The following is a 576,716-nucleotide window of genomic DNA, read 5'->3' as shown; positions in this document are numbered from 1 at the left end:
TTGCCTGTGTCTATGTGCCTGTGGTTCTGTCAGTGTGATCATGTGATGTATCTGACCCCAGGAATGTGTCAATAAAGTTTCCCCTTCCTGGGACAATGAATTCACGGTGTTCTTATTTCAATTTCCAGGAGTGTAGTTGACTTGTCACGCACATTTGAAAGGTGGTTTTAGGATGGTTTCTTTTCCATACTCCTTCTGATGAGATTGTACGGCAGATGTGCAGTCTTTTACCTTTACTTGGACTGGCACACTTTGAACCGATGTTAGGTATGTGGTTTACGTATTTTCGACCTTATTTGTTTTTGTACTACTGGTAGCATTTTAATGGGTCTTGCTTTTCAGACATACAGTTTCAGTTTTAATTTATAGCTGCTCCTGAAGATGGGGCTGAGACCCCGAAACCGTGTTGTGTAAGACTTCAGTAATGAAACTTTTGCACAACTGTAGTGGAAGTTTCAATTATGAAGAATGTTCATGACATTTGTGGATGTACACGAACAGAAATATATCTTACCAGATCGTCGGAATAGTGCATGGTATTTCAATTTTCTGGGCAATGCCTAGCTGAGTTTCTTGAAGACGTTACCTTGCAATTGCCCACTAGTTTGTAACTTCAGAACGATGGTGCTCCAGCGCACTTTGATCGTCAGGCCAGTGCAGCACAGACAACTTCAGGCAGAGAGTAATTGGAAGAGGATGCTCAGTCCCTTGGCCTGTGCTCTCCCTTGACCTCATCCCTCTTGAATTTTACGTCTGATGTTATGTAAGGCCCTTTGTGTACTCAGCGTCAGTAGGAACGGTGCCTGAGCTCACTGAGCGCATCTTAACAGCTGTTGATACCATCAGAGGGGAGTGCGGAAATTTACAGAGAATCAGACAGAATATGGTTTCTCGTTGCACATTATGTAACGAAGCTGATGGTCGTCACACTGAACATTTACTATACAGTAGTGAAGCCACGGATTTTTTCAGGATTTGACTGTACTCTAGTGGCAATAAACGTTTTACGAACTACAGTATTCTAGTGTTTTATTCAGCACAGGGAATGTGTAGAAAGTGCACACTGCTTCAGAAACTTTATTTCACATTCCCGTATATAGGTTCCTGACACAAAAAGTTCAAAATTTCATCTTCTACCACGTCTCAAATTTTTAAAACATCATTCTTTTACACATTCTATATCTGCGTCGTCTGCGAAAGTTCTGGTACTTGAGATAGCACTGTCAAGTAATTAATATACAGGGTGTTACAAAAAAGTACGGCCAAACTTTCAGGAAACATTCCTCACACACAAAGAAAGAAAATATGTTATGTGGACATGTGTCCGGAAACGCTTACTTCCCATGTTAGAGCTCATTTTATCACTTCTCTTCAAATCACATTAATCATGGAATGGAAACACACAGCAACAGAGCGTACCAGCGTGACTTCAAACACTTTGTTACAGGAAATGTTCATAATCTCCTCCGTTAGCGAGGATACATGCATCCACCGTCCGTCGCATGGAATCCCTGATGCGCTGATGCAGCCCTGGAGAATGGCGTATTGTATCATAGCCGTCCACAATGCGGGCACGAAGAGTCTCTACATTTGGTACCGGGGTTGCGTAGACAAGAGCTTTCAAATACCCCCATAAATGAAAGTCAAGAGGGTTGAGGTCAGGAGAGCGTGGAAGTCATGGAATTGGTCCGCCTCTACCAATCCATCGGTCACCGAATCTGTTGTTGAGAAGCGTACGAATACTTCGACTGAAATGTGCAGGAGCTCCATCGTGCATGAACCACATGTTGTGTCGTTCTTGTAATGGCACACGTTCTAGCAGCACAGGTAGAATATCCCGTATGAAATCATGATAACGTGCTCCATTGAGCGTAGGTGGAAGCGTAGGTGACGAAACTAAAATGAACTCTAACATGGAAATTAAGCGTTTCCGGACACATGTCCACATAACATCTTTTCTTTATTTGTGTGTGAGGAATGTTTCCTGAAAGTTTGGCCGTACCTTTTTGTAACACCCTTTATTGGCATAACTGAAGAACTGTGACTTTATTATGCCCCCTGCTAAATTTGTAATTGCCTCCGTCTGTGAGAAAGGAAGGAAGATTAGTGTCGACGACGGGTTCTTTAGAGACGGAGTACGGGCTCTTACTGGAAAATGAAGGGGAAAAAACTCAGCCATGTCCATTCCGAAGTAACCATACCGACATGTGACATAAGCGATCTAGGATCGCACGGAAAACCTAAATCTGCTTGCATGAAATGTATTCTCATTTGTGAATATGGACAACCCCAGCTGTATATTGGAATGGCAACAATGAAAATTTGTACCAGACCGGGATTCAAACCCGGATTTTCTGCTTATCACGACCCACGGCACTCAATCGTCCGTTCGATATATTCCCGTACAGGGGAGACATTTTAATTGAAAGTCTGTTGCCCGGATTCAGAGGATAAATACGATGTTATAGTGCCTGTCTTGTTCAGAGCACGATGCGAAGTTCCTTCGGACACGCATGGGTGTACTTTGCATCGTAATTCTGAACAACACAGGCACTGCAATATCGTCCCCACATCTGCTTGGCCGGATAGAGGTTTGGCCCACTGTGCCCCCGAAAGCGAATTCAATATCTTAAACAGTGCACCGCCTTACTTGGTAGTCATGTCTGGAGATAAGGCGCTGCGTTCTGCTTCTCAAACAGTCCTTATTCATGTTTGTGTTACTGTAGCAAGCATCGACGCGATAGTGAACGGAGAGATAATGTAAAAGTTAAGAAACACTGAACTCAAGTACTTAGTGCTATATACTGTACAGTATGCCCAGCGATAATTCGCGACGTTTGAAGGAATCTGGTTCAAATTTGGCACGGTCACCATAATTTACATCATATATTGTTTCTGTGAATCCATCTGGGTAACTGACTACGTGGCCCCTCCAATAAGGCAGTTGCCGATTCTTCTATACGTCCATGTTGAAATTTAGCTCCAATGAATTCACTGTCGACAAATGTCTACCATTAAAAAGGCAATCCGCCGCCGAGAGCGCTTTCTTTTACCTTTTTTTCCGTGGTGCGGTATCGACTTGTGTCGGTACGGCATCCTGCAACGCAGTGACACATGGCTGCGTGCGAAGCGACAATTTGTCTCGGACGCCGACAGTCATCTAGAACTTCTAGAAATGACAGCCGCCAACGCGTAACAAACGGTGACACTCCGTCATCCCCCCATTCAACAGCTGTGGCATAATTTTAAGAGATATATCCTTAATTTTTTTTACTGCTCATTAACATAGCGTCAACATTAAGAGAAAAACAAGATAATTAATAAATTCTTATGTTTTCACGTTATTGCTTTTAGAGTTATAATATTAAAGTTCCATTTTACAAATGATAACTCTTTGTTAGGCTTACGATCTATAGCTCGTACCTGCAGCTTATGATGTTAGAGATCTGACGTTACGTGCTTCTGAAAAGAGGAAAGAGCTATGAACAGAGCGGCGCTCTACCAAAACCACAGTTCGGAGAATTTTGGTTCAGTACATTAACGACGTGGTAAACGGTAGGAAAACCGGTAGTGTTGATAGCTTTGGCAGGGAAAGAAACATAAATGAATGTGTGAGAGAGAAGCTGGGGACCGACGACTGCTGTTTTTTTTTTTTTTTTTTTTTTTGTCTGTATGATTTTCACATAATTAGAACCACACATTGTCCAGCATTAGTCCACTGTGTATTTTACATCCTTATAAAACATAAATTGCACTTTATAAGTAACAAAATTAGTTAATCGCGTAACTTCTGCGCTTTTGTGTAAGCAAAGCAGTTACTTTTTATGCAAGTACAGTTTACATGCAGAAACATAAAAAATCTATACAATGATTGTTTTCATTTTGTACTCAACGGAACGTTCTTCATCATGGTCAAAGGCAAGAGTTTCTTGTTATTATTGAAAAGTGCGATAGCTGTTTATGAAAGACAGAAACGTATTTCATATAAGCTCGACAAAGTACTGAAGCGATGTTTGGTACAATTTTTTTTTGCGATATTTTTTATTTTACGTTTTCCTTGAGGAAATTGAGTAACCTAGCACTTTTTTTATTTTTGCTACAACATCACGATACAAATAGACAATTTTACAATAAAACTTGAATTAAATATTGACAATTTCTATTTTGCTATTAATATTATTTATTTTTAAGTAACATATAGGAGGATAACTATGTAGAACAAAAATGTTCCGTAGGCTATGCGGCCCTTTGTATATTCTCACTCAGTTTCTAGAGCGTTCACCGCTTCCACTTTCTACGGGAATCTACTAAGACACTGATCGCATATGCAAACAAGCGATCGGAATGAGGTAACTCCAGATAGGTACGCAACACACCTAACGTACAGGAAACACGGTTATGATTTTAACTGACCAAAGCTACTTGGAAAACTACCGTGGTCTGCACTTACTTATGATACCCTACGGTAGTTTTACGACTCTAGTTATGAAGAACCACAACTTCATAAGAAGGAACACAAGAAAGAAAGGAAGGAAGACAAGGTTTTAACATTTCTTCGTCTATGAGGCGCCGGCCGTTGTAGTCGAGCGGTTCTAGGCGCTTCAGTCCGGAACCGCGCTGCTGCTACGGTCGCAGGTTCGAATCCTGCCTCGGCCATGGATGTGTGTGATGTCCTTAGGTTAGTTAGGTTTAAGTAGTTCTAAGTCTAGGCGACTGATGACCTCAGATGTTAAGTCCCATAGTGCTTAGAGCCATTTGAACCATCTACGAGGCCATTAAAGACAGCACAAGGTCGCACTGTGAAAGGATACGGAAAGAACTCGGCCATAAAAAAGGAAAAGGAAGACTTAGGGTTTAACATCCCTTCGACGATGAGTTCATTGATATAGAAATGGTGTATGTTCATCCAGACATTCCTATAGGCCTATGCCGGACACCGTGTTTCAGTGTGGATGCACAGCAGAGTCCGAACACTTGCAGGAATACAGTTAGGCTGAGAGCAAGTGGATTAATAGATAAGAGGCGCTACTCCGTAGCGTGCCACATATGGAGATTTGGACCGGAAGAGGGACGTGCTCTGGTAACCGACACAGTTAACGCGACCGCTCGCGGAAAGAGGGAAATTCGTTTTCGACTCAAGGTCCGGCAAAATTTCTCATTTGTCGCCATTGCGTTCGCTCAAAACCCCACTCAGCTAAAGGTCGGATATTCCTTTCGTTACGGAGGACATTTGTTTTAAGCAATTTAGAGAGACCATCGAAAACCTAAATGTGGGTAAGGAACTGAGGCAGATAAACCTATGCTAACGAGAGACTAACACCACTAGGGAAGAGCGATCTGTAACCTTCAGTGAAAAATTATATGCTCTGTTGAAGAATAAGAACATGTGAAAAGTCAGCTGAAGTATTGGTACCAGTGAACGTGGATGTTATCACATAAATGACTATTTTTCCATTTTAAGGTCTAATGTGCCATGGTTTGTGGACTCATCTAAATAGGGGAATTTCTTTGCGAAAATTAAGCAAGGCAGTTGGATACTAATTTGAAATTTGATTCATTTAACGTTCTACGGCACAGTACCCACAAGGGGAAGATCTCAGATTCAGCCAATCGATATGGCATACTTGGCAAGCCGCTTGTGTACAGCCTAAACTGAAAGACAAAGATATTGTTGTTCAACACTCCCCTCCTTACCCGCCCCTGTTTGAGAGAACGAGAACTACCCCTCAAGTTCAATGAAGCGCTACCGACTAAGAATTGACGAAATGGATAGATAACTGAAAACCGAAGGTTTTTCGTCAACATATTTGGGTCCGTAAACGCGTATTTCTATAGAAATCGAGGAAAGAAACCTTTTCGACTGCCGCTTATTCACTCATCAAGATATACGCTGTTGAAGGAAATCACCGCTTTCGTAGCGACCAAGACATCAGGCTGGGAAGCAGAGAAACCGTATTCGATTGCTGTTGGATTCTGCACTGTTTATTTTTTTTTTTAATTTGTATTTTTTTCCTCATCCAAACCAGTAGTCATAAGATGGTTAATAAGGTAAATAAATCAATAAAGAATAATAAGAAACTAGGCAAATAGATTTCTCAAACGACTTGGATGAAAGAAGTAAGAAGTAAGGAAACAAAATTTTAAGCCTCGTTTTATGACAACAATTCCGAGTGAGATCGCTGCGAAGACGAGCTTTAGACGCACGAACCGCGCGGAGTGGCCACGCGGTTAGAGGCGCCATGTCACTGACTGCGCGGCCCCTCCGCCGGAGGTTCGAGTCCTCCCTCGGGCATGGGTGTGTGTGTTGTTCTTAGCATAAGTTAGTTTAAGTAGCGTGTTAGTCTAGGGACCGATGACCTCAGCAGTTTGGTCCCTTAGCAGTTCACACACGTTAGACAAACGTTATCGTATAAGGGAGAAGAACTAACCCTTATCGCAGTTGGTTGTGTACCAACCAATATATTAGGTCTATAACTTTGGTTCCGCCGTTTTGCAATAGACGGCAAAAGCGGCAAGTGGGGTTCGGGTTGTTGGTCATGGGTGTAATACAATAAGCTTAGGCATCTGTAAACATAATGCCATAAAAATATTAATCGATTTGTGGTTGCATCATAAGGTTATTCTCGATTAAGTACGTCAACTTACGTACCCATTTCTCGCCATTTGCGGGAAGTTTTAATTTTCTGCTTTAACATGAATAAATCTGCGGCTGTGACTCTTAAAATGCTGGGTAAGACCAATGGTGAGGGAACTATTAGTGGAAGAACGTGCAGAGAATGTTTTGACGCCATAAGAAAGGTGATTTTGATGTCTAAGATCGGCATGCTGGTGGAAGACAGAACGTTTTCGTAGCTACTGAAACAGACAAATACAGGCACAGGACATCATTATCGAAAGCAATTGATGCGTATGACCCCAACAATGAAATACAAAGGGCCACAATACAGCGATAGACACGTAAAGGTAATTTTGCAGCAGGTTAGTGCTCGACCCCATGTCGCAAAACCCGTCAAAATATACATGGAAACGTTGAAACGAGAAGTTCTGTCCCTCCCGCCGTATTCTCCATACGTTGCTCTCTCTGACTACCACCTTTTTCGATCAGTGGCATACAGTCTGGCTGACCAGCACTTCCGATCATTTGAACAAGTACAATACTGAATCGATTCATGGATTTCCACAAAAGATGCACAGTTCTCCCGCCACGGGATTCGTCTGCTACGCGAAACATGGGAGAATATAGTGGCTAGCGATGGGCAATACTATCAATCATATTTTTTTGTAAGTTTTTCACAATAAAGCCCTGAACTTCGAGAAAAAACGTCGGAAACAAAGTTGTAGATCTAGAATAACACATTCGTACACAGCGCAATATTCCATCACAGCGTCTGGGAAATTGTTACTAAAGTTTTTCAGTGCTTATAAAAGCTAATGACTAATTTGGCCCTCGGCGTATAGAAGAGGTCAATCGTTTAACCGACTCGTTAAAAAATGTTTGCGTCACGTCCTCCAAATCCGGGAAATAGAAGAATTCAATATACAAAACATATCTTGAGAACAGAATCTTCCGTCGGTTCTTGATAGAACAAGATTATAATAAATGAAAAACTTCTTTGGTGATAATAGTCAGTAAATGTCTGATGATGGCCTTGTAAGCCGAAAATCGGTTAACAATAAAAGTAATATTGTAGAACAAAAGCAAACTGGTGCTTTTCATTTATTATATGTTGAGAACATTTTAAAACCATACGTCGCTGGTAAGTTTTGCTGATACAGAATTCCTGGGGTGGAAAAACTAACACCATCATGTATGAAGCACGTTTATAGATTTAGCGAGTAAACCGACTTGTACGCTAGAAGTAGTACCGCCAATCTACACACCATTGTGCCAGCCACGTGAAGTTTATTTTTATTGTCAAGTCAAAAATTTTATTTTGAGGCTTCAGAATTAGTCTGCTTCTGGAAACCCAGCGGGAATTGCACAACCGAGAGTAAGCAATAATGTTTCACAGCATAAATCATGATCAACTTTGAGCACCGATTTTTCAGACAGTTTTATGATGTGCGTGGTATGCATAAAATTATTTCCCCAAAAACAAATACTTTAAACCAAGATGACTTTTCTCCAAATGTGTATATGACGAGTACCGTCCATCTAGTTGTTCGAAGGAAATTGAGGAAATGTAAACAGTGAGTGAAAGAGACATTGTAAATCGACTAGGTTTAAATTTTTAATTCTTAACCAGTCCAAGTCGTTTGAGAAATTTATTTACCTACCTTGTTGGTATTCCTGATTCATTTACTTGCCCTATTAAACCTTCTACGTCTAACAATTTAGAAAAGTAAAAAGGGAAATCCTGTAGAATACAACTGGAACTCGAACAAAGGTTCTCTGCTTCCCAGCGAGATGCCTTAGTCGCTACACCAGCGGAGCTTTCGTTGAACAGCTCTTCTTATGAGTACTTAAGGGGCAGCCAGAAAATTCCCTTTCCTCGGTTTCTAGGAAAATATGCTTTTGTGGACCCCATATATCTTGATGAAAAATGCTGTTTTCAAATATCTAACGATCAGGTCAATTCTGAGTTGATTGAGCATCTTGAACTTCTGGGGTATTTTTCTCAAAAACCGGGGGGGGGGGGGGGGCAGTTGAGCCAGAATATCTTAGAGGCTTTCATTTTAGCCAGTGCACAAGCGACCTGCCAAATATAAGCTGAATCGGTTGGCCGTGTCTGAGGCCTTCCCCTTGTGGTACTCTCAAGGAGTACAACACGACGGAGAGTTGCTCATGAGTCTGACTGAGAGACTTACTATTGAAATTTTGAGAGAGCTCTTTCCGGGAAGAGTCGGACAACATATTACTTCCCCCACATACGTCACGGGTAATGATCATTAGGAGAAAATTCGAGAAATTAGAGCCAATACAGAGGTTTACCTACAGTCATTCTTGCCACGCGCTATTCGCGAGTGGAACAGGGTTGGAGGGCTCAGTTAGTGGTACAAAAAGTAACCTCCGTCACACACCATTAGGTGGCTTGCGGAGTATGATGTAGCTGTAGACGAGTCTTAAGACAACTCTGCATCCACTTCATTATGACTTTTTTCTGAAAAGACTTGTTGAGCCAGATACAGATCCAGATCCTATACGAAATTTCTAAATCGAGACGGCTGGAGCCGTGGGTAAGCTTTGGAAACGATTGCAATGTATTCGTAAATGTGTTTCCTTATGAAATAGATTCACATTTAAGCTAATACGAACTTGTGACATTTGAGATGTACTCTTACAATAGTGTCAGTCTGGTCTCTTTTGCTATCAGAATGATGTGGAGCACGTTATGACGTATCAAGTGGAGTGTCAGCGACGTGCAGGAAATGATGAGCATGATGATGAGCCTTTGTGCGGGAAAATGTATTTGTAATATAATCTCAGGATTAGTCACAAATGAAATAACTCGACAATTTTTATTTTCATGAGATCTTGGATATGAGAAGATATGACAACATTTTGGTGTCGATGAAACGAAGTGTTAAGTAATTGGTTTCCTAACATTTTCTGTTCGATTTAAGGCGTAGTGTTTAGCTTTTGAAATCTCTAGCTATTTACTTGTTGGAGATTTCTACCCACTATGGAAGTGCAGCAGATTTGTACGTCCCGTAAATGTCGGTGACCGGTCAACAATATCGTAATCCTTATTTTCTGTGTGGAAATATTCCTGTAAATTATATTAAGAACAGCGCGTGTATTATGAAAAACACTACGTCGAAATTCTTAATAAGTGGAAGAAGAAATACTTTTGAAATAAAGTTTCTAGGAATGTAGTTCATCAAAGCAAGGTAACACTCCTCTACGTCTAGTTGTCTTTCATCCTACCGAACGAGGTGGCGCAGTTGTTAGCACACTGGAGTCACATTCGGGAGGGTGACGGTCAATCAGCGTCAGACTATCCAGATTTAGGTTTTCTGCGATTTCCCTAAATCGTTCCAACCAAATACCGGCATGGTTCCTCTGAAAGGGCACAGCCGAACTCCTTCCTCATCCTTGAAACAATCTGAGCTTGTGCTCCGCGTCTAACGACCTCGATATCGACGGGACGTTAAACTCTAATCGCCGGCCGGAGTGGCCGTGCGGTTCTGGGCGCTACAGTCTGGAGCTGAGCGACCGCAACGGTCGCAGGTTCGAATCCTGCCTCGGGCATAGATGTGTGTGAAGTCCTTAGGTTAGTTAGGTTTAATTAGTTCTAAGTTCTAGGCGACTGATGACCTTAGAAGTTAAGTCGCATAGTGCTCAGAGCCACATGAACCATTTTAAACTCTAATCTTCTGTCCTTCCTACAGCCATTCTGTCTCATTCTACTCCATTTCCTTTACCGAGCGAGATGCCGAAGTGGTTTAGACCCCTAACACGCATACCGGTGTAGCGACATTTGAATCTCCGTCCAGTCTGCTTGATTTACCTTTGCTGTGGTATCCGTGATTGGCTTCAGGAAATGGCAAGGTAGCTCCGTCAAGCAGGCCCATTTCCGAGGGTACATTATCTCGTTTGTACAATACTGCAGAAATGTATACATTGTGACATTGTTAAGATAACTATTTCTCCACTCACCAGAAATACCCAGTCTGGAGCTGCTATGTTAAAAAGCGAGTGTCAGAATTCACGCACCTCGATCGTTGCAGAGAACCCATTTGCGTGATGATAATACTGATTAAACAACTTGAGGGAATTTACAGAAATTTCGGCAGGAGAAAAAATACATTTTTTTCAGTACACAGATTAAAGCACTCTGTAGGAGACTAGTATAGTATTGTGGGTCAGCTAACCGCAGGCTCCTGTGTGGCTGTTCGACAGTGACTTCTTGTCACGGCCGCAGAGAGCGGACGCTCTTGTATCGACGGCGACCTAGAACTTGCTCGTCAGTCTATCGTGTTCTCCGAATACAGCGCAAATGCACGCAAAAACACCATTCCATCGACAGCTTGACTCAGCGCAAGCGCTGAAAGAGAAGAAGATCTAGAAAACACTTCGCTCAAAATATAAGGTTCGCGTGATGTGAAGAAACTTAGTGAAACTGCTTTGATGGATCGCCCCATCAGACAACAGAATATACATAGAAACAGACAATTACATAGTTTGAAACTAATCAAAAAGATAAACAGAGTGATTTAGAGTTGCAGATTTCCGACCAATTTGAGATACCGCCTTATTAGTATCAGAATGAACTGTTAGCAAACGGCACGACATTTTCGAGGTTGATGTGCCTAATATTAGAGTCGGAACTAGCGACATCTGTCGGTAAATTACCTAACGGAATAGTGCTGGTCGCAGGCTTTTCATAGAAATACAGGGATAAAGACGTAAATCCTTCGTAGCAACAGACGTCAACGAGCTGCCACTGTGGAATTTACTTTGTGTCTCAACTTTCTGCTGTATTATTCTCATTTTGTTGTATCTTTTTGGACCATGATAGTCGTCCAAGGATCTTTAATGGTATTTTCTATTGGTGAAAAGCAACAAAAGATAAATTAAAATAGTTACATGCAAGCACTCGTCTTTGCTGTGATCTCGGCGTCTTTCGAGTTTGCGGTCTACCTGATCTCGATACTGATCTCTGTACTGACTCGTGGACGCACATCAGGTATTGAGTTGTAGTGCTACATCTGGGTGGACAACCGTTCCGAACTGAGGAAACTCGATCACTCCAAGCGGTGGCGCAAATTCCGCTAGTAATGAGAAGAACACGGCAAGTGCCATAACTCGATTTCCTAAAAACTTTGCTCAGTGGAAGAAGAGTCAAAATAAGGGAACACGTGTCTCGGCTTATCCATAGATACTCGAACGTTTCTGAGAAAACGAAGCTCCGTGATGATGTTAAAAATTTCCAGGGTTGCAGGAGAAGTATGAGGTAAGGGTCCATGGTCCGGAATCAAAAGACTCGGAAGTTTTAAGTGAAAATCGTTTTGATACCTGTGACCGTGGAATGCATGTACCGGTACTGTTGTTACTAAAATTGCTGGGTAGACAACTTTCAGAGGTGGTAGTACGGACCAACACAAGAAAAAAATGTCTTCTAAACATGCGCTCTGAATGCACACGTTAAGAGCTATGAGTACTCGTTCTGTATAAGAGATGTATTTCACAGTATCGAAGATGAACAAGTGCTCATAGCTCCTCAGGTATGCGTTTTACAGCCCATGTGCACCATATATTTTTTTCTTGTTTTGGTCCATACTACCACCTTTGAAAGTTACCTACCGTACTTGTAAAATGTTAAAAACTGCTGTACCTGTACATGTATGAGTATTCCACCGTCAGAGGTACCAGAACAATTTGCGTTTATAACTTTTGACTCGTTCGTTTCCGGACCATGGTCCCTTACCTCAAATTGATACATTTATTCTTCCCCATCATACCTGACAGTCTGTAATATCATCACGGAATCATTCTGTATACAGAGTGATCTTTTCCGCCGTGTACATAGATCGATGGGGAGGATGCGGAACAAAAAAGGTCTAATGACCTTATGTCCGGAAATACTTGCGAGAGACAATTTATTCAATCATACTTTGTTCCAGAGACTGTGATGTAATACGCGCTGTACCATGCAGCCACAATTACAGTATGAATGGGTTCCTCCTAGAGGGTGGTACTGTTTCTCAAACGTCATTTTTCTCCGCTCGGGGACTGGGGGTTTGTGTTGTCCGCATCATTTTACCATCATTGGTGAAAGTGACGAGTCTGAACTGTGTAAAGATTGGGAATTTGTACGGGCGCTGATAACCGCGCAGTTGAGCGCCCCGCAAACCAAATATCATCGTCATTCGTCATGGCCTAGTGCCCTCTCCTGCCATAGTAATTGGTAAGTTTTGTCACTTCTCTTGCTGATTCACCTTGTAGTGGATGTGATAGAGCGTTGCACACAATGGTTCCGTTTTCGAATCGAGAGCTTGCCGACATGGTGTTTACTTACGGAAAGGCAAGTGCCAACGGACTGAGTGTTGTTTTGTCATCATACTTTCATCATCGCCGACGCGCAAGTCGCCCAATGTGGTGACATCTGTAATAATACGTGTTAACCGGCGGCCGAATTTACCCGAACGGGGCCTCCTGGCCAACAGTGCCTCACAATCATCTCGTTTCATTGGTAAAATTTCTGTAGTGTATCTTGATCCATGAGCAACTGTAGGTACCAGTTTTCGGTAAAGTGATCCGTTATGCGTGATTTGCCCCGAAATTATTGCCAACGAGTGAAATATTCAGCAATGTTAACACCCTTTCTATCTCGAGTGATATTCATCAGAATAAATTTCACTGTGGCAAATTTGTCTTCACGCGATGCTCGTTGTGTTTGGAATTTCCCTGTTTCGAATGTTTCTACGGTTGGTATGATCCAAGGGAATGCACCAAATATTTCTGAAAAATAAACATAAGAATAAATTATAAGAATTAATATAAGAACTGATACAGGAATGAAACATAAGAATATGAGAATTTAAAAAGGTCGTAAACCTTGGAAACATCAAACAAACATATATCACATAGTGGAACCAGTTGCGGTTTTACACTTATTATAACGCCCTTGTATCTCGTACCTCGACGTGGGTCGGTAAATGAAAAAATAAATAAATAAAAACAATAATCGAGTTTCGAACACGGGGCGCACCATTTCACCTGAGACAACATTGCGCTAAAAGGCATGTAAATCATATCGAAATCTTTGACCGTCCTTTTCTCAGAAACGGTCGGGTATCTACGGATAAGCCGAGACGAGTGTTAGCTTATTTTGATTCATCTGCCATTTAGCTAAGTTGCTGGGAAATCGGGTTATGGCACTAGCCGTGTTCTCCTCGTAAATCAACAGGCAACACTATCTTCAGCGAAATCGACTAAATCAGATACCGGACCATCGACAGCAAACGACGAACTAGTCGTTTATTCCTCAGACAGTGTCTGTTTATCTGATAGAGACTCACCAATCTTCTGCTGGCTGCCCCTGTGCACACAAAATTCATTGTCGTAGCTGAGACTCTGTTATACTGTGCTGATATCGAACATGACTATTACTTCACACCCAGAATGGAACATTCTCTGACATAGTTTTGCAGTTCTCTTCATCGTCTGATTATGTATACTGTAATAATCTCTTTGGCTATATGTATGGCAAGTAAAAGGTCAAGAAAGATAGATGGATAACCAAGCGAGATGGTACAGTCGTTAAGGCGTTGTTATATTTTGGAGATGCAAGCTGCAAGTCCTCGTTAGGACACATGGACGTTGGGTGCCCTGGTTTCTTTAAATCCCTTTAGATGAGTTTGTGAATGTTCCTTCAGTACACCATGACCGGCTCCGTGTTGGGCATCGTCCTTCATCACAGCTAGGGCTATGTTCGTTGTCACCTTGATGTCTACAGAGCATTAAACTCTAATGTACTTACCTTCCTATCTTCATTGACGTCTTTAGTGTGGACACGCACTTAGAACCACCTGAGCTCATTTGTTTAGCATCTTGTACTAATTCCAATTTACAATGTTTCCGCAAAGTAAAACTCGTACTGAGATGATGTCCAGAGGTTCTCTAAATTCACTGAATGTTTTGCCTATACGGGACGCTATCTATTTTAACACATTTTATAAGGTCGTAGGATATCTTCTGTTACATTTGGCGCCTTCGCAGTGCGATTTACACATTTAGCCACTTCCACAGCACATTTTGTAAAGCTAAGCGCCCTTTGGATTGAAAATGGTCCCAGCAGCCACACGTTAGACATATACCCATCAACGCAGTTTCTTTTAAATTTATATCCTGAGAAAAGTTATAAGAAATTTTGAAAAATAAAGAAAATATTCTTATTATTGCACAGTCGGTAGCTGTCTCCAGTAATCTGAAACGATATATGGCACAGATCTGTGTCACTGTGCCCTTGCCTTTCAGTATATGCATCTTGGAACGCGTGTAATACACTGCTGGAAAAAATAGTATACTTCTTTAACCCGCCCGGCTAGCAGCGCGGTCTAATGCGCTGCTTCCCGAGCGGGAAGGTGTGCCGGTCCTCGGCACGAATCCGCCTGGCGGATTAGTGTCGAGGTCCGGTGTGCCGGCCAGCCTGTGGATGGGTTTTTTTAAGGCGGTTTTCCATCTGCCTTGGCGAATGCTGGCTGGTTCTCCCTATTCCGCCTCAGTTACACTATGTCGGTGATTGCTGCCCAAACATTGTCTACACGTACGCGTACACCATAACTACTCTACCACGCAAACATTTGGGGTACACTCGTCTGGTATGAGACGTTCCCGGGGCGGGGGGTCGCCACTGGGGGCCGAACCGCACAATAACCCTGGGTTCGGTGTGGGGCGGCGGTGGGGTGGGTGGATTGCTGTGGCCTGTTGTGGGGTTGTGAACCACTGAGGGTTACGGCGGGACGAAGCCTCTCCGTCGTTTCTAGGTCCCCAGTTCAATACACACAATACTCCTTTTGAGGTTTTCAGTTCTCTCAAGGTTGGTTGTTGCAACTGTGCGTGTGGAGTACCTGAAACGATTACGTTTACAGATAAAGAACACAAAAGCTTCTGAGGTTCCAGGTATCGACCTATGCTGAAACACCCATGTTAGTATGTGGTGTAGTCTACACAGGAGGCAATGCAGGCGCTGACTCTTGCATCCAGTCGATTGTACAGATGGTGACTACTGCCCTGGGACCTGTTCACGTAGTTCTGTAAGAGTTGTTGGTTGAGGTGTCGCTTCTCGTCCCATCATATCCCACATGTGCTCAATTGGAGACAATTCCGGAGTTCGTGCTGGCCAGGAGGTTGCTGCACGTCTTGCAGAGCACTTTGTGTTTACGGGCAGTGTGTGGGAGAGCATTATCCTGTTGGAACAACACATCACCTTCCTGTCGCAAGAACAGAAAAAGAAACGGGTCTAACAACATTCTGCACGTACTATGCTCTGGTTGGCGTCCCGTCCAGAAAAACCAAAGGTGAATGAGAGTTATAGCTTGTCTCACGCCAGACCATAAGACCTCTTGGACGAATGCACTCTACGAGACAGCCCTCACCAGGTCAACATCACACGAGCAAACGGCCATCACTGGCATGCGGACAGAATCTGCTTTTATCGCTGAAGACCAGGGCGCGCCATTCCATCTTCCAAGTGATCCTCTGACGGCACCAGACGAGCCATGCACGTCGACGCTGGCGCGTGAGTGGAAGACGGGGTAGAGGTGGGCGTAACCATAGTTCCACTCCTAATAATCAGTTCGCAACAGTTCTTGTTGACACGTCTGGGTTTACAAGCCCTCTTGTCCGTGCTGTGGTAGCTGTATAATCTGCCACTGCTGCCCTTACAATACGACGGTCTTAGCAGGCGTCTGTGGTGTGTGGACGTCCAGAACATGATCTACAGGTGCGAGAATGTCCACGTGACCACTGATACCAGCATCATCGTACGGCTGATGCCTGTCTGGTAATTCTCCTAAAGGACCATCCCACTATTTGGAATACCACAATCTGACCCCTTTCAAACTGGCTCAGTTGGCTTTAGAAAGCCGAGTGCGTCTCCATAGCATGGTTGCCTGCTAGCTTCACACGTTTCCACCACACTAAGCCTTTTGGCTGTGAGTGTTCCCTACTAAAAGGTAGGCAGATAAGTAGGAAGAAATGAGGAATTTAGGAGGAAAGAATTGAACGTTCCGTCAATACTGAAGTAATAAGAAAGAGCAAGCCCTCTTGCCCGTGCTGTGGTAGCTGTACGATCTGCCACTGCTGCCCTTACAATACGGCGGTCTTAGCAGGCACGAAACTGGCCAGGGCCTTGTTTGAGAAACTATCTCAGTATTCGCCTCGACAGAGTTAGGGGAACCATGAAAATTTGAAGCCATGTGGCGGGATGGTATTGGATTCCTCTTCTCAAGAATAAGAGTCCTGCGCAATAACCATTGCGGTGATAGATGACGAAACACGTATGGAGTAGGCCTTCTTGCGAATTTGTACATTTTAGTGCCTTCTAAAACACTAAATGATAAATATTTTACAACCTTCGAAGGATGTACACACAACGTTATTTCTTGCTGGATACTGAACTGCCTGTAAAAACAGTAAAGCCAATAATGAAAGATGTTTGTCATACTTGAGTAGGATTCCATCCATGAGACCCAAATGACTGCCAAAACATAGAACACAATGAGCTTAGCAACAGTGCCCAGTTGCTTGTAGTTCACGTCACAAGTCAACTGCGGGTTCAAACAAAATGATACCCTGAGCAGATATCAAACCTAAGAAATAGATAGTTATTATTTACCGTCGTTCAGCAAGTACTTCTAAAGTGGCGAACAAAAATATGACAAGTAATCCAATACGTTTAGAAAATCTTTCAGTTAATGTAGCTTTTAAAAATCATAACGAAAATAATTTATAACATAAAAAATCTCAATTTTCATAAGAAGGAAAGGGGCGAAGCTTGCTTTTTCCTGCTCATCTGACGTGTTATTGGCTTGGAATCTACGAGACGCTGAAAGCATTAGCGACTGCTCATCCACGAATGCTCAAAACAACACCCAGAAGTCGTGAGGACTGGTCAGAGCTCTCTCTAAGGCTGTGTACTTCTCTGTAGTTGAGGTAACACACGCGCCCAATTGAGGGAGATATAGTGAGCGTCCATACACGCAAGCTCATAGTCACGGAGTGTTCTTCAAATAATTGCTACGTAATTCGAAAGCGGTGAGGTGGTGCATCATCTACGGGATGTATAAGTGAATAAAAGGAACACATCATAGGCCATTGAGAGCTGTTGGCAGACTTATCAAGGCTCAACTTTATCCCTTTTAAAGATCCCCTAAGCAGAATATCCCCACTATCTTCCTTGACGGTGCCCTGTTAGAAAGCTGGATGAATGATTTTCGACTATTCGTGCTCTGTCATCGGTGCGTAGCAACGTGTACTCAGCAGTGTACGTGATCTTTCCCATACTCTGAGAGCTCAACAGCATCTTTCTTGATTATGAACCGAGGTTGGTGGGTCGATGGCTTCTGTATCGCCATAGTACGGTGGTGGTTCGGGATGGTATGGCTTCTATGTGCTTTTATTGACCAGCATTGTATTGGCAAGTGATTTTCTCCTGTCGACGGCGACCACAGTCCTCATCACATTGTTGTTCAAGGCATTTGAGTCTGGTGGTGGCGATTTGTCCAGAATCGAGGTACTCCGGTACACCTCGAGATGGTGGCACGTGGAAAGCCCAGTCTCTGCACGACTTCTGACACAGACTCCCATGATTCAAGCACTCACAACTAGCCATGGCTTTGTGGAAAGACCTCGTCAAATGTCAGTACAGCAGCAGTGAGCCCAAACAAACAAAAATGTGAACTTATCACGCAGATAAAAACTGGACGGAAGACATACATACATACATACATACAGGGTGAATCCGATCTCCGACAAAATTCTGGACGTTGTTCAGGGACTTTTTCTGAGATTTTAGTATACGGGACCAGTGGGATATGGTGTCTCATTACAAAGCAATTTAATTTCTGATTGACATCATACCAGAAGTTATCTTTGTACCTACACTAAACTGAAAAAAATCTGCTCAACTCTGCAGATGTCGACAATGTGCACTGTGTGTCGTGTTCGGAAACAAACTGGTTCCATTAACTCAGCGGCATTTGCAGTTCACGACAATCATGGCCGTTTTACTCTTCGCCATCGAGATTTCATTCAGTAATGCTCGGGTCTGTCGCGGATTTGATTTTTCCAGCAGTATTAGCTGTGCTTTGACAGGGATACACAGCGCTACAGGTAGGTTTACACACGAAGACTTGACCAATATGTACATCGAGTATGGGTTCACATAATGCAATGGACCGGAGGTTCGAGTCCTCGCTCGGGCATGGGTGTGTGTGTTGTTCTTAGCATAAGTTAGCTTAAGTAGTGTGTGCGTCTAGGGACCGATGACCTCATCAGTTTGGTCCCTTAGGAATTCACAAACACAATGCGATGGAAGAGCGGCAAAACGACTCAGCTATTGTCATAGGGACGGCAATCACATAATTGTATATTTACATTTGTAAATAGGCACCTACGTGAAAGCACATCCTTCCGTATTTGGGAATTACATTCTGTAGTCTTTTTTCTCTGTTGTGAAGGTAATATCACAGAAACAAAAGTAAGTGGGACAACAAACCGAATAAATCAATTAAATTATTATTCTGTATTGACCCACCGGCGACCACAGGACCCTTACGCAGAAATTATCCCTGACAAACCTCCAAAATTTTGTCTGTGGAGTTCGGTTTCCCCCTGCATAAAACATGAACATCAATGCATATGCGATGGTGCTTCGATGTCTAAATGACACTACAGGTTTAAGGGAGTCAGCATTCTCCACTAACCCTTCTGTAGCCAAATATAACGAAACACGCAATGTGTTTGACCTTCGGCAGCCAAGAAAGCAATAATAGCAAGTTGATCACGTCTGGACATTTGGTAATAACGTCGCCATAGATCACGTTTCCGTATTTACCGCACACACATCGGAAAGATACGAATGTCACACTAATGCCTTGCCTAAATGTCGGTGCTTATATACCAGCATCGCAGTTGCCATACGTTGCATATACTCTGCAGCAACGCCCTCAAACCGAAAATTTTTGATCACCCCTTGTAATAGAACAGACCTTCCAGCAACAGTTAAAGTTGAAGACACATCCGGATGTGGGATAACAGAAACATGTCACAACGTAGCGACTAATTTCTGGAACTACGAAAATTCTAGAGCGTAGAGAGAAGTGAGATTTAGCGAAACGGCATTACTCATTCGCAATGACATTCTGTTTGGTCAGGTAGCCGTAATCAACACACTAAGATGTCTTGAAGCATTTGTTGCACTACTTGGAAGATCTAATGCAGGCTTTGCTATTGTTGCCAGCCAAAGAACCATTAACATTCCACTGAATGAGGTGGCGCAGTGGTTAAGAAACTGGATTCTCATTCAGGAGAATCGAGACTGAAATTTCTATCCGGCTATCCAGATTTAGATTTTCCCTAAATCGTTAAAAAAATGCGAAAATGTTTCTTTGGAGAGGGAACAGCCGAACCCCTGTCCTACCATTTTCCCCAATCGGAACTTGTGCTGCGACTAATGATCTCGTTGATCAGAGAACGTTAAATACAACTCGTCCTTCTTTCGTAACATCCAGTTACTGAAGGAAAGTCTACAAAATACACACATCAAAAACAGTTTTGCATCACCCCGGTTCCCAAAACTCCTGAAGATAGACGTTGACAGTCCCTTTGACTGTTCAGAGATGTCACTAAACCCTCCCAACGATGTAAACAACCACGCATGAGCAGCGCCTATTACACGGAGGGGGTCCGACAGCCGACCAGTTCCAGTCATTTCACCAGGAAGGAAGTACACAACTAGTGTTGTCTGTAATTTAACCATGCCTAGACGGTCAATACCGCGGTTTAATCGCGTCCGCATTGGTACTTTGTACCAGAAAGGTCACTCGACAAGGGAAGTGTCCAGGCGCCTCGGAGTGAACCAAAGCGATGTTGTTCGGATGTGGAGGAGACACTGAGAAACAAGAACTGTTGATGACATGCTTAGCTCAGGCAGCCCAAGGGCTACTGCTGCAGTGGATGACCGCTACCTACGGATTACGGCTCGGAGGAACACTGACAGCAACGCCACCATGTTGAATAATGCTTTTCCTGCAGCCACAGGACGTCGTGTTACGACTCAAACTGTGCGCAATAGGCTGCATGATGCGCAACTTGTCCGCAGCTCGTGGTCGTGCGGTAGCGTTCTCGCTTCCCGCGCTTGGGTTCCCGGGTTCGATTCCCGGCGTGGTCAGGGATTTTCTCTGCCTCGTGATGACTGGGTGTTGTGTGCCGTCCTTAGGTTAGTTAGGTTTAAGTAGTTCTAAGTTCTAGGGGACTGATGACCATAGATGTTTAGTCCCATAGTGCTCAGAGCCATTTGAACCATTTGATGCGCAACTTCACTCCTGATGTCCAGGGCGAGTTCCATCTTTGCAACCACGACACCATGCAGCGCGGTACAGATGGGCCCAACAACATGCCACATGGATCTCTCAGAATTGGCATCACGTTCTCTTCACCGATGAGTGTCCCATATGCCTTCAACCAGACAATCGTCGGAGACGTGTCTGAAGGTAACCCGGTCAGGCTGAACGCCTCAGACACACTGTCCAGCGAGTGCAGCAAGGTGGAGGTTCCCTGAAGTTTTGAGGTTGCATTATTTGGGGCCGATGTACGCCTCTGGTAGTGATGGTAGGCGCCGTAACGGCTGTACTATACGTGAATGCCATCCTCCGACCGATAGTGCAACCATATCGACAGCATATTGGCGAGGCATTCGTCTTCATGGACGACAATTCGTGCCCCCATCGTGCACATCTTGTGAATGACGTCGTTCAGAATAACGACATCGCTCGATTAGAGACGCCAGCATGTTCTCCAGTCATGAACCCTATCGAACATGCCTGAAATAGATTGAAAAGGGTTGTTTATGCACGACGTGATCCACCAACCACTCTGAGGGATCTACGCCGAATCGCCGTTGAGGAGTGGGACAATGTGGACCAACAGTGCCTTGATGAACTTGTGGATAGAATGCCACGACGAATACAGGCATGCATCAATGCAAGAGGACGTACTACTGGGTATTAGAGGTACTGGTGTGTACAGCAACCTAGTCCTCCACCTCCGAAGGTCTCGCTGTATGGTGGTACGACGTGCAATGTGTGGTTTCATGAGCAATAAAAAGGACGGAAATGATGTTTATGTTGATCTCTATTCCTATTTTCTATACAGGTTCCGGAACCTGGGTGATGCAAAACTTTTTTTTATGTGTGTATAGCCCGACGAGTACGAACACCTAATACGTGATTACAGTTCCCATTATGAGATCCAGAGCTCATCGCAGCCCACCGGATGGGGTGCAAAACTTTTGGGAACAATGGACGAGGTACACCTTGTTCGTTTGAATGACGGAACAAGAACACCAATTGGTCCATCCCATCAATTGCATTCCCCAGTAGACGTAATAAAGATAATGGTAACGGTTCTCCTTAAAGGTCACTTGGGAACTAGGACACGATACCCCAGAGTCTTACCTGTCAACTGTTTTCAGCATTCTATCGGCTACAGTACCCACCATGACAAGTATCCATCTCAGATGTCGTTAATATACCAGGAAGACACAATACGAAGCTTACAGTAGGTTCGTAGACGAAAATATACTGTTGTAAGGTAAAATCTGTGACACAGAATGAGACTATGACAATCTCTTCAAGCATTAGAAATCGCTGCTGAGATTGTTGCAGCAACAAGGACACAAAGAAGAACATTCTGCGTGTGGCTGGATGTCGGAAAGTGAATTCATATTGAAATGGCGTCCTCAGGAGCTACAGAGCAGACGTTACCAGGGGAAAATTACCAGCACCTTAAATTGCTAATAACAGAATTCGAACGACTATTCAGAAGTAAGAAAAAAAATATCTAGGAGGATTTCGGCTCGTTATTAAATAAATATGAAGAAAGGGCCAGGAAGCAGAATTGTTAAGCAAAGGCGTATTGGAGGTGTCATTAAACGAACAGGCTCGAAGAGCGATAGACCCAGAGCTACGTAACACCCATAGCGATCACGTGGTAAATCTATCAAATCTTGCATCCCCTGATTATGTCTGAGACGGAGCAAGACATACTGCTTGAAGGAGAAACAGATCTTGGTCCAGACAACATGCATTACCGATTGAAACGGCACCTACTGGAAACCGGAAGACAAAGACCGTCTACCATACTTATAATATGGAGTCAGACGATAAACATCTTGCTGTTAGTTACAGTCAGGTTACTGCCTATTAGTGAACATAAAAACCAAATTATCTATCGGAGTCATAAATTCTGCTCTCCTGCCTCACGAAATGCTTGACAGAATAGGAAGAAAAAAGATTAGACTGATGGATTGGAAACGAACATCGCCTTCCGAGGAACTAGTACGGATTCTGTCAGAGTATGGGGGCAGGCGATGTCTTAGTTGTACTGCCAACCTATATCAACCAAGGTTTTAGCAGGAATATATTTAAACGCTGTTTACGCTGATGCCTATGATTGTGTACAGCATGACAATTATTGAACTACATGAAAAAACGTAAATTAGTTACAAACTACAGCGTGCACAGACTTTATTCAGCATGTAAACGTAACTATAGATAGTCGGATTTAGGCTATGACATGTTCTATATGCCTGCTATCATTGGCGACGATGTCGCGCAGACCAATAGCGAAATTCTGCATGACCCGCTGAAGTGTCGAAACATCGATGCTATCTATGACCTCAGAATGGCTTTTTGCAGCTCAGCAGTGGTTTTGGGGTTCTTGCTGTACACCTTGTCTTTAATACAGCACCACGGAAAGGAGTTGCATGTGCTCATATCTGGAGAATATGGCGGCCAATCGAGGTCCATGCTAGTGGCCTCCGGGTACCCCAGAGCCAGAATGCCGTCCCCAAAGTGCTCCTCCAGGACATCAAACACTCTCCTGCTTTTATGGGGTCGAGCTCCGTCCTGCATGAACCACATCTTGTCGAACCAGGGTCACTTTGGATAATGGGGATAAAATCGTCTTCCAAAACATTCACGTACCGTTCGGTAGTCACCGTGCCATCGCGGAATATCGCGCCGATTACTCCGTGACTGGGCATTGCAAAAATGGTTCAAATAACTCTGAGCACTATGGGACTTAACATCTGACGTCATCAGTCCCCTAGAACTTAGAACTACTTAAACCTAACTAACCTAAGGACATGACACACATCCATGCCCGAGGCAGTATTCGAACCTGCGACGCAGCAGTCGTGCGGGTCCAGACTTAAGCGCCTAAAACCGCTCGGCCACAGCGCCCAACTGGGCATTGCACACCTCACAGTCACCCGTTGAGGGTGAAGAGACTTCGCGATCGCGAAATGCGGATTATCAGTCCCCCAAACGTTCCAGTTTTGCTTTTTGACGAATGCATCCAAATAAAAGTGAGCTTCGTCGCTAAACTAATTGCCATCATGCCACGCTGTCAAGCGTGCAGTTTGAACGTCCTGACGCAAACCCTTCAGAAATTATGACGATTCTATTTCCTATAGTTCAATAATTGTCACCCTGTTTCTATACCCATGTTACTGCGTAAATTAATTATACAGCGACTTCCCGAGCGATTCGCGTGCAGTCTAAAAATCTTCGTGCCCGACGTACATTTATGATAAAGAGTGATACGAAAGCCATAAGTCCGAGGGCTGTTAGAGTTGGCTTTTCGTCTTTATTGGTAAACAGATACACAAGTGACATACGTGGAATAATGTCCGACAGTTGTTACGTTCTCCAATTCGCAGATGATTCATGTTATTAGACCAGGCCGTGGAAAAACTGTGAACAAAGTAGACCACAAAAAAATATAATTATCATGTCCCAAACAAAAGCATCTACATATTTTCCCCATAGATTCCCACGGAACGGCAATGTTAGGGATGTCCTTATGGTCAGAAAACTAAAACACATCCATCGTCTGAAAAAAAAGAAAAAAATTAGCACTCAGAAGACGTGGCCAGATGTCGTTGTAACTTCGTATACACACACACACACACACACACACACACAAACACACACACAAACACACACACACACACATCATCGATGGGTTTGTAAACGATTAGAGTTGCAGTTCTCTGTGACAGACAGAACGACCACCAGAGTTCATTAATGTAGTTTGTTTTTAGTGTTGTTACCAGGGCTGTGCGACATTGTTATCAGCACCCAAAAGAGGTAGAAATGGGACTCAATGTGGGTCTCCATTTGACCGGCTGGTCGAATCGTGCACTATCCAGATTTGTGGGGCATTCTGGTGTGACATTAGCCCGATGTTGGACTGCATGGGAACGTGAGGGCAGACATACTCGTCGTCAGAGTCCCGGTTCATAACGTGTGACCACCGCAAGGCAGGATCGCCGTACTGTGCACCAAACACGTCATAACCCCTTTTACATCAGTGCCTGCCATCCGAGAACGGGTAATGGACTCAATGCAGCATTCTTTGTCATCTCTCACCGTTGGTAGGAGACTAGCAGCACCCGGACTAGTAAATTACCGTCCCTTGCATAGGCTGCTGTTAACACCACAACATAAAAATCACTGCCTTTTTTAATGGTGCCGTGAACGGGAACCATAGACTGCTGATGAATAGCGTCCCTTTGCATTCAGCGATGAATTGCGGTTCTGCACTACCCAAGATGACCCTCGTCGACGAGTACGGAGGAACCCCATTCTCCAGTTCAAAAATGGTTCAAATGGCTCTGAGCACTATGGGACTCAACTGCTGAGGTCCCCTAGAACTTAGAACTAGTTAAACCTAACTAACCTAAGGACATCACACACATCCATGCCCGAGGCAGGATTCGAACCTGCGACCGTAGCGGTCTCGCGGTTCCAGACTGCAGCGCCAGAACCGCGCGGCTACTTCGGCCGGCCATTCTCCAGTTATAACGGTACTTTGCGGGCAGGCGTGTCAATTAGCATCATATTAATTAAAATCGGGGATAAATAGACTTTATTTTGGAAGAATTAAAAAGGGGAAAGTAATACGAAACATTAGTAACTGCACAGTATTACTAAGAAGCAATATAATGAAAAGTAATAAAAAGCAAAGTAGCGAAGACTAAGCGGGACAGAAAGATATAGGTGCGCGTTTGTTTTTTAATACATATAAAAGAACATGTAACACATTATTGAGCTCTCTACCTTCAGTTATCGCGATCGGGCTAGTTGATGAAAAAGTGGTACGCGACTGCGAAATTCGTTAAGGAGATTGCTTAAAGACGGTCCAGGAACGTTTAAAATACATTACGTGTGACGAAGTGATCAGAGACGTTTATTGTCGGGTGAAGTGAAAATGATTCCGACAACATAATTCGAACTTTGTGTTAGCTGGGAAAAATACTCTTGGGAAACTATTATGGTTGTGGAACCCACGAAAGCTGTACGCAACGGGAAGCTATAGTTTACGTAAATCTGCATTTTATGAAACTGTGAAACGCGTGTGCGCGGAACATCAAGAGAATCTTATCCTTGGGCGGTTGCGGGGGTAACTGATACAAACAACGCACCAGCATAAAAATAGTTCGCTTATTAACTACCAGATATTAATTAACGGGGACCTAAAATACTAAAAACAGTGCATACACCGTTAAATTGAACCCTGCGTGTGAAAGACAATCACATCGAACATTTAGAGAGCGAAGAATAGACATTTAAGTGCCGAATTGAGAGCCTGGGTCGTGTCGATATTTGGACATTATGTGAGACGCGTTATTCAGAACACGATATCGACCATTCTAATACTGAAAAGAAGGATAGGATCATCACCTCCAATCCCGATTCACATTTCATATTTAGTTAGTGAAAAGAAAAGTGTTAATAAACAAACTACATTTCAATTTTATCCACGATTTTGGCTTCGTTATGTAGTCTTGACTACATGATAAACAATATCTGTGGAAGTTGTATACAACGTATCGACGTAAAATTTGGCCAACCAATATCGTGGGACACCAAAAAATGAAAATGCATGAAATTGTTTTTACAGCGGATGTATAATGTGTGAGTACGACGAACTGTATTGAGAAACTGAACATCCATTACGTACTTGCATGTTTATCTGCGAAAATGGTCCTTGTCGGTACATCAGCATAGAGTTCGAATAGAATCGCTGGAACATTACAAACCATTCAGATTAATCGAACATCTAAATACGCATAATGCTGGTATCACCAGGATGTGTTCTTTCTCCTCACCCCCTTGGCAGGAATTGAATTAAGAATCAGCCGGGAATAGCATTTAAATCAATTGACGACCATTGAGCTAGCGTCACGAATTTTGCAACGTCCACTGCCATGTATGAAGGCGAGTGACACCACGAGTGCTAACGTCGATCGAGGGGTGTCGTCGTGATCGTATTGAATGACAGTGAGCGGTCACACAGTGTTTTGGAGAGGCGCTTCATGGCGTATTGAGCCATCGTGTATGACTTCAGGGTCAAGGCTATCAGTGATTGGGAGAGCTCAGACGGCGCAATGGTACGTCACCGACATAGTGCCACCTCATGTGCCACCTCTCATGCGACAGTATCGTGGCGTAATTTTTCAACAGGACAATGCTCGTCCATGCAGCACATATCTCTATCAACTGTCTGTGGCATGTTGAAGTGCTCCCGTCACAAACAAGATCTCTAGATCTGTACCTGGTAGAGGGCGTGTGGTTCCATTTCGGACGTCAACTCCGTCTCAGAGCCAGCATCAGGGATATCAAGAACCAGTTACAACAATTATGTGGGCTCATAACGCAAAGTTATTTGTAAATTTAACTCGACTTTGTAACCACTGAAATAACATCACATACCCTTTCAACCTCTGAAGTTTCATTTCGCTTCCTCTTCTTCTGGGCACTTCTCATTCTTTTTGTCAGGTAGTGTGCTTAGGACTTAACGTAGGTTAGAAACTGGAGTCAGCAGAACATATTAATATAATAACAGACAAGTCTGGAAGGGCCATCAAAGCACTAGGAGTGTATCCGTGTGTGATATGGGACACAGATCGATCTTACATGACGAACTTGTGTAGCGCGACAGTCCACGCGCGTCTCGACTATAAGCAGAGCGTACCAAGATTTTCCTAATGCGAGTAGACAAAATACTTTATAAAAATCTGCATCTGTGTCTAAGTGCATTGATATTAAAACAGATTTGTGCACTACTACTTGATTCGATAGATTCTATATTGCAATTTGGTCTAGATTTCGTCGTGGCAAAATTCTTGATAAAGCAGTGCACCTTCAAAACTGTAACTGGAACGCACTATATCCTCGAACTTATTGTGGAATGATTTCAGAAAAGGGCATCTCTTTTCGTCTGAAATTATCTAGAGGTTCAAAAATTCAAAGTAATGTGTTGAAAGCAACAAAGGTATCAAGTTATGGGCACAACTGTGATGTGTCACTGACATTACAGCAACCTGTGGATGCTAACCGACGGTTGTCTGCTGATGATGCTGCCGCATACGGTAAGCTGTCGAAGTTGAGTGACTGTAGGAGTATACCAAGTTATGTGCGCAGTTCTGATGTGTCATTGTTACTACAGCAAAAATGATAACTGACAGTTGTTTACTGATGATGCTTTGGTGTACGGTAAGGTGTCCAAGTTGAGTGACATCGGGAGGATACAAGATGACTTAGACAAAATTTCTAGTTGGTGTGGTTAATGGCAGTTAGCTCTAAATGTAGAAAAATGTAAGTTAATGTGGATGAGTAAAAACAAACCCGTAGTGTTCGGATACAGCAATAGTAACTCCTTGCTTGACACAGTCACGTCATTTAAGTATCTGGGCGTAATGTTGCAAAGTGGTATGAAATGTAACGAGCATGTGAGGATTGTGATACGAAAGGCGAATGGTCGACGTCGGTTTATTGGGAGCATTTTAGGAATGTGTGGTTCATCTCTAAAGGAGACCGCATTTAGGAAGCTAGTGCGACCTATTCTTGTGAAGAATTTACTGCTTCAGTCTTGGGGATTCGCACTAAGTCGGGTTCAAGGAAGACATCGAAGCAATTCAAAGGTGGGTTGCTAGATTTGTTACTAATAGATTCGAAAAACACGCAAGTGTTACGGAGATGCTTGGGGAACTCAAATGGGAATTCCTGGAGGGAAGGTGACGTTCTTTTCGAGGAACACTATTGAGAAAATTTCGAGAACGGGAATTTGAAGCTGCCTGAAGAACAATTCTGTTGCCTCCAACATACATAGCGCGTAAGGATCACGAACATAAGATACGAGATATCAGGGGTTATACGGAGGCATATACACAGTCATTTTTCCCTAGTTCTGTTTGCGAGTGGAACAGGAAAGGAAATGACTAGTAGTCGTACGGGGTACCCTCCGCCACGCACCGTAAGCTTGATTAGGGAGTATCGATGGAGATGTAGATAGAGATATAGTAGCGCGTGGGACTACGTTGATGGATAATGCGATATTCGGCAGAGGCGGCTACTGCCCGGATAAAATACGCCGTGTTTGAAAATATTTATAATGGCTGTTGTTGTAGAATCTACTAACACATGTCCTAAAATGTTTTTTCTACCGAGTTACATAGTACAGCATGACGGTGAATGGAGGCGGGAGTGGAGGGTGGGAGGGGGGCGTGGAATCTTCGCAGATGATGGTCGGAACGTCCGCCGTGGGCAGAATGCACGCGTGGCGATGGCTTCGCATGAACCGGTGGAGTGTCCTAATAATACCGGTCACTAATTTCTTGTGGCATAATTTTCTGGGGTAAGGCATCAATCACGACGGTAATACCGATTCCTTAAAAGCGTGCAATGGCAATAATATGTAGTATTCTTCCATAATTATCTAGTAGACACGTCTTGAGCGATTTAGAATTCTATCTATTCTGTCTAAACTAGAGAGAGAGAGAGAGAAGAGAGATCAGGGCGATCATGGTTGATACCACATCGCATATTGTGTCCCAGTAAGTGTTGAAGTTTGGCAATAACTGTATTGTCGGTACTCGCAACAGCCCACGCGTAAGTCGTGTGTAAGTTTTGACATCTCGTTCTCTTAGATGAAAATATGTTGCGACAGGAAACCATTGCAGCACATTTTCTGCAGCGGCAGTATCTCAATATTAATGCAAAGTATTCGTTCTCTTCCCTAGTGTTTATTCCGTGTAGTACAGCGTCTGCTTTTTCAAGATTTGGTAAATTTGGTTCCATTATTTAACTTTGTGGCCTGATGCCCTTCATGGCACCACAGTTCTACAGTTACCTACTTAACTACAGGGGAAAATGCGTGAGCCATCTGTCTGAATAGTCGTCTCGCGTCGTGTTCTCGTATTGTAACTGTTCGTGTCTCGTGTTCTCAGGGGCGGAATTTGGGGACGAGCACAGCATACGCGTAGACGAACGTGGGAAACCGCCTAAAAATCGCATTCAGGCTGGTCAGTACCAACTCACGGTCGATAATCCACCGTGAAGGTTCGATACGGGTCTAGTTTACCTCCATGTCTCACAGGGACTTGCGTTGCATGTTACGCTATACGTGCAGGTCAATACTAACGCGATGTATAGTGACCATAAAACAACGTTCCAGTTATAAATTTTAACAGTATCATCTGTAAGCGTTGTAGGTTGTTAGTTCAAGGTCGCAGTTAAAGTATAGCTGCCGGCCGGAGTGGCCGAGCGGTTCTAGGCGCCACAGCCTGGCACCGCGCGACCGCTACGGTCGCAGGTTCGAATCCTGCCTCGGGCAGGGATGTGAGTGATGTCCTTAGGTTATCTAGGTTTAAGTAGTTCTAAGTTCTAGGGGACTGATGACCTCAGAAGTTAAGTCCCATAGTGCTCAGAGCCATTTGAACCACTTGATTTTTAAAGTATAACTCAAACAGTTTTAGATAAGCGCATGTGCGAGTACCGCTTTGTTGTTTTCCCGCTTGCGCGACTCCTGAGCGTAAAGCGTTTTGTGTTCTGCAATTTGCTGAGAGTGAATCTGTAATTTCAGTTCAACGTGTATTTAGGTTAAAGCTTAATTGCGAGCCCCCATGCGGCAAAAACATCCGCCAATGATATATTCAGTTCGAAACGATCGGATGTGTCTGTAAAGGGAAAAGCACAGAACGACCATAAGTGTCTGAAGATGATGATGACGATGTCAGAGCATTTTACCTTCGTAATTCCCAGAAGTCCATTCAGAAAGCAGGTCCTGAACTTCAGTTGCCAAAGACGACAGTGCGGTAGGTTTTAAGAAAACACATACACATGTATCCTCACCGGTTACAGTTGATACATACTTTAAAGCCAGATGACTGTCATGTACGTTATAACTTTGCAAGTGAAGTTTTGCGGTGAGAAGATGACTTTCTTGATCGTCCAGTATTGGGTGATGAGGCAAATTTTCATGTAAGTGGGAAGGTAAATGCCAATAATGTTAGTATCTGGGGATCAGAACATAGTCATGAACCTGTACAGTATCAAAGAGATTACTCAAAATTAAACGTTTCCTGCCCAGCGTCTCGATGCCAAGTGTACGGACCACTCTCTCTTTTTTTTTTTTTTCCATCGAAGCTATCCTAACAAGTGTGGCTTATGCGGATATATCGCGAAAATGGTTCTTTTCTCAATTTAAAGGCGAACCTGAAAACTTTATTTGGCAACAAAATGGAGCCTCTCCCCACTGGTATCTCTCCGCACGAGATTGGTTGAATGTCAAAGTCCCTGACTGTTGGATTGGTCGTTATGGTCAATAGGGCAGAGCTCTTTTCCGCTGGCCTAAACGTTTGCATGACCCCATGCCATGCGATTTTTTTTCTTTGGGGCTTTACAAAAGATCGTGTCTGCGCTCTGCCACTGCCTAATGATTTGCTAGTGTTGAGGTACAGAAATGAAGAGGCTATTTCTTCCATTAGCCTGGACTAGTAACCAAAGTGTGGGAAGAATCGTATTTTAAGTTGAATGTGTTCCGTGTAACTAAGCGTATACATAATCAACATTTGTGAGAAAAACCAGGTTAGTTTAACTCCAATTTGATGTATGATTCCGGCTGGTCCCAGCGGAGGTTCGAGTCCTCCTTCGGGCATGGGTGTGTGTGTTTGTCTTTAGGATAGTTTAGGTTAAGTAATGTGTAAGCTTAGGGACTGATGACCTTAGCAGTTAAGTCCCATAAGATTTCACACACATTTGAACTTTTGAACTTTGATGTATGATTCGTTGTAAATAGTCTAAACAGAATGAGACATCCTTTTATGGATACCTTGTTGTTAAGGCAGCAGAGAGTTAGGGACCAAAATAATTACTCGTGGCTCGATTTGCTGAGTATACAATGAATTAATGTCAAATTTGTTTATAAAATTACGCTATAGGCAGTGGCAGAGCGCAGACACGATCTTTTGTAAAGCCCCAAAGAAAAAAAAATCGCATGGCATGGGGTCATGCAAACGTTTAGGCCAGCGGAAAATACTTAGTACGACGTAACGACTTCAAGTTAATGTAAGAATGATTAACAGGATAAAGCTACTAAAGATTAATTTCTGCAGCAAAATCTTATCAAAATGCAGTTTCCAATCTTTAACTCAAAAAATATAGTTTCCGATAGTCAAAGACAACAAAATGTCAAGACAAGAATCTTTAAAAACAACAAATCGAAAATTATTACTTTTATAAAACCATAATACGGAATTCTGTAATGAATACAAAATGGTGCTTCCCTTCTGTTGTAGAACGCAAAAATCGCTGGCACTCTCCTGTCCAGTAATTCAGCACCGCAAAACGTGTATATGGCGTGTTTTCCTTTTACAGAAGCAACATTACGTGGAGTTCATCGGCACAGTCTGTAGCCTCCTCTACATAGGACTTAGACATTGTTTCATTACATTGCAACAGGTGTGGAGTGCACATGTGGGGTTTTTAGGTTAGAGAATTCCCTCCCTAGGCCCGACAAGACGCCTCCTGAGACGCGGCAAGGTAGCAGAAGGCAAAATGCAACAGGAAATAACAATAGTAATCTGCTAATAGTAAACTGCAAGAACGTCTATGGAAAGGTCCCAGAACTTCTCTCATTAATAAACGGCCACAATGCCCACATAGTACTAGGGACAGAAAGTTGGCTGAAACCAGATGTAAACAGTAATGAAATCCTAAACTCAGATTCGAATGTATACCGCAGAGACAGGCTGGACTGTGAAAGGGGAGGCGTGTTTATAGCGATAGGAAGTGCAATAGTATCGAAGGAAATTGACGGAGATCCGAAATGTGAAATAATTTGGGTGAAGGTCACGGTTAAAGCAGGCTCAGACATGTTAATTGGGTGTCTCTATAGGCCCCCTGGCTCAGCAGCTGTTGTGGCTCAGCACCTGAAGGATAATTTGGAAAATATATCGAGTAGATTTCCCCACCATGTTATAGTTCTGGGTGGAGATTTTAATTTGCCGGATATTGACTGGGAGACTCAAACGTTCATAACTGGTGGCAGGGACAAAGAATCCAGTGAAATTTTTTAAGTGCTTTATCTGAAAACTACGTTGAGCAGTTAAACAGAGAACCGACTCGTGGCGATAACATATTAGACCTTCTGGTGACAAACAGACCCAAACTATTTGAAACAGTTAAAGCAGAACAGCGAATCAACGATCATAAAACGATTACTGCATCGATGATTTCAGCCGTAAATAGAAATATTAAAAAAGGTAAGAAGATTTTTCTGTTTAGCAGAAGTGACAAAAAGCAGATTTCAGAGTACTTGATGGCTCAACACAAAAGTTTTGTCTCAAGTACAGATAGTGTTGAGGATCTGTGGACAAAGTTCAAAACCATCGTACAATATGCGTTAGATGAGCATGTGCCAAGCAAGATGAAAGGGAGCCACCGTGGTACAACAACCGAGTTAGAAAACTGCTGTGGAAGCAAAGGGAACTTCACAGCAAACATAAACATAGCCAAAGCCTTGCAGACAAACAAAAATTACGCGAAGCGAAATGTAGTGTGAGGAGGGCTATGCGAGAGACGTTCAATGAATTCGAAAGTAAAGTTATATGTACTGACTTGGCAGAAACTCCTAAGAAATTTTGGTCTTATGTCAAAGCGGTAGGTGGATCAAAACAAAATGTACTGAAACAGAGGATGACAGACTAAGGGCCGAAATACTAAATGTCTTTTTCCAAATCTGTTTCACAGAGGAAGACTGCACTGTAGTTCCTTCTCTACATTGTCGCACAGATGACAAAGAGGTAGATATCGAAATAGACGACAGAGGGATAGAGAAACAATTAAAATCGCTCAAAAGAGCAAAGGCCGCTGGACCTGATGGGATTACAGTTCGATTTTACACAGAGTACGCGAAGGAACTTGCCCCCCTTCTAGCAGCGGTGTACCGTAGGTCTCTAGAAGAGCGTAGCGTTCCAAAGGATTGGAAAAGGGCACAGGTCATCCCCGTTTTCAAGAAGGGACGTCGAAAAGATATGCAGAACTATAGACCTATATCTCTAACGTCGATCAGTTGTAGAAATTTGGAACACGTATTATGTTCGAGTATAATGACTTTTCTGGAGCCTAGAAATCTACTCTGTAGGAATCAGCATGGGTTTCGAAAAAGACGATCGTGTGAAACCCAGCTCGCGCTATTCGTCCACGAGACTCAGAGGGCCATAGACACCGGTTCCCAGGTAGATGCTGTGTTTCTTGACTTCCTCAAGGCGTTCGATACAGTTCCCCACAGTCGTTTAATGAACAAAGTAAGAGCATATGGTCTATCAGACCAATTGTGTGATTGGATTGAAGAGTTACTAGATAACAGAACGCAACATGTCATTCTCAATGGAGAGAAGTCTTCCGAAGTAAGAGTGATTTCAGGCGTGCCGCAGGGGAGAGTCGTAGGACCGTTGCTCTTCACAATATACATAAATGACCTTGTGGATGACATCGGAAGTTCACTGAGGCTTTTTGCGGATGATACTGTGTTATATCGAGAGGTTGTAACAATGGAAAATTGTACTGAAATGCAGGAGGATCTGCAGCGAGTTGACGCATGGTGCAGGGAATGGCAATTGAATCTCAATGTAGACAAGTGTAATGTGCTGCGAATACATAGAAAGAAAGATCCCTTATCATTTAGTTACAATATAGCAGGTCAGCAACTGGAAGCAGTTAATTCCATAAATTATCTGGGAGTACGCATTAGGAGAAATTTAAGATGGAATGATCTTGTAAAGTTGATCGTCGGTAAGACAGATGCCAGACTGAGATTCATTGAAAGAATCCTAAGGAAATGCAATCCGAAAACGAAGGAAGTAGGTTACAGTACACTTGTTCGCCCACTGCTTGAATACTGCTCAGCACTGTGGGATCCGTAGCAGATAGGGTTGATAGAGAAGATCCAACGTAGAGCAGCGCGCTTCGTTACAGGATCATTTAGTAATCGCGAAAGCGTTACTGAGATGATAGATAATTTCCAGTGGAAGACTCTGCAGGAGATGCTCAGTAGCGCGGTTACGGGCTTTTGTTGAAGTTTCGAGAACATACCTTCACCGAGGAGTCAAGCAGTATATTGCTCCCTCCTACATATATCTCGCGACGAGACCATGAGGATAAAATCAGAGAGATTAGAGCCCACACAGAGGCATACCGACAGTCCTTCTTTCCACGAACAATACGAGACTGGAATAGAAGGGAGAACCGATAGAGGTACTCAAAGTACCCTCCGCCACACACCGTCAGGTGCCTTGCGGAGTATGGATGTAGATGTAGATGTATGTGATACACACTGGAAACTACAACATTTAAAAAAAATGGTTCCAATGGCTCTGAGCACTATGGGCCTTAACATCTCAGGTCATCAGTCCCCTAGAACTTAGAACTACTTAAACCTAACTAACCTAAGGACATCACAGACACCCATGCCCGAGGCAGGATTCGAACCTGCGATCGTAGCAGTCACGCGGTTCCGGACTGCTGTAACATTTCATCAGCTTAACAGATAATATGCAAGTATCCGTAATGAGGTCAGCAGCGTCAGACTGCTACCAATAGTATTAGAGGTACAACAGTCTACTACTTTGCTGCCTAGTAAGAATGTCTTTTGTATTCATTTTAAGACACCATTGACCTTGGAAAGGACTGATCACTATTAAATTGAGCAGCTTGTCTCCGAATCACAAATGTGCATTGCACAAGAGATAGACCGTGACAATAGCAGTGAACAGTTCCAAGAATGTTCTTTAGTAAACTCTCGGCAGGGGCACAGTACAATCATACTTTAACTAAAATGTCGGCTTCGTACGTGCTTACATCGTCACAAAATGCGGCTAACCCGTTTTCCGATCAAGCATTGATACTTCTACAATAAGACGGTTTGCGCAGGGCTCCGAGTACTCCACTTATTCCCGACAAATTCCCTCAGCCCACCACGCCTGCGGCTTGCCACACTCGTCTCGCCGCCGACCACCACACCAGAGAGCCGCCCGGAGCTTGCTAAACCCCAAAGACAGGTCATTGCCCCTTGATGTGACTATCGATAAGTACCGATATGGCACACTGTATAACACATGTTAAAAGGCAATATTGTTTTATTTATTTGTTTTGATCGTAAGAATCCTCCCTCTCCTTCCACCCAACGTTTGCTACACAAACAGATTAAAAAACGTTTACTATACCCATAATCAAAATATCCACGGGTGTACTGCCGGTCTACAGTGTCCAACGGGCACTGTTGGACACTGTAGACCGGCAGTACACCCGTGGATATTTTGATTATCAAATACGCCGGGAGAAACTCAAGAATCACGTTTACTATACCGGTTGAGGGCCTATAGACCGCGTCTTTAAACACGCTGGTAGGTACAAATTGTCCTCAGAAAAATTACTCGAATTAGAAACAATTTTAACAGAAGTCAAATGCACCTCCAAAAATGCTAACTGAAAGACTGTTATACTGTTAAGATTATAAACAGCACTAAAAGAACTGAAATATCCATGCAACCCACTCCATAATGGCCGTGTGTTGTATATAAAAATCCAACGGTCTAAGGCGCTACAGTCATGGGCTGTGCGGCTGATCCCGGCCGAGGTTCGAGTCCTCCCTCGGGTATGGGTGTGTGTATTTGTCCTTAGGATAATTTAGGTTAAGTAGTGTGTAAGCTTAGGGACTGATGACCTTAGCAGTTAAGTCACATAAGATTTCACACACATTTGAACATTTTTAAAAATCCAAGCGTCCGCCTGCTTAGCTGACTGGTAACTTTACCTACAATGCAGCAGCCCAGGTTAGATTCCCATCCGGGTTGGAGCTTTTCTCCGCTCGTGGACTGGATGCTGTGTTGACCTTATCGTCGTTCATTATCACCAACGCGCAAGTCAACAAATGTGGCGTCACTTAAAATGATACTTGCAACCCGGCGGCCAAACTTACGATCATTTTTCATTTTTTTTAAATAATCCAAAAAAATCACTCCGTCGCCAGGCCACGAGTGGCCTACCGGAACCATCCGACCGCCGTGTCATCCTCGGTGGAGGTTGCGGATAGGAGGGGCGTGGGGTCAGCACACCGCTCTCCCGGTCGTAAGATGGTATTCTTGACCGAAGCTGCTACTATTCGGTCGAGTAGCTCCCAATTGACACCACGAGGCTGTGTGCACCCCGAAAAATGGCAACAGCGCATGGCGGCCTGGATGGTCACCCATCCAAGTGCCGGTCACGCCCGACAACGCTTAACTTCGGTGATCTCACGGGAACCGGTGAATCCACTGCGGCAAGGCCGTTGCCTTAAAGAATCCAAGCAGTAAGAAATTTTTAGATGATGAACAGCGAGTTATAATTACATAGATAAACTACCAGTAAAAATGACGAATAAGTTGGCAAAAGATGCTGTTACTAATTGTGACAAAGAGTAGGGGAACTTCCACTACCTAGATTCCGTAATCAACCGGAATAAAATAATAAATGGATCCTTCTGCCGACCTCCCAATTCATATAATAAAATTGCTGAAAGGGTCAAAGGAAATGTGACTTTGATTTCAAACACTTATCCGACTCATAGAATTATAGTTGGAGGTGACTTTAATTTACCCTCAATATGTTGGCGAAAATTCATGTTTAATTCCGGAGGTACGCAAAACAATCATCCGAAATTGTGCTAAACACATTCTCTGAAAAATATTTCGAGCAGTTAATTAATGAGCCCACGCGAATAGTAAACAGTTGGGAAAACACACTTGACTTAACAACAAGTAATCCTGAGTTCATAGCGAGCACCAAAACGGATACAGGGATTAATGAACACAGGGTTGTCGTAGCGAGATTGAATATTTTAACCACCAAAACCTCCAAAAATTAACGAAAAATATACGTATTTATAAATCAGATAAAAATTCACTCCTTCCCTACGGGTAGCCTGTCAGATCAGGCATGAAAACAGAAATAAGGTGTACTGAACTGTGAAAAAAGAAGCAAAATAGAAATAGCGAGCGGTCCAAGCTCAGCATGTGTAACATCGAGTGGATTGTAAGAATCACGGCGTCGTGTTAGTGTGGTCACGGTGTTGGACTGCAAAGCGGGAGATCCGTGTCCAAATCTTCCTCGTGCCCCATTTTTTTTCCACAAAATTATGAACTTTCCGTCAGGACATTGAAGTGTCTATTCTCCTTATATAGTCTTTAGGCAGTTGTCATACTAAACATTGGACACAGATTATGAGTCCTGTGGTAAGAATATGTTACCGTCGCAAGTAAATGTGATGAATAATGAGAGCAGGCGTTATGCCGCAAAGACATATTATAGAAATAAAAACAACAAATAAACAGGTGTGGCCGGCCGTAGTGGCCGTGCGGTTCTAGGCGCTACAATCTGGAACCGAGCGACCGCTACGGTCGCAGGTTCGAATCCTGCCTCGGGCATGGATGTGTGTGTGTGATGTCCTTAGGTTAGTTAGGTTTAATTAGTTCTAAGTTCTAGGCGACTGATGACCTCAGAAGTTGTCGCATAGTGCTCAGGGCCATTTGAAACGGTTGTGAACTATGTTACGAAAAAGGAATTCAAGATTCTAAACTTCCAAAACGGAACACAAGAGCCATAACATGTGATTCTTGTGTAGAACAAATAGGAGGTACGTACATCTGGACGTCCCCTCCTTACACCTCGTTGTTACAAACGGACGTTACACTGCGACACAGACACAAATTTGAATATAGCGAACAAACACGTCAATGAACGGGCGGACAGTTCATACTTTTGTGAAAAAAATATGGTGCACAGGGAGATTTGATCACGGCTCTCCCCCTTCGCAGGCCAATACCGTGACAATATAACTACGACGGCGTGATTCTTGCAAATCGCTCAGTGTTGCACATTTTGAGCTTGAACCGTTTAGTGTTTCGATTTTGCTACATTTTTTACAGTTCAGTACACATCCTTCCTTGTTTTATGCTTGATCTGCGTTCAGTTTTTGACGGGGTATCCACTGTGCCATGTTATCACTAATTCTAAAGGGTGTGTGATGGGTTTTTTCCTGGTGAGCAGTGTAGATATATATGTAAACCCACTACACGACAGAAACAAGGATAAAGAAACGGTAGAACAAAATCTTTTATGGTATGGAAACGGATGGGAAAGGTGAAGACACATACCAAATGAAACAGGCAGTGTCGTAGAGGGACTGTTAAACTCCACTACGCTTTATGAAGTAGCCTCGAAGTACAGAGCAAAGATTCGAGTTTAGCCTTCCGTCGATGTCGATCTCATTAGAGACGGCGGAGAAACTACTCAGACAGCGAAAGGGAAGGGCATTAGCTGAGGCCAATTCAGAGGAACAACCCCGTTACCAGCCAGTGTGATTCAGTGCAAACACACAAATCCTAAATGTGGATCGCTGACCTTGAGTCCAGAGTCTTAAACAATCTTCGGTTCGAAGTTCAACTGCGTAGGAAGGGGTCTTATTAGTAGAATAAATGTCGACAAAGTCAATCCATTCAAAAGAAGTTCCTTAAGTCGATAATAACAATAGTTAAGCACCTATAATCTGTTTCCAAGGACAAATTATACATAGCTTACCAGCAAACAGTGTGCAAAACAGAAAACCACAAAATCGTCACATACAATATTCGGAGTGTTGATGTAGTCCAACCTAAACTATGGCATAAACAAAACGTACGAAGAAAATTTTTAAAATCGAAGTTAGATTAAAACATCTTGGCGAATGTGTAATGATGAGAGTTGAAAGATCTACCACAATACTGACACAAAACTTCAAATAATAATATTTGATTTAGAATTCCACACAATAGCAGAAGAATGAATGTCCCAGATACGAGAGAGTTAAAATTTCATGAGGCTTTTCATAATCGTTCTCTCAAGGGTGTAGTTAAATAAGGTGATATGGGTACGAAACACGGTCCTAAATATGACAATGAGGCAGATTATCTATAATTCCAAAAAAGAAAAACATGCTGGAAGGTATTACAGAAGGAATAAAAATAATTTTCTAAATGATTTTTTCACGTTACGCTTTGCTAGCTTATACTGAGCGACCACTTTTAGCCCGGTCAACCATTAAAGACTAATACATAAAAGACCCTGACCATATCACCATGAACGAACACCATTTCATACTGCGGTGAGGACAGTTATTTCAGGACGAAAACGCCTCGGTTATGGGCTGGCCTACTCAGAATCTCGGTTTACATGGAGTATTTATGTGGGTTATTTCTCCACAGACCGCAAAGGCTCACATCAATACTGACACCGAACGAGATAGCGAAATGGTTGACAGGGTACTCGTATTTGGAGGTTAGCGGACGTCAAAATTTTGATCAGCCTTTCTGATCTAGAGTTTCTCTAGTTTCCGTAAATCACTTCAGGCGAATTCTAGAATGGTCCTTTAAAGAGCCTAGGCCACTTCCCTTCTCTATGTCTTTTCAAATGAGCTAGGTTTTTTTGTCAGTATTCACATCGACGGGACGCTGCACTATAATCTTCCTTTCTGGGGATGACAGCTACGGCAAGTTGAAAACGAGAGGCAGTGGGAAATATATACGTGTACGTATGATAAACCTCTTGCCTCAAAACCATTTCTCTCCTTCACACCTCCTCTGTGTTACCACAGATGACGTGTCACTGATCTCATTTGTACTAAGATTGCAGTACACGCGAGGTGCCCATTTGCTTCCACTGTCCAGAGTGGAATGCATAAGTTCTAATAAAAGTTCACCAACCTGCAGTATTCTACAGTAGTTGTTCCCCGCGCAGAAATCAGCACGTAGGTCGTGAATCCGTAATCTTGAGGCTGTTAGGAGCTCTTAGCGAGGAACTGTTATTTTAGAAGTAATTAAATTTCCAATCAGTTTACGGGTTGCCACACGCTTTTTATTAGCAGAACACGAGAAACTGCACAATTAATTACCACTTTAGAGTCACAAATGTTTTCTATTTCTCAAGAAATGAATGAACTGCTTATTTCCGTAATTAGTATCACACAGTTTTCAACTATATGTCCAAATAACCCTACATTGCTCATAAAGACTTAACTAACATTGACCGAGGCAGACAACATGTCTGTCCTCCTCCGACATTGCCAAACCAGCTCTATTCACAAACTAGTTACTGCAAATTAAGTCTTAACTGACACCGCAGCGGACAACATGTCCGTCCTCCGAGACTGCCAAAGTAGCTCTGATTTTACAACCGAACCACTTCGTCCGCCATACAAGTTAGGCTCGATTCGATGATCACTGAAGTGCTTCTTCGTGTGCCTTTTCGTTTTGCAGTTGTCCGTTATTCTGCTGGTTATTAATACTTGTGAAATAATGGAATGATTGCACGCTATTGAGAGATGATTTAAATATGAAATGTAAGTAAATACGCTGTTTAGTTTGTGTAATAGTAATAATAGAAGATCGTCCTTTTGGCGCGCAACTTCCGAATGCAACAGCCAATCGCGGAGAAGGACCACAATTCAGGCGGCCTTTCTCTCAATACCCGTATCGTACAAGCCATCTGTCATCGGTACCTCACACCACATTACATAATCTTGCCACAGCTGCCTTCTCAACTGCTCTAAAAAGAGCTTCTTGTAGCCGTTTGGCTGCAAAGCCAGAAATATTACACTGCCTCAACTACAGTTCTTGTTGCACTGGCTAGGGTACTGTGCCGTGCCGTTGGATAAACGCGATTCGTGTCGAGGTCCCCGACAGTAGCACACGTACCGTACGAACATCGGAATTGCTCGGTTAGGCCCCGGAAGGGCAGCCGGGCTTGAGCTGGCGCGATGCAATCGCCGTGGCGTGCGGTGCCAGGCGGCGCGCCTTGTTTTATTGGCGGCTCGGCGCGCACGCCACACGCTACGCTCCTAATGGCGCCGCGTCGACACGGCCACGCCTCCTCACCACTACACTACCTCCACCATCCTGGAACGGTTCACCGGGACGAGACGGACAGTCTTGCATTTCAGTGTCAATTCGGACCTCATGGGATCAATATCAAGATACAAAGCTACAAGGGGGGCGTTCAGTAAGTAACGCAGTACTTTTCTCCCTCGGCCAATTTCGGTTGAAAAACTGCACAATTTTTTTGTGAGATATCGTTGAATATTTTCGCATCAGCTCCTATAGTTTCGGGAGGTTCCCATAGGTGGCGGCGCAATGCGTAGCCTTCAAAATGACGTCAGTAACGGAGGTGCGTCCCCAGCAGAGAGCTGTCATTGAGTTTCTTTTTGAGGAATACCAGAACATCACAGATATTCATAGGCGCTTGCAGAACGTCTACGGAGACCTGGCAGAGAACAAAGTAAGGTGAGTCGTTAGGCGAGGCGTCTGTCATCGTCGCAACAAGGTTGTGCAAACCAGTCTGAGCTCCCGCGTGCGCCGGCCGAAGTGGCCGTGCGGTTAAAGGCGCTGCAGTCTGGAACCACAAGACCGCTACGGTCGCAGGTTCGAATCCTGCCTCGGGCATGGATGTTTGTGATGTCCTTAGGTTAGTTAGGTTTAACTAGTTCTAAGTTCTAGGGGACTAAAGACCTCAGCAGTTGAGTCCCATAGTGCTCAGAGCCATTTTGATCTCCCACGTGCCGGCCGTAGCTGTGACTCCTGGATCATGTGGACACTCTCATTCGAGGTGACTGACGGATCACAACCAAACACTCGCTTCTCAGCTTCTCCTTCTCCATGAGGACGCAAGATCTTACAGAAGTCTGTGCACCAGAGAGTAGCTCACAAAACCTCATTGCACTTTTCTTGCGCACACATGGCCTAGATCTCTCACCTTCCGACTTGCATGTGTCTGACCCAATGCAGGATGTACCCCATGGGAAGCAGACGAAGATGATGCAGCAAGACGTTGGCTTCGACGTCGACCAGTCGAGTGGTACTATGCGAGCATACAGGATCTCCCAGTAACGTTGCGTAAGACAGTCGCATTGAACAAGATTATATTGAAAAACAAGGTTTTGTAGTCAAAAGAGTGGAGAATAATATAGTGTATTGCATGCTTTCAGAAAAAAAGTTTGTTTCGTTACTTACTGAACGATCCTCGTACATCTACGTGTACGGCCTGACAGAGAAAAAGTAAAGCAGCCGGGGGAGGGGGAGGGGGGGGGGGGAGAAAACGAAATGAAACATCACGGTTTGAAAGGGTATGTTATGTCATATAATTGATTATAAAATCGAATCGAATTTACAAAGAATTGGCTCCGAGCACTATGGGACTCAACTTTAGAGGTCATCAGTCCCCCAGAACTTGGAACTACTTAAACCTAACTAACCTAAGGAGATCACACACATCCATGCCCGAGGCAGGATTCGAACCAGCGACCGTAGCGGTCTCGCGGTTCCAGACTGTAGCGCCTAGAACCGCACGGCCACTCCGGCCGGCAATTTACAAAGAACATGGCAGTATGAGCACATCCATCACTATGACGCTGCAACTCTTGTGGCCTGGATGCATGCACTAATTCGATTGTAACCTCTCCGGCAGCAGGGTGGCACACAACTGTTGTAACTCGTCCTGGATAATGGCACTGGGAAGAGTTGACGTTTGAGCTGGTACTACACATCTCCTATTGCGGATTGATATGGGGGTATTGCTGGACACGGAAATACCTCAATATCATACAGACAGTTCATAGAGACATGTACCATGTATGGACGAGCATTGCCCTATTGAAAAATTGCACCACGATACAGTCGTACAATAGGTAACACACTATTACGTGGGATGTCCGTGTATGTACGTCGTATATACATGTGCGGTGTATATTTTATTGAACATGTCCGACAGATCAGACACCACAAGTATACAGTGTGATTCAGCTGCCCTTATCAATGTTTTCTATGCAACCCGCAATGCCTTCAAATACCATGTGCAAGATCTTAATAGTCTCGCGCTCACTACTTGCAAACTACACTGAAGCGCCAAAGAAACTTGTATAGGCATGCGTATTCAACTGCAGAAATATGTAAACAGGCAGAAGACGGCGCCGCGGTCGGCAACGCCTATATAACAAATGTCTGGTGCAGTTGTTAGATCGGTTACTGCTGCTACAATGGCAAGTTATCAAAATTTAAGTGAGTTTGAACGTTGTGCTATAGTCGGCGCACGAGCGGTGGGACACAGCGTCTCCGAGGTAGCGATAAAGTGGGGGATTTTCCCGTACGACCATATCAAGAGAGTACCGTGACATGAGGAATCCGGTAAAACATCAAATCTCCGACATCGCTGCGGCCGGAAAAAGATCCTGCAAGAAAGGGACCAACGACGACTGAAGAGAATCATTCAACATGACAGAAGTGCAACCTTTCCCAAATTGCTGCAGATTTCAATGCTGGGCCATCAACAAATGTCGGCGTGCGAACTATTCAACGAAACATCATCGATATGAACTTTCGGAGCCGAAAGCCCACACGTATACCCTTAATCACGGTACGACACAAAGCTTTACGCCTCGCCTGGGCCCGTCAACACCGACACTGGACTGTTGATGACTGGAAACATGTTGCCTGGTCGGACGAGTCTCGTTTCAAATTGTATCGAGCGGATGGACGTGTACGGGCATGTGAGACAACTTCATGAATCCACGGATCCTGCATGAGAGCAGGGGACTGATCAAGACGGTGGAAGCTCTGTAGTGGTGTGTGGCGTGTGCAGTTGCAGTGATATGGGACCTCTGATACATCTAGATACGACTCTGACAGGTCACACGTACGTAAGCATCCTGTCGGATCACCTGCATTCATTCATGTCCATTGTGTATTCCGACTGACTTGGGCAATTCCAGCAGGACAATGCGACACCCCACACGTCCAGAATTTCTACAGAGTGCGCCACACTTCCGCTGGCCACCAAACTCCCCAGAAATGAACATTATTGAGCATATCTGGGATACCTTGCAACGTGCTGTTCAGAAGAGACCTCCACCCTCTCGTACTCTTACGGAATTAAGGACAGCTCTGCAGGATTCATGGTGTAAGTTCCCTCCAGCAACACGTCAGACATCAGTCGAGTCCATACGATGTTTTGTTGCGCACTTCTGCGTGCTTGCGGGGGTCGATATTAGGCAGATGTACCAGTTTCTTTGGCTCCTCTTTGGCTCAGTGTATTATTCCTACAGCAAAAAATGAACATGACCGTTTCGCAGGAAATTTAATGTAGTTTAATTTTTTACGAGGATACATTTTCTCTATGGGCCTTAGTTTTCGAATTATTCAAGAAAAACGTGAAAAAGTGACCTTAGAGGGCGTTTTTCTTGAATAACTCGAAAACCGCAGCCTCCAGCAGAAACGTATCCCAGTACAACATTTAACTAAATCAAATTTACTGCAAAGAAGTCCTTTTCATTTTTGTCTGTAGGACTAACAGTTTGCGCGTAGCTAGCGAGAGAATATGAAAATCTCGCGCTGTTTTTGAAGGCGTTGCAGGTTGCAGAAAACCTATAGGTATGGGTAGCTGAATTACTCTGTATATACACTACTGACCATTAAAATTGCTACACCACGAAGATGACGTGCTATAGATGAGAAATTTAACCGACAGGAAGAAGATGCTGTGATATGCAAATGATTAGCTTTTCAGAGCATTCACACAAGGTTGCCGCTGGTGGCGACATCTACAACGTGCTGACATGAGGAAAGTTTCCAACCGATTTCTCATACACAAACAGCAGTTGACCTGCGTTGTTTGGTGAAACGTTGTTGTGATGCTTAGTGTAAGGAGGAGAAATGCGTACCATCACGTTTCCGACTTTGATAAAGGTCGGATTGTAGCCTATCGCGATTGCGGCTTACCGTATCTCGACATTGCTGCTCGCGTTGGTCAAGATCCAATGACTGTTAGCAGAATATGGAATCGGTGGGTTCAGAAGGGTAATACGGAACGCCGTGCTGGATCCCAACGGCCTCGTATCACTAGCAGTCGAGATGACAGGCATCTTATCCGCATGGCTGTAACGGATCGTGCAGCCACGTCTCGATCCCTGAGTCAACAGATGGGGACGTTTGCAAGACAACAACCATCTGCACGAACAGTTCAACGACGTGTGTAGCAGCATGGACTATCAGCTCGGAGACCATGGCTGCGGGTTACCCTTAACGCTGCATCACACGCAGGTGCGCCTGCGATGGTGTACTCAACGACGAACCTGGGTGCACGAATGGCAAAACGTCATTTTTTTTGGATGAATCCAGGTTCTGTTTACAGCATCATGATGGTCGCATCCGAGTTTGGCGACATCGCGATGAACGCACATTGGAAGCGTGTATTCCTCATCGCCATACTGGCGTATCACCCGGCGTGATGGTATGTGGTGTCATTGGTTACACGTCTCGGTCACCTCTTGTTCGCATTGACGGCACTTTGAACAGTGGACGTTACATTTCAGATGTGTTACGACCCGTGGCTCTACCCTTCATTCGATCCCCGCGAAACCCTACATTTCGGCAGGATAATGCACGACCGCATGTGGCAGGTCCTGTACGGGCCTTTCTGGATACAGAAAATGTTCGACTGCTGCCTTGCCAGCACATTCTCCAGATCTCTCACCAATTGAAAACGTCTGGTCAATGGTGGCCGAGCAACTGGCTCGTCACAATACGCCAGTCACTACTCTTGATGAACTGTGGTATGGTGTTGAAGCTGCTTGGGCAGCTGTACCTGTACAAGCCATCCAAGCTCTGTTTGACTCAATGCCCAGGGATGTCAAGGCCGTTATTACGGCCAGAGGTGGTTATTCTGGGAACTGATTTCTCAGGATCTATGCACCCAAATTGCGTGAAAATGTAATCACATGTCATTTCTAGTATAATATATTTGTGCAATGAATACCCGTTTATCACCTGAATTTCTTTTTGGTATAGCAATTTTAATGGCCAGTAGTAATATCTATAAGCACAGGCGCCTCACTATAGTTTCAGTGTGGATGCACCCTACGTCCAAACTCTTGTGGAATTCAGCCAGAAGCTGTGAGCAAAGGGGTTAACCGGCAGTCGACATTACTAACGTGTGACAGTTTGAGAATTTGGGTTGAACGGGAAGCGTGTCACGATAGCCGAGAGAGTTAAGGCGACTGCTCACATTAGCGCCAAATCTGGTTCAAAATGGTTCAAATGGCTCTGAGCGCTATGGGACTTAACATCTATGGTCATCAGTCCCCTAGAACTTAGAACTACTTAAACCTAACTAACTTAAAGACATCACACACATCCATGCCCGAGGCAGGATTCGAACCTGCGACCGTAGCAGTCGCGCGGCTCCGGACTGAGCGCCTAGAACCGCTAGACCACCGCGGCCGGCTGCCAAATCTGGGTTCAAGCCCTGGTCCGACAGTAATTTTCACTTGTCACCATTGAATTTATTTCAGTGCCCAATTGTGATCGACGTCTTCGTTTCTCTTAAAAAAATCTTGAAAACTTTTCGATTAAGTCCCCATCTAAATGGGTTGTATTTCACCTGTCGTTTCAGCACGTTACATGTTAGAATTTACTGTACACTCATGCCTGTTAGTGGTTTTTTACTTATAGTACTAATAGTACGTTGTGAATTTATCAAACACTCCCAGGTCATCTTGTAAATTTTGACAAATCTGTGCAATCTGCTACTCCATCACTTCATTCGTATCAACGGGAGAGCAGTACACTTAAGTTTTGAGATGGAGGCCGAAGTACAGGCCCTGCTCGTCCTGTTAACTCGGATCGTATTGGCGAGGTAGATGTCAATATAAGAATGCAGCATCAAAATGTGACGATGGACCGTCAGGAATCCTGAGGATATGTAGTCCACCCACAAAAGAGGCAGCTTGCAAAACCCTCTTTCGACCAATAATTGAATAGTGCTCGTTAGTCTGGGATCCGTACCAGATAGGACTGATAGAGGAAGTAGAGAAGATCTAAAGAAGAGCAGCGCGTTTCGTTACAGACTCATTTAGTGAGTGCAAGAACGTCTAGGAGGTGCTCAGCCAACTCTAGTGGCAGACACTGCAAGAGAGGCGTTCTGCATCACGGTGAGGTTTACTATTAAACTTCTGATAGTGTACGTTTCTAGACGAGTCAACCAGTATATTACTTCCTCCTACGTATATCTCGCGAAAAGGCCATGAAGGTAATATTAGAGAGATTCGAGATCACACGGAGGCTTATCAGCTAGTGTTCTTCCCTTTAGCTATTCACGACTGGAACAGGACAGGCTGAAAATGACTGTAGTACACAAAGTGCCCTCCTCCACACACTTTAATGTGGATTGCGGAATACAGATGTGGATGTACCACATTCACAAACTCTGGACCTAGGTGAAATCTGAGCCCAATTAATCGAAAAAGTTATGTTTCAAATACAGTTATATTAACTAGAACAATATTTCGTACCGAAGTCAGTGGCCCCTCGTACCCACACATTAGCAATTTTCTCGCAAACTGCTCGTTAGCGGGTTCATGTTTACTGGGAAGTTTTCCCTTCTATTACCTTGTACTTCCTCTCGTGTCAGTTTTCACCATTAATCAGGGTACACCCTGTATACTCCTCGGCGCTGCACAGCACATGGCAGGGGGTACTTAGTAGAACTGTCCTGTTTTCGTATAGAGCGAAGGAAAGATAATTACCTGGCTCTGTACGTGCTGTAATCTCTTATCTTACTATCTACAAACAGCTTCGAACAGTTTTCGTTTCTGTGTTTTATTGTTATATCTGTCTAACGTTATTATGTACGTGGTCAGGAAATGCGGCGCACAATAAACGCAACTAGTTAAAAGGTAAAGTAAAATGGTAATCGAGTAAATTGAACAAGAGACAGTGACATGGTCAAACAACATGATTCATACTGTTCCTCATCTTGTCGCAGCGACCTACCGCATCGTTTATTATAGTGGCAAATTCTCTCAGTTACTGAATATTCATGGAGCAGATGTCACTGCCCCGCCACCGCAAGCTGGCAAACTGGCTGCGTGTGTCAAACTGCCACTTAACACCCACGCCACTCCAAAGCCAACACTAAATCTGTCTCGAGTTCGCCGACATCAGTTACACTTAACAGCAACTGCAGACACTTTATTGCTGATTAACCTTAGAATCAAAGTGTGCTTTGTGGCGGAGGGTCTCGGAATGATGGTCTTGTTATTTTATTAACCAATATAGTTTAGAAATTATTATTCGTAGAATTTCCTTTTTACCGTGATTTTCCCAGTTTTAACACAGGGCCTTGGTAGCTATGTCTACAAGAATAGTATATTTACAGATCTGTCACTTAAAATACGCTTTCTTGCTATGTCCTCCAGTCACATCAATCCAGAAACAAACTTACCTGTGGTTAATACTCTTAGAGCAGACAATATCAAACTCACAAAAGTGAAAAATACTCAGTAACCAGTAGAGCAACGAATAAAAATTAATAACCATTAGACGGGATATTTCTTGCTGAATGTGAAACGAACATAGTTTTATGTGCCATTTTTCTGTCCCCTCTTCCTCTGTACTGTCAGCTGTAGTGGGTTTATTCGAAGAAACAATTATTAAAATGTGATACGCGTATGACACAGGATTGTACATGGTTTATGATGTATTAACTGTCTACATTGACACTGAGAAAAATCGCTCTCTACGTAGCGAAATTTTATTTCGTCAGTACCTTACATTATTACTGCTGTTATCGAAAACTGGCCATAACAAAAAAAATCTACCATATAGCGCTATACGTCAACCAGTCGGGCCTAACAACGATTGGGGACCTCACTGCCTCCAGATTCTGACTGAAGTCTCAGTGACAGTCGGAGATGCAAAAGTACCTACCCAACAGAGAAAGTAGTTACTATATTCATCACAAGCCTGTTTATATCCAGTTTCAGCAATAATGAATGCTAATCGAAAGTAAGCAATCGACAAGTTTCTATACTAGTGAGGAATGTACATAATGTCTTCTTATTCTGAAAATCGTAGATGGAGAACGACTGTGTAGCTATTCAGTCTTGAAAAGTGTTAGATATCATGTTTCCGCTTCGTCTTCTCTACAGGTGGCAGGAGCGTTAGGTCCAAAACATCCCAAACATTCTACGTAGCATACAAATACGGTAACCACATTGGCAGCCAGTTCTGAACACCTTCAACTGTGAGAAATTTATCCACTACAGAAGCTCGGTACAGAAGGTCACTGTCATACATGAAAAGTATGGACCAACTGCATCCCACCAAGGCCACATGCAAGATCGTACCCTATCTCTGTACCTCTGGGCGGCAACAGTATTCCCACAACGAGTCTGAAGCTCCATGAGTTCACCCATCATGCCGTGTCCTACACCAGGACACGACTACAAAGAAACTGGTTGCCTTCCAGCATGTACCTGTGACAGATTTCCTCCCAGACAAATGTGCGATGAAAATCGCTCTACAAACTGATGCGGAATTCATCTGTGAATTGCATCTTAGAGCACTGCAGGCGTGTGGCTAGCCTTCACTCGACTGCAATGCGCAAGAGGAAGGACGAATGAACTTTGCATAGCTTGGCAGGAATTGCCTAAGATGACTGATAGTGCCGTGTGCTCGGCATTTATCGCCAGGTGGATTTTATAAAGCTGTGACCGCTTGCGCAAAGGTTCGAAAGTCGCAGAGTGGACGGACGCGATGCGATGCGCTTCCTTTCCTTACCAGCACACCTCTTACTGCGTTGTGACGTGAACATAAACCATGTTTCCGTCGCCGCATGGTAGGCCACGCGCTTGTTATGTCATACTAGGGAACTCTGCTTTATGAAGGCGAGATAGAGAACTGTCAGCCGAATGTAGTCGGGCTGCTTGAAAACCAAGCGGTGGGAACTGCAGCCGCTCATGCTGCTCCGTCACACAAATGGTGTGCCCTATAGCACATTCCCACATTCGTTTACCGTTCTGTGTCGATGTTCTTTATTCCACAATAAACATGTCTTTCACTTCACAGCCGTATAATTAGAGTTGCGCTCTGTCAAAAATACGGTTCGGTAGTTTTGGTTCAGCATATAAATCACGTAGTAAATATTAAGATTAGCGATAGAACTGGAAGGGGGAAAAAAATGAATGTTTGGCAGAAAGTGGGAGCGGACGACTTCTCTTTGTTTTATGTTAGTTTGTTTGTTTTGCACATAATTAGAACCGCCCATAGTGCAGTGTTAGTCTTTTGTGTATTTTACATCCTTACAAAATATAAACTGCATTTTACAAGTAATAAAAATCAGTTAATCGCGCAACTTCTGCGCTTTTATGTAACCAAAGCAATTAATTTTGATGCAAGTACAGTTCACACGCAGAAACATAAAAAATCTATATAATTATTGTTGTTATTTTGTATAGAACACTCTTCATTATAATCAAAGGCAAGAGTTTCCTGTTGTTGCTGATAAGTGCGAAAGTTGTTTATGAATAACAGACATGTTTTACATAAGCTCGACAAAGTAATGAAGTGACTTTGCTATGTTCTTGTTTTGCGTTTTTTTTTTTAATTTTACCTTCCTTTGAGGAAATTGCGTTTTGTAGTGCTATGTGATAAATCAGTGTATTTTTTTTTCTAATTTTTACTGCAAAATCCGTTTCTTTGCCGTTACAAATCAAATATTTTCGAATAAAACTTGAATTAAACATCGAAAATTTCACTTGTGCTACAAATACTGTTTATTTTTAAGTAACATACAGGATGATAACTATGTAGAACAAAAATGTTCTGTAAGTTATGCTGCCCTTTATGCGCGTATATCCTCACTCAATTTCTAGGCGGATCACCGCTGTCGGTTTCTAGAAGATTCTAGTAAGGTACTGATCACATGCGCAAACAAAGGTATACAACTGAGGTCACGCCCGTTATATACGCGACACACCTAATACACGGTACAGGTAACGTGGTTACGATCTTAGCAGACCAAGGAAACTACCGTCACCTTCGCATACTTATGATACTCTACGGTAGCCTACGGTGCTTCAACAACTCAATGTATAATGGATACATACTGCTATACTCCTGTCACACCAAGGAAACCGTCTGTTCCACAGGCAACTGTATTGCACATACCATTGTAATATACTGTGTAATTAAGGCATGACTTTGCTCCTGGTGTAGTGTGTCTAGTTTCCTCTCTGAGCTCTGGTGCGAAATCAAGATGGACGTATCAGTGCTGACCAGCCAAATTTGTCTCCTTCGCGTACGCGCCACGAGCGGTGTAGTCTTCGCGACAGTTGTCAAGACCCTCTGCCGACGGAAGCTAGGAGGAAAGAGTGCCCGCTTTTCTCGTCCAGTTTTGTTGATGTTTCCGAAGCTTTTCGGTCACCAGCGTTATTTTCGCACACAGCTACTCTCGGTTTGCTATTGTGGATGTATTTTACGCTGATGGCGATCCTCAGCATTCACGTTTTGGATTACTCTCGGTTTTTCTTTTCAGAATGGTGTACTGTTGTCACCGGCGACCACAAGATCATTACAGCCACTCGCCGTTTCTGAGAAACTGACTCGTCGCACTCCCACACCTGGTTAATGCGTTACTGAATAATGGTTGAACACCCTATGGCGCATTCTACACTGCTTATACACTGAGGTGACAAAAGTCGTGGGATAAGCGATATGCACATATACAGATGGCAGTAGTATCGCGTACACAAGATATAAAAGGGCAGAAGATTGGCGGAGCTGTTATTTGTACCCAGGTGATTCGTGTGAACACTTTTCCGACGTGATTATGGCCTCACGACGGGAATTAACAGACTTTGAACGCGGAATGGTAGTTGGAGCTAGATACATAGGACATTTCATTTCGGAAAGCGTTAGGAATTTCAATATATTCCGAGATCCACCGTCTGAAGAGGGTGCCGAGAATACCAAATTTCAGGCACTACCTCTCACAACGGACAACGCAGTGGCTGCCGGCATTCAGTTAACTGCCGAGAGCAGTGGCGTTGGCACAGAGTTGTCAGCATTAACAGACAAGCAATACTGTGAAGTAACGACGGAAATTGATGTGAGACGTACGACGAACGTATCTGTTAGGACATTGCGGCCGAATTTGGCGTTAATGGGGTATGGCAGCTAACAGCACGACATTGCCTGCTGCGCCTCTCTCGGCTCGTGGCCGTATCGGTTGGACCCTAGATGACTGGAAAACAGTGGAATGATCAGATGAGTCTCGATTTCGGTTGGTAAGAGCTGATGGTAGGGTTCGAGTGTGGAGCAGACCCCACGAAGCCATATACCCAAGTTGTCAACAAGGCAATGTGCAAGCTGCTGGTGGCTCCAGAATGGTGTAGGCTGTGTTTGCAAGATTGGGTCTTCTTGTCCAACTGAACCAATCATTGACTGGAAATAGTTATGTTCGGCTATTTGAAGACCATTTGCAGCCGTTCATGGTCTTCATATTCCGAAACATGTCACCGGACCACAACTGTTCACGACTGGTTTGGAGAACATTCTGGACAATTCGAGTGAATTATTTGGCCGCCCACATCACCCGATATGCGTCCCATCGAACATTTATGAGACATAATCGAGAGGTTAGTTCGTGCAAAAAATCCTGCATCGGCATCACTTTCGCAGTTATGGGGTGCTGTAGAGGCAGCTCAGTATTTCTGCAGTGGACTTCCAACGATTCGTTGAGGCCGGCCGCGGTGGTCTAGCGGTTCTAGGCGCTCAGTCCGGAACCGCGCTACTGCTACGGTCGCAGGTTCGAATCCTGCCTTGGGCATGGTTGTGTGTGATGTCCTTAGGTTGGTTAGGTTTAAGTAGTTCTAAGTTCTAGGGGACTGATGACCTAAGATGTTAAGTCCCATAGTGCTCAGAGCCATTTGAACCATTTGATTCGTTGAGTCCGTGCCACGTTGAGTTGCTGCTCTATGCCGAACAAACCGAGTTCCGACACGGTACCAGGAGGTACCAAGGTACCAAGGACTTTCGTCACCTCCGTGTATTGCAAATTGTGTTTGACCTTCTAATGGTTCAAATGGCTCTGAGCACTATGCGACTTAACTTCTGAGGTCATCAGTCGCCTAGAACTTAGAACTAATTAAACCTATCTAACCTATGGACTTCACACACATCCACTCCCGAGGCAGGATTCGAACCTGCGACCGTAGCGATCGCTCGGTTCCAGACTGCAGCGCCTAGAACCGCGCGGCCACTCCGGCCGGCTTTGATCTTCTTCAAGGCATCTATGTATCATTTATGTGGTATTAAGCGATAGATTTCACGAACAAATTGTAGTTCATAAAAGAGCAAACAACTGAAACATTACGTGTCTAATGTACTGTTTTTATATCAGATTCGAAGCAAGTTTGACAACGAGTAAAATTCTGATTTGTGGAAGAGGGGAAGAGGAGGGTTTGAGAAGGGGATACTGATCGTCATTTTCAGTTATTGCTAAATCCTTCTCTTTCTATTTTCCTCTTTTCCTCGATTGCTCTACTGGACGCTAGTATAACTATAGGACAAAGCAAGAAAACCCTAAGAAATTTTTGCATGATTTGTAAATTTTTTAAGAAAAATTGTAAAGCATGGCCACAGACTGCAGGTCACTATTAAGTAGCTTGGCGAGTGAGAGAAAGGCTAAGGCAAGAGGCGAAAATTTGTAAATACCGTAGTATTAACTGATGCTGTTGATCTGATTAACTCGAAAGTGGCGATTAGCCCCCATTTGCGAGTTAATATGTTGACACAGTATTACAATGAGCTACAAAATCATTCAGTAAAAAAGAAAAATAACAGATAAATGAAAATAAAGAATGGAAGGTGCACTAGAAACTACAATAATATTGCATGTTTGATTGGGTGGAACTATGCTATTGAAAGAATTAAAAATTTCTTCCAAGAGCAGCTTACAAGAGGAGTGAGAATTTTCTTCTCTTGGTTGAAAATGAGAAGTCCCCAGTCAAGCTATGGGGAAGCGATGAATATAACGGATTAACCTCCCATCGACGGCGGAATCATTAGAGACTGAGCCCAAGTTCACGTCGGACAAGGATGGTGAAGGAAATCGGCTGAGTCCATTTCAAACATACTGCCCCAGCACTCACCTAAACCGGTTTTCGAAACGACGAAATATTTATTTTTGGATGGTAAGTCTAGTGTCTTCATCCACTTCCCTCACGGGCTTATTGACAAAGCTAAATCCTACACCAGGAAGTCCCTCATCGTTACATCGAAACATCAACTGCGAGATCATTGCATGTAGAGAAACGGTATATTGTGCAGCAAGTATACTTCATGAAGATTTTTAAGGCTGTTACATTTGTTAATTCGTTGTTGTTGTTGTTGTCTTCAGTCCGAAGACTGGTTGGATGCCTCTCCTCATGCTATTCTACTCTGTGCAAGCCTCGTCGTCTCCATACAACTCTTGCAACTCACGCCCTTTAGAATCTGCTTTCTGTATTCATTTCTTGGCCTCCGTCTACGATTTTTAACCACCAAACTTCCCTCCAGTGCTAAACTGGTGATTCTTTGATACCTCTTATCCTGTCAGTCAATCCCTACTTCTAGTCAGGTTGTGTCACAAATCCTTTTCTCCCCAGTTCTGCCTCATTAGTTACATGATCTACACATATAATTGTCAGCAATCTTTTGTAACACCAAATTTCAAAAGCTTCGATTATCTTCTTGTCTAAACTATTTATTGTCCATGTTCACTACCATATATGCCTACACTCCTTACATATAGTTTCAGAAGACACTTTCTAACATATTCGATGTTAACAAATTCCCCTGCTTCAGAAACTCTTTCCTTGCAATTGCCCACTGGACTCGCATTCGGGAGGACGATGGTTCAATCCCGTCTCCAACCATCCTGATTTAGGTTTTCCGTGATTTCCCTAAATCGTTTCAGGCAAATGCCGGGATGGTTCCTTTGAAAGGGCACGGCCGATTTCCTTCCCAATCCTTCCCTAACCCGAGCTTGGGCTCCGTCTCTAATGACCTCGTTGTCGACGGGACGTTAAACACTAACCACCTAACCACCTTGCAATTGCCAATCTACATTTTACATCCTCTTTACTTCGGCCATCGTTGGTTATTTTATTGTCCAAATAGCAAAACTCACCTTCTACTTTAAGTGTGTCGTTTCCTAATCTAATTCCCTCAGCATCACATGGTTAAATTCGACTAAATTCCATTACCCTTTTTTTTTGGTTTTGTCGATGTTTATCTTATTCATCTGAAAACACTGTTCCAAGACCTTTGCTCTCTGTGACAGAATTAGAATGTCATCGGCAAACCTAATAGCTTTTTCCTTCTCCCTGAACTTTAATTCGTACTTCAAATTTTTTTCCTTTTATTGCCTTTAAATTGTTTGTTCGATGTACAGGTTTAATAACATCGGGGATAGGAGAGAATATTACTCGTACCAGTGCTAATATTCATCAGAATAAATAGTTATGTCGCTAGTCTCTGTAGGCAGAGAAGAATGTCCTGTTCCTCAGTTAGGTAGCTGAAAATGCATCTGCCTGAACGAGAATATTCTTATGAATGGTGTGGTTTGGGCGGCTTTATCTGAAAATTCACCATGCAGTTGTGACAGGTGAATCGCTTCCCTAAATGTATATAACAAGGCTTATTGGTGGACGTTGCGTCGGGTTGTATGTTCGGATTCAAGGAAACTATGCCCCTGAGACAAAGGTTCTGCTGGGGTAGCATTCCATAGAGCGCCGTTTGCCGGACCTCGTGGCAGACTGCGGCAGTCTCCGAGTAATGGTTGCTTCGCGTGTCTACTGATGCCGCTTAATCGAATGCACATGCTGCTGCTGATTAAATTGATCCCCGCAGCTGCAGAGTCTCGCAGATTCATTAAAGTTGCGCGAAGCGATGACAGGGAGATGTACAGGTCCCCACCGACATAAACGAGTTATTTTTTTGGCTACAGTTTGAAATATTAAGTCGAGTTCTACAATTTCATTAAAGGATTGAGGCTCTCTCGGTTTTTCAGCTACAGCGAATTTGTTCCTCTCAATATTCTCTCGATGTCTCTCACATTCACCTCAGTGGGCAAGGGTTTTGTCTTACCCTGTGTGCTCGATTTTTTTCCATAATAAGTTTTAATTATCTCTTTATTTATTATCAGCCTTAATTTACTTTTATTTTACCACTTTCAGCGAAATAAATGTAAGAGCACTCTATAGTAGTGATCTCATACTTAAGGAAAAAAAGAATACTTTGCATTCGCATATAATGTGATAAATCACTGTCACGACAGCGATCACAATTAGCAACTAAACGGTAAAAATAAAAAAAATTATAATCTTTTTATTCATTCGCTAGGGGCTAAAATTCGCGTCTGAGCATCACTATGTAGCTCTGTCTTAGTTCGCCGGCCGGGGTGGCCGAGCGGTTCTAGGTGCTTCAGTCTGGAACCGCGCAACCGCTACGGTCGCAGGTTCGAATCCTGCCTCGGGCATGGACGTGTGATGTCCTTAGGTTAGTTAGGTTTAAGTAGCTCTAAGTTCTAGGGGACTGATGACCTCAGATGTTAAGTTCCATGGTGCTCAGAGTCATTTGAACCATTTGAACTCTGTCTTGGTTCTCCGAAATCACTTACAGAAAATGATGCCAGGAAGATTCCTTTGAAAATTTAGATGCCCACTACCTTCTCCATCCGTGCCCAATCCCAGCACTTACACCAGCCGCGCGGGATCAGCCGAGCAGTCTCAGGCGCTGCAGTCATAGACTGCGAGGCTGGTCCCGGCGGAGGTTCGAGTCCTCGCTCGGGCATGGGTGTGTGTGTTTGTCCTTAGGGTATTTTAGGTTAAGTACTATGTAAGTTTAGAGACTGATGACCTTAGCAGTTAAGTCCCATAAGATTTCACACACATTTGAACATTTTTGAGCACGTACACCATCTGTAACGATTACGTCGTCGACGAGACTTTAACCCCTAACTAATGTTCCTTTCTCTCCCATTTAAAGACTTCTCTAACTAAGCATCCATTGTGGATGACAAACTGCAACCTTTATTTAAAAAATGGTCCAAATGGCTTTAAGCACTATGGGACTTAACATCTGAGGTCACCAGTCCCCTAGACATACAACTACTTAAACCTAACTAACCTAAGGATATTACACACATCTATGCCCAAGGATTCGAACCTGCGTCCGTAGAAGCGGTGCAGTTCCGGACTGAAGCACCTAGAACCCCTCGGCCACAGCGGACGGCTGCATCCTTTATTTAAACTGACCGTTTATATAGTCGCAACTGGTTACATATTATACCTTCCGATTTCGCTACATTATACGTACATAGCTACTCAGATCCGAGGTAAATTTACTCATCAATTTAAGTATCAAACCGCAACAATGACTGTCTGAAAGCAATTACAGATATCATATTTTATGTATATAATTTTTAGACAAAAGTAACGGTACGGAAAAATACCCTTCGACTGAATAAAACTTAGTTGCACATGTCGAATTACACAGGAAGAATGGCTATACCAAGTATAACAGATAACCCCTTGCACAACCACCTGTTCATGTAAACCTTCATTGCAGAAATAAATTATGATACCTATATCGAAATCAGCGTGTACTTATCTAAGAGAAACGACCTCTTATGCACATAAGGGAATCCAGTGTTAGTAGTATACCAAAATCAGAATATTTTTGGGTGGGAAAAAACGGAAAAACTGTTTTGTTTGTGAGGGTGACTTGAAATAACATTGTGAAGGAAAAATGCACATAAATATTCATATGAAACAGCTGTGAGTACTGTGAAGCCAAAGGTTAGCTTAAGTATTGCATGACATTATAAGTATAGAAAAAAAGAGTTTATCTTTATTGCACCTTAAAAATACTTAATTGGTGAAAATTATGTGAGCCACAATGTTTAGTTTGCCTCATAAGGAATTCTGCCCCTCGAGGGATGGTCTAACTACTTAGGCGAATATATTTATGATTGTAAACCTTATTGTGTTTTGTCTATTTCTGTATTTCATAATTATCTCAGGGAGACCTGTTGTTACAGCTGGTGATATCTACCAAATCGATTTCTACCGCCTCTGTAAATCTGGAGTCTTTGCCTCCTAGTGGATTATTCGATGTACTGAATAATTAAAAAGCCTTAAATCTTTCCAGTGGACAGCAAACCGGACCATGACCCATTCGTTTGAGCCGGCCGTGGTGGCTGAGTGGTTCTAGGCGCTACAGTCTGGAACCGAGCGACCGCTACGGTCGCAGGTCCGGATCCTGCCTCGGGCATGGATGTGTGTGATGTCCTTAGGTTAGTTAGGTTTAAGTAGTTCTAAGTTCTAGGGGACTGATGACCTCAGAAGTTAAGTCCCATAGTGCTCAGAGCCATTTGAACCATTCGTTTGACGGCCAGAGTTCTTGCGATTGAGTCATCCGGGTACACCTTGCCGACTGAGTCATACTAGACCTGCCTCTTTCTGTTGAGCCATATTACTGTATAACAGGAGATGCGGAGTTCCGCAGTTGTGGGCCTACTGGGTTACATATACTTTTGATGATTGGAACAGCCATCTTTTAATTTTCGTATTAATTAGTAGATGTAAACCAGACCTTATTCGCAATGCCGGCCGGTGTGGCCGTGCGGTTCTAAGCGCGTCAGTTTGGAACCGCGTGACCGCTACGGTCGCAGGTTCGAATCCTGCCTCGGGCATGGATGTGTGTGATGTCCTGAGGTTAGTTAGGTTTAAGTAGTTCTAAGTTCTAGGGGACTGATGACCTCAGTAGTTAAGTCCCATAGTGCTCAGAGCCATTTGAACCATTTTTATTCGCAATGAATCCGGCAGACTCAGAACGGACTATAAATCGTGAATTCTTGTGGACAAATAATACAAACTGTAATCTTTATGTTCGCAACAATTTTGTTTCTGTCCCCAGCCTTAACATTCCATCTCATAGGCACATATACAAGGTGGTCAGAAATAATCTGAAAAGCTTGTTAGAGTGTTGCAAGGTAGGTTCTGCTGATAAATAATTGTTAAGAAAAGAATTCGATCCGTTGCGGAATTTCTGACTTAACTAGCATTGCAGTTAACCAATCAAGCCGTCGCGCGCGTAAATTCCAGCGGCCCGTTAGAAACAATTAGCGCCAGTTGTTCTCATAGCGTAGTTGATAGCGCACGAGACTGCTAAGCCTGTGGCTCGGGTTCGATCCTAATTACCGTCCCATGTCTTATTTTTGTATTGCTCTCTCGTTCGGTTTTAGGAAGCCGTAGGTAGAACACGTTTAGCGACAATGTCACTGGCGGGTCGCTTGAATTTGCGCGCGCAACGCCCTGGTTGGCTAACTTCAGTGCTGATTAACTCGGATAGGGCGTAACGTAGCGAATTTGTTTCATAACAATTATTTCTCAGCACAACCTACCCTGGAACACCCTTACAAGCTTTTCAGACTGTTTCTGAAGACCCCGTATGTCATGCCGCTGATAATACACTGTCCAGTGTCATTACTGCGACCACCCCCAAAAGCCTGAATAACCACAGCGACACTTACAGGAAGAGAGTCAGTGAGGTTCTCGAAGGTTGTGACAGGGATGTGGAGCCATGCCGACTCCAGTCCCATGGCCAGCTGCGCTATGTTTCTCAGCTCAGCAACCATGGCGCGAATAGCCTGGCCGAGGTGGTCCCATAGATTCTCGATTGGGTTTAAATACGGAGAGATTAGTGTCCCGGGCAGCATGGCGAACTTATCCTGCTGCTCTCCAAACCACACACGTAGACTGCGAGCTGCGTGACACGTTACGTTCTCAAGCTGGTAGATGCCATCGTGGCGAGGAATGGTTCAAATGGCTCTGAGCACTATGGGACTCAACTGCTGTGGTCGTAAGTCCCCTAGAACTTAGAACTACTTAAACCTAACTAACCTAAGGACATCACACACATCCATGCCCGAGGCAGGATTCGAACCTGCGACCGTAGCGGTCGTGCGGTTCCAGATTGTAGCGCCTTTAACCGCTCGGCCACTCCGGCCGGCCGTGGCGAGGAGAAACAAACTACAGATACGGACAGACATGGTCCCCAGGGATAAATGCATACTTGTCTCGATCCATTGTACCTGCCTGAATGACGAGATAGTTCAGGGAATGCTACGAAAACATTCCCCAGTACACAAAGCTCTCACCTCCGACTTGGACCCTTTCGACGATCGTTGCAGGGTGTTTGCTTTCAGAGGTTTCGCACCGTACACGCCAACGGCCATCTGTCGGATGGAGTATAAGAAAACTTGGTTCCAGTGAAAAGCCACCTGTCGCCATTCAGTGGATGTCCAGATGCGGTACTGGCATGCAAATTCCAGCCTTCGTTCCTGATGAACAACAGTCAGCATGGGTGCATGAACAAGCCGCCTGCTACGGAGGTCCATACGCGGCAACGTTCTTTGAACGGTCGTTGAGGATACGCTGTTTGCCATTTCGGAAATGCTTCCATCCTTGGCCCGAAAACCAATGATCGTGCCCTTTTGGATGTCAGATAAATCGCCCCATTCCTGCATTACAACAAGCACTGCGCTGTTTTCCGCGTTTTCACGACACGCTTTACAAATAATTGTACCCTCCACTGCTAGTGCTGCCACCTGCCGACTTAAGAGTGGTTATTGCACGTTGACGTCGAGCATGGACGGTGGTCACATTAATCTGACTGGACCATGCATAATGGGCATCCTGTTCATGATACAGTTGTCAAAACCATTTCTTTATAATATTTTAATATAGAGTGTCCGCAGAGAATGTCCGTAACGGAGAGCTGGACAGTCATTCATATGATCAATTACTGTATGAAGTTCAGGTACTATGTACAGCATGTTTGCTTAATAACTGGAAAAACTTCGCGGATAATGTGCAAACGAAATATAAATAAATAAGACGAAAACTATTGTTTCTAAGCGACAACAGTTTTCGATAGACAGAATTAGTGAAATAGTTTAACAAAAAGTGTAAGCATCGCATTTCGGAATCTGTTTGGACGAATAACAATGTATAAAATCGAAAAATACTGGCCAGATATTATTTAAATACGCCGTTTTACTGTTTGAGACACACAGTAGAAAAAAGTGCATGAGAGGAATGTGGAAACCCGTGCGATATTCGTAGACTTAAAAGAAAGCACATATTGTTGAGCTAACAAACCAAATAAGCAGGCAGACATAGAACTGGGGCCCGAGACCAGGGTAACAAGCTTCAGAAGGTGATAAATTTACGAACAAAATGAAACAAGGATGCAGAGAACGTAAAAGCGAGAAAATAAAATAGATTCAGGTTTGTTTTGCTGGACCTCACAGTTTAGTGACGCAGCACGAAGGTTGTCAATGTGAATCGGCTGTAAGTGGCTGTCTCTGGGAAGTGTCATCTTGAGGTCTCATTTCACAGCTTCATTGATCTCACTGATTCTATGTTGCTGTGCTCAATAGAAACTACGGTGCTTATCTTTTCTCTGGTACGGATCGACAAAACCACTAACTCATAAATTTTCAACAGCGTTAGCAACCTTTATGTACCCCATTCATTTAAATATTCCATCTGTTTGAGTTATGTTTCAGTGTGGAGCACAGAACGTGGCTGAGTACTGTTTACTTCTGTAAATAATCGATTAGAACCTAAGAAAATAAGGGATATTACAAAAAACATCAAAATTTGATTCGATTTTGCTAATAAAATAAAAAAGCCACATAATCGTCAAGTTCGAAATTGACAGTTGTTTACAAGTTTGACGATTCCAGTAACGAGATGGCATTGCTTACAACATTTTATATTGTTAAAAACACAAGGATAATAACTCAAATAGCGAAACAGACACAGTATTTTATGTATTCAACTGTTTTGAGATAATTATTAGTCTCGAGGCTATGGATTTTCGATAGTGATGCACATTTGAAGCTAACGGAGTGGAGGCGAGCGACGAGCAGTTACTAAACCACGTGGCCATCTTCCCCACATCGCTGCAACCGACTGAACAGTTTTATAGACAGTGTTGTTTCGACGCTGGAAAATTGCAACAGAAAACAGAAAAGTGCAAGATCGGTTGATTTAGGGGGCCAATCGACTTTCAAAAGCGTGCCTGAGTGTTCGTCAAACCTATAAAGTATGCTTGCAGGCGTGTGGACACAGCTGTTTGTCATACTGGAGGACGGGAATGTCCCCAGCGTACTCATCAAGGAGATGTTGAAGAAAGGGCAGCACATGATCAGCGAGGAGGCTGAAATAGATATCTCCATTCACGTTCACAGTGTCCGGAATGAGTGGGCCAAAGTCATGGTACGAAAGCCAGCAGCAAAACATCACAGAATCATCCCCGGCCTGAACTATGGCTTCTACACAGTGCTTTCGGTACACTCGACGCCTCGCATCATTTATAAAGAGGGGAATCACGATTCGCTGGACCCCACTAGTCCCCTCTAGTCTTCCACTATACAGTTTTTGTGTTGTTTGGTCCGTTGGAGACGTGTAGCTTCATGTTCCGCCGTGCGCAAAGACATTTTACGAGGTACCCGACTTCAAATGACCATTGCACCCTTTTCCCCTCGTAATATTCACCCGCAAATTGTTTGAGGTGTACCTGTGATGTCAACAACAGTTCCTATCGCGTTTGAAACAGAAGACTGTCATTAACAAGGCGTGACACTAGTCTCTTTCCCCTCTCAGATAGGAACTTTTTACGTCCTCTGTTCTTCCAGTTTGTTATATGGTTTTGAGTGGTACAAAATTACTTATGGACACGTAGGACAGCTCGCGTTCGTACACCAACATACCGAGCAACTTCATTCACAATATAGTCACGGGTATGTCCGCCACGACAGCTTTTTTTTAACCATTCCGTCACGACTCCACGTCGACCTATCTTTCTGCACTCCCTCAGTACAGGCAAGCGGAACATATACAATTACACACCACTTCAGTGCCATTATTTACGTTATAGGTGCAGTGTCACATGACCGTCGTGCACCTTTTACACAGCGTCTACAGTAATGCAAACCAGCAGTCGTTCTCGGTGTCGTAATTTTCTCAAACGTTAGTACAATTTATTTTTAGGAGGTTCTGCACCACAGCTGTTATATACTCAAAAAAAATTCGTATTACTGCCTTGAGCTGCTGGTAAAATACTTTATTGACACACCCAGCTTCAGTCGTTTGACCATCATCAGGTTTATAAAAGGATTTACATCATCATGGTAGGCGAAATATAAAATCGTTATCATGCGGTAATAAAACCATGAATTATACATTGTTATCATACCCGAATTTATAGTACGATATGATAACAGTGTATAATTCATTGTTTTATCACCTGAAGATACACTATGTGTTCAAACGTATCCGGACACCTAGTTGAAAATGACTTAGAAGTTCGTGGCGCCCTCCATCGATAATGCTGGACTTCAATATGGTGTTGGCCCACCATTAGCCTTGATGACAGCTTCCACACTCGCAGGCATACGTTCAATCAGGTGCTGGAAGGTTTCTTGGGGAACTGCAGCCCATTCTTCACGGACTACTGCACTGAGGAGAGGTATCGATGTCGGTCGATGAGGCCTGGCACGATGTCGGCGTTCCAAAACATCCCAAAGGTGTTCTATAGGATTCAGTTCAGGACTCTATGCAGGCCAGTCCATTACAGGGATGTTATTGTCGTGTACCCACTTGCCATAGGCCGTGCATTATGAACAGGTACTCGATCGTGCTGAAAGATGCTATCGCCATTCCCGAATCGCTCTTCAACAGGGGAAAGCAAGAAGGTGCTTAAAATCTCAGTGTAGGCCTGTGCTGTGACAGTGCCACGCAAAACAACAAGGGGTGCAAGTCCCTCCATGAAAAACACTATCACACCATAACACCACCACCTCTGAATTTTACTGTAGGTACTACACACGCTGGCAGATGACGTTCACCGGGCATTCGCCATACCCACACCCTGCCTTCGGATCACCACATTGTGTACCGTGATTCGTTACTCCACACAACGTTTTTCCACTGTTCAATCGTCCAGTGTTTACGCTTCTTACATTAAGCGAGACGTCGTTTGTCATTTACCGGCGTGATGTGTTGCTTGTGAGCAGGCGCTCGACCATGAAACCCAAGTTTTCGCACCTCCCGCCTAAGTGTCATAGTACTCGCAGTGAATTCTGTTGCAGTTCGGAATTCCTGTGGGATGATCTGGATAGATGTCTGCCTACTACACATTACTACCCTCTTCGACTGTCGGCGGTCTCTGTCAGTCAACAGACGAGGTCGGCTTGTAGGCCCACGCTTTTGTCCTGTACGTGTCCCTTCACGTTTTCACTTCACTGTCACATCGGAAACAGTGGACCTAGGGATGTTTAGGAGTGTGGAAATCTCGAGTATAGATGTATGACAGAAGTGACACCCAACCACCTGATCACTTTCGAAGTCCGTGAGTTCCGCTTAGCGCCCCATTCTACTCTCTCACGATGTCTAATGACTACTGATGTCGCTGATGTGGAGTACCAGGCAGTAGGTGGCAGCAAAATGCACCTAATATGAAAAACGTATGTTTTTGGGGGTGTCCGGATACTCTTGATCACACAGTGCCACTATTTATGTTTGTCCTAAAATGACGCTGTTAGTACTTTATGAACCTGATGATAGTCAGACGACTGAAACTGGTTGTGTAATTAAAGTATTTTACCAGCAGCTCAAGGCAGTAACACGACATTTTTCAAAAGTTAGTACAATTGTTGATGGTGTTGTTCTGTATGTTTCTGAAATATTAATAGTTATCGAAAACAAGAGATCGAAGTTAAGGTTACACATGGCTGCAATAAGAAGAAGCTCCAGAGATATGACACACTGCCAGTTATAAAGAGAAGAGTGAAGGTGCCCCAAGGTACGATAGATCAGCCAGGAAAACGTTGTGATGGTACTCAACCGTAGAATAATATGATTTGAAGGTGAGTATTAGAAATATCTGACTGAAACACATTTAGTCGGGGGAAAGAGAAACCAGGGACGGCACAGATGCAAGTTGTAGAGGAAAGTAAGAACAGCAGAGGTCTCACTGGTAATTACGTCAGAACCAGAGTCTTCTCCGAAGATGGATGCATAAGACGGCATGCGTTGTGAACAAAAAAGTAATGTTAATTACGAGATTTAAACTGTACGATATGAGTATCCATAAGAATATGCAATAAATTTCAAACGCTTCTCATATTGACCATATGCGTATGTTAAATAAAATATTAGATGAATGTCGCTTCTCTTTTAGAGCCCAAGTAGAATATTCAGATGGGTTGCAGGAATCTATACGCAAAGAAAATGATATTCATTTCTGTTTTTCAGAAGCCATGGTGTCTTTTAGTTCAACGAAAATTCTGCGTTTTGTTGTTAGCGAACCATCAGCGGCCAAAACGTTATCTACGTGAAGCACAATTTGGCAGGAGACCGAGAGTATCACGGCAAATGGACATTTATGAAGATAGATATTTATGGAGGCCTAATAACAGAACAAAATCAAAATAAGTCGTTCAAGATCATTGCACAAGGTGCAAAGAAATTTTTCACATTTAAATTGTGCCTTTAAGACTGATCTACTGCGACTTACCATCCGTCTACGTAAGCAGACGTTTCTACAATGCTTTTTTTTATGATACGGCCTTCCCGTCTATGTCATATTTTCTAGCATCAAGGAAAGTTGGTCCGACACTGAGGTACATGCACTTTTGTTCATAGTCCGGCATGTGTGTGTGCGTGTGCGTGTGCGTTGACATGCGGGCGGGAGTATACGCAAATGCACTGGCTGTTGTGGTATTTGTACGCGTATTTTTTCCCATTCTTAAAGTGCAATCAAAATTAAGAAATTGCGCGTGGAAATTTCAGCTGTGCTGTTGATATGTGCGGTTATCTGAATGCTGTCAGAGAGCATAGGTCATGCTCTATATAGCAACCTTGGGTCATGCTGATCTGAAAAGTTACTTGTGCAGACATCTCATCAGTTATTTTCGTAAATCTCTTCGGGGGGATGTTGAGATCGTTCCTTATATAAGACCGTAGCTATTTCTTTTCTGGCCTTACCCAACTGAGCTGGTATGTCGTCTCTGATGACTTTACTATCGATGTGAAACTCTAAACTTCCTTATCGCTGCATATACAACATATCATATTCAAAATAAAACGAACCAACGATTAAAACTTTAAGATATAAACTCCAAAAATCATGCGAATGTAGTCAAAGCATATATATTAAATTTACATTTCTAGGTTGATGTTTCAAACTTTTAGAGTAACGAAAAGCAAACAAAACAAGCTACATAAAAATTCTTTCAGTTGTGAATCATAGCTGCAATGATTTCTTTATTGTTGTGAATATAAAATGACTCACTGCACTATTGAAATCGTACAAATAGGTGGTGCAAATTTTCGCGTTAGTAACGGTAACTTCTTGCATTTTGTGGGACAAGAAGCTGAGTAGCATCGTGGTGTAGTGGTTATGATACTAAGCTATTGCATGGACAGTCCTGAGTTCAAAACTCACCTGGACTGTATAATTTCAATTTCTATAGTCGGTTCTACTACATTCTAGAAGTATCCGCAACTGGCAAGAATCATTGTACTAGAATTTTCTGTAACTGTATGTATACTGTATGTGTTGTGGCCGGAGGCAGTTCACTCCGCGTTCTTGTATGCGCAAGTGCTGAATAAACCGTCGTTAAGTGAAGTTAGTGTTCGTCATTCATCTAATTACACCTCCTTCTACGTGACATTATTCTGGTAGAGACACTGGGTATTGGAACTTGCGATAACGCACATTATCGACGACACAGTGGCTCCCATCAGGCCACGACAGAGCCGCCGTCTACGTGCCGAGAAAACCGAGTTCGAGCCATATTCAACAGATCGCAATATACTGGAGGCAGAAGAAGAAGAGGACGTTACGATAACAGAAACCGTGTGCCACCACATGAGACATCGTTCCGGGTTCTCTGGTTACGATGGCCAAGATCCAAACAAGCTGAAGGTATATGGGCGTATAGCCATATTTAACAAATGGGATGATACCGTGTGTTTGGCTAAAGTGTTTTTCTACTTGGAGGGCACTGCCAACCATTGGTATGAGAACAACGAGGAGAAGTTCACAAGCTGGGAAGTATTCCGGGCGGAACTGCGCAAGTATTTCGGCGACACACAACGGCAGAAGTGCAAGGCTGAAGATAAATTAAAGTGCAGGGCACAGCGCCCAGGAGAAACTACAGCATCCTACATTGAAGACGTCTTGGAGCTGTGTAAAATAGTGGATCCTCGAATGAAGGAGGAAGATAAAGTTGCACATCTCATGAAGGGTGTTGCTGAGGACATGTATCAAGCCCTACGCCTGAAGGAGGTTTCGACAGCAAACGACTTCATAAAATGGTGCCAGTATATCGAGACAGTGTATCAAAAAAGAATTACACTCAAGAAGTTTGAACGGCTTCCAAACGTCGTATAGATGTCTGTGATGGAGGAAGCAACTGATTTCACAAGTGTTCTTCGTCAGATAGGAAGTTCAGAATCTCTCTCGTCCTTCATTTCCCTTTAAAACGGTGAAGAAGTCGAGACCCAGGCGGGGTTATGTTCCGACAATGCCGCATGAGGAACCTGTTTGGGCACCAAGGAAGACTGACGTCTGGAGGACCCAGGATAATAACCAACCAGTATGTTTCCACTGAGGACGACGGAGACATGTGCTGCGCTATAGTCGAGAAAGGCGGCGGATATTTGATGACACTCGCGCCACAAGACAGCAGACCGACGCCAACTCCGGGACGACTAAGATGAACAAGAAGATGTGGGTGCAGGACGACGTAGGTCACCATCGCCGCAAGCTAGCCGCTGGAGAGGACGCTCCCCAACACGCCGATCAAGGTCTCCATCACCGTTTAGAAGCTCCAGCCGATCACCTAGTCGCCGCAACCTGGAAAACTAAAGGTTGCGACCTTTCTTGGAGGTGAGGCCGCCGAAGAGAAAAATCCTCCGCCGTCGATCACTGCAAAAATGATAGGAAACTACATCGATATCCTCATGGATGGCCGACCAGCCCAAGCTCTTGTGTACTCTTCAGCATCATATTCAGTCATTTCGGAGAAGTACCGTAGCCAGTTGCAGAAAACCGCATTCATCGACAGCAAAACATCTCTGCTGAAGGTGGCTAACGGGAAATATGTAAAACCTACAGGAAGATGTACCATTATTGTGGGTATAAGTGGCATACACAACCCTTAGAATTCATCGTGTTATTAGAGTGTAGTCATGACGTTATTCTCGGATGGGACTCCTTGAAAGCTTCTCAGGCAATTATAGATTGTGGTCGCTCGAAGATTATGCTAGACGAGATGAGATACTGTGGACAGGAAGATACGCATCCGACTGTGTGGAGACTATGTTTATTTATTTTTTTATTTATTTACACGTCAAGTTCCGTAGGACAAAATTGAGGAGCAAATCTCTAAGGTCATGGGACGTGTCAGTATATGAAATTACAACATAAAAGTAATAACAGATAAAAATAAATGTTCATGAACCTGAAAAAAGTCAGACCATAAGTTTAAGTAAACGCTATAAGCAATACAATAAGAATCAGCTAAATTTTTCAAGGAACTCCTCGACAGCATAGAAGGAGTGACCCATGAGGAAACTGTTCAATTCCGATTTGAAATCGCGTGGATTACTGCTAAGATTTTTGAAGTCGAGTGGCAGCTTATTGAAAATGGATGCAGCAGTATACTGCACACCTTTTTGCACAAGAATTAAGGGAGTCCGATCCAAATGCAGGTTTGATTTCTGCCGAGTATTAACCGAGTGAAAGCTGCTTATTCTTGGGAATAAACTAATATTGGTAACAAGAAACGACAATATGGAATATACACTCCTGGAAATTGAAATAAGAACACCGTGAATTCATTGTCCCAGGAAGGGGAAACTTTATTGACACATTCCTGGGGTCAGATACATCACATGATCACACTGACAGAACCACAGGCACATAGACACAGGCAACAGAGCATGCACAATGTCGGCACTAGTACAGTGTATATCCACCTTTCGCAGCAATGCAGGCTGCTATTCTCCCATGGAGACGATCGTAGAGACGCTGGATGTAGTCCTGTGGAACGGCTTGCCATGCCATTTCCACCTGGCGCCTCAGTTGGACCAGCGTTCGTGCTGGACGTGCAGACCGCGTGAGACGACGCTTCATCCAGTCCCAAACATGCTTAATGGGGGACAGATCCGGAGATCTTGCTGGCCAGGGTAGTTGACTTACACCTTCTAGAGCACGTTGGGTGGCACGGGATACATGCGGACGTGCATTGTCCTGTTGGAACAGCAAGTTCCCTTGCCGGTCTAGGAATGGTAAAACGATGGGTTCGATGACGGTTTGGATGTACCGTGCACTATTCAGTGTCCCCTCGACGATCACCAGTGGTGTACGGCCAGTGTAGGAGATCGCCCCCCACACCATGATGCCGGGTGTTGGCCCTGTGTGCCTCGGTCGTATGCAGTCCTGATTGTGGCGCTCACCTGCACGGCGCCAAACACGCATACGACCATCATTGGCACCAAGGCAGAAGCGACTCTCATCGCTGAAGACGACACGTCTCCATTCGTCCCTCCATTCACGCCTGTCGCGACACCACTGGAGGCGGGCTGCACGATGTTGGGGCGTGAGCGGAAGACGGCCTAACGGTGTGCGGGACCGTAGCCCAGCTTCATGGAGACGGTTGCGAATGGTCCTCGCCGATACCCCAGGAGTAACAGTGTCCCTAATTTGCTGGGAAGTGGTGGTGCGGTCCCCTACGGCACTGCGTAGGATCCTACGGTCTTGGCGTGCATCCGTGCGTCGCTGCGGTCCGGTCCCAGGTCGACGGGCACGTGCACCTTCCGCCGACCACTGGCGACAACATCGATGTACTGTGGAGACCTCACGCCCCACGTGTTGAGCAATTCGGCGGTACGTCCACCCGGCCTCCCTCATGCCCACTATACGCCCTCGCTCAAAGTCCGTCAACTGCACATACGGTTCACGTCCACGCTGTCGCGGCATGCTACCAGTGTTAAAGACTGCGATGGAGCTCCGTATGCCACGGCAAACTGGCTGACACTGACGGCGGCGGTGCACAAATGCTGCGCAGCTAGCGCCATTCGACGGCCAACACCGCGGTTCCTGGTGTGTCCGCTGTGCCGTGCGTGTGATCATTGCTTGTACAGCCCTCTCGCAGTGTCCGGAGCAAGTATGGTGGGTCTGACACACCGGTGTCAATGTGTTCTTTTTTCCATTTCCAGGAGTGTACATATTGAGAAGCCAATGTCAAAATACCCAGACTCGTGAACAGAGGTCAACAAGAGGTTCGTGAACTCACACTACTTATAGCGCGAACCGCCCGTTTCTGAGCCAAAAATATCCTTTTAGAATGGGAAGAGTTACCCCAAAATATAATACCATACGACATAAGCGAATGAAAATAAGTAAAGTAAACTAATTTTCTAGTCGAACGATCACTCACCTCTGATACCGTTCGAATAGTAAAAATGGCAGTATTAAGTCTTTGAACAAGATCCTGAACGTGGGCGCTCCATGATAACTTACTATCTATCTGAACACCTAGAAATTTGAACTGTTCAGTTTCAGTAATCATATGCCCGTTCTGTGAAATTAAAACGTCAGGTTTTGTTGAATTGTGTGTTAGAAACTGTAAAAAAAATGAGTCTCACTGTGATTTAGCGTTAGCTTATTTTTTACAAGCCATGAACTTAGGTAATGAACTGCTCTATTTGAAACGGGGCCATTGTTGGACACAACATCCTTTACTACCAAGCTAGTGTCATCAGCAAACAGAAATATTTTAGAGTTACCCGTAATACTAGAGGACATATTATTTATATAAATAAGGAACAGGAGTGGCCCCAACACTGATCCCAGTGGCACCCCCCACTTGACAGTACCCCACTCACACCCCACATCACAACCGTTATCAACATTGTGAATAATGACCTTTTGCTGCCGGTTGCTAAAGTAAGAGGTGAACCAATTGTGAGCTACTCCCCGTATTCTGTAATGGTCCAACTTCTGGAGCAATATTTCGTGAAACTTCCTGGCAGATTAAAACTGTGTGCCAGACCGAGGCTCGAACTCGGGACCTTTGCCTTTCGCGGGCAAGTGCTCTACTGGCGGCAGTAAAGCTGTGAGGACGGAGCGTGAGTCGTGTTTGGGTAGTTCCGTTCGTAGAGCACTTGCCCGCGAAAGGCAAAGGTCCTGAGTTCGAGTCTCGGTCCTGCAGACAGTTTTAATCTGCCAGGAAGTTTCATATCAGAGTGAAAATCTCATTCTGGAATATTTTGTGATCAACACAGTCAAATGCCTTAGTTAAATCAAAAAATATGCCAAACGTTCGAAACCTTTTGTTTAGCCCATCCAGTACCTCACAGAGAAAAGTGAATATTGCATTTTCAGTTGTTAAACGACTTCTAAAGCCGAACTGTACATTTGATAGCAAATCGTGTGATATAAAATGATCAGTTATCCTTACATACACAGCCTTTTCAATAACTTTTGCAAACACTGATGGCATAGAAATAGGTCTAAAATTATTTACATTATCCCTTTCTCCTTTTTTATAAAGTGGATTTACTACTAGGTACTTAAATCGCTCAGGAAAGTGACCATTCCTAAAGGAAAAATTACAAATATGGCTAAATTCAGGGCTAATATTTGCAGCACAGTAAGTGTGCTGGATGAAGTGATCACTCCTGCAGTCAGCGCTAGAAAGGTAACTGTCACGTGTCATGCCATGCATCAACCCATGGATCTTGTAGTGGAATGTAAGAGAAGCGTACCACTGAAGAATAACTTGGTCATCCAAGCCTCTGTCGTCTCGTTTAAGACAGGATTCGGTGAATTGTGGATAGTTAACTGACGCTGAGAACCGCAGATCCTTCCAAGACGCATATGCGTAGCAAACGCTGAGCCGTTAATTGAAGAACAACCTAGCGTCATAGGACCCTCCCGTGCCGAGTCTGTGGGCGAAATTAGCGCTACCACTATGAGACAAAATCTTCTAGCTCGACTATCACCAGATCTTACTAAGGAACAACAAAAGAAGCTAGTTGTATTCTTCACAAGTTCTCTGAATGCTTCAATCCACAGGTGAAGAACAAATTAGACAAATCGACGGTGAAGCACTGGTTTAGCACTGGAGACCATCAACCAATAAGCCAGAGAGCATACCGTGTGTCAGCAACGGAACGTCGAATAATTCGGGACGAGGTAGAGAAAATGATGAGGAATGACATCATTCAACCTTCGCAGTGCCCATAGTCTTCTCCAGTGGTCCTCGTCGGGAAGAAGGATGGCAGTTGGCGCTTTTGTGTTGATTACAGGAAGCTTAATAAGAGAACTAAAAAGGACGTTTACCCTCTTCCACGAATTGACGATACACTAGATTGTCTGAAGGGGGCTAAGTTTGTCTCAACCATGGACATGTACTCGGGATACTGGCAAATCGAAGTAGATGAGGCTGATCGTGAAAAAACTGCATTCGTCACCCCTGAGGGCCTGTATGAATTTAAGGTAATGACGTTTGGTTTGTGTAGTGCACCACCAACTTTCGAACGGATGATGAATAATCTTATACGTCACCTGAAGAGGACGATGTGTCTTTGTTATTTAGATGACATTATAGTGTTCCCAGAGACATTTGATGAACATATAAAAAGACTGAGGGCCTTTCTTAAGTGTCTCCAACAAGGCAGACTGAAACTTAATCCAGGAAAGTGTCTCTTTGGAACAAAAGAAATCAAAATACTAGGGCACCTTGTGTCAAACGAAGGTGTGCGGAAAGACCCAGAAAAGGTGAGATCTATAACGGAATTTCCTATTCCTAAAAGTATTAGAGATGTGAGAAGCTTCCTCGGATTATGTTCTTATTACCGTCGTTTTATCAAAGACTTTTGGATCAAAGTCAGGCCACTCCAAGAGTTGTTAAAAGCTGATGCTAAATTTATCTGGGGTGGTGCTCAACAAGATTCTTTCGATGTGTTGCGAAAAGCTCTGACGACTGACCCTGCACTTGCTCTGTGCTCTGTGAGAGCACCTATAGAACTACACACAGATGCCAGTGGGTACGGGATCGGTGCTGTTCTGGTGCAAATTTCAGATGGAAAAGAGAAGGCTATAGCCTATGCTTCTAGGACATTTACAAAAGCCGAGAGAAACTACGCAACTACAGAAAGAGAATGTCTTGCTCTGATCTGGGCCATGTGCAAATTTCGACAGTATCTCTATGGAAGGCCATTCACTTTGTCAGCTGACAGGACGACTCGCCAGGTGGGCACTACGTCTTCAAGAGTATGACATTACCATAGTGTACAAAAGTGGAAGAAAACACCAAGATGCCGACTGTCTCTCAAGAAACCCTGTGCAAGACCATTAAGACTTTGAAGAAAATAGTGGCTGTCTTGCTGCACTCCAGGATCTCTCTGCTGAGCAGAAGGACGCCAAGATATCTCAAATTATGCTTGTCTTAAATCGGTCAGAGGATGTGAAATGACAATTTAAGGTAGTTAATGGATTACTTTGCAAGAAAAACTTCGATCCGTTTGTAAAGAGGTGGCTACCAGTGATTCCTAAACACATGAGCTTAGATGTTCTACAGAAATTCCATGACACACCTGAGGCCGGACATTTAGGATTTGTTAAGACCTACGATAGAATCCGCAAGAGATTTATCTGGCCAGGTTTATTTAGGAGTGTCCGTCACTATGTGTCACACTGTCGAGAGTGCCAGAGGAGAAAGGCAGTTCCTCAGAAACCACCTGGCCGACTCATACCAATTCCACCAGCCGTAACGCCTTTCCAGTGTGTTGGAATTGACCTCCTCGGACGATTTCCAACGTCTGCTATGACAATAGATGGATTATTCTTTGCACTGATTATCTTATACGCTGTGTCATTACAAAAGCCGTGTAAACAGCCGAAACATCCGAGGTAGCCAAATTCATCGCGGAAGATAATGTATTAAAACACGGTGCCCCAAGGTGGTTAATTATGTATCGAGGGAAAGTTTTTCAATCGAATCCTGTGACAGAGATAAACCGTCGTTGCAACATTACTCATCACATGACGACTACCTACCATCCGCAAACTAACGGGTTTACTGAACGCCTTAATAAGACCTTGGCCGACATGCTATCAATGTTCGTCAATGTTGAGCAGAGCAACCGGGATGAGGTTCTACCTTTCGTGATGTTTGCCTACAACACCACCAAACAAGACCCCACAGGATTTACGCCATTTTTCCTGGTGCATGGGCGTGAGGCGACTACGACTATGGACATTGTGTCTCCGTTACATCCTGATGACGTGGACGACGACTACATCGGCCAGGCGTTAACCAGAGCTGAGGAAGCCCGGCAATTAGTTCGACTCCGCATGCTGCAGGCTCAAGAAAACGATCGCCGAAGGAATGACGCGAGCCACCGCAATGTTGTCTACCAGCCTGATGACCTCGTCTGGATCTTCACTCCTGTTCGGACGGTTGGTCTCTCTGAGAAGCTCTTCAGGCGCTACTTTGGACCTCATTAGGTTGTAAGACAGTTGTCTGATGTTACCTATGAAGTTGAAGATTTCGACCCCGACGCAAGACGACGAAAGATCAGAGATACAGTCCACGTCCTTCGAATGAAGCCCTACAAGAATCCTGCCACCCAGGGTAAATTCGAAACTCCAGCGACAGGCAACAAGCGTAAAGGTGACGAAGAGCGTAGCGGCAAAGGAAGTTCTAAGAAGATCACCGCCAGAGCGAGCATCAGTCATCGGGAGTCGGAATATGCAGAACCGATGACTCGTTCCCGGACTAGGAGGACGTAGCACCGAAATGCTGTTCTCTTAAGCAGGGAGCAATGTGGCAGAAGAAGCTGAGTAGCACCATGGTGTAGTCGTTATGATACTAAACTGTTGCATGGAACGTAGCGAGTTCAAAACTCCCCTGGACTGTACAATTTTAACTTCTATATTCGGTTAGAGTACATTCTAGAAGTATCCACAAATAGTACGACTCATTGTACTGGTATGTTCTGTAGTTGTATCTATACTGGCCGGAGGCAGTTCGCTCCGCGCTCTTGTATGTGCAAGTGCTGAATAAACCTTCGTCATGTGAAGTTAGTGTTTGTCATTCATCTAACTACACCTTCTTCTATGTGTTCACTGCACCAGCAAAGTAAATTACACGGAGACATAGTGTGGTGTCACCGCCAGACACCACACTTGCTAGGTGGTAGCCTTTAAATCGGCCGCGGTCCGTTAGTATACGTCGGACCCGCGTGTCGCCACTGTCAGTGATTGCAGACCGAGCGCCACCACACGGCAGGTCTAGAGAGACTTACTAGCACTCGCCCCAGTTGTACAGCCAACGTTCATAGCAATGGTTCACTGACAAATTACGCTCTCATTTGCCGAGACGATAGTTAGCTTAGCCTTCAGCTACGTCATTTGCTACGACCTAGCAAGGCGCCATTACCAGTTTATAGTCAGTGTAATAGTGTCTAACAAGAGCGATGTTCTCCAATTGTGGATTAAAGTTAAGTATTCTACCAGTACCTTCTGTTTTGCTAGTCTTATTTCTCTGACCTGTTCCAGACCTCACGCCAGTCTGTGTGTAAGTAAACGCGTGCATTTCGGCTTCCTCTAGCAACACGGTGTTGGCTCTTCTGCCAACACATCACATAGCAGGTGCCTATTAGGGTAAAAATGACAGGAGAATATATCACTCAAAACTGAGTGTGGATGAGAATTGTTAAACCACGCATCTAATTGAAGTCTGGAGTTTTCCACGCCATCTGTCTGAGGTCACAATATCGGAGTGAATTTGAAAACGGTGGGTAGGTTGGTTGGTTGGTTGGTTGGATGGTTTGGGGAAGGAGACCAGACAGCGTGGTCATCGGTCTCATCGGATTAGGGAAGGATGGGGAAGGAAGTCGGCCGTGCCCTTTCAGAGGAACCATCCCGGCATTTGCCTGGAGTGATTTAGGGAAATCACGGAAAACCTAAATCAGGATGGGCGGACGCGGGATTGAACCGTCGTCCTTCCGAATGCGAGTCCAGTGTCTAACCACTGCGCCACCTCGCTCGGTACGGTGGGTAGTGCAGCAAATGTGTCTGTCACATTAGTTGTCACTTTCACAGTTTCGCATATAGTAACGACTATCAATAGGGAATGTAATTTTTCTTTTGTGTGTGAGGTATCTGCAGGGCTAAATGGCAAGTTGAGGACAGTAAGTATAGTAATTCGATGTAGTGAAAACATTTGATTTTGTGAAGCACATTATCTGTACTTACCAAGTATTTGTTGAATTAAGGGAAGCGCGTATCGGTCATTGTTTTTCAATCTAGCGAACAGAGTGGCATATTCTTGTATTTGCCAGTAACATGACACTAAAGTCAGTTGATTTAAAAAATTCTGTTGGCAGATGACATACGTGTTACTGTGAAATAACATCAGTCTATTGTTTATAGAAAGAGATTGCCGGAAACTGCCAAAAAAATAAATGACATACAATCTTCCAAAAAGATAGGCTCTTGTAAAGGAGGTATTTTATCTCCAAAAGGTGAACTGATAATCAGAGAAGGGGATCGTTTAAAATTCTTATGACTGAGAATGGATAAAGTTTTTGGAAGTTTCACATCCAGCAACTAGTCCAGAAACTGAGTTTTGCTACAAGAATAATCTTCACGGTTATTGACAACGAAACAAGAAAACTTGTTTACTTTGTTTACTTGCATTCTCGTGTTTTCTAAGCATATTTTCAGGCAACTCTTTGATTACACCAAGGATATTCTTAGCCAAAAAAAGTGCAATCAGAACTAGTTAGGGTGTCAGTTGGTGAACTTCGTATTAATCGTTGTGCCAGCCTCTCTGAATTTTTAACTCATTCACTTCAGAAAAAACCTCCCTCGCTGGCTTGTAATTAATAAAATGGAATTCGTCAAACACAATTGCAGCATTCACCTGGTGAATATATGGTTGACAAACGATTTGCACTCGAAGAAGACTTCTTTCGGTCGCAGGTTCGAATCCTGCCTCGGGCATGGATGTGTGTGATGTCCTTAGGTTAGTTAGGTTTAAGTAGCTCTAAGTTCTAGGGAACTGATGACCACAGATGTTAAGTCCCATAGTGCTCAGAGCCATTTTGAAGACTTCTTTATCCGTTATACAGGAATATGACAATTTTTCAGATCCATTATCAATAGGCTTCCAGTAACCTTTCGTTGGATTTTCCCCTGCTCATTATTCAGTATCTAATGACACATTCCAGACTTGAGTAACTTTGGCTACGATAGTCTCATGGAACGTGAGAAAATAAAGTACGAACGCATGTACAATCTCGTATGTTGTATCTGCAAAGCTCTCACTTGAATCAAAGTGAGAGAGAGTTTTGTAAACGCTAAACCGAACGTGACCATCAAAATCTCATTAATAACCACATTATAGTAACATTACATGCAAAGGTCACCCAGTCACTAACATAAACAATGAATTTAAGATAATCCACTGATCATGAAATGGACTACTACGAAAATTTCAAATTTACGTTATAACCTCAGTATCTACCTGTGAAGTGCAAAAAGTTTCATAAATTTCACTTCGATTTAAAATTTGCTCTAGTTAATCAAAAACATTTTTCAATAATGAATGTGTAAGAATATTTTCATTCATAGTAAATATATAATGACACCATAATAATCTTTGTGCTTGCTCCATGTCCACCATGGCAAACATCGGTGACAGACGTTTTGTTGGCACAAGCAACAATAATATTTAGTTTTATACAAAATGTTTACCATAGTAAAAAATTTATTAATTTTCTGATTTAGAATCCGGAGAATTTTAGCAATTTATTTGGTGTATAAAACATGACTTAAGTAGAAAGAGGATAGTGTACCTAGGAACACACCATGTTTTTTGGTCGCCACTTCAGTCTAGTGACTGATTTTACAGGTACATGTAGGAATGCGCACTAGAGACCTCCATAAACAGTTTCACTATTTTCTGCACTATTTGTTGTTGTTAGACATGAGGTTGTGTTTTGCACTGCTTTTGTAAATATTTCGCGTTCTGTATATTTAAGTTCAAAAACGGCTCTGAGCACTATGGGACTTAACATCTGAGGTCACCAGTCCCCTAGAACTTAGAACTACTTAAACCTAACTAACCTAAAGACATCACAAACATCCATGCCCGAGGCAGGATTCGAACCTGCAACCGTTGCGGTCGCGCGGTTCCAGACTGTAGCGCCTATAACCGCTCGGCCACTCTGGCCGGCTTATATTTAAGTGCTGTATAATATATCACAACTGTGTGGAATTTACTATTAATTCTTCAGGTACAGAATTATGTGGTGAGTAAAATGCTATTTGTTTTTAGAACTGTTTATACAGGATGACCATTAATAAAATCGACAAACAGCAGAGACAGATTTCTCACTGGAAATGGGGGAAAAGACCTGTGTACATGTGTCTGGAAATGCAGCGTTGCCACGGTGCATGACGCTGACGAATGAAGGTTTTCTGTGCGAGCCCTGATTTCTCTTATTTTATGGTGATGGTCATTTCTCCCTATGTAGGTGGGTGCCAACAGAATGTTGGCGGGAAAAATTTTGTCGCTGTTTTTTGCACCAGACCATCACTATTATGGGATTTCTGTCATCCGTCCTCTTTACCGACGAAGCAACCTTTGCCAGAACTGGTATTTTGAATTTGCATAATCCTCATTTGTTGGCTACAGACACGACACGTGGTCAGAGGAACTTCCATTCGTCAGCGCCATCTACCGTGGCAACGATGCATTCCCGGACACATGTTTTCCTCCATTTTCAGTGAGGAATCCGGCCCTGTAGTTTGTCGGTTTTACTAATGTTCACCCTGTATAAAATCGTGCACCATCTTGTACCTGGAAACAGAAGAAAGACTTTTACCATGGAACATGTGACACTTGCAAATGAACTGAGTTTCTTTAACGTGTTAACAGTTTTAGCTATTTTTAAAATGAAAATTCGTTTAGTTTCTGATAGCCTCTATTTCAAAATGTATTTAACTTGTAACTGGCTTTTGATATTACTTCTGGTTAATTTGATTTCACTTGCTGACTACTGGTGTGTAGTAGAGGAATAATATAACAGGTAGACTATTAAATACAGTATTGACAAAATTTTCAATTGCAACGCTTTTAAATTTCAGTAGAATATTTTCTCCTAGGTACTTGACTACGTTGTAGCTCGGAAAACGTTTTCATATTTTGAAAAAAAAAGTTTCAAATGGCTCTGAGCGCTACGGGACTTACCATCTGAGGCTATCAGTCCCCTAGAACTTAGAACTAATTAAACGTAACTAACCTAAGGACATCACACACATCCATGCCCGAGGCAGGATTCGAACCTGCGACCGAAGCGGTCGCGCAGTTCCAGACTGAAGCGCCTAGAACAGCTCGGCCACATCGGCCGGCTTATATTTGGAAAAACTTTAATTTTTGTAATTTCAAAAAAATACTACAGCACATAAAAAGGGAATGCCATCGTTTAAAAATGGAATAACAAAATATATTAAACCTATATCACAGGGCTGACAAGAGGTGAAAGTCTGAAAAGTACCAAGGTACAAAACTCTTCCCGACCATATTTTAGCATTAATCACAAATATTTTCACAGGTCTCACTGTCTTCCATTGGTAACATGAAGAATAATTAAGCACGTGTGCGTTAGTTCGCATGTTGTGAAGGAAAACTCAGTCAGAGTTTGCAGATGAAAGATTCTTTTTGTCTCGTTAAGAAGATTTCTTGGTGTATGGCTGCCGATCAACATATTTGTGCCGTGTCTGAGTGTCCTTGGCCGCAACTTGAGTTGCCTACCACAGCCCAGACAGTGCACCGTTTTCTCCGTAATTAGAAGGCTTAAATCATGCCGTCACTTACTCAAGTGCTTTTAAGTGGGCCCAGCGAAGACACTGCCCCGACTGTTGACTTGGAGAACTTCCCGTCACCGCATATTTAGGTTCTCTTTAGCAGACTAACGTTAAAACTACACGTGTCGAGTACAATGGAGTCTTCGCATGACAGACAGGGGAAACACGAAACACTTTTTTTTGTTCAGAAGACCTACATACAATTAGGGACGTGACAATGAGATACATATTCGTTTAGGTATGTTTTTCTCTACCCGTTAACACAGAAGAAAATTATATGAATTTTTTTCCCTGTATTATAGTCCATTAGGTATCCAAGAGAAAGACCTTCAACGTGGGTTCAACAGCCTGATGTTAGTCGAGATATGCACTCAAATTTTATAGGAGCCTAATGAAAGTGAGTGTTTGCAGTAGTGCGCGCTTTACTACGCAGTACTTAAAGAATGTACTTTTAATATCAAAATCATTCTCTGTCTTGTCTGCACCGAAAGGATTCTACTGTTTCTAGGCGCTACAGTCTGGAACCGCGTGCCGGCTACGGTCGCAGGTTCGAATCCTGCCTCGGGCATGGATGTGTGTGATGTCCTTAGGTTAGTTAGGTTTAAGTAGTTCTAAGTTCTAGGGGACTGATGACCTTAGGAGTTAAGTCCCATAGTGCTCAGAGCCATTTGAACCATTTTTCTACTGTTCCTTTTGTAAGTAGGCTGTTTAGGTTTTTATGTTGGTAACGCCACGTACCGCTCTGTATGAAAATCACTGACTGTGCTGTGTGCAGTCTGTGGCTGATTTGCATTGTTGGAACATTGTTATTGTAGTGTTGGGCAGTTATATGCGAACAGCGCGTTTGCGCAGTTGGAGGTGAGCCGCCAGCAGTGGTGGATGTGGGGAGAGAGATGGCAGAGTTTTGAGAGAGAATGATCTGGACGTGTGTCCATCAGAGACAGTAAATTTGTAAGATTGGATGTCATGAACTGATACATATATATTATGACTTTTGAACACTATTAAGGTAAATACATTGTTTGTTCTCTATCAAAATCTTGCATTTGCTAAGTATGCCTATCAGTAGTTAGTGCCTTCAGTAGTTAGAAGCTTTTATTTAGCTGGCAGTATTGGCACTCGCTGTATTGCAGTAGTTCGAGCAACGAAGGTTTTTGTGAGGTAAGAGATTCATGAAAGGTATAGGTTATTGTAAGTCAGGGCCATTATTTTGTAGGAATTTTTGAAAGTCAGATTGCGTTGCGCTAAAAATATTGTGTGTCAGTTTAGTGTTGATCATAATAAGTAAAGAGAGTAACGTCTGAGTACGATCAGTTTTGCTCACCTGTTTGAAAATCAAATGACGTAATGGGTTTATCACCACAATAATTCATTAATTTTTCAAAGGGGACGTTTCATACTTTTAAAGAAATTTCGCAATCGTATAAATGTGTTGCATGTAAGTAGATGAATCCTCAGCTTGTAAAATAGCAGCTCATATGAGATTCTTAAATAACGACGGCGCGTATGGCGCTGACAGTTCCGTTTGGGACTGAATGTTTTTTTGTGCTTCAACTGAGCTGCCCACAAATTTTATCCCAGAAGGTTGTATACATGGAAGAATTCTGGAGATACTAAAAGGTATCAGATAGATTATATAATGGTAAGACAGAGATCTAGGAACCAGGTTTTAAATTGTAAGACATTTCCAGGGGCAGATGTGGACTGTGACCACAATCTATTGGTTATGACCTGTAGATTAAAACTGAAGAAACTGCAAAAAGGTGGGAATTTAAGGAGATGGGACCTGGATAAACTGACTAAACCAGAGGTTGTACAGAGTTTCAGGGAGAGCATAAGGGAACAATTGACAGGAATGGGGGAAATAAATACAGTAGAAGAAGAATGGGTAGCTTTGAGGGATGAAGTAGTGAAGACAGCAGAGGATAAAGTAGGTAAAAAGACGAGGGCTAGTAGAAATCCTTGGGTAACAGAAGAAATATTGAATTTAATTGATGAAAGGAGAAAATATAAAAATGCAATAAATGAAGCAGGCAAAAAGGAATACAAACGTCTCATAAATGAAATCGACAGGAAGTGCAAAATGGCTAAGCAGGGATGGCTAGAGGACAAATGTAAGGATGTAGAGGCTTATCTCACTAGGGGTAAGATAGATACTGCCTACAGGAAAATTAAAGAGACCTTTGGAGATAAGAGAACCACTTGTATGAACATCAAGAGCTCAGATGGAAACCCAGTTCTAAGCAAAGAAGGGAAAGCAGAAAGGTGGAAGGAGTATTTAGAGAGTCTATATAAGGGCGATGTACTTGAGGACAGTATTATGGAAATGGAAGAGGATGTAGATGAAGATGAAATGGGAGATACGATACTGCGTGAAGAGTTTGACAGAGCACTGAAAGACCTCAGTCGAAACAAGGCCCCCGGAGTAGACAACATTTCATTGGAACTACTGACGGCCTTGGGAGAGCCAGTCCTGACAAAACTCTACCATCTGGTGAGCAAGATGTATGAAACAGGTGAAATACCCTCAGACTTCAAGAAGAATATAGTAATTCCAATCCCAAAGAAAGCAGGTGTTGACAGATGTGAGAATTACCGAACAATCAGTTTAATAAGCCACAGCTGCAAAATACTAACACGAATTCTTTACAGACGAGTGGAAAAACTAGTAGAAGCCGACCTCGGGGAAGATCAGTTTGGATTCCGTAGAAATTCTGGAACACGTGAGGCAATACTGACCTTACGACTTATCTTAGAAGAAAGATTAAGGAAAGGCAAACCTACGTTTCCAGCATTTGTAGACTTAGAGAAAGCTTTTGACAATGTTGACTGGAATACTCTCTTTCAAATTCTAAAGGTGGCAGGGGTAAAATACAGGGAGCGAAAGGCTATTTACAATTTGTACAGAAACCAGATGGCAGTTATAAGAGTCGAGGGACATGACAGGGAAGCAGTGGTTGGGAAGGGAGTAAGACAGGGTTGTAGCCTCTCCCCGATGTTATTCAATCTGTATATTGAGCAAGCAGTAAAGGAAACAAAAGAAAAATTCGGAGTAGGTATTAAAATCCATGGAGAAGAAATAAAAACTTTGAGGTTTGCCGATGACATTGTAATTCTGTCAGAGACAGCAAAGGACTTGGAAGAGCAGTTGAATGGAATGGATGGTGTCTTGAAGGGAGGATATAAGATGAACATCAACAAAAGCAAAACGAGGATAATGGAATGTAGTCGAATTAAGTCGGGTGATGTTGAGGGTATTAGATTAGGAAATGAGACACTTAAAGTAATAAAGGAGTTTTGCTATTTGGGGAGCAAAATAACTGATGATGGTCGAAGTAGAGAGGATATAAAATGTAGACTGGCAATGGCAAAGAAAGCGTTTCTGAAGAAGAGAAATTTGTTAACATCGAGTATAGATTTAAGTGTCAGGAAGTCATTTCTGAAAGTATTTGTATGGAGTGTAGCCATGTATGGAAGTGAAACATGGACGGTAAATAGTTTGGACAAGAAGAGAATAGAAGCTTTCGAAATGTGGTGCTACAGAAGAATGCTGAAGATTAGATGGGTAGATCACATAACTAATGAGGAGGTACTGAATAGGATTGGGGAGAAGAGAAGTTTGTGGCACAACTTGACCAGAAGAAGGGATCGGTTGGTAGGACATGTTCTGAGGCATCAAGGGATCACCAATTTAGTATTGGAGGGCAGCATGGAGGGTAAAAATCGTAAGGGGAGACCAAGAGATGAATACACTAAGCAGATTCAGAAGGATGTAGGTTGCAGTAGGTACGTGGAGATGAAGAAGCTTGCACAGGATAGGGTAGCATGGAGAGCTGCATCAAACCAGTCTCAGGACTGAAGACCACAACAACAACAACAACATAACATCAAGAAATGAAGTCATGTAACGTTAACACACTGCTGAGTATCGCTGATGCTGATTACGGATAATATTCAAATCTCCAAAACGTATGCAGACGGGCTTTAATGTGTACCATCCGAGAGAGCTTTCCAGTTCCATCCAGTTCGCCAAATCTGATATTCTCTGCTTTTCTAACAGTGCCACCGCCATGGGAGAGCCGATGTCAGTGTAGACTGAATTTTGTGTAAGGAACTGGGTACATGGTGTTTTATTGTAACTGAGATCCCACACTATGAGCAACGAAGAACTCTTTCGCTCTTTCCATAAAATGATTTACTATATTATTCATGACGTGAATCTGTATCAGTTAAGATTGTATTATTTGCAAAGAAAACAGCCTTGCCATTGCTTTTGCTTCCCAAAGCATGTCATTCATATATGTCAAGAAAAGAAATGGTCGTAATATGGTACCCGGAGGAAAAACTCGCGTTATAATGTCGAAATATGACCAGAGCTTGTTCTTTATTATTTGAAAACGTAATGCCACCATCTGTCTTTTACTGCTTAATGAGACTGAAATTGTTTGAATGCCGTACTCCTGATTTCATGATGCTCTTTTTTTGTGATATAAAATGGTCGTAGGACTGCTTGTAGAATTTTCAAGCTGTGTTCTTAAAACTTTCGGGGACTACCAGCTCTCCGGCAGCTTCGTATAAGTAGCGTGAAGGGAAGTGTGACGGCACGGGGAATATCCTCCGCAGCTCTTAATTTTGTAGGGTCTGGAGCGTCTCAGGTGACAAAAGCCATGCATAGCGATACTCGTATATACAGATGGCGGTAGTATCGGATACACAAGGTACAAAAGGACAGTGCATTGGTGGAGCTGTCATTTGAACTCAGGTGATTCACGTGGAAAGGATTCCGACGCAATTATGGCCGCACGACGGGAACTAACAAGCTTTGATCGCGGAATGTTAGTTGGAACTAGACGCATGTGACATTCCATTTCGATAATCGTTAGAGAGTTCAATATTCCGAGATCCACAGTGTCAAGAGTGTGCTGAGAATACCAAATTTTAGGCAATGCCTCATACCCCGGACAACGCAGTGGCCGACGATCTTCACTTACGTGCCGAGGGCAGCGGCGATGGCGCGGAGTTGTCGGTGCTAACAGAGAAGCAACACATTTTGAAATGGACGGAGAAATCAATGTGAGACGTATGACAAATGTATCCGTTTGCAGTGAAATGTGGCTTTAATGGGCTATGGCAGCAGACGACCGACGCGCGTGCTTATGCTAACAGCACGACATCGTCTGCAGAGCCTCTCCTGGGCTCCTGACCTTACCGTTGGACCCTAGACGACTGGAAAACAGTGGCCTGGTCAGATGAAACCCGATCTCAGTTGGTGAGAGCTGATGGTAAGGTTCGAGTGTGGTGCAGACCCCACGAAGCTACTGATCCACGTTGTCAACAAGGCATTGTGTAAGCTGGTGGTGGCTCTATAATAGTGTGAGCCGTGTTTATATGAAATAGACTGGGTCCTCTGGTCCAACTGAACCTATCACTGACTAGAAATGCTTATGTTCGGCTACTTGGAGACCATGTGCAGCCATCCAAGGACTCCATGTACCCAAACATGGAATTTTTATGGGTGACAGTGCGCCATGTCACGCGCAAAATCGTCCACCGCCAACACTTACGCACTTATCATCGGCTATATATCCAACATGGATCAACATTTTTGCAGAGGACTTCCCGCGACTTGTGGAGTCCATGCCACGTCGAGTTGCTGCAGTACACCGGCAAAATGAGGTCCGACACGATATTAAGATACCCTACTGGCCATTAAAATTGCTACATCAAGAAGAAATACAGATGATAAACGGATATTCATTGGACAAATATATTATACTAGAACTGACATGTTATTAAATTTTCACGCAGTTTGGGTGCATTGATCCTGAGAAATCAGTACCCAGAACAACCACCTCTGGCCGTAATAACGGCCTTGATACGCCTGGGCTTTGAGTCAAACAGAGCTCGGATGGCATGTACAGGTACAGCTGCCCATGCAGCTTCAACACGATACCACAGTTCATCAAGAGTAGTGACTGGCGTATTGTGACGAGCCAGTTGCTCGGCCACCATTGACCAGACGTTTTCAGTTGGTGAGAGATCTGAAGAATGTGCTGGCCAGGGCAGCAGTCGAACATTTTCTGTATCCAGAAAGGCCCGTACAGGACCTGCAACATGCGGTCGTGCATTATCCTGCTGAAATGTAGGGTTTCGCAAGGGATCGAATGAGGGGTAGAGCCACGGGTCGTAACACATCTGAAATGTAACATCCACTGTTCAAAGTGCCGTCAATGCGAACAAGAGGTGACCGAGACGTGTAACCAATGGCACCCCATACCATCACGCCGGGTGATACGCCAGTATGGCGATGACGAATACACGCTTCCAATGTGCGTTCACCGCGATGTCGCCAAACACGGATGCGACCATCATGATGCTGCAACCAGAACCTGGATTCATCCGAAAAAAATGACGTTTTGTCATTTGTGCACCCAGGTTCGTCGTTGAGTACACCATCGTAGACGCTCCTGTCTGTGATGCAGCGTCAAGTGTAACCGCAGCCATGGTCTCCGAGCTGATAGTCCATGCTGCTGAAAACGTCGTCGAACTGTTCGTGCAGATGGTTGTTGTCTTGCAAACGTCCCCATCTGTTGACTCGGGGATCAGGACGTGGCTGCACGATCCGTTACAGCCATGCGGGTAAGATGCCTGTCATCTGGACGGCTAGTGATAGGAGGCCGTTGGGATCCAGCACGGATGTTCCGTATTACCCTCCTGAACCCACCGATTCCATATTCTGCTAACTGTCATTGGATCTTGACCAACGCAAGTAGCAATGTCGCGATACGATAAACCGCAATCGCGATAGGGTACAATCCGACCTTTATCAAAGTCGGAAACGCGATGGTACGCATTTCTCCTCCTTACACGAGGCATCACAACAACATTTCGCCAGGCAACGCCGGTCAACTGCTGTTTGTGTGTGAGAAATCGGTTGGAAACTTTCCTCATGTCAGCACGTTGTAGGTGTCGCCACCGGCGCCAACCTTGTGTGAATGCTCTGAAAAGCTAATCATTTTCATATCACAGCATCTTCTTCCTGTCGGTTAAATTTCACGTCTGTAGCACGTCATCTTCGTGGTGTAGCAATTTTAATGGCCAGTAGTGTATATCCAGCTACTCTTGTCACTTCAGTGTATACTTCCCTTATCGCATCACATGTCTGCAACGCCACCAGGTGAGCAGTGATTGCCTGTTCAGTGTATAATCAACCAGCAGCAAAAGGTCAGTGCTAACAGAACTTCAGAGATTAAGTGTTGTAAGCATCTGGTCACGTTCAAACTCAGATCCTGCGTTTTGCCCACATCGTGAGCGACCGTCTCCTACATAACTACTGATAGCGTCATCGAAATAATGGTCAAGTGCGATACGACACCATTCCATTCTCACGTGTGATAGGACTATCTTAATTCAGATAACCATCGGAGGACTTAAATTTCATTTGTTACAGGAATCACGTGAATTCAGACTGTTCATCATGGTATACTTATACTGTATGGCTTTTCGTATCCTGTAGTCAGCTATCAACATTTTATACAATCCTATTTCCTAGCTTTTCTGCAAGGTTCGAAGGAGAACTTCTGTGAAGTTTGGAAGGTAGGAGACGAGATACTGGCGGAAGTAAGGCTGTGAGGACGGGTTCTGAGTCGTGTTTGGGTAGCTCAGATGGCAGAGCACTTGCTCACGAAAGGCAAAGGTCCCGGTTTCGAGTCTCGGTGCGGCATATAGTTTTGATCTGCCAGGAAGTTTCAACACATTTGTTATTTGTTTCCTTGTCCCTAAGGTGGGTAGTAGAGAACTTCACTTAGAATGCTAACTGAACATATTTGTATGTCTACCTGAACAGGATCACATGGCTTATATATATATACCTAGTTCTCTGGAGGAGGGGGGGGGGGTTAGAAGTTAGGAGGTCTAGTCACCAGATGGAAATCTCGAAAGACGTATACATGTTGAGCGAGGGATAGGTAAATAAGAGATTTATCTCATTCGAAAAACTATACAGATATTCACCTTGAACTCTAATAAAGCCATCGTACCATGTGCATAGCACCGTCCCTCACACGTAAGTGTAGTGTTTCACTATGGCACTGTATTACACAGTCTTCTTATTAACGAATGTCATTGATAAGTGCGGTTTGTGGAAATGTAGTGTTTCAGGTTTCTTAATTAATCCATTCCCCAGTTGAAGTAGAGATTTGTCTTTAATTTTCCTTCCTTTCCTTAACAGTCCCGGATTTAATACTCGCATATGTAGCTGTATCGGTTAAAAGAAGCTCTATAACTAGCGTTTTATTTTCGGATATTACTAGTGTACTGTAAATGGTTTGACATTCTGATTCTCTCTCTCTCTATCTTCTCCTCTTCCTCCCTCCCTCCCTCTCCCCCGTCTCTCTCTCTGTGGTGTGTGTGTGTGTGTGTGTGTGTGTGTGTGTGTGTGTGTGTCGGGGGGGGGGGGGGGGCAGGGGTGAAGTAACAAGCGGAGCTTCTTACGCATATATCGCCTCTCACAACTTATATGCGATCCTCTTCTTCTTTTACCGTTATCCCGCACCTACACGGGGTCTGCATGGTTATTATTTGCGGCACGATACCTTTTCTGTCGCCATCATCTTACCTGACCTTGAATCTTAAATTGCGTCCGTCGCAATACTTAACATTCAACGAGTGTGCACTATGGAAATTCTAAAGGGTTATTTCAAACTTCTTGTTTGTCTTCTATTATTAATTATAATGAAACAGAGATGCAAAATTAGTACTAAGTTGTGACTGCTTATGTGTTTGTGGGTTACGTACCACTGATCTGTTATGGGTTAAAATGAGTTCTCAGAATTAAATTTCAACAAAAGAGAAATTCTGTTACTGTTTTTTATCGAGTTTTTTTCTGCCACTCATGTACGTATTTCACTTATTTGGTCGCTGATGCATTTTGTGCTAAGTGTCTCAAAACACGCAAACATCTACATGTTTGGTGTATAATACCATGCACATGACATTATAAAACTTAAAACACTAATTATATTATAATAATCAACGATTAAAAAAGATGTAGTCACGAACACTTCTGTTCTGAACCTCCTCAAAGCTGATAAACTAAAATGTATGATATCATATGACAGGCTAAAATATTTTTACATCTCCTGTAATTAAAAAAGTGGTGACAGCCCTTGAATCCCTCCGCCACACACCGTCAGGTGGCTTGCGGAGTACGGATGTAGATGTAGATGTAGAATCGACTGTACATGTAGCTCCTTGAAGTATTGGTATATTCCTCAAAGTTTTTGTTGGCCAGCTCCCACAGAGCAAACCAGAACTATCTGAGATCAAGGCATAAATGTCGCTTGGGCACTCTGAAGCTCTCCTAGATCAAGGAACATTGATGTGAACTGTGTTAACAGTGATGAGGTGGAAACTGAGCGATTCAAATTTAAATGCTGAAGCATCATACCTAAGTACAGAAAAAAGGAATGAATGTCAGAGTTTGTGTTCAGTCTATAACAAGGTCAGTTGTCTAAGGACAGGGCAGGAGGACGCCCCGGTCCTTACTGAAGGGACTATGCGGACAACGGCATAAGTTATATAGCGAAACCGTTAATCACGACTGCAGGATTGTCATTTAAGCCAAATTCGTCCCACGCCAGACTTCAAAGTGTAAACCACTAGCCATCTCAGTTGCTCCTCATAACAACTAAGCACACTGGCTTCGAGTTCGTGCTCTAGTTGTGTAATATCAAATGAAAAGAAAATTAACAAGAAGTGATCGAATGATGTATTATTTTCGGCTCGACTTAGCAGTGACTAGGAGAATTCAGTCTGAAATGTCAGAAAAACATGCAATGATAAGGCGGGTGCTGGCCTGAAAAACGTAGGAATAACGAAAGGATGTTTTGATAAAAGAAATGTGTAATACAAGAGCACAATGCATATATCACTGTTTGCGTGGATTACGTGTAAGTCTTCATTAGATGATTAGCGAATGGCAATACGACTTCCAGGTTGGCCTATTAATGCATCGTAGCACGTCAGTTTTGTGTGTAATATTAATGAAAACCAGCACAGCTGTATTGATCCACGTTTATTGTGTCTCTGCCGATTTCGTCACACTGCCGAATTGTGCCAATATCGTGATTTAAGAAGTCTGGCTGACTTATATAAAGTTAAAGGCAAAGTTATGGTAATGACTATCACACATTAAACATTCTGCCGACTGCCTGGCACAAGCACGGCGAGTATCAAGTGCTTGCGACACGGCATGCTGTGAATGCAGATATCGAGGTTCTCATTAATCATTAACATCAACATCAGTCAACTGTTGGAACTCAAAATGACATCGGCGCGAAGTGGCCGCGCGGTTTGAGGCGCCACGTCACGGATTGCGCAGCCCCTTCCATCGGAGGTTCAAGTCCTCCCTCGAGCATGGGTGTTTGTGTTGTTCTTAGCATAAGTTAATTTAAGTAGTGTGTTAGTCTAGGGACCGATGACCGCAGCAGTTTGGTCCCTTAGGAATTCACACACATCTGAACATGTTTTCTCAAAATGATACTGGTTATTTCATGATATATATGTATTAGTGTATTCCATCTGATTTGACACCGAAAAGAAGTTTGAAAAAAAAATATCCTTTGGAAGAGAGACAAAGTAATGTTAATATTACTTAGTACCGTAAACGATAAGACGTGGAGGGCATCTTTATCAACTGTCAGAGGACGCGGCCGGATACCTTAGTGTGATGCGTTCATAAACAGCGCAGCGTCACTCATCAAACACGCTTATCACCGGAAGAGACATATTTATTTAAAGTGACCAAACAGTTCTTTCTTCGGTAGATTGTAAAACGGTGAAATTCCGCTAACGTGGGGCAGCGATAGTGCATGTTGTTCACGTTCGTCGTTTCCAATATCGGTATCGGCATTTATCTGGACCCGCGGAGAGGTTGGAAATTTGGAGAAAGATCCAAATAAGCCTTCTATTTTGTACACGATGATTTAGGTACTGAAAAGTACTTATTTTATTTATATACTTCAAATAATCAATATTTTTATATTCCTGAAATTATCAGCCTACAGTCGTATCTTTCTTTTTTTTTCAAAATTGTTTTGTTCTAGATTTGTCTATAAATCGCTTTTTCTTATTTACAAGTGTATGCTGTCATTCTTCTTAGCATTGTTTTAATTTGAGAACACATATTCGTCACATGGAAGACCAGCAACCAAGCTTTTCTTGCACTAACACTGGTTTCGTGCCTGCCGGAGGGCTCGACATAATTCGTACATATGCTTTACGACTTTTTTAATGATCAGCACTCTGGGGAGGCTAAGCTAGATTTGTGCTACTGCCAAGGATTTTACTTCCGTGGTTGGGTTCGGACAAAGGGTTCAAAAATGGCTCTGAGCACCATGGGTCTTAACATCTGAGGTCATCAGTCCCCTAGAACGTAGAACTACTTAAACCTAACTAACCTAAGGACATCACACACATCCATGCCCGAGGCAGGATTCGAAACTGCGACCGTAGCAGCCTCGCGGTTCCGGACTGAAGCGCCTAGAACCGCTCACCCACCACGGCCGCTTCGGACAAAGGGGTCTCAAGCTGGTACGGATAAATGAGGAAAATTAGTTCTTAATATTACAAAATAAATATTAAGGGTGTTATTTATTGAAAGGATATTATTCATAAATGTTGGTGTAATATCGTCTGAGGTGTAACATCAAAGACGTTACATTTTTAAGAACACAATGTGAATAGCAATTATTTTTTAAACAACTAGCAGAAGAATTAGATACTTGTATATGTTTATGACGTAATTTTCTAAGTTTCTACAATGATAAATCTGATCTGTTTGTCACATCTTGTGATTTGAAATTATTTGCAGGAAAGCGAACACATATCGCATAGTAATCTTCCGCCAAGTTGGTCAATATTAATGTTCGTGTGTGCTGTAGCATATTTCATTGCTTTAATGAGAGAGGTGGCGCAATGGTTGGCACACTGGACTCACATTCGGAAGGACGACGGTTCAAACCCACGCCCGGCCTTCCTGATTTAGATTTTCAGTGGTTTCCCTAAATCGCTTCAGGCAAATTCCTGGATGGTTCCTTTGAAAGGGCACGGCGCGTTTCATTCCCCATCCTTCCCTAACCGAGCTTGTGCTCCGTCTCTAATCAAGTCATTGTCGACGGGACGTTGAACATTAATCTCCCCTTCGTCCTCTTCCTCCTATTTTATTGTTTTATATTCAATACTGAGATGGGGATGCAGTCGATAGTAGTTTGTAGGTTGTATTAGCAACAATAGAGATGGCTAAAACATGAAATATATTATGGAAGAAACGAAACCAAAATGCTACCTCTCAGCTTCGCAACCTATTCCTCTTATATTACACAAAAAACTAGTAGTACGCCATGTTCTATACAAGTCCTGTATATATAAAGTTTTTACGTGACCAGTTATTGGATTTATGCAGGAGTATGATTACAATGAAATACGAGGGGCATATTGACGGAAATCTAATAGTTATGAGAATGTAGTCCACGTGAGCAGTGACAATGTTATGATATGGTCTTTGCACAAGGTGTCACTGACTTAAACAACTACTTTCGAATTTATCACCAGATAAGGATGAAAAATTTCGTTGGTATTGAGGCAAAGGTTACAAGTGACAGTTCATATGTATGAGGTGTAAGAGATGATATTTTGAGATTAAATGGGGTAGTGCTACACAGTTTTCCATTTCCAATAACGTCGATGCTGAAGGAAGTTGAGCTAACTTCTCCTCTTCCACGATACACATTTTTTTAATTTTTAAAATATATAGTGGTACTAATATCTGATGATCACTTAAGAACAACACAGCAGACCTATATGAAACTTGTTTTCAGATGCCTGCTGAAGTTAACGATTTCAGTTGCTGTGTGGATTAATATTGCCAAACAAAAATAACTGCCAGATTTCCATGTCCGTTATTCCTTTGGCAACGTGATTTCCTAAAGTACAAAAAACTTATCCACCTCTGCAGTTGATGTCGCTGAAGGACGCTAGTTTCATAGCGCTCAACTCAGAGACAGTCGATCCGAATCCTCTTGGTGGGGGAAATTCCCACCTCGGCAAACAACGGAGGAGAGGATTGGCGTAAATTTACTCGTCGCCTGACCTATCATCAATTTTCTGTATTAAATACCGGTCACCTCCGTGTTATCTTTTGGAATGAGGGCATGTGACTGCTTTTGACACTTCGCTCATAGTACGAGAACTTCAGTTTTGTGGATCCCTTGGCTCAACTCGAGAAGGGTAGGGTATCCGCCAGCCAGAAGTTTCAACCTCTCACTTTTCTTCATTCCTTTCTGGTTCTTAAGAATAAAATTGCAACACTTCACTAGAAAAGCACTCATCAGAGTTAGCCACGCGATGCAGATACGCATGACAGAGCAGACGAAGGAAAAGGCAAACCACCTCTACTGGCACCTTGACCAGGATTATATCTTATGATTCCTGCTTTGTACTAAACACTCATTTCCTGAGTATGAAACTGACTGTGACTCATAACTTACCACTGGCTGAGCGAGTAAGTGCGGTGTTTGGTGCCCTTCAGCTACATAGGGACTGCAACCGAGCGAGGTGGTGCACTAATTAAGGCACTGAACGTTCATTTCCGAGGTGGTTCCATCCAAAAGAGCATGGCCGAATTTTTGGCCATCCTCGCACGTTCTGATCCAGTGTTACGTCGCTAATGACATCGTCGTCGACGGGATATTGAACCCTAATCTTCCTTCATATTTAGTAACTGGAATAAAAGGTACATCCATAAAAAAATATCGATCAGAAAACTTAAGTTTCATAACTGCATCGAGATGTGTACGAAAATTAAATGTTTCGAAATTAACGAAAAATGCAACATAATAATAATAATATTCGGCGAGAAAGGTAGATATCGGGAGCACTCTCGACTGGCACGGTCTTCCAGACGTTCACGACGCTCTGAAGATTACTAGAATCAGTTGCTGTTCTATGTGGGCCGTTTTACTGAATGAAGCAAACACATAAATACACACACACTCGCGAAGACCCCCCCGCGCCTCCCCGCCATACACACACAACCTAGATTCGTTGTGAGCTATATAGTCTCTATGTTAGTTTATCGACTCACTTGAAGCTACAATATGTGTTCGAATTGTACCAGTAAGTAATTTATATACATCGGATCAGAAAACTGTACAGATAATATCCAAAGGGAATGTGTGGTCAGCGTACACATCAGTCGGTGGAAGAGGGGCTGCAGAGGTATTTGGATACTCTCTAACTTCGATAAAGATTATCTCAAATTTCTGGAATGTAGTTAACAGGTTATCGTATGTAAGAGAAGCGAAACACTTTCTACCACTCCCTTAACGACGAGCAGAAAATTCGAAGAAGACAGTGACGGATGAGGCCCGGTTGCTTCAGCCTGTTGGGGAATAAGTTACTCACGGGACGAAGTATTTTATCTTCTTGTGATAAGGGAGCTCTGTAACGGAGAGCACAGATCAACGTAACAGGATCCAGCTTAGGGCACTTAAATAAGCGGAGAATAATAACCAAGACATGTGCTATGCGCCGAGTCGAATTAGGTGGCTGAAGCGGCATATTTTGAAATGAAAATTAAAGACTGAGTGGAATACTGCAGTTTGTTTTCATGTTGGATTAGTGGTACCAGGAGGCTCAGTGCTAGCTGAAGTTATCTTTCGTTAGTTTATAGCAGACCCACCAGTATACCTGAATACTGATGTAACAGCAAAGGCGATGCATCGACCCCATACTTTGATATTTATACTATGACCGCTGGAAACACTGACCGGGAAGTACACAACAGAAACGTTTTACAGATGCGAGCTATTGAGCTCACAGAGGCTGCTACCTGCAACATTCTCCCCAAAAAACTGGGACGGAGCTGGGTGCTTCAGTTACGTGCTGTGCATTTCACGGCAGCGTGAGAAGCGCGTGCGACAATTAAAGGTGCGCCTTCCTGGGAACCGGGTTCCTCTGTAACAGCTGCCGACTCGCAGCTTGCTTTCCCCGACTTCCGTACAATTTTGGTGTCACGCTTAACTGTGCTAACTTGATCTACGCATCACAGAAACGCAGATGAAAATTCACTTGTGACACGAATAAATACTGAGATCTGAACTTTAAAACCGCAGATGTTTTTTGCTGTTGATAATAAGATCTCTTGAGTCCTTACGCTGCGTCATGTTCCTCTTCAAAGTTCTTCACTGGTCGACGTCTCGATCCCTCTACTGGTATAACCTTCAAAACTTCACTGGTATCCCTAGAATGTATAACACCGTCAAAAGGCAGTTTTTTTCTTTATTATTATTTCAGTTCCCCATGAAGGGGCGGGATGACAGCGGAAAAAATCGCTCTTAAGCCGAAGTTACTTAACAATAGAACAGATGGTTTAATATACCTAAAAACAGATGATAATAAATCAATTTTGTAAATACATATTGGCGGACAATATTTACGATTTTTACATAAAAATAGATGTTAATAAATGTTTTTTTAAAGCACCGCGGTGGACAATACTGATTGTTTTTTAAAATATTAATCGTGATTCTATATTACAGTGCAAATGTAGCCACTAATGATGAATGATGCTATTTTGTAAGATGATACTGGTGACGCATGAAAACAATCATCGTTATAAGGGAAGTGAAACGATGAGTATCACTATAGTGCCCTGCAAAACTGCAAGCAGGTATTAAAAATCAGCCCGGTGGAGAAAGGGGGACGGAGAAAAATTTAGGGATTATGTGAGGTAGAACGTTGTGACTATGGCTGGAAAGAGGGTTTTTATCTCGGGCCATATTCCATCGTTGGGGAATGGGAGTTGCTTGAAATTCCGGCGGGAGAGGATGCATAAGGCATGAAAGTGAGTGGAAGGTGGAATATGAATGTGGGGTGCAGCAGGATACGTCGATTGGTGATTAATGGGTGGGACATCGGATGCCAGGATTGTGTTTTACTATTAATGTATTGGATTCGAAGGTCCTCTGGGGAGAGAAGAAGATGTGGGAAGTGGACCAGTTGGTATAGGACACGAGTTGGTGAGGGTAGGCGTGTGCGGAAGGTGAGACGGAGTGCATGTCTGCCGGGATTTCAAGGGACTTGTAGAATTAAGGGAGATGGAGATACACGCATCGTAGGCGTAGGTGAGGATGACGGTAGAAAATGTAGAGCACAATTTAGTTTTAGTAGTTTTAGTCGGTTTCGGGCTTTGTGTTGGATTGTAAGGAGGTGTGCATTCCATGTTAGTTTTCTGTCGAAGGTTAGTCCTAAATGCTTTTCTTTGTTAGTCAGTTGGTTGTACTTGACGTTCCCACGTATTATTCAAATCGACCAAGATATTCAGCTGGCTTTGGATCGAAAGATAGTGTCACGTTCACTTATTAAAGGCTATTTTCCCTTGCCTTTTTGGAGAAGTGGACTTACTGGGTAAAATCTTCTTGCTGTTATTTGTGGATCGTCGTCATTGGGTAGGGACTGAAAGCGCGGGAAAATAGCATTTTATAAGTGAAAGCGATATTGTCTTTCGACAGCGGTCAGTCATCAAGGAACACAAGTGGAGTCCTGAAGAAGATCCCAGCAGAGTGATCGAAATGAAGAACAGTGAAGAATTTTGAAGAATGAAACGCGGCCTAACGGCTCAGATGAATTTATTACGAATGAAAAGGGCCATGAAAGCCTCCTGACTTATAATTTTTTTGTTGCGTTTCTCTTATTTTTTCGCAAAGTGGCTATGCTTCTTTGTATACCAAATATTTAACATATTTCACCTTTTTTTAGTTTCATCCTATAAACAGCACAATTACTGTTTTGGCTTCAAGCCTTTCACAGTTCCATAATCTTTGTTGCATTAAAAAGGGCAAAGAGGGGAGGAAACATGGGTCGTTCTCTTGTTCACAAAACCTGCATTCGTTTCAGATGGTTGGGATGACTTTAAACATAAGCATGGCCGCACCTAAAAACTGTTTTCGATTTCTCTGAAATACGGACAAGTTTTTCGGGCATTGTGTCTCCCCCTTCTGTCGGTCGCAGTTTTACTAGGCCGTAAATGAATAGTGGTTTACAGAGCCTACATATATTTCTAAAAATTTCAAACTTTACTCTTAAGTAACTACAGAAATACATTCCATATACACTGTTTTATAAATCTGCTTGTCAAAATTGCGAGAGTAACCTACTCCAAATTAAGACGCGGGACTCAAATCAATGTACAGCCATCCTGATTTCAATTTTTCCTAAATCTCTCTAAGCAGATGGTAGGTCTGTTCCTTCGAAACGGTCATGCGCGATTCAACGACCATCAGCTTGTGTTATTGACCGCGGGCAACAACTATGAGGCAGATATTCTGTATGTTGTTTCCAACGGTAGCGGATGAGTATTCCAATTGCTATTGGCCTTGTTGCTGATAGGACGTTGAATGCAATTCTTCCTACGTGGCCTTTATCTCGTTTCTTCACGGGGGCAGGATGTTAATTATTGGATCTGGGAATGTTAGTGGTAGAGGACGGCGGAGTTCCCTACCTGTTTTTTTTTTTAATCGTTCTTCTCAATCTTCTTTTTGAATAGTGGAAGTCGATATGTGCAGCCATCTGTTTAACCAAGGTACAAGTAAAGCCGAATTCTCAGTGAAGTTCAGTACTGCTCACTGCGTCTCCAGTTATGAACAGGACACTGCGACTTCCGTACATGTTCAATCTGTTAACATACATCGAAGAATGTTGCAAAAATTACAGTCATCATGGTAAGTTGCTCGTGAAACAGGCGTACACCACAGCAACGCTATTGGAATACTCATCCGCTATCGTTGAAAACAACATACTGAATATCTGCCGCGTAGTTGTTGCCCACGGTCAAGAACACAAGCTGATGGCCGCTGCCTAAAAATTGTGGCTCGCACGTATACCGAGGAGAGTGCACAATTACTGCGCCCGCCTTTTTAGAGGCTCATTTACATTTTGTGTCGAACCAGGAAACACACAATCTATCCCCGCCATCACTTTATCCTCTGTGCGTCCATTACGTGCAGCAGAACAAACCCCCAGTACCGTGGTGTGCAGAGAAAGTGGTTTAGGAAACGTCCGGAATGAAATCTGGATGAGTCGCGATGTGTGCTTGTTACCGACGACTGCAGAATTTATATGACACCTTGAAACTAGGTGCATCATCGTAAGAACCCTCCTCACACACTGTATGGGCTTAGAAGGGCTGCCGTCGAAGAATGGAACCGGCGTGAGCAGCAACGTCTCGATCGCCCCAACCATGTTACATTTACATACATACTCTACAAGGCACCGCACGGTGCATGGCGGAGTGTACCAGCTACTACTACTAGCCATTTCCTTTCCTGTTCCACTTGCAAATAGAGCGCGGGAAAAAGGACTATCTATAATGCTCCACACGAGCCCTAATTTCTATCTTATCTTCCTAGTTCTTACGTGAAATATACGTTGGCGGCATTAGAATCGAGCTGCAGTCGGTCTCACTTGCCCGTTCCCTGAATTTCCGCAATATGCCTCGTCAAAAAAGCGTCGCCTTCCCGCCAGGGATCCCCATTTGAGTTCACGAAGCATTTCCGTAATACTTTCGTGCTGATCGAAACTACCAGTAACACATCTAGCAGCATATCTCTGAATTGCTTCGATGTCTTCCTTTAATCCGACCTGGTGGGGAACCCAAACACTCGAGCAGTACCGAAGAATGGGTGGCCCTGGCGTTCTGTACGCCGTCTCCTTCATTAATGAGCTACAGTTTCTCAAAATACTCTCAATAAAATGAAGTCGAGTTTTCGTCCATCCGACTACCAACGAGATGCACTCGTTCCATTTCATATCGCTTTGCAACGTTACGCCTAGATATTCAATCGATTTGACTGTGTTAAGCAGCACACCACTACTGCTATAATCGAACGTTACAGGATTGTTTTTCGTACTCGTCCGCATTAACTTACATTTATCTACATTTGGAACAAGCTGCCATCCTTCACACCAACTAGAAATTTTGTGTAAGTCATCCTGTGTCTCCCTGCAGTCACTCAAGGACGATACCTTCCGTACACCACAGCGTCATCAGCAAACAGACGTAAATTACTGTTCACCGTGTCCGTCAGATCATTTATGTATATAGAGAATACGAAAGGTTCTATAGCAGTTCCCTGAGGTACTCCTGACGAAACCCATGTATCTGATGATGATGTTTGGTTTGTGGAGCGCTCAACTGCGCGGTCATCAATGCCCGTACAAAGTCCCAATTTTTACACAGACCAATTTTTTTGCACAGTCCAGTCTAGCCACTGTCACGAATGATGATGATGATGGTGATGATGAAATGATGAGGACAACACAAACACCCACTACCCGGGCAGGGAAAACCTTGTATCTGATGAACACTCGGCATAGAGGACAATGCACTGGGTTCTATTGCTTGTAAAGTCTTCGAGCCACGCACGTATCTGGGAATCTAATCCGTTTGCTCGGACCTTCGCCAGCAGTCTGCAGTGGGGCACCGTGTGAAACGCTTTCTGGAAATCTAGGAATATGGAATCTTCCTGTTTTCCTCCATCCGCGGTTTGTAGGACAACACGTGAGAAACGGGCAAGCTGAGTTTTGAACGAGCGGTGCTTTCTAAATCCATGCTGACTTGTGGACAGGAGCTTTTCTCTCTCAAGGAAATTTATTATATTCGAACACAGAGTATGTTGAAGAATGCACGCGATGGAGCAACACAGCACTTAATGTTATCCAATAGCAAATTTTTATTACAAACGTGAGTTATGTGTACAGACGGGCGTTATTGAGGTTACTGTATTGTTTTTATCTCACAGTGACGTTATATTTTTCGTTTCATAATGCTTATTACTCCATTCTCTTAAATGTAAACGTGCACACACTCACTTGTCAGTAAGTGTTACAAAATATTTTTGGAACATTTACTGTGCCGGTATTAATGGATGCTAATATGCTCACATAAAGGCTTTTTCCCAACTGTGTTTCAGCCCCGTTAGTAATAACAGCGACGAAACTATCTTTGCTGTCGTTTTTCAGCTGTAATTAAAAGTACGACTCGGTGCGGTATGATATCTTACATCAAGAAATACAGGCATGTAGACATTCCGAACTAACGACTTCAGCTCAAGCAAACTCCCTCACGCTGTTAATATATCGTGTTTTAGTAGCATGTGTCTGAGCTGTTACAGTCACGGAGTGGCCGAGCGGTTCTAGGTGCTTCAGTCTGGAACCGCGCGACCGCTACGGTCGTAGGTTCGAATCCTGCCTCGGGCATGGATGTGTGTGATGTCCTTAGGTTAGTTAGGTTTAAGTAGCTCTAAGTTCTAGGGGACTGATGACCTCAGATGTTAAGTCCCATAGTGCTCAGAGTCATTTGAGCCATTTGTTACAGTCATCAGTGTTTTGCAATAGTTACTTCAGCTTGCAAGAATAACAGAAATGAGCATGCGCCTTCAATGTGACTTTAGTCACAGTGAACATCGCGTGATGAATGAGCAGATTCTGCATTCAGCCACAGGTAATTAAATGATGGAAACAAGAAACATTCTCTTCGCCCTGTTACTCTTTTTAATACTTGCTTTTGGCTTTGTAACTTTGCACTCTTCTGTTTGACAAAATCGTATTCATCAGTAGGTGCCGATTTTTACGCGTATAAATATCACCCATATGCCTCCCACATGATTAAGTGGGCAACTCCAAGGTACAGTTAAAGTAGATGTGATGCAATATTTCAAGGTAAAACTGTTAATTTTCAAATGCTCATTACTTTTCTTTTCGTGAGTAATTTTTTGAGGGACTATGACTTCGAACAATTGCATGATTTTGATACACTACTTATCTTTATCAGATACATTAACGAGGTTACTCAGCTAGTATATCTGAACGTAGTTTCGTCTATATAATACTGCGACTTAGTTGAAAAATAATTATTTTAGAAGATTTGATGACCCAGATGTGACTAAATTGTACAACAGAAAATAATATTGTGCATCTAAAACGGAGAAAATATAGAAAGTTCGGTATTGCATTTGTATATCAACATTTTTGTAGATAAGCTGCACAGTTCAAATGTTTTGCATATTACCATGAAACATTTATTGTGTAGGCAATCTGAAATTATATGGTTGACGTATTCTGCTGTGGTGGTTTCATATCTGAACATGACCAAATCACTGAGTTTCATGTTTTCAGATACAGTTGCCTCCAATTACACTTTTTTATAAATCTTCGTCACAAATTAAAAGAAGAAAAAGACATTCAGCGTCAATGTTCTGCTGGATTATTGTGGACTTTTTTTCAGTAAATGCAAGTGGAGCTAATTGTATAATATTTGGATTGAGCCCTCTGGAGTTCCACGTGTGCTAAGCACACCTTGTTTGATTGCGACAGTAAGCATAGTTGCTTTTAAACTGTTCTCCGTAGTTTCCAATTTTCTTAATAACAATATTTTATTTACAATACTTCATTAAATCAATAACGACAGTCACTTGTATCTTAGTGGAAGAATACTGTGCCAGCACGTTGTCATTGACTTAGACTTAGGCCTCAGCAATAGATTTTCAAGTTATATATCGCACTATTTCGTACCAGTTACTTCTGAAATACTTTCCGGACCAATATAATTGAAGGTCACAAGGGAGAACAACTGATGATTACACCTGCTGTGCAAAAACGACACTAGTTTTAGTGGCTGTTTGATGGATAATTGAGAATCAAACTGCTAATTATATTAGTTCTGAAAACTACTCTGCGAAATTGCATGTTCATTGAGCTCTGTGTAGTGAAATCAGAGGCTTGTTTCCAACACCTATCTCAAGATAAAACAACGGTACACAGTTGCCACACTAACGAGGAAAAGAAGCGACGTGTGAGAGTACCCCTCATTTCTCCGAGTCATTAGCTTTAATTTAACTGGCATGAAAATTTGCTCTTTGATGAGCGCCGTGATATGAAATTCACAGAGATGTCAGTAAAGCAGGACTTCGCAACCTGTTGACCCATCTGGATTCCCCACCCCTTTTCAGTGGTGCGAATCAAAAAGTCACGAATAAAGTTCTGAGTTTCGTGAGTCACGTTCATTTATTTTGGATGGAAAGTATATCCTGAGTAAGTTATCCATATCTGTGAAACTTTTACTGCGAGGACAACGTATACTTTGCATGTTACAAACCGTTTTCTAAAACGGCTAAAGCTGAATCTGCATCGTCCTCACGAATTTTCCTGCTCTTTCGAACCATTTTTTGTTGTTGTTGTTGTTGGAAACACATGGCGTTCGAACTGTCATGTGCAGTAGCATAAAATTAGCATCACTTACTATCTAATAGCCAAAAGATATGGAAAATGTTTTGTGTTTTATCATATAAAGCGAATAGCGGCCACTGATTTCTCTCCTCGACTAGAAAATCTGTCTCGGATGTGTCGTAATGCACCTTAATTCGCTCTTCACGATTAAGACTATTAGCTGAGCTTATATAGTTCGTGATTTAGATTACAAGTTATGTAAGTGGCTGAATGGATAAAATAAACAGTCCTGTATCGAGGGAGATACCACAGTGATAACGTTCTGAACTAATATTTGGTGGGATAGACGATCAAATCCCCGTTTCAGCACCTACGTACAACCTTCCCGTCATTTCTCTGAATTATTTGAGGTGAATGTCGGGATGGTTAATTAAGAAAGACCACTGCCGATTCCTTCCTCTATCATTGTCTCGACGAGGAAATGCTTTTCCTAATAACGGCTATGACTTGTGGACTTTCCTGTAAGCTTTCCTTCTAAGTTTCACAACTATTTGCGTAACGCAAATGTAGGTCTGTCCCTTGATTTCTGTTCCTGAGGTTACGTATAGCAAAGTGTGGTGTAAAGAGTTGCAGTAAAAAGTGCGGTTTGGTCTCAATTACGTCGACAGCAACAAACTAGAGCGGGATGTAGCCGTCGGGAATATTATACAGAAATTTAGAAATAAATGCGCTATAAAATCATTTTGTGGTCTGCAATACACAAACAAATTCAATGTTAAATTTCGTGTGATGAAGTGCAATGCTAATACACGTTTTGTTGATTAATATGTCAGCTACTCGTTACAATTTTCTTTCGTGTAGCACACGAGTAACACACGCAAATAATGTTATGAGCTAGGTGTCAATTTGTGTAACCAGAAAGGGACCGGACTAAGATTCGACGTCTGAGCCAAGTGAACAGTTTTCACACCAGTAAATAAGCTGCTACTTGCTTTGTGCAGAATTAAATAGAGCAAGTTATTTATTTCATGTGAAATACACTCCTGGAAATTGAAATAAGAACACCGTGAATTCATTGTCCCAGGAAGGGGAAACTTTATTGACACATTCCTGCGGTCAGATACATCACATGATCACACTGACAGAACCACAGGCACGTAGACACAGGCAACAGAGCATGCACAATGTCGGCACTAGTACAGTGTATATCCACCTTTCGCAGCAATGCAGGCTGCTATTCTCCCATGGAGACGATCGTAGAGATGCTGGATGTAGTCCTGTGGAACGGCTTGCCATGCCATTTCCACCTGGCGCCTCAGTTGGACCAGCGTTCGTGCTGGACGTGCAGACCGCGTGAGACGACGCTTCATCCAGTCCCAAACATGCTCAATGGGGGACAGATCCGGAGATCTTGCTGGCCAGGGTAGTTGACTTACACCTTCTAGAGCACGTTGGGTGGCACGGGATACATGCGGACGTGCATTGTCCTGTTGGAACATCAAGTTCCCTTGCCGGTCTAGGAATGGTAGAACGATGGGTTCGATGACGGTTTGGATGTACCGTGCACTATTCAGTGTCCCCTCGACGATCACCAGTGGTGAACGGCCAGTGTAGGAGATCGCTCCCCACACCATGATGCCGGGTGTTGGCCCTGTGTGCCTCGGTCGTATGCAGTCCTGACTGTGGCGCTCACCTGCACGGCGCCAAACACGCATACGACCATCATTGGCACCAAGGCAGAAGCGACTCTCATCGCTGAAGACGACTCGTCTCCATTCGTCCCTCCATTCACGCCTGTCGCGACACCACTGGAGGCGGGCTGCACGATGTTGAGGCGTGAGCGGAAGACGGCCTAACGGTGTGCGGGACCGTAGCCCAGCTTCATGGAGACGGTTGCGAATGGTCCTCGCCGATACCCCAGGAGCAACAGTGTCCCTAATTTGCTGGGAAGTGGCGGTGCGGTCCCCTACGGCACTGCGTAGGATCCTACGGTCTTGGCGTGCATCCGTGCGTCGCTGCGGTCCGGTCCCAGGTCGACGGGCACGTGCACCTTCCGCCGACCACTGGCGACAACATCGATGTACTGTGGAGACCTCACGCCCCACGTGTTGAGCAATTCGGCGGTACGTCAACCCGGCCTCCCGCATGCCCACTATACGCCCTCGCTCAAAGTCCGTCAACTGCACATACGGTTCACGTCCACGCTGTCGCGGCATGCTACCAGTGTTAAAGACTGCGATGGAGCTCCGTATGCCACGGCAAACTGGCTGACACTGACGGGGGCGGTGCACAAATGCTGCGCAGCTAGCGCCATTCGACGGCCAACACCGCGGTTCCTGGTGTGTCCGCTGTGCCGTGCGTGTGATCATTGCTTGTACAGCCCTCTCGCAGTGTCCGGAGCAAGTATGGTGGGTCTGACACACCGGTGTCAATGTGTTCTTTTTTCCATTTCCAGGAGTGTATATATTAACTTGTCACATGTTAAAATGCCCTGTCTTGTATAGCGTATCGTGCACTGCACACACCCAGATTGCATCCGCGCGGTGGGTTAGCCACCGTGGGCTCGTACACGGGCCAGACTGATTATGACACTTAGGCGGTTTCCCATGTTCGTTTAGGACCTCAGATGTTAAGTCCCATAATGCTCAGAGCCATTTTTTTTGCTATAATGTTTTTGTCTAGACTAGGAACCTAATTTGCTTAACTCAAGTTGCTAATACAGCCTCTTGAAAGTATCATGTCGATAAAAGGACTTGCAGCGTGCTGGCTTTTGACGTCACGCAGACGTTCGAGTGTCATCTAATTAAGTCAGTGATAATTTGTTTTGACCAGAAGCATACATTTATTTTCCCGTTCTCGTGATCTGTGGACATGGCATAACAGGTAAATAAACTGTTCTCAATATAATTGCGACCAGGGTGCAAAATCATTTCGTGGTAGTGCAAAAGTTCAGCAGTATTGTCCCTCAAATTATACAGTCCTGCTTATAATGAGAATAACCAATGTGTTTGGATGACTGGCGTCACTCTCTCTTTGTGCATTGACATAACTAACATATAAATGGGCTGGAGGAGTATAACATCTATATCCTTTATAACGATTTTACTTAGAATAAATTTCTTCGTAGCAAAGCTTTCATGTGTCACTGGTGAAGGCTGTATGAGTTCTAACATTCTGGGAAACAGTGGTGTGTAATCGCGCAGGTAAGTTCCGACGATGTTCTTCGTAAACTTACACCATATCAATCGTCTCTTGCTTATGAATGAAGGAAGATAATGGTTTGATGTACCAACAACGACGAGATCATTTGATACGCAGTACTAGCCCTGTTTTCTTTCCGAACGCATTATCACAGCATTTGCCTTAAGCGAGAAACTTTGATCTGGATGGCCTGGTGTGACTCTAAACTGCCGCCCTCTAGAATGCATCACTTATTGCTTCTAGTTAAAACAACAATGAAATAGAAAGACTAGAAACACATGTCTTATGTACAATTCTACCTACAATGAATGGACCTGAAACTGAATACGTCAGATCAGGGCTTCCCAGCATTTTCAGCTGGTGGACCCCTTCTTCAGTCGAAAATCCATGGCAGACCCCTAGTCTGTTCCCAATGACACCCCCCCTCCCTCTTCCCCCCTCCCCCTCCCGCCCCCCCCCCCACCCGAAGTATCAACAGTCTTTGGTTTAGAGATGAATGAAAACAACTTGAAGGTCAAAAATCTGCTTATGATATTGGTAGTGCATTGACAAAGCAAGTTTAACATTTAATGATGCCTGGGGCCGCACACTTGCCAGCGAGTGTTGTGATTGGTCGGCAAAGCTCCCTTCGCGCATGCGTAAAAGGTTTCAGCGCATCTACCGCCGTGGGCCGGTGCACAAACGACCCCCGTATTGTTGCGAAACAATCGATCAGAGAAGCCGCATTCGCCGGCACTAAACTGTGATGCGTTCTCACTCAGGAACCGCAAAGGCTGCTTGGGAATACGACCTGAAGTAAAAGTCACATTTTTTTCGCACAAAAAATAGTGATGAATTTGATTTTCACATTGTTATTCAATAATTTTACTCATTATTTTACACGATTTGGTGAAGGGTGGCCGCGGACCCCCTAGAAAGAGCCGGCGGACCCCTAAGGGGTCCGCGGACCACACGTTGGGAAGCCCTGCGTCAGATTGATTTAAAAAGAAAACGAAATTAATGTTCTTATGAAGGTGTTCGCCGAGGCTCCTGAAAAAGAAACCTTGTCATCAGTATAAGTTTCCTCTGTATTAACGCTCTGAGTCCACGACAAGTTACGAAATATTTTACTCACGTTAATAGAGTTAATGGTGAAGAAATTGGCTGATTCGATGAGGAAACTATTAACGGTTCCATTGTTACAGTACTGTTACTGTAGAATACTAAGTATAACACCAACCGCTTTCGATTCAAATGGCTATTTACAGAGCATCTATTGTCGCTATTCAGTGAGCATTAATTACAAATAAATTTTCCGAATTTATTTGTAATTAATTCTCAAAAAAATGGTTCAAATGGCTCTGAGCACTATGGGTCTTAACATCTATGGTCATCAGTCCCCTAGAGCTTAGAACTACTTAAACCTAACTAACCTAAGGACATCACACAACACCCAGTCATCACGAATTAATTCTCACTGAATATTGTATGCTCACAATGTAACGTTTATTCTTTGTAATATAAATGCTTGTATTGTTACCTTGATTCTTTGTAAAAAAAATCCACAGTCAAATCAAAGCAATGTATATATTGTAATCCATGAACTTCTTTGGCACTGCTTTACACCAAAATATAGCTGCATGCTCAGTCACACATTATTGCAACTGTAAAATTGATACAAAATTGCAGTGCGTCATATGATGTTAATATAATACTGTCATATTATTCATTTTATCTCACCTCTATGTTGCTCCTTGTATATAGCACAGTATTTACATAATACCATGTAAGTACCACTCACACAAACTGGTTACTACATCTGTCAACTTCATCTGTAATATTATATGGTCATAGTGTAAGGGTAATCTTTCTGTTTTAATTGTTCATGATGTGACTTTTATTCTGTATAAACATTCATACTGTGAAATCAAAGTAATCTATATATTGTAATATCCCTGACAGAGAACATCTCTGGCACTGTTGTATATGTGAAACCGCAATCTTTGTGTCAACTTCACAAGTGGCAAATACTTTTCGGTGTGTGTGTGCGTGCGAGTGTGTGTGTGTGTGTGTGTGTGTGTGTGTGTGTGGTGCTTTGCACAATATGGTGATAGACAAATCATATTTCAAAAATACAATCCTGCCACTTCTCAACAAAATTTCGCGGAATTTTCGATGTAAGTACTATAACCACTTAAATTCGCATATTTGTTTACTCTGTATTACATCGTTTGAACGTTAGTTATGGTCACATAGGGCGCTCCCAACATTGTTTTCTACCGTAGGCCACCAACATAACGAGAATATTTCGCTACAGTGGGAGATTAAAAATTGAAAACTGACGATTATGTAAAGTGCATCTTGTGAATCTTGTGAACAGCCGTCTGATGATGAACTTGTCAGTTCTAAACCAGTTACGGCGCTATATACTCAAATAAATAGCATTATTAATAGTGGCTGGTTGCTGTCTTCTTCTTTGTAAGAATCAACCTACATTAATTGTACACAGCCACGGTCTCCCCATGTCAGTTTTAGGCAAAATAGCACTTACCAACATTTTCTGTTCAGTAGAGAATAAAGCCCCTTTCTACAGAAAAAACAAAAATAAGAGATTTCCTCGCTTCCATTAAAGACCCCGTAGACAAACTTCATGCGTTACTACCTGATTCGAGCCAACAACCAGTCAAATTTCCCAGCAGTACCATATGATATCCCTGCCTCTTGAACCTATCATCCGATAAAAGAGTATAGTTTGCCAAAACGCCCAGCAATTTTAAAATAATATAAAGCAGCAACAACAAACCGCAGTAGTCACCTTGATGAAGACTGCCAGCAATAGTAGCCGATACGTTGGTAGTTTTATTACATACGACGCAGTCACACACCCATAAGGATTTGAAATAAAAATTACACAACGGATCACGACGTTTAATACGAAATACTGAATAGGAAGCTGAAGTCTTTGAAAGTGGGCTGTTGGGAATGTATACAAGGGACCTAGCAACGACGAAGAGACAATTAGTGGACGAGCGCTGCCTTACCGGGGGCCGGAGCGTCTGCGTCAGTAGTAGTGACAGCGATGAACGCTGGCGGGAGACTGAGCGGCCCGCCGGAGGGAAGGCGCCTCTGGTGTGTGGCGGCTGGCGGGGCCGCGGCAGGGGCGCACACACCTTGCCCTCTTATCTCCCACTGTCGGAATGACGCGCTCCAGAATGCTCTAGGCGCTTAGTGGGAAGGACTTAACGCCTCGTCCACGTGTAAATGTCTGGAGACTGATCGCTATCTCAGAGGACCAGGGTATAAGAGGATATCTGGAGTGAATTTGTCAGAAGAACCTCCATTATATTTGAGTGAAATGGTTTAACGAAATTACAGGAGAATGATGGTTGTGACAGCAGGACACAATTGTTCTTCTGAACCGTAGGACTACGAGTCCTTTGCGTTAACTATTGCGTCACCTCGCTCGTTGTACCTATTACATTCTGTCTCTAATCAAATAACTATCTCTAGGCTGCCTTCTTTTTTTCTCTAGCTGCGCGGGGTAGCCGTTTGGTCTGGGGCGTCTTGCCACGGTTCGCGCGGCTCCCCTCGTCGGAGGTTCGAGTCCTCCCTCGGGGGCCGGCCGGAGTGGCTGAGCGGTTCTAGGTGCTACAGTCCGGAACCGCGCGACCGCTACGGTCGCAGGTTCGAATCCTGCCTCGGGCATGGATGTGTATGATGTCCTTAGGTTACTTAGATTGGTTTAAGTAGTTCTAAGTTCTAGGGAACTGATGACCTCAGCAGTTAAGTCCCATAGTGCTCAGAGCCACTTTGAACCTCCCACGGGCATGGGTGTGTGTGTTGTCCTTAGCGTAAGTTAGTTAAAGTTAGATTAAGTAGTGTGTAAGCGTAGGGACGGATGAGCTCAGCAGTTTGGTCTCATAGGAACTTAACACAAATTTCCAAAAAATTTTTCCCTATTTAAAAACCAGTTATTGTAATTGCCTCATTCATGCATATTTTTGTCAGGCAGTGTACAAATGCTGCATTAAAAAAATCGTAGCCGAGGACGGCCAATGATAGGCATGGCAGTATGGGATGGGAATAACCTCTTGGTAACGTTAATCCTCAGTGTCAAGCGCAACGGCTGAATGAACCCGGTTGGCGGTAAGAAATCAGATAAAATATGAGGCAAAAAAGCCAGTCCTTAACTCTAACTATATGGTATACAAACGAGAACTCGACTGAGCACTATGGGACTCAACTGCTGTGGTCATAAGTCCCCTAGAACTTTGAACTACTTAAACTTAACTAACCTAAGGACATCACACACATCCATGCCCGAGGCAGGATTCGAACCTGTGACCGTAGCGGTCGCGCGGTTCCGGACTGTAGCGCCTAGAACCGCTTGGCCACTCGGCCGGCCTCGACGAAGTGTATTGGTTTTAAACTGTTGTTTGTAACTCATCTATTCAGCATCTTCTTACTTTCAGCCTCATGTACGTGCAATCTCGCATATCCTGACCATCTCAAATAACTTTTTGCCAGAAAAAAATAAAAAATGTATTAGGCTAATGTTGATGAACAGGGGGAAACTAACGTCACATTTTTCGTAACTTTATTCACTACGGAGATGTGAGCAGCAGTACGTCTTTTTTAAATAGCACCTGATATTTCTTAGTCTGAAATTCGCTTCCTGTCTTCAAGACCTGTTTAAAAACATAATACAGTGTACCACTGACGTCATTAAATGGTAATAAATGGCTCTGAGCACTATGGGACTTAACTTCTAAGGTCATCAGTCCCCTAGAACTTAGAACTACTTAAACCTAACTAACCTAAGGACATCACAAACATCCATGCCCGAGGCAGGATTCGAACCTGCGACCGTAGCGGCCGCGCGGTTCCAGACTATAACGCCTTTAACCCCTTGGCCACCACGGCCGGCTGACGTCATTAAAAGCAAGACACAAAACTCACTATGATTCTCCTGTACGATCACTCAGTGACGATACCCGGGGTGCGTTACCTCGTCCACTTCCAGAGTTGACAGTAAATAAATGAAAACATAAGGAAAATGCGCACTTGGATCCAGTCAACGGTCTTTGGTTGAAGGACTATGTGAGAAAAATTTACACCATTGAAGATAAGGTAAAAATTGTTCTCATGTGCGAAGTATTTAAGTTACCAGAACAGTAATTATAATAATGTTTCCTCATTTACCGTACGGGTACACGTGGTGCGGTACTGACTACCTGGAAACGATATTTTGTGCTTCTGCGTAGATGAGTAGCATTTCTACCTTACCTTCTCGTCGCTGTCGTACGTTGCACTCACACAAATCTAAGACTGAAGACGTTTGACTGAATGTCTGATTGCATTTTTCTTGTGTTTCCATTTGTTTACTGTCAGCTCTAGGAAGCTGACAAGTTATGTTACCTCGGCCATACTGACTGCGTGTGCAAGGCACGACTGCAAGATATGTAAACAGGAAGACGCAACTCTCAACTGTTTTCGAGAAAATCGAGTTTGAAAAATTTAGGCGTGCTTATATACTTTGTAGGGTCGATAGTATTCAGGGAATCCGCATCTGCGCATGTAAGCGCTTAGTTTCATAAGCAGAAGGACTGTGGATCGAATCTCACAGAAAATTACTGCCAATGGTCTTCCTTTGCGTGCAAGAGACAACTTGCTCGTTTGGACCTAGGGTGAAAAAATTACTTGATGGGAAAGCACGTAAATACAGAAACATTACGATAATATTCGGAAAACTCACACTAGCATTGTACAAGAATTTTCTGGCAGACATCTTGAAGCCATACATGAGAGAAGAACAGTTTCTTTTGCTCCTCGATTCACGGGGAGGGCAAACGAACCCGGGTTTGTACGACTAAACCTTTGAATATGGTGAGGGTCTGTCAACGTGCATCCTTGAAGAAATTCCTCCAAAATGTACTGCCCTGGTCCAGCCTTGCGACGTTTAATTTTATAGGCAGGTGAAGAATCTTCTAAAATGACTGCAAAATACAGAGATAGTTTCTAGAGATGATTGCATAAAAATTCAGTCAATCTTACATCATCAGTTGTCTGCACGAATATTCGTTGATAAGCTTTGATACGCCTGGTACGCACACGCAAAATCTCGGCACCGAATTCATTACAAGCGCCGTACGTCGCATTAATTATTATTTTCCATGTTTCTACAATCGGTATCATCCTGATCCGTGCACTGCTCCAAAGGTTACACTGTATACTTGCTACAGATGTGGATGAAACAAATAAATAAAAATGACTATACTGATTTGAGTGAAAGTTCTAGATTTTATTTCCAATTTCCTTGAGAAAATTTTTTCTTCTTTTTTCAAGGTAACGATTATGAAACTAAAAAATGAATTATTAAATGCTGAAAACTTGTTCAGTGATACAAAATCAGTTGTGAGAATTACGCGGGAACGAAATAGAAGGTACCAGCAGCGAGATTCAATCCAGAGTCGTCGGACTTACGGAGCTAAACGTTTTCTCTCAGCTACGGACTTCTTCAACATTGGCGACAGTACAAAACTTTCAAACTTGGTATTCTCGAAAACATGTGAAAGTTGCATCTTTCTGTGGACGTATGTTGAAGTTCTAGTCGTGCCCTACACAACCTGCCGGTAAGAATCAAATCGGTGAGGGGAAGTTCGCACGGTTCCCTTGCGAGTACTAGTACAAGAAAGTCGAAGCAAGTTTTGTATTACGTTTTTACTAAAGTCATGTTTATGCGAGTGGTACACTGTGATACGTTTTTGAACAGATTTTGTGAAGAGGAAGTGGACTGCCGAATAAAAAACATAGGGTGCTATGTAAAAAATTAAAAAAAGAGACATACTCCTTTTCATATCTTGATAATAAACGAGGTTACAAGAAAGGCAATCATAGTGGTTAATGTCGCCCCAGCAGCTAAACATTGTTTGCGTGAAACATTTTTTTATTCTGCTTTTCAACAAAAAGTTACACGGAGTTGCCAATATAAAGGGACATTGTACTGTAGTATCAAACGACACACAAACATTCCAGAAACCACAATGTTTGCAACCCTGTAATGCTGCTCATTGCTAAGTACATGTGTAGACCTATCAAAATTGACCTTTGGTTTCTAGATTCTATATCAGAGTTGAAATCTCATGTATTTTTCCGATATACTCACCACACATTGGATTTACGTATTTCATCTAGGATTGCGTATCAGTGGGAGAATTGCACAGTAAAAGCACGTTTAATGGCCACATGCATGTCTGAGGCGAGATTTGAATCCGTGATCTACGCATTCTCAGGCCTAAAAAGTGAAGCACCTGGAAGGGGAGGAAGAAACATCGGACCACTGTCATATCCGAATGCACCACAAATATGGATATTGCACGATTCGACCAGTCGGGTAAATGGAGACCCACAATGAGGCCCCTTTCAAACTGTCAGGTGATGGTAACGCTGTCTCACACTAGTGCGCGGCATCTCCATATCCTTCAAAGTGATCACTCAACTTCTAATGCTGTTCACGCCAATTATAAATACCCTACCAAGCCTGGAAACAATACTAAACACTAATGCACAGTGATGGCTGTTGTACCTGTCAGAGGGAATTGCAATTCTAATCATTTACACACCCGCCAATGGTGTGTAGAAGTAAGAACATATACTGACATCAGACCGTGTCTTCTGTGTGCCTCATTTCTTTTGTAGGGAAGTGTAAATACTCGCAGATATGGTTATTCCCAGTACCTTGCTTTTGAGGCAGGTAGAGAGCTGGGTATCGCTCTCTTCTGGCCCAGAAACCCAATTGGCAGAATTCTGTAATTATTCGTTTTAGATTTGAGTTCCAGTAGATCGAAACGGTCCCTTCCTCTATCTGATTGGCGTATCCTTACTTAAAAGCACATTTTGTATACTCTACATATGTCATCAGCACATACACAATGTGATCAAAAGTATCCCGATATCCACAAAAACATACGTTTTCCATATTAGATGCATTGTGCTGCCACCTACTGCCAGGTAATCCATATCAGCGACCTCAGTATTCATTAGACATCGTGAGATAGCAGAATGTGGCGCTCCCCGGAAATCACAGACTTCGAACGTGGTCAGGTGATTGGGTGTCACTTCTGTTGTACATCTATACTCGAGATTTCCACACTCCTAAACATCCCTAAGTCCATTGTTTCCAATGCGATAGTGATGTGGAAACGTGCAGCAAAAAAGCGTACAGGCCTACCACGTCTGTTGACTGGTAAAGATCGCCAACAGTTGAAGAGGGTTGTACAGTGTAATAGGCAGACATCTATCCAAACCATCACACAGAAATTCCAAACTGCATCAGAATCCACTGCAAGTACTAAGACAGTCAGGGGGGAAGTGAGAAAACTTGGATTTCAAAAAGGTTCAAATGTGTGTGAAATCTTATGGGACGTAAATCCTAAGGTTATCAGTCGCTAAGCTTACACACTGCTTACCCTTAATTGTCCTAAGGAACAAACACACACACCCATGTCCGAGGGAGGACTCAAACCTCCGCCGGAACCAGCCGCACAGTCCATGACTGCAGTGCTTGAGACCGCTCGGCTAATCCCGCGCGGCACTTGTATTTCATGGTCGAGCGGCTGCTCATAAGCCACACATCACACTGGTAAATGCCAAACTACGCCTCGCTTGGTACAAGGATGGTAAACATTGGACGGTTGACCATTGGAAAAACGTTGTGTAGAGTGATGAATCACGGTACACAATGTGGCGATCCGATGGCAGGGTGTGGGTATGGCGAATGGCCGGTGAACGTCATCTGCCAACGTGTGTAGTGTCAATAGTAAAATTCAGAGGCTGTGGTGTTATGGTGTGGTCGTACTTTTCATGGAGGGGACTTGCACCCCTTGTTGTTTTGCGTGGCACTATCACAGCACAGGCCTACATTGATGTTTTGAGCACCTTCTTGCTTCCCACTGTCGAAGAGCAATTCGGGGATGGCGACTGCATCTTTCAACACGATCGAGCACCTGTACATAATGCACGGCCCGTGGTGGAGTGGTTACACGACAATATTATGGGTGTAATGGACTGGCCTGCACAGAGTCCTGAACTGAATCCTATAGAACACCTATGGGATGTTTCGGAACGCCGACTTCGTGCAGGGTCTCATCGACCGACATCGATACTTCTCCTCAGTGCAGCACTCTGTGAAGGATGGACTGCCCAATAAACCTTCCAGCATCTGACTGAACGTATGCCTGTGAGAGTTGAAGCTGTCATCAAGGCTAAGGGGGGCCAACGCCGTATTGAATTCTAGCATTACCGATGGAGGGCGCTACGCACTTGTAAGTCATTTTCAGCCAGACGTCCGGATACTTTTGATCACATTGTGTACGTAATACATGTCAGCAGTAAGTGTAAGTGTCTCGATTTCAGTATTAAATAATATTTAACTTAGCTTTTTCTGAAAGTTGTAGCCCGTTTCCCTTTGTCCTGGGGTTTATATGAGATCTACAGGTTTTTTTTTTTTTTTTTTTTTTTTTTTTTTTTTTTTTTTTTTTTTATAAAGCATGAAATAATATAAATTGTAATTTCAGATTGTGAACAGTTTATTTCGTTTCAGTCAAGTGGAACATATGACACATAATTCCGCCATCTTGCCTATGTCTTTTTTCGCATATGCCAAGACTCTACTTCTTTGAAAAATACGCATCACACAATGAGCATATATCAGCTGTGACACTGTCTGCACAATACTGAACTGAATCCAGCAGGTCTCTCGCGAACTGTTCGTACTGCTATTTATGAACTCTCCAGAGGTTCTAGTACAAGTTAACATTCTGGAGTCGTCAGATTATTAAAACTGTCATCCCACTCTTTACGTGTGCTATTACATTTTAAATCAAATACATTGTTGTCGGTTGATATAGCTGTAAATATATATTTAATTCATGAAATTTATGTAGGTTGTAAAAATGACATTCAAATCACATTGTTCTTTTGATTTACTATTCTTGTTCACATTTTGCATAACATCGAATTTACAGAATATTGCATTGATTTTCCTTCTATTTTTCGTGTTTTTATGAATAAACAACACGAAGTGATACAGTGAATAATGAATCTTTGCTGGAATTGTTGCAGAACAGAAACGGATATTTTGTGAGTAACAGCATATTTCTACTCACTTCTGTTCTCGAATGTACGCAAAGTACATGTTTTGAGACGGGTATGAATGTCATTAACGAAATAATTAATCATTTAATTAGTGTGAATATCATTTTGAATCATTTTAAGACTCGTTCCGTGCTTCTGTTGAACACTGCTAAATATTACAAAACATTCATAAACATACCTAGTAACTGTTTATGGTCAGATATTTTTTATGAAATTAGATTTTAGATTGAGTAACTTAGTTTGAAGTAGATTATTCCCCTTGAATTGCCCTGTTAGAAGATCCAGATTCAAAGTCCTTAGCGCCTTTATGTTGTCGTTTCCAACGACAATAAGTCTCTGGTGAAGGCTTTTACAGCCAAAAGTCAATTACAAGCACAAACAAATGCCTTAGATCTTGCACTGTCTGTTCTGTCATTCTCAAATACAAATTCGTCTAGTAAGGACGGGCGGCAGAAATAATTGAAACCTAGCTATCTTGCCGTTTCCTGTGATGTATCGTGGTATTTTACCATGCAGCTCGTATAATTGAACAATGACCGGCCCCTGAACGCTTGTGATCAGCTTAGCACATACTCTAAGCCGACCCGTAAGTCAACAGAGGAGGACATGGCATAGAAAATTAGAAGACCCGTTAAAATTGTATCCCCGATTTCAAGATATTTGAACTAACGACTGTTTAGTTATCGTTTCTTTTTCCATTGCAAATACTAGTAGTCGTACCATCTTGAGCAACAGTCACACAAGGATAAAATTTAATTGAGATGATCTTCCATTTCAAGACATTTCCTTTCTTGATGACTCAGTCTGTCAGATGATATTTATAGCTTCATAAACACACTCATTTCATAACTGACACAAAATTAAGCTTTCTTTTCACACCCATTGCTGCAGTGTGAGAAGCGAATATTTATTTATACTGGAGAGAAATGGTGAAACCTTCTTCAGCAGTGGCAGCAATAGCATTTCAGTGCCCGACGCAGTCCTATGAGCTTGGGAACACATTGTCGAACAACTGGTCGATTTTTAGGTGCTAAACGTGCTAAATTTCTCATTTCAGAGTAATCATACGTTAAATTATATAAAAGTTATTTCGTGCAGTCTGATTCCTTCTGGCTAAATGTAATATCCTATAAAAGCTCGAGTTAATATGCGTGCACGTCTATTGATTTTTGCCGTTCACAGACTAAGTAGTATGCGGTATAGGGTTGTGACCGTATACTTCCACCATTTAGTCCTTCCTACGTCCTATGAGACATCGACACCACTATTCACATATACAAAGTTATGCAGCACCATCTGCTACACAGAATGACCTTTCTTATCTCTGTGGACAAGTGGATTCAAATTAGATGTATCCGCTTCACTCCCAGACTTGACATTACCTTAAATCACAATGTTATCCGCTAACACACGCTAATGAGATGCAGCACATCTAGTGCACACCTTATATTGACTTGTAAAATAAGCGTGCTGGTGTAGCTGCAGAGACGTTGCTAGGCGCCGAGTTTTTGGTCATTGATATGCAGCTGTATTTTAGACTCCATTTGTGTCCATTCAAAGAGTATTTCTGGCTTCTCGAACTTGAGATTTTAGATATATGGCAACTGATGTAAACTATTGCTGTTGACTGACCTGTTTTTGTTTATCCCGAAGCAAATCTCATAATACACAAATACGAAAATTGCTATGATGAAATTCTGTACGCCTTGCAAAGCAGCGAGAACGTAGGCAGTTCGGGAATGAACCCCGTCGTACGTCTGTTCTTCCCTCAGAAGATATGCTGTGTCTGTGTGGCTTTTGCAGATATTACCTAATGTGTGTTGTACTAGAGCCCACTAGGTACGGGAGAGATCAGTTAAGTCACAGGAAAGGTACTTAGGGTCGTTGAACATGACACAGAAGGAAAATATAAAAACTGAGATCATCGTGAAATATGACACAGTAAATTCTTTGTGACTTTTGGACTTTCTTGTTACCTGCTTACAACTATATTACTAAGTGCTGTTATTCAGTATCCTCAAACTCAAATACAGACACGTATTTTGTCTATTGGACAGAGGTGTACATAACGATACGAATCATAATAGCTTCTTTTTTCTCAGTAAGTCTGTATCTAAACGTTTGTTGTTTGAGTATTTACAAATATCGTACTATGAAAGGCTATGTACTATTGGGGTAGTCGACAGTAATAATAAAACACGAAACCTTCCGTAGTTTTACGCTAATCATTACTCCGTCCAATATTCATCTGACTACGAGACCCATCATAAATCCCTCATTGCCAGAGCCAATCATCTTATTAGACCAACAATGATCTTATAAAATTGCCACTATTAACTAAGAGTTATCGTAAGCCTTCATCGTTCGTGGTATATTAAATAGGCTTCAAGAACGTAAGTCACAGTCCGGCATTTCACTGGCAGTTAATAAGAAAGAAGTAGTATGATGGGAATGGTGTTGAGGTGTGGGGCACTGTCAATAGTAGGATGTTAATATGATCAGCTGAGACACTCAACGAAGGGTTTCCAACAACAGATTGTCCTAGTGTAAGGCAGAACCGAATGAAATATATATGTGATACTGTTAACTTCCTACTGTTAGACATGTAAACATTGGTGGGGCGAAGGAAGAAGGAAGACTAGGTTTTAAGTCAGGTCAACATCGAGGCCATTAGAGACGGCGAACAAACTCGAATTGTGTCTAGGATGGAGAAGGAAATCGGTTGTGCCCTTTGAAAGGAACCAACGCGACATTTGCCTGGAGTTATTTAGGGAAATCACGGAAAACCTAAATCTGGATGTCAGGACGCGAATTTGAACCGTCGTCCTCCCGAATGCGAGTCCACTGTGGGACGATGTATGCTCCGTTTCATACCATTCTATTTATCTTATTGCTACTCTTCTACTACGAATTATTGACAGGGCTGTAGATACATAAGGCAATCAATTGCATACTATGGTACAAACACTATTCGTTTCAAGGAAGTGTTCGGAATTAATAAATCTCAAACTTCTAGCTCTAACCTGAAGCGTCGTATGAGCAACATATGTATCATCTGACTTGAACATTATCAATCATCAGTGGCAACATCTACATCACGAAATTTTGTGTATGTTACCTCCCACATTATCGCCGTCACGCATAAGTACAGCTATGTGAAAAAATACCACTAAACTTTTCTGACGGCAGTTCAGGATTGTGTACAATTCCTTTACAGACTGTATGTGTGCAATTCACTGAACTTGTGACAACTTCATTCTGACCGTGATGGTTCTTGCTAATGAACAACTGCTATGTTAGCTGCACTGAATCGTATCAATGGGATAGCGACCATGAATTTATAAAATATTTTAACGCTCTATAACAATGTTTTTCAAACAAGTTGGCTCCACGGGTCTCTTAACCAATCATAAACAGCCACTGCTCATTACGCACATGACATCAGACTCCAAGTGTGGAGTAAATAAGCTGTCGGAAAATAAATGAATTAGAGTAGTTATTTCTTTATTAACTGTTGACATAACACATTTTAATAAGCTTTTAATGTTATTACATCTTATTCTTGCTACGAAATCAGTGGGAAGGATGAGCTTGCTTCTTCATTATCGGTTCAAATGGTTCAAAAGGCTCTGAGCACTATACGACTTAACTTCTGAGGTCGTCAGTCGCCTAGAACTTAGAACTAATTAAACCTAACTAACCTAAGGACATCACACACATCCATGCCCGAGGCAGGATTCGAACCTGCGACCGTAGCGGTTGCTCGGCTCCAGACTGTAGCGCCCAGAACCGCACGGCCACTCCGGCCGGCTCATTATCGGTTCCTCAAATCTTGGCACAACATTGGAAACTGTAACTCGTATCTCTTTCTCCACATGCATTCGCGATTTATACTTCATGTTGATGACTGCCAGTACTCAGAAACCTGACTTAATTAAAGATGATGTTGGTAAAGGCACGAAAGCTCGTAAAGCCTTGTTATCCATTTCCGGACAGTCCTGTTTCACCAAGCTCCAAAACTTATGCAGTGATGAGGAAATGAAATTTAATTCCAGTGTGGAGCCTGAAGAAATATATCAGTTAAAATCAAAGGGTATTTGATCCAGTTGTGTAGATGAACTTCTCTGGGAAAAGTACTTCAGAAAGTAATCACTGAGTCCATTTAAATGATCCACAGACTTCAATTCTTTACTTAACTGAAAAAACATTGTCTTCTAAAACCGCGGAAGGAGCAGGGAAAACGTAATGTATATCTTTATTGCCCAGTTTCCTTTTCCACAACAGTAGTTTCTCGCTGAAAGCTGAAACTTTGACTGACAGTTGTTTAATGTCCCTCTCATTACCTTGAAAGGATACATTCAATGAACTGAGAATTCAAAGATATCACAAAGAAACGCCAGCTCCGAGTCACTGTTTACAAATTTCTCGGAACTGAAATGTTTCCCTCGAACAGTTTAAGAGTAAATTTCGTTCCTAAGTTCACACATCCTTTTCAACAAAATCCAACATGTAAGCCAGCGAGAGCTACTGTAATAAATTAGGGAAAACATCTCGACTTACGTGGTCAACTTTTAATGAACTTTATCATTTCGATCACCGACTGAAGAACCTCATGAAGGACGGAGCTCATGATTTTCGATGCCAGTACTTCTCGTGAATAAAACCGTGAGTCTAAATACCATGCAAAGCTTCTTTAATAATAGCTCGCAATCCGGTGAAACGGCCAACCATACTACGAACTACAGCTGTACACGCGTCTACACAATTTTCCCAATGCTGCTTTCTCCTATAAAAGGGTGTAGTATATCAAAGACCTCTGTTGCTTTGTTCCAATAATTGTTTTCCTCCAGAAGAGAAAACCGTGAATTTACTGTCATGTTCAAACCGCACGTAAAAAATGAGGTGTACATCATTGTGGTTGTCTGTAGCTTCATCCAACTGGCTAGCGAAATCATCATTGGCTTTGAGTTTTTCAACCAACCAATCATTAGCGTTGTCAGCCGTGTTCATTATTCACGACTAATAGTGGTGTCTGAAAAACGCGCACTTGTCAGTAGCTTGGCAGCAGATTCACCTAGTGTATTATAGATACCATGTCCAGAGCAAGAGCTAAAATAACGTATTCTGCTTTGGTGCGTGGTTGCTACATGGTACGCAACTTTGTAAGATGAAAGAAGAGTCTTTGTAGTAATCGCACTTTGTTTAGTTAAATTCTTTTGTTCTGTCATTTCTTTTAACTTGTGTGAAAAGTATTCCCATGGTTTTTTTTGCCAAATTACCGTGTACCGTGATCTGACTCTAAATGTCGTTTCAGTTTATTAGAAAGAATGCTTTCAGTAACTATGGTTTTGAAAAAAAAGTCACACTGCTGTCATGAATCATTTCAAACAGTAGTATATCTAAAACCGAAATTCGAGTAATTGTCGCCATACATCGTGCATTTTAGTCTATTCATGTCTCTAGAACTGCATGACACATTTTAAATATCACATTTTGTACTTGTATTAAATTGAAAAAATCCGCCCATGCTGGCAGAGAAACAAAAATTACTGAAGACAAACAAGAATTAAAAACAATCTGCACTCGACAAAACTAACCTTCAAACGGATTGCTGCTACTACTACTACTACTACTATTATTATTATTATTATTATTATTATTATTATATTATCTGAACCACGTGTTGTTTCTGGCAACTCTTCATATCTTTGAGAGGTGAAGGTTAGGTGAAAACGAAGACTGAAAAATACTTGGTCAAACCGAGATTCGTTCACACGACCTCTCTGTTTCGAGGTAGACGCTTCACCACTTGACCACTAGGCCCGACGGACTGCTCTGAGTTCAAACAAATGAATCACATAGTACGAATTTACTGACATTTACTACGCTGGCATAATAACAACACATATTTGTCGGCCCTCTAGATATCAGTACTAGGACATACGTTGTTCCATTACTCAGAAAACACACAAACCAAATTATTATTTTTATGGAACCACTGCGACGTCCCTACTATAATACCGCGAGGACCCTGGGAGCCGCTTGCACTGTTCGAAAACCCCAGCTATAGAACTATATCCACAAGCCAAACTGTACACACACACACTATAACGGACAAAATTCCTATAGAATCTTATTTTCTCGGAACTGAAATATCGAGAAAGGTTTACCACTGCGCCCCGCAGCGATCCACGAGCCAAACTGTACACAAACACACACACACACCCACACACACACACACACACACACACACGGGTGCGCGAGCGCTCGCACTCGTGCGCGCACTATAACAGATAAAAATCCTTTAAAATCTTATTTCCTTGTAGCCTTGTAGCGATTCTAGGCGCTTCAGTCTGGAACCGCGCGACTGCTACGGTCGCAGGTTCGAATCCTGCCTCGGGCATGGATGTGTGTGATGTCCTTATGTTAGTTAGGTTTAAGTAGTTCTAAGTTCTAGGGGACTGATGACCACAGCAGTGATGTCCCATAATGCTCAGAGCCATTTGAACCATTTTTTATTTCCTTGTAACTGAGGCATCGAGAAACATTTTCCATTGCGTCCGGCACCGGTGCTAGCACCCACAGCAGCAGCAGGCTTGACTATACAAAGGGCAGTGAGTCACGTATCCCTGCTCGTTTCGTTTGTTTACAGTAGTTGGTTGCTCTCTCAGACGGCCTGAGCTGGTGGCCTACCGACGAGGCGCCTAATTGGAAGACAGGAAGTCCGGCGCCCAGTTGCTGGGCAGCGTGGTACTTTAAAAGTTTTCTGTAAACTTCCGGTAGGTTTATCTTTTTGCTTGTGAAGCACACAACAAACGAATGTCCTTGCGCCGCGATTGGCAGGGATAGTAGCGTTAATGGACGCCATTACAAATCACTTCCGCTGGGAGGGGAAAAGTAAAAATTATACACTGCTAACCATTAAAATTGGAGCACCATGAAGATGGCATGCAACAAATGACGAATTGGCATCAAGTGCGTTATATGCTTGAATATGCGAATGATTAGAATTTCGAAACAACTGCACAAAGTACCTAGGAGCAATGCCTTCTACATTCTGCATGTAAGGAAAGATTACGCAGCGGGATTCTCATTCAGAAATTACATTTGAATGTTGGCATCGAAACTGGAGGGTCCCAAACACATTCAATGTCTTGAAATAACTTTACTGAGGTAGTGAGGGCTATCCGCGTTTTCTGTTTGATTTTGGGATTGGTTCCACAGCTGCATCTACATTTATCCACAAATAATAACACCATCAATAACGTAACTCACTTGTGCCACTGTAGTCAACCCGTTTCGTTACTCCAGCTACCGAAAGATTTAGGAATTTTTAGTTCGTTTGTCAACTCTACATAAGGACAAAGTTATTTAATTTCAAATTACGATTACTGAAAAAAAACAGACTGCAGAAAGTAGTATAATCAGATACTCACTAGATATATATTCTCGAAATCTGAGTCATGACTTTGTAACAAGGAATGATGCTTTTTCCCATCTGAGGAGAATGAGCATCCATAGAGAATGCTCGTGTTGATAAAAGAATCGCTCACCACTAGTTTTTTTCCAGTGAGTTGAAGTGTGTCTTCCCTATAACTCTGTCGAATTAGTGACCCGCGTTTGAATAACCTGAGTGGTTCAAGTTCTATGCAGTTGCTGCAACGTACTCACTACGGATACATCGAAGCTTTCCCTTTCATTACGTCGACTGACTTGCGTCGTTTCGAAGCATCTCATAGTGCCATAAGGACGGTGATTAACATTGCTGCATTGTGTGATTAGCACTAGCTCATCGAAAGTCAGTGAAGATGTTTAATGCGAAGTATGCATATGTTACATCCTCATCTAGAATGATTTACCAAGTTGTTAAGTTATAAAGACAAGTCGTACACGTAGAAACGGCAATCTAAGTAGGTGTCACTTATGGGAAGTCATAGAGCACAGAGTCCCTATGAGATTTGTTACCTGTATCCGTCTGCATCACCACAGCAAAGAGACACAGCACAGTCTTTTTCAATCATAGTTTTTCAGATTCGTGTAGATTTCCTCAGAAGACAAAGGAGGTCGCTATATTAAAATAAGAAAATCATTTCAGAACGATACAAACATTAATAATCTAAAACCAACAAACGTCAAACTTCTTCACTGGTCTCTTCTGACTGTAAGCAAGTGTATATCCTCCGGTAGGTCGTTAGATAACTACGTTTAACATTTAAAGTTACCTGCTGTAATTAATCGTTGTTGTAATATCTCTATTAATACTTGCTGAAGACTGTGTGCGTCAGGTCTAGATAATCGCTGTACTCTCCCATTTCTGGACAGTTCTCAGAAAATCTACATGATACTGGAGTGACACATGCTTACGTTAAAGTAAAACAGGAGAACTGTTGTGAAATTCAACAATGTGATGAGCTAAACCTTCGAGACATCTGTTTTAGGTACATTACCGGAGTCAACTTAGTTTAGGAAGTAAATGCTTGTGTTTGGTCAACCAAAAACCTCACCTTCTTAATGGAGAAGCTTTCCATCCACCAGAATGCTAAATTGCATGACAGCAACAGGCGAATAAACATCGTGATGTCACTTCCCAGTATAAGGGAGAAAGAAACAACTTGAATATGAAGGAGTTTAACTTACTAATTTCCATTTCGTCTGCGCGATATATTCTTGAAATCAACGAATTTAAAGCGAAATCAAGCCTCACTTTTGTTGTTATGTTAATCTAGTTTACATCTGTCTAAAGGCCTGTCTCTAGTAATCTGCAATGTCTCACTTGTAAGATAATTCTTTTGTTTGCTTCTTTCCTCCAGTGACATAGAACATAAACCGTCTTGTAGCGTGAAATTCAAAAGAAGAATAATAACGCAGGCCAAAGAAAAATTATTTCTTGGTTACTTTTTGTTAGGTAACAGCTTGATCTCACGGCTTTTACGGCGCTAATTCTGTATCTGACCTCAGTTTATTTTTCTGTCACGTACAGTTTTATTGAGGCATAAGCATGAAAACATATCTTTCAATATATTTCTTTCTTCTCTTCTCCTTAAAACATCTAATATAGGTTTTTCTCCGATGAACTGCCCACTATATGTTTCAGTGAAATGACCAATAAAAGTCTCCCATCACACACAATCTGTCCAAAAACTTCCGAGACTGGTTTTATTCCCGCCGTATAAGCTCCCTCTGCGCAATAACTATTGATGCAGCTTGAACTAACAACTGTAACAACAGATGTGCACTCGACCAGTCAGTTGCAAGCAGGCAGTGTTACATAGTGAATGTGCCGCCATAGTGTGTCAACACTGTTGTACAACAAAACACAATAAAGCAACATCTCGAAAGTCAGTGTTCAAGACAGTCTCCAAAATGTTTCGAAGAAGAAGAAAGTGTGTGAAAAGTTTATCCTACACACCTTGACTCCCGAACAAAAACAACGGGAAAAATCATAACGGTTGACGAGACTTTGTGATATCAATACGTATCTAACACAAAACGACAAAGTGCAGAACTGGTTCCTGATGGTTCACCAAGACCATAGAAGTTGCAAATGTAACGCGCGAGATGAACAATATCTTAAAAAAGGACTTTTCAGAGAGTTTCTCATGGTTGCATGAACGTCCTGTGCGTTGGGGATGAGGGGGAGGAGACCATGTAGAACACCTGAACCACTGACACTGCCAGCTTAATTTTCTCTATTTTTTATTAATAGACTCTCGACAATTTTGCGCATTCGGACTATTTTTACTCCAGTGATACGTATACCGGTTTTTCATCACTTTGACTCCTCGATAAAAACGCTCCCCATTTTCCTTGCCTGAAGTCATCCAAATGTTCGGGGAAATATTCAAGGTGGTTGTTGACAACGTAGATTTTGAGCCTTATGAAACAGGCTAACGTGTTGAACTCTTGTAACATGTTGTCTATTACGAAAATAGAATGTGGATCCTGTTTGTGGCGTAATAATTTAGTAACAAAGTCCATGAGTGATATCCAAACCGCGTTCTCACTCACAGTAATTTCTGATTCAAAGTTGGAACAACATTTTTCGAACGTCGAGTCAACAAACACGCTTCCTTTTAGAATCAGTCTTCAAATCTGCTACAGAGTGTGCGCTTCTTTTACCTTCCTGACAGATTAAAACTATGTACCGAATCTGAAGTCTAGGCCGGAAACTTGCTATTCACGGCCAATACTCTTACCGACTGAACTATCAACACACATTCCACGGCAGAGTTAAAGTCTCTCCACAACAACTTTTCTTCAAGTAGTGCCAACTCAGGAATGTATGCAGGGGCTCTGTGAAATGTGGAAAGTAGGAGAGAGGTCCTGGCAGAATTAAAGTTATGAGGACGAAACGTGCCTGGATTATTGGATTATCGGTCGATAACTGCATTCCTTACGAATTGCAAGGTTCCAGATTCGAGTAACAGTGCGGCAAACATTTTCAGTCTGCCGCGAACCTAACTGAGCATGTTTTTGCTGCGGTTAGCACAGTGAACTCACATTCTGGAGGACGGCGGTTCGGATCCCCGTTCGGCCATCTCGATTTATATTTTCCGTGCTTTCCCTAAATCGCTTAAGGCAAATGGCGGGATGGTTCCTTCGAAAGTACATAGCCGATTTTCTTCCCCATCCAACCGTAATCCGAGCTTCTGCTCCGTCTCTGATGACCTCATTATCGACTGGCGTTAAATCCTAATTCCTCTTTTTTTTAGCAGTATGTTCCACCTCTTCTTACAATATCGTTTCTGATAGGCGAGGAAATTTTTTCAGAGATATTTGAAACATTTTCCATCTTTGGGTAACGCTTTCACAAACTGTTTTGCCAGGCACAACTTAATATCTAGAGGCGGTATAGTATTTTTTTCGCAGCAGCAAAGGAAAAATATTTAATTTTGTATATGAAATTGAAATTTCAGTGGATCTGAAAGATATGTCTTTAAAATATGTGCATACGATAAGAACGCTGCGCTTAGTTGAACTATAATGGTATATGAAATACATGTCATTAAAATCTAAATGGAAGCAGTTTTTAACATATTTATTGTTAAATTAAACAAAAGTTGTATGATAATGCTTTTTTGTTATCGTATTCGGATTTAGAGCTCTCAAAACAACAATAACAAGCGAGTTTTATTACTAAAGTGTTTTCACGTTGGCCTGCGAAATTGGTAAACTAAAGAAGCATTTATAGATCTTTGAAGGGGCTGAGTGAAATATCGAGATGAGAGTCCTCCACTGCGCTAAATTCAGTAGGGCGTCTGATCGTCCTGCTTTTCGTGTCCGTTCAGGCCCATTGCTGAGGTACAGTCAGGATCACGGCGTGCTGGATGTCTAGCTCGCTGTACTACACTAATGAACAAGTGATCGAGTGATAACCTCTAGCTATCTATGTGCTGTATCAAATTCGGTAAGTTTATTGACCAGATTGCAACTGAGGTTTCGTCGCTTACTATCTCGTTGCTTCATCCTGTATTTCGGATAACTGTGTGTGTCGCGGGCCTGCCAATCAGTCCATTGTTCAGGGTGATCCTGACCCTAGCTCAGCAATGGGCCCGAACGGACACGAAAATCAGGACAATCACACGCCCTGCTGAATTTAGCGCAGTGGAGGACTCTCATCTCGATATTTCACTCAGCCTCTTCATAGATCTATAGATGCTGTTTACACAGCCACTTTGAAAACCAACACACATTCACTGGAATTTGCAGGTTTACAAGGGCATTCAACACACTACATACAATTTTTCCATTGCCCTGTTACGCACTGGTTTGGCTACATGTAACACGTCAGGCAGAAACCTGAATTATCTTACGTGTTGTGTGGTTTATGAGGAGCTGTGTGCAGCAAAATATCACAATACTATGAACAGGTCACAATATACTTATATGTACGTGGAGGTCGATGGCAGATAACTGTTGGTTTCTTAGCCCAGCACTGTTCACCGCTGAACGGTCTCTAGCAGTCAGTGTGTGAAATTGACGTAACTGCTCTCTGAATGTGGATACCCCTTCATTTTTCTGCGTATTGGGAAAAAATAACGTTGTTACTGTTAAGTCAATTGGCATCACTGACGCTGTTTCAATAGCGTCATGGAATGCTGTAGCTTTAGAACATTCATCGTCCTTTCAAATCAAAAGAAAGCCTTATTTCTTACCACTGCATTGTCCTGACGCACTGTGCACACTGTGAGTTTCAAATTACTTATTATATCACTAAATGTCGAACACTATTCTCATATACTTTTTGTCATAATAGTATAAGTGGCTATACCTCTGTCATCCGACAATGAGATCGATACCATGCGATGTGTGTTATCGCCGGCCGGAGTGGCCGTGTGGTTCTAGGCGCTACAGTGTGGAACCGCGCGACCGCTACGGTCGCAGGTTCGAATCCTGCCTCGGGCATGGATGTGTGTGATGTCCTTAGGTTAGTTAGGTTTAAGTAGTTCTAAGTTCTAGGGGACTGATGACCACAGCAGTTAAGTCCCATAGTGCTCAGAGCCATTTGAACCATTTTGTGTGTTATCGACCCATCTGGCACCCGGTAAGAGACGACAGAGGGCCGTCAAAGGACGTAGCTGCTGACGTCGAACGAGAGGTAAAACCCGGTCGCCGGGCTACTGCAAGGTACTTCGAATCATAGTATGCTAAAAATCTACCTCGCTTACACCAACTTTCGTGATCTGGCTGTTCACTGGATGTCAACTCGATTACCTTTTGGGATGCTATTCTGTGAGTTATTGATGGATATGCTGGGCCATGGACTATCTAAATCATTCTCTTGGTGTGTTCTGTAGTTTATTGTGACCCAGTGCAGACTGGAATTGTAAACAGGTTGTCACATTAAACACCTTTCAGCCGTCTAGCTTCCAAATTTATTTTATTTGGCTACCAGTTTCGGCCATTTACTACGCCATCTTCAGGCCCTGTGTACAGACAACAATGGTACCATTATGAAATAGATAACCAAAAGAGGGACCGTGGTGCAAGTCTTACATACAGTGGAATATGTAATGACATAAAAATACCAACCAATACAGGAAGTTACATAGCCGGCCGCGGTGGTCTCGCGTTTCTAGGCGCACAGTCCGGAACCGCGCGACTGCTACGGTCGCGGGTTCGAATCCTGCCTTGGGCATGGATGTGTGTGATGTCCTTAGGTGAGTTAGGTTTAAGTAGTTCTAAGTTCTAGGGGACTGATGACCACAGCTGTTAAGTCCCATAGTGGTCAGAGCCAGTTACATGAAGTTACAGATAAATTAAGGAATAAAATAAGAGAACAATTGCACAACATATTAACTTAAACTAGCGAGCAGGGTATATACGTCATATAATCGTTAAAAAGGAACCTACTAAACGGAGGTAAATAATTCATGTTATGCATAATGCAATGCCCGTGAAACAACTGGAGTAAAGTATGGCTCTGAGCACTGTGGGACTCAACTGCTGAGGTCATTAGTCCCCTAGAACTTAGAACTAGTTAAACCTAACTAACCTAAGGACATCACAAACATCCATGCCCGAGGCAGGATTCGAACCTGCGACCGTAGCGGTCTTGCGGTTCCAGACTGCAGCGCCTTTAACCGCACGGCCACTTCGGCCGGCTGGAGTAAAGTAATATAGTCATATACTGACGGATACAGACTGAATATGAAACATTTGATTACATGCTGTCATATACTATTAAAACATCTACTACTTACTGGAGGTTAACCCCATAACTATCTGTATAATCATGGTCCATGTACTACTAATAACTAACAAAAGGAGGAAATAAAAATACATCAGTGCAATTTATGTATCACAAATTCATAAGATACAACATATTTAGTAAAACATTTCTAGTGAATCAAACTATGAATCTGATGTAACATACCGTAACGAATTCCAACCAAGCAGTAAGTATGGAAATATATGGAAAATAGAAAACCAACGTTATCACGAAAGTGATACGTTTGCGGTAAGTAGGCGTGTGTCTAGGTGATCTCCTAAACCATAAGCTAGAATAAGCCTAAAAGAAAAGTACTGCGATGCATACGCAGTATGTTACATCCTGCCCTTCCTGGCACAAAGTAACAATGTGGACCTTATCGAACCGCGGTATTGACCGTCTGGGTATGGTTGAACTACAGACAACATGAGCCGTGTTCCTCCTTCCTAGTGGAATGACTGGAACTGATCGGCTGTCGGACCCTATCCGTCTAATAGGGGCTCTCATGCATGGTTGTTTACATGTTTGGGCGGGTTTAGTGACATCTCTGAACAGTCAAAGGGACTGTGTCTGTGATACAATATCCACAGTCAACGTCTATCTTCAGGAGTTCTGGGAACTGGGGTGGTGCAAAACTTTGTTTGATGTGTGCATATGCTCCAGAAAACCTCACAGACTGTAGAAAACATTGGTGTGCGGTATGTCAAAGCCATCTTCAGATGTTATGTTAAAAGCGTGTGCGCAATATTTTATGTTTTTCACTGTCGGGAGAATAAATGTTTTTGGCACTGATTTTTTACACTTTATCCATTACATCCATCCTGATTAAATCATTCTAAAACTAAGAACTTAACTCTGAAAATCCGAGGTTCATATCAAAACATGGATCCAGTTAGATTCATGGGGCACACATTTCCCACTCCACCGATTTTCAAAACGTGTTAGCTAAAATGTTTTTGGTAGTGAAAGTGTATTATTTATCACGAAGGAAGACCGGTTTCGAGCATTTATTTTTCAAATATATGCTAAATAAATTTGAACCATGAGAAGATTAACGCTCTGATGCACGGAGATGTGGTACTTCGCTCATAAGTGTGATTTTTCAGAAGTGTAAAGTTCAGTTGTTCCAGATTACTACTCCACGAATGAATGCGACCTTCCACAACTAACTGTTGTGGTGGCTGAGTTTCTTTCAGGTCAAGCAATCCATTCCATGGAGATAACCGGATCTGAATTTTACAGATCATGCTGGGCAGCGTTGATGAGACAAACCGCAGGTCACCAGCTGCCACCAAAGACCGTCAGAAATAGGTTCGACTACCCATAAAATTATTGAGGCACCCAATAATGGGTATGCCACGTCAGTTCCAATCATGGGTGGTTGTAATGATAATCACATCCTCTATTAACTGGTTTGCTATTGTCGAGAAAATTTTCCTATTTTAGTGTCTTATTTAAAAGATATATTTTCAGCTTCGAGACTTCTCTAGTTACATATGTTGGGGACTGTCGTGCGCTAAATGTATTGTGATTGAACTTGTGTAATGTTTTGGAAATAGGTTTCTAATAGGTAGCCTAAATACTTTCACATGTATGCCAGGACGTTTCTTTAAATAAGGAATGACCTATTTCATTTCCTTTTCGTGTCTAACTGTGCCAGTGCTGTGTTTCTAATGATCTCGAGGTTGACATGTCTTTGAACTCTAACGATCTTCCCTTCCTACGTTCGTTTAATGTGACGTATTTTAACATGGTATTAAGGAGCGCGAATTATGTCTGTAAACAGTCTCTAGGAAGACCAAAGACATGGGAGCAAAGAAATTCGTTCCACTCACTGAGACATATCTATACGCTCGATGTACATGGTTTTCAGAGAATAACGCTTTTCATAATGGTGAAGGGTTATTAATTTTACGGTGTGAGTGTGGTAACGATATTAAACGTGACTAGAATGTCGCAAAACGTACTAGTAAATCTGAACCGAAAAAGGACGCACATGAAAATTAATGAACGTTATTACTTCATAAATACTTCACCTTCACTTTTTCCTTTGCACAATAGCGTAGGAATAGGAAGTCGGAACCAAATTTCAAAGACAACGTAGAAATAGAAAGTTTTGGTGAAGTCTCTAAAACACGTCACTGTTCAACAAGACAATTGTATGTATCATCTTGAAAAACTGTCTTTGTGCTTTAATTCAGAGGACAATCATCTTTCAGTTGTCCATCGTATCATGTTTCCCATCTCGGTGATGCGCGGGAAGTGATTTCATCGTCTGGCTACCCTGCTGCTGTCAGTAGTACGTGTGGTGAGATGTTTCGTAGGATGACCAACATGGTTGGTCTCGTATCTAAGCAAATACTTTTCAGTCGATGCTGAGATTACACTGGTGTGCAAAACTTAAGGACGAAAGTAGCTTTCGCGTGATGTGTCACTGCTACGTAACATAGCTAGATAAAACTTAGACCATACATAAAAGAACTGCTGCGGTATAATACAGAAGGTAATTGAAAATAAATACGCAATGAGACGAACGGAAATGACACTTTTATTCAAATACATTAATTACACTGAAGCCACAGCTATTGATGATGGTCCCCTGGACATTACAAGCGGTGGGACATGGTTCTTACCATGATGTGTGATCACAATGAACAGCAACGCATACTCTGCAACGTCCTCCCATACTGGTCACAAGATTGGTAGGGACTTTTTGTGGTAGGGAGTTCCATTCCTTCAACAGTGCGGTTCACACCTGGTGAATGGTCGTAAGCGCATGTGAACGTGCTGCTGTATGTCTCCGAAACGCATATACACTTGCTCGACGGGATTTACGTCAGGGGAAGAGCTAGTCCACCAGCGCAATTCGATGCGGTCGCTCATTGTCATCCATAAATATGAAGTGAGAGCCGCATGCACCCCTGAAAAGACGCACATGGGGAAAGAGTATTGTGTCACAGTAACTTTGACCGGTGAGTGTACCGTGTTCAAAGATTTGGAGGACAGTGCAGTATATCGTTACGCCTCCTCATGCCATAACACTGGGACCACCAAAACAATCATATTCGAGAATGTTCCTGGGTGCATTTCGTGTTCCCACCTCTCGCCATATATGGCCACAAAATTGTCGGACATGATCGTTTTGGTGGTCCTGGTGTTATGATAGGCGGAAGCATAATGTTAAATGGGCGTACTGACGTCCAAATCTTTGAACACAGTGCACTCAGCTGTCAACGTTATTGTGACACTATAGCCTTTCGCCATAGGCGTTGTTTCAGAGCTACCATCGGCCCTGACTTACTTGATGACAATGTGTGACCGCATTGATCTACGCAGGTGGTGGAGCTCTTGAAACGAGAGGATATTCGGCGTATGGGCTCTCCTGCTCGTATCACCGACATAAATTCCATAAACAACACAAAACCCAGCAGTTGTAAAACGTGCAACCAGGATGGGAGCACGTTGCAGAAAACGCATTTCTGTTCTTGGTGGTCACACACTCAAGACCATGACCTGCTGTTTTAAATGTCCAGACGATCATCAAAAATCGCGTTGACTTCGGCGTTATTACTGTCTTTGAATAAAATTGTCATTTCTGTTAATCATTGAGTATTTCTTTCAGCTACCTTCTGTGCTGTACTGTAGGCGTTCTTTGTATGTACGGTCCAAGTTTCATAGAGCTATGTTACCTGACAGTGACACATCATGCAGAAACTACATTCGTCCATAAGTTTTGTACTCCAGTTTGTTTACGAAATCACAACGATTTATAGCACGTACGTATTTTAGTTGTATATGAATTCTAAGATATCGGGATACGAACTATTTCTTAATATGCACCAACTAAACTATTTTTCCATCCACGTAGCGCACGTTTGACAACTAAATATATTATTGCAAAAACCTCTTCTTTTTATACATCGAGCAGGGCGATGCAATTGCTAACATGGTTTTCGTGTATTCACCTGGCGAAGATTTCTGCATCGACAACTGAGAAAATCAACTTTACTGTAGTTGTTGACCAAATAAATCTAGACATTTACTTCGGCGAGAATGCTATATATGAAGATACAGCATGGTAGCCCTAGGACCAGTTTACAATTACTACGACTTAGTTTTCGTGATCACGTACTACATTAATTTAGATGTGTGATCATTTATCTTCCATAACTGAGATTTTACTGCTCATTTTTTCAGCAGTAGTAGTAAAAGTACTTTGAATTACGTGATATTTTCGGTATTCTAGACCAAATTATTTTATTATTTTGAAGATATCAAAACAAATAAACCACATTTACTATTATGTTTGGGGTGGGTAGCTTAGTTTTCAAACGTCATGAATTAACGCAACTTACATTTAACCTTTTTCATTTCCACGGTCCAGGGAACGTTCACTTAAAACCTGAAGCTTAATTTAAAGACAATTTCTCTTAAAATGGTCCGCTTAGGTTTCCGTGGGTTTGTTACCAATTCTGTACCGTACGCCAAATAGCCTGTATGACGCCACCGGTGGAAATATATTTACAGGTATGTCGGCCTACCTTATTCGGGCTGAGGTATAAAGTTAAATGGGACCTCAGCCCTCCAAGCCGCCCAGAGGAAAATACTATCAGTGACCTCTGGCGCTGCCAGCATAACCTTTTTAGCAGCTCTCATTTATTTACCATACAATATTATTTTCACGGGCAAAACATAGAACCAAGATCTGAAAAAATTCAGACTCATCGCTTTTCGTTTTCCATGTTGGTTACCACTGCTAATGCTGAAAGGCAATGTCGCAACATATTCAGATACTCAGAAGTTTAATGAAAAATCTAGGAAACTTCCACTTGTGAGAGTATCTTCTAATTTCGTCTATGTGCAAGTTCTGGGAAACAACCAATTAAAGTTTCTTTTACTACCTTTCCACTTCCGCACAGGTATAGTTTTGTTTTGTAATACCTCGTTTTTTTTTTTTTAAATCAAGCGTCTGCCACAAGAATGAAAGCGGACAAAACTGGTGCTTTAAGGAATTTTCACTAGTCAGTATATGTTTTCATCCGCAGAAAAATATGAATGATGTAAAAAGAATAACGGGCAATCTGTGAAGCAAAGAGAAGAATAGCTCATCACTAAAAGCGTACTCGTTTTTAGAAAGTTAGTAAGAAAGAACGTATTACCAGTAACTTAGAAAAACGTAAAACAACTTGCACGTAAGTTCAGTCGTTTCTAAGTTTGTCTCCTGTGTCTGAGATATATATTAAAGGCTACGTTTATTTCCTGTTTTGTTCCATACTTCTACCACTTAAAGTTCTTCTACCACTTAAAGTCCGACTACTTAGCTGAGTGGTCAGCGAGTCTGACTGCCATGCAGCGAGCTCTTCGAGTTAAAGAATTTCTATGGTTCGTTCTTTCTTTCCGTTTTTCTTTTATATTCCATCATCTGGAATGTTAATCTAAGGCAACCTAAAGTAAATAACGTAGAAACTTCATTTTCTCACCTCCTGGGGATCGTGGAAAATTGTTAGATGGTAAAAGCTTTTCAGATTGTGGAGATTATACCAGTGGAAACAACATCATGTAGAGGTACTTGCGTAATTTAGTATTCTGACGATATAAAATTCAGACGACTTATTTATAGTTCAGACTGTAATGCCTTGAGACAACTGACCCTAATAATTGTACCATTTCAAATTTTCATTTTAATAGCAGTGTCATGGCTCCCGAATAACAGTCATGAGGCAAAAATAAGGCTACGCTTATGAACTGGTCAATAGTCTTCCCATACCGCTCCAAAAAACGGTTAGAAACACCCGTCCAATCTTCTGAAAACTGTTCCCAGGCGTATCCCATGTGAGTGGATTTGTTATCATTGATAAGTCTAAGAAAATATCTGTTGGAGGTGATTTGAAACGTCAGCATTCGACGGCACAGTTATTCTTCAGCAGCAATTTATCATGTTAATGTGCGTTTTGAAGTTTTCAACTTTTCTCCAATTTCTATAAAAATAATATCTCCAATCTTTCAATTAATGTCTTCTATGACTCAGTATTGAATTCCGTCTATGTGTCTAAGTATTCTACATTGCGCAACAGAATTAAGGGATTAATTCTTCGAAACTCCGTAATTGTCTCCCACTGCGACGCATAAGTTTGAAATTTAGCTCAAAGGTGCCTACAACCTTTCTCTGTAATGGTGCAAGAGCGTGGCGCCCTGCGACGTCACCCTCGGGCTCCGTGACGCTTCAAACAGCAAACAATTGACACATGCGAAAAAATTACCGCAGCTCAGGGGTCCTTGTGAGCTGTAAGGTGGGTTAATGCTGTCATATTGGCACCAAATTTCGCCACAATTCAGCCTGACGCCACCCTGGACGTGTCATAAGATGAGAAGATGAGACGGTCCTCTCACCTACATTTCACCCCTTCTTTTGACTTCTCGGTGATGGAGGTCAGAATCGCGACACCCAGCGTTAAAAGCATCCGCTTTTCTTATGGATGGCCGAGGAGAACATTTCAGACATAATACTGCTAAGAATCGACACGAAAAGACTCAGGGAGTGGCATAAAGGACGACAATGAAACTACCGCTTTCCTGGGGGCGTTGATACCCATACTTTCCACGGTGGAAACGACAGTTGGCAGAGCGATGAACAACTGTAAGAAGTTCTTGACAACCTTTTACACTGCTGACACCATTCAGGAAGATGGCAGCAGGATACTGTGCGTTTGAATCCCCACTGACCGTGATCGCACCTCTTTGGAGTGCAGCGCGACGACAATATTTGCTCTCATGTACAGATTGTAACCACCAGCGACCATTCTAAGCCATTCGACGAAATTTGAACGAGATCCGAAGCGTCAAAGGGTACTTACGCTTTTTCAACATTCCTGTTGCGTGAATCATGGGAGCGCAACATTAACATGTGGATGAATAAAACGACAAAGAGTTCGTCTAGGACCCCTGAGTTCGGCAACACTGTTGGTGCAACTATGTTGAGCACGTTACAAGTATACATGTCAGGAACTTCGACACCAATTCAGCCTGGCGGATGCTCTAGCGCCAGAAGGTAGGCAAATCGCACCAAAGCAGCTAGAGCAGCTGCCAGACTGATTTTGCATCGAAATTTCTGAAGGTACATTTCTAACGTGCTGAACAAAGTTGTGTAGGTTTCACCAAGGATGCTGCCGAACTGGAGGGCTCTTAGTGAGACCCTTTACCGATTTATTCACGTACATGTTAATGTTGCACTCGCTCTAGATCGCCGCAGGAGGGCGAAAAACAAGAGGGCTGTAGAAGAATAAGTGTCCTTTGATGCTTCGGATCTCGTTCAAATTTCGTCGAATGGTTTTGAACGGTCCCTAGTGGTTCCAACCTGTAAACGAGAGCAAAAACAGGTCGTGCTGCCCTCCAAAGGAGCGTGATCACGTTCGATGAGAATGTAGCCCCATAATGTGTTAAGAGAAGGTTTGAAACGTCCAAGGGTGTCAGAAATGTCGAAGGTTGCCGAGAGCACCTTCCTGTTGCTCATCGCACTGTGAACTGTCGCTTTCGACTGCGGAATGTGTGAGAATCAATGCCCCAAGGCATTGACGACCGTTATGTCATCTTCTGAGGCCTTTTCGTGTCGATGTGTCTGAAACGTTTTCCTCGGCCACCCATAAGAAAACAGCTTGATTTTAAAGCTGGGCGTCGCGGTTCTGACCTCCATCGGGAGACGTCAAAAGAAGGAGTGAAATGTGGGTAAGAAGGGTTGTAACGACCATCTCGCCGTGTGACACGTCCATGATGGTGTCGGGCAGAATTTTAGTCAAACTTAGTGCCAATCTGACGTATTAACCCACATTAGAGCTGAAATGAACTTTTGAGCTGTGGTCTTTATTTCGCAAGTGTCGTCACCTTGCTGTTTGAAGTGTCACCGAGCCCGAGGGTGATGTAGGGCGGTTCGCTTTTGCACCATTACAGAGGAAGGTCGTACGCACCTTCGATCCAAATTTCAAACTAATGCCTCCAATGAGAGACAATTGCGGAGCTTCAAGGAAGTGATCCTTTAATTTTGTTGCGCGACGTAGTTACGACCCCAAGGAGGCCGCTTGATGTGTCAGACCGTTGATCGTTAATAATATAACCATAATAAGTCGGTGACTGTGCTGACTCGAGAAAACAAACTCCTGTTGCTGGTACTAAGTGTGCCTTCATTTAAAAGACAGTCATCTGTATATGAAGACCGTCGCGCACTCCCAGTTGCTAATATATGCTAACCAGTAGTGTCTAAAATAACTCACTTTGTAAACCACTTAAGACATCTGACTGACCGTCACTGATAGAGTCAACTACAATGGGAAAGAACTTGTTGTTGACCACGTTCGTAGTCGACTACTGTGGATTTAACTGCGCAGAGGCGGACAAAGGTGGTGAAAACTCGCAAATTCGTACTGGACAACAATAACAGTGCATTTCAGAAATATCTTCTTCCTGCTGACAAGGAATCAATTGAGTGCTAGGTCGCAAAAGGCCAATGATGTTTACGGCGTTCGACGCCCCACATGTTGTCTACCATGTAACCACGATGTTGTTGTTGTGGTCTTCAGTCCAGAGACTGATTTGATACAGCTCTCCGTGCTACTCTATCCTCTGCAAGCTTGTTCATCTCCCAGTACCTACTGAAACCTACATCCATCTGAATCTGTTTACTGTATTCATCTCTTGGTCTCTGCCCTCCAGTACTAAATTGGTGATCCCTTGATGCCTCAGAATATGTCCTACCAAGCGATCCCTTCTCTTAGTAAAGTTGTGCCACAAATTTCTCTTCTCCCCAATTCTGTTCAATACCTCTTCATTAGTTATGTGATCTACCCATCTAATCCAATCCAATCTTCAGCATTCTTCTGTAGCACCACATTTCGAAAGCTTCTATTCTCTTCTTGTCTAAACTATTTATCGTCCATGTTTCACTTCCATACATGGCTACACTCCATACAAATACTTTCAGAAACGACTCCCTGACACTTAAATCTATACTCGATGTTAACAAATTTCTCTTCTTCAGAAACGCTTTCCTTGCCATTGCCAGTCTACATTTTATGTCTTCTCTTCTTCGACCATCATCAGTTATTTTGCTCCCCAAATAGCAAACATCATTTACTACTTTAAGAGTCTCATTTCCTAATCTAATTCCCTCAGCATCGCCCGATTTAATTCGACTTCATTCCATTATCCGTGTTTTGCTTTTGTTGATGTTCATCTTATATCCTCCTTTGAAGACACTGTCCATTCCGTTCAACTGCTCTTCCAAGTCCTTTGCTGTCTCTGACAGAATTACAATGTCATCGGTGAACCTCACAGTTTTTATTTCTTCTGCATGGCTTTTAATACCTACTCCGAATTTTTCTTTTGTTTCCTTTACTGCTTGCAATACAGATTGAATAATATCCCGGAGAGGCTACAACCCTGTCTCACTTCCATCCCAACCACTGCTCCCCTTTCATGCCCCTCAACTCTTATAACTGCCATCTGGTTTCTGTACAAATTGTAAATAGCCTTTCGCTCCCTGTATTTTACCCCTGCCACCTTCAGAAATTGAAAGAGAGTATTCCAGTCAATATTGTCAAAAGCTTTCTCTAAGTCTACAAATGCTAGAAACGTAGGTTTGCCCTTCCTTAATCTATTTTCTAAGATAAGTCGTAGGGTCAGTATTACCTAACGTGTTCCAACATTTCTACGGAATCCAAACTGATCTTCCCCGAGATCGGCTTCTACCAGTTTTTCCATTCGTCTGTAAAGAATTCGTGTTAGTATTTTGCAGCCGTGGCTTATTAAACTGATAGTTCGGTAATTTTCACATCTGCCAACACCTGTTTTCTTTGGGATTGGAATTATTATATTCTTCTTGAAGTCTGAGGGTATTTCGCCTGCCTCATAAATCTTGCTCACCAGATGGTAGAGTTACGTCAGGGGTGGCTCTCCCAAGGTTATCAGTAGTTCTAATGGAATGTTGTCTACTCCCGTGGCCTTGTTTCGACTTAGGTCTTTCAGAGCTCTGTCAAACTCTTCATGCAGTATCATATCTCCCATTTCATCTTCATCTACATCCTCTTCCATTATCATAATATTGTCCTCAAGAACATTGCCCTTGTATAGACCCTTTATATACTCCTTCCACCGTTCTGCTTTCCCTTCTTTGCTTATAACTGGGTTTCCATCTGAGCTCTTGAAATTCATGCAAGTGGCTATCTTTCCTCCAAAGGTCTCTTTAATTTTCGTGTAGGCAATATCTACCTTACCCCTAGTGATATGCGCCTCTACATCCTTACATTGGTCCTCTGGCCATCGCTGCTTAGCCATTTTGCACTTACCGTCGATCTCATTTATGAGACGTTTGTATTTCTTTTTGCCTGCTTCATTTACTGCAGTTTTGTATTTTCTTCTTTTATCAATTAAATTCAATATCTATTCTGTTACCCAAGGATTTCTATTAGCCCTCGTCTTTTTACCTACTTGATCCTCTGCTGCCTTCACTATTTCCTCTCTCAAAGCTACCCATTCTTCTTCTACTGTATTTCTTTCCCCCATTCCTGTCAATTGTTCCCTTATGCTCTCCCTGAAACTCTGTACAACCTCTGGTTCTTTCAGTTTATCTAGGCCCCATCTCCTGAAATTCCCAGCTTTTTGCAGTTTCTTCAGTTTTAATCTACAGTTCATAACCAATAGATTGTGGTCAGAGTCCACATCTGCCCCTGGAAATGTCCTACAATTTAAAACCTGGTTCCTAAATCTCTGTCCTACCATTATATAATCTATCTGATACCTTTTAGTATCTCCAGGATTCTTTCATGTATACAACCTTTTTTTATGATTCTTGAACCAAGTGTTTGCTATGATTAAGTTATGCTCTGATTCTTGAACCAAGTGTTTGCTATGATTAAGTTATGCTCTGTGCAAAATTCTACCAGACGGCTTCCTCTTTCATTTCTTAGCCCCAATCCATATTCACCTACTATGTTTCCTTCTCTCCCTTTTCCTACTGTCGAATTCCAGTCACCCATGACTATTAAATTTTCGTCTCCCTTCACTATCTGAATAATTTCTTTTATCTCATCATACATTTCTTCAATTTCTTCGTCATCTGCAGAGCTAGTTGGCATATAAACTTGTACTGCTGTAGTAGGCATGGGCTTCGTGTCTATCTTGGCCACTATCATACGTTCACTATGCTGTTTGTAGTAGCTTACCCGCACTCCTATTTTTTTATTCATTATTAAACCTACTCCTGCATTACCCCTATTTGATTTTGTATTTATAACCCTGTATTCACCTGACCAGAAGTCTTGTTCCTCCTGCCACCGAACTTCACTAATTCCCACTATATCTAACTTTAACCTATCCATTTCCCTTTTTAAATTTTCTAACCTACCTGCCCGATTAAGGGATCGTACATTCCACAATCCGATCCGTAGGACGCCAGTTTTCTTTCTCCTGATAACAACGTCCTCCTGAGTAGTCCCCTCCCGGAGATCCGAATGGGGGCCTATTTTACCTCCGGAATATTTTACCCAAGAGGACGCCATCATCATTTAACCATACAGTAAAGCTGCATGCCCTCGGGAAAAATTACGGCTGTAGTTTTCTGTGGTTGTAGACTGAATTTCAGCATTGACATTAACGATACTTTCACGCATGGCAATGGTTGGCTTACTGTTGCCATTGTACGAGGTGGTACAGGAGTACGTACTGTTCCAGGACTTGAAAGTTTTGTAGACAGAGGCATTATCGCCTACCGCACCTACCATATTGGAGAACTTGCTAATAAAGACTTTGGAAAATCTGTTTATATGTCCCCTTCCCCATTGTCATTGTATACACGTAACAGGCCGTTCGCAGTACAAGCACAGCAAGGCCGTTTTGGTTAGTGTTACAAGGCCAGATCAGTCAATCACCCAGACTGTTGCCTCTGCAACTACTGAAAAGGCTGCTGCCCCTCTTCAGGAACCACACGTTTGTCTGGCCTCTCAACAGATACCCCTCCGTTGTGGTTGCACCTACGGTACGGCCATCTGTATCGCTGAGGCACGCAAGCCTCCCCACCATCGGCAAGGTCTATGGTTCATAGGGGGGAGGGGGGCAACCACGATAATGGCTGCTAATTACAGGGGACAGGACTGAAGGTATCTAGCGATAAGCATAGCAGGAGGCTAGGGAGTGTAGTTGAAATACTTAGTCGACGAGTAACTCATAACAGTGCTACAGTGCTAGTTGTATTGATAGAAAGCAGAGCAATGGCAACGATAAACAACGCAAACCCTGCACTATATCTACAATAACAGCTGCCGGAGTTGACGTATCCTCAGAAAGAAACCCTAGGAGTTTCACAGAGTGAGAAAGTAGTGGCAGATGAAATATTAGCATTTCTGCAAGATGGGTCGGTGGAATATGTGCTCTTGCATGCGCTCGACTGTGGGGTCAGTGACCGAGAGGAGTACGATAATGATGATACATGCTTAACACATTAAAGTGATATTGAAACAGGCGTCGATGCACGTAGTTCATCATCCTTGTCGGACAGGGAGCCAAAAATCCCTTCTCCAGTGAAACGTAGTGAAAGACAATCGTTGTTCAAGGAGTGGGCACTAAACATAATTACGTACATGAAAAATCAATCACAACATAGTAAAAATATAATTATGAACAGATTTCGAATAAGTCCGTAACAACATGAGGGCGACAGTGTAGTGTATAAAAAGAACGGCGGATATTTGAGGGAGGACAAGGCGCATTTGTTACAACAACTGGTATTTGTGTGTTTGAAGGTAGCTCGATACAATTTACAGGATGTGCATAATAGTGACCTACTACGTTATACACATCAAATCACGGAGACATAGATTACAGTGATTTTAAGGGAAGCAGTGGATGGTTTCCCAACTTGAAACAGTGCTACAAAATTGAAAGACATAAGATAACGAAATTTCAAACAAAGCACCAACTTGACGACGCACAGCAACCTGGGGAATCTGCCCGAAAACGTCCAGACGAGATAAACAAACTTATCCAGTCGTCCAGCAAGGAATTTGTTTTCAACTTCGACCAATCAGGATTGGAAGATGAAATGCATACGAAAGCAACACTGGAGATTAGAGATGCCAAGAGAGTTGTATCAAGACCAACCAACGTCAATGCCTTAACGCATTAGTATACAATTATGCTGACTGTTAATCTGCACGGTAATTTTGCGGGAAAGTTGTTTATTGTGCTGCGAGAAATTGGAGATGTTCAGCTCTTTACGACTCTTTCTCGTGTGCGTGATCGTGCAAGTAGGGAATATTTACGCCACAGCAAGCAAGAGTGGTAAATCGGGCGTAAGAGAACTGCGAATGTGGTATGAGCACTGCCTTTGACCAATAGCTAATCAAAATAATTTGCTTTTGCTTGATTCCTGCTCTGCGTATAAAAATCACACTCGCTTAGAGCAAACTATACCTCCTGAAAAGTGTGTGACATTGCAATCCATACCATCTGGAACCAATGGATAAATTCAGTCTCTGGATGTTTGTTTTTTCCGTGCCTACAAAACATATTATCGCACTATCTGCAGGGTAGCCAGTTTCACGACAAGCTCCATGACGGACTGTTTCACATTAGGTTGCATGCCATCAAATGCCTACAGTTCTCATTACCCTATTACAACAACATGATTCCATATGCACCCTTTAACAATGGATACTTAGCTGAACGTCGTGCACAGTTTTCAACTCCCAAGAAGTTCGCCTTCAGTCATGGTGGTTCAAACCTTTGTGACCAGCATGGGACGCCATTTTTCAATCAGTGTTCATGGTGCAAGTTAATGGTTACTTTTGAACAGTTGTTGAATGTTGACGATGTCCATTTCCTGAAGTGCAATACATAAATCCCATAGAAGGCTGATCTCCGCACCTTCTGGACACTCGTTTTCTGTCGCCCTCCTGATGAACATGGTGGGTCATTAGCAGCTAACATTTTTCCTGTCATAACTATTAACACAACACTTTCAAATGAACCTTTTTGAAGACTGTACCTGCAATCTCGCACCCGGGTTACTTATAAGACAGAAAAAACGACACACCATGAAGGTATTATACAAATTTACAATTCTGTGACATTGCGAGAAACTGACAAATCTCGTATGGCTAACAAATGTGACTGAATAGGGTGTACACCTTGACTGTTTGTGACATTACCAAGATACTGCAACTCAGGTTTAAGAAAATCACACTTGTCCAGTTTACGCTTCAGTCCTGTATCAAATAGCAAACGAAACAAAGCACGCAAATTCGCAAAGCGTTCTTCAGGTGTACGACCTGCTACGACAGTATCGTCCAAATAGTTTGAACAGTCTGGTACTTGAGCAGTCAGCTGATCCAAATACCACTGAAAAATGGCGGGTGCGGAAGCACTGCCAAAAGGCAAACTGAAATATTTAAACAAGCCTAAATGAGTGTTCCCAACACACTCTTTTTGAGATTCTTTATTTAGTGGTATTTTAAGATATGCATCGCGCATATCAGTTTTTGAAAAGTAGCCACCAGCGCCTAATCTGTCCATAAGATCCTCTAGGCGTGGCAATGGAAGAGTATCAATCACGGTTTGTGGGTTGACTGTAGACTTAAAGTCAACACAGGGGCGAATGTGACCTGGAGGTATGGGGGAGCAAAACCAGTGGACTTGCCCATTGACTATCGTGTACGGGCCCAACAACTCCGCTATCTTGCAATTCTTTAAGTTCAGCAGCGACTTTGTCCCGTAATGCAATGTGAGCAGATCTGCCCCCGCAAAATTTCTGCTGAGCATTGTCTTTCAGAGTCATATGTGCAAAAAAAATTGTTAGTCTTGTCTAAACCTTCAGAAAAGAGCCAGGGAATTCTTGCAGCAAGCTAGTCAAACAGTCTGTAGGTGCAACATCTGTGTTAGCTGCATTGCATCTAACGCTTGTAGCTGAGGCGCTTGTGTAGGGGGAGGGGGGGAGGGTTGTGAGATGGGTGGCTCGCATCAGAATAGACAAAGTCAATAAACAGACTAAGCAAGCAAGAAAACTAAGAACAAAAGCAAAGAAAATTTCTGCAACGCCTACCTGACACACCGATTAGCAAAAACCCTGGAAGAGACTGTTAAAGCTAGTAAATAACCCTGCAAGGGAAAGACAAGAGAGAATTAAAGCGCCAGCAAAACACAAAAGAAAAGTTGTGGCAACTAGGCACGGGGTTGACACTATGGAATCCGTAGACCTCCTCGTCGCCAATGTTGTGTTCTGCCCACTCGTCTAATAGGGTGCCTAGGAAACCTGCCTTCTCGGATCGCTAGACAACAATTCAAGCAAGTTGTATTAATGATTTTTTATTACAGTAAGGTAAATGACAATACTTAACTTTTGAGACTTTACAATGGCGATGTCGCAAGCAATGGGCGACAAGCAAATAATCAACGTCCTTCAGTATATACAATTCCAATACAAGTCCAATTCATGTCACTGCTGTAATCCTCAAATGAGCGCGGCCAGGAGGCACAGCGCTTATGTCCTCCCGTGTAGATAGCACTGCCATCTCGTTGTCTTACAGATGGGTCACTCAGCGTACTACAGGCTGACGTCTTCTCACATCCCTCTCTGCTGTAATGTTCCTGGCCGACGTGCCGGCGCTTGACGTTACGCCGGAATAAATTTTATAGAATGGTCTGCATAATAGCAGAATGTATCCTACGAATCACGTGTAGATGTTCTCGGGAGATGTATAAAGCAGAGAATGTTACACCTGCAAATGACTTTGGAGGAAACTGAGACATCTCAGGCCTGCCTACTGACCGTGTGAACAGACTGTTTTTGAGTGTTCCAAGCAGGGTCCACTCTTGATCTTCTGTTCCCGTAGGTACGATCTTTATTGTCCTTTTGACGTATGTGGGCTGGTTACAGTTCCTGTCATTGCAGTATATTACTTCGTGCGTAGCTTTTGGTTTTTGTTGTTGATATATGTCCTTCTATAACGAGAAATTCACACAGAATCGTTTAAATAATTAAGTAGATGTTCATATGATTTTTGATGTTTCACTATCAATGTTAACAAAAACTACAACAAAGTCTCTTACTGTTCCTTAACAATTTCCAGACAATGTAGATCCAGCGGAGGTGTGATCCTACATTGCAGCTCGTGGGGTTCTTCCGATAGCAAGAGGAAATCTTGCACAAATACACACAAATTTCGAACTAACGTTGATACCTTGCCATGACAAATAACAAGGCTAGTTCCATGTAGCACACACTAAAGTGCTCCTGTTGTTCCAAGGGCACTGAGCTCGTAATCCCCCTGCATAGTACGAAAATCAGTCGATTCATCTCTCTTACCTCATATTTACACTAATCTTTTCTTTCTCTGAATGCAATAAAAACGTCAATGGGGCCGAGTGGGGTAACGAGTTAAGTACGTGACATGAAATATACGTATTCTAATGAATCCTTGGGGCTCTCAAGAAATCGTGTGATTGCAGGATACTGTGCATTACGTTAAAATCCTCATAAAGTCACTGCCAAACGGCAATGAAGAGTTTATGAGAAGCAGAGGTGACGTTACAGCTTGTGAAGTGTTATCGGGAGGGACTAGTATTTTGACTGAGCAGCCGACTGCATCATAATTTCGGAACTCTTCGCTATGAGTTTACTTTATGAAATGAGGCTTCCTGACGGTGTATGCTATGTTGTTGTTGAAAGAAACATCCCACAGTCATCTGAAGTAATTCGGAATGCCATGGAAAACCTAAATCAGAACGACCTGACGAAATCTTGAGCTCCGCCGTACCTGACGGGTACAGATTCTGAGAAAGTTGACTGGCAGCCCGCGTGGCGTCACCGTACCCGTGCCACACCAAGACCTAATCCCGTAGGCTATAGCTGTGGGTTCCATCCCTTCAGTAAAGGTATAATGGCCATATGAGGAACGTAGGTTACGTTTATGCTTAATTTGAAGTTTTTCCTAGATCTGTTTGTATTCATATCAGACAGATCCTACAGGGAGTGATCCGTATGGAAAAATGTATTGTGCAAGTTGCCAAGTGGCAGCATCGCAAATCCTACAGTCTTAAAAAAAACTGAAAATAAGGAGTGTGTTGAAATGAGATATGCATTGTTTGGGGACTTCTGTGAAAAATACCTGATATTGAGTTGTGTAGAAACGCCTGACGAAAAATTGTATGTAGAGGAGCCTTAAAGTAACCATCAGATTTAATATTTCAAATTTTGGTTCAAGGATATCGTTTTCTTTGAAAATGTATGTGTGATTACTTTGAAAGTTCTTAACGAAAATGCGCAAATTGCAGGGAAATGTTTAGACACTTACTGAAAATGACAAATACATTCGCTTTTCTTAGACATGTACTTGTGGTAAAAATACGGAAATGACTTGAAAATCATATCACATTTTGGGAAACATTTTTACAAATAATTATTCTAAGATAAGGAACAACAACCTTGTGAACAATAGTAGAAGGAGGTGACTTACATTTTTAAGTAAATGCAAAGCTACTTGTGGTGATGTGTCTTCTTTTTTATTTTTCTCTCTTGAACGCTTATTTCTCAGTGCAGCGTGATATAATAGCTGTGTTTTAGATATTATATCAAGCTCAAAGACTGCAAATTTTAAAAAAAGTTTGAAAATTAAGAAAATTTTTAGAAATCGTCCTGAAGCTTAGCTGTGTTTAAGGTAATTTGGCTGAAGAGTGTTCGTAACTTCTGTAGCCCCTCTATTAGTTTTCTCTCAGCCATGATGTAATCCACATTGTTTGCAAAATACATGCCTTTGGCTCTAAAATTTTGTGCTGTAAATCGCACTGCTGGCACAGTCGCGCCTGTGCAACACACACAGGCTAGATGAAGTCTAGTTTAGCCGTCGGCTAGAATCTGTCTCAGGCTTCAGGCTGTCTATCACGTAGGGCTCGGTTGCGCCCCTCCTTAACACAGATCCTTCCTTCTGACTGGCGGTGCAGCGGTTAAGAAACAGGCCTGATAATTTAGAGACGCAGAATTGAAAAACTCTTCCGACGATTTTGGTTTTTCATTGCTTTACCGAATAGTTTAAGGCGAACATCGGAATAGTCCATCTAAAAAGAGTAAGGCTGATTTCCTTAGCCATCCTAGTCCAGTCCGAGCAAGTACTTCCTCACTTAGTGACGTTTACGTTCACGGAGCGCTGATCTCTATCCTTCCAAAACGAACCGGGTTTCTTAACCACTACGCCTACTGGCAGTCTGCACGGACTGCGACAATGTATTATATAGCAACGGTGTAGGCGGTTGCCGCGGAAGCCAGTGAGTGACAGGAGGCGTGGCTAATGGGCAGCGGTTTTCTCTCAACACATCGACCGCAAAACATCGATTCGCGGGTGCACCTGCTGCTTCCGTGCGCCTTGGCGGCTTCCACTGACGCCATGTTTTTGATTATTCTCAACAGCTTGGAAACATTAAAGACTGGCTGAGATGACTAGTACGTGCACATTTCTTCTCGTACAACCTTACGTCAGATTTACATGGTTTAACTCACTATGCAGCATCTTTCGGATAACCCTCTAACAAGTATCTGCGTCGTCAGTTCGTGCTTTTGTGAACGTAGGTGCTTCATATACAAGATCAACGTAACGTTGCATGACAGTATTTATGCACAGGCCACAGTGAACATGATGGTTGTGTGGAAACCTGATGTGGTTCTCTCGCTAAATCCCTAGTCGAGGACTTTTCACAACTTCCAACGTCACATTACCGCATTATGCGAACTACGAACAAAAATTCATTTCCTGCATCACAGTGAGGAGGGTTAATCATTAACCAAAAAGAGTTGCGTCACAATCTTCATCAAACTATCATTTGCAGACTATAGTACGGTCATCTTCCAAGGATCTTGGAACGCCACTTTTATCAATCACTAGTGTCTTATAGGAAAAGACAAATAATTTTCATATATATGTAAATGGCATACTGCTGCAGCAGACTAGGTCTATCACGGGGTCGGCCATCCGTTGTTACGGGCAAGTTGTATATAGATCTGGCAACAGAACAGAGCAATAATGTTGGCCGAGGGGCCTACGAGGATATAATTTAGGATTTACCAAAAACTAAAAAACAAGAGTTAAAATTGTAATGAAAATTTACCAAAGAAGAATTGTCCTGATGTGCTATCAAATCATCTACCGACAAGGGCTGGTAACCAACAAACATTTTTAATCTGTAGCTGACACACATATCCCGTAATCTTGCACTGAAAACAAAAGGTTAAACATTTATGCAATCATTCTCCCGTAGGATGCGTGAAAATTCAACAGCTGTAGAAAGCATATAGCTATGAAAAACCATTATTGCACATAAAATCTCGCTGTCTGTTAATACTTTCAAGCTATTTACCTTGAAGTTACAATTTTCTGAGCCGGCCACTGTGACCGAGCGGTTCTAGGCGCTTCTGTGTGGAACCGCGCGAATGCTACGGTCGCAGGTTCGAATCCTGCCTCGGGCATGGATGTGTGTGATGTCCTTAGGTTAGTTAGGTTTAAGTAGTTCTAAGTTCTAGAGGACTGATGCCCTCAGATGTTAAGTCCCATAGTGCTCAGAGACATTTGAACAATTTCCTTTACTGTTGTACCTGACCATAGGCTCAAGCCAGAAACTGGAAGCGCTGCAGTAAAACAGTTAACACCATGAGAGTAGTAATAAGCAATTTATCATTAACCTGAATGAAGACTCCACGATCATCATTTACGACGAGCGTTCAATAAGTAATGCAACGAATTAAACTCTGCCAATTTCTGTTGAAAAAAGCGGAATTTATTGTGGGATATCGTGGAACATCCCGCTTCAACCCCTGTAGTTTCATGAAGTTCCGATAGGTGGTGGCGCTATACGTAGTCTTGAAAATGGCGTCTATAAAGGAGGTGCCCATTCCAAGCAGAGAGCTCTCATTGAGTTTCTTTTGGCGGCAAACCAGAGCATCGCAGGTATTCATAGGCGCTTGCAGAATGTCTACGGAGACCTGGCAGTGAACAAAAGCACGGTGAGTCATTGGACGAGGCGTCTGTCGTCATCGCGACAAGGTCGCGTAAACCTGGCCGATCTCCCGCGTGCCAGCCGCCGGCCGCTCCTCACACCTGTGACTCGTGCAGTGTTGGGGAACGTGCGGACACACACATCCGAAGTGATCGACGGATCACAATCAAACTCCTCGTTGCTGGGGTTCTCAAAGGTGTGTGCCCGCAGGGTTCCTCGCCGTCTAACAGAAGACCATTAAGAGCAATGTATAACCATCTGAGCAGAGTTGCTTGCGCGTTACGAGGCTGATCGTAACAATGTTTTGCCAAAGAAAACATGTTTTCATCACTTCTAACTAAAACAAAACAGCAATGCATGGAGTGATGCCATACCAGCTCTCCTCCGAGGAAAAAGTTCAGAGCCACAACATCAGCCGGTAAAGTCTTTGCGCCGGTCTTCTGGGAATCTAAAGCGGTTATTCTGTTTGATGTCCTCCTTCATGGAGCAACGATCAAGTCTGAAGTGTATTGTACTACCCTGAGGAAACTACTTCAGCATGTTCGTCGCCACAAAAATGGAAACGAACTTCTCCTTCTCCATGACTGACAATGCAAGGCCTCCCACAAGTCTCCGAACCCGAGAGGAGCTCACAATTCTTCATGGACTGTTCTTCCACATCCACCATACAGTCCAGATGTTGCACCTTCCGACTTCCGTCTGTTTGGCCCAATGAAGGATGAGGGAGGCAGTACGTCGATGACGGGGACGTTGTTGATTGATGCAGCAAAACGATTGCTCTGTCGTCTATCGGTAGAGTAGTAATATGCGGGCATACGGGCCCTCCCAGTAAGGTGGCCTAAGGCTGCCACATTGAACGGAGATTACTTTGAGAAATTGCGTTTTGTAGCCAAAAGAGTGGGAAATAATATGGTGTGCTGAAATCCTGAGCCGGCCGGGAAGGCCGAGCGGTTCTAGGCGCTACAGCCTGGAACCACGCGATCGCTACGGTCGCAGGTTCTAATCCTGCCTCGGGCATGAATGTGTGTGATGTCCTTAGGTTAGATATGTTTAAGTAGTTCTAAGTTCTAGGGGACTGATGACCTGAGAAGTTAAGTCCCATACTGCTCAGAGCCATTGGAACAATTTTTTTGAAATCCTGAATAAAATCAACCTGCTTTCAGAAAAAAAGTGTTGCATTACTTTTTGAATGCCCCGCCGTCCATATTATTAGAGGAGGCCTCTTTATTCGTGTACGATGGTCATCTGGAGATGGACATACTTTCGTGGGCGAAATTGTCTGCACGCCACTCGTCAGCAATACATGTCTTCTAGTACACGCAGGAGTTAACAGAAGGCTACGGACTGGAGACTACACCTTTGGTCTGGCCATTGTCAGCAGCTGATACACAAATGATCCAAAAAATTATAACCAACTGCTTAATACCGTGTTGGTCCATTTTTGGAGTGCAATCCGGAAGCGATTCTGCGTGGCAGGAATTCGACAAGTCCTTGATAGATTTACGGAGATATGTGGCACCAGATGTCTATGGACACATCACACACTTTTCCCATCCATTATGAGCTGGTGATTTGTGAGTGAGATGTGTTCCTTTGGATTTAGATCAGGCTAATTTAATGGTCAGGGCATCAACATGAGTACACTATCATGCTCCTCAAACCACTGTAGCCGATCCTGGCTTTGTGAAATGGACAGTTATCCTGCTGGAAGACGCCATCGCTGTTGGAGAAGACGTCAAACGTGAAGAGATGCAAGTGATCTAAGCAGTTCACAGCTTTCTTGGTGCCTTTGATTACTACCGCAGATCCCATTGAAGCACAGGTCAGCGTCCCACATATAATACTGTCTCCACCAGCCTGCGTCCATGTCAAAATGCATGTTTCCAGCAGCCGTTCTCGTGGATGACAATTTGTCGGGACACAATCGTGGGCTTAGTGTATCAAGAAACTTTATTCAGCCAACCAAGTGACACTTTTGCACTGACATACAGTCCAATCTCGATACCCTTGTTCGCATTGCCTTGGTAATTGACGATGTCGTTGGGTGAAAATGGGAAAGCTCCGATGCAATTGTGCCTACTCCAGCATTATGCTGTGTCATCAGATCTGCCACAGGTCGTCGCCTGTCCTGCTTTACATAGCGGGCAAGCGTTAGAATCCCACATTCTGTGATGAGACTTCGACGTCCAACACATTGTCGTCTACTCCTGGTTACACCGTCCTTCAACCACTTTTCACACACGCTCACGACCGTAATACGCAGACAGCCGACGAATTTCGGCGTTTCTGAGATGCTCGTTCCCATATACTGTATGATAACAATTTGCCCTATGTCAAGGTCGTTTATGTCAGTGGGTTTCCCCATTTGCGATCCGTATCGCCGCTAGAATGATTCCTCATTCGTCACTGCTCTGCGTATACAGGACGTTCATAAATTTGTGTCCCATTTTTATAGAACTATTTTCGTGGAACCAAAACATTCCAAAACTTACATTTCAACATGTATGCCAGAATCTCTCGTTATGGAGTTACATGGGTTTATTGCTTAAGTCACATTGGATACATTTAACAATGTACGTTTGCAAAAATCGCTCGAAATGACTGCTTCCTGCTTTAGTGCATACCCTGAACCTGCATTCCATGCATTGCCATATTCAGTTGAAAATTCCTGAAGTGCGTCGTATCTGGTCAAATCCCTCCTGGATACGCTCCCTCAGAATATCGTTATTAGGCACAGCAGTGGATTACAACGAAGTTTTTAAATGCTCTCGGCGTAAAAATCAATACACGCACTACATATCCGACATTTCACTTGCTGAGTACATCGTTTTGTAATGTGATGCAAGTTACTCAAAAATCAGCATAAAAGAACAAAAGACATTTAGTGAAAATAACAGAGTTACTCTGACGTACACAAAACAGAACCAAAAACAATCAGACAAACTAGAAAGAAGTGACGAGTCCATCTGTAAGAAGTACGTCAGTAGAGATGGACGTCTGAGATGGGTTGCATAATCCGGGCTCTCTAATCAAGGGTTTTCGGGCCCATGTTCATATAGATTTTTGGTAATGGTTTGGTGTCAGGAACTCATTGCTACATTAATGGACACCAATTTATAAACACCATACATACTTTCCTTACCGCGTCACATGCCCGCAACGTCACCAAGTGGCAATCAATCACGAGATGGGCGGTGGTCATAATGCTTTAGCTCTTCATCCAAATCTACATCTATATCTACGTCTACACGAATACTCTACAATTCACACTTAAGTGCTTGGCAGAGGGTTCTTCGAGCCGGATTCAAACTATTTCTCTACCGTACTACTCAGTAACAGCGCGGGGGAAAAATGAACACACCAATCTTTCTGTACGAAGTCTGATTGCTATTATTTTATTATGATGATGAATTCTCTCTGTGTAGGCTGGCGACAATAAAATATTTTCACATACAGATGAGAAAGTTGGTGATTGAAATTTCTTGATAAGGTCTCGCTGCAATAAAAAACGCCTCTGTTTTAATGACTGTCATCCCAACTCGCTTATCACATCCTCGAGTATGACATCCGTGACACTCTCTCCCCTGTTTCGCTATAATACAATACGAGCTGCCTTCCTTGAACTTTTCGATGTTCTCTGTCAATCCTACCTGGTAAGGCCCCACACAGCACAGAAATACTTTAGCAGACGACGAATGGAGCTTAGTTGAAGCAGTCTCTTTAGTAGACCTGTTGCATCTTCTCAGCGTTTTGCCAATAAAACGTGATCTTTGGTTTTCCTTCCCCACAACATTATCTATCTGATGTGTTGATCCTACATTGGTATGAGGAAAAATATGGATACATTGAAATTCGGTATAATGGAAATTAGTGAAGTGCGGTGACAGGATGAATGGGACTTCTGGTCAAGTGAGAAGACGTTTATGAACATGACATCAGATAACAATAATTCAGGGTTAGGTCTAATAATGAATAAGAAAATAGGAATGCTGGTGAACTATTGCGATTGGCGTAGTGAATGCATTATCGTAATCAAGATAGATATAGAGCCAACACTCACGCATACCAGGTCCCCATTTGTGATGGGAGACTGTAATTAGATAGCAGAAAAAGGAAGAGAAGGATAAATAGTGGGAGATTATGGACTGGAGGAAAGAAATGAAAGAGGAAGCTGCTTGCTAGAATCCGACGCAGATAATAATATAAACGGTAATCTGTCTGTCGCAAAGTCCTGAATATGAGTGCTGTGAAATCCAATCAATGGCACATTTCTTTGTGTGTGACGTGAAGCACGTATACAGATTCTACTCAGCCGTAAATTGGTTAAAGAATATTTGTTATAGAATGTAGAATTATAAGAATATTTGTAAAGAATATTGTAATTTCGAACACAGCTATAAGGATATTGTAGTTTACATATTGTGCTAAGCATTTTTAATTCCGAACGAGTAAATACATAACAATATTATAATTTCTAACACTTATTCTAAGAATCATAAAAGAGGGTCCTATATATGGAAGACACCTGGAAACACCGGAAAATAATATAATTGTAAGACAAAAGATTTCAGAACCAGATTTCAAGCTGTACAACATTTTCAGGGCCATATGTGGACTCTGACTACAAATTATTCGGTGTGAATTGCCAGGTTGAACTGAAAAAAATTAATAATGGTAATAATATAAGCAGATAAGTTGTGAGTAAACTGAATGAGCCTTTGGTTCTGGAGAGTTTCAAAGTGAGCATTAGGGAACGAGACTGAAATAGATGTCATTAGTGACGGAGCACAAGATCTAATTGGAAAGGGCAATACAACGAAACCTCTGTTTTTTATGGATGCCACAGAAAACCTACATCTGGATGGCCAGACAGAGATTTCAACCACCATCTATCCGAATGTCTGTGTTTTACTACTACGCCACTTCTTCGATGAGGTCACTAGACATGGCGCACAAGATGTAACTGGATTCAGACAGGAGACGAAACAGCCCATGACCTTCTCCACAGGAAAGAAATGATTGTTTTTAAGGTCCCGTCGACCTCTGGGTCACTGGAGACGGAGAATTATCTGGGACTAGAGAAGGGTTATACTGAAAATCGACCTCTGCCGTTTTGAAGAAATCATTCCGGCGTTCGCCTCAAGTGGTTTATGTTTAACGGCGGAAAACTTGAATCTTGATGGATGGGTAGGAAAATGAAATCCGTCTCCTTCGCCGTGAGGGGTAACCATGCGGTCTGAGGCGCTTTGTTACTCTCCGTGCGGCTCTCACCGTCGGAGGTTCGAGTCCTCCCTCGGGCATGGGTGTGTGTGTTGTCCATACAATAAGTTAGTTTAAGTTAGATTAAGTAGTGTGTCGGCTTAGGGACCGATGACCTCAGCAGTTTGGTCCCATAAGACCTTATCACAAATTTTTTCTGTCTCCTCCAGAATACAGGTCTGGTACTTAGCACCGGGGGTCGTAATCAGTGCTTTAGTAAAACCTCAAAAATGCTTTTATGTAGTCGTTAGTCAATAGTTGTGTATTCTTCCTTTTAGAAAGCAGAGGCTGTATAGCCTCAAGCTTCAGTGTGCTAGTAATAGCGCTCCTGATATAAAATTGTAGCGGGAATGGATTTTCTGCTGTCTAGGTGCTTTTTCTGGAGTTACTTTCCTTTATTTACAGTAGCATCAGTTTTCCCGTACATACCACGATCCTCTTGACAATACTTGTCAATATTGGCTGTCGCGTAGAGAGCAGAAAACTATCGCTGTGTCTGACATACACTAGTCCCAGTTGACAGCTGCTGTTATCTCCCATTTTTTTGAACGCAGCAGCACAGCTACTCATGAAAGCCCTGCGCGTATATCTTCATACTGCATGCTGCATGTTCTCAGTGTTTAGTTGTCCACGTATTATCATGCACGGCCGAAAACACACACATACACACACACACACACACACACACACACACACACACACACACACACACACAGAGAGAGAGAGAGAGAGAGAGAGAGAGAGAGAGAGAGAGTTTATGCTCCCTACAGCGTTTCATCAGATCCTATGTGAAGGTATACATAATGGAGTGTGACAGAATCTTTACTGTATTAGATATTTGTAAATGATATAATAGTTAAAATTAGAAATTGTCAGGGACTTATTGCGGGCGATGGTGTATACCCAGTGATTTTGTATCCCTGTAAAATATTTGCTGAATACAGAAAGACGTATAGGTAATCGTTGTTTTCAAACTACTAATTTACTGTAACCAGTCACAAATTGAAACTTCCTGGCAGATTAAAACTGTGTGCCCGACCGAGACTCGAACTCGGGACCTTTGCCTTTCGCGGGCAAGTGCTCTACCATTTTTTTTTTTTTTTAAGATTACATTTTGTTCTATATTGTTTGTTGAATTTGTTCGTGGCGGACGTCCGATTTCACTCGTTCACGTGTTCGTTAATCCGTTCACTCAGTTTTTTTTTATTACAGAGGGTAGTTAAACCCTCTCACCGAACACGCTGAGCTATCGTGCCGGCAGCATCTGAGCTACCGAAGCACGACTCACGCCCGGTCCTCACAGCTTTACTTCTGCCAGTATCTCGTCTCCTACCTTCCAAACTTTACAGAAGCTCTCCTGCGAACCATGCAGTCACAAATTATTTCTAGAATGAAATTTTCATTCTGCAGCGGAGTGTGCTATGAAACTTCCTGGCAGATTAAAACTCCATGCTTGGATAGCTCAGTCGATAGAACACTTGCCCACGAAAGGCAAAGATCCCGAGTTCGAGTCTCGGTCCAACACAGAGTTTTAATTTGACAGAAAGTATGATATGAGAGCACTTTCAGTTGCAGAGTGAAAATTTCATTCTGGAAACATCCCCCAGGCTGTGGCCAAGCCTTGTCTCCGCAGCATCTTTTCTTCCAGGAGTGCTACTCTCGCAAGTTTCGCAAGAGAGCTTCTATGAAATTTGGAAGGTGGGAAGGAGGTACTGGCGAGAGTAAAAGTGTGAGGAGCGGTCGTGCGTCGTGATTGGGTAGCTCAGTCAGTAGAGCACTTGCCCGCGAAAGGCAAAGATTCCGAGTTCGAGTCTCTGTCTGGCACAGAGTTTTAAGCTGTCAGGAAGTTTCAGAAATTATTTTTATTTCCACTACGCCTGTCAGTAGTTTAAAACTCCATCATCAGGTGCATATATGTAAATTAATAAGATGTGTGTGTGTGTGTGTGTGTGTGTGTGTGTGTGTGTGTGTTGTGGATACGAGTTTTGGGTAATCTGTAGCTCTGTTTTCAGCGGTTACAGGCTCATTCACACATTCTGTTTACTTCCCAAACGTCACATATAAGTACTTTGTATACAATGAAATGAGCAAAGTAAAATATTTTAGATTACCTGGCCGAAGAGATTTAAAGTAACCCGGCCATATGAAAGAAATGATGTGTTTAGCATTCAGTGAAACGGTTCTACAGTCAAAAATTGCTACATAGTCACAGTAGAGTTTTCCAGCGATCTTGCAAATTTTATTTTATTATTATTCCAGTCACGAACCACGAGCGTTTATCAATCAAGTTACTAATTTCAGTCAATGATTATCATCTTCAGATCTGAATAGTTGCAGTGTACTAAACATAACGTGTCGTTAATGTACAGATGGTACAGTGACAACGATTAAGCATACAAACTTCGTCACAAAGTGACAAAATCTGAGCCCCGTAAGCACCGCCACGACATAAATATTGACACTTTGAGAAAACAAGTTATACAAGTTGTTTTCTCGATGTTTCAACACGTATGACGCAGCGGTGCTTATGATATTCTAATTTTTGTAACTTCGTGACGAAGCTTATGTGGTTAACCATTGTGACTGCCATCTACGAAGGCGTGCTGAAAAGTAATATCTCAGAATGTTTTATGTGAAAACAAAGCTTTTTGAATGAAACAAACGTTATTAACCTTCTACATCTTAATGTTTCAGACTGCATATTTATTTCTCAACATAATCACCCTGTCGACGAACGTATTTCTCCCAACGGGAGACCAGTTTTCAGATACCATCAATGTAGAATGTTCTAGTCTTTTGACGGAGCCACAACTTTACCTTTGTTTGCACCGCATTAGTGAAGCACTCGAAAGTTTTCTTTAAGTTTTGGAGAGACCTGAAAATCGGATGAGGCCAGTTCTGGACTGTATGGACGTCGGGTGGGCAGCTGGCCGCCCTCGGACCGAATACGACCAGCTATTGTTTTCAATCCGGCCCATGGAAAAAATTCGTGAGTGAGGCGTCCGGGACACATTTTCCGATATTGCATTTCCGCTGACGCTCGGCTCGCCTCGGGTTTTCAGCTCATGACGCAGATCACTGAAATTTATTCTTACTATGCGCATGCGCCATAAAGAGAAGCACATTTCCATTCTGAGTACGAAGTTATGACCAATGTGGTCATATGTGTGTAGACAGTGAGGGAAATAGTTCATTACCTTGAAGGGGTGTGGGGAGAAGTATTTTGGCCTATGCATCAGTGCTTACTGCTTACTGGCTACGTCTGTACTACACACTGATAGATTGCAAATGTTGGTGTGAGGCTACAATGGCACGAAAATTACCGGCAAGTCGCGAAATGTACCTATTGAACAGCTGCATCAGGGCCATAACTTGGTGACCTGAGTTCACTCCGAACGTTCTGTGCTAGTTGTTTGTTAATTTCGAGCAAGTGTTCCCGTGCGTCTTTACGGACTTTATTTGCAAGAAAGTCTGGTGTTAAGAGAAGAAAAATAGATGCTGAATGTCATCAGTTCCAGGAGAAATGGACGGAGGATTATTTCTTTACTACGTACAAATGTAAACCTGTTTGCTTGCTGTGTAGTGGATCACTATTTGTTGAGAAGGAATACAATAGGAAAAGGTATTTTGCTACGAAACACATTGCCCAAGAACAGCTTACAGTGGAACTGGGGAAATACAAAAGTAAAATATTAATTTCTGTTGGACAGTGTATGTTTGCCAATCCTAGGACACAGTGCGAAAACTCGGCTGTTTTCCAGTGACTAAAAATTTCCAAATCATTAAAGCCTTCCGCTGAAGGCTAATTAGTAGAGGCGTGCCTCTCAGATATTTCAGATGTACTATGTCCCGATAAAAAATGAGTTCGAACAAATAAGTTTATGGAGACGAACAGTTGTTTGAGAATTCATATAATGGCTGATGACATTAAAAACAGTTTTACTGATAGTGCTGCCCCATTTGTAGCATCTGTGCTCGTTTTGGAGCACTAATGATCTTATTAAATATAATTTCTCTTTAATGTTCTCCTATCTCAATATATTTAGTCGCTCTTCTTGTATGGTGTTTAGCAGAAAAAAATGGCCTTAACACTGTATGCTATTCTGACATCATATAAGGAGCGCTAGATACACTCATTTGCCACTCAGCCTCGTGATGCCAATTATGAGACTGTCTCAGTGTCAAGACGCGGCTCCAAGATCCGGAAAGCCCACATCGGCCAGAGAGCGGTTTGCTGACCCCATTAACAACCATAACAATTGTCGCTTCAGAGACACCGAGAGTTTCTCTTAACTGAAGTCTTTGAAGTCTGACAAGATTTCAGATCAAAAGATTGCGACAAGCATTACAGATGCAGGAAGCATATTCAGACGTTACATTCGCATTACAATGTGAAAACAAAAGACAGAGTAGTTGTGCTGTAGGTAACTGAGGACACACGTTTCGGAAGTATGGTGTTTTTGCCACGATGTTCATATTATTTTGTGAAACACTGCGCACTGTAGGTTACAAAATCTGCAACGTCATAATGAAATCATAGAAACGAATGAAAGTTAGTTAAACATGTCGTACAAGGGTCCAAATAAAACCATAACACGCACAGCTGCCCCTACCTATGTGGTTTATGCAACCCGCAATCCCTTCAAATCCATGCATGAGATTTTCATATTCTCTTCTCACTAACCCCAAACTATTAGTTCCGCAGGAAAAAATGAACAAGACCTTTCCGTAGGAAATCTAATGTAGTTAAATTTTGTATTGGGATACGTTTTCACCACAGGCCATAATTTTCGAAATATTCAAGTAAAACCTACAAAAATGACCTTCAGACGCGTTTTCTCGATTTACTCTAAAACCGTGCCCTCCAGCGAAAACATATCCCACTACAAAATTTAACTACATTAAATTTCGTCAAAAAAGTCCTGTTCATTTTTTCTGTAAGACTAATAGTTTGCGTGTAGCGAGCGAAAGAAAATGAAAATCTTACGCGTCATTTTTGAGGGTACTGAGGGTTGCGTAAAACGCATAGATAGGTTCAACTGAATCACCCTGTATAGTGGTATTGAATCAAAGACGATTAAAATTTAACCTTTTTTACTGACATTGTTTTTATCATACATCAAATTCACTTTTCTTTACTGTTAGACGAATTTCTCGATAATGAAAGAGCTTCCAAACTTCTTCAGTTGGTTTTTTTTACAAGATGAGTAGGCACCCATGGAAATATTCAACATACTTCGAGACATGCAGCTGAAAATTGTTTTGTTGGAACACAATTCCAAAACTGTGTTGAAATGATGATACAAATTTTGGCTCAGAACCATTAATAGTGTAGCGGTCGCTCTCGAATGTCCCCGTAATTCGGAAACGCTGTGTTTAGCGCAAAACACACAGTTGCACCTCAAATCACCACGCTAGGTGTTTTTTGGATATGGTGTCAGGTAATGCCCTCTGGAAGATGGTAGTTATTTCTTCAGAGTCTCCCACATATTGTCATAAATATAGTTCAGACTGAATCAAGACCCGTAGGAAATCAGAATTTTGTCACTCTATACGCCATTATTGGCGTTTATGAGGCGACTGCACCCCGAGACGTCTTTATTAGTTGCCAAAGGTACCCCATGCAAAGCAAAACGTTCAGATCGTCAACAGATTATCAAATATTTCCGAGCGGCAGAGACAGGCACTGGCACACCTGTAGCGTTGTTCCATTGTTCTTATTAAGCTGACTCGAAATTTAGGGTCCAAAATAATCATGCGAATGCAGTATGCTTACGGCACAGTTCGTAGTCCACTGCGAGGTTTGAGGTCCATTACATTTGCTACACATCTTTGACAGTTTCACGATACTACGAAAACACAATCACGCAGGCCGAATACTCGTTTGCGTTCGAACACCATAATTGATGGTATACCCTACTTCATGGAGATGAAGGGATCTTTCGCGAAACGTTTAACGCTAACTAAATTAACTCCAACGCCCGCTTGCAGTGATTTGTACTCATATATCCGCTCATGAGCAACTGAGTTACTGATAGCTGCTATTTTGGAGAGAGAGTCGTCGTCCCGCGTTATAGTTCGGCCTTCAGCGCGACTCGGACGCCGTCAGACTTTCTACAGGCCATCATCGTGACAGTCAAGCATACGGTGGACAAGACATGCAGTATCAGCACATTTGATTTGGAGCATATCGTGAGTTCCCCATATAAGTACCATATCTCAGTTCGGTGAAAACTACGCCATCAGATTCAACTACAATGGGCAACAAAGCGTTTCTGACGGGGTCGTAGTCGATTGATGCAGATTGTAACACCGGATAGACGGGTTACAGTCTAATAAGTCAGGTGCCAATTCAATAAAGGATAACAACTACCAGCAAGTAGTCATACAATCTAGAACCAACTTCCCGCTATGGAATAGACCTACAGAAGCTAAGCCGCACACAATTACCCCTGTTCACTGCATTTCATAGAGCGTAGAAATTAGCATGTGCGCAAAAACTGGGCTCTGGAAGCTTGGAAAATTATCACTTTAACTGATGAGTAGCGACACATTTCGCTATATGTCTATGGAGGGGTGGCAGTAAGTTGTAAAGCTGCTTATGGTGAGGCGTCCCGTTTATCTACAGGGCGGAGCTGAGGCATGTGACGGTGGTATTCAGTGTGAGGGATGTTTACATGGAACTGAACAGGACGCTTGTTACTTTTGCCACCGACGTTACGTTCTGTGAGTATCTTGTAGATTTAATTTTATCTACGTATTTCCTGCGTAATGTACGAGTAATTTTGTCAGAGAACGTCTTATTGCTATACCCTACATGCATTTCGCATAATGGTCACCGCAGTAGAATTAAACGTTTTTAGAAACATGCGGAAGCGTAAAGTTAATCGTTCTTTCCACACACAACGTCAATAAATGAAACGGAAAAGAAGACGACTGCCACTGTGGCACCACGCACTGATTGTAGCAGGACACTACATACGAAAGTTTGTATAATATTATTTTAAATGTACCTGCAAATGAATAGGAACTAATAATACATTTGTGTGTATGCAGAAATGAACTGTGGAAGAAAAGTTGTCTATTTGCTGATAAAACATTTCAGAACTAAATGATTAAAACTTGACCTTTATGTAAGCCATAATTATTTATTTACATTTGACCTATACATGCTTAAGGACTTTCTGTGCTGTCTTGAGCGTTTTTTTTTTTTTTCAGAGTGGGTCCAGTTATGCGCAAACATATTTTTGCAACTTGAAAACGATGTTTCTCTTTCCTTACAAGCACGTTAGCAAATGTCAGAATAGTTTCAACATAAAGGATAATTGATTGTAAAGTAATTAATGCTTCATTTTAAAGCATTTAGTTGTATATTATTGTGAAAAATTATGTTCTTTTTGAGAAAGATTTTTGGATATTTGAATTAATGTCTCTTAGAGACCCGTTAATGTTGATATATTGAACGAAGGTGACACTTTTCCATTTAGGCTTCTTCATTTATGCCGCTTCTTAGTTACACAACTACTTTCGACTGAGAAAGCCATTTTCGAGAGTGTCCACAGATTAAGGTGCCACAGATATCAAAATGACAGCAACCACACATGAAGTGCTACGTTATCATGGTTTACAATACTCGAAAATGAGTTTCTGAGCCGAAAATATTTGTCTAAGTACAATGTAAGAGCCCAAATGGAAAAATGTCACCTTCATTCAGCAAATTTAAGGCTGTAATGCCCACAATGAAGAAAATTCTTGAGAAAGTTTTTGTAAATTTCACGTAAAATGCGCAGAGATACGCCAGAATTACTTTTGCTTTGTTCGAGATTTTGTCCATCCGGATGACGAAGTCCGCAGAATGTGCTTCGAAGCAGAGCGTGTAGCAGCCCTTTCCCGTTACAAATGCTGAGGATTATAATTCAACAGAGCAGGACCTTTCGCTTATCTGTTAACCGGTAATCGGCGAGCATTCCATTCCAAACAGAAGTGCGAGAATCTCTGTATGTCATTTGAGTCGGCAAGAGCGGCGGAAGCGCGCTGCATTGATTTCAAGCACGGCGGGCGCTGATTACTGTGTGCTTATCGGGGAGCGGAGCTGGGGGGTTGTGCAGCAAACAAAGCACGCGAACTAAGCTACGCTCAGCCACAGAAAGAGCCTGCTCTCACCTCGTCTGTCTCACTCTCACGCCTAGCGTTCATTCCGTCTTACGAGGTCCAGTGTTTTAATGATATAGCAAATTTATTTAATTTTCTGACTTTGTGGCCGGATGCCTTTCCTGTCGCCACTGTTGTCATTTAACCTAAGGGAGGGAAGTCGTGTACGCGATTTCTCTGTAAATCCTGAAAACTTTGTTCTGGGTGTTATCGAATATTTAACTGTAACGAACTTTTTGAGGTGGAGACTGGAAATCAGCCCAGCATCTAGCTCACGCCACGTTAATCCATACGAGCAGGTCAGCACATCTCTCACCTTATCATTAATTATTAATTACCTACAAAAACGAGAGAAGCATCGGGAAAATGTTTAAGTAACGACCAGTTGTCAGCAATGTGTTTTACCCACATGGCCATAGGTAGCCCTGCGTGTCCCAGAATTACTCTGGGAAAATACTGAAACGTGTCTGTCATTTTCTTCCGAAATTTGTGTCATATTCTTCACCCTACACCTTTAAAGCTACCGCTACCAATCCCTTTTTTATGAGTTTTCTCTTAATTTGTTGGTGCTATAACCGGCTTCGGACAACGGAAACTCTTTCAAATGTTTCAGTGTCTATTAATTGTGGTATTCAATTCTCATAACTTGTGGTACTGGGTTAGTGCATCAATGTTCTACGAAGAAAAGTGGTCCCTAAACCTCGCTTTAAAACATTATGAGAACTGCATCGCTACAAACATACTATTGCAATCGTACTACGACTGATAGGGGTTGTAGTTTTCACATACTCAATTTTGGAATTCGTGGAAAATGCACTGCGGTACGCTACTACAGTACACTCGTTCAGTAAACTGCCAGATCAGTTATGTATCAGTTGCTTTATGTCAAAGCATTTACAATACATGATGAGTCAGGATGAAAGGTACGTGCTTTGAGGGGTGAAAGTGTTGGTGATTCTGTACAAAAAAAACTTCATACGGACATATGACCTATTCCGAATGGTTTCAAAATCTTTCAGTAGTGGCCAACGGCAGACGGCTGCAGACAACGTCCGTAACACATTAATATGAGGCGTAAATTATATCTGTGCTTGCAGATGGAGAGGAACTTAAATTTTTTTAAAATACACTCTAAGACATAAAAAAGAACAAGAACGACACACCACGAAATAATTATCCGAATCGGACGGAAATCGGCAGATGTGATGTACATGTGCAGTCAAAAATATGATTAAAATTTCAGAAAAACTGAACAATTTATTCAGGAGGAATAGCTTCACGAATTGAGCAACTCGATAACGCGGTAGTCCACCTCTGCCCCTTTAATGTCAGTTTTGTACGTTTTTCTTGAATAACTCGAAAACCGCGGCCACTAGCGAAATCGTGTCGTAGTAAAACATTAAACTAAATTAAATTTCCTACAAAATAGTAGTATTAATTTTTATCTCTAGGGCTAATAGTTCACGCGAGGAGAGCGAGAGAATATTGAAAACCTCGCGCGACTCGCATGCACTGTAGGTTAGGTAGTTTTTGTAGGCCAATTCGAAGTAGTTTTCCGACTTGACAGGCAACAAGCAACCTGTACGAGACTATTGGTTTCTAATTCCTCCACATTACTATGGAACGCTGTAAACAATGCCAATGTACCGAATAATTAAGAAAATAAATAACAATATACATTGAACGCGTTCTATCTCGGAAACCATTCGGAATAGAGCACATAACCATATAAACTTTTTTGCTCAGAATCACCAATGCTATCGCCCCTCAAAATACGTACATGTACCTTTCCTAATGAATCATCCGGTATAACGTTCTCCGTCGTTGCAAATAACGATTGCGTCATGTATTAAGTTCCCCAGCGTGACTGGTACATGGTACGTTTTTCGGTGTCCAGTCTATCTGACGACTCGATTCTTCTCGTTGGGGCTTCGCAGCACCCAACGAGGGCAACTACCTCAGTCGTCGAAATATTACGTAGAACGATGCAATCGTCAATAAAATATCAGAACACGAATATTGCTGCAGCAAGTTACAACATCAATTTTTGATGGACGGAACCTGGTAACAGCAGCAACAAAGTGAATGCTAACCACTTAAAAAACAACTACAGTTTTCTGTTAACACTTGAGTTATAGCTCCATAGGGTAACTTAGATATATTCACATTCATTACAAATGGAACACTTTGTCCCTTATTCCAATGAAGTATTCTGCAGCCACGTGTAAAGTTAGGAACAAGTTATCCTTAATTTATCTTATGGATGAGATGCTATCAGGTGTCATCGGAAATTTCACATTTTAAGAAAATTGTTAAATGTAAATCGTATGTGCGCGTTTGTACCGCTCTCCGGTGTCGAGCCGAGTGCACTCATGAACGAAATAAGATATTTCGACAGCGTACCTAGCAGTCATTTTTAGGTGATATCTGGAGGTATTAGGTAGCACCCGAAGGTGGCGGCGAGGTTTACTGTCGTGTTTCGATGACGACTGCATCCATCTCTACAGCAGTGAGCAATACAAAAAGTTGATTCGTCGGAAAAATATGAATCATCGTCTTGGTTAGCACAGAGGAGATGACAAGTGACTTGGTGAAACGCAGTGTTAAAATTGGTGAGATAGCAACGCATACAGTGTCGTTCCATTTGAAATGTATTGCTTACGTACATCACTCTTTCTGGGGAAGAACTGGTTGGATACAGTGTTAAAATTTGCCCACTTAATTAGTTCTGGAAGACATGCATTTCTAGGGTACTCAACGACAAACGGCTGGAGACATCGTGTGTAACACATAAATATGAGACGCCAATTATATCTGTGCATTCAGATAGATTCAAATGGTTCAGATGGCTCTAAGCATTATGGGACTTAACATCTGAGGTCATCAGTCCCCTAGACTTAGAACTACTTAAACCTAACTAACCTAAGGACATCACACACATCCATGTCCGAGGCAGGATTCGAACCTGCGACCGTAGCAGCAGCGCGGTTCCGGACTGAAGCGCCTAGAACCGCTCGGCCACAACGACCGGCATTCAGATAGAGCGGAATTTACATTTTTAAAAATATATCGGAGAAAACTCAAACACCACTGCAGATGATGTAAATTTCTATGACGGTAATCATCAGAATCATCATGTTGCTCAAAAATGTTGTTCAAATTTGTGTGTGAAATCTTATGGTACTTAACTGCTAAGGGCATCACTCCCTAAGCTCACACACTACGTAACCTAAATTTTCCTAAGGACAAACACACACACTCATGCCCGAGGGAGGACTCGAACGTCCGCCGGGACCAGCCGTGTTACTCAATTTCTATATCAATCATCGTTATCATCATCATCATCATTATCATCATCATAATCGAGTGTGCGGCATTTGCATATTCCGTCGTGCTACTGGCTTATACTGTACTTTAGCAAAACTTCTAAAATTCTGTTATTGTCAATTCGTTCAATATGATTTTCCTTTTTAATTTATGGTACTATATTTTATAATTTATATAAAAATGTCAAGTTCCTTCTATACATCTATACTTCGCTTTTTGTCCAGGAATGTACAGCTTGAAAGATCTCAAAAACTTCATTTTAGCACCTTCGAGTCACCTCTTGTCTGATTTGTTCGTTCACTAGATCTCGCTGCCGCTGGTTAACACGGGATCTGCCATCACGTTATGACTTTATTTTTATTGATTTCTGGATTTCCTTCCTTATTTCCCTGTCCATTGTAGCACACATTCTTTGAAGTTTGCTTATTTTATTGTCCATTATTTAGGACCACTTTATGTGTGAAATGTCGTTTCCCGAGTTGATTTTCGCTACCGATGGCTTCTATATAAAATCTTTGACATGTTTTCCAGTGCAGTTGCTGCTTATTAGAGGTCATCTTTTGAATAATTAAACAACCTGGTCATCTGAAAATTAAAAGAGTATATAAAATCGCATTATCTCCTTCAAAACTAGTTGACACACTGTTTCGTTGCGCTCATGTGAAGATGTCTGTGTACATACTAAGTACGTCCATTTTGTGCTTTATGCTAGTTTATCCATCTCAACTTTTACTGGCATGTTCATATTGTTGTTGTTGTTGTCTTGAGTCCAAAGGCAGGTTTGATGCAAATCTTCAGTCGCTAGACCATCCTAGAAAACCTCTTCATCTCTGAATGATTATTGCAACCAACATCCAATTCAACTTGCTTACTGCATTCGAACCTTGGTCTCCCTCTAAATTTTTACTCCCTCTCCCACCCAATCCTGAAACACTTCATTCCATTGCACAATTAATGATTCACTGATGCTTTAGGATGTGTGCTATCAACCGATCCGTTCTTTAATGAAATTGCGCCATAATTGTTTTTGTTCCTCACCTCGACTCAGTATCTACTCATCAGTAACTCGATCTACCAATCGAACCTTCAACATTATTCTGTAGCTCCATATTTCATAAGCGTCTATTTCCTTCTTGTCTGAACTGCTTGTCATCCTCGTTTCAGTTTCATACAAGACTAAATTTCAGAAAAAGCTTCAGGGAAGTATTTCTTATATTTACTATAACAAATCTCTCTTTTTGAGAAACGCTTTCCTTGCTATTGCCAATCTTCATTTTACATCCTCTCTACTTCGTCCATCATTACTTATTTTGTTACCCAAACAGCTAAATTCGTCTACTGCTTTTAGTGTCCATTTGCTAATCCAAATCCTTCAGGAATGGCTTTATTTGATTCAACTGCATTCCATTACCCTTGTTTATTTTTGTTTATGTTTATCTTCTAACCTCTTTACAAGGTGCAATCCATTCCGTTCAGCTGCCTCTTCAAGTCTTTTTCCATCTCTGGCAGAAATACAGCGTCATCGTATCTGATCAAAGCATCCGTTTCTCTTTGGATTCCTTCACAACTTGCTCAATGTATAGATTGAATAACACCCTGGGGGAGAGTTCATCCAACAACCTTCAAGCTACTTCTCTACCTTTCCACTCTCGAAAAGCGCACGTGAAAAAGGAACACTTAAGTCTTTCTGTGTGAGCTCTGATTTCTCTTATATTATTACGAAGATAATTTCTGCACATATAGGCGGGCATAACAAAATATTTACGTCTTCCGTCGCGAAATTTCGTAAAAAGATCTCACCACAATGAAAAACGCCTTTATTTTATGATTGCACCCCAACTCGAATAGCACATCCGTGACACCCTTTTCCCTAGTTCGCGATAATATGAAATGGGCCACCTTTCTTTGAACTTTTTCGATGGCATCCGACAGTCCTACCTGGTAAGGGTCCAATACTGCATAATAATACGCCAGAGGAAGGCAGGTAAGCGTAGTGTAACCAGTTTCTCTGTAGATATAACATCTGCGAAACTCTGCACCTTGTCTCACTCTCTACTCAATTACTCATATCCTTTCATGTCCTTCGATTCTTATGACTGCAATCTAGTTCTAGTATAAGGTGTAAATAAACTTTCTCTCCTTGTAATTCATACACTGTGTGATCAAAAGTATCCGGACACCCCAAAAACATACGTTTCTCATATTAGATGCATTTCCCTGCCACCTACTGCCAGGTACTCTATATCAGCGACCGCAGTAGTCAATAGGCATCGTCAGAGAGCAGAAAGGGACGCTCCGAGGAACCCACGGACTTTGGACGTGGTCAGGTGATTGGATGTCACTTGCGTCATACGTCTGTACGAGAGATTTCCACACTCCTAAACATCCCTAGGTCCGCTGTTTCCGGTGTGATAGTGAAGTGGAAACGTGAAGGCACAAAAGCCTACAGGCCGACTTCGTCTGTTGGTTGACAGAGACCGCCGACAGTTGAAGAGGTTCGTAATGTGTAATAGGCTGACATCTATCCAGACCGTCACACAGGAATTCCAAACTGCATCAGGATCCACTGCAAATAGTATGACTGTTAGGTGGGAGGTGAGAAAACTTAGATTTCATGGTCGAGCGGCTGCTCATAAGCCACAGATCACGCCGGTAAATGCCAAACGACGCCTCGCTTGGTGTAAGGAGCGTAAACATTAGACGATTGAACAGTGGAATAACGTTTTGTGGAGTGAAGAATCACGGTACATAGTGTGGCGAACCGATGGCAGGGTGTGGGTATGGCGAATGCCTGGTGGACGTCATCTGCCAGCGTGTGTAGTGCCCACATTAAAATTGGGAGGCGGTGGTGTTATAGTGTGGTCGGGTTTTTCATGGAGGGGCCTTGCGACCCTTCTTGTTTTGCGTGGCGCTATCACACCACAGGCCTAGATTTATGTTAAGCACGTTCTTGCTTCCCACTGTTGAAGAGCAATTCGGGGATTGCGATTGCATCTTTCAACACGATCGAGCACCTGTTCATAATTCACGGTCTGTGGCGGAGTGGTTACACGACAATAACGTCCCTGTAATGGGCTGGCCTGCATAGAGTCCTGACCTGAATCCTATAGAACACCTATGGACTGTTTTGGAACGTTGACTTGGTCCAGGTCTCACCGACCGACATCGATACCTCTCCTCAGTGGAGCACTCCGTGAAGAATGGGCTGCCATTCCCCAAGAAACCTGCCAGTACATTATTGGACGTATGCCTGCGAGAGTGGAAGCGCCGACGGCTATGGCCGTGCGGTTCTAGGCGCTTCAGTCTGGAACCGCATGACCGCTACGGTCGCAGGTTCGAATCCTTCCTCGGGCATGGATGTGTGTGATGTCCTTAGGTTACTTAGGTTTAAGTACTTCTAAGTTCTAGGGGACTATTGACCATAGATGTTAAGTTCCATAGTGCTCAGAGCCATTTAAATATTTTTTTTGAGAGTGGAAGCTGTCATCAAGGTTAAGGGTGGGCCAACACTGTACTGAATTCCAGCATTACCAATGGAGGGCGCCACGTACTTTTATGTCATTTTCAGCCAGGTGTTCGGATACTTTTGATCACATAGTGTATGTGTACCTTCAGAATTTCAAAAAGTGCATTCCAGTCAACAATGTCAACAGCTTTCTCTACATATACAAATGGTGTTTACATTTCTGTAACTATTTTTGTAACATAACTCTTCGAAGCAGAACCGCCTCATGCGTTCCTACGTGATTCCTGAATACGTACTGGTCTTCCCTGAGGTTGGCTTGTACTAATTTTTCCAGTCACCTATAAATCACTCGTCTCAGGATTTTATGGAAGGCTGAGGGTACTGCGCCCGTCTCACATCTTGTACACTGGGTGAAATTGTTTTGTCATGGCTGGATCTCCCAACGGTCTCAGTAATTCTGAAGCAATGTTGTCTATTCCAGGGACCTTGTTTCGACATAGATCTCTCGGTGCTCTGTCAAATGTTCAAATGTGTGTGAATTCCTATGGGACCAAACTGCCGCCGGCCGCTGTGCGCCGAGCGGTACTACGCGCTTCAGTCCGGAACCGAGTTGCCTCCGGTCGCAGATTCGAATCCTGCCTCGGGCATGGATGTGTGTGATGTCCTTAGGTTAGTTAGGTTTAGGTAGTTCTAAGTCTAGGGGACTGTTGACCCATTGAGCTTAGAGCCATTGGAACCAAGCTGCCAAGATCATCGGTCCCTTGACTTACACACTGCTTAAACTAAATTATGATACGAACAACACACACACCCATGCCCGAGGGAGGACTCGAACCTCCGGCGGGAGGGGCCGCGCAATCAGTGACATGGCGCCTCTAACCTCGCGGGCACTCCGCGCGGCGGTGCTCTGTCAAATTAATCTCGCAGTATCATATACATTTACTTCCTCGTCTTTGTCTATAACATCACCTTGAAGTTCATTTCCCTTGTGTAGCCGTTCTATATGCTGGTCAGCCAGAACATTATACCTACCGACCTACTATCAATACAAACACGCCCATGCGATAGCAGCTGCAGCTGACGAGGAAGGACTGCTAAGCAGACACTCGCACGGTGGATATACACTGAAGAGCCAAATAACCTGGTGCGCCTGCCTAATATCGTGTAGGGACCCCGTGAGCACGCAGAAATGCCGCAACACGACGTGGCATGTACTCGATTACTGTCTGATGTACTGCTCGAGGAAAATGACAGCATGAATCCTGCAGGGCTGTCCATAAATCCGTAAGACTACGAGGGTGTGGAGATGTCTTCTGAACAGCTCGTTGCAAGGCATCCCAGATATGCTCAATAATGTTCACGTCTGGGAAGTTCGGTGGCCAACGGAAACGTTTGAACTCAGAAGAGTGTTCCTAGAGTCACTTTGTGGCAAATCTGGACGTGTGGGGTGTCTCATTGTCCTGCTGGAATTGTCCAAGTCCGTCGGAATGAACAATGGACGTGAATGGATGCAGGTGATCATACAGGATGCTTACGTACATGTCATCTGTCAGAGTCGTATCTAGACGTATCAGGGGTCCCATATCACTCTAACTGCACACGCCGCACACCATTACAGAGCCTCCACCAGCTTGAACTGTCCCCTGCTGACATGCAGGGTCCATGAATTCATGCGGTTGTCTCCATACCCGTACACGTCAACCGCTCGATACAATTTGAAACGAAACTCATCCGACCAGGCAACATGTTTCCAGTCATCAACAGTCCAATGTCGGTGTTGACGGGCCCAGGCGAGGCATAAAGCTTTGTGTAGTGCAGTCATCAAGGGTACACGAGTGGGCCTTCGGCTCCGAAAGATCATATCGATGATGTTTCGTTGAATGGTTCGCACGCTGACACTTGTTGGTGGCTCAGCACTGTAATCTGCAGCAATTTGCGGAATGGTTGCGCTTCTGTCTCGTTGAACGATTCTCTGCAGTCGTCGTCGGTCCCGTTCTTGCAGGATCTTTTTCGGCCGCAGTGATTTCGAAGATTTGATGTTTTACCTAACTCCTGAGATTCACGGTAGCCACGTGAAATGGTCGTATTGGAAAATCACCATTTCGTCGCTACCTCGGAAATGCTGTGTCCCATCGCTCATGCGCCAACTATAACTCCACATACAAACTCACTTAAATCTTGATAACCTGCCATTGCAGCAGTAACCGATCTAGCAACTGCACCAGACAGTTGTAGGCTTATATAGGCGTTGCCACCCGCAGCGCCGTATTCTGCCCTTTCACATATCTCTGTATTTGAATACCCATGTCTATACCAGTTTCTTTGGCGCTTCCGTGTAGTATCAGTGAACGTGCTGTCCGTGTGTAGAATAGGAAAGGCGCGCGATCTATCTGAGTTTGACCGAGAACAGTTTGTGATGGTCCGGAGGCTTGGTACAAGCATTTTGGAAACTACACGTCCAGTCGCCGTGCGGTTGGGCGGCCACCCCTCATTACAGATGTGGGACGTTGTAGGATGAGATGACTGGTAAAACAGGACAGACGCCGAACTGTTGCGGAACTAAGATCAGACTTTAATGCTGGAAAGAGTACAAGTGCTTCTGAACACACCGTGCACCGAACACTTAACGATGGGCCTCCGCAACCGACAACCCATGCATGAGCCTATGTTGACACTACGACGTAGGCAACTGCGACTGAAATGGGCACATGACCATCGGCTATGGACGTTGGCACAGTGTCAGAGCATTGCATGGTCTGATGAATCCCGATATCTTCTTCATCATGCCTATAGGAGGTCACGAATCCGTTACCTTCCAGGGGAACAGCTCCTTGACACCTGTACTGCGGGACAGAGAGAAGCTGGCGGCGGCTCCATTACGCTCTGGGCAACATTCACGTCGGCATCCATGGGTGAAGTGGAGCTCGTGCAAGGCGGCATGACGGCCAAAGAGTATCGTACATTGGTTACAGGTAACGACACCCCTTCATTGCGCTCATGTTTCCCTTCGGCAGTGTCATTTTTCAACAAGGCATTGCGCCATATCGAAGGCCAGGAGTGTGATGGAGTATTTCGAGGAACGCAGTGGCGAGTTCATTTGATGTGCTGGCCCCCAACTTACCAGATCTGAACCCGACGGAACACATATGGGATGTGATTAAATGTGGCGTCCGAGGTCATCGCCCCCCTCCCCGGAATGAGGTGACTTGGATGTGTTTTAATCTGCAGTTAATAATCAATGCATTGTGGTCACAGAGTACATCTGGTTCAGGAAATGTTTTCCAGCTTAAAATCTGGCTCCGAAATCTCTATCTTACTGTTATTTTATCAATCTGAAGTCTTCCAGTGACCCAGACGTCTACCATGTATACAACATCCTTTCGTCATTCTCAAACCAAGAGCTAGGTACGATAAATATATGATCTGCGTAGAAATCTACTAGACAGTTTCTTCTTTCATTCCTTTCCTCCAAGCTGTGTTCACCTACCTGAAGTAAACTGAAAAAGATAAATGACAAATGAGGATGCCTTAGATGGGCTCCAAAGCTGTAGTAATCACAAATTTTTGAGAAATGACAAATAGATGACACCAAAAATGTATGTAATTACGAACTGATACATGAAATGGCCCTACACTGGTCTTCGAAAATGTTGTACATTAAGAAACTGATATACAAATCAGGTCACGGCGAAAACAAATTGATTAAAAGATGAAAACACGGAAACATTTACGTTTGTTATTACTGGGTTGATGAGTAATTTCGTAGTGTTTTTCATAAGTTTAATAAACACACCACCGGTCGTTGTGGCCGAGCGGTTCTAGGCGCTTCAGTCTGGAACCGCGCGACAGCTACGGTAGCAGGTTCGAATCCTGCCTCTGGCATGGATGTGTGATGTCCTTAGGTTTGTTAGGTTTAAGTAGTTGTAAGTTCTAGGGGACTGATGACCTCAGATGTTAAGTCCCATAGAGCTCAGCGCCATTTGAACCATTTGAATAAACACAACAGGTAAACGTTCAAATGGCTCTGAGCACTATGGGACTTAACTGCTGAGGTCATCAGTCCCCTAGAACTTAGAATTACTTAAACCTAACTAAATTTCTATCGTCTTTGTCATTGGTGGGCTCAATCTGCATTCCCACCGAATGAAACATCGATGCTGTTTAGCCATGCCTCCCAGACTTCAAAGGCGAAAATGTTTGGTCATACAACAACTGCATGTAACCCTAGAACTCCCACTTCGTTCTCAAGTGTTCCATGTTGATTCAAGTATTTGTCTGCATTTCTGAGTTGTCGAGAAAGCAACCACCCACCAACAAACCTGCTTGTTTGTAAAATGTCCGTGCTTTGCACGAGTTCCCCAGGTGTTCATGACTCGGTGGCGTTCTTCTTTCTTCCTGCCAGACTTTAAACAGTGGGTACGTGAAATGTATTCGCAGTTGCGAATACGAATAACCGTCAGCTGTGTAAGGGAACGACGACAGCAAAAATCTTTGGCGGACCGAGACTCGAATCCGATTTCTCGCTTGACGCGAGGGCTCGCCTTATACAATTTGGCTATCTGTGCACGACTCACGACTAGACTCAGACTTCCATAGACGGTCGTTCCTATATCACAGCCTGTAGTCGTACAAACGTTATGTAATTACAGGGAAGGCATTTTAACTAAAAGTCGCTGCCTGGTATCGAAGGATAAATACGAAATTGCTGTGCCTGTGTTGCTAAGAAGAACTATGCAATGCATGCCTGCATGTGATAAATGCATGTCCGAAGGACAAAGAATGTGGTTGTATTATTTCACCTAGATATTTAAGTTTTGTAGCCATTTTTTATTCTAATCAGGTTCTATGGATTTCAGTGTCCCCTTTGCATCTGTCATGCACTCTGTTTTTTTCAAAAGATAACCGCAGTCCTGCTTTTGAAGCAGTCTTTTTTAGGAGATTTATCTGCATTGTTGCATCTTTTGTAGATTCAGCTAAGATTTCAAAACCGTCTGCAGAAGGAGTATATAGAGGGTCTATACAAGGGCGATGCACTTGAGGACAATATTATGGAAATGGAAGAGGATGTAGATGAAGATGAAATGGGAGATACGATACTGCGTGAAGAGTTTGACAGAGCACTGAAAGACCTCAGTCGAAACAAGGCCCCCGGAGTAGACAACATTCCATTGGAACTACTGACGGCCTTGGGAGAGCCAGTCCTGACAAAACTCTACCATCTGGTGAGCAAGATGTATGAAACAGGCGAAATACCCTCAGACTTCAAGAAGAATATAATAATTCCAATCCCAAAGAAAGCAGGTGTTGACAGATGTGAAAATTACCGAACAATCAGTTTAATAAGCCACAGATGCAAAATACTAACACGAATTCTTTACAGACGAATGGGAAAACTAGTAGAAGCCGACCTCGGGGAAGATCAGTTTGGATTCCGTAGAAATTCTGGAACACGTGAGGCAATACTGACCTTACGACTTATCTTAGAAGAAAGATTAAGGAAAGGCAAACCTACGTTTCTGGCTTTTGTAGACTTAGAGAAAGTTTTTGACAATGTTGACTGGAATACTCTCTTTCAAATTCTAAAGTTGGCAGGGGTAAAATACAGGGAGCGAAAGGCTATTTACAATTTGTACAGGAACCAGATGGCAGTTATAAGAGTCGAGGGACATGAAAGGAAAGCAGTGGTTGGGAAGGGAGTAAGACAGGGTTGTAGCCTCTCCCCGATGTTATTCAATCTGTATATTGAGCAAGCAGTAAATGAAACAAAAGAAAAATTCGGAGTAGGTATTAAAATTCATGGAGAAGAAATAAAAACGTTGAGGTCCGCCGATGACATTGTAATTCTGTCAGAGACAGCAAAGGACTGGGAAGAGCAGTTGAACGGAATGTATGGTGTCTTGAAGGCAGGATATAAGATGAACATCAACAAAAGCAAAACGAAGATAATGGAATGTAGTCGAATTAAGTCGGGTGATGTTGAGGGTATTAGATTAGGAAATGAGACACTTAAAGTCGTAAAGGAGTTTTGCTATTTGGGGAGCAAAATAACTGATGATGGTCGAAGAAGAGAAGACATAAAATGTAGACTCGGCAATGGCAAGGAAAGCGTTTCTGAAGAAGAGAAATTTGTTAACATCGAGTATAGATTTAAGTGTCAGGAAGTCATTTCTGAAAGTATTTGTATGGAGTGTAGCCATGTATGGAAGTGAAACATGGACGGTAAATAGTTTGGCAAAGACGAGAATAGAAGCTTTCGAAATGTGGTGCTACAGAAGAACGCTGAAGATTAGATGGGTAGATCACATAATTAATGAGGAAGTATTGAATAGGATTGGGGAGAAGAGAAGTTTGTGGCACAACTTGACCAGAAGAAGGGATCGGTTGGTAGGACATGTTCTGAGGCATCAAGGGATCACCAATTTAGTATTGGAGGGCGGCGTGGAGGGTAAAAATCGTAGGGGGAGACCAAGAGATGATGAATACACTAAGCAGATTCTGAAGGATGTAGGTTGCAGTAGGTACTGGGAGATGAAGAAGCTTGCACAGGATAGAGTAGCATGGAGAGCTGCATCAAACCAGTCTCAGGACTGAAGACCACAACAACAACAATAACTGCAGAAGCCAAACAATCAGTACTCAGTTTATCACCTTTTCTCTGAACTGTGATGTTTCGTATCTCTTCTTCTGTTCTCTTCCTCCATTCCATGACTACCTTCTCTACTACACAACTGAACAGCAGTGGGGACACACTATCTCTTTGTCTTACACCAGGTTTGCCTTCAAAAACCTTGGAGGTTTCAACTAAAAATTTAATTTTGCATTTTTTATTTGTTAGTGTGTCTTTTACGACTGTCTCTGATTTGTTGGCACCTCCAAACTCTTTTAAGCTGTTGAATAACGTTTCTCTGTCAATCGAATCATAACGCTGTTTTGAAGCCTACAAATGTTATATAAATGCTTTTGGTTCCCGTCCTTCTATATCTGATCACAAGTTTCAGATTCAAAATTTGCTCCACACAGGATCATTCTTTTCTAAGTCCACCTGGATACCCTCGTTATAGCTGTGACAGTTGGCTTTCCAGCTTGTTTTGTAATAGTGTTGAAAAATGTTTGTAAGTCTCTGGAAGAAGCGACATTCCTCTATAGTTGTTCGGCTCAGTTTTCTCTGATTTTTTGTGGGTTGGGTGAATTACTGCTGTTTTCCAATCTTCTGGTATAGCTTCTACTTCCCAGACTTCTTTAAGGACTCCATATAACCTCATGACCATTCCATCACCTGCAATTTTCCACATTTTAGCAGTTACGGTATCTCCTCCGGCGACCGTATCATTCTTAAAATCTTTAATGATATTTCGGATTTCATCCATGCTGGGGCGTTCTGAGTTTATGTCCTGGATTTTATATCCTGGATTTTATTCTCGAAGTTTTGCTCTTGGTTCCTCACAATGAATCAACTTCTTTAAATAGCTACCTAATGTTTTAGTTTTCTTGGTTGTTTAGCGCAAATTTTCCGTCTTCATTTTTTAATCACATGTTAGGTGCTTGGTAAGTTTGGAATTTTTGTTTCGAGATTATGTAGAACTTCTCAGTTATTGATAGCTAGTTCTTTTCAAATTTCCTTTTGGTTGCACTTATCGTTTTTTATGTTTGACATCTTCGTTGCGCAAAACTGATAAAATCTTCACTTTTTTTGGTGGAATACCATTTCTGCCAGGTCTGTTTTTTAAGCAATAATGTTTCTTCGCGCTAGCCATTCCACCATCCGTGCTTTTTGTTTCTTTAAGTGGTGCTGCTTCAAGGACTGTCTTCACTAATTTTGTTTTAATCTCCTCCCAGTATTCTGAGTCCTTATTTAGCTGTCCCTGAAATTCCTTTTCTTCACTTTCAGAGTTTCAGTATCAATTTTATGAATCTTTTGCCCCTGTCTTCGAATCCTTTCGCGTGGAATAAATTTCATTTTTATTGCCAATAGGTAGTGAACTGTTTCTATATTTGCACCCTTTCTAACTTGTATGCTCATAATTTGTTTTTGTTAAAGGATATAGCAGCGTACCCTCCGCCACGCACCGTTACGGTGCTTGCGGAGTATCTATGTAGATGCAGATGTAGATATAACCAAATGGTCGATCTGAAATTCTCCAAGTTTGTACGAGTATTACATGATTCCAAGATTTCTGTTTCCTCAGCAGTTTCTTAAAATTTGTTGACGATTTAGGGTTGAAATCTCTACGTACTTCTATTATACTTTCCCATCTTCATTTTTTCTTTTGTATCCTGGATACTCTCGAACAGTTTTTCTGAAATTTCTTTCGCTTCTAATATGTGCATTGAAGTTCCCTAATAAAATTTTAGCATTATTTAATGGAAACGTTGACAGTGCACGTTCTAGTGATTCCCAGACTCTTTCGACATTCTCTGAGTTGCTTTTATTGTCCTCGTTTATTGAAGCATGGCTGTTTATTAAGGTGAGAGACTTACTTTCACACCGCAGATTACGAATTGAGAGCCTTTCACTTGGAAAATAAAAATCTGTGACCGAACTTACTATTGTTCTGTGTATGATGAATCCTGTTCCTAGATGTGGTATGCATTTTCCCATTGGTTTTAAACTCTTCTTTCCTTTGAGAATCTTACATCCCTCTGATTCTACAATGTCTTCTTCAGCGTATGTAGTTTCTTGAAGAGCCAAGAGTTGTATATAGCATTCGTCTAATATTTTAATTAATTTCACTTTATTAAATTTAATCTTCTTGTCACTCTGTTTGCGTATATTATGTATTCCGGTTGAATGACATGGCGGACTGGTAAGATACTAGACGCATTTTCAAGAAGACGTTGGTTTAAATCGCCGTCCAGGCATCCAAATGTAGGTCATCGATTATTTTTCTAAACCATTTAAGGCGAGTACCGAGGTGGTTCCTTCAAAAGAACATCACTGATAACCTTTCCCGAGGTTGTATTCAGTCTCCAATGCCCTCGTCGTCGACGCGAGGCTAAACGCTAATCTTTCTCCATTTTGTATGCAGAATTCAGTACATATATTCCACGCTAGTTTTGGCATCTGTGTTTATTTTCTTTCTTTTTAATGTTGGGCGTATTAAAACCTTTATCCATTCCCCTAGCACTCTAAATACATTCGGTACGTCCAACAGTCTATATTTAACATCCAGCGATGTATACTTCATTAATTCAGTACTTTTTCCATGTTCTCTAGGAGCTTTTCTATTTTTAGTTGTTCTGAGCGTTTTTTTTTTCAAATTCTTCTTATAGTATATATTACAGACATACTGATCAGCGGGCTATATACAGATTGTAATATTTGAAAAAAAACTTCAGAGCCAAGATCGCATTTAAATGTTTATTTTGAGTTGATGACCGGTTTCAGCGGTATTTGGTTGTGATCTTTGCATCTGCAATAAGATATGAAACACTTTGAATTTGTAAACATATTTTTATGCCGTAGTAACAAAATTTAAATTTTCAACATTGTCAGAATATAAGACATAATTTTGAAAAAGATGAGGTATGTTACCTATATGTAAAATACTATACTTATGTATCTCATTACTACTGCCATAGAAAAAAATGTTTACAAATGCAGTGTGTGTCTTATTGCAGATCCGAAGATAACAGCAAAGTACCATTTAAACAGGTCATCAATTCAAATAAATATTTAAATGCAATCTTCGGTATTAAATATTTCTTCTAATATTACAATCTTCGTATGTTGTTGGATCCACAGATATTTCGTCATCAATGTGTCAGTCAGTTCATATCTCACCATGATTTGCTCACAGTTCTTTAAAATATTTTAACAAAGTTTCCTGTTTTATTATACCGATTAAGGAATGATCATTTTCTATCTGGGTCAGAACCTTTGTATCTTATATGCTCTTGTGTGTGCGCCATGCAGATAATGTTCAATGTTCAGTATCTGTCCCACGATTTCCTATTCAGTGTTTATATCTCTGTTTTGCCACTGGCGTATTTCTTTTTATTGTCTATTCTATCCATAGGTGACATAAATGTCTCCATCTGCTTTTTATGATTTCCGCCGTTCCTCAGTCCACACTTAAAGTCCGTTTTTGGATCTTCGTTTCTTCCTTTGCTCTAATATTTCTCATGCAACTTTCACTACAGCTCTTTTAAGCCCTCCCCTCCGTTGTTTAAATTAAGTCTTACAGTGTTTTTATTGTCAATGTTACATTTCGAGTTACTACAATAAGGGTTCTTACACTTTCGCTTTAGGAAATTTTTTTCTTGAAGCTCTTGAGACACCACCTATCTTCTCTTCACTACTTCGTCTTTCTCATAAAATGATTTGAGTAGATATCATATGCTCCCTTGCATATTTAGTCCGTATTGAGAATTTAGTATTCACCAGAATACTGTTAGGCACCTTCTGCGTCTTGTGCTCATTGTGAACGTACATATTTCCTAACTAAACACGCCCTTCCGAAATCCCTTCACCAAAGAAGACGACGTAATTATTCCAGGATTCGAATCAAGAACAGCTGCAAACACGCGTAACGTAGAAAATATATCCTCGGAGTAGTGAAGCACCTTAAATCATTTGACAAAAGCAAGACTTCCGATCCAGACTGTATACAAGTTCAGAGTATCCTGATACGAGGGTTGACTGGAAAGTAATGCGTCCACCTTCGTAACTCTTCAACAGTTGGTGGCATTGGTATGCGGCAGGTACTGGCTTGTTCCGTAGCCTCGTCTCTACAGCTCCAGTTGATGGGAAGCCTTAGCATTGAACGGTTGTGTTGTTACAGTGTAAAGTATGTAACCCTGCGCAAACGGTCGGTCAGTGCGATTTAAGCAACGTGCAGTCATTGAATTCTTGACAGCAGAAGGTGTCACACCAAAGAAGATTCATCAGAGAATGAAAGCAGTTTATGGTGATTGTGTCGATGTGAGTACTGTGCATCGTTGGGCGAGTGTGCTTAAAGATATTGAGGCGGGAACATCTGACCTGCGTGACAAAGAGTTGGATGTCCTGTGACAGCAACCACCGAGTTTCACAAGCAAAATGTTGACAGATTGATTCAGGACGATCGTCGTATCACTCAGAGAGAAATAGCAAGCACAGTCGGCAAAATCGGAAAAGTGAAATGTTTTCCTGCAGCATGAAAATACCAAACTACACACTTTACGTGCCACCACAGTAGAACTTCAGAGACTGAATCTCACCACCGTCCAGTCCAGATTTAGCACCGTCTGACCTCCATCTGTTCCCGATAGCAAAAGACGATCTGCGGGGACGTCATTATGCTTCTGATGAAGACGCGGAGACAGTGTCGACTTCTTCCGTGACGGATTCATAAAACTTGTTCATCGTTGGCAGAAATGTATCCAATTGGCTGGTGATTATCTAAAAAAGTGAATAGTGGTAATTAATGATCACATTCTAAGGATTATTTCTGCGTTTGATTTATTAAAATATTCCCATTCAAACCCAGTTAACGAAGGTGGAGACATTACTTTTCATTCAACCGTCGTACAATAGCTCCATTCTTAACGATCATATACAACTGTTCGCTCGACGAAAGATCCGTACCCAAAGACTGGAAAGTTGCACAGGTCACAGAAATATTCAAGAAAGGTAGTAGGAATAATTCACTAAATTACAGGCCCATATCATTAACGTCAATATGCAGCAGGATTTTGTAACATACAGTAAATTGTATTCGAACATTATGCATTACCTCGAAGAGAACGGTCTATTGACACACAGTCAACACGGATTTAGAAAACATCGTTCTTGTGGAACATAACTAGCCCTTTACTCACACGAAGTGTCGAGTGCTACTGAAAAGGGATGTCAAATTGATTCCGTATTTCTAGATTTCCAGAAGGCTTTTGACACTGTACCACACAAGCGGCTTGTAGTGCAATTGCGTGCATATGGAATATCGTCTCAGTTATGTGACTGGACTCGTAATTTCCTGTCAGAGAGGTCACAGTTCGTAGTAACTGACGGAAAGTCATCGAGGAAAACAGAAGTGATTTCTAGCGTTCCACAAGGTAGTGTTATAGGCCCTTTGCTGCTGTTCCTTTCTATAAAAACTATTTAGGAGACAATTTGAGCAGCCGTCTTAGGTTGTTTGCAGATAATGCTATCGATTATCGACTAATAAAGTCATCAGAAGATCAAACCGACTTAGAAAAGACATCTGTTGGTGCAAAAATTGGCAATCGGCCCTAAACAACGAAAAGTGTGAGGACATCCGCATAAGTGCTACAAGGAATCCGTGAAACTTCGATTACACGGTAAATCAGTCAAATCTAAAGGCCGTAAATTTAACTAAATACCAAGGAATTACAATTACCAACAACTTAAATTCGAGGAACACATAGAAAATGTTGTGGAGAAGGCTAACCGAAGACTTCGTTTTATTGACAGGACGCTTAGAAAATGTAACAGGTCTACTAAAGAGACTGCCTACACTACGCTTGTCCGTTCTGTTTTAGAATATTGCTGCGCGGGGTGGGATCCTTACCAGATAGGACTGACGGAGTACATCGAGAAAGTTCAAACAAGGGCAGCACATTTTGTATTATCGCGAAATAGGGGAGAGAGTGCCACTAAAATGATCCAGGATTTGGGGTGGACATAATTGATACAAAGGCGTTTTTCGTTTATGCGGAATCTTCTCACGAAATTTCGATTGACAATTTTCCCCTCCGAATGCGAAAATATTTCGTTGACGCTGACCTACATAGGGAGAAACGATTATCATAATAAAAAAAGGGAAATTAGAGATCACACGGAAAGATATAGGTGTTAGTTTTTTCTGCGTGCTGTACGAGATTGGAATAATAGAGACTTATTGTGAAGGTGGTTCGATGAACACTGTCAGGCATTTAAATGTGATTTTCAGAGTGTCCATGTCGATGTAGATTCCAGAATATAGTTTTCGTTAGTTTTTACTCATTTAGGGCGGTGACATCAATTAAATGCTCTCCATTTAGATTTAAAACATTCACGCTAGGGTTTCACAAAATTTTGTCTGTTTTTCGTTTTTCTACTCTTGTACTGAAATATCAGTTTCCGATGTAAAAATTTAGTTGAGGAGCACGGGCTGTTAGCCAGACAAATATCACCTACAGAACTATCGATTTCGTTTGGTTTTCTTTAGTTCTGTTCTTTTTCCCATGGATCTTATCATGACAATATGTTATGATGTGGAACGTGTGATGAGTTACGAAAGCAGTATATCCAGTCACAAAGACAATGTATCGGATGCACCTTTCAAGAGAATCGCTGACAATACGCTCGCCATTTTTATACCTGCTCTAAGCTGATTTATTGTATGAACTGAATTGTAGGTTTAGCATTACAAGATAATGCACACACACACTATTTAACATAAGATATCCAGTTTAAAATAACTTACAGATTAAACGAAGTTGTCACAGGCATATTATTTTAATTTGCTTTTAAATTATTTTCATTATCCGCTATAGCTTTCAGCATTGGGCAAGTGATAAAAGTAAAGATTGCTGACTGAGAGACCCCGAGGTGTAGTTCAGGAGCATAATTGGAAAGATTTTCTTTTTTCTCGCACAATCGCCTCTTCTCTATTTGAAGTGTGAGTGTTGGGCCATAAGTTTATCCGTCCAAGGCAGATGACTATGATTAACACGTTTACAGTTTGGTGTTGTGTTTGCGTTGTTCATCATGAGAGAAGGAGACCCTGAAACCTAATGCAGGTACATTTATTCTCTTATGATGCCTGTTTATAATCAATCATAGTTGCAAAGCAACAGTACTTATTACAGATATCTTCCTAAAAAACAAATATGACGCGCTCTATCCGCACACACAGAATTAACATGCTGCAGGAAGCCGGCCGAAGTGGCCGTGCGGTTAAAGGCGCTGCAGCCTGGAACCGTGAGGCCGCTACGGTCGCAGGTTCGAATCCTGCCTCGGGCATGGATGTTTGTGATGTCATTAGGTTAGTTAGGTTTAACTAGTTCTAAGTTCTAGGGGACTAATGACCTCAGCAGTTGAGTCCCATAGTGCTCAGAACCATTTGAACCATTTTTTTTGCTGCAGGAAGAAACAAGTATGTTCAAGTGATTCAAATGGCTCTGAGCACTATGGGACTCAACTGCTGCGGTCATCAGTCCCCTAGAACTTAGAACTACTTAAACCTAACTAACCTAAAGACATCACACACATCCATGCCCGAGGCAGGATTCGAACCTGCGACCGTAGCAGCAGCGCGGCTCCGGACTGGAGCGCCTAGAACCGCACGGCCACCGCGGCCGGCGAAACAAGTATGTACCCATAATAATTTTTGTCCAGATAAATGCCTAGAGATGTTTCTTTTTCAGACATGGTAATGCTGATGGATAGAGTACTTTTTTCTAGTCTGACATTCATGTGAAGTATTATTAGTTTTAAATTATGATTGGTTTTTAACAGAAAATTTTATAAATGAAATGTATGCCTGACGTCATTATGTCCAGTTGTTTATAAAGCTCCTTACAAGACGTTTGAGACTGAACACAGAGTAACATCCTTAAATTCTTGATTAATGCTTGTCCAAGAAACAGATGTAATGTCAATTGAAATATATTTCTTAGCACTTTGTTTACTGAGCTGGACACGTGACGCTGCGATGGTCACTCCCTGGAACATAATCATGACCTATGTGCCATTTTCTCCTAGGCATCATTCAGAGTTCTCAACATAACGAAAATTTTATAGAACAACTTCAAATCATCGTCCATAGCGCTAAACACAGAGACAAAATTCTCAGTCAGTGTACAGAGTTTAGCAAATCTAAATCGGCTTCATCAGCAGCAGCCGATAACCAACTGTGGAAACACAGCATCGGTGGAAGCACTTCGAAGGCAGACTACAATAAATGGGTTAGACTTGTTGTAAAAATACTCCCATTGTTGACTGATTTCAGCAACGTTGTGTCTTGGGTCGTGCCGTAAATCTACTCTAGGTTCCTGCACAGTTAAGCGTAATTTTTATCGTCCTGATACCGTCGTGAATAGTAGTTTTATCGGACAGTGCCTGTATCATTCAGGACCTGTATCGAAGTACCCAGTATAAATCAAACAAGTTGCTCAATAAATATGTACTGGGTACAGGCTCAAGTGTGTATTTACCTGCGTGTTTCTACCGACAGGAGAATTGTCTTTCTCCGCTAGCTTCCTACTATAGTATGAATTTTGGTTTGTCAACAGTTCTTAACTATATGTACACAGGAAAGGAAGAAACTAAGCATCTCTCTCTCTCTCTCGCTCTCTCTGTGTGTGTATGTGTATGTGTATGTGTGTGTGTGTGTGTGTGTGTGTGTGTGTGAGAGAGAGAGAGAGAGAGAGAGAGAGAGAGAGAGAGAGAGAGAGACAGACAGAGATAGACAGAGAGAGAGAGAGTGTGACACGCGCAGAATTTATATTCCCAGTCCACCTCCCCATATAAACTGAGCGCTCAGTTCACAGGCACTGCTTTTTAATTACATTTTATACTGGCAATGTACCTTGCTAGGGATGGCCAGCAATCTTTGAAAAGAAAACCCGTAGCTTTAATTACTCCAGCATCACAGCCGCGAAGTGTGGCGCTACTCGGCGTGTCCCATTAAGAAACTGGGTCAGCCTGTACTTCCACCAGCACCCTAGTCCGCTCTCCCTGCAACATGCTGTCAAAATAACGCAGAATACTACAGCGAGGAAAGATTAATGTGGCAGCGTCACAACATATTCAGTTACAAATGATGTGTGTGGCAGAACGAATAGCTAATGCAACGCGAGAAGGAACTCGACATTCACTATGACAGATACCTACCGTTATATTTTGCCCCTTCATTTTTTATGATTACAAATTACGATCGCCTTGCGCTTCAGTGGCGCCTATCAGGCTCCATAAACTTGCGCAAAGTCGTTGCCTTGCAAAGCGGAGACGTCTCGGACACGGGCGTGGATTTAGAATTTGCCGTTACAGTGTGTATCCTATTTACCCTGCCTGAGAAAAACTATCCGGCCCCCCTATGTAGCGCAGAATTGACCACTACATGCCATAAAAGAAGGCGGGGAGTATTGTATTGTCAGTAGAGAAGCCATAACATCAGAATGGATCGGTCAGGAGAGATCATGTTTTCGAACGTGGACTAGTCATTGGGTGTCACCTGACCAACAGATCAGATCCACCAGGGACTCCATGTCACTACCGAATTGGACCGTTGAGAGTAAGTAGGCGAAGGAACTGGAACACACACACACACACACACACACACAATGTGCAGAAAATTTAACAGTAATATTGCAGTAAATGAATGATTTTTTTTTAGCTTTACAAGAGAGCTTCCACTACGTGCAGTAGGAGATTACTTAAGTCTTGTATTTCACATGTTCGAAAAATTCTGCTACTGAATAGAAAATGTGATCTAATAAGAATGAGTTTAGGGTTATTTAAAAAGTAATAATGATGAAGTAACTGCATCTTTCGTGCAAGACTGCTGTAAATTTGTATCACACTACGTGTAATGGAAGTACAAAAATCCTTACTCTATGGATGTGGAGCTTTCCTTTTTGCCTTATATCATTTTTCTGGCTGTTGAAGTTATTATTTATATATTCTACAGACAGAACAACATGGCTAGCGTATGGCCAAGGCAGGAAATGTGCGTTTTGGCAGAGGTAACATTACAATTTTACGCACGCTATTTTCGTAAACACAGTGTGTGATATGCGAGCCAGATGTAGCTGACAACTGCCGCTAGAAAGCGCTCCTATCGTAAATCACAGAATGAGGAACATGTTCCATGTGATGCTCCTGCTCGTTACTAAGGCCGGTATTACACTATCAAATTTGTTTGTCGAAGCTGATATGTCAAATACTTATGTCAAAGAAATTTGATGGTATAATAGGGAACTTTGTCAAATGTCGCCCGTCGTCAAATAAATATGATCAAATCTAGGGCCACTCCGTAGATGTGATCACAAAAGTCTTTTGTCTTCTGTTCACTGCAATGTGAAATTTAACCGCTTGGAGCGCTAGTATCGCTACAGCTATTTGACGTCTCTGTAGTGTGTTTGTAAATAATGGCTTAAAAGTTGGTGTATTCCCTCGACTCTTTTTTTTAATATTTTTAATAAACTTGCCTCGACATGGCTGGGAGTGAGCAAGGGACACAGTGCATGCTATTAATTGTGTGTTGATGGGCAAGTGGAATATGCTGCAGACGACTTCATGTCCACAGTCAAAGCTACAGCCATCCACCTCTACACCTGGAAACATCCAGGCACCTTTTCAGCAAACCGGAATAGAGAATAGAAAATAAAAAATTCTTTCTTAGCTTTCCATCCTACTTTGTTTATCCTTGAACTCTAGATGCCAGAAGTTAAAAGGCGCTTCATCTGTTCGTACTTTTTATTAATTTTGTAGCTGTTGGATCACTAATTCAAAATTCAAAATAGTTCTTATTGCCCATATAGTGTACTAAACATTTATTTACATTCACATATTGCCCGTTTAGAGCTTTATAAATCGCTTCACACCTTTCTGGAATTATTTTGGTTAACGTGCAATGCTATATTCGAGTGCTGTGTTGTAAACTAGAGTAGCTCTCTCCTGTGTCAATAAATCCCAGTGTCATAGTTTGCCTGTCTTCTGCACGTAAAGCATTTCTCAAAAGAGTATTCCCTTTTGTAATATGAGAAGCCACTTTACTGAGCAAATACGTAAATACACTCTCACCCATTCGTAAGTAATTTACGTCCTCCATTAGCAGCTCTCGTAACACATTTTGCCAAATGCTTTTACTATCTCGACGTAATACCTATGGCTTCATCCAAGTATGTTTCCTTTTTTTCCGCCGCTTTTCTTCCAAATACACACACAGTGCAAGTGTGGTTCTACCTACTGCACGCAGAATAAGAGGTTGTTGTCCGCCATCTTGAAATTTGATGAAAAATATGACGACAGGCTAATATCCCCTTTTAGCGCGACGTCAAATGTCTTCGTCAAACAAATTTGACGAATATTTGATCATATCTTTGATAAAATCTTTGTCAAAGATATATGATAACGTAATACCGGCCTAAGCGTTCAGCAACCACAATACAAATCACGTCTGACGTACCTCACTATGAGAAACACGTCCCGTGTGAGGGCAGCTTTAAAGTGAAATATGAATAATATGACAACGATCGAAATGAACACTATGTAAGAAACATACATAGAACTGACTGAGGTGTTGACGTGGGGAAGGGAGAAAGTCATGAACAGCAAATTTGACAGGAGAAGCGAAAAACAAGGTTGACACTACGAATACGAAGTTGTGTACACAAATTGGTTACAGAAACTCCAAATTAACTTTAAAAAAACCTTCACAGCAAGCTGTCATATCTATGACAGAAATAAGAAAGACTGCGGCGAAATGCATGTATTTGATGTCCATGTAGTCCAACATAGCCAGGAGGTCTTTCTTTTTTAGCATCACTAATGATGGGCCTTCGTCCAACTGGTGGTAGAGAACGAATTGCAAAGATGTTCTTAACAGATTTATCCTTTTCCAAAATGTTGTGCTCCCTCCACGGTTCCAATTCACTGAACGAATCTTTATGTCTATGATGGGCTGGTTATCCCTTACAGTTCTAATACAAGAAGCAGAACTGATCTTCACTGGTACTGTATGCAATACTGTATCGCATACCGAGTCGAAATCATAGAAATCTTCTTCCATCATCTTTACAACATTGAATAGTTGTACATTTTTTGCTTCTCTAATCGCCTCAGCTATTTCGTCAGTAGTCTTTGGTTGTGAAACCTTTCTCTTCTCTATTATGCCGAAATCTCGCTCACAAAGCATGTACGAATGGCCCGACACTAGAAACTTCAAACTGATATTATCGACCACACCGTTTACCACTGCGTAGATTAAATCCATTAGAATCATCCGATATTCATTTTAACCACCCCAGTTGTCACAACACACAGTCAGAATCAGTGACAGATATTTTGTCTTCTGCTCAAGGCAGGATCGTTGTTATTGCCGCAACCTTCTTTGTTTTATCTGAAACGTGCTGATTAAACGAAAAAGAAAATTATATTCAATTATATAATTTTGGTTCCAAAACTCTGAACGCAGCTTCCATACGTGCTTCTCTTCAAGACTATGGCAGTTGTGTTTACATTTACAAGTAGCTTGCACAAAGTTAGTATGCAAATCGGTTAGGTCATAATAAAACACAAAACTAGGTGTTACCACGCACTGTAAATTTCATCGCAAACGGAAAATACGAGTTACCAGTTTTCAAGGAACAGGTTTCCTTGTAACATTACCAGCGAATCAATAACACAGTAATGAACAATTTGTCACAGAGTAAACGCTAACAACTCGGTGGTTTGTTGACTTACTCCCATATCCATGGCATATCATGTGATGTTACTTCAACTGCCACCTTACGTCGATTGTAAGAACGCATCCTCTCACTACTTTGAGATTCTGCTACTTCTATGCCACTGTCGACATGTTTTAACTACCTTTTCCATAATAAATATGAAAAATGATTTGTTTTGAGTTACGATCTTTCCCATGTCAATGCCTCAATTATTGTGAAACATATACTGTTCATGGATAAGTCATTCACGCCGTCCATCGATCGCGCACGACGTTTGAAGTCACAGGACACGGGTGAAACGTATCCGATAGTAAGGAATTGGAGACACGAATACTGCCGATTCGGCCCGACATGGACACGAACAGCATACGCGGAAGAAAACGTAGCAACTGAGAAAGTGTATTTATTACTCCGTATCACTACCGAATTGGTCCACTGAGAATAAGCATTCGGAGGAACTGGAAAACTACCAAATCGGCACAAATTACGTATGGGGAAGCAGATATACGAATAACGAAATGTTTCCATCATTCGAAGACCGCTGAGGGTAACGAATTGAAAGAATGGCACGAACTTCGCGCGGAGAGGAAGAAACATGCGATTAATGAAACGTTTCAGGCAGTAACGGAACGGCAATTAGAGTCTCGTGACATGGTCGTTACTCAGTAACGAATACAGACAATATCTAATAGCTCTCGTGTTCGTTTCCTGTGGAGCACATACATTTCCGTAACATAGCTGCTTACTCCAGTACTCACTTTTACCCTAACACATAGCGTCCTAACAGTTCAGCAGGAAAAAATGGTTCAAATGGCTCTGAGCACTATGGGACTTAACATCTATGGTCATTAGTCCCCTAGAACTTAGAACTACTTAAACCTAACTAACCTAAGGACCTCACACAACACCCAGTCATCACGAGGCAGAGAAAATCCCTGTCCCCACCGAGAATCGAACCCGGGAACCCGGGCGTGGGAAGCGAGAACGCTACTGCTCGACCACAAGCTGCGGACTCAGCAGGAAAAAAGACCGAGTTCTATATCTTGGCCGGCCGAAGTGGCCGTGCGGTTAAAGGCGCTGCAGTCTGGAGCCGAGCAACCGCTACGGTCACAGGTTCGAATCCTGCCTCGGGCATGGATGTTTGTGATGTCCTTAGGTTAGTTAGGTTTAACTAGTTCTAAGTTCTAGGGGACTAATGACCTCAGCAGTTGAGTCCCATAGTGCTCAGAGCCATTTGAACCATCTATATCTTGTCTAACGCATATTGGCGTCTATTTTATACGTACAGTAATACAGTAACCCCACAAGATTAACGCTGCTTTGATCGTAGATTGTTCATAAATGCTGATGCTGACATAACTTGGCACATACTATTCAATGTACCGAAATAGAGCATCGCATGAGAAGCAAGTGCTTCTAAATACTCATTTTTTTAATTTTTTTTACAAAACTATTGGACAGGCCAGATGGACAGTGCTTGTAACTGTTCATGTTCTTTTACAGCGTTATAAATCATTCAGTGAAATGTTTAGACACACTGTGGTTCAAATGGTTCAAATGGCTCTATGCGACTTAACTTCTGAGGTCATCAGTCGCCTAGAACTTAGAACTAATTAAACCTAACTAACCTAAGGACATCACACACATCCATGTCCGAGGCAGGATTCGAACCTGCGACTGTAGCGGTCGCTCGGTTCCAGACTGTAGCGCCCAGAACCGCACGGCCACTCCGGCCGGCACACTGTGGTCACTGAGTGCGTACCAGTGCGTACACAGCTAACAAGCAAAAACTGTTCTACTAGTACATTACATTACAAACAGTGACACAAGATTCTGATATCGTTTATTTCGGTTTTTGGACTACGAATCGTTTCTTACGTATTGATTCACTTACACAGGGATCTGTGGCAGGCTTCGTGAGTGAAATGTTTGCGATTGCTTGAATAAATGAACTAGTCGTTGGATGAGCAGATCACGCAAGCGCACCATCATCGCCCCATCACGCCACGGCACCCCATGAATAGAGAAGGTGCCCTGTATGGACCTCTCAGCACATGCCCAACAGAATAGCTGAGAAGCGTTGCGCAACTGCTGACCCTGGCTCCGCTTACTTACATCGTTGATTTTGTCTGCAGGGTGACGGACGACATTCTCGCTTGTGCCCGTCCCAGCACGTACCTCATCACGCAGAAGAACCTCATACAACAGTTTCAGAGGTATGTGCATGATATAATCAAATTCACTCTAAATTTAAAGTATTTTAATATTAATATCTACCAATTGAATTTATATCTTACTTTATTACTTATTGCTGAACTGAAAGCACAGCTTCATCTTCAGGACTCGAGCTGACTACTGAAGGACGTTCATTGCGATATCTACCTGACAGAAAAGCATATCTGTGAATTGCGGTGCTTTCTTGAATATGATACCGAAATGAATTTTCCGATGCTGAAAAATTCACAAAAATTCGAGCTCATGAGGAACTTACCGACAGTCGTTCTTCCTACTCATCACTTGTGCTGGAGCAGGGAGGGGTGAGTGGGAGAGAGGCGTGGGTGGGAAATCATGGTGGTATCAGAAGTTAACTCCACCACACACTAAGAAGTGTCCTGCAAAATATACAGGGTAGGATGATTTTACTGAATGTGGACGAACTGCAGGAAAAGGTCCTTGACAGGGTAAGGGCATATGGCCGGCTATGAGTTCCAAGGGAGGTATGTACACCCGCTAGAAGTTGGAGATGAAAGATCTTTGACAGTGTTGGTTTCAGTTATTGAAGGTACACATGAGAACATACCAGGCAAATGGGAATGTTCTGGCTGTACTAGTGTTTTAACTCCGCACTCAAAAGGGCAGTGAACTGGAGCACAATCATGTAGTAGCCACATCAACTATCGTACCAGCAAAGGTACGTCTTCCAGCAGGAGAGTTAGGATCAGCCGCAGAAAGTGCGGATATGCATTGCCTGTGAGGCGTTGCGGAAAGATGACTTGTCCCACGAGGCGGTCGCCAATAATCCCCGCCCACATATTGAGGCTGAACTGGTGCTGATGATTCTCTACCACCGTATCATAAGGATTTTGCGTAGCCCACAAGTGCTTGTTGTTAAAGCTGGTGATACCGCCCTTGGAAAGGTGACCTCGTCTGCGAATAGAACTGGTGACAGAAATCCCAGTAATGTGGTGGCCTGTGCGACGAACCAGCCACAAAACCGTCATCGCTGAGGGAACCCTCTAGGTTAAAGTGCCTGCACGCGTTGTAAGTGATACTGGTAGTGGCAGTAGTCTTGGATAATGTTCCAGATGGTCATTTGGCTTACCCCATGCTAGTGGGACACCTGCCTGGTGCTGATACGAGGGCCAGTGTCAAAGATGTTTCATCCCCACTTTCAAGTGGTCATACCTTCCTTGAAATACATTTACTGTCCTATGACCACTTTTGCTCCTTATTCTCTCAGGGACTGTTTCCTGCAATTTTTCCCCATTTAGCTAAATCAGCTTGTAGATATCGATGTAAATTACAAATGTGTGTATCGTGCTGTTTGCCTACTGACGAACTGTTTTGCATCAGCTTTTTGTGTATCCACTGTTCCAATTTTAGTTGACGTTTGTCGGCGGTTAACAGATAGCCATGAAGCTTATCCCTGTAATTTGATAATGGTCCCGTTGAACAAAGACGATTCATCGCATGTCCCATAGCTGTTTTGATATATAAAATTTTGGATGGGTGCTCATTCAGCGGTTCTCTGATAGTTCTCCTGTCTCTTTGGACGTAAGCCGTGGGGCTCTTGCACATACTTCCCATACATGAAACGTTTCTCTTCTAATCTTCTGTTCAGAGTACTTGAAACGCTACCCAAAAAAAATTTTGTTGGATTCGATGTTCAATACTTTGTTCTAATCTTATTGTAAGTTGTTTTTTCGGCACACTGTATACACGGTCAAACAGAGATTTATCCTACGGTCCTCGTGAATGCTAGTCCAGTGTTTTAATCACCACACTTTTTCTCTTGAAGTATTGTATTTTCTGGTTGTGCTCCACAATAATGAAACAAGGAATCCATAAGTCTCGCAAGACAGGTGAGACAGCAAGGGTGGACTGAAAATTGTGGCTGCTTCTTCACCGATGCAGCAGGCAGGTGTTTTTGGTCTAAGACTTGTTTTATTATCAAACTACCTATGTAGAGTCTCTTGCCACCACAGTTCCTTTCCCATTTGCAGCTAACCTACTTCAATTGCGTGTCAGTCAACATGCAAAATAAGGTTCCAGCACCATTATTCCTTCGTCATTTTTATAGCTACAATGGTTATAATCCTAGTCTCATGGTTGATTACATATTATTCACTACTTGCTGTTGTTCATTCTGATTATGAGCTGATTTATCGTGTCTCAGTTTGCACATTGGGCATATATACAAATGATTTCAGGAGGCATTTTAAATGTTTTAGGAACTATGATACGGATAAATTTGAATTTAAATGGTCATATAAACACGTGTCCATTTTTAGTGGGTTTTAGAGCGAGTAGAAATCTTGAAGCAGAGACTTTGCGGGTTCTCTGACAATATAGGATGTGACTTCCTACACTGACGTCAGACTGAACACTGCCTGGCCCTCTAAACGAGCCAGGGCTATGTTAAACCAGAGGCAGTAAAAATATAGCTAACTGTGTGAAATTTACGCAAGGGCTCTTTTCAGAGACTGTTCTTCCAGTCAGTATAAACGTTGCTGCAGAAGGCATGAAACACTCATATCAGATCCCAAAAGAAACCTGGCTGGTGTGGAGGCAAGGCCAAAGGCATCCCAGACCAAAGCCAATGCTAACCGAGAAACTCCAGTTTCGGACATTCAGGAACTTAAATCGTGGAGGACCAACCACTTTTCTCGAAGAAAGCGAAGGATGGACGTAACTAGGCGAGGATCGTAGGGTCTTCCGCTAACACCCATGACAAGGAGAGTGGGAGGGTGTATTTGGTGTAAAAGGCCAAGGGGTGGGGACAGTCCAGCAAAAATGGGTGGGTGTGAGGAGGGTCCTGCAACTACAAAGGGTGGGTGGTTCATTACAGAGTAAAAAACAATGGGTCATCCTCATATGGCCAATGCAAAGACGGCAGAGGATTACAGAATGCCTTCAGGAGAGGCGGAATGAAGAATGCCACTTGGCGGGAGTTCCCTTATTTGCAGAGTGTTTATTAGACAGATGGGTGGCACCCAAAGGGTCTGCCCATGACTAAGCGAAAACGAATTTGATTTGAAGCTGCAAATCTGCCCCCAGGAAGGTTATGGAGGGTGGAGGGGTAGGTGGCTACCATCTTAGTCAGACAATGGGAAAGCTCATTACCCCGGACACCCAAAAGGCCGGGAACCCAAAGGAAATCAACCAAACAAGCAGCATGTTCAAGATCAGTGAGAAGGTCGTGGATGTAAAGACCAGAGGGAGGCAGGAAGAAACCCAGTCGACAGACTGAAGGCCACTCATGAAGCCCATACATAATAAAACTAGGGGAAGGAATGAATATTCAATAAAGTAAAGTACTCGATAAATGGCCATCAGTTCTGGAGTAAACACGTCATATGTGGCAGGAAGGAGATGGTGTTCTGCGCCAACAGGGAATGTGAAAGCATATCCCACATGATTGGCGGATCTAGAGCCATTGATGTAAAATAACAATAACACCCCAAAACTCCTGTAAATTCTTACAGAACAAACAATGGGGCACCATCGGAACGATCAAGGTTTCCAGACGCCGGAAGGAATCCATCCGAATCCAGGGAAGAAGACCTAACTAAGAGGGGGGGGGGGGGGGGGTTGTCTGGGAGAGACAAGAGGGAAGATGGAAAAAATGACAAAGAGAAGCTAGCTGGAGCCCAACTGGTATACCTAATCAGGGGCAGGCAGTGGATGGGCGACGTGCTGGAACTGCTAAAAGAATAGAACAGAAGGGTTGAGCAGGTAAGAGCAGACAGCAATGGTGTAGGAAACCAAGAGCTGGGACTGCTGAAACGAAATGGGGGGGGGGGGGGGGAATCCCAGTGCCAGTCAGAAGATCGTCAAAAGGGCTCCAGTGGCCAAATGGTTACCACGATGGTGGACTGGGTCCAAGAGGAGCAGTGTAGGATGGTTAGCTGAGCCATGAACTTGTCAACCATAGTCTAGATGGTACGGAACTAAAGCCTCATAAAAGCAGAGGGGAGTTAAATGATCTGTGCCCCCAAGAGGTGTGAGCAAGAAAGCAAAGGACATTGAGTTTACAGACACAGCCAGTCTCCAGGAGGCATATATGGAGCAATGTTTTCAAACAGAAGGCCCAAGCTCTGGATCGGTATGGACCATAGTACAGCGACAAAAACGCACAACACTCGATTTAAGGGGAGAGAATTGTAAATCGTGTGAGACAGTCCAAGTGGAAGTGCGCCAGATGGTACCCTCAAGCTATCATTCTGCAGAGGCCACCTAATTGGAATTAGCCCAAGCAGTGGTAACCAACGGTCCTTCGGAGGCCATGAGTCTATTAATAACGATGACGAAAAGAAAGACATCTAATATGGAAACCTATAGAACGCCATTCTCCTGGGTCTGCAGACAGTTAAGAACGGTACCAACTCGAAATCGAAACGACCGGTGGAACGGGAATTGACCTATAAAAATCGGTAAGGGTGTCCCAAAGACTCCTGTCATGGAATTTAAGTAAGATGTAATGGCCACAAGTCGTGTCGTAGGCCTTACAAAGACTGAGGAAAATTGTGACATGATGGCAGCACTGAGAAAAGGCCTGCAATTCTACATTTTACAGCTGAAGCAGATGATCGATTGGAGACCATCCATCCTGAAAACCACACTGGTAAGGAGACAAAAAGTCCCAAGTTTCGAGTACCAGACAGAGCTGATGAGCCAAAATCGATTCAAATAACTTCTAGGGTATGTTGGTCAACTGATCGGCTACTAACTATCGCGCGACGATGGATCTCTGCTGGGTTTAAGGACAGGAACCACGATATTCTCTCTCCACTGAGAGAGGAAAACAGCCTGGAGGAGATGTTGTAGTTGTGAATGATTGAGGTGTTGAAGCAGTCGGTTATGGATGGAATTGGGGCCATGGTCTGAATCATGGTAAGAGGACAGGGCCAGAAGTAGTTCCTATTCAGTAAAAGGTTCATAGTAGGATTCCACATGACAAGGGGTAAAACGTAAGTGGGAAGCTTAAGCACACTGTTTCTGGAGGATGAAGGTGCCCAGATAGGAGGCTGACGCTGATGCTATCACAAAATGGATTGAAAGGTGCTCAGTGAGAACCGATGGATCCATACAAGGATAAAGGTAACATGTGAGGGCAAGACCCAGGATGGAAGATGACCATAGGCAACCTTGTAGGGTGCAGAGTATAGCCCTCATCTGTGACGAGGGGACAGAAAAACCTAGGGAGGAGACAAAGCAATCCCAACACATCTGCTTGCCCTGTTTGATTAAGTAATGGGCTTTGGTGCGGTGGTGCTGAGTAGCTCGATTGCGATCACAGAAGGCGATGGGAATGGATGTGCTCCACCATGGGACTAGTTGCCGACGAAAATGGCCTGTTGATTGGGGGATGGCAATGCTGTCAACGTGAATAATCGTATCAGACAAGTCATGGGCGGTTTCATAGATACAACCTGACAAACCGGGGATAAACACTACCTTGGAGGTATATAGAGGCCAATAAGCGCAATGAAAGGCCCAACAGGATAACCTGGCCATTGGGATGTGAGAAGGGAATGAGAGACTCAATGAGAAGTGGTAGCTATCGCAGAGGTCATCAAGTGGCGATAAGTGTAACGAAGTGAGAAACAGAGGGGAAATGAGCAACAGACGAGTGGCAGAAGAAGTACCATAAGTGGCACTAAAATTAGCAGGGGAACCATAATTAAGAAGGCACAGTGCATAGCCCGCAAGAAACTGGTCTATGAGGAGCCTGTGACTAGACGAAAAAGTACTACCCTACAAGGGGTGATGGGCATTATAATCCCCAAGGAGGAGGAAAGTGGGGGGAGGGGGGGGGAGTTGCTGAAGGAGGGTAGTTAGGACAGCGGACATAGGTAGTCTGACAGAAGGGAGATAGAGATTGCAACACGTCACCGCTGAGTCCAAGTGGATACAGATGCCAACTGCTTCTGATGTGGTACAAAGGAGGATCCATGTACAAACAGCGTCCTATAGACCAATGTGCGAACGCCACCAAAAGCCCTCAAAGGGATGACCCAGTTCTAACAGAAAGCATGGAATCCACAAACGGTTGGTGAGTGAGTATCAGTAAAATAAGAGTCTTGTAGAGTGACACAAGCTGCAGAGTAGAAGAAAATAAGGGATTGCAACTGCAGAAGATGACAGTAGTATCTGTTACAATTCCATTGAATAAGCATGGAACGGGGATGTAAATGGGATGTGAATGGACCAAACCCTGTAATGGCGCCAGGTCACCATCCATCACCAAAATGTACCAGGTGACATCCATAAACAAGAGGTCAGACTTAGGTTCTGAAGCGGAGTCGGCAACTCTGGGGGCACTGGAGGTGCCCTGTCCTAAGAGTTATGTTTGTTCCTTTTCTCTTTCAAAGGTCAAGGATGTCAGGGCAGAAAGAGATAGCAGGCTTCAGCAAGATTTGGAACTGAGAGAGATTGGGAGACCTTGGGACCCACAGTGGAAGTGTAGCAACAGCCCTCTTGTCTGGGAGGCGCCAGGGGGAGGCGTCCAGGAGGGTACCCAACCACTGGTAGATGCCGAAGAAGCGGGGCGTGGGAACCACAGGAGGGCAGAGGAGGGGGGTAGAACTGGGATAAGGAGGAAAAATTAGATGTCAAGGCGGGGCTCGGAGGCTTGTCAGCTCCGTAAAGTAGGATAGATGGAGATCTGTGGCATCTCTGCTGGAAGAGCGCAATGCTAGTGCACACACAAGTGTTTCAGAGCACACCGTTCATCGTACATTGTCGAATATGGAGCTCTGCAGCAGACTACCAGTACGTGTTCACACGTTGACTCAGTGACATCGTAAATTCCGATTGCAGTGGGCACGAGACCACCGGGATTCAACCGTCGATCAATGCAAACGTGTCGGATCCTCGGGTGAATTACATTTTTGCTACACTAGGTCGATGGTCGTTTCCACAGACGCCGTCATCGAGGTAAACGGCGGCTCGAAAACGAGCAGCGTGCCACGGATGCAGGCTAGTGGGAGCAGTATTATGCTATGGGAGACATTCTCCTGCACATGCGTGGGACCTCTGGTAGTAACCTAAGACATGCTGAAAGGTGTGAACCATCTGCATCCCTTCATACTTGACATCTTCCCGTACGTAGTAGTAGTAGAGGGGTTTTGGGGGCGCACGACAGCAAGGTCTTCAGCGCCCGTTCAGTATCATAGTGAGACGGGTGTCAAGAGAAAAAAACTCAGAACATGTACATAAAACGGAACATAAAACACGGGGAACAATCATTGAAAAATATGTGCTCACCCACACCGAAGCGTGGGATGAAGCAGGGCGTCAGCAGTAAAACATGGACAACACAGGAAGAAAATGGTAGAGGGAGCTAAAACAATGTAGCAGATGGAAGTGGCTGGCTGACCGCAAGGAAAAAAGGGAGGATTCAGCCACTCTGCAACACACTAAAACCTCCAGCCTAAAAGTTTAGACCAGAGTCCAGACACATCAAAAAACTTAAAAACCCTAGACACACACGCCTCATCGTTAGCTAAAACACAAGGCAGATCCCCATCAACTTGTGCTTCTGCCCGTGCATCACGGTATAAAATGCAGTCAGTTAAAATGTGCCGGACAGAGATGTGCACACCACAAGCATCACAAAACGGAGGATCCTCCCGCCGTAATAAAAAAGCTATGTGTGAGAGGACAGTGCCCGATCCGAAGACGTGTGAGGGCCACCTCTTCCCGCCTGAGCAACCGGCAGGAGGAACGCCACGGCCGAGTGGTTGACTTTACCGACCGCAGTTTATTGGCCGTCACCGCCAGCCATTCGTCCTCCCACAACTCCATGCACTTCCTGTGGAGTGCAGCGATGACTGACTGCAAGGGGATAGGACACTGAACCACATCCTGCTCTCTGCAGGCCTCCTTGGCAGCCCGATCAGCCTGTTCATTGCCCCATATGCCGACATGACCAGGTACCCAGCAGAAGGATACCTCTTTACCCCGCTCTTGGAGCAAGTACAGTTGGTCATGTATCAGCTGGACCATCTCCTCAGTCGGGTATAGGTTCTGCAGTGATTGTAAGGCACTAAGAGAATCGGAGCAGAGAAGAAATCTATCGCCCCGAACACGATGAATCTGCTCCAGTGCCTTCAGGATCGCGTGGAGCTCCGCTGCGAAAACGGTATATTCAGCAGGGAGGCGAATCCGGGTAACATGATCAGGGAACACCACAGAACAGCCAAGGAAATTCTCCTATTTGGAGCCATCAGTGTAAACGACAGTGAAACCGTGATGCACATCTAAAATGTTAAAAAACAGTGACTGGAATGTAAAATCTGGCGTGCCATCCTTCTTAAAACGAGTCAAATCTAAAATAAGTTTGGGTCACCGGAGGAGCCAAGGTGGAGATCTGCTCCAACCGCGACGTAAAACACGAAGACCAGCCACAGACATCGCAGCGAGGCAATCCTGTGCGCGAATCCCATAGGGCTGCGTCGCACGTTGCCGGTTATGAAATAACCGTGCCAGAGGAGGCTGAGCAACGGTATGGTATGCAGGTGTGTAGGGTGTGGACAAAGTTTTATACGCCTGGCATACCGTAAGTAGCCGTCGCCGCATATGAAGTGGCGGTTCACCTGCCTCTGCACAGAGGCTTGGTATGGGGCTAGTTCGGAATGCCCCAGTGACCAACCAAAGCCCTTCATGGTGGACAACGTCCAAAATCTTTAAGTACGAAGGCCTCGCAGACCCATACACCGTGCACCCATAATCGAGCCGAGATAGCACAAACGCCCTGTAAAACTGGAGCAGACAAGTCCTGTCAGCGCCCCATGTACTGTGGCTAAGACATTTTAAAATACTTAAAGCCTGAAGCGACCGCCGTTTCAGGTCTTTAAGATGAGGTAACCACGTGAGCCTCGAGTCAAAAATGAGCCCCAGAAATCTCACCGTGTCTTTAAAAGTAAGAATAGTGTCCCTCAAGCGCAACTCAGGAAAGGTTAAAATCGAAAGTGAACGGTTAAAAAGAACACATACAGACTTCTCGGTGGAAAACTTAAATCCACTCTTCTGCGCCCAGTCATCCTAACGCCTAATCGTAAGTTGCAACTGACGAGTTGTCGTTGCAAGGCTTGAAGAAGAGCAGAACAAAGAGAAATCATCCACAAACAAAGAACACTGGACAGGACTTTTCACTATGGACGTAATGCTATTAATAGCGATGGCAAACAGAGTCACACTTAAAACGCTACCCTGAGGGACACCATTCTCCTGCTCAAAGCGATCAGACAGGACCTCACCAATTCGGTATCTAAAATATCGTGGCGAGAGGAAAGACTGAATAAAAAGAGGAAGACAACCACGAAAACCCCATTCGTGAAGCTGCGCCAGGATGAGACGCCTCCAAGTGGTATCGTAGGCCTTCTCGATGTCGAAAAATACACCTAGAAGGTGATGACGGCTGAGGAAAGCTTGTTGTATAGCCGCCTCCAGGAGGGCAAGGTTATCGAAGGTGGAACGAAACCTCCTGAACCCACACTGAAAGCGACCAAGGAGTTGCCGGGATTCTAACATCCAGACAAGGCGGCGGTTGACCATCCGCTCCAAGGTCTTCCCTATGCAACTAGTGAGGGCAATACTACGGTAGGTACTTGGGCTCGTGCGTTCTTTCCCAGGTTTTAAAAAAGGGATTAAAACTGCCTCACGCCACGCGTCAGGAAAGTGACCCGACGCCCAAATGTCATTACAAAGTGCGAGGAGGAGTTCTCTGTTGCGCATTGTGAGGTGCCATAGCATACTGTAATGGATCCTGTCGTGACCAGGGGATGTGTCACGAGCTCCAGACAATGCAGAATCCAGCTCCCACATAGAAAATGGGCAGTTGTAAGCTTCATGAGAGGTGGACTGGAAGTTCAGACTACATCTCTCAGCAACCGCTCTATGGCGCTGGAAACCTGGATCCTGACTGGTTGTTGCAGTAACGGTGGCAAAATACGCTGCCATAGTCTGGGCAATGTCTCGCGGCTCCGTGTGGAGAGTGCCGTTAGTCATTACAGCAGCTATGGGGCACCTCCCTCCTCTGCCAGAAATTCTCCGGATGGTCTCCCACACAATGGAACTTTTGGTGGAACGATTAATGGTGTTCAGGAACGTTTGCCACGACCTCTTCTTGCTCTCACGAATAATGCGGCGACATCTTGCCCTCGCCACCCGAAAGGCTGCAAGATTCTCAGCAGTCGGCCGACACTTGAACCGACGCAGAGCCGCACGCCTGGTCCTGATTGCAGTGCGGCAGTCGGCACTCCGCCAAGGCACAGGTGGCCTTTTCTGGTGGCCAGTGGACTGTGGAATGGATACTGCAGCGGCGTGGTGGACCGTGTTGGTAATATGATCCACCCACATCTCAACATTCGCACAGTGTTCGAATTGGGCCAACTGGCTATAAAGCGTCCAGTCAGCTCCACTGAGCACCCATCGTGGTGGTCTCCTTTCGGGGCCCACGCCATCTGGCAGGTGAATCCAGATTGGGAAATGATAACTGCCGTGCAAGTCAGCGACCACTTCCCAGTGAGCACTGGCGGCAAGAGCTGGAGAGCAAAGCGAGAGATCAATGGCAGAGAACGACCCAGTCGCCATGCAGAAATGAGTACTCTGTCCTCCATTGAGCAAGTAGGCACAGGAGACAGGAGAAACCTCTCAATTGCTCTACCTCTGGGGCAGGTAATTGCAGAGTCCCAAAGCACATTGTGGGCATTAAAATCACCACAAATAATGAATGGCTGGGGGAGCTGTGTAAGAAGGTCGGTGAGGGCCGCTTCATCAAGAGCATCATGTTGGGGCAAGTAAAGTGAACATACAGTCAATGGATGACGCACGTGCACGGACACAGCGACGGCCTGTAGAGTCGTCGTAAGTGAGAGAGGCGAGGAAAATACCTACGCCTCCTCTAGCTCTCTCTCCATGCAGGTCGTCCTTTTTGTGGAGTGTATAGCCTCGTATCGCAGGGGAGTATGATGGATGGAAATACGTCTCCTGGAGACAGAGACACAGTGGTCTACCCTGAGAAAGTAGACGAAGTTCCTCCACATGCATCCTGAACCCTTGCAAGTTCCACTGGAGTATGGGAGCCATCTATGTTGGGGGTAGCACCTTCATCCTGTCTCTCCGACGGGGCGGGGAGACCGCAGCATGTGGAGGGGCAGGCGTGGGACGAGATGAGTGCCCCAACATACATCGTATTCCATCAACTCTGGGGAAGAGTCAGATGAAGCCTCGCGTAAAACAACATCCGCATGGTCAGATGGTTTACCACGGGATTTGACCCTCTGTTGCTGCTGCACAGTAGCTTTCTGTGGTTTGGTGGACTTTGAGGGAGCTGATGGGGGAGTGGTAATTGGCGCACTTGGCTTGAGGACAACCTCAGCTGTCATAGGCGCGAGGGGCTGGACCAAGTTCGCCACTGTACCTTTGTCTGCCGTTCGAGTAGGGGCTACTAGCTCTGAAACACCAGCTGCGGTGCAAGTGCACTGACAGCTGCAGGTGTTAGTGCCAACACTCACCACCTCAGTCTGCGTCGAGGCATCGACTTTTGGAGTAGGCTTCTGTACCAGGGATGCAAAAGATGTAGCAAATGTGGGAGGTTGCATCGACTTATAAATCTTCTTGGCCTCACCATAGGGGATACGCTTGGTCGTTTTTATTTCCTGGACCTTGCGTTCCTATAAAAATATGCGGCAGTCCCGACTCCAAACTGGGTGGTTCCCAGAGCAATTAATACATTTAGCCGGAGACGAGCAACCAACTCCTTCATGAGCAGCCTGACCACAGTTTCCACAAGTCGTTTCGCCTTTACAGCCTAAGGTGGTATGCCAAAATCGCTGGCATTTGAAACAGCGCATTGGGGCCGGGAAATAAGGTCTCACACTAAGGCGAAGGAAGCCAGCTTTTACATGTTCAGGAAGTTTTGTGCTACTGAAGGTCAGAATAAAGGAGTCGGATTTGACAAGAGTGCCATCAACCCTCTTCACGATGTGTTGGACATCAACGATACCTTCTGGAGCCCACTCACGTTGCAGTTCTTCCTTGGGAATATCAACTAGATCCCGGCATGTCACAACACCTTTGCTGCAGTTCAAGGTGCTGTGCAGTGCAGTGTCTATGGCATACTCTCCAAGGCATTTAGCAGATTGGAGGTTAGTTGCTTGCTGGGAAGTGGAAGTTTCCACTAGCAAGGTCCCATTACGTATGCGCTTCACCGATTTTAAGGAGCCACAGATTCCCTCCAATCCCTTTTGAATATAGAAGGGCGAAACCTTCTCAAAACTACCCTCCTTCCGTTTCACAATGAGAAACACATTCGGATTACCAGAATGCCTTCTGTTACCTAAGACTGAACTTGTTAAAGAAGCGCCGGAGTCAGGGGGACTGACTGCACGGGCCCTCTTAAGAGACTGGGTGTTGGAACCTTCCAGCGGCCCACCCTTTCCGCTGGGAGGAAGAAAAGAGGATTTCGAAGGATCCATCGCGGTCCCACGAGCAGCTAGGGAACTAGAAGTCCACCTAGACAGAGCCCCGCGTGCCTAGGTAAGCCTTATACAACTGAGGTGCGGCAGGTTCCCCAGAGGTTGCCCGCTATCGACTGTTCCACCTCAACAGCCATGCATCTCATCAGCGCGCAGCACACCTTGAGATTGAGGGTTTATTTATAGAGGTTTATTCCATCCTCGCGATCCGGGCGGTCAAGCCAAGATCCCCATTCCCTGAGACACACAACGTTCCACCGCCGCGCCGCACGGTGGTCGCTGAAGTATGCTCAGAGGTTACGGTGACAGGGGACGGGCGGCGCTTACCAGTCCCCAGCTCAGGAACCCCGGGGTCGCCAAGCCCGTACCCAGCAAAGGAATGCTGAGCCCCTGGGGGCTTCCCGTACGGCGATGTCATCTTTTAGCAGTATGATTGTTAAAGTCACGGAGCCATAACAGTGCTACAGAGATCTGAGGAGCATTATAGTGAACTAACATTGCTGTCTCGGTGACCAAATTCGCCTGATGTAAATGCTATGGAACCCATCGTGGTCGCTATCGGGCGCCATCACCTGTACCCAAATAAGTGGCCCGTTATTTACGCGAATTACATGAGCTGTGCATAGACATCTAATGCCACATAGCTCCACAAGCCTACCAACAAACTGTTGGATCCCTGATGCACAGAAGCAGTGATGTATTTCGTTCCAAACACTGACAAACAAGCCGTTAAGCAGGTGATCATAATGTTTTGGCTCATTGTACAATTGTGTTTGGTCAGTTTTTACCTCTACTGATGTTATGTAGTAGTAGAAGGGTAAGTTTTGTTTACTGGGAACCATAATTAGGCTCAACTCAGATAGCAGCTCATTCTGTGCTTTCCATAACCTCATTAAGTATTGTTCAGGTGACAAAATTCAGTGCTGCTGTTTTGACTCCTTTCATTCTTGCCCCTGACATATCGCATCCAGGAGACGGGGACTATTATCATCCTTCCTGCATCCTCAGAAGGCTACTGTCACTAGCAATCCTATTCACAAAAAAACCTAGCGTAGCCTATTTGCTACACTCCTATAAATACACGAACACCTAAACAAAATAAATTCTTGGCAAACACCCGTCATCTTCTAACTCTTAACGAATACAGTACTTTGCACACAGGCTCAACTCCATCTCCTTATTTCTTCCTCTGGCACACAGTCATATGACTCATGCCTTAGTGCTTACATGTGGTATAACCTCTACACACTGCATAAATAGAACAGCCCCTGTACAAAAATCTATGTCCACCGACCCCATAGGTCTCACATCATTATCTCCCACCCCACGTAACCTGTAGCATGGCAGGTTCCATTGCCCTCAACCCATTAAGTCTCTGCTGGCAAATGGCACATGCGCCTCTGTGTCCAAAAAATGCTTGTACTTTTTACCTCTTACAACACCCATTAGTCCCATTTGCGTTTAACGGCTACTTGCCACCTCCTCGTCCACCTCTACATTCATTACAAAAACTCTGTTACTGATACCCTCCATTTCCTCTCTGTGACTAGCGACAGTGTCTTTGTAAATGCCGCTTCCGTCCATAGCTGTAACACTTAAGTTTCGCACCAAATAACCCACGTCTATCTTGTAGCCCTATATATATATGTCAGTTTCTTCACATCCCATCGTTAACGTAACAGCAGAATACAGATTACTTGGGGCACCTGCACGTGCCGTTCTTCACATGTCTGATGACAATTTTCTCAAAAAAGCATCGAACGCCCTCTACTCAGCTTCTTGCAACAAAACTTCATTTACAGCATCACTCTGCCCTGACTCATACATGTGTTCAATACATTTCCTTATACTGTCCGTGAAACATTCTTCAGTTTCCCCGTGCCTCTTCACAATATTGCTCAGCTGCCCCCGAAAATAATTCACATTAATCTGATTTTTGTATGTTGGCAAAAGTCGCTTCTCCAGCTACACTAAGCTGGCTGCATTTTCTAATGCACCCACACCTCATGTACGTTTTTGCTTCTACCAATATTCGCCATTTCGATACATGCAACACTTCTCTATCAGTCCAACCACCCACCGCAGCCGATATTTTAAGGTCCTCTAAGAAGGACCGCACATCCTCAGATAATTTTCCAGAAAAGAGAACAATTAATCCAGTGGCAGGTGAATCCATTATACTGGGATACCTGAACTAATGCTAGGTATTCGTCACTATCTGTCAAGTGCCCATGTAGGCATATATTATGTGCTATCAGGTGTGCTACTTATTCTAAGAATACCTGCACTGCTTCTGAAACTGGCAAACCTTTTGTCCCTAATTCTGCCATTGTGATACTCTTACTCTCTGTTACACACAGTAATCGAAAAATAAATCACAACACCAAAATAGCATCGCAAATTAACCAACTTTCATTTCATAATGAACCATTGTGCAGAGCGACTGTAGGTTAACTAAGAAAGGATTGAAACACACACAAGCAGTCGCAATACCACTGCTTTTTTATTATTCTTGCGTATCCACAGTTCAGATATAAGCAGCCATATTCAGTGCATTTGAGTGACTTACTATCCAACAAACATGCCGCAGTACATGTCACCATATGACTTTACTAGTATATAGACAGATGGAAACTCAGTTTACGTCTGCCTATACACCAGTGAAGTTATGTGGTGACATGTACTGCTGTGAGTTTGTTGGATGGTAACTCACTCAAATGCACTGAAGATGGCTATTTATAGCTGAAATGTAGATATGCAAGAATAGTAATTAAAAAAACAGTGGGAATGCGACTGACTGCTGTGTTCCTATCCTTCCTTCATCGCAAATTAGCCTTTACGATCTACACTCCTGGAAATGGAAAAAAGAACACATTGACACCGATGTGTCAGACCCACCATACTTGCTCCGGACACTGCGAGAGGGCTGTACAAGCAATGATCACACGCACGGCACAGCGGACACACCAGGAACCGCGGTGTTGGCCGTCCAATGGCGCTAGCTGCGCAGCATTTGTGCACCGCCGCCGTCAGTGTCAGCCAGTTTGCCGTGGCATACGGAGCTCCATCGCAGTCTTTAACACTGGTAGCATGCTGCGACAGCGTGGACGTGAACCGTATGTGCAGGTGACGGACTTTGAGCGAGGGCGTATAGTGGGCATGCGGGAGGCCGGGTGGACGTACCGCCGAATTGCTCAACACGTGGGGCGTGAGGTCTCCACAGTACATCGATGTTGTCGCCAGTGGTCGGCGGAAGGTGCACGTGCCCGTCGACCTGGGACCGGACCGCAGCGACGCACGGATGCACGCCAAGACCGTAGGATCCTACGCAGTGCCGTAGGGGACCGCATCGCCACTTCCCAGCAAATTAGGGACACTGTTGCTCCTGGGGTATCGGCGAGGACCATTCGCAACCGTCTCCATGAAGCTGGGCTACGGTCCCGCACACCGTTAGGCCGTCTTCCGCTCACGCCCCAACATCGTGCAGCCCGCCTCCAGTGGTGTCGCGACGGGCGTGAATGGAGGGACGAGTGGAGACGTGTCGTCTTCAGCGATGAGAGTCGCTTCTGCCTTGGTGCCAATGATGGTCGTATGCGTGTTTGGCGCCGTGCAGGTGAGCGCTGCAATCAGGACTGCATACGACCGAGGCACACAGGGCCAACACTCGGCATCATGGTGTGGGGAGCGATCTCCGACACTGGCCGTACACCACTGGTGATCGTCGAGGGGACACTGAATAGTGCACGGTACATCCAAACCGTCATCGAACCCATCGTTCTACCATTCCTAGACCGGCAAGGGAACTTGCTGTTCCAACAGGACAATGCACGTCCGCATGTATCCCGTGCCACCCAACGTGCTCTAGAAGGTGTAAGTCAACTACCCTGGCCAGCAAGATCTCCGGATCTGTCCCCCATAGAGCATGTTTGGGACTGGATGAAGCGTCGTCTCACGCGGTCTGCACGTCCAGCACGAACGCTGGTCCAACTGAGGCGCCAGGTGGAAATGGCATGGCAAGCCGTTCCACAGGACTACATCCAGCATCTCTACGATCGTCTCCATGGGAGAATAGCAGCCTGCATTGCTGCGAAAGGTGGATATACACTGTACTAGTGCCGACATTGTGCATGCTCTGTTGCCTGTGTCTATGTGCCTGTGGTTCTGTCAGTGTGATCATGTGATGTATCTGACCCCAGGAATGTGTCAATAAAGTTTCCCCTTCCTGGGACAATGAATTCACGGTGTTCTTATTTCAATTTCCAGGAGTGTATCATGAACAATCTAGACTCTCTACATTGCCTCTGTCGTCGACATATATAACAGGTTAGAGGCACTGACTCCATGCATGGTGCAGTATCCCCAAGTAACTTACAATGCGTACACCTTACTGGCACCAAATACTGCTCTCTAAAATTACTCCCAAACTCATTTAAGACACTCGGTTCCTCCAGCCTAAACAAGGTAATCTTTAAATTACGATGACATTCTTGTCTCGCTTGCATGTCTACTACACACTCTAAAGCAAAAGCAAACATTTAATCACTCGTCGCATCTTACTGACACCATAAATCATGGTTCAGACGCTGTGCTGAGTGAAGATGATGACGAATATTTTGATGCCAAACTGTAGCACCCCCAGTGCAGAGAGGGGCAGCTGTGAATCGGGCTGGTGCGAGTGGGTGGTGGAGATGAGGTGGGAGCCGGGGAGGCTCCAGAGAAAGATATCAGCAAATGTAACAAGTTCGTAATTGATGCATCTGTTCTGCTCAGTACAATGGGTTAGTGGCCAGCTGGCTGCTGAATTCTGCTGGGTTGGCTGCCTGCACGCCTTGCAGTGCTGACATGAATACTCTACCAAGTGCCGGCAGCCTCGTTACATAAGCCGGCTACATGGTCCCTGACCCAGCAGCGCGTACTCGAAGATGGCGTATCTGCTGCAGCCCTGGGCGACACCCGGCTGCGTCATGGCGCCCACAGCGACGAGACGCCCGTCCTGAGATGGCAGTGGACGGGTGGTGTGCACGGGCAGCGACCTGCAGTTACCTGGGCAGGAGCAGGCCGTACTGCTGGAGATGACCAGTGGTACCCAGCTGCACCATGGCATTAAGTTCGGAAGGGACTTAGTGCGTAGAGCTGTTGCCCTGCTCTGGCCTTGAACTAGTGACTTCTACTCACAGGTTGATGTGGCGACCTCGTCCGCCACAGCCCCCATCGTCCTCGTACTGCGAGATTAAAAGCAATTTCGTTATAAAAATGCTCAGTGCTTATGGTTGGCAACGCTGTATTTGTTGTGCATATGTGCCACTACCAGTCACGTATCCCAAAATACCACTGCCAATGTCAGCGTGGAAATCTGCATTGCCGGCCAGAGTGGCCAAGCGGTTAAAGGCGCTACAGTCTGGAACCGCGCGACTGCTACGGTCGCAGGTTCGAATCCTGCCTCGGGCATGGATGTGTGTGATGTCCTTAGGTTAGTCAGGTTTAAGTATATCTAAGTCTAGGGGACTGATGACTCAGATTTTAAGTCCCATAGTGCTTAGAGCCATTTGAACCATTTTTGAAAAAATGGACCAAACACATTGAGGTGACAAAAGTCATCGAATACCTCCTAATGCTGTGTGGGACCTCCTTTTGCCAGGCGTAGTGCAAAAACTCGATGTGGCAGGGACTCGACAAGCCGTTGGAAGTCCCCTGCAGAAATATTTAACAATGCTGCTTCTATAACCGTCCATAATTGCGAAAGTGTTTCCAGTGCAGGATGTTGCACACGAACTGACCTCTCGATTATGTCCCATAAATGTTCGATGGGATTCGTATCGGGCGATCTGGGTGGCCAAATAATTCGCATGAATTGTCCAGAAAGTTTTAATTTAATTTTATTTTATGGGCATATTGCTGTAGGACCAAACTGAGTAGCAAACTTCCAAGGTCATGGAACGTGTCAGTACACGAAATTACAAGTAAAAGTAATAATAACAAACAAAACAAAATGTTTATGAAGCAAAAAAAAGACAAGCCATACGTTTAAGTAAGCGCAATCATCAATATAACATTGGAACCAGTTTAATTTTTCAATGAACTCCTCGACAGAGTAGAATGAGTGACCGATGAGGAAACTCTTCAGTTTCAATTTGAAAGTGTGTGGATTACTGCTAAGATTTTTGAATTCTTGTAGTAGCTTAGTAAAAATGCGTGCAGCAGTGTGCAGCACATCTTTCTGCACAAGAGTCAAGGAAGTGCAATTCAGATGCAGATTGGATTTCTGCCTAGTATTAACTGAGTTAAAGCTGCTAATTCTTGGTAATAAGCTGATACTGTTAACAAGAAACAACAGTAAAGAATATATATATTGAGAGGCTAATGTCAGAATACCCACACTAGTGAACAGGGGTCGACAAGAGGCTCGATAACTTACACCGCTTATTGCCCCAAGTACCCGTTTCAGAGCCAAAAATATCCTTTGAGAATAGGAAGAGTTACCTCAAAAGCCGGGGAATAGCAAGAGTTACCTCAAAAGCCGGCCAGAGTGGCCGTGTGTTTCTAGGCGCTACAGTCTGCAACCGGGCGCCGCTACGGTCGCAGGTTCGAATCCTGCCTCGGGTATGGATGTGCGTGATGTCCTTAGGTTAGTTAGGTTTAATTAGTTCTAAGTTCTAGGCGACTGATGACCTCAGACGTTAAGTCGCATAGTGCTCAGAGCCATTTTTACCTCGAAATATAATACCATACGACATAAGCGAATGAAAATAAGCAAAGTAGACTACTTTTCGTGTCGAACTATCACTTACTTCGCATTCCGTTCGAATAATAAAAATGGCAGCATTAAGTCTTTGAAGAAGAAGCTGAACGTGGGCTTTCCACGGCAATTTACTATCTATCTGAACACCCAGAATTCTCAACTGTTCAGTTTCACTAATCATGTGCCCATCCTGTGAAATTAAAACATCAGGTTTTGTTGAATTGTGTGTTAGAAACTGTAAAAACTGAGTCTTACTATGATTTAGCGTTAGTTTATTTTCTACAAGCCATGAACTTGTCATGAACTACACTGTTTGAAACAGAGTCAATGATGCACACAACATCCTTTAGTACCGAGCTAGTGTCATCAGCAAACAGAAATATTTTAGAATTACCGGTAAAACTAGAGGGCATATCATTTATATATATAAGGAACGGGAGTGGTCCCAGCACTGATCCCTGGGGTATCCCCCATTTGCCTGTGCCGCACTCAGACCCCATATCACAAGCATTCTCAGCACTGTGAATAAAGACTTTTTGATGTCTGTTGTTAAAGTAAGAGGTGAACCAATTGTGAGCTACTGCCAGTATTCCATAATGGTCCAACTTCTGAAGCAATATTTTGTGATCAACTCAATCAAACGCCTTAGTTAAGTCAGAGAGGTGCCTACCGTTCGAAACGTTTTGTTCAGTTCATCCAATACCTCAAAGAGAAAAGAGAATATAGCATTTTCAATTGTTCTTCAAACCAATCGCGAACAATGCTGACCCAGTGACATCACATCATTGTTTGGGAATATGAACTCCATGACTGACTGAAAATGGTTTCCAAGTAACCGAACACAACCATTTCCAGTCAATGACAGGTTCAGTTGGACCATTATGGGGCCACCAAGAGCTTGGGCGTAGCTCCGTCGTAAGTTTCACTGAGAAGTACTTTTTTTTTTTTTTAGTTCTTGATGGTGACTAGGTATCCGAAACTAGTCACTATGAAGAAAACGAAAAAAGATGCTTCTCCATATAACTTATGACGGAGCTACACCCCTTTATTCCAAAACACGAATTGTAGATTATTGCCTTCGAAAGTTCTTTCGGGAAGGACATTCAAGAAAAGGTTACCATAATTGAATTGCCTTATTGTCACATATATGAGTGAGATAGTAATTAAGAGTTAGGAGTGTTGGAAAACAGTTGAAATCATTAACACGCAAGGCGCCTGTGCCCGATGGAGCTCCTGTCAATTTCCATACAGAATTTGCAAGTCAATTAGCTCCATGCTTGAGAATAATTTACCGCAGACCTCTTCAACGGAGACACTGTTGCCATCGATTAGAGACCATTGCAGCTCTCAATCACCTACAAAAAAGGCCAGCAGAATGACAGTCATTTATCAATCACGTCTGTTTGTAGCAGAATTAGAGAGCTCAAATTTAATGACCTACCTGGAAATAATTGTCGTTCTCCAAGCAAATCGGCATAGACTCAGAAAGAGCGATGGTGAAAATTTCAATTTTGCGCTCTTGACACACTGTACACAATGGATCATGAATAGGGGTAATTGGTTAGACTCGGTGTTTATAGAGTGCAGTAAAACTTTTGTTCAGTACCACATTGACACCTGGAAATGGAAATGAAATCCCATGCTTCTTGACAGAGTGTGGGGGAACGATGCTGGAGACCCGCACCGCCGTACTAGGGAAGGTCCTAATGGACCTTCCTCCGACCGTAATGGGGATGAATGATGATGATGAAGACGACACAACAACACCCAGTCATCTCGGGGCGGGGGAAAATCCTTGGCCCCGCCGGGAATCGAATCCGGGACCCCGTGTTCGAGAAGCGAGAACGCTACCGCGAGACCACGAGCAGCGGAAAACATTGACATCCACTAAGGAAAATATTTTCGTATGTGCCTGAACTGAAAAGTCCTTCACACACAAAACTCAACGTATTGTCCTAGATTGATAGTCATCAATAGTCACAGAATTGATACCTAAAGTACCCCAAGGAAGTCTAATAGCTCAATAATTATTCATTCCATACGTTAGGAGGTGATTGATCGGACAGTATTGGTAGAAATCTCAGGCCTTTCGGAGATGCTATTATTTATGAGGAAATTTTATCCGAGAAATATTTTAGTAACACGCTATTAGATGAAATGCTGTTTGATGAAGCATCACACTTTAAAAAGGGATGGCTACAAGCTCTATATGTAGAAATGTTAACTTGTGCATTTCATCGAACTTAAACAACTTAGTAACTTTTGTCTGTAACATTAACAGTTCATCACAGAAGTCATTCAAGTCATACAAACACCTGAGGTAAAAACACCTGACGATAGGATGTGGTACGATAACATAGGCCCACTTGTAGATAAGGTAGTCGTCATTCTTCGCTTTATTGAGAGGGCACTGGGAAACATGGGCTTGCCTTCGAAAGACATTGTTTGGTTCAAAATGGTTCAAATGGCTCTGAGCACTATGGGACTCAACATCTTAGGTCATAAGTCGCCTAGAACTTAGAACTACTTAAACCTAAGTAACCTAAGGACATCATACACACCCATGCCCGAGGCAGGATTCGAACCTGCGACCGTAGCAGTCCCGCGGTTCCGGACTGCAGCGCCAGAACAGCACGGCCACCGCGGCCGGCAGACATTGTTTATACAACTTTATATTGATAATTTTCAGGCTATGTAATATTACCTGCGACTGAGGAAAACAGACAACAAAACTTAAATATGTTACTTACACAACATTTGCACGTCCCATCAAGTGTGTGACATCGTCGTCTGGTAAAATTATCAGATGACTTCGAGTATATACAGATGTGGGCAGAGCGAATGGTCACATGGTTGTCTGAGTGGCAGAAGAGTGTTACATTAATAAAAAAAAGTTCTTAACAGACAGTCAAGTAACGCAGTTTAAATAGTGACGAAAACATGTTTTTAAAAAAGATTCCAAAAACCAGCTTTCAGAACAGAAACTTCAGATTCCTTCAGTTCCTCTACGTTTGGAACTTGTAGAGAAAGTGATGACTAAATAGAACTAACAACGGATCACATAGAAGTGTACAAACAACTATTCCCGAGTTCTGTCCGGGAATGGGAGGGGAAGAAACCGCATGTGATAGAGTAGAAGGTACTCTATGCAATGTGATCCGCAGAGTGTAGATATAGATGTAGTTTAAGGTATGCAAAAAAGCCATAAATCTGCAAGAGCATACTTTGAACTTCTTGAAACAATTTATTAGCGGAAAAACTCTCTTATAATTAACAAAATTGAAAATAAATTTAGTCGGCCTGTGTGGCCGGGCGGTTCTAGGCGCTACAGTCTGGAACCGCGTGACCGCTACGGTCGCAGGTTCGAATCCTGCCTCGGGCATGGATGTGTGCGATGTCCAGTCCATAGTGCTCAGAGCCATTTGAACAATTTTGAACCCCTAGGACATTACCGGAAATTGATCAGGGTCCCCTCCACCCCTCCCCTCCCCACCCCTTCACCACTCACCCATCCCCTATCCCCAATTACCAATAAGTTTCAAGAACCCCCTCCCCATCATCTTTTGTAACTGGTACCCTTGAGCAGGTGGGTTCATTCTGAAGTTGTCTGCCACAGGGAAAGAATCAGGGCGTGGCTGGTTGTTAGTAACAAATGAATGTCATTGTAATTACGTTAAGACACATCACTGAAGGTCTCGGGTGTTAGGCATCTCTTAATAAAAAATAGAATTTAATATTACGTGATTTTAGTCGTTTGAGGCCCCAACAGAGACCACACCCAGGCAGATACGTAAGTACGCTCACTTTTTGTACATTTCCGTATTTTCCACAATTTTATCTACTATTCCACACTTCTAACCATTTTTCGTAATTTTCCATATTGTTCCATAAATTCCACATATTTACGTTTTTTTCCACATTTTAAGAATTTTTCCTATTTTTTCACAATTTTACTATTTTATCCAAATACCTGAGTTTCGCCCATCTGCCCTGAAAGTCATGTCAACGTCACATCACCCCACATTGCGTCACGCCACGTCGCGACGTCACGTGACTCACATAACATCCATGTCATGACGCTCTCAGCCAATCACAGTGCAGCAGTATGTGCCCAAAAGTGTCCGAATTATCTGTCATTGCTAAGCTACCACTACGTTACTAGTATGTGTGTAACATCACAGTGTAAATTATGTATTCTTGCTAAGCCACAATACAATACTAGTGTATGTGTGTGTGTGAGAGAGAGAGACGTCATAGCGTATGCGTTAGAAACGGACACGTTTGCCTATTGGTAGAAACAATGACATCACGACATGTTCTGGAAAATTAACGAAGTTCTATCAAATTCTATAAGCACTGAAGCTTTACCGATTTCCAACCAAAGGTACTGAATGCGGTGTGACTGATAAACCCATGCTTAACCGCCACTATATTACTAGATTGTGTGATGTCATAAATATGCGTTAAAATGAGTGTATTTATTGGTAATAATGACGTCATGGTAAATTTATGACATCATAGCAATATTCTGAGATTTACCTATTTCCAACCAAAGCTATGTTATAAGTAAATACGAATTAGCACAGCGATACAAAGTACGCATATAGAGCGGTCAGCCGGCCGGAGTGGCCGAGCGATTCTAGGCGCTAGAGTCTGGAACCGCGTGACCGCTACGGTCGCAGGTTCGAATCCTGCCTCTGGCGTGGACGTGTGTGATGTCCTTAGGTTAGTTAGGTTTAAGTAGTTCTGAGTTCTAGGGGACTGATGACCTCAGAAGTTAAGTCCCATAGTGCTCAGAGCCATTCGAACCATTTTTAGAGAGCTCACAAGTACTTCCAACCACCCCCTGCGAAAAGTTAAGTTGCCTGTGGAGTAGCGCACACTTCGAACACAGATGCTTGGAGTATGGTGGTGAATACACTGCTCAAACCCAGCAATGGCCGAGAAATGTTTGACCTGGCTGCTGTCGCAAATGACATTGCTGCTATATCAAGCATTAAGCGAGGGGCCTCCCGTCCACGGTAATAACGGTAAACAGGTCCCAACACGTCGGTGGAAATATGAGGGCGGTATTGCTCTCTGGACCAATCAGAATCATGATCCCCAAGCACCCTGCTTTTCAAACTAGCACTTATGTGTGGGCGGCGTTGGTGTCAGTCAGAGAGAGTTCCAAGGTAGAAAAAAAATCCATACAACCTACCACAACACGATATAAACTATTGAATTATTATTAGTGAGTGTAACATTGCTAGAAGGCACGTAAATAATTACGAACAAAAGTTCCGAGTAGGAGCGCTACCAGTCCTTCCTTGTCCATCATACTGATAAGGTTAGTCTGGAGTTTCCTTTCAGACGTAGGTAGGGGTGCCGCAGTGCAACTAAACTGCTATATTCTAGCCTACATGTGATCCATACTGGGTATATCGGAAAAAATTTAGCCAGAAATGCAATCCAGCAAGCATACTGATAGTGGGCGAGATCTGCCAGTGCTCTTAGCCAGAATAAAAATACATGTAACACCAAATCAATTCTTGAAATATTAGTGTGTGATGTCACTATAAGACTCGTAAATATGTACTGAAACAATCCGAAGTATACATCACGTCCCTGCCACCTAAATAGGACTGAGCAATGGCCACAGAGCATCAAAGTAAACTAGTTCTCACAGAGGTCACGACACCTCTGTCACTTTACGATAAAATCCGGCCGTAGAGATCTGCAGAGTTCACGTGCCGTCTGTCGACAACTCGAGACGATTAACAATTTCATCAGTTCTCACTCAACAACATTCCAAAGACATGTGTCTAAGAAAATATGGAACCGCACGATCGTGTACAAGGAGATTGGCTGCGCACATCTCTACATAAGCTACAGCCGGCGCAGCTAACGAGAGACATCCACACGTCTACACAACACTACAGCAGCCGGCCGCCTCCAACTCCACTGCTGCCCACCTCTGCACCCAATGCAGCCTCCGAAATCTTGACATTAACAAACGCTGCATTAAAACAGCATTCTTATAATGCATATGCATACCACACAGATTTGGTTACGACAAATACACAGTCATCCAGCAACACAACATAATATTCCAGCAAGAGATAGTCCATAACTCGATTTTCAGTATCCCACTTTGGTATCTGGTGTAACCCATTAATTGCCCTGTTTGCATGGGATGTACGTACTTTCACATAAGTCAGAAATATTTACGTTGTTTCTCCAGATGGTGCCGGTTCGATCCCATGTCAGTCTGTCTTGGTATTTGTATACCTTTCACTTAGAGAAGTATCTATTAATGTCAAAGTCAACCACTGGAATGCATATATCCACGTTAAACAGCTATATGGATAGAGAGCATAGGTCTGTAACCGATTATCGGACCTGATTGTCAGTAATACGTGTGATTTTTCACATGTCATCAATATCTACTTTAATTCCGTGGAAGGTAATGTTTTAGGTCTCACATAAGCCTGTCTTAGTATCTGTATCTAACACGTCTCTCATATGTTTTCTTTGTATGTGTAATACTTCATGACGATTATTTGTACCGGTAGCAAATAAATATCTGGGTAAAGATTCAAGATGGCAGCACTTTGGGTCATACCCTCTAAGTGTGAACGTAATTGCACTACTTCATGGGTGCACTGCGATGTAGATACTCCAGGGCCAGCATTAGGATGCATGTATATTTTTTCTGTATACATGGTGTTACTAAACACGCCAAGACACATACTAATGGAGGGAACTCATTTTAACGTCGCACAGGTCCACTTTATAGCTTGAATGTAATTGCTTACTTAAATAATAACAATGTATGGTGATAAAATATTAAGTATTATCACATCAGCTTGAAGACTGACAAGTGGAGCTATCAACGAGCCTGATCAATCAGCAGTGCTGGGTATAACTTTCCACACACATTGGCAATGAGATTCGGACAGTATCTATGCTGACAGCATCTTCGACCGACTCTCCAATGTGGGTTCACTCTCCTCCAAAACATTCATTAGTAGATGTGTCGAAACCAGTAAATTTCCCATAACTGATACTTCTTTAGAGAATAATCGAAAAACGTGGTTCAATGTAGGGAAAATGGTTTGAATAATTAAACAAAAGCCGATCAGTAGTATTAGGTGGTAATATGAGTCATGTAGATGAAATGTATGCTACCTGGTGATTTCATCTGTAGCTAAAACAAAATTCTAAACAAAGCTCCACCTGAACAGGCCATGAAGGCCCAACGGCACCGACCGGCCGCCGTGTCATCCTCAACCGCAGGATTTACTGGATGCACATTTGAAGGGGCATGTGGTCAGCACACCGCTCTCCCGGTCGTAACTCAGTTTACGAGACCGGAGCCGCTGCTTCTCAATCAAGTAGCTCTTCAGTTTGCCTCACAAGGGCTGAGTGTATCCCGCTTGCTACCAGCACTCGGCAGACCGGATGGTCACCCATCCTAGTGCTAGCCCAGCTCGACAATGCTTCACTTCAGTGATCTGATAGGGACCGATGTTACCACTGCGGCAAGGCCGTTGGCTTCATCTTTACCACTAGCGTCAATATGTGATCCATACGTATCCCTTTTCGCTTGTGGGATCACACCACTTTACACTGTGTCGAGATATTTTTACGATTCCAAATACATATGACTTGCCACTCGCATGTATTGGGAGAGGACACCATAGCTTCCAGAAACCAAATTAAAAACGTTATGACTTCCTCATGCACACAGAAGTGGTGGGAGTGTGGCAGTTTTGTTTCGTCACCATGTCTCTCTGGAATGCACCCTCTATCCACTATTAAAGCATATGCGGTGTCAACCCTTCTCTTCTATTAAGTCGTTATGATAAGGATCTAAGCACCTCTCTATAGCATATCCCATCTGTATAACGCTTTTTTCTAATTGTAAGTGTGTGGATCCCTCTCTCGCTCCCTCTTCAAGGGATCTGCCAGCTCTCTCAAACTTTAACGCAGGTCTCTCAGTCATTTTGGGAGGAGGAGGTGCTGTGAATCTAATAGTTATTTTCCTTAGCACAACCTGGTTGCTTTGTAGGAAAGTATCAGAGATATCTCCAGACATTATGACCTATTCCTTACGCCACAAAAAAATTTCGGCTGCTGCCTAAGTATAAATACAAATTTCCTGAATGAACATGTCGTATTTGGACTTTGCCGTATTTTTGAGATTTTTTACCGTCTTTCCTCATTCCATTTTTCCACATTTTATAAGTAAATGTTCAAGTGTATATTCTCTTATTGGTTACATTACCAGGTGTGGGTTGATATTTTTATCATCAAATTCAGCAACGATATCTCGAAACTATAATTCTCCCAGTATTCAAAACACATAACATCAAGTGCCAATACCAAAGCTAAAACACATCCACATACACTCCTGGAAATTGAAAAAAAACACCGTGAATTCATTGTCCCAGGAAGGGGAAACTTTATTGACACATTTCTGGGGTCAGATACATCACATGATCACACTGACAGAACCACAGGCACATAGACACAGGCAACAGAGCATGCACAATGTCGGCACTAGTACAGTGTATATCCACCTTTCGCAGCAATTCAGGCTGCTATTCTCCCATGGAGACGATCGTAGAGATGCTGGATGTAGTCCTGTGGAACGGCTTGCCATGCCATTTCCACCTGGCGCCTCAGTTGGACCAGCGTTCGTGCTGGACGTGTAGACCGCGTGAGACGACGCTTCATCCAGTCCCAAACATGCTCTATGGGGGACAGATCCGGAGATCTTGCTGGCCAGGGTAGTTGACTTACACCTTCTAGAGCACGTTGGGTGGCACGGGATACATGCGGACGTGCATTGTCCTGTTGGAACAGCAAGTTCCCTTGGCGATCTCGGAATGGTAGAACGATGGGTTCGATGACGTTTTGGATGTACCGTGCACTATTCAGTGTCCCCTCGACGATCACCAGTGGTGTACGGCCAGTGTAGGAGATCGCTCCCCACACCATGATGCCGGGTGTTGGCCCTGTGTGCCTCGGTCGTATGCAGTCCTGATTGTGGCGCTCACCTGCACGGCGCCAAACACGCATACGACCATCATTGGCACCAAGGCAGAAGCGACTCTCATCGCTGAAGACGACACGTCTCCATTCGTCCCTCCATTCACGCCTGTCGCGACACCACTGGAGGCGGGCTGCACGATGTTGGGGCGTGAGCGGAAGACGGCCTAACGGTGTGCGGGACCGTAGCCCAGCTTCATGGAGACGGTTGCGAATGGTCCTCGCCGATACCCCAGGAGCAACAGTGTCCCTAATTTGCTGGGAAGTGGCGGTGCGGTCCCCTACGGCACTGTGTAGGATCCTACGGTCTTGGCGTGCATCCGTGCGTCGCTGCGGTCCGGTCCCAGGTCGACGGGCACGTGCACCTTCCGCCGACCACTGGCGACAACATCGATGTACTGTGGAGACCTCACGCCCCACGTGTTGAGCAATTCGGCGGTACGTCCACCCGGCCTCCCGCATGCCCACTATACGCCTTCGCTCAAAGTCCGTCAACTGCACATACGGTTCACGTCCACGCTGTCGCGGCATGCTACCAGTGTTAAAGACTGCGATGGAGCTCCGTATGCCACGGCAAACTGGCTGACACTGACGGCGGCGGTGCACAAATGCTGCGCAGCTAGCGCCATTCGACGGCCAACACCGCGGTTCCTGGTGTGTCCGCTGTGCCGTGCGTGTGATCATTGCTTGTACAGCCCTCTCTCAGTGTCCGGAGCAAGTATGGTGGGTCTGACACACCGGTGTCAATGTGTTCTTTTTTCCATTTCCAGGAGTGTACATAGATTGCTGTGGAGGTTGAGTGTTGGCGTTATTCTGTTGTTAACACGCACATAGCTTGGTTACACTATTTTTTGTGACGGCTTTCTTTTTTAGTAGAGCCTACTTAATTCTCACCGTACAGGGAAACTCCACTCCCGTTAGTACTGAGTCATTATTGGAATTATCCTTAGTATTTAGACTGAGGTATATCATAAGGAAAAAATTTATAATGTTTTACGGGCGCTTGCTTCCTGTATGTGTGTATACTGGCTGCCACATATCTTCGGCAGGTGACATCCGGCCGCCATATCGAACCCTAGCTACCTGCGATAACAGATGCCACCAGTTCTTCTCGGTTCCTGTTTTGTTTACCAGTCGGTGAGCGGCCCCTCTGTGCTGAACGTTCTGATTGTAAATTTGCGGGCAGGGACATGGCGGGGAAAGGAGTTTCTTGACCATTACCTATAGCGATAATAACGTCAGTAATTGCCCTCCTATTGATCAGATTTACGTAGGCGATTGCTATCAACGTACGTCCACACGTTGAGACCGTGACTGTTCTTCCCCGGCGCTAGACGTTTCATATACGTGATGAGCGTCTTGCGTAGGTGTTGGCCAGTTGCGACCCAGCCGGTATTCCCAAAGCTGGATGGAGCTCGCAGTGCCAAAGATAGCAGGCGACGACACTGAGGCGCTGGAGATAGCGTCAGGGGCGGGGGCGGATGGCATTGGAGTTGGAGACGGCCCGATGGTGTAGTGTTGGGCAGGTGTGTGGATGTCTCTTGTTCCCACCTCCTGGGGTTAGCTGCTGCGGTGACTAACGGTCGCGTCGGCTATAAGTCCTGTAAAGGAGTGCGCGGCCCATTTCCCTGTACTTAATTTTTCGATTCCGTATTCTTCTACGCACACATCTTCGGAATGTTGCTGAGTGAGAATCGATGAAACTGTTCTTCATATTGGCTTATCGGCAGATGGCGCGTGAACGCTGCAGCTCTCTATAGCCGCATTTTATCGTACAGCGGAAGAGTTGTTGTGATCTCTGTGAGTCGATGATTTGGTAAGTATAAATAGTTTACTTTGCTGCGCTGTGACCATTGCTCATTCCCATACGGGAGGCGGATATTTGTATATATACTCCAGACTATTTCCGTACATATTTACGAGTCTTATACTGATGTTGTCCGCCCCGATAGCTGAGTGGTCAGCGCGGTAGCGTGTCACGCCAAGGGGCCCGTGTTCGATTCCCGGCTCGTCGGGGATGTTCTCCGGTCAGGGACAGGGTGTTGTGTTGTCCTCGTTATCATTTCATCATCATCAGTGGAAGGCAACGGGAAACCACCACTGGAATCACTTCCCTAGACGCTCATGCGGTGAAGCTCTTTGACGAGGCTTCCCCCATGACAAGACCTGCCGTAAGACAGAACACAAAGTTAGTGATGTCACACTAATATTGCAAGAGTTTACTTGTTGTTGCATGTATTTTTATTTTGCCTGGGGGCACTGGTGGATCTCGCCCACCGTCAGTATGCTTGCGTGATTATAGCTTTCGCCAAGCTTTTCCTGATATGCCCAATATGGTACACATGTATGACACAATATAAATCTTTCATCACATTGCGCCACTCCTACCCATGTTTGAAGCAAATTTCAGAGTAACTTTACCAAATGTGATAGACACTGAAGGATTGGTAGCCCTCCTGCTCGGATTTTTTCCGTAGTTATTTACGTCTTCTAGCAAAGTCACACTCACAAATAATAATGCACTAGTATAATCGTGTTGTGGGTGGCCTTTTAATTCTGCCTTGGAACTTTGGGTGACAGACTGACACTGCCCACGCCTAAGTGCTAGTTTTGAAAGCGGGGTGCTTGGGGAGCCTGATTGTGGTTGGTCCAGAGAGAGACAGGGGTGAGGGGATGACGCTTATATGCAGTGCAGCCAACATATTTCCTCCGACGTGTTGGGAGCTGTTTGCCGTTATTGCCATGGGCGAGAGACCCCTCGCTGAATGCTTGATATAGCAGCAGTGTCTTTTCTGCCATCAACCATGCCGGTCGCGTCGGAGACGATTACACCTAAAATAATACAGATTCCTCGGTTATTGCTGAGTTGGAGCAGTGTGTTCACAGCCATGCCCCAATCATCGGTGTTCGAGGAGGAGGAGGAGGAGGGGGAGATTATTGTTTAACGTCCTGTTGACAACGGGATCATTCGAGACGGAACACTAGCTCGGATCTGGGTAGGATGGAGAAGGAAAGCATCTCTGACCTTTCGAAGGAAACATCCAGGCATTTGCTTTAAGTGATTTAGGGAAATCGCGGGAAACCTAAATCAGAATTGCAAGGCGGCCGGTTTGAACCGTCGTCCTCTTGAATGCACATCCATTGTGCTAACGACTGTGATACCCCGCTCGGTCGGTGTTCGATGTGTGCTCTACCTGATTGGGGATACTGGTCAGCTACCTCGGTGCGTATTTTGCAGCGCTGTGTCAATCTTACGCAAACATAACATACCTTTGGTAGGAAATTGGGCAAATCTCATAATTTTGCTATGATGTCATAAATTGAACGTGACGTCTTTATTGCCATAACGCGTGTAGTTCAACGCATATCTGCATCACACCGTCTAGAAATGTCGTGCTGACTTAGCAAGGGTTTCTCTAGCGTGGTGTTGTATTTCTTATGCATACAGCATATTTGTTTGGTAATCGGTAAAACTGCAGTGCTTACAGAATTTACTATGACGTAAAAAATTTTTTGGAAAATGTCGTGATGATATTATTTATGCCAATAGGCGAACGTATTTTCTTCTAACGCGCGTACTATGATGCCACACACACACTAGCAATGTAGTGGTGGCTTAGCAATGATAAATAATGTGAATACTTTTTGGCACATGCTGCTACATTCTGATTGGTTGGGAGCATCAAGACATCGATGTAATGCAATGCGGCGTTGATGTGGCATCACGACGTGATATCAAAAGCAGTGGGATGAAACTCACGTAACTGGATAAAGTACCGAACGTAAAATTATGGAAAAATACGAAAAATTGTAAAAAATGTGGAAAAATATGTAAATTTATGGAATATATGGGAAGATATGAAAAAGTGAACAAGTGTAAAAACTGTAGAAAAATACGCTATATCTGATAATATATGAAAAGTAAGAGTACTTACATATCTATCTGGATGTGGTCTCCGTTGGTGCCTCGAATGAATAAAATCACGTAATACTAAGTTTACTCTTTTATTAGCAAATATCCAACACCCTGGACGTCGAGCGACACAAATTGATGTAATTATAGTAACATTAGTTTCTTATTAACAAATAGCCGTACTTGATCATCTCCCTATGGTGCATAGCTCCAAAATGAACCCACCCACTCACGTGTCCCAGTTATAAGAGATGAGGAAGGGGAGGGTAGTACTTGAATCTTATTGATACAACGGGGTGGGTGGGAGGGGGAAGAGGGGGAGGGAGAGGTGATGGTGACCTTGAATATATACAGCACAAGTGTGTAGCCTGATTTCGGAAGTCCTTGTCAGTGACCTTGAGATGAGATAGTCATCTCCCCCAAAGCTCTTACTGATAACCTACCGATGTCCTTGGTAGAGTCAGCCATAACAACACTATTCCATCTGGCGAGCAAGATGTATGAGAAAGGCGAAATACCTCAGACTTCAAGCAGAACGTAATAATTCCAGTTCCAAAGAAAGCAGGTGCTGACAAGTGTGAATATTACCGAACTATCAGGTTAATAAGGCATAGCTGCAAAATACTAACACGAATCATTTAGATAAGAATGGAAAAACTGATAGGAGCCGACTTAGGGAAGATCAGTTTTGATTCCTGAGAAATGCAGGCATACGCAAGGCAATATTGATTCTATGAATTATCTTAGAAGATAGTCTAAGGAAAGGCAAACCTACAGTTAGCGCGTTTTTAGATTTGGAGAAGGCTTTTGACAATACCGTCTGGAAAACTCTCTTTAAAATTTTGAAGGTAGCAGGGCTAAAATGCAGGGAGCAAAAGTTTATATACAACTTGTACAGTAACCAGACTGCAGTTATAAGAGTCGAAGGGAGTGAAAGGGGAGCAGTGGTCGGAAATGAAATGAGACTGGTTTATAGCTTATCTCCGATCTTATTCAATCTATACACAGAAAAGCAGCAAAGGAAACGAAAGAAAAGTTTGGAGAAGGAATTATAGTTTAAGAACTAGGAATAAAAGCTGTGAAGTTTGCCGATGACATAGTAATTCTGTCAGACAGCAAATGACTTGTAAAAGCATTTTAACGGAATGGACAGTGGCTTGAAAGGAGGATGTAAGATGAACATTGACAAACGCAAAAGAAGGCTACTGTAATGTAGTCCAATTAAATCAGGCGATATAGAGGAAATTACGAGGGTCGTTCAATAAATAATGCCCCACATTTTTTTTAAAAAGCCATTAATATACATAGACAAACGTCCTTGTTGGTGCGTCGCATTTGATGTCTGTTCTGTGCATCGGTGAAGTTTCGAACCGTTCTGGCAGATGGCAGAGCCGTAGTACAGCGTCAAAATGGCTTCTACATACGGCCGACGTTACGAACAGCGTCCTGTTATTGAATTTTTGTGTGCAGAAAAAGTAGCTGTGGTGATCATCCATAAACGTTTGTGTGCAGTGTATGGCGATGCTGTAGTTGATAGGAGTACAGCTGGAAGATGGGTACAGAAAGCTACATCCTCAGGAAATGAGAAACAGAGCTCCATGATCGGCAACGGTCGGGACGTCCTGTCGCAGGCACTGCTCCAGACATGCTGAATCGTGCGGATGCCATTATTCGTGCCGACCGGCGCATCACAATTCGACAATTTGCTCTAGAGCCTAATCTACGGGAAACACACTTTGAAGATGACGAGAGTGTCACTCATGCTGTGAAAACACCCACAGCACAAGAGCTTTTATGAACAGAGAATACATGCTCTTCCACAACGTTGGCGTACGGCCATAGAACGTGATGGAGACTACGTAGAAGAATAGGACATAGGCAAGACATTTGTTGATGTATAATCTCACCAAACTGACTCGTAACAATAAATATGTTCTGAGAAAAAAAAGTGGGGCATTACTTATTGAACGACCCTCTTAAATTAGGAAACGAAACATGCAAAATTGTAGATAAGTTCTGCTTTTCGGATAGCAAAACCAATGATAATGGCAGAAATAGAGAGGACATGAAATTTAGACTGGCAATGGCAAGAAAGACGTTTCTGAGGAAGAGAAATTTGTTAACATCGATTATAGGCATAAGTGCTAGGAATTCCTTTCTGAAGGTACTTGTCTGGAATGTAGCCTTACATGGAAGTGAAACGTGGACGATAAACTGATCAGACAAGAAAAGAATAGAAACTTTTGTAATGTGGTGCTAAAGACCAATGCTTAAGATTAGATGGGTAGCTCATGAAACCAAAGCGGAGGTACTGAGTACAACTGGGCAGGTAAGAAATTTGCGGCATAACTTGGCTAAAAGAAAGAACCAGTTGATTGGACACATTCTGAGACATCAAGAGATCACCAAACTAGTACTTGAGTAAGAGTATATATATATATATATATATATATATATATATATATATATATATATATATATATCTGTGTGTGTGTGTGGACGGGGGGGGGGGGGGGGGGGAGGGCGTGGAGCGCGCAAAATTGGAGATGGGGACCAACAGATGACTACAGTAAGCAGGTTCAAAAGGACGTAGGTTGCAGTAGTTATTCGTAGATGAAGAGGCTTGCACAGGATATATTATAATGAAGGTTGGATCAAACTAGTCTTCAGACTGAAGAAAACAACAACATATTGTTCGATGTGTGTGTATGTACGCTGAAGCGCCAAAGAAACTGGTATAGGCATGCGTATTCAAATACAGAGATATGTAAACAGCGAGAATACGGCGTTGCGGTCGGCAACGCCTATAGAAGACAAGTGTCTGGCGCAGTTGTTAGATCGGTTACTGCTGCTACAACGGCAGGTTATCAAGATTTAAGTGAGTTTGAACGTGGTCTTATAGTCGGCCCACGAGCGATGGGACACAGCGCCTCTGAGGTAGCGATGAAGTGGTGATTTTCCCGTACTGCCGTGAGTCGAGGGGCATGAAAGGGAAGCAGTGGTTGCGAAGGGAGTAAGACAAGGTTGTAGCCTATCCACGATGTTATTCAATCTATATATTGAGCAAGCAGTAAATAAAAGAAAAGTAAAATTTGGAGTAGGAATTAAAATCCATGGAGACAAAAACTTTGAGGTTTGCCGATAACATTGTAATTCTGTCAGAGACAGCAAAGAACCTGGAAGAGCGGCTGAACGGAATGGACAGTGTCTTGAAAGGAGGATATGAGATGAACATCAACAAAAGCAAAACGAGGATAATGGAATGTAGTCGAATTAAATCAGGTGATGCTGAGGGAATTAGATTAGGAAATGAGACACTTAAAGTAGTAGCTGAGTTTTGCTATTTGGGAGCAAAATAACTGACGATGGTCGAAGTAGAGAGGATATAAAATGTAGACTGGCAATGGCAAGGAAATCGTTTCTGCAGAAGAGAAGTTTGTTAACATTGAGTGTAGATTTAAGAATTTGTGCACTCCATAGTATTACGCACGTGAAAAAGTGAGAACGTTTTCTAAATGGTTGCGAATCGTGTAACTGGGCTCTACGTGGTCTCTCGTCGTTAATCCGACGAGCGCATTCCATCCGGGCCGACGTACATCCCCGAATTCAGGAAGCGGCGTGCTAACACATGCGGGTATTCGGGTCCATCATTGTGGAGAACAGGTGTGTATTTAGCGAAAAACGATATTAAAATTTTCGTCGTACAGCCTATGTGAATTGCAAGAGATGGTGACGCCACATTTGAAATTCGCTTACTCAGTGAAGCCTATGATAGGAAGTAACTGATAATTACCAGCTGTAAGCGACAGAATTCCAGTAATCGACTTAATGAGTTAGTTGCACTAGCCCTCTCTCTCCCAGCGCTTATTATGTCATACAGGTTCTACTGTTTCCTTGATTTGGAAAATTTCTTTTTAGTTTAACTCTCTGGCCACATGTCCTTCCTGATGCCATATACTTTGTCTGTCAGTGGTGTGCCCAATCTGTCTACGAATCGTATAAATTTGTTCTGCACATTTCAGTACTTTTAACTGTTTTTCTAGCCTATTTTCTGAGGTGGAGCTTTGGAAACAACCCAGTATTTGTCATAACGAGCGTGTGAAACAGCGTAAAAGTCACCCTCAGGCTGGACATTTCACCGCACCAACCGTCGGTAACCCGCCTCGTGGCTATGGTTCAGTTCTGGATCACCTCCCTGCCTCGCAAACTAGCTTGCTGGGTGTCAAGCTACAAGAGGCAGGTTGAAGGTGTACACCAGCCACAATTTAGTTTGTGTGAAAAAAATACGCTTTGATATTCCTTGTGTGCTTAACTCGTATGACTACGTTCCAGCGACTCAACAAGGGCTTCTGTTTCACTCGTATTTTACACAACTACACTTTCGAAAGAAACGTGAGCTCTGGGTATTGCACAAGTTTCACAAAATGTTTTGAAAATATAAGTAAATACTCTTGCATCTAGTACTTAGCGACCAAGAAATTGTCTGTAGTGTTCTTCATAAGTAGCTAAAGCTTGTAATTTACAAAAGATGCAAGCAAATGTGATGTCAAAATATTCATCTTAAGTTAAGTCGTGCAATAGTGTTTTAAATTTTTCTATTATCATACTGAGATTGAGCTTCTAGCCACGTTTGATTGAGGCGTAAAAATTCCAAGTCCTTATCATCTATTCCAGACTTCTGAATGGGAACCGGAACAGTATGCCTCAGCTTCCAGCAGTTATATCCTCACACTAATTCAAAATCTGACGTGCTTATTTGATCTTTATAACTCAAAATTTCCCGTGATATGATCTTGTGATGTACTTTCCGTTCGTCCTTTTAAGCCCCCTACACACGACATTCTCAGTAGTTCAAAAAGTGGTGCATCACATGGTACGACGGCATCGTTTTGAAGAGGTGCGTATGAGACAGGCGCTAGACAAAGCGTAGCAGATCCGCTTCAGAGAGGCAGGATGACGTGTGCTCTGAATCACGCGTTGATGTAATTAGGCTCAAGTGCAGCACGAGCGTCGTCACGTACGATTCCGTAGTCTACACCACTTGCTACGACTATTGTGTACAACTGTGGTGAGACTTCACCCAGCACCGCTTTGCTCTGACGTTCGGCACACCATCGAAACTCTGATGTTTTCGTTTCTGTAATATATTCAATGAAAACAGGCGTTAGACGGCTAGTTTTACGAGTGGTGTGCGGAAAAGCACAACTCAGCACTAGAGTATTGTTGTTTGAAATGGAGGTAGACGCACCGGATGTTTCTGGATTTAATTTCCAAAGAGGAGTACCCAGAAAGAGGACTTTTATTTGACCTAAGAAAGAAAGTAACAAAAATCACACAGATAGCATTTATCACAGTATTTATTGTGTGCGTAAGTAAATAAGTTTCGCTACTTTTCTACGTACGGTAATCGCCTCCCTTGTTCAGACACCTATAGAAGAGTGGTACCTATTTCAGGACACCCACTGAGCAGAAAGCTACAGCTTGTGTTGATCACCAGATGTGGAAGTTTCCAGCCGACTTCTGGTTATTCCCTGAATTGAAATTTGCATTATAGGACATAATTACAACGCAATTGACGACATCTTAGGAAACTGTACTGCAGTGCTAAACATAGTTCCCAAAAAGGACTATAGTGTGTTTTAAAACACTTTTGCAACGATTTTAGCTGTGTATTGATGGAGTGTGAGACTATTTTGAATAAATACAGTGATTTTGTGAACTTAATAAATGACTCATTTATCATAGCCACAGTTCTAATGGAACTGAGACATACTGTGTAGACTGAACAGCAAGATCGAAAGACTGCATCCTGTCATACATCCTTCTTAATCGGGGGACTTCATTCTTGGTCTACCAGTCTTATTGTACCATATTGTTTCTCGTACATATTGCACATTACCGTCTTTCCGAGCCGCACGGGGTAGCCGCGTGGTTCTGTCACGGTTCGCGCGGCTCCCCCCGTCGGAGGTTCGAGTCCTCCCTCGGGCATGGCTGTGTGTGTTGTCCTTTGTGTTGTCCTTAGCGTTAGTTTAAGTTATATTAAGTAGTGTGTAAGCTTAGTGACCGATAACCTCAGCAGTTTGGTCCCATAAGGTCTTGCCACAAATTTCCAAATTTTCCCGTCTTTCCCTATAGCTTACCACTATTTCTCTCAGGATTTCGAACACCTGTTGATGGACATTAATATTGGTTGCATCCACCTTTCGCCTACATGTTGACTTGAACTCAGCTGGTCTGAAGAACCGAAGCCAGATAGGATAGTGATGTTGAACGCTGAGGCCTGGAGCGAAGTCCGCCTTGTAAATCATGCCATAAGTGTTCCAGTGGGTTCATATGAGGACACTGAACAGGTCAGTCCCTTTCAAAAATGTTACTGTCCATAAACTTTTGCCTCACAGATGGTGCTTTATGACACGGTGCGTTGTCATGCTGCTATAGACAATAATAGTTTCCGATCTGTTATTCTACTGTACACAGTACAGGATGCTGTGGAAAGTGTTCATATCCTTTCGCATTCTGCGTGCTCTTAAGCGCAGTAAAGGGACTACACCCTAACCACGAAATCACCCCCAAACGTAACACCACCTCCTCCGTACTTCACTACTGGCCCTACACATGATGGGATGTTATATTTTGAACGCATTCACCAAACCCAAAACCTTCCAACGGATTGCCACTGGTTATAGTGTGATTCATCACTCCAAATCACTCGCTCCCAGTCATCAACTGTCCATTGGCGTCGCTCTTTACTCCACCTCAAGCGTCGCCTAGCATTGACTACAGAAATGTGCTTATGTGCAGCTGCTCTACCATTATACTCCATTCCTTTTAATCCCCTACACACAGTCATTGCGCTAGCTGGACTGCTGATAGCACTTTGGAACGCTCGAGATATCTCTTCCGCTGATTTAGTGCAATTTTATACGAGCAATCTCAGCAATGCTCGTCGCCCCTGTCCGTTAGTACCTGATGTATGGCTGGTCTTGGTTTATCTGTGGTTGTTCCTTTATGTTTCCACTTAACAGTCACATCACAATCACTCTGCTTGGGCAGCTTTATAAGGGTTGAAATGTCCTTGATGCATCTGACATCTAGTGACTAGCCTAACTTCGAAGTCACTGAACTCTCCTGGTCAATCCATTCCTCTGTTACTACTTCTCTACAGACATCACAGTACCTCCACCTTCCCTGAGACTGGCCGGCCTGCCTCAAGTGACAGCTAGTGAACAATTCCGCACTACATAGGGGTGTATAACATACCCCTCGTTCCTACTTGCAGCTATTATCCAGAATAAGCAAAGCCTTTTTATGCAAAATTTGAGAGCAGTGAAGATTACAATAAACTTTCTAGTTTACTTACCTTGTCGTGTTGAGTTGGCTCCAGTTCTTCTTGTCTAGAGGTCTTATTCTTGAAGCTGAAAACGTCGTATTTTAGGTCCTCACGGTTGAATTGATATAAATAAATTTGAAGGTTGTTGTTGCAGAATTTTTGTTTTTACGTAAATATATTTTGTCATATACTAGTATATCATGCAGTCTTTTGATTTTTCACGTTAACAAAGCCTAAATTATATTTTTCGCACAAAAATACAAAAGTACGTCAGATCATATCAGAGGCATGCTTACCACTCCCACATTCTGCGGAAATAATCATATTACAAAGGGTTTAAAGTTTTTCTTAACAAATGAAAATGGTTCAAATGGCTCTGAGCGCTATGGGACTTAACTGGTTCAAATGGCTCTGAGCACTATGGGACTCAACTGCTCTGGTCATCAGTCCCCTAGAACTTAGAACTACTTAAACCTAACTAACCTAAGGACATCACACACATCCATGCCCGAGGCAGGATTCGAACCTGCGACCGTAGCAGTCGCACGGTTCCGGACTGCGCGCCTAGAACCGCGAGACCACCGCGGCCGGCGGGGGGGACTTAACTTCTGAGGTCATCAGTCCCCTAGAACTTAGAACTACTTAAACCTAACTAACCTAAGGACATCACACACATCCATGCCCGAGGCAGGATTCGAACCTGCGACCGTAGCTGTCTCGCGGTTCCAGACTGTAGCGCCTAGAACCGCTCGGCCACACTGGCTGGCTCTTAACAAATGAGTTTCTACTAGTTTCTGTTATGTTATTACTTTCAATTATTATTTCATAAATGAATCCAGACACAAACACAGTAACCAGTACAGTATTGCATAATTAATAATATAAATTTTAAGTGTGCCAATAATTCGTAATTTCGAATGTTTCTCAAAAAATAATTTTAACTGTACTTTCAGAACTAATACTTCTCGATTGTTACATCGACACAAAAACATTTTATAAAGTAATTCATTTACATGAATTTTAGCTTGAGATGTAACATACAGTCTATAAATATATATGAAAGTTTTCAGAAAACCACCTGAGATAATATTGACCTGTCCAAAATTCGAAAAATAATACTAGTATCGACAACTACTGTCGAGGAAAAGTAATGCTAGAGGAGGATGTCCTGTTACAGGTGTCTGGGTACTTTTTATCAGGCAGCGTACATCTGTACTGCACAAACCACCGTAAGGTTAGTTACCTAAAGTATACTATGTAGCAGAATCATTCCTGCTTCTTATGCCATTCGCAATTGGCGAGCAGGGGGGAATTCTATCGCTACCACTATGTAAACTCCAGCATATCTCTCATTTTTATCCTGTCGTGGTCATTGTGCTATATACAGGGTGAGATGCCTACCTATTTCACGTTAATAACTTTTGACCTGTCAAACACACACAAAAAAAAAAATATGGGTCTGAGCATTATGGGACTTAACTTCTAGATCATCAGTCCCCTAGAACTTAGAACCACTTAAACCTAACTAACCTAAGGACATCACACACATCCATGCCCGAGGCAGGATTCGAGCCTGCGGCCGTAGCGGTCGCGCGGTTCCAGACTATAGCGCCTAGAACCACTCGGCCACCCCGGCCGGCCGTCAAACACATTTGCAGTCAGATTTCACCTAGATGTACAGTAACCAGGGGCTCAGGAAGCAACCAGCAACGCAGTCCAACAACTTCATTAATAACCGAGATGAATGCGCCAACTATCTATTTTTTGTTTAGTTTAACTATTCGATTTTTACTGCCAGAATAGCAGATCTCGATCAGACAAATTCAGTGATATAGCTCTTTTGTAGATGTAACAAGAAATGATGGAGTACAAATACAATGAATACAGGGACTTTTGTGCCGTTACTCTCATCAAATGGCCCGTCACCCGGAAGTTTATTCAACTCTTGAAGAAATTCGTCGCCAAGACACGAGGTACGTGATGTTTACGCTACTCTCTGCAGAGACCTGTATCGCGCAGATACGAGGAACATGCTCCGTTGTGTGTTGCTGTTCGAAAGAGTTAGACTGCTGCAGCAGCGCTGTGTATATATATCAGGTTCGTTACAAGGAATGCTGCAATTCATTTACAATGCTGCAGTGTTACAGCCTCCTGTATTTCATGAACAAACTGAGCAAGCAGTGGCAGCCAATGTGGTCAATTTATCATTCAGATGCTACAGAAGAGTGGTCCACTCCCCAAAAAGATTATCACAAGCTAAAAATGCAGCATAACGGCGTCCTCGAAGTAGGTCTATACATCTGCGCATCTACATTGCAACTGTCCTTAAAGAGTGGAATAACCTGCGATTGGTTTTCAGTTGGTTAGACGCTCCGGTGTTCTAGCGTCGTAAAGTGTTGCTAGAAGCGGGGTTCATTATTCATAGTACTCACTAGAGAATGTAATGGGTAGATCATCTGTCCAGTGATCTTTACCCTACAATTTTCAGTTTTTTTATCATTTGCGCTCTGATTCATCATGTTCAACGAGCTCACTTTCTTACAGACCAAGTTGATGATAACATTGCAATGCTGGATGCTTATTTAATGGTTTTAGCGTCCACTGGTACTTTAGTTAGTAACACTGATTCACTCAGAGCCTTGTTTCCATGTGCGTCGTGCCAAAGACTGGTGTGCGTTGCTGATAATGCCACATCGCAAAGAAAGCTTAATGTCTGTTAAGGCCAGTCCACGCGCTACGATTTGTCTGGGCAACTGTTGGCGAACATCACTTCTGTGCTGACCAATTGCTGCGTGTAGACCAGAAATCGCTACAGATTTGTATGAAAGTGTGGGGTAAAGTTCAGGAAGTTGCCGGTAGAAATTATAAATCATCCTCTATTAAAAAAGTAAGAGATACATTATCTTATTAACAACTCCTATTCTCAACTATAATATTTGGACCCAAGTATGTAAATTCCATTTATAACCAATATTTATACTACAGCATACGGGCTTTTAAATTTTGCAATAATACATACAGCTGAGCTCTGGAATCAGTAATGTTACATTAATGCTTAGTATGAAGCAGATTTAAAAAATGTAACCTGAGTAGCTTAAGAGAAAGAGCAGCAAGTTTGATTTAAGTATAAGTAATATAGCACTAATTCCCACAAATAACAGTACGAATAGATTAGCTGTAGGCTTAATTGGTTATTAATAACTTCACAGAAATAAGCAGCAGTAACTTATTCCTCTTTTTAATGTACAATTTGACTTTTTCCCTATCTCTCAAAGCTTCTAGTCCGCAGCTCGTGGTCTCACGGTCGCGTTCTCGCTTCCCGAGCACGAGGTCCCGAGTTCGATTCCCGTCGGGTCAGGGATTTTCACCTGCCTCGAGATGACTGGGTGTTTGTATTGCCCTCCTCATTTCATCATCATTCATGAAAGTGGCAAGGTTGGACTGAGAAAAGTTTGGGAATTTGTATGGGCGCTGATCACCGCGCAGTTGAGCGCCCCGCAAAACCAAACATCATCATCAAATCTCCTATTGTAATTTTTTTTCTCAAGACTGTTGTTGTTTAGCCCTCAGTTCCGTTTGATGTAGCCCTCGACGCTAGTCTATGCTGTGCAAGCCTCTTAACCTCTGCATAACTACCATAACCAACATCCATACGAATCTGCTTACTGTAGTCAAACCTTGGTTCTTATCTACAGCTTTTAATCTCCACACTTCCTTCCATTACCAAATTGACGATTACTTAATGCTTCAGTATGTGTCGTATCAACTTCTTACAGGCCACATATCTTGTGGATATACATTGTGTGTCTTTAATGCTGTCGTTTTCATTGCCTTCTGCATCCTCATGCCGTTCATCACTATTGATTCCTCCCCCATTTAGGGGCAGTTTCCCACCCAGAGGGTAAGACGTTGATCTGGCAGAACGAGGGTGACTCCTTATACGGTGAGTTTCTGGATGCCTTTGCTCATGATTTTTATTCAGAATTTGAACAGTGGCTAGGTTCGTACCCGTACAAAGGACATATTGATTACTAGTCAAAGACGGCACCCCTACACCACGGGGACTTTATTGAACCTGTCAGAAGACTGGTCACGATGACTAAAATAAAGTGATTCTTTCTTTTAGTCAAGTTGTGTCAAATTTAGTTTCTCCCTATTTTGATTGCCGGCCGGAGTGGCCGTGCGGTTCTGGGCGCTACAGTGTGGAACCGAGCGACCGCTACGGTCGCAGGTTCGAATCCTGCCTCGGGCATGGATGTGTGTGATGTCCTTAGGTTAGTTAGGTTTAATTAGTTCTAAGTTCTAGGGGACTAATGACCTCAGTAGTTGAATCCCATAGTGCTCAGAGCCATTTTGAACCTATTTTGATTCAGTGCTTCCTCATTAGTTATTCTATCTAGCCATTTAATCTTCAGCATTCGTCTCTAGCCTTACAGTTCAAATGCTTATAGTCTTTTAATGACTAAACTGTTTATCCACCATGATTCACTTCTTTACAAGTCTACATTCCAGACAAATACCTTCAGAAAAGATTTCCTAAAATTTATATTCGGTGTAAAAGAAATTTATCTTCTTCAGAAACATTTGGTATTACCAGTTTGAATTTTGTACCCTCTCTACTTCATTCATTGTCAGTTACTTTTATGCGTAGATAGTTTCATTTCCAACTGCGGGATACATCTTCAGAGGTAAAGCGGCGAACTATAACTAGAAACCGAGGAAGCGCCGAATATATGGACTGTGTAGAGGGCACCGCAGTCCATCACATGACGTCGGCTACGAGATTATCTCTGGCAATGCCAACAGTCTCGATTGACAGAAATCGATCGTCGTTCTTAGGGTGCAACGTTGACATCGAAATTTTATCTAATGTAACATCTTCCTCTTAAATATTACAGTATTTATAAATCTCAATAGTCTCTGTATACAAGCGTGTATGATAATGCCATGTTTTTGATATGACGCTCGCCTCACTGAATTTTGTTTCATAACCACACTCTCTATGAAGAAAGAGGGAAAGTCGCCTGAGACATACGAATAAATCGGCCGTAGCGGAACATGTTTACCGAGAGGATGATCAAGAAATAAAATCCACTGAGACGAGCGTCATATCGCAGACGTCGCATTATCATGCGCGCATGTATAGAAAGGCTATTAAGATTTGTACACACTGTAATAATTTTAACAGAAAAGAGGAAGGTGTTAAATAGAATAAAGCTTTGATCCCAACGTTGCATGCTAAGAACGACGATCGATTATTTCAATCGAGAATATTGGAATTACCAGATACAGTATAATCTCTTAGCCGACGTCATGCGATGGAGAGTGGCGCCCTCTACACTGCCCACATATTCGGCGCTCCCTCAATTTGTGGTTGCAGTTCGCCACTTTACCTCTGAAGTTGTCGCCAGCAGTCGGAGATGAAACGTTAGGAGAAAGCTCTATACATCGGCCACGGCCTATTAGCCCGGAAGTTTCAACTGAAGTCAGTACTAGCCATAAAAGCCTACATTGTATGATGTGAGTTTTTTTATTTCTTTTCTATGAACTTTAATCCCCTTTCCAACTTCCTCTTTGTTTTCATTTTCTGTTTGCTCAATTAACAGACTGAATGCGGTCGGGGATAGGCTGCAACCCCGTCCAACTCCCTTTTCAAAATCTACAGCTCCCCTTTCATATCTTTTGATTTGTGTAACTGCAATCTGCTTTTTGTACAGGCTGTAGATAACCTATATCACCTCATATTTTATTCCTATTACCCTCAGAATTTTAATGTGTGTATTCCAGTTACAGTCTAAGTCGTACAGTCAGTATCCCCTTGCCTGTTCCTACATTTCCTGGGAATCCAAATTGGTCCTCCCTGAGTTCGGCTTCTACCATTTATTCCACTCTTCTGTAAATCCTCTGCCTGACAAAAAGCGAAGTGTCCAGAAGAAGAAGAGGAAACCAAACAAAACTTCACGGGCTGAGAGGGTGTGCGATGTAATTTCAGTGCTTACAAAATCGAGTCAGTTTTACGAAGAACTTCGAGGTATAAGCCCACTTATCGGTATCACTTTGCATCCCCCTCCCTAACCGCCCCCCACTTGCCATGACTTGATGAGCGCACAGATTCTGTTGGGAAGAGTGTCATATAGTCGGTGTATCCTCTCGTGAGGCTAGATGCCCCACAACTATCAGAACTGTTCCTTGATATCCCGGATATTGGCACTGGGACGGAGATGACGCCCGAGTTGATCCCACACTTGTTTTAACATGAACAGATCTGAGGATGTTGCTGGCAACAGAAGTACATCAGCATCAAACATACAGATAATAGGGACATTTGTCATGTGTGGACTAGCAGTGTTCTTTTGTCCGGCACAAATTTTTACTGTCGTCATTCCATCGCAAACGTGATGGTTGTCCATATTCGCAACTGCGAGTACGTTAATATTATCATTATTTATGAAGGTCCACCTTTTATTTTACAATTACATTCAGTATTTGTTCCATAAATTACAGTAAAAGCAGAACGAAAAAATGTTTTATTTCTGGACAGGTATATTGTCCGTAGTGGCGGGCATACTGTCCATTGTCTGGCCATTGTGCCCGCCTAGACGCCATTCCACAAAAGTAGTTGTTCGTTGACGATGGCCCCCGAGCCGGCAGGAGTGGCCGAGTGGTTCTAGGCGCTACAGTCTGGAACTGCGCGACCGCTACGGTCGCAGGTTCGAATCCTGCCTCGGGCATGGATGTGTGTAATGTCCTTAGGTTAGTTAGGTTTAAGTAGTTCTAAGTTCTAGGGGACTCATGACCTCAGCAGTTAAGTCCCATAGTGCTCAGAACCATTTTTGATGGCCCCCGATAAAGCGTTCGTCGACATGGGAATTTCTCGGTAAGCAACTACTTCTTCAATACAGTTGTATTAGAAGTGCACAGCTTGTTATATAAATTTGCAATAATTAGATGAAGTGAGAATAATCAAAACGATACGATACTTGACTGCGAGGTAAGTGATATCTTGGCTCCTTCAAATGACTATTTCGTGATGGGGGGTTTCGAGTGACACTTTTATGAGGTTGCCGTATGATTGCAACTCTGTACGGATTCGCAAATTGAAACGCCGATTATGTCCACTCTAGTCATTACGTCCGCCTTTTCCCTCTTACAATTTTCACGACGTATGCTTCTACTCTGAAGTGGCACCTGTTCAGATTCCCGGATGAACTTAGGTTTTCTGTGGTATTTTACGTATATTGGCCCATAAATAGTTCCTTATCTTTTTTTACACCAGTTACGAGGCGACCACGACAAGGAAGGCTCCTGAGTAGAGGCTCAGATAATGTTGATGCTGATGGAACTATATCTTTGCTATAACAATAGCCGGGACAAGGACAACGGAATTCATAAACAAGCAGTGAGCAAACGAGCTTCGTAAGCGCCAACAGCAGCTGTAATGTCTGCTGCGACGTGTGTGGTCACGAATTTTCGACGCTGCTGTAAGACGCTGCACAAACATAACAAATCCGATGAGCATGAAGTAGAACATGATGTGGAACAACAGTACAGAACAGTACACAAGAAATTTCTTTGTTAGTTGCAAAAGAACATAATACACTTACAACACGAGAGAAATCCAGTAGCTGCAGAAGAAAACCTCGTTTAAGAGTAAAGTGAAGCTCACTTTAACCTACTCTTGAAGGTTAGTATTGAGAAATATCAGTCCCATTAAAGACACATAAGGTGATCTGAGAACTTACTAGCAACAGGGATTTTACAAGTTCTTCTTGAGGCAAAACACTTAATTTGTGTTATATGAACTAGTTTCAGCGATACTCCGTTTTCATTATTGGGATTTATGTCTCGAAAGTACACGATATACAGAAACATATACCGGATGCTCTCCTAATAGTCTTCAACTGCATTTTCTGTGATGTTTCGGTAGATATTTGGAATTTCGTTTTTGGAATATGGAGCTATACTCAGCCCAAACGAATACTCTCATTACTTTTTTTAACGCGACGCTCAGTGCCCATTCCAAACAGAATCTTTTTTCAAAGCGGGATTTTACGTCCCCATTCAGTAGACCGGTCCCAGATTGGCCTAGCGTGATATTCGTTTTATCGATATATATTAACAGTAACAATAAAACACGAAGACAAACCAGTACTCGACCAGCGACAGCGCCTACCTTGACCCACACTGACTGCTACTGCCATGCAGCAGCGTTACTCGCTCGCTGTTGGAGTACTGGTTATTCTTTGTGTTTTACCATTCCTGTCAATATATATCGCTAAAACGAATATTGCACTAGACTAATGTGGAACCGCTCTATTGAATGGGCTCGTAAACGCCCGCTTTAAAAATCATTTTTTTTTTGTAACGGCAAACAAACCGACGCTTTCCGTCGACAATGGGCATCGCATGAAAGACGTGATGAGCAGTAATTGTTTGTGCTGACTCCAGCTACACATTGAAAAAACAAAATTGCAAATATCTGTAGAAATGCAAAAGAAAGGGCGCCTAACGACTCTTAAGCGACAGATCCTATATAGTGCATTAAATTAATTTTTATTTTCTTTGTTAATAACTGCATCCTTAAGTGTTTTACTGGCAGTGGCGTAGGTAGGTAGTTTGACTCCCAGCGCAGAGTTTAGGCTTGTCACATCCTCCCCCCCCCCCCTCCCCACTTCCGCCCCAAGCACCACAAAGCATAAAATAATTTTTTGGGGGAAGCAACTTTGATGTTATTGGTTAAGAAAGTAATGTGTAATATCAATTGTTTTGTAAATCGTTTTTATGTTTCGAAACAAACAACTATAACGCATTTTTATAAATAATATGGTATAATTGATTATTAATGAAATAGTATAAGTAAGCTGTCAACGGCCTTACCGCAGTGGTAACACCGGTTCCCGTCATATCACCGAAGTTAAGCGCTGTCGGGCTGCGCTAGCACTTGGATGGGTGACCATCCGGTCTGCCGAGCGCTGTTGGCAAGCGGGGTGCACTCAGTCCTTGTTAGGCAAAGTGAGGAGCTACTTGATTGAGAAGTAGCGGCTCCGGTCTTGTAAAATGACATGCGGCCGGGAGAGTGGTGTGCTGACCACATGCCCCTTCGTATCTACATCCAGTAACGCCTGTGCCCTGAGGATGACACGGCGGCCGGTCGGTTCCGTTGTGCCTTCATGGCCTGTTCAGGAGGAGTTTAGTTTTTTTGTGGAAGTAAGCTACAAAAACTCTTTTTAGCGGTAGGTGCCTGTAACGTGAAGCACAGAATCTCTTCCTTCGAACTTTTTCTGCTGAAAATTTTGAAATTGTCATCAACACGTTGTCATTAGCTACACTATTTTCGAAATACAAAATTATCAAACTACAGAGTCGTGCCTAACTCATAGTGGACCTAAAATTATTCTTTATTTGTTTGAGTTTTGACGAACTGCTTTCACACGATACCACCGAAAAACACAAAGCTAAGAAAAATCTTACCGCGAAAATGAGGTTTGGAAGATATTTGGAGAACTTATATCCACGCATAAACCGTAAAAATCTTAAAGATATCCAACCAAGAGACACTTCTTTTAGAACTCTGGCAGCTTCCAGAGCTCTTCTTATGCGTCTGAGGATACAATCTTCAGAATTATCATCTTAACTGTCAACCAAACATTTTACAATCGTGAGAAAATCCATTCCTGGGGCTTTAATCAGATTTCTGAGCTCTAAAACAGGAGAACTACCTGATATACACTATGTAATCAAAGGTATCCTGACTCTCCAAACACATACGTTTTTCATATTAGGTGCACTGTGCTGCCACCTACTGCCAGGTACTCCAGTAGTCGTTAGACATCGTGAGAGAGCAGAATGAGGCGCTCCGCGGAACTCACGGACTTCGAACGTGGTCAGGTGATTGGGTGTCACTTGTCTCATACGTCTGTACGCGAGATTTCCACACTCCTAAACATCCCTAGGTCCACTGTTTCCGATGTGAAAGTGAAGCGGAAGAGTGAAGGGACACGTACAGCACAAAAGCCTACAGGCCGACCTCGTCTGTTGACTGACAGAGACCACCGAGCGAGGTGGCGCAGTGGTTCGACACTGGACTCGCATTCGGGAGGACGACGGTTCAATCCCGCGTCCGGCCATCCTGATTTAGGTTTTCCGTGATTTCCCTAAATCGCTCCAGGCAAATGCCGGGATGGTTCCTTTCAAAGGGCACGGCCGACTTCCTTCCCTGTCCTTCCCTAATCCGATGAGACCGATGACCTCGCTGTCTGGTCTTCCCCAAAACAACCAACCAACCGACAGAGACCGCCGACAGTTGAAGACGGCCGTAATGTGTAATAGGCAGATATCTATCCAGGCCATTACACAGGAATTCCAAACTGCATCAGAATCCACTGCAAGTACTATGACAGTTAGGCGGAAGGTGAGAAAACTTACATTTCATGGTCGAGCGGCTGCTCACAAGCCACACATCACGCCGGTAAATGCCAAACGACGCCTCGCTTGGTGTAGGAGCGTAAACATTGGACGGTTGAACAGTGGAAAAACGTTGTGTGGAGTGACGAATCACGGTACACAATGTGGCGATCCGATGGCAGGGCGTGGGTATGGGGAATGACCTATGGACGTCTTCTGCCAGCGGGTGTAGTGCCTACAGTAAAATTCTGAGGTGGTGGTGTTATGGTGTGGTCGTGTTTTTCATTGAGGGGTCTTGCACCCCTTGTTGTTTTGCGTGGCACTATCACAGCACAGGCCTAATGTAGTATACATGTTTTAAGCACCTTCTTGCTTCCCACCGTTGAAGAGCAATTCGGGGATGGCGATTGCATCTTTCAACACGATCGAGCACCTGTTCATCATGCACGGCCTGTGGCGGAGTGGTTACACGACAATAACATCCCTCTAATGGACTGTCCTGCACAGAGTCGTGACCTGAATCGTATAGAACACCTTTGGGGTGTTTTGGAACTCCGACTTCGTGCCAGGCCTCACCGACCGACATCGATACCTCTCCTCAGTGCAACACTCCGCGAAGAATGGGCTACCACTCCCAAAGAAACCTTCCAGCACCTTACTGAACGTATACCTGCGGGAGTGGAAACTGTCATTAAGACTAAGGGTGGGCCAGCACCATATTGAATTCCAACATTACCGATGAAGGGCGCCTCGAACTTGTAAGTCATTTTCAACCAGGTGTCTGGACACTTTTGATCGCATAGTGTACGTTCCATGAGTTTGCAACGCGCCTCGATTTCTTGCAGAGACCTGTCGATGAACTGTAACATTGACTTTCTTACTTCCTGGTGCGTAGTCAGCGTATCAAATGGCTCTGAGCACTATGGGACTTAACATCTATGGTCATCAGTCCCCTAGAACTTAGAACTACTTAAACCTAACCAACCTAAGGACATCACACAACACCCAGTCATCACGAGGCAGAGAAAATCCCTGACCCCGCCGGGAATCGAACCCGGGAACCCGGGCGCGGGAAGCGAGAACGCTACCGCACGACCACAAGCTGCGGACAGTCAGCATATCAGTTGCAGCCTTCTCTCTAGGCATCATTTTCTTCTTCCTGATAGTTCTACTTTTGCTATAAGAATGCATATCTAGTCAGATGCGTTCCTCGCAAAGTGAAGTGCTTCTTGAACGAGATAATCTCTCTTCTCTTTCAAAAAGAGCTTTAGACTTATCTTGGTAATACACATTCCGAAGGCAACTCCAAGAATACGTAAATACTTTTGGTTATGGCTGACTTCTTCTAGGACAGCACTACATAAAAGCAAAAAAGAGAAATCACGCAACGAAGGCTACAGTGTTCGAGGAGCTCCGCTGGTTTCTATGGTTTCAGAACAATCTGAAAGTTCCTTAGCGGCATCGACAATCTTTTTAAAACTCTGAAATATAATTTTAACGGCTTCGTAGTGAGCAGTCCATTCTGTTTATGAAAGTCTCTTAACTGTAACTCCATCGCCTTTCAGAAAGATCGTCCATCTATGGGCATAAGCTGAGCCACACATGTACAAACCTTCTAAGGTACCAAAAAAGTCAGACACGGAACTGTTGCAAAAGCATGCGATCCGCACAGATTGAGAGAGTGGTTTGCGCACGGTAGGAACAGTGTCTCAGAATTAAGTTCACAATATCTTTCTTGAACTGCTGAGTGCAATCCAGCTAATTTAGTAGCACTATCGTATCCGTGTCCTCAGCACATTTTTACATGCCGACTATCGTATTCACTAACCTGTAAGTTATCTTCCGTTATGCTAACGGCTTCCTTCCCACTTTGCTGCAGATAACCTAGAAATGAGTCCTTTATTTCTAGTTGCATGTTCTGCTTGTGAACGTATTGAATGATTTCACTGATCTGATCTGTATGTAAGATATAGAAAGTTTCGGATTAGGCAAAAGGAAATTCTCGCAGGTTACTTTTATCCGACGCAAGAAAGTGTCCATTTACATTACATAATTAAAAAATGTAAAACTATTCAGGAAAGAGCATTGCGTCCATAAACGTCCTATTGAACTTAAATAATTTAACAAACATATACGACAGACTCGAGTATCTGATCTTGAAGGAATTCATAATTTAATATACAGAGTGGTTATAACAAACTTCAGCAACTTAAACAAGTGTAGACGGAGAACGATTTACCGTATTAGCACCCAAATTTATAGGAAAGAGGTTCAGACTGTGCGCTGCAGGATTTGCGTTATTTGCAGTGTTAGTATCATGACTTGCTGTTAGGCACCGGTACTAGTACTGCGACGTAGGGCTGAAACACCAGCATCAGCGTGCATGACAGTTGCAAACAGTGAATATGGGTCTGCACAAGGTGAGCGGGGCCTTACTCGTAAAGCTGTGTTAACAAAACAACATCAATAGCCTTGCTGCTCTTCGCGCGTATCGATGCATTAAAGGCATACGGAGAGATTCTCTTTCCGCACTGGGATTGAACGTGATTCGGAAATCCGAATTAAATAGCGATTTGGCAATTGGCCGATGGCCAGTTGCGCCACAAATCTTTGAAGAAGTTACTGTTGCCATGGCTAAGAATGCTGGTCGCAGTGTGCGATCCTGAAGTAGGGCAAGAGCTGTGTCACGACAGCTGAACATTCCACAGCCCGCTGTTCAAAATGTGCTGCGAACAATTGTGAAACGGTATCTCTTGTGGGGTTCTAGGTTGTCGTGGATGCAGAACGTCGTCACATTGAGCAACCTTTGTAACCTGTAACGTAAACATGGTACACAATTAACAGATGTTAACGTCTTATGTGGAAATGAAAATGGGTTTCTTTCAATGGTTAATTCGTTTGTTCTCTTCCACGTGTCCTTACCAATGTTTCCACAAAGTTTCATTATCTTACGATCACTTGTCTTCCATGGGGGTCCTGTCAGATAGCGTAAGTTTAATTCTTAACCCCCCCCCCCTCTACATACATCGTTACAAATATTAAGCTCCATGTTTTGTGGAAGAACACTTTTTGAATCCAAGAGACTCTAAATCCGAATCCACAACCTGAATTTCTTTAGCACCATAGGATGTTCCCTCTTAAAACATTGCTATTCTTTATTTTAAAATATGAAATCCCTATTTGCTACCAAATTATAAGAGCATGAAACATTTCACAGCACAATCAACTCATAAGAAATAGTTTACTGACTGAGAAACTATGTTAACAATGGCCTTTAAAAAAGTATCAAACTAAGATAATTGGCATCACTGTCTCAAGAACTGTGTGAGAATACTGTTTGCAAGCAATATCAGGTTCAGTACGTAAGCTCACTAGTTTCCCGCCGGCTTCCGTAAGTATCAGGAATGAAACGACGAAAAAAACATTTTTTAGTACTCGTGCCACAGAACCTGGCAAGTTTTGTCACCCTTACGAAGCTGGTACCCGGTGCGAACCGCACACCCCTTGCTACGCCTCTGTTTCTTGCCTTTTTTCCTTTATTGCGTATAGATTATATACCGAAGCGCCAAAGAAACTGGTATAGGCATGCGTATTCTAATACAGAGATATGTAAACAGGCAGAAGACGACACTGCGGTCGGCAATGCTATATAAGACAACAAGTGTCTGGCGCAGTTTTTATGTCAGTTACTGCTTCTGCAATGGCAGGCTACCAAGATTTAAGTGAGTTTGAACGTTATAGTCGGCACATGAGCGACGCGACACAGCATCTCTGAGGTAGCGATGAAGTCTACCGTGAATATCAGGAATCCGGTAAAATATCAAATCTCTGACATCACTGAGGCCGGAAAAACATCCTGCAAGTTCGGGACCAACGATTACTGAAGAAAATCGTTCAGCGTGACAGAAGTGCAGCCGTTCCCCATATTGCTGCAGTTTTCAATGCTGGGCCATCAAAAAGTGTCAGCATGCGAACCACTCAACGAAACATCATCGATATGGGCTTTCGGAGCCGAAGACCTAGTCGTGTAGCCTTGATGACTGCACGACACAATACTTTATGCCTCGCCGGGGCCCGTCAACAAGGACAGTGGACCGTTGATGACTGGAAACATGTTGCCTGGTTGGATGGGAGTGTACAGGTATGGAGACAACCTCATGAATCTATGGACCCTGCATGTCAACAGGGGACTGTTCAAGCTGGTGGAGGCTCTGTAATGGTGTGGGGCGTGTGCATTTGAAGTGATTTGGAACTCCTGATACGTCTAGCTACGACTCTTACAAGTGCCACGTACGTATGCATCCTGTCTGATCACCTGCATCCATTCATGTCCGCTGTGCAGTCCGATCGACTTGGGCAATTCTAGCAGGACAATGCGACATCCCACACGTCCAGCATTGCTACAGGGTGACTCCAGGAACATTCTTCCGCGTTTCAGCACTTCCGCTGGCTGCCAAATTCCCCAAACATGAACATTATTGAGCATATCTGGGATGTCTTGTAACTGTTGTTCACAGGAGATCTCCACCCCCTCGTTCTCTTACCGATTTATGGACAGCCCTGCTAGATTCATGGTGTCAGTTCCCTCCGGCACTACTTCAGACATAGTCGAGTCCATGCCAAGTCGTATTGCGGCACTTCTGCGTGCTCGCGGGAGCCCTACACGATATTAGGCAGGTGTACCAGTTTCTTTGGCTCTTCAGTGTATAATGGCAAGTCAGAGATTTCGGGACCAGATTTTAATTTGCAAGACATTTTCACGTAGATATGTGGACTGTAACCACAATTTATTAATTATGAAGTGCAGATTCAAACTGAAGAAACTGCAAAACCGTAGGAAATGATGGGGTGGGATCAGTATAAGTTTAAAGGACGAAAGGGTGTTTAGAGGTTCTGAGGGAGCATTTGCCAATGGTTGACCAGTACCGGAGAAAGAAATATAAAAGGAGACGAGTGGGTAGCTTCAACAGATGAAATAGTGAAGGCAGAAGAGGATCAAATGCATAAACGCCGGCCGGTGTGGCCGTGCGGTTAAAGGCGCTTCAGTCTGGAACCGCGTAACCGCTACGGTCGCAGGTTCGAATCCTGCCTCGGGCATGGATGTGTGTGATGTCCTTAGGTTAGTTAGGTTTAAGTAGTTCTACGTTCTAGGGGACTGATGACCACAGATGTTAAGTCCCATAGTGCTCAGAGCCATTTGAACCATTTTTGAAATGGGTAAACCGACAATGCCTAGTAGAAATTCTTTGATGTCACGGTAGAAGAGGTTGGCGATATGATACTGCGAGAAGAGTTTGACACAGCACCAGAAGACTAAGTTGAAACAATGCCCCAGGAGTAGACGATATTCCGTCAGAACTACTGATAGCCTTGGGACAGCCAGCTTTAACAAAAACTCTTCCATCTGTTGTGCAAGATGTATGAGACCAGCGAAATACCCTCAGACTTCAAGAAGAATGTAGTAATTCCAATTCCAAAGATAGCAGTTGCTGATAGATGTGAAAATTATCGAACTATCAGTCTAATAAGTCATGGTTGCAAAATACTAACACGAATTCTTTACAGAAGAATTGAAACAGTGGTAGAATCTGACCTTGGGGAAGATCAGTTTGGCTTCTGGAGAAATGTAGAAACACTCGAGGAAATACTGACCATACGATTTATCTTAGAAGATATGTTAGGGAAAAGCAGACTTACGTTTAGAGCATTTGTAGTCTTAGAGAAAGCTTTTGAGAAGGTTGACTGGAATACTATGTGAAATTCTGAAGGTAACATGGGTAAAATATAGAGAGTGAAAGGCTATTTGCAACTTGTAGAGAAACTAGACGGCAATTATGTGTCGAGTGGTACGAAAGGGAAGCAGCGGCTGAGAAGGGAGTAAGAAAATATTGTAGCCTATTGCCAATGTTACTCAATCTGTACACTGAGCAAGCAGTAAAGTTCACCAACGAAAATTTTGGAGTGGGAATTAAAGTTCAGGGAGAAGAAATAAAAGCTTCGAGGTTTTCCAGTGACACTGTAATTCTATCAGAGACAGCAAAGGATTTCGAAGAGCAGCTGAGCTGAATGGATAGTATCTTGAAAGGACATTAAAAAAAGCAAAACAAGGATAATGGAATGGAGTCAAATTAAATTAGATGACGAGACACTCTAAGTAGTAGATGAGTTTTGCTATTTGGCTAGCAAAATAACTGATGATGGCCGAAATAGAGAGGATATAAAACGTAGACTGGCAATAGCAAGAAAGGCGTTTCTGAAGGAGAGAAATTTGTTAACATAGAATATAGGATCCATTGCTAGGAAGTCTTTTCTGAAGGTATTCGTATGGAGTGTTGCAATTTATGGGAGTGAAAGATGGCTGATAAACAGCTTATACAAGAAGAGAATAGAAGCTTTTGAAATGTGGTGCTACAGAAGATTACTGAAGACTAGATGGGTAGATCATGTAACTAATGAGGAGGTACTGAACAGAATTGGGGAGAGAAGAAATTTGTTTCACAATTTGACTAAAAGTAGAAACCAGTTGACAGAACACATTCTGATACATAAAGAGATCACCGGTTCAGTATTGGAGGGAAGTATGGTGGGCAAAATTCGAAGAGGGAGACCAAGAGATGAATACAGTAGGCAGACTCAGAAGGATGTAGGTTGTAGTAATTATTCGGAGATGAAGTAGCTTGTACAGATTAGAGTAGTATGGAGAGCTGCATCAAACTAGTCTTCAGACTGAAGGCCACAACAACAACATGTCACTAAACGGTTACACGATCTATTTCATGATGCAGCGTTCCAACTGAAATATGAGCACCTACCGTAACAAACAGTGACTGTAACGGTATATTTGCTTGTAACCAAAGCAAAAAAGTGGTACGAAATATGTCTTGATTATTCTGGTAGTTGCTTTGCATCTTCATTTTTCCGCAAAAAAGGATGCACTATTAGAAAATTACAAGAATATTCATTTAGGTGTTACTACGTGACGTGTATTAACAAGGTTAAAATAACCTTCCTTTTTCTACTTGCCACCATCCTTCTTCACTTTATCTAATGTGACTATAAAGACCTCCGATGTAGATGACAGGATAGATGGTTTCTTTACTTCCTCCTTTTAAAGCATACATCGAAAACGCTGTGATAGAGTGATTTGCGTATTTATAACACTATAAAATATTCACTTACCCTGGCTCAATCATCTTGGGCGGTATTCGTCATAATACTTCTCTGCAAGTATGCCACATCTTGACCTGCACACGAATCCACTTTTCTACCCACACATAGGTTACTCTGGGTAATAACTGGAAAACTAATATGTTGTAACAAATTAATTCCTCAGTTTTACCTTAGCCTATCTGCAACAAATAGGTGCTGTCTAAAAATTTGCTCTCGACTACATTTTAAACTGAAACTGAACGTCATCTGAGGAAAGAATCTGCGGATTAAGCATTCGTAAGTGATATAAAATACAATATATTTTGAGAAGATGCCCTTATAAGGCATCAATTAATTAGTACGCTTAGAAAATACGAATACCGGTCTATGCACATGATTTTGCTGTAGTTTAGGATGTGCTTTGTAAATCAATCAGAATTTTTAATAAATAAAAAGCCAGATTATGGCTCAAATGGCTCTGAGCACTATGGGACTTAACTTCTGAGGTCATCAGTCCCCTAGAACTTAGAACTACTTAAACCTAAGGACATCACACACATCCATGCCAGAGGCAGAATTCGAACCTGCGACCGTAGCGGTCTCGTGGTTCCAGACTGTAGCGCCTAGAACCGCTCGAACACTCTGGCCGGCAAAAAGCCACATTATTTTGGGTATTACCTTCCGAGACAAATTAAATCAGAAACAAGACGAACGATTAAAGATGATGTTTCTTTTTGACATGTTGTCTATGGTTCGTTTAACCATCTGCCGATTTTGATCAAATCTTTATTTACTGAAGCAATTCCTACTGTTTCCTGTGAAGTATATTTAGTAGGCTCTGTCCTAATAGAAAGTAAGAGTGGTTCCTTTGTTGCAGAGGGTACAGAAACGTGGACATTCTAACAGATCCTAAAATTTATAAAATTATGATTTTTATATATATTTCAGCATTAAAATAATTTCATTGTTTTGTTCACTGTCTTACAGCATATTTTTTCCACGATGCAGCACATTTGATCCATAGATTTTATCGCTGAACTTTTTAATAATCGATATTACGGACTTCCATGTACCTTTTACTGAATGGTATGTCATGTCTATAGCTACATCTGTACTCCACAAGCCATCGCACAAGGTGTGGCGAAGGGTGTACATCCTTTCAGCATTATTGACCCCTATTCTTTTCGCATATGGTTTAGGAAGGAGAATGACTGTCGGATGCCTCTTCATAGACCAGAATATCTCTAATATTATCGTCATGCCCATTACACAAGATGTATTCGGGAGGTCGTAGCGTATTTCTTCATTTGTCTTGCATCTTACAGCTTTGAAATTTTAAAAATAAGCCTCTCAGTGATGTATATCAAATTTTTACCGTATTATCAAGAAAATGAAAAGAATTCAGATTTTACTTATGTAGGATGTATATTTTTAAATTATTTTGTTTAAAGATAAAATAAAAATTGAGATAGACATCGGCTTTAAAAAGCTGCAAATGCTTGCCAGATTAAGTATCGCAAATATTAAAGGGACTGCTGAACGGCTTTACTTCTAACCCAGTTCAGTAGCTTCTGAAAGCAATTAATCTCGATAGGAACCTTAGTCTTATTAGCGCACATGGAGATGGAGCACTTCGCGTTTTAACAACATATATAAAAGGCTGTATAAATTCGTGAACACGGCATTATCCTGCTTTGTTGGTATATCCACAGCCTGGGCATCAAGTCGATCATAAACCTGCAGCAGCCGGGAGAGCATGCCAGCTGCGGCCCGCCGCTGGAGGACTCTGGCTTCACGTACCAGCCCACTGCCTTCATGGAGAGCAACAGTAAGTTCACATACGTGCCTCACTGCCTTCAGCTCATTACCAGTGATATTCCGTAAGTGACAAAAAAGTGTCATTTCCCTTTCATTCGTATGAAGATTACTGTTTCACGTCCCATCGACGACTATGTCATCAGGGCCGGACTACGAACTCCGGTTAGGGAAGAATAAGAAAGGAAAACGGCCATCTACTATTGAAAGGAACCTTCTCGCCCTATGTCTGAAGCGATTTAGGGAAACCAAAATCTAGATGGCCGGACGGGCATTTGAACCATCGTCCTCCCGAATACGAGTCCAGTGTTTTCCCACTGCGCCCCTTTCATTCGGGGTTTCTTCCGTGGCACGTTATCTTTTAGTTTATATCTTTGTAGTTTTGTCCCTTCTCAGTGCATTTACTCCTAGACCGTTCCTCTCGTAAACTCTTTGTTTCATTCCATATCATATTAAGTCACAGTGTAGTAATTCGAGTGTATTACATTATCCTAATTTTCGATGGAAAACAACGTTCTGATTTCTTACGATCCTTTCGAGCAAACTGCTTCAGAATTGTGTGTGTCATCGTTTCTAGAATAAAATTTATTTTCTGTGTTCACAGCTTGTCATTTCCCCTTTACCCACAGTAGGTACCGTCTCTTCCGTTGAGAACGTTTTCTTTCTCTCTCTCTCTCTCTCGATCTGTCTTATAAAGAGGAAAACAAATGCTTTATCTAGAAATTCTAGCTTGCCCACAGTTACTGAGCACAATAGAGGGTGAATCACCTAAAAGTTGCACCGCAAATGTAGCGGAAACTGAAAGTGATATTGATGTGCAGTTTTCAGAGAGTGGATTGATAGTCAGGTGCTCGAATTGTTAGCCAAACAGTAGATTCTAATAATACTTAGAAAGTGTACTTTTTACACTTTTCAAGTGGAACAATGCCTTTTGACATTAGCAAAATAAAAGTAGAGTAAATTAGAATGTCAGTGGTGTTTGTTGCAGGATTCTAGTGAGAGTCGTTTAAGAGATATATTTTGAAAACTTCCCACAGCGACACTTGTACAATACCTGTGGTAGCACAGACTAAAGAACAACTCAAGAGCATACGCTGGTTATATGGATTCTGACCATTACAGGTTGTATTCAAAATTACCACTGGTAGCTGCAATACACGCTTCCAGTCTGGTATGTAACGACTGCTGCACACGTACTAGCATTTCAGCGGATATGTCCTAGCAGGTTGCAGTAATATGTCCATACGTATCATCGGGTGTAGTTGGCATGTCCTTGTAGGCTTTTGATACCGTTCCTCACAAGCGACTATTAATCAAATTACGTGCATATGGGATTCGTGATTTCCTCTCAGAGCGGTCACATTTCGTAGTGATAGACGGTAAATCATCGAGTCGAACAGAAGTGATATCTGGCGTTCCACAAGGTAGTGTCATAGGCCCTCTGCTGTTCCTGATTTACATAAATGATCTAGATGATAATCTCAGCAGCCGTCTTAGATTGTTTGCAGATGACGCTGTAATTTGCCGTCTAGTAAAATCATCAGACGATCAATTCAAATTACAAAATGATCTAGAGAGAATTTCTGTATGGTGTGAAAAGTGGCAATTGGCACTAAACAAAGAAAAGTGCGAGGTCATCCACATGGGTACTAAAAGAAATCCGATAAATTTAGGGTATACAATAAATCGCACAAATCTAAGAGCTGTCAATTCGACTAAATACCTAGGAATTACTATTACGAGCAACATAAATTTTAATGACCACGTAGATAATATTGTGGGGAAGGCGAAACAAAGACTGCAGTTTGTTGGCACAACACTTAGAAGATGCGACAAACCCACTAAAGAGACAGCCTACATAACACTTGTCCGTCGTCTACTGGAATACTGCTGCGCGGTGTGGGATCCTTGCCAGGTAGGATAGACGGAGGACATCGAAAAAGTGCAAAGAAGGGCAGTTCGTTTCGTGTTATCTAGCAGTAGGGGTGAGAGTGTCACTGATATGATACGCGAGTTAGGGTGGCAGTCACTGAAACAAAGGCGGTTTTCTTTGCGGCGAGATCTATTTACGAAATTTCAGGCACCAACTTTCTCTTCCGAATGCGAAAATATTTTTTTGACACCCACCTACATAGGGAGAAATGATCATCATAATAAAGTAAGAGGAATCAGAGCTCGAACGGAAAGATTTAGGTGTTCCTTTTTCCCACTCGCCATTCGAGAGTCGAATGGTAGAGAAGTAGTATGAAAATGGTTCGATGAACCCTCTGCCAGGCACTTAAGTGTGAATTGCGGAGTAACCATGTAGATGTAGATGTAGGTGTAGGTTGTAGACACCGTCTGCCAGCTTTGTCCACAGAAAAAAGTCTACAGGAGTCAAACCCAGGGTACACACCGACCAAGCTACAGGTCCTCTGTGTCCAATCCAACGATTTTGAAACAATTCGTGAAGACGTGCCGTAGTACTTCGTGCACTATGGGCTGGGTAGCCATCATCTTGGTACCATACGTTCCTCCTAGTATGCAGAGGAACGTCTAACACCCGTGGAAGATGGTCTGTTAGGAGGCTGCGATACTTGTGCGTATTTAGTGTTCCATAGATGAAAAACCGGCCTATGAGCTGATGGTTGACTATCCCGCACCACATGTGTACACACGCATGGAGGCTGACGTTCCACCTGAGGAAGCTAGTGGGGATTGTCAACAAACCAATAAGGTATGTTTCGGCGGTTTACCTGGCCATGATTGGTAAATGTGGTTTCATCACTAAACAAGATACATGATACATCTGGATTATCATGTCTTAAAGAAGCAAATAAGTTAAAACGGGTCTCATAATCATTTCCATGCAGCTCTTGGTGGTGAGAGATATGATAGGGATGGAACCTATGTCGATGGAGAATGCAGAGGACACTTGCCTGACTCATGCCACTTCGTCGTGTGATTACGCGGGAGTTAACGTGCGGATCAACTCCAGCAACAGTAAGAACATTAATTTTTCCCACTTCTGTCGTCACTTATTCCTTTCTGTTACGTTATCTTGGTGTTACGCTAACAAATGGCTGGTTCAAATGGCTCTGAACACTATGGGACTTAACATCTGTGGTCATCAGTCCCCTAGAACTTAGAACTACTTAAACCTAACTAACCTAAGGACATCACACACATCCATGCCCGAGGCAGGATTCGAACCTGCGACCGTAGCAGTCCCGCGGTCCCGGACTGCGCGCCTAGAACCACTAGACCACCGCGGCCGGCGTTACACTAACACTTCCACGTAACTTGTTAAAGGGGTTGACGTCTATTGGGATATTTGCCGCATACACCATACAGGAACGAACTCCATTCATCCTACACAGTCCATGAAACATGAAAGTTTCGGCTTTTTCTGCATTGGTAAATCTCATCGCCTACTCACGACCTACTGCTTGAACTGTCACGCACTGACTAGCAAGTCGCAGTGCACTCAGGGAACAGGCAAAGCACACTGTAAACAAACATAACAACGTCGTACCTAGCAACTAAGGTTGAATGGCACAAACAAGTGTCGGTGTGGAAACTTTGTATGGTACGATGTATCGCAAACGACTCGCACTAGAATCATACAACAAACACCATTGACATTCTAATTTACCCTACATTTGGTTTGTTAATGTCAATAGGTATTGTTCTATTTAAAGAAGTGTATTTTTGCACAAAATGTACATTTTGTAAGTATTATTACGATCTGTTTATTGGCTAGCAGTACGAGCCCCTGACTACCAATTCGTTCTATGAAAACCGCACATCAGTAGCAATTTCCATTTCAGCAATATTTGCGGTGCAAGTTTTAGGTGATTAACCCTGTACATGGGACAGCGACATACACACACGAGGGTTGGAACTTTAATAGTGGCAACTATTTATTTAAATCTCTTACAAAATAGATACGTGTTCCGAAGTTTTACTGACGTTCAAAGTAGTCACAAGCATTGTGTATAACGCGTTGCCAGCGATGTCGAAGTCTTAGGATACTCTTAGCAGTGCCAGTTGTGTTGTCAGTTCGAGCGGCGTGGTCTATTGCCCGACGAATTTGTAGCAGTTCTGAAGTGAATGCCGTGAAGTGTTTCCTTTAGTTTAGAAATCGAGTTGAACTCACGAGGGATTAAGTCAGGGGAGTCCAGTAGTGATGACACTTCCTGCAGGACCTGACCACCATTTTGCAGGACAATGCTCAAGCACGTACAGTGCAAGCTGTTATTGATTTGTTTGGCTGATGCGGCTGCTAATTGCTATACCACCTACTGCACTCCCCTGACTTAAGCCTTCGTTGAGTTCACAACTCGATTTCTAAACTGAAGGAAACACTTCACGGCATTCGCTTCAGAACTGCAACAAATTCGTTGGGCAATAGACCGCGCCGCTCGAACTGTCAACACAACTGACACCGCTAAGAGTAGCCTACGACTTCCACATCGCTGGCAACGGGTTATACACAATGCTGGTGACTACTTTGAAGGTTAGTAAAACTTTGAAACAGGTATCTATTTTGAACGAGCTGTAAATAAATAGTTTCCACTATTAAAGTTCCAACCCTCGTTTAAAAATGGCGGTAAAGTCGCGTACACAATGTATAAAAGGGCAGTGCATTGGCGGAGCTGACATTTGTACTCAGGTTTTTCATGTGAAAAGCTTTTCGGCGTGATTATGGCCGCACGACGGGAATTTGTAGACTTTGAACGGGGAATGGTAGTTGGAGCGAGATGCATGGGACATTCCATTTCGAAAATCGTTAGGGAATTCAATACTCCAAGATCCACAGTGTCAAGAGTGTGCCGAGACTATCAAATTTCAGGCATTACCTCTCGCCAGGAACGGCTCAGTGGCCGACGGCTATCACTTAACGATCTAGAGCAGCGGCGTTTGTGTAGAGTTGTCACTGCTAACAGACAAGGAACACTGCGTGAAATAACCGCAGAAATCAACGTAGAACATACGACAAACTTATCCGTTAGGACAGTGCGGCAAAATTTGGCCTTAGTGGGCTATGGCAGCAGACGACCGACGCGAGTGCCTTTGCTAACTGCACGACGTTGCATGCTGCGCTTCTCCTAGGCTCTTGACCATATCGGTTGGACCGTAGACGACTGGAAAACCGTGGCCTGTTCAGAAGAGTCCCTATTTCAGTTGGTAAGAGCTGATGGTAGTGTTCTAGAGTGCTGCAGACCACACGAAGCCATGGACCCAAGTTTTCAATAAGGCAGTGTGCAAGCTGGTGGTGGCCCCATGACGGTGTTGGCTGTGTTTACGTGGAATAGACTGGGTCCTCTGGTCCAACTGAATCGATGATTCACTGGAAATGATTATGTTAGACTACTTGGAGACCATTTGCACCCATTCATGGACTTCTTGTTCCCAAACGATGATGAATCTTTTTTAGATGACAACGTGCCATGTCAGAACATTGTGGACATTTCGGGCGAATGGTTTGGCCACCCAGATCGCCGGACGTGAATCCCCTTCGAACATTTATGGGACATAATCGAGAGGTTAGTTCCTGCACAAAATCCTACACCGGCAACGCTTTCGTAAGTATGGACGGTTTAGAGGCAACATGGCTCAATATTTCTGCAGGGAGCTTTCAACGGCTTGTTGAGTCCATGCCATATCTGTTTTCTGCATTACGTTGGGAAAAGTGACAGAGGACAGGATGCTGAACAACATTCCCTCAGCACTTTAACCTCATTTGCAGACTAATAATTATGGCTATTACGAGTAGTACGTTTTTAAGCTGATTAGTACCTCCAAGTGCATCTGGCAAGAGCAAGCCATTGATGCTTATTTTCCCCTGGACGACAGGTCAGGGGTTGAAGTGTGGACGCAGGGACGCAAAATGGTTATTCTATACTGACAGGCGTAATCCACTTAATGGTGCAGTTACGACCATGCAGAAAACATCAAATAGTAAACGATGTGACAGATTTGCGGGAAGACTGTCAGATGCAGGGAAAAAACAATCAACACATTGATGTGGGTGTATATTGGGGTACCAGTGATAACAATATCTGAACTCACGCCCTAACTCACCGTATGAATAAAAGGTATCTCTCTTAAGAGTCACCAGTCTCATTTCCTCTGGTGTTTCGGCAGACATTTGCAATTTCGTTTTTGCAACATGTAGCTGTAGTCAGCCCAAAACAAATACTGCACATCACGGTTTTCATGCGACGCCCAGCATCGATGACAAGCGTTGGTCTGTATCGAATTACAAGCAAAATCGATTTTAAAGAGAAATTTTACGTGCCCATTCGACTGAGCGGTTCCAAATTAGTCTAGTGCGATATTCTTTTCTCTATGTGCATTAACAGGGACAGTAAAACGTAAAGAACAAATACTCCGGCAGCGACAGCACTGCCCTCGCCCACACTGTCTGCTACCGTCATGCAGAAGTGCTGCTCAGTAGCTGCTGCAGTACTGACTGTTCTCCGTGTTTTATTTTTCCTGTTACTACATATCAATAAAACAAATAACGCACTATACCACTCGATAGAACGAGCATGTACACTTCCCATTTAAAAATAATTTTGTTTGTAATGGGGAACAAACCGTCTCTTTCCATCGACGCTGGGCGTCGTATGAAAAACATGATGAGTAGTGTTTGTTTCAGCTGAGTCCAGCTGCACACGGCGAAAACTAAATTGAAAATATCGTCCGAAACACCAGCGAAAGTGCGCTTGCCGACCCATAGGAGAGGCACTCAGTATATACAAATAAATCGTATGAAACGTGCTACATGCCTGGATATGCAATTGATTAACATTTGATTGCAGCTGCAAATGTAGGTAGGAATAACGCCATCTGCTTTCTGTTTGTAAGGACGTGTTATACAGCGGGTTTGTCATTCAGAATTCGCATTTGAATGTTGGCTGTTTGTGAGAAATTCGTGTCATACCTCGTTTAAGGATGAGAAAGTGTGTCAGCACGTATCATAATTCGGCAGCTGCGGGATCGTAACCTGTCGAGATTATTGTTCCACGATATTCCTCTCCACATTGGTCGGACTCACACGTCGTCATGCGCAGTTATGCATTCAGCAGGCCCATAATCGATGCAATGCGAGAACTCAATACTTCACGCATCTTTCTCCCGAGAAGACAGACGTTATTCGTTCTGCAGCAAGAAAAGTATCCGCACGGACAGTGCGACTGCCTCTGGAGCAACAAGCGCTGTCAGTATTGCGGCAGTTCTTGCCGTTTCACTTAACGCGGCAACAGAAAAATGAGCTGACAGTGAAGCATCTAACGACAAGATTGGACATAGCAGTGCCACCAAGTGACATTTTCAGACATGTGGGGGTACGGAATACAACATCACAATGGGCGTATCCGTGTGTAAAGGTTCCGAGGGGAATGAAAATTTCCAGATTGCATTCGTGACTCATAATGCGGACCCGGCACCTGGCGGTTTCTATAGGGTGCCATTAGTCATACAACAAGATCACCTCTGGTTCACATATCGGGTAATATGAACACCAGGTGTTACATTTCTGACGTGTTAAGGTGGATGCTGTACCTGATCCTCAATGTCTCCATAACCTCATCTTTCCATAAAACAACACAAGACTGCATGTTGGTCATGAGCTAGCGAGAGACTGGCATGACACCATTCGCCAGCTACTACGACTGATAAATTGTGATAAAGAGTCGAACCAGCACGGAATGACATACCAGTATCTGTCATCCAAGTTCAAGTCAACTCGATGCCCAGCCGGGCTAGATTCATTGTCGCTGCCTTAAGTGGCAGCGGTCTGTATAAGTTGATTCAGCTGCCCCTATCTATGGGTTTTATGCAACTCGCAATGCCTCCAAAAACCACATGCAAGATTTTCATATTCTCTCTCTGTAGTTATATCTCTGTTCTGGGATACATTTTCGTTGTAGGCCACTATTTTCTAATTGTTGTTGTTGTTGTGGTCTTCAGTCCTGAGACTGGTTTGATGCAGCTCTCCATGCTACTCTATCCTGTGCAAGCTTTTTCATCTCCCAGTACCTACTGCAACCTACATCCTTCTGAATCTGCTTAGTGTATTCATCTCTTGGTCTCCCTCTACGATTTTTACCCTCCACGCTGCCCTCCAATACTAAATTGGTGATCCCTTGATGCCTCAGAACATGTCCTACCAACCGATCCCTTCTTCTGGTCAAGTTGTGCCACAAACTTCTCTTCTCCCCAATCCTATTCAATACTTCCTCATTAGTTATGTGATCTACCCATCTAATCTTCAGCATTCTTCTGTAGCACCACATTTCGAAAGCTTCTATTCTCTTCTTGTCCAAACTATTTATCGTCCATGTTTCACTTCCATACATGGCTACACTCCATACGAATACTTTCAGAAATGACTTCCTGACACTTAAATCAATACTGGATGTTAACAAATTCCTCTTCTTTAGAAACGCTTTCCTTGCCATTGCCAGCCTACATTTTATATCCTCTCTACTGTTTGAAGGTCATTTTTGTAAGTTTATCTTGAATAATTCGAAAACTATGACCTCTAGGAAACACACATCCCAGTACAAGTTATAACTACAATATATTTCCTACAAAAAAGTAGGACAAATAGTTTTTTTGTAGGACTAATAGTTTGGACGTAGCGAGCGAGGGAATATGAAAATCTGGCACGTGGTATTTGAAGGTGTTGCGGGTTGCATAAAACCCATATGTAGGGGCAGCTCAATCATCCTGTATACCAAATTTCGCACTGTGTATATTCTCAAATCACCCACAAATATACTCATGTATTATTCCTACTCTACTGAATAGGCAATATAGCAAAATTTCGTTGTTTGAGACTCTATCGGGCGTTGCAGTTTTAATGTCCAGCCATATATAGTGTTCTGAAAGTGAAAAAACTCACTAAATGCTGTGATTGTTGTCTGACAAGTGCTGTCAGACCTCCACCGATTGGCAAAACGCGATGCCTGACCATGGCAACGTGTTATAGGAACTTGAACCTGTCCATACAGGATAGTGATATTAACAGGAGAAGACTTTTAACCGTTCTCTTTGTTTTTACGTTAACTTTTCTTCAGTTAGAGTCCGATGTGATAAAGACATTATTACAATCACCATTTTCCTCGGCTTGCTTGAACTGTTAGATAAATTTTCATCTTTCTTAACTTCGATGAAAGATATCCTTCAATATTAACATCAACCTTTTTGTAAATAACAAATCTACTCATTTCGCTGATAACTACTATTGACTACATTACTGTCAAGAGTGACACAGACCTACAAGGACGTCATTTTTAACCTTTTTCAATGCTGCAATACAACATCAAATCTTATGTTTAAAAATGACAAATAAGAGTTACTGCTGAAAGCGAACATGACGTTATTTATCAAACATCCTTCTTTGGCTGTTGCTCGGGATTTCCATGTTTAATTCTTTCTGGAACTGCGCGACCGCTACAGTCGCCTCGGGTATGGATGTGTGTGATGTCCTTAGGTTAGTTAGGTTAAAGTAGTTCTAAGTTCTAGGGGACTGATGACCTCAGCAGTTAAGTCCCATAGTGCTCAGAGCCATTTGATTTGACGTTTCTAGGTCAATGAGTCACGCCTTGCTCTATCACACTTTTCATTTGCATCTCAATGACACACCAACACATTTCACATAATTCACTAAGTTCTGAACTTCTGATATTGCACAATATTAAATAATGTGTTATTTCTGTAATGGTTCAAAATCAAAATAATATTCTGTACAGCTATGTTTTAAATAGAAGTTAAATTTAGTTTATTTCAGGCAGTGTCGTAAATTTATTAAAGTTGCCCTTATCAAAATAAGTCAAACAACACGTTTCCATAAATAGTTTTAAAATTAATTTTTATGTTGGGAAGATGTCCGAAACTTCACAAGTTAGCCTTCACGTGTTTGGTAGTTACTCGAATAGAATTTTTTCTCTAAGATTCCGCAGGGCCTCGATATATTAAATGATAATGCAGAGAAATGTATACCACGGGGACTTAAGATATTAGACATTCTCGGGGTAACAATTTGCTAAACAGGAACATAGCTATTGCATGTAGGAATTTAAAAGTTTTTGCATGCATATCATGTAAAGTTTCGTCATGAGAGCCCAGATATAGAACGACGTTTGTCCCATACTGCACTAGATGAATTCCATTCACGAAATACCAGCGGTATATGAGGGTTATAACGCACGCGATCTGCCAATATCAATGTGCTGGGCTACAGCGTGTCCCTGAAATATTTTGCAGTGCCTTCTGCACTGATCAGCCAGAACATTATGACCACCGACCTACTATCGATATAAACCCGTCCAGGCGATAGCAGCGTCACCTGGCGAGGAATGACTGATAGACAGACACACGGAAGGTGCATATAGTATCAGTGAGCGTACTGTCCGTGTGTAGAATGGGGAAGGCGCGTCATTTATCTCAGTTTGACCGTGGGCAGTTTGTGATGGTCCATAGGCTCGGCACGCGCATTTCGGAAATTGCACGACTTGTCGGGTGTTCGAGGAGCGGTGTGGTGAATGTCTTCAACATGCGGCGAAACCGAGGCGAAACCACATACAGACGTCGTGGGGTTTGGCGGTCATCCCTCGTTACAGACGTCGGACGTCGTGGGCTGGGCAGACTGGTAAAAGAGGACAGGCGGCGAACTGTGGCGGAACTAACATCGGACTTTAATGCTGGACGGAGTAGAAGTGTATCTGAACACGCTGTGCGCAGACCAATGGCGGTCTGCAACCGACACCCATTCGTATGCCAACGTGAACATCACGAATCGGCAACTACGACTAAAATGGACACGTCACCATCGGCAATGGACGTTGGCGCAGTGGCAGAGCGTTTCATGGTGTAATGAATCCCCATACCGTCATCACGCAGATGAGAGGATGCGAATCCGTCATCTTCCAGGGGAATAGTTCCTTGACACCTCTACCGTGAGACAGAGACAAGCTGATGGCGACTCCATTATGCTCTGGGGAACAATCACATGGGCATCCATGGGTGCGGTGGAGCTCGTGCAAGGCACCATATCGACCAAGGAGAATCGTACACTGGTTGTAGAGCACTTAACCCCTTCATGACGATCAAGTTTCTCGACGGTAGTGACATTTTTCAGCAAGGTAATGCGCCATGTCACAAGGCCAGGAATGTGATGGAAAGACTCGAGGAACAAAGCGACGAGTTCCAGTTGATGTGCTGGCCCCCCAACTCGCCAAATCTGAACCCGATCGAACACAAGGATCTGATAGAACGTGGCGTCATAGCTCATCATCCCCCTCCTCGGAATGTACGGTAATTAAGTGACTTGTGTGTGCAGATGTGGTGCTAGCTCCGTCCAGCGACCTACCAAGGCCTCATTGGTTCCATACCACGACGCGTCGCCACCGTTATCTGTGCCAAATGTGGACACACCGGCTGTTAGGTAAGCGGCTTATCAGTGTAGACATGATCGTGGGGCTACGTGTACTGTAAGCGTTTACGTATAATAGAATCAGACTCGAGAGCCGCAAAGGCCCTTAGATAGGTCATGAAATGCATTATATTACTTCTTACAGGGTCTGGCCAAGAAAGTCATGCGAAATCCATGAATTTTAAAGCCCCATTTAGTGAGTACGGTAATTGGGTGTTTTCAAGTGAATGCAAATCACAGTTAGATCACAACCGGAGCTGGCGTATCTGTGGAGCAAAACCAGCTTGCGAAGTAGTCACAGAATAGAATTGTTTCACAGAACCCAGGTTCTGTTTGCGAAGAGGGCTGAGCTATACTATGGCTTCCTTTAATTACAAAACTTGAAAAACCTGTGGGAAATCATCCGTGAATTGTGTTTTGCAGTCGTCTCATGTCTGCCAAGATGGCTGACGTCGCTGATGGGTCATGACCTGGTGGCATTTGATCCAGAGGCAGCCACTTCGAAGACTTTGGCGGAAACCGTTATGATCTCCCTAGACCTGCTGGAAAAACCTTGTTGTGAAGTAAGACGTGTGTGTGTGCCACAAGCCACTGTCTTGATTTTGCCAGTTGATTTACTGAGATCGAGGATGACGAATGCGGATACAAATCCCTTCTGATGAACGTTAGGAGAAGAAATTTACTAATGCCATTAATATTATGCACAGAAAATGCTGGTTAAGTTCCTTCACGGTTTCAAAACATTATGTAATTTTTTATAATATTTAAGGCGTGATTGGTGCATTAAAATGCTTCTTGGCGAGTTTCCCGGTATGGAGCCAGCCGAATGACGATGCCTCTGGTGAGAAACATTGAATAAGAATTCTTGGAGTCTGGAACGGAACATACAAAATTTTGAGACATAGACCTTGCAGATAAATGATCGAAGAACCATACGAACAGTTAGGCTGCTGATGTATTGATGAAATTCTAATAGAGCTGCTACAGCGTGGTTTTTCAGATTCTGTGATTGGAAGGCTACCCATTCTGCGTAAAGGGTCTCAGAGGTCTTCACTACTTGGAGCCGGAGTGGCTGTGACTTCTTTGAGTTTTAGCATTTATATCTGTTTCTACTGCACGCTCTTCATGTTCTCCACTTTTTCTATCACTCTCCCCATAGATTCTCTGGCAAATCGCTGATAATAAGCGGCATTTATTACAAGCTGCAACCACGTCTTACACTAATTTGTCTTTCTTCGCCTTCTGCTTCAATAAAAGTTGTTGTGGATATAGTAAATCATTTGCATGTCTATATTTTATTACCATTTGTCTCAGAATTTCGAACCTCTTATTCCATCATATCGCACAATGATATTTACTGTTTCTTCGTGTCTGATTCGAAGTAAATCTTCTTTTTATTTTTGTGGTTCTTGAAATGGTGTTGGTTGTAACCAAGTTAAACCTATCGCAGACCTCTCGATGCCTTTCTCTGTTTACTATTGCATTTCTATCGTGCAAGGCCGACAGACGTACATCTGTTATTGCATATTTTATCAGTTCCTCCATTTTTTCGTGCTGTATACCACTCTGACGATGATCTGATTGGCCATCAGTAGTAGAATAAAGGCAAGAACTGACTGCCAATTAGAAATGAGATTCTGTTATATTGTTGATGGGCTACTTGTAAACAGCCCCCTTGAAAATTTATGCTACATCAATGTTACGCACCGCAGCTCAGCCACTGGCAAAACTTGTATCACCAAGGGAACGGGGACGTGTGGGAGCTAATCTGTGATATCTATATCCTCTCCCGCAATCTCGTACAGTTTTTTGTATTACCATGACTACTTTGAACCTTCAGTCGGAATGAACGATCACAGGTATTTACACCAACCCCCGTCCCCCAATACCATGCCGCTAAGCATGCTGTGGAGTAATGGTCTCCCATTGCAACGCAGAAGTTTGAAATCTGGCTCAAATATGCGAAAACGTGGTGTCCTCAGACGTCATCCACGGACTCGGTGACGCTTCAAACAGCACATGATAAAAACATGCCGGATCTCAGACGTTCATGTGAGATTTAAGATGGGCGAATGTTGCTACAATGGCCTCAAATTTCACCACAATTCTGCCCAGTGCCACTGTAGCCGTGTCACGCGGTGGGATGGAGGCCATAATAGAGAAGCCCAGAATTGAAATCACTCGGTTTTCTTATGGGCGGCCGAGGAAATCATTTCAGACACACCGCCGCTCAGTACCGACAGTAAAAGGCCTCAGGGAGTGGCATTAAGGATGTCAATGCAACCACCCTTTCCCTTGAGGCGTTGATTTTCATACATTCCGCTATCGAATACGACAACGCTCGTGCGCCTACTATAACACTAAATTCAAACTCTCTTAAATCTCGATAACCTGCCATTGTAGCAGCAATAACCGATCTAACAACTTCGCCAGACACTTGTCGTATATTGGCGTCGCCGACCGCAGCGCCATATTCTGCCTGTTTACATATCTCTGTATTTGAATACGCATGCCTATACCAGTTTCGTTGGCGCTTCATTGCATTACGTGGTCTAAAAGAAATCTACATTTTTGTTGCTACACTGCACCAAACTATAGAGTGCGACTGTTGTTCGGATGCATTAATCAAGAGGTCACCGACAATTTTCCCTCACTGGAAGTCTGTAAAGTTCGATGTGACGTTACATCGACGCAACACCACTACGATGGCAGACATACCAGTAGCTCAGAATGCTACAAGAGATGCTATAGTTCTAGGGATATACTGTATTATATATGGCATCAGACTGGTGATGAAACAAGGTATTCGGATTATTTTGTTCAATCCAAGCATAAAATTTTCGATTTGATTCTATATTCATATCTCTACCCCACTTCCACGGCCAGAATGGGAGCCTAAAATATAAAAGTGGGTCCATTCGTGCTGCTTGTGCAGTGGTCGTGTCCCGTGTGCTCACAGTGGCCATCTTGAGCATCTCATAGTCTGGACAGTCAAGTACCCATATTCTAATTCGGTTAGAGTTTTGTGCAGTTTGATGAAAAGTTAATCCGGGAACCGTCGGGGTCACTTGAAACGGAGCACGTATAGGGAAGGAATTGGCCGATCCCTTATTTAAGAAACTATGGCGTCATTCACCTGATATAATTTAGGAAAACAGCGTAAAAAATGAATCAGGATAACCACAAAGTGCTTTGAATTCCGATCCTTTGTACCTTTTGAGTAGGGACCAAGCACATTAGCCACTGCGATGCTTCTTTCAGTATGTGTATGAGGCTGCCGGTGCTTCGCGCTTAGTGATGTCAGGCAATCAATCATTTGTAGAAGATGGTAAGAATATGAAGTTTCATCCACATCTAATGTGTTGAGTCAGAAATACCGTGAACAGTGTCAGTGTACAGTACAATGTATCATGTAATGTGTTGAAGTACTGTTGCATTTCTTGTTATGGTATAAATGGGCGTAAATCGTTTACAATTACACCGAGACTTAATCGAAAAGTTTACAGTTCAAATACATTTATAGCAACTAGGATATTATTTGTTTCTGTAGTCAGTGGTGGTCACAACCTCACTTTCCCAACCATCTCTCGTATGCGAACCTATGTTTACTGAAACTCTTTTCCTTCCATTATTCTTCACTTTCTACTCTGTCATTTATCGCTAATAGTTATGACACACCTTATATAAGGAAATATGTAGAGCCTGTAGAGGTAGTTCCTATCAGTGCATTTCTACAACTGTATTCCAACAGGTCAGTGTAGATAAACTTGAAATAAAAATTCGAGATATCTTCTTAGCGCGATAGATTTTGCTGTTTCTCTGGCCTCGTCGCTCACTCACCTGATAATATAGCCCACGAAAGTGTCTAGGGTTTTGTCGATTGTAGACTCATTCGTGACTCCCGTCCAGAGGCCATTGCAGCTGGACTTTGGACCCAGATAGGTGTAATTTTAAATAGCGTTTCACATGATCATTTCACAGCATCTTTGATTAGCTACCTCGTGGTATAAAGCAACTGCACGAAACACTAAAACTGTGAAATTAACCAGATTTCTGTGGACTGCACTAACAGTTTCTCTTTGCATCACTATACGTTAAATACGGCCCTGATTTCAACCTGTTCTGATGGTTTCTTCCTGACATTCCATAGTTCACAGACAATTCCGTATAATATCTTGAGACCTGATAGTTACGAGCCTCATATCAATGCACGACTCTCAGTGCTCGTACCGGATGTTCTATGATTAGACCCACGAGAGCAAAATAAAGCAACTGCACCCTGCAACTTCTACGACCAAAGTAATTAAAACTACGCTGGTCTTTGCACAAGACTCTGACGTCCAGGCAGTTTATCAGGATGGGAAGTAGGGTAAGGCCTGCATTAATTACAAGCTAAGTTAGGTGGCCCTTGCTAGTAACATTCCATTCTGGGAAGGGTTAAGTTTCAGAAGGACACTTACTTTAAAAACTGGCTTAATGTGATGTCAGGGATCATTCAGCAAACACTACACTTCTCCACAGGCAGACAAATGCAGATTTAGAGTTTTGGGGACACATACAGGGCTGGCTTGAGGTACGGTTGTGTGGGGAAAAAAGTGCGTGGCGACGCATCTCTACTGCTCTCGTACCCTGAATACTGCAGTAAAAAAGAATTCAGTGAAACGTGATGATGACAGTAGCCGAAAAGAGGCTGTAAATAAAGACATGTTTTAAGCGTGTCAGATATGACTCATAAATCATGTAATGGAATGCGTACTTGTCTGCGTGTATGGCCCTCTATAGTCGTAGCGTCTTTTAAATACACCTATTAACTGTTCTACTCGACAAGTTCCCAGAATATCTACTTTCAATGTACTCAGCAGATGGTTTTTCTTAATTATTCCAGGCTTTATCTCCTCTTTACGTAACTTTCTGTTCTCTGTTGACACCGAAGGCTAGTTAACACCACTGGTTTCTGCAGTGGAAGGTTGATTACCTCCTGAAGTATGTTGTAATACATTTATCACTATGAATTTTGGTTGAAGTTGTTTGTGAAAAAGCCCCTGTATGAGATGTTGTAACGAATCTCGAGGTGGATGTTCACTGGCCGGTTAGTGATAACAGACACCATTAGTTACCGATTCATTCACTTTCCAGACCTTTGCATTAAAGTCTATTCTGTACTTGTCCTCCACCTGTAATCTTAGGAGAGGTTCATACAGGCTATAACTTTTCGGGAGAGATTTGTAGTTCATCATCAGCAGTGTCATTAGTTCTTATGTTTTATGGAGGGGTTTTATTTTATCTAGCGTTCTATGTGTAGACTGTAGTGGTTCATTTTTGGGAAAATTCTGGAAGTCGAAATTATTTTAATTCTGAAAGGCAAAAACAATACACAGTTGGGCAAATATATAACGAATTAGAATACACATGATAATCAATACCATCACTAACTTCACTAACTCGTTCCCTAGTTCTTAAAAAAACAAACTGAATATACGACAAAGAGAGAAATTTTAAAAAGAAAGGCGTCTTTTTCCAGAACATAAACTGGAAAATTCGTTAATAGGATGAGAGCAGGAAATCAACTTTTAGATAGAATATGTAGAGTTCAAAGGCTGTCTGCATGACTAGCATAAATTAAGGGGCATTGGAAGCCGATACTGTTTTCAGTGGAGAAGACTGATCCGTTATTGACTGAAACCTTATCGTCGCTGCATAGGTACTGAAACTGGATGTGCTGCTGCTACTGTTTATTGTATTTTTAACAGCGGTTAAGAAATTTGTAATCTAATAGTACTATTTTCACTACTTTTGTCGACTCTTGCAAACACTTAAAGCCACTTGTGGTGCACGTTCACATAACTACCACTGTGAGACACCACTGCGTTCTACCTACTTTAAAGAAAATAAAAACACTCGTCTTCGTTAACAATGTTGTAACAACTAATCTTCCAAACTAGCATTCTTCAATACTTAACGCAATTAAAATTTTAATCTAATTTTTTGAATATTAGCTCCTTCCAACAGAGCATCTATGGGCTGTTGATAATGACTAGTCAGTGGAAACCGATTTAGCAATTAAAGAATCTAAGTCAGCATATGACTGAAATAGGTTTCATAAAGAACATATGGTGTGTCTCAAAAGACGACATAATACAGTAAGCATATCGGCAATAACGGTACATTTACGGCCCATAAAGCGGTTTACATACTTATCATTAGACTATTCCTTATTTAGCGTTGTAGTAATTGTGCATGTTTAGACGACATGCACACCAATCTGGAACCACCCACTCGGTATATCGCGTCTTTAGTCAGCATACCTTTACGATAACCTAACTGCCACTATATCATGCTGTAAAAAGTCCGACAGCATGGGAGTCCGTCACGGGAAGTTTTCCTCGTATTTTGTTCGTTATGCATTACGACACTCAGACTTAAGGGACGGCGTGACTGTGGGAGGCGTAGCGTCCTCGTCTGGTTCCTTTTTTATTTCTACTATTTCTGTACGTTAGAAACGTTGCAGTGTGGAACATCTGAAAGAAGACTCATTTGGCGCTTAAATACAAGACGTCTGGAGGCCAATGACAAGTATACGACCAGCTGTTCACGTAATTAGACTCCCCAACAAAAGTAATCCTCCGAGCGAGACTGTGTGCTATGGGACAAACGGTGGCTTTTGCAGAGAATAAATTCTACGCCAATCGCTTCATTGGCCAAAGAATTTGGTATATGTATTATGGGACATTTGACTTTGATGCGTAATTTTTTTATTTCATTCGTCCAACTGACCTTCTCACACTTAAACTGAAATAAAAGCATATTCTAGTTTGCAGTGTCTGTGTTTTACAGTGTACTATGCCATGTGCTTCAGACACTGCAACGATCTACAGCTGTATGAAATGGAAGAAATGCATTCATAGTTGCGAATATGATTAGACTTCAGCTGCTCAGTTTATTGGTGACAAATGCAAATTTGTGCCACACCAAGACTCGAACCCGTATTTCCTACTTTACGCGAGCGGTCACCTTATCAACATTTTCTTTTGTACAATTACGAATGCATTTCTTCTATAGGCATATTCGGTCCTAAACCAGCAACATGTGGCGGTACTGGGCATAATTTAAGAGGGAGGTCGACCGACTGAGTTGAGTTTCGAATAACAAATTTAGTACATTTATTAAACCACAACTTAGAAAAAAACCATAACAAGTCACTTTATATCGCTCCATAAAATATCACAACAGAACTTTTCCCTCAGCCGTAAAGAAAAATGACTCCTCTTAAGAACATACGGGGATTGACAACCAGTCTATGCACCACACTTACCAAAGCATTTATGAAAAAAAAGAACAGTTTAATCGCGATAAAACCAAAATTTATGTAAAATCAAACATTTAAAACCTTCCTTTTATAATCAACTTGATTGAGTCCAAGTATGAATCCTGAACAATGTTACTCAAAACTTGCCTGCTATGGCAGCCACATGGATGCATGTGGACTAGTAAACAAGCATCCATCATCAGCATTTACACTGAAGAGCCAAAGAAACTGGTACACCTGCCTAATATCGTGTAGGGCCCCCGCGAGGACACAGAAGTGCCGCAACACGACGTGGCATGGACTCGACTCATGTCTGAAGTAGTGTTGGAGAGAACTGACACCATGAAGCCTGCAGGGCTGTCCATAAATCCGTAAGAGTACGACGGGGTGGAGATCTCTTCTGAACAACAGTTGCAAGGCATCCAAGATATGCTCAATAATGTTCATGTTCAAAAATGTTCAAATGTGTGTGAAATCTTATGGGACTTAACTGCTAAGGTCATCAGTCCCTAAGCTTACACCATACTTAACCTAAATTATCCTAAGGACACACACCCATACCCGAGGGAGGACTCGAACCTCCACCGGGACCAGCCGCACAGTCCGTGACTTCAGCTCCCTAGACCGGTCGGCTAATCCCGCGCGGCTAATTTTCACGTCTGAGAAGTTTGGCAGCCAGCGGTAGTGTTTAAACTCAGAAGAGTGTTCCTGGAGTCACCCTGTAGCAGTTCTGGACGCGTGGGGTGTCGCATTGTCCTGTTGGAATTGCCCAAGTCTGTCGGAATGCACAATGGACATGAATGGATGCAGATTATCAGACAGGATGCTTACGTACGTGTTACCTGTTAGAGTCGTATCGAGACGTATGAAGGGTCCCATATCATTCCAATTCCACACGCACCACACCATTATAGAGCCTCCACCAGCTGAACAATGCCCTGCTGACAAGCAGGGTCCATGGATTCATGAGGTTGTTTCAATACCCGTACACGTCCATCGGCTCGATACAATTTGAAACGAGACTCGTCCGAACAGGCAACAAGTTTCTAGTCGTCAACAGTCCAATGGCGGTTTCGAAAGCCAATATCGATGATGTTTCGTTGAATGACTCTTACGCTTACACTTGGTGATGGCCCAGCATTGAACTCTGCAGTAATTTGTACACCCGTGAAATGGTCGTACGAGAAAATCCCCACTTTATCGCTACTTCGTAGATGCTGTGTGCCATCGCTCGTGCGCCGACTATAATAGCACATTCAAGCTCACTTAAACCTTGATAGCCTGCCGTTGTAGCAGCAGTAACCAATCTAACAACTGCGCCAGACATTTGTCGTCTTATACAGCTGCTAACGGCCGCTGCGCCGTATTCTGCCTGTTTACATATCTCTGTATTCAAATACAGCCTCAAGACACAATAACATGTTATAACATGAGCTGGATCAGTTTTAAAATAAAGAGATATGTGCCTATACCAGTTTATTTGGCGCTCAGTGTATAATGTACATCATAATTGACCACTAAAATGTTTACCTAAAATAACTCAGTATTAGCCTCAAGACACAATAACATGTTGTAACATGAGTTGGATCAGTTTTAAATAATAACTTATTCTAAAATGTTGCTCTGTCGAGAGGTAACTCTGATAGCAGCAGCAACGCATCCGAGTAGCCTCCTGTCAGTTTACACATCTTCTCATAACAAACGGCTTATTTAAAAATTTCGTCAGTGCTCTTTAGCTTCAGTTCCTTTATTTCGTGTGTTTGTGTATTTATCAGGCAGAGCTGCGCGCTTTATTAACTGCGTAGCGCATAGAGCCACTGCTTGCATCGCGCCGGGCATTTGTTTTGAGTTTCAGGAGCCACTTGTAGTACTTAGATACCTCAGGCGAGAGATAGCTTTCGTACCAGCAGCATCGCATCAGAGTACTGTGGGTTGACCCAGCTTCTCATCATAAGAAACGACTTATTTTAAATTTCGTCAGTGCTCTTTAGCTTCAGCTTTCATATTTCGCGAATTATAGACGCATATCACTGTCAGAGACAGCAAAGGACTTGGAAGAGTAGTTGAACCGAATGGACAGTGTCTTGAAAGGAGGGTGTAAGATGAACATCAACAAAAGCAAAACGAGGATAATGGAATGTAGTCGAATTAAGTCGGCTGACGCTGAGGGAATTAGATTAGGAAATGAGACACTTAAAGTAGTAAAGGAGTTTTGCTATTTGGGGAGCAAAATAACTGATGACGGTCGAAGCAGAGAGGATATAAAACGTAGACTGGCAATGGCAAGGAAACCGTTTCTGAAGAAGATAAATTTGTTAACATCGAGTATAGATGTGTCAGGAAGTCGTTTCGGAAAGTATTTGTATGGAGTGTAGCCGTGTATGGAAGTGAAACATCGACGATAAATAGTTTGGACAAGAAGAGAATAGGAGCTTTCGAAATGTGGTGCTACAGAAGAATGCTGAAGATTAGATGAGTACATCACATAACTAATGAGGAAGTATTGAATAGAATTGGGGAGAAGAGAAATTTGTGGCACAACTTGACGAGAAGAATGGATCGATTGGTAGGACATGTTCTAAGGCATAAAGGGATCACCAATTTAGTATTGGAGGGCAGTGTGGAGGGTAAAAATCGTAGAGGGAGACCAAGAGATGAATACACTAAGCAGATTCAGAAGGATGTAGGTTGCAGTAGGTAATGGGAGATGAAGAAGCTTGCACAGGATAGAGTAGCATGGAGAGCTGCATCAAACCAGTCTCAGGACTGAAGACCACAACAACAACATCGTTGTCGTCAGTTTGCACTAGGATTTTGGAACATGTACTGCGCTCGAACACTATGAATTACCTCGAAGAAAACGATTTATTGACACAGACAACACGGATTCAGAAAAAATCGTTCTTGTGAAACACAACCAGCGCTTTATTCTCACGAAGTAATGAGTGCTATCGACAGGAGACGTCACATTGATTCCAAATTTTTCGATTTCCAGAAAGACTTTGACACCGTTCCTTACAGGCGACTTCTAATCAAATAGCGTGCATATGGAGTATCATCTCAGTTTTGTGACTGGGTTCGTGATTTCCTGTCTGAAAGGTCACAGTTCGTAATAACTGACTGGAAGACATCGAGTAAAACAGAAGCAGTATCTGACGTTCTCAAAGGAAGTGCTATAGGCCCTCTGCTGATCCTGATCTACATAAACGATTTAGGAGACGATCTGAGCAGTCCTCTTAGATTGTTTGCAGAATATGCTGTAATTTACCGTCTTGTAATGTCATAAGTGGATCAAAACGAATTGCAAAATGATTCAGACAATATATCTGTATGGCGCAAAAAGTGGCAATTGACTCTAAATAATGAGGTCCACATGCATACTAAAAGGAATCCCAAAAATTTCGGTTACACCATAAATCACACAGCTAAATACTTGGATATTAGGATTACGAATAACTCAAAGTGAAATAGTCACATAGATAATGTTGTGGGGGAAAGCAAACCAACGACTCCGATTTATTGGCAGAACACTTAGAAAATGTAACAGGTGTCCTAAAGAGACAGCACACTACGCTTGTCCGCCCTCTCCTGGAGTATTGCTGTGCACTGTCTGGTCTGCATCAGATAAAACTGAAGGAGAACATCGAAAAACTTCAAAGCAGAGTAGCTCGTTTTGCATTATCGCGAAATAGGAAAGAGTGTGCCACGGATATGTTATACGAACTGGGCTGGTAGTCGCTGAAACAAAGGCGTATTTCGCTGCGGCAGGACCTCCTCATGAAATTTCGATCACCAACTTTCTCCTCGAAATGTGAAAATATTTTATTGGTGCCCACCTACTTAGAGAGAACTGATCATCATAATAAAATAACAGAAATCAGAGCTCGCACGCAAAGATTTCAGTTTTCATTTTCCCCGTGCAGTGTTCGAGAGTGGAAAGGTAGAGAAGTAGTTTGAAGATGGTTCGATGAACCATCTGCCAGGCACTTACTTGTGAACTTCAGAGTAATCATGTAGATGTAGCTGTAGATACTGCACCCATTAACATGCAAGACAAACTGCGGGTTGCACCCTGCCCAGTACATCAAAAAAACAAGTTACACCAGTTTACACGGAACCAAACCGATACAGTCACTGCGCCTAAGATAGGGCAGAATTAGCAACACCTCAGCTTGCAGCATCTGATCGAAGCGCGACAGGACACGGGGCTGCCTCCACTGCTGACGGCCTTTGCCGCTCCCAGTTCGCTGTCATCAACCCTCCGCCCAACTCATAGCCTCGACAGCGAGTTCCCCGTCCACTGCCCGGTGCCGCGAGATGCCACCGTTTCCGCTAGAGGGAGCAAAGCCCGTAACTGGCCAGTGACTCAATGACCCAGAGTGGTGCTAACCTTCGCCAAATAAAATCGTGCCATCCTTAGCACAAACATAATTACGAGGGCATGCTAAAAATTAACTCCTCCGAAATGTGAAAACTCTTACAGCTTTTTAAATAAAACAAACATTATTAACATTCTACATCTCCATTCTCCATGTCTACATATTTGCAGCCCTCTGCCGCTAGAGGGCTTCGGATTGTAGCGTGTAACATAGCGGTATGTAACGTAACGATGTCGCTGCATGAGAAACGGCGTGTGCTGTAATCGAGTTCCGATATCGATGAGTTCGTTCACACATGGAGCATCCTCTCCTTCCGCACGACAACGCAAGATCACACACGAGTGCTGCGACATCTGCAACAAACCGACACCGTGGGTTTACTGTCATCGATCAACCTTCATACAGTCCCGACTTGGCCCTATCCGATTTTCATCTGTTTCCAAAATTTACAGGGCACCTTCGAGGACTTCACTTTGATAGTAATTAAACGACGCAAAGAGGTGAGACTGTGGCTCCGTCAACAAAGTCAAACATTCTACAGCAACGGTATCAACAGCTGGCCCCTCGTTGGGAGAAATATGTTCGTCACCAGAATGACTATATTGAGAAATGAATACGTATACGTGAGTAATAACGATGTAGTATGTTAATAACGTTTGTTTCAGAGTTTTCAAATAAAAAATTCGACAGCATTACTTTTCAATACGCTCTCATATTTGACAGCAGCCGGCCAGGGTGGCCGAGCGGTTCTGGGTGCTTCAGTCTGGAACCGCGCGACCGCTACGGTCACAGGTTCGAATCCTGCCTCGGGCATGGATGTGTGTGATGTCCTTAGGTTAGTTAGGTTTTAGTTGTTCTAAGTTCTAGGGGACTGATGACCTAAGAAGTTAGGTCCTATAGCGCTCAGAGCCATTTGAACCGTATTTGACAGCAATCTACACTACTGGCCATTAAAATTTCTACACCAAGAAGAAATGCAGATGATAAACGGGTATTCATTGGACAAATATATTACACTAGAATTGACATGTGATTACATTTTCACGCAATTTGGGTGCATAGATCCTGAGAAATCAGTACCCAGAACAACCACCTCTGGCCATAACAATGGCCTTGATACGCCTGGGCTTTGAGTCAAACAGAGCTTGGATGGCGTGTACAGGTACAGCTACCCATGCAGCTTCAACACGATACCACAGTTCATCAAGAGTAGTGACTGGCGTATTGTGACGAGCCAGTTGCTCGGCCACCATTGACCAGACGTTTTCAATTGGTGAGAGATCTGGAGAATGTGCTGACCAGGGCAGCAGTCGAATATTTTCTGTATCCAGAAAGGCCCATACAGGACCTGCAACATGCGGTCGTGCATTATCCTGCTGAAATGTAGCGTAGAGCCACGGGTCGTAACACATCTGAAATGTAACATCCACTGTTCAAAGTGCCGTCAATGCGAACAAGAGGTGACCGAAACGTGTAAGCGGTGGCACCCCATATCATCACGCCGGGTGACACGCCATTATGGCGATGACGAATACACGCTTCCAATGTGGGTTCACCGCGATGTCGCCAAACACGGATGCGACCATCATGATGCTGTAAATAGAACCTGGATTCATCCGAAAAAAAATGACGTTTTGCCATTCGTGCACCCAGGTTCGTCGTTGAGTACACAATCCTAGGCGCTCCTGTCTGTGACGCAGCGTCAATGGTAACCGCAGCCATGGTCTCCGAGCTGATAGTACATGCTGCTGCAAACATCGTCGAACTGTTTGTGCAGATGGTTGTTGTCTTGCAAACGTCCCCATCTGTTAACTCAGGGATCGAGACGTGGCTGCACGATCCGTTACAGCCCTGCGGATAAGATGCCTGTCATCTCGACTGCTAGTGATACGAGGCCGTTGGGATCCAGCACGGCGTTCCGTATTACCCTCCTGAACCCACCGATTCCATATTCTGCTAACAGTCATTGGATCTCGACCAACGTGAGCAGCAATGTCGCGATACGATAAACCGCAATCCCGACAGGCTACAATCCGACATTTATCAAAGTCGGAAAAGTGATGGTATGCATTTCTCCTCCTTACACGAGGCACCACAACAACGTATCACCTGGCAACGCCGGTCAACTGCTGTTTGTGTATGAGAAATCGGTTGGAAACTTTTCTCATGTCAGCACGTTGTAGGTGTCGCCACCGGCGCCAACCTTGTGTGAATGCTCTGAAAAGCTAATCATTTGCATATCACAGCATCTTCTTCCTGTCGGTTAAATTTCGCGTCTGTAGCACGCCATCTTCGTGGTGTAGCAATTTTAATGGCCAGTAGTGTAATCACATATGTCTTGAGTTTTGGAGATTTAGCATGTATGAGCAGTATAAGTGGTCACTCAACACGAAGAGTTGCGCTGCGTAAATAATTGAGTTCGATTTGTTGCTTATTTTGCAGTTTACTTCTACAACTTCGCCTGGCGAGACTACGGTGAAGCGACAACCACTCACCTGTTGGACATGGTCAAAGTCATGGCCTTCGCCTTAGAAGAGGGCAAGGTAGCCATTCATTGTCATGCTGGTAAGCAAGAGCAGCTGATATTTCTTAGTGTCTGTTTTAGAATAGACGAACTGAATGTCGGATTGATATGACTTCCTGCTTCATAAGGCATCCCCATATTGCAATTTTGTCAAATAAAGACATGGTTGGGGACCGTAGCACTCATATGAAAAAACTTATGATTTTTTTTTTTTTTTTTTTTTTTTTTGCAGGGCGCAAAAACATAGAGGGTCATATGCGCCCACTGTTGATACTGTACAGCAACCAGACAAAAATAAAGTAGCCTAAAAACCAATTTGTGACTGGTTGCTGTACACCCTCAACAGTTTATGCCCATATTACTTAAAGTGTAAGACCAATAACAGTTCGTGGTCTCCCTATGTGCTGTCCAGTTGTATTCAGTGAGTTAATGTTTATATAGCAGCTTGCACTTTTGTTACTTTGATTATTAATATCGCGTTGAGCGCCGTCTGAGAGACATCAGAACTTGTTTTTGTTCTTTTTTTGTGTATCTTAGCTTTAGTAGTGTAGAGTTTCGCCGCCTATAGAGCCACAATCGAGAAGGTTGAACGTTTAGACCGCCGGTTTGTACTCTTAGTTCGTTCCCTCCCTGTGTGCTGCGCAGTTGTGTTCAGTAAGTCAGAGCAGCTTGAGCTTTCCACCTCAGAAGCACCACAGTCGGGTAATTTTCTCTTTTGCAAAGGTCTGTTTGTATTTTCCAGTTACTTCTCACAGAGTTGTTTGTCTTTTTGAGATTCTATTGAGTTTTTTTACACGGCACGGTGTGGTAGGGACTGTGCTTCTTGTGAGCAGACAGGAGGAGAACTGGCTGCTGTTCGTAAACAGCTGAAAGCTGCGCAGGCCACGGTCGACAGGCTTCTGGCTGCTGGTCAAAGCTGTGGCGCCGTTGGTGCCGTTGGAATACTCTGGTGACCTGGTTGTCGCTTCGTTTTCTCATACACGTTAGCTGACCAGTTCATCTTCACTCGAGAATTAGTGGAGGACATTGGGGGGTTCGCACGTCATTGCGTGGAAGGCGGAAGGGGAAATCGGCCATTCAGCTGGCTACTTACGCCTTAGCAATAGATATGAGGTGGTACCCAATGCTGATAACATTTCTGAGCCAGCAAGAGGTGCTTTTCCTGTTGGGCTAGCGGCAAATTTTCCCTCCCCGTCCAGACAAGTGCAGAGGACTGGTATGCTAGTCATTACCGAGCGAGGTGCACGCTGGACTCGCATTCGGGAGGACGACGGTTCAGTCCCGCGTCCGGCCATCATGATTTAGGTTTTCCGTGATTTCCCTAAATCGCTCCAGGAAAATGCCGGGATGGTTCCTTTGAAAGGACACGGCCGACTTCCTTCCCTGTCCTTACCTAATCCGATGAGACCGATGACCTCGCTGTCCGGACTCCTCTCCAAAACAACCCAACCCAACCGTAGTCATTGGGACCTCCAACTTTAGGAAGGTAATGGACCCCTAAGGGAAGTAGCATGCAGGGCGCGAAAGAATGCCAATGTGCACTCGGTGTATTTGCCGAGGGTCTCGTCCGTGACGTGTAGGGGGGTCTGTCGGCTGTTGTCGAGCGCACTGGGTGCAAACGACTGCAAATAATGGCACATGTTGGCACGAATGACGCTTTCCGCATGGGTTCTGAGGTCATCCTCGGTTCCTGCCGGCAGATGGCTGATTTGGTGAAGGCAACTAGCATCGTACGCGTTGTGTAGGCTGAGCTGGCTGTTTGTAGCATCGTACCCACGATGGCGTTTGAAACCGTTCCTCACTGCCGTTTATTGAACAAAATAGAGCTTACGTAATTTCGGGCCAGACTTGCGACGGGATTGAAGACTTCTTCACAAATAGTACTCTACATGTCGCTCTTAATGGAACAAAATCGACGGATCTAAAGGTAATTTCCGGAGTACCCCAAGGAAGTGTGACAGGACCGTTACTGTTCTCAATGTATACAAGTGACCTAGTAACAAGTGTCGGAAGCTCCTTGAGACTGCTCGCAGATGATGCAGTTGTCTAGAACAAAGTAACATGGCCAAAAGACGCTATCGATTTGCAGAATGAGCTGCAGAGAATTGATGACTGGTGCAGGCTCTGGCAGTTGACCCTGGAAGTAAAGAAATTTAATATATTATGCATACAATGGAAAACAAAACCACTGCTATAACTGCACTATTGATAAAAAATTGCTGGGAACATCCTCTACCGTCAAATATGTGTGAGTAATTATCCAGAGCGACCTTAAGTGGAACGGCCACATAAAACAAATAGAAGGGAAAGTATATGTCAGACTGAGATCCATAGAAAGAATCTTAAGCACATGCAATTCATCCGCGAAGGAAGTGGTTTACAAGGAATTCGTTTGAACGATTCTTGAAAACTGTTCATCACTATACAATCCCTGCCAAATAGGACTGATAGAACAGACATTGAAGAGCCAACGGCGAGCGATGCGTTTCGTTACGGGATCGTTTAGTCGCTTATTTATTTATTTTATTTATCGTATGGCAATACAGACACATAACAAAGAAACAGACAAATCACTAATATTACAAACGTTAATTATTGCAAAACAAACATCGCTAATATAACAAAGTTTAAGGATTACGAACAAACATCAAGTCTATTAATATAATCTATCGACTCTGGAGTTGCGAGCAGGAAGTCCTCGGGGCTCCCATTATTGGCCCTTCTGGAACAGTCTTCAACAATATGGCTGATGGTCTGATTTTCTCCGCAGTCACACTGAGGGGATGGTGATTTACCCCATTTATACAGGGAGTAAGCACATCTGCCATGACGAGTTCGAATCCTATTTAGAGTGGACCACGTTTTGCGTGGTACGTCAAAACCAGGTGGCTTTGGTGTGATGCAAGGCATGTTATGATTTTGCCATGCGTTCCATTTTCAGACCATGCGTTTGTGATACTGAAACCTTCTTGTACACAGGTCCTTGCTGTTCTTGTTGGCGGATTCCTAGATGGAAGCCTATTAGTTTTTGCAGCGTCATTGTCTTGGTGGATTGGCATACTTCGATTTCCCATGAAATTTTTGTATTCACGTACAAGGGCGTCAGTACGTTGCAGGTGTGTCGGCGGGATGTGGCTTAATATTGGGAGCCATTGCGTTGGAGTGGGTTTAATTACTCCAGAAATCATCCTTAGAGTGTTATGTAACTGGACATCCGTCTTTCTTACATGTGGGCTCTTTACCCAAATCGGAGCACAGTATTCGGCAGCCGAGAATACAATTGCTAAAGCTGAGGTGCGGAGAGTGGAGGCCGTTGCTCCCCAGGTAGTCCCACAGAGCTTTTCAATAATGTTGTTTCTTGTCTTTAATTTTTCGGCAGTCTTTGTTAGGTGCTGTTTAAAAGATAGTGTTCTGTCCAGCGTCATGCCCAAGTTCTTCGGAGTTTTATTCTGCCTGAGAATGGTGTTTTGAAATCGAATGTTGAGTGCGAGAGTGTTACGGAGATGCTCAACAAACTCCAGTGGCAGACGCTACAAGAGGCTTGCTGCTGAAATTTCGAGAGAGGACTTTCCCGGAAGAGTCGTACAACGTGTTACTCCCTCCCATATACATCTCGCGAAAAGACCACGAAAAGAAAATTCCAGAAATTAGTGCTAATACAAAGGCTTACCGACAATCATTCTCCCCACGCGCCAATCGCGAGTGGAACAGGGAAGGGGGGATCACTTAGTGGTACGAAAAGTACTCTCCGCCATAGACCTGTAGGTCAGGCTAAAGCCTGAAATAAGTTCTGCAGAAATTTTTACGAAGTCTCAGACGGTGTTCAGGAAAGATAGATTAGGCAGAATTGGTGGTGGAGCGTTTGTGTCTGTCAGTAGTGGTTTATCTTATAGTGAAGTCGAAGTAGATACTCCGTGCGAATTGGTATGGGTGGAGGTTATACTTAACAGCCGAACTAAGTTAATAATTGGCTCCTTCTACCGACCCCCAGACTCCGATGATATACACTCCTGGAAATGGAAAAAAGAACACATTGACACCGGTGTGTCAGACCCACCATACTTGCTCCGGACACTGCGAGAGGGCTGTACAAGCAATGATCACACGCACGGCACAGCGGACACACCAGGAACCGCGGTGTTGGCCGTCGAATGGCGCTAGCTGCGCAGCATTTGTGCACCGCCGCCGTCAGTGTCAGCCAGTTTGCCGTGGCATACGGAGCTCCATCGCAGTCTTTAACACTGGTAGCATGCCGCGACAGCGTGGACGTGAACCGTATGTGCAGTTGACGGACTTTGAGCGAGGGCGTATAGTGGGCATGCGGGAGGCCGAGTGGACGTACCGCCGAATTGCTCAACACTTGGGGCGTGAGGTCTCCACAGTACATCGATGTTGTCGCCAGTGGTCGGCGGAAGGTGCACGTGCCCGTCGACCTGGGACCGGACCGCAGCGACGCACGGATGCACGCCAAGACCGTAGGATCCTACGCAGTGCCGTAGGGGACCGCATCGCCACTTCTCAGCAAATTAGGGACACTGTTGCTCCTGGGGTATCGGCGAGGACCATTCGCAACCGTCTCCATGAAGCTGGGCTACGGTCCCGCACACCGTTAGGCCGTCTTCCGCTCACGCCCCAACATCGTGCAGCCCGCCTCCAGTGGTGTCGCGACAGGCGTGAATGGAGGGACGAATGGAGACGTGTCGTCTTCAGCGATGAGAGTCGCTTCTGCCTTGGTGCCAATAATGGTCGTATGCGTGTTTGGCGCCGTGCAGGTGAGCGCCACAATCAGGACTGCATACGACCGACGCACACAGGGCCAACACCCAGCATCATGGTGTGGGGAGCGATCTCCTACACTGGCCGTACACCACTGGTGATCGTCGAGGGGACACTGAATAGTGCACGGTACATCCAAACCGTCATCGAACCCATCGTTCTACCATTCCTAGACCGGCAAGGGAACTTGCTGTTCCAACAGGACAATGCACGTCCGCATGTATCCCGTGCCACCCAACGTGCTCTAGAAGGTGTACGTCAACTACCCTGGCCAGCAAGATCTCCGGATCTGTCCCCCATTGAGCATGTGTGGGACTGGATGAAGCGTCGTCTCACGCGGTCTGCACGTCCAGCACGAACGCTGGTCCAACTGAGGCGCCAGGTGGAAATGGCATGGCAAGCCGTTCCACAGGACTACATCCAGCATCTCTACGATCGTCTCCATGGGAGAATAGCAGCCTGCATTGCTGCGAAAGGTGGATATACACTGTACTAGTGCCGACATTGTGCATGCTCTGTTGCCTGTGTCTATGTGCCTGTGGTTCTGTCAGTGTGATCATGTGATGTATCTGACCCCAGGAATGTGTCAATAAAGTTTCCCCTTCCTGGGACAATGAATTCACGGTGTTCTTATTTCAATTTCCAGGAGTGTAGTTGCTGAACAGTTCAGAGAAAATTTGAGTCTCGTAACAAATAAATACCCCACTCATACGGTTATAGTTGGTGGGGACTTCAACCTTCCCTCGATATGTTGGCAAAAATACTTGTTCAAAACCGGTGGCAGGCAGAAAACATCTTCCGACATTGTCCTAAATGCTTTCTCCGAAAATTATTTCGAGTAGTTAGTCCACGAACCCACGCGAATTGTAAATGGTTGCGAAAACACACTTGACCTCTTAGCCACAAACAATCCAGAGCTGATAGAGAGCATCATGACTGATACAGGGATTAGTGATCATAAGGTCGTTGTAGCTAGGCTCAATACCGTTTCTTCCAAATCCACCGGAAACAAACGCAAAATAATTTTATTTAAAAAAGCGGATAAAGTGTCACTAGAAGCCTTCCTAAGAGACAATCTCCATTCCTTCCGAACTGACTATGCAAATGTAGACGAGATGTGGCACAAATTCAAAGATATAGTAGCAACAGCAATTGAGAGATTCATACCTCATAAATTGGTAAGAGATGGAACTGATCCCCCGTGGTACACAAAACAGGTCCGAACGCTGTTGCAGAGGCAACGGAGAAAGCATGCGAAGTTCAGAAGAACGCGAAATCCCGAAGATTGGCTAAAATTTACAGACGCGCGAAATTTGGCACGGACTTCAATGCGAGATGCCTTTAATAGGTTCCACAACGAAACATTGTCTCGAAATTTGGTAGAAAATCCGAAGAAATTCTGGTCGTATGTAAAGTACACAAGCGGCAAGACGCAGTCAATACCTTCGCTGCGCAGTGCCGATGGTACTGTTACCGACGACTGTGCCGCTAAAGCGGAGTTATTGAACGCAGTTTTCATAAATTCCTTCACCAGGGAAGACGAGTGGAATATTCCAGAATTTGAAACACGAACAGCTGCCACCATGAGTTTCTTAGAAGTAGATACCTTAGGGGTTGCGAAGCAACTCAAATCGCTTGGTACGGGCAAGTCTTCAGGTCCAGATTGTATACCGATTAGGTTCCTTTCAGATTACGCTGATACAATAGCTCCCTACTTAGCAATCATATACAACCGCTCGCTCACCGATAGATCTGTACCTACAAATTGGAAAATTGCGCAGGTCGCACCAGTGTTTAAGAAGTGTAGTAGGAGTAATCCATCGAACTACAGACCTATATCATTGACGTCGGTTTGCAGTAGGGTTTTGGAGCATATACTGTATTCAAACATTATGAATCACCTCGAAGGGAACGATCTATTGATACGTAATCAGCATGGTTTCAGAAAACATTTCTTGCGCAACGCAGCTAGCTCTTTATTCGCACGAAGTAATGGCCGCTATCGACAGGGGATCTCAAGTTGATTCCGTATTTCTAGATTTCCGGAAAGCTTTTGACACCGTTCCTCACAAGCGACTTCTAATCAAGTTGCGGGCCTATGGGCTATCGTCTCAGTTGTGCGACTGGATTCGTAATTTCCTGTCAGGAAGGTCGCAGTTCGTAGTAATAGACGGCAAATCATCGAGTAAAACTGAAGTGATATCGGGTGTTCCGCAGGGAAGCGCCCTGGGACCTCTGCTGTTCCTGATCTATATAAATGTCCTGGGTGACAATCTGAGCAGTTCTCTTAGGTCGTTCGCAGATGATGCTGTAATTTACCGTCTAGTAAGGTCACCCGAGACCAGTATGAGTTGCAAAGCGATTTCGAAAAGATTGCTGTATGGTGTGGCAGGTGGCAGTTGACGCTAAATAACGAAAAGTGTGAGGTGATCCACATGAGTTCCAAAAGAAATCCGTTGGAATTCGATTACTCAATAAATAGTACAATTCTCAAGGCTGTCAATTCAACTAAGTACCTGGGTGTAAAAATTACGAACAACTTCAGTTGGAAAGACCACATAGATAATATTGTGGGGAAGGCGAGCCAAAGGTTGCGTTTCATTGGCAGGACACTTAGAAGATGCAACAAGTCCACTAAAGAGACAGCTTACACTACACTCGTTCGTCCTCTGTTAGAATATTGCTGCGCGGTGTGGGATCCTTACCAGGTGGGATTGACGGAGGACATCGAAAGGGTGCAAAAAAGGGCAGCTCGTTTTGTATTATCACGTAATAGGGGACAGAGAGTGGCAGATATGATACGCAAATTGGGATGGAAGTCATTAAAGCAAAGACGTTTTTCGTCGCGGCGAGATCTATTTACGAAATTTCAGTCACCAACTTTCTCTTCCGAATGCGAAAATATTTTGTTGAGCCCAACGTACATAGGTAGGAATGATCATAAAAATAAAATAATAGAAATCAGAGCTCGAACAGAAAGGTTTAGGTGTTCGTTTTTCCCGCGCGCTGTTCGGGAGTGGAATGGTAGAGATATAGTATGATTGTGGTTCGATGAACCCTCTGCCAAGCACTTAAATGTGAATTGCAGAGTAGTCATGTAGATGTAGATGTAGATGTAGGTGGTTTGCGAAATATGATGTAGATGTAGATTTAAGTAACGTGTTCCAAAGTGGTGGAAAGCGAAGAAAATTGTGAGATGTGATTTCTTTCTTGACTGCGTCCAAAGTTTGCATATGCATTAAAAATCAGTTTTCAACACTTATTTATAATTAATTCTTCAAGAAACATAAAATCCAATGAAAAAAATACGGCAAAGATTATATCTTTTTTTTCGGACAACAGTAAGATGGTCGAAAGTATACTTGCTTAAACACTGAACCACATTTGCTACAGGTAACCATTTAGAGCACACGAGGCCAAAAATTAATTACTTCGAGGAGACATCACGCTAACACCGTCTCTATTCTTGAAAATGGCCTTAGCTCAGCGAAGAACGGAGTATGCAAGTTTCTTTGGGCATGTCATATCCAGCTGGTGATTACATCCTGTATAGCTGCCGAATTGCGGAGATGTTGATTGCTACGTTCCAGCTCCTGTTCCAAAAAGTCCGAGACGTTGGCTATGGGATTAAGATTGTGTAATTTAGCGTTTCAGTCGATGTGCGACAGCATGCATGAATCTTCGTCAAACCAGGAACTTATGTATGCAACGCTGTGAAGACTGTTGTTGTCGTCTTGGAAGTCGGGAGAATGAACAGTATACTCATTCTAAAGAAGTAGAAGAATGGGCAATACATGGTCACTGACAATGTTGTTATAAACGTCCTGGTTCATGTTCACGGTATTCTGAATGAGTAGGCCCAAGTCGTAGTATGAAAAACACCCGCAATGCATCACGGAACCACCTTCAGCCTGAAGTTCACCTTCCACACATTGCAGGTTAAACGCTCAATTGAGCCGATGAGGCAAAATCCGTTCCTGTTGATGCCACAGTTCACCCGAAGCTTTTGGAAGGGGAGCCACATAGAGTGAGTCTTTCACAAACCACTACAAAACAAAATCACATACATTGAAATCAGGAGAGCTTACACGTCAATGGTGCAGTGCACCAATTACGCTGTAAGGAGATGAAGTGCCGTACGCTCGACGAAATCATTCCGCATAATTGTAATGAGTTGCACCTGTTGAAACGGAGAACGCCAAACGTATTTTGTTTCTGTATTAGCGCCCTCTCGCCTCGGCACCGAGCGTGGTAGCGCAGTGGTTAGCACACTGGACTCCCATTCGGGAGGACAATGGTTCAATCCCGCGTCCGGCCATTCTGATTTAGGTTTTCCGTGATTTCCCTTAATCGCTCCAGGCAAATGGCAGGATGGCTCCTTTGAAAGGGAACGGAGGACTTCCTTCCCCGTCCTCCCCTAATCCGATGAGACAGATGACCTCGCTGTTTGGTCTCTTCCCCCAAACAACCCAACCCCCAACCCTCTCGCCTCGGCACACATTACCTGTTGGACGGGCGCGTTAGTTGCACCATGGAGTCCCTTCTAGTAACCACATAAACCAGCAGCTCATAACTAGCGCCAAGGTAAAATTTAATTTCGCTGCGTAAGTTAAAATTAACCCCAAGTTCTTATCTTAATTAGTGTAGGAGATACAGTCTTGAGTAAAAAGTTGAATCTCTTTGAAACACCTTACAGTGCTCAGCCAGAACATTATAACCACCTGTCTGATAGCCGATGTGTCCACCTTTGGTACGGATAACAGTGCCGGCCGGAGTGGCTGAGCGGTTCTAGGCGCTACAGTCTGGAACCGCGCGACCGATACGGTCGCAGGTTCGAATCCAGCCTCGGGCATGGTTGTGTGTGATGTCCTTAAGTTAGTCAGGTTTAAGTACTTCAAAGTTCTAGGGGACTGATGACCTCAGAAGTTAAGTCCCATAATGCTCAGAGCAATTTGAACCATTTGATAACAGCGGCGACGCGTCGTGGCATGGAAGCAATGAGGCCTTGGTAGGTCGCTGCAAGGAGTTGGCATCACATCTGCACACACAAATCGCCTAATTCCCGTAAATTCTGGGGAGGCTGGTGATGAGCCCTGACGCCACATTCAGTCACATGGCAGATGTGTTTGATCCTGCTGGGGGGCCAACACATCAACTGGAACTCGCCACTGTGTTCATCGACCAAACCATCACACTCCTGGCCTTGTGACATGGCACATTATTTTGTTGAAAAATGCCACTGCCGTTGGGAAAGGTGATCGTCATGAAGGGGTTACGTGGTCTGCAGTCAGTTTACGATACTCCTTGATAGTCATGATGCCTTGCACGAGCTCCACTGGAACGTAAATGTTCCTCAGAGCATAACTGGATCCCCACCACGTTTTCGCCGACCCACAGTACAGGTGTCAAGGAGCTGGTCTCCTGAGAGACGACGGATTCACACAGCCTCATCAGCATGATGAGGAAGGTATTGAGATTCATCAGACCATGTAACTCTCTGCCACTGCGGCAACGTCCAATGCCGATAGTCGCATGCCCATTTCAGTCGTAGTTGCTGATGTCGTGGTGTTAACACTGGCACATGCATGGGTCGTCAGCTGCCGAAGCCCATCTTAAGGAGTGTTCGGTGCACTATGTGTCCAGACACACTTGTACTCCACCCAGCATTAAAGTCTGATGTTAGATCCGCCACAGTTCGTCCCATGTCCTGTTTTACCAGTGTGCCTGGCCTACGATGTCCGACACTTGTAATGGGGGGTGGCCGCCCAACCCTACGGCGCCGATACGAGGTTCCACCTGGGTTTCGCCACGTGTTGAAGACACTCACCGCAGCTCTCCTCGAACACGCGACAAGTTCTGCACATTCCGAAATGTTCGTGCCGAGCTCCTGGCCTTCACGATCTGTCCTCGGTCAAACTCAGATAAATCGTGTGCCTTCCAGATTCTGCACACGGACAGCACGCTCACTGATACTACGTGCACCGTGCGTGTGTCTGACTAGCAGTCATTCCTCACCAGGCGACGCTGCTACCGCCTGGACGGGCTTATATCGATAGTAGGACGATGGTCACAATTTTCTGGCTGATCAGTGTATATTCAGTCTACTTGCTCTTACATTCTGCAGTGGGTTTTAATAAGGTTGAATGTGTCGGTATAGGGGAGCAAAAATAGTCATACAGTGACAGTAGTGTGATAAGAGACTTTAAAACTTTCCATGCATCGTGGAGGATGAATATCAGTTTTTAGTGAGTAATGGCTGTGGAAGCTACTGTCAGCTAGTGTGCGTTTGGCGCCGCCATCGTTCACATTGGGGCTACTGAAAGGACACGTAAGCCACAGCCCGATGCAGCACGGTCACGAGAGCTATCGCTGTTCTCGCTCTACGAACTCGATGTGACGTACGAGCTCCGCACACAGTGTTTGAAAATGAGCGAGGAGGCTACGAACTTTTGAGACTGTAATGGCTTGGTCGGCATACGTCATTACAAGGGCGTCCTGAATAGTAATGCTTCGAGATTTTTTATTCCGTCTCAAAATCGGTTGAGGTATTATATGTCACGCAAATTACTCGGTCGGAATTCCCGCTTCGGTGACGCTAGTCGCAACCCTCTGCTGTTAGAGGGCTTCGAACTGTAGCATGTAACGTGGTGGTGTGCAACGTAACTATGTCAGTGCGTGAGAAATAGAATGCTATAACTGAGTTTCGAATTTGAAGAGCTCGTCCACACATGGAACACCATTTCCTTCAGCATGGCAATGACAGACTACTCATGAGCACTGCGACATCTGCAGCGATCCGGTGCCTTGGGTTCACTGTCATCGATTGTCCTCCATACAGTTCCGATTTCGCCCCATCCGATTTTCATCTGTTACCAAAACTCAAAGAACGCCTTTGGGATCATAACTTTGGCGGTGATAAAGTGGCGCAAGCAGAGGTGAGGATGCGGTTCTGTCAACAAAATCAAACGTTCTACAGTGACAGTATCAATATACTGGTTTCTCCTTGTTAAAGATGTGTTTGTCGCCAGGATGACTATGTTAACAATGGTTCAAATGGCTCTAAGCATTATAGGACTTAACAGCTGAGGTCATCAGTCCCCTAGATTGAGAACTACTTAAACCTAACTAATCTATGGGCACCACGCACATCCATGCCCGAGGCAGGATTCGAACCTGCGACCGTAGCAGCAGCGCGGTTCCAGGCTGAAGCGCCTAAACCGCTCGACACAGCGGTCGTATGTTGACAATCGTATACCTAGACATGAAGAATAAAGATGTAGAATATTGATGAAGTTTATCTTATTTAAAAAGAACTTTGAGAGTTTTCAAATAAAAAAATTCGGAGAAAGTACTTTTCAGCACACCCTCGAGTTTTTTTATAACCAGAGGCGGTTCCCCCTGTGGTGCAACTTACATTTGAAGTATTCGCGCTCGAGAATACTTTTCAGCTTATAAGCATTTCAAATTAAAGCTCCCTAATTCACCTACCTGTGCATCAGATAATTATTTAGTAATTTATATACACACTGTACAAAATATTAGTCTCCCTCAGGAGTCATCACACTATTACCATGTAACACTGCCTCCAGCCTGATAATCACCTAAATTCGACAACAAAGAGAGTCTACAAATTTCACCAGGTATGCTTTATCCAGCTCAAACCAATAATTGATGATTACGTCGCGTGATGTACCAAATTTTACTGATGTTCATTTTAGCATTTCACCCACTCTTGCAAATTATCTGTTACAGCGTCTACTGCAGGGTAGTAGTGGGCGAGTGATTCTCTGCTGGTTGTTGGCAATGAAGTGGGTGAAGAAGGCAGCGACTCAGTTAATGGAACACTTTATTGATGAACATTAACAGATGTGGTTCAGCACATCTGAGCAGACAGAGGGCAGATGATGGAAGGAGATTGTCGGACCCCGGCACACCAGTACGGGCGTGCCGACACAGGCGCTTCCCGTGGATGGTAGCAGCAGCCTGGCTACCACAGCATGCTGGCAGATGGAGGCTGTTGGCTGTGGGGTAGCGAAGCGGCGTGCCTGTGCCTGGGTGCCTGTTCTGTATCTTTCCGCCATTGTGCCGATCGTTTCGGTACTCATGTGCACCGAACGGTATAGTACTCGAATTAGAGGCCCTGCAATATTCAGTATGCATTTCGGTAGCGATACCGTTCGGGTCTAGAGAACCGAAGCGCTGTTGTCGGTTCGTGTAGCGCAAGCCAATCAAAAGCAAGCGGCCGCAGATCCGCACTTGCGCACTGCAGCGCGCACAGCGCCACGAACACAAAGTGGCTAGCAGACGACACAGGCGCGCTATTCTTCCAAGTACCGAAAACTGCGTTTACGTAGCCATAACACATGACGCCGCATTCCATCGAGCTGACGTACCTGCCTTCATCGCCCTTGACTCCTCCTTAACAGTATCAGGCGCAGTATATCCATTTCCATGATTCTCAGCTGAAATGCGATCTCTGATCGCATGTTTCCATGCATGCATAATAACGATAGCGTATTTGACTGTATTCTGCAGATTGTCGTAAATGCCGCATTATGTCATCTTATTCTCATTCACAGTGACATCGTGTTTTGGATTTTACGTTTCGGAAAATGAGTTAGGAATAGTTTGTAGTACCATACTGTACTAATACATCTATAAAAGCACCCGAAAAATTGATTCTGAGAGTTTCAAAGGATAAGAAGATAAACAGAATGTGGTTATAACTCGCTCCTAGAGATTCAAATGATTAAGTAGCCCACTTCCCTATATGATACGTCAATGATTTGGGTCTTAAAAACAAAGTTGAAAAAACGCACTTTCGAGAGCTCATGCAGTTCGTCGAAGTTTATAACATGCATCTCATGAATGAAAATGTTTCGTATATTGTGTTACAGTCTAAAAATATTACGACAGAGATCTTTCATCTCTGTCTACTGTTGTTGAGGATTCGATCGCACATGAACAGTTGTGAGAAGCAAGATTATGAAGATGACCGCTGCTAGTTATATTCCCAGTAATTTAGGTTGTGCTCTTAGATTCCTGTCTAACCGCAACTCGGAAATCGCTACATATTCGGAAAAAATGGTGAATTATTTCTGACAAGGAAAAAAGTATAAGGGTCACTGTCGGTTGTTTCACTCACAGCAATTTCATCTCCAGCAATTTCATATTTCGTATTTTAAACACACAGAAATCACGAAATCATTACTGAGGAAGTGCGCTGTGACATGTAAGTAATAACAAATATTGCAGAAAAATCTTAACTTACACGAATAACCATGTCTCAGATCGTGTTGCATATATGAAGAGGAAAAAAAATTGCATCCACCCATACGCGAACCCATGTCTTTTCATATCGCATTCCCGCACATTAATCACTTGGCCACGCCAAACAACGGAGACACATTGCTCAATTCTTGTAGTATTGGTTAGAGGAACGTAGGCTGACTTCGTTGCCAAACAGTGTTGCGTAAGTCACAAATGCATGATAGTTTGGAAGGTTTCCAATATCAGGCTTTACATAATTACTTTCCATTGTTACTTGAAAGTTGTAAACATGTTTCGATAATTACTAACTAACCCATTTGTGGGGAAAAGTACACAAAGGCACTAGTAACATTAGTTCACACTCATGTAATATACGTAAGCAGAGACAATGTCTTGATATTTAATGATCTATAAACTAAAAATAACACGTATTTTGAGAGAATATTGACCGAAAAATTTTTTTTTATATAATCATTCACAATAACAACCTAACCTAACCATATTTGTAACAAAGGAAAATAGTCTATTATGAACTCACTTTCCAACCGGATGCGTCCTCTCGTGATTCTTTAGTAACACAATCTCTAAAGCCAAACCTAAAACTGCTAAATATGTTTAAAATAACAAATTATAGGTGTACATAAACCACAGCTCACCGATCGACAGGGCCAGACCGAAATCCAAAACCTCTCGGTACAATTGTCGTAAAATCGGTGGGAGGACTGTTCGGTAACAAGTCTCAGAAGCTTACTGAATAGGATATTTCGATAAAGAACCGAAAATGGCGTCACTACCGAGACTAACCTACTACACCGATTGGTATGAACGATACAGAATAGGGCCCCTGAGATGGACACTCAGGCAGCATTCATCGGTCCGAGGCCTGGCGGCGACGACCGACACAGGCTGCGCATCATTTGATGGCCCAGCTGTGACGACTTGCTGACGGTCTGGTCTTATTGGTTTAAATACCTTTTCCATGCGCCGACAGTTGTGGCCTGGTGTGGCGTAATCAGTTGGTCCGTCGATCATGTGCAGGGAGTTTGTGTCGCGTCCCTCATGCAGAAGCACTGGCTGCACAAGCTGTGTTTGTTGACACTGCTGAGTTGGCAGGGCATTGGCCAGTAACTGTGGCCTAGTTTCAGTTGCTGGGCTGCAGTTCTAGCTGTTAGTGTTAAGGCCATTACATGTCCAAGATGCTGTCTGTGGGATAATCATTGGGTGATTTAATGTATAAGTGTAGGTACGGTAAGACGCCTGAGTGACATCAAATCAGGAATGTACGCATGCAATCCTGTGAACTTGACTGTTGGCATCTTGGAAGATTGGAGTGTACAGCATAGTCATCATGAAGACTTAGAAGCAAATGCAAGACTTGTTAACCAAGCCTGTTGAATCAGGTATCCTGGTTTATGCTCATGGAAACCTAAATGAATGGGTGCAAGTGACAGTTAGAAAACCACCAGCAAATCATCACAGAACCATCTATGGCCTGAAATATACCCACTTCACACTGCCGATTTGATAACTCACTTGACTGTTGGTGCACGTGAAGCCTTGTGTGATTTGAAAATAGATAAAATAGCGACTTGTTGGATCACATTATAGGCGTACAGCCAGCTACTCTTCAGTTTCTGTTTATTTTTGGCCCATTGAAGATGTACACCATTATGTGCCAATGTGAACAATGGCCTTTTATGAAGTACCCAGTATTTAATGCATGCAGTTACATTGCAAGTGTTTGCTCAGAAGCTAGTTGAGATGGTCCAGCACTCACTGACATCAGCAATCCTTGTCATGTTTGATATACGGGGTGTTTCAAAAATGACCGGTATATTTGAAACGGCAATAAAAACTGACCGAGCAGCGATAGAAATACACCGTTTGTTGCAATATGCTTGGGACAACAGTACATTTTCAGGCAGACAAACTTTCGAAATTACAGTAGTTACAATTTTCAACAACAGATGGCGCTGCGGTCTGGGAAACTCTATAGTACGATATTTTCCACATATCCACCATGCGTAGCAATAATATGGCGTAGTCTCTGAATGAAATTACCCGAAACCTTTGACAACGTGTCTGGCGGAATGGCTTCACATGCAGATGAGATGTACTGCTTCAGCTGTTCAATTGTTTCTGGATTCTGGCGGTACACCTGATCTTTCAAGTGTCCCCACAGAAAGAAGTCACAGGGGTTCATGTCTGGCGAATAGGGAGGCCAATCCACGCCGCCTCCTGTATGTTTCGGCTAGCCCAAAGCAATCACACGATCATCGAAATATTCATTCAGGAAATTAAAGACGTCGGCCGTGCGATGTGGCCGGGCACCATCTTGCATAAACCACGAGGTGTTCGCAGTGTCGTCTAAGGCAGTTTGTACCGCCACAAATTCACGAAGAATGTCCAGATAGCATGATGCAGTAATCGTTTCGGATCTGAAAAATGGGCCAATGATTCCTTTGGAAGAAATGGCGGCCCAGACCAGTACTTTTTGAGGATGCAGGGACGATGGGACTGCAACATGGGGCTTTTCGGTTCCCCATATGCGCCAGTTCTGTTTATTGACGAAGCCGTCCAGGTAAAAATAAGCTTCGTCAGTAAACCAAATGCTGCCAACATGCATATCGCCGTCATCAATCCTGTGCACTATATCGTTAGCGAATGTCTCTCGTGCAGCAATGGTAGCGGCGCTGAGGGGTTGCCGCGTTTGAATTTTGTATGGATAGAGGTGTAAACTCTGGCGCATGAGACGATACGTGGACGTCGGCGTCATTTGGACCACAGCTGCAACACGGCGAACGGAAACCCGAGGCCGCTGTTGGATCACCTGCTGCACTAGCTGCGCGTTGCCCTCTGTGGTTGCCGTACGCGGTCGCCCTACCTTTCCAGCACGTTCATCCGTCACGTTCCCAGTCCGTTGAAATTTTTCAAACAGATCCTTTATTGTATCGCTTTTCGGTCCTTTGGTTACATTAAACCTCCGTTGAAAACTTTGTCTTGTTGCAACAACACTGTGTTCTAGGCGGTGGAATTCCAACACCAGAAAAATCCTCTGTTCTAAGGAATAAACCATGTTGTCTACAGCACACTGGCACGTTGTGAACAGCACACGCTTACAGCAGAAAGACGACGTACAGAATGGCGCACCCACAGACTGCGTTGTCTTCTATATCTTTCACATCACTTGCAGCGCCATCTGTTGTTGAAAATTGTAACTACTGTAATTTCGAAAGTTTGTCCGCCTGAAAATGTACTGTTGTCCCAAGCATATTGCTACAAACGGTGTATTTCTATCGCTGCTCGTTTAGTTTTTATTGCCGTTTCAAATATACCGGTCATTTTTGAAACACCCTGTAGATTGACAGTGACAAAGAGTGACATTCGTCTACTATCCTTGTCAGTAAGAACCTTTTTACAACCATCGTTGTCATGGTGTGTGGCACACATTTCCTCGTAAATGTGTTGGACAGTCTGCGTTATTCCACCAAAAAACGAGTAAATTCATTCACAGTACCGCCAGGGGCATGCCCAAACGCAATAGTTTCTTCTTGCCATTCTGTCACGTTTCCACATTGACTCATCTTACTTGTTGACTTCAGATAACCGCCTGATGCATACACCATTCCACTGATATCACTTATGTTACTGGTGCAGCGTCACATTACACACCATCTATAGATTTCTTAATAAAAATCCGGCTTTGTCATCTTTCCTTATATACAACATGTGGATGGCGTTACTCCTACTTTGTTTGTACAGTTGCACTGAAACGCTAATCATTTGGATATCAAACCATGTATTACACTTCATGCCAGTTTAACGTTTGTTGCCTGCCGCCTTCATGGTATAGCAGTTCAGAAGATTAGATACACTTCACTTCGCACCTAAAACGTCAGCCAAACCACTTTTATTATGTTACAGGAGTCCGTAATGGTACTTGAATTACGTAACCATTACGGCACCTCACCTGAACCTCTCGATACCAGCAATATTCTACTGTGTTTCTGTAAAGTAGTTGACATATTTCTGAGACAACATTCAGATTTGATTTCATTAATGTAGAGGTTCCTTGATACATCGATATGTTTATATTGCAATAATATTATTCTTATGTGTATTCTTTCTTTTGTCACTATGATCTTTGACGTACTTGTAACTCTGATTTTTGGGCGCGTAAGCGATTATTAGTTTGTTAGAGAGTCGGACCTTGAGAAAGTCAAGTCTTGGACGTCATGTTGGAAAGACGCATAACGTAGTCAGCTTATAAAATGTGAACTTTAACAGTGAGGAAGATGTTTTCAAGTATGTTTTGTATTGTGAAGTGATGTTTTGTGTGTTACGTGATATTGCAACAAAACAATAAAAAAGAAGTGTAACTTAAATTCGGAGTGCTGATTATTTTTTTTACATCACCATTGTGCTAACTTTCAAAGGTTTAATCCTCAAGAATGGTTTGTGAAACGCATCTATAAAACTTTTGAATATCGCAGAATAAAACCTAGACCTCTTTGCATCCGAGCTTGGAATCATCACCACCTAGACTTTCGACGATCGAGCCATGATTTTACAACGAGACCAGCGTGGGAAACACGAAAAGATGAGTGCCTAGTTTATTCATTATTACATTACATGACTTTATTAACTGTGCTCTAATGACACCTGCCGCATGATAACTTTGCTGTTGCCCGAAAATGCAGTATTTAGCAGCGTGAGCAACACCACAATCATTATTAAAGTTTGACGTTTGTAGTAGTAGGGTTGTTAGAAGTCCAGCCACCGTCTCCTACAGTTGTCAGGAGAGAGCTGGGCGGGGTGCAGTGTTGAACACCTAGTTACAATAGAGGGCGCCAAGAAAACAAAAATAAAATGGTTCAAATGGCTCTGAGCACTCTGGGACTTAACATCTGAGGTCATCAGTCCCCTAGAACTTAGAACTACTTAAACCTAACTAACCTAAGGACATCACACAGATCCATGCCCGAGGCAGGATTCGAACCTGCGACCGTAGCGGTCGCGCGGTTCCAGACTGAAGCGTCTAGAACCGCTCGGCCACACCGGCCGGAGCCAAGAAAACATCATTGACAATAACACACTTATTAGGTGGTAATACAGGACTGAATTCCAAAGCATTGCACCTCAGGAGGGCTGGTGGAGCAGCGCCTCGCCAGCAGTGGAAGGTCAGTGTGTGCTCAACTTGCAGTACCGTCAGTGCAGTGAAGTGTCGGTTGGCAACTGTTGCGTCACAGGGCGGTCATCAACCCATGCCCTCTGGCAGCCTCCAGCTCTACACATCGACCTCTGAAATGCTCTCGATGACGCTGAAGATTTGCACTCGGGCTCCTCGCCACAGGTCCATCTGAAGTACTCGCTGTCTCACAGGGGTCAGGAGAAACCGGCAGCATCAGTGTCTGTCACAAGAACAGGATGAGCAGCGGCAGTGCTTCCCCTCTTGAAGGTGGAAGACGGACAGCATCCAGGTCGCACAGGTCAAGCCTTCAGCAGACCTGCAGGGTGATACCAGCCTCTGCCTCAGAAGTTGGCAGTGCAGCTGGGTGCAGCAGCGTCCTTCCAGCCAGATTCATGGTTCTGTAGACGGTCTAAGACAGCTAGGCGTACTGAGGGTCCACCTCCAAAGCCTCTCCTCTCACTGCGTAGTTGCATCTGTCGCATGGACCGAGACTTCGCAAAGGGTAGTCGGCAATCAGAGTCAGTAACCTGACATTTGTTAAGAAGGGTGGGTTATTTATGTTGGCGTTTCCCGTGAGCTTTGCAGCAGTGGTAAGGCTATGCCATCATGTGTCCTGGTTTTCCTTCGCTGTCAGCTCTTCTAGTTTCAGACTTTAGCAACTCCACCTTTCATAGGTCTTTTTCTGCTGCTTCGGCGCTGGAATACGTATTGTGTTGTATCTAGCCTTCTTTACGACACTCTTCTTTGTCACTAGTGTGACAGTATCTCTCGGCTTCCATGACGTCATTATGCTTTGCTTGCAGACGTAGGCGCTTGTTCATTCTCCTGTGCTGCAATAACTTCCTTGTGGCGACTGACACAGGTGGTTTGGCTTCCAGGAGATGCCAAGCTAGAAATTGGACGAAATTTTAGTGTCGGCCAGGGACAATATCCTGGAGCGTATCAATGTGCTGCTCTTGCTGACGATCACTGGACTTAAGTTGCATCAACGTGTTGCCCTCGCCTTGACCTCTTGTTGAATCCTCCTCATCTTGCATTCCCCTTTACGGTCCGACATATGCCTACCTTGATCCAAACACGGGACTTTATGTGCTTAGACTTTTGAATCACGCAAGGTACAAAAAACTCTGTACGTTACCTGCACTGAAGGTTACTCCCACAAAACGTCCCTCGGCTTCGATTCCACAACGACTAAACACCGATAGACTACCAAGAGAACGTAAAGATTACGTTCAGAGTGTCTTAGAATTACTGACCCCTCTTACGACTCACAGTGATTCTTGGGGTCCGGCTGCGACTGAATACATGGCGGATGCTGTGAGTAGGAGGACAGTGGGCGTTCTTGCCCAAATCGCTGAGATCAGCGTGACCATTCCTAGAATTCTAATATTGTCACATCCAGACAATTGCACCAAGGCCAAGAAATCAATATGTCACTGTCCTGTGAAGGCCACCCCATCCCACATGCCACAAATCCCCACACGCCTCCCATCCTTGCACCCCACACTCTCTGCCCCCTGTGCCCCCCCCCCCCACCCCGCTCTTGTACCCCTGCACATCGCGAGAGCACTCTAATTAATACCCATGAGGTTCCATCTAAGTAAATTACCACAACTGTCGTACCTAATATAAACAATTTGCTGCCACTGCCACCACCAATCGTGGGTCTGCTGTATTGTAGAGAAATTGTGAGATGGTGAAGCCTTCAATTGTGGCATCACGAGAATAACTTGCGCACATTTTACTTGTAAGTTTGATGGCTAAGAATAACTGGCTACGTTACCAGGAGCTTCATTGTACATTATGGTAACTAATATGTGTGATATTTACAAATGCTTACCACAAACTGCAAAAGCTAAATGTGATCTCCCATTAATATGAGCTTGAATCACATAAAATATGCAATGACTGTCACTGTGCTAGCACAGTGCTTATAGCCAACCAAGATTCTCTACAGGAACAGCCATAAACATATTTTGCATTTTGTCAATAGATATATGACATTCATTAGTGCTTTCACAATAATACAGCACCTTACACACATTGCAAGCATCACACATAAATGTCACAATACACAGAAAACGCAGGAATTACCCCCCCCCCCCCCCTTACTGTGACCAGTGACATTACCTTGTTGTGTTGACATCATGATACCCTTGGCCAATCGATAGCGGGCCCAGCGCACCAATGGTGTGCCAGCTCGACCCCCCACCCTTCGATTAATTTTAATCTTTATAGTTCAAATGCAGGTGGGCTGTCATTTGAATCTCCACTTTGTAGTGAGATAAATGGTATGTTCAAAAATGGTTCAAATGGCTCTGAGCACTATGAGACTAAACAACTGAGGTCATCAGTCCCCAAGAACTTAGCACTATTTAAACCTAACTAACCTGTGACTGTAGCAGTCGCACGGCTCCAGACTGAAGTGCCTAGAACCGCTCGGCCACACCAGCCAGCTAACTAGTATGAAATGCCTGCATCGAGCAGGTGGGCAGAATGAGATGATGGCTATCAGTAAGTATTTTGTCCATCCATGTATAATTGTTGGCCACTCGTAGTCAATTGGTAGCGTTCTCGCTTCCCGAGCACAGGATGCTGGGTTTGATTCTCGGTGGGGTCAGGGATTTTCGCCTGCCTCAAGACGACTGGGTGTTGTTGTGTCATCTTCATCATCATCATTAATCCCCATTACGGTCAGAGGAACGCAATGACAAACCACGTCCACTAGGACATTGCCTAGTATGGCAGTGCAAGTCTCCCACATCGTTCCCCTATGCTCTGTCAAGAAACAAGGGACTTCATTACCATTTTCCATATGTAATTATTGTTATTATGTATGTGTGTTTTGTTATACTTAAGTTTTATTAATGTTACAGAATACGATCCAATGCTGGATGAGGACAATCAGGCGTTCTGTGGTGTGCTACTGGCTGAACCACCACAGCCTTAGCAATAGTCACTAGAGATGTCTTCCTGAACTATCAGACCTGTTGTCATTAGACCATGTTGTACAATAGCTGTGGCCATAATTTGAGTCTCACCTAAGTGCTAGAAGACTACTGCTATTCACCAATGTGGTATAAACATGTCAATGTATGCTCACCACCCTAAAGTAACTTTGATGTTGTAATTTAAACAGACAACATTCAATGTCTTCGTACAAGGCTGCAGTATATATGGTACAATTCCGACTATCTGTGTAGTATGATAGAGTTCATAGAGTGAAACATAACTGAAAATAACCAGTCACATACTCATATTAACATCAGTATGTTACAGGGTGAGACTTCAATTGTCGATATGTGTGGAGAGCCAGTGCATGAGCTAATTGTCAATATGTGTGGAGAGCCAGTGCTTAAGTTAAAATCTGAGGGTGCAATCATACACATACATCAAAAAAACGTTTTGCATCACCCCGGTTCCCAGAACTCCTGACGATAGACATTGACTGTGGATACTATATCACAGACACAGTCCCTCTGACTGTTCAGAGATGTCACTAAACCCGGCTAAAGATGTAAACAACCATGCATTAGCAGCGCCTATTAGATGGAGGAGCTCCAACAGCCAATCAGTTCCAGTCATTTGACCAGGAAGGAGGCACACAGCTCATGTTGTCTGTACTTCAATCATGCCTAGATGGTCAATACCACGGTTCGATTGCGTCCGCTTTGTTACTTTGTGCCAGGAAGGGCACTCAACAAGGCCAAAACGATGTTGTTCAGACGTGGGGGAGATACAGAGAGACAGGAACTGTCGATAACATGCCTCGCTCAGGCCGCCCAGGGGCTACTACTGCACTGGATGACCGCTAACTATGGATTATGGCTCGGAGGAACCCTGAAGCAATGCCACCATGTTGAATGATTCTTTTCCTGCAGCCATAGGACGCTGTGTTACGACTCAAACTGTGCGTGGTACAGATGGGCCCAACAACATACCACATGGACCCCTCATAATTGGCGTCACCCTCTCTTCACCGATGAGTGTCGCATATGCCTTCAATCAGACAATCGTCGGAGACATGTTTGGACACAACCCGGTCAGGCTGAACACCTTATACACAGCGAGTGCAGCAAGGTGGAGGTTCCCTGCAGTTTGGGGGTGGCATTAAGTGGGGCCAACATATGCCGCTGGTGGTCATGGAAGGTGCCGTACTGGCTGTGCGATACGTGAATGCCATTCTCTGACTGATAGTGCAACCATATTGGCAGCATATTGGCGAGACATTCGTCTTCATGGACGACAATTCGCCCCCCCCCCCCACATGGTGCACATCTTGTGAATGACTTCCTTCAGGATAACGACGTCGCTCGGCTAGAGTGGCCAGCGTGTTCTCCAGACATGAACCCTATCGAACATAGCTGGGATAGTTTGAAAAGTGCTGTTTATGGACAACGTGATTCACCACCCACTTTGAGGGATCTACACCAAATCGTCGTTGAGGAGTGGCACAACTTGGACCAGCAGTGCCTTGATGAGCTTGTGGATAATGTGCCACAACGAATGCAGGCAGGCATCAATGCAGGAGGACGTGCTACTGGGTATTAGAGGTACCGGTGTGTACAGAAATCTGGACCACCACCTCTGAAGGTATCGCTGTATGGTGGTACAACACGCAATGTGTGGTTTTCATCAGCAATAAAAAGGGCGGAAATGATGTTTATGTTGATCTCTATTCCTATTTTCTGTACAGGTTCCGGAACTCTCAGAACCAAGGCGCTGCAAAACTTTTCTTGATGTTTGTAAATTAAACATCCCATTGTGATGAATTTAAACAACTTGTGCAATGTTTTAGTCATTGTGACAGACAGACTGGGCCACTAGTGTCCTTATATTCTTACCAACTGAAATCTGGACTCATCTACCAGGCCACTGTTTTTCAGTTGGGGTTGGGTTGTTTTGGGGAAGGAGACCAGACAGCGAGGTCATCGGTCTCATCGGATTAGGAAAGGACGGGGAAGGAAGTCGGCCGTGCCCTTTCAAAGGAACCATCACGGCATTGGCCTGGAGCGATTTAGGGAAATCACGGAAAACCTAAATCAGGATGGCCGGACGAGGGATTGAACAGTCGTCTTCCCGTATGCGAGTCCAGTGTCTAAACACTGCGCCACCGCGCTCGGTTGTTTTTCAGTCTACTAGGGTCCAACCGGTATGGTCACGAGCGCAAGAGAGGTGGTGCAGACGATGTTGTGCTGGTAAAAAAGGCACTCAAGTCGGTAATCTGTAGCCATTGCACAGTGTTCTAGTTGATACTTTCGATTTATGTCCTACATTGATTTCTGTGGTTATTTCACACACGGCTGCTGGTCTGTTAGCGCTGACAACTCTGTGCAAACATTGCTGCTCTCAGTCATTAAGTGAAAGCCATCAGACCCACCGTTGTCTGGGCTTGTAATGTCCCCACAGAAAATACCCTCTACCACGCACCAATTAATCATTTTCAATCAAACCATCCACATTCATTCACTTTGGAAAAGTTATCTGATTTGATTTTCTCGTAATATATGCGGCGACAGCTAGTGCGTTTATTCTTTGAAGTAACAGAGATGCATATATGCATTCTCCATGGTTGTTAGAGGGTAACTAGGTCAGCTTCTGGAGTATCTGTTGATGGATTGACGTGATTCTGAGAGATACATATTCTGCTTTTCTTCTCGCTAAAGCGAGCCAATTAACATTTGTGCCGCTAGCGGTTTGTTTGAAGAGAAAGAGACTGTAAACGGAAAATAATTAAGGCGTGGAATCATCGAAGATCTGGACATGTAATGGAGATGGATTTAATACACAATTTCCTTCATAAATAAGGTTTGTGACTTTTTTGTTCTGGAGTGAATGAACGAATGAGTTTTTTCTGAATCATATGATGATCACGTTGGCCCTGTAATTAGTGGGGAAGTTTCAGCTGTGTCGAAGAGAGCCTGCAACCAGTGAGTCTGTGTTAAATCGTCCAAAAAGGCTTCGTACACATCTGGAATCCGCAATCTTCCGTAAAAGGAACAAGTTGTCCAAACGATTGATTCTCCCGACTGACTGCAGTGTTTAACAGTAATAATAAATGCAAAGATCTCTCACAGCAAGCCAGTCGCTGATTACCAAGACGAAGGACTCCACCAAAGATCCTATTTGGCTGATTTCACGCAATGAAATATTATATTAAAAACTGTACATAGATAAAGGAGAGAAAGAGAGAGAGCGAATGAAAATAGAGATAATACTAATAATCCTCCATTAGTCTAATTTTTCGCCTGTCTTATCACGGATCAGCCAAAAACGGGGAGGGCCTTACTTTACTGTATAGATTTATGTGTAAGGGGAAGTGATCTTAAAGGCAACAGATACACGTCTATACAGACAAGACATTACACAGAGATAGCGGCTAGCTGCATTCATCATCTATTCTTAGATAAAGAGACGGCAACTTATTATCCGAACATTTAAAAAATGTTAAAGGCTGATACGTAATGCCTGAAAAATAGTATCCTTTGCACTCTCTTGACACTGTGGATTGCGGAATACTGAATTCCCTAATGGTTTCCGAAATAGTATGTCCCCTGCGCCTAGCTCCAACTACCATTCCACATTCTTAGTCTGTTAATTCGCATCATGTGGCCATAATCACATTGGAAAAATTTTCACATGAATCACCTGAGTGCAAATTACAGCTCTGTCAATGCTCTGTCCTTTCATACCTTGTGTGGTGGTGGTGGTGGCTAGTGTTTAACGTCCCGTCGACCACGAGGTCATTAGAGACGGAGCGCAAGCTCGGGTTAGGGAAGGAGTGGGAAGGAAATCGGCCGTGCCCTTTCAAAGGAACCATTCCGGCATTTGCCTGAAACGATTTAGGGAAATCACGGAAAACCTAAATCAGGATGGCCGGAGACGGGATTGAACCGTCGTCCTCCCGAATGCGAGTCCAGTGTGCTAACCACTGCGCCACCTCGCTCGGTATACTTTGTGTACACAATACTACCGCCATCAGTATATGTGCATATCGCTATCCCGTGACTTATGTCACCTCAGAGTAGATAACAGTTATTTGGACAAAACTGCAAAAAAATGAATAATTGTATGTGACACTTATGTATAAATGTTCTACAAAAATTTTATCATTCTTATTTCTCTATACACTACCCTGTAAGCTATAAATTTCATATTGAAAAAAGGATTAGAGGCTTTTACGTATGATAACATTGATATATAAAAATTAGCTCACAGTTTATCATTAACAACACATTTTTCAAAGTTATTTACAATGAAAATATTTGTTGGAAACAAAAGATTGCTTATATATGCAGAGATGGATTTTATCAAGTGGGAGATACTGTCTGTGTTTGTAGTAATTGAGAATAGTTTTCCATCACCTATGTAGGTAAATAAATGCATACAAACCAAGTTTGTTGTATATAGAAGGCAATTATTTGCGACAAAAATATTACAGGATAGCATGTAGATTTATGCCAGTGTATGTACACTGAAGCGCCAAAGAAACTGGTGTAGGCATGCATGTTCAAATACAGAGACATGTAAACAGACAGAATACGGCACCGAAGTTGGGAATGGGTATATAAGACAACAAGTGTCTGGCGCAATTTGTTAGATCGGTTACTGCTGCTACAATGACAGGTTATCAGGATTTAAATGAGTTTGAAAGTGGTGTTATAGTCGGAACATGAGCGATGCAACACAACATCTCTGAGTTAGCGATGAAGTGGGGAGTTTCCCGTACGACCATTTCACAAGTCTACAATGAATATCAGGAATCCGGTAAAATATCAAATCTCCGACATCGCTCAGGCCAGAAAAACATCCTGCAAGAATGGGACCAACGATGACTGAAGAGAATCGTTCAACGTGACAGAAGTGGAACCCTTCCCCAGATTGCTGCAGATTTCAATTATGGGCCATCAACAAGTGTCAGCATGCAAACCATTCAACGAAACTTCATCGATATGGGATTCTGGAGCTGAAGGCCCAGTCGTGTGTCCTTGATGACTGCACGACAAAAAAACTTTACGCCTTGCCTGGGCCCATCAGCACGGACAGTGGACCGTCGATGACTGGAAACATGTTGCCTGGTCGGCTGAGACTCGTTTCAGATTGGATCCAGCTGATGGATGTGTACGGATATGGAGACAACCTAATGAATATATGGACCATGCATGTCAGCAGGGGACTGTTCAAGCTGGTGGAGGCTCTGTAATGGTGTGGGGCGTGTGCAGTTGAAGTGATTTGGGACTCCTGATACATCTAGATACGACTCTGACAGGTGCCACGTACGTAAGCATCCTGTCTGATCACCTGCACCCGTTCATGTCTATTGTGCATTCTGACAGACTTGGGTAATTCCAGCACGACAATGCGACACCCCATCATCCAGAATTTCTACAGAGCGGCTTGAGCCGCTTCAGGAACTCTCTTCTGTGTTTAAACACTTCCGCTGGCTACCAAACTCCCCAGACATGAACATTATTGAACATATCTGGGATGCCTTGCATCGTTCTGTTCAGAAGACATACTCACCTCCTCGTACTCTTACCGATTTATGGACAACCCTACAGGATTCATGGTGTCTGTTCTCTCCACAACTACTTCAGACATTAGTCGAGTCCATACCATGTCGTGTTCCGGCATTCCTGCTTGCTCGCGGGGGTCTTACACGATATTAGGCAGGTTTACCAGTTTCTTTGGCTTTTTAGTGTAAATAAATAATATTATTTCCTACAAAACTGTTCTTTCTTCAGCACTTGCAATTGAAAATGTTGATTAGAGATGTTATAATTCAAGATGCTTGACTTGGGGATGCCAATGGTGGAGGAAAGCGTGCCACTGGTTTTATAAGCCAATAGGGAGTAAGAGGTATTTCCTCGACTGCGGTTCCTGTGGGTCTGCTCCTGCACAGAATTTAGATGTACCCATTCTTCCAGCTATAACTCAACTGTGCACACTAGACGCATGTGGTTGTTGTACAAGGAGACAAGGAGGCACATGCTCTGAAGCAATCTCAGCCATGTCTCTGAATTTTGCACACAAGCCACCGTGTGCAGATGCAGATCTACCCATACTGGGAGTCTACCCAAACTAGAAGTCATGTGCCTCTACTTGCGTGTGGGCAAGCACAGCCTCACAGCAACTAGCCACAAAGTGCAGAGGTGTAAATGCACATTCAGTCTGAGCGTTAATAGCAGCAGCATCAGTGTTAATCTGAAAGTTGACGGCAACTGATCAGTAATCTGCTGGACATCTTACTGAAGTTAAGAATGAATACAAAACTTCTAATTCTGAGGAAGAGAGCTTTGTGTAGTGTGAGAGTGCTCACCGCAATGTTTCAGGCGCATCTGTAAAGTGTACAAAACTCTGGAGTAGAGCCAAATATGGCGCACTCTTTGACTGTTAAGGATTCCGCACTATAGGTCATCGATTTGTTGCACATGAACTTGCATTTCAGTTGTCGGGTGATGCCTGTAGTAACATAATTGCTTTTGGTGATTTCATTTTGGAATTGAAACGCTCTACTATGAACTGGATGTAAATTCTGGAAAAGGATTAACGGAAGGTCATCGCCAGCATAATATGGACTTAGCTGGTGTGCCATTGGAGATGGAACTGAAAGAGATATCCTCAGTTGTTTCAGCCAAGTCAAGTGTCTTCATAAAGGGCTTGGAGAAAGGGAAGTGGGCGAAGGACTTGTTACCGAAATATGATGCATGTACTGTGGACGAGGGATGCCCTGCACTTCCAGCACCCCAAAAGAAAATGTGTGTCGACAAATATGAACTGATGACTATTGATTTAAATGTGAAATTGTTGGAATGGTGGCGGTTTGATCAGTGCTCGTGAGATTTCTCACATGATGGAATATAATCATAGAAATGTAATGTATTTTATGTTAAAATACATCTGAGTAAATTAAATCTTGTTGTCAAACAATGAACTGCAATGATTTTTTGTGAAAATTACATCTGTAATATATATCACAGACTTCATGCACAACACCACAAAATAATGATATCCCGGACGTGTACTCAGTATATCTAGTGAGTACGCATCCCCTGCGGCAAAGTCATACTGGTTAGGGTCATTGGCTGCACAGCACGTTGCCATTGATTACGTAAATACTATGTTTACGCAGAGAGGAAACAGGGAGAAGGAAAGTGTGAGGGCAGGGCTAGAAATGAAAACTCTATTTTGACAGATCAATGCGTGGTAACTGCCTTGCAGCATGACTGAAACCATTAATACTCATCACTATAAGTGTTAGGTACATAGAATTCTATACAACGTGGTTTATGTGTGTGTTTTGCATTTAATAACTGACAATAATTCGATGTCTGCATAAAATGACGAATGGTAAGTAATATCTCCAAGGCACTGGAGTAGTTATCATGTGTCCCAGCCGAGCAGAGGGATTAGAGTCATAACACCATTGATGAAGCAGAGAAGTGGAGCTGCAGCAGTCTTAATGACTCAACTGCTTCATGCCTGAATCATGACATGCATCAACCACAAGCCACCACCCCTGAATTCTATTGCACCAAGTCCAATACTTCTGAATTAGTGCCAAACCAGTTCATTCTGTGAATAATTCATCATAAAGTTTATGTGACTCTTGAATTGTATAGTTGTATTTATAGTACTTTCAAAAAACAAATGAATATCTGCTTACCTGTTTACATCACAGTAGTAGCTTATAGCAGTGGTGCTGTAATACCACTTGTTAACATGAAACAAAAACAAAACAAAACAAAAAAGTGTGGCACTGCCTTTGAGTAGCAGAGTGCCTCTAACTATACATTATCAAGGCAGAAACGTACACACTCGGTCACAGCACCTTATAGCATCAACATCCAAAAAAGGAATGAACCCATTTCGAACAGTGTGAATAGGGAGAAAGTTACATCATTTGGGAGCTCATTCTCCAACATCATAACACTTTGTGGTTTCAGCACTGTACCACTGACTGCTATTGCCATTGATGTTATGTGGCTGGAATCTATCAGCATCTCCACTAGTGGTCTCAGAGTAAGCATATATAAGCTGTCTATTATCTCAAAATCTTAGTATTCATAGCACGTTGAAACAAAATGTGTGGTTTTTGAGGCATTTCAAACTGCACTTGCTAAAATGGAAGTAGAAGAGGTTATGAGAATGAATAACAAACAAGTGCATTTTCCAAATGCAGTCTATCTGCGGTTCACATATTAAATGATTAGGACTTTTCTGTATACGGAGTGGTTTGGATAGGTGCTTGGGACCATATTTCAAGGGACAGGTTTCAGTTCCAGGGAAACATGGAAGAATTATCTAAAGTCTTAACACCAATACTTAGTCAGCAGTACAGGCATAGTATATGGTGAAACCATGCACTTAACTTGAAGAATAACTGATGGCTAATTGGTTTAGTTTCGAAAAAATGAGTGTGCAACTAGCCTTTGATTAAAATGTTTGGAAGTACGTAAATGAAAATATGTATGGTGCACTGCACAACATGCATACGTTATTTGATAGTGATACCTTATCATGTATGACATAATAACTTGAAAACGTCAGTGAATGCAGGTGTATTCAACTATAGTACCAATACATCTTATTTCTGTTGCTATATTTCTGAAAATTGTAAAAGAGCTATTTAAGGCAGTTATGTAATAAATAATTATTGCTTAACAAAGAGGCATACAATTTCCTATTCCTGAGACTAGTTGCTAGACTTACTGCGTTAATGCCTTAATGAACATTATTTATTCAAGATTCTAATGCATGGGTGCATTAGGTAGTGGACTGCATGTTGTGAAATAGATGTGATCTAGGAGAAAAATTACAATGGAAGAGAAATGATTTACTAATAAATAATTATTTCACGTTTCTTGTTATGATACAGATTCATTTACAATATATATAACATGAATGTCATCAAAAAATACGTTTTTAAGTGAGGGTATGGAGTATATAATTTAAAAAGTCATCGAAAAAAATGTTTTTTGCATACTTCTGTTGATAGATGCAAATGATGTACACCATTGAGATGTAGGATCATTTGCTATCCTACATAATGAAAATTTCGTTAAAAAATCCATTTTTAGCTGAACACGTGGAATATATAACTCCAACGTGGACGGTCTGCCAGTATCAAGTAGTTACCCTGAGAGATTATGCAGTGGCATATCCCATTCCTCATCTCTGGTTGATGAAATATTGCTTTGCTGCCCAATGAATGGTTCAATATCTTTGTTGCCCCATTCGTGTAGACTTCCCTCCCAACCATAATATCCCAATTGTGTTTCATAATTCCATGGGTGGGACATATACTATTCATCATTCAGAAAATCAGGATATAGGCACTAATATCTCTACACTATATGTCATATAATGAAATGGTTGGACACTGGACTCGCATTCGGGAGGACGATGGTTCAATCCCGCGTTCAGCCATCCTGATTTAGGTTCTCCGTGATTTCCCTAAATCGCTCCAGGCAAATGCCGGGATGGTTCCTTTGAAAGGGCACGGCCGACTTCCTTCCCCGTCCTTCCCTAATCCGCTGAGACCGATGACCTCGCTGTCTGGTCTCCTTCCCCAAAGAACCCAACCCTCATATAATGAAAACACTTTCTCAAATTTGAATGGTCATTTTGTCTTTTCTTTCTTATCTAAGAGGTCATTTTCTAAGAATTTGGTACCGAATCTCTTTAACCCTTTTTGCTTGTTGTTGGAGTTCTAATATTAGTACCACAGTCGTCAATCGCAGTCAATTTACACATTATCTTCTACTATTCCATACCACTCCCTTTTGTTTTGACAACATAAAACATGGCGGATTGTTGTGTAATTTGCTCCACTATCGTCACGATGTTGTCTCCCTACGGTATTCTGTATCTTTGGTCCAAACACAGCTTTCATGATGACAATCTCCTATTAAGGTATTATATTTGTTATGAGCGAAAAGTATCTGACTTCTATATAATTTTCATGTCTGGGCTCTGATTTGAGCTGTAGCTTTACCCTTGTGCATTATCGTAGTGGCGAGAGAAATGGGAAATTAAACGAGGCTGTTCAGTGGTTGTGCAGGATATGTGGTAGAGATAGGAAGGTAGAGGAACAGGAGTGCAAAATTGCTGCCCTTTAGGCTCAATTAGACAAGGCTAGGAAAGATTTTCATAGGTTAAGGAAGGAGAAGGGTAAAGAGAGGTAGGAAGTAGCAACAGGCAACGGAAGGAACAGGCTTAAATCTTCATCTGACAGCTTTATGGTGAATGTTAAAAATAAGTTTGAAGTGTTGCTTCAGTTAGAAACTCCTGAACTTCAAGCAACTGCAAGTGTAGACAAGTTACGACAAACTTACAGCACAACTCTCTTTAAGACTGGTGCTGTTCTGTAGTAGGTGACAGTGTATTTAGGATCACTTTGCAAAGACTTCACCAAGGAACACACCGTACTTACACAATGAAGCGCCAAAACAACTGGTATAGGCATGCATATTCAAATACAGAGATACACTATGTGATCAAAAGTATCTGGACACACCCAAAAACATATGTTTTTTATTCAAGGTGCAACGCACTGCCACCCACTGCCAGGTACTCCATATCAGCGAACTCAGTAGTCATTAGACATCGTGAGAGAGCAGAATGGGGAGCTCCGCGGAACTCACGGACTTCGAACGTGGCCAGGTGATCGGGTGTCACTTGTGTCATTCGTCTGTACGCGAGATTTCCACACTCATCCCTAGGTCCACTATTTCCGGTGTGATAGTGAAGTGGAAACGTGAAGGGACACTTACAGCACAAAATCGTACAGGCCGACCTCGTCTGCTGACTGACAGAGACCGCCGACAGTTGAAGAGGGTCGTAATGTGTAGCAGGCAGACATCTATCCAGACCATCACACAGGAATTGCAAACTGCATCAGGATCCATTGCAAGTACTATGACAGCTAGGCGGGAGGTGAGAAAACTTGGATTTCATGATCGAGTGGCTGCTCATAAGTCAAACATCCCATCAGTAACTGCCAAGCGGCGCCTCGCTTGGTGTAAGGAGCGTAAACATCGGACGATTGAACAGTGGAAAACCGTTGTGTGGAGTGACGAATCAGTGTATACAATGTGGCGATCCGATGGCAGGGTGTGGGTATGGCGGATGCACGGTGAACGTGCGTAGCCAGCGTGTGTAGTACCACCAGTAAAATTAGGAGGGCCGCGCGGGATTAGCCGAGCGGTCTGGGGCGCTGCTGTCATGGACTGTGTGGCTAATCCCGGCGGAGGTTCGAGTCCTCCCTCGGGCATGGGTGTGTGTGTTTGTCCTTAGGATAATTTAGGTTAAGTAGTGTGTAAGCTTAGGGATTGATGACCTTAGCAGTTAAGTCCCATACGATTTCACACACATTTGAACACAAAATTTGGAGGCAGCACTCTGTGAAGAATGGGCTGCCATTCCCCAAGAAACCTTCCAGCACCTGATTGAGCGTATGCCTGCGAGAGTGGAAGTTGTCATCAAGGCTAAGGGTGGGCTAACACCATATTGAATTACAGCATTATCGATGGAGGGAGCCACGAACTCTTAAGTTATTTTCAGCCAGGTGTCCGTATACTTTTGATCCCATAGTGTATGTAATCAGGCAGAATTCGACGCTGCGGTTGGCAACGCCTGTATAAGACAACAGATGTCTGGCACATTTGTTAGATCGGTTACTGGTGCTACAACGGCAGGCTATCAAGATTTAAGTGAGTTTGAACGTGGTGTTATAGTTGGTGCACGAGCAATGGGACACCATCTCCGAGGTTGCAATGAAGTGGGGATTTTCCCGTACGACCATTTCGCGAGTCTACCGTGAGTATCAGGAATCTGGCAAAACATCAAATCCCCGACATCGCTGCGGCCGGAAAAAAATCCTGCAAGAACGGGACCAACGACGACTGAAGAGAAACGTTCAACGTGACAGAAGTACAACCCTTCCGCAAATTGCTACAGATTTCAATGCTGTGCCATAAGGAGTCTCAACGTGCGAACCATTCAACGAAACATCATCGATGTGGGATTTCGGAGCCGAAGGTCCACTCGTGTAGAATTTATGGCTGCTCGACAAAAAAAGCTTTACGCCTTGCCTGGGCCCGTCAATATTGACATAGGTGTGGCCAAGCGGTTCTAGACGCTACAGTCTGGAACCGAGAAACCGATACGGTCGCAGGTTAGAATCCTACCTCGGGCATAGGAGTGTGTGATGTCCTTACGTTAGTTGAGTTTAAGTAGTTCTAAGTTCTAGGGGACTGATGATCTCAGAAGTTAAGTCCCATAGTGCTCAGAGCCATTTGAACCATTGACATTGAACTGTTTATGACTGGAAACTTATTGCCTGGTCGGAGGAGTCTCGTTTCCATTTCTATCGAGACGATGGACGTGTACGGGTATGCACCCCACACGTCCAGAACTGCTACAGAGTGGTTCCAGGAAAACTCTTCTGAGTTTAAACAATTCTGCTGGCCGCCAATTTCCCCTGACATGAACATTATTGAACATATCTGGGATGCATTGCAACGTGCTATTCAGAAGAGATCTCCACCCCTCGTGCTCTTCCGGATTTATGGACAGCCCTGCAGAATTCATGGTGTCAATTTCCTCCTGCTGTACTTCATACATTAGTCAAGTCAATGCCATGCCGTGTTGCAGCATTTCTGTGTGCTCGCGGGGGCTGTTCATGATATTAGGCAGGTGTACCAGTTTCTTTGACTCTTCAGTGTAGCTGGTGCGCTATGTAATAGTATTGATAGAGGTCCTGGATACAGTTTAGGGCGTAACCTGTAAAAAATTGCATCAGTATCGAGACACCAATATGTTGCGTTTGTATGTGCTCTCAGATGCCACGACTTACCTCATCTGAGCTCTTAAGTCAGGAGACTTAATTTGTGAGTTGGAACGGCTGCTTATGTAGGTTACAGGCTCGCATATTGGCGTGGTTACTGCTGATTTTCCTAGTAGCTGGAGTTACGCTAGATATGGCCTTCACCTCAACAGGTAAGAGAGGTATAGACTGCCTGGGCTAATCGTAGAAAATTGAATGGGGGAAGCACTCTGATGAATGATAAAATGCCAATGGCTACAGGCTTCAGAACAGCCCCTCTTTTAGGTTAGGGTGAACAGAAACAAACCAAGCCTTATGAGAGGTTAGGACTGAAGCAAACCTTCAGTTTATGAAAGAAACAAGATAACATAATTCTGGCGTTTTGCACCTGCACAAGCAACTGTTGGCTAAAAATCTTCAACAAACAGCAAAAATTTTATTTCCACTCAGTTTTAAAGCATGCTACGCCAGCTATCTTTATTACATCAAAATATTCGAGGACTAAGCAGTAAAATTAATAAGCTACTTATCTGCATCGATGAATTAGACATCAAACCTAGCTGACATAATCTGCCTCTCTGAATGACATGTGACTACTGGTATGTCGTATTTATTTTTTAGATAATTAAGATCTGAAAAATCTTCCCATAAACATGTGTAGATCCAAAAGTGATGAAAAATTGAAAGGCTAGGTCAGTTACTACAGGAAAGTCTTCTTTTGGCACCAACTTCTAGAAATTTAAAAATTCTTCTGGAGAAGTTTGTAACTTTGAAAATAGTTTTTCTGCAAAATGTTTTTAGTGCAGAATTACTCAGCAGTTGAGTAAGTTCCAACGGAATATTGCTAGCATAACTGATTTTTTCAATTACACAAATTGTTAAAGGGTGGAAGAAAATATGTAAATTTTCTTTTATACTTTCGAAGATCAGAAATTTGGTCTCAAACGACTGTAATAGCTATCTAATTTTAGATTCGTTCTTAGTACAATTAATAGTGGCGATATTGATTTCCTCTTTCAAATTTTTGAGTGTGGGAAAAAGGTCAATATTTTCGTTGGCCAAATTCATTAAAATCAGATTTAATTCAGCTTTCAATCTCCTTATCAATGTAAACATAGTCGGAAGTGAGAAAACTTTGCCTTGTAACTTTAGGTGTAAAACATTGAGATAATTAATGATGTCAACAGGATTTTTTTCAGTAAATCAGTTTCCAAAGATAACGACCTTTTTTCCTCTAAAAATTCCAGCACCTACTCTCTCAAGTTGAAGAAATGTTTCAACATATTGTCCCTTGAGAGACACTGACAGCGCAGTACAGTTGTAACTCTTTATATTCGCTGATATATTCTTCAAATAAAATCCTGAATTGACATCTGTGAAGAGCTTTTGCACTCACGAAGTTTATGTAGAGTACTACCGGATCCTCAATAATACCACCTTCAAGCCCTTTACACACAATGCTTCCTGGTGGATGATGGAACGATATGAAAATATTTTTTGATGTAAATAATTTTCTAACGAAGCTATACAACCATTGTTTTTCCCGATCATTGCGGATGCACCATCAGTACAAACAGATTTCATTTTGTCCCATGATAAAGCCTTTTTTTTCAGCGTGTTCTTTAATTTTCGTTAGAAGGTCTTTTCCATGGGTTGTAATTTCTAGCTGACATATTTCTAGTAGCTCTTGCCATGCGTCGCGTTGGGTAGCCGCGCGCACTGAAGCGCTTTGTCACGGTCCGTGCGGCTCCCCCCGTCGGAGGTTCGAGTCCTCCCTCGGGCATGGGTGTATGTGTTGTCCTTAGCTTAAGTTAGTTGAAGTTAGGTTAAGTAGCGTGTAGGCTTAGAGACCGATGACCTCAGCAGTTTGGTCCCATAAGACCTTACCACAAATTTCCAAATTTCTTGACATACATTCTAGTGTTCATCAATCCAACGAACAAAAATAGCTAACTGAGATCTGCTCGTTAAATCACAAGTTTCGTCTAACGCCAACTAAAAGTATTGGCACTTTGTTACTACGGGATCTGGCCGCTGATATCAACTGACATCTCGTCCACCCGTCTCGTAACGGTGTTTCGTGAAAGATTATCGGCCTTAGCTTTGACGTTTTGGTCATTAAAATTTCACGCAGAGCCTATTTAACAGTTTCTGCATTAAAAAAGACATCTTCTTTTTCGTTAAAACCAAAGAAATCACGTAAGATGTAGATTCGAGCTCGTTGTGTCTTTTAAAGAAAATATGTTCCCGTTTCATTTTCTTTAACAAATCTTCTCGGATGGCACTACCAACAAGATCCCATTTTCAGAGTTATTAGATTTCGCTTATAATGCCTTTCTAAATTATATTATTTTGCGCAGTTACTGTAGCAAAACAAAGTAAACGTATGGGTTACTGCGCCTTGCTTTCTGTAAAACAGTAGTTCTTTTCCCATACATCATGAAAATGACGGGTCTCTGTCGATTTCGACGTGCTTGGTTTGCTTTGAGCCATACTACAACAAACAGCACTTATTACCTCATGAATGCCTAATGTAAAAACTAGCAGTCGAGTTTATTGTGGGGAAATCTTAAATTAGATAACAACGGATAACATTCGTTTGAATGCTAAAGTAAGCACTCCCTGTAGTTTTTAACAAAAACTGACCAGGTAAGTCCAATGTCTGTTGCAGCGCAGTCTTTTAAATCACAAATTATTTCAGGTACATACTTTTAAGCAATATAATTAAAAACTGCAACTATAAGTAAATACGCGCGTAACTGGCGCCAAATGATTCTCGAAACATAAAGGGACTACGACCTTCTGAGTGGGACAGCCAATGGCGTGACAGCTCGCATCGTGCATCAGTTGTTATTTCCGCTGCGCGCGACTATTTTTGAACTTGGTGGGAATTTTGAAACTTGCTCACGTGGGCCGTTCACAGACCACGGGCAACCTTGCGTTAAGTGTTACAGGATATATGTTAGCATTCATTTTTATTGAGCAGAAATGGAGAAAGAAGGAGTTGTCATAATCATCAGGAATGGTCATAAACTTAAGAGCACAGACATTCTTAAATTTTGCCTAGAGCAGTATACGGAAGCATGTGTGACAGACGTAGAATGTAGCAATGAATTCTGCATATTAGTAAGTGTGTACCGAGCACGTGCAGATAACTTTAATCTGTGCATAAACAACCTTGAAGCTCTACTGGGTATGTAACAATAAAAAACAACGAAATAGTGGTTGCTGGTGATTTAAAGTAGATCTTCTTTAATACTCTCCCGGTAATAATTTATTAGAGACTGTAACACCATCATTTAACTTAATTGCTACCGTAAACTTCCCAGCTATCGTAGCTTTTTACTCACAAATAGCCTTTGATTATAGGAAGGTCTAATTGAAACGTCTCCTTAGAAAAATTATACATGACTGTGCTTAAACTGACACACAATCTTTTTAGCGCAACGCAATCTGACTTTCAATAATCCCTACAAAAGAATGGCCCTTACTAACATTAACCTATACCCTTCACAAATCACTTACCTCACAAAAATCTTCGTTACTCGAACTACTGCAATACAGCGAGCTCCACTACTGCCAGCTAAATAAAAGATTCAAACTACTGAAGGCACTAACTACTGATAGACATAGTTAGAAAATGAAAAATTTTGATAGAGAACAAACAATGTATTTACCTTAATAGTGTTCAAAAGTCATAATATATTTAGCAGTTCATGACATCCAGTCTTACAAATTTACTGTCTCTGATGGACACACGTCCAGATCATCCGCTCTCAAAACTCCGCCATTTCTCTTCCCACATCCACCACTGCTGGCGGCTCACCTCCAACTGCGCAACGCTACGAGCTGTTAACAGCCAACTGCCCAACACTACAATGGCGAATATTACTCCAACAATACAAACCAACCACAGCCTTTACACAGCACAGTCAGTGATTTTCATATAGAGCGCTACATGGCGTTACAACATAAAAACCTAAACAGCCTACTTACATAATGAACAAAATTATAGTACAAAATCAATAGTCAATGTCCTTACAGACAATGACATGCAGTCCGTTTTGTTAAATATTAGTACTGTACAGGATATAAAATCTGTGAAATCTGAATTGAAGATGGAATAAAATGAAGACTCTGGCATACTGTACTTACTTTCATTCCATACTGTCGTATGCGATTATTTTTTGGGGTAGCTCATCAAAGCAAGCTGAAATTTTCCCAGGACCAAAAACGTGTAATAAGAGTTAATTATTGTGTGAACTCAAGAACATCCTGCCAGGGCCCGTTTAGGGAACGAGTGATATTAATTACTGCTTCCCAATATATTTATTCCTTAATGAAATTTCTCATTAAAAACATATCTCTTTTCAAACTACCAGTACAGTTCATGGAACCAATACTAGAAATAAGAACAATCTACACAAAGACTTCACATCACCTACTATGGTCCAAAAAGGTGCCCATTATTCAGGAACACACATTTTCAATAACTTGCCACCAGACACAAAAAGTGTAACCGCCAACAGAGTTTAGTTTAAAAGGAACCTTAAGGATTTAACGGTGGCCCCTTCCTTATACTTCAGTGATAAATTTTCTAGTAGACTCAAGTGACGTGTAATATCAAATAATGCAAGTATTACTACACTATAACTTCTGGACAAATTTAGTGAGGTAATGCGATCATTGTAAATAAGTGTCGTAAAATGATTATTCAGTTTAGAGTTTATTACCTTTTAAATGAAAATATGTTTTAAATTTTTTTGTTGCATTCCACATCTATGACGATTATTTCACTTGGGGCATGTGGAAGGTATATTAGCATAGTTGTTTTTCATTTTAAATATTTATTGTGTATGCTTGTTTTCCTGGTGTGTTTATCATGGAGGATCACCTCACTATGGATCAAGTGGAACGAAAAGTACATCTAATCTAACCGAAGCTATTTAAAATGACTGAGCAATTTTTAGTATATTACTAAAACTTGGATCTCATTTGTGTACTACTGTTGCACGCATTTCATTATCCGATGCTAAAATTGCAAATATAGACACTTCCTGATAAACAGAGCAAAGCACCCCAAGGACATTGTCGGATGCTAATGTAAGTCATACACATGTGCACCAACGGCCGATAAGTAAATGATTAGAGTTGCAATTCTTTGTGACAGAACATGCAAAAACAGAGCATTGGTGTTTTTCATGTTTAGTGATGTTACCAGGCCTCCTGGAGCAACTACGGGCCACGAACAGCGTGAGATGCTGAGTGATCCATGTTAAGGTCACCAAGATGCCACACGATCCTAAGAGACAGCGTTATCAATACCCGACAAAGTTTCAAAAGGCCCTCATTGTAGGTCTTTATTTGGCCGCATGGTCAAATCATTGAGTATTCAGATGTGTAGAGCATTCGGATGTGTCATTGGCCTGATGTTGGATTACATGGGATTGTGAGGGCAGACATAGTCGTCGTCAAGGCTCCGCTCGACCACATTTGCCCATCACAACCGTGCACCAAGCACATTGTAATCCCTTTACATAAGAGTGTAGCGGAGGCTAAACGGGTTGGTTTTTTAATCCAGTCTTTGGGTTGGATTCGTAGTATAAGTATTTATGATTGTGAGCTCGGTTCTCTGACTGTGCCTCCTAGATATATGCCGTATGCTGGTCATATCGATATATCGATATCCTCTCCTCGCGGTAGGTCAAACAACTCTGCGTCTTCATCGCTGACAGACGAGGATACAATATTTTATACGTCTTATTCTTGTCGAGTTATTCTGCTTGGTACGCGCTAAGTAAGTTCGTGCTAAATAGGATAATAATGAATGAGAAGAGATCTCACGATTTGAATAAAATGCGATAAAATCACTAAGAATTGAGAGCAATTGGCAAGTTCAAAGAAAACAGCAATCTTTGTGATAAGCAAAATATTACCAAAACTAATGTAATGTTAATGGCAGATATGAGAGTGAATTTTTAAAATCTAGACCATATTTACGGTAATGCTCATAAATTCCAATTTTTTTTGCTATGCAAATTCCGATAATGGATAAGCATCATCTATTCATTCTCTTACTGAAGATACAACTGCTGAAGCAAGAGGTGCAAGATTGAAGACACAGATAGACTATCGTATTTTCCACAATTGTTTCATGAGGATCTGATATCGAGCAACAGTTCCTCCCTTCGATTGTTGCACAGAAGGAAAAAACCTGAAATGTTGAGGGAAGTATTGGCAGAGTCTAAAAGCAAGTGAGCACTGCTGATAAATGTAATGTCACTGGAGCGGATGATACTACTGTGCTATTCTATGTCTACAGCTCTACAGATATACCTCTCCCCCCCCCCCCCTCCCCCCGTGCCCCCTATCTAGTAACAGCGAACAATGGAGCATTTTATCCTGCATGTATACATTCTCAGGAAGTCCAGTTCAGTAGAGGAATCACAGAATTGATGCGCAGTGCTACAGACCTACACTGTTACCCCAATATCTATTTTAGACACTGGACTCGCATTCGGGGGGACGACGGTTCAATCCCACGTCCGGCCATCCTGATTCAGGTTTTCCATGATTTCCCTAAATCGCCCCAGGCAAATGCCGGGATGGTTCCTTTGAAAGGGCACAGCCGACTTCCTTCCCCATCCTTCCCTAATCCGATGAGACCGATGACCTCGCTGTCTGGTCTCCTTCCCCAAACAACCCCAACCCAATATCTATTGTTGGTGTGCAATGGGTTTCCTTCAGTCTTAAGAAAACATCACTGGGAGTCAGCATGTATTAAAGATACAACAATCGATCAAGACAGCTGGCTCCTTCAATACAATTTCTCGTTGCCGCCCAGACAACAAGACACGTTCTTATTAAACCTCTGACCAAATATACAACTCACTTTCAACTCGAAAGACTTGCACAAGGCGAACGGTCTACCCGACGGGAGGCCCTAGCCACTCGGCATTTGCATTTCCATCTTACAACTCATTTGATGATTTTCTATCAGAAACGATTCACTATGACACCTCACAGTAACAAAGGTCTTCTGAATGTAGAGACTGACTGTTATGAATGGTTTATACAAGTGATTCTGTAAAACTGTGAAAAAATTTAATAGGGAATATGGTATGTTATAATGAACGAGTCAGTATCGATGTATATAAGGTAATTAATGAAATTATATGAAAAATAATGGCGGACACATTGGATTGGTTGCAGATATCCGTAAGTCTGTGTTTCCTGAAGACAGCTTCGCGGACACATATTTCGCCACTTTAGTTGCCTTTGAAATTCAGTTCTGTGGTTGCATTCGATAATAGCGTGAACTTTAATACCTTGAATCCTGTATCAAATATGCGTGTCTGTTTTGTGTTTCAGGGCTCGGGAGGACGGGCGTTCTGATTGCTTGTTACCTGGTGTTCAGCCTGAGAGTCCGAGCCAACGACGCAATCAGATATGTCAGGCTGAAGAGGCCCAATTCTGTCCAGACGAGTGGCCAGATCACATGTGTTCAGGAGTTCGAACAATTTGTCTTCCCTCATAGTACAGTATTCTGTAATAAGTAAGACATAAGCTACACTTCCTACATGTCACTCTTTCAACTTGTCTTTGTAATCTCTATGCATGTTTCAAAATGTTAGGCATTCTTACAATCTGTATCTCTAGCATGCTGGGTTTGGAACGGATCCGCAACTTTTTTATGATTACAAATAACCTTTATGAAAACCGCCTTAGGTAGCGCAGGAAGAACATTTATTTATTGATTACTGGTTTCGTACTGCTTGTGCATTATCAAATCAGGGATAAAATACAGGAGATGTCACTGTTTACAGCAATAAGGTTTACAAAACTGTATTACAATAGCAACTTAGGCTAATACTGTTCAAAAACAGATGACATACCATAATGTAAGTGTTGCGTTGCACCAGTCATGCAACTGGAAAATTGGCCTTAAAAGCAATAAGGCTACAGGGGCTCGACAAAAATATGCAAACACGAGAGAAATGCGTGCTGGAACATAAATGCGAATCCAGAATGAGATTTTCACTCTGCAGCGGAGTGTGCGCTGATATGAAACTTCCTGGCAGATTAAAACTGTGTGCCCGACCGAGACTCGAACTCGGGACCTTTGCCTTTCGCGGGCAAGTGCTCTACCAACTGAGCTACCGAAGCACGACTCACGCCCCGTACTCACAGCCTTACTTCTGCCAGTACGTCGTCTCCTACCTTCCAAACTTTACAGAAGCTCTCCTGCGAAACTTGCAGAACTAGCACTCCTGAAAGAAAGGATATTGCGGAGACATGGCTTAGCCACAGCCTGGGGGATGTTTCCAGAATGAAAATCTCATTCTGGAAACCAGCCTGGGGGATGTTTCCAGTATGAAAATCTCATTCTGGAAACATCCCCCAGGCTGTGGCTAAGCCATGTCTCCGCAATATCCTTTCTTTCAGGAGTGCTAGTTCTGCAAGTTTCGCAGGAGAGCTTCTGTAAAGTTTGGAAGGTAGGAGACGAGGTACTGGCAGAAGTAAAGCTGTGAGTACCGAGCGCGAGTCGTGCTTCGGTAGCTCAGTTGGTAGAGCACTTGCCCGCGAAAGGCAAAGGTCCCGAGTTCGAGTCTCGGTCGGGCACACAGTTTTAATCTGCCAGGAAGTTTCATAAATGCGAATGTTAGCCAAGACGGCAGGTTACGGTGTTGCATTTGACTACGAACGCCACTTAAGTAATGCCCTCAATACGTTGCAAGTGTCAATCGTGGTCAGAATAGCGTTCTGTTTAGTTGTGAGTGCGTTAAGAGTATGTCGGAGCTAAGTGAAGTCGAACATTTTTTGTGCTTGTATGGTGGGTGCTTCCGTAGCTAAGGTGGCCGAAGTGTTTCGTGTTTCAAGAGGCACGATATCGAAGATTTATACAGGGAAAGCGGAAAACATCATCCTCTAAGTTACAACGTGGACGGAAGTGTGTGTTGGCTGATTGTGTCAGACTGCCGCTGGAGAGAATTGTTACAAAAAATAGGGGAACGACGGCTGCAAACGACGCTGCTGAACTGCATGTCGCACTTGCGAACCCTGTCAACACGAAAATAACGAAGGGAGCTGCATAAACAGGGAATTGCAGAGCGAGTTGGAATTTCAACACAACTGTGGATGTCTTGGAAATATTCCCTCACTCTATCAGATTCATTGACAACTTCATTAAATCGATACCCTTTGTGCGGGACAGCTTTTCCTTGCTTCTTATTGATGGATCCTAGGTTTGGCATATTTGGTGGGATTAGATCCTGCAACCCTACGGGATTTTATTTTCCCTTTCCTCCTATCGGTGGATACTGACACTGTTACTGTTGTATGCTATGTCCTTAAACAAGCTGCGGAGGTGTTAGACTGGTGTGTGTGCTTGCAATACCATTATCAGAAACAATAAATTGATCACTAGGGAATTTGATGTTACGATCGCGTTTTTAAAGTTCCCGGGTTCGATTCCCGGCGGGGTCAGGGATTTTCTCTGCTTCGTGATGGCTGGGTGTTGTGTGATGTCCTTAGGTTAGTTAGGTTTAATTAGTTCTAAGTTCTAGGGGACTGATGACCATAGATGTTAAGTCCCATAGTGCTCAGAGCCATTTGAACCATTTTTTTTTTAAAGCACTATCTAATCCCTAAGTTTGTTCTCTCAGCTACACCAGGGCGGAGAATGTGCAGGAGAAGTGGGAGGAGAAGGAGGAAGGGTATGCTGTATGATAGGATAGGGACAACAACAACAAGACAGAGTCCATTGCGATGTATTGAGTAACATTAAACGCGACCCGTTTAAACCACGATCCAATCTGTAGTAGTAGTTGTTGTTGTCATGGCTAGATGTCAGAGATCCCTATCAGTCGGGAATTTGACTTCGCAACTGGGTTTTAAAAGTACTTTAGATTTCCTACATTGGTTCTCTCCAGTACATTCTGAAGGAAGAAGAGCCTACTGCATGATAGGATAGAGACAAAATCAAATACCACTGCAAGACAGAGTCCACTGTGATGTACTGAGAAGTACTAAACATTATACTCTTAAACCCCAGTCCAGTCCACAGTAGTAGTTGTCATGGCTAGATGTCAGAGATCGCTAAAACACTCACACATCCTGTGCACTCATGGCCCGATGTCCACACACAGTGTGCCTGCCCCTTGTACACCGCCAGCACGAACACTCAGAGGCTGCAGAAAACTGCCACGGTCATGTCGGCCAGAGTACGCCACCCCAGCCATCGACTGCATCTGCAAGTGATTGGAGTGTTAGGAATTCGAATGTTACCAATATGTCTAGTGGCAACACTTGGCAGTGATCGACACTGAATCGCTCAGTTCTCCTTGGAGAATACATGCAACACATATGACCGCAGAGACAGCCCTACACATGCTGAGTATTAGTTCGCTATGCAGCTGTCCAGTGGGTTTCACCGCCGGGCTTGGCCCTGCAGCGAAGCCAGAACGTTTCTTTGTACCTGCCACTCACGAGAGCCTTGAGTCGAAAATGCCCATTCGTTCCAGTAACAGGCACCACATGACCCACACACCAAATGGTGTCATCCTAGGACACCAGCTAGATATTTATCACTGTATTTACATTTAAATATTACGATTGAAGCCCGAATCGGATGACATGCGATAATGAACGGCGAAGTATTGGAAATACCGCCTCCTGACGGCTGATGTTCTGGAGATATCAATATCTATATCCCTCTTACGATTGGACATAATCTTCCACGTAAAATCGTTCTTCCCTCTTACGGCTATCGATGCTTTGAAATTGCAATCTCCGACACCAAATCCATACCTCCCTTATGATCAGACATCTCCATTTTGTTTGCACATGTTGGAACAATGACCACAGTAACTTTACACTCTTACACAAACTTTATAAACCTGCCAATCACAGAGAATCTATCGCACATCCGCTACTAAGTATAATACTTCGCCAATAACTCGATGCAGATGGCACCACCCAATGCTGAGTGAAAATCCGTGTTGGATCGACATGCCTCATTTGTTTTTCTTGCGAATCAGTGTGCCTTTGGAAGAGAGGTGTAATGGTCTTATAAGCCGTTAAAAACACGAACGCAAAGACCATGTTACTGTCACCCTGCATGAGAAGTGGCACACACATGTATCACTAACGATATCCATGTGTTATAAATAGAGATATGGTATTTCTTCCTAATGAAGTGGTCTTTCACATAAATACCGCGATATAGAGACAGTGATCGCAGGGTGTGTATTAACAGACCAAAAGTGCAGGTCCACGTCGCCAGCCGTGTAAGCTCGTAATAAAATCCCCCTTATCACTGAAATTAGAAAGTGATTCGGATAAGGAATGTGGTATGAAGCCGATATTTGCAACTCCCTCCTGCCACTGTTAGATATTTCACACGCTAACACACAGTATTAGTAGTGCATTCTATCTCGATACTATGTAGATAGTGTAACAGAGGTACTGCGATACATCCATCGGGTTATGGGCTAGGGAGGATGATGGTTGCCTGAGAATGATCACATACTGTACAGCAGATGATGTGCTATGTGAAAACCACTTAAAAAATGTAACCCTAGATTGAAGTCATAAGGAATGTACAAAATCCTGTCTCAATACTTTGGCTTTTCAGATCTATAGTGTTATACTTTTTGGTAGAAATGCTGTCTGCCATTTGGAATCAAGCCAATACATTCAACCAAATACTTGAGATGGATCCTATCGATACGCCTTTTAATGATTACAGTCACTGGGGAATCATATTCGTGGCACTCTCGTATCCCGAAACGAGTCACCTTTTCCTAACTTTTCTCCTAAGGACCCCATACAGCAAAACTCCAGCGTGGTGTCAGACAGTTCCGCAGCAACTTGTAACGCTTCCTCAGTCTCTGCTGCGCCCTCCCAGCACCTTTGTCCATGAGATCAGACCAATTTAAGTCGAAACTGAGCAGAAGTGGGACAGCGCTGTATCTAAGACCTTCTGCATACCGCAGAGAAACAGGATGAGCTGAGTTAATGCAACAGGACCGCGTTTTGACCATTCGATGGAAATGAGAACATGTTTTCATAGCTCTGCCAACCATGTACGATGTGTAATGCCTGCGCCAAACGAAGCTCTCTCCTGCAACACGAGGTAGTAGAACGGACAATACGAGCAGTTGCGGTGGTGTTCCTTACTGGGAAAATTAGAAAGACTCCACATCGTACGGAACTGGAAGAAGGACGAGGATTTTGCTACTGCACTGCACTGTGTTTCCAAACTACATACAGGTACTGAAGTCCGAAGGAGATCTCCATCCCTCAGGCTGCATTCATGTCTGTTACCAAACATCATCTCTATCCTCGCTATTTTGTAGCATCCAACAGAGAAAAATTATGACCTATAAAAACTCTACTAAAGTCACCTGGTAGAGAACTCCATAAGATATTAGTGTATCCATCTCTTCCAGTCTATCAGAAACAAATTCCGTCTGTGTGCTGACATTGAGCACATGTGGCGATCGCATTAAATATACAGGTATTGGTCCATTGGATCTGGTGGCCAGTGTCGATGTCGCTTGCACAGACCAATGTAAAGTTTCATCGCCCATACTGCAGGGGACCATCTCCCACAGACTACCAGTTGCAAGAGAGAGCCTCTGTGTCGTTCTTTCATAAGCAGTTTGGTACATTGTTTTTCTGCTGTAACACATACAAGCAGTGTATGACCGCAGTTTTGTACACCACCATACTTTTGTTTTCCCACCGTGGTTTTGAGGTCTGTATCAGGTGCTTAACTGACATTAGCATGTTTCGATACACTGGCTCTAACAGAAAGCTGAATATTGTATGGTGTAAACTATTCTGCTCCCATAACACACACAGGATGGTTGAAATAAAAGACAGAGACAGTGTTTCTTATTAACAAAAAATGTGGAAGACCTCAAAACATAAGGAAACTGGAAGAGTTTGCGACATCGTGGAGTGTTTCAAAACAGCTGTCCGAAGGTGATGACCTCTACATTTAATCTCATATTCCACAGTGATGGGATAGCAGACGTCTCGGTGTTAAGTTTCGCTTGGTTCCTCATATTAGATACATGTATGCGATTACTGTTGCGGTGCTGGCCATCTCCGGAAGGTGTTGCTCCCACCAACACTCTCTCCATCTCAAACAAGTGGTATCAGTCAATTATTATGTGATAATCAACAGCATATCAGTGGACAAATGGTTCAAATGGCTCTAAGCAGTATGGGACTTAACATCTGAGATGATCAATCCCCTAGACTTAGAACTACTTAACCCTAACTTACGTAAGGACATCACACACATCCATGCCTAAGGCAGGATTCAAGCCTACGATCGTAGCAGCAGCGCGGTTCTGGACTGAAGCGCCTAGAGCCACTCGGCTACAGCTGCCGGCATCAGTGTACATATGGGGTGAAAAAGACACCATTGATATGGGAAAATGTACTGTAATAAGCACTGCAGTTGATAGTGTGATCAATTTTAACAGTTTTACCAGTATTTCCGTAATTTTAACGCCAAACAATGACATAGTAGCATGGTTTCTAATTTCTGTATCATTGCTAAACCACCCCTCCACTACTTTGCATGCACCATATACCAGATTGCAAATGTAGGTAGATGACTGTGCAGTGTGTCCATTCATGGCTAATTCTCGAACATATACAAAAAAACTTTATCTGACAGCGACCTTTACCGATGTTGTTAGGTTGTCTACATATTTCTTGGACTTCCATCATAATACATAATTTACAATTACGATTGCCCATCTTTCCCTATGTGGATGGGAGTCACATAGCATTCTCGCAGTCTTAGGATAAAACTGGAGATTGAAAGACGTCCCCACATTGTCTTTGACCAACCCTACCTACAACACTGTCTCCAATTTAATTTGCAGCTGACCAGAAGAAGGATGGTATTGTACCCACTCCATTCCAAGTCTCGTGAAGTAACAGAGCGAGCTGAGTCTGTAACTGAAGTTCAACAAAGACTGTTCCACACCAGTCTTACTCACAGCACCCATCCAAGTGCACAAGACTCTCCAGATTCGCACTTGCCGAGGAGGTTAACGCCCCATAACGGTGTATAGTAGATATGAGAGTGTTGTGATGACATAATAGATGGTTAAGAAGAAACTTGTGGTTTATTCATGATGGAGCTCCAGACGGATGGAGTTTGAAACATTTTATGTAAATAAACTGTACTATCATTTCTGAAGTACTGTTCCTTTGTGTGGTGTCCATATCAATAATATATCAGAAAGAGGAAATTATCATGGAACATAAACACATTCTAAGGGCTATACAGTTCTGCACTTAAACGTGCTACAATGCTAGAGCTGTGCAGTTTCCGACCTATTAATCATGTGGAATGCAATACTATTAATACTTCAGTGTAAGGAATATATTTCCAGCGCATGACATACATTCTCCCTGCAAGTTTCTCTACGATAAACTATGGTGACAAACTGTAAGATGACAAAACAGCTACCATGCACACCAAACATAATATCGATTCTTAGTAACACAAACACTACATAGGTTTCTGTAGGGTTAATTGCCCATCCAGTGTATTCACCATGATGTCCGGAGTCCAACTGGCATAGTTCATAACACCACCATGAGAGTGCTCTATCGACCCTCCCACTCACCCCTCTTGTGACATAATCCAAAATAGTGGTCTGGGGAAAAATGGCAGGAAATGGAATCAGTATGCATCTAGCTGCTGGACTGGGAGGATGGACATAGTTGTTTACTGTCTTCAATGGACAAGATTTCTGCGCTGGAGAAGGAGGAGTATATTTGCTGTAATTATGCATCTGAGGACTGTGTCGATAGCAATGATATTTGGTGAAAATGAATACATGTCATGAAATAATGAATGTGAGCTAAGTTAAGCACCACAATTCATGCTGATAAATGTGTGAGCTGTAACTGCAGATCATTCTATAAAAGTCCAGTCAGTCAGTTTTCTGAAGCACAAGTGGCAAGACAATCGCCCACTCTGGCGCAAGCAACCATGTGTACAAAAGAGGAAATCAACTGGCTCTGAGCACTATGGGACTTAACATCTGAGGTCATCAGTCCCCTAGAACTTAGAACTACTTAAAACTAACTAACCTAAGGACATCACACACATCCAAGCGCGAGGCAGGATTCGAACCTGCGACCGTAGCGTTCGCGCGGTTCCATACAGAAGCGCCTAGAACCGCTCGTCCACATTGGTCGTCTACAAATGAGGAAATTCTGGTGATAAGCAGCGATGAATTTAATAAGTGTACTACATGCAAGCACACAGCTGAAGACTGTGTCCATAGCCTCCTACACAGTGAGTGGAAAGAAAACGTAATGGACGAGCATGTGACGAATACTTTTCGACAAATAATGGCAATGCAATGGGACAGTATTTCAGTACTCACCCAGATAGATGCTTTTGCTGGAACTGCCTACATTTTTTGAAGTTGCCTAACACCCCACATTAACTTCGCCGTATTACACAATGAACCATAGGTGTTCACCTCGAGGTTTGGAGACCAACTGACCTAGTTCACAACACAACCACCAGAGTGACATAGTCCAAGATGGCAGTCCAGAAAAAAAAGGGTGGAAACCAACAGGAACCCTGAATCTGGTCACGTTATGGGCTTCAGTCAATAGGATGGCAGTATCTGGAGAGTGGATATAGGGCAGGATCAACAGCTCTGTGGTTTCAGTCTCACTCAGTCAGCAGGCAGCAGCAGCGGCAGCAGCAGCAGCAGAAGAAGAAGAAGAAGAAGAATAAGAACCATGAAGCGTCAACGGCAGTCACGATCCAGGACAGCTCTGCAGAACAGGAGAAAAGGAAAAGTAAATATCCCATATCACATCTTTGTCTGCAGTTAGCATTATTATTGTGATTGGGTGTTTTTGTCTCATGGTCTGTATGTAACGCTTCCTCTCTTTGTTCAGCAGGAGCCTTCGACACAATCAAGCCTACAGGAGCGAGCGCCAACATGTCGACCTCTGCCGCATCTGGACCTACAGCAACCTCAGCTTCCATCCTGTCCAGACCCGCACCGACGTGTGGACCTGTGGTAGCAACAACCTCCAGCATGTCTGAACCTGTAGCGAACACGTGGTATCCTGCAGGGCACATAGCCCACTTTATGGAGCAGGACACAGAGTTGTTATTGTCTGTCCCATTCATAGATTTGCGTGATGAGGATGCGCAGTCTGCTCCCAACACAATGAATGCTGCTGGCGGTCCTAAACAACAGCAGGCTGGAGAACAGGATTGGTCACCAACATACGAACCATCCCAGCAGAGCATCCCTGTGCTAGTGTAGCCACAGCGTGCAGATGCTGTGGATAAGAAGGTATCAAGCGTACCCATGCTTTTCACTTCTACATACAATTTAACTTCTAGTGGAACAAAACATGTAAATGTCGTTATAAAAGCACATCATGACTTGGGCTTGCATGAGAGAACAGAAATTGAAAACACATCGAAGGGTGTTAAAGTGCCTAATTCCGAGTTCAGCCGGGGCGAAATATGTCGTGCAGAGCGCTTCATCAATCAGCAGATGACCACAGAGTATTATACAACTGGAACGCCCCCCCCCCCCTCCCCCCCTAGACATTCACCTTACAGGTGTGACACTATCTATTACAACAGTGTGTGATGACTGCACTACGTGTGAAATCGGGTGACAAAAGCATTTAGCTATAGCACGCATCAATTATGAATTTATACTATGTTAATGTGGGGCGTTAGGCAACTGGAGAGACTGAGTCGTTGGCTGCCGAGCATAGACTCCGCATACGATGATGTTGTAACCTTTCTACGTGTGCGTAGTGTACGTGTTGACGACTTGGAGCAGTACCTTTGTTTGCACATGAACGCAGAGCCAGAAGAGAAACAGGTTAAATGTGCGTGTGAAAAATCTGAGTATTGTGAAGCACCCATCAGTCTGAAGGAGATACGCACATAAATTATTGCATATCAAAAAGCTTTGTTTGGGAAATACTGTATGGGTGCCAAGAACAAGATAAAGAAATAATGTGGTGATTCTTTTGAAATACTGCATCTGATATATGATACTTAAATAAATAATGTGTGTGTATAATATAATCTCATCCTGTGTGTGTGTTTTATTTCATACTTCTCTCATTATAGTCCAAGTATCAAAGTATTACAATAACTAATATCATTATTTTCAATGCTGCACCTATATTCATGCACCAGTAAACTGCCTCAAACATCTGCTCACCAGTCATTGACAAAATGAGTGATGAAGTTACTCTTCATGGGTGAAATATATAGCTGAATTCTCTGTGTAGCTAATATAGCTCAATTGGTTAAGTGATGGAGCTATAGTGGCTACACTTACTGTTACCACCCTTACAAGTGTATCTTTCTATATATGCCAACTACTTGTCAGTACCTGACGTAGTCGGTATCGTGGCAGGGTGGGTGAAACATCCTCATCACAAGGATTTTGTTACCGGTGACTGGTCCTGTGAAGATGGAAAAGAAGACCTGAAGAAGAAGAAGAATGTAATACTCCTTACTGATAGTATACGATCAATTATTGTAGGTCCATCCAATTGTGGCAAGACTAATGCCCTCATGACGCTGCTAACACATGTAGGTTGAGTCCGATTTGAACATGTTCGTGTATTCTCAAAAACACTGTTCCAGCCCAAGTATCAGCTACTACAGGAGATATTGTGGGTGTAAAAGGCGTTACATGCACGACATTCAGTGAAAGCGGTGAGATCCCTCCACCTGAAAAAGCAAAACCAAACACTGTCTTCATATTTGACGATGTTGCTGAGGAAAACCAGGATCAAATTAGAAATATTTCTGTTTCGGTCGTGATATGGGTTCTGGTGTATCGTATCTAAGTCAAACATATTCCAGAATCCAGAAACAGCTGGTTAGGAATAATGCAAACCTCATTATAGCCTTCAAACAAGACAATCTGAATTTAAAACACATTTACCATGCACATGTAGGAACTGACATATCGTTCAATGATTTTGTAAAGATGTGCGCCGATTGCTGGAACCATTCACAGTATGGGTTGATCGTTATTGATAAAACAAGAAAATTGAATGATGGTAGGTACAAGCGAAACTTCCAACAGTTTCTGTGTATATAGCCCGGTAAGAGAGGTGAGTACATCAGAATACGTTGCATCATGGAAAAATTCGCTCGCATGTCTAGCTCTCAACCCGAAAGATTGGGTGTACATAAACACAACATTCGTTTGTACATGGATGCGAAAATTCAGGCTATCGTGTATGAAGTTGGAGGTATGTGCAGAATGATCAATGCATTAAATGAGTCAGTTAATGAAACAAGTCAGAAAGCAACCGACTTAACTGAAAAGGTTGAGGCTGTTAAGGGTAAAATAGATGTAGAGGCTCTTGTTATTGAGAAGGGGGAGCAGGCACATAATAAGAGGAAGAAGAGCGTATATATAAAACCTCACGTTGCAGAGACGTCTGATTAGTATACACCGAGATGTCAACGAAGCAGAAAGTCACTCAGGCGCGGAAAGCCGCTTAAGAGAAATTACAGCTCCTAATGTTTGGGCGTATGGATCGACAGCAAACACTAAAAGAGACATTTAGGTCGGTTACTAAATCTCTCAGGTAGCTCTCAGCAGAAACAAAACCATGTGATAACGATGGTGCTGCCATTGACGAATTCATTATCCGTCACGCCCCTGGCCGGATAGGTAGGACATTCGACGTCAACCGGGAAGACCGTACATGTTGGGCACGCAGCCTAGGAATGTAACTGATGACACAATACAGACTGGTGATAAGCGCTTTGAGAGACCACCTGGCTTAATGAATCATATTTTCCTAAGACCCACGAAAAAAACCATAAATTATTCAGTTAATGATAGGGAAATGTACCGTGAAATACCACATTTGACTGATGTACATAAGATCGCAAAAAGTCTGAGCAACATGAAATATAAAACCTTTATAAAACCATTACTTGATTGTGAAAACAACAACAGCACCAGCAGCGGCGATGTATTGACATTGAGCATAAAACAATGAACAGTCGAATCCCGCAGTATATATATATTATAACGACCCCAGCGAGCTAATAGGTCGATTATGGATGTGTTTGAGCTTAGTGAGAGAGGTATCATCGAGTAAGTATGGAGGCAGTAATTCGAGAACTGCACAAACCAGCGCTCAAAACATAGCCTGGTAGACATGTGATGATTAAAGGTTTGGATGATTTATGGCAGGCTGATCTTGTAGATAGGAGGGAATATTCACATGAGAATAATGGATTCAAATATATTTTAATGGTTGCTGATACATACTCCGAATTGGCCTGGTTAAAAACAGGTAGAAATGTTGCGGATGTGTTTGATTGTTTGCTACAGACAGGGACGAATCGATGCCCAGATATCCTCCAAACTGATCACGGTGGAGTGTTTTAAAATAGGTATTTCAAGACAGTGATGCAGCAGTATGGAAAACATCACTACGCAATATTCACTCACCTGAAGTCAAGTATCGTGGAGCGTCTGAAAAGTACAATAAAAGGTCAAATGTGGACGCATTTTAATCTTCGAGGCTCATAAAAATGTACAGATATCCTCCCAGAAATAATTACTCAGTATAATCAAACCAAAAATAGCACAATAGAAATGAGATCAATTGATGTTCGTGATAATGGACTAATGGATACGGTGTACAATCGCATTAAAATGCTGGATCCACGCAGACAGAAATTTAATGTAGGTGATTTGGTACGTATCTCAAAACACAGGACAGCATTTGATAAATCATACCTACCGAACTGGTCAACAGAGATATTTACAGTTTCAAAGGTGCAAAGAACGAATCCTAGAAGTTATATCTTGAAGGATAATAAAGGTGAAGGAATTTCACCTTGCTTCTACACCGAGGAGGTGCAAAAAAGCTCAGAACCGTAAGCGTTTCTCGTGGAGAGAGTCAAAGGACGTCGGGGAAATAGAGCGCTAGTCAAAGGGCTTGGTTTTCCTGCAGCACAAAACAGTTGGATTGATGCTAACGATTTGCTATATAATGGGGTGCGCTGTCCACAACCACCGCAGTAGCATAACATGCGTGCTAGGAGACGCAATAGAGGATGTGTTGGTATTCTAGACAAACTGCCAGTTGAATTACACATTCCGGGATATAACCACTATGGACCTGGTAAAAGCTTCAGAAACACTTGGCACCATGTGATACGGGAGTTAATCTGCTCGACGAAGCGTGTATGGAACGCGACGTTGCATCGCTGCAAATGCTCGACGAAGCGTGTATGGAACGCGACGTTGCATCGCTGCAAATAAAGAACTCCCAAGTCGTACATTGCACATAGGATTTTAGCTGATAAGGATAAGGCGATACACAGAAGAAAGAATATTGATATAGGCCAACGCATTGCGGCATTTGCAGTTGATAAAACCAGGCGTGGAAAAATTAAGTTGCGTTTAGGAGTGATGAATTGCAAGCGAGTTAAAAATGCTGCTGTTGTGCACTAAACAAGAAGAAGAAGAAGAAGAAGAAGGGTGGGAAGCAGAGCTGTTAGAAGAACTGTAATCTTACTGCGATGTATGCAGCTAAAAACGCTCTGAAGCAGAAGGGTGCGGGAAGATGAACAAGAAGAAGAAGAAGAGGATTGGTTAAAGCACCTCTACCAATAACCAAGACGTCTGGTGGTTTTCTTCCATTCCTCATGCCTCTCTCGGCGGTAGGGTCCCTCACTGGTGGTGCTGAAATTATTGTTCGAACAGTGAAGAAAGCGCAAAACTCCCAAGCGCAGTTAAAAGAAGCAAGACGACATAACCGCATAATGGAAGCCGCAGCCATCGGAAAAGGACTATACTCGAAACCCTACAGGAAAGGGCTTGGTCTGTTCATAAATGTTTTAGAGAAAACCCCATTAGTAGTGCTACCAGATCACTCACTTACAAATACAGATCTTCTTAAGTTTGTTAGGAAAAAATTCAGCATTCCAAGATTCCGTGTCGTGTTTATGCGGAATACATTACCGGAGACAATGTGGAAAACTGGTGAACGTGGTATTGTGAATTTAGATGTTGCTAGAGGTCCCGGCACCCACTGGGTGACACATGTTATGAAAAACGCAAATACTATCTGCTATTTCGACTCATTTGATGACTTGCAACTGCCAGAAGAATTAAAACGATACTTCACTCGCAGAAGGCGTGTGTTCTACAATTTTTGGCACTATCCGGACTCTAATACACACCTCTACGAACATCTATGCATCATGTTACTCTTGACGTTTACAAAGACGAAGAAAAATATTTAAGGAAGAGGTTTAAACATTCCTTCATCAGTTGATGCTCACGTGCAATGTCGTACACTTTGACTTTAAAACAACGATCGTCTGTATTACGTCAAATTACTTCCCGCTAATTGATTTAAGCATTGGTGAATGGAGTACTGCATTGATTGGACTGGAGTCGTACAACAGCATCCCAAATGTCACCGAGGCTAACAATAAACTGCATCTGGATATTAATGGTGGAAAAGACATTGTGGAAATACAACCAGGTGCGTACGATAATAACGATTTAAAGGTAGTCTTAAAACAGTCTGGAAGAGGTATTGAGCTAGGCGCAAAAATCAGTACACTTAAATGTGAAATAAGGACTGTGAATGCAACGATTGATTTCAAACAGAAATGTTCAATAGGGTGCCTACTGAGCTTCGAAAAAGGACAGGTTTTGAAGAAGGCTCCAAGTACATTTTACAAGTCAGATCAGACTGTGGACATACTGCCCGTCAGCTCAATCCTAGTCGAGTGTAACACTGCAACGAATTCCTATCTCAATGACATTCTGATTCATACTGTTTACGGATTATTCCCCTCAGTTGCATCAGTGTATTAAGATTGTTGAGACACACACCAATGCACTATACCTTCCAGTGACGGTTAAGGCATTGGACTATTAGGAGTTCCGTATTGTGGACTACAATAATCAACTTGGTGACTTTCGTGGTGAGGAAATCACTGTGCGATTATACCCAAGGCAGGATGGGCGTACAGAATTAAACCAACAAGTGTACGCAATCCACTGCATGTCACTTCACTGCCGAACCGCAAAGTAATAATGCGTGCGAACTGCGAGTTGGCTTGAAACCTCGCAATGGCGTCCTCACTCAAGATAACTAGTCCAGTAGAGTATAATGAGCAAATTAGACATCAGGAATATTTCTCGCATAAACCTCATAAACTACATTTAATAAGAATGATGAAATTAAGATTATCATCCGGCACCAAGACGCACTGACGCTTCCATGCAAGAGTTTCATGTATTTGGAGGTATCATTCAAGAAAACCAACGGCAGCGCTACAGTGGGATCCAAGGTTACACATTACGCTTTAACATTCCTGTTTCAAGAGATACGTTGTGAACTCAATGGGTCTGAGATCGACCGTACATGCAAAGTCGGCATAAAGTCAACCCTTAACACATATGTCTCCTCATCACCCACGGATTTGAATGTTTTAGAAAATGCGGGATGGTTCACAGACGATCCGGCGATTAGAGCAGTTAAAGAGCAGAAGCGATTTACTGCACTCATACCTATAAAAATATTTATGGGCTACTTTGAGGACATGAGGCAGATTGTTATGAATGCTAAACAGGAGCTCATTCTCGTGCGGACTGCGACGGACAAAAACTTATACATTCAAGGAGCTCAAGAGGAGAATATGATCACAATCAAAAAGATAATATGGAAAATGCCTCACAGCAGTGTATTAGACGAGGAGCAACTGGAGCTTTTAAAAGTCCTGAATTCCGGTACATATCTATCACTAACATTTCGTTCTTGGAAGATTTTCGAGTACCCAGTGCTACCGACTATAAGTAGACAAACATGGGCTATTATAGCCTTTTCGCAGCTGGAGACACCTAGATTCATCATACTTGCGTTTCAGACTGATAGAAGAGGGAATGTAGCAAATGATTCCACTGTACATGCCAACTGCAAGTTAACTAATGCCAGAGTCTACGTGAATTTAGAATCCGACCCATATGACAATTTACCATCAGTGGGATGAAAATGTATATGGTCTAGAATATGACAGGTATGCGAGCTTTCGTGCTTCTTACAATGGAAGTGCTGAAGGAGGAGGCTGTCTACTCAGTCCATGGAAATTCGAGGAGCTATCACCTGCCATGGTAACAGACTGCTCTAAACAGAACGAGATAATTAAGTCAGGACCTATAGATGGACGAATTGAATTCGAATCTTTAGCAAATTTCCCAGAACACACTACCGCATACGCTCTAGTTCTACATGACCGTGTGATCAACTACTGTCCACTCAGCAGTGTTGTGCAATGAGCTGTATAAATGGACAGGTACTGTGCAATACCTAGAGCATTCCACAATGGCATCTCAAGGCGTGAACATCATTGCAGACGCTCAGGGCTTCTGTGATGGTGAGCATAGACAGTTCATATTTAAAGATATTGCATTCGTAGGGTACACAGAAGATGCAAGAATAATAGAGACATTCTCAGCAAATATTGCATCAACTGAGGTCTTTTAAGGGTGTGAAGTGTGCTAAAACATGGTGGAGTGCATAGTGGTTAACACATTTCTACCATGGAATTCACTGGGATGATCCTGACATAGACTGTAAAGATATGGTAACGTCACTTCGATTATTCAACAACACAGACACCATTATGTAAATGAATGGGAAGGACAAGATCTCATGGATGCATCGAATCTTCAACTTTACTACTATACAAGACCTGGAATTCTATGGGTCTCCTGCTCTCCATCGACTCAAGAAGAAGATGTGTGAGAATAGTGTTGCAGAGTCTGCTTATGAAATGTGAAGTTACTTATAATTTGGATGAGAACTAAATGAATTTTTACCTCAGAATATATGTGTGATTTCTCTTCACCTGGCCATGCGGTCTCAGGCGCCTCCTTGTCACAGTTCGCGCGGCTTACCCCGTTGGAGGTTCAAGTCCTCCCTCGGGCATGGACATGTGTGTTGTCCTTTGCATAAGTTAATTTAAGTTAGATTAAGTAGTGTGTAAGCTTAGGGACCGATGACCTCAGCAGTTTGGTCCCACAAGATCTTACCACAAATTTCCAAAATATTCTCTTCACCGTGTTCCCGCTTTTATGGGTACAGTTTTACCCAGATACTATATCTGTGGTTTTCTTCAAGCACATGAGATATAATTTTACACATGTTTGCTATATGTCTTTGCAAGCAGATGCGGTCACATGCCCCCTACTCCCATAATCCAGTACGTGCTGCGCGATAGGTGTAATTCCAGGCAACCATTCTATATATTTTGTTATCTTCCCTCTTAAACTTCACCTCCTTAATAGCACTCTGCTTCAGAAAAACTAGTGTCATTTGCGACCTGCACAGTATTTATGTATATACATAATACAATAGGCGATAGTTTCTTTCTGTAAATAACAACAAAGATGTATGGTAACGAATTTTTTTCGTTTATTCAGCTACCACAAACACAATTCAGTTCAGTTCCTGAGGTACAATATAGTTCTTGAGGTGCAATTTGGCTCTGCTATTCCAATGCTGAGATACGCTATAACAGTAACACTGATCGAGAATATTTTTTCCATTTTTTTTTTACAGTAGCACTGGATGAGAGTGTTTGCAATTTTTTTATAAATCTACGCTATAAACTAATGTGGAGATACTTTGCTACAGTTAAATTCCATAGTTCCAGTGGCATAGCTTTAAGAATAATTCTGACAGACTGTGCACACTTGGAACCTAATTCCAACAGCCCCAATAGCAAAGGTTTTTACAATATTTATATATATATACAAAAACTATTATGACTTGGATGGCTAGTGGCAGGTGAAAAACTTAAAAATATTCCACTGACAAGACGCACTTGGTGCATAGATATATATTTACAGGCTGCACATATGTTACATATGAATAAATAAATATACAAATATTTTTTTGTTTATGCTTTTTTAATATTTTTGTTTACACTTCTTTAACTTTTTTTCCACACACATGGTGTGCGTATATGTATATAAATATGGTCTATGTGTGTGTAACACGCGTGTACAAAGTACACATAAATATTTACACCACACATACATACATACACACAAAAAAACACACACACACACTAAAATTATTTACACTCTGATAAAAGGGTCATGCAGACACACTCTCTCTCTCATTCATTCTCTCCCTCTCACTCAATTACAGTCCCCACCCCCTCTCTCGCTACAAGTGAGCAGTATGAATATGGGAGAGTTTCAGTCTCATCGTTACAAATGACCCTTTTCTCATCAGGAGGTGACAGGCCTATTTTACAGTGCAGCACAATGTAGACATCGTGCCCTCCCAATTGAATACTAGTCTGCCGTACCACATGCGGCGGCTGCGGTGCAGCACCGCGAACACTGCTGCACAGGCACTGCAAATAGTCTTCAATAGTGGGAGCTGTCGATGCCATACAATGCACACCTTTAGCCCACCTCTGGGTGGCACCTTCCAATGTGCGATACGCGTACATTTTTGATCGCAGACCTACAAACTCAACAATCGGCAATCCATTCGCCTCATTCTTCATAAGGCCTATAACCTTCTTGTTTTGTGGAACAGAATCGTAAGGATTATCGGTTGTATATGAGGATGTGTCGAATTCATTACCGTGGAACCTCATTACTTCAAATGGATTGCAGTTCTTCACCCAATACATGAAGCTATCTGTATCCATATAAAGTAATTTAGGATCTGCGAAATGAGTTTTCGCAGACATGCGCTACATGTGGAGTTTGGATAGGTCTAGTATGCACATCCCTACATAAACAGGTTTCATAAGCAATACTGCAGTTTTCACGATCACCACAGCAACAAAGTTCTTATTGGCTTTGGTGACCTGCTTAAAATTTGGTCAGGCAATGCATTTTCTTACGCCATAACGCCAGTTGCATTCGGTTATAATCAAAATTTCACGTCATTCCTCAAATTTTCCATTGTTTTATCGAAAATTGAATTATTCATTAATTTGCAAAAATCTTTCTCAAAGTCTCATGTCACGGAAGCACTCTGTCTCGTATTCAAATCAATATACTCCTTCAACTAGGACTGCTAGAAGGAGATAGCCCAGGTGACTCTAACCAGCTCTGTCCCCAAGCTGAGACACTGCTGGAGATTACGAAAATGAATAATGTATTTCCACTTATGCCCCAGCGTTGTCATCAGTTTTTAGGTGGAGCCTCCTTGCGGAACTAGTTGCTCTAGACACAGCAGCAAATCGGCATGCGCGTCACGCAAACTAATAGGGTATATGAGTTCTACCTCCATTACATATCCTGCATCAGAATCAGCCGCCATACCTCCAATGATTTTTCCACCTATTCCCTTGCATTTGTCTTCGGTCACCCATCGAAACTCACTAACCGGCAGTGATTGCTGGATGGCATGCCCGTATAAGTTATTTACGTACTGGTACATTATGTAACTCGAATCAAGGGATGCCTTGAACCTGTCACCCATACATGGGTTCTTTGCCTTGCGTGTCTGTACAATTGGCAAAGTTCCCCACGGATCCCTCACTTAAAGAAAAGAAGCACATCAGTATCGGCCAATAATTCGATGCTGCACTTCGTTATCTTGAGCATTGCATCCCAAGACAACCTAGGTACCGTGCAACAGAAGACGGGATCCAGAGAATATGTGGCCATGCACAGACTTCGGAATTTCTCTAAAACGTCCGCAAGCAAGCGCAAGTCTGTGTCCATGCAAAGTCGTACGTACTCTCATAAAGTGGAGATGTTGAACTCCCACCAGACATTCACAGCATTCTCATTCTCTGCATCCGTTATGGCATTGCCCGTAAGGTTGCTGGAGAATACAGTTATGTCAGGTAGCCTGGTTTCGTTGAGTTTCGTCATACTATCCAGATACTCGTATGGGAAAATCCCATTCCTTTTCACAGGTTGAAACTTTTCCTAGTCAGGAAATGCAGGCCGATTGATATGCATATCCCCCCAAGGTAGAGTTTTTAAGAGTTCCTGGAGAAGCGCCTACATGAAACGTAGTGTATCAAGGAAGCAGAGCGTAATTCTTGGTGTCATTCGTTTGGAGAATGAAATGTATTTCTCGATGCTCTCATGTAGAACACTGACCTGATTTTTCTCCCAACCAACATCAGCCAAGTGCTCAACTAGAAAGTGAGCATCATACCCACTTAAATATGGAAGACAACGGATATGTGCCTTGGTCACTGGTACTTCAAATTGCACGTATTGTGAGATATGCCATGGAACTTCCCTGTAATATAACAGTGGTCCCTGCGAGGTGTTTCCACATTTCTGTCTAATGGCAGCCCAAAAATATGACAGTCAACCGCATTATTGTACAAATATTCATTCTCCTTCAAAATGGTTCAAATGGCTCTGAGCACTATGGGACTTAACTTCTGAGGTCATCAGCCCCTAGAACTTAGAACTACTTAAACTTAACTAACCTAAGGACATCACACACATCCATGCTCGAGGCAGGATTCGAACCTGCGACCATAGCGGTCTCGCGGTTCCAGACTGTAGCGCCTAGAACCATTCTCCTTCGATTAGGTTATGGGAATGTTGTCTCTGTAAGGCTTATAAACCACCCATCAAAGTTTTTTGAGCTCAGTGAGCAGCCAAACTGCACGATTATCCCCGACTTACGGTCTGTGGCGGTTAAGACTGGAATGACAGGAGGATACAATTTGGTATGTTTTTTTCTATAAAGGTGGTATGTGAGGTCGTGAAGTCACCTTCACGGCAGGTCACAGGAGCGAGGAGGCTTTCAAAGTTGGCATACACTAGAGATGGGCATCGCTCCTGGTGGTGAGCATTTTTAAACTTTATGAATTTGTTTTCCTCGGTACCGGGTCCTTGGAAGTCCAGTCCACTAGATATACCGCTAATAACTTGTCTAAGGAAAAATAATTCTGGCACCTTAAGCAAATATACTGTTTATCCTTACGTTTATTTGTAACCGATTTTGTCACTTTCACGAGTTCCTAACCAGGAGGGAATTTTATAATACCATCTGTGTGCGTTAACAGTTTAGTTTCTTTAGTTTCTGCTTGTTAATTTAATATCTAATAGCTACAGTTCCCGCGTTTTCATTTGTGTCAGAAAATAAACCGATTTTGTGACATATTACAACTTCCTAACCAGGGGTGAATTGTTTGGTTTCACCTAGATTTTTTAATCTCTGGTTACCAATCTAATTTATTAACACAGTTCCTGCATTTTCGTCAGTGTCTACAGTAGAGTTCTCCAGCACGTGCTGATAGTCCGTTTATCTGAATAGTTTAGTTTTCCATGGTCTTTAGTATGGAGAGGGTCTATAATTGTTGTGTGTGGATGAAAGCAGAGTTGGTGACACTTTGCTCTCAGCTCCAGGCTGTGATGGCTTCGGTTACACAGCTTGAGGCTGCAGTGGATGGGCATCACTGTTGTGGGCCAGCTGTGGGGATCCAATGGACGTCCTCTGATCTGTCCTCACCACTGACCAGCCCAGTTACTGCTTGCACTGAGGTTGATCCATCACCTGTGGTCGACTGGGAGGTCGCCCCAGTACGTACCAGGCATCGAGAGACTTCCTGAGGGGCCACACATAAGGCCTCCCCAGTTACTCTGACAAACAGGTTCCAGGTGCTGTCTGTAGCTGACTGTCGCTGACCCAGATCCCATTGCCTGTCTTGTTTCAGAGGAAAAATCTCAGCCAGCAAGATCCGGACAATCAAAGAGGGTGGGATTATTGATAGTTGGGAGCTCCAATGTTAGAAGCATTATGTGGCACCTTAGGGACAGTCTGCTAAGAAGGGGAAGAAAGCCAATGTGCACTCCATGTGGATACCAGGTGTAGTCATTCCAGACATGGAGTGGGTGCTCCCAGATGCTATGAAGACCACAGCGTGCAGCCAACTCACGTTGGTACCAATGATGTGTGTCACTTTGAATCTACATCTACATACATACTCCGCAAGCCAACCAACGGTGTGTGGCAGAGGGCACTTTACGTGCCACTGTCATTATCTCCCTTTCCTGTCCCAGTCGTGTATGGTTCGCGGGAAGAACGACTGCCGGAGAGCCTCCGTGTGCGCTCGAATCTCTCTAATTTTACATTCGTGATCTCCTCGGGAGGTATAAGTAGGGGGAAGCAATATATTCGATACCTGCAGCATAGTCGACAGGACCCATTGCGGACCTCTGGTACAGAAACGAATGGAGGGTCTGAATCAGAGGCTCAGACCGTTCTGCGACCGTGTAGGCTGCAGACTCCTCGACTTGCGCCTGAGGGTGGTTGGGTTTCGAGTTCTGCTGAATAAATCAGGAGTCCACTATACACAGGAGGCGGCTACACGGGTAGCAGGGGCTGTGTGGCGTGGAGTGGGTGGTTTTTTAGGTTACACGATTTCGGGAAAACACAAAAAGGGCTTCAGTCACAAAGGGTGCAGGCCAAACACAGGAAGAACGTAGATACAGGAACCATCGGTATGACAGTTGTAAATTGCCGTAATTGTGTTGGGAAAGTACCAAAGCTCCAAACGCTAATAGAAAGCACTGATGCTCAAACCGTTATAGGCACAGAGAGCTGGCTAAAGTCGGAGATAAGCTCAGCCGAAATTTTTCCGAAGATCCTAACGTTGTTGCGAAAGGACAGACTAAACACGGTTGGCGGTAGAGTGTTTGTTGCTGTTAGAAGTAGTTTGCCTTGTCGCGAAATTGAAGTAGATAGTTCCTGTGAGTTAGTATGGGCAGATGTCATTGTTGGCATCCGGAATAAAATAATAATTGGATCCTTTCACCGACCTCCCAATTGAGACGATACAGTTGGTGAAAGATTCAAAGAAAACTTCTGTGATTTCAAACATGTACACGACTCATACGATTATAGTTAGTGGTGACTTTAATTTACCCTCGATATGTTGACGAAAATACTTGTTTAATTCCGGTGATACGTATAAAACATCATCCGAAATTGTGCTAAACGCACTCTCTGAAAATTATTTCGAGCAGATAGTTCATGAGTCCACGCGAACGATAAACGGTTGTGAAAACACACTTGACCTCTTAGCAACAAATAACCCTGAGTTAATAACGAGCATCAAAACGGATACAGGGATTAGTGAACACAGGGTTGTCGTAGCGAGATTGAATATTGTAACCCCCAAATCCTCCAAAAATAAATAAAAATATAACTATTCAATAAAGCACATAAAAATTCACTTGACGCCTTCCTGAGAGACAATCTCCACTCCTTCCACATTAACAATGTCTCTATAGACCAGATGTGACTTGAGTTCAAAGAAACAGTATGAGCAGCAATTGAGAGATTTATACCGAATAAATTAACCAACGACGGAGCTGATCCGCCTTGGTACACAAAACGTGTCAGAATACTGTTGCAGAAACAACGAAACAAACATGCCAAATTTAAACAGGCGTAAAATCCCCAAGATTGGCGATCTTTTACAGAAGCTCGAAATTTGGCGCGGACTGCAATATGAGATGCTTGTAATAGTTTCCACAACGAAACCTCACAGAAAATCCAAAAAGATTCTGCTCGTATGTGAAGTATGCTGGCGGCAAGACACAAAATCAGTCCTTTCTCTGCGCGATAGCAATGGAGATACTATCGAAGACAGTGCTGCCAAAGCAGAGTTACTAAACACAGCCTTCCGAAATGGCTTCACAAAAGAAGACGAAGTAAATATTCCAGAATTTGAATCAAGAACAGCTGCCAACATGAGTAACGTAGAAGTAAATATCCTCGGAGTAGTGAAACAACTTAAATCACTTAATAAAAGCAAGTCTTCTGATATAGACTGTATACCATTTCGGTTCCTTTCAGAGTATGCTGTTGCAATAGCTCCACACTTAACAATCATACGCAACCGTTCGCTCAGTGAAAGATTCACACCAAAAGACGGAAAGTTGCACAGGTCACACCAATATTCAAGAAAGTTAGTAGGAGTAATTCACTAAATTACAGGACTGTATCAACATTATGAATTACCTCGAAGAAAACGGTCTATTGACACATAGTCAACATGGATTTAGAAAGCATAGTTCTTGTGACACACAACTAGCTCTTTACTCGCATGAAGTGTTGAGTGCTATTGACAAGGGATTTCATATTGATTCCGTATTTGTGGATTTCCAGAAGGTTTTTGACACTGTACCACACAAGCGGCTTGTAGTGAAATTGCGTGCTTATGAAATACCGTCTCAGTTATGTGACTGGATTCGTAATTTAGCCACAGCTCACAACTTCAACTACCACTTGGACACTATATCGTGGCAGTCAGCCTCGACTGTAAACAAATTAGGAAAACAAACAAACAGACTCTCTTATTTCTATAAAAGAAAACAAAGCATTTCACAGAACGTAAGACTTTTTTTCTCAAAGGAAACAATTCTGGCAGAGGAGGTTTATCTTTTACAAGGTAGCATGTGAAAAGCCCTCATTTGTTTGTGCTCTCAGCCAGTTGCCACAATATAGTGTCAGAGTAATAGCAAGTAATTGTAATTGAAGTATACGCAGGCCATATTTTTGACTGAGAGGACGGAATATATTATAATGAAAAGAAATTAGCTTTAGATATCATTTTAATTTTCGTAACAAAAATATCAATTCCAACAGAATTCAATTAATAATTATTTTGTAAATGATAGAAGACAGAAATAAAATTCCTACAGAGCTATAGTTCAGGTACATTCACTGAGCATCTATGAAGAAAAATGCTTTCTTCTTTACTATAGATGAATCTGTAGGAATAATAATGGAATCCTAATGTGATGGTCGAGGGTGCTTCTGCTGACACAATTTTGAGAAGTTGGTTTCAATTCTTGACAACTGGAGAAGGATGTCTGGTTCTGCATCTAGGCAGCTTGGGTACTTAGTTTTGTGGGCAGCATAGATCGAGAATCCAGATTCACACATGTATGTTGTGGCAAACGGAAGAAGTACACGTTTTGCCTTTTCAACAAGGGGGTAGTATTTCCTGTTATCCAAACGGATCCAAAAGTGTGAGTAACTGTCAATGTCAAAACTTGATTTCGAGGTAGGGGCTGTGGCAATTTCTATCAACAACTCATATTCATTTGATGATAGAATGTTCGGCTTATTGGATACAGTGAATGGGTTGACCACCCATTCGTATTTCTGCAGCTTCTCATCTTCAGCTGTTGGGAAATAATGCTCCAACAATGACATCAAGCTTCGGAGACGTTCCAGGATTTGATGAAACAAATTCTCACCAAGAGCCAATGTTTTGTTTTTCAAAAACTCTTTGAGAAGAGCATAACTCCCTCCTCATTTATTTCAACTGGAAACTTCCCTTGTTGTGAAGGCGATGGAGAAACTGCACCCTTATTCAATGATCCTGACTTCAGCCACCGATCCATGTTAGAAGTAATAAACTGGTCAAAAATCGACTTATGAAATAGGTAGCGCACTGACAAAGCAAGTTTAACATTCAATTATGCCTGGGGCCCGCATACGTGCCAGCGAGCGCTGTGATTGGTCGACAAAGCTCGCTCCGCGCAAGCGTAAAAGGTTTCAGCGCATCTAGCGCCGCGAGCGGGCGCACAAACGACCCCCGTATTGTTGTGAAACAGTCGATCAGAGAAGCCGCATTCTCCGACACTAAACTGTGTATCCGTTCTCACTTAGTAACCGCAAAGGCTGCTTGGGAATACGACCTGAAGTAAAAGTACACATGTTTTTCACATGAAAAAAAAAAGAAATAGTGATGAATTTGATTTTCACATTTTTATTCGATAATTTTACTCATTATTTTACACGATTTGGTGAAAGGTGGCCGCGGACCCCCTAGAAAGAGCCGCTGGACCCCTAAGGGGTCCGTGGACCACACGTTGGGAAGCCCTGCTTAGCCGAATCACTTTCTAAATTCGATGATAAGGGTGATTTTATTGCGATCTTACACCACTGGCGATGTGCACCTGCTCTTTTGGTCTTTTAGTGCACAACCCACGATCATTTTCTACATTCAATGTGCGGTATTTATGTGGAAGACAACTTCATTAGGAAGCAATACCATATTTCGAATTGTAACACAGCGATATCGCTAGCGTTACTTGTGTGTGCCTGTAGGACCAAGAGCTCTTCTTATGCAGGATGACAATAACATGGTCATTGCGACCGTGTTTTTAACATCTAGTCGCTTATAAGACCATTATGTCTCTCTTCTGGTGCCACTCGCAAGAAAAACAAATAAGGCATGTCCATCCAGCGCGGATTTTCGCTACAGGCTTGTAAAGTTTGTGTTGAGGTGTATAGTTACTGTGATCATTGTACTGACATGTTCATGAAAATGGCCATGTCTAGTCATATCGAAGGTATTAATTTGAAGTAGAAAATTGCAATTCCAACGAATCTATAGCTGTAAGGGGCATGGAGGATAGCTGAATAGCAAACTAATACTCAGTATGTGTTGGGCTGTCTCCACGAACACGTGTGTTGCACGTATTCTCCAAGGCAAATTGAGCGATTCAGTATCGATCACGGTCAAGTGTTGATGCTAGACGCTTTGATAACATCCAAATTCCGATTCCCTCCATGGCTGGGTTGGTGCATTCTAGCATACAAGTGCATCCATGATTGTAGTAGTTTTCTCTGGCCTCTAAACATTGGTGCTGGCAGTGTGCAAGGGGATGGGTATGCTGTGTGTGGATATCAGGACATGAGTGCGTGGAATGTTCAAATGTTTCAGCAATCTCTGACATCTATCCATGACATCTACTGCTATGGACTGGATTGTCTTTTGTGTCATGTTTAGTGCTTCTCAGTGTATCACAGTGGACTCTGCCTTGCAGTGGTATTTGCTGTTGTCTCTATCCTTTCATGCACTAGGCTCCTCTTCCTTCAGAATGTAGTGGAGAGAACCAATGTAGGAATTATATAGTGCTTTAAAAACACAGCTGTGACGTCAAATTCCAAACTGATAGCGATCTCCGACATCTAGCCACGACGACTACTGCTACTGCAGACTGAATTCGATACATTGCAGTGGACTCTGTCTTGCAGAGGTATTTGTTATTGTTGTCTCTATCCCATCACATGATAGATTCTTCCTTCTCCTCCTCCTCCCCCTCCTCTTACTCATTCTTCGTCCTGGTGTAGCTCAGAGAACCAACTTAGGGGTTATATAGTGCTTTAAAAACCAACTGCAACATCAAATTCCCGATTGCTCAATTTATTGTTTCTGATAGTGGTAATGCGAGCGCACACACCAGTCTAAACCTTCTGCAGATTGTTTAAGCACATAGTATGCAACTGAGCTGGAATTTGAAATTTTCAGCTACTTCCAACCTACTGAATTTCCTGCCAAATGGCCTAACTGTGCCGGTATCCACTGATAGGAGGCAAGAGCGGGAAATCCAGTAGGATTTGGAAACTGGTTGACTGCAGGATAGAATCCCACCAAGTATTCCAATCCTAGGATCCCCCTACAAGAAGCAGGGAAAATCTGTCCCGCACAAAGGTATCGATTTATTGAAGTTGTCAATGAATCTGATAAATTGGGGGAATATTTCCAAGACATCCACAGCTGGGGGGTATACCAGGTAAACTCTGCTTTGTTTGCGGTTCGATCCGACTGTGATTAACTGCCTGTGCAGACCCAACAGTAGCACTCGACAGGACATGGCGACTTGAGAGAGAGAGAGAGAGAGAGAGAGAGAGAGAGAGAGAGAGTGTTTCAACAGGAATTTCTGAGGTGTCAAATATGAAACGGTTGCCGTCCCTGAAGCTTTTGTTGAGCGATTAACACAGTGCATTGGCTGCTGCAGTGGCGTGAGTCGGCACTGTGTGTGGGCCAGCAGACAGCAGATAGCACGTGTTTCACAATCGAAAGATTTTTAACAGGGTAATTATGTGTGATTGGTATTATATTAATGGTATCCCTTGTACTATTTGCATAAAAAAGTGATCGATTTAATTAATTCTTCTCAATGTATTTCACATGATCTGCGTCTTCCTAAAGAGCAGCAAATATGAGCAAGAGTTATCCAATCCCTGAAAACTGAGTTTTTTGTAAATAGACAGTATACCCACAGCTACATAACTGAATTTCCTATCGTGAGATCCTAGCGCCTAGAACCAGTCGGCCACTCCGGCCGGCATTTGTTCTGAGTCCAGATCATTTTCAACCTTAAGGTTGAGTGTGGATGTGATGCGCTTGATGAGGGCTATGTGTAACACGTCTGGTCTGAGTAGGACCTATGCAGGCACGTAGGTGGGGACATCCAGCCCTAGTACTGCCAACAGTGGAATATGGTAGTGGTTTGGTGACGATTTGGGCAGCCAGATCGAGGTGTTCCGTGGGCCCCATGGTTACCCTACAAGGTAGTACTACTTCCAAGGAATATGTGAGCATTTTGGCTGATCAGGTCCATCCTATGAAACAATATTTTTCCCCAATGGTGATTCTGTGTTCCAAGGTAACTGGCCACCTGTTCACACAGCGCTCATCGTTCAGGACTGGTTTTGTGAACACGATAATTTTTCGCATCTCCTCTGCCCACCACAGTCACGAGCGAGATTTCAATGATACTGAGCATTTGTGGTCTACTTTGGAGAGATGGGTGCTTGTCTGCTATACACTTTCATCGTCGTTATTTGAACATCCCACAAGTTTTGCAGGCAGATTCCCTTAAAAAGCAAACATGTCTTGTATTTATTCCGAGACGACTGTAAGCTGTTTTGAATGCCAAAAGTTTTCCTACAAAGCATTAGGGACGATAATATGTTGTGTTTTTGGTGTTTCCATATTTTTGTCCAGCCCCTGTATGTCTGGTATCGTATATAGCTGAATAGTTTCCAAATATTGTGTATGGTGTGAAAGTAGAAATCGTATGCCGTTTGAAATGCATGATGTGCCAACAAATTCAGGTGCTACGCTTTAACGTTACTCACGCAAATTTAATGGCTGAACGTGCAACGTAGAGAAGGGCATTGTATTGCCAGTTTAGTTGCCACAGATGACAATTACCAAAGTCGTATAACTTCAAGTTGGCATAGCAGTGCGATAGCAGATTATTGTGTTAATATGATTCGCCAAGAACGTCAGGTGGTGATGCAGCTGAGCATCCAAGGTGGTCACTCGGTGTGCTCCTGCATATCCTCATAAATAGAAACGTAGAATTATGTTTAATTTATATATTCTGGTATAGTCCATCTGTTGTCCCTCAGCAACACCATAACAAATGGGACAATTTGTCATTGTTTTATAACGAATTGGGGGAGAGATCGACTGTGCTCTCGGTGAAGGGATAATTTCTGAGTTCGTATGGAATAATTCTGGAAATTCGATGAAAAGCTACTGCCTGCAAGGATACGAATAGCTAGGTATGAATAGTATAACTCACTCGGTGGATCGTATAACACTGATACTAAAATCGTCACTGTTGCACTGGCAGCCCAGGACAGGTCCTTATGGAAACAAATTTGTCGTCTTGCAGCTACTGACTACCCTTTTACGCGCCCACTGACCAGTTGTTAGCCGTAATGGCATGAAGTCTTACAGATTAAAATAAAAATACAAGCATAAAGATGTTTTGTACAATTTAACCATTTTAAACTTACGACTAAATTTGAATGCAGCCAAATCATAGCCAACTGGAAGCATCTGACGTCTGTACCGTAGCTTATAGAACGTGACAACTTTGTATATGATGATAATCTAGCCACTGATATACAGTGAAGTGACAAAAGTCCTGGGCTACCTCCTATTATCGTGTAGGACCTCCTTTTGCTTGGCGTGATGTAGCAACACGGCGTGACATAGACTCAACGACTCGTTGGAAGTCACCTGCAGAAATATTAAGTCTAGTCGTCCATACTGCGGAAGTGTTGCCGGTGCAGTGTGTTGTGCACGAACTGACCTCTTGATTACGTCCCCTGACTGTTCGATGGGATTCATGCCGGGCGATCCGGGTGGCCAAATCATTCACTCTAATTGTCGAGAATGTTCTTCAAGCCGGTCGTAAACAATTCAGACCTACTGACATGACATCGTTGTTTGGGAACATGAAGTTCATGAATGGCTGCAAATGGCCTCCAAATAGTCTAACATAACCATTTCCAGCCAATGATCGGTTCAGTTGGACCAGAGGACCCAGCCCACACCATTATGGAGCCACCAGCAGCTTGCACTGTGCATTGTTGACAACTTGGGTCCATGGCTTCGTGGGATTTGTGTGACACTCGAACCCTATCATCACCTCTTACCAACTGAAGTCGGGAGTCATCTGACCAGACCACGGTTTTCCAGTCGTCTAGTGTCCAGCTGATACGGCCACGAGCGCAGGAGAAACGTTGCAGTCGATGTCGTGCCATGAGAAAGGACATTCACGTCGGTCGTCTGCTGTCATAGCCCATTAACACCAAATTTCGGAGCTCTTTCTCATCGGTTACGTTCATCGTACGCCCCACATTGATTTCTGCTGTTAAATCACGCAATACAGTTTTTCTGTTAGCACCGACAAATCTTCGTAAACGCCGCTGCTCTCGGTCGTTAAGTGAAGGCCGTCGGCCACAATGCTGTCCTTGTTGAAGGTAATGCCTGAAATTTGATATTCTAGCACACTCTTGAGTCTGTGGCTCTCGGAATATTGAATTCCCCATTTTCGAAATGGAATATCCCATGCATCTAGTTCCAATTAGCATTCAACGTTCAAAGTCTGTCAATTCCCGTCTTTCGCCCATTTAATCAGGTCGGAAACCTCTCCACATGAATCACCTGAGTGCAAATTACAGCTTCGACAATGCAATGCCCTTTTACACCTTGTGTACGCGACACTACCGTCATCTGTATATGTACATATTGCTATCCAATGACTTTTGTCACCTAAGTGTAAGGATGGAACGGTTTTTGCGATTGGCCAATTCTGTAATGATGTAGATGTTCTGCCTAACACTATTCAAAACTTGACGGACGGGACGCAATGGCAACACACTGAATTCTCTTCGTGAAGCGCGACAGTTCAGATCTCCGTCTGGTCATCCAGATTTAGATTTCACACGGTTTCCCATAATCACTTACGACTAATGCCAGATGGTTACTTCAGAGAGCACACGAACGATTTCTTTCCCCATCCTTCCCAAATCAGAGAATGTATTCCGTCTCCAGTCACGTTGTCGTCGGCGGGATGTTAGGTCTTAATCTTACTTCCTTCTTTTACTTTCCAAGAATAAATGCACGTTGCTCTACTTAGGTTTCAAAGTAATTTACACGAATCACTAATAATTTAAGGAAAGTCACAACAATAGCAACAATTCGTGGTGACAGCAATCAATGGACACAGCAGGGTTGTACAACTCTAATACCGGGAAACCAGCGGCATAAGACTAGGATACATCATCTGTATGTAGCAGGCCAGCGTATCTGTCAGGAGATGACGGCGAATTGTCCTTGGAGAGTGATAGTAGACAGCCGCGATCAGCATTGCTCGAATGGCACAGATAAACTATCTGATCAAAAGTATCCGGACACATATTAGTAGACATTATGATGGCTTGAAGTCTCCTGGGGACAATTTCAATGAGGTGTCTGAATGTCTGTGGCGGTATGGAAGTCCATTCTTCCTCAAGAACCGAAATCAGAGGAGATATTCATGTTGTACACTGCGATCTGGAATGAAGTCACCTTCTGCCTCATCCGAAATGTGTTCCATTTTGTTCAGACCGTATTATGTGCAGGTCAGTCCATGTCAGGACTGTTATTTTCCACAGACCATTGCCTCGCAGGTGTTGCTTTACGACAGAGTGCATTCTCATGCCGATGCAACGACTGTCTCTTCATTGTTCCTCTATTGTATGTGTAGTATGTCGTAACAAGCCTAGATTTACTTCTGTAGAGTCGAGCAGATACTACAACACATATAACATATTAGATCATTTTAATAAAATTTGATCACTCTAAAATACTTAACTTGTAAACTATCCACGTCCACAGGAATGTCATTACGTATTTGTTACCGTCTCTAATCATATTAAGTGTTATCACTTGGTACGGTACAGAATGATAGTCACATCTTAATGTGCAACTGACTATAAACTTAGATACACAGTTCCGACTAATAGTTCTGTTAGGTCGCAGGCGGATCTGAGCTACGACGATGCTGTCATCGTAAGCGATGATTACAGGGTTCGCTGTGTGGCGCTGCACTCACAAGGGAACCTCCCCATCGCACCCCCCTCACATTTAGTTATAAGATGGCACAGTGGATAGGCCTTGAAAAACTGAACACAGATCAATCGAGAAAACAGGAAGAAGTTGTGTGGAACTATGAAAAAATAAGCAAAATATACAAACTGAATAGCCCATGCTCAAGATAGGCAACATCAAGGAAAGTCTGAACTTTATTTTCGCAAAGTTATGATCTGTCCGTTCGTTCATTGACGTCTCTGTTCACTGTAATAAGTTTAGTGTCTGTGTTTTGCGACCGCACCGCAGTACTGTGCGATTAGTAGACGAAAGGACGTGCCTCTCCAATGGGAACCGAAAACATTTGATCGCAAGGTCATAGGTCAACCGATTCCTCCACAGGAAAACAGGTCTGATATATTCTATACGACACTGGCGACGGCATGTGCGTCACATGACAGGAATATGTTGTCGACCCACCTAACTTATACACTTCGCGAATGGGTAAAAAGATTCTTCTACCTTGCCCGATTTAGGTTCTTTTGTGGATGTGATAGTCACTCCCAAAAAAGTGATGAAAACATAAGACTTTGTCATGTAAACCGGAAATAAAAAATTAAAATTTTCACTCGAGGGAAGGGCTGAACCAAGGACCTCTCGCTCCGCAGCTGCTCACGCAAACCACGGGACCACGGCGCTCCTCTGTTTACGTATGCCTTGATATTGCCTATCTTGCACATGGACTACTCAGTTTGTATATTTTGCTTATTTTTTCATAGTTCCACACAACTTCTTCCTGTTTTCTCGATCGATCTGTCTTCAGTTTTTCAAGGCCTATCCACTGTGACAAATTATAACTAAATCTGAGGGGGATGCGATGGGGAGGTTCCCTTGTCAGACATACAGGGTGTTTCCGTAAGAGCGTGCAAAAATTTAACAGGGCACAGAGTATGCTCCACTGAACAATTTGAGTCGGGGAACCGGGGGTCAGAGAAGCCAGCTTAAGGAGATAATAGGAATAAAATTACATTACTGTGTACTTTTTTATTTACATTAGTTACTGTTAACTGCAAATACCATTATTGACGCAATGAAAATACCATTTGTACTGTATCTTACAAGATGTACTGAAACTGACGGCCATCAACCTCAATGCTAGCGTGACATCGTCGGAAAAGACGCACCCTGACAAATATCCCTGGTGTGTTTCGAACCACATCACAAGCTTCTACAATTCTGGCAATTAATTCCATCTCCGTATCAGCTGGGGTCTCACACACAAGAGACCTTAGATATCCGCATAGGAAAAATCGATGGGATTCAGGTCAGGTGACCTCGCAGACCGTGGAACAGGACCTTCCCTTCCAATCCAGCGACCAGGAAATACAGCATTGAGATGTTTGCGGATATAAACACGGAAGTGAAGCTGTGCATCTTCATGGTCTATCCACATCCTCTCACGAACAGCCAAGGGTACGTTCTCCGACAACCCAGGTAGAACTCTTTGAACGAACCTTAAGTAAAGATGGCCATTTAGACGGCCAGGTAAAAGATATGACCCAATGAGATTGTCGCCTACAATGGCGGTCAAGAATGTACATGTAAATAAAACGTAAATAAGCAGCACTGTACGTGCAAACTTTGCTTTCATATCTCCTTAAGCTGGATTCTCGGGCCCCAGATTCCCTACCTCAAATTGTTCAGTGGAGCATTCTCAGTGTCCTGTTACATTTTTGCACGCTTTTACGGAAGCACCCTGTGGTGGAGGAGGAGGAGATTAGTGTTTAACGTCCCGTCGACAACGAGGTCATTAGAGACGGAGCGTAAGCTCGGGTGAGGGAAGGATGGGGAAGGAAAATCGGCCGTGCCCTTTCAAAGGAACCATCCCGGCATTTGCCTGAAGCGATTTAGGGAAATCACGGAAAACCTAAATCAGGATGGGCGGAGACGGGATTCAACCGTCGTCCTCCCGAATGCGAGTCCAGTGTGCTAACCACTGCGCCACCTCGCTCGTTCACCCTGTGGTATACACCACTTCTAACAAACACCGAACAACGCGCTCCAGTACGCGGCCGCCAAATACATCGCTGGCCGCACTTCTCTGGGTGGCCCGCTGCTTCCATCGCTGGCCGTCTTCACACGCACGCTCCCTTACGTGGCCGAGAAATACACTCCTGGAAATTGAAATAAGAACACCGTGAATTCATTGTCCCAGGAAGGGGAAACTTTATTGACACATTCCTGGGGGCAGATACATCACATGATCACACTGACAGAACCACAGGCACATAGACACAGGTAACAGAGCATGCACAATGTCGGCACTAGTACAGTGTATATCCACCTTTCGCAGCAATGCAGGCTGCTATTCTCCCATGGAGACGATCGTAGAGATGCTGGATGTAGTCCTGTGGAACGGCTTGCCATGCCATTTCCACCTGGCGCCTCAGTTGGACCAGCGTTCGTGCTGGACGTGCAGACCGCGTGAGACGACGCTTCATCCAGTCCCAAACATGCTCAATGGGGGACAGATCCGGAGATCTTGCTGGCCAGGGTAGTTGACTTACACCTTCTAGAGCACGTTGGGTGGCACGGGATACATGCGGACGTGCATTGTCCTGTTGGAACAGCAAGTTCCCTTGCCGGTCTAGGAATGGTAGAACGATGGGTTCGATGACGGTTTGGATGTACCGTGCACTATTCAGTATCCCCTCGACGATCACCAGTGGTGTACGGCCAGTGTAGGAGATCGCTCCCCACGCCATGATGCCGGGTGTTGGCCCTGTGTGCCTCGGTCGTATGCAGTCCTGATTGTGGCGCTCACCTGCACGGCGCCAAACACGCATACGACCATCATTGGCACCAAGGCAGAAGCGACTCTCATCGCTGAAGACGACACGTCTCCATTCGTCCCTCCATTCACGCCTGTCGCGACACCACTGGAGGCGGGCTGCACGATGTTGGGGCGTGAGCGGAAGACGGCCTAACGGTGTGCGGGACCGTAGCCCAGCTTCATGGAGACGGTTGCGAATGGTCCTCGCCGATACCCCAGGAGCAACAGTGTCCCTAATTTGCTGGGAAGTGGCGGTGCGGTCCCCTACGGCACTGCGTAGGATCCTACGGTCTTGGCGTGCATCCGTGCGTCGCTGCGGTCCGGTCCCAGGTCGACGGGCACGTGCACCTTCCGCCGACCACTGGCGACAACATCGATGTACTGTGGAGACCTCACGCCCCACGTGTTGAGCAATTCGGCGGTACGTCCACCCGGCCTCCCGCATGCCCACTATACGCCCTCGCTCAAAGTCCGTCAACTGCACATACGGTTCACGTCCACGCTGTCGCGGCATGCTACCAGTGTTAAAGACTGCGATGGAGCTCCGTATGCCACGGCAAACTGGCTGACACTGACGGCGGCGGTGCACAAATGCTGCGCAGCTAGCGCCATTCGACGGCCAACACCGCGGTTCCTGGTGTGTCCGCTGTGCCGTGCGTGTGATCATTGCTTGTACAGCCCTCTCGCAGTGTCCGGAGCAAGTATGGTGGGTCTGACACACCGGTGTCAATGTGTTCTTTTTTCCATTTCCAGGAGTGTACATAGCTGGCTGCACTTCTCCGGGCGGCTCGCGGCTACCATCGCTGGCCGCCTTCGCGCGCGCGCGTTTGTCAGCACACAGCAATTGGCTACGCCAGGAAACATTGCGATTGGTTTTCCCCGGAAAACAGCGACCCCAGCCGACGGCTCCATTAACTAGCAAGCCTTATATAAACCCGGCCGCCGCCGCAAACGACTGTTCTCATCGGGAAGTGCAGTACGCCGTGTTCCAGCTGCTTGTGGATGACTCGCCGCACCACTCGAGGTTACCTGGCTGCTCGGCGAAAAATCTTGCGACTTCACTTGGAGAGACTGAACTTCACCGGACTTGGGAATAATTACGGGACGTGCACCCAACCATGCACATTCGGACATTGGTATAACCAAACTTTAATTCTGCATTACTTCTGAGTGTGAGCCTGGGTAGACGCTTGGCCAACATAATTGTTAAAAAGTGATTTGTGATTTAATAAACCAGACTGAAGAGGTTATTGTGTTATTCCTGGTTATAACACACCCTGTATGCAAGCTTCCGGCAGCGGCGGCCTTATAGGAACTCTTGAGGGCATGTCTATGGCGGCACCTCCCATTCTTTGCTGTGTCTGACATTGCATGTCTCGAGCTTGCGGTGCCTTTGTGAGGTATGAACCTCACTCTTCTGACAACACCACACTCCTCCCCATCGAACCTCTGCACCGCCGTTTTGTAGCGAAGAGTCGCTTGGCGGCAAGGGGAGTAGGCCTGAATGCGGACTTAGATGAGGAAACAGGGATCGTAGTTACGGCAGAGACGTAGACACTATGGATGAGCGGAAAGCAGGACGAACTCCAGGAACGTCAGGCCGGATGTCCGGGGTTGACACCTCGACGGACATCGATTCGGGTTGCAGGGCCGGCGACGACATCGGGAATGTCGACGGCGGCGGTTTGACGTCGATATCCACGGGCACCATTCTGGACGAATGTGACCGCGATAGGCGGAGAGTCGGAAATAACTGCTTTTGCGGTCTCCAGCGGCGTGCTGGATCTGTGGGCAAAAATTCTGCTGCCGAATCACTGGCATAAGAGTGCCGAAGGTGTTTCTGGTGACGCCGATGCAGCCCAGAGAAACCGTGGACGATGTAAATCGAACGACCCAAAACTTGTCTGACTTATGCCAGAGATTCTGAAGAAAACTTCATCTCGTGGTTGAAACTTTGTTTTACCCAGCGGAAGGAACTGTTTCTACGGTGGCCGCAAAAGATGCAGCGAGGTACGGTGACGACGATCGTGTAGTAATTCTGCGAGCGACTTCTCGCCATTTGGCAAGAAGCGATAGGAGGAAAGAAAAATCTTTAACGCTTGCTCCCATGTGTGGGAGGAACGGGGTTTCTCCAAGTGAATTTTGAACGTTCGAACGAATCGTTCAGCTTTACCGTTAGACTGAGGGCCAAAAGGAGCAGTAGTTTCATGGTGTATGCCACTGTCAGCGCAGAACTGTTGAAAATTGGCTGACGTGAATTGTGGTCCATTGCTCGTGGCAAAGTCCTCAGGAAGATGGTGGATATCATGGGAACCACAAAAGGAAATTTGCTTTATACGTCTACCACCAACAACCATCACGTATTCCAGAATGGACCTGTGAATTCACTGCGTACGTGTTGGGTACGGTCCGGACAGGCGTGGCCACTGAAAAAAGCATTGTGGCTTAGCGGACTGATACTCCGCAAAAACATTGCAACGAGAGGTCATTTTCTGAATTTTGGCGTCGATGCCCTGCCAAGTACAATGATGTCGGGTCAGTTGCTTTGTGCGAACTACGCCACCGTGACCTTGATACGACAATGACAAAACTTCTCGTTGGAGGGAATGAGGAATCACAACCCATATATCATCATTCTCTGTATGTAACAACAGAACACCTGACCACGCGGATAGCGCCTGACGGTGAGAAAAGTAGCAATAGTTCACTGCGTGGAGAATTTCTTTCAAACTATCTGGCCGCCCATGGCGCACATATTGCAAAACTATCCAAAGAACTAGGTCAGGAGCAGTTCTGCCTGCAATACGCCGGGAGTCAATAGGAAAATTTTGAAGAGTTCCATAATCTGGAGTATCAATTTAATAACCTGATTACTCATGAATCAAACGTTGTGTTGGTACCGACAACTAATTTAGACAACAAGTCAGCTGTCGAAAGTTGTTCAGTAGGCCTTTACAACAACTCGTATCGATAATTTAGCAACAACAGAGCCACACATTGAGATTTTTGCAGTGTTCACAGTGGGACAGGCTTGCAAGGATAGAACAAAGCCTTTAAGGCTGATGATCTGTGATAAAATAGAACTCCCAATCATACAAATATTGGTAGAACTTGGTAAAACCGTAGATAATGGCGACTGCCATTTTTTTTAAGTTGGCAGTAATTGCACTGTGTTTTGTTGTGAGTTTTTGAGGTAAATGCAATGGGCCTATCAGATGAGTCAGTTCAATGGGAGAGCATTGTTCTAATCCTGTAAGAATATGCATCCTCAGCTAACATAACAGGCTTATGAAATAAAATTACTTAACAGTGTGTCCTTTGACTGCCGAAATGCTCCTCGTGTTCTAGGAACAACACAAAGGAAACACCTTTCCGGCACTGCCAGTCCAATGGAGCAGCAATGTGTACAGTATTTGCAATAAACTTAACGTAATAGGTTAATTTGCCAGTGACGGCCTATACCTCCTTGATGTTACAGGGCACTGGCAAATCTTTGATGACAGAGGAGTACGAATCAGCAGGATGAGCAGGATAAGTACCCTATGAATTCATAACATGTGCTAAGCACTCAAATTCTTCGTGGAAGAAAGAGCACTTTTCCTCGTCACACATTAAGCCAGCCACAGCAAGCACGTTAAACAAACACTCCAAATTTGCCAAATGTGCAGTAGGTATACGACCCGTGATAACGATATCATCCAGATAGTGTGTACATGAAGGGACTTTGACTGTTAATTGTTTCCAGAAAATTTGAAAAATAGAAGGTGCGGAAGCATTTCCGAACGTTAGTATCGGAAACTTGAAGCATCCAAGGTGAGTGTTGATCACAAAATATTACTTGGTCTGAAGTTTCATATCAGCGCACACTCCACTGTAGAGTGAAAATTTCATTCTAGGAACATCCCCCAGGCTGTGGCTAAGCCATGTCTCCGCAATATCCTTTCTTTCAGGAGCGCTAGTTCTGCAAGGTTCGCAGGAGAGCTTCTGTAAAGTTTGGAAGGTAGGAGACGAGGTACTGGCAGAAGTAAAGCTGTGAGGACGGGTCGTGTGTCGTGCTTGGGTAGCTCAGTTGGTAGAGCACTTGCCCGCGAAAGGCAAAGGTCCCGAATTCGAGTCTCGGTCCGGCACACAGTTTTAATCTGCCAGGAAGTTTCATATCAGCTCACACACCGCTGTAGAGTGAAAATTTCTTTCTATTACTTGGGCTGTTCGTCCATCAGGAACTGTAAACGTAAATCAATCTTGGGTAGGAATCTGCCCTGTCCCAATCTGTCCATTAATTTCTCCAGTCGTGGGAGAGGAAATGAATCCATGACAGTTTATCAGTTTACGATAGATTTGAAATCAGTAAAAAGATGTAAACCTCCTGGTGGCGCCTTAAGTATGACCAAGGGGGATGCCCACTGACTTGCAGAAGAGGTTGCTTCACCCCACTGTCTTTCCATCGTTACCATTCCTGAGCAACTTGCTTACGTATAGCGTAGGGGACGGGCCCAGCACGTTAAAAAAGTGGCTGCGCATTGTTTGTAACTACTGTGTGCTTCAAAATCTTTATTCCTTCCTAATCCTGATGCACTGTACTTATTACGCAACCCAGAAACACTGGCTCTGAAACATTGATTTGTAACAGATTGTATCGTATGCACAGACTGAACAAATCAACCAAGTCTAACCAAAAATATTTGCACAGTTTCTACAACATAGCACATGCAATGAAATACATTTTGTAACATTGCAAAAAATCTCTGGCAAAATGCACCCACCAAGCACCGGATGTTCCTGACCGTCCTAAGAAGAAAAAACCGAAGCAGGCTTCTGTAGATGTCTTTATTGATCAGGGAAACAGACACACCTGCGTCTAACTGAAATTTTTCTTTTGAGCCACTCTTGATTGGACAAAAATTTGTTCCTTTGTCTGTGGACTGCTGTAGATGGTTTCTGTGAAATGGAAAAGTGAGCCGTCGATGGTTTTCGCTGCAATGGCAGTGCTGACAAGGCTTACTCGCTGAAAGCAAGCTACGCTGTGGTCACGCAGTGCGCTGAACTGCTGCTCAGAACAATTACATTGCTTATTGACGTTATTTGTGCAATACCAAACACACAATCCATTTTTTACTTCTAAACTGTTTCCATGTTTTATTTGTGGCGTTTAGGTGTTAAACACTTCAGTTACCTTTGACAGCAATCGACACACAACTTTCATTTATGATTTTCCTTGATTTATAAGATGCAGAGTGTATTTCTTCTTCTAGTTAAAGAAATTCTAAGTCAGGTTTATTAATCTACGATGATTTTGACCTCTGTGGGGTGTTAATCCATTTTGCTGCAAAACTTACATCAACGACGAGAGACGAGGCATGTCGGGGTCGTTTAACTGACTACTGCTCGCGAAATTAAACTGATGGTGATGACTGCATTCAGAGGTTAAAGGGTAAAGAGAAACAGAATCCCAAAGAGTAAAATCATGACCAAGAGGTCATGACACAGCGACTGTTTAATTAATATGAAACAACCCACCTATCATCCTGTACGAATTTCGTATACTGTTTTGCTTCGAAACGTACATTATCTGTTTGAAATAAGGCATGCAGAGGCCGCAGGCGGAGACGAACGCTGGCACGGTGCTGTCCATCAGCTCGTGAACTGACTGCTGCTCTCCAAGTCTGTTCCTTTCTCTGCGACCCTCGCCGACCAAGTGTGCTCGCTCCTCCATGTGATGAAGAATGAAGAAGTGTTCTCTCTACCCCTCCCAGCAAAGGTGAAGTGCCCTCTATCTGCGCCACACCGTGAGGAAGTGTGTCTGATACTTCGATCTCCTGCTTTTTTGTGGTTTGAGCCCAACAAAATTGCCATTTTAGCCAAACCAAGAGCACGTACTTTATTTCTCCAATCCGAAAACTCCTAAAAATTTTGTTCTGGAAGGTTCGGCGTTACTTTTTAGAAGACTGCGAACGTTGATCTATCACAGTTTCCCATTCCGAAAACTTGCGAGTGCTGTCCTGTGGGAAATCGCCGCTCCCAAACACTGCGAGTTCCGACCTATCAGAAGGTGTCCCGCCAAGAGTTTCTGTAATTTTGGCTTCTCAGTATTTATGCTCTAGGCGCCGGGATCCCGTCGCCCTCTGGCTACATCACAACAGTGCAGTGTTATCGTACGGGACACTCCGTTTGCGTGGGTGGTCAGTCCCTTCGGAGAAAACTCGGTATTCATAACCGCCACTGACCTTGGGCTGAGGGCGTTCACTGAACTCAGCACGCAACCGCTTTCTTCCCTGTGCGTTGCTAATCTTGTCAAAGATGCACGCCGCCCTTTGCCGCAGTGGTCAGTCCCTTCGGAGAAAACTCGGTATTCATAACCGCCACTGACCTTGGGCTGAGGGCGTTCACTGAACTCAGCACGCAACCGATTTCTTCCCTGTGCGTTGCTAATCTTGTCAAAGATGCACGCCGCCCTTTGCCGCAGTGAATGCGACAGCGGGCGGCTTCTGACCAGCGCTTGGGCGTCTGCCGTTTACCCTCCGGCACGCGCTTCCAGCCTCTCGCCTCGCTCAGTTAGGGCAAGCGATTGAAAATTTGCCAAGCCCATGTATTCACTCCCCGCTAACTGCAAGAAGAATCAATTCAACGCGAGTTTTGGAATTAAAAGAAGTTAAAGGGAATCCTCCGCTATCATCACGCACTCTCGCCGATAATACCGCTCTTTTCATATACATAGGAATTTATCGATCAATTAGACCTATTGTTTCGTGGAACTAAATGCGCTAAGTGAGAAAGAGTGAAACACGAGGCTGGCTACAGCCTGACTTCCTTCAGTACAGTATTGAAGAAATCTTCGTTACTTGGATTCATCGCATATATAAATCGGATACCTTTCCACCCTCCAGTTTCATTTAATTCTGTGATTATCTTCTTTTAATATATACTTTTCTGGTGGATCAGTGTTGCCAAAAATTCCAGTACTGATAATTATAAATTTCGTTGGGAAAAAGAAATCTCGCAACAAATCGAAAAATTGTAACAAAGTTTTTAAAAACTGCTTTCATTTCAGGGATCTGCTCAAAGATGGAAAATGCCACGATTTTAATCTCAAACAGTATCTAGCTCGCCAAAATATCTTGCTGCACGGGTATGAAGCGAGGATGTTTCGCCATTTGCCGAAAGTAAGTTAAATTATTATCATAGCAAACATGATCACATTATGCTAGTTAATTCGTGTATTCTGAATGTCATATTTCCTGAACAAACTTTTAGCATTAACGAGTTGTGCGAACGAATATTGACTAAAATAATCGAGACACGTTCTGAAACATTCCTTCATGTACCAAAATTCGTAGTGATTCTATCTGACCAATATGAAGAAAATCTGTGCATGGAAGTAGCTGTATTTCAGAGAAATGATGCAGTGAATGTCATGGAGGTTACAATTTTGCAGATTGTGTTCGTGATATGTGAGCGCCTGCTACAGTTGTGCAGCTGCCAAAATTATTTCACTAAATCTTCCGCCCAAGACGAGAGCAAAGTTCCTCTCACAAAGACATTTTTTGTATCTAGGATCAATTCAGAAAGCAGACTGAGTTTCAAGAAATCAAAATCATCATCAACTGAGGGTGAAGATTCGTCGTCAGCAAGTATGAGTAAGTACAACTGATGAAACCAGAAGAGTTCACTGTATAATTTGTTCCTATAACCTATCTTACAGATTTATCTTGCACTTTTGTTTAGTAATAGGGGAAACATCATATCCTTTCTCTCGACCAGTGACTGATATTGTGATTGTTACTTGCTTTGTACCATGGTCACGAAAGTGTTGTCCTTTAACCACCTTCCAGGGTAATAATATAACATGTTTGTATGTGTCCATTTCCTAAGATACCATAATGTAATATGGGAGGACGGACAATAGAGAAACATGGGGTGGACGCCAGACCACGGTTATGAGGAGCAATGTGTAGGAAAGGGTTAAAGGGAAGAGGGGGGCCTTGGTGTGGGGAAGGGTAGGGAGTGTTCTGGATCTGGTAGGAAGGCTAAATGTCAGAGTAGTTTGCGTTATCTGGGAGAGGGAAACTGTCGAAATTGTATGGGGAGAAGATACTGAGTTCGTGTAGGCGTATAGTTGATTAGATATATTGGTATAGGTATCACGGCATACCAGGACTGGTTGGTAGAGGGAAAGGAATGGGATTGTTCGAGAATGCTGTTGTTTGTAGATGTTTCCACCCTTGTTCGGGAAATTCAGTTTTCCATTTAATGTTTTCTTAGTGAAGGGCCTTTCCCTCCCTGTCTTCTTTACTTGACTTCCTGCGGTGTGCCGGTTCTTCTTGTGGACTGGCGAATCATGTTAGATTCGCTGTTGGCAGTAGGTATGTTCAGTCTGCGAATGGGCGCCTTTTTCTGGCTTGAATGTTTCCTGCAAGCCCGGGTCAGGCTGCAGCCGCGTCCACGTGAACAGGCCCTCAGACAAGCACCTGAAAAGTATCCTGTGTTAAACATAGTTCGTAATTTTCTAAATTTTTTCCCGTTTCTGAGACTGCATGCTACTTTATTCACCGAATGTCAGCTGACAAATTTGGACCCGTGTCTTGGACTGATGTACTGTTCACAAAAGTGAACGTGCCTCTACAGCTCAGTTCGCTAACGCACACCTGACAGCCGGTTCTAATTCTGGTAGTAGGAGAAATTATCATCAGGCTTTGCACCAATATTCTGAATTAAACCTCAATCTTTTCTGCAGTGTCCCACCGAGTGAGGGCGCGGAACAGTGTTGGTGCTGATACGTCTGTCGGATGGAAGCGTTAAGCTCGGCTGCTACCTCGGAGCTATTCTAGAGGAGTTGGCTGTGTGTCGTCAGCGCGTTACGTCCTCTCCCTTCTGTTCTTCCATAACAAGACAAACACTAGCCACATTCAGCCAGCATTCATCAGTCATTTACATGATCCACATACGTACACTTCATACCTCGTAGAAGGGCTGAGGAAGGCAGAACAAACTGCCTTCACCACGACCTTGCCCACGTCTGCAATGCTCCTTTCTGGGTATAGCACCGATTGTAATAGCGTCAGTCTAAAATCATGTGTCTGGCTGGAGCATTAATTTGAAGCCAGAATGTAAGGCTCTTCCTGTCTGGTTTGTCGAGTACGTCTGACGGACAGGCGCAATTATTCTGTCTGACATTGGAATATGTATCGTGAATAGCTCTAAATGTGAAGAAGAACATAAAGCAGAGAAAGGACTAAAGGACTCTAAAAGGGGAAGGAGTCGGTGACTTATGAAAGGGAATCGTGTTTAGATTCGGGTTGGACCGTGTTGAGTAACGATTCAGTAAGATCTACGGGTCCCCAGTTCAGAGAAGCCTGTATCTAGTTTCCAGCTACTACATGGAGTCACTGCAGTGAGCTAATGCAATGAAAGTGTAAAAAGGATGTTTTGTGTTTGTTTTGTTTCTCATGGCTTTGCACTAATCGTCAATAAAATAATGAAGAACATTTGCAATATTGTTGCAAGCAGTTTTTCTTCGGACTAAGTGTTGGCATGTTTAAGTGTATGATGGAAAAACGATCTATTGAAAGACGCAACTTTTGCTTAATTATTAAGTTGTGTTGATCTCAACAAACGAATAAACGAGCTAAGACGGGTAAGCAGTGACGGAAAGAAAACCACCAGAGCGCCGGCGTTGTGGGGGCCGCAAAATTACCCAGAGCACCAATTACCATAATAACGCCACTAGGTGCAGGTACTAAAAACATCTTTTCTGGATGACACAGATATGGTGACCACATGAAAATAATGGAGGCACCTAGAGAAACGAACACTGGCCGTTTATTTTGGTTTTCAGACGTGTGTGGTTCAGTTTAAGCCCGTTTTATACGAGTGACTTTCTGGTCAAAATCGACTGCTTGAAGTGCGTGCCCCTTTCGTGCCTGATGAAAATCAGCATCCAACCACGGCGCGAGTGCGTCTGTGACGTCAGTGACGTTGCCGAGTGTGGAGTTCTACATTTCCAAGTACACTCCTGGAAATGGAAAAAAGAACACATTGACACCGGTGTGTCAGACCCACCATACTTGCTCCGGACACTGCGAGAGGGCTGTACAAGCAATGATCACACGCACGGCACAGCGGACACACCTGGAACCGCGGTGTTGGCAGTCGAATGGCGCTAGCTGCGCAGCATTTGTGCACCGCCGCCGTCAGTGTCAGCCAGTTTGCCGTGGCATACGGAGCTCCATCGCAGTCTTTAACACTGGTAGCATGCCGCGACAGCGTGGACGTGAACCGTATGTGCAGTTGACGGACTTTGTGGGCATGCGGGAGGCCGGGTGGACGTACCGCCGAATTGCTCAACACGTGGGGCGTGAGGTCTCCACAGTACATCGATGTTGTCGCCAGCGGTCGGCGGAAGGTGCACGTGCCCGTCGACCTGGGACCGGACCGCAGCGACGCACGGATGCACGCCAAGACCGTAGGATCCTACGCAGTGCCGCAGGGGACCGCACCGCCACTTCCCAGCAAATTAGGGACACTGTTGCTCCTGGGGTATCGGCGAGGACCATTCGCAACCGTCTCCATGAAGCTGGGCTACGGTCCCGCACACCGTTAGGCCGTCTTCCGCTCACGCCCCAACATCGTGCAGCCCGCCTCCAGTAGTGTCGCGACAGGCGTGAATGGAGGGACGAATGGAGACGTGTCGTCTTCAGCGATGAGAGTCGCTTCTGCCTTGGTGCCAATGATGGTCGTATGCGTGTTTGGCGCCGTGCAGGTGAGCGCCACAATCAGGACTGCATACGACCGAGGCACACAGGGCCAACACCCGGCATCATGGTGTGGGGAGCGATCTCCTACACTGGCCGTACACCACTGGTGATCGTCGAGGGGACACTGAATAGTGCACGGTACATCCAAACCGTCATCGAACCCATCGTTCTACCATTCCTAGACCGGCAAGGGAACTTGCTGTTCCAACAGGACAATGCACGTCCGCATGTATCCCGTGCCACCCAACGTGCTCTAGAAGGTGTAAGTCAACTACCCTGGCCAGCAAGATCTCCGGATCTGTCCCCCATTGAGCATGTTTGGGACTGGATGAAGCGTCGTCTCACGCGGTCTGCACGTCCAGCACGAACGCTGGTCCAACTGAGGCGCCAGGTGGAAATGGCATGGCCAGCCGTTCCACAGGACTACATCCAGCATCTCTACGATCGTCTCCATGGGAGAATAGCAGCCTGCATTGCTGCGAAAAGTGGATATACACTGTACTAGTGCCGACATTGTGCATGCTCTGTTGCCTGTGTCTATGTGCCTGTGGTTCTGTCAGTGTGATCATGTGATGTATCTGACCCCAGGAATGTGTCAATAAAGTTTCCCCTTCCTGGGACAATGAATTCACGGTGTTCTTATTTCAATTTCCAGGAGTGTATGCTGCACACTGCGCATGCGCGAAAACAGAGGACTATTGCCGGCTTCCGTTAACTTAGGAAGTTTAACCTGTTCTGACCTAACTCACTCCTGTTATGGAAATTTGATATTGTGCTTTCGGACCTTTGGATATTCTTGGTAAGGACTATAGGACCAAACTGCTTAGGTCATCGGTTCCTAGGCTTACGCACTACTTTATCTAACTTAAACTAATTTATCCTAAGGACAACACACACACACACACACACACACACACCCATGCCCGAGGGAGGACTCGAACCTCCGACGGGGGGAGCCGTGCGAACCGTGACAATACGCCTCAGACCGCATGCAACCCCGCGCGGCTGTGCTTTCGGGTCTTCTTAATCTTAATTGTATTGTTTTCTTTCTTTTCGCAACACGTTGATAAGGTTGCATGAGGCCCTGGTATTATCCCTACTACCGTTCTACAAGAGAGACGAAATATCTGAAAGCAAAAAGGTATTTACGTTTTACAAAAAAATGTTCAAATGTGTGTGAAATCTTATGGGACTTAACTTCTAAGGTCGTCAGTCCCTAAGCAGTCCCTACACACTACTTAACCCAAATTATCCTGAGGACAAACACACACACCCATGCTCAGCCAGTGACTAGTTTTAGTCCTGAGATACGTCGGTTGAATTATTTGAATCTCCACTTAACTGTTACGCTTTACCGTTCGTCAGATACCCTAAAAGCTTATATTCTCTCAAGGCGCAATTAAACTGCCACAGAATAACCTATATTTTTCCTTTGTACCTGGAAAAACCACTTCCTCGATTCTATTAAAAGTTCGTTCAGTCCGAATGTCCAGTTGAATCTCACGTGTATCGTTCATCTTGTTACTCCAGTCTGCAATGATGCCAGTGCTGTAACATCCCATGTTTGTCAGAATTCATACACGGTAAGTAGTACGTACCAAATTTCAATCTTTTGGTAGTCCATTTCACATTTCGATGAAGACAAGTTGCTGAATAGTGAGTGACCAAACTTTTGAAAGAGCCCACTGTTCGCAAAAATCTTGTGATACACTGAAGCGGCAAAGAAACTTGTATAGGCATGCGTATTCAAATACAGAGATATGTAAACAGGCAGAATACGGCGCTGCGGTCGCCAATGCCTATATAAGACAACAAGTGTCTGGTGCAATTGTTAGATCGTTTACTGCCACTACAGTGGAAGGTTATCAATATTAAAGTGAGTTTGGACGTGGTGTTATGTTCGGCGCACGAACGATGGGACACAGCGTTTCCGAGATAGCGATGAAGTGGGGATTTTCCCGCACGATCATTTCACGAGGGTACCGTGAATATCAGGAATGCGGCAAAACACCAAATCTACGACATCGCTGCGACCAGAAAAAGATCCTGCAAGAATGGGAACAACAATGATTGAAGAGAATCGTTAAAGGTGCAATCCTTCCGCAAATTGCTGCAGATTTCAATGCTGGACCATCAACAAGTGTCAGCGTATGTACTATTGAACGAAACACCATCGATATGGGCTTTCGGACAACACGACACAAAGCTGGGCCCGTCAACACCGACATTGGACTGTTGATGACAGGAAACATGTTGCCTGATCGGACGAGTCTCGTTTCAAATTGTATCGAGCGGATAGACGCGTATGGCTGTGGACACAACCTCATGAATCCATGGACCTGCATGTCAGTTGGGGACTGTTCAGTCTGGTGGATGGTCTGCAATGATGTGGGGCGTATGCAGTTGGAGTGATATGGGACCCCTGATACGTCAAGATACGACTCTACCAGATGACACGTAAGCATCCTGTCTGATCACCTGCATTCATTCATGCTCATTGTGCATTCCTACAGACTTGGGCAATTACAGCAGGACAATGCGACGCCCCACACGCCCAGAATTGCTACATGGACGCTCTTCTGAGTTTAAACACCTCCACTGGCCACCAAACTCCCTAGATACGAACATTATTGAGCATATCTGGGATGCATTGCAATGTGCAGTTCAGAAGAGATCTCCACCCCTCGTACTCTTACGGATTTCTGGACAGCCCTGTAAGATTCATGGTGTCAACTCCCTCCAGCACTACTCAGACATTAGTCGAGTCGTGTTGCGACACTTCTGCGTGCTCGCGGAGATCCTACACGATGTTAAGCGGGTGTACCAGTTTCTTTGGCTCTTCAGTGTATTTCCATTAGGGGGAGGGGGAATTGGGCAACTGTGAATATTAAGCTTTATGCGCCATTAGTGTCAAGGATCTTCACTGCTTTTAAATTTAACTAAAAATGTTGTACTGGTACTGAAGAAATACTGTTTTATAGGAAATATTTTAACACATTACTTGTACATGGCCCAAAGAGTGGCCGGTCAGTTGGTAAGAAGTTTTCTTTTAAAACAAGTCATGCTTCAGCCTGCAGTATTCACCTACTGACTGTACTCAAGATACTGTGTGAGAGATGCCATTCATAGGTGTCAACTGGAGAGAGGGGAGGAGGAAAGAAAGAGAGGGGGGGGGGGGGGGGGAGAGCAAGTGGCGGCACTTGCCCCATCCTGAAATCTGAGGTAGACGTTCTTTAATTACAGAACTCTGAAGTATTTCTGAAATACAAGAGAGTGTTCAAAAGTAATGTCTCCGATTCTTGTTATGTAAAAATTATTAAAGCTTTTTAAAGAAAACAAACGTTATTAACATTTTACATCTTTAACCTTCATGTCTACAAATTTACTGCTCTCTGCTGCTAGAGGGCTCCGAATTGTAGCGTGTAACATGGCAGTGTGCAGCGTAATTATGTCGGTGCATGAGAAACAGCGTGCTGTAATAGAGTTGCGAATACGAAGAGTTTGTCCGCACATGGAGCACCCTCTCCTTCAGCATGACAATACCAGCTGCGACATCTGCAGCAATCCGACGCCTTGAGTTGACTGTCCTTGGTTATCCTCCATACAGTTCGGATTTGGTTGCATCTGAGTTCCATCTGTTTCCAGAACTTAAAGAATACATTCAAAGGGTTCTCTTTAACAGTGATGAAGCGGTGCAAGTAGAGGTGACGTTGTGGCCCGTCAACGAAGTCAAATAGTCTACAGTGACGGTATCATCAAACTGCTCTCTCGTTGGAAGATATGTGTTCATCGCACGGGTGACTACGTTGCGAAATAAGTATGTAAACGTTAATAATGAAGATGTAGAATGTTAATAACGTTTATTATATTGAAAAAACCTTAATACGTTTCACATAAAAAATTTCGGAGGCATTACTTTTCAGAACGCCCTGATTCTTCTCAACCGCAGATCTGACGCTACAGAATGCAAGGGGAAACACTGTAGCTTCAATAAATACTATGTTGTTGAGTTTCTAACGGGGATTATACCAGTTTCTTGTCGTGGCGACGTTGTTATGCAATGGGGGTTGGACCTTTACAGAATACTGAAGAAATAGAGTACCCGATCTTTTCTCACTCGCTTTCTTGCGCAGCTCTTAATGAGCTTCACAAACGAACAGTTCCAACACGTAGCACTGTATAAACGTGGCTGAAATATACCTGTATTACAACCGTCCCCAATATCCATAAGAACAGCCCCTTCACCTGTCGCAGACCGTAACCGGAACTGTAGGTTTACATTCGACCCATCAACGCTTCCCCAGACTTTATACACTTTTACACCATAGAGCTATTTCAGTAGAGTGTGAAGAACATGGCCATGCCATGCCATAAGTGTATTATCCTATACTTCGTCTGTGGACCCAAATGCACAAGAAATACCATAAATTTATTTTACTTCACGTCTATGGTCATAAATTTTTTTGTCATCAAACTACTGGTTTCGGTCTATAATGGCCATCTTAAGATCTGTTTTATAAAAACATGTCCTAATATACTGAAGCCATGGTGGCATCGTCAAATGTTAAACACAAAATCAGCACCAGCATCGTCAAATATGTATAAATAACAGCATATGCAAGAGTCATCTTGTCAACAGCACTACTGTTCAAAGTATATGTTTTTATAAAACAGATCTGAAGATGGTCATCATAGACCGAAACTGGTAGTCTGAGGACAAAAAAATTTGTGACGATAGACGTGAAGCAAAGGAAATTTATTCTATATTCAGGTTACTGTTCGATTCGCGACCATGTCGCAGCTTGTCAAGAAATACCAATTTCTTCCCTGGAAGAGAGGAAAAAATGATGAAGTATCAAGTTGGATACGTGTTTGGGACTTCTTAAAATAAATAGATGGCTCTTAAACTATATGGGGTGCAATTCAGTACGACATCCAGCCAAAGAGTTATAAGCTCCAAAGGGTTATAAGTTCTGTCATTCAGTTGGCAAGCCTACATAATTACGCTCCTAAACAGGGAGATGAGGGCCATCTTCGTTGAGTCCTAGAGAGTTTCTTCTACCGACTTTTTAATGGCTGTTCTCGAACGTTTTCTACATCGATATTCATAGAGGAAAGTGCTGTAAATTGGACTCCCCACATAAAACGAATCCCTTGTCTCTTGGTTTTGCTTTCTTCCGAACTCTAGTGGGATCCAATGTAAAACGTAGTTAGGCTTTGACCACTGTGTAGTGGGGTGTACAAGTCACCCACTTGACTTGTCACTGGTCAGTTCGACATTACATGTCTTACGAGGTATCTGCGCTAGCAGAATAGAAATTCAGAAAACACAAGTCCGAAAACAATTTATTGGACTCACCAAAAATTATACAATCTCCCAAAAGACAACAGACTCGATCCCTCCTGCGGATCGTCACAATTATACAACAACAAATAATAATACAAAAGACCCGACTCTCCCGGGAAGAGATCACAATCAAACAATTCTACAATATCAAGATGTTCATCGACTATACCAAGTCCGTCTGTAAGAGATTGACCAGCTAGAAGAGGCGTCTGGCCGTGGCTGCCGGGATGGCAGCTCGGTATACTCCCAAGCGGAGCGTCGAACTGCACTTTGCTGACAGTACGCCGCGTTATAAAGCCCGTTTGGCGGATGTATCTGTCGAAACTATTTGCGATCACGTGCCTGGCGATCAAAATAGTTCCTAAGCTTGCTGCAACCTCTGATGAAGCTGTTCTGCAGGCTTCGCGAACAGGTAGCGGTCCCTGGCGGCCGTTGGTGAAGACCTGGTGTTGTGTTGTGTTGTGTTGTGGCCGCCGGTAAAAATTTGTGTGGACAACACGGACGACGTAGGTTTTCCTGATGAATATACGCCCTGTGATGCGGGCATCCCGTGTTGGTTGGATGTGAAGTGGGCTGCCGATGCAGCAGACGTTACGATTTCTGAAGTGGGCGGCCACAACATCTTGACAATCGAAAAAACTTTTACATTGTGCTAAAATTGTCTTTATTTCTCCTAGAATTTGGCAGGTAAGTCTCTAGACCTATATGTTTTTTTTGGAATTACAAGGTTTATGATTAATGTTTATGATCAAACCATTGCATCAAGAGTGTTGGTTAAAAATTTATTCTGTTAACAAAATGTGGACTTTAGTCACGTGAACTGGACCCCCGTCAGTTGCTTAAACTGTATCCCTTGCTTTTTCGTGTTTAAAGTCCGCCTGTGTTTGTACACACTCTTCTTCTCGTGGAATTCTCTTGCAGAGTCTAAGAGGATAATGGGGAAGGTTGATCAAAGGAAGTGATGTATTGATACAGGTCCTAAAAGGAAGATAGGGTAGAAGAATGCCTGAGAAAGTAGCAAAAACAAGAAGAGGCAGACCTACAATTTTGGGTTAAGATCTTGAAGAAGAACTGATTTAGTATTGTCTTGCTGTGGAATATTCTTTCTTTGGGTTGACTCGTAATGACTTGTACAGAAGGGCTGTACAACTGGCAGAGAGAAATAACATTGAACGCCCTTTCAAAGGCGAAATTGCTGGGGAGAAGTTGGTTTTCTTAAACGACACGAAACCAAACTGTCGGAAATAAAGTCTACAGGAACATTCTGTAAGAGGAAACTTTGGTTCAGCAATGCAAACACAGAGAAATTAGATAACCTTGTGAAATATTTTATACCCACTACAAAATTAGATTTTTTATTTAATACTTTTTCTAATTTTATTTAATAGTATTTAGATTAGTTTTGTAAAGGATCTGATTTTGACAACTATTTTTCAAACCCACTAAGTGTAACGCTTTTGAAAATAATTTTTAATAAGAACTTTTCATTGAATTTTCTAAGAGTAAAATGCAAATGGTGCATAACATTATAAAGTAATGCTTTGAAAACATGATTTTTTACCATTTTCTATTTTTTAAAAAATCAAAAACAAAATGCGGTTGAATTTTGAGCACATTCGTCTATTAATAATTTCAAAAGATGTACTTTGGACATACTAATGAAGTATGCCTACCTTTAAGGTATAGCAGTTCCAATAATCTACATTCAAAAAACTGTTGGTAGGATAACTAACAAACATTAAAGACCTGAATCTCAACTATGTAGTAATACAAAAAATTGCACTTTTGGAATCGTGCCCCCTCTTGGGTAAATTTCTGCAAATGCCCATGGCACCATCCCTCAGACAGGATTATCCAATGTTTTACCATACGGACTGGACCACCTTGATTATCATGGACAATTGTGATTGCTCCAGCAGTTATCACTATATCAGGGAAGATTTAAAAGCTGATGTGATATGATTTTTACAACGATATTTTCAAGTGAATTGCATTCAAACTGCACATGTTTTCCCATATTTTGTAAGGATCATTCAGCCCTTCTTTCGACTTATTGTCCATTGTACAGTCAGTTACACAATTCGCCAGACCCCTCGCCTCATCGTTATGCTGAACTGCACAGCTTTACTGCCTCTTAATACAGCACAACATGCAAGGACACGACCTACTCTCAACACACTGTCTATAGATGTGGTGTCGAAAAACTATCTGAACACTGTCAGACAGTTTTAGACACTGTGTGAGACTATTTTTCTGCTGATTCATTTATTTCTTATGTTTTCCTGCTGTGTTCAATAAACTAACGGAAAAACGCTATGTAGTATGTACCGTACCAATGAAAATTAATTACAACTTATCATGGTAATCTAGTGAAAAAGTCTTTTTTAATGAAACAAAGTGTCCCCAATTGTCACGAAATTAGCAGGGTAATATGCACTTTCGGGTTCCATATGGTCTGTCTCTACTTTCAGTCTACAGTCATATTGAAGCAGCGTTAGAGGATTAACACGAAAGTATGCAAATGTAGCAGTCTCATCTACATCTACATCATACTCCGAAAGCCACCTAATGGTTTGTGGCAGAGGGTACTTTTTGTACCACTAATTGAGCCCTCCAACCCTGTTCCCTCGCGAATAGCACGTGGGAAAATTGATTGTCGGTAAGTCTCTGTATTGGCTCTAATTTCTCAAATTTTCTCCTCTTAGTCATTACGCAAGAAGTATGTCATAATTCTTGAGCACATAACATGTTCCATAATTCTACAAGAGATTGACATCAACAATGTGGGTGGGTCTATAATTGTGTGCATCTGTCCTACGGCCTTTGTTAAAAACGGGAATAACCTTCCCTTTCTTCCAATCGCTAAATACCCTTCGTTGCTCAACCGATCTACGATAAATTACTGCCAGAAGGGGAGCAAGTTATTACTCATAACCTTTTTAGAATCTTATGGGTGTCGCTTCTGGTCCTGACACCTTTCCACTAGCAAGCGATTGTAGTTGTTTTCCTAGTCCGTGATCGGTTATCTCAGTATCTACCATTTCGACGTTCACACAACGATTGAAAGCAAGGACCGATCTTCCGCTGTTTCGGAATGCCGAATTCAGTATTTCGGTCTTCTATTTTATTTTCCATTTCGGGGCCAGTATGGACACTGAGTGAATGAATAGATGATTCTTACCCGCTCACTGATTTTACACACGACCAAAACATCTTACGTTTCTTACTTAGATCGATTGACAAAGTTTTACTTCCAGAGTCATTGAACGCTTCTCTCATTGCTCCTCTTACGCTCATTTTCGCTTCGTTCGGCTTTTGTTTGTCAGCTAGGTTTTTACTTCTCTTGAATCTGAGATGAACTCTTTGTTTGCGTAGCAGTTTTCTAACACGGCTGTTAAACCATGGTGGGTCTTTCCCATCCCTTAAGACCTTACTCGGAACATACTTGTCTAGGGCATTTTGCACGATGACTTTGAAATTTTTGCAATTTGTTCTCCATATCTTCGTCCTCATCACCGAATATTTGATGCTGACTGCTCAGATACTCTGAAATCTGTCCCCTGTTAACATTCTATGTAAGACCTGTTGTCATAGATACTATCACAGCCTTATGCTCACTGATACCTCCTTCTACGTTAACTTATTCGATAAGTTCAGGTCTGTTTGTTGCCAGAAGGTCTAAGACGTTACCCTCACGAGTTGTTTCTCCAACTGTCTGCTCAAAGTAATTTTCGGGCAAGACATCAAGAACAATGTCACACGAAACCCTGTCTCTGGCACCTGTTTTGATAGCATGACACTCCCAATCTATACCTGGCAAGCTGAAGTCACCCCCCTATTACAACGGCATAATCAGGAAAATTATTAACAATATTCCGTAATTTCTGTCTGAAGAGCTCTACCACTAGAGCTCCTGACCCAGGAGATCTATAAAAGCGCCCAATTACCATTTTGACCGATCTTTAATGTTTAATTACACCCACATTAATTCAAACTCGAAATCCGGGATAACCTCGCTAGATTTTATCGAATTCTTTATTGCAATAAGCACGCCGCCGCCATTGGAGACCAACCTACCCATACGACTTTTCTGAACTCATGATTTCGTTGTCATTAACGTTCGGTTTCGACCAGGTTCCTGTTCTTAACGCTATCTGTGCAGTATAACCTTCAGTAAATCATACTAATTCTAGGTCTTTCACTTGGATGCTCCTGCAGCTTATTAAAATCATATTAATCTTTTCTATCTCTGATCTGCGACGACGAACATTCTCTGAGGACATTGCGGTTAATTTATCAGGCAAATTGTCTTTGATCTCAAGGGAGGATAGATAAACAACAAAATCCAGTTAACAGATCATTCTGTGCCACAATTATTAAATCAGTTCAATTGATAAAGGCAGAAAAACAGACACTAACAAGTGTGCAATTCAGCAAATTTTTCACCTTTAGATCTACAGGGCACAGAACAAAGGCAGTGACAAGACGATGGCGTAGAAGTTGTCTCAGGAGTTCTTTACTGATTGTCCATCTGCCTGCTAGTGGCTCTTTCACGTAACAGGTAAAAACCTTGTCTCCAGCGGTATTAGAACCAAAACTAACGCACGCTTCCGCTACAGGGACAAACAGAGAATTAGCAGTGTACGTGAAGACGTAAGCTGTAGTTTCTGTGGTTAGGAGCTTTCTGGACTGAAAACCATGTATTTGATACCTCCATGTCATCCCTTACGAGAGAATAATTCAAAATATTTAATCTAAATCACAAGAAAATATCGAGTAGCTTTATGAGGATAATTCTGAGACATTCCAGGAAGTAAATCGACGGTCACATAACTGCCAAATGTATTTTACAATGCCACTAATTCACCATTAAACTAGCGACAATCCGGCTACGTTTGCCCAGCCGATGTGTTCCTTGAGCTGGCTGGCTCCAAGGCAGTTCGCATTTCGAAGACGTATTGTTGCCGGCTGCCACTACTACGAGCTCGGGGTTTTAAAATCTGACTCGCCATTTGGACAGAATTTAGTACGATATTCCTCAGGAAAACATCTAACAACTGTATCAATCAAAATCACTAGTATGGGCCAACGAGTTTTATTCACATTTCTGTAACTATAATTTGGGCATAGGGCATAGCTACGAATAATATTCAGATCACCAACTGACCTCGAACACCATAAATAAAGAGCAGTGAAAATTATTTTAGTGAGTAAATAACATACATTAAGAAAAAACCCACGAAGGAATTAACCGAATGGGACGGAAATCGGTAGATACGATATACACGTATATACAAATAAATGATTACAGTTTCAGAAAAATTGGATAATTTATTCAAGACAAAGTCCTTCACAAATTGAGCAAGTCAATACTGCGTTGGCCCACCTCTGGCCACTATGCAAGCAGTTATTCGGCTTGCCATTCAGTGATACAATTATTGGATGTCCTCGTGAGGGGTATCGTGCCGGATTATGTCAAACTGGCGAGTTAGATCGTTAAAATTCCGAGATGGTTGGAGGCCCTGCCCATAATACTCCAGACGTTCTCAATTAGGGAGAGACCTTGGTGGCCAAGGTAGGGTTTGGCAAGCACGAGGACACGCAGTAGAAACTCTTGCCAAGTGCGGACGTGCTTTACCTTGCTGAATGGTAAGCCCAGAATGGCTCATCACGAAGGGCAACAAAACGAAGCGTAAAATATCGTCGACGTTCGGCTGTGCTGCAAGGGTGCTGCTGATGACAACCAAAGAACTCCTGCTATGAAAATAAATGGCATCCTACAACATCATTCCTGGTTATCTGGCCGTATGGAGGACGCCAGGATGGTATCCTACCACTGCTTAGGCCTTTAGGGCATCTCCAGACACGTCCTGGAATCTGAATAACTGGGGTATAACAGTTTTCAGTGATGAGCCTTGCTTCGAACTGAGCCACGATGAGTGGTGAAGATGTGTCTGGAGATGCCCCAGATAGCTGTACAATACCAACCTGACTATCGCTCTCTATAGGGTCAGGCAACGAGGAGTGTTGGTATGGGGTACCATTTCTTTTAATAGCAGGACCCCTTTGTTGTTGTCTGCTGCGCCCTTAAAGCACAGAGGTACGTCGACGTTATTCTACACCTTACTTTGTTACCATTCATGGCAAGCCATCCTGTGATTACATGTCAGGAAGATAATGCCACACCGCAGACAGCAAGAGTTTCTACTGCGTGTCTTCGTGCTTGCCAAACCCTACCTTTGCCAGCAGGGTCGCTGGATCTGCCCCCAATTGAGAACTTTTGGAGCATTATGGACGGGGCTTTCCAACGAGCTCGGGGTTTTAAAATCTGACTCGCCATTTGGACAGAATTTAGTACGATATTCCTCAGGAAAACATCTAACAACTGTATCAATCAATGGCAAGCCGAGTAACTGCTTGCATAAGGGCCAGAGGTGGACCACCGTGTTACTGATTTGCTCAGTTTGTGAAGCTCTTTGTCTTGAATAAATCATCCAGTTTTTTCTGAAATTATAATCATTTATTTGTATGTACTTGTACACCACAATACCCATTTCCAGCCCATTCGGATAATTCTTTCGTGGAGCTTCGCTTTTCGTTTTTTCCCCCCTTAGAGTGTGCTTGAAAACAGTTTTCCTTATGAATGCTTGCATTGGCAGCACCTCTAATACGCAACAACACATATGAAAAGACAAAATAGCAGTGATTTTCGCGTTTTGTAATCAAATTTCATATGCTGCGAATAACAAAATCCCAAAGGAAACCGTGGAAGACAATTTTCGTCAGTGGCCGAAAAATAGGACTCAACAGTCGCGAAAATAATTTAAAAAATTAATCACTGCAGAGCAAGTTCGATTCCAGCGTCCAATAATGTGAAAGAAGAAGCAGTTACGGTGAGAATGTGAAACAAGAAAGAAACTGTACCGACTGCAACGTATCAAATATAGTAAAGGGAAAAAATCGCAGCACCAAAAAATAATTAATGTAGAGTGATGAAATTTCGGGAATACATTTGCCTAGGTAACATATCCAAGAGATTACCATTGCAAGATCACAGGTTAATGTCAACGCGATATAAGCCATTGCAAAGGTGAAATGATGGTGCATCAATAACTGCTGTAGTCGCCAGAATGTTGACTGCAGTCTTGCAAACGCGCATGCATTGCGTCGTACTGGATATCAGCATGTGGGATAAAGTTCCATGCCTGTTTCACTTGGGTGGTCAATGACGACGCTAGATTTGTCGTCCAATGATGTCCCATATGTGCTCGACTGGAGACAGATCTGGAGATCGAGCAGCCCAAGACAACTTGTCGACACTGTGTAGCGCACGTTGGGTTACAACAGCGGTATCTGGGCGAGCGTAATCTGTTGGAAAACAGGACGTGGAGTGCTGTTAATAAATGACAGCAAGCCGGCCTCTGTGGCCGAGCGGTTCTAGGCGCTTCAGTCCGGAACCGCGCTGCTGCTACAGACGCAGGTTCGAATCCTGCCTCGGGCATGGATGTGTATGATGTCCTTAGGTTAGTTAGGTTTAATTAGTTCTAAGTCTAGAGGACTGATGACCTCAGATGTTAAGTCCCATAGTGCTTAGAGCCATTTGAACCATTTGAATGACAGCACAACAGGTCGAATCACCAGACTGACTCACAAATTTATAGTCCGGGTGCTCGGATTAACCACGAGAGTGCACCACAGGTGTACGCTCTGTGTGCCTAGTGCACAGAGTGGTTGGTTGCAGGCCTTCAACTGGCCTTCTCCTAACCAACACACGACCATGACTGGCACTCAAGCAGCAAAGAAGTTCTATTGAATGGAAATAGTTTCATTGGTGGTACTGTGTGATGTATGTTGAATCATGAACATTGCTGTAATGTGAATGCTACTTCTTTGTTGAAATGGATGTAACTCTTTAGCGCTATTTTCAAGAAAGGTGCATACATTGTGTCACAGCACAGAATACTCACTGTTGTGCCCATACAGATTGTACAGCTTAAGTCGCAGTACTGTCCGAATGCTGCAGCCCTGCAGCAATTGTGAACCTCAGTATGTCCTCATTTTAATGCCATTAACATCAGCTTCAGTTGTCCAGAAATAAAAAAAGGGACATCTGGCTACCATCGCAGGCATTCCGAGTAGCAAATACGATGTTCTCAAAGGACTTCCACTTCAATTAAATTAATTCTGTAATTATGACTACAAACCTCTCACACATTGCTATGGTGGCTGCCAAGTCATGGCATGCATTGTGAATGGTAACTTTTATGTTTTCAGTTGCCATTTTCTGCAAAAAGCAATCAACATATTCAGGGCAATCTGGCCAGCAAGTGCTTCACCAGGAAGTTGTAGACCACAAACTAATTCCAAACATTTAGGCAATTCCAGGAACCACCCACATGTGGTGTGAAATGTCAATCCTTTTTTGAAGCATTACAATTACTACAGATTCCTTGGATTTCACATTTGCCTCACACGTTGCCTTTTGAACATCTCTGGAATATTTTTCATAGATAATTTGTTTGTGATGATTTCAGTAACCACTGTTTGTGTTTGGTGGTTTACTGTACAAATTAAGATGCCTTAGGAACTTATGATGGTTCTCTTTGATTTCATGTTATGACATTTAGAGGTGTGATTGCAACATGTGGGGTCTTCACGCCATACTACATTCTCAAAGTCAGCATATAACTAGGTGACTACAAAATGCAGCATCATACATTTTTGATTTAATAACTTGTTTACATTGGTAACCAGAATTAGTACAAAGAAGACTGATGGTTGGTGTTATTGTAATAGAAACTGTGAGTCAGCAAACTGCCATTGATTTTCACAAGTATTGTGTTCATATGACTGATTTCAGTGAGAAAATCAATAATACTTGAATTAAAAATACCAAGGATCCAGCTGCATGTTGCTAATAATATTTTGTACCATTAGATTCCTCTGAACAGATGTGATATCTGAAGCACTATTTAATTCATTCCTCTCCACCATTGTTGGCTGTGTCTAGTAGATGCATTGAAATAGGGACAGTGAACAATGTGTGATTTTGCATTTACTGTCTCTTGAATTGTTGTGCATTTTTAGAAAGTTCTGTCTTTATGGAGTTTAAACAGAACAGTCATTTTATCAGTTTTGTATGAATAGACCTAATGGGTAGCTCATTAACCTATGAATACATGGTTCTACCACCTGTAACATTAAATTTATAGGTTTGGGATTTAATTTCTTAAGATAAACTTTATTTTTGCGTTATTATTGTTACTTTGTTCACAAGAAAGAATAAATAAGCAAGATTCTAATGTAATAGAATTGTTTAAAGTTAATAACTTATACAGATGAGTATTGGATGTTCCTCGCTGTTTTTGTTGTTCTAAAAATCAGATATTGATTATAGTTCACTCATCTGCTTCTACAAGAAGTTTGTGCACAGAAATGGATGGAAATCATAGTTCTGAAGGTGAAACATCACAACATGTTTCAATTGACATATCACCTAGTTCTTCAAGACGCACCGGTAAGTTGTACATTTATTTTCAAAATAGATTTGAAGGTGATGAATAGATATTATGTTACAAATTACCGAAAGCAGTGTTCACATTATCATTCAAACAGCTGCTACAATCAGTGGTGACTCGTGCAAAATTTTACCAATATGCTACAATATGACAAAAATAAATAGATTATCTTTCACTGTGTCATTATGATAGGTGTGACTTAATATTGTTGTGATATTAGTTTTACTTAATGAAGATCGAGTATGTTTTTTATATATGTTTATGATTTCTGCTACAGTGTTTTAATTAATGCATTAATATCGCCTAGATTTTCCACTCCCCCTGTACCCGACACGTCAGTGTTCCTAAATAACAAACATGGAAGGAAAAGTACATGAGAACATCACACTTGCAGATCCAAATCTTTTCATACACTTTCATACAAGTGTTCCACGTACATCTGCTTTTTTTACCACCACCTATAGCCTTCTGATTTAGAATGGTAGTAGTCATAACAAAACTGAATATATTAATTTTACAAATATAAATTGAACTGTTAAAATCTACTTAAATTTTGTAGTTAATAGTTAAACAATACAACTAATATATATTTAAGAAAAAGAAAAAAGATGTTAGCTGTGACAACTTAAACCAAGCTGATGAATTGCCAGTCACCACACTTGACCACTATTTCATGGTCCTGACAAATCAAGTATAGCTCAAAAATCTCTCCTACTCTACTCATTAATCTCTTAAGAGCATTTTCCTGCAGCCCATTCCAGTGAAATAGAAATACTGTAGGAAAGTACGAATATGTCGGAGAATTGGACGGAAGTGAAGTACAAAAGACGCAAACAGATAATACAAGATACAGAAAACGGCGAAAGAAACATAAATATACTGAACGAAAATTACTTTCAAGCTCTTTCGACAACGGATTGTGAAAGTGAAGTTAACAGTGCGAGTGTACCATGTGGAAAACCAAACGACTTTGTGAATAAGGTAAAACATGGAATACAGCAGCAGTTAAGTAAAAGATCACATGCGAAAGTGCTCACGAAAAATCTTCCACCGCTAAGCTGCTCTACTGAGACAATATCGACATGTGTTAGCAAAAAAGACACAATAAATAGAGCCAAACAAGACTTCGCTTACTGCAAAGATAGGCAGGAAACAGGCAATCTCGGAACAGCAAGTACCGGTAAAACTGAACTGTATGCCGACAGCCAAGGACGAAATACAGCCGCTGAATTTCGGCGTGCAAGTAGTCAGAATTTTATTTTTAACTGTACAATAAAACCAGGAGCAAAATTCAGTGCTGCTACGTCAATGAGTCAAGAAAAAATTTCCTCATTGAGCAAAAAGGACTTTTCCATCTTCCTGGCGGGATCAAATGATATAGCTAGGAACGAAAAAAACGATCTCTTAATCTCGCTAAAAAGAAAACTGTTTGAGCTGAGAGGAACAAATGTTATTGTTTTTTCAGTGCCACACCGTTACGACTTGATAGAATGGTCCTGTGTAAATAAAGAAATTGAAACAGCAAATAAAGAGATGCAAAATATTTGCAAGCGGTTTGAAAATGTAACATTTGTGAACATCAGCAATTTAGGGAAAAGATTTCACACAACACATGGTTCCCATCTAAATGTACTTGGAAAAAACGTAATAGTAACCAAAATTTTAGAACCTGTAAATAAAATCTCAAATGTGCAGTGTGATGATAGAAAAGTCATACCTCTCATGGACAGGAAGTGTGTGTATCCTGTAGAATCCAATGTGAAATCTGCTATCAGTGAAGCTACACCTCTCCAAGACAAATGTGAAATTTTATTAATGCAAGTGAACACTCCAAATGTTAATAATTCACAGAAGGGCACAGCAGTTATGGAACAACAAACACCAGAAATAAGTGAAACAGCAGCAGCACCATCATTATCAGCAGAAGCAGCAGCAGTAACAGAACCAACAATGACTGGAGCAGCAACACAGCAATGCTTAAGGAGGAGCCAAAGGAAAAATACATCTGTGTCATTCAGTGATAATTTTTTATGGTCTCAAGCCAAGAAGAAAATAAAAATGTGAAAAACCAGCCTGCTAACTCACAGATAAGTCACAACAACATCCTATTTTTAAACATTCAGGGTCTTGAAAATAAAGTTGAAATTCTGGATGAGTCTTTGCCACAGAAGAAGTATTCTTTCTTATGTCTATCAGAACATTGGCTTAAACCAGAACAAATACAATACTATGTACCAGAAGGTTATAAATAAGGAAACAGTTTTTGCAGATTTCAGTACCGTAATGGTGGTACTGTTATCTATGTTTCAAATGAAATAGAGTGTAGAGAACTAGATCTTAGTTGGGCATGTGTAGAGAAAGACTTTGAAATTACCGGGATCATAAGTGATATAATGAAACTTATCATAGTATGTATCTACCATTCCCCTGACTCAGATGATAAAACTTTTTTAGATAATTTAGACAGTGTACTCTGCTACATAACGAAATGGAAACAGTATGTAACTGTAATTGGGGGAGACTTTAATTCAAGCTTTGATGTAACATGTAACAAAACCAGTGTAAATAAGTTACTGAATATGCTAAGGCAGCACAACTTCCATCATGTAAATTCAGAACCAACAAGACTACAAGCGTGCTTGGATAATGCTTTTGTCAACTGTGCTCGTGATATGTACTCCACCAAGGTAAAGGAGTTTGTTTTCTCAGACCACTCCATGTTAACAGTAAAGTTAAGACGTTTTATAAAAGGGGATGAGAGCAAGGCTGGACAAAAGTTAACAAAATCTAATACCTTAATATTAACAAAACACAATCTCATAAAACTAACACACCAGTTGAGCATAACAAACTGGGACAAATTATTTCAAAACTGTGATTCCAGTGCCCAAACAGTTTATGAAACATTCCACAATTACTTAACAGGTATTTTAAAAGCCCATCTTGTTCAAAAGAAGTACCATAAAACAAGAAAAGGTAAATTTTGGTACACCAAAGATCTGGAGATTCTAAAAAATAAGCTACTGCTGTTGAAGCGCCTTGCCAAAGTAAACAATTCTAATGAAATTAAGGATCTCGAAAAAATCACTAAGAAACTGTATAAGAAAGAGTTGCAATTAGCGAAACTAAGATACAACACAAATTACATAAAAAATAGTAAAAACCAATGCAAAACAGCCTGGTCAGTTATTAATACTGTTAAAGGTGAAGTCAGAAACTTCGACAAGACAGTCCCAATACCAGCAGATACATTCAATAAATATTTTGTAAGCTGTGCTGATGATATCAAAAAGCTGATCAGTAAACCCAATGTAACATGTATAGATTATCTGAAGAGAGCAAACCTAAATCATAATAGGGCCAGATCATCATTAAAACACTTCAAAGAGGTATGCCAACATGAAGTTCTTAAAATAGTCAACGAAATGAAAAATTCATACAGTACAGATATTTTTAATATGTCAAACGATCTATTGAAAGAAATCATACATTACATTGCAGCACCATTAACATATTCTATAAACCTGTGTCTCACAGAAGGGTTTTTTCCTGATCCTCTCAAACTATCCAAGGTAACTCCAGTCTTTAAGAAGGGTGTCAAATCAGATCCTGCAAACTACAGACCAATTTCACTAATTCCAGTACTAGGAAAAGTCTTTGAAGGCATAATATATAAGCAGATGTATGAGTACCTAGAACTAAATGGTATGTTAAGTGCATCACAGTTTGGTTACAGAAAAGGAAGGTCAGCTATACATGCCATAGAGCTCTTAGTCAGAAACATTCTAAGAGCATTTGAGGACCATGCGCACACACAGGTAACCTTATGTGATCTGAGCAAAGCTTTTGACTGTGTTGACCACTCACTTCTGCTCTCTAAACTTGAGTACTATGGAATATGTGATAAAAGTTTAAAACTCATCAAATCATACCTCAATAAAAGGAACCAGGTGGTGAGTTCAGGAAGTCATCTGTCAAACATACTCGAGGTTCAACATGGAGTGCCACAGGGATCTAAATTGGGACCCCTTCTTTTCCTTGTACACATAAATGACTTACCAGGAAATATAGATGTAAAGACATATATGTATGCAGATGACACAACTTTTCTATCTGTAAACCATGTACTTGATAACCTTGTAAGTGATATGAAATTGGCAAAATAAAATGCAACATCATGGTTTAATGCCAATGATCTGCTATTAAATGAGGAAAAGACCCAGAATATGTGGTTCAGTCTATCAAAGACTACAAAAATAGAAAAACAAATGGCAAAGTTTTTAGGTATTGTACTTGACAACAGTCTAACATGGAGCTCTCATGTTGATCACGTAGTGGTTAGGTTGTCAAGAGTTATATATTTGTTGAAGAGACTGATGTGTTGTGTGACATTTGAGTACGTAAGGACAGCATACTTTGCCTTTTTTCAATCTTTTTTAAGGTATGGGTTAATACTCTGGGGAAACAGCAGAAAAATAAATGAAATTATGATGATCCAGAAGAAAGCAATCAGAGTAATGGCTAAGGTAGATAATAGAACACATTGTAAACCATTGTTCACTAAATATAGAATTTTAACAGTAATTAATTTATATATTCTTGACAGTGTTAACTACATACTTGCTGAACTACCTAATTTAAGTGTAACAAATGAAAGACATGGCTACTATACAAGAACGTGTACTTCTCTGCTGTTGCCACAAAATAGATTAGCTAAAACTAACAATAGTCATAAGTATATGGCAATTAAAATATATAACAAATTGTCTAAAAATGGGTCAATCAAGCCTGACAAATTATTTAAAGACAATGTTCATAACTTCTTGTTAACTAATCCATTCTATTCATTAGAAGAATTTTTAGAAATGCCCAATATCAACTTAAATATGTAAAATTTTTTTTTGTAAAATTAATAGGTTGAGTGAACTGATGAAGTCTACTGCATGTAACAATGCTGAATGACTAATAAAGAATCTGAATCTGAATCTGAAATGGGCATCTACCTGCTTCTACTCACATAGTTTGAGCCAAATCGGTGAGCCCTGCCCCATGCCTTCCCCTTGTTGGAGTTAAATTCAGAGTAGCTCTAACTCTTTAACTCTCACTTGATCCTCAAAAAAACTACTGTAAAAGGGCCTCCTTAGGAGATCATCTACAGAGTTTGCCATGTTGCTTGCACAATGCTTTACATGCACTTTCAAAGAAAAATACAGAACTGATGCTGGCAGGGATGACAAACACATGGTGAGCATGCTCATTTGAAAACGGGCAGCTGTGTCCCTCCTCTAAGTTGATCACAGTATAACTGATCATCATTTCAGCACTCATCATTGGTTTCTATTTATCACAGGGATAATGCTAAAAAACATTTTTCCATCCATTTTGTTTGCATACCATCTAACAGTCAAAGAGAAATGGCATAATTTTAGTGTGATGTTTACAGTGTGCTGTAGCGAATCTGCACAGGTCACCATTGGCTATAATAACATTTAGTGCCATTTAATAAAATATGTAATAATGACAATCTTTAAAGAAATGTGAACTGTTCTGATTACACTTAAATATAATAAAATCATGATTTCCAAAAATGTGAACTTGTATTTTATTTTACTGAATATTTTGGACAAAAGTGTTTAAATTGTTTATAGAGGCTATACAAATTTCAAGTGCTACAGAGGTATAGTGCTAACAGAGGAGATGCAAGACATGAAATGCAAAGTCCTGCATGACACTGGCTGGATGTTGACAATGACAATTCAGTGAAACTATGCTTGATGCCAATGCAAACTTCCTATCAAAAAAACATAAGGGTTCATGGACTGGGATCTCTCTTCTCTACCCTCCCCCAAGGTAGGGTCATGCAGATGGTCCTGTTTCACACATTTCAGTGTGTGCCATGGAACTATATGAAGTATGATTGTCATCTTCTGGTGTCTCCGTGTAGGTGAGTCCCTTGCCTTTTATGGAGTAAATAATATTAACAACTGTCCCCTGTACAGTGCTTCATGGGGATGAGGTTGAATGTTGATCTTTCTCCTTCAGTGGAGTGGGGACATCCCACCAGCATGCCTTTTCTCAGTGTTCAAATTAATTTACTCTGATGGAAACTAGCCACTTAGTGTTTATGGTAGACCTGATACAACTGTGTTCCTGGGCATCTTGACATGAAAAACATAGGCTCTTCATTTAAGGAGGCAGTTGCTTTCAGCAATGTGAGCCCAGCATTCAGGTCATGTAGATCCAGGGATGCAAATGTATTGTATGTGACCAACAACATGGGCATTTGCATTTTTGCTGTTTGTGTATCTGTGTCAGCTTGCACTTTTGGCTTCCTCTCAAGATTTCTTTAAAGTTAACAATGATGGCTCTTACCATAAGCCATGAAAAAGTATTTCTTATAAAAACTCTTGCCTTATCCTTAAGCAACTAAAAATCAAACAATCTGATAGGCAATGAAAGGAAGGAGAGCCTCTGCACTTCAGTTCTTTCAGTGCTTGGAATAGCTGTGTGTGACACATGACTGTAAATACATCAGAAATTCATGTTCAGGTAATAAAATAAATTACATTTTATCAATAATAGAGACATAAGGCACCAAATGCATCACCATTAGTGAACTTTTTGTGAATTGCCATGTAAAAGTTCTTTCATGATAATTTGAAGTCAGCAAAATCTGTCACTGACAGGGTCACCTAACACAGCGAATAATATGTGGTAAGATATGGCTGAGTTTTTAGCAAGTTAGAATTGCTACAGTAAGTGAACAAGCACAATGCAATGCATTTCTCATCAGTTTAATACTGGAACACAATATGTGAGTGGCCGTACATTTCAAAATCATTCCCTCGCTGCCATATAGAGAAGCCATCTTTCAATACAAATGCATTAACCATGAGTTTGTGAAACTCTGAAATACAGCACTAAAAAGTGGTAGTAGATGTTGGTGCAAATTGACAACATTGTAACAGGATGTAGGAAACAAGATGAGGTGATAGATACCTTTCACAACCATAGTCACAGTTCAAGCCTCTAAGTGTATCCTTGTATGGGCCATATTTACATGAATATCTAAAAAAGTTACATATTGCTGGTACATGTGTCATTGAGCCTTGGTACCAAACAATTCAGGGACCTACTGGTAGGTCCAGATCAAGTTGTTTGGCAGTTACTTAATACATATAGAAGATGTGAATGAAAAATTTTCTGATGGGAGCTAAGAAACAATGAAAACAGAAGATGTAATCAAAGTAACTTTATTAACTTTCAAAGATTTTGTACATTTATATCACATATATTTGGATTCCCATTCAAGTGAAATGCAGACAGTGCATTGCATGTGTGATGACTGACTACCCTACTCAACACTGAACTGGTAACACCAGGTCTCATCTCCTCTGCTGATGGTTTGTATAACAAATAAATCTCAATCACATGTGTCAATGAGATCACCATCAGTTCAAATCCATGTTATCTTCTGCTTGTCAGTTTTTGCACCGCTCAATTTTTGCACCACACATCAGGAGTATGTATTCCACTTAAGGAAATCAGTTGCACCACTCAATTTTTGCACCACACATTAGGAGTATGTATTCCACTTAAGGAAATCAGTTTTAATGAAGATGATAATGCTGTGCCTATTAATCTTCATTTCCAGCCAAATATTCCATGTTTACATTTCATTTTTCATTTCATTTCCTCAAATATCAGTATAAAGGATATTTGTAAGTTTTGTATCAGCATATAGTACATTTTTTTAGTATCATCTGTCATTATGATTGTTGACAGCTGATCTGAATATGTTATGTCTTCAATAGATTTATTTCAGTCCCAAAAGCACCTGAACCATTTACAGACACATTTTCTGCACATAGCTGTTGTTCCATGCCTTCCCACCAACATTACTTGCGTGCCTGTCCTACTTTCTCAGCAGTTTATAATAAAACTTGACTTCTATAGGTTTCTGTATTTCATTATGACGTGAATCTTCACATTCAATTTTTTCAACTGGTAGCAGCTTATTGTGTTGGAAATAATTTGGTATTTCTAAACATGTGTGTCCATATGCATGCATCACCAACATCCATCTCCATTGCCTGACCAATGACGGAATGTCAGTTCTATGACTATCCACAGGCAATGAGGCTGTTTGGTACCTATGCAAGGGAGAAATGTTACAGGTGGATGAAACTAAGCTCCAAGTCCAGGGATGGAATAAAGTTTCCCTACGTTCATTTCTGAACTGAAGGGGTGCAGGAACAATTGTACACCAGATTATACACTGCCTTAGAAAACAAGTGAAACACACAGAAGATATGGTTGGGTGTCATTGTAACTTGATGTATGTACACCACTGGTGGGTATGTTAATGATTAGAGTTACAACTCTCAGTAAAAAGTAGAATGGCAACAAGAATGCATTAGTGTTTGGTGTTGTTACCAGAACTGGTAGGGTATATGAGGGGTGTGAACAGTGTCAGATGTTGAGTGATCATTGTGAAGGACAAGAAGATGTCACATACTTGTGTGAGACAGCGTTATCAACACCTAACAGAGTTTGGAAGTGACCTAATTGTGGGTCTCCATTTGGCTGGCAGATCGAAGCATGCAGTATCCAGTTTTCTGGGACATTCTGGTGTGACAGTGGCCCCATGTTGGACTGCATGTGAACATGAGGGCACGCATACTCATCATCAAGGATCCGCACAATGGAGTATCACCCTACTGCACACCAAGTACATCATAACCCCCTCCCATCTGCACCTACTGTCTGAGAACAAGTAATGGACTCCCAGCAATATTCTGTATAATCCTCCACCGTTGGTCAGAAATAACCAGCAGCCAGATTAGAAAATTACCATCCCATGCATAATCTGCCATTAAAACCACAACACAAATTACTGTGTTTTGATTGATGGCATGACCAAGCAGCATGGACTCCTGATGGATGGTGCCACATTGTGTTCAGCGATGAATCATGGCACTGCACTATCTTAGATAACTATCATCAGCAAATATGGTGGTGACCTGGGGAAGGTCCCTTTTGTCCAGTGTTTTGGAGAGGCACAGTGGAGTTACTCCTGGCAGCCTGTGTGGGGAGCAGTTGAGTATGACTTCAGATTACGGCTGGAAGTCAATGACGGAACACTGATGGCACACCAGTATGTCATGGTCATCCTGCATCATCACGTGTTTCATCTATTACAACAGTATCATGGTTCCATTTTTCAACAGGAAAATACTCATCCATGCATGACAGTGCCTCTTTGAATTGTATCATGGTTCCATTTTTCAACAGGAAAATACTCATCCATGCATGACAGTGCCTCTTTGAATTGTGCATGTGATGCTGAAGTACTCCCGTGACCAGCAACATCCCCAGATCTGCCTCCAATAGAACAAGTGTGGAACCAAGTTGGATGCCAACTCTGTCCCAGTGCCGGTATTCAGGGTATCAAGGACCAGTTACAACAATTGTGGACCAGCCTGCTCCAGGAGAAGATACAATGGCTTTATGATCTCCTTCCCAACCAGATCAGTGCATGCATCCAGGCCATACTGATAAGTGGGTTCATACTGCCAAGTTATTTTTAAATTTGACTCAGTTTTGTAATCACTGAAACAATATCACACACATTCTCAACCCTTAAAGTTTCGTTTCATTTCCTCCTCCTCTTCTACGTGCTTCAGATTTTTTAGGTAATGTATTTTTAAAACTAAGTTCTATGAGATTTTATATCAGAATATCATTTTCATTACTGTTTAGACTGATGGATCTAAGTGGAGAACGTTATCAACTGTTTTGCTGTGTTCCTCAAATACCAAATATGTCCTCAAGATAGCAGTTTTCCATTTAATATGTAGAATTGTTTGTTGTCTTCATGGCACTGGAGCAGATCAGATGAAATTGTAGCAAGAAATTCCTCATCTGCTCTGATTCCTAAAGTGCACTTCTGGCTAATAGTCAGATTTACCCAGCAGACAGGATGGTGCAAGATGTATAAAATACCCTTCGTTTCTTGCATAATCAGGAGAAAAAACTCATTTTCTGCTGAAGTTTGTGGCACATAGGAATCTGGGGAAATTGACTTGCTGCTGCAGCTGTCAAGGAGGCTTGCTCCCTTGAACTTCCTGCTCCCTGTTCAGTCCTCCTGGGACAGTCATCTCATGTGTGCCCTGAAAGACCAATGTGTTGGTGGGATGCTCAGTGTCTGGGAATGAGGAGCAATACATTTTGGTCAGTGAAACCTTCAGTGCAGCTGTGGTTCTAACAAGAATAAGTGAATGAACTGACCCTTACAAAGCTCTAGGCGGGACATAGCCCTTTAACACATGACCTCTTATGGTGGGAGGACCCACCAGTGTGACAAAGATATGGAACACAGGTACTGATACAGCATATTTGAATTGGGTGTGTTTCATATGATGATTTGAGGGCAGACCTGCATCTTCCACATGACCCACCCTCCATTTTAAATGACAGTGAGATGAGTGTTGTTCATGTTTTAGGGTTTTGTGTGTTGTCAGAGCTCCTTGCCAAAATACTGGGTGTGAGATTTTAGTGTATTACTTAGTGGCTTGATCACCCATCATTTATAAGTAAGCACTCAGCCACAGTAATCTGGCGTCTTTACTGGTATTTTATAATTGATTTTATCTACAGAAATTTGGCTGTGTTTTATCTGCATTTTATGGATGGTCTTTTATGATTTTCCCAATAACAGCCCTGAATTTTAAATTCTTGTTTGTTGATGCTGTTCAGCTTTAGAATTTATTATAGATGTTAACCAACCTTGTCTCTATTTATTTGATTCATGAGCACTTATAAGCTCATCATTTGGTGCTGTAAAACACCACCTTTTTTATTATCAAACATTGCTATCTACATGTGAGTCTACTTGCCAAACTTTTTAAATGCGCTTTGTACTTTGAAATATGCTCACTTTTTTATATACTTTAATTTAGCATATTTCATGACAGTACTCACTTTTCCATGGATGTTTATAAGATGATATTTGACTTTTTTGTGTTGGCTTCAGTCGTCTAGTGGAAGTATGATTCCATAATGCTGTTTTGTCAGCTGCATAAATGTCCTGGTTCAATGCGTCTGCCTAATTTTTGGTGCTTCAAATACCATTATTCTGAATGTGCTTCCTTCTTGATGTTTATATAAAAAAGTAGTAGAATAACTCATTTTTGCTGGTCACTTGCAAATTATTATAACAGGGACCTGTACATTGTTCCACCGTCACACACTGAGTGTTCACTGCCGAGTGACTATGGTCAAAGACGATTCCAGCATCAAAGACATTTCAACAACACACAAGCGTCCACTTGTAACCAGTCTCTTTGATATTATTCGTCACATCTACTAATATTAATCAATATGCTGTCACTCTCGAACATAAAAGCAAATTAGCATAAAATAAGGCAAATTATAATTCACAAAAAATATTCTGACAAAAATATATGAAATCATTTACAACCTCCCTCATTAGATTTGGTATTGACAAATCTGGTAGAAAATAACACATCTCCCAGATCCATTACAACTTCCACAAACACAATGCACAATTCTGTTGCTTATGATATGTGTCATAATGTCTCATTGCACACTCCAGTGGCATAAGACCACTTCCTGACTGCAAAAGTCATCTGGTCTCAGACCTATTGAGCATTTCTGGGATGCTGTAGAGTAAGATTTTTATGCCTTGAACCCTTTGATTATTGTGGCTGTCCCAGCATCGTGCAGAGCCACTGCCACACAGCATTTCCTCCACCTAGATCAGAGGCAGCCAAGAATTCAGTTCATGAGCCATGCCCTGGCATGAGTGCCATAGCACACAGCCTGGATTCATGTTTTCTCCACTGCCACACTTTTTGAGCATGGGGAGGGGCAAACTGTGAATGTGCCACATTTTAGTAGGAGTGCACACTGAATTCAACTTGGTTTTATATTTCACATTTTTCAGCAACATAGACCACAAACAAAATGTGTTTTCTGTTTTCTTTAATTATTTTTGGTGAGCTGAAGACACGATGTTTATATGGTACAAACTATTGACATGTGGACAGAAACAGTCAATTTTACAGATTTTTGTACCCAGGTTGCCACATAATTGTGACTTATTTAGTTTGATAATTCAAGAAAAGGTCTTTGACATGCACATGTTGACCAAGATATTATAGCACTTTTGTAACCTCATTATGGAAATGTGGAAACTGTACCCGAGGAAAACAATGAAGACGTCCCACGCAGTTTTAACACAGTTGTCTTTAAAACAGGATTTACTCTGCTGAGCAATCAGTTTCATTTGGACATGCACAGGGGCACTTTAAACTGTAGTCGCAAATGGTCTCAAAAACACCTTGAAAACAGATGTAAGACTGGCAGTGTCCTCAAAATGCTTAGAAAACTATCCATGTAATTCATTCAAGGTCATAATGAATTATTCAAACTTCACATTTGCTTTAACATCAGGGATCTTACGGAACTGGGCTCTATTAATCAGAGTTTGTCCCTTCTACAATGCGATTTTCTTTTTAAATGCATCCCCATCGAATTAGAAATAAGTAGTTTCTCTCTTTGCAATGCATTGCTGTGGGCAGTGTTTAGTCAACTCCACATAAAATGCAAGTCTGCAATCCATTCCAGATGTTATAATTTTCATTCCTGGGCTCCTTTTCCCTTTATAAATTCAACAATAGCAGATTTTAAAGTGGAAACAAAAATCATTCCAGGCATTCTCCTTGACTTGACCAATGTACTTCTCAGTTATGTATAAAGTGTCCACATTCTTCATTTAGTTCCATCAAAAACTGTTGCAACTGACTAGGTGACTTAAGAAGTTTTACTATTTGTACCACCAATTTCTTCATGTGCTCTATGCCTGCAAATTTAGTGCAAAATGCTTCTGGATGTACAGAACAATGAATTCTCTATGTAATTTTTTGCTCTTTCATTGTAATCTAAATCTTTAAATTCTTTCTGCATGGTATTGTAACATCATTTCATAGCAAATTAATTTGCAATAACTGTCAATTATGTGACTGTATAATAGATGTTGAGATTCTCATCTCTCTCTTCTGTCATTCACATACAGTTTTAAAGGCTTGTGACAATAGATCACTGTATGTATGGCATCCATCCATTTTCGAAAGATAGTGGAGTAGCATACTTGGCACAGTGTCTGCAATGTCTACTGTGGCTGGAAAGTCCCATTCAAGGGTGGCAGTCCCTACTGCAGTCTGGGCACGTGAAACATCAGGGACTTCGATCAGAAGCCACCCTCCTTTTGTGTCTTGGACTCTTCCTAATTTGTTTTTGTGTGTATTCTTCCCCTGCAAGCTTGACCATTTTGCACAGTTAGTTGCCACTTGACACAGTCATCAACAGTACTTTTGCAGCAGGTTGGATTAATACTGGCCTTGGTCAGCTCTCTCTTGCAGACATCCTTGAAGTGAGGGTGTGGTATCCTACAGGCTTCACACCCTCCTGAAGTTCTTTGTACAGTATATATATATATATACTGTACAAAGAACTTCAGGAGGGTGTGACTTTGGTGTTGGATACTCTACCTCTCACAGAGATCTGAAGATTGTTCCAAAGAAAGCAGACATGAAAGGTGTTCATTTGAGGTTCATGCTTAGCAAGAGTTGTGTGTATTTGACAGCTGTAGAGAAGTATGGTGATAACATGAGCATTGTATACTTCCAATTAATTTTTTATTGTGAGTTGTCCATTGTCCCATACCCTGGTGTTTTTTTTTTTTTTTAAATCTAGCCATGGGAGATGGTGCTTTTGCTACTCCGTTAGTAATCTCAGTGTCCATGGACAAGTTACAAGTTGCTACATATTGCAGATGCCAAGTAGATAAAGTCATCAACTACCTGGAGAGAACTTCTGTCAGTGTTTATGGATGGGAGGCGGATGGTGCCCTGTGCCATGATCTTATTCTTTTGGATGCTGTTGTTAAGACCAGATTTTTCACATCCATGTGGTAAGTTGTTAATCAGATACTGCAGCTCATCTTCTGTGTTTGCTACCAGAGCTGTATCTTCTGCATATAACTGTTCAGTTTGCTCCAGGAGAAGATACAGTGGCTGTATTTACTTTGGTCTTGGTCTTGAGGTGAGTGTAGTTACCAGGTAATACACAAAATTGATCCAATTAAAACAACCTCTGAACAATAATGGAAATAAGCCTGTTGTGACTTTACATGTAACAAGACAAAAGAATCATACAGCAGGTGCAACATTAGTGATACACAGAACAATTGATGTGAGCTGTACAAACTAAAAGAACATGGTGAGAGTGAGTCAGCATTGCACCACGCATATACATGTGCAAGTCACCGGTAGATGGTGCAGTGGAGACCGTGCCATGTGCACACTTCCAAAAGGCAGCCTTTAGAAGCTGGCCTGTGCTGATGCTGTTGGCAGTTGATTTAAGTACACCCACAAGGTGACACTAAACTCAGCACCCTCTCACTCACATGCACTACAGCACACCTCTCCCGTGTGTGAAGAAGGCACCCAGGAAATGGAAGAGACACGAGTAGCCCAATGAGAGACACAGTCATCAGATCCAGAGCGGCAGCAGCCAGTGCCAATGGAAGGGGCAGGACTATGTGCAAGGCAGGCACTGGATTGTAAGGCTGAGACATGCGAAGGCACAGACATGCCCAAGGGCAGTGGGCCATGTGATGCCAATGACAGCAGCATGGAGGAGGATGCAACTGCCATATATGAACTGCCATCAGCAGGCAGGTCCCAGTGCAGAGTAGACAGGGCTTGACCCACTGGTGATGATGTCTGAAGCGATGATGGTGAGGGGGCCAGTGAAGGAGGCCTGACCAGAACAGAAGTCTGCGGCAATGAACCCAAGGCCAGAGACAGGCCAGTGCCCAGTGCCAGGCAGTCAATGGAACAGGGGTGCCTACACAGCAGGTGACAACAGACTCGAGGTGGAGGGTGATGGGGCAGGCTGTGGTGATGGGGTCATATCCACAAACTGGTAGACTCCAGCAGCAAGCAGGGGTACAACTGATCAAAGTGGCTCACCACCAGCCTATTGGCCATATGGACATCATGAGGATGGCATCCCTGGCAGTGAAGAACAGTGGCTGATATCCATTTGGGTCAGCAACCAAATCCTCGTGCCCACAACGGCAATTTCAACATGATATGGCTGGACAAACCTGACCACAGCAGGTGTGGCACAGGCCACAGAAGGTAGAGGAGTGTGTGGGCTGCCAGTGATGAAACACCTCAGCTGGGCTCTGGTCACCTGTATCCATGAGGTGATAGATGCTCAGAAAGTGGAGAAGGGCAAAAAATCCACAACAAACTTTTTCATATGGGACTTGAATGTATGCATTAGTTATTCCTCCTTTCCATTTGATTAATGGCGGAATGGCAAAGCCATAACATGAGGAATGCCATGATGGAAACAAAGCAATTGAAAGGTGTGAGAAACTAACTGAGGCCCATTATCAGAAACTAAAGTACAAGACAATAAAAAACACCCACAAAAGTGTAATGAAATGTGATGTCAGTCAATGTCAGCACCCATCAAAGAATGTAAGGAAACCAAGAAAATGTTTGCACAACCAATAGGAATTCAGGAAGGGACCTACAAAATCTACATGAGTGCATTCCCATGGCTGGTGTGGAGTAGGCCACCCTAGGAGGTGCCTGTTGTCAGGCACACTGCTCACAAGCTGTGACAAAATGACAATTTCATCACCAATCCCTGGCCAAAAAAAACATGTCTGTGCAAGCTGTGCAAGTTCATAATTGGAAAACTCTAGATCCTAGCATGCAACTAAATATCAAGACGGAAGCAAAGCAATTCCTCATGATCAACATGAGGGCCAGGACTCACAGGAATGCAGGACAAGGCATCTGCATTGACGTGTTTATATATAGGTCGAAAATGGATTTCATAGTTTTAGGAAGACAAGAACAGTGTCCAGCATTGTAGGCAGTGTGATGCCTTGTCATGCAAGGAAGTGCCAGGGTTAAACAAGGAAACCAAGGGTTTATGTTCAGTAATAAGGTGAAACTTAGAGCCATACAAAAAAATATGAAATTTCAGGAGAGCATAGGCTATGGCAAGAGCCTCTTTTTCCACCTGAGAGTAATGCTGTTGGGCCAGAGTGAGAGATTTAGAGACAAAACCAACAGGTGGTTCAGAGCCATCCTCATATCAGTGCACTAGGACATCACCAAGACTGTACTGTGAAGTGTCAGTCATCAAAAATATGTGCTGGTCCGGGGAGAACTAAACAAGACTCCGAGAGTAGTTTGGATTTCAACACTTAGAAAACACATTTGCAATCCAGGCTCCAGCAAAAAGGTTCATTCTTGTGTAACAAGGCATGCAGTGGGTGGCCAATGCGGCCATCCATAGCTGGAATTAATGGTAGTAGCTTATCTTCCCTAGGAAGGCCTGGAGCTCCTTCATGGACAAGGGGCAAGGCATAGACATAACTGTGGAGATGTGGTCTGGCAGAGGTCAAACCCCATCTCGCATGATCTAGAACCCCAAATAAACAATACAAGGTTGAAAGAACTGATATTTTGCTAGGTTACACCATAAGCCTGCAGATTGTAACACACAAAACAAAGTGCACACATTTTTCAAGCGATCGACTGTGGGGGAGCCCATGACAGCATCATTCAGTAACTAATGGAACCAGGGACAGGCACAGTCAATTGCTCTAAAAATCATTGGAAAGTAGCAGGGGAAGACGCAAATATTGTCAGAGACCAAAAGGATTATTCAAAACCAGAACTTACCACAACTCTTCATGTGCAGGATCCTACAAATACGCTTCAGGAAAATCAATTTTAGAGAAGTACACACCACCCAATATTTTTGACAACAGTTCCTCCTGGCATGAGAGAGGATATGTCTCCTTGATCAACTGTGCATTGACAGTAGTGCTGAAGTTTCCCCAACAGCTTCCAAACTAAAACTAGCAGAGACAACCATTTGATACCCATAACAGGTTGCACCACCCCTACAGATTGAAGTCTGTCTAATTCTGTTTTCACCTGATCTTTCAGGGTGACAGGAATAGGACATTCATGACAAAAATAAGGCTGAGCCATGGATTTCAAAGAAATATGAGGAGAAAAATTTGTGGCACCCCCATAACTTCCAAAAACAAGTCTGAAAACTCCTCAGACAGTGTTTCCAATTGAGAATACAGTATCTGGTCAGGCATAAGGTGAACTGCATCAATGATAGAAAATCCAAATGCCTGAAATGTGTCTATGCCAAAACGTTCTCAACGCCAGCATCAGTAGCCACAAAAGACGTAATGGAAGAAGCCACTGACTTGTAAGAGGCAGATGCCATAAATTGTCCCAACAGCATGATGTTCTGTTTGTTACAAATACCAGCTGACTGTTGTAATGGCACCGAGCCTAAACTCACATAGGTTTGAGAATTTAATAATGTCACTGCAGCACCTGTGTTGAACTATAACTGGAACACTTGGTGAAAACACTTAATTCAATAAACAGCCTGGGAGAAGTCACAAGCACTGGAGTCACACAGTTTACGTTTATGCCCATATTCTGAGCAACCTTTGTCAAAAAACACATGGAGGCTATGTGGCCTTTCTTCGGGTAAGAATTACAAGTAGCCTGGCACTTAGGGCATGCCGAATGTTCATGCTGGAGAAAACAGAAAGGACAAGACGGAAACAGAAAATGCTGACACTGGTGCTGTGGCAGTCGCGATTGTGTTGTCCTGCCTTGGTCTGCTTGGCACTGTGCCTTCATGTTCACTGTCCCCACTGCTGCTTGCTCATGCACAATATCTGTTGTCCTAGTGAACACATCTTGTGACACTACCGCCACATCACCCTAAGCTTCAATTTGATCACCTAATGCCCAAGAAATTTCAAAAAACGTTGTGCCATTTGCAAAACTTCTGCCAATAGAGGGTTTCCACAGAGTAAAACCTTCTGGCATACTTCCTTATCCAGAGCTAAACAGATAAATGCATCACAGGCCATAAGGTACACATAAGAGTCATTATGGGCAATAGTAATGAATTGACACTTACAGCTAAATCTGTGAAGTTCAACCGCATAGGACCTGATTGACTGGTTTGGTTTCTTGCAGCATCAGTAGAATTCAACTTGTGCAACTATGACATGCATTCATTTGCAATGATAGTTGAACAATAAACTACACATGTGATCAAAAGTAATAGCTGCTGGTGTTTATATAGGGGCAAGCTCACACAGTAATTGAGACACCTTAGGTGATATCTACACGAACAATAATACTTTGCAAAAATTTGAGTCTGTCACAATGGCAGCCAAAAATGCTGTCTGAGTCTTTTTTTGTAAGATTCACAATCCTCGGCTGAATCATTGTACGAAGGAAAAGTGAGTGGATAGACTAGTGGAATGGTACCCTGTCTGTTAATGGAAGCAGAAAAAGTGCTCTCCGGCAAAGTAAGCTCTTCAGTGAGTGCCAGTAGCATGGCATCCATAATGAGTAAACCCAATGAAACCACACTCAAAGACTGCACACATGCAAACCATCACATCCTCATCACCAATTGTGTAGTAACCAAGTGCTACGATAAGGCAGTACCTCCTTGAAGAACCTTCATACTATGAACAAATAGTAAAGGGTAAACATTGCTGACACTATGATTCTGGTGAACTGAAGAGAGTTGTGCAGACTGAAAGATCCCACACTGCAGTACTAAATGACATATCACACTGTACTGCTTATTTTCGAGAAGGACTGAGCAAAGCCGAAACAGCTGAGCCTCAGCCCATAGACCTGGTTCATGTGGAGTTTAACACACCATGACCAGATCTAGATAAAAGAAAGTGATACGCTCTACTATGAAGATATGAGGGACATTTGAAAAGTCCATGCAAAGTCCGAGAGATGGCACCATCGGCACATATCGACGTCATGTTTTGGCATTCATGTAAATCAAGGAAGTCGAGTGATTGTCAAAAAATGGACGAAAAAGAATTTCGTGTGGTGACTAAATATTACTTTACGAAAGGCAAAACGCCTCAGGAGACTAAAGAGAAGCTTGATGAACATTACGGGGACTCTGCACCTATGGTTAGAACAGTTTATAAGTGGTTTCAAAATTTTCAGAGTGGCCATATGGTCACAAGTGATGCTGAACATTCTGGACACCCTGTGGAGGTTACAACTCCAGAAATCATTGATAAAATCCATGATATGGTGATGGATGACAGAAGAGTTAAGGTGCGTGAGATTGCTAGTGCTGTGGGCATCTCGAATGAAAGGGCACATGATATTTTGCATAAACATTTGGACATGAGAAAGCTATCCACAAGATAGGTTCCACGACTGCTCATGCTTGACCAAAAACAGAATCATGTGAAGTGTTGCAAGGATGGTTTGCAGCTGTTCATGAAGAATCCGCAGGACTTTAAGAATCATTTCGTCACTGTGGATGAAACATGGATACATTATTATACTCCTGAGACCAAACAACAATCTGAACAATGGGTTACTAAGGGAGAATCTGCACCAAAAAAGGTGAAGACCATTCCTTCAGCCAGAAAGGTTATGGCGACTGTCTTTTGGGATTCACAAGGGATAATCCTCATCGACTATCTGGTAAAGGGTAAAATTATTACAGGTGCATATTATTCATCATTATTCGACCATTCAAAAACCGAGCTGCAAGAAAAACGCCGGCGATTTGACTGCAAAAAAGTCTTTTTCCATCACAACAATGCACCAGCATACACCTCAGCAGTTGTGGTCAAAAATTAATGGAAATAGGATTCCAACTCATTTCACATCCCCCTTGTTCTCCTTCAGACTACTATTTGTTCCCCAATTTGTAGAAATGGCTGGTGGGACAAAGATTTTATTCAAATGAGGAGATGATTGAAGCAACTAGTAATTATTTTGCAGACTTGGACAATTCCTATTATTTGGAAGGGATCAAAAAATTAGAACAGTGTTCCACAAAGTGTATAAGTCTAAAAGGAGACTATGTCAAAAAATAAAAAAGGTTTACCCCAAACATGTAAGTAGTTTTTATTTTTGCACAGACTTTTTAAACACCCTCATATTTCTAATTCGGTTGCTCATCACTATATTTTTTAGGTCACCTGTGGTTTATTTAACATTCAAGCTTGTGAAAATTACAGCAATATAAAACAATTCAGATAAGAGTGACATTTTTTGTATGCAACTGCCAGTGTTAACCTAAGGGTGACAGAAAGAAAAGTGATACACCAATTAACTATGGTAGTCCTGAATTGTAGTTCAATGTGAATCAGACGGCATGTTTTACTCCACCTTACATTAAGTTTTCTTCCTAAGTCCACTCATGCACTAAATGTGGAATGAATCATCTTCATGTGACTGTGAACTTTTATTGGCATAGCCTTGTCAATATCAATGTAAAAGAAAGAAAAGGTATAGAATATAGAGTCACATTAGTTACAGACATTACTGTGGTTAATAAGAGGCTGAATGCCCTTAAATTAATACATATAATAGTTAAATTTTATGAGGCTATAGTTTTGACATGCACTTGGATCTACAAAAGCCCACCAAGAATTTCGTGTAAAGTTAATTTTCTGATCAAGATTTTTTCACACATCAACAATTTATTCTAAGAATTTTTGTAATCAGAACAGTGGAATTTTGAAAGGATCACATTTAAACATTTTGGAATATGATAATACTGTATAGCTATAACTTTTAAGATACACAGTTCATTTGAATGACAAGAATGAAGGCTCACAAATAAGTTATGTTAATCTTAAAACAATTATCAGTGAAATAGAATTTTAAAGTGTATGTGCTTTTAGTGACTTATATGATTTGAATAGCTTTTTAAATAAAACATTTCTAAACAAGAATGGGCTTTTAGTGACTTATATGAGTTACATAGTTCTTTAAATAAATATTTCTAAATGAAACTAATTACAATGTCATCTTCAGGCTGTAAACTGCACTGCCTGAGAAAAATAATGATGCATCCAGAAGGTATGGTCAGATGTGATTGTAACCTTGTGTACACACCATTGATGAGTATGTTAATTATTAGAGTTGCAATTCTCTGTGTCAGTTAGCATGGCCACCAGAGTGCATTACTGTTATTCACATTTTGTGTTGTTACCAGATCTACTAAGGTATGTAAGCAGTCTGAACAGTGCCATATGTTGAGTGACCAGTATAATGGATACGAAGGTCCCACATAATCATGTGAGGCAGTATAATCAGTGCCATGAATTCAGTTATAGAGATTTGCCCATCCCTCAACTACATCTCATTATGATTGTTAACACTCAACTTAAGATATACACAACTAGGAAAACTTATACATTCCTATGTGTATGTCATAAACATTCCACACATATTACATTTATTGAAGCAAAAAGCAGAGAACATTTCACAAAGCATGTCCTATGGCAAACAAATTCTGTGCAAAGAAATATTTAAAAAAATTAGCAACACACAAGAACAGGTACACAGACCTATACCACTGTCAATGAGGGAAGAAATAGAAGATACAATACTGTGTCCAGTAACAGACTCAAAACAACCACAAGATGAAAGAACAGAAGAGGAAACATCACTCTGCCATGCAAAGAAGAGAAAAGTAGTGTCATCACCAGCAGAAAAAGAAGCAGTGTCATCACCAGCAAAAGGAGTAATGTCATCACCAGCAGAAGAAGCTGTGTAATCAACTGCATAAAAAGATGTAACATCTACAGGATAAATGGAAATTCCACATTCAACAAACGGGAAGAAATCTTCAGCAAGCAATCCAAATAAAAGGGTGTTGGGCAGAAGAAATGCTGAGCCTCCTTCACTTCTCAATGATTTTTTATGCACGCGCCTGAAGAAAAAGAAGGGACAACAGCAGGTAGCATCAAGTGTCTCCTCCCTCCTGTCTCAAGGCAGACTCCTGTGGTTTCTCAGTAAGGCAACAACAGCACTAAGAGAATAAAAAAGCAAGAGGAAGGCATCTCTTTCTTCCATCAAAATATAAGAGGCCTCTTAAGCAAAACAGATCAACTTCTTATTAACATTAATGAAAAGGATTGTATAAATAATGTTCAGATTTTGTGCTTAACTGAGCACCATGTTACTGATAAATGTGTATTGCCATCTACAGTAAGTTGTATTTTAGTAACATACTGCTATAGGGAAAGTAAAGACAAAGGTGGAGTAGCAATTTATGTTAAGAATAGTATTGCATGCAAAGCTATATATATTAAGAGATATTGTGTGGAACAACAATTTGAGGCATGTGCAACTGAAATAATAACTAATTTGCGCACAGTAATAGTGATGACTGTCTACAGGGCACCTTCAGTTGACATAAAAACTTTTCTACATATAATGAAACTCCTGCTATCAGGTTTACGTGCAAAAGCAAAGGATATTGTAGTTTTAGATGATTTCAATATAAACTTTATGACAGAAAATAAGAATAAAATTGCCTTTGAGATTGTGATGACCTTATATAATCTGATATCAGTAATAAATTTTCCAACAAGAATTACATCTGACTCCCAAACTATGATAGGATACATTTTTTTTAGATGTAAGTAGACATTACAATTATACTGTCAGGCAGGTTATAAATGAGCTTTCAGATCATGATGGACAAATTCTCACTCTTTATGATGTTAATCTGTTCAAAAAACAATTTTCTTCAATGGAAGTTCATAAGAGTAATGAATGAAGAGGCAAAAGAAACTTTCAACCATAGGTTGCAGCAAAGGGATTGGCCTTCAGTGTGTAGCCTTGATAATATTGATACTAAATTTAACTGTTTTATAAATGAATTCTGTGCTCTTTTTGAAGAAATATTTCCAAAGAAATGGGTCAGAAACAGTGCTTCCAATTCTGTGAGTAAGCCCTGGAAAACAAAAGGTATAAAACAGTAATGTAAAACCAAAAGGGAAACTTGTACTGCAATAACATTATATAAAGATGTAGAAAAATGGGAACACTATAGATTACACTGAAAAATTTTAAAGAATCGAATACAGAAATCAAAAGCCCTTTATTATGAGAAGAAAATAGATAATCCTAATAATAAAATAAAAACAATTTGAAGCAATGCAAAAGAGAAACAGGAAGAGATAAAACAAACAAAGAAGATGTAAATAAAATCAGATGTGAAAGTACCCTAGTAGATAACCCCAAAAGTATGGCTGAGATTTTTGATAAACACTTCCTATCAGTAACTCAACAGATTAGTTGCATGCCCAATGTTGATGAAGCCGTAACTCTTTGTCAAGCTATATATTCAAACACAATTCCAGAAATGCACCTCAACCCTGTTACTGTAGATGAAATTCAAAAAATCATCATATCTCTAAGAAGTAAGAACTCTGCAGGGGTTGATAATATTTCTGGTAATTTATTGAAATATTCTTATGTGTGGATAAGGGACATTCTCTGTCATATGCGAGTGCAGGCTATCTCGGCGAATTTCATATATGTAGCCTTCACGGGTTCTCAGCCGAGTAGCATCGTCGTCTCGTAGAAACGTTTGGGATATCGTCGGTCGCGGGCTTATATCTCTGCTGGATCACTCTCCGTGCTTCCTGCAACCAGAATTGCCCAATGCGGCTGGATCGGCTCGTGGTGGTGATGGTGGAACGAGGGGGGGGGGGGGGGCACGTGCAGGGGGTTCGAGTCCCGGCGTCTGTCTCTGTCTGCTCCGTCCGAGGCCCGTGGTGGAATGGAACATTCTTCTCTGATTTTCCTGATTGCAGTCTCCCAGGCTGTGTTGAGATGGTAGCCATTGTCACGGTTGACTAGGTTGTCATGTAACTGTATTTCTATGGACTCTTTGATCACTGAGTCCCAAAATCCATTTGTACTGCATATTTTCTTGTGTCCTCGAAATCGAAGGTGTGCTTCTCGTCAATACTATGTTCCGCCACAGCAGATTTGTTGGTCTGACCCAAGCGTACATGCCTAATGTGCTCACTGCAGCGCTGTCCTATATATTGTATCCCACATTCACATCCGATCATGTACACACCTGGTGATGTCAGTCCTAGTGGATCTTTGGTTGAACCAAGAAGGTCTTTGATTTTTTCCTGCTGTGCGGAAAACTGTCTTCACTTTATGTTTCTTGAGAATTCTTGTGATCTTGGATGTCAGAGGACCCACGTATGGCAAGAACACACGGCCCATTGCTCCATCTTCATTCGGTCTCTCTTCTCTCTTCTTGTGGTCGGTCTTCAGAGCTCTTCTTATTTGTGTCTCACTGTATCCATTTTTCTTGAAGGTGTCCTCTAGGTGTTGCAATTCTCCTGGCAAAGTTTCCTTATCGCAGATGGACCTGGCCCTGTGCACTAAGGTGCTGAGTACAGCATTGCGTTGCACAGGGTGGTGGCAGCTATTGGTGTTGAGATAGAGGTCCATGTGTGTTTTCTTTCTATACACTGCATGTCCCAGCATGCCGTCCATGTTTCTTGTGATCAGGATATCCAGAAAGGGTAAGCTTCTGTTATCTTCTATCTCCATGGTAAATTTGATGTTTCCATGTATGCTGCTGAGGTGTTGATGTTTGTCCCTGCCATGTGGCCAAACTACAAAGCTATCATGATTGTACCTGAAGAAGGCTTTTGGCTTGTGTTTAGCAGTGTCCAGTGCTAGCTTTTCGAAGTGCTCCATGTACTCGTATAGGTCGGCTATGCCTGGTGCTAGGGGGGAGCCCATAGCTACACCATCTATCTGTTCGTAGAACTTCCCACCACAGTTGAAATAGGTGGTGGTTAGAACATGGCGAAAGAGCTTGATGATATCCTCCTTAAAGTGTTCTTCGAGTAAAGGCAGGGAGTCTTCTATTGGTACTCATGTGAATAAGGATGTCACATAGAAGCCGACTAGTAGGTCTTCATTTTCCAGCCGCATTCCCTGTAGTACTTTCACAAACTCAGCCAAGTTTTTCACATGGTGTGGACCGTAAGCCACCAAGGGTTTTAGCATCTGTGATAAATGCTTAGCAATACCATATGTTGGTGAGTTAATAGTATTTAAAATAGGTCGTAATGGTACACCTTCTTTGTGGACCTTTGAGAGGTCATAGAGACGTGGTGGTGCCGGTGCCCTCGGGTACAGCTTTCTGATGATATCCTTCTCCAGTCCTGAGTTGCTGAGCATCTCAATGGTCTTGTGGGTCACTGTTATGGTGGATTATATGACAACCTAATCAACCATGACAGTGGCTACCATCTCAGCACAGCCTGGGAGCCTGCAATCAGGAAAATCAGAGAACACTGTTCCGTTCCACCAAGGGCCGTGGACGGAGCAGACAGAGACGGACGCCGGGACTTGATCCCCGTGCACAAACCCCCCCCCCCCCCGCCCCCCCCCCCCCCACCCAACACTGGCCAATCGAGGTGCATCGGTGATTTCCGCGGGCCGACCGCGGGAAGCGGAGAGCGGTCCAGCAGAGATATAAGCCCATGACTGACGATATAAGCCCATGACACTTCGCCTGAAGATGATGGAGACGCATTCTATCAAAATGTTGTACGAGATGATGATGCTACTCAGCTGACAACCTGTGAAGACTTCATATATGAAATTCACCGAGAAAGCGTGCACTCGTATATAACATACCTCTACAGGGAGGATATACATCACAGTTACAAGACGCTGCAGAAGCTACGGAGCAAGAAGGGGAAGCTGCTCAGCAGGTTGGCCTTCTTACTCCGATGTCAGGATAAAGAGGTGATGCCTAAGTTCGCCAACTTGCAGCATCCTGTCAATACTAACAGGACGAGACACATCTTACGACGGGCAAGTGCGGCCCTAGTACGGGAACACATCTGGGTCACAAGACTGGAACTCGACAAGAACGCCAGAAGCCTGCTTTCTCTACACCTCCAATTGGCTTCCTGTCTCCCAGAACACACCTGGGACTGGATAGAAGGCAATACCTTTGCCAATGGTGAATGGTGCAAGAAGAAAGCCACCGGAAGGCAGTGCAAGAAATTCCTTCGACTACCGGAAGTGCGACAACAGAAAGAAAAACCATCTCCCAACAAGGTGGTCATGATCTAACAAATAAGGAACTGGATGGGCCAACACAAGAGGTGCTGTCCAAGGGCCTAAACTCACCCCGGTTCCGAGCACCCTGCCGAAACGGGACATCATAAGTGGGGTAGAGCAAGCCATAAGGAGACTACCTGAAGAAGCTGCAGAAGAAGTAAGAAGAGATGTCTGCAGAGTACTAGACAAAGCAAAGATGCCAAAGAATAACATTTCAGCGGAAGAACGAAAGGCGCTGGAGGCACTCAAGGAGGACCAGGACACAGTGGTCTTGGCAGTGGACAAAGCCAACGCCACGGTGCTGCTTAAATCAGAAGACTATTGGCAGAAAAGCGACGCCCTCCTGCAAGATGTTGCCTATAAAAGACTAAGGAAGGACCCCACCACAACAGTGACCCGCAAGACTGTTGAGATGCTCAACAACTCGGGACTAGAGAAGGATATCATCAGTAAGCTGTACCCAAGGGCACCGGCACCACCACGTCTCTATGGCCTCCCAAAGGCCCACAAAGAAGGTGTTCCATTATGACCTATTTTAAACACTATTAACTCACCAACATATGGTATTGCTAAGCATTTATCACAGATGCTAAAACCCTTGGTGGGTTACGGTCCACACCATGTGAAAAACTCGGCTGAGTTTGTGGAAGTACTACAGGGAATGTGGCTGGAAAATGAAGACCTACTAGTCAGCTTCGATGTGACATCCTTATTCACACGAGTACCAATAGAAGACTCCCTGACTTTACTCAAAGAACACTTTGAGTAGGATATCATCAAGCTCTTTCGCCATGTTCTAACCACCACCTATTTTAAGTGTGATGGGAAGTTCTACGAACAAATAGATGGTGTAGCTATGGGCTCCCCCCTAGCACCAGGCATAGCTGACCTATACGAGTACATGGAGCACTTCGAAAAGCTAGCACTGGACACTGCTAAACACAAGCCAAAAACCTTATACAGGTACGATCATGATAGCTTTGTAGTTTGGCCACATGGCAGGGACAAACATCAACATCTCAACAGCATACATGGAAATATCAAATTTACCATGGAGATAGAAGATAACAGAAGCTTACCCTTTCTGGATATCCTGATCACAAGAAACATGGACAGCATGCTGGGACATGCAGTGTATAGAAAGAAAACACACATGGACCTCTATCTTAACACCAATAGCTGCCACCACCCTGCGCAATGCATTGCTGTACTCAACACCTTAGTGCACAGGGCCAGGTCCATCTGTGATAAGGAAAGTTTGCCAGGAGAATTGTAACACCTAAAGGACACCTTCAAGAAAAATGGATACAGTGAGACACAAATAAGAAGAGCTCTGAAGACCGACCACAAGAAGAGAGAAGAGAGACCAGATGAGGACGAAGCGATGGGCTGTGCGTTCTTGCCATACGCAGGTCCTCTGATGTCCAAGATCACGAGAATTCTCAAGAAACATAAAGTGAAGACAGTTTTCCGCACAGCAGGAAAAATCAAAGACCTTCTTGGTTCAACCAAAGATCCACTAGGACTGACGTCACCAGGTGTGTACATGATCGGATGTGAATGTGGGATACAATATATAGGACAGCGCCGCAGTGAACACATTAGGCATGTACGCTTGGGTCAGACCAACAAATCTGCTATTGACGAGAAGCACACCTTCGATTTCGAGGACACAAAGAAAATATGCAGTACAAACGGATTTTGGGACTCAGTTATCAAAGAGTCCATAGAAATACAGTTACACGACAACCTAATCTACCTAGACAGTGACTACCATCTCAGCACAGCCTGGGAGCCTGAAGTCAGGAAAATCAGAGAAGAATGTTCTGTTCTACCAAGGGCCGCAGACGGAGCAGACAGAGACAGACGCCGGGACTCGAACCCCGCGCACACTTCCCCCTCCGCCACCGGCCAATCCAGGCTCATCGTGCGATTCTGCGGGTGCTTGATTGGCCGCCTGTGGGAAGCGGAGAGCGGTCCAGCAGAGATATAAGCCCGCGACTGACGACAGATGATATCCCGACACTTCGCCTGAAGATGAAGGAGACACCTTCCATCGAAACGTTTCTACGAGACAACGATGCTACTCAGCTTACAACCCGTGAAGACTTCATTTATTCTCTGTCATATTTTCAATGCTTCCCTTCAGAAAGGTGTTGTTCCCAGTAGACTTAAGAACGCTATTGTGAAACCCCTGTACAAAATGGGCAATAAAACTGAATTAACTAACTATCAACCTATGTCTTGGTGAGAGCTTTCTCTAAAATTCTAGAAAAACTAATACATGTAAGAATTACTGATCATCTAATGAAGAATGGAGCTCTTGGCAAGGGCCAATTTGGCTTTCAAAAGGGCCGTTCAACAGAAGATGCAACCAATGCACTTGCAAATTAAATCCTAGAAACCGTTAATGAGAAAATGCTAGCACTTGGTGTCTTCTGTGATTTGTCTGGAGCATTTGACTGTGTTGATCACCAGATTCTCTTGCAAAAAGCAAAATTAGTAGGAATAAATGGTGTTGCAGGCAACTGGCTACAGTCGTATCTCCAAGACAGAAAACAAAAAGTTGTCTTGAATAGCTCATGTGGAGTATGTGATGCCTCCTCACATTCTGAATGGAGTTCCATTACATGTGGAGCGCCTCAGAGCTCATTTACTGGGCCACTACTATTGCTTATTTTTATAAATGATCTACCATCATGTACAAGCCTGCTGCATAAATTTACATTATTTCCCTATGATACCATAATTTTTATGAGCAGTAGAACAGATAGTAATCTTGAGGAAGTCATTAATCACATACTTTCAGATGTGGTTAATTAGTTCAAGGTGAATGGTCTCTCATTAAATTCCAAAAAGACCAGCTTTATTCAGTTCCATACAAAAACAGAAAAAGAGAGAGAGATAAGTGTGACATGTGGTAATCAGTCATTAGAAAGAATGGAAACCACAAAATTTCTTGGAGAGCACATTGACAAGAAAATGAACTGGTCTTTGCATATTATAGATCTCTGTAACAGGGTTAGCTCTGCTACATGTGCTTTATGGGTTGTCACTACATGTGTTGAACCTAACACTGCAAAAGTGGCATACTATGGCTATTTTCATGCAATCATTGAATACGGCATTATTTTTTGGGGCAACCAGTCAATAGCAAGGAAAGTGTTCATTGCTCAGAAGTGAGCTTTAACAGTTATATGTGGATTGCACCCAAGAGACTCATGTAGAAATAGCTTTCGAAAACTTGAAATATACACAAGTACATGCCAATATATTTTTTCTCTCATGTGTTTTGTCTGTACAAATATAGTGATATTTCAACCAAACACTAATTACCATGAGCATAACACACAGAAGAAGAATGACATACACAGCTAACATAGAAATTTGAGCTTGGCACAAAATATTTCTACTAGAAAAATCTTTCTACAGTCTAGATGAATTTTTAAGTAAATAAATTGTAAAATTTTAATAATGCTACTAAGAATGTTATTTAACTTTAGCTCTGTATCCGTTTGTGGTTGGTATCTGTTATCTCCATGGTGCTTTAATGATTCTAAGAAAATATGAATAGTTTTTTTCTGTATTGCTGCTCAGATTACCATATTGTATACGTAAAAAACTGACTCATTCCACGTCCTTGTGAACACAACACAGTTGGAAATAAAACCATCAAATCAACATCTGGGCTGTTTATTGATCATCGGCTTACCATTACACCTAGGTAGACTTTACGTTTACAAAAGCCATGACTTAAGTTGTGCCCATAATACATCACTTCAGCAACATCTACAATGGTGGGTGCACTAAATAAACTTCCGTCACTATTCTACAAGAAAGGTCATTGAATAGTATATTCACTTTACTAAATTACAAATTTTTACTTGGTTCATTGTCTTGTAGTTGGTCTCATTGTCTTCTTCTTACTATGTCCCTGGCTGTACAAAGAAAGTAAACTGTTTCCATGATTGTGAATGTTCACTGAGCCACTAACTATGACATGAAATAAAATGTTTCCAGATTTAATTTTTGTATTTTAAATTTTTCAAATATCTGCATTCGTTTGCTCCCTTGAGCTACAAATTCCAACTACATATGTCTGCTTTCTACAGTATTACAAGTATAACATCACTCCGTCACACAAAACTTCTCACCAAGTCCCAACAAGAAGAAGGACAAAGATAACATTGAAGGCAAAGAGGTTTAAATTATTTACACCCTTGTCAAAGACATTGTTTCATATTTAGCAAAACAGTTAAAATAAATTTACAGATTTTTCAAGTTAAAATATCAAAATTATCCTGATCATTTAAAATATAAATGGTTATGCATGAAGTAATGACTTTTAGTTGACATAGTTTATTAAAAACATTGCTACTTACAAGTGAAATTATTGATAACCTTTGGTACTGAAGGATTCAAAACATGTATCAGGCTTCATTACATCACACACTCCACACCTGTGTAGTAAAAGTCTTATGTTTCCTGAAGTTCACAATGTTAGATTTCACTAGATTAAGAGCCACCCAGCAGTGTTCACACCTGATAGGAATTTGGTGAAGACCTGGTGGGATATTTCCACAATTTTTGTCAAATAACATTTGTTCATTGATAATTACATCTGTGCAAAGTCTGATATTTTAACAGATTCTCTCCCCTAAATCATTAAGGTATAACATGGACAGTAATTATAATAGGACATACTAGATAGTATTTCTGTGTCTGAATGACTCTCATCTAACATAACATCCTCTGTTCTCAGAAAGAATTTTCATTGTGCAGCAGATTATATGCTGATTTGAAATGCCCTGGCTTATTAAAATTGTCTACAAGTCTGGGTCTTGAAACTGGAACCTTGGCTTTTTGAAATCAAATGCTATACCAACTGAATTATCCAGGCACCATTCACAACCCATCCTCACAGCTTTACTTCGATCAGTATCTCTCTCATACCTTCTAGACTTCACAGAAGTGTTCCTACTTATCTTGCACAACCTAGTAAGAAGTCCACAATAAACTTGAAAACCAGTTTCCTCTTTCACAGTCATAGTGGTGTCATGAATTAAATTGTTCTAGAAAATTCAGGAACATGAGAACCACTTTGTTACCTATAATAATCCCAACAACTTTAGAGATTATCATGTCTGAAGAGTCCAAGCTGTGTAATCATGCTGCATTGGATGGAGAAGGTGGTTTTGTCCTAGATAGGTCATTGTATTTTAACTCAGAATGAGTTCTCTCTGCTGTGCTGCAGATTACAGGGAGTATTTATTTATTTGCTTATTTAGACTGACCAGATTAGGGCCTAAAAGCCCTCTCTTACATTTGACGAGGAACAACACATACAGATATATTACCAAAACATTGATGAAAATGATAACAATCTTAGAGATGATAATAAGCTAATAATAGTAATAATAATAATAATAATAATAGTTCACATTAATTAAAGTAAGGATAAATGGCAATAATAGCAGTAATAATAAAACAAAGTGCATTAAAAATAATATAGACTAGTTTAGAACAACTTAAATCATGTTTAGTGCTGTCTAGTACCATGTATGAGTTCTAAAACCTTTTTGTAGATATCACGGGTGATCAAAAAGTCAGTATAAATTTGAAAACTTAATAAACCACAGAATAATGTAGATAGAGAGGTAAAAATTGACACACATGCTTGGAATGACATGGGGCTTTATTAGAACCACCCCATATTGCTAGACGCGTGAAAGATCTCTTGCGCACGTCGTTTGGTGATGATCGTGTGCTCAGCCGCCACTTTGGTCATGCTTGGCCTCCCAGGTCCCCAGACCTCATTCCGTGTGATTATTGGCTTTGAGGTTACCTGAAGTCGCAAGTGTATTGTGATCGACCGACATCTCTAGGGATGCTGAAAGACAACATCCAATGCCAATGCCTCACCATAACTCCAGACATGCTTTACAGTGCTGTTCACATCATTATTCCTTGACTACAGCTATTGTTTAGGAATGATGGTGGACATATTGAGCATTTCCTGTAAAGAACATCATCTTTGCTTTGTCTTACTTTGTTATGCTAATTATTGCTATTCTGATCAGATGAAGTGCCATCTGTCAGACATTTTTTGAACTTTAGTATTTTTTGGTTCTAATTAAACGCCATGTCATTCCAAGCATGTGTGTCAATTTGTACATCTCTATCTACATTATTCCATGATTTATTCAGTTTTCAAGTTTATACTGCCTTTTTGATCACCCGATGTGTGGCCTGTGCTCTCTTCCAATTGCTGAGACCATTTGTCTACTCAAAGTTTACTCACTAAATTATTGTTAAGAATGGAAATAACTCACTTACAAATTATATTTGCTATGTAACAAATATTTGGCTCTGTTAGTTGTGATATCCACGCCACTCATCTTTATAATTGTCAACAATTGAAAGTTTAGACCTTCTTTGATTTCTCTCTGTTTAAAGAAAATTTTCAAATGAATTTTGACGTAATTATAAGAACAATTTTTGTGTAAACTCTACAACCCTCACAATAATAGGTATGTTATTTTTCACTTTTGTAACTAATTGCAAATAATTCACTCATATGATAAAATCTGGCACTGTTACTTCTGTGTCATCACCAATTTCATCAATTTATTTACCTTTATTTGATGCAAATACATCTTAATTGCTCATCTTTCTATACCAGTGTACATGCTAAGTGATCTTTGTACTCATTGCTTACAATTACCAGTATGTGCTATTGCATACTTTTTTTCATTTTCGCCACAAACTGGTGGATGTCAAATTGAATAGATTGCCTTTATCATTTTTCAGACACTCACATAATTATTTCTTGCTGCTAGTTAATACTATTTTATGGTAGTGAGGAAGAAATTAGTGCTGTACTGAAGCAAATCATTATACATTTATCTTTGTCACAGTAAAGTATTCAGTTTTTATGTAGTTTTCACACTAAGACTCAATATTCAGGCACTGTATTTTTACAGTTTTATGTGATATTACTACTCTGTTTGTTCACTGACCATAAGTACTCTTTATGCAGTCAGTGAATAATTTAAAATATTGTTTATTTATATCATAAAATCAGTACAGAAGGACATAATATCTTATTTTATTTTCAGAAGTAGATGAAAGTTATCTGATGTCTGCTCTAAATGAAGAAGTCATTGGACAGATTGCTGATGGGGATATGTCTTTAGATGAGTCAGCACAAACCAATGAGTTTAGCAAAACAGAAAAGGTAAAATTACAATATCTGTCACAAAGGTGTGCAAAAATGGCACACTTTCAATCCGTATCTTCAAAAATATTGTTATTTAGCCAGACTTAACTATAGTCTAATACTAGTTGACTCCCTAATAGTATTTTTGATTGATAATAAACATGAATTTATGATGAAATGTGAAATTCATAACACTACAAATAAATCCAGTTTCCATAAATGCTTTGCATCTCTGTCTAAGGTTCATAATGAAGTTTATGTATTCTGTTGCTAATGTCTATAACATATTGCCAGAGATCAGGCAGAAAATTAGAAATCCCCAAACATTCCAAACCAAAGTAACAGAGAACCACATTAACTATTCCTATCACTCATCAGAATATTTAAACTCAAGAATGTAAATTCCTGTTAGCTGTTCTGTTTATATCAAACATGGTTTAATTTATCCTATCTGACAGTTTCTATGAAATCAGTAAAGTAACATAAATGCTTACTATCAAATAATATATAAAAAAAGCACTTTGGTGTAACAATAAGAGGAAGCTTTCATCAATTTAGTTGCTTTGCTTCTGATATGCACACACATATAATGTAATCTAGAAGTAATTCCCATAATTATCAAAAGTAGATTAGTGATTATTATAACTGGCTGTTGGTATACATTGTACAAAAAGTCTACTGTGACTTCTTTTACCTGTTAATGTGTAATTTGGCTATACCACATCCCTGAAGTCTCTCCTTCTTAATGGGATATGCAGAAACATGATGTATGAATTAAAACTAAGTACTTAGCACTACATACAGTGCATGTACTCCACATACTACTCCCATGTTCATTTGCTTGACATCAAGACTAAAACAATAATTCTGCTTTTCAGTTATACCCTTTGTGACTCAGTGTAGTGAATACCTCATAACTTGTATTTTTAAGCCAAATGCAACGCTTATCGGTGTCACCTTTAATAGCTGAGTGGGCAGCAGGGCTGACTGCCATGATGCCGACTGAGGAGCTATTCGAATGAGAAGTACCAGCTCCAAGGTCTGGAAAGTCGACAGTAGCTGGGAGAGCCATTTGCTAACTCCACGCCCCTCCATACCACACCTGCATGAAGCCATATGGCAGAGTATTACATGGTCCCTGGTCAGCATCGTGTGATCCTCTGGGCTTAAGGCTGAGTGACCTTAACTTTTTGCAGGGTTAAGCAATGTCACCTGTAATTTTAACATTGTGCAAGAAGTTCTTGGCACCAGCAACAGTTTGAACTGTAACCTCGACCACACTGTTGAGTGTGACATCAGGAGAGAAGGAAATTAAGTCCCAGATCATGGATCTAAATGAGTGCTGCACTGAACAACATTCTGCCCTTTAGAAACTCATAAGGTAATAGTTTTAACAACATACAAGCCACAACAGGAAATATGTTAAACATCATGAGACAGTTAGAGATAATGTTAATTAGAATTAATTAAAATAACTGAAAACTCACTACATGTTGTGATTTGAAAATTAATTTCATCTTAGATCATACTGACTGAGAACATTTAGAGTTACTGTTGTTTACTTTTGGTTCATTCCCCCAAAGTAACATTCCTAAGAAGAATAGAAAGCAACAATGCAAAAGAGATTGCTAACTTATTTTAAAATCTAATTTTTAAGTGGATGTTAGTCATATAATAAATGATGTATTTGACCTTGGCAGAAAAATTACGGAAGTAAGCCACCCCATCTATATGTTTAACCAGGAAGGGAAAATCAAAATTCACAGAAGTGTAAATGCTGACACAGTTACATTAGCCAGAGAAAATCTGTAGAATGACCAGTGGAAAGCTTACCAAGCAACCACAGTAGATGAGAAATTTAATTACTTCCATAAAGTATTACTGAAACACAATGATTTCATTTTCCTTTACACCAGGTGAGGTCCAATACATAGAAAGTGGAGAGAAAGGTTGGCTGACACCTCAGATCAGAGTTTCTTGTGTCAGAAACAGAAAGCTTTGTTTAATGCAGAGGACTGCTTCTAATCAAGACAAGTTGCACTACAAGAAATATTGAGAATCCTTCACTGAGCCATGAAAAGAGGCTAAAACTCAAATTCAAAATTCCAAAGATATAACGATAAATGAGGCATTATTATGCATGGAACAAATAAATTAAGTAAGGGAAATTATATTCAGCATCCTGATAACAGCTTTAGTGAGACAGCATAGCTCAAAAACATACATATACACAGAATATATAAATACATTTTATGAGAATAGGACAGGCAGTTGGCCTTGGTCTTGATGAAGGAACCATTTGGCATTTGCATGAAATGAAGTAGGAACACCACAGAAAACCTAAATCAGGATGGCAGGATGGTGCAAATCTATCCACTCATTCGTGAGGTAAGTGTGTTAACCAACACCACTGCCTCATTCACCTGGTCCTCATTGTACAATGTTCTTTAATGTAAACATAGTTTAAATCTTCATCGCTGCGCACATCAAGGGCACCACTGGTGACTCCAAAACCATGAACATGCTGCTGTGCCCTTACTCTCACTCCAGTCCATTCAGAAAATTGACTGCAGGCATGTGAACTTGTCTTCATTTCCTCCTCTTTGTCCACCTTAAAATTCTGTCTGAAATTCAATGTGTCATCTTTGCTGTGAATAGCAATCTATCCCTTCCATATGTTGTAGTTATCCCTTTTCATTACTAGACTCTGCACTGAGTCCTCTAAGTAATCTTTCATTGTGTAGTATACATCATTTATAAAGAATGTTTTAACTGCCTTCAGAAGCAGATGTATGTCAGTAATGTTTTCCATCTCCTTGAGCAATTTATTACGCAGTTTTATTCCAAAAAAATTTGTTTAGAGTCTTTGTTTGTTTTTCCTTGATAAATGAAAGCCCAAACTGGCTTTTGTTTGTTGATTATGTATCTACCATTTAGTGAAATATTTAGTAATGTTTTCTCTGATATGCACAGCACATCACTTGGTGCATTAAAGATACCCAGTTTTTTAAACAGTTCTTTACAGAGAGCTCAACAAGTACTTCTAGCTATTACTCTGATGGCCATTATCTGCAGTTTAAAAATTTTATCCACAGTTTGTGCCTTTGATATCCAGAAAAGAAGAATTGAGCATATGTAGGAATAATGTATCACCAAAAGTCATTAGCTGTCATAAACTGATGCCAGAGATTCGAGAGCCAAACATGCTGCTTTTCTATCATCTCTCTGTGTTTGTTCTGTGTTCATTGACAATCAGTATTCACCTCTTAAAACTTTGTGTTTGTTACACAATCTATAAATTTATCATCTATATTTAGTGCAATAGAATTGTTTCCCCACTTTATATTGAAGTGCATACTGTTTGTTTTTTTTTATTTTCAATGTCAGTTTTTTATATAGTGCCAAATCATAAATGTCCTTGAGGGTTTCATTTGGTGTCTCTAATAGGAAATCTAGTGTTTTATCAGTGACTATGATGTTGCTGTTGTCAACAAAGAGAACTTTTTCTCTGTGTCTTATACTGCCTGGAAAATCTTTGATATGTGATTATAATTAAAGCTCCAGTTTCAAAACACTGTAAAAAAAGAACTACTGCTGAGAACGATGTCAAATCTGAACTGAATATTATCAAAAAAGGGGGAAACATCAGGAAACAAAAAAAAATTAACAAAAATTTTACCACTAAATGGCAATGTAAGCAGGTGAATATGCTAAATAAAAGATGGGGGGTACACAGCTGTTCTTCAGTTTGCATCTGAGATGCTCAGCATGATTGTCTCAATGCAGATTTACACATTGATGGTAAACCTCTTTTACAAGGACAGTGACTGTGCACCAGTTGCTCTGCAGAAGTTCTGGACACTCAGTGATATGAAAAATGGCTTTGGTTTGATGTCTGCCAATGGTCCGGTGCAAATGATTACAAAATTTGAAAAGACAGATTCCTCTGAAGTGCAGTGTGGCAAATGCAGGAAAATAATTGATCTGATGTCAGTAGAAGCTGTGGCCACAGCACTGCAGGAGAGGTTGAATGTTCAGGCAGTACATGAGGAATTGCTCAAACATTGGACATGCCTGTGAGCATGGTGCATTCTATGAAACATTCCTGCATTGCTATTCACACAGAGTTACCCATGTCCAGGAGTTGCTTCATGGTAACCTGTCAGTAAGATAAATGTGTCCTCTAGAATTTCTTTCTCATATGCAAGTGAACAATGAATGGCCATGGAACATTCTGTGGCCCAACAAATCTCATTTCCATCTCCAATGGCATGTCAGTATACAGAACTGTGGAACTTGGACAACTGAAAATCCACTCACATATCAATTGGTACCACTTCATTCTGCAAAGTTAACTGAGGGATGTGGATTAATGGCATAATTTGTCATAGGGCCATTTTTTTTTCCAAAGAGATAGCTTATAGGTCCTGTCACTTCTACTGTCAATGATAAATGCTATGGGAGTCTTTTGATCACCAAAAATCATTTTAACCCTTCAACAATATCATAATCAGTGAAGCAGCTGCTGCAGGGACATTTTGGGAATGCTAGAATTATCAGCCATCATTTCTGCACAGCCTGGCCATTCAGATTACATGATCTTAATCATATGAAGATGGTATCTGTTCTTTCGGACATGTCCGAAAGAACAGATACCATTTTCATATGATCAAGGCTAACTGTCCATTGACCTTCTTCTTCTGTGCAGATGCACACGTATTGCCTGAACTCTTACGAGACTCAGTTAGATTGTCTGAGTGTAATGGGCAAGGCCACTATGAATGTAGTGTGTGGACATTAAGTTGGAAATGTGGGCCTTGCGGGGAGCATGCAAGGGTTAAGTCCCTGCAGTTGCACTATCCTCTGTGCCCTCTGTGGCTCAGACGGATAGAGAGTCTGCCATGTAAGCAGGAGAGTCCCGGTCGGGGCACACATTTTCAACTATCCCCATTGATTTATATCAAAGCCTGTTGGCAGCATAGGGTCTTGATTTAATTATCATTTCATTCTAGAGTGCTGCATAGTCACCGATGGTATTTGTTCATTTGGACATGTCCGAAAGAACAGATACCATCTTCATATATTTAAGGCTAACTGGCTATTGACCTTCTTCTTCTGTGCAGATGCACACATATTGCCAAAATTCTTATGGGACTCAGTAAGATTGTCTACCACAAGTAATAAGTGTAATGGGCAGGGGCACTACAAATGTAGTGTGTGGACATTAAGTTGGGAATGTGGGTCTCACAGGGAGCGTGCAAGTGGTAAGTCCCTACAGTCACACTATCCTCTGTGCCCTTGGTAGCTCAGATGGATAGAGCATCTGCCATGTAAACAAGAGATCCTGGGTTCGAGTTCCAGTCAGAGCACACATTTTCAACTGTCCCCGTTGATGTATATCAATGCCTGTCGGCAGCATAGGGTCTTGATTTAATTATCATTTTATCTTAATCTGTGTGACTTCTGCCTGTGGTGTTATCTGAAAGATGCTGTATTTAGTGCTCCAATTACAAACATATCTATACTGAAGGCACAGATAGTATAACACATTCTGAACATGAGACCTGTGACACTCAAGTCCGTTGTGGAACATGCTGTTTCTCAATTTCAGCTTGTGTCAGAACACAGTGGATAGCATATTGAACATGTCTTGCACCGGTCTCATGACAATTAAAAACCAATTTCATTACTGCTTTTTATGCAGTTTATGGCCTCAGGGAAATTGAAAACTAATTTTATTGTTGCTCTTTATGCAGCTTTTGGCCTAAGGACAATTAAAAACTGATTTTTAACATCCAGTGTGGTACAGCCTGGCCATGGTGGGTGATATTACGTAACTAACAGTGCAAAAACCATTGAATGACTTTTTTAGCTTCCTTATCTTCTGAGTTTTCTCAACATCTCAAAAATCCGGGACTACTATAGAATGTTTCACAAGAATTATAATCCCAGCTATTAAAACTAGGGCATGTTTTTAAGTATATGGTATATGGCATGGCATGATTTAATATTTTTCAAGTACTTCTTGGAAGTCAACATTCTCTTGTCCATCATTTTGAAAAACTGAGTCATGATGATTCCCAATCAGTTTCTGACAGATCTAAATTTGAAGAGTTGCTAAAATGTCCCACAAAGTGGTTTCTTATAATGAAATTAGTTATGCTTTATGAGATCCTAGAAGCTCTGTAAGCGTTATCATTCTTTATGCAAAAATAGAATTCATCAGCACTTACAGCAAAAAAAGAAATTGTCATGACTATAAAAACTATCAAAATACTGAAAGCAAATGACTCATGGTTGATTGGAATGATGTACAACAGTTGGACAAAAATGCGTATTCAAGGGAGTCATAATTAAAGATCCATTTCATGATGAACATAACAGATTTCAAACATTTCAGAAGAAGGTTTTTCAGTGTCTGGTAGACAATATTAAAAACCACTTTGAAGACATGAATTTATTTTTGGATATAGCAGTATTTAATTCAGACACATGACCTTCAGATGAATATGAATGTGTTGTTTTATGTTGATATGTCAATTCCTCATTTATATAAGAAGGTGGATTTTAAAATAAGTGAAAGTGAGTGTGCATCACTAGATGAAGATTTGCAAATGTACAAAGAAAATCCTCAACACATTCCCACTTCTGTGAAACAACTTGTGAAAGCAACTGAAATTATACCTTTATCTATTGCTGAATGTGAATGCAGATTTAATGCTATGGATCCGACACTTATTGGTCACACAAATCATTTACAAATTCCAACACTTTCCAATCTATTTTTTATTTGAATAAATTGATCTCCACTGCACTGCTTCAACCCAGGAAATTTGGCAGCAAGATGGTCAAGTCCCAGCCACATACCCATTAGGATGAATGGCTGAAAGCAAGGGGAATCTACAGCCATAATTCTTCCCAAGGGCATACAGCTCTACTCTTACGTTTAAATGATGATGCAAACCTCCTGTGTAAAATATTCTGGAGGTAAAATAGTCCATCATTTGGGTCTCTGGGTGGGGACTACTCAAGAGGACATTGTTATCAGGAGAAACAAAACCGGCATTCTACACATAGGAATGAGGAATATTAGATCTGTTAAATGGGCAGGTACATTAGAAAATTTAAAAAGGGAAATGGGGAAGGTTAAAGTTAGATATAATGGGAATTAGTGAAGTTCAGTGGCAGGAGGAACAGGACTTTTGATCAGGTGAATACAGGGTTAAAAATACAAAATCAAATAGGGGTAAAGCAGGAGTTGATTTAATAATGAATAAAAAAATATCAATGTGGATAATTTACCTTAGGGTGACAATTATTGAACTATATGAAAAAAAAACATAAATTAGTTACAAACTAGGGCATGCACATCACTACAGATATTCAGATTTGGGTTTGACATGTTCAGTATGCCTGCCATAATTGAAAATGATGTGGCACAGATGAATAGCGAAATTCTGGATGACCCGTTGAAGTGTCAGAACATCGATGCTGTCGATGACCTCCTGAATGGCTGTTTTCAGTTCAGCAATTGGTTTGGGGTTATTGCTGTACACCTTGTCTTTAATATAGCCCCCCAAAATGGAGTTGCATGTGTTCAAATCTGGAGAATATGGCGGCCAATCAAGGCCCATGTCAGTGGCCTCTGGATACCCCAGAGCCAGAATCCGGTGCTCTTCCAGGACATCAAATGCTGTCCTGTTTTGATGGCGTCAACCTCCATCTTCCATGCACCCTGTAAACATCAGGGTCACTTTATATAATGGGGATGAAATCATCTTTCAAAACCTTCATGTACCATTTGGTAGTCACCGTGCTGTCAAAGAATATTGCACACATTATTCCGTGACTGGACAGCACACAGTCACCTGCTGAGGGTGAAGAGACTTCTCAGTCGTGAAATGCAGATTCTCAGTCCCCCAAATGTGCCAGTTTTCCTTATTGATGAACCCATCCAAATGAAAGGGGACTTCATCACTAATCCAAACCATAAATGCACACACTAATTCCCATCATGACCCATAGCCAATGTTGCAGTTTGAATGTCCTAATGCAAACCATTCAGAAGCTATGATGATTTTATATAGTTTAATAATTGTCACATTGTATGAACAGCATGTGAACGCATTATTTTAGCCATGATAGACACAAAGCCCATACCCACCACTGTAGTACAATGCCAACTAGCTCTGTAGATGGGAAAGAGACTAAAGAAAAGTATGATGAGATAAAAGAAATTATTCAGATAGTTAAGGGAGACGAAAATTTAATAGTCATAGGGGACTGGAATTAGATAGCAGGAAAACCAAGAGAAGGGAGAGTAATAGGTGAATATGGACTGGGGGAAAGAAATGAAATAGGAAGCCCACTGGTAAAATTTTGCACAGAGCATAATTTAATCATAGCTAACACTTGGTTTAAGAATGATGAAAGAAGGTTGTATATGTAGAAGAGGCCTGGAGACACCAGAAGGTTCCAGAGTGATTATGTAATGGTAAGACAGGAATTTTGGAAGCAGGTTTTAAATTGTAAGACATCTCCAGGGGCAGATGTGGACTCTGACCACAATTTATTGGTTATGAACTGAAGACCAAAACTGAAGAAGCTGCAAAGAAGCAAGAATTTAAGGACGTGGTACCTGGATAAACTGAAAGAACCAGATGCTGTAGAGGGTTTCAGAAGGAGCATTAGGAAACAATCAACAATAACAGGGGAAAGGAATACAGTAGAAGAAGAACGTGTAGCTTTGAAGGATGAAATAGTGAAGGCAGCAGAGAACCAAATAGGTAAAAAGATGAGGGCTAATAGAAATCCTTGGGTAACAGAAGTGATACTGAATGTAATTGGTGAGAGGACAAAATATAAAAATACAGTTAATGAAGTAGGTAAAAGGAATTCAAACATTTAAAAAATGAGATCAACAGAAAGTGCAAAATAGCTAAGCAGGAATGGCTAGAGGACAAATGTAAGGATGTAGAAGCATGAATGATTTTGTTTGCAGCAAGCAGTACCCCTGGTATATTTTTTATACATGGTGCATCAGAAGTAACTTATGAATTTTAAATGTAAATAACACAACAATGCAAAATGACATTCACAAATTTAATGCACATTTTGAAAGAGTAGTGTTCAGCATTTACGTCTCATACATTGCTGTGTCACTGCTGTACATGAGCAGGAAGGAGGCCTTGTTAAATCTGTATAACCTCATCATGACTTCTCAGTTTTTTGTATTATATGAAGCGGAGAACATCTAGGTTTCATGACTGAGACTTACTTAAAAATGCCAACTCTGTTACTACAACACATTATTTGTTTCATAGATACTTTAGGCTAGATCAATGTGTAAAAGTTACAAACAGGAAAACCATTTTGTTGTATATTGGTAACTTGCTAAGAATGGGTTTGAAGGTTAAAACAAATCCACCTCATAGGCCTCACAAAGTATAAATGCTAGAGAAATCTGTGCAGTTAAACATGCCTTTACAGAATCTCATCAGCATTCAGCCCATAGGCTTGCAATTGCTGTGGAACTCTCTGACCACTTTGTAAGGAGAATTTTACACAAAGAACTGATGTTCCATCAATACAAAATGGTGAATGTGCAAGAAGTCAGTGAATGTGATTGGACTAATGGCAGAATGTGTTGTGAGGCCACTATCTCTCCTCAAGCTACTGGGTAGTGATGAAACAGACAGTGATGTGTCAGGTTATGTCAATAAACAAAATTTTTGGTACCAGTGCGCAAGCAATCTTCAACAAATTCTTGAGTGACTTCTCCACAGGGCCTCTCCACACTGAACAAGTAACTGTTTGGTGTACTGTCACTGGTTTCTGATTGTTGGTACATATCTTTTGAAATAGAGACCACTGCTGTGATAGTGTTACCTGATAATTGTGTACAGCTTTTATCCAACTTCCTGCAGTTGAACCTCAGTGATGTAGGGAATCCTGCTGTGTGGTTCCAACAACACGATGCCACTGCACACTCAGAACTGAGCACCAGTAGGCCTCCTCAGAGAAATGTTTAGGGCATTTGATCTCCTTACAGGGGAGCAAGAGGGGGAGGGGGTTGCATGGCCAGCTTGTTCACCTAGTCTCATCCCTTGTGATTTCTTTCTCTGTAAATGCCTCAAGGTGCACATCTTCCATCTTAAGCCACAAATACTACATAACCTAAAAGCTGCCATCTGTCACAAAACTGAGGCAGTACCAAAATACATGACCAGGAGGGCCATGCAGAACTTCAGGGACAAATTTGAAATGTGTAAAGAAAAGAACAGTCATCATTGGGATGATATCATTTTCAAAATCTAGTGTGTACGTGTATCTGATGTAAATGACAAACACTGCGCTTTCACGTTGACCATTAAATTTGTGAATGTCATTTTGCATTGTTGTATTATCCACATTTAAAATTCAGGAGTTATTTCTTCCATGGGCTGCACCTGTGATAGTAATCTAGGAACTACAGATTGCTGTAGTGCTTTTGCAGATGAGAAATGTAAAGTGCCTGTGGGAACTTTCTAATACTTACAATTATCCTTCTATTTTCTTAGCTGCTACTGCAGAAGTGGCTATTTTTGGAAACCCTTCCCCAAAGTTAATTTAAACAATGTGCAGAATTTAGAAAACTTAGGATTTCCATTGTTTCTATACACACTTCATCCCTGGTTTGATTTGCCAATGCTGTAGAAAAAGTACATATTTTATGTTCTGAGAAAATCCTTTTGTCGGCCATCAGTTTTCCATATTTTACCAAGCCTGTCTTTAACTTTATCATATGACAGTAATAGTCAGTCAGGATCTTTTATAAATACTTTACAATTTTCCTCATAAGTTTCTATAAGTAGGTCTACATGTCTAAGACTGATGCTGAAATTTTTGATACCCTAGTAGCAGTTGTTAGCATTTGTGCAACTCCAAAAGTACTCAAAATATCTAGGAAATTATTACTAATTTCACCCTCAACACCTGTGTTAACATTCATGTCCCCAAATATTATTAGTATGTTAGTTTTGGGGGCTGAAACTCGTTACAAGACTTAAGTTAATATGTTGAAGAAAGTGTCCACGTTACCACAGGTGAGCTGTAGCCTGTGTGCACAGAATGATTAACTTCTCACAGCTGTCTAGCTTTGTTAGTTGAGTGAGCACCAATCCTTGCTGATTTGGCAGTGCACCTCTTGAGTTACCACTGTGACCAGTCAATCAATCATAATGTATTTCCTGATAGACTGAAGTATATGTTAGTAACAGTAATTTATAAGCATGGTTAGAAGCAGCAAGAGTGCAATTAAATCTTTTTATTGGTATAAAAATGATGTAAATTTATCTATTTCTCAGCTGTTTTTTGGCCGCCCCATAAATGTATGATGTAGTTTGTCCAACTTATGACAAGGGGATAGGAGCAAATGATAAAACACTATGCCTAGGCAGAACATATATGTTCACCCTAAATTTTTTTGATCATGATCCAGGTAATGATGTATGACTGTAAGTGGAAACAATAAAAACTTGTATTAAAACACCAGTTCTTACTTGGAGAAATGCAATACACAGTGATCAAAATCTTAATATTCCGTAAGTTGATGAATAAAAATTAGTGGAAGTTCATAAAATGTTTGCTCTCCCTAAAACACTAACATTCATAACTGTCCAAAATACATTAGTGCTTCTACACAGTTTTATAGCTTGGAACAACATATAAATCAGATCTTCTAAGTGCCACATACAAAAACATTATCCCTGACTTGATTTAAATGTAGCAAATTCATAGTCCAGCACATTCATGAATGGTTAACTTTATGAGCATAGAATGAGATTTTCACTCTGCAGTGGAGTGTGCACTGATATGAAACTTCCTGGCAGATAAAAACTGTGTGCCGGACCGAGACTCGAACTCAGGACCTTTGCCTTTCTTGGGCAAGTGCTGTACCAACTGTGCTACCCAAGCATGACTCACGCCCCATCCTCACAGCTTTACTTCCGCCAGTACCTCATCTCCTACCTTCCAAACTGTACAGAAGCTCTCCTGCGAACTGTGCAGAACTAGCACTCCTGAAAGAAAGGATATTGCGAAGACATCGCTTAGCCACAGCCTGGAGGATGTTTCCAGAATGAGGTAGGAGATGAGGTACTGGAAGAAATAAAGCTGTGAGGACGGGGCATGAGTCGTGCTTGGGTAGCTCAGTTGGTAGAGCACTTGCCCGCAAAAGGCAAAGGTCCCAAGTTCGAGTCTCGGTCCGGCACACAGTTTTAATCTGCCAGGAAGTTTCATATCAGCATACACTCCACTGCAGAGTGAAAACCTCATTCTGGAAACATCCCCCAGGCTGTGGCTAAGCTCTGTATCTGCAATATCCTTTCTTTCAGGAGTGCTAGTTCTGCAAGGGTTGCAGGAGAGCTTCTGTAAAGTTTGGAAGGTAGGAGATGAGGTGCTGGCAGAAGTGAAGCTGTGAGGATGGTGCATGAGTCGTGCTTGGGTAGCTCAGTTGGTAGAGCACTTGCCCGCGAAAGGCAAAGGTTGCGAGTTCAAGTCTCAGTCCGGCACACAGTTTTAATCTGCCGGGAAGTTTCATTAAATTACAGTGTTTTACAAGACTTAGCAGTCAGCATGTTTCTCTTCTTAAACCTTAATAAATGATTCATGTGGAACATTCTAAGAATATTCCATGTCTGTGATGCTTGAAGATGATTCAGGTATATTGATAAAAGGCCCAAACAGGTCCATACCAAACACAACTGTGAGAATAATGAAACAGGTTTACAACTTTTTCACAACCAAGAACTTAACCTTTAATCTTTCAAATACTCATATTAAACAACTCCAAAAAAATAAAACTGTCTTAAAGGAGCAGATGTAAATTTTAATGGGTGCACTAGGGATGAAGTTCCACATGTGAATTTCATAGGCTTCCAATGTCACACCAGCACAGAGATAAGTTAAGCATAAAGCTCAGTTCTGTCTACTTTGCACATGGAAATCTCACATGCTGCATTGACATGAAAATGAGATTGCTAGTACTTTGCATAAATTCACTCAATAATATTCTGTGATGTTGTCACATTGTAACAATAATCAAGACCAAGTCCACAAGCAGGGTTGTCAATGAAATACAACACTTAGCACTGAAAGCACATTTATTATGGAAACCAACATAGGGACAGAACATAGCTGCCTCCTGGATGGAGAGTGCTGCTATTTCTACAAACACTGATTATTCCAGTATATGTAAACATTATAAACATCCAAATTTTCAAGAAACTTCTACAAGCGATAAATAAAAAATATTTGCTGGTAATCAGATTTGAACTCACATCATTATTGTTACACATTCTGCCATAATGGTGTAGCTCAACATATCACATCTGGACCTCCAAAAATTTAATGATGTTAATCTATTAATTTTGTGAAACTAGCAACCTGCAGCATGCTAACCAGTGGTGCTAACTACTACCCAACATTCCATGTAGAACAGCTCACACCACTGCAACCTCTCCTAGAGAAACAGTGACCCATTGTTTTACAACTTCTCATTGGAGTGGACTACAGCATCCTAGTTCTAGACGTTGTCAGTAATTGTTATGATAGCATTGGAGGATCCTCATGTTTGGGCCATGTTGTCACATCCCCTTCTCTATGATCAGCAATGAAGATAGCCTCTCTCACTGAAGCTTCATCATCATTGAGTGGGCTGTCAGTTTCCTTGAACATGAAGCCCTCAGCATTTGTCTGCACATCAGGATTATGGTAAGGTTTTATACAGAAGATACAGATGATGTCTGTGCGCTCTTTTGTCTCCTTGATGATGGGTCAATATTCTGGACTTTGTACATGACATCTGACAAGTATGAAAAATGCAGTACTGCCCAGTGTAGCATTTTAATAACTTATCTGATAGTTCCACTTTCTGCATAGGCATAAATATCCTGTTCCTGTTGGGTGACCAGGGACTGTATGCAAGCCAGCTGTCTTACTCCTTAGGCCCTGGAAATGAGATGTTTCATGTAGTCATCCTGATTACAGTCCAGTTGAAATGAACAGTGTATACATTGTTATGTTTGGTCACAGTGCCATGGAGCCAAAAGAAAAGTGTGAGGCCTCTATTGCCTTGCTTGACTGTGTTACATGTGAATGTCATGACTAGCAGTATTGTATCCAAGTATCTCTGTTTGACATCAACATACATTGAGAGCATATCTGTCAATCTCTTGTTAAAACACTCTGTGGGGCCATTCATCTGTGATATTAACCTCAACTGGAAAACTTTTCTACAATCAGAAACCATCACATGGGGTGTTCCATGCTTCAAAATTACATTTACTGTGAGAGACCTTGCAATTTTTGGAGCTTTGTCAGTTCGCCTAACTTTGGTGACAGTGTAGCAGGTGAGGTAGTAGTCATTGCAAATGATTATCCATTGATTCTCATTTGCTGACTTCAGGAACCTCTCCAAGAGGTAAATTCCAATCCAGTGAAATGAAATGTCATGTGGCTAGGGCCTCCCATTGAGTAGATCATTTTCCTGGTGCAAATCTTTCGAATGACAATGTTGCAGGCGAAATTGCTATCAGATGCCAAGAGATAACTGCAGCACGTACTTATGTTGCTGGTATTCCTTACAATGGCTTATGTAATGTCTAATGGATTGATAGGGAACTGGCCAGTAATACCTGTGTTTGATTCTGTCCAGAATCTTCGTGACTCCCATGTGGCATGATGTTAGAGTGTTATGGAAATACTTCAGGATCTCTGGTGGTAGGTGATCTGGGATGTTGAACAACCATGTTCACCCCACTGGATCATAGATGCTCTCCTAAAATGTCCTGCATTCATATGAAGTTCTGTCTTGGCATTTTCTTTGCACAGTGCTAGGAATATAGAAGATGTTAGTGCCTCCTTAAGAAAAAGGGAAGATCTATCTTGCACATTGTTCCAGGAGAATCTGATGTCTCCTTGCAGTAGTATTACTGTATGCTAATAATAGTGATACAGTGTAATTATATGATGTAAAAATGTCAAGTTCACCATCTTGGCAACATCATTTTGGTGAGTAAATAAAAATTATCCAAAATTATCTTTGTTACTGTTTTTAATTAATTACATGGCATGCTCATCATATTGGCAACAGTAATGTTTATGAATAAATAAAAATCATCCAAAATTACCTTTATTACAGTCGTTTCTTCATTAAACCAAAACTCCTAGTTCTTGCCTATAAAACATAAAAAATACTTTATATTTCAACAGTCTGTGTTTTCAGTCTTGAGCCTATTTACCAGTGAAAGAACCTTTAGCACACATTATATTGTGTAGCTAGGCAATGTAATTTCAGTGTAATTCAATTGATATCCAATTGAGTAAGCCCCATATAATCAAAACTGTTTTGCCTTAAATTTTGTTTATGTGTCTTCTTTTTTAAGTAATACATTACCTGTTGTTCCTTGAAGAGCAACAATAAATAAGAGAGATAGTTTACAGTGGCTGCAGAGTTTCGCCTGCCACAATGCCATCCGTTATTTATTAAAGGATTCCTTTACAATTTTGTCAAGATAGGTATTCTTTCACATAAGCATCTTCTTGTTGTGGTAAATGTTCATCAGCCTGAGAAGACCTCCAAAAAATTTTGCACTGATACTTTTTTTGATAATAAATACAGGCTGAAGCAATGAATTAAAATTTTTATCAAAGCTGAGATGTGAACCTGGGCCTCCTGCTCATTTGGCAAATGCACTAACTATTGCACCACCCTGGCAATGTGGATAACACAGCTCCACGAATTACACTATTACATCTTCATCCCTAATACAAACTCCAGTTCACACTTTAGCTCATCCTGATGTTTCCCTTGTTAACTTGTGTCAGTATTTGGAATATAAAACTCTATATTACTGTCCCTCCATATACCAAAGTTTGATCTGAAGTTTTGTTTCAAGTAGTTCAACAGTTTGTGCATGCATCTTTAAAAAATGTTCATTTTTCCAGTTTATTGAACTGTATTTAGTGATGAATTCAGTAACCCCAGCTGAAACCTATATTTTGAACTCATCATAATAACGTGATATATAACTATAAATTCCAATACTTAGTACTTTAACATATCAGCACAATGTATATCTGAAAAGTTTGGTAAATGAACCATTATCTAATAAACAGCAACATATGTAAAAGAAAATGCATGCATGCCTGCATGTGGAGAGTTGTCACGATGTGCCTTGTTATATCATTTGTATAATTTTAAACAAATCTCAAACACATAAGTCACCACATTTTGCACTCTAGTCAAAATACTAACTTGACCTACTTTATAAATCACAACTACAATTCAATACATGTTGAAAGTTATTGGAATATTAAGGAAGGAAATTCATGTTGATATTATTATTTTTGTCATTGTGGAGGAGTTCATAGCTGAGGCACTCAAATGGTTCAAATGGCTCTGAGCACTATGCAACTTAACTTCTGAGGTCATCAGTCCCCTAGAACTTAGAACTAATTAAACCTAACTAATGTAAGGACATCACACACATCCATGCCCGAGGCAGGATTCGAACCTGCGACCGTAGCGGTTGCTCGGTTCCAGACTGTAGCGCCCAGAACCGCACGGCCACTCCAGCCGGCAGCTGAGGCACTATTTATGTAAATAAATTAAATTGTTTGTAACATTTTTACAGCTATTTACTTAGAAAAAATTATCTATTCATTATATTACAGTAATTATCTTCTTTCATAGGGTGTGTCATGAGTGTGACTTCTGTGATGGATTCAGTTGTTACAATTTACTACAAACACTAATGGTAATAATGTCAATAACTTTTTAACTATTAAGGTTTAAGACAGAGATTTATATTCAGTGAGCTTGTCCCACTGCTGCGGTGCCAAAACTGTCATTGGTTTTTCTCTACCATGCTCGTAACAAGTTTTAATGTATTTTCATTAAAATCGTATTAGTGATGACATTTCAAGACATATTACCTCATCTGATGTCCATGTCACCAGAACTCACCCCTCTTCCTGCAAGGAAAAACCCCAATGACTGCTGGGCCTTGTGGATTGCTAGGCGCCATTACCTCCAATCAGCTCACCTGCCACTGCTGTCTGACAGCTGGCCACTCCAACAAACATTCAACCTGGCCCACAGTGAACTTGTCAGATTCAGTCCATCCTGTAACAGACAAACCAGGTGCTTGTAATGTCACATACCCCAACTTCATACATCACTCACTTGCTGAGTGTTATAAGAAGTATCACCATGCCTCACCATTCACATATTGTCAAGTAATACCAATTTTTTCAGGTATTTAACTATGCCAAAAGTCATTTAATAATTTTGTGAGCAATGAATCAATAAGCATGAGCATTATCTCTGGCACATCTATACACATATTAAATTAAACATAATTTATGTACTTTTATTTAAACATGCTATCAATAATATGATAATAAAGTCTTTGGATGGGCTAGCAACCAAAATGGTTTTACATGGAATAAATGCCCATGTTAGTCTTTATATGTGCAGCACTCAAGATTAGAATACGTTATCAGTTTCACTTTTTTCACACATACACACACAAACAGTTGTTCCTGTACTTGCATCAGGTTGGTGCAACTGGATTCTTGTGTCCAAGGCAGTCTTTGCGCAATTGTACCCCTTTCATGTTCATCAGTATACAGCCAGCTGTGCTGTGCCACCCACTGCCAGCTGATCCATTTCCTATCAAAACATTCAAACAAAAGTCCCAATGAGTGACTGTTCAATATTTTTTACCCATGACTCCCTAGTGATCAGGCTATAGAAATCCTTCCCTGGTTCACTATGTGTCCACTGTGTTTCTATCTGAAGTGATACTTATCAAGGCAACAATACAAATGCTTAAAAAAGTATTAATACAGCTGGATATTCCCATATATTAACTGATGATGAACAAATCATTTTAAATTTTGAGAAAATTAGTTTGCATCCCACAAGTTGTCCATGATACTAATTGACAAAATTTACAGTTAATTCTGGTTTTCACATTTGTGAAAATATCCACCGGACTAGATTAACCTAATCCCAAATCCATTGATTACTATTATTCTATACCTGAACAGGATATTTACATACTGACACAAGAGAGAACAATCAAACAACATACTGTAGATCACATTACTCACCTCACCCCACCACAGATTCAGATTCAGATTCTTTATTGGTCATTCAGCATTATTACATGCAATAGACTTCGTCAGTTCACTTAACCTATTAATATTAAAAAATAAATTTTTACATATTTAAGTTGATATTGGGCATTTCTAAAAATTCTTCTAATGAATAGAATGGATTAGCTAACAAGAAGTTATGAACATTGTCTTTAAATAATTTGTCAGGCTTGATTGACCCATTTTTAGACAATTTGTTATATGTTTTAATTGCCATATACTTATGACTATTGTTAGTTTTGGCTAATCTATTTTGTGGCAACAACAGAGAAGTACACGTTCTTGTATAGTAGTCATGCCTTTCATTTGTTACACTTAAATTAGGTAGTTCAGCAAGTATGTAGTTAACACTGTCAAGAATATATAAATTAATAACTGTTAAAATTCTATACTTAATGAACAATGGTTTACAATGTGTTCTATTATCTACCTTAGCCATTACTCTGATTGCTTTCTTCTGGATCACCATAATTTCATTTATTTTTCTGCTGTTTCCCCAGAGTATTAACCCATACCTTAAAACAGATTGAAAAAAGGCAAAGTACGCTGTCCTTACATACTCAAATGTCACACAACACATCAGTCTCTTCAACAAATATATAACTCTTGACAACCTAACCACTATGTGATCAACATGAGAGTTCCATGTTAGACTGTTGTCAAGTACAATACCTAAAAACTTTGCCTTTTGTTTTTCTATTTTTGTAGTCTTTGATAGACTGAACCACATATTCTGGGTCTTTTCCTCATTTAATAGCAGATCATTGGCATTAAACCATGATGTTGCATTTTATTTTGCCAATTTCATATCACTTACGAGGTTATCAAGTACACGGTTTACAGATAGAAAAGTTGTGTCATCTGCATACATATATGTCTTTACATCTATATTTCCTGGTAAGTCATTTATGTGTACAAGGAAAAGAAGTGGTCCCAATTTAGATCCCTGTGGCACCCCGTGTTGAACCTCGAGTATGTTTGACAGATGACTTCCTGAACTCACCACCTGTTTCCTTTTATTGAGGTATGATTTGATGAGTTTTAAACTTTTATCACATATTCCATAGTACTCAAGTTTAGAGAGCAGAAGTGAGTGGTCAACACAGTCAAAAGCTTTGCTCAGATCACATAAGGTTACCTGTGTGTGCGCATGGTCCTCAAATGCTGCTAGAATGTCTCTGACTAAGAGCTCTATGGCATGTATAGCTGACCATCCTTTTCTGTAACCAAACTGTGATTCACTTAACATACTGTTTAGTTCTAGGTACTCATCCATCTGCTTATATATTATGCCTTCAAAGACTTTTCCTAGAACTGGAATTAGTGAAATTGGTCTGTAGTTTGCAGGATCTGATTTGACACCCTTCTTAAAGACTGGAGTTACCTTGGATAGTTTGAGAGGATCAGGAAAAAACCCTTCTGTGAGACACAGGTTTATAGAATATGTTAATGGTGCTGCAATGTAATGTATGATTTCTTTCAATAGATCGTTTGACATATTAAAAATATCTGTACTGTATGAATTTTTCATTTCTTTGACTATTTTAAGAACTTCATGTTGGTGTACCTCTTTGAAGTGTTTCAATGATGATCTGGTCCTAGTATGATTTAGGTTTGCTCTCTTAAGATAATCTATACATGTTACATTGGGTTTACTGATCAGCCTTTTGATATCATCAGCACAGCTTACAAAATATTTATTGAATGTATCTGCTGATATTGGGACTGTCTTGTCAAAGTTTCTGACTTCACCTTTAACAGTATTAATTACTGACCAGGCTGTTTTGCATTGGTTTTTACTATTTTTTATGAAATTTGTGTTGTATCTTTGTTTCACCAATTGCAACTCTTTCTTATACAGTTTCTTAGTGATTTTTTTCAAGATCCTTAATTTCATTAGAATTGTTTAATTTGGCAAGGCACTTCAGCAGCAGTAGCTTATTTTTTAGAATCTCCAGATCTTTGGTGTACCAAAATGTACCCTTTCTTGTTTTATGGTATTTCTTTTGAACAAGATGGGCTTTTAAAATACCTGTTAAGTAATTGTGGAGTATTTCATAAACTGTTTGGGCACTGGAATCACAGTTCTGAAATAATTTGTCCCGGTTTGTTATGCTCAACTCTTGTGTTAGTTTTATGAGATTGTGTTTTGTTAATATTAAGGTATTAGATTTTGTTAACTTTTGTGCAGCCTTGCTCTCATCCCCTTTTATAAAATGTCTTAACTCTACTGTTAACATGGAGTGGTCTGAGAAAACAGATTCCTTTACCTTGGTGGAGTACATATCATGAGTACAGTTGACAAAAGCATTATCCAAGCACGCTTGTAGTCTTGTTGGTTCTGAATTTACATGATGGAAGTTGTGCTGCCTTAGCATATTCAGTAACTTATTTACACTGGGTTTGTTACATGTTACATCAAAGCTTGAATTAAAGTCTCCCCCAATTACAGTTACATACTGTTTCCATTTCGTTATGTAGCAGAGTACACTGTCTAAATTATCTAAAAAAGTTTTATCGTCTGAGTCAGGGGAATGGTAGATACATACTATGATAAGTTTCATTATGTCACATATGATCCCGGTAATTTCAAAGAGTTTCTCTACACATGCCCAACTAAGATCAAGTTCTCTACACTCTATTTCATTTGAAACATAGATAACAGTACCTCCATTACGGTACTGAGATCTGCAAAAACTGTTTCCATGTTTATAACCTTCTGGTACATAGTATTGTATTTGTTCTGGTTTAAGCCAATGTTCTGATAGACATAAGAAAGAATACTTCTTCTGTGGCAATGACTCCTCCAGAATTTCAACTTTATTTTCAAGACCCTGAATGTTTAAAAATAGGATGTTGTTGCGACTTATCTGTGAGTTAGCAGGCTGGTTTTTCCCATTTTTATTTTCTTCTTGGACTTAACCCATATGAATTATTTCCCATGCCACAGTTGCTTTGTATAACATTTCTGTACATAAGTGAATCCCTCATAACTCTCCCTTTGGCTCAGATAATAATAATATCACTATACAGGGTGATTTTTTTCACCATGTACAAACCCTAGGGATTGACTGATGAGAGGACATCGAACAAAAAAGGTCTAATCAACTGGTGTCCAGAAATGCATGGTTTACATGCTAGAGACCATTTATTCAAGCATACTTTTTTTTACAGAGACTGTGGTTTAGTGTCATCTAAGTGTATGTTGAAAATGGTTTCCACGTGCCTCTATGCATGCATGTACATGCCGTAACATGTTCTGTCCCACACATTCACATCAGCCAGCCTGCATCTGAACAGTGTCAAAGGCAGCATGAATAAGCTGCTCCAGTGTCTCCACATCTGGAATGGGCTTTGATACACAGTACTTTTGAGATGACCCCATAACCAATAATTTCACTGGTTGAGATCCTGGACCCCCGCATCTGAACCATCAACCAGGAAAGACATGACAGAGTTCTATCCAGTCATTGATGGTGAAGTAGGCTGGAGAACGATCATGTAGCAGCCACATAACCCTTCGAATCATCGATGGCACATCTTCCAGCAGGGGAGGCAAAATCACCCACAAGAAATGCCAATAATTCTGGCCTGTTAGTGACATGGAAGGAAGACTAGTCCCAAAATATGGTCACCAGATATCCTGGCCCACATTCTGGTGGCACCAGTGCTGATGATTCACTGTCACTGTACCATGGGGATTCTGCATACTATCTCACGGACAATTGTTATGAAGGTTGAAGATACCACTCACCATAAAGGAGGCCTCATCTGTGAATAGGATGGATGACACAAATCCTGGAACTGTGGTTGCCTGGTGAAGAAACCAGTGACAAAATGGCTCCTAATGTGGAAGGTCTCTTGCTAGTAAGCCCTGCACATGCTGTAAGTGATAAGGGTAGTAACAATTGTCATGGACAATGTTCCACACAGTCATCTGGCTTACCCTATACTGGTGGGCCAACTGCCTGGTACTGACACGGTGGTTACCTTCCACAGTTTTAATCACCTTTTTCTCCAAGTTTGCTGTCCAAACATTTCAGACACATCCTTGATGATTTCCTGCTTCCTGTAATGACCCTGTCTCAGACAAACAGTGAAACGCTGTTGCAAACATTGAATGCTATGGTTGTTGGAATGCATATGGTGGGGATAGGTTTCCTGATCCAACCTTGCTGCCCAACAGCCATTGACATTTGCCTTTCTGTAAGTAAACACCATGTCGGCCAGCTCTCAATTCCAATACGGAACCATTGTGTACAATGCTGTATCACATCCACTACAAGACGAATCAGCAAGAGAAGTGAATCGGATTCAACATTACCAATTACTATGGCAGGAGAGAGCTCTAAGGTATGATGTATGAGGAACAGTACCACACTCTAGGAGGAAACCATGGCTACTGCAACTGTCTCTGCATGGTACAGCGCATATTAGACCGCAGTCTCTGTAACAAAGTATGACTGAATAAATAGTCTCTAGCATGGAAACCATGCACTCCTGGTGATAAGTTCATTAGAACTTTTTTGTTCTGTATCCTTTCATTGATCAACCCTGAGAGATTGTACACTGTGGAAAAAATCACCTTGTATAGACTTAAATTTCCCTATGTGTCCACACATATACCAAAAACAAATGACTTAAAATGCCTATGCATATCTTCTCACAAACAGTAAAATTCCTATAATATTCATTTAAATGAAACTTCTGCCACCAATTCCACCAGTATCAGCTGTGAAAATCATCTTACACAAAATACACACATCACATAAAGTTTTGCATCGCCCCGGTTCCCAGAACTCCTGAAGATAGATGATGACTGTGGATATTGTATCACAGACACAATCCCTTTGAATGTTCAGAGATGTCACTAAACCACCCAAAGATGTAAACAGCCATGCATGAGCAGCGCCTATTAGATGGAGGGAGCCTGACAGCTGATTAGTTCCTGTCGTTCCACCAGGAAGGAGGTACACGGCTCGTGTTGTCTATAGTTCAACCATGCCTAGAAAGTCAATACTGCAGTTTGAGCATGTCCGCATTGTTACTTTGTGCCAGAAAGGGCTCTCAATGAGGGAAGTGTCCAGGCATCTCAGAGTGAACCAAGGCAATGTTGTTCACACATGGAGGAAATACAGAGAGACAGAAACTGTCGATTACACGTCTCGCTCAGGCTGCCGAAGGGCTACTACTGCAGTGGATGACCACTACCTACAGATTATGGCTTGGAGGAACCCTGACAGCAATGCCACCATGCTGAATAATGCTTTTTGGGCAGCCACAGGACGTCGTGTTATGTTCAAACTGTGTGCAATAGGCTGCATGACGCACAACTTCACTCCCGACGTCCATGGCAAAGTCCATCTTTGCAACCACAACGCCATGCAGCACGGTGTAGATGAGCCCAACAACATGTGAAATGGACCTCAGTATTGGCATCACATTCTTTTCACCAATGAGTGTCGCATATGCCTTCAACTAGACAATCGTCAGAGACATGTTTGGAGGCAACCCGCTCAGGTTGAATGCCTTAGACACACTGTGCAGTGAGTGCAGCAGGGTGGAGGTTCCCTGCTGTTTTGGTGTGGCATTATGTGGGGCCGACATATGCCGCTGATGGTCATGGAAGGTGCCGTAATGACTGTACAATATGTGAATACCATCTTTCAGCCAATAGTGCAACCATATCGGCAGCATATTAGTGAGGCATTAGTCTTCACAAAGTACAATTTGTGCCCATATTGTGCACATGTTGTGAATGGCTTCCTTCAGGATGACAACATCACTCAACTATAGTGGCCAGCATGTTCTCCAGTCATGAACCCTATTGAACATTCCTGGGATGGATTGAAAAGGGCTGTTTATGGACGATGTGACCCACCAACCACTATGAGGGATCTATGATGAATTGCTGTTGAGGAGTAGGCCAATCTGGATGAACAGTGCCTTGATGAACTTGTGGATAGTATGCCATGATGAATACAGGCATGCATCAATGGAAGAGGACATGCTACTGGGTATTAAATGTACTGGTGTGTACAGCAATCTGGACCACGACCTCTAAAGGTCTTGCTGTATGGTGGTACAACATGCAATGTGTGGTTTTCATGAGCAATAAAAGGGGTGGAAGTGATGTTTATGTTGATCTCTATTCCAATTTTTTGTACAGGTTTTGGAACTCTCAGAACTGAGCTTATGCAAACCATATATATATATATATATATATATATATATATATATATATATATATATATATATATATATATATATATATATGTGTGTGTGTGTGTGTGTGTGTCAGAAACACTTAATAATGAGAATCCCCCAAAATTACTTATAACTATATAACATGTTAATAAATATATACTTTATATATACTTGAGCACATTGTATTCGCTTCTTTCATTTTGCAATATTCCTGTTCAGCTCAGTTATATTTCACAGACCCAAAGGTTTCTTTGATGTTGGATACACCAGTCTGTAGGCTTTGGGATGTGGGCACTCTGTTATTTCAAATGACCCATGATATAATTCAAATAATTTTTTGGTTTCCCCACACATTTCACTGGATTTTTGTTTAGTTCTGCCTAAGACTCTGTCTTCCCATTTAAATTTAACTGTCCAAAATTTTCCATCATGTTTCTTCTTTCTTTAAGAACCATTCTTCAGCAAATGTTGGTTAACTAGTACCTCCCTCTCTTGTCTGGTTAAAAGGTTAGCTGAAGGAAACTCAACATTCTCTGCTACCAGATTATCATTTCACATGGAGAGGAATCAATGACACTACTTTTACATGTCTTTATAAGATCTACAAACACAGTCACATGCAACACTCATGTAGTGTGTTTCTTGCTGCAGGAGGTCCTCTACAATGTACCCAGTTCTTGCATGTACCTCTTAGCAGGATTGCTTGCTGGGTGGTAAACTGATACCCTTATCTGTCTAATGCCTGTCCTTTCTACAAATTTGACCCACACTCTGGAAGTAAATTGTGCTTCATTGTCTGATAGGATCTCTTCAGGCAATTTTACATTTATTATGTACTCCTTTCTAGTTTATCAACTACACTCTGACTTGTAGCTCTTTTTAGTGGGTACAATTTGACATATTTAGAGAATACATCTACTGCTACTAATGTATATTGCAGTCAACCATACCCTTCTGGCAGAGGTCCAAAAATTGATACCTAGTAAATTGCCTGCTCTATTGGGGATGATATTCTGCATCTCTCCCGGCATAGCAACTGTGCTAAACGTCACCCTTTAACATCCATAAAAAGCAGCCAGCTATTTACTTACTCTTCTAGACATGTTATTGAAGACGACATATTCCCAAATTGTGTATTTTGAACTTCTTGCAGCGTAATGAATAATCCATTAAATTTCAGGCATTAAGCAGCGCAAATAAAATTTCTTCCACTGATATTTCGGTCGCATATCATCCATCCATCCTCAGAGTGAGTCACAAGATTGATGACAAGATGCCAAGCGCGGCTTATATGCTCCACCACAGTGGTATTGCGCTTGCGGGTCACAGGTACTGGTTGGTGGCAGAGACATAGCTTACACATGCGCCGCCTGTGGCAAAGGTGTACAGACATTCGATTTGCTTATCGATGTTTGATCGGTAGCGGTGACACGATGACGACTTCTCTGCAGTTTAATTACTCCAAGAGCCGGATTTCATGCTTTGTCCAAATTAAAACCGTTATCTCTATTTATTAAATTGTTAGATAATCTAATTTCTATAGCTTCCTTGAATACAGATTCCCAAAAAGAAGATGTGTATGTTAAAATCTTCACATCACTGTAATTCATGGAATGACCTGTATCAATACAACGTTTCGCCACACCTGACTTGTCTGGCTGTAATAAGCGTGTGTATCTTCAATGCTCAACACACCTCTTATGAACGGTGCATGTTGTTTGACCTATGTATGACTGCTCACAATTTCCACAAGGAATCTGATACACACCTGCTTTACAAAGCTGTAAATCATCCTTCACAGAGCCGAGTAAAGCTGCAATCTTCGTGGGGGACCGGAAGATCACCTTAACACAGTGTTTCTCAAGAATACAGCCTATTTTCAACGAAAGAGCACCCACATAGGGCAAAAACGCACTAGATCTGAAGGAATTACTATCTTCTTCCCCATCACATACCTGCTTTTTAGGTTTTTCATCGAATGCTCTACAAATTTGTTGCGGAGAGTATCCAAAAAATGTTCTTGAGGTATGTGAGCTCTTCTTGCAAATTTTCTTTATTGGATATACAGTGTGCCCAATGCACTAAGGTCTTAAGGACATCTATGGTCTGTGAAGGGTGATGGCAGCTACTGGCATGAAGATATAGGTTTGTGTGCATTGGTTTCCGATATACAGCATGTCCTAATGTGACATCACTTTTACAGTGAACGCCAACATCCAAAAAGGGGAGGCAGCCGTATTTTTCTATTTCCATAGTAAATTTAATGCTAGCATGGATGGAATTCAAATGCTCAAGGAATTGATGTAATTCATCCATACCATGCGACCATACCACGAATGTGTCGTCCACGTACCTCCAGAAGACTGTAGGTTTAAAACTTGCTGAGTGCAGCGCCTTGTCCTCAAAGTCTTCCATGAATAAATTAGCTACCAGAGGGGAAAGGGGGCTTCCCATGGCAACACCATCAATTTGCTCATAAAATTCACCATTAAACTGAAAATAAGATGATAGAAGCACATGTTCAAATAAGGCCGTAATGTTCTTATCAAAATGTTAGCCGATGAGAGATAAAGAGTCCTTTAAAGGTACCTTCATGTATAATGATACCACAGCAAAACTAACAAGCTCATCTGTACTATTAAGCCTGACATTGCTAAGTCAATGAATAAAATCCATAGAATTACAAATGTGGTGAGTACATTTTCCTGCCAATGGTTTTAATAAGGAAGCTAAATATTTGGCAGAAAGATATGTTGGTGAACCAATAGTGCTCGTTATAGGTCTCATAGACAAGTCCTCTAGACGCTCATCTTTACCCATCTTGTGAACTTTAGGAAGACCATAAAATCTCGGTGGTACTGCACCTTGAACTTTTAAACTTCTTATGACTTCCTTCGGTAGTGATGAAGCGTTCAGCAAAGCAGCAGTCCTTATTGTCACCTTGTTAGTAGGATCTTTGTTAATCTTCCGATATGCACCAGAACTAAGTAGACCATATATCTTTTCCTTGTAGAGTTCCTGAGGCAGGACGACTGTATCAGTATCCTCACGCAGCTTTTGTATCGCATGTCTTTCTTCCTTGGAAACATTGCTTCTTTGTGGACGATGCTTCGTGATTGCTTGACAGGTTTCTCATCTGATTTCTTCCGCAGGATCCTCTGATAGTGGTCGGACAGCTCCTTCAATGGCACTGATGAAAGATGATATTGGCAATGTCTTTGGAGTAGGGGCAAAATTTAGCCCTTCACTTAAGACAGACAATGTAGCTTCGTCCAGATCCTTACCCGTCAAATTTATGACAGGGCGTTGAATAACAGAGTCCATCTGAGAAGGCTGGTCCAATTGGCTGTACTTGGTAATCTGTCTTTTTGTGGCCACTTCGCGAACCCATTCAGACTTAGCCCATGTCATGCCATCGATCCAGTCCCATGAGTCAAGAGACAAAACAGCTGCTACCTTCAGGTGCAGATGATACAGGCGTTCAGAAACAATGTCCAACTTCCAACGAGTAAAACGAATTCTTTCTCCGACAATTGCAGAACCAGCCCTATGTAAAATTCTATTTACTGCAGCGTTCTTAACAAAGTGAACCAACCTTGCAAATTTTGTGACAACTACATGGTCGCGCACACTAAGTACAGCCGATTGGACCAGCCTTCTCAGGTGGACTCTGTTATTCGATGCCCTGTCATAAATTTGACGGGTAAGGATCTGGACGAAGCTACATTGTCTGTCTTAAGTGAAGAGCTAAATTTTGCCCCTACTCCAAAGACATTGCTGATATCATCTTTCATCAGTGCCATTGAAGAAGCTGTCCGACCACTATCAGAGGATCCTGCGGAAGAAATCAGATGAGAAACCTGTCAAGCAATCACGAAGCATCGTCCACAAAGAAGCAATGTTCCAATGAAGAAAGACGTGCGATACGAAAGCTGCGTGAGGATACTGATACAGTCGTCCTGCGTGCTGATAAAGGTAATGCTACCATCCTTATGCCTCAGGAACTCTACAAGGAAAAGATATATGGTCTACTTAGTTCTGGTGCATATCGGAAGATTAACAAAGATCCTACTAACAAGGTGACAATGAGGACTGCTGCCTTGCTGAATGCTTCATCACTACCGAAGGAAGTCATAAGAAGTTTAAAAGTTCGAGGTGCAGTACCACCGAGATTTTATGGTCCTCCTAAAGTTCACAAGATGGGTAAAATGGTTCAAATGGCTCTGAGCACTATGGGACTCAACTGCTGAGGTCATTAGTCCCCTAGAACTTAGAACTAGTTGAACCTAACTAACCTAAAGACATCACAAACATCCATGCCCGAGGCAGGATTCGAACCTGCGACCGTAGCGGCCTTGCGGTTCCAGACTGTAGCGCCTTTAACCGCACGGCCACTTCGGCCGGCAAGATGGGTAAAGATGAGTGTCTAGAGGACTTGTCTATGAGACCTATAACGAGCACTGTTGGTTCACCAACATATTTTTCTGCCATATATTTAGCTTCCTTATTAAAACCATTGGTAGGAAAATGTACTCACCACGTTTGTAATTCTATGGGTTTTATTCACTGACTTAGCAATGTCAGGCTTAATAGTACGGATGTGCTTGTTAGTTTTGCTGTGGTATCATTATACACGAAGGTACCTTTAAAGGACTCTTTATCTCTCTTGATAAGAACATTACGGCTTTATTTGAACATGTGCTTCTATCATCTTATTTTCAGTTTAATGGTGAATTTTATGAGCAAATTGATGGTGTTGCCATGGGAAGCCCCCTCTCCCCTCTGGTAGCTAATTTATTCATGGAAGACTTTGAGGACAAGGCGCCAGACTCAGCAAGTTTTAAACCTACGGTCTTCTGGAGGTACGTGGATGACACATTCATGGTATGGTCCCATGGTATGGATGAATTATATCGATTTCTTGATCATTTGAATTCCATTCACGCTAGCATTAAATTTACTATGGAAATAGAAAAAGACAGCTGCCTCCCCTTTTTGGGTGTTGTCGCTCACCGTAAAAGTGATGTCACATTAGGACATGCCGTATATCGGAAACCAATGCACACAAATCTATATCTTCATGCCAGTAGCTGCCATCACCCTTCACAGACCATAGATGTCCTTAAGACCTTAGTGCATTGGGCACACTGTATATCCAATAAAGAAAATTTGCAAGAAGAGCTCACATACCTCAAGAACATTTTTTGGATACTCTCCGCAACAAATTTGTAGAGCATTCGATGGAAAACCTAAAAAGCAGGTATGTGATGGGGAAGAAGATAGTAATTCCTTCAGATCTAGTGCGTTTTTGCCCTATGTGGGTGCTCTTTCGTTGAAAATAGGCTGTATTCTTGAGAAACACTGTGTTAAGGTGATCTTCCGGTCCCCCACGAAGATTGCAGCTTTACTTGGCTCTGTGAAGGATGATTTACAGTTTCGTAAAGCAGGTGTGTATCAGATTCCTTGTGGAAATTGTGAGCAGTCATACATAGGTCAAACAACATGCACCATTCATAAGAGGTGTGTGGAGCATTGAAGATACACACGCTTATTACAGCCAGACAAGTCAGGTGTGGCGAAACGTTGTATTGATACAGGTCATTCCATGAATTACAGTGATGTGAAGATTTTAACATCCACCTCTTCTTTATGGGAATCTGTATTCGAGGAAGCTATAGAAATTAGATTATCTAACAATTTAATAAATAGAGATAATGGTTTTAATTTGGACAAAGCATGAAATCCGGCTCTTGGAGTAATTAAACTGCAGAGAAGTCGTCATCGTGTCACCGCCACCGATCAAACATCGATAAGCAAATCGAATGTCTATACACCTTTGCCACAGGCGGCGCATATGTAAGCATATGTCTCTGCAGCCAACCTGCATCTGTGACCCACATGCGCAGTACTTCTGTAGTGGAGCATATAAGGCCGTCAGTTTTGTGACTCACTCTGAGGTTGGCCGGATGATATGTGGCCGAAATATCAGTGGAGGAAATTTTATTTGTGTGGTTGCATGCCCGTAATTTGATGGATTATATTCCCAAATTATTTCGAAACACTTCTGTGCTCCATAGTGCCCATGGCTGTGATGAAGGTAATTAAGTAATATTTCTGTCTGTTCATCTGGGAAACATAGGTGCCATCCTTGCCTGTCTAAACATTCTCACTTATTGTTTAATTTTTTCTATCCTTTACACCCAAAATTAACTTTAATGAATTTCAATGTTTGATCCCTCTTTTGGAGCCTATGCATATCTCTGCATATTGCTTTCATCTCCTTCTCTTCCTCTACACCTTTTATATATATTATGCAATGAAATGTGTGGCTAGGGCCTCCCATCAGGTAGAATGGTACCTTTTCAGTTGACACCAGTTTGGTGACTTGTGTGTTGATGAGAGTGAGATAATGATGAAGACAACACAACACTCAGTCCCTGAGTGGTGAAAATTTCCAACCCAGATGGGAATAGAACATGGGCCCATTGGCTTGACATTCTGTCGCACTAACCACTCAGCTATCGAGGTAGGCTATACATTACCATATTGTTAAATGTTTGTAAAAGTTCATTCATGTCTTCTGGGTGGTACAATTATTTTGTTCAGTCTCTTCACATGTAACACAGTGCTCACAGAACCATCTATCTTTTTGACTACAACAGTTAGGTTTCTATACTCACTCAAGCCCAATTCAACAACCTTCCAATCTAGCATTTTATTTCTTTTGGCCCTTACTGCTTCCCTGTCTGTCACAAAAATGGTGAAATACTTAAGCCTAACTATTTCATCAGGAATTACCTTTAAATGATATTTAAAATCAACTACAAATGCAGCCACTGACTGTACTTAACTTGCATTTCCCCGCTTATGCAGCCTCTGCTGCTGTATGTTTCATTTGATGCTGGCGCAATATCACCTGCAATGTGGACTGCCATTTGCCTTGTGTGACACGGTGTGAAGCTGCCACCTCTGCTGCTTACAGCCAATGTTATGTTGACCACATGTGTCACCACGTGAAGATGCTGCCACTGCACCGTGGCTCCTATGCAATGCCTCCCACATGTGTCGCTGTGTAGACAATGCCTCTGCTGCCCGGTGACTTTACCCAAGTGGACTGTGATACCAGTAATGTACCATGTCACAGTTGTCTGCCACTGCTGTTACTAACATGTGCTGTTATGCTTATCATCTGCACTAAGTGTGCTATTCCTGCTGCTACTTTTACTACTACCTCACTAAACAGTAACTCCTGAGACCCCATGCTAACTGCTCACTATTACAGCTTGGGTACTGGGACAACCAGTCTAGAATATCAATAGAATGAAAATGCATTCCAATCCAGGATGAGCCAATCCAATTATGACGCTTTTATCCATGCCCCAGGTTGTGGGCAGTGTATAGCCATTAACTTTAAGTGTGACTTGCCAACACCATTGGGAGTGGTCATACAGTGTCGCTCTTTGGCTCAAAAACATAATAATTTTAATATCAAAGCCTTATGAGACATGAGACATGAGTGAATAATTTAATAAAAGATGTACTGAGGCTGGATCTGTAGGTCAAAATCCTGAAGAATAATAACATTGTTTGAAACAGATTGATTTTAAGTTTTATATAAACCCCTCTTAATTATTTTTTAGAGAAGCACAAAGCATGCAAATGGTGACCATGAACAAATAACTCATTGAATAATTGAACAGCATCTATCACCAGTGCAAATTTTGGCATTACTTTGTGCAGATGTAGCATTATATCCAGCAGCATGTGCTAAATCACAATGTACAAGTCCCGGTCCACAAAAATAATGTTCACCTCATACACATTGCCCATTGAATTATCAGCTCCAGACTAAATATCTCACCAATGTATTTTCATTAAAATCATACTAGTGATGACATTACAAGACATATTAACTTTTCCCATGACTCCATCACCAGAACACACCAGCTGCTTGTAATGTCACATCATCGTTCACAAAACATGTGAGGAAATGTAAGATCTGTTCCTGATTTGCACTGCAAGTTACACTGATACTTGTGACAAGATCCATCTTTTCTGCAATCTATCACCACAAGGAAAGGAAAAAATACAAAGGTTATATGTCCTGTTAATGATAAGATCATGAGAAATGATTCATCACTGTAAATGAGATCTAATGTTGAGAGTTTAATATTTAATAGGGAAGGCAGCTGCCATGGTCACAGTGCCTAACTGTCTGCATCATTTTTTAACTGCAACAAAAGATGTGTGTCAAGATTACTTTGAAAGTCATTAACAATATTTTTTATACACTGATAAACCAATACAGTGTGACTGCTGCCCATTGTAAGATTGAATGCCATCTGACTGCACAGTGAGCATGTGATATGGTAAAGGAGCTATATAAGCAGAACAGAAATGAAAAGTGAATCATTAACATGATTCAGGCTGCAGATGTTGAAATCCACTGACATAAGTGACTTTGAAAAAGGACAGTTGGGAACAAGCATCTCAGAAATGGTGAAGCTGGTCACTGTTCCCATAATACTATCATGATCATCTATGGAAAATGATTCCGCATTGGTGAAACCATGAGTAAGTGACAAGTTGTTGGATGTCCATCCCATTATTGCAAACCACGTGCATTTCTTCATACTTGATGTCCTCCCTGATGATGGTGGTATCTCCGGCAGCATAACTACCTATGTCAAAATCACAGAATCTACTGAGGTTCTAGAAGTATGATAGTGAAGTGATGTTGATGTCTTAGTTCTGCCTGATATTGGCCTTTTGGAATGCATCTGGGATGCTGCTGGGCACTAGCCCCATCCCACAAACCACCAGTCCATAATTTCCTGGAATTGAGTGATCTGTTCACAGCCATCTGGTGCCACATACCTCCGTAAACCTACCAAGGACTTGTCAAATTTTTGTCATCTGGAATTACTGCTGTATTTCATTCCAAAGGTTGACCAATATACTATTAAGCAGGTAATCACACTGTTTTTTTTTTTTTCTCCAGTGTAAATTCTGTTTTCTTTGTTTCATGATACCATTCAATGAACTTTTGAGATACACCATTTCTAAGTACTTGTAGTATTTGTATGATGAATCATACATTAAACACTTCCTACATTTCTAAAAGCAAATAAGATTCATAGGTAATGTTTGACTTACTGTATCATTTTGTTACAGAATTACTGCACAGATGATATTATACAAGCTTTGCTGGCTGACCATCAGATGTTGGACGAAGTTGCCAAGAAATCTATCTACCAATTAAGAATAGAACTGAACTACAAATGTTCAGTTTGGACCAGTCTAAGATTAGAGAAAAATATTTATGTATTAACTGGATTACTTTATGATTGGCTGGAGCTGCTGAAAACCCCTGCTTTGAACTGTGATAGCTTAAGCTACATAGTTATCTTTGGAAACAACCCAGAAAAGTGTCTAAAAAAATTAGATAAGGTACATATTCTGTATTATAGCCAATATTTCACATGCTCACACACATGCATTATTTGGTGGATCTCAACATAAAGGAAAACATCCACAGTGTGAAACAATTGAAATATTAGTACAATAAAGCATGTGTCATAAACTACATCTGGTATGATAAGTTCACTGCTGACATTAAAATAAGTGGGAGTTCTGCACACATGTCAGATAAGAGGCTTGATTTTTCCTGTTTTGCTTAAATTAAACATGAACAAATATTTTACTCAATGTATTCACAAGAAGACCATCATTTGGAAGTGAGAGGTGTAGTAACTTTATTAAATGCATTGTTCATCTACCGTTTACATAGATCTGTCTACGGAATAAATATGTAAATATTTGTATATTTATTGAAACAAAGGAATGAAAATACCTTCCTTTGTTTCAGTGTGTGTGTTTGTGTGTGTGTGTGTGTGTGTGTGTGTGTGTGTGTGTGTGTGTCTAGTGAAATGACATATTTTACCAAAAACACTGCAGCATACAGTCCTAATTAAAATACAGAAACCAACAACACATTCAAATGATTTTCATTAAAACGATTTTCATTTCAGAAAACATCGTTCTTGTGCAACGCAGCTAGCTCTTTATTCGCATGAAGTAATGGCCGCTATCGACAGGGGATCTTAAGTTGATTCCATATTTCTAGATTTCCGGAAAGCTTTTGACACCATCCCTCACAAGCGAATTCTAATCAAGTTGCGGGCCTATGGGGTACCGTCTCAGTTGTGCGACTGGATTCGTGATTTCCTGTCAGGAAGGTCGCAGTTCCTAGTAATAGACAGCAAATCATCAAGTAAAACTGAAGTGATATCAGGTGTTCCCCAGGGAAGCGTCCTGGGACCTCTGCTGTTCCTGGTCTATATAAATGACCTAGGTGACAATCTGAGCAGTTCTCTTAGGCTGTTCGCAGATGATGCTGTAATTTACCGTCTAGTAAGGTCATCCGAAGACCAGTATCAGTTGCAAAGCGATTTAGAAAAGATTGCTGTGTGGTGTGGCAGGTGGCAGTTGAAACTAAATAACGAAAAGTGTGAGGTGATCCACATGAGTTCAAAAAGAAATCCATTGGAATTCGATTACTCGATAAATAGTACAAGTCTCAAGGCTGTCAATTCAACTAAGTATCTGGGTGTTAAAATTATGAACAACTTCAGTTGTAAAGACCACACAGATAACATTGTGGGGAAGGTGAGCCAAAGGTTGTGTTTCATTGGCAGGACACTTAGAAGATGCAACAAGTCCACTAAAGAGACAGCTTACACTACACTCGTTCGTCCTCTGTTAGAATATTGCTGCGCGGTGTGGGATCTTTACCAGGTGGGATTGACGGAGGAATCAAAAGGGTTCAAAAAAGGGCAGCTCATTTTGTATTATCACTTAATAGGGGAGAGAGTGTGGCAGATATGATACGTGAGTTGGGATGGAAGTCATTAAAGCAAAGCCGTTTTTCGTCGCGGCGAGATCTATTTACGGAATTTCAGTCACCATCTTTCTCTTCCGAATGCGAAAATATTTTGTTGAGCCCAACCTAAATAGGTAGGAATGATCATCAAAATAAAATAAGAGAAATCAGAGCTCGAACAGAAAGGTTTTGGTGTTCGTTTTTCCCGCGTGCTGTTCGGGAGTGGAATGGTAGAGAGATAGTATGATTGTGGTTCGATGAACCCTCTGCCAAGCACTTAAATGTGAATTGCAGAGTAGTCATGTAGATGTAGATGTAGAATAACGAACAACATATGCTCTGGATCTTCTGTTAATTATCTTAAGCTTCTATTCCTAGTGAGAATTCATTCTTCATTTCACTATGACAATATGTGTTAATCAATGTTTCTTTGCTAAAGTAAATTTTTTGCACCAGGGCAATTCTCTACATTAGTTATGGTAGGGGCACATCTACTTCATTCTCAACTAGATAATTCTGTATCTCCTGGAAAATTGGATAATGTTTGAAGTTTTATATGTGTGAATATTCTTTTTTTTTCTTGAAGGCTGTGCAGTATTTATTGGAATACTTGCTAAGGTTTATCCGGAGATTACAGCCCATAACTAAGAATTCAGAACAGGATTTAATCAAGAGATTTATGTCCTCACTGACTCAACAAAGCATAGAAATCTGTGGTGTTCTGCAACCTACAGGTATGTAAGTTCATGGTCCTAACTGAAAAACTTATGTAGCTCATTTTTATGATAAACTGATGTTAGTGTGACTATTGCCATTGCATCTTTATGATTAAAATTGCAGGACATGTTTTTCTCATGGATGAAGTGGAATGGCCAGAGGTAGAAAATAGTTTGAAACATAATATTAATATTCAAGAAAGAGAGGTGATGGAATATGACATCTAACTTGTTTTCAGTAGCTACACTTTTGCCCACCAAGAAGCATTAAATTCACTAACAAAATCTCTTTACTGATGAAATCTCTAGTGTATCGATACCCACCTCCTCATCTCCTTCTCCAATAGAAAGGTTTTTATTTCTTTGTTTCTTTCAATGCTGGCTTTTACAGTCACACATATATTCAAAAGCACAAACATTATCCCGTACTAAAATTAGGACTACAGATCATGCTGCCCCAGAGCAAATCATATCATAAGGGGTCTAACACTGGCATTAATGACATGCAATGTTTCTTATTTTACCAGTGATTTGAAGAATTTACAGATTTTTTAGTGTGCTGTGACACATCTAAAACACATGTACATAATTTGAATCTTACCATCACAGACAGGAAAAAGGAACCTGATACCAGAATTCAGGCTAGAGTGGAACAATGGCAATATTTAACAACCCATTACAGTTACTGTTGCAATGCCTTGATTGTCCAGTGAGATAGTCAGTATGCAACTCTATTACTTCATTTCAGCTTTAAAGAATGTAGTATTAAGAGAGTTGACCTCATTGCCACTTTTAAGTGTATTTGTCCCTAAAAACCATTATGTGAGATTCCTTGATCAGTAAGGCTTAATACAAGTGTAAATGTTAATGAATATCAGCAGTCTGCAAGGAAGTGAATGTATAAACACTCATTTTCTGAGACTTCTTCATAAGCAACTAGAATGATACTTTGAAGGCAGTCCTGGAATTCTGACATGATGGTAGAACTGTTTTCTCACATTGCCAATTTTTCTCTGTAATCATTAACAATGTTGTTCAACTCAGAAAAATACAGAGGCCATCTAGAAGAGCAATCTCACCTTCATGTGAAAATTGCCTTCATACTGTCACTGACAAGGATATTGGATACAGGTTTACCTTAAATGGGTCATTCTCTCGGGATAGTCTTTCTATGGTTTCTGGCCAAAAAATAATCTCAGCTCTTGAGGGAAAGTAATTGCATGCTGGCATAATGACAGAAATCGTTACATTCATTACATGTTATATAGCACAGATATGTGAGGAGGTATCATACTGTATATAGTAAATTCTTCATACAAAGGAATGTGTGTCTCATGTCAAAAATGTTAACCTTCACAGAGCTAATCTTTAAACTCTATAAATGCAGTTATTTACACAGAGTATGCACAGATAGTAGAGTTGTATTCATTTTGCTGAAAAGATTCTGTTTGCTACTCAACTAATTTAGAATAATGACAGGGCCAATGTCAGAAAATATTATATATTGTACATTTCCAAAAAATAATTAGAAAATTTCTTTTGTATTGATCGGTTTACGTTAGTGACTTCATCTTGAGCTGTGATTTTGATCAACTTTGCAGCTGCATATATGGTATACAAACAGAGTACAACAGACATTTAGCCATTCAGGAATAAACTTTTGAAAATAATTTCAAATAAGGAACAAATTATCAGTTATGTAACTACAAGAGGACATTTAAAAGGGATTACAGCTTGTATCCTCACTGTAATGAGGTATTTTAGAGGAAAGGAGTTTGATTGCAGTTTAATACCCCATTCATGACAAAGAACACCAGCTTGGAATGTACAAAGATGGTGTAGGAAACTGGATATTATCTTTACATATGAAGCACACTTACTGCAGCCATACAACAAGATTGGTTCAGAGCAACAGACCTACAGAGAGAAAGCTACCAGGATGAGTGGCAACTGCTAGAAAAATATTTGCTATGTGCTTTAAGGATGAATTTGCAACCCAAGTAAAAGGTAACACAGAAGAATAGCAAAATAAAAATATTACTTATTGAGTATATCCAGTTTAGTAGCAGGATATATGATTAAATTTGTACCTGATCTTTGGGTATACAATGTGTGAAATTTGGTAAACAGAACTGTCACCTCTGGTAGCAATAACAACTCTAACTTGAGTGGGCATTCAGTCCAGCTGAGATTGGGTAACATATAATGGGTGCATCATTCCTTACTGCTTCAACTCTGCACCAGAGTGCAGCAGTCATAGTGGCTGGTGAATTGTATTGCACCATTCTCTTTGCAACCCATTTTCAGTGGGTGCGAGATCTTGAGAATATGTTGAACTGGCCAACAGTTCAACACCGTCCATATTGAGGTAGGTCAGTACAGAATTGGAAACATGCATTATTTTGTTATCTCATTAAAAGTTAATGTCTTGGATATTTAAAAGATAGGGCACAGCCAGTGACCTTAACACATCACAAATATAATGTCTGGTGTGCTGTGGTGTCCATCATGTGTCAAATATTGTTGTTGGATAAACTGTAAGTGCACCTCTCTCTCCAGTATTACATATATGGACAATGCAACAATGGCCACTTTACTGACAGTCCTAGGTGATCCAGATGTAGTTGCACTGTCTGCATGGATACATATCTTATCACAAACCAGCCCATTTCCAGATTCTAGGCACTTGATGTAACTGTATGATCTTGCATGGCCAAGTGAACAAATGTATGTTCACTCTGGTGCTAGTCACATGGTGGCATTGTCATCCTGCATGGAATTGAGTAAGACCTTCCTGAATCCATCAATCCTATATTTCCATGATATTCATGGGATGCTGATTAAAGTGAGGAGCACTGTTGTGGGACCACAAACCAGAGTCTTAATAGGCCATGATCCTGCTGCTGTCAAATTCTGACACATTCTGGTACATTTTTCCTTCTTACACAAGGCATAACATGAGCTTCTCACAAAACACCAACATTCAGATGTGATTTCTGAATAATAAACCTGCCTCATAATCATTTCTTATATACAGTATACAGATGGTGCTACTCATGCCTACTATGTGCAGTTGCACTGAAATGTGAATAATTTCCATTCCCAAGCATGTTGTACAATTCATTCCAATTTGACATCTGTTAATGGTGTTCTGACTTTAATGACCAGAAGTGTATTTGTAAGCAAAGTTGAGAATTCAGTATCTAAGTGTGTGGCATAAAAAGGAACCACATTGTTTACAGGTATCTCAACATACTTATTGATGGATTTATATATGAACACCACACCGCGTGTTGGAGCACCAGCACAGTCATCTCATTATGCCCAGTATATCTCAGGTCCTACCTGATACACTCATTTTGCACACTCCATGTGATAGTGTCAAAAAATCTTGTACTCAGAGATGAGTAGCATTTCTGACATCTTGCCCCAGTTAATACTACCATTGTAGGATTATAAATCCCTCCTCTTTTTAATCAACACATATGAATAACAGAGACATGGCGATGCCAAGACCACTGGGGTGAGGTGGCTTGTACTGAAACACTGTCCTACAAAAATATAGTGGCATTACAATATCAGGAATGACAGGCTGTGAAGTGGGTGTAGGTGGTTGATCTACGGACTGGAAGTTGTTTGGAGATGGATAACCTTTTGTGCCCCATCAGCACACATCTCCTCTGTATAGGTCCTAAAAAACTGCTGCAGCTGATGGTGTAAAATTAAGTTGTAGTGCCACTTTGGTGTGCTGTCCCTATTCTCCTGACATCACCTACAGGCTGCCTGTGATGGACTGGTTAATGGACAAGGACTTTTATGCCTTGTATAGTTGCTGATGTGACCACGTCACCACATCTTAGGTGCAGATCAACAAATAACTAGAACTCAGATGAACTCACAATAATACTCATGTAGATCAGATCTTCTATTTAAATACTATTCTTTAAGAACAGACATCTTTCATTATCAAGGACTAGATGCATGGAAGATTTGGAAGTAGGATGTTGTGATATGTTCATGGGAAAAATTTGTGACATTGTGAAACTAACGAAGACTCCACACATCAATGTTCTAACAACATGATAATCTCTGTTGTCATTTTACTCTTTCATATACTTTTCTAATGGTAGTATGTAACAGTAAACCTTTTCTGATGTACATCAGCATTTAATTACTCACTTCAAGTTATATCATTAGCTGCTCTTTGGTATTAGAGGTTAAATGTCAATGTTCACAACAGCTGTGAACTGAAGTCAGAGATAACACTCTCACGAAGAATTAGAACAATGCATGACAAAATATCACTCTGATATTCATTATTACTATTATTATTATTATTATTTATTTATTTATTTAGCAGAGATTTTGATGTAATACAGTTGGTACATGTTGTATCTTTACACATAGGCATTGTCAGGTCTTATTCACTAAAGTTGAGAGTACATTAAAGTTTGCATATATAGTTACAAATTAATATATAGTTACAGATTAATACTATTATACATATTAATAATCACACATGTTAAAATCACACAGGTTTATAATCTTATTAGTCTATCATAAGAGTTTATAACCATATATTCATTTATTCATAACTTTGCTTTGATCAAAAATTCCTAAATTGAATAAAATGGATTTTCTGTCAGTATTTGTCTAATACAGTTTTTAAATTCCTTTATGTTTTCTATTTGCATAATGACATTTGAAGACAGTTATAGAGGGACATTCCAACATGTGTAATCCCTTTCTCATGTTGGCCGGTTCAATGCTGGATTGCCTTTAGTTTCCAGCAATTCCTGGTTTGATAATGGTGTACCTGTTCATTTGTTTCATAGAGATTACTGTGTTTTTTATGTGAGTGTTAGAATTCTGTAGATGTAGATATTTACTGCTGCTAGGTTGTTCAATTCCTTGAATTTCAACCTACGAGTGGTACGCCTCTTTTTCCTTGTCATTATGAAGATGGCTTTTTTGTGTATAATAAGGATCTTATTCATATTTAATGCTCTCTCCCAAAGTTCAATCCTGTAGGACATAGTTTAATAAAGTTGTGCGTAGTAATATTTTATTAGGGTTTCCATGTTGACAGTTTCACTTAACTTCCTGATGTTGATGTGCTCTGATAATAACGATATGTCGTCTATGCAGAGAGCCAAAAATTTTGCACATTTCACTTGCTCAAGTCAATTCTAGCAAATTTTGTTTGGTCTTACTATTTTTAAAATTGATAAAAATGGTTCTCTTGTAATTAGGTACTGTTCTATTATTGCAAAATCATTTATCAAGGTAACAAAGAACAGCTTCAGTGTTTAGAGCACATTCTTCTAAATTTGCATCCTTCATTCATCAGCATGAAAGATGGTCTTATTTTGGATGTGATTGGGTAGACCATTTACAGAAATCAAGAAGAATAATGGCCCATGTGCACTTCCTTGTGGTACACCATGTAAAATTTTCTTTGTATCTGAGTACAATTTATTTCCTTTTTCATCTGATATTTCCACTTTCTGATGCCTGTTTGTCACATAAGACCTAAACAAGTCAAGCACAGTACCTCTGATCCCATAGAATTCTAATTTCTGCAGAAGTAATTCATGGTTTACTAGACCAAATGCTTTAGATAGGTCACAAAGTATCCCTATTGTAGTTTCTTCCTTGTCAAAAGCATCGAGCACATTAGTCAGTGGGATCTTTTGCAGCAGTAGTGGCGAACTTATTTTCCTGGTAACCATGGTGACTTCTGGATAATATTACGTGTGTTGTGAAAAACCTCATCAACCTGTTTTACAGAATATGTGCAAAGATTTTTGTTATTAGATTAGATTAGATTAGATGAATTATTGTTGTGAAATTATTGTTGTAAAATACTCACAGGTCAGTAATTTTCTGGTTCTCTTGCATCATCCTTTTTGAATACAGGTATTAACCTTGCAATTTTTAGGCTTTCTGGAAACACTGCCTCTGCCATTGACGCATTAAATACTTTGCACAGTGGCTTAGCTATAAAGACAGAAGACAGTTTCACAAGATTGTTTGATGTCCCATAAACATCCTGTGTCTTAGTGTTTTTCAGGTTGTTTTAAGTACTTGCTTAAATTACTTCTCTTTCACTAGTAGGAAACAAATAAATTGAATTACTTAATGGTTGTTTCATCAGCTTTAACCCACTTAAAGCATTAGTTGCTGAGATTGTGATATTGTCCATCATATATTGCAGATATCTATATAGTAGTTATTGAAGACATTTGCTACTGATTCAGGGCTTTTTAGTAAGGTGTTATTCAATCTAATTTCTTTGGGACAGTTTTTTTTTTCCTTTTATGACCTTTTTCTTCATTTAAGTTTTGCCATGCTGTCCTTGCCTTGTTTTCGGAAAGGCTGATAGCCTTCTCAATAGCCTTTTCTCAGCAATTTTATGACTTTTTGATATATTTTCTTATACCTGGTATAATACATCTTGATATTTAAGTATTGTGTTCTGCACTTAACTAATCTATGCAGCTCTTTGAACCTCATAAGACACCTGTAATTATATGACAGTAACGGCTCTTTTACAAGCTTAATCAATGTTAATATGTCTATTTAGCTCACTTGGCCTAGTCACGTGCCTTGAATTTGCAACTTTCATAACATGGTTTGTTGATTTCTATTTAACTACCAAATCTCTATTGAGGCTCATTAAACAGGCATCAACAGTTCATATACCTCCATCAAAGGTCAGTACGTGCCTGGGATGCCTTGCCAAACTCAATTGTGGATCATGAAACAAATATAAAACAAACATTTATAACACACCAATTAATATAAAATCTATAATACAAAATTATAACACATATTCCAACTCACTTAGTGTCATGCAGTGGCACCAATCAGTGTTTGCCACCACGCCCACCACTAGCTGAATTACTCCAACCTTAAACTAAATAACAATTAATAGTTTTCATTGGAGTCCCAAGCATCTGGTTCCATTTTATGAATTGATTTGTCTACATTGGTTATGTCATCTTATGTGTTACATCCATTTACATCAATCTATCTTAAACCTTTTACTCTGACCAACCATTGTCCTCTTATCTCCATATGGCTACCATTTCATCATTATAAGTTACAGCTCTCTGTTAGGCACTAACATGAACAGTAGGTTTTCATAATTGGCTAATTACAATGCCCTCTCTTAAATTATCTGATCTTGTTCATTGTATTTGACTAGGATGTACTATCTCTTGCTATCTCAGTATCATGAAGACATATTATAACTGTGAGTTGTATTAGCACTGTTCTCATATTACTTCCTCCACAGTACTTTAAATAGTTACAAACTATGTTATCCACTGACAATACTACATCTAGGTTCACAATTTTCTCTTCATTCTTGATCAAATAACTGCATCTAAGATGTTGTTCATAAATGTACAAAAATTTCTGAATTTTAGCGACATTCACTTAAACTATCTGCCTTATTAGCAGCTATGTGTTACATAATTGCAGTACATTCATATTTCCCTCCAGCCAAAGATCATTTTATATTTCTATAGTAGTATTTGGTGAAATAGTTGATATGTCATTTTATCCTTCACATTACCATCTTCCATGCTATTTTTGGACACATAGAGTAATAATTTTAACTTACAAGGTTTTACAAAAGTGTAGTTAAACCTTTGTTTGTTTTAGAGGAATAAAACTTAACTTTAACTTTTCTTATAAACAAATATTTCTTTGTGTCTTACATTTGATGAGCATTGTATGCTATCAATTGTGTGGGCATAATCTCTCTCAAGATAAGCTATAGTTTCCCACTGAAAGATATTGTAGTTACCTCATCTATCTTGTCCTGAGAGGACACGAAAGATAACACTTCTCCCCACTTGTCTTACCACAAATTACTGTTCCTTTATCTTTTCATCGTACCATTAGTAGAGCTCTAATTTTTGATCCCATTGTAAGCATCTTCATGAATAGATGCATGGGAACTTTCAGCAACAGATACTAACACATCAAAGTGAGCACAAAGGCCCGCTGACAACAACAAATATGGGCACATGCCAGTCAGGATTTATTTACCATACAGCCCTCAATATTTAGTACCTAAACTCAGAGATTACTGGTACTACTTGGGTAGGTCAGCAATACTGCTGCCCATGGGCTACTAGGATACTCTTACGTCACTTCCTCGTACCACTTAATTTGATAGATACTTATTTATGGATTACTTCACCTAAGGGTGCTACTAATTTAAGATTATTGATTTATATGCCTTCCTCCCTATTATCATGAATGCTTCCACATCACTGTTATTATAGCTGTACTTGTGGTCGCAATCTTACTTATGACTTCCTGGCTCTCTTTAGATTTTTACTTGATTGTATACTTATTATATGATGGCTAGTTTAGCATATTTTATATGACATAATCTACTACAACTCTATTTTATGCTGTTTCCTTATTATTTATGTCTAACATCAACTGAGTTTAACTTTCAGGTTTTACTAGGTTATCATAGTGCTACATAGTGCTAGTGGTATTTCCAGGCAGTTAGTTTAGCTTAGGTATGTCTTTAAGGTCAACACTGCTTATTGTTCCTCATGATACTTATGTATCTGCAATAAATTATACAAATCTTTAATTATACCACTGCTTGGGTCTGTTAGTGCTACCACTTTGGGATGGGATACTTTTAATACCTCTCAGGGCGATTTAGGGACAAGGTCCAACCATTGTATATGTTACTCAGCACAATACATCCTACAAAGCTGTCCCAGCATTTGCATAATACATTTTGTGGGGTTACTTTGCAGGTAACATTTTGAAATCATTATGTGTCTGATACTGTATTTTTCAAACAATTCCTTAAAGTCATTCCAAAAAGTTGGATACCATTATCAGACAAAATCCATTTGGGAGCTCCTACATTTACTAAGTAATTCTGTCCTATACACCATACCATGCTTTTGGCAGAAGCCACTTTTAATGGATAAAACCACATGTATTTTGACCAACATTCATTCATGACAATAGTACAACATATTGTAACCTTATTGGCCACTCAGTTTCCTTCTCTTGGTGGTAGCTTGGACATAACCTAATAATCTTCTGTACAATTTTTCTCATATTCTTCCAGTAAAATACTTAATCTTCCTGCAATTTACATGCTAGTGAAAGTATTTACTGAATACACCCTAATTCAGTTACAGAGACTTGTATAAAGCAATTTCAAAGTCATCTTTTGTTGTTATTCTTCTGACTAATACTTATCTTTAAACTGTCAGCGGAAATATTCCCAACTAGCAAACTCTTATGCATGTAAAAACCCCATTCTGAGGCTTTCTTTTCTAAATGCCCTGCTATGAACCTAACTCTTCTCCTATAGTCCCATGAGGTTGATGATGTGCTCTCAAATGCCCTCAGAAAAATAATAGCATGTACATTGCCCTCAAGCTTAAAATTTGGGAATCAAGCTGATAGATGACCTCAACTTTCCATGTGGAACTCTTCTTATCAGTGTAACAGATGACCATTCTGCATTAATCATACTATTGTTACATTCTATTCTCTTTCCCCCATTCAAGCCATTTCCTGTCATTCTTTCCAACCCATGTGCCTTATCAGTCAGCTGTAAGCTACGGCATGGTGAAGGTTCTCCATTATATAAAGGTGAGGCAACCTGGCCATCATATTTGCTACAACACCTCTGAGCTCAAATTACATCCCTCTTGGCTTTGTCTTCTAGTTTCAGTGTAGATCCTTCTCCCATACCTGAAGTGGTAGCATACTGTGAGTCCTCACTAACTTTATTTTGTTGTAACTCAGTCATCTTCCTCTGATCTAATTCCACCTTCTTCCTCTTCAAAGTTTGGTGTTTCCCATGTTTTTTATCAGTTTCCTTTCTCAAATTTGAAAAGTTTTCTTCCTGTTTCTTCTGAAGGTCTAACACCATCTTTTTAACTGATTCAACCAATACATTTTGAGCTAATTCTAATGTCCTTCTGGATTTCTTTACTTTTACTGTCTAGATGCATGAATAATGTGACCCTTAAATTAAACACTTCCTTGGTCAATTTCTGAATTTCCTGATGTAACTGGTCCTTTTCAGCCCAAGATTCACAAATGGGACCTTCGAGTTTTTTGTCACTGTCAGATATTTGACCCTTTATCTACTGCCTTAACTCCTGCTTATTCTTTTTAATTTTAGTTACATCTTGCCTTAACAGTAGATTATTCTTTTTAAGTTCACTATTATCATTCCTCGATTCTCAGCTCGTTTTGTCCAGTTTTTCCTTTAAATCATAATGTATGGAAAGTTCAGTTTGAGAATTATGAATTATTTAGGGATAAAGGAGACAACTCTTATGCAGAGGTGCTCGTCATTGATAGGCACATAAATAAAAAGTACAGAGCTTTGCTAACTTTCAGGATGAACTTTCTTTTTCAATCTTGTAGGAGAAACATGCACACAAACATACACACACTCACTCACATGCACATGCCTGTCTCCCTGCATTGTGCTCAGTTGACTGCCACCTCTTTTCCAGCCCACAGTGAGTACTAGGATGAGGTGGCAGTGCGGGATTCTTGCCAAAAATAATGTCAACTACCCAGTGGCACAACATGCAGCAGAGGACAGCATGCGAGATTTCAATGGCTGCTTCACAACCCGTGCCATCTGAATCCTCCCCACCACCACCAGCTTTTCTGAGCCGTGAAGATGGAAGCTATCCTCCCATGAGCCACTAGATCTTTCCCCCAAACTCTTTCCCTGTCTCCTGCCACTCTCCATCCCTCACCCCATCCCACTATGCACCCCCATATCCACCCAGTACACTTACCATGGGCCAGGAAAGAGCTGGCAGTCAACTGGATGCAATGTAAGGAGGCAGGCATGGACATGTGAGTAAGTGTGTGTGTTTGTGTGCATGTTCTTCTTACAAGCTAGAAAAAGGAAGTTCATTCAAAAAGCTAGCAAAGCTCTGCTCCTTTTGTTTGTGTATCCATCAACAATGCAGTGCTTTTGCCTTTCACTGAGTCATGTCCTTCATTCCTAAATAACTTGAGTTTCTTTATGTCTTTTAACATTTGGAGCATTTCATCCTCCATGTTTAATTGACCAAGTAAAATCCTATATTATGGCAAGAAACTTCTTACTGCACACACCTTACAACATTTCTCCAAAATAACTCACAGTTAAACATCCTATTCATTCTATCACCACACATAAACACTCAAGGTAGTTGCCATTATGAAAATGACTCACTATTAACAAACTTATTTTCTCACAGTTGTAGACAGGAACCATTGTGATACACGCACTCATTGTGGCTGCACTTAGTCAACTGCACAGGTAGCACCAACTCATACCTTGCTCTCATCTTATGACAGTGTGATGACCTCACGTGGATCTCAGTCAAATGCACTACCAGATGCTCACTGTCCACATGTGGATACTGGAAACCCAGCTGCAGCTGCTGCCAGTCTGCACCTGTACAATATTTCATGTGTATGGATGTGAGAGGCTTCTTGACAACCACTTAAATCTTCTGTTCTCAGTCTTCACATGTTGACTTAAGAATCATCTATCCTAAATCTTCCCAGTTGTTTCCTATGCAGTCCAGGTACCGAGAGTGACACAATGCACTGCCCTCTTCTCCCGACTTCAACCACAGGCTGCCTGCAATGAATTTATTAATGGATAAGGACTTTTACGTCTCATATAGTTGCTGGTGTGATCATGTGTTACCATGTCACAGGTACAAATCGATTTTCAGACCACTTTAGAAATAACACCACTGGTCAGAATGATGTCAAATTGCAACCGAATATTATCAGAGAAGGGGGGAAAATGTATGGCAGAAGAAAAAAAATAGTTACAAAATGTAGCAATAGCTGGGCACTTTAAGCATCATAATTTAATAGTGGTTGACTATAAATGACAAATGAATCATACAACAATGGCTAAGGTACGTTTGATGTTAAACAAACTGTACTACTCGATGTGCATGGGTGTACAGGTGTGATACAGTTAGTTACATAAGCCCATCCACCAAGGCAAGGTCATATTGCATCAGATGGCAAAAATCAGTTTTTAATTGTCCCGAGGCCAAAAACCACATAAAAAACATCACTCACATCAGTTTTTAATCATCCTGAGGCCGAAAACTGCATAAAAAGCATCAATCACATTGGTTTTTAATTCTCGTGAGGCCAAAAACCACATAAAAAGCATCAATCAAAATCAAATCAGATAATTAATTTCTGTGTGACTCCTGCAAAATATGTTCAATACACTGTCCACTGTTTTCTTCAACAATATGAAACTGAGAAACAGCATGTTCAACAACTGATTGAAGTGTGTCCACTGTTACGTTCAGAATGTGTTGCGCAATGCATGCCTTCGAAGTAGCTGAGTTTGCAATCAGAACATTGCACACAACATCTTCCAGACAGCCCCACAGTCAGAAGTCACATGGATTAAAATCAGGTGATCGGGTCAGCCAGGCTGTAGGGAAATGGCGGCTGATAATTCTAGCATTTCCAAAACGGCACTTTGGCAGTTGCTTAAGGGGATTTGCAAAGTGTGGAGGTGCACCATCTTGCATAAAAATGATCCTATCCACACATTTGTGGTGTTGGAGAGCTGGAATGATGTGGTTGTGTAAAAAACACTCATAGTGGTCACCAGTGATGGTACAGGTACCAGGCCCGGAAGCACTCACCTCTTTGAAAAAATACGACCCTATGATAAATGATGCCATAAACCTGCACCAGACAGTGACCTTTTCAGGATGAAATGGTACTGGTTGATTTGTGTGGGGATTTTCCATTGCCCATATTTGACAATTCTGTATATTGACACATCCTGTGAAATTGAAGTGGGCTTTGTCTGTCCACAAAGTCTTCCATGGCCAATCATTGTCCACTTCCATGCAAGCAAGAAATTCTAAAGCAAAGGCCCTCTTGGTCGCAGGTCAACAGGAAGCAACTTGTGCACATGAGTAATTTTGAATGGACAGCTCAGAAGGATGTTTCAGAGGATTTTACACACCATGCTCATGGGTATGTCCAGTGTTCGGGAATTCTCCGTGCACTACATGTTTGCACCCCACCACTCTTCTCCTCCTGCATTGCTGTGGCCACTGCTTCCACTAACATCAAATCAATTCATTTCCTCCCTCTACCAGGTTACACATCAAAAGAACCCTCTTTTTGAATTTCCGAATCATTTTCTTCAGATCCATGGCAGTCATTGGACCAACGATTTTTTTTTCAAAGCATTCAGTGTCCAGAACTTCTGCAGAGCAAAACATGGACAATCATCAGTCTTGTAATACAGCTTCAGACATGAAAGGAGGAAAAGCCATGTAGCCAAGTGTTTAAATCAACTTCAATGGGTCTTGCGCATGACAGGTGTTTTCATTTACATATTCTGACACCTACTGATCAATTTTCACACTATTTTTTTTCTTGTTCCATATGGTTTCCACCTTCTCTGATAATATTCTGTTGCAATTTGATGTCATTGTGACCAATGGTGTTATTTCTACAGTGTTTTGAAAGTTTAACTCTAATTATAATCACCCTGTATAACCAAGACCTTGGAAAACTTTCAATAATATTCATATAAGTCAGATCAGTATGATTCTTTAATAACAGACCATGTATGCTGACAAGAAGTAAGTGCATGGATACTTCGGATGTGGAATATTGAGTCACATTCATGGGAAAAAATTGTGATATTGTGAAATGAACAAAGACTTCTTACACCAATATTCAACTAAAACAAGAATCTCTGGTACCAATGTCCTCTTTCATAGACTTTTTTAATGAAAGTATTTAATGATAAGCCTTTCTTAAGCATGTAAGTGTTTGGATAACTCACTTCAAGTGCTATCATTAGTTACACTTCATTACTAGTGTTTAAATGTCATTGTTCATGTCAGCTGTGAATTGCAGTCAGAGATACCACTCCCAAAAATTGAAACAAGGTGTGACAAAATATTACTCCAATATTCATTACAATTGGCTTGTAAGACACAAATAAATATATAACAGTCACAATTGGATTGTATAACTTCTTTAAGGATGTAGAGGCTTATCTCACTAGGGGTAAGATAGATACCGCTTACAGGAAAATTAAAGAGACCTTTGGAGAAAGGAGAACCACTTGCATGAATATCAAGAGCTTTGATGGAAACCCAGTTCTAAGCAAAGAAGGGAAAGCAGAAAGGTGGAAGGAGTATATAGAGGGTCTATACAAGGGTGACGTACTTGAGGACGATATTATGGAAATGGAAGAGGATGTAGATGAAGATGAAATGGGAGATATGATACTGCGTAAAGAGTTTGACAGAACACTGAAAGATCTGAGTTGAAACAAGGCCCCAGGAGTAGACAACATTCCATTAGAACTACTGACAGCCTTGGGAGAGACAGTCCTGACAAAACTCTACCATCTGGTGAGCAAGATGTATGAGACAGGCGAAATACCCTCAGACTTCAAGAAGAATATAATAACTCCAATCCCAAAGAAAGCAGGTGTTGACAGATGTGAAAATTACCAAACTATCAGTTTAATAAGTCACAGCTGCAAAATACTAACGCAAATTCTTTACAGACGAATGGAAAAACTGATAGAAGCCGAACTCGGGGAAGATCAGTTTGGATTCCGTAGAAATGTTGGAACACGTGAGGCAATACTTACCCTATGACTTATCTTAGAAGAAAGATTAAGGAAAGGCAAACCTACATTTCTAGCATTTGTAGACTTAGAGAAAGCTTTTGACAATGTTGATTGGAATACTCTCTTTAAAATTCTGTAGGTGGCAGGGGTAAAATACAGAGAGCGAAAGGCTATTTACAATTTGTACAGAAAGCAGATGGCAGTTATAAGAGTCGAGGGGTATGAAAGGGAAGCAGTGGTTGGGAAGGGAGTGAGACAGGGTTGTAGCCTATCCCCGATGTTATTCAATCTGTATATTGAGCAAGCAATAAAGGAAACAAAAGAAAAGTTCGGAGTAGGTATTAAAATCCATGGAGAAGAAATAAAAACTTTGAGGTTCGCCGATGACATTGTAATTCTGTCAGAGACAGCAAAGGACTTGGAAGAGCAGCTGAATGGAATGGACAGTGTCTTGAAAGGAGGGTACAAGATGAACATCAACAAAAGCAAAATGAGGATAATGGAATGTAGTTGAATTAAGTCAGGTGATGCTGAGGAAATTAGATTAGGAAATGAGACACTTAAAGTAGTAAAGGAGTATTGCTATTTGGGGAGCAAAATAACTGATGATGGTCAAAGTAGAGAGGATATAAAATGTAGATTGGCAATGGCAAGGAAAGCGTTTCTGAAGAAGAAAAATTTGTTAACATCGAGTATAGATTTAAATGTCAGAAAGTCGTTTCTGAAAGTATTTGTATGGAGTGTAGCCATGTATGGAAGTGAAACGTGGACGATAAATAGTTTAGACAAGAAGAGAATAGAAGCTTTCGAAATGTGGTGCTACAGAAGAATGCTGAAGATTAGATGGGAGATCACATAACTAATGAGGAGGTATTGAATAGAATTGGGGAGAAGAGGAGCTTGTGGCACAACTTGACTAGAAGAAGGGATCGGTTGGTAGGACATGTTCTGAGACATTGAGGGATCACCAATTTAGTATTGGAGGGCAGCATGGAGGGTAAAAATCGTAGAGGGAGACCAAGAGATGAATACACTAAGCAGATTCAGAAGGATGCAGGCTGCAGCAGGTACTGGGAGATGAAGCAGCTTGCACAGGATAGAGTAGCATGGAGAGCTGCATCAAACCAGTCTCAGGACTGAAGACCACAATAACAACAACAACTTCTTTAACAAGTCTAATTGATGTTAATATGTCTATTTAGCTTACTTGGCGTAGTCACATGCACTGAATTTGCAGCTCTCATAATATAGTATGTTGATTTCCATTTAACTATAAAATCACTATTGACACTTGTTAAACGAGCACTAAAAGTTCATATATCTTCATCAAAGTTCACTATGTGCATGAATATTTAAGTGGAAATCAATCAGTCAGCATCTACACAGTATTATCTATCAGTAATACTGTTACAGTTCTGATCCTGTACAATGCAGAGAACATTTACTGTCATTGAAACTTTAGTTTAAACATCCATTTTCTTCCTCTGAACTATAAGGATCTCCATTTATAGTTGCTTGCCTAATCTTTCTTCAGCTCCAAAGTATCAAATTTAAAAGTTGCCAAATTAAGTAATTTTCAAAACTGAGATATCGTAGTATATCTTCTGAGAACTTATTATGTATAATCAGTCATCAACATATACATACCTGGTAGAACACAACTTTTAATGTTCACAGTCAGGCATCAAATTCCTTAGCGAGACATTTTTAATAAATAAAATTCAGTATCGACAATGCTTTCCAGATCATCTGCCACCCACTAACCACCAACTGGACTTCACTAACACTCAGTACACCTGCTACTGTGTCATTAGAACAGCAATGGACACCTTGCCGAACTTAATTGTGGATCATGAAACAAATATAAAACAAACATTTTAATACACCAATTAATATAAAATCTATAATACAAAGTTATACTCATATTCTTACTCACCTGGCATCACACAGCAGAACCAGTCAGTGTCTGCCATGATCATCGTAAACACTACAATGGCCAGGGCAGAGCTGAGGGCAGGGCCAGGCAGAGATGTCCAGGGCCAACTGGAGAGACTGTGGTTGTGACTACCATAACTGTCCTGATATTTGTTGTGACTGAAGCTGATTTGCATGCTGGATCATCTGCAACATTAAAAATCTGGAGCTCCTTGTAGCTGGTGACAATTCCTTGTGTTGAACACTGGTTCCAGCCATAGGCATGCTCCCAGACTTGGGAGCCTGTATGATAGTAGGTTTGTGTGTCTGAGCTCCTGGCACATCATGTTGGATGCAGTAGTTCAAACAACATTCAGAGTCTGTGCCCATGCAAGATTTTCACTAAGTTGTCCATTAATTTGGTTGGATCAGTGTATGGTGAGGAAGCTGGTCATTTCTTCTCTATGGAAAACATTCACATAATTGGTTTTTGCATTGTCTTTTGTATGTCCTGACTCTGTTTCACCTCAGAATTTGATGCTAGGCAAAAGGGGTCTCTGTTCTGTTTTACTGACAGAAGAACCTTAATGTAGATGTAGATTTTTACAGCCAGCACGAATGTGCTTGTATGAATGCTCATGAAAATTTTAAAGTATATCATTGCAGAGATTTTCTGTCAGTTTTTGGGCTTGCATTGTTGATCCCTCTTTGTCAGAGTCTTACATTCTTCCACTGAGACTGAACAGATGAAGTTACAGTACTTCCTTAGACAATACTTTACCCAATATACCGGAAGATGTGCCTTTATCAGTGTGATGAAACATGTATTTCATATACGATGAAGTAAATCCTCCATTAAATATTAATGCTTTTTAGCTTCAAATAACAGGTTACATGACTTATGGATATGAAGATATGGACTGATTTGCTGGCCACCATATTCTCCAGACTTAAGTGCACTGGATTTTTATTTATAGGAGAATTTGAAACCTCTTTTGTGTGGTGTCTCAGTACAAGATGCAGAGAGTCTTCAGATCTGTATAGTGGAAGGCTGCAAAACAATGCACATTGGTCCAGGGACACTTCAGAAACCCAACATATCACTGTTACAGAGAGTATTTAATGTTCATGTGGTATGCTGGTACATTCTGTTCATGTATGTTTCCCATGATTAATGTTCTACAAAGAGTTGTAGAAAATGAGTTCTGTAGTGGAAATGAAGTTTTTTTCTGACAGCATATTCATTCATCATATTTTCTTCTGTGTGAGGAATGTGTCCTGAATGTTTGGCCATGGGTTTTTGTTCTGCCTTGTATAAAGAAAATTAGAGCACAGTCCCCTAAATATCCACACAAGTAGTTTAGCACTAGTTGTAACTGTTCATTAGTATACTTAATAGAGGTTAAAAAGGGACTACTAAGAACTAGCTGGTGAGTCCTTAATTAAATATTTGTGAAACTTAACAGAACCAACTAGGATAGACCCCACTGTCCAGACCAGATGTTCATGCTGTGTAGCTACTAGAGTCTGCAAGATAACAATATAAATGTATTGTTTTCTGAGGTACATATGTAGATCATTTACTCACCAACCTACACTGTAAACACCATGTTCAATAAAAGTGTGCTAACCTCTCAACCAAATGTATTATTATGATACATAAAAAACTGATAATTTAGTGATGATATTAACTAGACCCATGAGGACACCACTTCCATGAGTTGATCCCTGCTTCTGAAAGTCAGGTATAGCCCAAGACCACAATGAGCATAAATTTACCAAGCTGTAACACTATCCATATGCTTTGCCCAGCTATTTGAAGGCTGTGTAACATTAATGGGTATTGTATTGTATTGAAACTGGAGACCTAGAAACGATGGAAAGGCTTCATTCCACTGTAGCCCTCAGTGGTTCACAACCCCACAACAGGCCACAGAAGTCCACTCACTCCAGTGCCGCCCCACACCAAACCCAGGGGTATTGTGCAGTTTGGTCCCCAGTGCCACCCCCCCCCCCCCCCCCCCCTTCCTCATACCAGATGAGTGTAGCCCCAAATGTTTTGTGTGGTAGAGTAATTATGGTGTATGCGTATGTGGAGACAGTGTTTGCACAGCAATCGCCAACATAGTGTAACTGAGGTGGAATAAGGGGGACCAGCACCAAGGCAGATGGAAAACCACCTTAAAAACTCGCCACAGGTTGGCCAGTACACTAGATCTTGACAAAAATCTGCTGGACAGATTTTTGGTGGAGTCAGGCATGCCTTCTCGCTTGCAAAGCAGCATGTTAGACAATGTGGCTAGCTGGGTGGGCAACATTAATGGGTAGTAAGATGTCATCTTTCTTCATAGAATGCAGGCTTTCAATGTCAATATTTGTGTTATTGCTGATACTTGTTTTATGGGTTTTAAGCCATAGTCAAAAGCATAATACTGTGCCTAATGTTTTGTATTCCAAGGCTGCAGACATCATCAGAGGCTTCAATGAAAGCAGTTACAGTCACAGACAAGCACAATAAGTTGAAATTCTTATAAACAATTACAGCAGTTACAGCCTCAAACATGATCAGTACACCAAACTGTATATAAACAGTTCAGCTTATTGGGTTAGTTTGAGGATTTTACACAGAGAATTATGCCTTGGACCATGACTCAATGCCCAAAAACGAAATATCAGCAACAGCATACTCATTCTCCTTCTGTTGATGAACAGATAGGTGCCTGGAACAGTTTTAAAGAACCAAGGCAATACTATCAATGTTAAATTTCAGACATTGCACACTCAGTTTTACAAGATGGATTCATGATGATCAGATGGTTACTATCAAGATCCATCATGTGTGATTTTAGGTTTCCCAGCATAGGAAAATCTTGAATAGTTCTTGGATATTCTGCTAGATTGTGTCATGTAAAAGGTGCCATATTTCAAAAAGTGAACTTATTGCTGTCTTCGGATGTTCCTGATGACTGGGTGATACCTGCTGAGCATCACCTTCACATCCTCTTTCCCTACCTCCCACCACCACCACCATTTGTATGGTACAAATGATTACAGCAACTGCCAGATATAACAGGCTTTAAAACTGAAAAAGCAAAGACGACAGCCTGCTGAAAATGTAGATAAAGTGGTTGTGATGGTGATTATTCCATACATCAGGAACACATCTGCAAAATTCAGAAGAACACACTGTATAGCATCTGCTCCACCCACCAGCCAAGATGAAAACCTTATCAGGATCAGTCAAGGATGACCTAGCGCTTCAGAAACTGGAAGTCTACCGCATCCCTTGCCACTGTGTGAAAATTTGTGTAGGCCAAGCTACATGGACAGTGCAGGAGTGATGCAGTGAACATAAATGCCACACAAACAACATTCAACCATGAAGTCCACTGTGGCAGAGCACTGCATCTCCCAAGGACACACCATGAATTATGATGACACCAAGTTGTTGCAACAATCAAACACCTTGTGGGATTGTATTTTCAAAAAAATCTGTAGACTGCATGAGAGATTAATAAATGATGCCAGTTTTCAAGTAAATAAGGCCTAGGACCTACCCCTGAGCATGAGCAAAACACACTGGCAGTCTGTGTGGAGGTCCCATCCAGTCACAACAACTGAAGAGTACTAGAAGCATTGTTTGGATATGACATCAAAAATAATGGAGGATATTAAAATATTTTGGGAGAAACAACCTGTTCTTTCATATCACATTCTTTTAGAAGAAAAAAAATAGAAAATGGTCTTAGAAACATACAAATGGAACTAAAGATGAAATTGGTTATTGACTATATTTTACCAAATAATAAATAAATTTTATAGGATGTACCCATGTTTGAACTGCAAGTGACCATAGACTTATAAGATACAGATTAAAAATAGATACAACACAAGAAATAAGCAGGCTTATCAGGAAGAAATTTAATCTGATGTACCCCATCATTCTTAGATTACAAAAAGAAAGAAAATAGGAACAACAGACAGATCCAGTGGCCTCTGTTGCATTTGTATTTGTAGTATAACAATGAACAGAATATATTAAATTGTTAAAAAATTTATTTGTAAGCAAGTTTAATCCTTTAAGTCACTTGACAAGGATTTTCATGCTTTAACTTTTTTCCATTTTCTCATTCCATTGTATGATATCTCAATATTTGGTAACTTTTCAGTTTTGTTATTATAATTCATAATTTCTTTACTTTACAAAAAAATAGATTTATGTTGATTACACAAGAATGCAGAATTTGTTTCTTAATATCAGTAGAATAAATATTCTCAAACATTTTTGTTTGGGTACTGAAAGATTCAGTTTGTTTCTTGTTTTGGAGACTTCATTATCTCCCACCCTCATCCACCTTACCCTCTCCCAGATGTTCATGTATAAAATTATGAACGAAATCCTACTGTTATCCAGAGGTAATTGCTAACACAGAAATAAGATGTTTAAATATGCTACTAGACAGATAAAAGAAATACTAAAAATTTTAATGTTCATGACATTTCTTCTCTTTTCTTTCTTCTGTCTTGATTCTGGTCTATTTATTTGTGATGTAGTTCCACTTCAGGAGCGTTTCACCATGGAGTAATTTTTTTTTTTAGTTACCTACATCAATTATTGTCCAGTGTTAATGTTGAAACTGGATGTCATATTACATAAGTAAACATGTATAAACCTAATATATTTTTTATCCTAGAATGGATGAGACTTTTTATGTATCCATAGAATTCGTTATTAGTACAAAACAGAAAAGCCATTCATCTGTGAGTACAGTTCAGTGAACATAACATAATTATCTTTCATATACTACAAGATGTACTACAACAGTTCCTGCAAAGCTGTTTTCTTTTTTGGAAGATATTTTCCTAAACATCTCATATTCTTACTCCTTTACAACTTTATTGTGAGTCCTATTCTTCACTTTATGACACACTGTGGCCCGGTCTGTGACTAAGTCACAGAGAAAGGCAACCCACAATTAGTTATCACATGCAGTGAATCTTCAAATAAATTTTTATGGTGTTTCACCAGTATCTTAGTATATTCTTACAGTTTATTTATAAAAAATCTCATTATAAGCCATGTATAAGCAACTGCAGTTACTCTCATATATTGAAAGTCAGATTTTAAACAAAAGCATTGTGTACCATAGTTACTGCAAATTAATTATGACATTGGAAGCTTCATACATTATTTTTCATTTCCTATAAACTTAAACACCCTCTTCTCTTCTCAATAAAGCATATCACCCACAAAACACTAAACCACCATAAAATGCTAATCCTCCTCTAGATTGTGCGATGAACAACATAATTTCATACCTAGTATCATTTGTTCCAACAAATTATCCAATTGTCATGTAGCTTGGCATCTTTACTGTTTTTTCTTGATGCATAATCAAATATAGCTCAGAGTAAAAAGAAATTCTCCCCTATATAAATAATTTTGTGTTTACAGCTTTGCAACTTGACCTGGTTTCATAAATCTACTGCCTGACAAAAATGGCAAGCAACCTAGAAGAAGAGGAGGAAATTAAATGAAACTTCATGGACTGAGATGGGGTGTGCTGTTAATTCAGTGATTACAAAATCTATTCAACTTTACAAAGAATTTGGCAGTATGAGCCCACTTGTCAGTATGATGTTGCATCTCCTCTGTCTTAGATACATACTCCGAATCAACTACGAAGGGTGTCATAAGGCCACTTTATCCTCACCTGAAGTGAGTTGGCCAAAAACTGTTGTAACTATGATATATGATGTTGCAATGAATGCATGCATGTCTGAAGGAACTTACATTGTAATTCAGAATAATGCAGGCACTACAATAACGTGTTTATCCGCCAACACTGGGCAATTGACTTTGAAGTAAAATGTCTCTATTGTATGGGAACATACATAATGGCTGTCTGAATACAGGTTTTAGACACAAGTGTGATAATGTATGGATGTTTGAGTCTGGCCGTGAGTCATGCTTGGATAGCCAAATGGTAAGGCGCCCACTTGTGATAAGTGGGAAATCCGGGTTTGAGTTCCAGACTGGCACAAATTTTCGTTGTCGTCATCACACAGGTGATAGTTGTCATTATTTGCAACAGTCAATACATTTCTTGTACTGTTGTAACTGGTCCTTGATATCCTGGCACTGATTGACATCTGAGCTGGTCTCACCTGTTTTCAGTGGGGACAGAATGAGGATCTTGTTGGCCATAGGACTAAACATCACACATACTAACTGCAGAGACACATGTGTCTGAGAAAACTAATGAGACTGACTTTTTATCTACCAAAGCTTTTATTTTTTTTTCAAACAACAGTATTGCCACCTTCAAAGTAGTTCCATTTGGCAGCTATATACCAGTGGAGTCATTCCCAACCTTGGCAGCAGTGTTGAAAGGCTACAACTGGTAGGACCTTTAATATGTCAGTCACATTATTTTGAATGCTCTCCAGAGTTCCAAGAAGATATCCCTGTAAAATATTTTACAATTTTGGGAGAAGAAAAAAGTCACAAGTACTAGGATAAGATGGATAGGGGGCTTTGGAACAACAGGAATGCCTTTTAAGGTCAAAAATCCCATAATGGAAGTGACTATGTGATATGGGGCATTGTCATGATGCAGAATCCACTTGTCTGCAATGTCCAGTCTCACTTAATTCACCCTTTCCCTGGTCCTTTAATGACTTTTTTGTAAAACATGTGGTTGACAGTTTGTCCTGAAGGAACAAATTCTTTATGCATGATACCCCTACATAAAAAAAAAAAAACAAATCAGCATAGGTTTTGTGTGCATTTCCAACTTCTCATGGCATAATGAATAGTCCATTAAATTTTGGGCATCAGCAGCACAAATAAAATTTTATTGGCATGGCTGCATGCCCAAAATTTAATGGACTATCATTGGTTTTGTCTTTGATTTGCTCATTTGAACTTTTTTCAGTTGAGGAGATGTCTCAGTGTGCCACTCCTTGTTCTTCCACTTTGTCCCATGATTGTACTCAAAGATCCTGGATTCATCTCCTGTCATCACATGACTGAACCATTCATGGTCATTGACAGTTCTCTCAAGAAGATCAACACGCACATTTCTTTGATTGTCTTTCTGCTCAGTTGTGAGTTTTTTCAATATCATTTCAGCACAAACCTTTCACATGTGAAAAACTTTGATCAAAATTTGATCCACAGTGAAAGTCTTTAAGTTTACAGGTCACTCATCATCCTTCTTGTTGAAAGTTGGTCAGATCTTACAAGACCCATCATGAATTTGATGTTTTCATTGGTTTTTAAAGTTTAAGGTTTCCCTGAGCGAGGTTCATCTTAAGCCATGTTCTTGGCCTTCCAAAAATGATTTATGCAAGTAAAAACTTGTGCTTTTGATAAGGAATGTTCCCTGTAGACTTGTTTCAACTTTACAGAGGTCACACTCACAGTTTTCTCAAGTTTAACACAAAATTTAATGGCATAACATTGCTCTAACTTCTGTTATTCCATTTTCGCAACACACAACAAAACACAACGTCGCTGATGGCACTCTCAAAAATCATGTGAAACTAGCAGTGAACATCTGGAAGGGATGAATACACCAGTTTACTCAAGTATATCAACACAGTGTTGCCAGATTGATTGCAGTCTTGTCAGTCTCATTACTTTTCTCACATTTGTATACTCTGGGTGGTTGATCATTGTCCTGTTGAAAAATGGCACCATGGTACTTTCATCTAAGAGGTAATACATGAGAATAAAGGATGTCTGTGATGCACCATTGTCATCCAACACTACAAACCCTGACCTGAAGTCACAGTCAATGGCTCCCCACACCATGTCACCAGGCATAACACCAATGTGCCATGCCAAAACATAGGAAGAATGGGACCTCTCCCCATGTTGCCACCACACACACCTACAATGATCATCCAGTATCATGCAGAACTATGATTCATTGCTGAACACAGTGCAACACAATCCATCAACAGTCTATGCTTCCCAGTCATGGCACCATTCCAAATGAAGCAGTTTTGGTTGTGGTGTTAATGGCAGTCTATGCAGGCAATCTCTATAAATCTTCCTTACTTTGTGAAAACAAATAACATGGTGTCGGAAGGTTTCTTACTTTATTGAACTAAGTAACGCGTGAGCTACAGACACATAAAGGATAGGTCTGCATCTGGCTGGAGTAACACAAACAGCCTCAGGTTCAAAAATGTAAATCACTCTCTCAGCCAAGATATGAGTGTACTAGCTGGGCATGGTGCAGTAGAAATGGCCAAGTCAGGGAAAACGTTGTCTCATCCCAGTGTTCACCGCACAGTATCCCCACTTCCTATATCTGCACTTAGAAATCTGAGGTGGAATTTATAGTGTGCACAGGAGCATGCCATGAAAACACAATATCATCAATAATTGTCCCCCATGCATGAAAATGGTATGGCACAGTCATCTTGCATCATCGCAAAAGCAACAGCGTCAGGTGTGTGTCACCACGTGAGCAATTCCTCATGGTGCAGATGTGGAATTGCAACCAAAGTGGATGCATAAGGGATGGACAAAGACTGGTGAAACTCAGTCAACAGGTGCCTCACTATGGGCAGATATTGTTCCACATCAGCAGTCAGCAACAATAGTGGTGAAGTGTCCTGTTGCACAACAAGATCGACAACCATGAATCAAAGTACTGCATGAAGGATGAAACTCACTGCCTTAGCACATGGCCATAGTGATCTGTGAGCATACAAAACAGCTAAGACAGCTTTGCAGTGAAAGGCCACCACAAGTTCATAATTTGTTCTGAAATGACAAGCATAAATGTGATGGGGTTACAATAAGCTTGAAGAACAATATGAAAGTCTTCCCTTAGGGTAGTCAGACATGGTTGACCAGAAACTCAAGAACAAGTACACCCACCCTCAGGTTCCAATACAGTCCAGTGTCAGTCCACTGTCACATCTGAATATCCCACAAATCTGGATGTTGTATGAATTGACAAGGTGACCAAACAAAGACCAACAATGAAGCCCCTTGCAAACTCCATCAATTGCAGATAACTCTGTCTTACATGAAGTACAGGGTGTATAATGAAGGAGTTCCTGAATTCAAAATCAAATATCTCAAAAACTAAGATTGATAGATGAGTAGAATAAATAGTATGTTTATTGTGAAAATTGTAAGAATTTAATACAGAAGTTATACAGAAATTCTAAAATAGCTAGAAAAGCTGCTAATGGACAGTGCTGTAATCACAATACATAGTACCTATAAATAATGCACAACAGGTCAGCATGATAAGTTTCACTGCTGAAATGTGAAAGAAAGTTAGTGTATCAAAGGAAGAGATTCAAAACATGTATTCCATTGAACAACATGTTTTTCTGGTACTGGCATATCACAGATTAGAACACAGTCCTAATGCAACAATGCATAGTTTTTAAACACAATTTAATGTTCAAACAGGACCCAATGCTAAAACCATTTGCAAGCTTTCCATCAAATTCCAACAGACAGGCAGCATGGCTGATAATCTAGTGTGGGAAGGTGGCCCTAGGCAAACTCTAATTACTCCTGAAAATATGACCACAGTTTCTGGAATTATTCAGCAAAATACAAGCAAATCCATTCAAATAATTGCAACAGAGACAGGTTTGAAGTGTTTCAGCATGCACTGAGACAGAGCCTAAACATGTTTCCATTCAAAACCCAAAGCCACCATGCTATTTAAGAGTATTAATTAACAAATATGCAATAAATGTTCCACATGGCTCAACACCGTGGTGCAAGTCTGTCAGCTGGATAGGATTTTGGTGACTTGTGTAGCCCTAGCCTACCCCTGCACTGTAATCCTATTAGTGAAGGGGGATCTACAGGTAAATATGGAATCCAGATTACACGTCATTCCTATCAAGTCTAAATTACTTTAGCTAGTTATGAAATACAGACACCAACAACATATTTTCATTACATATTCTTCTGTTTATCATTATTAATCTACTGTCCCATATACTTACTATAATTGATAAGTTATCAGTTTCAAAAATACATATCAATATGTTAACAAAACCAACAGATATACGTTTGCTGAATTATTTTTAGCTTGCCAATGACCATATGTTTTATTAATAACACATACACTATGCTAAATTATAAACACTTCTCTGAAAATACATACCAGATGAAACAGTGAATACAGCTTAGTAGATTTTGTGATTTTCTATCTGTAACCCTAATAATATCATCACTTCCTCCACAATATTGTCATATTACTCATAAGAACTCATAATCCTCCTCAATACAACATCATAATCATAATCATCATCATCATAAACCATGAAAGTACATCTATGGCTTTTCTGATTGACAGTTCACGTTTCCACTGTTGGTTGACATTGGTGTACCCAAAAAATCCAAGAAGGTACTGGCAGCAAATTAAAAAATGCAAGATGGTGATAGTGGGAAATTTAAAAATGCTGGATGTTGGTGGCAGCAAATTGAATAATGTAAGCTGGTGCTGGCAGTAAATTTCAAATTGCAAGATAGTAGTGGTGGTAAATTGAAAAATCCAGAATGGTCATAGTGGGAAATTTTAAGAATGCAAGATGGCAGTGGCGGAAAATTAAAAAAAATATTACAAGATCACAGAAGTACTCGATTTGTTCTGTGAAACCTCTCCTGTGCCCACTGCTACCCCTCCCAACCCCCTTCCCCTCGTTCCACACTTGAGCCAATCACACTGCAGTATGTTAGTGGTTATTAAAATGTAACAGCCAATCACAGTGTAGCCCCAAATGACCATCTCATCTGTGCTCAAAAGTATCCAAAACTCTGAACATTTTACATCATTTTCAAAATTATTTATCAAAAAATTGTAATGTTTCAATATCTAACATACCTCATTTAAACCATCCAATATTTAGGCCTACACTTGGTGTAAGGCACAATTGACATTCAAGTGAAATATTTCCACATCTAAATTATTATGTGATTCTAGACAAGTGTTACTATGGCATCTCCATGTCTATGATACATAATGGGTGTTGACATTTGAGTGTGGTTCACAGAATGAACTGTCATCACATGATGTTTTTACATGTTTTTCATTTACTTTTGAGCTTAGCAATCATCAGTTTACAGGGGAAGAAGATAATGTATTATGTTATGCACTATATAAGTATAATCAATGATATTAACAGACTAATATTGCTTTTTATTTGAATATGAACTAGATCTACTTGAGGTTATTTTCAAAAACAACTTTTGAGGAAGATTGCAATATTTACTGTTAACATTACTTGTTTCAATCAGTCTACAAAAGATTTACTAAAGCCTGGTTCCTCAGAGGCACTCACAACAAACATAGAACTAAACATTTTCCATTTTATCAGTCCAAACATTCCATTACACTTGCATAACAAAGCTATGAAAAAGTGCATTACAATAGATATGACAATACACCTCATAATTTTCTTTTTAATGTTAACACTTTCTCCAAAGAAAAATATAAAAGTGAACACTGAATTTCACATGGTTTTAAGCTTCTGCAAACCAATTCTTTCACACAACATCTTTAGTCAGACTCTTTCCAACGACTAAGTTAGTAGGTCAGATAACTGGTTAGCCCAATCATTGTGTTCTAATCCAAGGCCCCCATTCAAGAATCTGTCTTGATGGACTTCTATGTGCTTTGATTGTCAATAATACTTTGGATTTTTATACAACTTCACTGTTCTGGCCTTGTCAACATAGTGTGTAGGAGGTGTCACTTCTTTGGAAGTGCCAATCACACCAGACAGCAATCTTTTCAACCAGACCATCTCCCTTGCTCCTTCATTTACTGATATTATTTCTGCTTCCATAGTGAATATTGCTACTGTCTTTTATAATTCACAGGTATATGATACAGCCCTGTGGCTGAGAATTGTGATGGCATTTGTTGTTGAACATCTAATGTCCTTGTCATCAGCATAATCAGTGTCACTGTCTACCTTTGAACCTTATTTGTTCTTGTAGATTATTCCATAATCCATTGTATTCTTCAAATGTCAAAAAATTCATTTCACTCTATTCCAGTCATGAACTGTAGGATTCTCCACCACTATAACTACCCTGTTGACTGTGAAAGCAATGTCTGAATATGAGACTGTAGTCAAATACATCAGACAACCCACCACCTTCTGATAAGAAACTATGGCTGTGATCTTCTCTTTGTCAAACTTTGCACTCAACTGGAGTAGAAACTCCACTAGGCTCAGCCATTCTTAATATTTCCAGAATTTCCTTTGTGTAGTCCTCCTGTTTCACTGTTATTGGTCTGTCCTCATTTTGCTGTATCTTAATACCCAAAAACATGTTGAGAGACCCTCTGGTTGTGTGAAACTCCAACTTCAACATTTTCATGAACTCTACAACATCTACTCTGTTGCTGACCATAACTAAACCATCATGCACTTAGACTGTGCCATACAAACAAGCCTTGTTGCTCTAATGGAAAAAGAGACACAGACTAGCATCACTGTTTCTGAATTCAGCTTTCATAATGTAATCCATGAAATGTTTGTTTCAACAATGTTTGTTCATGTTTGTGACCATACATGTTTTTATTCAGTAACCATATAGGTCCAGTATCATCTTTAAAACCTTCAGGTTGCTCCATGTATACAAACTGGTCAAGAAGCTTCATATTCTCTTGCAGCCACCGCAAACAGGATTTGTATAGTATCATGATAACCAGCAGGGCTGAATGTTTCTTCATAATTAGTTCCCTTTTGGTCACAAGTCGACCCTTGAAGTGAACATTTCCATTTTCTGCATTTGTGTGTGTGTGTGTGTGTGTGTGTGTGTGTGTGTGTGTGTGTGTGTGTAAGATCCATAAATTCTGCAAAATCTGTGCACCACTTGGATGCTCAACTGATATCCAAGGACTTCAATTTTTCCAGCCTCTAATTTTTGTTGCTAGACTGCAAAGATTCAATATATGACCTTGTATTCTTGTCTGTGATGATAGGATTTCCAGCCATGTACACATAATTTCCAGTGGTCATCCATTCTGACTTCTCCATTTCTCACTTAATACTTGGCTTTCGCTGGAACTTGCATAATATTCAATGCTTCTTTTTCGTAACTTAAACCTTCTGTTCTCATGCCATGGCTGACATTTTCTGATTCTTTTTCCTCATAAGAATTCAGATTAGGTGGACTCTGTTGAACAGTTTCATCAAATGCAACTTCAAATTCAGTAACATTGGTGCACAGACTGCATAGAACTTCAGCTTTGAATTTTACATCTTGACAGCAGAACCTTCCTCTGAGATGGAATCCAGACCTTAAAGATATCTTTGTCATTCATATAACCAACCAGATGCCCACACATAGCCTTGTTGTCAAACTTTGAAGAAAAATTCTTGTTTACATACACATAACGTTCTGTTCCAAAGAGTCTCAGATGCGTGCTGTCCATACCACAGTTACTGAGGAGGTTTGTTTCCAATAGAGCACTTCTTGGTGCAGTTCAAAAGATATGTAGCAGTACTGTATGCTTCTACCTCAGTCATTTTGGCAGTTAACTAGGATCCACATAGAACACACAAACACCAAAACTGTGCAGTTATCTCTTTCTGCAACACAATTATGCTATGATGTGTAGGTTTGAGTAATGTAAGACTCTATGCCTCTGTCTGTCAGCAATTCCAAGACTTCTTGTTACAACACTTTTCCCTCATCACACCTGATCATTCTGGCATTATGTCTTAGCTTCCTTGAAGAACAGTTCCAGGATGCTGCTGACTTCAGTTGTCTGTGTCAAGAAGATTATTTTAAGAAACTTGCTAAAATCATCTGTAAAACGTATGAGGTTGCAAGCTTGTCTGAGAGACCTCATAGACATAGGTGCATCTACATTATTATGAATTTATTCACCAGTAATCATTGGTCACTTCATTTGATTCCTGAATAGCATTCAATGCATTTTTCTCAGTGCACATTGTTCACAGAATTCTTCTTTGCACATGTCCATGTCAATGTTCATGTGCCTCAAGAAGGTTTTCATGTGTTGTTTGTGTTTATGATAAAATCTCTCATGATGAATGTGTGGCACATCCAACAATATCACCAAATTCAATTGAACCGGTTGTGCTGGTTTAACGATGTTTATCTCAAGAAGGTAGAGACATTACTAGTTATCATCATTTCCCCAGTCACTTTTAGTTCTATTTTGAAACTTTTGTTTTCATCTCTCCTATAAAACCCTTGTCATGGAGGTGCATTTATGGAGACCAAGTCAGCACTTGCTTCAAGAACATTTAGCACATCTTTCAGGTCAGCATTTTTTCTGGCATAATTAAACTGCATTTGATTTTTCACAGTTCCCTGCCCATGATCCAACATGCTTACACCTCTTTCCCCAACTGAAATCTTTTCAGGAACAGTGAATTTTTTATATCATACAAAATATTATTTATTTTCAGTGATTTGATTTGTGGAACCACTGTTCCAGTACCAACTGCATTGGATGCTCTGCTGCCAATGGCCTATCTGCTCACGTTTCTGACAAGGAAATGTTCTTTTTGCATGTTCAGTATTCTTCTTCAATTTTCAATACTGTCACGTTTATTTAATTGAATTTTCTTGATAGGACCACTGCATGCATCAAACACAGCCAATTCATCAATATTTTGATCATGCAATTCAATCAATTGAATTATTCAATTCAAAGGTCCATACTTAGATTTTTCAATGTAATCATGTCCTGCAGTTCTCTAAAAATTGCTGTATTCTTTGTCTAGCATGGATAAAATTTGACCATAGTAAATTCTTTCAGATAAAACATTTTCCATTGTGATTCTGTAATTCATTGTTCAAACCCATGAAATGCTTCAGCAGCTTCATGATGTGAGTACTAATGTCCATTTTTCGTCATGCTGAGTACAAAACATTGCTTCAGTTGACATGTTCAGTGATTGCATACTGCTATGTAACTTGCCTCAAATATCACTTGTGTGGGTCGCATGTCAACATGGGCATGACAATGGATTTTACTAGTGCACTTGCTAATAACCTTGCTACTTCTGCATCATCTTTCAACCATGGCTGATTTACTGCCTTTTTTCCATGGTCACATCTTCTAAAAATTCAGGACACATATACCTAACATAAATAATATCTTCAAGTGCATATGCCCACAACAGCATTGTCACATGCCATTTCCATTCTGCCCAGTCTTCAGCTGTTTTAAGTTTATCAACTTACACTTTGAAGTCACCAAGGCTGGTTGTTACTTTTGTTGAATACAAAATGATGGGCAGATTAACATTATGTATTCATGAGCAAAAATGGATAATTGGCAACTGTTTCTGTGTGACATGGGTCCATAACCTATTAAGAATGCTTACTTCAACAAGTAGAGCAGAGAGGGTGTACTGTGGAGGTGTGAGTTCTTTGAAAGTTGGAAAAGAAATGACAGACTGGTTCCAGCAAACAAGTGGTGTAAAACAGGGCAGTGTATTGTCACCTCTCCTCTTCATTGTGGTTTTGGATGAGATAGTGACCCAGGTGGCAGAAAAAATTGGAGAAGACAAGATGAAAGCAATGGTGTTTTTCGAATGAATCAATGATCTGGGGGAACAGGGAGGAGGAGGTTCAGGAAAAGCTGGATGCTTGTGGAGAAACTGTGAGACAGTATGGAACGAAATTTAATGAAAACAAATGTGAGATCCTAGTTACAACTAGAAAGACAGGTAGATCAACTAATGTAATAAGGATAGGAGGTGAACAGGTGAAGAAGATGGAAAGTATCAAGTACTTGGGAAGTGTGATAGAGAAAAATCGCATAAATGAGAAAAAGATCAGTGAACATGGCAGACAAGGAGAAGCATTTCTGCAGTGTGTTAGGAGTCTGGTTTGGAACAAAGATGTCCCACAAAAAGGAAAAAGAAGTAACATATAGAAGTCACTACATTCCAATATTGACCTATACTTCTGAAACATGGGTAATGAAGATAAGAGGTGTAAACAGATTACAGGTGTGTGAAATGAAGTTCCTCAGAATTAGGATAGGAGTAATAAGGAGAAATACGATGAGGAATGAAAGAGAAAGGTAAATAGTGAAAGAGGAACCCTTGCAGAGCAGGACAAACATCAATGCTAAGATGATAGGGGCACTTACAAAGAATGGAAAGCAAGAGGATTCCCAAGAAGATACATGAAATGGAAATACAAAGGAAACAACCAAGAGTGAGACAAGGGATAGATGGCCAAAAGGGGTGGGGGATTGTGTTGAAAAAAGAGGCATGGACTGGACCAAAATGAACAGAGAAAGAGGATGGCAAAACAGAACTAGATGGCAAGGCTTATGTTCTGAACAGACTTAGTGTGGGCCTGGAATCAGTTCAAGATGATGTTAATGATGATGATCTCAAACAGTCTACAATAGATTTACTAAAACATTGTTTCTAACAGATAAACTCTTAACAAACATAGAGCCATACGCCTTTTGTTGTACCAGTTTAAAGATTCCATTGCACTTGCATAACAAAGATACCACATGAAAAGTCACATTACACAGATATGACAATAAACTCCAATTTTTTTCTTTTCAATGTTAACATTTCCCAATCAGAACTGGGGTACCAAGGTTCTTTAAAATGTTTACAGGAGATTTTTATTGTGTTGTAATACTTAAACTGCATATTTTTGTAATACAGAGTAATGACTTCGTAACACACAATGTGTACACCTTCTAAACCAAATACAATTATTTATCAGAGCAATTTTACCTCTCCCCCCCCCCCCCTCCCCACCACACACACACACATACACACATGTGCACAGGCACACATGTAGGCACACAAGTTGCTTATGTGAAACGCAAGTATAATTTGGGATCTCCCATTGTGAACAAAAATTCAAACTTTATACCCAAATAAAATTGTATTATTTCTTAAAATTTGTAAGATTTTGAGCACAAATCATATGTGGCACTGCTGTTGTTTTTTTAAAAAAGTAGGTTAAGTGGTACTTGTTGACAACCTAAGTTCATTTGGTTTGTGGGCAAAATGGACAACCAAATTAAAGATTTCCACATCTGAATTATTTGTATTACTTATTAAAATACACTACTGAAATAAATTGTAGGTTAGTAGACTGCACCCACATTCAAGAAAAATTCATCTCTAAAACTAATATGAAAGTCAGCAAAACAATATGTAACCCCATGACAGGTTATTACCTTCATTTTGCAGTTCAATATGTTGCCATCTTTGCTTCGATTAAATGGTGTTCTGAACATTAGTAATACACATCCATACAGATAAGGAATGAGGGTTGCAATACTTTTGTAATCACCTAAACAATACAGCAGCTCCATGCTATGGTATTAAATTTATCTTGCAGTAAAAAACTTTTGCCATTTTCTGTTGATAATACTAACTCATGCTGCCACACAGTAGAAACAAGCATGACAATTCGACTGAATACCATACTTAACAGTAGATGCTGACTGGCATTAATGCAATCACGGTGGCTACCACTATCCCAAACACATAATGACTACTATTAAGGGGGGGGGGGGGGGGTGGAGGGAGGGAAGGGAAATGAGAATTAGTTCACATGGTGACTGCCACTCCTCTCATTATGTGACAATCACTGTCCTGTTCTACTTCTTGGTGATGCATGCCATACTAAATGATGATTCCCAAGTTGAAGTAAAGTACACTTTATTTACAGCACAAGCACACAATTAGGTTACAGAATAACAGAAACAAATTTAACTGGTGTGCTACCAAGTCAGATGGATACCTCATCCAGAGTGGCTAGTAGAGCGGCATCCATGGAGGCTGCACCATGTGGAGTAACATGGAGCAGTGTGGAGACAGTGGAGCTTCCAGGCTGGTCTTAGCAGGTTGTGATTGATGAGCCACAGATGTAGCTCACTCCTGACCTAGAATTAAGTGAGCAGCTGACTCATCTGCTGGAGGTTGTGCTTGGCTTTAAGTATCCAACAGGTGTAAATACATCCATGACACTGGCTGTGAGAGCAGAGGGGAGTGGGTGCATGTAGGGGCACAGAAGGATTGCGTGAGGTGTGCATTGATGCACAGGAACGTAGGATGCAACCTGAGAAGCTACCAACAAGTTGCAGAATAATGTAACATAACTTGTGTTCCATAGGAATTGAACAGAAACAAACATTACCAATAAAAAGACTCCGTGAAGTGATATAAACTTCTGAATAAGGACGCAAGATACAAGGAAAAAGACTGCTGAGCATGAGCTGCATAACCATTTACAACTGAAACATAAGAGCCACATAACCATTTCACAATAACTTCTGAAGCTCAGTGCAAATTGCTTGAATATATGGAACTGAATCACTAAGTAACATTAGAAAATGATCCCAACAAAAGAAGCATGCCACATCTGAGTAGGGGAATGGCAGCAGGGCACCAGAGGTGATAGAGAAGGCCAGGTGCAGGCAGGGTTTGTGGTGAAATTTTGATGAAAATGCAACCCAAAGCCCAGAAAAATACAGGGTGGAGTCAACAGTGCCAGTGAGGATGGCGAGACTGACAACAGTGCAAGCAGTGATGGTGGGGTGGCCACTGGGCCAGTAGCAGTGGCACTAGCAGAAACAACTGCATCAGCCACCAGGATGGCTGTGGTGACAACATTGACAAGAGAGCTAGCATCAATAGTGCTTGCAGAGATAGGAGGGCTGGCCACGATAAGGCCAGTGATGACTGGACTGACGTGAGTACTCTCCACCTCAGCAACAGGCATGACGAGGATAGGAAATCTGGCTGTGATAGGACTGATGACAACTGGAATGACTACAAGGCCAGTGTCGAGGTTGATGGGACCGGCGATGTCAGGAGGGCTGGCTGTGACAGGGCTGGTGACAACAGGATGGGCTCCTACTGCTGTTTGGTACACACCTGGAAAGGGCAAGTTACATATTAAGCTTCTTCTGTGTTTTCTTAATAGTGTAGTTCTTAAATTTCGTGCATGTTTTTTCTCTATTTAAGTGGTTTATTCTCGCGTCGTGAAACTTAATGTAAATTCAGTCAGTCAGTAGTACACTAGTTATTTTCACTTATTTGTTTTGAAGAGCCATTTGTTTTGAGCCTAGTAAGTGTCCGACAGGCTCTTGCTGCAGTCTGGTACACACCTGGAAAGTGGCAAGTTACATATTGGTCTTCTTATGTGTTTTCTTTGGCACATATTTCTTATATTTCTTGCATATTGTTTCTCTACTTAAGAGGGTTATTCTCACTTTATGTTGTCAGGCAGTCTGTAGCTCAGTTTTTATTTCTGCTGAATAAATAGCTTCACAGTTCATGAGGTGTCAGCCTCCTTTGGTGACTCCTCAGGAGGTTAGCAAGTTGCATATCTAGGTTTCTGTCTGTGTTTTTATAGACAGTTCTTAAGTTAGTGATATTGGGGTGAGTGGGATGTGTGCATACTGTGTGCAGATGCAGGAGAAGCTGGCCACAGATCACATACAGCTGAATGTGCTTTTGGCTATGGTCAATCATCTTCGGGCTGCTGTCTTGGGATGTAGCAGTGGCGGAGAATCTGACATGTTGTATGGGACACATCAGGTGTTGCTTCCCTTTCCCACTGGCTCTGCTGCCGGGGCACCTCCCAGTGGAGGTTGACCATCTGGCCTTCCCCATTCACCCTGTGGGTGGAAAAGTGGCTGCTCCTTCAACAGGGTCCAAGCAGACACACACGGGTGGGGGGGATTTTACTATTTTACTAGTTATCAAAGTAAAGCCAATATGCACTCGGTATGTCTGCCAGGGGGCCTTGTCTGAGATGTGGAGGAGGTCTTGCCTGCATCTATTGAGCGTGCAGGGTGCAGTCATCTGCAAGTTGTGGCCCACATTCGCATCAGTGATGCTTGTCACTTGGATTCTGAGGCAATCCTCAGTTCACACAGGCAGTTGGTGGAGGTGGTGAAGGCTGCTGACCTCACATGTGGGGTGCTGGTGGAGCTTGCAATTTGCAGCATTGTTCCCAGAGTTGATCAATGTCCTTCGATTTGCAGCCACCATGTTCAGAGGCAATCCTCAGTTCACACAGGCAGTTGGTGGAGGTGGTGAAGGCTGCTGACCTCACATGTGGGGTGCTGGTGGAGCTTGCAATTTGCAGCATTGTTCCCAGAGTTGATCAATGTCCTTCGATTTGCAGCCAGGTGGAGCGTCCCAACCAAAGATTTCATTGACTCTGTGACAGTCTTCGCTGCAGATTCCCAGACCTGCATTATCAGCTGGGGATTTGTAGGATTCCCCTTGACAGGTCAGGGGTGCACTACACTAAGGAAGCAGCTACTCACGTAGCAGAGTACTTGTGAAGTGTACATGGGGATTTTTTAGGCTAGGCAGTAGGTTAAGGTTCTCTGATGAGCACTTACCAGACGACTCACATATAGCAAAGTCAGACCATGTTCTGAGGCAATCCTCAGTTCACACAGGCAGTTGGTGGAGGTGGTGAAGGCTGCTGACCTCACATGTGGGGTGCTGGTGGAGCTTGCAATTTGCAGCATTGTTCCCAGAGTTGATCAATGTCCTTCGATTTGCAGCCAGGTGGAGGGTCCCAACCAAAGATTTCATTGACTCTGTGACAGTCTTCGCTGCAGATTCCCAGACCTGCATTATCAGCTGGGGATTTGTAGGATTCCCCTTGACAGGTCAAGGGTGCACTACACTAAGGAAGCAGCTACTCACGTAGCAGAGTACTTGTGAAGTGTACATGGGGATTTTTTAGGCTAGGCAGTAGGTTAAGGTTCTCTGATGAGCACTTGCCAGACGACTCACATATAGCAAAGTCAGACCATGTTCAGAGTGAAGACACTTCAACTGCCAAAATTTTACCATTAAATTGTCAAAGTATTCATAAAAAAGTTCCCGAATGTACTGTTCTCCAGGAAACATCTTGTGCTCAAATTTTTCTCAGGACCGAGAGCAGGCTCAAACCTGAAGTAGGAAGCTCTAAGATATTTAGTGATTCATGGAGCGTATATTGAGAAGACAGATTAGATGCCACAGGAGGGAGTGTGTTCATTGCAGTTGACAAATATATTGTCTCTTGACCAATTCCGAAAACAGCATCAATTCGAATTGACACCCCTGGTCTGTGGTGACATGTAAAGGGCAGCCAAAACATGCGATCCATGACGAAAGAAATACCCATGCAACTGTTCCTGCAGAAATGTCTGATAATGGAACTGCCTCCGCCCATCTGGTGAAGCGGTCCACTCCAGGGAGGAGGTAATGTTATCCTTCCAATGGCAGTAGAGGTCCCACGATGTCCAGGTGCACATGTGTGAAGTGTTGCATTGTAAGTGGAAGTTTTCTACTGCTTTGTGCATGTGTCATCCAACCTTGGGCCTCTGACAATCTAAACACGTTTTTGCCCAAATACGGCAGTCCTTCTTTATGTTGGACCACACAAATCTGTCAGTCATCAGTTTGATGCTGATGTTTATTCCCAGATGAGCCAGCCCATGGATGCTGTCAAATAATTGCCATCGCAATTTCTTAGGTACAAAAGGTCTCAGTTTCCCCTGTGATACATCGCAGCAAACTCACAAACTTCCACCAGCAGGTTGTATTTGCTGCAGACATAACCTAGATGTACTGCCGCAATGGAATTTGGTGAGTTGGTCTGTCTCTTGTGCAGCTAGCTGCTTGTAGTCAGTAGCCTGAGAGATTGATTCCAACTGAGACAGGAAATCTGCCATGATGTTCTCAGCTCCTTTTATATGCTGCAGATCTGTTGTGAATTGGGCAATAAATTCAAGTTGTCTAAATTGTCGTGGTGAGCAGCCATCCTTGTTCCTACTGAAGGTGAAAGTAATTGGCTTGTGGTCTGTGAAAACCATGAATGGCCTGACTTCCACTTGTGGTTGGAAATGTCTGACAGCTTCATAAATTGCCAGTAGTTCCCTATCGTAAGTGCTCCATTTCACTTGTGACGATGTAAGCTTACAGGAGAAGAATCCTGGGGGCTACCAATGGCCTTCGACTTGCTAGTGTAGAGCTGTGCCAATGGCTTGCTGGCTAGCATCCATAACAATTGTCAGTCACACCTGAGGAACTGGGTGTGACAACATGATTGTCTGACGTAGACAGGCCTTGGTCTTATCGAATGCCATCAACATCTCTGGTGTCCATTGCAGAGGTCATTTGCAAACTGCATCCTTGCTGGCTAGTGCTGACATCAAAGATGCCTGGATGACTGCCACAATTAGCAGATGTTGTCTGTAGAAATGAATTGCTCCAAGGAACTGGCATAGTTGATGATAATCAACAGGGTGAGCCATCTCTTCGATAATGGCAAGTGTATCTTGCAGTGGGCTGATGCCAGCTGCTGTCACTGAGGATCCCAAGAATGCCACCTGATGTCACCAAAGTAAACACTTTGATTCATTGAATGAAATGCTATATGCATCAGTGCATTAGTAAAGAGTCATTAGATGCAGTTCGTGCAATTTCTTGGGAGCTGAAAAGACCAGGATATCACCGAGGTCTGCAAAGCAGTACAGTAAACCTCTTAGTACTTCGTCAACAAACCGTTGCCAAGTTTGTGCCGCATTTTTCAAACCAAGCAGCAAATGGAGGTATTTGAATAAGCGAAATGGTGTCATGACAGCCTTATTCGGTATATCAGCAGGCACTACCGGTATCTGATGATATGCTTTCTGCCAATCAGTGACACTAGAAATGGTTGCGCCAGCCAGTGCGTGCATAAAATCCTTAATATGTGGAATCAGATAGCAAATGGGAATAGTACTGGTATTGAGTGCTTGGTAGTCTCCACATGGTTTCCAGGTCCCAGCTTTCTCCTTTACTAGATGAAGTGGTGATGACCACAGGCTGTCAGATCTATGGACGACTCCCGAGTGCAGGAGTTCTTCGAATCCTGCCTTCAGTGCAGCGAGATGATCAGGAGCTAACTGGCACGGGCACTGTGATACTGGTTGACTGGATGTAGTCCTGATGTGATGGACCGTGTTATGCTTAACTGTCTGCGCACACAGCACAGATTCACAGTTTGCTACATGTGGCATCACTTTCTGTCTGTCATCTAACATAGGCAGAGAACCTCATCCTAGAGCACCTCTAATGCTCTGTTTATCCTGGTGGATTCTCGACGAGCTAACATCTACTTCAACTGTGTAATGAAACAAGAAATCTGCATCCAGTATTGCATCAGACACATCGGCAACCACAAAAGTCCATGGTAAACTATCTTGGAAACCAAGGTCTACATCTATCTAGCATTTTCTATAAGTCATTACTGAAGCCTGACTTGCTGCTGTGAGCTTTGATTGAGATGGAGGAAGCTTCACATCACAGCTTCTAACAGGCAATGCACTGATGTCTGAGCCTGAGACAATTAGATAAGCGCAGCTGGATTTAGCGTCTGTGACAAAAAGTCGGTGGGACAGCAAAGGCAAAAAAAAAAATTTTTTTTGCTCACTGGAACAGAAAAGGAAATGATTAGTAGTGGAAAAGGGTACTCTCTGCCACGCACCATACTGTGCCTTGCAGAGTATGTATAAGAAGTGGCTGGCATCATCAGGACAGCCAGCTGTGATAGGGCTGGTGATGACAGCGCAGACAATACTGATGTCATCGTTGGCAGAGTTGTTGACAACAGTAGGGCTGGCTGGGACAAACCTGATGATGACTAGACTCATGAGAAGACTAGCATTGTCTTCAACAGGGTGTGCGATGACAGAACGACCGGCACCAATCTTTGCTGCGAGAGTTGATGCTTGAAGGCAACACTTGCAGAGGTTGGACTGGGAACAGAGGGACTTTCACAGTAGAACTCTGTGAACAAGAAACTGAGTGTCACATGGCACAACAACATTGAAAACAAACAGTCTGAAGCTGGACCAGCTTGCCACATACAAATTCGTGGATACACAATCTGGACACTTCGTGAAAATGCTCACTCAAACACTATGCTAAAAACGGTCTATCATTAAGTACAAAATCAGGACACACTCGGAATGATTGAAAACAACAATCATTACAAAAATGCTCATCAAACCATTCCACCAATAAGTCATAGTCTATGTCTTGTGGATGAGAGACTTGGAAAAATTGACAACACAAACGAAAGAATTCTGCACCTGAGCTCACAATAAGGTGGGCAGTATGCTGCGTACCTTGTATGTGGCCCAGTCCTCTTTCTAGCCGTTAAATACCCATAAAGTCAGCGCAAATGCAAAAACAGCTTGCTGAGACATGGCTTTGGCAGACATAACCTGAGTGAGCTGAACAATGCGTTGCAGCATTTTTGGAATTTGCTGCTACTGTGACTAAAACAACTTGAGTCAAGGACAGCTCTACCGATAGGGCAAACATGATAATAAGAATGACACTCATACTGTATGTAAGAATACATTGCCAGTCCTGAAACATAAACTGTCACAGAAGGATGAAAAAATCATTATATACCAGTAACCATTACAACAGTACAGATCTACAGCATCAATTGGGAGAATTACTTTTGGAACAACACATGAATAGACCACCGGAACTATATGAAAACAGAGCTACCAAGAATTTGGATCTCGAATCTGCAACGACTAAAACTTAGACATTTTGTGCAAAAGCAACTGCAAGCAAACACCTATATTTCATTTTATTCTCACTTAAGGGTCCGTTAATTGATATTCCGACACCAAACTTGCCTGTTAATTTTGTAAACTTGCATATAATAGAGGCCAGACTTCAGTAGGCAGGTCAGTGAAATAAGAATATGCAAAGAGAATACAATACTGGCTTTGCATTTACTTTTTGTTGGTGGGTTCACTTTTATCATACAAGGCGCCTAAATAACTTGTATATTTTAAGATTCTTTCATTCGTAGTCAAGGCTAAAGCTGCTGAATCTAACTTTGATCTAAAATATTGTAAATACTGAAACTGTAATAAGATAAACTCTTTGCTGTGCAAGCTGTCATTAAATGAAATGCTTTAAACTGCTTTGTGGCTTCTGCTGTAGAAAAAGACATGAAATATTTTGTAATATTTGAAATTGCTGAGTAATGGTGGCTGATAGTTGCACACCAGGGAAGTTCTTTTTCCTGGTGGTGTGGCCATTATAAATTGCTAGAAATTGTTTAAATGTTCAAAATACAGGGTTTTCATAACTGAATATTAGGGTTTTAATGCCTTATAATATTTATTACATTAAACTTACAGTTATAAATGATATGTCAAATGAAAGAGCAACTCAAACAGTTGTGTTTGGCACCAGTGTGCACACATAGCATGCAGTGTTTCCACCCCAATCCGCTAGACAGTGGTGGTAGCAAAGATGGCGACTAGTGAACAGAAAGCACTTTGTGTTTTGGAGTTTGCGAAGACCAAATCTGTAGTTACTGTGCAATGTGCATTCCAGCTGAAGTTCAGTTGTGAACCTACAAGTGATAATAACATTCATATATGGTATCATCAATTTGAAGATACCAGCTGCCTTTGTAAAGGGAAGAGCAACAGGACGACCAAGAGTTAGTGAAGAGACTGTTGAGCAAGTGAGAGAGTCATTCACTCGTAGCCCAAAGAAATCAGTCCAGAAGGCTAGTCGTGAATTACAAGTTCCCATGTCAACTGTTTGGAAAGTTTTAAGAAAACGTGTACTACTACATCCTTACCATTTACAGTTATTCAGGCTCTAAAGCTGGTAGACCACAGATTATGTGCCAACTTCACAAACAAAATGTTGTTTCATGACAATGTAGATTTTCTGGATCACGTTGTCTTCAGCGATGAATTGGCCTTTCACCTTAGTGGACATGTTAACACTCACAATGTGTGCATCTGGGGCTCAGAAAATCCTCACGAGGTGGTACAAATGCAATGAGATTCCCCTAAAGTGTCGTATCCCAGTGGAAAGTCTATGGGCCTTTCTTTTTTTGTGAACCTATTGTAACTGGCACTTCTTCTTACCTTGATACACTAGAGCAGTGGCTCTTCCCTCTTCCCTCAGTTGGAAGAAGATGAGCCAAAGAACTTCATTTTCCAGCAAGATGGTGCACCACCTCTCTGGCATAGTGATTGGTTGAACTTCACTGTACCCAAGTGCTGGATAGACTTGATGTGTGCCATGTGACAAATGGTGCTCACATTAAACGTTTATAAGGTTCTTGGTAAAACTGTTTGAGTTGCTCTTTCATTTGACATATCATTTATAACTGTTAGTTTAATATAATAAATATTATAAAGTATTAAAACCACGATATTCATTTATAAACACCCTGTATTGACATGAGGGATCGGAGGGCTACTTTCAATAATAACAAGGCTAACATTTCATACATATATTAACAATTACAACATACATGCCTCCTCAACATAAGTGACTCTTTCTCTGAGAACAGCAGAAACGAAAATATTACAGACAAGACAAGATATTATTCCTTACAATTGCAGTTGACAGGGATGGTAGCTATATTGTTCAGACTGTGTCCCTGATTAAAAGCAATTACTATACACTTACAACATTGTAGTAATAAATTACAAAAATCACACAGTATTTCATGTCCAAATTTGGAGACGTTATACCTACAAAAAATCTGCGCAACCAATTTGACACACAGATGCTGCAGGAGGATTTTCAGTGTTCGACTATCATAACTGAATACAGACAAATTTGGAGATGTTATACCCACAAAAAAATCTAGGCAACAAATTTGACACACATATATTGCAGGAGGATTTGGAGTGTGTGACTATCATAACAGAATACAGACTGTGACAACACGATAAGCATAAATACACTGTCACATCAAAACAAAGTAACACACAAGTGAAAATTCAGTTATTTGAAAACTGTTTTAACAAGTGTGAAAAAAACAGAATGCTGTTCCAGCAAACAAACTAATATGCAGCAAGAAACATGAAAACACACATGAAGAACAGGTTTATCATCATTGATATTTATGTCAGCCAAGGGGAGAGAAGACAACTTCAAACTGCACTTTAATACTTGTGAGACGCAGGCTCATCACCATTGATCAGTCCTGTTTCTTGGTGATACATTCCATAGTAAATGATGATGCCCAGGTTGAAGAAAAGAACATTTTGAAACTTCCTGGCAGATTAAAACTGTGTGCCGGACCGAGACTCGAACTCGGGACCTTTGCCTTTTGCGGGCAAGTGCTCTATCAACTGAGCTACCCAAGCACGACTCACGCCCCGTCCTCACAGCTTTACTTCTGCCAGTACCTCGTCTCCTACCTTCCAAACTTTACAGAAGCTCTCCTGCGAACCTTGCAGAACTAATAGAGCACTTGCCCGTGAAAGGCAAAGGTCCCGAGTTTGAGTCTCGGTCCAGCACACAGTTTTAATCTGCCAGGAAGTTTCATATCAGTGCACACTCCACTGCAGAGTGGAAAGCTCATTCTGAAAGAACATTTTGTTTGTGGTACATGTTCACGAATAAGTTTGTTCCAATAACAACTGAAGTAGGGGAAAGTGGCCCAAAATGACTTAGTAGGGCAAAACGACATAGTGGCTTTTTTTTTTAAATTTGGCAGCTGACATGATCATAAACTTTGGTTTCTTGATAGCTTCTGGTGGCTACACTTTGGCCACAAGCCATTAATCTTTGCCTGCTCCCATTTGGTGACGTGAAATGTGGGAAGCCATTTTTTAAGTCAACAAAACCGATATTTCTGTTAACACACTTTCAAATTTGTGCTGTTTTGATTATTTGTGCAGAAAATCTACTATCAGGACATCTTATAAAGGTAAATCTTTATATCTTTGGCAGTATTTTGATGGCATGTTTGTTCATTTTCGAGGATATGGCGAAAGATTACATTTGTGTTTAAAAGGGGAAAATGACATAGTCCTGTGTCGTTTTGCCCTGCTCAATTACCTGAAATGCAGTGTGCCTGTTTATAAAAAGTCTATTAGAAATTAAATCAATAACTGCCAACAATAAAATACTATTTTTTGTAGCTTTCTGAAACATTGTTTGCAGACAATGGTGAATAAATATAAATGGACTTCAAACAGATTGTCATGGAATGAAAGTGACATGAAATCTGCCATTGCTGCAATCAGGAATGCTAACATGGGATGGCTCAAAACTCCTTCAGTGTACAATGTACCGCAGGCTATGCTAAGATGACACTGTTCTGGAAAAAACAAGATAACTAAAGACAGCAAGAAGATACTCGGTCTATTTCGTACTGTATTTGATCATAAGATTGAAAAACTGCTAATTCAACATATTTTAGACCTGGAATCACAACTTTTTGGGTTAACCTGTAGTGATATTTGACACCTAGCATATTAACTGTCTCAGGGAATGGGCATGGCTTCTCCTTTTAATACTGACAGTCAAATGGCAGGCAAGAGATAAGTCTACGGCAGCCAGAACTAACCTCTGCAGCATGTGCCCAGCCTTTAATTAGCCACAAGTCTTACAATTTTTCTCTCTGCTTGAAACAGTAGTCAAGTATGGTACCATAATATTCTGCCAACACGAAATTGTAAAATGGCTGAATCAGCACTCACAACAGTTCAGAAATTTTGCTGAAAAAGGAAAAAAAAAAAAAAAAACACATTGGTGCTATAACAAGTTCTGGGCTTGGAATTCATGTGAATGTCATAGCGTGTTGCAGTTCCAGTGGACAGTACATTCCAACCTGCATTAATATTTCCTCAAAAGAAGCTGAATCCAATGCTTTGTGATGAAGCCCCATGGGGCACCTGCATTTGTACAATGATACTGGTTACATGGCTGCAGAATTATTTGTGGAGTGGCTGCAACGCTTTATTTCCACTGTGAAGCCAACAAGAGAAGAAAAATTACTGCTAATAATAGATGGCCATAATAGCCATAAGAGCATACATAACCTTGAGCTGGGCAAAGAAACTGGGGTTGTTTTGTTCTGTCTTCCACTCCCAGGCTTCAGCCCATAGACTTGACATTCTTTGGACCACTTGACACATACTGTAACCAGCAAGTGAGGAAGTGGCTGAAGAAAAACCCAGGAAGAGTAGTTCTACTTTACTAAATTGCCAAGCTTTTCGAGGAAGCCTATTTGCTAGCAGCAACTCCAAAAAATGCCATAGCTGGCTTCCAAGTTTATGAAATATTTCCATTTAACCCAGATGTATTTCCAGAGCATTTGTATGCACCCGGCAGATCAGCCACCTCCTATAACAGATCACTCCACCTTAAAACTCATGGCATCAATGAGTCAGTCACAGAGACAATCCTCCAGGAGATTTTTCCAACTCCTTCTAGTTCTGGTATGCCTAAGAAATGCAGAGCTGGTGAAGGCTGCCAGGAGCTCACTGCAACACCAAATCTGCAAGTTCTGAAGGAAAAGGATCTTGAGAAAAGGGAAAAGGAGCTGAGAAAATCAAACTGGGCTACTGTCAAGTGACATTTGGCCATGGTTTCCCCACCAGAGGAAGATGGAGCAGATATAAACGTCAGTGCTGATGAAGAAGAGCAGCTTGTATTTACTTTTGTGTTTTCTACAGCCGATCAAAAGAAAGGGAAGTGTGGCTGAAGTGTGTGAGCTGCTCAAAATAGAGCCATGCTGATTGTGCTGGACTTTTCCAGGTGTACAAAAAAGTTTGTGTGTGAGTTGTGCCAATAATATATTTTTTCCTAACGAATTGAACTGAAAATATCATCCATTAGTTGAATAATGTTCAAATTTTAAATGTGATTTGTAAAATTCTAGGTTCCTGGAAATAATTTGCAATACAATTTGGAATATTTTACTAATGGACATTTTTTAATTTGGTAGAATTACAGCTCTAGGACTTAATTAAACTATAATATACGTGTATGCTATAATTTATGCTTATGCTAGCAATTTATTAGTAAAAGTAAAGGAATTATCCTGCTAAGAGAGAAGGTGTGTCATTTTGCCCCACCTGGTAGCCCAAAACGACACATAGACAACATTTTTGAAATTGTTAGTTCATAGCAAAATTTATTATTTTATACTGAATTTTTTAGGCATATGCTGCTGTAGAAATCCCAGTGAAATTTAAAATTGCATTTTTATAATTTTAATTGGCAAATATGAGCTGTGAAAGACAATTAACATTTTGTATGGCATTTTGGGCCACATTCCCCTATCATTCATGATCACTTGAGAATAATAGAAACAAATTTCATTGATGTGCTACCAATTCAGAGGAAAGCCTCATCCTGAGTGGCTAGTAGAGCACCATCCATGGGAGCCGTGCCATATGGAGAAACGTGGAGCAATACGGATATGATGCAGTTCGATAGTGGAGCATGTTGGCAGGCTATGATTAATGACCTGTAGCCGGCTCCTTGCCTGGAAGTGAGTGAGTGTCCAACTTGTCTGCTGGAGGGTAAGCTGACCTTAAGTATCCAGCAGGCAGAAGTATGTCTGTGACCATGTGACATGTGGATGATATACATTTCCCTGATAGTAAGGCCACTGGTTTCCTGGTGCTCATGCTGCTCGGAAGCTTAGATAACTCACAGTTACCTAAGAACATCAGTTTCTATCTAATAACTGTCTTACTGTTGACTAAGCTATCCTATACAAAGTTACTGCTGCATTTTTAACATTACATTATCCAGATCATGACAAGAACATACATCACTCACTTTTTCAGAGGAGCATCTGCACTATGTGGCATTACTTTGCAAAAAACCTTTTCCATTTTTTCATTAACAGTCAAATACTTCAAAGTAAAAGTAGGACAATCCTCAGAATCTGTTGCACATGACATTCTCCCTTAAAAGAACTGCTATTTCGTATGTAATGGTTAATAATATTTCTATCCTTCCAAAAGAATGATAGTTAATTACCGACTTCATAACTAAATCATGACTGTAGAGAAAGGAAGCTGATTTCTTAAACTTCACGTTAGATAAAATTTTTCCAAACATGCTACAGTATAAGAATTGTTTATATGTCATTCAAACCAACAGCAAAATTCACTACCCCTCCTGGTGGGGACTAACAAACAGTGGATCACCAGACTGTTTTCATTCAGTATTGTGTCTATAACACGTGATGCCCATGTGGTATTAGTAAATAGTCTCTAGAGGAGAGACACCTGCAGGCAATGAGTAGGCAAACGCGAAGAACGAAGACTTCATACTGGCTGCATAAATAGTCAGCCTGCAACCAATATAAAACATCTACTACCTCAAATGCTTGGTAACAGTGTACATGCAATAACCTGACAGTGGGTTTCAGCTACTGTGTCTCAAATAGTATTCTAACACCAGAAACTAATGATGTATGTACCATAATGTGACAGTTGGTGTCAGATAATGTATCTCAAGTAGCATTATAACACCAAAATCTGACAGTATATGTGCTGTAATATGGCTGCAAGTTCCAAATAGTCCAAGTAGTTTTGATGCTGTCAGCATGTCAGGGGTGGTGGCAGTAGGTGGGGCGGGATGGGGGTGGGGGTGGGGGGGGGCTATGGGGGCTATACCTCCCCCCCCCCCCCAATGGAGTATCATATTACACTGGATAAAATGACTTAAGAAATCAGCTAATATATTACTCCAACAGATTTGATCTTTTTTTTTATATATAATTATGTAGCAATATAGGTTGCAATGTATTTCAAACACATTTTAACAAAAGAATAAGAGTGGAAAATAGCTTACTATCTAAACCAATAAATATCATTTAACTTATAATGGGTGTCATATTATTTATTAATGCACATTTTTTACTCTGAACTCCAAAACAGTTACCTAAAACTACTTTAAGCAATGCCAAATTTTATCAATTTGTCGGTGGAGGACTCCCACTCTCTCTTTGTTAAGCAATATTCCATTCCCCCAAATCACCTCCCCTCACCCCATTAGCCCTACCCTTGACAACTTCTAGATTCGCCCCTGCAGCATGTATATGAACTGAGTGTCAGTGACTGGATCTTAAATATTTTTCTATCATCATTGTGTATGTGCAGTGATTGTAAGCTACTGGAGGTGTTAGCTAGGCCCTAAAACTGTAACAAGTTGCCATGAAACTATAACCAGTTGCTCTGAAACTGTAAAAAATTACCTTTAAACTGTAACAGCTTGCCCCAAATCTGTAAAATGTTGCTCCAAAACTGTAACAATTTGCCCTGGAACAGTAATGAGTAACCCTGAAACTATAACAAGCTGCCTAATGTTAAAGAAAAACTATAACATGTTTGCCCCCTATCTCCATGGTGAGGCAATGTTTCATGGGTGATAACGTTTCTGAAATGAACTGACCTTCCCAGAGCCCCTATCTAAACCCAATGGGACACCTTTGGTATGAGTCAGAATTAGACTTTGCTCTGGACTGCAGCACGCAGCATCAGTACCTCCTTTGGTTTCACCTGTTGAAGAACAACACACTGCCATTCCTTCACCAGACATATCATTGAAAGCCTCCCGAGCAGAGCTCAAGCTGTCATAAAAATGATGGCTGGCCACATCCCATGTTGTTTAACAATGTTGCAATTGTGCTGTGACATGGAGTATAGTTTGCTATAGTCTTGGTATAACATGGCAACAGGAGTGACATATGGGGCATTGCTTATTTGTAACTGGATATAAAATTATAATGAATGGGCAATTTGCTTCATTTTGTTGGGATTCTTTTATGGAATAACAATCTGATTTTTCTTCTGAAGGCAATATAGGAAATTACAAAAAGAAAACAAATAGAGGCACAACACCAAGAGAAATATATAGTGAAGCAACAAAAGAAGTAATAGCTGGTTCTTTACTAAGGAAGGCCTGTAATAAGTGTTGAATATGACTCTACAGCTATTTGTCAAAAAATGAAAACTGATTCTGCTGGTTATAATACTTACAGTTACTTATAATTCTGAAGTTTAATTAGCTAAGAGAATATGGTTTTATGCAAAGTGATTGAGTGAACATTATAACATGAATTAATTTACATATTTATTACTATCATCCACTACAAGCACAGTGAAACAATATGTAAAAGAATATTAAATACTATATTCATATAGTCTTTTACCGTCACTTAATGGAGATTCTATATTATTCTCAATTTCAGACCCTAATCCAGATGTGCCTAATGTTGGATGCAAAACATCTCACCAGATTTTGTCAGAGTAGAAAATCCGTAAGTAGACAAACCAGGACAAAGACATTAAATACAAACAAAACAATATATCATGAAAGCAAAAGTTGGAGATGTTGGTGGATGAGGAGGAGGAGGAGGAGGAAGAGAAGAAGCAGAAGAAGAAGAAGAAGAAGAAGAAGATTATGATGATGATGAGTATGATGATGCTTATGATGAGGAAGAAAATGGTGATTATGATGAAGAAGATGACATTTGATACTGAACGACTCCAACAGATCACCAGCACATTTCAACTTTGCCCACTGAAATGACCTGAAAGAACAGGTAGAGCACTTTGTTTTCTTGGTAGCTTTGCGAGCAGTAGGCACTAATTCACATAATAATGAAAAATTATCTATTGAAGAGGAACTTTGAAAAGCATCAACTATTACTTGAAGTTTACAATGGCTGTGGAAAATAAAATGAAAGATGCAGGTGCAAAATGAGAAGCTGCATAAGTGAATGTTCATTCAGTTGAAAGACAATGACAAACGTTTGGGTGGCTTTGAAAATGGATAGTTGAAATCATAGAAACCCTCATTTCTTATCTACATGAAGGTGTGTGTATGATTACTGTTCAGTATGCTATTTCATCAAAGTGTCAGTTAGCCACTACTGTGTGATAACATATGTTAACATGGGACAACTTGTTACAGTTTTACTATAAAATGAGGCAACTTGCTGTAGTTTTGCTATAACATGGAAGGTAACTTTAGTTTTGCTGTAACATGGAACAACTTTTTATAGTTTTGGAGCAAATTATTACAGTTTTGGGACAATATTTTTATGTTTTTAGGGCAACACATTGCATTTTTAGATCTAGTTGTTACAGTTTCAGTACAACTTGTCACAGTTGCCAGGTAACTTGTTATAGTTCTAGAACAACTTCTTCCAGTATCAGGACATGTCTGACACTGTGCTTGCTACATCCCCACCAGTTGACATCCACTGTTCATGTACATTTTGTGGTGATGGAATACTATTTAAGATCCAGTAGCTGATGCTCACTATGCATAACTTCTTGGAACTATTTGAGCTAACTGTCAGTTTCTGGCATATACACAGTCAGCTTCTAATGTCAGAATAATGTCACGTAGAGGAGGGTGTTAGTAGATGAATTGCGAACACTAACTTCACTTAATGAAGGTTTATTCACCATACAAGAGTGTGGAGCAAACTACCTCCAGCCAGAACATGTATGGTATATATACAGCTACAGAACGTTCCAGTACAATGATTCTTGCCATTTGTGGATACTTCTAGAATGTACTCAAAGTAAATATAGAAATTAAGATGTTTCAGTTCAGGTGAGTTTCGAACTCATGACCCTCCATGCAACAATCCAGTATCATAACCACTACACTACAGCAACTGCACTACTCGGCTACTTCTGCAACAATACTATTTAAGATCCAGTGTATGACACTCACTGACAGTTTGTAGCATACACACTGTCACCATTTGGTCAAGGTAATGGTACTCATCATGATCGGGGTAATGGCAGTCATGATGTCAACTAACCCTCATTAACTCCCCAATAGTGTCCATTAAGTGTTCAGAGTAATGGTAATCACCATCTACTGCTGAGTAGTCTATTTCATCGAAGTGTCATGTAGTTTCCACTAACTTCACTTAATGAAGGTTTATTCACCATACAAGAGTGTGGAGCAAACTACCTCCAGCCAGAACATGTATGGTATATATACAGCTACAGAACGTTCCAGTACAATGATTCTTGCCATTTGTGGATACTTCTAGAATGTACTCAAAGTAAATATAGAAATTAAGATGTTTCAGTTCAGGTGAGTTTCGAACTCATGACCCTCCATGCAACAATCCAGTATCATAACCACTACACTACAGCGACTGCACTACTCGGCTACTTCTGCAACAATACTATTTAAGATCCAGTGTATGACACTCACTGACAGTTTGTAGCATATACACTGTCACCATTTGGTCAAGGTAATGGTACTCATCGTGATCGGGGTAATGGCAGTCATGATGTCAACTAACCCTCATTAACCCCCCAATAGTGTCCATTAAGTGTTCAGAGTAATGGTAATCACCATCTACTGCTGAGTAGTCTATTTCATCGAAGTGTCATGTAGTTTCCACTGTGTGACAGTGTAATTTAGCTTTATCAGTGGTAGAGGTTAAACATTTTGTACTGAAAGATGAAATTATTTCCCTAGCAAGGAATCATTATAATTTTAGGCTGACTTTGATGTATTAGAGATGAGATTTTGATGAATTTAGATGTGGGAATAAGATTGTTTACTTTGGTTATCTTTATCAACAAGAGCACTTTAAGATGTATGTTACATCAGTAGAAGTGCCCATATGTTTTTTTAAAATGTTGTAGAACCAATTTTTAAGTATTTTGAGAAATTTAATGCTTGGTAAAAAGACCAAACTACTCATGACTACTGCCCAATAATTTATTTCTGTATGGCCAATAAGGGATCTGTGTGTATTTTATTATGAAATACACACAATTTAGATGTGAAAATATTTGATTTGAAGGTCCACTGTGCTTGCAAAGTCTGGTAGTACAACAATCAAACTTTGCTCAACAACAAGTGATGATTCATCTATTAGTTTTCTCAGTAGTGCCAATATGCAAGCCAGCAAGCCATGATTTTTTATGACAGTAGTGGCATATGAGTTTTGTGCTTAAAATATGACTTATTTTGAGAAATGGTATAATTTTACTTTGGTATAAACTTTGAATTTTCAAACGCCATCAGAGCTCTGTAATTATACTTGTGTATGTGTTTGTTTTGCTGAAATATTTTAAATGTGGAAAAATTACAAGTATGTTATGTTGTCCGTGTAGCTTGATTATGAACATATAATTTATATGAAAAAAAGCATGAGGGCTTGTAAATTGATGATGACTCTAGAGCTACTTCTTCATACACCCCCATAAACATATTGGCCATCACCGGGGATACTGGGCAGACCATCACTACTATGTCTGTTTGTCCGTAGTAACTTCTATTTCTCCATTTCTAGATGTGATCATCAACTGAAGACCAGATTGCACACTAGGCCACACCTTGCATACACACTTTTTTAGCTAAACATTTTTGAATGTGGTGCCAAAAATTCAGATCAATGGATACTTTTGACCGTAGCCAAGATGGCTGCTCTGGGGCTACATTGTGATTAGCAGTCACTTTCTAATGGCTGCTAAAATACTGTGCTGTGATTGGCTGGGGAGAGAGAGGGAGAGGGGAGACAGGGAGCGGTGAGAGGAGGGGTGGAGAGAGGGAGGGGAGTTGGCCATAAAGCACTACTGATGTAATTCCAACATCTTGAATTATTTCTTTTTTTTTTATTTCCATCCACTACCATCTTGCATTTTTCAATTTGGTGCTGTTACCCTCCTGTATTTTTCAACTTCCCACCAGTGCCATCTTCCATTTTTGAATTAGCCTCCAGTTGTCTCAGATTATTTGGTGACACCAGCACCAACTAACAGTGGAAACATGAGCTGTGATTCAGAATGCCTGTAGAAATACTTATATGAAAAAGCCTTACATTTTGAGACAAAACACATTAATCTATTATAATCATCACTACTTTAACTCACAGTTACCTATGAACATCAGTTTCTATCTAATAACTGTCTTACTGTTGACTAAGCTATCCTATACAAAGTCACTGTTGTATTTTTAACATTACATTATCCAGATCATGACAAGAACATATATCACTCACTTTTTCAGAGCAGCATCTGCAGTATGTGGCATTATTTTGCAAAAAACCTTTTCCATTTTTTCATTAACAGTCAAATACTTCAAAGTAAAAGTAGGATAATCCTCAGAATCTGTTGCACATGACATTCTTCCTTAAAAGAACTGCTATTTCCTATGTAATGGTTAATAATATTTCTATCCTTCCAAAAGAATGATAGTTAATTATTGACTTCATAACTAAACCATGACTGTAGAGTAAGGAAGCTGATTTCCTAAACTTCACATTAGATAAAATTTTTCCAAACGCACTACAGTATAAGACTTGTTTATATGTCATTGAAACCAACAGCAAAATTCGCTATTGAGCCAACAAAACATAACCACAATGCAAATAATTTGTCAAGTGAGGTACATACATAATCACTACACAAATATAATATGTTGTTTCAGTTTCAGAATATATAAAAAAATTTCAGTACATAAGCAGAAATGTGATTAGACTTTTCAACACATGTAAGGCTGTAGATGATCAAAATTCCATATCATTAACACTACTACTTAACAGAGAGAGAATAGAGACCAAGAAAGAATAGATCAATAAAAAGTAACAAAATGAATGCAGCATAGAGAATGAAAAGTGAAACAGGGCCACATGTCTCAGAGCCCTGTGCTTGTCAAGCAAGTATAGGATGATTTTAAAATGACTTTACAATTTCACTTACATACAGAATTTTGTTGAGATGACTTAGACATGTGGTTATGGTACCATCCAATAGCAAAGTACTTCAAGTTTCATTCATTTGTTTTTATACTACCAAGTTCAGCCACTAGAAATGACAGAAATTTGAAAATCGTGTGGTTGAAGTACCATCCTGTAGAAAATGTTTCATTCACTAATTGTTTTAGCACCAAATTCTGCTGCTAGAAACAATAGAAAGTCAAAAAAATCAAAATACAAGGGTAGGAACTTTGATAGTGGCAACTATTTGCTTACAGCTCATACAAAATAGATACGTGTATCAAAGTAGTCACCAGCATTGTGTATAACCCATTGCCAGCAATGTGGAAGTTGTAGGATACTCTTAACAGTGCCAGTTATGTTGACAGCTCAAGCAGTGTGGTCTATTGCCCAACAAATTTGTAGCAGTTCTGAAGCAAATGCTGTGAAGTGTTTCCTTCAGTTTAGAAATTGAGTTGAACACGCGAGGGCTTAAGTCAGGGGTAGAAATAATTCAACAGCCAAGATCGCTTAAATACTGTTTACTGGATAACCAGTTTCAACACACTAAAGGTGCCATCATTGGATCTGTGAGGATATAACATGACAGGTTTGAGGGAGAGCTTACATGAGTTACACTACATACATTACTAAACCATTTGGATATCACGTTACATGAGGCAGACCAGCTGATATAAAATCATTGTCACAAAAAATAAAAAAACAACTGCTCTCATGATCATTCTTTTCCATAATATATGTAAAACCGAAGTCACAACATAAAACTATTTGGTACATGACCACTGCTCGACTAACAACAGTGGGTATGACACTGCACTATTCCATGCAGGTTTACCTGCTGCAATTTTAGTGGTTCATAACTGGCCACTAGATAGTGCTGACCAAGCAGTGCACACACATTCCCACAGTATAACCACTAATTACTACTACAATACAACTTTACTATTATTGCTAATCAAATACCCATGCAAAAAACACTTTTGCATACACTTACTGTACATACTATATATGCTATACATGCTATAAAGTATGTCAATGACAGAGTAAAAACATTTGAAGCAAAGACATTATCCATATTGGCACCATACAAAACTACATATTATAATATACCCTTATTCATATATGGAAGTCAGGAATTTACACATTGTAAGCTGTTCATAAGATGACTTAGATACAATGTGATTAGAGATTAAAACCTATATGCTGGGCTTTACCTGTCTGGGCACTGTCGTCTTAGGTATTGTAAGTGCTAAAAAAGTACTAATGTGCTACAAAAGACTCTCACCATCTATACACTCATTATGAATGTAGTACAGACCTACAATGAAAACCTGCGTAGGCACATGAAATTAAGGAAGGCCAGGTCAGAAACAAACCAAGGGGGGGGGGGGGGGGGGGGGGAACAGACAGAATATTGGTTTTAATCACTTGTTACATTGTATCTAAGTTGTGGTATGAACAGCTTACCGTGTGTAAATTCCTGACTTCCATATATGAATAAGGGTAAATTATAATATGTAGTTTTGTGTGGCACTAATATGGCTAATGCCTTTGCTTCAGATGTTTTTACTCTGTATTTGATGTACTTTATAGTATGTATAGTTTGTATAGCATGCATAGCATGTATAGTATGTACAGAAATTGTATGCAAAAGTGTTTTTGCATGGGTATTTGATTAGCAGCAATAGTAAAGTTATACTGTAGTAGTAATGAGTGGTTATATCATGGGTCTGTGTGCGCACTGCTTAGACAGCACTATCTAGTGGCCAGTTGTGAACCGCTAGAATCGCAGCAGGTAAACCTGCATTAAATAGGGCAGTGTCATGCCCACTGTTGTTAGTCGAGCAGTGGTCATGTACCAAATAGTTTTATCTTGTGGCTTCGGTTTTACATATATTATGGAAAAGAATGACTATGAGAGCAGTTGTTTTTTTTATTTTTTGTGACAATGATTTTATATCAGATGGTCTGCCTCATGTATCATGCTATCCAAATGGTTTATAAATGTTAATCTACATTCAGGTATGTGGTACTGTACTAATAGTAATGTATATAGTGTAACTTGTGTAAGCCCCCCCTCAAACCTGTCATGTTATATTTTCACAGATCCAAATATGACAACTTTAGTGTGTTGAAACTGGTTATCTAGTAAACAGTATTTAAGAGATCTTGGCTTTTAAATTATTTCTACAAAAGAGCGATCACCCCACTATGCACCATGTGTTCACTGCAAAATTAATTCAGGGGAGTGCAGTAGGTGGTATAGCACTTAGCAGCCCCATTAGTCAAACATATCGGTAACAGTTTGCACTGTACGTGCTTGAGCATTGTCCTGCAAAATGATGGTCAGGTCCTGCAGAAAGTGTCATCACTTCTGTTTCTAAGCTAGCCATTGTTTGTGTTCCAAAAATGAACAGCATAGAGACAGAAGTGATGACACTTTCTGCAGGACCTAACCATTATTTTGCAGGACAACGCTCAAACACGTCCAGTGCAAGCTGTTACTGATTTGTTTGACTGATGGGGCTTTTAAGTGCTATACCACCTACTGCACTCCCCTGCCTTAAGCCATCATGAGTTCAAACCGATTTATAAACTGAAGGAAACACTTCACGGCATTCGCTTCAGGACTACAACATATTTCTCAAGCAATAGACGACGCCACTCAAACTGTCAACACAACTGGCACTGCTAAGAATATCCTACAACTTCCACATCACTGGCGATGGGTTATACACAATGCTGGTGAGTACTTTGAAGGTCATTAAAACTTTGAAACATGTATCTATTTTCTATGAGCTGTAGACTACATTAGTACTTGTTCCGTAGATCATGAATACGACACTTCGTAATGATGTGGAACATGTCAGGTTAATAAAAGGTGTCTATACACGATATTACATTAGACAAAATATTACATGACACTAAATAATTTTTTTGTGGAGGTTGGGAAATTACCCACTTACTATACCCAAAAATTCATGTAATGAGTAGATGGAGTTGCCATTAAGAAATTCTTTTAATTTCCTTTTAAATGTTATATGGCTATCTGTCAGACTTTTGATGCTATTATGTAAGTGACCAAAGACTTTTGTGGCAGCATAATTCACCCCCTTCTGAGCCAAAGTTAGATTTAACCTTGAGTAGTGAAGATCATCCTCTCTCCTGGTGTTCTAGCCATGTACACTGCTATTACTTTTGAATTTGTTTGGATTATTAATAACAAATTTAATAAGTGAATATGAAAATAGGTGTGGTAAGCTAATTTACTGAGATGTATATTACCAAAATTAGCAATGACCCTAATAGCATAAGTAGCTGAACTCAAACGTTTCAGCAGATCTTCAGTGTGTTTTTTCCAGTTCTACCCCTCATTAATGCATACACCTAGAAATTTTGATTATTCTACCTTAGCTACCGATTTCTGATCGAAGTCTATATTTATTAATGGTGTCATTCCATTTACTGTGTGGAACTGTATGTGCTGTGTTTTGTCACAGTTTAATGAGAGTCCATTTGCAGCGAACCACTTAATGATTTTCTGAAAAACATCGTTTACAATTTCACCAGTTAATTCATGTCTGTTGGGTGTGATAGCTATACTTGTATCATCGGCAAAAAATACCAGCTTTGCATCTTCATGAACATAGAATGGCAAGTCATTAATATATATTAAGAACAGCAGAGGACCCAAGACTGAACCTTGCAGCACCCCATTCTCGATTGTTCCCCAGTTTGACAGATCACCAGTTTTTTGCACATTATGTGAACTGTTTATTTCAACCTTCTGCATTCTTCCAGTTAGGTATGATTTAAACCATTTGAGTGCTGTCCCATTCATACCACAGTACTTGAGCTTATCTAGAACTATTCCATGATTCACACAATCAAAAGCCTTTAAGAGATCACAAAAAATCCCAACGGGTGACTTCTGGTTACTCAGAGCATTTAATATTTCATTAGTGAAAGTATATATAGCATTTTCCATTGAAAAACCTTTCTGGAAACCAAACTGACATTTTGTTAAAACTTTATTTTTACAAAGGTGTGAAGTTGCTCTAGAGTACATTACTTTTTCAAGAATTTTGGATAAGGCAGTCAGAAGAGAGATTGGGCAGTATTTGTTGACATCAGACATATCCCCTTTTTTATGCAGTGGTTTAATAATGGCATACTTCAGTCCATCTGGGAAAATACCCTGCTTCAGAGAGCTATTACATATGTGGCTAAGAATCCCACTTATCTCTTGGGAACAAGCTTTTATTATCCTGCTGGAAATGCCACCAATTCCATGTGAGCTTTTATTCTTGAGAGAGCTTATTAACTTCCTAATTTCAGAAGGAGAGGTGGGTGGAATTTAAATTGTATCAAATGGTGTGGGTAAGGCCTCTTCCATTAACTGCCTTGCTTCTTCTAATGAACATTCAGATCCTATTTTCTCTACAACATTTAAAAAATGATTATTCAAAATGTTTTCAACTTCCGCCTTGTTGTTTGTCAAGTTTCCATTTGCTTTGATGGTAATGCCATCATCCTGTACTCTTGGTTGCCCTGTCTCCTCGTAATAATATTTCAAATTGTTTTGATTTTGTTATCAGAGGTATTAATCTCAGACATGATGCACATGCTTCTGGACTTTTTAATAACTTTTCTGAATGTAGCACAGTAGTTTTTATAATATTTGGTGGTTTCTGGGTCACTAATTTTTCTTGTTGTTAGATATAGTTCCCTTTTGTGGTTACAAGATATTTTTATTCCTTTAGTAACCCAAGGTTTTTTGCATGGTTTCTTGTAATTAGATTTAACTACTTTCTTGGGGAAACAGTTTTCAAATTCTCTTACAAGTGTATCATGAAATAAGTTATATTTTAAATTTGCATTGGGTTCGTTGTACATCTCATCCCAGTCTAACTGCTGAAGTTTTTCTCTGAAATTTCTAATTGTTGAGTCATTAATTGAACGCACAGCTTTCGAGGGTAGTTTTGAATTACTGAATGGAGCTATGTCATATACCACAAGTAGCTGAGCACCATGATCAGAAAGGCCATTCTGAACAGGACAAGAATTTGTGTTTTTTAAACTTATCTTGGTCTATAAAAGTGTTACCTATCAATGTGCTGCTGTCCTTTACTACCTGAGATGAAAAATTAATGACAGATGTCCAAACTGAAAGAACCAAGCAAGACTTCCAGGTCATTCTTCCTATTACACTCTTTCAGTGAATCAACACTGAAGTCCCCACAAATAATAATTTGCTTCTCCCCTATCTGACAGATAGCACAAGAAGGTATCCAAGTTTTCCAGGAATAAATGAAATTTTCCTGAAGGGGACCTAAATGCTGTCACAATTATAAAAGAGCCCTCCTTCAGTTTAAGTTGACAGGCACATGCTTCTATATGTTGCTCTAGACAAAACTTTTTTGTGTCAAGCTTTTTACACAGTGATAACTTTTGACATATATGGCAACTCCTCCTCTCACCTTATTCTCTCTACTCATATATACAGCTAGATTATTAAATAAATAGTTGCCCCTATTAAAGTTCCAACTCTCGTAGCAGACTTTGATCAAAGTTTTTGATCAAAGGAACCAAAATGGACAACAAGGATTCAATGTAAGTTTCATACTGAGTACCAAACGGAACCTCTTAGAAGGCCTACAATTCACTTCTGGCATCACAATTTCCTTGAGACTTATTGTAGCATTCATCATAAGAAATATCCAGATCACCAACAAGTTTTGGAGGCTGTCATCTTGTGAGTGAGATACAATTTTGTTTGCAGTCCCAGGAAATCAACACATCATGTTTTGCGAGAGGTTGGAGTTCCTCAATCAACTATCTGAGGAGTCTTACAAAAAATATTGCATCTGAAGCCATACCAACTGACATTGTTACACACCCTTACAGATGCAGATGAGGAGGCATTATGTTGGATTGAGGAAGGTGAGACGTTGCTTGCTCACATTTCATATCAGTGGCAAAGTCAACAAGCACAACTCCAGCATTTAGGAAAGTGAAAAGCTGTACCAGTATGTGGAACACATTTTTAATAGCCCAAAAGTAAATGTTTTTGTGCCTTAAGTAAAACTAAGGTGTATGGACCCTTGTTTTTTTCGTGAGAAAACCATGAACAGTTTTTATGTGTCTGGATTTGTTCACAAATTTTGTGTTCCAACAGTAACAAACCGATGATAAGGATGGAGATATTCATTTCCAGCAAGATGGAGCAACATCTCACTACCTCATGGGAATTTGATATAATCTCATTAATGGCTTTAGAGGTCACTAGATTGGTTGAGGGGACAGATTGCCATGGCCACCCCATTCTCCAGAATTTACTCCCTTGATTTTGTTTTCTTTGGCATTTCTTAAAGACCAGGTGTATGTTCCACACAATTACCAGTGGATCTTTAAGAGCTAAGAGGTCAAATTATTGCCACAGCTGTGGAAGTGACTCCAGATATGCCAAACAAAGTATGGCAAGAAACTGAATTCAGATGGGACATTTGCTGTATGACCAGTGGCTCTCACATTCAGCCAAAGTGAAACATAAAGTGGAAGCTGAAGTGAAATCAAATGAATTGGATGACACTTGTAGTATTTTGCTACAATATTACATGTCTATTATCTGAATAAGGCTTCTCCATAAAATTCTGTATGTCAGTGAAGCTGCAAAGTCCTTTTACAACCACCCTGTATATGTCCCCCTGAGGATCTGACAGGATAATGGATAATTTGTAGTAGATGATACATCAGTTGACAACTTGTCCACAACATTTTATATAGCTCATGCCAAATTTTTAAACCATTGCTTTTAAAGCATTAAGACAAACTAAGAAACCATCTAGGCATTTAACTAAACATCAGCATTCTGTAATGGAAATTGGGGTGTAAGTAGACTGTCAACCAAAACATGTACTCAGGATCATAAATGAAACAAACTTTATAACTGCTATTCAGTTTCACTGGCAAAATTAAATTGCATTAGAAACTAATCACACTAAATAACTTTAATTACATCCCGGTCAGTAACACATTCGAAAAAAAATCTCTGAATAACTAAATATACATGATACACAAACAATCTAAACTTAATACTGTCTAGTAAAACATGGAGAAACATATCTGCACATTTAATCCTAATGTACAAGAGAAAATTAACAATATCAGTATAAAATAATGTTTGACAGGTTTGCAGAGTAGTTGAAGAGCAGATGAAGTGTATAAAATGAAAATGAAAAAAGTGTACTATATGGATGAGAGACCAGTGCTCACTAAGCACATAATTCACATATGAGGGTGGTTTGAAAAGTTCTCGGAATCACCATGAAGGGTCAGTGCTAGTGCAACAAGTTGTTAATGTGATATTCATTGGACTGTTGCCTGTAAACATGTGCCACATCATTACTCTTGGAAGGCAGCTGTGGCAGCAATGTGGCTCTGTTGTTGTTCCCACATAGTTATTTGCAAAGATGGAAAAAAATCGAGATTTGAGCAGTTATTAAGTACTTCATAAACAAAGGTATGAAAGCAAAGGACATCATGCTGATTTTCAGAATACACTGAGGGACTGTGCTCCTTCATGTTCTACTGTTGCCAAGTGGACAAATGACTTTAAATTTGGTCGGGAGAGCTTAGACAATGATCTCCGCAGTTGTCGGCTGAGATGTGTCAGTAATCCAGAAATCATTGCAAAAGAGCACAAAATGGTCATGGAGGATCACCAATAGAAAGTGCATGAAATTGCTCATGCTTGCCAGATGTCATCTGAAAGGGTATATCACATTTTAACTAAAGAATTAGAAATGAAAAATTATCTGCAAGATGTGTGCTGCGACTCTTGATGCTGGATCAAAAACACATGTGCCATTGCCATGGCAAAATCGCATGAATTAAGGTATGAATTGTTGCCACACCCACCTTATTCATCTGATAGCTCTCCATCAGACTTCCATCTCTTCCCAAAGCTGAAAATTTTTCTAGGTATATTAAGATTCACTTCAAATGAAGAACTAATAGCCAGAGTTGACAAGTATTTTGCAGTCCTGGAGGAAACTCATTTTTGAGATGGGATCAAGGCACTGGAACATTGTTGGACCAAGCGCATTAATCTACATGGAAACTACACTGTAAAATAAAAAAAATCAGTGATGTAAGTACTTTTTTTCTATTCCGTTCTGAGAACTTTTCAGATCACCCTCATAGAATGTAATCCCCCAAGATAACTCAAATACTATGATATACTCAAGACATCATTTTTTCTGCACAATCTGGTTTCACTTCTCACCTGCATCTGTTAGCAAATTTATGTTTTCACAGAACAGTGTTCAAAATCTTTGAATAACATAAAACATATTGAAAGACTTTTCCTTTTTTGTATACAAGAGGACAGCTCTGATGGCTCATTGCAGGTCAGGAGTCTCTGCTGAGGAAGTATGTCGTGCAGCTGAAGAAGGACCATTGATGGTTACAATGACTTCTTTATTGGGGCTTGTTTGCAATAATTGGTGTGTCTTACTCAGTGCAGCAGCATCTGGCTGCTAACTGTGCAACTCATGAGCTGCAGTCACTACTGCATTGCTGTGCTCATGGTGACAGTGCAGTCATCGGCTGCCATTGCCAGGATGTCAAGCAATCCAGTGGTCAGAGCATAGTGGTCTTTTGTCAGTACCCAGGCAAGGGCAGATACAGTTGGATCTGTCATCATAGTCTCAGAATGGCAGCCAAGTGTGGGGCTGCCCCTGGCACCCAGACGCTTAGGCAGCTTGTCACAGTGTGTGTCCCGGCTGGGGCAGAATTATTTCCATCATCAGGGTAGTGCAGAGTAGCACAAGCTCAATGTCACATTACTGCCCAGTTGTTTGGTGATGATGATTTTGTATGATCACATTTAAATGCTGCTTCTCCATACTGGTGCCATGGCAACTTTGGCATTAGTGGATCACATGGAATGCTCTTGACTGGGATAAAGTTTCAGTCATTGTAATTGGGCTGCAATAACTCCCTGAAGGATTGCTTGCCATTGGCACATGTAGTCTGTCAACATAGAGATAGTTTTAAAGTTACTGAGAGGCCCTACTTTGGCATGGCCTGACTCCGCCTTGGTGCTGGAATGCTGGTTGTGAATCTCATTTATAACTTTAGCACCTTACATTTCCACCCTTCCAAAAACAAAATTTCGCCTTCAAATTTTGCTGGAACATAGACACTGGTTTATTTAGAATTATTTACATTTCATATTTCCACCTCCTTTCATGACATCACTTTGTCCTTTGCACTATTTACATTTTCTCTCAACCACTGAGCCCATTTAATCTCATTTGCACATTACTTTTGAATGCATTATGGGAACAGCAGTGATCAATAAAATTGTAAATAATTACTATTAAAAACAGTCTTGATCACAATTTATTTTATAAGGTGACCGGTTGCGACCACTGCTGTGGTCATCTTCAGACCATTGAGTGGAAACCCCTTTCTGTTGGAGAAAGGGGTTTCCACTCAATGGTCTGAAGATGACCACAGCAGTGGTCGAAACCGGTCACCTTATAAAATAAATTGTGATCAAGACTGTTTTTAATAGTAATTATTTATCATTTGCACATGTTTTACACTTTTTACTTCAAGTCACTTTTAGTTCTGTTAGCAGCTTCATCATTTCACCTCATGGAAGGGTAATGGGGATCAGGAATGCATTTTAACCTGCTTACTTCTTGCATATGAAATTTGTGTCACCCACATTTGCATATTACTTACATGACATTCCTCTAGCAGATTGAATAGGAGTCTCAAGTGCAACATTAAATCATACCTTGCATGTATATAAACAATATGACATGCTATCTCAGGTTGACATAAATAAAGTAAGCACCCCTTGACCTGTACATTTCTCTTTTCATTAATCTACATGTATTCTATCGTTTTACATTAGTGCTATGACTTAGCAAATAGTGAAAAGTATCTGCAAGTTCATGCTAATATCTGACAGCTTATCATTATCAACTAACAAGGAGAATACATATACTGTGGGCTACATTCTACCATGATCTAGGCTGAACGGAACTCACCTATGCAAACAGAATGCTTAGTGATACTGGCCTGTGTCGATCGTGTGGTTTGTGCACCACCCTTTTGCTCCATATTCTTGCTGTTGTTGTCACGGTCTTCATGCTACTCTATTCTGTGTGAGCCTCTTCATCTCAAAATAACTACTGCAACCTATATCTTTCTGAACATGCTTACTGTATTCATCCCATGTCTTTCCTGTATGATTTTTACCCACCACACTTCCCTCCAATACTAAATTGGTGATTCCTTGATGTCTCACAATGCATCCTATCAACTGATCCTGTCTTTTGGTCAAGTTGAGCCACAAATTCCTTGTCTCCCCAGTTCTGCTCAGTACTTCCTCATTAGTTACATGATTGACACACCTAATCTCAAGCATCCTCTACAGCACAACATTTCAAAAGCTTATTTTCTCTTCTTTTCTAAACTGTTTCACTTCCATACATGGTTATACTCCATACAAATAGTTTCGGAAATGACTTCCTGACACTTAAATCTATACTTGATGTTAACAAATTTCTCTTCTTCAGAAATACTTTTTTTGCCACAGTCAATCTACATTTTATATCTTCTCTACTTCACCCATCATCAGTTATTTTTCTGCCCAAATGTCAAAACACATTTACTACTTTAAGTGTCTTCTTTCCTAATATGTTTCCCTTGGCATCACCTGATTTAATTCAACTACATTCCATTACCCTTGTTTTGCTTTTGTTGATTATTCAACCTGCATCCTCCTTTCAAGAGACTGTCCACTCCGTTCAATTGCTCTTCCAAGTCATTGCTGTCTCTGACTGAATTACAGTGTCATCAGCAAACCTCAAAGTTTTTATTTCTTCTCCCTGAACTTTAATTCCTATTCCAATTTTTTCTTTGGTTTCTTTTACTGCTTGTGCAATGTTCACATTGAATGAGATGTGGACAAGCTACAACACTGTCTCACTCTCTTCTCAACCACTGCTTCCCTTTCGTGCCCTTTGACTCTTATAACTGCTATCTGGTTTTGTACAAGTCATGTATAGCCTTTCACTCCCCATGCTTTACCCCTGTTGCCTTCAGAATATCAAAGGGATTATTCCAGACAACATTGCCAAAAGTTTGCTCTAATCTTACAAATGCTAAGATAAGTATTGTCTTGCATGTTCCTACATTTCACTGGAATCCAAACTGATCTTCCCTGAGGTAATCGTCTACCAGTTTTTCCATTCTTCTGTAAAGAAATTGTGTTAGTATTTTGCCTCACTAAACTGTTAGTTCAGTAATTTTCACAACTGTGACCAACTGCTTTCTTTGCAATTGGAATTACTACATTCCTCTTGAAGTGTGAGGGTATTTTGCCAGTCTCGAACATCTTGCACAGCAGATGGAAAAATTTCAGTAGTTGTGATGAAATGTTATCTATTCCCGAGTCCTTGTTTCAACTTACATCTTTCAGAGTTTTGTCAAATTCTTCTCACAGTATCATATCTCCCATCTCATATTCATCTACATCCACTTCCCTTTCTATAATATTGCTTTCGAGTTCATCTCCCTTATATTGACACACTATATACTCCTTCCACTCCTCATCTTTGCATTCTTTGCTTAAGACTGGTTTACCATTTGATCTCTTAATATTCATACAGCTGCTCCTCTTTTCCCCAAAAGCCTCTTTTATTTTTCAGTAGGTGATATCTATCTGTCCCTTGTCGAAATATGCTTCTAAATCCTTACATTTCTACTCTACCCATCCCTACTTAGCAATTTTGTATTTCCTGTCATTCTCATTTTTTAAACATTTGTATTCCCTTTCACCTGCTTCATTTGCTGCATTTCTAAATTTCCCCTTTAATCAGTTAAGTTCAGTATCTCTAGTATTATCCAAGGATTTCCACTAGGCTTTGTCTTTTTACCTATATGATCCTCTGCTGCATTCACTGTTTCACCTCTTAAAGCCAGCCATTCATATTCTACTGTATACCTTTCCCTGTCCTAATTGGTTGTTGCCTAATGTTCCCTCTGAAACTCTCAACAATCTCCGGTTCTTTCAAGTTATCCAGGGCTCATCTCCTTCATTTCCTACCGTTTTCCAAATTCTTCAGTTTTAATCTCCAGTTCATAAGTGCCTATCTTGGTTATGATAATGCTTTCACAGTTCATGCTCTTCATAGCACATTACCTGCATTCCTATTTTCTTATTCATTATGAAACATACTCCTATTTTCTTATTCATTATTAAACATACTCCTGCATTACCGCTATATGACCTTGTATTTATAACCATGTATTCACCTGATGAGAGGTCCTGTTTCTCTTGCCACCAAACTTCACTACTTCCCATTGCATCACACTTCCACTTATCCATTTCCCTTTTTAAATTTTCTAATCTACCTAACTGATTAATGGATCTAACATTCCATGCTCTGACTATAGAATGATAGTCTTGTTTTCCATGATGAGACATCTTCCTCAATCATGAACATTGGTTCTCAAGGGATCTGGAGTGGTTTAACTGACAACATCATGGTCAATGACACAGCTCATATCCATGTGATGTTGCAGGGCTTTGGCTGTATTGAGACAATGCCAGATGATGTGAAGACAATAAAACCAACCAAACCATACTGTTGTGACTCTTAATTCTAGTTATAATCCAGGAAGTGACCATTTCTTCATTCCCCCTTAGCTGCCATAACTCTGCCTGTAATTGAGCTACTTGATTTATTAACCACTGAACAGCATCTCGAGCTGAAACTTTCACCTCCATATTGCCTTCTTATTACCAACCCAACTATCAGTATTCCCAAAAAGTGAAAGGAAGAGGAAAGGATAGGGAAAAAACCATACATGCTCAAACAGAACTTCAAATTCAGAACTTACTCATATTGTTGTGTAGGACATCCCTGCTGCAGAAGAATCTTGGTTCTGGCTGTCTGTCTTAGTCTTTATCTTCATCCTCAGTAGTCGTTCTGACATCAGTTATAACAGGACAGTTCTGATTGCTTAGTGTGAACTGGGATTCTCTGCTGAAGAAGTATAACGTGCAGCTGAAGAAAGACCAATGATGGTTATAATAACTTCTTTATTCGGGCTTATTTACAGTCACTGGTGTATGTAGCAGTGAATATGCCACAGTTTCCCCATTGCTGTGGCCTCTAGCTGCTGACTGCACACCTCTGCTGCTGCAGTCATTGCTGCTGCATTGTCATGCTCACTGTGACGGTGTGGCCATCAGTTGTTGCTGTGAAGATGTCATGATGCATCTCGCTGCAGAGTTCGGAGTGTAGTGGTCTTCTGTTGGTACCCCAGTGAGGGCAGAGATATCTGGATCCTCTCATCATACTCTCAGGATGATGACCAAGTGTGGGGCTGTCCCTAGCACCCAGAAGCTTAGATGACCAGCAGCAGTTCATGTTCCAGTTAAGGCAGAAGCATCTGCATCATTAGTATGGTGCACAGAAGCACAGGCTTGACATCACATTACTACCCAGTTGTTTGATGATGATGATGAGTTGGTTCACACACACTTAAATACTGCTTCTCACTTCACCATGCTGATATCAAGGTAACATTTGGGCATTTGAATCTTTTGGCTGGGGCTGATGATCCAGTTGTTGTAATTGGGCTGCAATAGTTCCCCTGCATGCTTTCTCAGTGTTGGTATATGTAATATGTCAACACAGAAGTGGTTGTGAAGCCACTGATGAAGCAGTCCACTTGCCAACACTTGACTTTGGTGTAACTTGATTCTACCTTGGCGCTGCACTACTAGTTCTAAGTCTTCTTTATGACTGCACCCTTTAACATATAGTGCATAGCTAAAATATTCTCTACAAACTTGTCTTTAAATTTGACAATAAGCAAATTGTTTCTGCTATTTTTTTACAAATATTTTATCAAAATATTCATGTTCATTACTACACAAGTTTGAGAAACATAGTTTTTTTTTTTTTTTTTACAGTTTTTAGTCAAGTCTATTGGATTTATGTCTTCTCCATTAACAAATCTCTTAATATGGAATAGAACAGAATAGAAGTTTACTGTCTTGTAACATACAATTTCAAGCCATTGACTTAATGTGGAGGAAACTCATCAAAACACAAAAACTGGTTTACAGTTTTCCTTATAATATTGGTAATATAATATATGGTACTGAATAATTAATTAATTAAGTAATTAATAATTTTTCTTCAAAAGTAACAAACTTTTAAAAATTAACAGTCCTAAGCACTTGCTCTCTCCAGCTCAAATTTTCAGATTGTCATTTATGAATTCTTCTACTGAAAAGTAACATTTTTGCACTAGTTTCTCACATTAAGGTTTTTTTTTTCAGTGTTGCTAAATTTATGCTGAGCAGTTCTCATCCTTTCACTTTTTTATAAATTTTCATACCAATATAATGTGGAGTTTGAGCATAAAGTTTTAAATGGTGGGTGGGGAGCATAAAATTATTTTGATTTCTGTTGTTGTAAACATGTTGAAAATGATTTACTACAAATAAATTAGGGTTACTGTGTACAAAGATAATCAACTCACATATGTATAGTGAGCAAACACTTACCGATAATGTACTAAGATTTTTTAGGAGTGGGTGACATGATTTTCTTCGCCCTACATTGTGCATACTTCTAATGATGTTTTTCTGAAGTTTTAGTATTCAACACATATGGTTTGATTTACCCCAAAATACAGTTCCATACCTTATTACTCATTCAAAGTAGCTGTGATATATTACTTTTCTTATGCCCATAGTGGTAGCATTGTGGAAGCAGTATATAGTGTGTCAATACAAGGGAGATGTACTTGAAAGCAATATTATAGAAAGGGAAGTGGATGTAGATGAATATGAGATGGGAGATATGATACTGTGAGAAGAATTTGACAAAACTCTGAAAGATGTAAGTTGAAACAAGGACCCATGGTTAGATAACATTTCATCACAACTACTGAAATTTTTCCATCTTGAGCATATTTACTTAATTTATTTGCAAGATACTGTATATGTGGTCCTCATGATAGATTTTTATCTAGTTGCATTCCTAGGATTTTTCACACAGCTGTTCAGAAATTTGAGCTGGATTTACAATTGTTTTATCCTCTATCTTGATTTCAGAAATAACATGGCCTCTACCAGTGGCACCTGTTTCACCTTTGATCACTGACCATAATGCCTTATGTAGCAATCTTTTTCTTGCACTAGAGATTTTTATTCATTCAGTAATCCACTTTACTTTATTTCCTACTTTTTTATGATGTGCAATAAGGGGAAAGTTTCATTAAGTAGCAAAATTTTTAGAGCATGAAGTACTATAATCTGTAGCCCACTCATCTTATTTAATCTATGATGGAATAAGTTCATATTTTCTTTGCTGAACTTGTGTTTGAGGTTCTCTTGCTTTCAGTAACTCCATAAACAGAGCACAATGATCAGAAAGTCCTAAATCTAAACAAACTTATTTGCCTCATTATCAGTACAATTGATTAAAATGTTACTTATGCATGCTGCAGCCATTTTGTTTACTTGAGTAATATCAGTGAAATTTGCACTGAAACCTGATATTTGAATCATATCAATGAATTTTGTTGAGTTTTTGGCTTCACTGGCTAGATCTATGTCGAAATCGGCAGCTATTGTGACTCTTTCATTAGTTACTTTTTAAAATTTTTGCAATAGACTCTGGAATTTCGACACATATGGTTTGATTTACCCCAAAACACAAATACAAATGTTTTATTCCACCTTTGAGCATATTTACATGTAATTAGTGTCATCAGTGTTAAAACAATAATAATAATAATACAAACTTGGACAAATGTCATTAACTACAATATAATAATCCAAGATGGGTACAATACACATTTATGCAATTCAGCATCTATATTAAAATACATCTTCTTTGTTGCAGTTTTACACTGTCTTGCTACCTTTTTTTAAGATTGAACATTATTTTAATTCATTTTCAGATACTTTTTGGTGTGATAACATCAGTAGCTTTTTTCTCCATCTTTTATGTTATTATCAGATGTGTAATTACTATGAATTTGAACATTTTGTAAAAAATTTCTTGTGTAAGTCTTTAAATAGGACAGTGGATCATGCCTTAGTCAGTTGCCATTAAGTATTTCTTATGTTATGTTCTAACAGTCACTGCCATGACAGCCACATGTGGTCATAACATGAAATAGTGCAGGAATAATAATTATGAATGGCTACTCATATAATTTAAATTAGAGCCAGAGAAGTCTTTTTAATGTGCTAAATGTAACAGGCATTGATAACTGTAAGCTGTTTGTCATTAATTTCTGAAGATAAATGCTCAGTGCACTTTAAACAACTATACTGTCACATTGGTCATTTAATATTATTCCAAGCACTATTTTTGCATCATACTATGTGAGGTACATTAATGTCAGCAGTCGTATAATAATATTATATCAATGCATGGTGTGTGTCCTTTCGGACATGGAATCTGCAGCTGTGATGCGTTATATGTAAATTAAAAGTGGGGGGGGGGGGGGGGGGGGCGGGGGGAAGAAAGGGAAGGGATTACTGATGTCAACTGCATCAGGACATTGTGTGGAATCAGGGAATCAGCAGTAATGAGTGAAAATGTGTATCCAACGTGGATTCAAACCCAGGATCTCCTGCTTACTAGACAGGGGCATGAACCACTGTGCCATCCAGGACATAGTGTTATTGCAACTGCACAGACTATCTCACCACACTTCATGCCCAACCCACACTCCCACTGAACACCACCTATCTGCAGTTCTTGTCCATGTCCTCCGTGCATGGTACTCTGAGATTACTGCAGGAGGACATATCCAAAAGAAAACACACATGCATTCATATAATTGATTCCCTCAGGTGGGCAATTGGTCCACCTTCTTCAGTGCAGCTGCACAAGTGCATCTGACTTCTAGTGGGAATCTCAGAGTAGTGAGCAGACAGGAAATGGACGATGACTGCAGATAGATGGTTGTGGGTGGAAGTGTTGGTCAGCCATGAGGCATGCTGGGATAGTCTGCACAGTCGTGATAACACTGCCTCTTGGATGACACAGTGTTTAATGCACCTGCCTAGTAAGCAGGAGATCCTGGGTTCTAATTCTGGTCCAGTACACATTTTTTCTAGTCACTGTCCACATATTTTCCTGATGCAGCTGGCATCAATAATCCCTTCCCTTCCCTTTCCTTTCCTTTCCTTTCTCCCCCCCCCCCCCCCCCCTCCCCAACTTCAATATACATATAATGTCTCACAATTGTGGATTTGCCGCCATTGTGTCTGTTCTTTCAGAAGTGTCCAAAAGAATAGACACCACACATTCATATAATTGATTTGCCTAGATGGGCAATGGATCCACCTTCAATGTGGATGCACAAGTATGTCCTACCTGATGGAATCTCAGAGTGGTGTGCATGGAGGAAATGGACAGGGACTGTAGATAGGTGGTGCTCGGTGGGATTGCAGGTTGGCTGTGAGGCATGCTGAGATAGTCAGCATAGTTGGGATAACACTTGTGTCCCAGATGGCACAGTGGTTAATGCACCTATCTAGTAAGCAGGAGTTGCTGGGCTCAAATGCCAGTCTGGCACACATTTTCACTTGTTGCTGCTGATTCCCTATAATGTCCTGATGCAACTGACGTCAGTAATCCCTTCTCATTCCTTTCCTTTCTCCCCCCCCCCCCCCCCACCTCCACCTTCAATTTACATATAATCATATAATCTTTGGATAAGGTGAGAACCTAGTGCACAGAACAATCCTCTTGCAAGAGTGTGTGTCTCTACTATTCTATGAACATCAAAGGAATACATTGAAAGATGTTGTGGATAAATATAGCACTCTTCAGTGTTCCTTCAACAAGCCATTGAAAGTAACACATTTTCATACCATCATTCCTCCTTCCCTCCACCCCATCCCCCAGTTATGTTCTTAGCTGATCATTGGAGATGGACCACATAATTATGAGGTACAAGAAAAGACTTCTCAATTTAGTTTCCCATAAATGATACTGTCTTAGCTGACATTCTGAATATAAAATTGTTCATGATTTATCATGCAGTCTTCATGTGATTAGCAGTGGCTAGTCGCCTTGTGCAGTCATCCAGACATGAGTCCCAATGCCACTGCAGTCCAGGACAACAGCAAGAACCATCAATATGTTCCTAGGACAACCATCACTGATAAACATCTGATACCTAATGTGCAATGAGAAGCATCCAGCCTCCTATAGGCCCACAATGTTTCACTAAAAATCTATTAATTCCACAAATAGGACATACAAGGTGAAGAAAAATTTGAACTCTCGGACTTCATAGTGTGATTCCTCACATACTATCAGTACAAAAATGTCTCTCACAAAATTTTGTCCTCCACATATTTCGGGCAGTAAATGGACGTCAAAGATTGGCAAACTGGTAACACTGTAATCACATGTACAGTAACTTAACTCTGTCAGCATATAGTACTAGTGCTGTGCAGTTGATGCAGTGGATAACCTTTTGGGTTGGCATGCAGGAGGTTGAGGATTCAATTCTAGGTTGAGGCTTATTTGTTTTTATTTGTTAATGTAGTCTGTGTGGTATGGTATCTGGTGTCTTAATCATCATACAGTGATTACAGTGAGTCTTATACAAAACATCTGCAGTTATGTACTACAAACACAGAAATGGAAGTACAATCATTTTTACTGGTCAGCTTGTAAAAAGAAGCCTTTTGCATGTCGTATATGCGAATTGTTTCACACCATTGCATCTGCAATATTCTGAACTGGCTTTGTGTGTACCCCCCCCCCCCCCCCAAATGATCCCATCAGTTAATACCAACTTAAATGTCTTAGTTGAAAGCAATGATTCCACAAAATTTCATGACTTAATTCAGAAATCTGGTTTCAAGCTAAATTTTTCTGAAGGCACTAGGGAAAACAGCAGATCAGTGACCTGCATTGATAATATTATTACTAACTACAAATTTGACAGTGGAAATAAGCACAAATACTGCTTACACTTGGGTATTTCAGATCACTCAGCTCTGTTTATTGAGCTCCCAAAAGCAAATAGCCTAAAACCTCCAGAAGTGTGTATAAAAAGGGATCTCAGTAAAATCTGAAATGGATTTATTCCGCAGTAAATTAAGTATAATAAGCTGGCCTGTAGACTACAAGAGTTCAAGCTCGATAAACTATGACAAATTCTTAAACTGTTTCTTAGAGGTATATAATGAATCATTTCCTCGTAGATGTAAGCAAAAGAAAGTTAATGGTAAACTCAAATGGATTACAACAGGAATAAAAATCTCTAGTGCCAGAAAGAGAGAGCTCCACAATGAGTTAAAATCAAACAGAAATCCAGATTTTGTTATTTATGTCAAACAGTATAAAGCTGTATTTAGGAAAGTTGTAGTGGCAGCTAAAAAAATGGCAAATAATAAATTCATACAAGAACACAGAAATAAGACAAAAGCAGTGTGGTCAGTTGTTCAGTCTGAACTAGGAGCCAAAGTAAAAATTCATGAGATTTTGAAAATTAGACATGAAAATGAAATTATAGTAAACCCTGTTCAGATGTCATGTTGTTTCAATGAATTCTTCCTAAATGTAGTAAGATCGGATGTGGATACGACATTCTATCAGGGCATCATAAATTTGGAAAACAGCCAGAACACATCTTTTAAACAATTTGAAAAAATCACCCAAAGGGATGTGGAAAAGGAAATATTGTCTCTAAAAAACAAAACCTCACATGGGTGGGATGAAATAACAACATCTGTAATCAAGTATGTGTATGATATTATTTCCCAACCACTGTCAACTATTATAAATCAATCTTTTGAACAGGGATGCTTTCCAGATGTATTGAAATATGGTGAGATCAAACCTCTATTCAAGAAAGGATCAACAGAAGATATGGGGAATTACCGCCCTAACTCTCTCTTGCCGGTCTTCTCTAAAGGGTTTGAAAAGATTGCAGCAAAACAAATTAGTAACTTTCTTACTGTAAATGATATAACTTTTAAAAACCAGTTCGGATTCCAACAGGGTAAAAGCACTGTGAATGCTATAAATGAGTTTATCCAAAAAATATGCTCCATGTTAGATAAAGGTCACAGGTATATTCTGTGATCTGACTAAAGCTTTTGATTCAGTGAACCATGCTTTACTCCTCCACAAATTACAGATGTATGGAATCAGAGACACTGCTTTAAAATGGTTTAGCTCTTACCTGTCAAGTAGGAAACAAAGAGTAATTTTAACTTCAAATGGAACCAATTATTCATCAGACTGGAAAACAGTTCCCCAAGGAATCCCACAAGGTTCGATATTGGTTCCTTATCTGTTTCTTTTTTACGTAAATGACCTATTGCTTGTTATTGATGTTCATTCAGTCTTATTTGCTGATGATATATCAGTTATAATTGAAAATGAGGTATCTGAAAATATTCCAGAAAAAGCCAAAAATACTTTAGAAAAACTTGAAACTTGGTTCTATCAAAATGGACTAAAACTGAATGTAACTAAAACCAAAATGATGCAATTTGAAGCTAAATCAGTAGAAAGGAGTGAAACAAAGATAACTTGCAATGATCAGGATATCACAGAAGCAAACCACGTGAAGTTCTTAGGCCTAAATCTTGACAAAAATTTAAATTGTAAGGTACACATAGATTACTTAGCAAATAAACTGAACAACTTAGCATTTGCCATGTGTATTTTGTCAGGTGCCACAATCATGGATACCAGAAAGATAGTTTATCACTGCTACTTTGAGTCAGTTATTTGTTATGGCATAATCTTCTGGGGAAATTCAGCAAATGTCACTAGGCTCCTAGTATTACAAAAGAAAGTAATTAGAAACATGTGTGTTGCAAAAATCGGGAATCCTGTCGACCACTGTTAAAAAATTTAAAAATACTATCTATCCCCTCACTTTACATATATGAGATGGTGGTGTTCCTATATAGAAATCAACATACACTAGACACTTTACGTTTTGACCACAACTACAGCACTTGCCACAGAGATAACTTCAAACTTCCAACACACTGTTTAAAACTTTATGCCCAAACGCCAGAGTATATGGGGTTAAAAATTTTCAATAAAATAAAAGGCAGTAATATATTTAAAATGGAGATTGGTTCACTGAAAAGATTGCTCTTTACTCTTCTGGTGGAAAAGTGTTATTATACTGTCGATGAATTCATTGAGGACAGCTTCACAATCTGAACACAGGGATTGTATTACATTTATTATTTTATGTACATGTGTAGCTGTAACTTAGAAATGTAAAATATAATGTAAACTTTCGTATTTCTCTTAAAAAAGTGAAAAAAGTTTCTTTTGTAAACCTTGACATGTCTCCTGTACATCAAATCAAATGATTTGAAAATTGTATGTAATGAGATGAATAAACCACATATCACATAACACATATCACAACTATTATTATCTCCACATTCAAGTCCATTACATTTTGTTACTGCCTTACATCATCAGTAGAGCAAGCAACATGCTTTGCAAATATGTTCAATGGGACAGTTGGAGGGAGGGAGCACAGAAAACAGATTTGGTGTCTAGTAGATGCTGTGGCATGAAACAATTCACGTCCACGATATGCAAACAGCTTCTTTAAAAGCTGACCAATGAAACAATGGTACATCCATTTCTTTGTTCATAGTATGTAACTGCAAATGTCACTGTAATCAATCTATGATGATACTGTACCATGCAGACTACATTTAGCTAATAAAAGCAAATATGCCCCCACCCAGAATCAAACCCTTGACCTTCTGCATGCTAATCTAAAACGCTATCCACTGCATTAACTGCAAAGCCCTGAGCTGTGTGCTGAAAGAGATAGTTGCCTTATATATGATTACAGTATTGCCATACTGCCAATTATTAACATCCATTTACTGCCAGAAATACATGCAGTACGAAATTTTGAGAGACATTTTGGTATTGCTGGTATGTGAGAGATCGCACAGTGAAGTCTGAGTGCATGAATTTTTTCTTCGCCATGTATATCAAAGCTGGTCTGGCATGTCTATACTGTGTACTAACCCATGCTCAAAACAGCAGACTATATTATGAGTAAGCAAAATAGAGTTGCTGTGTACACTTTATTTCTCAGATTTGGTTCTCATTCAATTTACATCAAAGCACTTTGAATTAGTGCCTTTAACATTGTCAGTGTCCCACAAAAGTACAATGGTTCCACCATATATCCTTTTAAGAGTTCATTTTTCATTTTATATCATGCACTGTGAGAAGGTATTGTTCTGCACTATTATTATTTAGAGTAACAGGCATTGTCAAACCTGGTGCTCCTCTTAATTAAATAGTAAATAATTGCGAAAACTTAGTTAAGACTGTAACATGCTGTGTGATAATAGGTGGAGCAAATGACATATACAAAAATGAAAGCCAACTAGCAACAAGGGCACTTCAAACAACTCTAAAAAAGCTGTCAGATCTAAATTTAAAGGTTCTCGTTGTAAGTGTGCCACATAGACATGATCTAATCAATGAATCATGTGTAACCAAAGAAATAAAGTCAACAAATAATAAATTTAGGAAGATCTGCTGTGCTTTTAAGTGTACAACTTTTGTGGATGCAAACAGCTCAGTGAGAAATCATTTCACGAGGCATGGACAGCACAGGAACTATTATGGAAAAAAGATGATGGGTGAAAAGATACTAGAAGAAATAAGCTGTATATCAATAGAAAAGTTCCCTAAAATCCCACTCCAAATGAGGGCAGAAGCAGAAGAAATCAAAACCTTAACAAGAGCAACATTTGCTGAAGCACTAAAAACATCAACATCTGCTATAGTGAATATTAAAATGTCATCAGCTGCCACAGCTAGTATAAACAATCAATCAGCATCATCCACTTCAAGTAGGAAAAGCAACAGAAACAAGAAACCTGTGGTACAACAGGATTTTTGGTATCCAGCTATAAAGAAAACTCCAAGTTAACAGTGTTAAATGAAAGGAGAAATACCATCGGTGCACACTCTCCTGTTCTAAAGATTATGACTCTAAGAACAAATATTGTGAACTTGAAATAGCAGTAAGTAACACCCAACCTGATGTCTTGTGTATTACTGATCACTGGTGTAAGGACCATGAAATTAGTAGTATTCATTTTAATCCATTTAAACTGGCAAATCATTACAGTAGGAAAATTGCAAAAGGTGGTGGAGTCGGTATTTACCTTAGACAAGAGTTAGAATTTAAAAAGAGATGTGAAGCAGAGAACTTAAGTATTGAAAAGTTTTTTGAAGCAGGTGCTGTCCAGCTACATGGACTGATGAAAAAAGTCATAGTCATAACAGTGTATAGGTCACCATGTGGAAACATAGAAGTCTTTTTTGATAAATTAGAATTGTTGCTAAATACTTTTTACAAAAAAGAAACTGATTATTCTTTGTGGTGATTTCAATATTAATCTTCTAGTTGAAAGTCAACAAAAAAAAGCAATTTTTGGACATATTAAAGAGTTTCAACATGTCACCACACATAAACAATTCAACTAGAATAACAAACACCTCCAATAGCCTCATAGATAACATTTTCTCAAATATGTCAACAACTGACATAAAGGTAACAAACATAGATTTAGGATTGTCTGACCACAATGCTCTCACCATTGAAATCCCTTTAAGGTCAAAGGAAGATAAAGGCATAAATAATATTTACAAAAGAAACTTCTCTGTGGACAGCTGTCATCAGTTCATAAATATCTTAGAAAATGAAAATTGGTTAGATGTTATGAAACAAACAAGTACAGATGAGGCATATAGTGTATTTGGATTGATTTATATGATGAACTTTGAGATGTGTTTTCCAAAGAAACTGACCAGAACCAAGTCTACTGGACACATAAAGTCAAGGTCTTGGATGGCTCTTGGCATTAAGAAATCACGTGAAAACATGAAAAAACTGAATTCAGATTTGAGGGAGTGTGCAGATACTGATTTTATAGGATATGTAAAAAGGTACAAGAAAATATACCACAGAATAATTGCACATGCAAAGTTACTAAGTAATGATATGGAAATAAAACAGTCCAGAAATAAAACTAAAATAGCATGGGAAATTGTGAGAAAAGAAACTGGGTACCTATCAAAGACAAGGAAATTATTCTAAAAGATGAGGAGAATAAAATGGTAGATAAATATGCCATCCCTAATTATATAAATAATTACTTTTTAAATGTACCCCAGACATAAAGCAGGAATTTTGGGGAGCAGATTAAGATGGAAGCACCCAAGGCAGCCAGCAGTATGATGGCAGTTCCAACAAATGAAAGGGAAGTTTTAAAAGTGATTAAAAGTCTCAAGTCCAAGATATCAGCTGGAGTAGATGAGTTGCAAATAATACTAGTAAAGAAAACAGATAATCAAATAGCGATGGCATTGGCGCACATAGCAAACTTGTCAATGGCTGAGGGTGTGTTTCCACAGAAACTCAAAATTTCTAAAGTCGTTCCCCTGTTGAAAAAGGGTGATAAGCTTAAAATAGAAAACTACAGACCTGTCTCACTTCTCCCAACTTTCTCTAAGGTTTTAGAGCTACTAATGAAATATAGAGTCACACATTATCTTAATATCCACACTCTGATAAACAGTAATCAGCTTGGATTTCAAGCTGGGAGAAGTACCGAAACAGCTGTACTGGAATACACAAAAGAAATAATCAGTAAATTGGAAGAGAGTCCAGTGTGCAAAATTTCTGGGTATGCACATTGATGAGAAGATAAGCTGGATAAGCTGGAAGGACCATGTGGTGAGCTTAGCACTAAAACTAAATTCAGCATGTTTTGTACTTAGAATAATTTCAGGAGTTTGTACTAATGACTGCACCAGATTAGTATATTTTGGCTATTTTTGGTCCATTGCATCCTATGGGATTGTATTCTGGGGAAAAACAAATTGTCATCTAAATGAGATTTTCAAATTACAAAAATGCACTATTCGGATAATGAACCAGAGCCCACCACAAACACATTTTAAAGCATTGAAAATTTTAACAATTCCATCATTATACATTCTGAAATGTCTGTTGGTGATCAAAAGAAATCAGGACAAAATGAAAACCAATACAGACTACCATAATTATGATACACGGCAATGTAAAGATCTCCACATACAAGTTGTAACAAGGACCCGAAGTATGAAACATGTATGTAATCAAGGCATCAAACTTTTTAATGCACTACCAAAACATATCAAAGAGCTGGAAAATGAGGATAAATTTAAAACTGTTATAAAGAATCGCATGCTTCACAAATGTTATTACAGTGTAAGTGAATTTCTATGCTCAACTGTATTAGAATATAAAGAACCACATGCTTGACAAATGTTATTACAGCATAAGTGAATATCTCTGTGCAACTGTATAAGAATATACGTTTACGTTAATGTGACAAATGAAATTACATCAGTGAATACGTCCGTCAAGCACATAAGAAATTATGTTATAAAAACACTTATTAGTTGTATATTGTATTAAACATAAGACAGATTCATATGAATTCAGCATAGATAAAAATTTTGTAAAGATATTATATAGTTGTTTAAATGTATCCCTACAAATCCTATATCACAAATGTGATCATTGGGATGATAATAAATACACTCCTGGAAATGGAAAAAAGAACACATTGACACCGGTGTGTCAGACCCACCATACTTGCTCCGGACACTGCGAGAGGGCTGTACAAGCAATGATCACACGCACGGCACAGCGGACACACCAGGAACCACGGTGTTGGCCGTCAAATGGCGCTAGCTGCGCAGCATTTGTTCACCGCCGCCGTCAGTGTCAGCCAGTTTGCCGTGGCATACGGAGCTCCATCGCAGTCTTTAACACTGGTAGCATGCCGCGACAGTGTGGACGTGAACCGTATGTGCAGTTGACGGACTTTGAGCGAGGGCGTATAGTGGGCATGCGGGAGGCCGGGTGGACGTACCGCCGAATTGCTCAACACGTGGGGCGTGAGGTCTCCACAGTACATCGATGTTGTCGCCAGTGGTCGGCGGAAGGTGCACGTGCCCGTCGACCTGGGACCGGACCGCAGCGACGCATGGATGCACGCCAAGACCGTAGGATCCTACGCAGTGCCGTAGGGGACCACACCGCCACTTCCCAGCAAATTAGGGACACTGTTGCTCCTGGGGTATCGGCGAGGACCATTCGCAACCGTCTCCATGAAGCTGGCTACGGTCCCGCACACCGTTAGGCCATCTTCCGCACACGCCCCAACATCGTGCAGCCCGCCTCCAGTGGTGTCGCGACAGGCGTGAATGGAGGGACAAATGGAGACGTGTCGTCTTCAGCGATGAGAGTCGCTTCTGCCTTGGTGCCAATGATGGTCGTATGCATGTTTGGCGCCGTGCAGGTGAGCGCCACAATCAGGACTGCATACGACCAAGGCACACAGGGCCAACACCCGGCATCATGGTGTGGGGAGCGATCTCCTACACTGGCCGTACACCACTGGTGATCGTCGAGGGGACACTGAATAGTGCACGGTACATCCAAACCGTCATCGAACCCATCGTTCTACCATTCCTAGACCGGCAAGGGAACTTGCTGTTCCAACAGGACAATGCACGTCCGCATGTATCCCGTGCCACCCAACGTGCTCTAGAAGGTGTAAGTCAACTACCCTGGTCAGCAAGATCTCCGGATCTGTCCCCCATTGAGCATGTTTGGGACTGGATGAAGTGTCGTCTCACGCGGTCTGCACGTCCAGCACGAACGCTGGTCCAGCTGAGGCGCCAGGTGGAAATGGCATGGCAAGCCGTTCCACAGGACTACATCCAGTATCTCTACGATCGTCTCCATGGGAGAATAGCAGCCTGCATTGCTGCGAAAGGTGGATATACACTGTACTAGTGCCGACATTGTGCATGCTCTGTTGCCTGTGTCTATGTGCCTGTGGTTCTGTCAGTGTGATCATGTGATGTATCTGACCCCAGGAATGTGTCAATAAAGTTTCCCCTTCCTGGGACAATGAATTCACGGTGTTCTTATTTCAATTTCCAGGAGTGTAATTAAATAAATTATGATTATCATCAACATAATTATTTCTATATTTCATTGGCATATTCTTGTATTTCTATTTCAGTATTTCACTGGCAGATTTTTTTATTTTATTTTTACTGTCGTTTCATTTCTATATCAGTTCCCTCATTTGGTCTCATAATTTAACATTGCTCACATTCATATTGTGTCCCTGATTGTATGTGCACTGTGCTTAACCGATTAACACTCACATTGTTTGAACACCAAACCTTTTCATTGGTCCTTTTTTTAGCATCTCCAATTCATCAGGAGTTTTTCTCTTCATTTGTGCTTGATAATCATTTTATACCCTCTTTTCCTCTATTACTGTCTGCATTTCAGTAGCAAAGAGCAGAACATTTCTCAAATAAGCATTTATATCATAGTTTTAATACCAATAAGAATATCTGGTTTTCTTGTGCTTGACTTCTTACCCCTGTGGCTTAAAAATAACTTATTTTATTTATTGTCATTGTGAAGACGAAGATGATGATAAAATCTTACGTCTTTTTGTTGCAGGTAAAGGATTTAACAGACTTCGTACTGGAACGCGTAAGGTGCTCTTTGAGTTTATGATTAATTTTCTCAACCTCTTAAGTGATACATGATAGATATCGAATTATGTTAATGAACTGGAAAAAAAAATTCTTAAGACAGTTTTTATGTCAAAATTATACTTTATTCATTTAGTATTTTTGAAATGTGACCATCACATTCTATCTGCAGGGTCATTTGTACAAATGAAACATAAGTTAATGTATTTTTAATAATGAATTTAATATATTTCTATAAATGGAGCAATTCTTGACTGATATGCTTATTGCAGCATTACATGACCAAGTATAATCAATAAATATTTGTACAATAATGATTTTTGGACAACTACTCTGTTCATTTTTTTTACCTTTGCCCTCAGTTTCTATAAAATTATGTATTCCACATTTACACTATTATCATAAAGAAATCTACATGTACCTCATTACCATCAGGTAATTCCCATTTTAAATCATTTTCTCCACCATTCGTATGTTCACTTTTGTGAAAAAAAGAAGATCCTTGAACGATCTGAACTGCAAAATGTATTATTATTTACAGTGCAGCTGTGCTCTTCAAGTAGAGAGGTGAGAGGAAGTTTTGGCAGGTAAGTATATGGGTTTAAGGGCAAGGAAGAGCAGTCAGTTCTCAATGGTGTTGCAGAAGGAGATGGTAGGGTAGACTGTGAGTGGCATAAGATAACAACAGAAAGGTTATCAGTCCTTCATTAAACAAGTACATATGGTAAATTGATCACATAATGATCCATAGTAACTTATTATACATAACATACATGTGTATACAGTTTAAAATTATCTATAGTGGCTTAGGTCTTATCTGACAAACAGGAATCAAGGGGTAGCCGTAATATCTAATGCCATAAATTATGGGACTGATGACCTCAGATGTTAAGTCCCATAGTGCTCAGAGCCATAAATTATGCTCCTCAGTGGGATACAATTTCACAAAGAGTTCGTCAAGGCTCAATCTTAGGACCAATCTTGTTTCTCTTTTACATCAGTGATTCACCTCTCAATATGAGTGCCCGACCAGTCATGTTTGCCAGTGATACTTCAGTGCTTACTGAAAAAGAAAATATGAGTGAAACTCCAAATGTTGTAATAAACAGACCAAACAACCTAGATACAGGGTTTCAACTAAATGGTCTGAAGTTTAATACTTCAAAGATCCTGTCTACTCAGTTTAAAATCAAACAATCAAAAATAAGTGATATCTGTATCATACATAAAAATAAAGTTATAGAAGAATCTCAGTCTATCAAAGTCATGGAATTAAACTTGGACAAAAATCGAACCTGGCAAGAACATTTAGCTACTAAATTAAACAGCCTAGCTTCTGCAATAGACATGCTATTTGGTGTAACAGACATAAACAGCAGTAGGGTGGTGTAGTACAGTTACTTTGAATTCATAATTAGATATGGTTTAATTTCGGGGGGGGGGGGGGGGGGGGGTTTCAAGTCACACATCTCAAATCCTACTACTTCAGAAAAGAAATGTTAGAGAAATGTCTGCTGCCTCTCCAAGAACATTCTGTTTCCCACTCTTCAAGAACCTAAAAATATTACCTATCCCAGCACTGCACATATTTAAGATTATCATCTTTGCACACACTAATTCTAAGCTAATGGAAGAAAATCATTTCAAATATATGTACAACACTAGACACAAAGAAAATTTCACGCTTCCAACACATCACCTAAGATTCTACCAACAAACACCCTAGTATATGGTAATGAAGGTCTACAATAAACTAAAGGGTAGAGATGTACTGAGCAGTGAGATAGGTTCATTGAAATGAAAATTATATTCAGTTGAATTCAGTCTCTTTATTCATCCATCAACAATATAATTGCATGGATGTAGTCAATTACAAGATAGTTTCTTGTATTTAATTTGTTTCAAAAACTTGGATAATAAATGCAAATATTTTATATCAGTGTATATAAGTAATATTACTTTTCCTTGCTCAGATATTCTTCATTGTTATAAAAACTATGTGTTAGTAAAAACTGTTTAAGATCTACCTTGAATTTATCAAATTCTTTAATTTTCTTTATTGTAGCAGGCAATGCACTAAAAAGCACTTTGAGCTGGTAGTTTACACTTTTTTGGTACAGTGCTCCTTTTTGGGTTTTTCTGTGAAAATCATCTCTGTTCCTTGTTTCATGGTTATGAACCTGATTATTTAATGCTGAAAATTCCTGTTGAGTTTTCAAAAATCAGACACATTCATAGATGTGTGAGCTAGGAAGACTCATTATTTTAAATTCTTTAAATATTTCCATGCCTGACACTCTACATGGAACCCCTTTCATTATTCTAATAGCCCTTTTTTGAAGTTTGAAAGCTTGTTTGCCATACCTGTATTTCCCCAGATCACACCATATCTAAGCAAACTATTCATATAAGCATAATAGGCACACAGCAGTGATTCAGTGTTGCAAAAATCCCAAAGCATTCTTAGCTAATAGCAGCATTTACTTAGTATTTTACTCAAAACTTATAGATGCTTTTTCCCATCACAAGTGCTCATCCACCCATATATCTAGAAATTTTGTGTATGGAGCTTGTGCAATAACATAGTTTCCTAACTCAGCTTTTACTCTTCTTCTAACTTTACTTTTAATAATACTTAAATTCATCTATCCCGCTTTATCCTTATTTATGATCAAAGCATTATCACTAAACCATTTTCCTGTCTCATTTATTCTCCTAGAGACACTCTGCTGTAGATTATCCCCAGTGTATCCTTTTATAAAAATGCTAGTGTCATCAGCGAACATCACTGTTTCTGCAACTGTCAGATGGTTTGGCAAATCGTTTATATCCACCAAGAACAACAGTGGGCCTAACATGGAGCCCTGGGGCACTCTATAGCTAGTGGTTTTCTCTTTTTTTTTTTAAAATCTGAAGGATACTCTTTGCCTTCATGACATATTTGTACCTTCTGTTGTCCATCAGAGAGATAAGACTTGAACCATTCGAAGGCAAGTCCCCAGACCCCATAAAATTCTAGTTTCATAAGCAATAAACCATGAGTGATTAGATCAAATGCTTTAGATAAATCTAAGAATATCGTGCAGCTTAATTTATTCTTGTCCAAGGCATTTAGGACCATTTTCATAAATTGGAAGACTGCCGTTTCTGTGGATGTGTTCTTTCTAATCCCATTTTGAGCACAAGTCGGGATTTTATTTTTATTCAAGAAGTCAGCTAGCCTTTCATACGTTACTCTTTCAATTAATTTAGAGAAACCTGACAATAATAACACTGACCTATAATTATTTATGTCAACTGTACTACTCTTTTTGTGAAGTTGTTTTATTATGGAGAGTTTTAGTTTTGCATTCTGTTACTGGGTACAAAAACATTGTCTTTTCACAAGTTGATACTTTTATGTTTTTGTTGTTTGAATTACATAGACTTTTAATTAGGTTCGGTGCTATGTTCACATAATGTTCATTGAATATATTGGCTATTTGTTGAGCATCTTCTATCACTTTACCCTCACTTTTAATTTTGAAATTATGGGTCTTGGTTTTACATTTTTGCTATGCTATTGTCTATAACCTTCCAAATTGATTCTGATTTATTGCTTCCCTTGTTAACGTATGAATCATTCCTTAGCCGTTTTGCTGCCTGTAAAACTTTCCTATAGGCCCTTCTATATTTCCTACAGTATGGTTTTAGTGTTTATTTATTTTGGTATGTTTGCTTAGGTTTCTAAGGGTGATTGCTGAGTTTTTGATCCCTTGTGTTACCCATGTGTTTGTCTTCTCACTGACTTTAATTCTTTTTAATGCGAACCCTACATCATAGCAATATTTATAATCAGTGAGAAAACTGTCATACTTTTTGTCTACATCATCAGTTTGTTCTACGCCCCACTGCACCCTTTTTTAGCATACTATTAAAAACCCTTATGTTGCCTGCATTAATAAGTCTTCTTTGTACATATTTTTCAGTGACTGTGCATTTCTTATTGTTCTCATTCCTTATCATCATTTTTAAAGCAATATGGTGAGAAAAACCTGTATCTGTTATTTCAGTATTGTACTCACAGCTTTGTTTGTTGGTAAATATCTGATCAAGTGTTGTTTCAGATCCATCACCATATCTGGTAATTTCCTGTACAGTAGGTTGCATGATGTATGAGTTAAACAGATTTAATAATTGAACCTTGTTCTTATTACTTTTGTTAAAATTAATGTTAAAGTCACTAAGAACTATTGTGCATTTTGACCTGCCGCTCAGTTCATTTAAAAGATCATCTATACAGGGTGTTACAAAAAGGTACGGTCAGTCTTTCAGGAAACATTCCTCACACACAAAGAAAGAAAATACGTTATGCGGATATGTCTCCGGAAATGCTTACTTTCCATGTTGGAGCTCATTTTTTACTTCACTTCAAATCACATTAATCGTGGAATGGAAACACACAGCAACAGAACATACCAGCGTGACTTCAAACACTTTGTTACAGGAAATGTTCAAAATGTCCTCCGTTAGCGAGGATACATGCATCCACCCTCCGTCAGATGGAATCCCTGATGCGCTGATGCTGCCCTGGAGAATGGCGTATTGTATCACAGCCATCCATGATATGAACACAGAGAGTCTCTACATTTGGTACCGCGGTTGCATCAACAAGAGCTTTCAAATGCCCCCATAAATGAAAGTCAAGAGGGTTGAGGTCAGGAGAGCGTGGAGGCCATGGGATTGGTCCGCCTCTACCAATCCATCAGTCACCAAATCTGTTGTTGAGAAGCGTACGAACACTTTGACTGAAATGTGCAGGAGCTCCATCGTGCATGAACCACATGTTGTGTCGTACTTGTAAAGGCACATGTTCTAGCAGCACAGGTAGAGTATCCCATATGAAATCATGATAACGTGCTCCATTGAGTGTAGGTGGAAGAACATTGGGCCCAATCAAGACATCACCTACAATGCCTGCCCGTTCACAGAAAGTCTGTGTTGATGACGTGATTGCACAATTGTGTGCGGATTCTCGTCAGCCCACACATGTTGATTGTGAAAATTTACAATTTGATCACGTCGGAATGAAGCCTCATCCATAAAGAGAACTGAAATGAGGATTGACACACTGTTGGATGAACCATTCACCGAAGTGTACCTGTGGAGGCCAATCAGCTGCTGATAGTGCCTGGACACGCTGTACATGGTGCAGAAACAACTTGTTCTCCCGTAGCACTCTCCATACAGTGACGTGGTCAACGTTACCTTGTACAGCAGCAACTTCTCTGACGCTGACATTAGGGTTATCGTCAACTGCACGAAGAATTGCCTCATCCATTGCAGGTGTCCTCGTCATTCTAAGTCTTCCCCAGTCACGAGTCATATGCTGGAATGTTCCATGCTCCCTAAGATGCTGATCAATTGCTTCAAACGTCTTCCTGTTGGGAAACCTTCATTCTGGAAATCTGTCTTGATACAAATGTACCCCACCACAGCTATTGCCCCGTGCTAATCCATACATCAAATGAGCATCTGCCAACTCCGCATTTGTAAACACTGCACTGACTGCAAAACCACGTTCGTGATGAACACTAACCTGTTGATGCTACATACTGACTTTCTTGATGCTAGTACTGTAGAGCAATGAGTCACATGTCAACACAAGCACCAAAGTCAACATTACCTTCCTTCAATTGGGCCAACTGGCAGTGAATCAAGGAAGTACAGTACATACTGACGAAACTAAAATGAGCTCTAACATGGAAATTAAGCGTTTCCAGACACATGTCCACATAACATCTTTTCTTTATTTGTGTGTGAGGAATGTTTGCTGAAAGTTTGGCCGTACCTTTTTGTAACACCCTGTATAATATAAGAATTGGGTAAAGTCATCTGATGGAGACCTATAGATACATGCAATGATAGTTTGACAGTCTGTAAGTTCACAAATACAACATTCAAAATCTTTTTCTGCACACTTCACCTTCCTAAGTTTTATCTCTTTAGATTTAACATTACTTCTAACATAAATGCATTCACCTCCACATATATAAGTTTCCCAGCAAAAGGTACGTATTAAGTCAATGTCTGGTATATTTGCTGCACAAATCTGAGTGTCCCGAAGCCAATACTCATTGATACACAGCACAGAAACTTCCTTAAGATATCAGTTTAAAATTACTTCCAGCTGACACATTTTGTTGCCTAGTCCTTATACATTCAGATACAGCAAAGTCAAGCCACCGAGATTTGGTGCACAGTTCACCTTATTGTCTCCTTCAGGTTTTGACCAAGTCTGACACATTTCAGGCTTAGTCAGCCTTCATACATTTCCCTGATCTGGTTCTGAGTTTTGAGACATGTGTTCCAAATTGCTGATACAAATAATTTGTTATTTACCATACTAAGTATTTTTTTGGGTCAGCAGTGTCTTTCCTATTCCACTTAGGCCTTGACTATGTCTTGTATGACAAGTTCTCGAGCAGCTACAATTGTCAGAGGGTTCATGGTTACAACTGATACATTCCTTAATATCTAAAACCATTACATTTTTAAACTGTTTGCAAATTGTTTCAAAATACTTGTTAGCTTTGGTTATTTCTCTGTTTATACATGATGTTTCAATTAAATCATAATGATGAGGCATTTTAAATAATATAACATTTGTGTTTGTTAACTTGTCTAGTGTTGTCTTCAAAGCTGTTGTTGCTGCAGCTGTTTCATTACGGTAAACATCATTGGAGCCTATAAGAACTGCAGAGTCACTCTTTGACAAATTACTGCAATCTTCAGTGTTGGTGAGGATCTGGTTGAATCTTGCTCCAGGTTTCACTATACTTTCAATTTTAATGTTTTTTTTAGTTTTGAGGGTCTTCGTTTTTGTAGCCATCCCTCTTCCAAAACCATCAGAGCAGGTTCTGATATGTGTTGTTTTTTCTCTTCATATTTTTTGACTCTGCGTTCCATCTTGTTCTTTATCTGTTGCATTTGATACTATGTTTGTTTTATTCAATTTCAAAACAGGCACCATCAAATCTGGGTTGTTGCAAGATTTTTTGCTGTGGTTTTCAGTCGATAATTTAAATACATTTGCACTTTTTGTACCACAATCCATGTTGTTCTGCTTCGTGTGTCTGGTTGCAGATGTGATTGTGTGAATTTCATTATCTTCAGGTCCATTATAATCAGGTACCGTAAAATGGGGTGAATAGGATCAGTTCTGACAGAAAAACTTTAAAACAATAGAAACTACACAGGATCGCAATAAAATATGGAAGCCAGTGCATCAATCGGCAGTATTGCCCTTGAGGAATACATTCACAAACATTTTGTGTTTCAATAGTGGCTACCCTGGCTTCTATAGCACTGTAAACATGTGGGCAGGGATTTCCATATTTATGTATGTTTCAAAAACGTGGTATACAGTGGCGTGTGGTCGGGAGTTGTATATTATCAAAATCAGTGCTTCTGCCGAGAACTGTGTTCTGAATTCAGGTCCTCCTTTGTTTTTGGTGAGCATTACATATATTTCTTGATTTCATTTTATTTTGCTCAAACGAGCGCACTTTTTTAAAAAAAATGGGGTGAATAGGATCAGTATAAAATAACACTATTATCGGGCTTACATTTAGTTATGGGATACTACCTGCTTGTGTTTTGATGTTTCATTCTATTTAATTTCCAGACTGATTAAAATGCCCAGAAATTACATTCCTGATCCTCGTGGGAAATCCTACACAAAGAGAAGTAGGGATGAATTAGCCCAAGACATTGCTACTGTTAAAGGACAGAGCAGCATTAGGCAAGCCGCCAGAAATTTCAGCATTCCATACACAATTCTCCACCGACATTTGAAGAATAAGAATGTGTGCCCCCAAGGGGGACAAACTGCACTCTTTGCAGATGAAGAGGCATTGATTGTGGACAGGCTAGCTATTTGTGCCGAGTGGGGCTATCCCTTTGATGTGATGTAGTGGGTGAAGTCCAGAGTTCAATGTAAATATGAACATGGGAACTAGTGCAGCAGTTGATCCATCCTCAATGTGATGGAGACAATGGGATGCAAACACGGATCCAGGAGCTGTGATGGACAAGCTGTCAGTGAGATGGGAGATGCTGACCAGAGCTTGAGTGGAGATCAGATGATGATGCACCCTACTGGAGACAGTGTCTCTACAGCAAGTTGTGGCTCAGGGGGCATATTTTAATGCTGTATGATGGCTGGGGTGCACGTAGGCTACATTGCATGTTGTGAGTTTGTTACTACACAGCAAAGGCATTTCAAGTGGATGCGTCAGCCAGGGCATGTGACGTAGGCCTCCAGTATCTGGGGTGGGGGTGCTCAGTGAACTTGTCATGGGTGAGGCCTGCGTGTTTGCATCAGCTGCCAGCTGCCTGGGCAAGGTGGAAGAGGCTGAAGTGCACCTGGAGGTGCAGTGACAGATGGAAACATACATGCATCAGTGGCTGGTGTGGGTCCAGGCTTTGCTGGAGGGCATTCCTGTCTGGTAGCTGGGCAAGTATCATCCATCAACAAGTCATCTTACACTGAATCAAAGAATTGAACAGCTGCTGGAGTGGATAAAATGTAAGCAAGCTTCACTCATTCAATCAAGACTTTAGTCAACTTGCTGTTGTACTTTATGTTGACTGTTTTTTTGCTGCAGGTGATCACACAGTGCAGCCCTAAGTAGGGAAGCTAAAGTAGTGGTTGTACCACATTGGTGCACAACATTACATATGTATAGCACTGCATATCAGCATGTGCAAATACTTTGCAGGTGCCATGCCATCTGAGTATGCACAGTCGGAGGCCAGCCATATGCATGTGCAGACAATCTGCCAATAGCGGGGTCAAGGCATCATGTTGCGGTGGTACGTCCTCCGTGAAATCTCCATGAATGGCGAGTTGTTGTCAGTAGATGAGATCGCCAGGTGAAACACCAATTTCTTCATTCAGTGGTACTTGCAAGCCAAGGAGTACCAGCAGGAGTGCTTCTATCCATGTAGTACCACAGCAGAGAACAGCTTTCAGCATCCTATGGAACAACTGTACCATGCCCTTAGACATCAGGAGGTAGCTAGTTGTTCTATGCAACTGCACAGCACACAGTCAAATCGGCATCCATGGTCTATTGTGATGCAACTGAGGCATCCAAAATGTGCCATCCAGGGGTCAATGGTGATGATGGTCTTGGTAGTGATGTCCATTATGGACATTGCTTTCAGCCAACAAGTGAAATGGTCCACTGTCAGTATCAGTATCACTTGCTGCTGGACAGAGAAAGCAGACCCTCGAAGTCCACATGGACACGTGTCAAGTGGCATGTCATGTCAAGAAAGGCACAAATATGTGCATGATGGTGCCTCTCTACTTTGGCACATTGGCATGTGGTACAGGTGCATGCCCATTGATGGCAGTCTTTTTATAGTCCTGGCCACACAAAATGCGCAGTGATGAGTAACACAGTAGATTCACACTGGGATATGATGGTCTGTGGATAAAGTCAAAAGCACTGCATCAGAATTTCTCTGGGATAAACAGGAAGTGTTTGCCTGTAGACACATCGCAGTAAATCTTATGGGTGGAGCTGGGGATAGACACTAGTTCAAGTTGTAGGGTGGTGGAGGCATCATGGTGGAGGTTGTTCAGCTGACTGTCACTCCTGTCTTCAAACTTCTCAGTACATGAGACAATGGCACAACCATGGGACAAGCAGTCAGTGATGATATTGTCTATCTAGGAAATATGGTGGATGTCCATGGAAAACAGTGACATGGACTCCAGCTGCCAGGATTGATGCAGCGAACATTTTGTGGTGTTGACCCAAAACGTGTGAGCGATGTGCATGTGGTCGGTGTAAATAATCAAGGAACAGGCTTCTACTGACAGGCAGAAGTATTTTACTGCCTCTACACCACAAGTACTCCAAGTGTGTTGTGATATCAATAGTTTCCATGAGAAGAAGCTGAGTGGCTACCAGCTGCTGCCAATGTGTTGCTGAAGCACTGTGCCTATTGCCGTCTGGCTAGTGTCAACAACCACACCAGTTCAGTGTCATACACTGGGTACATGAGCAGCGTCGATTCTGCGAGGTTTCATTTAGTTTTGGCGCAGCTATTTTCAGTTGCATCCATTCAGTGCATTGGAGTCTTTCCCTTCATGGTGAGGCCACATAAAGCTTCTGTCAGCAGCTCCTGCACAGCAGCAGCGATAGGGAGATGGGGCTGACAAAAAGTTCAGCATGCCATAGTAGCGTCTTCACTCTTTATGTGTCTCATGGTGTGGAATGTTTAAGATTGTCTGTGTCTTGTCTTGTAGCAGTGTGGATCCACTCATTGTGATTAAGTGTCCAAGAAACTATTTTCGTGGCACTGAATGTGCACTTCAGGGAGTTAATAATGATGCTGGTCTCACTCAGATGCTGAAAGATGGTTGCTAGGTGGCGATAGTGGAACTTGAATACTTTGAGAAGACCAAAATGTTGTCAAGATACGAGAAACAACACAATAAACCTCGCAAGACGCCATCCACAAACCTTTGTCATGTCTACACAGAATTCCAAAGGCCAGATGTTGTGTAACATGCTCTCAAAGAGCTCAAATTGTATGATGATTGCCGTTTTTTGAATGTCTTCTGCCACCACTGGAATTTGCGTGAATGCCTTCAGAAATCGATTTTACTGAAAATTACTGAGCGTGCAAAGGCATGACTAAAATCTCGAAGGTGTGGTATCAGTCTAGCACCAACTGTGAATTCAAGACATGATAGTCTCCACATGGGCACCACAAATTGTATTTTTTGGAGAGTAAGTGCAAGGCAAAGGACCATGAGCTGCTTGATGGTTAAATGATGCCTTGTTGGAGCATGGCCTCAAACCCAACCTTTACTGTAGTGAGCCTGCTGGACATGAGTTGATATGGATGGCACAAAGTGGGAGGACTGGGTGTAGTTATAATGAGGTAGGCTATTGAATGTTTCACTTCCCTAGGAACATCCGGCTTGTGAATGAACTAGAGAAATTTTTTGAGGATGTCTGCATATGGTCTGGGACATTCAACTGCTTTTACACTGAAAAGAGCAACCTGCTGCCGCTGTCTCACTATTTTCAAACTTGCGGTTGTGCCTTTCAGCTGGGAATATGTGATATTGGCAAGCAGTTTCTAGTGTCTAAGTAAATCTACACCCAGAATTGGCTCGTTGACATCAGCCACAGTGAAGGTTCACGTGAGTGTGCAGTGTAATCTGAAATCCCAGTTTTGTTAGTGTGTGTTGTACGTTTGCACTTTGTTGTTCTCAAGCGGGCGCAGTACCAGCAGAAGCCAGTTGGCAACTGATCTGACTTCTGTGGTCTACTGCTAAACTGGCTAATGGTGCATTGATGGCTGCACAAGCTGGATTGTTGGTAGTTAGATTGGCTGCCACCACAGTGCCTGCTATGCTCTGTCCACAAGTGTGGGAACCGATCAACAATGGTGTGCTGAGAACTGCCACCTGTGTGGCCTAGTTCTGAACTAGCTGGTGCAGGTCAGTGTCTGACGCTGTGGGTGTGGGAGGTGTGTGCTGCTGCAGAGGTGGAGGAACAGTGTCATAGGCTGCTGTAGCTGTGTTGCAGGGTGTCATTATCAGTACATCGTGCACCTGATCAACCAAGTCAGCAGTGGTGTACAGCTGTATGTTGGTCTGAATGGCTATGACTGTCTGCACCTGTGCAAGAAGGCTGCCCACCCAAATACCATAAAGCAGCAAGTTCAGGATCATGTCACACTGTGCTAGGCTCTGCAGATGGTACAGAAACTGAGATGGTTTCCTGTCACCACACTGCTGGTGGCACAGCAACTGATGCACTCGTTACTCTTGTGATAACAAAGTACAAAGGATCAACTCCTCCTTTAACTGTTTATATAAAGACTGCATCAGTGAGGTGGTAATTATGTCCTGAACTTTGGAAGCATAGTTATGGTCAAGCTGGCTCATGATGTGTCCAGATTTGGCAAGGTTGCAGGTTATGCTGTTATTCAGGAAGATGGCCTCCAGTTGGATGATCCCCATGAGTGGTTCATGGGACCAAAAGGGGGCAGCTCAACCATCACCCATCCAGCACTTGTTGATATTCCAGCAATAGTAGGAGGTGTTGGTATGGTAGGGGTACACATGCTGAAATTTTCCTAAGCTGTCTCTGGGCTTGTAGAGTCTGTAAATGCAGGGTGTACCTGTAGCTCACTCTCAAGCTTCTGGTTGTGTGCTAGCAGATCTTCTATATTCTTTTGCAGTTCCTCTAAAGTCACCATCCTGGCTTGGAATCAAGTTCTCAGACAAGCAAATGCAGACAATAAAAGTAACTCGACACATAAGACACACACACAAAAATATTAATAATAAACTTTTAAAGTACAAATATTTTTCTCACATGATTAACGGCAAGAACAGAATTCTCTGTTTGCTAACAATGTATGGTTTGCATTGATGTCATTGTCACTCCGCTCACAGTTCTGTGTTACACACGTGCCAATGAGAGTTTTTCACGACGTGTTTAGCCTACAGATCACATTGGAACCATCAGTTAAGCAGGTGCATGCAGGATCACCACTTACTAGTTAGTGATGCAGTGGGCCAGTTTTATTGCTGCACCCATGCACTGTGCTCAGGGTATAGGGTGTGGTGACAGTAATTGACAGGAAACATGTTCACACAATGGCAGATTTATTACAATAAATTAACAATCTTTTCTAATAACAAAAGGCTGTGACCGAGCGAGGTGGCGCAGTGGTTAGCACACTGGACTCGCATTCGGGAGGACGACGGTTCAATCCCGCCTCCGGCCATCCTGATTTAGGTTTTCCGTGATTTCCCTAAATCGATTCAGGCAAATGCCGGGATGGTTCCTTTGAAAGGGCACGGCCGATTTCCTTCCCAATCCTTCCCTAACCCGAGCTTGCGCTCCGTCTCTAATGACCTCGTTGTCGACGGGACGTTAAACACTAACCACCACCACCACCAAAAGGCTGTGTTCTCATAAACACGTAGTCACAGAATAGGCCTTTGATCAATAGATGTACTCAAATACTGTTCCCAAATAGTGTAAACTCCTCAGTGATTGATCTGTGGTCTGATCAGGTAACTGTGGGAAAAATGATGGACACGTGAGCGGACAAAACTGATAACCATCTACCGACCCACGGGGCACCATGTACTTCACAGCTGTGATGCAACGAGATGGACAAGTGGACTGTGCTGTCTAAATAATTCCACACATGTTGTGGGAAGTTCACATTAAGCTCAACCCAGATGACGAATGGCAAGCAGAACAATACACCTGGAGACACATCTACACTGGTCGGTTGCTCAGCTTGCACTGCTCTGTGCTTTGTCTTGTGCATTGCACCACTGTGAAAATTTTACCTAATTGTAAATTTGCAGGCATTCTGGTGGATGTCGTACTGCTAGCTTGAGCTGTCTGTAACTATGGATTGTGCATTTCTTGGTGCAGCTGTCACACTTTGTATTTTGCCTACTATTCTTCTTGCAGGTAACAAGAATTCACTCCCATGAATAAGTGCTAGAAGAGCCATATTCTTATTAAATTTTACTCTCATTTCTTGTCTGGTCTTATTTTTCAATGCATTATGAATAGCACCACACATATTTCCAAATTTAGTCAATTTTACATTTACATTTTTATTACTGTCCAGGCCAATCTGACACTCCAAAGCTATGAAGAATGAAACTTATTCTAAAATCACATTATCCAAAATGATTTTATATTGGACAGAATCTTTGACCCAGAAAGCCATCATTTTCATCTTGGAAATATCAAAATTTTAAAGTTTACAAAGGTTATTTAGGTGGTTCAGTGCACGTTGTAAGCCATCTTCTTTTTCTGACAGTATCAAAACATCATCTCACAAAGTAAAATACTTAACAAGGTGTCTTTTGATGATTTAATACTGTTTTGTACATGTTACTTCCAATTTAGGGTAATTTCATTATTCTGAATATTAAAAAGATTGGGTGATATTGTGCACCTTTAGCATATTCCTGTATTTATTAAAATTTCTTGTGCTCTTGTGTCATCTACATCTACATGATTACTCTGCAATTCACATTTAAGTGCTTGGCAGAGGGTTCATCGAACCACAATCATACTATCTCCCTACCATTCCACTCCTGAACAGTGCATGAGAAAAACGAACACCTAAACCTGTCTGTTCGAGCTCTGATTTCTCTTATTTTATTTTGATGATCATTCCTACCTGGTAAGGATCCCACACCGCGCAGCAATATTCTAACAGATGACAAAGAAGAATAGTGTAAGCTGTCTCTTTAGTGGACTTGTTGGATCTTCTAAGTGTCCTGCCAATGAAACACAACCTTTGGCTTGCCTTCCCGACAATATTATCTATGTGGTCTTTCCAACTGAAGTTGTTTGTAATTTTAACACCCAGGTACTTAGTTGAATTGACAGCCTTGAGAATTGTACTATTTATCGAGTAATTGAATTCCAACGGATTTCTTTTGGAACTCTTGTGGATCACCTCACACTTTTCATTATTTAGCGTCAACTGCCATCTGCCACACCATACAGCAATCTTTTCTAAATCGCTTTGCAACTGATACTGGTCTTCGGATGACCTTACTAGATGGTAAATTACAACATCATCTGCGAACAACCTAAGAGAACTGCTCAGATTGTCACCCAGGTCATTTATATAGATCAGGAACAGCAGAGGTCCCAGGACGCATCCCTGGGGAACACCTGATATCTCATCAGTTTTACTCGATGATTTGCCGTCTATTACTATGAACTGCGACCTTCCTGACAGGAAATCACGAATCTAGTCACACAACTGAGACAATACCCCATAGGCCCACAGCTTGATTAGAAGTTGCTTGTGAGGAATGGTGTCAAAAGCTTTCTGGAAATCTAGAAATACGGAATCAACTTGAGATCCCCTGTCGATAGCAGCCGTTACTTCGTGCGAATAAAGATCTAGCTGCGTTGCACAAGAATGATGTTTTCTGAAATCATGCTGATTACGTATCAATAGATCATTCCCTTCAAGGTGATTCATAATGTTTGAATACAGTATATGCTCCAAAACCCTACTGCAAACTGACGTCAATGATATAGGTCTGTAGTTTGATGGATTACTCCTACTACCCTTCTTAAACACTGGTACGACCTGCGCAATTTTCCAATCTGTAGGTACAGATCTATTGGTGAGCGAGCAGTTGTATATGATTGCTAAGTAGGGAGCTATTGTATCAGCATAATCTGAAAGGAACCTAATTGGTATACAATCTGGACCTGAAGACTTGCCCATATCAAGCAATTTGAGTTGCTTCGCAACCCCTAAGGTATCTACTTCTAAGAAACTCATGCTAGCAGCTGTTCATGTTTCAAATTCTGGAATATTCCATTCATCTTCCCTGGTGAAAGAATTTCGGAAAACTGCGTTCAATAACTCCGCTTTAGCGGCACAGTCGTCGGTAACAGTACCATCGGCACTGCGCAGCGAAGGTATTGACTGCATCTTGCCACTAGTGTACTTTACATACGACCAGAATTTCTTTGGATTTTCTACCAAATTTTGAGACAATGTTTCGTTGTGGAACCTATTAAAGACATCTCGCATTGAAGTCCGTGCCAAAATTTCGTGCGTCTGTAAATTTTAGCCAATCTTCGGGATTTCGCGTTCTGAACTTCGCATGCTTTTTCCGTTGCCTCTGCAACAGCGTTCGGACCTGTTTTGTGTACCATGGGGATCAGTTCCATCTCTTACCAATTTATGAGGTATGAATCTCTCAATTGCTGTTGCTACTATATCATTGAATTTGAGCCACATCTCGTCTACATTTGCATAGTCAGTTCAGAAGGAATGGAGATTGTCTCTTAGGAAGGCTTCTAGTGACACTTTATCTGCTTTTTTAAATAAAATTATTTTGCGTTTGTTTCTGGTGGATTTGGAAGAAACGGTATTGAGCCTAGCTACAATGACCTTGTGATCACTAATCCCTGTATCAGTCATGATGCTCTCTATTAGCTCTGGATTGTTTGTGGCTAAGAGGTCAAGTGTGTTTTCGCAACCATTTACAATTCATGTGGGTTCGTGGACTAACTGCTCGAAATAATTTTCGGAGAAAGCATTCAGGACAATCTCGGAAGATGTTTTCTGCCTACCACCAGTTTTGAACAAGTATTTTTGCCAACATATCGAGGGGAGGTTGAAGTCCCCACCAGCTATAACCATATGAGTGGGGTATTTATTTGTTACGAGACTCAAATTTTCTCTGAACTGTTCAGCAACTATATCATCGGAGTCTGGGGGTCGGTAGAAGGAGCCAATTATTAACTTAGTTCGGCTGTTAAGTATAACTTTCACCCATACCAATTCGCACGGAGTATCTACTTTGACTTCACTACAAGATAAACCACTACTGACAGACACAAACACTCCACCACCAATTCTGCCTAATCTATCTTTCCTGAACACCGTCTGAGACTTGGTAAAAATTTCTGCAGAACTTATTTCAGGCTTTAGCCAGCTTTCTGTACCTATAACAATTTCGGCTTCTGTGCTTTCTATTAGTGCTTGAAGCTCAGGGACTTTCCCAGCACAACTACAACAATTTACAACTACAATTCCGACTGTTCCTTGATCCAAGCACGTCCTGTATTTTCCATGCACCCTTTGAGATTGCGGCCCACCCCGTACTTTCCCGAGGCCTTCTAACCTAAAAAACCGCCCAGTCCATGCCACACAGCCTCCGCTACCCGTGTAGCCGCCAGCTGAGTGTAGTGAACTCCTGACCTATTCTGCGGAACCCGAAACCCCACCACCCTATGGCGCAAGTCAAGGAATCTGCAGCCAACACGGTCGCAAAACCATCTGATCCTCTGATTCAGACCCTCCAACCGGCTCTGCACCAAAGGTCCGCAGTCAGTTCTGTCAACGATGCTGCAGATGGTGAGCTCTGCCTTCATCTCGTAAGCAAGACTGGCAGCCTTCACCAAATCAGATAGCCGCTGGAATCCGGAGAGAATTTCCTCAGATCCAAAGCAACACACGTCATTAGTGCCTACATGTGCCACCTTCTGCAGCTGGCTGCACCTTGTGCTCTTCATGGCATCCAGAAGGACCCTTTCCACATCAGGAATGCTCCACCCGTAATGCACACAGAATGCACACTGGATTTCTTCCCCTCCTTAGCCGCCATATTGCTAAGGGCCCCATTACGCGCCTAACATTGGAGCTCCCAACTACCAATAAGCCCACCCTCTGCAACTGCCCCGACCTTGAAGGCTGAGAATCATCCTCTGAAACAGGGCAGGCAGCTGCATCTGGCTCTGCCAGAGACAGTACCTGAAACCTGTTTGTCAGATGCACCGGGGAGGCTTTCTGATCAGCCTCCGGGAACGTCTTTCTCTGCCTGCCATGCCTTGGAACGACCTCCCAATCAACCACAGGTGAGGGCTCAGCCCCACTGCGTGCAGCAACCAGGGCAACCACAGCGGCAAACTGATCTGGGAACAGACGGGACAAGGTTGACATCCCCGTGATACCCAAGTCCCACTCCCCACAGTGGTGCCCATTGGCAACAGCCTCAAGCTGCGCAACCGAAGTCAGTGTCACCTGCAGCTGTGAGTGAAGGGATGCCAACTCAGCCCTCATCCGAACACAGCAAACACAGTCCCTGTCCATTCTAATCGATGTTGAACAACAGTTACTGAAACATGAGTCCATGCCTAGATAATACAAGGGAAACATGCAAAGAATGTATGAACTAACCTGTACAAATGCCTAATGACTGTGCTACAATCTGCCTCAATTTATGATTAGAGTAACTAAAACTCGAAATTACACCTCCTATACGAAACTCACATGCAATTTAAGTAAGAATCTACGAAGTAAACACAGAAAAGATGCTATATACGTGTCTTTCTGCACTGTCGATGTGCACCAACTGGGAGCTCAGGCCACACTGGTCTCTGAGAGCCTACTGTATTTGTTACAGTTTTTGATTATTTATATAGGAATTTCATGGCCTTTGCTAATTTTCTGGGATATCTGCTGCTCTCCATTATAATCCAAATTTTGTTTCTGTTCACACTGTCAAATGCCTTAACCAAATCTACACTGACAGAAAAAAAATCACAACAGAAAGAAATAATTAATGTATAGTAATGAAATTTTGCGAATACATTTGTATAGGTAACATAATGAAGTGATTAACATTGCAACATCACAGGTTAATCTAAGCATGACATAAGCCATTGCAAATGTGGAATGCTAGTACATTAACAACCAGTGTAACTGCTAGAATATTGAATGAAAGCAAGCAAATGGGCATGTATTGTGCTGTACAGGTGTCAGATGTAAGTTTTTGGTATGGAGTTCTTCTTGCAACCATACATTGTTGTGAACAGCACTGCCAGCAGTCATGTATAGTGGCTATTTTCCTGCGAAGTCTTTCTGCAGTATTGTAGAAGGAACATCCAGCCATATTACTTGACCTCATTCAAACTCAGTGGGGTGTTGATAACAGCATCTTTGTTGCCTTAAAGGCATTCTTGACTAACATCAACTCACAATGGCCAATCTCAAAACTAACTAACTCTCGTAACTACTACATTTTGTGTTTAAGGCAATCCTGATTTACATTCTTACAGTGACCCTACTAGGGCCACTCTTAAGCAACTTTTGAGAAATTTGAATAGATATCATCCTTTAGATGTAGAAGCATGTCTATCAACTGAAATGGAAATGGTCGAGAGATGGAACTCAGTCTTCCAAATTTGGTGTATTCACAGTCCACTGCCTCCCTGTACATTCATCTGTTTGAAAGGACCCATGATCACACAAATGCCCAAAAAGGACTTGAAATGTTGTGTAATTCAGTTGTTGTCTGTGAGGGTACTTCTTTTGGTATAGCCATGCTGCCTCTTGACCATTTCCACCTGCTTGGCTGTACACTAACACCATCACAGTTTGTTCCTGACGTGAATGCCAGACCATTCTGCTGTTTACAGTATGCTGCACCAATCACACAGCCTGCAACACACAAGGGACACATGAAAATGGTCACAGGAACTGTCATTTATCAGTGCTATTTACCTTGGCAATTATGCATTTCTGGACACATTTTCTTAGGACCTTTTTTCCTCCACATCCAGACAGGAATCTGTCCCTGCAGTTTGTTGGTTTTATTAAAGTTCACCCTGTAAACTAAGTTGAGAAGACTTATGCCTCTATAATTTTTGAAGTCTTTCTGGTTGCCTTTCGTGAACAGAGGTATTACTCGTGTGGTTTTCAGTGATTGAGATATTTTCCTTTTCTGCCAGCACTGGTTGAGTGTATCTAACAGCCTCCTTTGTAGCATCATGCCTCCATATTTTAATATCTGCATTTATTTTATTCATTCTTATTGTTTTTCTGTTTTTAACATTTTTAGGGATTTCTGAAGCTCTTCCATTATAGTTGTATCAACTTCTTCAAGTTCACCATCTTCTTCTTCTGACTGATCTTGTTCTTACTGTTGGCACCATAGGTCTTTGTAACACTGCACACATTGATCCTTATCTATCACATCTGTTCTCACCTTGTCCTTCACACTCTTGATCATGTGTCTTAACATTTAATAGGAAAAATTCTGTCTTCCATGAACATCATTCTCAATTTGGTTCACAAAAATGTCCCAAGCTGCTTGTTGTTCGTTGTGTAGTTTCTTTTTTCTCTATGTTTTTCCTTGCTATTTTCTAAGGTTTGTTGTAAATGTTGTACATAAGAAATATATATATATATATATATATATATATATATATATATATATATATATATACACACACACACATAAAAACAAAGATGAGGTGACTTACTGAACAAAAGCGCTGGCAGGTCGATAGACACACAAACAAACACAAACATACACACAAAATTCAAGCTTTCGCAACAAACTGTTGCCTCATCAGGAAAGAGGGAAGGAGAGGGGAAGGCGAAAGGAAGTGGGTTTTAAGGGAGAGGGTAAGGAGTCATTCCAATCCCGGGAGCAGAAAGACTTACCTTAGGGGGAAAAAAGGACAGGTATACACTCGCACACACGCACACAGATGTGTGCGAGTGTATACCTGTCCTTTTTTCCCCCTAAGGTAAGTCTTTCTGCTCCCGGGATTGGAATGACTCCTTACCCTCTCCCTTAAAACCCACTTCCTTTCGCCTTCCCCTCTCCTTCCCTCTTTCCTGATGAGGCAACAGTTTGTTGCGAAAGCTTGAATTTTGTGTGTATGTTTGTGTTTGTTTGTGTGTCTATCGACCTGCCAGCGCTTTTGTTCAGTAAGTCACCTCATCTTTGTTTTTATGTATAATTTTTCCCACGTGGAATGTTTCCTTCCATTATATATATATATATATATATATATATATATATATATATATATATATATATATATATGTTTTTTTTCACCTCCTTCAGTTTCTTTGTTTCTTATACTCAGAAGTCTCCAGATTTTTATTTTCTTCTTTTTCCCAGAGGCTTCTGTCGCTGGTTTTTCTATGCAGCAGAGAACATTCTGGCATTCCATCTCCAGATCATTTTCAGTAGGTGTCTCTAATAGATATTACTTAAGTCATTTTTTATAGAGCTACTTCAAGCTTTCATCATGTAAAAAGTACACTTTGTACACTTCATCTGGTTGAGGGTGTTGATGAGGTTTTCTTTTCTTCCACTTTTTCCCTAGGTCATATTTTGCTATTAGTATATAATAGTCTGAGCGAATACTGCATCCTCTGAAGACCTGCACATCTTTTAAAGAAGATATCTGTGATTTTTAGAGGGTTTATTGGAACAAATTGTTTGAGTTCATTACCATTACTATTGCAATGATGCTCTCTAAGTAATCCTCATACTTCTGATGCTATTGCACTGCCTGTGCAAGCATTACAATCTCAACATATTATGAAGTGGTCTTTTATTAGTTTTATCAATCTGCCACAGCAGTTGCTCATAAAGTTTTTGGTTTCTTCTTTTTTCCTCCACTTTGGGAGCACATATGCTTATTATACTTAGGTAGCCTCTACTTATCCTTAATTTCACAGATATAAGCATCTTGTTAATGAAGTTTTAATTGCCAATTCTAGATTTACAGCTTTTGTGAATAAATGTAGTGATCCCAGCTTTTATTCATACACCCACTATAAATCATTATGTACTCATTGAAACCTTTTGGACCTTCCCATTTATGATGTCACTAACTATGAAACACACATACATAGTGCTGTCAGTGAGGCCTCATTTGAAGCACTCACAATAGGGATGCCTCAAGCAGGTATCATGAGCTAAAGACTGGCAATCTCTTGTCATTTATAAAGACTTCAGATTGTTTATGCAGCTGATATTGACCCTCTTTGGATATTATGTGAAGTGCTGTTCTATGATCAGTTTAATTTGTCTTAATGGTGCTGATACAGCTCTTATATTTCACTACATATTTGTTCCTGTATACTGGATTCCAGCTCTGCAGTAGTGTGAGGCACTCATCACATGTCAGTAACATATTCTGTTCTTCATTACTAGGTCACACACCATAACAATGAGGCTTTACGCATTAAAGCAGCATACATTACATTATGAATTAAAGGATCTGTGTATGAAATCTGACTGTTTGCAAATAAGGACAGATTTGCAGTTTAGTCTTTTATTGGTGTAACCCAAACAGGAAAGAGTGTTTATGACTCTTCTTGCTTTGATGAAATTTTAGCTTTGATGGAATGTTGTAAAAACAAGGGTTTAACATCCTGTTGACAATAGAGACAGAGCACAAGCTTTGGTTGTTTTTAAGGGCAGGGAAGGAAATCGGCCATGCCCTTTCAAAGGAACCATTGTGGCATCTGCCTGGAGCAATTTAGGGAAATCACAGTGCTAATCACTGTACCATGTCACTTGCAATGCCATGTATCTTAATTTGGAAATGGTAGTTCAGAAACTCACACTTTTGCTCCAGAGACAAAGTCCAGGATATACAAGAGCAGTTAGTTTACATAACAGATGAAAATGTCAGTATCTGTTCAAAAAGTGATAAGACTTTCTGAATTTGTGGGTCACTTACACTGAATGATTTGGAGCGCTGCCAAAGATCACCAGTAAATGAGTATTCAGTCTCAACAAGTAACATGAATCCTGGGGGTTAGGACATGCAATAGTGGTTGGGGAGATATGGGTATGATATATCTGCTGGATCAGAAGCTTGTTTAGTAGTTTCTGTTGTTGTAGTTGTTGTTGCTGCTGCTGCTACTGCTGCTGTGGAAGCACCAGTCATCACTGATGATGTTCCTGTCATTGTGGAAGATACTTCTTATGGAAATGTGCATCATGTTGTTCTTAGTGCTTCATCTTTTGTTACACTAGTTTTGGAATTTTCTTTTCCAATTTTTCATCTTGCAGTATTCTGATCTACACTGTTTTGGTTTGTTCCTCATTATCAGTTTTATATCTGCTGGAGCAGATATTTAGTGAAGTACAAGAATGCAATTCTGTTGCACTGTGAGGCTGCTATTGCAGTTAGTAAGTACTAGTACTGAAAAAAGTTAAACAAAAGTACTGTGGTCTATGTAAGCCAGAGAAAGTCCAGTAACACCTACAGTTCCAGCACAAGCACAATCACATAAAGTCCAAAGAATTATAAATATATGGATGGCATGAATGGAATATTACAATAAGAATGAAAAAGCTAATGTGTAATAAAAACAGTAAAAGATGATTTCTGCTCAATGGATTTCTAAATAAAAGACGTCTTGTGATGCTGTGGCTAGTGTTGTGAAATGGATGATCTTGCAAAGTCTGGTTTGTTGGTAAGAGATATTATTGTACCTGATGCTCAGTTTCTTGCATATGTCATAAGAATGGGAGGGGAAGAAGGGGGAGGAAGTACAAAATGTGTTTGGAGGCTGGAGATGGATGTCAAGCATTGGAAAGTGTGTAAGTAGGAAGTGGGAGTTCAGATAGAAAGGAGTAAGGGTTGGTCTATGGTAACTTTGGAGAGGGGGGTGGGACATGGGGAGAGGGTTACTGGAGCCTTATGCAAAGTGTTATATAAAGATGAGGCAGTAGTGAATAGTTGCTAACCAAACTGCAATTATGGAATCATATCCCATTGTGCCTTACAAGCGAAGTATGTGTAACAACTCAGCTCAGGAATGCTGCTACAACAGTGATGTGTACAGATAGCTGATCATACACAGCAATGAGTGCATACTTGACTCTACACATTGACCACAATATGAGGTGATCACCCTTTTGTCCACATGCTGGTAACAGTTAGTTCAGTGTGGCACTAAACACAACATGTAGTTTCAAACCCTATACATTGAGGACAATTTTAAGAACAGCCCCTTCCTTGAGAAGGTTTTACACCCCAGTGTACTGCTTTTGCCTCAGGCAGTTCAACATGCCACACTTCATGTGAAGAGAATTGTAAAAGTCTTCAGCAAAGGACAATTGGTACCACTGCTTTCCTGTCAAGCAAATTTGCCTGGCATGTCATGTACTGAATGGTTATGATTGGCTGGCAAGTTGTTCGTTACTGTTCTCCAAGAACTACTGTAGTACTTGTGAACTTTTGTATAACTGCATGGAGGTAAATTTGAAAGGAGCTTATTGTAACACACCTCTTTCAATAACATTTGTACAACAACTCATCCATTACACAGCTGTTTGTCATGATGAAATTGAAAAGATGTACACACAGTATTAAACTATTAAAAATGTGCTAAGCTGATTCTCTTGATATTGGTGTCATTGTCTCTTTCAGGGATGTGACAATGACCAGAGATCTTGCTTGTGTGAAGAAATTACACTAATTCCAGCTCTGTAAAGTTAAATGTTTCGCTAACTACAAAATAAAACCAGTTTCTTCACTTAATCTTCTATATTCTTAATAACTCTGATGACTGGTTACAATAGTAATGCAACTTTTGCATTAATATTAAATTATCTGCTCACATGAAATACAAAGTTCTGAGTGTTTATTACATATATACAAAACATGTCTAGCTGCTTCCACTGCCTACCCTGCCACACTCTCTTTCTCAACTGCTCTTCCTGCCATGTGTCAGCATGAAGGACAGAGATAATGTAAATGGAGTTGAAAGATTTTAATTATTTACACATATATTGACAAGTAAATATTACAAGTTTTTTGTAAAAATTTATCCAAATACTTTCTTAAAATTGGCATATTTATGTTCATCTTAATTTAAATACACAAATGTTAAATTTGGATTCATTAAAGTGGTTGTTGACAAACTATAAATATATATTTTTTACAAAGTTTCTATTTTATTTGAACTTGAAGTGATTGATACCCACTGGTATTGGAGGTTTCATATTGTGTACTAGGCTTGATTACATGATAATACCCAGTCTCTATACCACAACTTTAAAAAGTCCCTGACTGCTGCCCATGGGGGCTTTGAACCATATTGGATCCTTTAAATCAGATAACGTGTATAGTTATATAAGTAGAAGAATAACATGTACTTAATATGTTGTGTACAGATTTTTAGTCACAATTTTGTTGTTGTTACTGACATTTTTATAAATGTCATATATACTACATTACTGCTGAAGTAACAAATCTTTCTAACAATAAAACTTATTTGCTCAAATTCAGAATGCATCCAAACAGCATAACCCTGTTTATCATGAACATAACACTCTGTGAAAGAGTTAGTGATATATAGATGAATGAATGAACAAAATTTTTGTGTTGGTCTGATCTTGTATATATCTTTGGAATGCAACTGCTGACAGTGACCAACAGTGAGAAAGTTGATTTTCCATTACAGAGAAGTCCATCACTATTGCTTTAAATTATTCTGTTGCAACAAGCCAATTTTACACTGGGAATTTGTATGACTTTTTTTATATTTTCAAACTATTAACACAGTGTCATTAAATATATAAACAGTTAAACCAAACACTGTTAGATTACAGTATCAATGAAGAATGAGCTGAAGGTACACCAGCTTCTAAAGAAAAATTAAGTTACAAAAATATTTTTAGTATCAAACATTAAATGTAAGATAAACACATAGACTAGAAAGCACAACTGATGGAATTACTGGGCTTTACGGATGAAGGAAGGAAGATTATGATTTAACATGCCAACAACAACTAGGTCATCAGAGCTGGGAAGAAATCAAGCATATCTTTTTTAATGGGACATAGTCTGCTTTTCCACAAACAGTTTAGAGAAACCACAGGAAATCTTAATTTTGGTAGCCAATGGAGATTTGAACTGCCATCCTCCAGAATTCTGTGTCCAACGCTTTCCCACTCTACCAACTTACTCAGATGGGGACTATGTCTGCTCATCATCAAATTTACAGACATGAAAATGGCAGAAGTGAGAGCTCCAGATGGTCAAGCATTCAGAAAAAATAGCACTTCTAGTGAGCCTTGGATGAGCCATGAGCCATTTATGTTACTATGGTTCCTTGGTAGCGATTAACACAACAGAAAAAGACAGAACTGTAATCGGAGGGATATATCATTGAATCCTTATGCAGAAACTTTTTTCTTTTTTCTTTTTGATTTTTATGTAACTTGCACTGCAGATAAACTGAAATAATGCTCAGTACTTTGTAGTTAGTATTATTTTTATAAAAGGCATGAAAATAAAAGGCAATGCAAAATTTTGCATTGAAAACAAATTTCCAGGAAGGAATTGTAAGACGTACATGAGCACTTTTTATGTAAAATCAGATACTTTTTATTTTTCAGTTGATGATTTACACATGCTGAGATGATATTCATGGTAAAACCAGGGGAAGCAGTAATTTTCTTGGGATCTTGTACACATTATAAAAGTCACATTTAAAGTGTCTATAGAAAGAAAACTTGATTAATGTTCATAACAGGTTCTCCCCAGCACACAGTTTTGGCAGCAAATGATGTGTAACACATCATTTCACCTCGTATTGGTGAGGATAGCTGGTGACATACAATGGAATGTATGCAGTAGTCATGGATGTGATTTCTTTTACTCTCACAGTGATATATCAGTAGTTTTGAAGCTTTTTATTCAAATTCTTTACCAGACCAAAAAATAGACATCACTGAGTTGCACTACTTACAGTGTAAGTAATGTAAAAGTTGCAAATAAAAGAAAAAGAAAAAAATGTTTTCACATAGGGATTAAAACACACAAGCTTCAGATTACTGTTCTGTAGCCTTTCTGCTATGCTAAATGCTGCATGCAATCTACACTAACATAAATGGGCCATGCCTCACCTGATCCATCCCAAAAATGTTATTTTTTCTAAATGCTCCCACTTCTATCACTTTCACTTCTGGCCAAGCCCTGCATGTACGAGGGTGGTTTGAAAAGTTCTCGCAATCACCATGAGATGTCAGTGCTAATGCAACAAGTTGTTCACGTGATATTCATAGCACTGTTGCCTGTAAACATGCACCATATCAGTGCTGTTGGAAGACAACTGTGGTGGTGATGTGTCTCTGTTGTTGTTCCCATGTAGTGATTTGTGAAGATGCAAAAAAATCAAGATTCAGGCAGAGATTAATTATTTTGTAAAGAAAGGTATGAAAGCAAATAGCATTCATACTGATTTCCAGAACACACTGGGGGACTCTGCTCCCTCATATTCAACTGTTGCCAAGTGGATAAATGAATTTAAATTTGGTTGGGAGAGCTTAGAAGATGATCCACACAGTGGTCGGCCAAGATCTGTCACTACTCCACAAATCATTGCAAAAGTACACAAAATGGTCATGGAGGATCACCGATTGAAAGTGTGTGAAACTGATTATGCTTGCCAGATGTCATCTGAAAGGGTATATCACATTTTAACTGCAGAATTAGAAATGAAAATATTATCTGCAAGCTGGGTGATGGGACTCTTGACACTGGATCAAAAATGCATGTGCCATTGCCATGGCAAAATTGCATGAACTAAGGTATGATTTGTTGCCACACCTGCCTTATTCACCTGATCACCTGATGTGGCTCTGTCAGACTTCCATCTCTTCTGAAAACTAAAAATTTTTTTTGTGGATGAAGATTCACTTCAAATGAAGAATTGATAGCCTGAGTTGACAACTATTTTGCAGGCCTGGATGAAACTCATTTTCAAGATGGGATCAAGGCACTGGAACATCATTCAATGAAGCGCATTAATCTACAGGGAGACTACATTGAAAAATAAAAATAGTTTCAGTGATATAGGTACTTTTTCCCTATTCCATTCTGATAACTTTTCAAACCACCCTCGTACCATAAATTTGGACAAAATAAGTGATGACAAGTAGGTGTGATTCCCTTGTCAGTTTCAACACCATAATAGTCTACTGAATGCAGTTGTGATACAAAGAAGCAACAAATTTGCAAAGATTAAAGCTCATCTGTATAGAAAGAAAGTCTGATCAGTGTAATGTAAGCTATCAAATGATTTCAGAGAAATGAAGCAATTTTATTGGTGTCATGAATATGTACATTATTATAACTCATCTTTAGATCCATACTGTGAGAATAAGACAATAGAAGAAATGTTGCTACACAATGCAGTACAGGGGCTCTAACCTGATCTTCTGCAGTAGGATAAAAGCAATGTTTAAAATTGTTCAGCAAATCTCAATGGTGAACATTTGTGTGGTAAGCATAGATAATTCTTAAGACCTTGAGAATATTCAAAAGAAAGGTGATTTATCAAAGTGTGGCACAATAATTCACAAAGCATGTAAGATTTTTTATAACTTTTCTTTGTCTCTTATTTGTAATTTTCTTGATGTTTTTCAAAGATGACTCCCTTTTTAAGAGGAGAAATTCAGATTTGTAGGTTTGTAGATTATGTTATTCACAAAATGATCACATTATGTTACACAAAATGTTGCATTGCAGAAGTTTTCTATAAACAAGTCTGTCTTAATACACAGTGGCAATTAACCTCATCCTGCTCTCAGCAAGAACTACTTAAAACATCCCAAAAGGCACAGAGATCAGCAATATATATTGCGGTTCAAAGATGTAGTTTAACACTGTGTGGTTACCATCAGCCACACAAACAGGAACTCTGAGTTTTGACTTGCAGACTCTTAGCTCTCTGTTCTTTATCAACTTCATACTGTGCACATTTTCTTATGTTTTTCATGGTGTGTTATTGCAGCTAGTGAATAAATTGTTCTACGGCATATCTCATGTTGGTGATTTCTATTCCTTCATCGTACAACAAAGGGATGGGAATTACCACACAGCCAAACACAAATTTGTGAATAATTCATACTTCTGGTAACTGACATTATAAATTTTTAAATCACCATTAAACTGTACAAATAATAATAATACTGTAATCATTACTAATGTTTTTCAAAATTATAAAAAAATATATTAAACAAGTTTTTAGTGTTTCAACCTTCAGTCTAAAATAATTTTCCAGTGCTGGTATATATATTTATATTTGAATATGAACAAATTACACTTTACTATGCGTTCCAACTTACTGAAAATCAAAATTTTGTATTGTGTGAAAAAGTTACTGCATTACGTAGTGACTTAGCAGAATTTTTTGAGATGTGTAGAGAAGATAAAAGTGTGACACAGATCAGTTTATTTATTTATTTATTGTTCCATGGGACCTAATTAAGGAGAAGTCTCCATGGTCATGGAACGAATCAATACATGAAATTATAACACAATAGTAGAAACAGATAAAATGAAATATAAAAAACATATTCAGGCAACAAGTCATAAGTGCAAATAAAGAAAATCAACTATGTAACAATGGAATTTGCTTAATTTTTTAGCTCTTCCAGTAGTTCCTCAACAGAATAGAAGGAGTGAGCCATGAGGAAACTCTTCAGTTTATACTTAAAAGAGTTTGGGCTACTGTTAAGATTTTTGAGTTCTTGTGGTAACTTATTGAAAATGGATGCAGCAGAATACTGCACTCCTTTCTGCACAAGAGTCAAGGAAGTGCATTCCACATGCAGATTTGATTTCTGCCTAGTATTAACTGAGTGAAAGCTGCTAACTCTTGGGAATAGGCTAATATTGCTAACAACAAACGACATTTAAGAAAATATATACTGTGAGGGCAATGTCAGAATTCCGAGACCATTGAATAGGGGTCGACAAGAGGTTCTCGAACTTACACCACATATAGCTTGAACAGCCCGTTTTTGAGCCAAAAATACCCTTTTTGAATCAGAAGAATTACCCCAAAAAATAATACCATACGACACAAGTGTATGAAAATATGTGAAGTAGACTACTTTTCATGTTGAACTGTCACTTATTTCAGATACTGTTCTAATGGTAAATAAAGCAGCATTTAGTTTCTGAACAAGATCCTGGACATGGGATTTCCACAACAGTTTACTATCTATCCGAATGCCTAGGAACTGGAACTGTTCCGTCTCGCTTATAATATGCCCAATCTGTCTGATCAAAATATCAGTTCTTGTTGAATTGTGAGTTAGAAACTGTAAAAACTGAGTCTTACTGTGATTTAGCATCAATTTATTCTATCTGCATACCACATACTTTTTGCCTTCCTAATAACATTTTTAAGCACCTTACAATACTGTTTGTAATGGGCTGCTGCACTTAGATTTTGCCTGTTTTGAATGTTTTGATATAATTGCCACTTTGTTCTACAAGATATTCTTATCCCTCTAGTCAGCCACTCAGGCTGCCTGTTTGTGCTAGTACCCTGTTTTGAACGTTCTAATGGAAAGCAACTTTCAAAGAGCACGAGAAAAGTCTTGAGAAAAGCATTATATTTATCATCTACTGTATCAGCGCTATAAACATCTTGCCACTCTTGTTCCTTGATAAGGTTTAAAAAGGTCTCTACAGCAACTGGATCAGCTTTCCTAAACGGTTGATAACTATATTTAACATGTGTTGCAGCACAAAAATGTTTTAGAGTTAAAATTTGTGCATCATGATCTGAAAGGCCATTCACCTTTTTGCTAACAGAATGCCCTTCTAGTAATGAGGAATGAACAAAAATGTTGTCTATGGTTGTTCTACTCTTCCCTTGCACTCTTGTTGGAAAGAATATGGTTTGCATAAGATTATATGAATTAAGGAGGTCTACCAGCATCCTTTTCCTTGCACAATCACTTATACAATTAATGTTGAAGTCACCACAAATAACTAACTTTTTGTATTTCCTATAAAGTGAACCAAGCATCTCCTCTAGCTTTAGCAAAAATGTTGTGAAATTGAAGTCTGGGGCTCTATAAATAACAACAGTTAGAAGTTTAGCTCCATTAAATTTAACCACACCTGCACAACATTCAAACACCTTTTCAGTGCAGTACTTTGAAACATCAATTGACTCAAATGGGATGCCATTTTTCACATTCATGGCTACTCCCCCACACCGCAAAGATCTCCTAGAAAAGCTGCCAGCCAACGTGTATCCTGGTAAAGGAAGCCTCTGAATTATCTCCTTATTTAAGAAGTGTTCAGATATACCAATAATTTCAGAGTCCACATCTATAAGCAGTTCACTAACTTTATCTCTAATACCTTGTATATTTTGATGAAATATACTAATTCCCTCATTACTCGGATACCTAAGCTTAGTCAAAAGTGGTTCCTTTGTTAGAGAGACTTCCCTTAAGCAGGAATACCTATCAGCTGACTTCAGTCTAAAAAAGGTGCAGCTCTATCACCCACTACTGCAGGAATTTTCCCATGAGTGATCCCACCACCCCCACCTATGCTGTCACCTATAAGCTTCCCATACCTGTTGAGGTGCAGGCCATGTCTAGTGAACCCCGTCCTGCTGATATACTCCACCAACACCACTGAAATGTGACCCATGCTTTCTGTCATCAGCGCACCGCCAAGTCTCATGTTATTACGCCTGATGGCTGTATTAAGATGAGGCCGATCGTGACACCAAAACAGTTCCACGAAATGCGCATTTGTGTTGCCAGTCTGAGTGGCTGTCTTTTCCAGGTCACCATCTATGTCATACTCCCCATCCCTATCAATACTATTACCAGCCCCACCCACAATCACTACCTGATCCTCTTTAGTAAAATCCCTACATAACCTCCCTATGTTGACAGTCACCTGAGCCAATCCTGCATTAGGCTTCACAGTGCTGGTGACCTGTTACTCACTCCCCAACACTTCCTGCAACTGTTGGCCTACACCTCTGCCATTACAAAAGCCACCTTACAATTTTGTAAGCATCTAATGTGAGAAGAATTCTGACATAAATACAATGGACCAGCCCAATTTTTAATTTTTATGAAAAAATATTATTTTTCTGAAATAAATTAGTTTCAGAAGGTAAAATATTTTTGTAAATATGTGTATTTGTTGTGATTCCAGTAGTAATCAACTGATTGTAAATTACATGGAACTTGAAATAATCAATTATATTGAGAACTATTAAAAAAATAAAAATAAAAAAAATAAAAAAATAAAAAAACAGATCTGTATCTCTGCAGAGCATTGGTCTAACTTTAAAATCAAAAACTTTTGTAACTGTTATTATATAGTACAAACTAATTTCATATATCTAAAAACAAAGATGATGTGACTTACCAAATGAAAGCACTGGCAGGTCGATAGACACATAAACAAACACAAACATCCACACAAAATTCTAGCTTTCACAACCAACGGTTGCTTCATCAGGAAAGAGGGAAGGAGAGGGAAAGACAAAAGGATGTGGGTTTTAAGGGAGAGGGTAAGGAGTCATTCCAATCCCGGGAGTGGAAAGACTTACCTTAGGGGGAAAAAAGGACAGGTATACACTCGCATACACACACATATCCATCCACACATACACAGACACAAGCAGACAACTAATTTCATATATCTACAACTGTTAACTTGATAAGTCACAAGAAGATTTGCCCAGAATACCCCATTTGCAATCATCAAAGTTTGAAAAGTGTAAGAAATATTTATACCACATTCATTATTCATGTGAAGTATCCACATCAAGTGAGAAGTTTTTAGAAGGCTACAGAAACCAGATTGATATAGTGGCCCCTATAATAGCAAAAATGATTAGATGGCTTACTTAGTTTGGTGTATAGGGGCTTGTAGATGGCACCAATGAAACTGATAGCCAAATAAAATTATGGCTGTTGGCATCTATTTTCTTCAAGTCTTCCACCAGCTACAGTCCCATTCCATTTATGCAAGATGGAATTACTGAAACTTGAAATTTCAGATAATGTTCTGGAAGAGTTTCCTCTTCAGTAATTGAGGTTTGACCCTATAACTGAGGCCTGGCTGAGGCTCGACCAATGTTAGATGGCAGTCCACCTTATTTCACCATAAACTTTGTATTTCTTTATTTGATGCTGATTAAGTCTGAATACATACAGTCATATAGTTTTAAGTGGTGCTTCATAGTATATTTTTGCAGGTGACAATATCTAGAGATTTTGGTGGAGAAGGTTAACTGAACAAAGCTTATCGGGTTTCATACATTGTCACTCAAACAAATATTCGTAAGCTGAATGATACTTTTAATCTAGTTGTGTACTGGCTGATTGTTGCTACAGATTGTCACTGATGGCCATCTGTTCATGACTGTGGGGTTAGCATGTGGTGTGTCTTGGAGAAATCATGTGACTATTGCCAGCAGATACCAGAACTGTCCTGGCAGTTCATCTCTAAGTACCACCTGCAGCACAACAACTGCAATGTTATGTACAAGTAGCTAATTTCATAGCGAGGAGTTGTCTTGTCAGTCAGAATCACTTTCAGACCCACAAGCTGATGACTTCTATGGTCAGTTTTGCATACATTCATCAGCCAGAATGTTATGAGTAGACCTCAGACTTTTAGGTTCCAAAAATCTTAAATTAGGTACCAAAAATAGGTTCTATGACTTACAAAAATAGATTATAAAAATCAGTAAATAGGTGACCAAAATCTGTCATTTTATTGTCTAGAAAGATAAATAGATTGACAAAAATCCACATTATATTGTTGTCCATGCCCATAATTACAGTCACAGCAAATAACTAACACTTTCTCCAGATTTTCTGTTGAGAAACTGCATCTCTTGTTTCTTAATAGCATCTTATATGCTGAGAATGAGTGTTCTGCGTCAACAGATGTGATCGGAGCTTATTTAAATGATGGTATTAGGAGCAATGGGGCCACACACTCATGTTCTGTTGATTTACCTGTTAAGATGTCAGCCACTGTGCAGAGAGTGGTCAGTCCTGGTTTTTACCGTAGCACTGTCTTTAGTTTCTCACTAACTTTCATACCAATAGTACCTGAGACCAAGTTGATTTTTTCTGCCACCTCTTCTATCAGTCACAGTTGCATGGAGACTGGTTTCCCTGATCACTCTAGAGCTTTAATAATAGGGACCAAAAATGTGTAATGAGATTTTATTTATGCAATGTCCTTTAGAAGTTGTTTGGCTGAAGTAATGGTCACTGCCTCCTCCCACAATTTAAGAACAATGTTCTTAAAGTCTTCCAAATGCTCGCTGTAATATTCCACAGCCTCTAGCCACATTCCCCAGCAAGTAAGTAGGGGTTCTGGTGGAAGTGGTATGTTGGGAAGTTCCTCTCGAAACAACTGGATTCTTGTAGGTGCTTTAATATGAACCTTTTTTTGATGGTTGAAACTAGCTTATTTACATGTGGAAATTTGAGGTGTATCACCTCAGCTACTCAATTCATGGCATGAACAAGACGTGTGATATGGAGCAAGGCACAATAAAATACTTTCAACAGTTTAACAGCAGCAATCATGTATGCGGCTGCATCAGCGTAGATTACAAGCACTTTATTTTAATCTAGACAGTTGGGGAAAGTAATTTGAGGGCTTTATTTACAAAGTGAGAAACTGTTTCCTGGTTAGTCTTTTTTCTAGCTCCTTGCTGCAGATCAGATGAGGTACAGAGCGAGTGTCAGTATCTAACTTTCCAACAATCAAATTAGCCACATATTAACCTTGTCTGTCAGTTGTCTCAGCAACAGAGATCCACATGTATAAATCGCCTATATCATCCTTATCCTCCTCAATGTATTTTCATATAAAGTATCTAAATAGTTCTTTCTCAGTGTGGATTATGATGGAATGCTGCAGTGACAGTATTTCTCTAGAAAACTTTTGAACTGGCTATTTTCAACTGCATTGAATGGTATGTTTGCTGCAACAATGGCTTGTCACAGGTCAAGATGAAATTCATCCCCCCCCCCCCCCCACACACACACACACACACACACATACACACATTTGGTTTAGTTACAAATGTTTGTTTCAAGTTTGATTTATTTATTTAAATTTGCCTGATGTTTAATCCCTGCAACATGCAGAGTTGAAGAATTTATGTACAAGATCTATTTGGCAAAATTAACCTACATTAAGAATTTAGAAACAATATTTTTGCATTCGCATGTGTCTGGTCCAAGTTAACTCGGGGAAAACAGTGGCATCACTATTCTCTGAGTGGGCATAGCAGATAAAAGGTTAACATTTTGCTTACATCTTTGTTGCACACATTGTAGTGAATAACTCTTCCATCTGTAGACAAATCTGGAAATTCTTGTAACCACTGATGAATCAGAGATGTTTTGGAGCAGGCTTTCGGCATCCTTGACTTTCCACAAATACACTGTCGCTGTGAAATATGTCACCACATCCAAGCAACATGCTGACTGACTGAATGAAGAAAGTGAAGGTGTTTTAAACAGGCTGTTCCGACAGGGTAGGAAGGCGTCAGAGGCATATCACAAGGCTCTGACATGCCCTGCTAGCCCATATGACAGTTCACAGCGAGCAACAATGCTCTGCAGAGCAGGGAGGGCTGGAACAGCCTGGCGTATGCTGTCATTGTCTGACTCATGATTGACATTCATGCATGCGAACAAACCAATTATCATTCAATTACCATTTTCTAAGTAGCTGGGGAGACCAGATGACTGGATTTTTAAAAATTAGATATGGTTAGTTTCTAACATGAAATTAGATATTTTTAGGATTTTTAAAAATGAAGTACAATCAGGTATTTTAGGTACTATAAAATTACAATTTTCGTTAAAATATTTCTGTAATCCCTAGCTGGGAAGACCACGAGAGAATGTTAGTCATAAAACATTTTAACGAATTGGATTTTTAAAATTTAGGCACAATCAGGTACTAACCTGAAATTAGGTATTTTTAGGTGCTCTAAAACTAGCATTTTCAGTCATAAATTGGTGTAATTTGTGTACATACAATTTTTATTGCCTTTATTTAATGAGGAACAAAATAGATTTTTACCTAAAATCTGAGGTCTAGTTATGACCACCTATCTAATAGTTGGTATGTTCACCTTTGGCATGGTTAACAGTGGCAACTCATCATGGTGTAGAAGTGATGAGGCTTTGGTAAGTTGCTGGTTGGCACCACATCTGCACATACAAATCACCTAATTTCCATAAATCTTGAGGAGGGGCGATGAGTTCTGATGCACCGTTCAATCACATAGCAGATGTGTTGGTTCGGGTTAAGATCTGGTGAGCTGTGGGGCCAACACATCAATTGGAACTCACCACTGTATTCCTTGAACCACTCCATCACATTCCTGGTCTTGTGACATGGTGCACTATCTTGTTGAAAAATGCCACTGCTGTTAGGAAAAATGGTTGTCAGGAAGGGATGCACATGATCTGCATCCAGTGTACGATACTCCTTGGCCACCACGGTGCCTTGTACAATCTCCACTGGATTCATGGATGGCCACATGAATGTTCCCCATAGCATAATGGAGCTGCCACTGATGTGTCTCCATCCCACCTTACACGTGTCAAGGAGCAGTTCCTCTGGAAGGCGAAGGATTCGTGCTATCCCATCAGCATGATGAAGAAGGTATCAGTATTCATCAGACCATGCAATACTCTGCCACTGCACCAATGTCCAGTGTTGATGGTCATGTGCCCATTTCACTTGTAGTTGCCGATGTCAAGGTTTTAACGTTAGCACATGCCTGGGTTGTCGGCTGTGTGGGCCCATTGTTATGAGTGTTTGGTGCATTGTGTATTCAGACACACTTATACTCCATCCAGCATTAAAGTCTGATGTTAGAACCCCACAGTTCACCACCTGTCCTGTTTAACCAGTCGGCCCAGCCTACTATGTCCAACATCTGTAATGACCAGTGGCCACCCAACCCTATGACATCTAGATGTAGTTTCACCTTGGTTTCGCCATGTGTTGAAGACACTTACCACAGCACTCCTTGAACACCCAATAAGTCATGCCATTTCTGAAATGCTTGTGCCAAGTCTCCAGGCCACCACAATCTTCCCTCTGTCAAATTCAGACAGCGCAATTCCCTCATTCTACACATGGACAGCACATTAATCGATACTACAAGCACCGTGCATGTGTCTGAGAAGCAGTCACTTCTTGTCAGGTGATGTTGCTACTGCCTGGTTGGGTTTATATTGAGAGTATGTTGATAGTCAGAAAATTCTGGATGATCAGTGTATATGTTGTAACATGTGAACATCAACTTAATAGGAGGATAAAGGGCCTCAGTAATATGTTTCATTCTAACAGACTGGCCTGTTCTTTTTTACTGGTGTATTGATCATTTCTGGAATTTTGTGGCGTACATGCAAAGTTCAGTAACATTTATATATGGGAGTATTGGATAAGAACAACAGCATAACAGGTAGGTTAACAGGTCAAGGTTGTGTGGCTGAACTTCAAGCACACAGCATCAGAAGGTAGGCCTATGTTGTAACTAATTGTAATTAAGTTGTACACCCCTGTTAGACTGCTGCTTACTCCCTGGTAGGTTGTTCGATACGATGTTGCAAAAGTGAGTTTTTAGCTGGGTCTTTCTTTTGGTATAAACTGATGCAGGTGTAATGAAGGAATAATTTATACATGAAGTTTTGTGTATGGCAGGTTTTATTCTAGCTAATCTCCAATTGCTAAGCCATATTAATTTCATAGTCAAGGAGAAGTAAACCATGTTCGAATTATTCAAAAAACTCTTATTGCTCTCTCTAAGCAATATCCACTGCAAAATTTAATTGGGATAGTATATATGAGCTGTTAAGATTTGAAATTACAGCTAAAAGGTCCTCAACTAACACAAAAATTCTCAATTCTTTAGTTTTTCTACAATAATTATATTTATTTTGTGCCTGTATTATCACATTCATGATATTGGACTTGTCAAAGTACAGAACAGTATAAAATATTAAATATTTACATAATGTACAGAATCTTATCATTGGTATCAACACATCTTTATAACAAAAATATTATTCTGCTTACGTACATACAGATAGAAGAAAAGCTTGCAAAACTCCTTAGTTGATTTTACTAAAACTATTAAATACCATTACTTTAGTTAACTATGCACAGTAACATACAGCACAAAAGCACAATAACATACATACATGGATGAAAGAAGTTTGGTTTTATGTAGGTATAATTATGAATTTTTGTTTAGAGAGTTATGAAGCAGACCTACAGATTTCCTCTCAGAGAGGTCACAGTTCATAGTGATAGGCAGTAAATCCTCAAGTAGAACACCAGATATCACTTCATATCTGGTGTTCTGCAAGGTAGTGTCACAAGCCCTCTGCTCCTGATTTACATAAATGATCTAGGTGATAATCTGAGCAGCCCCCTTAGATTGTTTGCAGATGACACTGTAATTTACCATCTAGTAAAATCATCAGACAGTTAATTCCAATTACAAAATGATCTAGAGAGTTTTTCTGTATGGTGTGAATAGTGGCAATTGGCACTAAACAAAGAAAATTACAAGGTCATCCACATGGGTACTAAAAGAAATCCAATAAATTTTGGGTATACGATAAATCACGCAAATCTAAGCACTGTCAATTCGACTAAATATCTAGGAATTACAATTATGAGCAACTCAAATTGGAAAGACCACATAGATAATATTGTGGGGAAGGCAAAACAAAAACTGCGCTTTGTTGGCAGAACACTCAGAAGATGCGACAAACCCACTAAAGAGACAGCCTACATTACACTTGTCTGTCCTCTGCTGGATGTGGGATCCTTACCAGGTATGATTGACGGAGGACATCAAAAAAGTGCAAAGAAGGGCAGCTCGTTTCATGTTATCGTGCAATAGGGGTGGAAGTGTCACCGATATGATATGGGAGTTGGGGTGGCAGTCACTTAAACAAAGGCGGTTTTCTTTGTGGTGAGATCTATTTACAAAATTTCAGTCACCAACTTTCTCTTACGAATGTGAAAATATCTTGTTGACACCCACCTACATAGGGAGAAATGATCATTATAATAAAATAAGGGAAATCAGAGCTTGAACTGAAAGATTTAGGTGTTCCTTTTTCCCGTACACCATTTGAGAGTGGAATGGTAGAGAAGTAGATTTGAGCAAAATTCAAAGTATTTGTTGATGCTGTAGAAGCTGTTGTTTATCAGTAGATTTTTTAGATCTTTTTTGAATGTATTACTGTTTGGTATTTTTTTATGCTATCTGGAAATGCACTGTACAGAATTTTTGGTTTGTAAACAGCACTGTCCTGATATACTGATTTTCTGTGCACAGCCCTATGGTACTCATACCTGTTCCTTGTTTGATAATGATGGATCTCAATATTCAAAGCTGAAACTTGATGGTTTTTAATGATGCACATGCTTTCAAATATAAATATAGATGGGAAAGTCATGATTTTTAATTCCTTAAAGATACCTCTACATGGTGCTCTGTAAGCAACATCACTTATTAATCTGACAGCAGTTCTACAATGTGACAACAACAAATGAAAAAGTGTGATCTACTTTTATAAAATATTTCCAAACAGACACAAATTTACATAAACTGGCATAGACGTTGCATATTTCAGTGCTATAAAGCAAATTACTTACTGATAGCATGTCTGGCATTTAGTGAACTACTGAACTAAACTACCAATGGTATGCCATTTGATCTTAAATAACCTTGCATTTGGCACGCAAACTTTTTGAAACAGGAACTTCAAGCAAGTTTGACAAAATACAAATAATTTTTCTAAACAGAATAAACCTGTAGAAAACATACAAGGACGCACTGAAAAGTAATGCCTCTGAATTTTTTATGTGAAAAGTCTTAAAGCTTTTTTAAATAAAACAAACATTATTGACATTGTTAATGTCTATGTATTTCTTTCTCAATGTAGTCAACCTGGCGATGAACACATTTCTCCCAACAAGAGACCATTTAGTTGTTACTGTCACTTTAGAATGTTTGATTATGTTGGTGAAGTCACAACTTCACCTATAATTGCACCACTTCATCACTTTAAAGTGAAGTCCTCGAAGATGTTACTTAAGTTTTGAAAACATATGAAAATCAAATGGGGCCAAGTTGGGACTGTATGGAGGATGATCGATGACAGTGAATCCAAGGTGTCAGATTGTTGCAGATGTCGCAGTACTTGTGTGTTGTCTGACATTATCATGCTGAATGAGAGCATGCTCCATGGGTGGATGACTCTTCGAATTCAAAACTCAATTACAGGATGCTATTTCTCATGCACTGATGTAGTTATGTTACACACCACCATTTTACACATTACAATTTGGAGCCCTCTAATGGCAGAGACTTCAAATGTGTAGACATGAAGAATAAAGATGTAGAATATTGATAATGTTTGTTTTATTTGAACAGCTTTAAGAATTTTCACATTAACAAAATTCTGAAGCATTACTTTTCAGCACACCCCCATAAATATATTCTGAAATGTCAGATTCAATGTAACCAAAATACAGTTTTTATTCCTTAAATAGTATGTTCAAAAATTTTGTACTGTGTTTTTAAAACAAATTTCAAGAATATTTATTTAATAAGTAGTTTTGTAGACAAGACAATACCAATGAATACATAACACCAATATTAGTACATGGTGTAGCCTCCTTGGGTGGCAATGTGGGCACTGATGCCATGCCTGCTCAACTTCTTCACATAGTTTTGTAAGACTTGCTGGTTGATGAGCCACATGAGTCACTTCTCATTCCATCATATCCCACATGTGCTCAATTGCAGACAAGTCTGGAGGTTGTGCTGGCAGGGAAGTTGCTGCACATCTTGCACAGCATATCAAGTTTCACAGGTAGCATGTGTGTGAACATTATCCTGTTGGAACAACACATCACCTTTCTGTTGTAAGAATGGTAAGAGATGGATCTAACAACATTCTGCTTACACCAAGCACTGGTTAGCATCCCCTCCAAAAACACCATAAGTGAACAAGAGTTGTAACTTATAATGATGGTTGTAACAGGACATAAGCCCTGGGGAGGGGCCAGCATATCTTGGATGAATTCACTCTACAATACTGCACTAACCAGGTCTATGTCATACACACAAATGACCATCACCTGCATGCAGGCAGAGTCTGCTTTCATCTCTGAAGACCATGGCATGCCATTCCCTCATCCAAGTGATCCTCTGATAGCACCAATCAAGCCGTGCACTTGAATGCTGTGGCGTGAGTGTAAGACAGGCTAGAGGTGTGTTTGCCTGTACTCCCGCTGCTAATAACTGGTTTGCAACAGTTTTTACTGACACGTTTTGGCTCACAAGCCCTGTTATCTGTGCTGTGATAGCTGTATGATCTGCCACAGCTGCCCCTACATCAAGATGATCCTGGCATGTGTCTGTGCTGCATGGACATCCAGAACCTTGTCTACAGGTGTGAGAATGTTCACATTACCACTGATACCAACATCATTGCACAATTGAAGCAGCACGTCCAACTTGTGTGGCAGTTCTCTGAAAGGACAATTCACTACTTGGAAAACCACAATTTGACCCATTTCAAACTCACTCAGTTGGCTGTAAGAAGCATGAGTGCATCTCCACAGCATGGTTGCCTGTGTACTTCAGACGTTTTTACCACATTGAGCCTTCTGGCTGTGAAATTCCCTATTAAAGGGTAGACACAGATGGTGCTCTGGTAGCTACGCCACTACACTATCTGTTCATGGCTGATACTGAAGCCATTATCAGTACATCCACTGCCCACAGGTGACATATGCCATCATCTAATCAAAATCAATGTCGTCTTTCCAGGTGTACTAATTTTTTCCAGTAGTGGATATATAAATTTATTCAAAGTATTGAAAATTTTGAGAATTATCTGGACATTCAGTACTTTTGGTTCTTAGCTTAATTCTAACAATGATATTCACTAGCCATTTTCATGTTACTCTAAGGATTCATAAACTGAAATGAGTAATTAGGTTGTTTGCTATTCAAAATAAGCATTTTATTTATTTTTTTTTTTTTTTTTATTTTTTTTTTTTTAACTTTTGGATAGATAACACAAATGACATAATAAAATTAAAAAGAAATCTTCCATTTATCTAAGTCATTGGTATAAAATAACACTTCAAAGAAGGAAAATAATCTTTTCAACCACATTCCTATTTCAAATCTCCAGTAGCCTGCCGTTCTCTTTACATATTTACTTTCACTACAGTTATTCATGTTAGTAGTCAACTACGGTTATCAATTAGTTAACTATCAGTCATTTTTTCTTCATTACTACTCAATTATTCCAATATTATGAGCAGATATGTAAATGTACGCAAATCTATTTTGAAATTATCAGATCCAAAGAAGATACAACATAAAATCATTCCAATCTTTACAAAATGTATCACTATATATTTCATGATCACTTTTTTTCTTACTTGTACAGATGTATTATCATTTCAAAGTGAAGTATATGTCCAATAGAGGCAATAATTTTAATACCAACAACAATAATACCATACTTCACAACCTTCTTCACTGTTGACCTCTTCTGAACCTATCAGTCACACACATTCAAGTTATAAAAATTTTAATAATTATCGCAGTTTTCTTCTTTACACAAAATTAATTTAGATTTTAAAAACTAAAGTACAGTAAGTAGACTAATTAAATGACAAATCTAAAGAACTCCCCATGTGACTTTCTGTATTCAAGTGAATAATAAATTAGACCATTATAACACAGGCAGTTGTTGCATTTACTGAATAGCATTCTCATGAATTCATATTCTGATAGTTATGTATAAAATAAAATTCCTCCCTATGCTTACACATATTTTAAACAAGTTTCACATTGCATCATAGGGAATCATATAAAATGTTCTTAACTCATAATTATTCACATATATGCAGAGAGTCTCACAGTATTTTCAGCAATTTACCTCAAACATGTGTTGAGCAGCAGTCTTGTTCCACATAAGTTTGTTTACTTCAGTTAAATTGCAACAGTAAAATTCCATAACATTTTTCTAACAGCTATAATCTCTCTCTCCCCCCCCCCCCCCCTTACCACTCCCCATTTCTTTTTTTACCTAGTCTTCAGTTTTAAATTACCCCCAAATCCCTTTTATGCTGAATTTTACATAATTTTTACCTCAGCTATGTCAGACAATACTGTTTGAAAAACTTTAATCAAATAGTATTTATCTATAGTCAACTGCAACCTTTTTGCTCAAGATTTCACACAGTTTAAACAATGGAAAATCCAGGATGGAATGTAACAATATTCTTCTGTATTCTTCTGGCTTAAAATATTAATGGATGCATTGCTAGGACAGAAGGCTGTGTAATGCTGAAGTGGGAGCAGGGAAGGGGGTAAGTGGATGAAGAACAGGCCCTAATGAAGGTTGTGGCCAGGAGGGTTGTGAGAATGTAGAATACACTGCAGGGAGAGCAATTCAGAAAAGCTAGTGTTGGTAGGAAGGTGGCACAGGCTATGAAACATTCATTGAAGTGAAGGATGCTTTGTTGGGCACCATGCCCAGCAGCTGGGTGGTCCAGCTGTCTCTCGGCCACAGTCTGTCAGTGGCCATTTATGCGGACAGGGAACTTGTTGGTTGTCACGCCCATGTAGAATGCAGCACAGTGCTTGCAGCTTAGTTTGTAGACCACATGACTGATTTTGCAGGTAGCCCTGCTTTTGATGAGACAAGTGATGCTTGTGACCAGACTGGAGAAGGTGGGGGTGGGAGAATGTATGGGACAGGTCTTGCATCTAGATCCATTACAGGGATACAAGCTGTGAGGTAAGGGGTTGGGAGCAGGGGTGGAGTAAGGATGGGCAAAGATATTGCATAGGTTTGGTGGGTGGCGGAATACCACTATGGGAGGTGTGGGAAGGATAGTGGGTAGAATATTCCTATTTCAGGGTACTTCAAGAGGTATTCAGAATCCTGGCAGAGAATGTGATTCAATTGCTCCTGTACTGGGTGGTACTGAGTCACAAGGGGGAATGCTCCTTCGTGGGTGGACAGTGGGACTCTGGGAGGTGGTGGGTGATTGGAGAGATAAGGTGTTGTAGATCTATTTCTGTTCAAGGTTGGGACATTAATTTTGGTTTGTGAAGGCCTCAGTGGCACCCTGGGTATATTTGGAGAGAGTCTGCTTGTCGCCACAGGTCCAACTCCTATGGGTGGCTAGGATGTGTAGAGAAGACTTCTTGCTATGGAACAGGTGACAGCTGTTGAAGTGAAGACGTTGCTGGTGGTTAGTATGTTTAATATGGATAGATATACTGATATCTCTGAGTTGGAGGTCAACATCAAGGAAGGTGGCTTGTTGTGTTGAAGAGGACCAGGTGAAGCAAGTTGGGGAGAAGGAGTTGAGGTTGGAACCCTCCCTGAAATATCCCGGGGACTGAGTGTTTGCATTGTCCTCATCATTTCATAATCATCCTCATCATTCGTGACTGTGGCTACATTGCAATGTGGAAAAAATTGGACTGTGAAAAAATTGGGACTTTGTATAGGTGCTGATGACTGCACAGTTGAGTACCCCACAAACCAAACAGCATCATCATCATCATCATCATCATCATCATCATCATCTCATCATACCTGCAATATAAATATATCATACATTCCTGTAACCCCTCTGGCCTCAACCCTTCACACACCTATCCCAGTCCCTCCTCCCATATCAGCACCTACCATCCTTCAGTTCCACCACTGCTTCCATTAGTCGTTTTCCACATCATCTTCTTCTCTCTTTTTCCTCTCCCGCTGCCCCACCTAACCTCCCAACTGAACAAACCTGCCCTACCCTGTCCCCACCATGTCACTGGCCACTGCATACTCCCACGAGCAGCACTTCACTGTCCCCCACCCCTATCCAGCTAACACTCCTCCCCCCCCCCCCCCACCCCCCACCCCCACCTCCACCCCAGCCTCCTCCTTACACCCACCACCCAGATTGCTTCACCCATTATCTGCAGTTACTCACAGTTTCTCATGTCTGGCCATAGTGGCCAGAGGCAGCACACTTTGTGCAGCAGGCTTTTTGTTGTGTCTGTCTTCAACTCAGCATCTTCTGTATGTGGTGAGCAGAAATTTATCCTTTTCATAATACTGAATTAACAGAAAAATATTTTTATCTTTTGACTTGCAGATATTTTTGATGTGTAATGTTGTCAGCCTTTCACATTTGTTTACAGATAATCTCTTAAAAGTATCAGGTCCACATCATCACATTATGTGAAGAAGGTTTGTCAACCAAGGAAGTTACCTGACATGAGCACTAGAGTCAAAATGATGTGGAATTAGTTCCAACTGACAGGTAGTGTTGAGGATTTACACCACACAGGTCATCCAGATTTGTCAAGTGATTGATATCTATGACATTAGAGTTAAAGGAATCATGGGCTGAGATCATTGGCATGTGACGAGCTTAAGGATGTTATGTATTGTGTCAGACTGTTAGATGATTATTAGATGATTACTGAATGATGAGAATCTCCATTCCTGAAACCATGTCAAACATCATGTAATACATCCCGATACCATGGACTCCATTACAGATGGACAAGAAATCATCCAGAATAAATGCCACAAGACTGGCATTGGGTGTTGTTTACAGATAAAACTTAGATTTGTTTGCAACCTGATAATTGCTGAAGTGTTTTTGGATACAACCTAGTAATATTGTCACGTAGAAGAAGGTGTAATTAGATGAATGATCAACACTAACTTCACTTAACAAAGGTTTATTCAGCACTTGCACATACAAGAGTGCAGAGCAAACTGCCTCTCGCTAGAACACGTGCAGTATATATACAGCTACAGAACATTACAGTACAATTATTCTTGACATTTGTGGAGCTTCGCTGGAGCTTCGAATTTTCCCTGGGTTGGAGGATCCTTATTGCGCTTCATTCAAAGTATGTGGACCTCATCTCTGATCTTTCATCGTCTTGTGTCGGGGTCAAAATCTTCGACTTCATAAGTAACATCAGACAACTGTCTTACAACCTTATAAGGTCCAAAGTAGCGACTGAGGAGCTTCTCAGAGAGACCAACCTTCCAAACAGGAGTCAAGATCCAGACGAGGTCACCAGGATGGTAGACAACAGGGCGGTGGATCATGTCATACCTTTGGCAATCGTTTTCTTGAGCCTGCAGCATGTGGAGTTGAGCTAACTGCTGAGCTCCCTCAGCTCTGGTTAACACCTGGCCGATCTAGTCATCGTCCACATTATCAGGATTTATTGGAAACACAGTGTCCATCGTTGTAGTCGCCTGACACCCATGTGCCAGGAAAAATGGTGTAAATCCTTAAGTATCTTGTTTGGCGGTGTTGTAGGCAAACGTCACGAAAGGTAGCACCTAATCCCAGTTGCTCTGCTCAACATTGACGAACATTGATAGCATGTTGACTAAGGTCTTATTAAGGCATTCAGTAAGCCCGCTAGTTTGTGGATGGTAGGCAGTCATCATGTGATGAGCAATGTTGCACCAACAGTTTATATCTGTCACAAGATTCAATTGAAAAACTTTCCCTCAATCTGTAATTCACGACCTTGGGGCACAATATTTTAATACAATGTCTTCCACCATGAATTTGGCTACCTTGAATGCTTTGGCTGTTTTCACGGCTTTTGTAACAGTATAGCATGTCAGATAATCAGTGCAAACAATAATCCATCTATTGCCACTAGTAGACGTTGGAAATCATCCGAGGAGGTCAATCCCAAAACACTGCAAAGGCGTTTTGGTTGGTAGAATTGGTATGATTTGGCCAGGTGGTTTCTGAGGAATTGCCTTTCTCCTCTGGCACTCTCGACAGTGCGAAACATAGTGATGGACACTCCTAAATAAACCTGGCCACAAAAATCTCTTGTGGATTTTATTGTATGTCTTAATAAATCCTTAATATCTGGCCTCAGGAGTGTCATGGAATTTCTGTAGAACATCTAAGCGCATGTGTTTAGGAATCACTGGTAGCCACATCTTTCCAAACGGGTCAAAGTTTTTCTTGCAAAGTAAT

The 576,716-nt window shown here is 41.6% G+C and overlaps 1 protein-coding gene and 2 pseudogenes across 1 annotated transcript; 2 read left to right on the top strand and 1 right to left on the bottom strand.

Moving 5' to 3' along the window:
* Window positions 1-37,232: 37,232 nt before the first annotated feature.
* Window positions 37,233-37,350, bottom strand: LOC124723989 (annotated as a pseudogene).
* Window positions 37,351-191,872: 154,522 nt separating this feature from the next.
* Window positions 191,873-530,517, top strand: LOC124722358 (protein tyrosine phosphatase domain-containing protein 1-like). The gene is made up of 12 exons (XM_047247533.1): window positions 191,873-191,892; window positions 191,992-192,072; window positions 250,845-250,960; window positions 276,503-276,625; window positions 319,022-319,205; window positions 360,761-360,872; window positions 361,145-361,346; window positions 379,208-379,327; window positions 412,516-412,634; window positions 446,202-446,477; window positions 448,496-448,643; window positions 530,405-530,517. Exons 1-12 carry the CDS (start codon window positions 191,873-191,875, stop codon window positions 530,491-530,493), a joined length of 1,590 nt encoding a protein of 529 aa, XP_047103489.1. The 3' UTR covers window positions 530,494-530,517.
* LOC124724036 lies at window positions 240,443-240,560 on the top strand (annotated as a pseudogene).
* Window positions 530,518-576,716: the final 46,199 nt, after the last annotated feature.

This window comes from Schistocerca piceifrons, chromosome X (assembly GCF_021461385.2).
Source record: "Schistocerca piceifrons isolate TAMUIC-IGC-003096 chromosome X, iqSchPice1.1, whole genome shotgun sequence".
Lineage (NCBI taxonomy): Eukaryota > Metazoa > Arthropoda > Insecta > Orthoptera > Acrididae > Schistocerca > Schistocerca piceifrons.
This window is presented reverse-complemented; position numbering and strand designations above follow the sequence as displayed.

Coding starts and splice junctions, on each gene's coding strand:
- LOC124722358 (XM_047247533.1), top strand. CDS start 191,873: ATGAATAGAGAAGGTGCCCT. Junction 191,893..191,991: donor ATGAATAGAGAAGGTGCCCT/GTATGGACCTCT, acceptor TTTTGTCTGCAG/GGTGACGGACGACATTCTCG. Junction 276,626..319,021: donor AGCCATTCATTGTCATGCTG/GTAAGCAAGAGC, acceptor TTTGTGTTTCAG/GGCTCGGGAGGACGGGCGTT.